This window comes from Labeo rohita, chromosome 5, assembly GCF_022985175.1.
Source record: "Labeo rohita strain BAU-BD-2019 chromosome 5, IGBB_LRoh.1.0, whole genome shotgun sequence".
In the NCBI taxonomy this organism is placed as follows: Eukaryota; Metazoa; Chordata; class Actinopteri; order Cypriniformes; family Cyprinidae; genus Labeo; species Labeo rohita.
Window position 1 is genome coordinate 2,395,811 of NC_066873.1, and position 576,716 is coordinate 2,972,526.

Below are 576,716 nucleotides of genomic sequence, written 5' to 3' on the forward strand. Positions count from 1 at the left end.
ATCACGGTTGGCATGGTGGCATCTTGGAGTTCCTTAAAAGCACTGTTCCATGATAAGCATTCAGTACCATGGTAGGTATAAATCAGACTATCATGCAATACTTTTTGTAAACGTCTTATCAGCGCTTAGATCAGCTGTTTCTGTTGAAAACCCATACCACAACAATCACTGACTTTAGCTTCAAACCCGCTTCAAATAAGCTGTCACAACCTTTTTTCTTTAAAAAGTGGAATGAAACCACACACGGGGAGCTTTTTTCCCCCCTTTAATTCCGATGCTAATGCATCTCCGGAGCCCTCTTCATCACACCTATGCGGATTGGCGTGTTATTTGGCTCAAGGATTGCACATTCACTCAGGTTCTTGTCATGCTAATTCAAGCACTTGTCTTCTCGCTGTAAACCATTAGCTGCTGCAGGAAGGCCATGAAGGAGACGTGCGAGACTTGAAAAGCTTGGAGGGAGAAAGTGCGAGGGCCTTTGAGAGAAGAGCCGCTGGAAAAGGAAGCGAAATCATGCCGTGACACGTTTTATTTTATGTTCAACAAGTTGTTAAATGCATATGAGGACTATGCAATCAAGTGTGAGAAATCTGAGGCTACCGCATGTAAAGTATATGAGCATTTAATGACAGAATGCGTCTTCACACTTGAATGTGGCTGCTCTCGCAGATCTTCTGAATAAGCTGCTTATGGATGACAAACTAGCTAAAGTGGCTCACTATGATTAGAACTCAGTGTCTCCGCTTTGTTGTTCTCCTTCAAAAACAATTTATAATCATATCTTTGGTGAGTATGTGGGTCAAAGCTAGTATACACAGCTCACACTCAAGAAATGCATATTTTTACACACACTTTGTAGACTTGCTGGTTACTGCTTTTAGCATGAAAACAAAACAAGTCTATTTACATTTCTTATTCATCAGTGTGTTATTCCTTTGAAAAGAAAAAAAATCTTTATAATCTTTAATGAAAATATAATAACTGACTTTACATTTCGGCTGACAGTATGCTGACTTTATCTGCTGTGACCAATGTAAAACTAGCATAGTTAATGCAAAGATTACAAGGAGGAGGAAAAGGACAGAAATACCCATGTTTGAGACATTTCGCTTGTGAATGGGGTTTGCTAGAGCTCTGCCCTTAAAGTCAACATCAAAATGGACCCTGTTTTGTTTTTAAAACACACATTTTTAGGAAATTTTGTGGTGAATTCCATTCATTTAAATTGGAATCAGTGCATTGGGAGTTTTGAATGAGGATGAAAAAAAATTCCCCTTCCAAATTCACCGCACTGACCGACAGAAAGCTGCTTGGTTTGAATTTGACGTCAGTGTGAGCAGTGCTTCTACTTTGTGCATACATACGTTTTGTGCCTGTGTAATTTAGTCAAAGTTTTGTTCAGATGATCTGATGATTTTGTCTTTGTGTCTGTCATTAAGAGGTAATAACAGCCCAATCTCATGTGAAAATGTAACTTTTATGAATTGGCAATTTTGCATTTGATGAGAATTATACGAAAACATACCATTTTTAGAAGAAAGTGAGCATGAAGATCCACCACTAACACCAACCCTAAACGTAACCGTCAGTGTGAGACAAGCAGATTGTATGAAAACATACAAATGAGATTGTACAAATTATAGGCTAATTACGAATTGCAGTGAGATTGTGTTAATAATAACATGCTCTGTCTCTAAATTGACTTTCCATTTTGGCTGACATCCGTTCCAATCCTGCATACGCCAGCTTACAATTTTGTTTCACATTGACTTTAATATCAGTGCAAACAGGACTGATCATCATGATGGCTGTAGTATCAGTCTTGAGTCTGTGGTGAATTCTCAATGGAAGTTTCTCTCTGTCTGTCTGGTGTGTGCTGGACTCCAGTAAGTGTGAAGAGCAGGATAATGACAAACGTGCCTGAGGAGAAACCTGGCGTGAAGACCTGGGAGTCACAGGGAGAGAGGTGCGAGAGGAAAGCGTGAATGGACGAGTTCAACTACAGTGTGTGTGAGGCAAGGGACTGGACAGATAGAAACCTGCATTGTTATAGTTTTCTTCACACAGTCCAGGAGTGATATACTGTCTTACTTCTATACGAGGACTTTTGTTATTTTATGAATTTATGTCATTTTTATATTGCACGTATTGACACGCCCAGTGACCTCCCTTATACTCTCGTCTATACAGTTCAAGTGAAATGAGCAGCTGATCACACCCTAAAGCTTTAGTTCAGCTCACAGCTACTGTTTCCTCTGGGATGCAGCTACAGTTGCATCTCATATGACAGCACTGCATTAACCCTATAAAACCTGCTGTATCATATTTCATAAACAAATTTCTAATGCCCAAATTATGAACATGATCAAAACTTTGCTGAAAAACCTGTTTCACACAATCTACTTCATGTCTTCTGCTTTAGCAAGTAATAGGCTGTTTAGTATAATTCTATTAACTTCCACCTTGTGCTCCCTAGTAAAAAAGTAATAGATTTAAAATGCATTTATTTTATACTAAGTATAATTCAAGTCTATTAACATATTTACTGACATATCACTTGAGATGTAAATTTTAATGAAACTTTATTTGGAGTACTACAAGTGGACAATGCACATTTCTTAATATTAAGCCTAAAATATGTTTTAATGTTACTATTGATGAGGGTTGTATGATCTTTAAATAAAATCAGTCTTTAAATGCAAAAGACTGGATACCCGAAGTATACTTGCAATAGTTCTACTTCAGCACAATCAAATATATCTTTAGTTGGGCTTCGGCACTAGTTCAACACAATTAAGTGCATTAAGTAATATGTAAATACATAATATGTAAATGTACTTGTAGTATACTTAGCATGAAATTAATGTATTTTAAATACATTTTAGTAATTTTCACTAAGGGTACACGTCTTTTTGTTAAGAAATCTTTGCGTATTTCTGTAAATCGAATGTAGAGATAACTTTAATATTTTCAGTAATATTTCTGGATGAACACTTACTGGACTGAAGCAACTTAAGTTTAGTTCATTATCCATAAATCAGTGAGCACTGAATAAGATCATCAGTCTTAGAGGAACGGAAGACACATCTTTTTAACCAAAAACCAGAGTTTGTTGGTTTTGTAGGACATTTAAGGCAGTGAAACATAAAAAACGGCATAATCCTGCAATTTACAGGCGGGCATGGATATATGTTCACTTGCTACTAAGATAAAAACAAGCATTAATATCAGTACAGCACACACAAGGTAGAAAGATCTCGAGTTTGGCCAAACTGCAGTTTTTGTTGGGAGACTGCTATATAAAACACACTAGTATCAGTGTGATTTACATAAAATTCAGAGACAATTACGCTGATCCATGCTGACAGATGTTAGTGCAGCGTCTAACACCATTGTGGGATTGGTACTTAAAGGAACACTTTTTTGGAAAATAAAATAGTTTTTTTTTTTAGCTAGCATTAGCATAGCTGTTCTTTGTGTACTTTAAAGGAACACTCCACTTTTTTTGAAAATAGGCTCATTCCCCCCCAAGAGAGTTAAACAGTTGAGTTTTACCGTTTTCGAATCCATTCAGCTGATCTCCAGGTCTGGCGGTAGCACTTTTAGCATAGCTTAGCATAGATCATTGAATCCGATTAGACCAACAGCATCTCGCTCAAAAATGTCCAAAGAGTTTCCATATTTTTCCTATTTAAAACTTGACTCTTTCTGTGGTTACATACTGTACAAAGACGGACGAAAAATGAAAAAGTTATGGCTAGGAACTATACTCTCATTCCGGCGTAATAATCAAGGAACTTTGCTGCCGTACCATGGGTGCAGCAGATGCAAAGATACTACGCAGCCGTCAACTCTGCATCTACACAAACTTAATGTTGGTCACTTTCAGGCACTGTGTGATATCATTGCGCCTGCTGCACCCATGGTACGGCAGCAACGTTCCTTGATTATTATGCCGGAATGAGAGTATAGTTCCTAGCCATATCAACCTACAAAATTTCTGTCAGTCTTAGTACACGATGTAACTACAGAAGAGTCAAGTTTTAAATAGGAAAAATATCATCATTGTATATGGTCATTTTTGAGCGGGATGCGATCGGTCTAATCAGATTCAGTGATCTAAGCTATGCTAAAAGTGAAAATTGCAACTTAGGAAAACTATGGAAACTCTTTGGTCATTTTTGTGCGAGATGCTATTGGTCTAATCGGATTTAATGGTCTATACTAAGCTATCCCTGGTGAAAAAACCAGCATATGCTGGTTTAAGCTGGTCCTTAGCTTAGTCCTTGACCAGCAACATGACCAGCATAAACCAGCAAAGGACCAGCTTAAACCAGCATCAAAACACACCTAACCAGCATCCCAGCATCAAAACATAGCTACCAGCATATGCTGTTTTTTTTTTTTTTTACCAGGGATGCTAAAAGTGTTACCGCCAAACCAGGAGATCGGCTGAATGGATTCAAAAACGGTAAAACTCACCTGTTTAACCCTAGGGCAGTTAGACAATGAGCCTATTTTCAAAAAAGTGGAGTGTTCCTTTAAAGTACACAAAGAACAGCAATGCTAATGCTAGCTAAGAAACTGCTGAATGCACCTTTGATAAAGCAGTTCTAAATGCAAAACTGCATTTTAAAAGTTTTTATTTACACACACACACACACACACACATATATATACATATATATGTATATATATATGTATATATATATATATATATGTATATATATATATGTATGTATATATATATATACACACATATATATACATATATATATATATATATATATATATAATTACAATAATATAATAATTGTAAACACAACATTGTCAGTTGTTTAGGCTGAATTCAAAAATATATTTTAGCATACTACACTTAATATTTTTGTTATATGTATGGCATGTGGCTGAAATAAGAACAAAATGATTGTATGCAATTCTGAATTCAAACTCTGTCTGTTGTGGCTCCACCAATGAAAATATTGAGCATCAGTATGAAATGATGTATAAAAGTTATGCAAAATGCCTGATAAATCACTCTTATCCATACGATAAAAGTAAATGAGGGTGAAGGCTGACAAAATGACTGAAAAGTTGTTTATCTGCATTGTGTTTTTCACAATGCAAATCATTCTAAGGCAACATGACTTTTGCTCTGTCTAGATTTTTGAAGCTATATAACAGTTTGCCTAAATTTACTGTTCTCTGAAAATCCCTCCACAGTAGCTTTGAAAAATCACAGGCATTTGCATAAATTCAAATATGCATGTCAAGACGCATTATGCCTGGTTTGACTTCAGTGACATCATATTTGAATGTGCAGCAGCTACGTTTTGAGCAAACCATGAGCTATCAGCTTTGTGCCCTTGATTACTCCGGGGTAATTGCCTCAATAATAAGTGAATTAAGTGACTTAATTATCTTTTATCCAAAGCGTATCTAAGTTTTCTCTTAGGATCGTTAGGATTAAATATTTGGGGAGTAAACACTGGGATCAGCAAAACTACAACCCATAGAGAACACTAAAAATGACTTGCAAAACAAGCTTGATTGTGTTTTTCTGCATAATCTTACATGACTTGATGAATATGGTCAACTTCAACAATGTTGATTTATTAGGAAATAATATAGCTAACAAAATTTTTTTCTAATAGTTCACATTAAGTCTAATGTTAACATTATTTCTAAACATTCACTGAATGTTCAAAACATCCAGTTTTTTTTAAAAAGTTTAAAAATGTTTTTCATTCTCAAGGAGAATGTTACATTTTATTATTGTAAACATTATGTAAAATGTTCTAGAAACAATGCATAAATAATGTTTTGTGCTAACATGTTGAGAACATAACGACCAGATAACTTTGAATGAATGTTCTATGGACATTACTGGAAGAACGTTTGCTCATAACCGTGAAAGAACTTTGCTGAGAATGTTCCCTGTTAGCTGGGAATGGTTTAGGCAAAACATGTTTATTTTTTTCTGATTTATCTTTGAAAAACGAATCTGAAATCTCTTATATACATATCTTAAGCTGTAATGTTTTTATAGCAAACTGACTTTTTGATTAGTATTGTTTTTTGTATATGTAACCCACACGTACATCTGCAAGATGTCTTAATCACGTTTATTTACACAGCGCTTTTTAACAAAACAGGTTGTGTCAAAGGAATGTCTGTTAAAGATCGCTTGATCTGGAAAGCATCTGCTGTGTTCAGACATCTGACAGACGTCTGTAAGATGTCAGTTTTACATAAATTATAATTTAAAAACATCTAATAGGCGTCTATTTGACATCTGATAGGAAGTGTCCTATAGACATATTGCAGATTAACTAACACTCAGATGTAAAGATGTAAATGCAGATGTCATATAGATGTCTCTGTGAGGGAACGTTCAGGGAACATGAGATGGCAAAAATAATGCATTAAAAACACATTAAAATAAGTCATGCAATCAGGTAATAAAATAACGCAAATGTCTTCTTTCAGTGCGTTAATGCAGATATATTTTCCTCATTGCAGTAGACCATATGTAATCACGCTTTCTGTCCGCCACTCACCACCCCCACGAAGCGATGAACTGAAGGATGTGTACAAATCCTCTTCTTTTTTATTGTGTAAAATAGAAGTGTTTTTATATTTCGTGAAAACAAATGTGCAAAATAAACTTGAAAGCGTGGGAAAATGCGCTGACAGCTCACATTCAAACAGCTGAGAGAAACACCACAAAACACTACATAAAAGGCACAATTAAATGTGACATTTATTAAAATACTGTTTTAAGATCACATACATTCAAAATGATTTTATTGTTTTGTAATTAATTTTTTATAATTAAAAACAACCTGATAGTTCACAGTTTGGGCCATTAGATTTAATGTGAAAATATATGTATGATTATATTTAAATGTTGACTGTGATTGTGATAAATATGTGCAATTAATTAGTCATCTTTTAATTGGTGGACTGCACAGACTCAAGGTGTTAATCTGTGCCAGAGGGAGTAATCGGCGTCTGACGCCTCAGTCAGGAATGTTATGTAAATGTTTCAGTCGGTTTAATGCAGCAAACCCTGCCACATATACTTTTCCTTAGTGGCCTTTAAACATCTGCATACACAGGCACGCATGTCTGCGCAAAACGTACACGCCGGCTTACACCCAACCAGACCCATTTTAATTAGGGACGTTAGAATGGAGACGACACATGAAAATGCTCTGTTGCCATGGTGACCAGCCAGGATGGAGAGGTGTAGCGAGGGGAATTTTCTGTGTGTCTGTGGGACAAACACACACACACACACACATACACACTCACTCACTCTCAAAAGCCTCGTTTCAACCTGATCTGGTGACAGGTATCAGTATCATACCTGTTTGATGGCATACCGAAAGAAACGTGTGTGTGGGTTTCACTCTCCCTGCAGGATTACCCAGAACACACTGCTGCTCTGTTAGTCTGACCCCATTCTGACTACAAACACCTCAAGAGCAGAAAGAACAACCTGAAACCTGAGAAATATTAATAGTTAAACTGGTCAGAGAGATAAGAATAGTTCAATAACGTATCGAAAAAATAACAGATTTCAGAACTTTTAAATAGCCAACTCGAGAACCCTTGAACCACAAGGAACCATTGAAGAACCTTTTTTTACAAGCTGAATTGTGACATAATCTAGAGAAAGGGCAACGGAGCAGTTCCTTCCCACACACACACACACACACACACACACGTTTACCACCGTCCACCCCCTACTGTTCACACCGCATGACCTATTTCCTGTTTCAAACAATGGGCAGATGACCCAATCAGAAGGCACTGGAAACTGTGTTTGTGAGAATGTGTGTGTGGTAAGGTTCCCCTCCATTTAAAACACCATTAGGAATTACCTATAAACTAGGGAGAGGCGACAACGCTCATTGTTTCCGATACCATACTACTAAGTTTGCCAGTTACGCTAAAAAAGAATTAATCAGGGCATTGTTTATTATGAAGTGTTTGCGTTTATTTGATTTAAATAAGAATGTGCAGAAATATGTTAGCCGATTTAATTGTTAAGATTAAGACGTATGAATATGGTGCAATTATGGCTAGCCGTGGAACAAGCAATATTCAGTTATTTTAAATATATGAGATTGGTTTCCTTGTAATTGGATTTATCCATGATAAATATATAAACATGGTTATTGTGTATACTATTACAGAAATATTATTCCCATACTTGTTTCATTAAATATGACTGAGAAATATGGATCTAGTTTATTAGTGCTAAAACTAATGAGGTATGGAAATTTTATACGAAAATTGAACTGCATTAACCTCAAATATAGGCTTTTTTGGATATTGAGATTCATTCTGTTAAAATCCCATTTAAAACTACGCTGACCTTTGGCCCTCTAGTTGTTAAATATAACCACAACTGTGCGTCGTGCGGAAGAACGTTGTTTTGGCTGTGCTTTGGCTCTGTTGTGTGCGTGGATGAAAGTGGTTAAAAGTAGCATGGATGGACATGTAAATAACGATTTCTTTGTTTTACAACTGATAATTCCCATAGGTTTTGTCGTTCTGAATGATCCAATTATTCTTGTTCATTGTAACAACAAACGTTCAGCTGTACGCTACACAAAGCCGAAGCAACGTTGGTTGACGTATGTATGCAAATTCCCACGTAATCCGCCCCGAAAGCTCTAAAACTGGGATAGGCAACGTCGGTCCTGGGCACGTCCTGATTTTGCTGAGTTAGATGTGTTCCTGGGTCAACATATTTTGTTGACCCTGGAACAACATTTTAATCCAAAAATTTAAACTTGACCACATCCCTACACCTAAACCTAACCTTACCCATGAGTAATCCCTAACATCAGAGGAAATGATAGATGAATGGCACTGATGTACAAGCACCAAACACTGATTGTAAGCCTAAACTTCACAAAAACTATAAACTGTTTTGTCAAATCTGATTGGTTAATCACAATGTTGTTCCAGGGTCAACAAAGATGTTGATCCAGGAACATGTCGTACTTGGTAAAATCAGGTTCTGCTCGGTCCTGGAGTGCCGATGTCATGCAGAGTTTAGTTCCAACCCTGAAAAAAAAACCTCACCTGTTTTTAGCCCTAGTAATCCTGAAGTCCTTGATTAGCTTGTTCAGGCGTGTTTGATGAGGGTTGGAACTAAACTCCACTTTTGCCCTCTCACATGAATAACTTTTAAATAAAAGAAAAGGTATATAGTGTGGTTTTAGGATTATTAACAGCCTATTATTATTATAACCAATTATCTATATTATTATTAGAATTAAATAATAAATCGCTGAATATAATTTAAATAACAACGACAATAATAATGAAACAAACGGTAGAAACCGCTTTTTTGTTTGCTTGGAACAACATGACCATTTTTAAAGTGTATTTGGGTTAAGATGTGGTTTGGAAGATGGATTTTTCCACTCTTTCTTGAATAACATTTAATTGTTTACATATGTGTGTGTACTATGTATATTTATTGTGTATATATAAATACACACATGCATGTATATATTTAAGAAAAATATGTTATGTTTATAAATTAAATCTATTTATGTATAATATAAATGATATAAATATAAATATATACATGTAAATATTTTCAAAAAATATACTGCATGTGTGTATCTTTATATACATAATAAATATACTCAGTACACACACACACACACACACATATATATACAAACTTTTATTTTGGATGCAATTAATGAGGTTTAATCGTTGCCCAGTACTAAAAAAATATCTGAATATAATTTGAATAACAGCAGCAACAGAAACAAAAATAATAAACTGAGAAATCACTTTTTTTAGGAATTAGGATAGCAAAAAATGTTCATCCAGCTTGCATTTTTCTGTTCCACTTTTACACTTACATAAGCTGATTCATTTTAAAATTTAATTTTTTCACCGCTTTGTATCTAAGGAACGGTTCTTCCAAAAATGAGAATTTGATTTAGTAGAATCGTTTATTCACCGTCATGTTCTGCCGAAGCCATATGTGTTTCTTCTGTGGAACACAAAAGGAAATATTAGGAAGAATGACAGCCTCGTTCACCGCTTGCTTTCACTGTATGGAAAAAAATGATGCTGGGGAAAGTAATGAAGAATGAGGCTGTCAGTCCATAACATTCTGCCCAGCATGTTTTGTGTTCCACTGAAGAAAGAAAAGTAATGCGGTTTTGGAATAACCCAAGGGTGAATAAATGACAGAACTGTCATTTCTCGTCAAACTGCTCCTTTTGCGTTATTAGATTTCCTTAATTTTCGTGATGAATAAATCATAACATCAGTAAGATCAAATCCCAGGCAGTGTTTTCTTCCATATGTCTGTGCAAGTTTGTTAAAAAACACCATTTCATGTTCCTCACTCTTTATGTTTCTCCTTGACCTCTTTTCCAGTCTTGCTCCTTTTTATGCTCCAGTCCTGTCTCGCTCTCTCTCTCTGTTCCATTCACATTTAGTCAGAGAGGCATGACTGAATGCGTTCTGACAGCCATAGCTGATAAATAAAGCAATTGGCAGTCTGAATGCTTCCCTCAGGTGAGACTTCACACACACACACACACACGTCCAATCCGTCCTTCACACTTTCACTGTAATCTCCCCATATGATTTAATTTCACCTACTGTACAACTGCACACCACCCCACACACACTTCAAGACGTCTGCTTGATTTGAGTAGTGCAGTAGATGAAATGCATATACCACAAAATCAACATTTGTGCTTTTGTGTGTTGCGGCTAATCATGTTTGACCGCACTGATAGGTTGAAAGCCACATGTTGGCCGATAATTCATCCGTCGTGCCCTGAAGGTTAGCGGCAGCCATGAAAAACACTCTCACACAGGTTACTGTATATCAGGGCGGTAAGGAAGCATCTTTGTTGTTTGACTTCCTCACAGGAAGAGGGTGCAGCCTACTTAGCTGATGGAGAGACACACTGAATATATACACATTGAAGTTGAGCATAGCTGAGCAAGCACGGAATAGACTGTTTTTTTTTTTTCTTTCTTCAGGCCTTTGTTCAGAGTAAATTAGGAGTATCAAACAAATACAGACTCAATTCAAGTTGGTTTTCAGAAGAGGCCTGGAAGATTCAGGTCAGTGAAAGTGCACAGGGAAGTTGTAGTAGCTCGACAGCTCACCCTGCTGGTTGGTACAACACAATGACGTTATGATACAGTACATGTTCAGAGTAGCGTACTAACAAACTAGCTTTACTATTACTCTTAATATTGTAAATATACTTCTGCAAAGTGCTTAACTTGACCTTACATTTTCAATGTGATGGATGAATCTAGAATGAGTTGCAACCTCTTTCTCAATTTAACGAGTACGTTCAAAAATTGCTACTAACTAAAAAAAAAAAAAAAATATTTCCAAAATGCGAACTGAGATTTGGAGAAATGAAGCATTGCATCACTTGCTCACGAATGGATCCTCTGCAGTGATCTGCATTTTACTGTTCCACTTTTACACTTACATAAACTGATTCTTTTTAAAATTAAATTTTTTCACCACTTTGTATCTAAGGAACGGTTCTTCCAAAAATTGCTACTTAAAAAAAAAACTATTTCCAAAATGCGAACTGAGATTTGGAGAAATGAAGCACTGCATCACTTGCTCACGAATGGATCCTCTGCAGTGAATGGGTGCCGTCAGAATGAGAGTCCAAACAGCTGATAAAAACATCACAATAATCCACAAGTAATCCACACCACTCCAGTCCATCAGTTAACATCTTGCAAAGCCAAAAGATGCATCTTTGTACGAAACAAATCCATCGTTCATAATCCATAATAACGCTTCCTGCAGTGAAAAAGTCCATCCCCTGTTGTCTCTCACATCAAAATCCACCCACATATTTATTCAGAGTTATTTTGGACTGTTTATCCTTGTAAACAATTTTTGATCTGTGCAGATTTCTCTCCTGATTCATGACTTTTCACTGGAGAAAGCAATATTATGGATAGGGTACTTGTATTTTAGAAACGTTTTAATGATAGATTTGTTTCTTAGAAACACACAGCTTTTCACTTGACCTGATGTTAAATGATGGACTGGAGAGGTGTGGATTACTTGTAGATTATTGTGATGTTTTTATCAGCTGTTTGGACTCGGCACCCATTCGCTGCAGAGCATCCACTGGTGAGCAAGTGATGCAATGCTACATTTTTCCAAATCTGTTTCCATGAAGAAACAAACTAATAAATAAAAAAATAAAAGAATGCATATTACAAAAACAGTATGTGTAGTATGGTAGTGTGCAACTGAGAATACAGCCACAGTGATATCACCCATCCACACCACAACAAAAGCTTCAACAGGACACTTGTTAACATAATTCATTTTATTATTTTTGTAGCTAATTTACAACAAGCATCTCACTGAAATTAAACATTTTTATAATCCGATACTGTCATTGGTAAATCTCTCTTTTTAAGATAAATCATTTAAATATACTTTTGCATCAGATGGCATTGTTGTATTTTCATAATTCTTCTTTTTTAAAATAAAAGCAATATGTTCAATCTGTTCAGGATAATTAGAATAATATGTTATGGCAAATACAAATCGATAAAATACATTTGATTCTTTCAAATAAATAAATAAATTCAACTCATAATTCATTCTAGTAAGAGTGAAGTCATATATTTCTCTTGGTAATACACGTGTGTGTGTGTGTATGTCTGTGTGTGCGCAATGTACCTTCTTATTTTTTATTACTTATGTGGCCAATAATTAGATTTGGGACATTTATTCATGGGCTATGTTTGTGAAAGTATGTGGAATGTGGAATGCGTGCAAGTTAATTATTTTTTTTAATTATTATTATCTTGTTTACATTTCACAGTAAAGTTTAATTTTAGTTTTAAATTTCACATTTGATTGTGTGCAGCTCCAAAGAAACCACAGCAAAAGCATCTCAGTCTTCACACAAAACCCAGATGTAAACAAAGCAGTAAACAATTAAATAATTATATAAAATCTTTAAATAAAAATAACGGCAAGAAAAGAACGGTCACTGCACTCCAAACACACTTAAATATCGAAATTCAAACGCAAAAAGTCAAAAGAAAATAAGTGAAAGTAAACAAGCCACCAGACCGCTCTGTATTCCTCAGCTCTCCGGCGCAAACCTTCTGCCGTTCATCACGTCTGATCAAATCTTCCCTTTAATAAGTGCAAATGTGTTTCACTTCATCTTAGCAGACTCTTTTTTTTTTTTTTTTTTTTTTTTTTTTTGGCCTGACACAAACGGTGCCAGTTTTTTTTTTTCGATTACAACAGTCTCAATCAAAGTGTGTTTCCATAAATCACCATAGTAATGTTCATGGCATTGATTTACAGGAAATCTCTCGAAATCAAATGCAAACCCCTGGACGAACCGTGGTTTTCATCCTCACTTTAGACTTTGAATATGACGCCCTCTGAGCTCAAAGCACCGTATCGATTTTTACTGCATCGCTGTCACGGCACAAAAGGGTAAAAAAGCCAATTTATCATTCTGCCGTTCTCATGTCGGCCAGGGTTGAAGTGGGCGCTTTGTCAACCCGCGCAGAATTCTGGGTAAAACTGTTTACAAATGAGCGTTTCGCTCTGAGAAGGGAGTTTCGCTCTAATTAGTTGAAGGCAGGCTTAGATTGTTGGACTTAGCTAGCTAAGCTGATTATTCTCTGGCATTACAGCCATTAATTTACCTCATCAAACATACTGAACCCACGATCGTATTCCAATAAAACTCCAGCATCATTAAGTCCTGCTCCTCTTCACTTCGGTGACGGCAACATCATCGACCCGCCAATTAACTGCTGCGATGATGTCCACTGACCGGCCATTGAGATGCATCAATGTAGCCTCATTGGTTTGATTACAAGAGTTAATTAGAATCTGATACACAGCATAAAAAAACATCATACAATACATCGTTTTCCTGATAGTATTCGTGTGTGTGTAAGTGTGTAAGTGTGTAAGTGTGTGTGTTCGGAGAGTTCAGAGACGGGCTGAGGCCAGTTCACAAGGCTACGTTCACATTGCAGCCGAATGGGGAAAAATAACACTGAATTCAACTCCGATCCGTCTTGACGTTCCTGTTTTTCCAACCTGATCTCATGAGAAAACATAACTAGTTTAAGGTGGCGATTTAGTATGAATTCACACGTTGCATTTTGTACAAAAACGTACGGTTTTTAGAAAAAAGCATGAAGCTTTAACCCTAAACCGTACAAACTCATACGAATTAGCCACCGATTCACCAAAACAGTTATGAATTTGCCGTGAGTTTGCGTTGTATTTTCTGACCATCCCAAAGCCTTCACTAGCAACTATCCTGAGCTGTGACACGAAAGAAAGGCCACTAACAAAACATCTACTATTATACAATGAAATGTTTAAGATTTAAATCATTTTTAAGATATATTTCATCAAAATAAGCTACTACTCATCAGAATATGATACTTGATTTACCTTAGCTGAGGAAAAGACAGAGGACAGTGAAAACAAATCCGACGGCATGATGGCGAGGTGTTCATAAATAATAAATAAATAATTAATAAATACTCCCAATATAATTTCTGAATATATATATATATTTAGAAATGCATTTAAATAAATAAATAATTTTATATAGATATTTAGTTCAACTGGATTGCGGTGTGAACGTAGCCACTCGTCACAAGTGTGATCTAAATCGAACTGAAATCCAACGGGCATGTAAAAAAAAAAAAGGCAAACGTATTACATTTGAAGCGGTTTGATAATTTCAAGATCTAAGCATGGCTAAAATTCGTTCCATTACGAGAAGATTATGGAAGAGCCCGATATTGCACATTAAAGAGCAGCCTGGAGTCATTGTGTTTGAGAGCCGCGGCGCTCGGGGAAATAATCCAGCCGAGCAAATAAATTTCAGCTCAAAGGAAAACATCAATCTGGCTGTTGCAAGAAGATCCAGATAGAAGAAGGCAAACGTTACAAAATCTATGTTGGCGTGTGTCTAACTGTGCATGTTTACGTGTAAGCGCGAGAAAATCAACAGAAAACAGCCCCCGGAATATAGAGCGTGTGGCTTTCTGTGGTGCGCAGAGCCCAAGTCGCAGTCTGCGTCTTGCCGTTTCCCTTCCTTAATCACCCATTCGGTGTGCTGAACTAGCTGCGAACTATTTGAGGGGAACATTCGAAGGACTGAGGCAAACGTTTTAGAGTCGCCGGCTCGGCGCTTCCTGGCTTTCGGGAAGCACGCGTCAAGCACTTCAAATTTCTGAAAGGAATTCGACGCCCTTGATGCTGATAAGTGTGAGTGAACGTCAGTCTCTGAGTAGTCGTAATATCTTTGATATTGAAGAATTCAGCGCATTATTGATACTGATAAATATACTTTCGTATTTCAGTTCGATTCGCCTTTAGTATTGTAAATCGAGCTCCTTTAATCAGGAACAGCTCTCGAAACGTCTCATTCCAGTAAAAGCCAAGGCGGTCGCTCGTCTCTCTCCGGAGAGAGCGAGAGGGAATCGGACAATATACAAAATTTCCTTGTAGCATCCCAGTTCGTGACAGAGTAAAAACAGCTCACCAGTCCTGCGTGAAAGGACGTTATTCAGAGAGAAAGCCAGAAAGAAACAGAGAAGGACCGAGAGAAAGGCAGAGAAAAAGCAGGAAGTTACAAAGCTAGGAAACGGAGGAGGGTAAGAGAGGCAGATGCGGTGTGGCCAGCTCCTGTTGCTGTTCCGCTCCATCATTTGCCGGCGTCTCTGTGACTTCTCTCCCTCGCTTTCGCTCTCTCCATCTCTCCCTCTCTCTCTCTGTCTGTTTCTCGTGAGCTCGACGAGTCGGAGCTCCTCAGTCCAGGGCAGGCAGGCCAAATGGTGACTGGGCGAGGTGGTTCGGCTCTGGGTGGACTCTCACAGACGCTCCCTGGTGGGAATCCAGATATAAGGCCCTGACTGCTCCTCGATCACAGTTTTCACCTTGTGGTAAACCTCCTCGAAGCTGTCGCCCTCCACGATCGCTGCGACACGGAGAGAGAACGGCAGAAAATAAATCTTTGCGCCATTTACCCGAATAAATCATGTGAACAGATGCACCTTGAATGGGCATCATTTTTGCAGCGCAAGCAGAACTAATTTCTGTGTGAAATTAAAAGTTGTATAAAGCAGGTATACACCCGGTTGAAAAATCCAGCATATGCTGGTACGGTATGCTTTGAAGCATGGCTGCTGGTTTAAGCTGGTTCTTAGCTGGTCATGTGCTGGTCCTAAGCAACTAGCTCCTGCTCAGGACCAGCACATGACCATCTTAAACCAGCTCAAACCAGCAGCCATGCTTCAAAACATACCGTACCAGCATATGCTGAATTTTTCAACAGGGTGTGTTGTACCAGTGCAACACTGTCAGAAAACTGCAAAAACAGTACCTTTTAAAAAGGACAACTTTGTGCCTTATCTACCCCTGAAAGGTGCTCATTAGCATCTTTTAGTACTAGGTAAGGTACAAAGGAGTCCCTGTCAGGGTACAACTGTATAATTTTGCACATTTTTTAGACTGTATGTAAAAAATTAGCATAAACTGTTGTATTAATGCAATGTTTATGTATCCACCTTATTTTGCCCATATGAGTTGGCGTGGCCATTTCTAAATATTATGGGTCTGGCTCCTGGTCTCATCCACGTCCAACTAGAACGAACAAACAGCACACCAACTCCTGGCCTGGCATATGTAATGCAGCGTTTTTCGCGGATATGTGTAAACGTTTGACTACGTGTAAACACAGCCTTAGATCGCTGAGAGTTCTTCTGAAAACCCTCCATCTCCCACAGCTCCACCTGTCTAGATCTGCTACATGATTTGTTTATGCCTTTTTAATGCAGCAGCAGCAGGAACATATTTTACATGCTCACAGCAGCACCTCTGTGTATCTATTGGCAGTAGCAAGTCTGTACTTGCTCTGCAGCAGTAGCATGTGTAACAGACCTAGTTGCACAAAGACCAAGGATGTTAACAATGTCCAATCTATTAACATCAGCATCAAGGGCGTCGAATTCCTTCAAGAAATAAACTATTTAGAGAATTGCCATGACTAAACTATAAAAGTGTGATTTCTAGACATGAAAAAAGTCATGGTAAATAATAAAACTCCACAGGAGTTACAGTAGGCATAGCCTAGTAATTATTAATTTGGAGTCACGCGATGTGTGAAAATTTCTTACCAGAGAAGCACTCCAGGAAATCTTGTTCCAGTTTAATAGCGCGGTCCATACCTTTCCTGGCTTGTTCCTCAGTCAGACGTGTGTTGATCTCTCTGGATAAAAGAGCAGAGGTCCCATCAGCTGTCAGTTTCATCTAAATTTACATTTTGTCTTAATGAGACATTGTTAAATAGGGGCATTTTGCATTCATGTTAACTTGAAGCATTTGAGCATTATTTGCCGTTACGTACAGGACGTTCTCCAGTGATTTGGGCCGTACGAAGATGGCGATCGGGTGGAGCTGTGCAGCCTGTAGCCTACGAACCGCATTTGCGGACACATCCAGAATACAGTGCTTGCCCTGCTGCTCACAAACACACAGACATGAATATTAAGATCTGCATCAATGATACACAAGTTCATTGTTTTGTCAAAAAAAAAAAACTTGATCTAACCTGTTCGGCCACCTCTCGGACGCTCTGAACGCTGGTTCCGTACAGATGGCTGTTGTATTGGCCCGCCTCGATGAAACGATGGTTCTGAATGTCCTTCTCCATCTGTTCCCGCGAAGACACAAAATGGTAGTCCCGCCCATCCACCTCATACTCCCGCTTGGGTCGTGTCGTATCTGAGAAGAGCAATGACAATATTTTGGAAATATAATATCAGTTACACATGACAGGTGCGCTGAAAATGACTCATTTCGTTCGAGTTGTTTACTGCTTATCGTAAGTGAGGAGGCTGTTGGCAGAGACATTTTGGGCAAGCATCTAAAGACAGCTTTGTTTTTATTATTATTATTTTTAATTATTTACTGAAATAAGATGAGAGCAAGACAGATTATTTATGTATAGTGTCCTATGATTCCAAACTGAATTGGATTTTGGCCATAAATGTGGAATCCAGACAGTAAAATGCAGGATGTCACAACATTTGGTAGATTTTGGAGGAATAATGAAGAGCAGGGCTGTATAATGAATTAAATCAAAACGGTCCAGTGTCTGTGAATACTAAAGCGCAAAAAACTGGTATGTAAATACAAAGTCTGCTTGTTCTGTGTGTTTCTGTGTGAATGAGCAGCACAGTTTCATCATCTACACACATACTAAGGCACATGTGATGCTCGAGGTGTTTTCGGCATCTGCCGTCACACTCTATGAGGACATGAACTTCATCTTCATAACCTTTCTTAGCGTCACATCACAAGCATTTTTTACTTGACCAAAACTATTGTCATATCCAATACACACTGGAACTCAAATTTCTTCACGACATCCCATCAAAATAAAAGTTTGGTTTTACTTTAAGAAATTTTAATATTGTTGCTAGTCTGTTTCTAGCATTATTAGCATGTTACTAGCATGTTGCTAGCATGATTACCAAGTATTTAGCATGCTCCTAGAATGATTATCAAGTCGCTACCATGTTTCTAACACGATTAGTAAGTTGCTAGCATGTTTCTAGCACGATTATCAAGTTATTAACATGTTCCTAGCATGATTAGCAGGTCGCTAGCATGTTGCTAGCATGATTAGCAAGGGCTTAGCATGTCACTAGCATTTTTCTAGCATAATTAGCAAGTTACTAGCATTCTCAAGCCAACCTAATAATATTATCAGTTAGGAGTGTGCCACATATATTGTCTACGATAATATCATAATTGTTGATTAAACAATGCAGCTTGACATTATTGAGTATATCAGCCAAACTGAACAAAAGCACACACACACACACACACACACACACACACACACACACAGAGTGCACGCATACACTATAAGATGTAGGTTATAGTGAGCACATTTGGGCTCAGTTTCACAGACAGGGCTTAGACTAAGCTAGGATTAGGCCATAGTTCAGTTAGGACATTTAAGTCATTTTTATGAACATGCTTAGAAAAAAAACATTACTGGTGTGCATCATGAGAGCACTAATGTATTTTAAGATCAGTCAGTGCAAGTTTCTGTCAGTTGAAACAGCTCAGACTTACATTTTAGTCTAGGACTAGGCTTAAGCCTTTTCTGTGAAACAAGGGGTTGGATTTCACACTGTATGATTTAGAATTATTATTTTATTGTATTATTATTTTTTTTTTAAATACAGTCATGTGAAAAAGTTAGGACACCCTATTGAATTCCATGGTTTTCTGTATCAGGACATCATTTAAAAAAAAAAAATGGTGCTTGGCTGGTCTTATTTTGAAAATAAAACCTCAGATGAACAACACCACATGACAAATTGCACCGTGTCATTATATACTGAACAAAAATAAAGCCAAAATGGAAAAGCCATGTGTGACAAAGTTAGGACACCCTTACTGTTTACATTGGAATTAAGACGGTAAATAACGGTCAAGCACTGCAGATCAAATACCTTTGATTAACTGATCATCAGCAAGTCTGAGCGCCTCTATAAAAGCATAAGCTTTGGCAGTTTGCTGGTCTGGAGCCTTCAGGTGTGTGTTAACACAATGCCAAGGAGGTAAGACATCAGCAATCATCTTAGAGAAGCAATTGTTGCTGCCATTAATCTGAGAAGAGCAATAGGGCCATTTCCAAACAATTTGAAGTTTATTCACAAGTGGAAGACATTCAAAACAGACACCTCTCCTTCCAGGAGTGGACGTCCCAGAAAATTCACCCCAAGATCAGACCGTGTAAAGCTCAGAGAAATGGCAGACAACCCAAGAACTACACCTCAGACTCTACAGGCCTCAGTTCACATGTTACATGATAAAGTTCATGAGAATAGCATTTGAAATATATGGGACAAAAATGTCATGTTTGGAAGGCTTGGCAGAAGAAAGCTTCATTGCAGCATTGCAGCACAGTTTAGGTTTGCAAAGTTGCATCTGAACAAAACACAAGTCTTCTAGAATAATGTCCTTTGAACAGACGAGAGCGAAGTGGAGATGTTTGGCCATAATGCACAGCGCCAAGTTTGGTGAAAACCTAAAGAGCATATCAGCACAAACACCTCATACCAAAAGACAAGCATGCTGGAGGAGGGCTGATCATTTTGGGCTTGTTTCGTAGCCACAGGACCTGGGCACCTCACAGTCACTGAGTTGGCCATCAACTCCTCTGTATATCAAAGTATTCTAGAGTCAAATGCGAGGGCATCTGTCCGACATCTAAAGTTGGGCCAAAATTGGGTCATGCAACAGGACAATCAAGCACACCAGCAAATCTACAACAGAATGACTGAAAAGAAAAGAATCAAGGTGTTGCAATAGCCCAGTCCATGTCTAGAGCTCATCCTGACTCAAATGCTGTGTTGAGAGCTGTGCATAAGCAAATGCCCACAAACCTCAATAAACTGGAGCAACGTTGAAAAGAAGAGTGGTCCAAATTCCTCCAGAACGATGTGAGAGACTGATAAAGTCACACAGAAAATGAATGATTCAAGTTATTGCTGCTAAAAGTGGATCTACAGGCAACTGACTCATAGGGTGTCCTAACATTGTCACACATGGCCCTTCCATATTGGCTTTATTTTTGTTAAATAAATTATGACACAGTGTGATATGACATGTGATGATGTTTATCTGAGGATTTATTTTCTAAATTTTAAGACCTGCCAAGGACCAGATAATTTTTTATTATGTCCCGATGAAATTCACCATGAAATTCAATAGGGTGTCCTAACTTTTTCACATGACTGTACATTTTGAACTCCAAAATTCAAGATAAGCAGACAAAAATGTCTCTGTATGACTTTTATATGTCTTTTATATTTATTTCATCTGATATAGGTAATATCACACAAAGTGTACAGTTTTCTTCTCCAAATATCAGTACGATTGCAAATGTGATTTTATAAAACAGCCCAATAAACAAGATGTTAATCTTGACTAACATTTTAGACACAAGTTCCTGGTTTTTGCTGTATTTCGTCAACGAAAATTGTTCCAAACAAAGCCACAGCAGAACTGTTTTGCATCTCTGAGCAACACACAACAGTGTTTCGTTACTGAATCAATCAGCCGTTTGAATGAATCGGTTGAATGAATCACTCAGTGACTCACCCAAACAGTGATTTGCCAACAATTTAAGGTTTATATTTAAAGTATATTTTTTTCTTTTTTTCCCCCAAATAATTTTAAATATCAGTACTACACCTTGTGTTTAAACATCGAAACATGACTTATGCATTTGTAATTGCAGGTTAACTGCATTTATGTCCTGCATTAAAGGAGAAGTCCACTTCCAAAACAAAGATTCACATCGTTTGAAGCCGCATTTAAACTGCATTTTGGAAGTTCAAAATCGGGGCACCATATCAGTCCATTATATGGAGGAAAAATCCTGAAATGTTTTCCTCAAAAAACATAATTTCTTTACCACTGAATAAAGAAAGACATGAACATCTTGGATGACAAGGGGGTGAGTACTTTATATATGAATCTTTGTTTTGGAAGTGGACTTCTCCTTTAAACTATCTGTGTAAATGCATCTAAATGCCACTTCAGATGCAGATTCTATGCCACCTCTGCACTGCAAACACAGATTCTGTTTGGTAACAGTCCTATAGTGTCTTACAATTTGAATTTATTGATTCAATTTACGAATTTGTCACTAAAGATGATGCATACATTTAATTAGGTTAGACAAAATTGGCCTTATAAAGGTAAAAATGCCCATAAAAGGTAAAAAATCAACTTAATGGAAAAGTTTAGTTCTGTGACTCCTGCAAACTAAACACTGCACAGAATATGAAGAATATAATTTGGGAGCTTTGGGAGTCAGCTGTCCACAACAGTCCTAAACCTGCCAAAATACCAGCACAATTACACGCTCAGCAAAACACCGTCTAATTACAGTTGTCAACAAAATTCCAGAAAATATTGAAACATTTTTTTGTCGTTATTGCACATTCATATTATCAGTAATAGAAAGTATTAAATTTAAGGAATATCACTTAATTGTTACAAATTGAAAAATATCACAACTGTCGTGCAGCACTTTGTATGCCAAAAAAAATATAACTGTGAATTTTAATTGGGTTACATTTTAGGAGATCGACAAAATAGTTAAGGTTTTATGCCTTCATTTAATCATGTAATAAATCATAATAAATCCAGAAAAATTAAAACAGACAGCAGGGAATTTCTAAAAAAAAATTAAACATATTAAGGGCTCTTTTATTATTATTAAAAAAAAAGAGAAAAGTAATAATTAAATTCAATGCAATTATTAAAATTTTTAAATTGCTTCAGTTGATTCTAATCTAATCTAAAGACATGTTTTTTGATTATTAACATTTAATTGAACAATTACAGTGGAATCCAGAAAAATTCAAACAGATTTCACTGAGCCCTAAAATGTATTAAAAAACAACAACAAAAACAAAACACTTACAATGAATTGTGCTTATATTGTATAATGAGTAATTCATGAATTCAATGAATTAGACATGTTTTGTAATAACTAAAATTACAAAAACTTCCAAACTTACTTAAAACTTTGATTAAAAACCTTTGCACCCGAACTCCCAGAAATTGCATAAAGCCAAATCAGATTGGAGCTTGCCGTTGTTTGGAAGGCTCTTATCACATTTGTGAGCAATATACATCTGAGAGTGACAACAGAGTTGAAGAATACTTACGAGGAACACAGGAGCCAAACTTGTCTGGGAACTCAGACAGCAGGTCATCATTCACTCTGTCCTTCACCGGGCCCAGAATAATGATGGGCCTCGCGTAGTGCACTAAAAAGGATGAGAAGCACGGGAGAGACTACATGAGTACACTTGAAGACTAGACCAAAAATGGAAGTGAAGAGAAACAATAGCAACAACACGACATGCAGAAAAACACATTTTTAGACATCACACTCTCCGCACAAAAACTAATGAGGTTTTTAAACTGAAAAGTATGAGTAGTTACATTTAAAATATCTGATTTCACATCAAATGTCAACTATTAGAATAAACTTTCATTGTTAACTTTTCAGCAGTGTGTTATTTGCTCTGTTTGTGTGGTTGAGTGTTTGAATTGCATCACATACAGTATGAGGTTTTTATTTCATTTAGGATGCTGTATATGTAGGCCGTACAACGCAAGGCATCTCACAAGGATTTGGATCAGAGCCAGCGCATAAATGACACAACATATGGTGACTCAGTCGAGTTATCTAACCTTCCACTTGTGCAACTGTCTCGTAACTCCGTACTGGCTCTTCTCGTCCTACAAGAAAACAAATACACATACATCAGACTCTGTTTGTAATACATGCAACAAAACATTCTACTCGTTGTCAGTATTCAGTGCTGAACTGTGCAGAGCAAAAAGACGGTCGTAACTCACCCTGTGAACCTGTGCTGTCTCGACTTCGGTCCTGTCAAAAGGAAATATAGGGGACAGTGTTTATTAAATTGTAACAGACTGTTTCCTGCATCACTTTAGATGTAGACATGCAGTTATTGCATTATTTGTCATGGCCTAAGGGGGTTAACAGCCAATAATAAAAGTGTACGAGACGCAGAGCTAAAGCTGCCCCCAGGTCCTGTCGGAATGACTGTGTTTATGAGATGAGCAACCATAAATATCCTTGCCCAAAAGAAGTACACCTGAGTATTCTTTTTAAAAAAGTTCTTACTATCGAAAGAATAAACTTTCAAACAATATACTTAAGTGTTGTCTGAATGTGATGTTTCAAAACAGTTAGCTGCATGCTAATTGCAATCGCATGAAAATGTATTATAGTTTATATTCATATTAAATGCAATTTGAGTGTTTTTTTGGCTCACTTAAGTAAGACTTAAGTACATCTTAATATGCAATTTCATAATTACTTCTACTGTCTTTGATATATGGTTAAAGCAGAGGTTGCGCTAGACTTTAACACTGTCCGTCATTGTGACAGACAGGGTCATCAAAATTCCGTCATAATCTACTATTACCTATCATTTTTCATATTTTAATAATAATAACACATTTAATTGCTTTATTTTTCACTTAGTACAACTTAACATTTCAAGTTGACTGAACTTATTTGAGTTGACTGAACTTAAAATTTTAAGGCAGCAGGGTAACAAAATATTTTAAGCTGACTCAACAAATTGTGTTTTTGTTTTTTACAGTGCACACAATAGGTGTCATTTTAGAATGTGTTTAAAGGTGTACCAAAATTCACTATTTACTTGGTAGTGCTATATTTTTAATGTATGAAAGATGGTTCCAATTACTTCAAGTGGTACCTAAATACTTATTATTTTTTCAGAGTAATTATAATAAAGCACATTTTACTTCATATTCATGGTATCCCACAATAGCACAGCTGAGTACACTTAGATGTTCTTAAGATTATCGTAAGAAGTACTAAAGAATAACATTTAGCATATTAAGTACAAAATAAGTACATTCTGGAGGTGTACTAAGTGTACTGAAATAAAGTCTATTTTACTGCACTTTTTTTTCAGCTGGGAAACCTTAGTTTCTTTGCAACTGAAAACAGAAAGACATAAACATCTTGGATGACATGGGGTAAGCAAATTATCATGAAATTTTTATTCTGGAAGCGAACTAATCCTTTAAATATTAATTTCCCAGGAAAACCTACAGAAAGCACTGAGCACATGTGTGTGTGTGTGTGTGTGTGTGTGTGTGTGTGTGTGTGTTTGTGTGCGAGCGCACTGATTTGTATCTGCAGCATGAGCCCTACAGGCAGAACAAGCTCACAATGCCCATGAGTTTCAATGCTTTCATAAAACAACTGCCTGATGGACTCCCATGGGCTGCAAACACACACCACTGCTACTCTAAACACAAATCACAACTGATTAGAGAGAAGGAAAACAAATCTCATAGGAGAGCCCCGAATGTTTCTGGAGTAATTTAAAGAAAAATATTTGAATAGGACGAGCTGCATGCAGCTGTTTGTGTTTTAGCAGGGATCTTACCCTTTCTTTTGACTTCAACCGCGACCACTCTTTTCTCTCAACCCTGGAAAAGAGATTCATTGAATGAACGAACGACGCGAGATATATAAGAAAACAACAGCAAGAGGAACACTGAGGGAGGAATTCACTAAGAATGAATTGTGTCCACTAATGCTGTTGTTCATTTCCACACACAAATTTAATTATGCAAATGAGGCAAATGCAAACACTCACCCCCTAAAAAAAAATGCAGTTCACCATCTTGTGATTCTGAGTGCGTGATCCATCTGCTGTACTTTACCAAGACTGCACGGCTGATATGGTGTGTGATATTGCTTGACTATGCCGTATCTTATAAAACTCATTTTCTTCAACATCTTCTTACATTTTGACTGCATTCTAATCGGCTACATCATGCAGTGAATGTGTGGACTCTCATGTTTTTGTAAAATGAGTGACGTACTGGATAATGTCAGCTCAACTGTGAATGAAATAGTAAATTTGAGCTGAAATAGCAAAAATGGCACACGTTTAGTGAATTCGCCCCACATTCTTTTGAGATTATAGCCAGAAAACATACATGGTAACTGAGACTGGTGTGAGCAGATCTCTTTTTTCAGTCATGACAATGTAAAGCTGATAAACCTGGTTACTTCTGCCTGATTCATATATGAATATTGCAATATATGAGATGTCAGTTTTCCCTTTCATTTACTTTTATAATGTTACAGAGGTTTCTATTTCAAATAAATGCTGTTCTTTTGAACTTTCTATTCATCAAATACTGAACAACTAAAACTATCATGGTATCGACAAAAATATGAATAAGCACAACTGTTTTCAACATTGATAATAATCAGAAATGTTTCTTGAGCAGCAAATCAGTATATTAGAATGATTTCTAAAGGATCACGTGACACTGAAGACTAAAACAATGGTGCTGAAAATCATTCTAGAATTTAGGGTACAGCTCATGTTCATTAGTGATAAATGTTTTTTTTTCTAACAATTTTCTTCAGAAATATTGTAAGAGAACACATACTATATTGTGTTTTGTGCACCTTGTGACCCTTAAATGACAGTTTTTGAGTCTTGAGTTCAAAACAATGAATAAAAAAATCTAAACAATCTACAGGTGCATCTCAAAAAATTAGAATATCGTGAAAAGTTTATTTTCTGTTTGTAACTTCTTTCAAAAACTGAAACTTTGATATATTCTAGATTCATTACATGTAAAGTAAAATAAAGTACAACAAAGATTTGTTGTTTTAATTTTGATGATTAGAGCTAACAGCTCATGAAAGTCAAAAATGCAGTATTTCAAAATATTAGAATATTTCCTAAGGTCAATCAAAAAATGAATTTGCAAAACAGAAAAGTTCAAGTTCTTTAAAGTATGTTCATTTATGCAGTCATTACTTGGTCAGTAGTACAAATTACAGCAATTTCCTTGCTCCTAGCACAAATGACAGCATCAGTGAGGAGTGGAATGTAAGCGATGTAAGGCACTGCTGAGGCACTACTGAGCCTTCAGATCGTCTGTATATTTGGATCGACTGTTTCTCATCTTTCTCTTAAAATATCCCATAGATTCTCAATGAGGTTCAGGTCAGGCTTGTTGGCTGGCCAATCAAGCACAGTAATATGATGGTCAGTAAACCGGTTTTTGCACTGTGGGCAGGTGCTAAAGTCCTGCTGGAAAAGAAAATCAGCATCTCCATAAAGCTTGTCAGCAGATGGAAGCATAAAGTGATCCAAAATCTCCTGCATGGTAGACGGCTGCATTGACTTTGCACTTGATAAAACACAATGGACCAATACCAGCAGATGTCACGGCACCCCAAATCATCACTGACTTCAGAAACTTCACACTAGACTTCGAGCAGCTTGGATTCTGTGTCTCTCCAGTCTTCCTCCAGACTCTGGGACCATGATTTCAACATGAAATGCAAAATTTACTTTTATCTGAAAAGAGGACTTTGGACCACTGAGCAACAGTCCAGTTCATTTTCTTATTAGCCCAAGTAAGATGCTTCTGATGTTGTTTCTGTTTCAAAAGTGGCTTGGTAGAACTTTTCCTGAAGACGTCTGAGTGTGGTGACTCTTGATGCGCTGAGTCCGGGTTCAGTCCGCTCCTTGTGACTCTCTCCCAAGTGTTTGAATTGGCTTTGCTTGACAGTTTTCTCAAGCTTGCGGTCATCCCGGTCAGCACTGTGCACCTTTTCCTACTTAATTTCTCCCTTCCAGCTAACTTTGCATTTATTATGCTTTGATACAGCACTCTGTAAACAGCCTCCCCATTCAGTAATGACCTTCTGTGACTTACCCTCTTGGTGAAGGGTGTCAATAATTGTCTTCTGAACCATTGCCAAGTCAGCAGTCTTCCCCATTATTGTGGTTTCAAAGAACAAGAAATACCTGGAATTTATACTGTAGGGATGGACATTTAATGAAACTCAAATGTAAATATTCTAATATTTTGAGATGTATTTTTGACTTTCATGAGCTGTAAGCTCTAATCATCAAAATTAAAAGTAAAAACCTTTGAAATGTTTTACTTTACACGTAATGAATCTAGAATAATAAAGTTTCAGTTTTTGAAAGAAGTTACGAAGAAAAGAACTTTTTCACAATTTTCTATTTTTTTTGAGATGCACCTGTATATTCAGTTTATTTCTACAGTCTAAATACTTAAAATAGATTGGGTTTAAATTAAATTTTCTTTTAAATAACAACATATTTTGTTTTACTTATGTCCACAAAAATTCTGTATAAATGAAAACCAATAGTTGTTTTAAGAGATCATATTTTTTCAATATTTTTCCTGATGTAAAATGTACCCTAAATTATGTGCCTAAGAAACAAATTACATTTCAAAATGTTAAAATAGAAAACCTTTATTTTAAATTGTAAAAGGGTCATTCCATGTAATTGGTGCCTTTTGCATCCCTGAGAAATAGTCAAACATAGATTTAATATAGCAAAAAATGCTGTGTATAGGAACAATGCTAAGTATGCTTTCATCGATATTGCATAAAAAAGTCAATTAAATATTATTTTAAATAATTTAAATAGCTGGTAAGGGTAAGGTTTGTGGCATGTCTCTCTCACTATGATTTTTTTCAGCAGGACTTTTAATTTGCAAAATGAAGGCAGAATGATATAAAAATCACATTTGCATATTGTTCTAAATATAGTCTCATTCAGTAAGTGATGTCATGTCAGCCTTGTTACCCTCATCAAAAAACCCTCAAACCATCAAAAAAAATGTACATTCAAGTAACATCACTTCTAGGAGGTTGCATCATCTCTCAACCAGGATTACAACACTTCAAACACAAGCATGTTTCTCTCACTCCTTTTGATGACTTATGAAGCTTGACTGAGGGAGGGCCATCACGCAATGTCAATCCTGTTACCATTTTTAAAATATAAATTAAAAAAAAATATTTCTTACATCTAATATAATCAATGTCTATACTTTAAAATCCTTTCAAAGTGTACAACACGTGCTTTTGTGAACTTGACTATTAGCTAGCAATTAGCTAATTAGTTTGAAATCGTCAAACCTGTTACTTTCGAGTAACAGGTTTTGACGTGGGTAACAGGGATGACATTGATTAGGTTTGACCCTGTTTTAAAGACTGTCTGTGTAAAATTCATACATTTTAAAGGTCGCCCTCAGTATATTATTGAGCTAATACCTGTATCATTCAGTGGCATATGAGTTCTAATTAAACTATAGCATCTAGTAACAGGGTTGACAAAAATACCAAAACATGAGGTAGAAAAATAGTCATAAAATAATAAATGACATAGCCTGAGATGGCACAATTCAATTTCTTGTCATTTTAAGGTGTCTTCATTTCATGGATATTTAAAAAATATTGAATAAACTTTTATTTTTCAATTTTTCCAAGTGGAAAAGGCACCGATTTAGTGGAATGACCCAGTCATATTTCACAACATTACTGCTTTTACTGTATTTTTGATCAAATAAACGCAGCCTTGGTGAGCAGAAGAGACTTCTTTCAAAAACATTTTACAAATCTTACTGACACCAAACTTCTGAATAGCAGTGTAATTTTCATGTTTATAATCTGAGGGAGTCAAAATTCTTTTTTGACACTGCATGTGCTGTCAACAGAGCTTAAATGAAGCATTTATCCCAGAAATTTCTTTCAAAATGACTGCAGAGAAATGCTTGCGCGGATAAACGTCTCTAGAGCACGTCCTTGTGTCAGAACGAGAGAGAGTTAAAAGCTAAAAAGCCTCTTTAAGCCGTTTGAATATTATTTTGTTCAAGGACAACAGAGAAGATAACACGAGAAAGCAGCAACACACACACACACACACACACACCTCCTCTTGCTGGGGATGAAGCCGACCTCTTCCTCATCCCCCTGTGGGCTGACTCGGCAGGCCTGCCACCACTCCTCATCTCCACAGTCCAAAACATGCAGCACATCTCCAAACTTAAAGCCCACGGCCTGACTCAGGAAACCACAGTCTGCTGTCTTATCATAGTCAAACAGAGCCCTGCCAAACCACAGACAGAGAGAGAGAGAACATAAGTCACAGGGAGAAGAGATGATAAAGAGGACACAGAGAGAGATAGAAGGAAGAACATCAAAGGAAAAGCATGGAATTGGGTTGAAATTGAGCAACACGGACCTTTTATTTTTGGCCTCTTTTCATTTTTATTCAGTGGCTCTGTTCAGAATGGAACACTAGCCTCCTGCTTTCTGCACACTGTGCAGTGTCGACTATGTTAAACAGCATGCAGTATGCAGAGATAAACATTGTTCTCACATGATCCCATTGTGTTGCAGCTCATTTAAATATGAACACTTAAATATTGAGAAATTGCTGTGCATAAAGCATCCAGTTCATTCTTCACACTAGAGATGGAAGGTCAAGTGGAGTTCAGTGGATTATGGGATACAGTATATACAGAGTGCTCTACTTGCATACTGACCATTTTGACAAATGTTGTAGGTTATCTGGGTAATTATGGATCCACCATTGTGGACTTCTTTCATGATGGTAAATGTCTTAATTTTTTCAATATTTGATCTCCAATGACGTATTGTCAAAGAGTGTATTATTTGCCCGTCAGCTATGTTGAGTAGAAATATTTTTATAATTTCAATAGAAGTGCACTTACTTGTGTTAAATGTGCTCTTGTAAATGTCAGAAAAGATTGTCACATTAAGTATTTTCTTTTAAAACATATTATTTCCCTAATACCCTAGTGAAAAATAAATATACTAAAATGTTTTTATTTATTTTATACTAAGTATATTACAAATACATTTACATATTATGTACGTAATAAAAATACCCTGCAATTGTACTTTGAGTATACTAAACTGGAATATTTAAAGTCTGCTAAACAGTAACAACTAATTTTGTACTTAATGCACTTGAATTGTGCAGAAGTAGTGCTGAAGTCCTACTAAAGATATACTTAAGTATGTTTGATTGTGCTAAAGTGGAACTACTGCAAGGATACTTTAGGTACACTTTAAATATTTGGCATTTAAAGACTGATATTATTCAAAGATCATACAATCTTCATCAATAGTGACATTAAAACATATTTTAGGCTTAATATTAAAAAATGTGCATTGTGCACAAGTAGTACTCCAAATAAAGTTTAATTACAATTTTTATATCAGTAGGTCTCGAGTGAGACGTCAGTAGATATGTTAATAGACTTAAACTATACTTAGTATAAAATAAATGCATTTCAAATACTTTTTTTACTAGGGTAAGTACTCTTTTTAAAAGTATGCTAAAGTGTACTTCTTTTTCAACAAGGGCTTACATATATAACTGTAGTATAGTAGAAAGAGGAGAGGAAATGTTGCAGAAAAGACTAGGGTAATGTATTTGGAGCTACAGTAATATTATAAGCTGGATTTGTACATGTGACATCTTTGTTAGTGTGTGCATGTAAACTGCCGGTCCAGAGCTCTATCCACCATTCAAATGTAATAGAAGACTAAAAGAGTAAAGAGCTGGTGATTTGGAGTTGTAGTGTGTGTGTTGTACGTTTACCTGATATAAAATCCTCGTTTGGGGTTACTTCGTAATGTAGTTGTTCCAGAGCCCATACTGCTGTTCATCAACTGCTCTCTGAGATCATGAATTTTAGCTTCAAATCGACTGTACTCTGCACAAACAAACAAACACAGCTGTTATCCAGCACTGCACGGCACAGAAGAGCTACTACTGTTAGAAATCAATCGTTTGTGTCAGTTTGGACAGTGATGTGATGTGATGTGATGTGATGTGATGTGTGTGAGAGTCTAAAATATCTATTCTATATACACTAAAAGTCAAAAGTTTGGGGTTGGTAAGATTTTAAAATGTTTTTGAAAGAAATCTCTTAAATCTCATTATTTTTGATCAAAAATAAAGTAAAAACAGTAAATCTGTGTAATATTTTTATCACTTAAAATAGCTGTTTTCTATTTGAATATGTGTTACAATGTAATCAGGGCTGTATGCAGGTTTTTATAAATACTGCAGTCTCAGAATGGAGATTGGTTGGTGGGGTTCTGGGGCATGCTCCTCTGAGAAAATTTTGATTTTCCTGACCTACATGTGTGCATTTTAAGATGTTTTAAGGCTCATAAATTGGATAACAATATAGGCTTAAAACCAAGTCAGTGGGCAGTAGTAGCATAAATTATTTTTCAAGATAACCCATTCTTAAATGTGAGAGTCAGATTAAATGTCACAATGAATGATCCACGCTACAAACTGGAAATAGAGAAGACATAGCTTGTTTATTTTTGACAATACACAATAACATCCCAAACAGGAATGGTCTTAAGAAATATTTCAACGAATATTCTGAATGGAAGTAACGGTATGAAACGTGCAAACACTGACCAAGAGTGATACAAAAAGAAAAATCCCACATACATTCTTGGAATGTCTCTTGTTAAAACAGACCAGTTGTATTTACGAAAATATATTTATTCAGTAATAATATTATGACAATATATGTTTGTGGTGTTGTTAAACTGAGCCTAAAGTTTCCACTGCAATTAACAAAGGTCATGAATCTCTGTGGTCATTAGGAATACCATGATTGTAATAATGCTAATCCCATTCTCAGGCCTACCTACACTTCTTGTCTCATCTCCATCACCATCTCTCTTTCTCATCTCTTTCTTTCTCTTTTTCTTACATTAGCCTAATCATGTACATAAATCTAAATTTGCAAAATTAGACAAAAACGTATTAGTTGACATCCCTGAATATTTCTGTCGGTCGTCTAACATTTCTATTGTAAAACAGCGGTCAAATAGGAAATATTTGGTTTAGCTTACACTAGCACTTCATAACTGTCTGAGGCGTCGAGCTGGATTTTTTTTACACTCATCGTCTGTGAACATAAACCCCACCTACTTTGCTTTGATTGGCCATAATCACAAACACTTTGACACTGATGAACGCTGTAAAACCGCTGAGGCAACTCAGATGAGAAGACCTGTAATCTTGTTTACTATATTTATTTGTTTGGCCAGTGTCATTGTGGGTTTTGGTTATTTTGCTGTTGTAAAACCTTTGAAATAACTGAAATCATATATATATATATGCGGCAGAGGTTGCGCTAGACTTCAACATTGTGCGTCATTTTGACGCACAGGGTCATAAAAATTCCATCAAAATCTATTATTACCTGTCATTATAATTTTCATATTTTAATTAGAATAACACATTAATTGCTTTTATTTTTGTTATTTTTTTTATTTTTAATCATGAACCTACAGGACGACAGCGCAGTGTTAAAAAACAACAAAATGCACTAGGGCTATATATATATATAAAATAAAAATTTGATTTCTCGATTTTTATAGATTCTCATTTTAATGAACCAAAATCGATTCTTAAATCACAATCGATCTTTTGGTCTATGCTGTTTTCAGTTGATGAATAAACAGTACATAGTGTCTCTTCCTTCCAAGAAATAGCAATAGGCTAGGTTTTGTGTTACATTTGATATGAAACATCTATAAAAGTCTCAGATTTCAAATTCTGTCCATTTCATTAGGAAATTCAAGCAATAAATACCATTTTGGTGTTCTTTAATGTGGCGTGATAGATCGTTGTAACTTCTGTGTACTCTAACTAATCAAACGCATAGGAAAACATTTGTGACATTTTCGTTTTTGTTCTGGATCCTGTGCTCTGCTGCTACATTGGAGCGCACTCGCCACCAACTGGACAGGGGTGGGAATTACAGCTACAATTATACAATAGATCACCCTCAGTGTAATCTGTCAAAATGACGGATGGCCTTCAGATTTTTCCGTCACTGATAAAAAAAAATCCGTCAATGACAGAGAATTTTCGGTTAACGCGCCCTCTGATATGCGACATGCCTGGAACTATGTTCCCTGTGCGTTTCCCTAAAAATAATTGCATATCTTCAAAAGTCCATCGCAAAAATAGCAAGGTCCGGACCTCAATGGTGAGTACGGCCCTAAATGTCATTTATTGCTGTGATCAAAGCTGAATTTTCAGCATCATTACTCCAGTCTTCAGTGTCACATGATCCTTTAGAAATCATTCTAATATGCTGATTTGCTGCTCAAGAAACATTTCTGATTATTAGCAATATTGTTTTTGCTGCTTAATATTTTTGTGGAAATGGTGATACAATTTTTTTTCAGGACTCTCTGATGGATAGAAAGTTTGAAAGAACAGTATTTATTTAAAATAGAAATATTTTGTAACATTATAAATGGCTTTAGTGTCACTTTTGATCAGAATAATGTATCCTTGATGAATTAAAGGTTTAATTTCTTAAAAAAACAAAAAACAAACAAACAAACAAAAAACCTTACTGACCCCAAGTGTTTGAATGGTAATGTATGCAGTGGACTCGAAAGTATTTGGAAACTTGATCCAGAATTAAAAATGTATAAATGTATTTACATTATATAACAAAAATGTCTAAGAAGTGACATTTATTTTAAAGAAATACAGCTTAATCACACATACAGTGTGTTATTCTGCAGTTCCTAAAATAATATTAATATATTTTTTTCCTATCCACATTGGGCGAGTGTCAACTCTGGACCCAGTGTGCAAGATCAGGGGCGTGTGTGTGTGTTCTGACCTTCTGGTCTGTACTGAGCGATGATGGTCACAGTCTGTCCTGCATTTTTCAAGGCAGCTGCTGCTTGTTCATGTGTAGCTGCCCGCAGATCCACGCCATTCACCTGAGAAACACATGCAGATCAATACAGACACACATCACTACAGCAGCACTCCTTAACATACTACTGTAACACTACTGCCAAACTACATTTCAACAAGACAATAGCAGCAACGTTAAACCACTTTCAATACTGCTGCAGTGCAATATTTACTTTTCTGTTCTTTATTGTAATTATCAGATTCCTATATGCTGACATGAACTAATTGCACCTGCTGGTTAAATCCCCACAACGCAAAAGCACAGTGTGAAAACAAAGCCTTTCTTTTCAAACTGTGATAATGCTTTTCATACATGAGTACATGTGTACGTGTTTGCATGTTCTCACACTCAAGATCTGGTCTCCTTTGCGCAGTTCTCCGCTCAGGTCCGCAGGGCCTCCTGCCAGGATGAAAGAGATGAATATTCCCTCTCCATCCTCCCCTCCAACTATATTAAAGCCCAAACCCGTCGATCCTCTGTGGATCACAACACGCCTCGGGTCCCTGAGACACACAAGACAGAGCACAGAAATAACAGAAGGTAGAGATAAATTACAAAAGAATTCCAGGATGATAATAACAATTCCAGTATGATACACTTTATTGACTATATGACTGAACCTGAATAGGCGGCACAGTGCGGTTTCACTATGCATTTATGCTGGCAAGCTAACATTTATTTTATGGCTAAAGCATGATGTTTTATTAAAACAAGTTTTCAAACTGTTTCAAAACAGTTGTTTCTATAATGACTTATAATTTACACTAAGCAGTTTTATGGCTTTGTGATACGATAATATGTGTCAGTGACATTAATGATCAACCAGTTGAGATTTAACATTTTGGTTTAAAAAAAAAGCTGTCTGACAGTATTCACTTTGGTACAGAAGCTTGTTTCTGTTACAGAATATGAAAACTAAGATAAAAAGTGTCAATTCTCTCACAATTCTGACATTTTTTCAGAATTGCAAGATGTAAACTTGCAATTGCAAGAAACAAAGTCAGATCAGTGAAATATAACATGCAATTCTGACTGCAATTGCAGTTGTGAGTTTATGGACCCTATCCTGCACCCGGTGCAATGCGATGCAAGTGTTTACTGCTAGTTTCAGCCTGACGCTTTCACGTTTGACAGTTTTCACGTCCTGCGCCATGTTGTTTAAACAGCAAATGCATTTGCACTCATTTGTGCGCCCATGGGCGTGCTGGTCTGAAAACGAGGTGCGTTCAGGCTCACTGTTGGAAACTGAAATAGACTGTGCTATTGACCAACAAAAACATACTCTAAAGTCAATGGCGCAATATATATATATTTTTTATTTAAAGACCACGTTAGTAATATGCGCCTATAGGCAGGTGCACACTGCACATACACACACACACATGCAGCAGCACACAAACATGGCAAATATTAAAAATGAAAGGATTACAATGTAAAAGATTTTTGTGTACATAAATATAAAAAAACCCTACGTCGTAATGGATAGCCAATCACTTTCTTATGCCAGCTGTTTTTTTGGTTTCACTTTCGCTTTCAAAAACGATCACTTTCAGCAAGGAGGGGAGAGGATGGAAAGGGGGTGTACAGTAACTCATCTGAGTGGGCTCGGCCCGTAAATACCCCCCCTTTGCGCCTGCCCTGCTCTCTGGAGAAGCGTTCAGTCTTTGTTCTAGCAAATTCCGCCATGTAAATAGCGAATCCGCCTTGGCGTGAGCGCAACTGGCTCTTAAAGGGAATGGGAGACGAGACTCTGATTGGTTTAATGCACACTACGCCCAAAACACACCCATGACTCATTAAGGGAACAGAGACAACCCTTTCAGACCATGCGCCGGGCGCGCCGACTGTTTTTCCCGTCCTTAAAATAGCAAAAGTGGATTCGGACCATGCGCTTAGATTGTTAAAATAGGGCCCTACATCTCACAATTCTGACTTCTGTTCTCAGAACTGTGATATATAAACTCACAATTGTGAGTTATAAAGTCTGTGAGGAAAAAAGCAGCTCACAACTTTTTTTATGATTGCAAGTTTATATCTTGCCATTCTGACTTGTTGAATTTAGTTTGCAAACATTTTGCAGAGATTTTAGGAAATATAAAATGTATATAATTTGGTTTAAATTACTGAAGTTTCTGTATAATGATAAAACTAATTCCAGACTGTATTACTCTATTGCGAAATGTATCATTACTGTGACAGAAAATGACTCATTTTGTGTTATAAGCCTTTGGTTGTATCAGCCACCTCTAAGTATTTATCAGCAGGGAGCTTCTAGAAAGTTATTCCGTAACTCTTTATTCCTTTAGTCTCTCAGTGAGGAAGCCGGAGGCACAGAACAAAAATGGAGTTAACATTTTCTGCTTTAATTATGGAGAAAAACTGTGGAAATCTGCAGAATGGATTTAAAAAGACTCATTATGAAGGATTTACTTATCGACTTACTTTCGATCATGAATTTGCCATAACTGAATGAATATAATAAACCCTTTGGGATCAATGGCATCCATACTAAGCTTATTTGAATACCTAATAAGACTAACATGACTCTGAATCAGTTTTGTTTAACGAATAAATTTCAAATATTTAATCCATAATATTAAAAAAAAGAAACCCTCAAAACAATTTGAAAATATAATTTCTGTCAGCTGCCGTTTGCATCATAGGTGCGATGTGAATCTAAAATTCAATTATTATCTCAGCTGCCAATTAATTTTTTATTTTATTTACCCACGGCAGTGTTATTATAGATAACTGAAATTGAAACACTAAAAAAACCTTGAAATTGAAATAAATAAGAACTGAAATAAAATAAAACATAGTTGCCAAAGCAACATTTCTCATTTTCATTCAGTTTAACTTGATGCACTAAAAAAAAGAAAACTAAAACTTAATAATATATATATATATATATATATATTATATATATAATAGAGAGAGAGAGAGAGAAAAGAGAGAAAAAAAACTCTTAATAATGATAAAATACACCAAATTACTAAAATTAACCACAATAAAAATGAAAACAGAAAATATAACAATAAAATCGAATTCAATATATTACTAAAATAATGAATCCTTCCAATTTATTTGAACTGCTGAATCCTGAACTTCCAGTTACCCCGAGCGCATTACCTGGGTAAGTCGTCATCTCCCATCAAGCCATGCAGCACAGGAGAAAAGCGGCTTGGTGAGGTGGGAGTGAGGGCTTGTGGGTAATCCGAGGCCAGGAAGTTTGGATGTCCAAGGTCCGTGTCCAGATGCGGAGAGTACGCTGAAGGGTGAGTGAGTGAAAGCTGGATTTACCAAGGACTGCCATCGAATCTTGAAAGTTATTCAAGACTTAAAACATACTTTGCAGTATTGTATCTGTGAAACAGCGTTTCTGTGTGCTGAGTACTCACTACTTGTGAGGTCTGGTGGGTTGTAGTTGTTGGTAAGGTACAGGTTGTTTGGCTTTGCCACTCTGAGGTAGACCACCTCTGCTGTGTTCTTTAGCGCGCCCACCGCGTCCTCATGCATCACGTCCTCCAGACACACATTATTCACCTGCAGATGCACAGAGTGATGTTACGAGGCTCATGTTCCTTGTGAAAAAGAAATGCACTTATTTGTATTGGATGTGCACTTGCAGTGCACTTAAGATCTTAAAAGAATAATTAAAAAAACTTTACTTGCAGATAATATTAATGAAATAAAAGGCCATTGTGTACTTAATGTAAACTTTCATGAACATGTTTCTCAACACACTTAAGTACACTTTTATAACAGTCAAATTAAAAATTTTACTTTAGAGTACATTTGAAATCATTAAGCTTTAATAATCCATTGTTGTTCTTTAAAGAAGTATTCACTTATTTTGAAACGTTGAACACAACAAAGCACATGTAAAGTACATGATTAAAATTTTAACCGTAGTGTGTTATTTGACATGTTAAGTTAATATATTTAAAATCTACAAATATTGTGAGGTTATTATAGTTAACTAAAGCTAAAACTGAAACTACTTACTTAAAATATAATAACCATGAACTGAAATAATATAAAAAATATGAAATAAAAAAAAGTTTAACTTGATGTAGTAAAATGACTAAAACAGAAAAAAAAACTATATAGGCATGAAAACAAAAACTATTAAAAATGACAAAAATACATAAAAGCGCTAAAACTTTAACAAATAAAAATGAAAACAGAAAATATTAAAATAATCAACATATTAATAAAAACTATAACAGTATCTTAGTGATACTGAAATAACACATGTAAACTACAACTTCATCATAACCAGTGTATAATTACAAATATATTTAAATTCATGACAAACAAGTTTCAATAGAAATTACATTAAAGTATATTTTAGTTCATCATAAATGCTTGTCAGTACATTCGATTGCAAAGACAATAGAAATAATTATGAAACTACATATGAAGATTGAAAGCTTTGTTTCTATTTGCAGTGTGCAGTTTCTACATCAGCAGTGGCAAAAAACAACAGAGAAATTCAGGGATGCATGTAAACCAAAGTGAAGGCTAAATCAGATAAATGTGCTTTTGCACAACCTGCCTGTAGTTCCTCCTGTGAGCAGCAGGTGGCGGCATTGAAGAACCAGTTTGACACAACAGCAAAGCTAAAGCTATGTGATGCTGCTCCAGTCTAATACAGTCTATGTTTACACGTCAGCGATGTACATGTGTCGTCTTACCGCCAGTATCTTATCACCGATCTGTAGTCGTCCGTCCTTATGTGCCGCTCCTCCCTCGATGATCTTTGTGACATAAATGCTGTTGTCTCCAGGGATGTGCTGGTTCCCCACACCACCCGCTATACTGAAGCCTAGCCCTGCGACAGAAACGACAGCGGTGACGTATCTCTTCATGAACAGAACTTTCAGTTCTCCATTATTTGTAAAAGATCCACTAAGTAACAATTTGGATGCTTTACTGACAGCTTTACAAACCACTTAAAGAAACAGTTCACCCAAAAGATAAACATTCTGTCATCATTTACTCACCCTCACGTTGTTCCAAACTAGAGCTGCAGCTAACGATTATTTTTACTGTCGACTAATCTATCGATTATTTTTTTCGATTAGTTGACTTATCTATCGATTATTTTTCAATTAATCTATTTAATATTTTCTTATCAGTTAGTCAATTCTCCAGTTAAACTATCAATAAATAATAGTAACTTCTGCTATTAATCTTTTAATATCTTATTCAAACGTTTTATGCTTTAGTATTAATTGATTAATAACAACAAGAAAGAAAGAAAATAATAACAATAAATAAAGAAAAATAACAAGAGAGAAAAATAAATAATAATAATAATAAATAATTAATAAAAACTAAAATGAAAGAAAGAAAATAACAATAAAAAATAAGAGTGAAAAAGAAAAATAATAACTAAATAATAAATAAAAAAGAAGAAAGAAAGAAAGAAAGAAAGGAAAAGTGCGTAAAAAGTATGCCAAATAAAAACTAAAAACGCGTGGTATTGATATGTAAAATTTGACTGGAGTGTATATGCTACGAGATGGGTAGGATGAGGGAGTTTTTGTTTTTATTTGGCCTACTAGCCTACTATTTATACGCATTTTCATGAGACCAGGCTCGAATGAACGGATGAAGTCACAAGCGCATTCAGGAAATTACAGCTACAGAATCAAAAACGGCGTCACAACACCAGGAAGTTTTAAGTGCCTTTAATGCCTTTACATCTCTGTTAGTGAGTGCAGAGAGCGCGCGTCTCAAATCTGACGCGATCGCGCTCACGGTACTGACGGCAGCTCTGGTGGATCTTAAGATGAACACGAATCATTTCTTCTCCTCTGTCTACGTGGATGAATTAAACCCATCATGATTAAACACGTAACTCGATGACCCGTGCTGTTATATATATTTTTTCCTTTACGACTGTGTACTTTATTACTAGGGTTCCCCTGCCACCTTTTTTGAGCACAATTTGTTTACTGCGACTTTCTGATTGGTGGAGCTTTCGGCACAGCATTATGGGTAATGTCGTTTTTGACCACAAATTCCACTGATGCATATACCATTGAATAACAACCCTGTAGCTCACAGCAGGTTTTCAAGTGATGAATCACTCTGTTGTATTCAGCATTTTTTAGTCACTTTGAATAAAAACATTGGCTGAATGAATAAACGTAAATGATAAATATCAGTCATCTGATAAACAAGTCTGTACCTTTTGGCCCTTTAATGAGCTTGATTTCGGTGACTTTCTCAGCGACGGGTTTCCTGCGTAACACATAGAGTCTGACGATAGCGCCCGCCTCCTTCAGAGCCTCCACCGCCTGACTGTGGGTCACCTCCCGAACATCAACGTCATTCACGAAGAGAATGCTGTCATTTACTCTGAGAGAGACAGGGAGAGAGAGATGAAAAAAAAAAAAAAAGTTATTAAGGCAACATCTGTCAGCAGCTGCCCGTGCTCAGCCATAAATGAACCTTTGAACTGACAGCTGCCACAAAATTTTTGAATTTAAAAATGACATTCGTTTCTGGCAACACTGATGTACAAGATGCAAAAAATGTTATTTGCAAAATATATTAAGTGAAACTTGACTGTTTAAAGAGGTTTTATTTCACACAGAATGCACAGCTAATATTCAGTGCGTTTTTACGCAGAAGTTGAGGCAGTAGAAATGTATTTACACAGGAACAAATTGGCTGATATTTGGCCATTTTGAGATTATCGACATCAGCCAATAACCACGGCCGTTGGCTGACTGTCAGTATCAGCTCCAGAATCCAGTGACAGACTTGTCAATGTATAATAAACAAGTTGAGGAACGCTTATTTGTTCATCTTTCAATCATCATTGTATTGCAATGCATTATATTCTCCTATTCTCCTTTATTTATTTATTTATTTTTAGATTTTCTTTTAAATTTTGTCTAAAGGTCCAAAAAATGGTTCAAAAGATTTTCTGACTCTTTATTTCATATGTCAGGCTATAAAGGGTTAAATATGAAGTGTCTGTAAAATTTGTGTTTACTATAAATAATAAAAAATAATTTGTACTGATTTGTTTGTATTGATTTGTAGTGTTTATTTTATGTTTTTAGGTAGAGTTTGGAAACAATTAATTATATCATTCTCTATTTTTTTATAACCCACATGTCTGTTATTAAAACTGAACCTACATTACAAAACTGACCTGAGATCAGTTTCATGAATTTACAAGATTTACAAGATCAGAGGTAAATCATTGTAAAGAATCATTGCAGTTTTGAAACATCCGTTATGAGTGTATGATTGATCAGCATATTTTTAATGGGAAAGTTTCATAAAATAAAGTGGTCAAGCTCCAAACCAAACTTTTCTCATTTTAAAAATGATTTCAAGTTGTATTGTAAGGTCCTGCGTAATTGCACAAATGAATATAGGGTGACGCCCAAATTTTATCTTCTTCTTATTTATTTATTTTTTTTGGTCTGTTATATTTTGTTACTGTCCTCTGGTACGGTTTCATTATACTGATGTTGTTCATCTTTTTCTATTTTTCTGATGTGTGGCATAAAAGAAAAAAAAAAAAAAAAAAAAAAAAAGATTGTATGACATACTGTAAAACTGTTTTAAAAAATGCTGAAATATGTGACTCAGTCTGTCTGACATTTTTTCTGTTGTCTTGCTTTTGCCTTTCCAGGATAATTCTTGTTATGTCACGCTTTGAGATTTGAGAGCTATGGGGAGGGCGAGATTAAATGTCTTGTTCTTCACACAAAGCTATTGTATGACTTTAGTAGATTTGTTTTACAGTACATGAGTCATTTTATAGTACATTTTGTCCTTAGCAGAGTTCAACAGCACCAGGCGCCATTCACTTTCATTTTATATAAAAGAGCAGCCAGGACATTTTACAAAATGTCTACTTTTTTGTTTCACCGAAGAAAAAAATCATAGGGGTTAAGAACGACATGGGGGTCAGGGTACATGATAGGTGAATAAGTGAATTGTTTAATACGCCGGCAATATTGTGTTTATTACGGTACAGTAAACTACACCCTGTTCTCCTTTTACCTGCTCTTTTTCAAACAGAGCTCAACAGCATCTGACAAAAGACATTTCACTGAAACTGACAACTCAACAAAACATCACAAATATTCCTTAGCTTTCAGAAGTGCAAACGCAGCAATAGCTGTGCTGTCATGCAGAAACATAAAGCAGAGATTACAGCGAGTGGGAGTATAAGTGCCGCTGTGACGACTGACTGTCAATACACATTTCTGGAAATAACTGCTCATAAATATTCATTGTAAAGCCCTCTAATTACCACTGACCACCAAGAAAGTAGAAAAACAGAATTATTGTATTTTAGTTGCTTTTTTTCTGTCAGTTTTGTCAGTTCCAGCCTTTTCCTTATAGTCTACATGGACTACAACAACGTTATCCAGAACATTGAAAACACAGAAAACAGGTGAAGGCCTTTTTGCAAAAATGTAAAAACATCCCTCTTAAGGTCATTCATGTGTCTTTTTGTGATAAAAATCTATAAGAATATTCTATAAGAATACTTTTTTTTTTTTTTTTTTAAGTAAACATAAGAATAACTTTTATATTAATATTTCAAGATGAACACTTACTGGACTGAAACAGGTATACTTCCACACATCATTTTTTAGAAAAATCATGTTAAAATGTTAGTATCAAATATCTGTCAGTTTGTTCATCTCTCAGTCATCTGTACTCTGTATTGGATTGCATACATTTTCTTTTTTTTTTTTTTTTTTTAAATCTTTTCTTATAAATTCAAACATTTAAATATAATATCATACTATTGAAAGATACAGAGCCAAAAAATGGGCTGCAGGTTTGCTCTGATAAGCTCAGGGCAGCTGGGAAAAAAAATGTCGAATGCACATGCAACTCTACAAAAAAGGAGGAGAAAATGTTTTTGGTAAAGACAAATTAAATGCATCAAATCAAATATGTTATTTTTTAGCTAAATTCATCTGTCACTTGGTAGAATCTGGTCCAATTAAACAAATGCCAGCATAGACAGGTTGCATGTCATGCCTTCATCCTTCAAAACCCCAAAACTGAAAAACACAGGATTCTGGCAAACAAAGCCACTTGTGCAACCTCCACATATTATAAACTATTAACCCTAGTGAAAAATAAACATACTAAAATGTACTTAAAATACATTAATTTTGTGCTAAACATACTACAAATACACTTACATACAGTATTATGTACTTCATAAAATACTCTGCAATTGTACTTTTAGTATACTAAAATGATATATTTAAAGTCTGCTAAACTGGAACAACTAATTTTGTACTTCATGCACTTTAATTGTGCAGAAGTAGTGCTGAAGTCCAACTAAAGATATACTGAAGTATATTTGTTTGTGCTAAAGTGGAACTATTGCAAGTATACTTTAGGTACACTTTAAATATTTTGCATTTAAGAACTTATATTATTCAAAGATCATACAATCCTCATCAATAGTGACATTAAAACATAGGCTTAATAATAAGAAATGTGCATTGTGCACAAGTAGTACTGCAAATGAAGTTTAATGACAATTTTTATATCAGTACGTCTCAAGTGATATGTCAGTAAATATGTTAATAGACTTGAACTATACTTAGTATAAAATAATGCATTTTAAAATTACTTTTTACTAGGAAACAGTAGTATAATAATAAGCTACAGTATTTGTCTCATATTTGATGAAGTTTGCATCATTGATTCTGCTATTTTCCTGTTTAGTAGAGTGAAGCTGCTCTTGAAACATCTGTATTGTATAAAGCGCCATATAAATGATACATTTTATACAATCCCATCATCCAACCATATGCCTAGCACATGTATCACTTGTGAATTTATTGCACTGTATGAAAATCCTGTTGAATTTACAGGGGGAAAATGGCAGCTGTGGTTGCCATAAATTCACAGCAAAAAAAACCAAAACAAAACAAAGAAAAGACAGTAACAATATTTGAGGTATTACAGGATGGGATGTTGGCACCTGTATATTTTACAACCTATAAACCCATATTTCATTAATTGGTTAAATGGCAGTCTACTTCTTAAACTCTCCTTGCACTGATCAACAACATACTAATACAGATGTTAAATAGAAAGCCACATGATGAATCACAGTTCATTAAACATGGACAATACTCGTTTATAGACGCTACACAGGGTCAAACACACAATCAGGGTAACACACACGTTACTAAAACAATGCAAGAACATGAACTAACAGCAGAAAATGAAACTTAATATACATTACTGCTAAAATACATTAAAAATAAAATGCATTGAAGAAAATACATTTATGTGCCATGCACAGTCTTTTTATGGTTTTCCACCTTAAATAATATGGTAATTCATACTTTTTACTTGCAAAATCCATTGTTTTACAGTAAATTATGCATTGTTAAACCATTTGAAGTTTTTCATTGTATACTGTAACAGTTAAAGGGGTCATCGGATGCCCATTTTCCACAAGTTGATATGATTCTTTAGGGTCTTAATGAGAAGTTTATAACATGCTTTGGCCTCTGTTGGTGTGATGCCACAATGACAGGCATCTGAGAATGGCTCGATTTGAAAAAGGGGATATTATTTTTACAGATTAATTAAAAACCACTGCATGGATTTTTATCATTATAGGGTAGATGTGTACATACACTGACAACACACATTAATGTTCAAACAACATGAAAAAGTGAACTTAGCATCCGATGACCGCTTTAACTAATTAACGTTTTTATTGTAGCAATTTTCTGTAAAAATTACAGTTGTCAGTTTAACGTGTTAATTAATTAGTTACAAAAAAATAACACAATTAAAATATTTTAACGCAGTTAACGTGCTGGCCCTGCCTCCAGACCTGTACATCATCTCATATTTCATAGAGTTGTTGACAAATATGATGCAGGGCAACAACTCCACAAATGCAGTTACGCCCTGAAATTCAAGATACTGGTGCAAAAAATTGCCCCTGTATGTGTTTTGTCTCATATTTATATATATCACATATCACAGGATATCACAGTGGCATCAAGAGCAATATGATACAAGTGCTAATTTTGTCCCGATCTATCACAAGCTTAAATGTGATTTTAACAGTTTAGTAAATAAGAAGTTGATATTGTGCTATTGTGATATTGTGATATTATATTTTAAACACAATATTATGTTTTTGCTCAATTTTGCAGAGGGCGTTACCTTTGAAGCCATAGCAGAATTGTTGTGCGTCTCCGAGCAACACAGCAGTGGTTTGTTTCTGAATTAATCCGTGTTTTGAACAAATTGTGTGAATCAATGATTCAAAGGCCCATTCAAAAAGAGAGCCATTTACTTCATATCCAAATGAATCAGACATTTGAATGAATTAAATGAATAAATAAATGACTCAAAGACATTTAGCCCAGATTTAGTTTCTTATATAGAGTATAATTTCATTACAAAATAATAATAATAATAATAATAAAAATAAAAACATTAAAGGGATAGTTTTTTTCTAAAGCTACAATTTGTAATGTCTACTTGATACTTAACACAAAAATAGCTTTAAATAATCTTTTGCGGGTATTTTCACAGTCGATCTGAATCGACTGACCCCCCCTTCATTTACATTTTAATTGAAGAAACATTTCATGTGAATGGAAAACTATATTATCACTTATCCATGTCACTCAAAAAATATATGAGATTCTTTTTTTGTGAAATGTGACAATGATGCAATGTCTTAATATTTTGAATAGTTTCTCAGCGTTTTATGTGCAATTATATGCTTATAATTTTATCATTTGTGCTATGCAAGTACTTGCAGTACAGAGAATGAACATACACAAAGTATCTTTTCAAAGTATCACACGAGCTCTGAAACAGAGAGTATCCTCATACTCCAGTGAAATCACACTGTGGGGGGGAAAAGAGAAATGTTTCTGTCTTTCTAAACTACAGTCCATTTGGTCCCAGCACTGCCGAATGTAATGAAGCCCAACTGTCTGCAGAGAAGAGCAGAGGACAGCATAAAACAGCTGACAGTCCATCAGCTTTGACAGTGTGTGTGTGTGTGTGTTTGACTCAGGCTGTGGTTAAAGCCAATAGTTCTCTTATCATTAACCAACCAACATGTCACTACAAACCCGTATGATTTTGATGAACAGATCGAAATAAGTCATTATTCACTGACAGTCCTCACCTCCAGTGAGCTGTTTCACTCCAGCAGCGATCACTCCGACTGCCGTGTTAATTGGATCACCGAACACATCCGACTCATACGGATTTGGAACAACACGACGGTTTCATTTTTGGGTGAACTTATCGCTCTGCTATTTTTTGTCCATCTTTTCTCTGTCTCTCTTCCTTTTTTTCTGTGCTATTTCTGTCTGCTTAATTTCTCCTGCAGTGTGAGTGAATGTGTGTGTGGATGTGCTGGAAAGCTCTGGGGTAAAACTGCATTTGTTAGCAGGAACCCCAGCTGGTCCCATTATAAATGCATCACTAGTACATCCACTGAGATATTTAACTGCGACTATGTGATTATGAGCGTGAGCATATACAGTACACAGACAGTGACTGTAACATTAAGTCTAGGGCTGTACAATAGTGGTTAAATGGTTAATCACGATTATTTAGCTCTAAAATATAATCATGATTATTAGTTATAATCAGTCATGATTTTTTACATTTAATCAGAACTATCGCACTTTCACATTAGATTGCACAGATTTAGTTGCAGCAAACAGCACAAATGCCTCTGTGAAAGGCTGGCTGTGTTACACTTTTATTTGAGCAGAATATCTCAATAGAGACTGCTTAACTCCTTCTTACATATTTGGCGGCATTTTCAGCTCATCAGCGCTTTTTCCGCAATGTGGAGAGACCGTGTGCGGTTGCCAGGTTGGGAAGATTAAGTAAGCATCCATTTAAGAAAAAAAAATCTGATTGGAGGATTTAAACTCTTGATATCTGGCAACCACAGGCATGAAGAGCTTGCGGAGACTTGTTATTAATGCAAGATAACATGAATGCCAAATTAAAATAGCATGTTTTCAGTATAAATAACCAGTCTGCAAATATCACATACAATCATGCTTAAGCAGAAATCATGATCACGATTAAAATATGATTCATTAAGCAGCCCTGCTTAAGACACAATTAAAATATATTAGTGTCATTGTGTTAGATAAGAAAATATCAAACCAAGTGGCATTAATTTCAAAGAAAGTTATATTTCACAAAAGGTTTTTTAATATTAAAAAAATTAACATTACCCTAATGCAATGATATTATACATTTATAAATGTGACTTATGTGTATGAATAAGTTTTGGGGTCACTGTATATGCAATCCACAAGAGTGTGTGTGTGTGTACCTGAGTCTCCCGTCTTGTGCGGCGGCTCCTCCTGGAATGATCTTGGTGATGAAGATGCTGGGGTCGTCTCCGACATGAGGGTTATCAGTCCCTCCAGCGATACTGAAGCCAAGCCCAGAGTTCCCCTACACACACACACGCACGTTCAACAGAATAACAGTCTCTCATTTGCATACACTGAAGCTCTGCTGTGGGCGCAACATATATTCTAATGCGTTTATTTGGCTTTATAGATCAAAAACAGATTATTCACACTGAAACATGTCATTTATTGACAGAATCCCTGAAAAGTGTTTTTTTTAGCATGCTATTTAAAAGAATATTACTTAAGTGCAAACTAGGCATTTGCAGAACTGCTTGTTAATTGCAGTTGAATGAAAACGTAATTAAACATTAAATTCCATTAAATCAACCTTCAGAGTGCTTTTTTTAAATCCCCTTAAAACCGTCTTAAGTACATTTTATGTGTCGTTTTATTTTGTAATTTGGATAGAGTTGTAATTTATTATATTTAAAATATATTATATAATATACTTCTTTAAGATTAAAACAGTTATTTAAAATGGAGCTAGTAAAACATCAAGTAAATCTTTTCATTTAATTACCAGGTGAATTTTTTAAAAGTATACTTAAATGTGTTAAAAAGTCATATAACTCTCTTTTAAATACACTTAAGTTGCCTTTTTTATTATATTCTAATTTTAAAAATACTTTTAAGATTTGAAGTACACTACAAATGCATATATATATATATATATATATATTTGGTCACACTTCATTCACACTTCACGTCAAACTGGATTAAGGCACTCTTTACATAGAATAACCTAATGTTAAAAAAAAAATAATGCTATGATACAGGACTGTAATTGTTTGTAAGATTTACCCTTTCCAGCGTAATCTCTTCATATTCAATCTCTCCTTCTGCTCCATTGACCTACAAGACAACACATACACAATGTCAGCCATTGAAGACGTCAGCTCAAGACATGTATTATACAGTAATAGACATGCAATTTCCAATCAGCAGTAAAACAGCAACTGAATCACACATTTTTCTCCTTTCATGCTAAAACTGTCTTTTTTTAGGCTGGTACAGCTATTAAAACAGGTGATACTGGTATCAAACCCAACAGGCTCTTTTAAATAAAAAAGGTGGAAAGTCAATTCCTACAGTTTCTATATATTAAGCATTGCATTTTTTTCCTGCAAGTGGTCTACTTTGCCATTGTAATGCATAAGTAGACTATTTTCTGAAGAAAATGTAAGTGTTGCTTTACCGTTCAAAACTTGCGTAAATGGACTTCTAATGGACCATTCTTGTTTGCCTATTATTTAGGGTAAGTTATGGTTAGGGTTAGATTTTAGATATTTAAGATAGTGGGTTATGACTGTGTTTTTGGATAGGAATGCTACAGGAATCAACAACGCATTGCAAAATCATGCCGACCCAAAACTTAAAACTTGATATGTGATTGCTATGGTATTGTATCTCCAACAAGGGCACTGTGGGTGTCTGCCAGGGCATTATTACTATCATTGTCAGGGTATTCTTGGTTTGAGCTATCATTCCTGTCTGCAGCACTAATTATTTCTAGATCCAAAGATTAAAATATGCACAGTACTTACATAAGGTGAGCCATCCAGCGTGTCTGTATTTACCACTACTGGTGGAGAGTTCGCCTGCAGGAGGAAAGAGAGAAACGTTCAGCACAGTGCTTATTAGACCTAATGACTGTGTCTGAAATACACCACGCTACTACTTGGACCTAATTTGCTGGACGCAGTATGCATACTGTGCACACTAAGCAACTTTTCTGCATGCATGCTGAATATCCTGATGATCTACTACACTACTGTTCAGAAGTTTGGGCTTGGTAAGATTTTTGAACGTATTTCAAGTCTCTTTTGCTCACCAAGGCTGCATTTATTTGATTGAAAATACAGTACAAACAATAATATTGTGACATATGTGAATATATGTTAAAATTTATTTTTTTTAATTTATTTTCAGCATCATTACTCCAGTCTTCAGTGTCACATGATCCTTTAGAAATCATTCTAATATGCTGATTTGCTGCTCAAAACATTTCAGATTATTATCAATGTTGAAAACTGGGCTGTCCAATATTTCTGTCAAAACTGATACATTTTTTCAGAAATTATTTTAAATATAATCTTCTGTAACATTGTTAATGACACTTGAATGCATGCAAAAATGTATGCATCCTTGTATATGCATAAACAGTAAACCAGCATTTCTTTCAAAACATCCAACATTTTTACAAGTCTGAACAGTTTTACAGGTCTTTCCATTTAAATAATGCAAACGCAAACAGCACATACATCTACTTATAATCTGTAGTACATCGTGCACAACCCTCTATTACAACTCACACACACACTACAAGCAATTTACAGCTGTAACATCTGCTAGCACCTCTATTGCTTTCCAATAAATGTGATTAGACACAAACACTCACACACACACTACAAGCAGTAATGCCTCCAGCTCAGTTCCAAACTACTGCCTTTTATTACAGGGCGCTGCAGCCGCCCACATGATCACATTAACACACACTCAACTACACGCGCTGACAGAAACTCATTCAAGTGCTCACTGCCCCACGGCTTCCACTGCCCAAGGAAAGACACATCTGAGAGAGATGAGCAGCCACAGGGAGAAAGAGTGTCTGTGTGTGTGTGTGTGTGTGCGTGTGTGTGTATGCTGTGGGCGAGCCGTTCTGACCCTCAACATCTAACATGTAAACTAAACAACCATTTTTATGGCTGTCCAATCCAATACACATATACATCCTTCGTATACTAAAGACAAGTGTGTGAACTGCACATTACCCTTCTGAAAAAGAGGAGTGTTTAATTGTATTGAATGTACTAGTAGTGTACTTCAAATCTATATATATATATATTTTTTTTTTAAACAAAACTCTTAATTAAATAAAAGGCCACTTAAAGGAGAAGTCCACTTCCAAAACAAAGATTCACATGTAATGTGAATGTTCATGTCTTTCTTTCTTCAGTCGTTATTTTTTTTTTTGAAGAAAACATTTCAGCATTTTTCTCCATATAATGGACTGATATGGTGCCCGATTTTGAACTTTCAAAATGCAGTTTAAATGCAGCTTCAAACGATCACAAATGCGGTGGCAAACGATCCCAGCCGAGGAAGAAGGGTCTTATCTAGCCAAACAATTGTTTATTTGAATAAAAATTAACAAAAAAACAATTTATATACTTTTTATTCTCAAACACTCGCCTTGTCTTGCTCTCCCTGAACTCTGTGTATTCTGACTCAAGACAGTTAGGGTATGTCGAAAAACTCCAATCATATTTTCTCCCTCAACTTCAAAAATCATTTCAAAATCATCCTACATCGCTGCAGAAGTACTGACACAGTCTTTGCAAAGTGAACATGCAAAAAAGATCAAACACCCTTAACAAAAAAGGTAAAACAGCGATAAAGGACGATTTTGAAGTTGAAGGAGAACATGAGATGGGAGTTCCCCTTCAGGAACTCAAGCTGCGTCCGAAAACGCTATGGGAACGCCTTTGGCTGAACCACGCTCTGAATACATGTGTAATCTAGCCAATCAAACAACGATACGTCACGGGCGAATGACGTCATCGACCAGGAAGCATAAAAGCACGTGCAAAGCTGCCAGCGTCAGCTTCTGTCTTTCAGCGGAGCGCTCTATGTGTGTCTTGTCACCCTGTTGTTTAGTGCAAGTTTTAGCACAACTTTATTTTGAGGGTGATGTCTTTCAAAGAAAAAGCTATTGTTAAGAGTGGAGAGAGCGGGCCACGTTTCAGGCAGTGTGTACCCCCTTGTAAGTGCTACATCACAAGCGGGGATACACACAGCATGTGCGTGGTCTGCTTGGGAGCAGAAGGCTCCCGGAAGGCTCTCTTCGAGGAGGGAGCCTTCACCAGCGTTCCCCAGGGTGCTGGTCCTGCTTCCACCGAGGCGGAGCGGGTACTACACTTTCAGATGGATCTGCTGGAGGGAATGGAGACGGGTGACCCCCTATCTCCTTCCTTACCCGGCAGATCCGCTTCCCGTTCTGAGGGTTCGGAAGCCCGCACCGCAGCTACTTCCTCCCAAGGGACGGGCTCCTCTCTCCATCTGAAAGCACCGCTGAGGAAGCGAGCCCTCAGTCGGTGCAGTATGAGGAGCTCTTGGAGGTGGTGACTTGTGCTGTGGCCAAGCTAAACATCGATTGGCCCGCCGAGGAAAGAGCTGCTCCGCAGAGAAGCTTGATGAACGCTTTCTGCGGAGCAAACCCCCATCTCCAAGAAGGAGCCTTCCATTCTTCCCCGACCTCCATGCTGAGATCGCGAGGTCGTGGGAAAGACCATACTCGGCTCGCTTGTTCGTCCCCGCCTACTACGGGAATGTGGCGGGGCTCGGCGAGCGAGCCAACAAGGCGATGCCCCGGGTGGAACAGACGCTAGCTAGCTATCTGTCCCCCCGGGGCGGCATCGTCCTTGAAGGCTCCGACCTTACCCTCTAAGCCGCTTCGCACTACATCTTCGCTGGTGGGTAAGGGGTACTCAGCAGCAGGTCAGGCCGGAGCATGCTTACATACAATGTCTTTGCTCCAGGCCTATCAGGCGGACCTGCTTAAGGGGTTAGCAGACGGCGAGAAAGTAGATTTAGAAGAGCTGCGCAGGACCGCTGATCTCGCTCTCCGTGCCACCAAGGAGACCGCCCGGGCAGTTGGGCGGTCCATGGCAGCCATGGTGGCGGCGGAGAGGCATTTATGGTTGACCCTGTCCGACATGAAAGAGAAGGACAGGGTCTTCCTCCTGGACGCCCCCGCTTGAGTCTTCTGGCCTGTTTGGCGACGCTGTCAACTCTGTCGTCAGCAGGTGCCAGGAGGCTCGCAAGCAGGCGGCGGCGTTCCAGCGGTACCTGCCTCGCCGTTCTCTAACCTCTGCGGCTGCTGGGCGTGAGCAGCCGCAGCCAAGTACAAGCTCCTCATACCGAGAGGTTCAAAAGCTGAGTGTCGCGACTCGCGCTCCCCCGTCCCGGGACCGAGATTCGCGGCACTCTAGGCCGGGGTCCTCTAAGGCGAGGCCTGACCTGAGGGTCGTGCTTCAGTCTAGGAGGCCCCCGGCCGCAAAGCGGTCCTGAGCTGGCGTCAGGACCGCCGAGGGCAGCCCCTACCGGGGAGAGGCAGGTTGCACCGCATTACACGGTGTCCGTCTCTCCTCGGTGCCCTCGGGAGGTCAGTCTGCTGTCTCTGCCAGTGCTACAGGGCACAGAGGCCTCCAGCCTGGGGGTCAAGGCTTACTCAACTCGCGCTATGGCTGCCTCCAAAGCCCTTATGTCAGGTGTCCCAATACAGGACATCTGTAATGCTGCGGGATGGTCCACGCCCCTCACCTTTGTAAGGTTCTACAACCTAGATGTCCGAGCCACTCCCGGCTCTTCTGTTCTCTTGCCCTAGCTCCTCCACTAGGCAGGGACTTGGAAGTCTGGTGGCGTGGGCATCTCGTTCCCATAGCATTTTCGGACGCAGCTCGAGTTCCTGAAGGGGAACGTCCCAGGTTACGCATGTAACCATGGTTCCCCGAGGGAACGAAATGCTGCATCTCAATCCATCCTTCCGGCATCCCTGCCGAGCGGTCGCTTCATCCCCAGAAGCTGACGCCGGCAGCTTCACACGTGCTTTTATGCTTCCTGGTCGATGACGTCATCCGCCCGTGACGTATCGTCGTTTGATTGGCTAGATTACACATGCATTCAGAGCGTGGTTCCGCCAAAGACGTTCCCATAGCGTTTTCGGACGCAGCGTCTCGTTCCCTCGGGGAACCATGGTTACATGCTTAACCTGGGACGTTTTTCCACATGCCCTAACTGTCATGAACCGGAACAAAAACAGTTCAGGCAGAGTGAGACAAGACGAGCGTTTGACATTGAAAAGTATATAAATTGTATTATTTTTATGAAAATAACCTATCGTTTCGCTAGATAAGACCCTTCTTCCTCGGCTGGGATCGTTTACAACTGCATTTGGGATCGTTTGAAGCCGCATTTAAACCGACTTTTGGAAGTTCAAAATCGGGGCACCATATCAGTCCATTATATGGAGAAAAATGCTGAAATGTTTTCCTCAAAAAACATAATTTCTTTACGACTGAAGAAAGAAAGACATGAACATCTTGGATGACAAGGGGGTGAGTACATTATATGTGCATCTTTGTTTTGGAAGTGGACTTCTTTTTTAATTCTACTTAAAGGGAGACATTTTAATGACTGTTTCTTAACACTTAAGTTGCTTTTAAAAATGTAAAGACATTTTGAATCATGTTTTCATTTTTCAAGTTTTCAGTTTAAATCATGTTTTAATAATCTTGTCATGTTTTAAAGAAACTTATTTTGCTGTGATAACTAACATACTGAAGCACATGTCCTGTAATTGGAACTAATTTGAAATTACATATATTACAACTTTATATACATAGAAATGACATTAAAATACATTTTAGTTTTGAGTACATTCAGCAGTACACTTTGAAACTATATTTCAAAGACAGTATCAATAATTATAACATTAATACATGTTATAATACATATAAAAATGTACTTAAGTCCTACTTAAGCAAGTTAAAAGTACTGCATTTAACATACATTTTAACTATAATACATTTTTATTTAATTGTAAATAACAGACAATTATTCTTTTTAAGCACTTAAGCGTTCTTTTTAAAATTATGCATTTTCACAAGGTTAAGCACATCCTAGTAAAAAAGTTATAGATTTAAAATGCATTTATTTTATACTAAATATAGTTCAAGTCTATTAACATATTTACTGACGAGACTTACTGATATAAAAATTGTAATTAAACTTTATTTGGGAGTTCTACTTGTGCACAATGCACATTTCTTAATATTAAGTCTTATATATGTGATATATGCAATGTGATGAATAATCCTATTAACAAAAGGTACAAAGTAGTATAGTACTCTATACAATGGTATTTTAATATATAAATTATGGTATACTTTTATAAACGTGTTCATGGTTCATGGTGCTTAAAATATTTTCAAGGCACTTCAAAGATTAGCACAGCATTACCATTATGGTACACTGGCAAAAACACTGTTTTATTACAACTAATACACCCCTGCACATTTCATATGATCTGTTTTACAATTGCTGGCTTCCTTCTCATGTTTATTGCGTGGTTTCGAACTGAAATCTCCAGAGCTAACCCACTGAAGACTTTCTGCAGCCCACCAGATTTATGACTGAAATCTAAAAAGATGAACAGATATAGTATTTCAGTACAAAACTACAGAGCCCTGCACATGACATGCAGAAGAAAAAATAGATGGCCACAAATTAACATTTAATTGCCACTTTGTGGGCATGCTTTATTAATTAGTTCCCTGATTTTAGTTAAACTGTGGCCATGTTATACTAATTTGTTCACTTGTTCCAATTAAGTTAAACAGAGGCAATGATTTAAAGGAACATTTCACCCAAAAATGAATTTTTGCTGAATATTTACTAAAGTGCATGGCCTGAGGGTGAGCACATTTTGAGTACATTTAAATTTTTGGCTGAATTATTTCTTCGGGAACATAGTTAATTTGTGGCTACATTTTATGAATTTGTTTCATGCAATGATTCTAAACAGAAGAAACTATTAATACAGTTAAATTGTGGCCATGATTTAACTCAAATGAAACAAATTAATAAGTCATGGGAACAAATTCTTAATTCATAACCATTCTTGTTTTATTAGCCGTAATGTCATTTGCAGAGCTCTATACGAAAAAGGCAAAATAAAAAGGCAAAATAAAATGCCCAAACATGTAACATCACTATCACCAATACTGCTTGAGCTCATTTGTGAGTGGAACCTCGTCACCTGAGAGATTTTGAAATCAATGGGTAAATATTTTTAAGCTTACTATATTGAACAATATTTTCATCATGATAGGTCAGTAATCATGGTGAGATGTGCGCACCAGTGCATTATTGTATTAGCAGGGGATGAAATCACTTGCAACCTAAAAAAACCCCCTAGATTACAGAGGTGGAATGGAAAGTGAGTGAGATTACAGTGATGAGCACTGAGGTGTCAGTTTAATGTTACAGGGTATTTTTAACCTAATTTCTGTCAGTAGTTCTCATCTGGATTTGCTTCAACAAGACACCAAGAGGTGACTCAACACACTATCAAATGTTGCCAAATTCAAACTAAACTATTTTTTTTACTATATTGAAAATGAAGTAAACTCTAGGATGCATTAAAAAAGTACTTACTATGATAATAATACATTTTAAAAGAATATACTTTTGTGAACAGAATTTAATGTTTACAGGCACTTACTGTAAATGCATGTAATTTGCAATTAAATTATAATGAATTATGGTTCAAATGTATATTATTAATACTAAATGCAATTATTTGAACTTGAGTGATTTTTAATCCACTGAAGCAGGACTTAACATCTTCATAATTAATTTTAGATTTACTTCTATTGTCTTTGAAATATGGTTTGAGTGTACTGCTGAATGTACTGACATCAATCAAGATAAACTAAAATACACTTACTTAATTTCTATTGAAATGTGTATGTTATGAATTTTAATATACTTACACTTGCACATTTACGATGAAGTTGTGATTCAGTACTTTTAAAATATATACCCCCGGTTTCACAGACAAGGTGTAAGGCTAGCCCCAGACTAAAATGCATGTTTGAGCTGTCTTAAAATATGTCAGTGCCTGTAACATCTTCTTCTAAGGCATTTTTATAAAAGCCTTTATATATATAAACACATCAAAATAAGTCTACTTCTTTAAAGCTTGACAAAGATTAAGAAAACATAATGACTTATAAAGTACTTATAAGTGAAATGTTATGCAAATGCATCTTTTTAAAAGTGTGTCATGAAAGTGTCTCTCTTTAAGTGGCCTGCTATATATTTCATATTACTTTATCTGCAACTACAGTGTTTTTTAATATTCTTTTGAAAGAAAGTGCATAGCAAAAGCACTTTCAATAAAATTAAGCACACTTGTTTCTTATAAGGGAAGAACTGCAGGTCCAAAATAGGCTAAATTGTTAACATGAAAAAAAAAAGAAAAAAAAAACCTTTAATTCTTTAACTTTTACTTCAATAAGTAAGTTTTACTCAATTTTTCCTTTGCAAGTTTTTGCACACATATATTTTTATGTAAAATGTAAGTATTGAATTAAGTAAAATCTATATCAGTAAGTTAGGTAAAAATGAAGGAAAAAGTAAATTTAAAGTGGCCGGTTAGAGTTTGATGTGTAATTTCTACTTCATTATTTTAAATTAAATTAAATTAAATTAATTTACTTTTAAATTAAAAGTATGAATGTGTCATTTTGAGTAGAAAATGAACTCCAGATGACACAAAACAGTAAGTTACTAAACCTAACAACAAAAGCAACCATAAATCACTAATAAATACAACTTGAAAACAGTGAAAAATGTAACCTTTTTAATTATTTATGCACACAGTGCATGACGGGAAAAACAGGATCATAACTTTAATATTTACTTAAAGAATCCTTGTAAACATAACCAACAATTCCAAGTAAAATATACTTACAAGTTCAAACTTTAATTTCCACAAGCTTTAATTGAGTACTAATAGCCTGCTAGCCTGCGTTAAATTATTTAATGTAGAAATTACATTTGTTTTTAATGTATTATTTACTTCCCCACAAAATCATTTTTATCAGTGTTGGCTGAAAAAGGAAATTTGACCATTTTGGTCTCTAAATCTCTTCAGAATTTCAATATTTTGCAATATGGCCAACTCACAGCACAAAACAAACAGGGCTCCACCAGTTGAGAAGCATATGTCACGCTAATTACCACAGACAGCTATTTTAATGTGTCTCTCAGCGTGTATTAACGAATGGGAATCATGTTTACAGTAAACACACCTACACCAGAATCCTATCAGATCAATGGAATAAATATTTAAAACTATCACACGTTTCAACATTACATGAGACTTCTTTGATAAAATTAATAACAGCAAAAAAATAAAGCTATATAAAAAGTAAACTCGCTAACTTCCATGCGTGACGTAAGGATCTGTAAAGCTCTGCTGACACGGTGCAAACACCACCCACAGGAATTCTGTTGGTAACACATAACCAGGCATTCGTCCACCTGAAAAAGCCGTCCTCAAAGAACACACATTTACTCAAGAATTCATGTAAGTGCATTAATAAAATATTATCTTCATGTTTTTGCTTTTAAATCTTCTGGCTCACTTGCTTCACAAAATCCATAGTGCATTTCTACGAGTTTAATGTTCTTTCGTACACAAAAGGAGATCTTGGTAACCAAAAAGCTAGTGGTAGCCATTTACTTCCATTGTATTTTTTCCATACTATGGCAGTCAATGGCTTGGTTTGGTACATTCTTCAAAATATCTTCTTTTGTGTTCAGCAGAAGAAAGAAACTCATGAGGGTGAGTAAATGATGGCAGACTTTCATTTTGGGTGAACTGTCTCTTTAAGAGAGGAAGACGGGTAAATGAGAAGCTGGATTGAATTTTGGTGAGTGGGTGGTAATGTTGCGCTCTTCTCTCTTCCTCTTTCTCTCTCTCTCACTCGCTCTGCTCTGTTTTTCCCTGGGTTTCTCTGCACCTCATTCCCCCCCATCTTCCTCTCTGCTCTCCCTGGTTGGTTCTCTGGTTTCTGGTGATTTGTTGTGCCGCAGTAGTCTGTTGATTAGCATGAGAAGATGCTCTGTAGCTAAACCAAGAAATCAGCCTCCTACTCTCAGGCCGTTGCTTCTCTCCTTCTCTTTTCAATTCGCTTTTTCTGTCTGTCCCTCCACCAAGCTCTCTATTCAAACGCGCCTTTTAAGAAGATGACGATGATGACAATGATGGTAACAAAGATGTAGCAGACAAGGATTTCCACAGCGTTACGTAACCAGAGTATTTCTATCTTGCTACAGGGAGAACGAGCGCATACTCACTCACTAACACACTGACACGGCCTCATGCAGGACTCACATCTGTCTCTCATGATGCAAAATAATCCAATAGTGATTAAATATAATTACTATTGGTGTTTTTCAAAAGATTTATTGATGCAGAAGCAAACTACTTGTAATAAAGTCACGAAAAGATGTGTTTGACACTGATTTTACCATGTTTGGTGTGTTTTGGGGGTCTTATGCTTGATGAGAAGCAGATTAAAATAATTTATGATTATGATTAAGTGGAATTAATAATTCTTCCAGCATGTCCAGATAAATTTAGGCTGTTTATGACAGAGTAGGATCAAATGTGTGTGTGTTTATAGTCATTTTACAGCTGCTTTGAATACAGCTAATCCAATTTGAACTATCAGTTTATTAATAATAGTGTAACACTTTAGTATAGGGACCAATTCTTACTATTAACTAGATGCTTATTAGCATGTCTATTACACATTGGCTGTTTATTAGTACATAAAAAGCACTTATTCTGCGTGACCATATTCTACATCCCTAATTCTACCCAATACCTGCAGTGCTTCCCCTACCATTATATTGACCTACAATAAATCAAATGTAAATAAATCAAATAAATCAATTTGAATCGCGATATGGACTAATGTCTGTGAATATTAAAACGCAAAAAGGCAGTTTAAATATGAATCCTACATGTTCCGCTTGCCTCTGTATGAATGAATGGTGGAGACTTTTTTTTGTTTACTACACAAATACTGAATCACACATGACGCTTGCGATGATTTTTGACCTCTGCGTCTCACTACATGACGACATAAATGCATGAAATTAATCTTCAGAGCTGCTGTGAGATTCACTTCATGTGAATTTTACTGTTTCACTTGAGAAAACTAGCATCATATCATACTGTATACATACAAAAGCTTCCCGGCAACCTGTCAAAATAAAAGTATGGTTTAACATGTATTAATAAATGTATTAGTCTTGTACTTTCGTACAGTATAATGTAGGTGTTTATATTTTCCTATTTCTGGCTAATTTAAATAAAACAATTAAATGCTAAAAAAAAAAAAATATATTACAACAAGATACCTAATTGTAGAAAAAATACTACAATTATTATTAAAACTTTTTAAACTGAATATTCACACAATTTTTCTTCCATGTATTAATTTTAACAGTAAACCTCTGTTTGTCTGGCAACAAATTAAAGGGTTTAATTTTCATTTTATTAAAAAAAATTCTAATGAAGAATTGGTAACACTTTAGAATAGGGAACACTTATACACTATTAACTACGACCTTTCCCTCAACAAATTCCTAATTTGCTGTTGATTAATAGTTAGTAAGGTAGTTGTTAAGTTTAGGTATTGGGTAGGATTAGGGATGTAGAATATGGTCATGTAGAATAAGGCATTAATATGTGCTTAATTAGTACTAATAAATGGCTTATATTCTAGTAATATGCATGCTAATAAGCAGCTAGTTAAGAAACCGTAAAATAAAGTGTTACCGAACAATTTCTGAAAAAAAAAAAGAAAAGAAAAGTTCAAAATGTTGAAACTAATTTTTTTCACTGAAATAAATGTTTTTGTAGTAAAGTACAGGAAGAAAGTACCATTGGGTACAGGGTACAGGGTACGCCCCCTCCCCAAAACCGGAAACCTAGGGGAAACACTGACCTGAACTTAACAACTACCTAAAAGCAGGTAATTAGGAGTTTATTGAGGGAAAAGTCATAGTTAATGGTTTATTAATAGAAGAAAAAAATAAAGAGCGACCAATAATGGTAATTGGTAAATCACTATTAACTATTAACTCACGATTAACTACAACTTTCACCTCAATAAACTCCTAATTTGTTGCTTATTAATAGTAAGGTAGTTGTTAAGTTTAGGTATGGTGTGGATTAAGAGATCATGCAGAATAAGGCATTAATATGTGCTTTATAAGTGCGAATAAACAGTCAATATGCCAGTAATATGCATGCTAATAAGCAACTAGTTAATACTGAGAATTGGTCTCTAAACCAAAGTGTTATCAATATTTCTTAAAGTAGGAATTAATATCAGCTGTGATTTTTAATCTAAAAAAACTGACATAATACCTGGATCACATTTTTTTTTAAAGAATACTGTAAATCACAAAGGATGCATTAAAGTTACAGAATATACATGTATGTTATTAAAGATTTATATGTAAAATAAATGTTCTCTAGTATGAAGGTTTCGACAAAAAGTGAAGCAGCACAGCTGTCTTCAAATGTTTCTTGAGAGGCAAATTAGTACATTAGAATGATTTCTGAAGGATCATGTGACACCGAAGACTGGAGTAATGATGCTGAAAATTCAGCTTTGATCACTGGAATAAATGACATTTTAACATATATTCACATAGAAAACAGCTATTAGTTAGTCAAAGTGGATCTGTAGTGAAGGTCAGTGTTGTAGTGGCGTGAAGATGAAGCGTTTGTTTGTGGGAGGGTAAGAACAGCACAGCTGTCTGCTGCTCACACTCGTCCTCTCATTATAAGAAACATCTGCTCATTTTTCTACATTCTCCAGCCTTGTTTCTCTCTTTCTCTCTCCACCTCTCTTTACTTATTAAGACAGCTTGATAAGCCTGCAATTTATCCATGTCACAGAAGAAGAAAGAGACAAAAGAAAACTTCTAGAAAAAAGAAAACACACTGAGGAGACATGACGTAATGCATGTCTATAGAAGCTAAAATTAGACCAAACTGAACTGAAGTGCTGGTAGTGTACGTGTGTTTGTGCCTTTTAGCATCCTTTAATAGGTTAACAGGGTATGTCGCTTTCATTTCTCCCAGTGGTAACAGTCTTCGGAGACTGAAGAGTATACCCCATGAGTTTAGGACTAAACATGACGTTCACACAGACACAAACAGACTGACAGATCACAGGGCAGCAGGACTGCTGATAAAATTCACAGGGCACAGGACAATTTTTCATGTTTTCATTACATTTAAAGTGGAAAAATGTTAAGCTTATTTAAACTAAATGAGTTAAATTTACATTTTAAATGTATTAATTGCAACTTCATTATCATTATGTCGCTACTGATGAGGATTGTATGAACTTTAAATTTCATTAGGGAAAGTTTTATAGAAATGACATAATGACACATGGCCATAAATGCTTATCAGTACATTTAATAGTAAACTTTAACCATACTTCAAAGTATCTTTAGAGGAAATTAATGTATATTGCAATTAAGAGTGATCTGTAAAACAAAGAAAATACTATTTCCGTTTTCCTACTTTAAGATTTCATGCAGAATTCCATGTTGCTTGCCATTTCAATGTAATTATTTGTCAAATTTACAATTTAGCAATTTCTGAGTGACAATTGTTTCTACATCAGGGCTCGACATTTCGCTTGTTAAGTTTGACGTCAAGTGTCATCTCTTCCCTGACTTTCGGGTGCAACCGCGCTATCAGATGACATGAGAAAACAACAAACGGTACTAATTATACACCCACAATGTGATATAATACTACCAAAAAATTAAAATCCTACCCTTTAACTCCATACCGAAATCCCAGATAGCCAGACAACGAAAATATAAATCTAAATAAATAAATATAAAAATTATTTGTGTTTGGGACGTTGTGAGAACTGAGACTGTATTGTACCCTGTAAATTTGAAAACGTTTAGCTTAAATGTTTAATATGAATAAACAGTGCTCATAAATGGCTGCTGAGATAGTATTCTCAAGTCAAATGAGTTGGGGTTTGGACCGTCATCACTTAACAAGCCCATAAGGAGTGCCCGATGGCCCGGGGCCAGCGTGAAAGACGCTCGGGACAGTTGACGAATCTGTCACAGGCCCAATCAGGCCACTGCTGCGTTGTCACGAAAGTTCATCATTTGCATGTGTTTTTAAGCCTTGTTCAATTAAAATTTTAAGCGATCACAGAGAGACCACACTCTGACGTAAACTCTGACAAAAGCATGTAGCAAAAGAAAGGAAGGCACAACACGACAAGTAGAAGTAGGTTTTGCTGTGATATTGAAAAAAAAAATGTCAGAAATATACAGTTTTAGGATTATACAAATCAAACTGTAATAATATTGTAAGTATATTACTTTAAAGTATATTATTTTCCTAATAAGTACTATTTTTAAAAGTATATTAAAGTGCACTTATATTAAAGGACCTTCAGGCACAGTGGTAATACAAACACAGTTATATAGTTGTGTAACACGCTGTAGTAAAACAATGATGTACAGCTTACACTTAAAAACCTTCCCCAATACTGTTCCTGGGCTTTTGTTTTTGTTTATTTCAATCACACAGTTGTATAGCTATAGATTGTGGAGGCATCTGCTTGCACTGAAGATAACTTCAATAGAATTGAAAGAAATCAAATTCCAGGAACTCAAATCATAATCCACAGCATCTGAAGATCAGACTTGAGCAGGCAGAGCGGTCCCTATGGAGCATCTGTGTCAGACAGTTTGTCACATACATTTGTGGCTGGTAGGAAAACTACGGCAGGTTTAGACAGCCTGTGATCAGCTGTGTGCATGTTAGTTTTGATGTAAAGGTGCACTACATTACAACTTCTACACTATTAAATATTCTTCATTTCACCACTAAACTGAGTTGAAATGTAAGGTTACATATAAACCAAATATTTACAGAAGCTTCTGACCAAGTGTAAGGGTTGGAACAAAACAGTAGATTGATGGACTTGACAGACTTCAGTCCTTTAGCCATGTACTGTATGATGATGTAGATATTTACATTCTTTTACATTTTAAGAGAAAGAACATTACGTAAAAAAAAAAAAAAAAAAAAAAAGTCTTTGTTTTTGGCTCTTCAACACAAACCTGATGTAAACAGTGCTGTGTGCATTGCTCTGTTATGTATGTCAAATACGATCAAATGAAAAAATGTAAGTACTGAGCACTAGTGGCACGCAGCCTGAGCAGCATGGTATATGGAAGCATGTGCAATACATCTTGAACTTCTCTCATCATTTCCTGTTCTTTCTCTGTTTGTCTATGGACTACTATAATAATGAAATCTGCCACACAAACTTCACTTCATTAAACCACTAATGCATATGAAAAGTTCAAACCTAACAATTTACATAAACAACTTCAAGCAATACTTTTATGTTTAATGCCCAAACTCAGTACACTAAACTTTTTAAATGGGAACAGTTACATAATCATTCTTTGTTCTGCTTGACTGATTTCTTCAACAGTCCAGCGGTGGACTCATCATGTAAAGGTCTTAGCAGCCCGTTGGTTTCTCAGCAGCCTCGCCTGCCATTTAACTCTTATAATCTCAGTTGTGTTTTTGCTTCAGGGAGTGTCTGGCTGCAGGATGCGGGTCAGGCCATCTAGACAAAACCGTGTTATTGAAACAATGGAGCCTGACCACAATATAGTATTTTAAAATGTCAAAATGCCTTTTATAAAATGAACAGTTCTGGCTCTAAGATAACCCATTTTCAAAGCTCTGGTAAAATTAAGCAATAAAGCTGAGAATATACATTGTGAATATATAGAGATGTTGCTATATAGCATATATTAGTATGGTTGCAATGCTGCACTGTATTGACCAATCAGAATACAGGACCACATGTATGCACTGATATTTACGGCAAGTCGCTACAAAGTAATAAAACAGCAATGAGCCAACAATTACATAATAAACTACACTCCAAAAAAAAGTTTACTATGGAATGCATGAACTGATGAAATGTATAACTTAAATGTAATTGCAAATTCCTGATGCAAAGCTGGATTTTCAGCATCATTACTCCAGTCTTCAGTGTCACATGATCCTTCAGAAATCATTCTAATATGCTGATTTGCTGCTTCACATTTTTGTGAAAACTGATAGGTTTTGTTACATACAGATGTACCTTTATCTTTTATACCTTTGATGACAGTTCCAGTATCAGCTTTGTACCTTTTTTTCTCAGAATGTGAGCTCTGTAACCTGCAAAAAATGTGATCCTGGTCCATGCTCGATTTCTTTGTTTAACCAGTCTTTCTGCCTGTCAGTCATTGCGCACATTCACAGTGCAGCACCTACTGTATACGGGAAACAGAGCGCTGAGTGTTCTAGTTAACAAGAATTATTTAAGTTAAGTGAATAAGTGAAAGTTAAGTCAGCTTCATACACTGCAGTGTTTCCCCTACCATTATATTAGGGGGGCGCCCCGCCCCCCCAACGGCACCCCCCGCCCCCCTTGAAGGTCAAGTTAATTTTATTTTATTTTCGTCGAATAACGACAGAAGTAATTTATATATAACAGGTCTGTGCTTTTTTCTTTTATTAAACTAAATAGCATTATGTTATTTATACGATGGCATGTAATTTCTGTCTCAACGTTTGCGCGTTTACAATTGTCCTCCGTATCGCGCACGGCGGAGTTCCGCCCCGATGCGCGCGCACACACACACCCACCAGCGGACAGAGACCGCGCGTCGGAGAGTATGTCGCAGCAGGCAAAAATATCCGCGTTTTTTAAACGCTCCCAAGGTGGTGACGATGACAGCACGTGTTCTGCTGCGAGCAGCAGCCGGTGTAGCTTTCCTACTCCGAATCAAAGTACAGAAAAGAGCCCAAGTGCTGCATGTCCTGCCCCTGACAAGCAGCAAAAAGTCTAGCCACCACAGAACGACAGGTTTTGACCCAGCTTGGCTGTCAGAGGGGAAATACTCCCCCTGGCTGTACAAGACTGATCTTGGTAAGTAAGTAAATACACACATGCATGAATGAACGAATTGATAAATAAATTGCTTAATTAATAGCTAGCTAGTTAGTTATATAGACAGACAGACAGACAGATAGATAGATGATAGTTAGATAGATACACTGATACATAGATAGAATACAGTACATAGAGAATAAACAGGGGCTTATTTCAGTTTTCTTTTGGTTTTAGGAATGTTCTGTCGAATATGTAGACAGCATAAACAGGCAGTTGTGAGAGGAAATCAGACCCGACCATTTATAGAATCTCCCTGCCAGTCCTACAGAAAGGACAATGCTCTGGAAATGTTCTTTCAGAAGCCCAGAAAGATACACTGCAGTGACAAAAGCTGCACACTTTGTGGATAATTAACATATTAAAATAAATCTGATGTTTAGTGTTTAGTTCAGTGTACAGTTGTTTAGTTATTGTACAGTAATTGTTCAGACATTATAATATATTGGTATACTGCAATTAAAAGAAACATATAAACACTATGAAGTGTTTGTGTGAGTGTTTTGCCGCACCACCCATAACACCACAACCCCACCCCCCCCACCCCCCCTCCCAAGGCCATGATCCTAGGGGAAACACTGCACTGTTGTTAGTTTGCTGTGCAAAACGTTTCCTGTAGCCATTAATTAAAGGGGTGCTATTATGCTTTTTTTTTTTTTTTTTACTAAATTTTAGTCAGTGTGTGGTGTGTATGTTTGCACATAAAAATTATCTACAAAGTTACAAATCTCAAAGGTCCACTCCAAAGGGAGATATTTTCGTTTTTTAAAAAAATCCCTTTTCAAGAACTACAACGAACAGCACCTTTGGACTACAACATTTGCTTTCCGGATCCTGTGATGTCACCAAGTGGCCCATTAGAATATCATTAAAATAAATCCCACCTACGGAAATTTGAATGGTTAGGGGCGAGGGTAGGGACGGTGTGGGGGATTAGCTAATGCACTTCTCAGAAATATACTTAAAATTACATTTAAGTATACTTGACTTATACTTACAAAATTCTAAGTATATTTGAGCTATACTTGTGCTCTGAGAATCCGTGTTTTCATTGTTATACAGTGGGGGTGCTATTGAACATCATCTGTACAGAATTTTCAATAGACAAGTGAAGAAGAAACCAAAACAACAGATGCCTTCACATGCAAACTAACACAATCGTCAGACAAAAAACAGCATCAAAACCATAGATATGTAAAACTGTGTAACGTTATGGGATAAAATGTCGACCCATGAAGAGGTAATAATGACTGTCAAACATTGGGGTTTTGATCAACTCCATCTACGGTTTGATTATCATGAATGTCTTTTTTTTTTTTAGCTTTTTGTTCAAAATGTTGTTTATTTATTTTATTATTATTATTATTATTATTTATTTTGTTTATGAAACTTACCCACATTCAAGTGTTTATAAAAAAAGAATGCATGAAGGGAGAATAAAATGTTTTTGTTTACAAGCAAATATCCTATTCTGTTTTTTTGATATGTTGTATGTTCAGATATTCATATAACAAAATATATACAAATTAATACCTAAATAGGGACATAGTAGTATACTTAAAGTATGATGTAAAATTCTCTTAAAGAAAACTTGCTAGTAGTTTACAGAAAATGCATAAAAAAGTATTTAATTAGTAAACTTTCAGTATACCTCTAAGTTTACTACTGTTATACTTAAAGTATACTTAAAAGTATACTATTATTTACTATTTAGGGGGGTTAATAAAGGCCTCCTGTAGCGAATCGATGCATTTGTGTAAGAAAAATATCCATATTTAAAACGTAAGAATCACTTTAATCTAGCTTGTGCTAACAGTTGTACATGGAACTTGCTTCTTTGACAAGGGCTGTGGCAGTACTGAAATACCGTGTAAGCTGTTCGCCAATTGCAACGCAGTGGAACAGCTAACCAATCACAACACATTTAGTTTTTCGGGAGGCGGGGCTTCATTAAACCCGGAACTAATCGAGCCATTTGTGCCAGGCTGGGAAAAATGTATTGTAATAATGTAAATTATGTTTAAAAAAAAATGCATTTTTCGAACCACCAAGCAAGAAAGCATGTTCTAGTACACCCCCAAAACAAAATCAAGACTTTGTAAAAGAGCATAATAGGACCCCTTTAAGACACTGATTTCTTTGTCATTTTACTACTATTCCCTGGATGATGTAAACATATGAACTGTTACTGCAGGCAGTATGGTAGTAAATCGCAAGAGGACTTTAAAAGGTTGACTCTCTGTGTGTGTGAGAGGAATACGTTTGCATGGTAACGAGGTACTCCCACACTCGAGTGGGCTACAGACAGGCTGATCTCAGCCACACGCACCCGCGTCACTCAGCACACTGACGTAACAGCTCATCTGCAGTTCTCAACAGAGACTTCCGGAAATGTTACAATGAATTTTAACTGGAAAAAACTGAAATGTGACACAAGTGAGACACAGTTCACATGATCATGGCAAACTTGGTATTTTAAATAGTGATTTCCAGATCTGAAAATATGAGTGAGTGAAAGAATAAATGAACAAACATAAAAATAAATAAATAAACACAACACGTGAATTTTCCTCCCACAACCTATATAACAAGTGGTTTACAGAATGGACGTATAATAGAATTTTAAATTAGGATTTCCAGCTCAGGAAAAGTCATAAATAAATAAATGAAACCACCAAAAACACATGGATATTCCTCCCATGACCCTACAAATGACAAGGGGTTTGTATTGGATGTATGGAATTTTAAACTGTGAGTTCCAAATAAAATAAAACAAACAAAAAACTAAAAGAAAGAAAAAAGAAAGAAAAACACTTCTGTAAAGCCAGGATCAAAAGCTCTAAGAACCCTGATTCTCATAAAAAAAATATGGAAATTCAGTATTTTTGAATTCTAAATGGTATGGACAATAAACTTTTAATTCCATTATGATCTTTCTTACAATTGCATTATATTATTTAAGACCAATTTGCTTGATTTCTTCAGCTGCCAACCCAAAATGTCCAGGCCTAAAGAACATGTGCTGTTCACATTGTGTACTGTCATATGTCTTAAGGAGTAGTTCATTTCCAGAACAAAATTTGACAGATAATGTACTCAGCCCCTTGTCATCCAAGATGTTCATGTCTTTCTTTCTTCAGTCGTAAAGAAAATATTTTTTTGAGGAAACATTTCAGGATTTCTCTCCATGTAATGACTTCTATGCTGCCCGTGAGTTTGAACTTCCAAAATGCATTTTAAATGCGGCTTCAAAGGGCTCAACGATTGGTTATTTTCTAAAAAAACAAACAAAAAAAAAAACAATTACAGTTTATATACTTTTAAACCTCAAACGATTGTCTTGTCTAGCTCTGTGTGAACTCTCCTTTTTCCGGTCATGACAGTTAGGGTACGTCTAAAAACTCTCATCTCATTTTCTTCCCCAACTTCAAAATCATCCTACATCGCTGTTTTATCTTTTTTTGTAAAGGGTGTTTGATCTTCTGCAGCGATGTAGGATGATTTTAAAGTTGGGGAAGAAAATGAGATGAGAGTTTTTAGACGTACCCTAACTGTCATGACCGGAAAAAGGCGAGTTCACACAGAGCTAGACAAGACAATCGTTTGAGGTTTAAAAGTATATAAATTGGTAAAAACAAAACGATCGTTTTGCTAGATAAGACCATTCTTCCTCGTCCATTATATGGAGAGAAACCCTGAAATGTTCTCTTCAAAAACCATAATTTCTTTCCGAATGAAGAAAGAAAGACATGAACATCTTGGATGACAAGGGGGTGAGTACATTATCTGTAAATTGTTGTTCTGGAAGTGAACTAATCCTTTAAATATGATTATTCTGTTATGACATGAATTCAGCATCTATTACTGCTGCTACGCTTTGATTCTAAAACAACGTGCTCATTAAATACAAATATAAAGACACAACATCACAGTCTATAGGGACGGGAACCAGTGCAGAACCTAAGAAAGGGTAATGAGCTAGTTAGAGAAGCACAGTATAGTGAGATAGAAACGGGACCAGCAGGGAAGGGAGAATGCTGAATGTGGATAAAGTGGTGAAAGTGTGCGGCGGGTCAAAAGGAACGTGACGGGAGAGCTTGAATTACCCAGGAGTCATTGCGAGGAATGGTGGGTGGAACATCAATGTCAACGTACTATACAACACATAGCATTTATATTAGCCACTGTCGAAAATAATGTGTTTGTGTGTGTGTTCCTGGAGTGCAGTTTTGCTGTCAAAAACATTATTTCAGTCGGCTGACCACGGTAAGGTGAGGCGCCGGTCAGAAACTGACTGCTAAATTTAGCATGCAAATACATGTAGTGCATAACCACTGTAACTGATGTCTGCTGATAATTCATTCAACTTTCCTTACACTCTTAAAAATAAAGGTGCTTTAAAAGGTTCTTCACAGCGATGCCATAGAAGAACCATTTAGTCAAAGGTTCTTTAAAGAACCATCTCTTTCTTACCTTTTTATAATCTGAAGAACCGTCTTTCGCCACAAAGAACCTTTTGTGAAACGGAAAGGTTCTTCAGATGTTAAAGGCTCTTTATGGAACCATTTAGACAAAAAAGGTTCTTCTATGGCATCGTGAAGCACCTTCATTTTTAACAGTGTATATGACATGTTTAAGCATAAAACAGGACTTTGATTATAAAAGGTGGTCTGGACAGGTGGTTGATATATTTCAATGACAGACAAACTGTTGTTTTCTTTGGAATCAAAGGCACCGACTAAATGTTTACCTAACTTAAATATGAACTCTATCTTCATCCAGGTTTATCCTACAATTCAGAATCTGAATATACACATATAAATGCAGGCCACACACACACATACTGAAATAGTGCTGAGCATCAGCCTTTATTCAGCAGGCGCTGGCGAGACCCTCGGAGGAATCCGAAGGTTGAAGGGAGTGCAGTGGATATTAGCAAAATGAACTGAGAGCCAACCAGGGAAATGTGAGGAGCAGCAAAAGAAGAGGAGACGGGATGTGGGTGAAAATGAAGTGGAGTGCATGAGGCTAGCTGGTGATGTAAAGTAAATGAAAAATGCACACAAAATGTCATTACTGATGTAAGTGTCACCCTGGTTTTTGAAGTTGTAAATTTATTGGAGATTATTGGAGTATGTTTTAAAATAAACACTTTTTTCAGTTTTCATACTTTGTGTGTTACTTGCCATTTCTTTGTAATTACTTGTGAAATTTACTAGCAAATTCTGAGTGAAAATTGTAAGCGAAATGTTATTTTTCTAAGTGAAAATCCAAATCCTACACCATTTGTGTGTGCGTGTAGGTATTCATATGTAACATTTACAGGTAACAAAAACATTTTGGGCGATTGGGTAGATGCTGAAATACACTGTGTGAAAATCTTAAAATTAAAATGTAAAATAACATACACTACTGACTACAGCTACAGAAACATAAAATATATGTGAATTTATATGGTTATATGGTACAGTTGTACTGTTTTATATTGTAGATCTTTTAACCCTATCACCAAACTTTAACACCACTGTTTAACAGTATAAATAATTAAACAGGGAGAAAATTGTACCGTGGCCATAACATTAGTTACAATTTACAATATATATAGAGTTCAGATGCAAAAGCTTCTAAATCCATCTGATGTAATTCTTTAAAATGAGCATTTCTTTCTGGCTACTTTGTATAGGTTTCTATGTAAGTACTGTCACTTCTGATTGGGCTGAGGCTGAAATTTAGCGAGTTTGAAGTGAAAGTATTTGATGGACGTATAATATGTGTCAGGAGCATTCACTCAGTATCATTATCTCATTTTTGACCGAGATGACTTTTAGCTGGTTTTGCATCTGAACTCTTCATATAGAGATTTTTTAATGGCCAATCCAACCCATTCTAAACCTAATCCTAACCATTTTGTAAACATATGTGTGTGTATGTGTGTGTGTGTGGGTATAAATACACAATAACATAACAAATGTATTTGGTAACACTTTACACTCTAGAAAATGCTGGGTTTATAACAACCCAGTTTTATTTAACGCAACTATTGCTTAACAATTTATATATTTCTTGCTTAAAATTATCTCAAAATAGGTTGTAAATGAACATTGATTAATAAGTTCAATAAATGTACATTTTTAATAAGTTGAATAAAAAATGACTTTTTTTTAAATTGCTTTCTAATAAATGTTCACCTTCTGATTATTGCTGCTGCCTCTAGCAATTATGGGTCTTCAAGGTTTATTTTAAGCCAGCCATATACTAATTTGTAAACAATAGTTAAGTTAAAACTTTTAAACATTTAACCCAACCACTGAGTCAAAACAACCCAGTGACTGGGTTTGTCCATGTTTGTTTTTAACCCAGCATTTTTAGAGCGTAGATGCTGAAATACAAAACAGGGAGAACTGCTAATTTTCTGCTTATTACTAGTTAGTAAGGCAGTTTTTAAGTTTATGTATGGGGTGGATTATGAGATCTAAAATATGGTCATGCAGAATAAGTTATTAATATGTGCTTTATAAGCACTAACGAATGGCCAGTAATATGCATGCTAATGAACAACTGATAGTGAATAGTGTTTCCTTATCTAAAGTGTTATTATTTATTACAAAAAATGGTAGTCCAAATGACGATGTGCTGCATTACTCTTCGGCAGTATACAATAATTTTGTGTGAGGAAAACAGTAAAATTTAAGTTGTTAATTGCTTGCTTGTAATTTGCTCATTCAAACGCACGTCACCCGTAAAATAGCACATCGCAATCAGTGACACAGCAGTTAAGAGCCAATGAGCATTGATATCACTGATGCAAACCTTATGAAGATCACTAACTAAAGACTAGAATATGGTTGTGCTCCTCACAAAATGCAATCACATGGATATTTAATGGATTTTTAATCAAATAAATTACTTTTATAATAATTTAATGGTGCATTTTTAGTGTATTTTCTTTTTTTTTTGAGCATGCAAAGCCCAAACCTTGTTTTAAAGTACTTTCTCTAACACTGACGCTAACAAACACTATGCATCACTGGAAGCGGTCACTGTAAAACAATCAATAGGGTCTTTCTTTCCTTGCATACATTTCTGATAAGCTCACAAGCTTCTCCACCGGCTCAGTCTTTCTCAACAACGCACATCTTCCCTCATCTTTTCTCTATGTATCAACACTTCCTCCCACTCTCTCTCTCGCTCCCTTTAATCTACGCCATCAATCATCTCTCGCTACAGAAGCACATTGTACTTTTCCCAGTGAGGGGGGAGCTGGTCACCATGGAGCCGTCCTTCTCTCATCCCAAAATGGGCAACATCCAGCTACACATTTACGCTATAGCAAGCTGATAAACTGTGGCAGCATGTTAGCAGGCTTTTACTCACATGTAATGGTCTGAGTACTTTGCTGATAACGGAAAAGACACTTCTGACAATGCAGTAAGATAGTAAAAACGTCATATAATTGTCTTCTCTCATGGAAAAAAACCCAAAAACTTAACTGTACTTTACTTAACTAAAATCCTAAAAGTATATTAAAAAGTACTTACAGCTAATATAACGTTGACTTCCATGTAAAAAAATATAAAATATAAAAATATAAAAAATAAAAAAATAATAATATAAAAAAAATAATAAAAATAATATAAAAAAATATAAAAAATGACTTCCATGTATATTTTAACTATCATACATTTCATTTAAAGGAGAAGTCCACTTCCAGAACAACAATTCACAAATAATTTACTCACCCCCTTGTCATCCACGATGTTCATGTCTTTCTTTCTTCAGTCGTAAAGAAATTATGTTTTTTGAGGAAAACATTTCAGGATTGGACTGATATGGTGCCCTGATTTTGAACTTCCAAAATGCAGTTTAAATGCGGCTTTAAACGATCACAAATGCAGTTGTAAACGATCCCAGACGAGAAAGAAGGGTCTTATCTAGTGAAACGATCGGTTATTTTCATTACAACAGTACGATTAAGTTTTTCGACATACACTAACTGTCTTGAGTCAGAATACACAGAGTTAATAATAATAATAATAATAATAATACATTTTATTTAAAGGCGCCTTTCATGGCACTCAAGGACACCTTACAATCAGAAATAAAACAATTACATTAGTTAAAAAACAAACAAAAACAATGCAACAGACAAAATAAAATCACATAAAAGCCTGCCTAAACAAACATGTTTTTAGACGAGATTTAAAAACTGGAAGACTTGAACTGTTGCGAACCTCAGCAGGAAGTGCGTTCCATAAAAAAGGTGCCGCATAACCAAAAAGTTCAAGGAGAGAAAGGCAAGACGAGCGTTTGAGATTAAAAAGTATTTAAATTCTATTTTTTAAATGAAAATAACCAATCGTTTCACTAGATAAGACCCTTCTTCCTCGGCTGGGATCATTTGAAGTCGCATTTAAACTGCATTTTGTTCAAAATCGGGGCACCGTATCAGTCCATTATATGGAGGAAAAAAAAGGCAGAAATGTTTTCCTCAAAAAAACATAATTTCTTTACGACTGAAGAAAGAAAGACATGAACATCTTGGATGACAAGGAGGTGAGTACATTATATGTGAATCTTTGTTTTGTTATTTACTTTAATAGTAAATAACATGCATGTCAGGCTAGTTGGGATGTTCACACGTTTTGAGGAAATCAACCTCAAATGGCTCATTTGTCTTTGCATATAAAGCTTGGAAAAGAGAAACACACTTTAAAAAACACCACACTGTCTAGAAAAACGGCACACTTTAAGCACTTACAGGAATAGTTAATCATTAACATTCATATTCAATAAACATTTATTCAACAAATTAATCCAAAGTCAGAGAGCAACTAATCCATAAAATGAGATGCACAAAATTAATTAAAATATAATCAGTCTAAAAGCCTGCTCTTTATATTTGCTTGTCAAAACAGAAAACAGGACACTTACACAAATCGTGCTGCTGCACACGCAACCTATAACTCACATTAATATGCCGGCATTGTATTTGCTTCAAGGATACTACACAAACCCACAGACCTGAGAGCATGACATTATCGAGCTCTGCTTATGCATGAATATTGGATGTTTTGAGCTCTTCTGAATGACAAGCTTGTTTTGGAAGTTAAAACTGGAAACACATGCAAACCTGAGGGTGCTGCCACACAGCAGTGGGCAGAAACAACACAAACACATTTCAACAAAATCTACTTATATAAACTCCCACTCAGAGGCTCTGTGTGCGCGTGTGTGTGTGTGTGTGTGTGTGTGTGTGTGGAAAAAAAATGAACGAAATCCCCTCCCACACCTTGCACAGGCACCTGAAACTGCCACTGAAATGGCAGAAAAGCACTCTATACAACCACAATCCCATGTTATTTAATGAATGTTTTCCTCACAGCTAGCTCTTACTGGGTAATAACAGTAAGCATTCAGGCGTCAATCAAAATACAGATGAGAATGTGACTTGGATAGATTATATTTTTTATGTTAGGCAATCATGGGATCTGTCTGAATAGTTCACCCAAAAATGAAAACTCACAGAAGAACTACCCACCAGCATTGCATCACTTGCTCACCAGTGGTTCCTCTGCAGTGAATGGGTGCCGTCAGAATGAGAGTCCAAACAGCTGATAAAAACATCACAATAATCCACAAGTAATCCACACCACTCCAGGCCATCATTTAACATCTTGAGAAGACAAAAGCTGCATGTCTGTAAGAAACAAATTCATCTTTCGGGTGTTTTAAACTGTCATTTCTGGCTAAAATATGAGTCTATAATAATACTTCCTCCAGTGAAAAAGTCCATCTCCTGTTGTCTCTCACATCAAAACCATTAACCTATTTGTTTAGATCTGTTTTAACTTGTGAAAAGTGTTTGATCTGTGCAGATTCCTCTCTTGATTCAGACAAGGCAAACTTTTCAGTGGACAAAGCAATATTACGGCTAGAGGATTCATATTTGAGCCCAAAGCAATGCTTTGAATTTAAAAACATCTTAATGATAGATTTGTTTCTTACAAACACACAGCTTTTGGCTTCACAGGATGTTAACTGATGGACTGGAGTGGTGTGGATTATTTTGATGTTTTTTCAGTTGTTTGTACTCTCATTCTGATGGCACCCATTCACTGCAGAGGATCCATTGGTGAGCAAGTGATGTAATGCTACATTTCCCTAAATCTGATGAAGAAACAAACTCATCTACATATTGGATGAGGGTGCATAAAGTTTTAACAAATTTTCATTTTGGGGTGAACTATTCCTTTAAAATGAATCTTAAAGTCTAAAATCTAAAGTAAATCTTCAATGCACATAACATTTTAAAAAGGGGCTATATGCATGTTTCTTCTTGGTTTCACACTGCAGCATACTGAATTTAGTTTCTCTCTCTCTAAACTCTCTTGCTTTTTCACTATACCTGATTTTTGTCTCAGCACTTCTGCAGCCTTTAAGTGAAGTCTGAAAAATCATACAGTATTTATGTAACAAGTGGAAAAAAAACTAAATGATACTATACGGAAATTAACTCTAAATGAGTTGCTGAGTTTTGTTGATGTGCATGGAGGCAAACACGTCTGCTGGTTTTGATAGTTATTTTCATTTGCAATGCTGAATTTCAATAATTACAGGGCATTATGATTAAAGAGCCCTTAGACTAATGTAAATTATTCACAATTCATGGTTTCTTTTATGCAGAATAAATGTTTTTTTTTTGGTTTTTTTTTTTAAGATAGCATGCATTAATATGTGATGCAAAGATCACATATTGATTATACAAGGGGAAAATAAAAAAGTAAATAATATATAATTATTAAAATATCTAAAATATAATTTAAAAAATACACCCCAAAAAGTACTCATGCATGGGATGACCACAAATCACTCATTATAGGTAAATTAAATTTTATTCATTTATAAATATGCCTCTTTTTTTCTGCGAAATTTAATTTGCCTAGTTTGTGCATGTAATGAGAGTGAAGTCACTTGGATTAATGATTGATATTTGGGGTTGTATTCTAACTTTTTGGGTTTAGAAAGCTTTCATGTTACTTTTCCAATGTAAACGCAGTTCAGCTCATTATATAATGAATAATCACTTGAAGGCAGCATTTGTTGCATGGGTTTGTTGTTGTGCCCAACACACAGAAGATGCCACAGCCTCAGTCTTCAATTACAGCCTCTGTGCCAAGTCCACTAAACAATCTGCACTGAATTGCGTTAAGGGACATTCACATCAAAGCAGTGAACCATTTTTTAATTGTCACTCCATATAACTAGATGGATGTCTTTGAATGCTGCAAGAGGTGAGTGCCACTGAACATCAATCATATACACTCTTGAGTAGCTGTGGCCAAAATCTCAGTATTCAAGGTGATAGTCACATTCAAAAACATATGCCATTAACCATGTTGGGCTTACTCAAATTGCACTGCATCATGAATTGTGGTTTGGGACATTAAAGAATAAAATGATGATGGAGGTTAAGCAGCTAGACACAGATGTTGCCTGCTTGCAAAGAGTATGTTTTGGGCCGTCCAACTGTCACTGAATGTACCTGTGGCAGCAAATCCTTTCTCAGTTTCTAAAAGCGATTCTCTGACTGCATGTCTTATAAATAAATGAACGTCTCACAAAAACAATCAGACTGAAGTGACACCCAAAATTTATGATACAAACCAATGAGAAGAGAAAAGGCATCCACCCCCTCACACACTTCAGGGCAGGAACACACAAGCAATCTGTTCTTGGCAGTTATTACTGTGTTTGTCTCTCCACTGACAGAGTACTACAAGTTTTGTTATAATGATATAGTATGCGTCTTAAAACTCTCCTGTCCCTTCAATGCTTTACAAAAAACAATCTGCCAGTCTACCTCGAAATGCTCTTTCCCATCAAAATAACCAGCAAAAAACATTTAAAACATCCTGAAGCATTGACAAGTCCAGGTGCCCCATTTATCCTTTTATTCAATCCCATCAGTTTCATTAATGATCTCATCTATTATTTAAGCGACTGGGCCATTTGTCAGAAGCACAATTTCACACTCAGACACCCTAATTTTAACTTTCCACATTTTGCAACTTCTGACACACCAGGCGCCTCTGAACACCGTCCGTCTGCTGAGAACGGAGACCAGTCTATGGATGCTGCTTCTGATTCCTCAATATATAACATCACATATAAGACAAAAAGCCATGTTTTAGTACACATGATTCCCACGAGGATACAAAAATGCTTCTGTAGAACATCAGAAGAATGTTCATGATTTTAAAAGCTGCCCTGTGATTTTCTTTAACTGTTCTGTATGACTGTAACAGTTCTAATAAACACACATTTTATTATCCCAGGACTTGAGTGCACACACTATAAATATCAAAAAGATCTTGTAGGAATCAGTTTATACTGTATAAAATCTCCAAATCAGGTTAGAAATTCCGATAAAAGTCATGTACACGCTCCGTTCGTTTTTTTCTCACTACAGGGATGAACAGCCTGCAAAACCAAATGACAGATTATTTAGAAAGGCGTAATTTCCTACCATGATCCGGTGACGTTGTTTTTTAGCTTTCCGGACGTTGTTAATAAAACGCCGGCCCATTTTCTTGGCGTACCACACGGACACAAACATCCTGCCCGAGCGCTGAACACCGACGAGCGTTCAGACCGACAGCGCGCACCTCTCCACACGACTAGCGCGCGGGAGGAGGAGAACAGAGGAGAGGAGGAGGAGGAGAGACACGCTTGCGCTTTATATGTGACAGTGGCAAAATAACATATTCACGCATGACGCGTTTAGCTAGCGAATAAATCACCGCGAGGATCTCGAGGAGCGCGTTGGAAAGTTAATAAAGCAACAAGCCACGAGAGGATTGCGTTATAGACGCCAAGCGGTAAAATCAATATGAACGACTTCAAGCGGTCAATCGCTCTTGTAGGGAGTCTATTATGAATGCGGCTGCATATTTTATTTGTGGCTACTGTGATGAAACTAAAGATGATGTGCGATCATTTTACAGGGCTGTCTGCATTTGAAATATACAATAGCTATATTCGAAACACGTCCAGTTGAACTTGGAGTCTGAACTACATCTCGGCTATAGACAACGAATAAACAAAAATATCTTTTAAATAACAACGCGCTTTTTAAGCCATAAAAAGTATTAAATACCTTAATTAGTACAAAAAAAAAAAACTTAAAGGGGTCATCGGATGCCCATTTTCCACAAGTTGATATGATTCTTTAGGGTCTTAATGAAAAGTCTGTAATATGCTTTGGTTAAAAATTCTCAATGGTTGTGTAAAACAACACCCTTTTTACCTTGTCAAAATCAGCTCTGCAAAAATCATCTCATTCTGGTCGAGGCTGCTTTAAATGCAAATGAGCTCTGCTCGCCCCGCCCCTCTCTTCTCTCTGTGGAGTGACCAGCCTGTTTACTTTAGCCACATTTAGCTGCGCTTAGCCGCTAAACTTGCTAACTTGCACAACATTAGGAAAGGCGATCGCAAAGATTCATATAAAAACACCCCTTATACTGCTGTAAGTGAAGCTGGATCATGAATGATTTGCGCAAACATAGACGGATATATGTAGATCGTGAGGTGCATTCCCTTCACAAACAAACATAATCTACTGCATCTTCAGCAGCTCAGATGTCGGGAGTAAATGACGACCACTATGTTCACTATTACATCCAGCAACACAACACCTCAATCTCTCAATTCTTGTCTAACTTACATCCCTGCTCCGGCATCAAAACAAAGAGGGCGGACTGTTACAGCTGATCTGAGGTAAGACGCTCATGTCAATCAACTATCATTTAATATGGATTATTTTTACTGTAACACTGACTGCACTATGGTATTGCGGCAGAATTGTGGGACATATCGAACTGTGTTATATTATTATGTAGTATTAAATCTATTAAAGGAGTAATGGAATATAATTACAGTATTTTGTGATTAATAGTGTTTGTGCATTTATACTAAGACCACCGTTCTTCATACAAATACCTAGAAACCATGTAGTTCATTTTTATACCATTGTATTGAAGTGAATAATTACCTTTCATCATATATATATATATATATATATATATATATATATATATATATATATATATATATATTTATATATATATATATATTACAATTTTTACAGATGTTACTGTTTTTGAAAATGAACATTATCTGAGCTGTAAATCAGGATATCAGTTTAATATATTAATAGACATCTAGTTTATTCCATATAAATTCTATTTCTGCAGGTCTTTGAAAAAGTAACAAAAAGCCTTAAATTTGATTTTAAAAATCCTGCAGAAACCCTGCATAAAACTCCTTCCTTGATATTTGTATTTTGAAAAGGAGGAAAGACTGCATAGGGCTCAGAGGTTGAAAGGGCCCAGAAAACTCAGTGGAAGGGTGCAGCATGGGTCAAGGAAGAAGACAGTACATTCTGACCAGGGGCGGTTCTAGACCCTTTTTAGATTGTCATCAACTTTTTTGTTTTTTCGATTTGCACAATGAACATGGGTTGGATCTCTTATTTTGAGCTCTTAAAGTGCACCAAATTTCATTTTAAAAGGTATAAAATTTTCTCCTGGGGGTGCATGTCCCAAGACCCCCTATAGGGACACACATCCACCCACAATTTGTATATGTGTCAGTATAAAGAATCTGTGAATTTATTGCATTAAAAAAGTCATTCATTTAATTAATTGAATTATTGCTTTAGGTATCTGTGTATATTTACTGAACAAGGCGATGTCTTGGTAAGCAGTTTGACAACATTGTAGTAAATATTTTTGGTGAATCAAAAAATCATGCTTATTAAGATGCAACAGACATGATATTACAGCACAAATTGGTGTATGAGTACTCACCAAAATTTGAACCTCATAGCTAAATACAAAATGGGTGGGAACTGAAAAAGGTCCACTTTTGGAAAAAAAAAAAAAAAAAAAAAAAAAAAAAAGGGCTGGCTATAGGCCTAAAAACTGTGTATACATTGTCTTATAAGTCCAGAGTGTCACTGCAAAGGTCAGCTACAATGAATTGCAAGAATAAAGTCAGAATTTTGAAATATAAAATCAAATTTACCTTTTTTTTTACTCCTTTAATCCATAGCTTCATAGACTGCCACTTGAAAACCATCATTCTCTAGTCGTAAAGGCTATCTCTCCGGGGTTTTCTGCAACCATGATGCATGCACATCCCAAATGTTTGCAAACCTATAATTGGTCTACTGGCTACTTAAAAAAGCAGGCGCGGCTGCCTGATATGTTCCGCCCTGTCTTCCTGTTTCAGTTGAAATTACATTAAAGGGGTCATCGGATGCCCATTTTCCACAAGTTGATATGATTCTTTAGGGTCTTAACGAAAAGTCAATAATATACTTTGGTTAAACATTATCAAAGGTTGTGTAAAACAACACCCTTTTTACCTTGCCAAAATCAGCTCTGCAAAAATCATCCCATTCTGGTCGAGGCTGCTTTAAATGCAAATGAGCTCTGCTCGCCCCGCCCCTCTCTTCTCTCTGTGGAGAGACGAGCTGTAACGCCAAGCCAGCAGAGGGAGCCCTCACCCCAGGACTGCCTGCATGCTCCCTCTGCTGCTTCCACTGCTACTTCCTGTTTGGCACTATATAAAGACTGACCATGTGCTCATGAATTCGCGAAGTATTGCCAGTTTCACCTGCCTTACCGAGCGTTTATATACTCTGTTGGATTACCTGTTGCCGTCTTGCTTTGTTCTTGGATTTTGTGTTTACGGATTACCCCTGTTTGGATTGTTTGCCTGTGTGGACTGTTTTCAAGGTTTGACCCTCATCTGCCTTTTGACTATTGCTATCTGGATTACCCCTGTTGTTTTGGTTGCTATTGGACTGCTTTTGGTTTCGACCCTCTGCCTGTTTATACATTTATGTTTGCTGCTGTGATTATTAAAGTTCCGCATTTGGATTCTAACGCCGCCTCAGCGTCCTCGTTACAGAATACTTCGCCTACCAAGAATCCAGCGGAAACGATCAGCCAACATGAACCCAGCAGTATCTCGTCTCCTCTGCCTTCGTCAAGGGGACAAGGCTATAGAGGAATATGTAGAAGAATTTTGTGGACTGTGTTACCTTGTTGATTTTAATGACGTGGCACTGAAGGACATTTTTCGGGTGGGTTTAAATGATCCCATTCGTTCGTGGCTACCTGGAGGGAAAATTCATTGGTCACTGGAGAGATATATTGATCATGCCCTGCTGTTAAGTGGATCCACATTTACTGTGGGGATTGCGCACGAGGGACCCCGCAATCCGCAGTAACCACCACACCACAACCAGCTCACGTCATATCAAACAAACCAGAGACCCTTCACACCCCAACCTTCATGTCTGGTATTGTCACCATTGTGCCAGAACCCCCTCAAACCAAGTCTGCTAGCGTCTCGTCTGCCAAGTTACAGCCTGTTCACTCCACATCTGCCAGACCACAACCGGTTCACGTCATGCCTGCCAAGCCAAAGCCTGCTCAGGCCACATCCACCAAGCCAAAGCCTGTTCACGTCATGCCTGCAAAGCCAAAGCCTGCTCACGTCACGTCTCCTGCTCCAGGGCCTGCTCACGCCATGCCTGCCGCTCCAGGGCCTGCTCACGCCATGCCTGCCACTCCAGGGCCTGCTCACGTCATGGCCGCCATCCCTGAACCAGTCCACAAGATGGCCGCCATCCCCGAGCCAGTCCACAAGATGGCCGCCATCCCCAAACCTGTTCACAAGATGGCCGCCATTCCAGAGCCAGTCCACAAGATGGCCGCCTTCCCCAAGCCAGTCCACAAGATGGCCGCCATCCCAGAGCCAGTCCACAAGATGGCCACCATCCCCAAACCTGTTCACAAGATGGCCGCCATTCCAGAGCCAGTTCACAAGATGGCCGCCATCCCAGAGCCACTCCATAAGATGGTCGCTGTCTCCAAGTCACACCACATGATGGCACACATACTGGACTCACCCCTCATGGCTGTATGGGCAGCTAAAATGGCAGCTACCCCTGGTTCCAGTCAAGTTGCAGCTGTGTCAAGTCAATTCGCAGCTGCGTTTCCTGAGCCAAGTAAAGTCACAGCTGCCACCCCCGAGCCAAGCAAGATTACAGCTACTGTTCCTGTGCCAAGTCAAGCTGCAGAGCCAAGTCAAGCTGCAGGTGCTTCCTCAGAGTCAGGTCAAGTTGCAGCTGTGCCTCCTGTGTCAAGTCAAGCTACAGCTGCTGCTCCAAAGTCCAAGGCTTCTAAGTCAAGTCTAGTTCCAGGGTCAAGTCCAGTTCCAGGGTCAAGTCTAGCTACAGAGCCCGGCCAAGCTACAGAGCCCGGCCAAGCTACAGAGCCCGGTCAAGCTACAGAGCCCGATCACGCAACAGAGTCAAGTCAAGCAACAGAGTCAAGTCAAGCAACAGAGTCAAGCAAGGCCACAGCTGTTCCCCATGAACCAAGCCAAGTCACAGCTGTGTTCCACGAGCCAAGCCAAGATACAGCTGTTGTTCTCCATGAGTCAAGCAAGGACACAGTTGTTCCCCATGAATCAAGCCAAGTCACAGCTGTTCCCCACGAGTCAAGCCAAGTCACAGCTGTTCCCCACGAGTCAAACCAAGTCACAGCTGTTCCCCACAAGTCAAGCCAAGTCACAGCTGTTCCCCACGAGTCAAGCCAAGTCACAGCTGTGCCCCACGAGTCAAGCCAAGTTACAGCTGTCGTTCCTGAGTCAAGCCATGTCGTTCCTGAGCCAAGCCATGTTGTTCCTGAGCCAAGCCATGTTGTTCCTGAGCCAAGCCATGTTGTTCCTGAGTCAAGTTACGTTGCAGCTGTGTTTCCCGAGTCAAGTCAAGTTTCCAAGTCAAGTCAAGTTGCAGCTGCGTCCCCTGAGTCAAGTCAAGTTTCCAAGTCAAGTCAAGTTACAGCTGCGTTTCCTGAGTCAAGTCAAGTTTCCGAGTCCAGTCAGGTCACGGCTGTTGTTCCACAGTCAAGTCAAGCTGCAGCTGTTGTTCCAGCGTCAAGTCACATTAAAGCTGTGTTTCCTGTGTCAAGTCAGGTCAGAGCTGCTCTTCCGAAGTCCAGTCAAGTTACAGCTATTGCTCCTGAGTCAAGTAAAGCTATAGCTGTAGCCCTCAAGTCAAGCAAAGTCACAGCCGTGGTTCCTGAGTCAAGCAAAGTCACAGTTGATCTTCATGAGCCAAGCCAAGTTACAGCAGATCTTCATGAGCCAAGTCAAGTTGCTGCTGTTATTCCCGAGCCAAGTCGAACCACAGTTGACCTTCATGAACCAAGTCAAGCCACAGCTGATCTCCCTGAACCAAGCCACACCACAGTTGATCTCCATGAACCAAGTCAGGTTACTGCTGTTGCTCCTGAGTCAAGTCCGGCCATGGCAGGCCTCCCTGAGTCAAGTCATAAAACTGTTATTCTACCAGAATCTCACCAGGTCCCCTCTGACCTTCTCAAGCCACCTCACGTATCAGCTGACCCCGCAGAGCCCACGCTCCCAAGCCACGCAGAGCCCACGCTCCCAAGCCACGCAGAGCCCACGCTCCCAAGCCACAAGCCCATATTATCAGCACCCTCAAGGTCAACAGACACCCCATTATCTGCTGTGCTGCCTGTAATGGCCATAGCCATCTTCAGTGTGTGGGCTGCACACTGTGCTCCAGAGGCCTTGTCTGTCCATGAGTCTGCTCCAGAGGCCTTATCGGTCCACAAGTCTGCTCCAGATGCCTCGCCTGTCCATGAGTCTGCTCCCGAGGCCTCGCCTGTCCACGAGTCTGCTCCCGAGGCCTCGCCTGTCCACGAGTCTGCTCCCGAGGCCTCGCCTGTCCACGAGTCTACGCCAGAGGCCTCGCCTGTCCACGAGAGTCTACGCCAGAGGCCTCTTCTGTCAAAGAGTCTGCGCCAATGCCCCCAGAAGCAGCAGCTCTGGCTGCAGAACCTCCTAAAGGGGCGGCGTTTCCCCAAGGACTGTCTGCCTGTCCTGTCACGGCCAGGAAGGCCATTTATAACTTCCCTGCCACACCTGCCCAAGCATCTGCGCCCATGCTGTAGATCCTCCTATGGGGGCGTCAGCGCAAGCTGTAGATCCTCCTATGGGGGCGGCGTTCCACGATGAACTCTCTACCTGCCATGTCGCAATCAAGAAGACCAAAGTAATCATTCAAGTACACACCGCTCTATGCATGTCATTGGTCCCACTGTGGATATCTCTGCTCCTGTTTGCTCTGCCTGTTCTGCCTGCCCTGCAATGGCTCTCTGTTATGCCTGCTCTGCCTGCCTCGCCATGGCTCCCTGTTATGCCTGCTCTGCCTGCCTCGCCATGGCTTCCTGTTCTGCCTGCTCTGCCTGCTGCGCCATGGCTTCCTGTTCTGCCTGCTTTGCCTGCCCCACCATGGTCCCCTACTCTGCCATTGCTCCACGGCCCAGGCCCTCCAGTACTACACGGTCTGCTACTGCTCCACGGCCCAGGACCCCCAGTACTTCACAGTCTGCTACTGCTCCACGGCCCTGGTCCCCCAAAGTTTCACTGTCTGTCATTGCTCCACGGCCCAGGCCCTTCAGTGTTTCACGATCTGCTATTGCTCCACGGCCCAGGACCTCCAGTGTTCCACTATCTGCCACAGCTCCACGGCCCAGGTCCTCCACTGTCTGCCACAGCTCCACAGTCCAGGTCCTCCAGTGCCTCACTGTCTGCCACTGCTCCATGATCCAGGTCCTCCAGTGCTTCACTGTCTGTCCCTGCTCCACAACCCAGGCCCACCTGCTCTACATGGACCTGGCCCTCCGTCCCACCCCCTATTTTGCCTCTGTTCCCCCACCCACCTGGACTGTTGTTGTTTTGAGCGCCAAGAGTCGCTCCTGGGGGGGGGATTCTGTAACGCCAAGCCAGCAGAGGGAGCCCTCACCCCAGGACTGCCTGCATGCTCCCTCTGCTGCTTCCACTGCTACTTCCTGTTTGGCACTATATAAAGACTGACCATGTGCTCATGAATTCGCGAAGTATTGCCAGTTTCACCTGCCTTACCGAGCGTTTATATACTCTGTTGGATTACCTGTTGCCGTCTTGCTTTGTTCTTGGATTTTGTGTTTACGGATTACCCCTGTTTGGATTGTTTGCCTGTGTGGACTGTTTTCAAGGTTTGACCCTCATCTGCCTTTTGACTATTGCTATCTGGATTACCCCTGTTGTTTTGGTTGCTATTGGACTGCTTTTGGTTTCGACCCTCTGCCTGTTTATACGTTTATGTTTGCTGCTGTGATTATTAAAGTTCCGCATTTGGATTCTAACGCCGCCTCAGCGTCCTCGTTACACGAGCCTGTTTACTTTAGCCGCTAAACTTGCTAACTAGCACATTATTAGGAAAGACAATCGCAAAGATTCATAAAAAACCCCTTATACTCACTTCTGCTGTAAGTGAAGCTGGATCACGAATGATTTGCGCGAACATAGACGGATATATGTAGATCCGGAGGCGCATTCCCTTCACAAACAAACGTAATCCACTGCATCTTCAGTGGCTCAGATGTCGGGAGTAAATGACGACCACTATGTTCATTATTACATCCAGCAACACAACACCTCAATCGCTCAGTTCTTGTCTAATTTACATCCCTGCTCCGGCATCAAAACATGGAGGTTGGACTGTTACAGCTGATCTGAGGTAAGACGCTCATATCAATCAACTATTGTGGGAGTGGCCTCTGTGGCTGTGACGCCACAACGACAGGCATCTGAGAACGGCTCGATTTGAAAAAGGGGATATTATTTTTACAGATTAATTAAAAACCACTGCATGGATTTTTATCATTATAGAGTAGATTTGTAGATACATTGCCAACACACATTAATATTCAAGCAGCATGTAAAAGTGAACTTGGCATCCGATGACCCCTTTAACACCTCTGTAGTCCCATTTAGCCGCTTGCTAACAACCACCTTTTACAAGTAAAAGCTTTCAAAAGTCACAAGGGGGTTTTCATGTAGAATATGTTGTAGAAAAAAAACATGACTAGATCACATGACTAGATGACTATTTCAAACATATAACCAAAAACCCATGCAAAAAACTCACTGACTTAAGGACGATGAAACCAGAAATGCTAAAATGCTAACTCATTTCCGGGTTTTGGCCTACAAAAATCCATCATCCCTGCAGTACTCTATTACCATCGCTGTTCAATCACAGCACTTCTGTAATGGTGTAATTCTAAAATACTCAGCAATACTCAACTGTGTATTTCCGGTTCATTTGTGGAGTGTGTGTGTGACACAAAGAGTGCTGAGACGGCACATCTGCAGCCAGATCTACTGACGCTCGGCTATATCCTCACTGCTAATATGCACTACTGAGGAGACGCGCAGTATTCCAAGAGAGCGCTGAATTATCCAGCCCACAACAGAGATGTCCTTTGGGAAATAAGAGCTACGATAATGACCTGCTTTTAACCGCCTCCCCCTGTACATAAATATTGCTTAAAGGTTGGAGGGTTGTGCTGAAGAAGTGCCCTCAGTGTCAGCAGATGCAATGCATCATCTCTCTGCGCTTATCTGACAGATGCACAATGGTTAGTATAATGATGAGTACGCATAATGATTGTCGGGTCAGAGGTTAACGGTAAAGGTTGATAGCAAAGGTCAATTCAAAGAAGGATGAAAAGAGTGTGATGAAAATAAAACAAAAGATCTGAAATGGAAAACTGCTTTTTTTTTAAGAAACAGTATGTGTTCAGAGCACTGAAAAAGAATTATACTTTAGACCAATTATAAATATATATATAATAAATATAATTCTCTCGAATTATATTTATGGTTTAGTTCAAACATTGCATTTTAATTTAATATTAAAATAATAAGTCCACTTCCAGAACAATTTACAAATAATTTACTCACCCACTTGTCATCCAAGATGTTCATGTCTTTCTGTCTTCAGTCGTAAAGAAATTATGGTTTTTGAGGAAAACATTTCAGGTTTTTTCTTCATATAATGGACTTCAATTGTGCCCCCGATTTTGAACTTCCAAAATGTAGTTTAAATGCGGTTTCAGAGGGCTCTAAATGATCCCAGCCGAGGAAGAAGGGTCTTATGTAACGAAACGATCTGTCATTTTTTTCGAAAAATAAAAATTTGTATACTTTTTAAGCACAAAAGCTTGTGTAGCCCAGGCTCTGGGCTACACAAGAACGAACGACTCAAACCCGAAAACCTGTCAGATAAGAAGTGAGGTGAGCTAATCATAGACTAAAGACCCAGGTTTTGTCTTGTTCGTAGTGTGATCAGTGTTTGTGTAAGCAGTAGATATGTTAGAGAAGTAACACATTTTAATTATATTTTGCAAAAATGAATGAAATGACTCCAAAAAAGATTCGTTGAACGAGACTCAAAGGTCTGAGTCGGTAAAATGATCCGAACTTCCCAACACTACTATGAATCACGTCTAAGTTCCTCGTCTGTGTACTCTGGCTCAAAAAGGTAGAGTATGGAGAAAAACTCCATCTTATTATTCTCCTACAACTTGGGCACCATATCAGTCATAAGGGAAATATTATTTTTCTTCATCATATGAAGAAAAATGCTGAAATGTTTTCCTCAAAAACCATAATTTCTTTACGATTGAAGACAAAAAGGCATGAACACCTTGGATGACAAGGGGGTGAGTAAATTATGTGTAAATTGTTGTTCTGGAAGTGGACTTCTCCTTTAAAAAATTCTCAAAGACAAAAACTTTCATAGAAACTAATATGAATGTACATTATAAAAAAACATATACTTAATCAATATATTTTCTTTAGATACAAGCCAAAATGTTACTTACTGCAGGTCAATAATTTTTGGGGGCTTTTTACAACTTGATTTCACCATAAATAAAAGCAAAATTAACTTAGAAAAATTAAATTAGCTAAAAATATTTTGTTAGTTAATATTTAATTTAGTATATGAAAGAAATGACTTTGAAAGACCTTGATGTTTATTATGCATCAAAACCATATTTTTTATTAGACCCATATATTGTAAAGATGCACTTTACACGAATTACACAGTTTTCAGTAAGTATGAATCTTTCACAAACTATATTTGTCCAAATGTTTCTAATACACTGGATCATTTAGACATTTAGAAATCTAACTGCATACAATTCACACATTATTTGCCAAAAGCTACGATCTGTTTATAAAAATAGGATGAAAATGCAAAATAATGTGCAATAACATATCTGAGATCATAACTGGATGTCAACATGAATTGAGGTCATGTGACATTAATCATTACAAATCACACTCCAGCTGAACTGCTTTAAGCTAAGGAAACACAAATGTTTTTCACCACACAAGTGTTTTCCATGTGCACACAAGTATTACGTAAGACACTCCAAGTTGACAGGCTCACCTAAATGAGAAATCACATGGACTCTCCTTTCTCTATCCTTGCTTCCCCTCTCTGCCTCCATTTCCACCCACTCTCTCTCTCTCCCTTTCTCTCTCTCTGTCTCTCTCTCTTGCGTTGGATCCCCAGACCATTTGTCTCAGCAAAAGTCTGTTCAGTAATTACCTCAGAGCTGCAGGGACAACTTTAAACATTCATTAGTGAGCAAGAACCTTCGAATAGACATAGAAGCCTCATACACACAGTATTTTTTGTAAAAGGAGTGGTGAAAATGCTAAAGAGCTGGAGAGAGTGAGGAGTGTAGTGCCTAGAGGAGATCACTGTTGCAAAAGGTAATCAAATCGCTTCCAAACACACATATAAAGAGCTTTCCTCAACCTGTGGTGGGCGATGAGCAGGAGGGAATACTGAGCACATGAACACACACACTCTCACAGACACCACGTAACGTCCCTACAGCTGCCACAGGACGCGCAGAACAAAAAAATAAAGACATCTGCATTTCAACATTTTCTCTAGAAAATACGAGTGCTGCTTGTCTGTCCAAAAGTGGTTTGACGTTAGGCTGTTTTGAAGTGGTTGCCATGGTGTTATTATGCAGTTGCTAAGGTATTTTGAATGGTTGCTATGGCTGAATGTGGTTGCTAGGGTGTTCAGGAGTATTATAGTTTACTGAAACTAACACTAAAAAAATTGTTACTTGTAATAAAACAGACATTTACTGAAATAAAAAAAAAAATATTAAAAACGTAAGTTTATTTAAATAATATTAATAAAGAGCTTGTTTTATTTCAGCTAGATACAAAGGTAACATTACTAAGCTTCATTTAGTTTTACTATTAAAATGGAAATAAATATTATTTTTAAAAAAGTATACGCTTTAAAATGATAATTACTAAAATTAAAACAAAAACTACAAAATTTTAATAAAATCTACAATAGTACCTCAAAGATACCAAAATAACGCTGGTGCTCAATTGGATGTTCAAGAGTAAAGTGGATAAATTATAGCAATGTTAAACTATTAAAGGTTTTTGTTAACTGAAATAAAGCTGAAATATAAAAATATAAGATTAATACAAAACAAAAATTAGAAAAACAAAATTACAAAAATAAATTAAAATAAATTAAATATAAATATAAAAAACCTAATGCAACATTTAAGAATGAATACATTTAAAAAATATATTAATAAATATTCAAAATATTAATAAATACCATATAAATAAAATAGCATTGTTCTAATCACAATCCTTAGAAAAAAAGGTACAAAAATTTGTCACCATTTAGGTACTAAAAATGTCCTGATAATTTACTCACCTCCAAGTGTTCCAAGATGTTCATGTCTTTCTGTCTTCATTTGCAAAGAAATGTAAGTTTTTGAATAAGACATTCCAGGATTTTTCTCCATATAATGGACTTCAATGGGGACCAATTTGTTGAAAGTTCAAATTGCAGTTTAAATGCAGCTTCAAAGGGCTCTACACGATCCCAGCCGAGGAATAAGGGTCTTATCTAGCAAAACGACTGGTCATATACAACTAAAAATGTATATAATTCTTAACCACAAATGCTCTTCTTGCACTAGCTTGACCTCATGCATTACGTAATCACATTGAAAAAAATTAACCCAATGTTTTTCTTTTTTTTTAGAAAATGACTGATCAGTTTGCAAGATAAGACCCTTATTCTTTTGCTGGGATTGTGTAGAACCTTTTAAAGCTGCATCCAATTTGGACCTTCAACTCGCTGGCCACCACTGAAGTCCACTATATGGAGAAAAATCCTGGAATGTTTTCCTCAAAAACCTTATCTTCTTTTTGACTGAAGACTGAAAGACATGAACATCTTGGATGACATGAGGCTGAGTACATTATCAGGAATTTTTTATTTTGGAAGAAAACAAAGATTCACATATAATTTACTAACCCCCTTGTCATCCAGGATGTTTATGTCTTTCTTTCTTCAGTCGTAAAGAAATTGTGTTTTTTGAGGAAAGTATTTCAGCATTTTTCTCCATATAATGGACTGATATGGTGCCCCGATTTTGAACTTCCAAAATGTAGTTTAAATGTGTCTTCAAATGATCACAAATGCAGTTGTAAACGATCCCAGTCGAGGAAGAAGGGTCTTATCTAGCGAAACGATTGGTAATTTTCATTTAAAAAAATACAATTCAAATACTTTTTAATGTCAAACACTCGTCTTGTCTTACTCTGCCTGGACTGTTTTTGTTCCGGTTCATGTCAGTTAGTGTATGTGGAAAAACTCCCATCTCATGTTCTCCCTCAACTTCAAAATCATCCTATATCACTGTTTTACCTTTTTTGTTAAGGGTGTTTGATCTTCTATGCATGTTCACTTTGCAAAGACTGTGTCTGTACTTCTGCAGTGATGTAGGATGATTCTGAAATGATTTTTGAAGTTGAGGGAGAAAATACGATTGGAGTTTTTCAACATACCCTAACTGTCTTGAGTCAGAATACACAGAGTTCAAGGAGAGAAAGACAAGACGAGCATTTGAGAATAAAATGTATTTAAATTGTATTTTTTTTAATGAAAATAACTGATCGTTTCACTAGATAAGACCCTTCTTCTTCAGCTGGGATCGTTTACAACTGCATTTGTGATCGTTTGAAGCCGCATTTAAACTACATTTTAGAAGTTCAAACTCGGGGCACCATATCAGTCCATTATATGGAGAGAAATCCTGAAATGTTTTCCCCAAAAAACATAATTTCTTTACGACTGAAGAAAGAAAGACATGAACATCTTGGATGACAAGCGGGTGAGTACATTATATGTGCATCTTTGTTTTGAAAGTGGACTTCTCCTTTAAAGGGGTCATCGGATGCCCATTTTCCACAAGTTGATATGATTTTTTAGGGTCATAATGAAAAGTCTATAATATACTTTAGTTAAAAATTCTCAATGGTAGTGTAAAACAACACCCTTTTTACCTTGTCAAAATCAGCTCTGCAAAAATCATCTCATTCTGGCCGAGGCTGCTTTAAATGTTAATGAGCTCTGCTTGCCCCGCCCCTCTCTTCTCTCTGTGGAGTGACGAGCCTGTTTACTTTAGCTGCGTTTAGCCGCTAAACTTGCTAACTAGCACATTATTAGGAAAGATTCATAAAAAAACCCTTAAACTAAATTCTGCTGTAAGTGAAGCTGGATCATGAATGATTTGCGTGAACATAGACGGATATATGTAGATTGGGAGGCGCATTCCCTTCACAAACAAACGTAATCCACTGCATCTTCAGCGGCTCAGATGTCGGGAGTAAATGACGACCACTACGTTCATTATTACATCCAGCAACACAACACCGCAATCGCTCAATCGGAGATATTCTTGTCTAACTTACATCCCTGCTCCGGCATCAAAACAAAGAGGTTGGACTGTTACAGCTGATCTGAGGTAAGACGCTCATGTCAATCAACTATGGTGGGAGTGGCCTCTGTGGCTGTGACGCCACAACGACAAGCATCTGAGGTCAGCTCGATTTGAAAAAGGGAATATTATTTTTACAGATTAATTAAAAACCACTGCATGGGTTTTTATCATTATAGGGTAGATTTCTACATACACTGCCAACACATTAATGTTCAAACAACATGTAAAAGTGAACATAGCATCCGATGAAGGTACTATTATGCACCCTTTAGAGGTAAATAAGGTACAGAGGTGTACCTTTTGAAAGGATACCACCCCACTGACAGCTTTTGTACCTTTTTTTCTGAGAGTGCACGACTCTCGCAGAGTACAGTACTATGCAGTATATCCATAAGCATTAGTCATGCCCATGTGAGCATTCTGGATAGCAGCGTCCTTCCAGCGCCCCCACTGGCACACAGACGGCCGTGTTGGCATACACACAAACACACACACACTGCTGAACTGATGGCCAGACTCAAGCGTTTAGCCACCTGGACACACCATTAGTGACACACTTCTGAAGAAGGGACAGACAAAGGTAAAGGTAACCGAGGTTACACGTCCCCTCGTACATTATAAGTCTTGAGTTTTTTCTCTAAAAACAAACTGTCCTGACCAACAATAACTAAAATGTAATGAATGTAATGAATTATCAGTTTGAAATTGCCTCTTGTCCAGTGGTTCCTTCTTAATTTCTGAATCACGTAAACCTTTGTGGGATTCAGAGAGGGCAAAATGAAATTCAGGTACAAACAGCGGTCTACAGTATCAGGGCTTTGTAAATTAGATCCGGTTATTAACTCCCTGGATTTCCCTCTGGACTTATCTTCACTTCCATCCTTCAGCTCCTCCTGCTCTCCTTCTTCTCATCTAACATCATTTCCCCCTGTAGTCCATTCACATCTCCCTCTCCTTCAGTCCATTTCTAGTTTTTCATTATCTCAGCTCTTAATTCGCTATCATTTATAAAAGAACAGTAAGATATTTTATTAATTACATTGTTCCAAGATGCACATATAGGCAAGGTGTAATTTAAGGATACCACTGCATAGACATCTGTGCTGTAACATTAAGCCTATACAGATATGAAAATGACCGAACGGCCAATTAGAGCTGCGGTCACAGCGGAGCTGGTTATGCAACTGAGTTGCGTGTGTCTGTATAACGTTTAGAGCAGCAATCACAACACCCACAGACTCACACGTATATTCATATGCGTAAGACACGCACCTGCTAATTCATTTGACTGCTTCATGCTCCTTGCCATTAGCCTTGCTAAATCATGGCAAAAGAAACAGGGAAATAATCCCAAGCCAACACATTTCTGTCATGCTGTTTTTTATTCTGACTGCACTCAAAATCAAACATAGAGCACGACCAGAGTATAGTCCATTTACATAAACGTATATGATTTTCTTAATGAATCACAGGAAAAACTCAAGTCACTGCTTCAGACTTGAAATGAAGTTTTGGGTTCAAAATTCAAACTAGCTAAAAGCTAAAAATTAATTTTCCAACTTAAATGTCATCAATCTTTAAAGGGGCCCCAGGTATTAAGACTTGTATGACTTAATTTAATATAAATGATGCCTCTTACTGAAATATGCAGTAGAAAACCCACAAAAGATTCACATTATTTTAAAAATCCACATCATTGTATACGTATTACAGATTATGTAGGTGGAGGGGGTGCCATTATGACATGAAATGGTTACACTTGGTGAGCTATCGGAGCTACCTGTGGCTATTTTTACTGCAACACAATTTAGAAAATAAAACACTGATATGATAACCACACTTACTGAAAGACCTTACAGGTGGTGATGGATATAAGCGTAGGCTTAAACCAAATGTCGTCAGGGTTTACCTTGGTTAACTTCAAATCCAAAGACTTTTCAAGGACTTTCCATGTCCATGTACCCTCAAATTCAAGGACTTAATGCGGGGACACATTTCAAGTGAGAGTAAGGTTACACTGTGTTACCTTGTAAGACACATTGTTACAGCTTTCATGTGTCATACACAACTATGCAAAAAAGCTTCTTCTTTGGTAAGCCAAATATCTTGAAACTTCCATTTTCCAGGCGTCACGTTTCAGTGTTTTAGACTATTTTTGCAATGTTTCACGGTGTGTCTGTGAAACGTTGAGGTACCATCATAGTAGTTTTGTGTGCACGTGAACGTCATGGCAACGTACAACACAAATTACCTTACACACGTAACTAACGTAGGGTGGCCATATTTTAGTTTAAGTAGTGCAATGACCATATCCCATATCAAAACTCAAAATACTTAATTTCTGTATATATTTAACAGTCACCCTTGTGCAGACTGATCATAAACACAGCTAAAAGGCTTCCTACCAGTGGCCTTCACAAAACTTAACATCTTGCACAGTTTTATCACGAGTAAAATGCAAAATGTTTCAATACAAGCATTTGAATCAAATGTAATTTATGCAATATTTCAAACATTTAACCCACGGTCTAATTCTGAGTTGTGTTGCAGTTAAAATAGCAAAGAGGTAGCGCCCAAAGCTTACTGAGTGCAACCATTTCACATTATCAATATAATGGCACCCCCCATAGACCAAATTATGTGGATTTTTTTTTAATATAACCAAACTCTTTCATGGGTTTTCTACCACATATTTTAGTAATGGACATCATTTACATTATATTAAGCCATACAAGTCACAATACCCTGGGCTCCCTTTAAAGCTGCACTTAGCAATTTTTGAAAAACGCTTTTGACCACAGTGGCAGACCAAACCCTAAAATATATATATAGATATATTGAAAACAGTAACTGGAAGTGCAGCTAAAGCTGATTGCATAATTCCACATAGAAAAGCCTTGTTTGGTCAAGCAGTTTTTTTCATTCAGAGCATCACATCGTTGAAATTCAATACCACAATCAATTAGAAAATGTACATTATTTAACTCATTTAAGCATCATTTTAAGAAATAGCTTCTTCATAAATAACGAGAACATTAATGTTGTTTATTTAGAGAAATCAAAATAGGGGTGAGCTCCTGTTGGGCTATGGGTGTGTTTGTTTTGGTGCTTTCAAATATCAACGTCGTTTGGCAAGAATCGCGTAGTGCACCTTTAATGTTTTAGAGCACAGACTTACTTTTTAAAGAAAACACATGGCAGGTTATTGCTTAAGTGAAAAAAGTGGAAACTAAAAAAAAAAAAAGTAAAACAAAAAAAAAAAACAAAATACTATTTGAAATATATATATTTTTTTCAAAAACATGTTTTACTCTAAAACTGAGACAATCAAAGTCATATATCTAACAATCTGTGTTCCAGATTTGAAGCTGATTTAATAAAAAATAAGTTCTCAGTAAGATTGTTTGAACATTTCCACTAGATGTAATATGTGACCCTGGAGCACAAAACCAGTTTTTTAGCACAAGTATATTTTGTAGGAATAGCCAAAAATACATTGTATGGGTCAAAATGATCATTTTTTCTTTTATACCAAAAATCATTAGGATATTAAGTAAAGATCATGAAGATATTTTGTTAATTTCCTACTGCAAATATATCAAAACTTAATTTTTGATTAGTAGTATGCATTGCTAAAAACTTCATTTGGAAGACTTTAAAGGGGTCATTGGATGCAAATTTCACTTTTACATGTTGTTTGAACATTATTGTGTGTTGTCAGTGTATGTACACATCTACCCTATAATGATAAAAATCCATGCATGGTTTTTAATTACTCTGTAAAAATAATATCCCCTTTTTCAAATCCAGCCATTCTCAGATGCCTGTCACAATATATGTTTTTATTTTTTAAAAAGACCAATTATAGGTAAACATTCAGGATGCGTGCGCATCATGGTTGCAGAGAACCCTGGAGAGATAACCTTCATGACTAGAGAAATACATGGATACGGTACAAAATGAAATTTAAATATTTTATAGATTATATTGATTAGTAGGGATGTGACGAGACTATTTTTGAGTTAAATCGAGTTATTAAGTCAGAATTAGGAGATATAAACTTGCATTTGCGATAAAAAAGTCAGAATTGTGAGATAAAAGATATAAATGTTATGTAAAAATGTTAATAGTAATAGGTTTAAATAATATGTCATGCTGTAACTGTAGGGCTAATACAGTATGTCCTCTATGAACAGCATATGTGAATATTATGTAGACCTATTGTTTAAATCAAATTCATGCTTTAAAAGTAGAGTAATCATAGCAGTTTTCATCCATAGTATGTACGTTTAAATGTCTGCGTTTAGCTTCAAATGGCGTATTTAACGACAGTATTCCATAAAAATGATTTGCATTCTGATTTTGACATCAACAGGCACAATTTTTTTTTCTCTTATTCCACGGATTTTACCTGTTTACTTCCACTTGCTACCAGTGTTTTTCAGCAACCACTATGTGCGTTTAGCTGCAAGTGACGTAACTGTGACGTCTACTCTGAATTGGTCTATTAAATGTTTTTTATAATAGTTTAGTTTATTTTTTTATTGTAGATTCCATTATACATTCTAGCAGTCAGAATACAAAAATATCTGACCACAAAATGCCATGATTGACCAACAGAATGAAGACTGTCTGTCCATTGTTCTATCTATCTATCTAGTTATGATTACGTAATTCGCTGTACTCCTTATTCATTGCATGTTTTCTGTGGATGAGTGTTCAGTGTTTGCTGGTGCCTGTATCCTGCTGTGACTCAATAGATGTGTGTGTGATTTCTCCTCATCTCACTACCTCTCATCCTGTCATTTAGAAATGGAAAGAGAGAGAGAGAGAGAGAGCGCAGAGGAAAGCTCAGGATGAATTCACTTGCCTTCTTGGCACTTCAAACGTGTTAATATCAGCAGCAGCAGTCCCGTTGCTATGGACACCAGAATCTAACTGTCTCAACCTCCTGTTTGAAATGTTTGTGAGTGCTGTGCGTCCATATGGAGAGATCCCGTTTCCACACTCAAATCTACTTTATATCTCAACTGTTTCTCCTGCACAGCAAAGAGATTAAGGCAAGACACTCTGGCTAAAACACAGTTTTTTCATACACTGCTCAACTCCGACATTTGAGGTTAATTTACGTCCATAACAAATGGAAATAAAACATCCAAAATACACATTTAACTGTTTTCTCACACTTTATCTCTTGTAGAGTTCAATTACAACACATATCTTAAAAAGCTATGAGTTTTTAACTACAGTTAACTTGGTTGTAGTCATTTAAACTTAAATTACATTAAACCGACTTAAAAATCTAGTTAATATTCTATGTAATTCATAAAAAACTGGGTTATAAAAAAACAGGTTAAAGTCATGCAAAAACATAACTTGTAATGACTTACTGATCAAATAATTTTTTGCAGTATATCTATATTTCAAGTGTCATTTATACTAATTGATATTGCATTTTGTCCCTAAACATGTGACCTTGGACTACAAAACCAGTCATAAGTAGCACTGGTATATTTGTAGCAATAGCCATGGGTCAAAATTATTGATTTTTCTTTTATTCCAAAAATCATTATGATGTTAAGTAAAGAACATATTTTGTAAATTTCCTACCGTAAAACATATCAAAACCTCATTTTTGATTAGTAATATGCATTGCTAAGAACTTCATTTGGTCAACTTTAAAGGCGATTTTCTCATTTTCTCAATAGATTTTTTATCAACCTTACATTTCAGATTTTCATATAGTTGTATCTCGACCAAATATTGTCCTATCCTAACAAACAATGGAAAGCTTTTTTATTCAGCTTTCAGATGATGTAATTTAAAAAACATGACCCTTATGAATGGGTTTGTGGTCAAGGGTCACAAACATGGTAAAAATTTATTTGATTTTTAGTTTGTTGACAGTTTTTTTTTTCACTCGTGGTGTCTTGTCTTAAAGGAGAAGTCCACTTCCAGAACAAAAATTGACAGATAATGTACTCACTCCTTGTCATCCAAGATGTTCATGTCTTTCTTTCGTCAGTCATAAAGAAATTATGTTTTTTGGAAAACATTTCAGGATTTTTCTCCATATAATGGACTGATATGGTGCCCCGATTTTGAACTTCCAAAATGCAGTTTAAATGCGACTTGTAAAAGCTGAGGAAGAAAGGTGTTATCTAGCGAAACGATTGGTTATTTTCATAAAAATAATACAATTTATATACTTTTTAATGTCAAACGCTCTTGTCTCACTCTGCCTGAACGTTGTTTTTTTTTTCTGGTTCAAAACTTTTTGCCACACCTGCCAATGGCTGGTGACATGAGAAAATTTACCAGCCAAAATTTTGTTTTACCAGCCATAAAACTATTTTTGCAAAAACAGGCAGTTACTTTAATTATATGTATTTATGGTGTAATTATTACATTTTCGAGTCAATCCATGTTCATATAGCGCAAACAATGAATGAGCTGTCACTTTAATTCAGCGTGTCCAGCACGGCAAAATAGTCTCGGTGCGGAAACAATCGCTGTACTGCTTCAGCAGACGAACCACGCCTGGAACGCGCTGCTGGACCGCAACCATGTGGAGAGTTAAGGCTCAATTCCGCTAACATGAGCGTGGAAAAAAATACGCACCATATACGCAGAGTAAACGGTGTATGTGTGAAACAGGCATACAGTATCAGATACAAGCAGTGTTGGGGAATAACTAGTTACATGTAACGGAATTACATAATTTAATTACAAAATAAATGTAATTGTAATTAGTTACAGTTACTGAGAAAAAATGTGTAATTAAATTACAGTTACTTTTGAAAAATGTCAATGATTACAAACGGGGGTTACATCAGAATTTTTCACACACCCACCTCCACTTACAGATTCAATTGACTTCTTTCATAAATTGCATTGACTGCTCTGAAATGAGACACCAATGTTTCAGGAGTTTAGGACACAGAATAGGACACAAGCTTATTGGGTTTATGCATAAACTTTATTTTTTAAGATTAATTGTTTTTTCCAAGGCATTGTTAGATGCCAGTGTTTCCTGTCATAGCTATGCAAACATTTGATTTCAAACCCAGTGTCACAGCTATTAAACTCTTTCTTGTTATGATTTCAAATCTTTATTAAACCTCAGAATGATCTCGAAGTAAATAAGAGGTGTTAAGTCTAAATTTGTAGTGGCTGTGCTTTAAATTAAAGTATTACACACTCTTAAAAATGAAGGTGCTTCACGATGCCATAGAAGAACCTTTTTGTCCAAATGGTTCCATAAAGAACCTTTAACATCTGAAGAACCTTGCTGTTTCGCAAAAGGTTCTTTGTGGCGAAAGAAGGTTCTTTAGATTATAAAAAGGTAAGAAAGAGATGGTTCTTTAAAGAACCTTTGACTGAATGGTTCTTTGTGGAACCAAAAATGGTTCTTCTATGGCATCACTGCAAAGTACCTTTTAAAGCACCTTTATTTTTAAGAGTGCACGGCTCTGTGGAATGCTTGATTCTGATTTGTCAGTCATGGCATTCCAAGGTATGTTATTCCCTGATAACAACTGGTAAAAGCTAATAACACAGACTCATCCGGGCAACTTAAGTTGGTGCTATATGCTTAATAGTTTTCCTTAGCGTTTGGTTAGTTAATAAAATATTAAAGCTCAATTTAATATTATGTGTACAATTTCTTAACTCTGTCATCCTGGTATCGTGGACTCGCTCTATTGTTTCATACAAACACAGCTGCTGCCATTTTTTTTTTTTTTTGTACACTGTAATGGATTATAAGATAACTAATAAACTAGTACTGCTACTTTATTATTTATGTGGTGAAATGTTGTGTAAGAAAACTGGTATGACTGCACTGTATCCCTAAAATTTCTAGTTTGAACTTGCCGTTTGCTAGCAACTTATTTCTTCATGGAAGCTTTGTGTTCAAATATTTCAGCTCAGATCAGTGTTTCGTGTCTAATTATTTTGACACAAAACATCTAAATAATCCATCAAGCAGCTGTGTAATAAGTGAGATAATGTACATTCAGCCAGTTGTTATCGCAAAATACAGATGTATATTATCCCTTACTTATTATAATCTTAATACAAGTGATAAAGGATTTTGAAAGTCTGACAGTAATCAGTGTTGAGTGCTACTGTAAGGTTCACTCTGCCTGCTTTAAATGTTTCAAAAACATTAACAGTTGAAAATATTAGAAATTTTATAAAGTAATCAAAAAGTAATCAAAAGTAATGTTACTTTAATAAAGTAATTGAAAAGTTACACTACTTATTAAATTTTAAATCAAGTAACTTGTAATCTGTAACCTACTACATTTCCAAAGTAACCTTCCCAACACTGAATACAAGCCAGTCTCTCTTTTATCCATCCTCAGTGAAACACCACCTCTCACTAAAACACAGAGAACCGTCATGACTTGATGATGTTTGCTCATCTGTTTCCGTTCCGTTTCAGCGTAACCCCAGGTATGTGTCGCCACATTGTCAGGTTATAAAGAATAAAGAAGGGAAAAGTTAATCTTCCGAAATAAAGCAACAATATCTTCTCAGGTAAAAGTTTTTAAAACCTTGTCTATGGACAAGCTAGCCATCACACTGCCTCTGACCTTATCAGTCCATTTGTATCCTATTATTTGATTCGTTCTTGTCGCTTATGACAAAACAGCTAACCAGTCACGATGATGTTGTCTTCGGAAAAGATTATTTTATTCGCTTACGTCAGAAACAGCGAATCTCTTTTAAAACTCTCTGTTGCATTGCATTGTTGTAATTCGTAAAAGTTTTACCCGCCAACTGGCGACTGACACTGCTACATATACTCACCAACACCGGTTTTTACTCGCATTTGGTGTTTGGCGAGTGTTAATTTTAGGCCCTGCAGTTAGGGTATGTTGAAAAACTCCCATCTCATGTTCTCCCTCAACTTCAAAATCGTCCTATATCGCTGTTTTACCTTTTTTGTTAAGGGTGTTTGATCTTCTTTGCATGTTCACTTGCAAAGACTGTATCGGTACTTCTGCAGCGATGTAGGATGATTCTGAAATGATTTTTGAAGTTGAGGGAGAAAATATGATTGGAGTTTTTTGACATACCCTAACTGTCTTGAGCCAGAATACACAGAGTTCAGGGAGAGAAAGACAAGAGGAGCATTTGAGATTAAAAAGTATTTAAATAGCATTTTTTTAATGAAAATAACCGATCGTTTTGCTAGATAAGACGCTTCTTCCTCGGCTGAGATCGTTTACAACTGCATTTGTGATCATTTGAAGCCGCATTTAAACTACATTTTGGAAGTTTTAAAATTGTGGCACCATATCAGTCTATTATATGGAGAAAAATCCTGAAATGTTTATCTCAAAAAACATAATTTCTTTACGGCTGAAGAAAAATAGACATGAACATCTTGAATGACATGGGAGTACTTAATTTTCGTTGTGGAAGTGGACTTCTCCTTTAAATGGCGAGCAAATCAAATCTCCCACTTCTCACATTTTTTCTTTAGGAAAATATTTCTCTTAAGAGTTCTCAGATTTGCCAGGATAAAATCAATCAAGAGTCTGAAATGACAATGTGAACTCCTGAACCAAGTGATCTAATTTTATCTGGCTCTCAAGAATTGCACATTTGTGTCTATTTTTATATCCTTTAAGGCATTTTATAAGAAACAAAGTAGATACTTCAATGAAACATAACAGTTTGAAGCATAACACGTAAAATTTCCTGTCACTGTCTAATCAGTCGCTACATTAGAGCACACTTGATAGTCAGCAGAAATCACAGTCAAAACCCTGTTAGTCAGCAGCTGACCTACAACATGACAGCACACTGTCCTCTACAGGACACTTTATGCCACTGCATTTAAAGCAAAACAATTCAATACACCGAAGTTCATGACAATAAATCACTGCCATTTTTTTTTTCAGGCAGCTTGTGTATTCTAAAGTATGAAATCAAATTGTGATCTCTCGCCCACTCTTTGTGTCTCTACAGAACTTGCGTAACTGAAGCAGCATCATTAAACATGATTATCTGACAAACTGCTCATCAGTACATTAGCATTTTAATAAAAACTGAAGTCTGGCCATCCCATACAGAAGCTCTCAGAGCACACAGACGTTACGCCACACGTGACAATAAGCAGAAATAGAAGAAAACAACACTGTTCTGGGCAGACAGACGAGCTGTCAGAAATAATAGGCTGAAACTGCAGATAGCATATAAAAGTGTGCCTATATGGATAAACCAGTGTGTGTGTGTGTGTGTGGTTTAAAGCTGATACTGTGCAGCAGAGTGATGAGTTTGCTGATATTACCGCAGTGGATCTGACAGCACAGAGAAAATGATGACTTCAGGCGACAGAGAAATACCATATAGAAATATGATGGAAGCCACTGTGAAAACAAGCTGACATGCAATACCATAAACAGAAAAATAGTAAAAAATCAGTCATTATGTCATGATGCCATCTTTGTCTTCATCCTTTTAACTTGTCACAACAATTTCTGTCACTTCTACTTGACAAGTTACAAATTAAACTTGATTTTCTTTATCAGTAAGTCATTTGCAGTGGTCTGTGCAATGACCTTAACACTGCGGCCTCAAGATGGATTTTAATTAGACAGCAATTATCAAATGTGAATCATCACAGGTAACTCATGCAAGTATACTTACAGTACACATACAGTGCTTGCATAAGGTGGATATATACCATATGTCAAATCTGTCGTCACAAAATGTAACTATATTATCGCCCAGCTCTAATCTTCCTAATGCGACTATAAGGCTGAAGATATTCAAATATTTTAAACATTAACATCATGATTTTCTGTAAAGCTGGTTTAAAACAATGTGTACTGTGAAAGCATTATATTAATAAATTTGACTTGACAATTTGATAATCCAGTTTGGTGACCTATTTGAAGATAATGACAATTAAACAGTCATGAAGATGTCACTGTGATGAACAATGTCACAAAGAAAGTGTCATTCATACTTTTTTACAATAACTGTTGTCAAAATGCAATGCTGATGATGTGTCTCAAACCAGGTGGTCTCAGCAAATTATTCAAATAATGTTATTTAATGCTCACACGTTAAAGATCAAGACATAAATTGAAAACATATTTTTCCCATCAATAACTATTATGTAATTTAAGGGCTTAAACACTATGGCTAGTTTCACAGACAGGGCTTAGACTAAACCAGGATTAGGCCATAGTTCAATTAGGACATTTAAGTAATTTTTATAAATGTACTTAGAAAAAAACATGCATCTTGAGACAAAACAAAGGCACTGATATATTTTAAGATCAGTCAGTGCAAGTTTCTTTCAGCTGAAACAGCTCTGACTTACATTTTAGCCTAGGACAAGGCTGAAGCCTTGTCTGTGAAACCAGGGCTAAAAATTTTTTTTTTTTAGTTATTATTTTCAAATGTCATTTAAGGGCTTAAAACCAAAAAATCAAGATAGAAACTGAAATCACATTTTTTGCATTAATAACTTATTTTTAAACACTGTATACTTTCATACACTACCAGTTTTTGAACAATTTACGAATTTTAATGTTTTTAAAGAAGTCTCTTCTGCTCACCAAGCCTGCATTTATTTGATCCAAAGTACAGCAAAAACAGTAAAATGCTGAAATAGTTTTAATATTTTAAATAACAGTTTTTTATTTTAATATATATTCAAATGTAATTTATTCCTGGTTTCAAAGCTGAATTTTTAGCATCATTACTCCAGTCACATGATCCTTCAGAAATCATTCTAATATTCTAATATTATGCTGCTTAAAAAAACAATTATTATTATTATTATTAATAATAAATAAATACTGACTCCAAGCTTTTGAATGGTATAGTGCATAATGTTACAAAAGCTTTTTATGTACTCAAATGTACTCAACTATTTTAAATATTGATAATAATAATAATAAATGTTTCCTAAGCAGCAAATCAGCATATTAGAATGATTTCTGAAGGATCATGTGACACTGAAGATTGGAGTAATGATGCTGAAAATTCAGCTTTGATCACAGGAATAAATTACTTTTTAAAGTATATTCAAATAGTAAGCAGCTGTTTTAAATAGTAAAAATATTTCAAAATTGTACTCCCTTTTTGATGTACTTTTTTTTGATGTACGAGACTTCTTTAAGAAGCGTAAAAAAATCTTTAGATACAGCAGAAACACTGGAGTAAACATCTTAGCCATGGCAGACCTTCAATTTAAAACAGTTGAGAACCACTGCGGTCGATGAAACCAACAAGATGGGGATGTTTTTGTGAGTTATTTCCATGGTCGTAACGATTTCATATGGCTGCCGTTGATGAAATGCCGTGAAAACGGATGAAATGATCACAAGCAGTTATTGCAGCCTACAGGTGCAGTTCTGCCTCCAAGACAGCAGGGGAAGCCAAACATTAGTGCTCTTACCAGCGTGGAGACCGCAGAGGTGTACAGAGGGGTTTGACCAGAGGACAGCAACACTGGCTGTGAAAAAACAAACAGGAGAGGAGGGCGGATAACTCGACAGGATAAAACCCACAGGATAAAAAACATTAAAACAGAGCCTTTGATATTGATGCACCATAACACACCATAAGGCATCATAAAGCATTGGTGCACTGAATCTGATATCTTCAGTAATAATACAAATTCAACACACTAATTATGGATTCATAGTTACTATAATAGTCTAATTGTTCTCAGTCAAAATTCATACTGAATTGTATAATTTAGTAAAGGAATAAAAATGTAATGACATATTTAGAGCATTATATTCTGCAAAGCTGCTTGTGAAATGAACTGATATATGACTACTGCATCCCATTAAAGGCTCTGTATTGGGGACAGAAAAACAAATGTGATATCATTTGGAGAAATAGGGATCTACAGGAGCCTGACATAAGAGTCCTGAAGGTGCTGATCTAAGAGCTGTGTTTGCATCTCATGCAGTGAGTGAAAATTAAATTAGGGGAGGAAATAAGAAAGTGAAAACAGACCAAGAAAGTGAGGAATACATATGCAGGTTCATTCAAACTATGCAGTACATGTTACTGTCCCATCATATGTATTCATATGTACGGTATTGGACAGATTTTTAAATATGGAAATCATAGTTTGTTTCACATACAGCGTATTTGTCTTGAAGAAATAGCTCCTTAAAGCAACAGTTCACCCAATAATGACAATTTGCTGAAAATGTGCTCACCCTCAGGTCATCCAACATGTAGATGAGTTTGTTTCTTCACCAGATTTGGAGAAATGTAGCATTACATCACTTGCTCTCCAGTGGGTCCTCTGCAGTGAATGGGTGGCGTCAGAATGAGAGTCCAAACAGCTGATAAAAACATTACAATAATCCACAAGTAATCCACACCACTCCAGTCCATCAGTTTACATCTTGAGAAGTGAAAGCTAAATAAAATGAAAAGCTGAAATAAATCAATCATTAAGATGTTTTTAATGACAAACCATTGCTTCTGGGGGACTCGTTATGGACTCGTATTTTGGACATAAGTAAAATTTTAAACCTTAATGATGGATTTGGTTCTTACAAACACACAGCTTTACACTTCACAAGACGTTAATTGATGGACTGGAGTGGTGTGAATTACTTGTGGATTATTGTGATGCTTTTTTTTAGCTGTTTGGAATCCCATTCTGATGGCACCCATTCAGAGGATCCACTGGTGAGCAAGTGATGGAATGACACATTTCTCTAAATCTCAAACTCATCCTGGATGGCCTGAGAGTGAGTTCATTTGCATTTTTGGGTAAATAATTACTTTGAATGAATATATAAGCATGTTGCATCTTAATATCTTAATAATAAGAATTTTTTTACAGGTACTGCACAACAGATATTGACCTTGAATTTAAAAAGGTAGAAAGGAATAAAAGGAAAAGCAAAACATACTATAAGAGTGCAGTCTAAACTATGTTTGTTTCCCCTTTATAGAGAAACAACATCATAACAGAATAACCTGGATCTGTCCTCGGTCTTGAAGGCCAAATGCCGTTCTGTCCATTAACAGCAGAGGGCGACGTTGTTCAGTTTTGAGTGATTAAATCGCTCCAGGTATCCCTTCACAGCATGAAAAATCCTTTACATGTATGAAATGTTGTGCTTTCCAAAAATAAACTCTGAAGATAAGAGCTCTCAACAGGCAGATGAAAATCTCATATTACACGTTCCCTGAGGCTGATCGCTCACTTCTGAAGCCCTCGAGACTCATTCCTGACCCAAATCCATCCTGAGAGCCCAATGATTGAAAGATTCCCACAGGAACGCGTGTCTCATTTTCTCCAATTCCCTGCTCCTTTATTCACACAGGCATAAATACTGTCAAACACTCCAGAGGTCTGCTGAAGTTCAATAATAAAAATATTACTAATTAAAACATACTTTATTCAGTTTACAGACAGATCGCTGATCAGTTAGAATACCTCATTTGGCCGATTCCAGCATTGCTCTGTCAAATGTTTTTGTAAAATGATCATTAAACTGTCCATCAACCAGCCTTTAACCATCTGTTCAAACTTCTGTGCTTTCCATAGAAGTAATTCTTCAGAGAAGTTTTAACAGTTGGATAAAGGCTGGCTGTCTTGCGAGAAAGTACTGTAATATGTAATAATGTATGTGATATGTATGTCGTAAAAAGTAAGAAAGTAGTTCTAAAATATGGCAAATCTTAATTATTCAACAGTTTAATGGTCTGTTGTCAAATATTCTTTATTTGAACTCAAATATATACACTAATATCAGGCCTTATCACATTTTAAAGAGCACTACAAAGTACAATTATAAGACAACTCTGTTCCAATGCTAATCGAGCCATCTCCATAGACAAAGCCTGAAAGTTATCGCAAGTGCATTTCTGATGTCTCTAACAAACGGATGTGTTATTCCAAAAGGAAAGGAGCATATTTTGGCCACAGTTTAAGGCAGAATCACATGCATCCCGTGGGGAGAAAGGAGTCCCAGAATCCTCAGAATTACTGTATTTAATATCTGTGTGTGCTACAGTGTGTAGTTTATTAGGGCTGTCAAATCAATCCATTAATTCGGTGTGATTAATTAAAGAAAAAAATAATCCATTAAAATAATTAACGCATTTAACAGACCCCGTCCTGACCCAGACATGTATGTCATCTTGCATTGCATACAGCTGCTGATGAACATGATGCAGGACGACTGACTGTGAGAATGCAGTCACATGCCCCTAAAATTCAAGATATAAGGGAAAAATGCCTCTGTATGGGTTTTTGTCTCTTATATGTTGAAGACAACACGAGCAGAACTACAAATGGGATATTGATTTTATAGAACAGTTTTATAAACAAGAAGTTAGCATTGCGTTACATTTTAGACACAGTATTGTCAATTTAGTTTGTTTTTGCTCAGTTTCGCCAACGAACAAAGCCACAGCAGAACTGTTGTGTGTCTCTATTGTTTCGTTACTGAATGAATCCACGTTTTTGAACGAATCAAGTGAGCCAATGATTCATTCATCCATTCATAAAGACCGTGAGTGCTTCTCAAACAGAAAGACTTGTAAGGCTGCGTATCTAGGCTACCACAGCATCAAACTCTGTCAAAGAATGTCTTAATTTGAAACATCCTTAGTAAGCTGTTTCAGTTTTGCGTTGTTCATTTGGCCTGTTGTGAAGGATGCATCAGGTGCATTATTCAGTCAAGCACAATCGTTTACACACACTGCAATTTGCAAAAAATAATTAGCTGAATATGAACTGCCAGTGAGCTCATCCAATTTCATTATGTTATGCAGGACAAGAAATTATTTTCTGAGGTGAAGGTTTTTTTTTTTTTTTAGTTGTAAATGAATCACATAATGCTAAACTCTGCGTATGGTTATCATTACCTGTACTGCATTAATAAAATGTCAGTTAACATATAGGGTACAATGGGGCTAAAGGCACACCTTAAGTAAAAATGTGCTTTTTACTGCACCTAAAATGCATAATTGCAGAAAAAATACATATGTTTGTACTGAACATTTATGGAGCAACAGATTTTGTGTAAGTCGTTTATTTTGTTTTAAAATCCTATAAATGTATGAGGTGGCAAGGGGGGGGGTCTTTTACCCCACACACAGGGTAAAAGGTTCACCAGCATGGAGCCAAAGGCACACAGTATTGATATAAATACTATATATAGCAAAAGAATAATGTTTGTTTGTTTTTTAATAATGTCTAAGTTAATACTTGTTCAAAACAACCACTTAAGCAAAGCTTGTGCTAATTTTCTGCTTATTTTGAAAAATAAAAGGATTACTTTCTGTTCAATAATGTCATTAAAATATATTAATATAAAGAATATATTTTAAAGTAATGAAACAAAATCATTTCAAAAAGTAAAGATTCTGAAAGCATTGAAGGGGATCCCATAATAATTTAATATAGATTTACAGTAGTAACAACAAATTATATTTTATTATATGATATGATTAATAGCATGTTTTTAAATGTGATGGTTTCATTCTAAACATGGTGATTATTTCTAAGATGGACACCCAACATAACATATGATATTTAACATCTGAATCTAACCATGTCATGTCAACAAATGGACCCGTCAGCCTTCTGTTAATTATTGTGTCTTTTATCCCCAACAGCAGGGGAGTTTTTACCCCAAATTACTATACTTTTACATATTCTTTCGTCATTTAAAAACTGTTGCTTTAATTATCATTTGCTACAACATTTTTAAAAACATCAAATATTAGATCAAGTAAGCACAAAATCTGCTGCCTGCGATCGTGTCAAGGATCAGACAAATTTGCACGTGCATCTTGAAAAGCGAATGTTTTGGAAAGTGCTACACCACGTTTTTGTGTCATCTAGTGCTTTAGAGGAAAATAATATCAAAGCCGACTTTTACCCAGAGGAATTTTATATAAAATGTTTTTTAAATTAGAATTTTTATAGCATTTTCGTGTTGTGCCTGTGGGGGGGCGGATTTAGCAATGCACTCTTACTAGAGCATCTCATTCTAGCTTTTAACGCTGAGCATGACTCTTGCCTTGAAATCTTAGAAGGACTAGACTAGGAAGGACAAATCCTCACTAGGACTCCTTCCATTTGAGAAGCACCCTGTCACTTAAGAATCAGCCACTTGAGCGAATCGGTTGAATGAACTGAATGAATCACTCATTAGTGATTTGCTGCCACCTTTCAAAATTAAAAAATGTAAAATGTACCTTAAAATGCTGATTTAACACCCATTGATCTCCACAGCATTATTTATGCAGTTCTAACTGCAGTGTAAATGCATACATGTCTGTAAACATACATAAATGCCACTTTGGATGCCACTTCTGAATTTTTTTTTTTTTTGCCACATTGCAGCCTTAAAACTTTGTGTAACAAATGCTTTGTTGAACTGAAATATTTCTGTCAGAAGCCACTTTTTGTATTGTCTATTCATTTGATTCTTTTCACATTTAACATAATAATGATCTTTTGGGGGGTGACTTCTCAGCCCAAACCGATGTGTGACTAATTTGCCAATAATTCAGTTAAGTAATCAGTACATCAGGTAATTAATTAGATTACAATTTTTAATCACTTGACAACATGGTAAAATCAAACTCTCTTGCAAGTCAGGTCTCTTGTGCTGTTTGTGTGACAGGTAGACTTAATGTAGATTGTAGACTTATACAATGAGGCAGAACAACATCATTTTTGTATATACAAATGTTCTAGTGATCTCTGGTTAAAAATCATTGCAGAGCAAATATATCAATATCAAGGCACATACTAAATATTGTCAAAAGGCTAAAAAAAATACATATTTGTTTAGCAACATCAAATGAATGTAATATTAAACTTGTGTAGGTACTGAATTATGTCTTTGTACTGGTTGAATACTAACAGGAATAGCAGAAGGAGGCATGTAGGTGCTCTGATGTGTCATATGACCACATGAAAGTGATTCATACTGTGTGTGTGTGTGTGTGTGTGTGTCATGCAAAGTGAACAGCATGTAGCACATAAATATAAACAGTGTTAGGACATAAGCACAAATACATACACTATCATATTACATATACGCATTAAAAATTAAAAATTATATATATATATATATATATATATATGAAGAGTTCAGATGCAAAACCAGCTAAAAGCCATCTCGGTCAAAAATGAGATAATGATACTGAGTGAATGCTCCTGACACATAGTCTACATCCATCAAATACTTTTACTCCAAACTCGCTAAATTCCAGCCTCAGACCAATCAGAAGTGCCAGTACTTACATAGAAACCAATACAAAGTAGCCAGAAAGAAATGCTCATTTTAAAGAATATATATATATATATATATATCTCTCTACCTTCATTCATCTAACTACATTCACTGCTTTGCATATCTGTTTAAATACAAATGAGTAGGGCTTACAAGTGCATCAATTCAAAAGATGAAAACTGAATGCACTGATTACGGAATTGAATAATTACTATAATTATAATTATAAAATATACAACTATATTCAGCATGTTTTTGAAAATACATTCACATTTCATGATGTATTGTATCATTTAGCTTCTGTGCAAACAGTTACTCATAATAATGAGCACTGATAATGATCATTTTGATAATTACATTTATATGTAATGCGCTGATACTGTAGATATTACTGAAGCGCTACAGTGCAGGTATGTGGATGTTTGTGTGTTGTGTTTCACAGGCATGTTTCACATGAAGACAGATGGTACCACAGAGAGAGAGACAGAGAGAGAGAGCAAAGCTAGGAGGAGGAGTCGTTTGCTTTCTGACCTTCATACCCAGCCAAACGCCCTTGACACTGAACACGAGCATGTAAATGAGCTTCATGCTAAAGTGAGTTTACACCAAACATATTAGCCAGCTGCTAAGATGCATAAATAAGAGCATATGTTACATATGTTTGCATGCTTCACTCCAGGTAGTGAATTATGGTTCATCATCTGCCGTGGATACCGATATGAATATAGAGTCATAAATGGTGGCTAGTTCCCCTCATGCCTGTTAAATTATTTACAAGGTCAGTCGAAATGTCATAAGTATATTGTGTGTCAGTATTTTGGGCCATCTTTCTGCCCTCAGTCTTTCACATATATTTGCATAGTCAATGTTCTACCCTAATACTCAAAAACTGTCTTTCCTTAAAGGAATGCTTTCACAGGAATTGCTCGAAAAATTAAAAGGTTCATAAACTGAGAACAATATAAACATCCTGTAGGTTTCAGAACATTCTCACAGCTTTAATCAAAACCAATGCCAAATTCCCCCTGGAAAGGTGGCACAAAAGCGCTTCAGAAATGGCAATTAGCCATGTTAGAGAGTTTAATGCTGCTCAGAGGTGGCATGAATGGATTTACGCAGCAGTTTTAACGGCATGAAATTACATTATGGGTTTAGGAGGGTCAAAGTAGGAATAGTTTCATCTGGCTTTTATGCAGCATTGCGTCTTCAGACAGAATTTTGAGCAGGCACAGAACAGCCTTAACTAGAAGTCGATCGATGGATCGGTTTTGCTAATTAATTGCACCGATAGTCAAATGCTGGAGCTATCAGTTATAGGCAAAAATCTGTATTGATGGGTTGTATCCATTGTTGGAGCGGCTGAGGAGGTCGCTGTCATTATACAGAACAAGAGCGGCCTCTAGAGGCAGAAATCACTGATACCACATGCTGTTTGTTTTGACATATTAGACTGAGCCCTGAACAGATCAGGACACTTCAGATTTAAAACAGACAATGAAACAGCGTGTGTCCAGTATACTGTAGTGCATGGTTTCATCATTATTAAAGGAGAAGTCCACTTCCAAAACAAAGATTCACATATAATTTACTCACCCTCCAAGATGTTCATGTCTTTCTTTCTTCAGTCGTAAAGAAATTAAGTTTTTTGAGGAAAACATTTCTGCATTTTTCTCTATATAATGGACTGATATAATGCCCCGATTTTGAACCTCCAAAATGTGGTTGTAAATGATCCCAGACGAGAAAGAAGGGTCTTATCTAGCATAACGATCGGTTATTTTAATGAAAATAATACAATTTATATATTTTTTAATGCCAAACGCTCATCTTGTCTTACTCTGCCTGTTTTTGTTCATGACAGTGTATGTCGAAAAACTCCCATCTCATGTTCTCCTTCAACTTCAAAATCTCCCTATATTGCTGTTTTACCATTTTTGTTAAGGGTGTTTGATCTTCTTTGCATGTTCACTTTGTAAAGACTGGGTTGGTACTTCTGAAGCAATGTAGGATGATTTTGAAATGATTTTTGAAGTTGAGGGAGAAAATACGATTGGAGTTTTCTTTGAGTCAGAATACAGAGAGTTCAGGGAGAGACAAGACGAGTGTTTGAGATTAAAAAGTATTTAAATTGTATTTTTAATAACCATTTGTTTCACTAGATCAGACCCAGGCTGGGATCGTTTACAACCGCATTTGGGATCGTTTGAAGCTGCATAAACTGCATTTTGGAAGTTCAAAATCGGGGCACCATATCAGTCCATTATATGGAGAAAAATCCTGAAATGGTTTCCTCAAAAAACATAATTTCGACATGAACATCTTGGATGACAAGGGGGTGAGTACATTATCTGTGAATCTTTGTTTTGGAAGTGGACTTCTCCTTTAAGTAATTAATTTGTATTGTAATTAACTAGATGCTGCATTAGTAGTGAAAGTACAGCAGTATGTTTGCTGTCGAGACTGAGAGGACGCAAATGTTAGCAGCACCTCAATCGGTTAAAACAATGTGAGCAAAACAAACACAAATCCCAAATGTTTAATGCCTTGATTGTTACCATCTGTCTGCATTCATTTATGTCCAGCTGCTCACGAAGTTGCAGATTTCAAGGCAGGGTAGGCGATTTGTTTCAAAAACTTTTTTTTGTTTTGCTGGTTGAAAGTCTCTGCACACCCGATAGCAATCACTAAGTTAAGGGGTCGGCGTAGGACAATAAAATATTCATCCAATTAAAATGTTTGGTCCGAACAAACATTGCGATAGATACGTCATCACGAGAATGAAAGGCGCTATTATTGTAATAATATGCGCTTTGTACTGTAATGTTTTCTCAGCAGTGAATGAGACATGAGGTAATCTGACAGCGTTGGATTCAATCCTCCACTGTCTCTCATTGTGTCACAGGTTAGTCTCTGATCTGCCTGAGCACGTTCATGTGTTTTGAGTGAAGAGTAGCTTTGCAAAGTGATTATGCAGCGACGGTGCGAATCTTGCTTTCAAAGCTAGCTTGGTATCACTAGCCTTTCTAAATCACCTACTCTACCTTTAAAGCTGACGTGAAAAGCAAATTGATATATTCATGCAGCTGACAGAAATCCTGCTACGCCACTCAGTAGTTTTCAGTTAAATTACATTATAATTGTCCCAAATCATTAATGTGCATAATCACCCTATGCATTTTTCAGCAAAGTATTTGTCTTTCTGTGGCTCTAATAAAGTCTGTACGCTTCATATAGAGAGCTATAAAAGCCTCAAGAAGCTGTGGTTTACAGTGAATTTATAACAGCTGAGGCGCGTTAGCTGTTATACATTCACTGTAAACCATGGCTTCACAGGGATTATTGCTTTTATAAAACAATTACTCCATATACATAGTAAGGTTTCACAAAATAAAACAGAGCAAATAAAGTGTAATGATATCAGGAAAAACATTATTCTTCCGCCAATCAATGCAGTTCCTCAGAAACAGTTGTGGTTGCAACAAAGTGGTTGCCGAGCAACACACAAACGTAAACAAAAGTGTATGTATGTACAGTAATTTACAACATCTTTGAACGTGGCTCAACCAATCAGAATCAAGGACCGGAGCTATCTGTTTCTATAATAAAGATTGCACTGCTTCTTTCTGTTTTGCTGTCATTTTTCACCAAACTTCGACTCATCTATCCCACTTTTTTGATCGTTAATGAAGTGAACTTTTGCCTGTTTTGTGATTTAGACCACCACTTGAACTTAACGTGATGTGTCTGGCGTGTGATACCTGTGATTTATCCTAGACTGCTATAGCAGCTAAGGACTATTAATTTGTTGAACAGAACTAAGGTTCAGACTTGGTTGTCTCATGACCTCCCACGTGGGGAAAACTCATTTTGAAGTAATTTATTCATTTTCTACACGTGAACCAAAACAATTTTTTTTTTTTGTGAACAGAAAAAGGTGCTGTTTTCTCGTTACTGCTTATTTCATTTCAAATTGAAAGATAATCTATCAAAACGTACACAGACCTTTAAGCATGGCTACTGGATTTCTATGAAAGGGTAACACTTTACAGTAAGAGTTTATTTTTAACATTAACTAAGCTTGATAAATGCTTAGAGTGTGTTAATTTCAACATACCATTTTTAAATTTTAAAGATGCATCTGTTAACAATCATAATGAACTATGATCAATCAATATATATATTTCATCTCAGTATGCCACAGTGCATGAAAGGCCACCTCTGCAGAATATCAGCGCTTATTTCTACATCATTGCTTCTTCACTGCACCAAACTGCAACCAGTGTAACATTAGGAACGAGAATGAACTTCATTTTTAACAAAGCTCTAGACTGCGTCAGTAAGACACTGTTCATTTATTCACTTCATTTCACTGTGGCTTCATTTTTTAAACAAGCCACAAATTCGACGCAGGCTTTTCAGAGAGACTGAAAATAAAAGACAATGCAGCGCAGACTGTTTTGCAATGTCGAAACACACATGAGAAACAGTATTTTTACCATGTGTCACTGCTGCTTTGTCTGTTCTGTAACATCGTGTGATATGTAGTGAGTGTTTGTGAATGACCCATATCGTTTGAGTACATCACAGCAGCCTCCATCTATTATTTTAATATAAAACTTTTAACCAATCACAGTAGCAAGCCTATCATGGATAAACAAATATAACACTAAAACTGCCAGTGGCGGCAAGTGCCTGTCTTAATGAGTGATTCATGATGATTAATGATTTGTTTAAAGCGGCTGATTCATTTAGGTATACAGCGACTGCCTCGAATCACTGATTCAAATGATTCTTTCAAAAACACTCATTTCGGAACAAACATAGTGTAGTGTAGATATTAAACAACTAGGCAAAGGAAGTTATTTAAAGGCGTGTCACACTAAGATAGAGTTTGTAAAACCGACAGTACTAACAAATTCCTTACTGTAAGTATGCTAAAATAACGGCTATTATATCAAGTCAATTTTTTTTATTTTTTTCAGAAATATATAAACATTTTTCAGCTCAATTTATCAAAGATACTAAAAATCGTAGTCATGCTGGATAAGGATGGTCAGAACTCTTTCACACAGTGTACTGACTATACTGCACATGTACGTAAATGTACAATCTGGACCGTCCTGGTCTGCCATGCATACAGAACATATTGCGCATACAGTATAAATAGTCTAAAAATAGAACAAATAGTCTGGTACCGTGCCAATCTGTGCACTGTATGTGAGTCCGTGCTGAGAAATTACGCAAGACGGAGTGTGTGTCTGTGTGCTGAATGTGCTGGAGAGCCAGTGGGGGCTGCAGAAACAGTCCAGAGTGTTTGGACGGGTTTGATCTGCCTACACACAGCAGAGGTGTACAGAACTCACGTAGAGCCTGACACACACAACATGACTCACACACATACACCTACTGAAGCCAGAGGAAATAGGGAAACCAGGTAGGAAATGAACACAGAGGTCAGACAGAGAGACAGTAAGACAGCGAGAGGAAGAGAAGAGTAAAACAGTAGAGAAGAGCACACGGCTGCCATAGAGGAATATAGAGCAGTAGACCAGAGCATGAGAGAGTTCAAACAGACACATACACATAATACAATGGATCGATTGTGTGGACAACTCTTGGAACACATGAACATTTTCTGTCAAGCTGCTTTGCAACGATTAGTATCGTGAAAAGTGCCATACAAATAAACTTGCATCGAGTTGAACTGAATTGTGTTTTGGTAGGTAAATGTCACAAATTAGATCTCTTTAACATGGCATTTGTTTCTACTACACAAAAATTATGTCAAATGGAGAGCATATCCTACTAATGTAGTCAAGTGCACGAATACCAACATTTAAAATTATTATGATTCAGATATGAACCTTTGAAGATTTCCCCACGCATGGTTCAGTTAGTCATGCAAACTCACGTGTTGACTAATAGAAATTTCCTTGTTTTGCTTCTATGTGAGCTGTGCTTCATACATCACTACACTACTTTTTGCCTGAAAAACACCACAGCAATTTCACTATGTGACTGCATCTTTATTGTAGCTGCTCAAGAACATGTTATCTGAGCTATGTTATTAATATTAATTTTCAGTGTTTAACAGCTATGGTAACAGGGAGCAGGTCCCACTATTAACTAGTTACTTATTAGCATCCATACTACTAGCATATTGGCTGTGTATTAGTACTCATAAAGTGAATATTAAAGGGTTCCTATTATGTTGTTTTACACAGTCTTGATTTTGTTTTGGGGGTGTAATAGAACATGCTTTCATGTTTGGTGGTTCGAAAAATTCATTATTTTTAACATAATTTACATTATTACAATACATTTCTTCCAGCCTGGCACATATGGCTCGATTAGCTTAGACCATGTTTCAGTAACTAGATAAAAGTGATTCTTATGTTTTGAATATGAATATTTTTCTTACAAAAATGCTTCGATTTGCTACAGGAGGCCTTTATTAACCCCCTGGAGGGCTTGGGAGTGCCAGGATAAATTTTAATATAACTCAGATTGCATTCGTCTGAAAAAAGGAAATCATATACACCACCTAGGATGCATGGAGGGTGAGTAAATAATACACTACAGTGTTGGGTTCAATCATCAGCCTGTGAGATCGCCAATACATGATATCATCGTGCTAATTTGTTTAATTATTTTACATACTTAGTTTCATTGCCCAAAACCACCTCAGGCATAAGGCTAAAAGCAGCCTAACACTATCATTATCAAAGAACATCATCACTGATTATCCTAGCCTATTCTAGTGCAAATTTATGCATTTTAAAAAACACTCGCGTTATAAGTGAAGCTATCTACACCAGGGTTGGGGTCAATTCAGGAATGAACTCAACAATTCCAATTCAAAGAAGGAAATGGAATTGGAATTGGAATTCAACAACAATTACAGGAAACAGAGTTGGAATTGAATTGGAATTACAGGAAGTGGAATTCAATTCAGGGAAATTCCACTGAATTCCGTTTATTGCTGTTTCTGAGCATTTATTTGTGATTGCATTTAGAGACATACATTTGAACTTTATTTATGATGCTTTACAAATACCAAGTAATGTATGAAATAGAGTTGATCAAATGCAAGTAAATAAAAATGAGAACTGTACATTATGAATTAATAATTGAATGACAGTGGTGATAAGTTTCTGGATGTACTATATATTCAATATATGATTACCACATAATATATGTCTCAACTCACAAAAAAATGAGTCATGTTCATTCATGTATTTCATTCACATTTTATTGCATCGAATTATCATCATTTCCTGAAATTTGGCATCGCTAAGATTGCATCTCTCAGGCCTAAATATCTCAAGTGGAATTTAGTGGAATTTATTTGATTTCAATTCTGTTTCCTGACATTCCAATTCAATTCCAATTCCATTTCCTGTCAGCTGCATGCAATTCCAATTCCAATTCCAATTCCATTCCAGGAAGTGAATTGGAATTTACCATTCATTCTCAATTCAATTCATGAATGGCCCCAACCCTGATCTACACTGTATGATGAATAAATCTCTTACCACACACTGCACACGTCTGCGGTGCGTTACGGCTCCGACGCAGCAACCGGAGTAGATCGCGGCTTTGGCATGTGTTTCGATCCCCTGTACTGCACACGTTACTGCTCTAAAGTGGCCGCTCTAGTCAATGCTTGTGTTTATACCCGCTGCAGTGCAGCTCGTTGAAGCGGCTCTCCGTGCTGCATCGCTAAAGTTAGGCTAATCCCCCACCTCATCCCTACCCTCCCTCCAACAATTCGAATTTCCGTGGGCGGGGTTTATTTTAATAATATTCTAATGGACCGCGCTGTGACATCATTGCATGCGAAAAACAAACATTGTAGTCCAAAGGAGCCGTTCGTTGTAGTTCTTAAAAATGAAATATCTCCTTTTGGAGTGGACTTTGAGATTTGTAACTTTGTAGATCTTTTTTATGCCCAAAGAAACACACCACACACTGACTAAAACTCAAAAAGTGAAAAAGCATAATAGCACCCCTTTAATAAATATATATATATACTGCATGATTTTAGATCCTTTAATCCACCCCATACCTATCTAGGTCTAGGTATAAGATAGGTCTCCTGAGCTTAGAAAACAGCAACACCTGAACAATAAAATCTGATTCTGAGAAGCATACAGTATTAATAGCACAATCTTCTGTGAGTGTGTGAGTGTGTGCGTGTGCGCGTACCTTTATGGGTGAGATGTGTGTGTGTGGGGCGTAACTGTGCATGGTGTCCATGGCAGCCAGGTTCTTATCGCTCATGTGAAGCATCTCAGCGCTCTTGCTGTGAGCCAGGTGGGCGGGGCTGTGCTCCAGGGGCGGAGTCTCTTCATCCTGATACCGATATTTCTACAGAGACAACAAGAGAGAAAGAGTCACATACTCAAACCACATTCTGCAGCTTTGCATTATGTTTAGTTTGCACAAAAAAGCTTCTATTTTCTGCTAAATCAAACAAATGCAGATTTATTTGGCACAAGATACAACGTGACCCTGAAGAAAGTTCTCAGGGTAAACTGATTCATCCATTTTTCTTCTCTTTCAAGCCCATCTTTCTCTCGTCTACAACTGCACACTGAAGCAGCAGATAAATTAAAGATCAGAAGACTTCCTACAATCAAAGCTCACGGATGGTGAATACCAGCTGGACTGAAATATTACAACATTTATTACCACTAGTGCTAAAAAAAAAATGAGATAAGTTAAAAAACATTAAGGTGTATAAAATTCTTAACATGTATCGCCTTATAATTAAGGGAATAGTTCACTCCAAAATGAACATTTGCTGAAAATGTTTGTTTAGTGAATAGTATAGGTTTTCAAATTGCGACAGAGCTTTGGTCTTTTTGCCAAATTCTGAATAATGAAAATGAAAGCACCAACATTTATAATACTGTTATAATACTGAAATGTAAGGTTATGCGAAGAGATTTGCATAATTTGGTCTTTTCCCTTTCAAGTAGTCAGCAGCCGCATTACAACAGTTGTGCTGCTAAGATGGCTACCAAGTGAACTGACTCGAGGCTTTGTTTGTATCAAGATGAGACAGAAACCATCCTTCAATCCGACCGGGATTGAGAAAAGAAGGAGGGGAGAAGGGAGGTACAGTCAGTCAGCAAGATCACATTACAATGAGCCAGCAACACCACAACGACAGAGAGAATAGAGGAAAGGACAAAAATGCAAATGTGGGGATAAAATGAACATAGAATAGAAAACATAAGACTATTATAATAATTCAACAGAATTTGCAACCTCTTCTTTAATGGGATAAGTGTCAAGTCCCAGGAGAGGACCTGATTCTCAAATTGATTGCCAAAAAAAATCTTTTTTTTTTTTTACTTTTCAGGGATTCAACCTACATGGTTTACTTACAGCTAGGCTGGGCGATATGGCCAAAAAAAATCATGATTTTTTTTTTTTTTGATATCAATAATTATCACAATAAATGTCACATTTTTATTTCTTTTAAGTTTAAAGGTAGATTTTTGCTGCAATGTGAATATTGTAAAAATCAGACGGTTAAATGTGGCTTTAAAATTTATTTGTGGTCAGAACATGACAAACACTTTTCCAGTGATTTTTCCTTAACAAAATAAAGAAAGAAACAGGTTTGTGTTACCTGATAATATTAATAATAATATAACATTTTTTGTCTCTTAGAAATACACATTTTATAGTAGCTTGAGTTTGGATGCAGATGTAGATTTTTGTTCATTATCAAAATCAGTAATATCTGTAAAAACTGTAGTAACCTCTTTTTTTTTTTGTGAAATTTAATTATGAATTATTATTCTGACTGTTTTTTGTTTTTTTTTTTTTTTTTTTTTTTTTTTGTTTTTTTAACCATTGCTCTTTCATAGTATCATCCATAGATCATGATAATAACAGTTAAAAACCACAAATATAGCACCTTAATTTATGGTAAAAATGTAATATGGTTCCTAGGTATTTGTATGAAAAACAGTAGTCTAAATACATTAGTAGTCTAAAGACATTATTACACTAATTATTACAATTATCGTTATCGATTTATCGCCCAGCCCTACTGTCTCTGCATTTAAGCTCTGGTAAGACTATATGACAGATACACATTTCAGCTTTAACACAGCTTATTTATAACTTCTGTGAGCACTTCATCTTCATCTTCATCTTCATCATGTCTGTTATTCACTTGACTGTCACAAACATTATCCACTTTCCCCAAAATGGCAAGATAATAAGTAGGTTTAAGAAGTTTCTTTCACTGAACATCAAACTCTGCAGTTTATGATAAACAGCATTTATGGTAAATCATCTATAATGACAAAGAGGCAATACAGTATGTGGGAACTAACACCAGTGTTCAACTAGTCTGTGAGGACATATGTAATTAGGTACACACACACACACACACACACACACACACACACGACAGGAAAAGAACCCATTACTACACTTGCACAATATCTGCAGCCACAGAATTCCACTTTATTAAATATTTAACTTGATAATGTCAATAAGAGTTCTCAGCACCGTTTTCTTTCCTGTTCTGATAGACTTCCTGCTGAAACAGGATTGGAAGGATTGTCTTCAAGCAAATTAATTTGCTGTACTTGAAGTGAATTAATTAAATTCAACTATATAGTTTTGTGTATTTTTATAACTTTGAAGCCTCCTGCAGCACCATCGTAAATATCACTGTGGTAATTGCAGTGGATAGCCATACATGTGCATTGGTTTCCTGCCGTAAAGCAATTGGTGCTATTTGGGGAATTTTGAGACAGAAAGAAGCCATTTGAGATTTTAGAGTTATAGTGTACCATCAAAATGATTCTGAAACAGATATTTCAAGGTTTAAAAAAACAAAAAAAACATGCAGTTACAGTTACATACAGTTTTAAACAGTTGCATGAAGTGTGTTTTTGCTGTTCTCTGTGAGAGTGGAAGAACTCACAGTCAGCATTATTATCATATTACTTGAAATAAAATAAGCATTAACTGAAATAACATAACATATTTCTAAATATATATTTTATTCAATTTTTATTTTATTTCAGCTACTTGCCAAAGCAAAATTTCTCTTTTTTTTGTTTTATTATGTTGATGCACTAAAATAACTATAATGAAATAAACTTTAACTAAAAACTACCAATTACCAACAAACTATTTAGACATTAAAATAAACAAAAACTAATATAAATTGGGGGTAAAATTATTAAAACTAAAATTAAATGGAAAATGGAAAATAAAAAAAAATAAAATATTAACAAACAAATATAATATGATAAAATATATGATCAGTGAAAATAGCACTGCTTATAACTGGTTCTGCTTTATTCGTTGCTTTATATTTCAGTAAGAAAAAATAAGCTGATCGTGGTAAATATGAACGTTGGATATATTGATTTAAACGTCTCACACATAAATCATGTGATTCACAAATTACAAAATGAAGGGAAAAGATCTCACACACATACAGTGAGTACAGTAGGTTCACACTGGACACCTGGTATTCAAAATCTAATTCAGCTGTGAAAATAAACAAACTGAATACATTTTGAAGTTTAAAAAAAAGCATATGATCATGAATTTGCACTATTTTCTGTTACTAATTAAATAAGCAAGTTTGTGATTGTGGGTTTCTATAAAATGGGTTATTATTAATTTCTAGAATTAAACTTCTATGGACACCAGTGCATTACAACATGTTTAAATAATCACCCCTGGTTTACATCAGAGCTGTGAACCATGATTTATTAATTACACTTGTCAAAAGGGATTTTACTGGACAAAAATTTAGATTTAGACATGGACTAAAAGACACAAAACTCCAAACATGTTTGACTTTAACAAAATCTATTCTGTAGTTATTACACCAGATAAAATGCGTGCAGATTCTGTACGGGTCTAGTTATATTACACATACTGTATTGCTCACAATCATGGGCCTTTCAAAGGACAAAGGAAACAGAGATGCAGATGCACTGAGGAGCTAATACAGTATGCTGTAAGTGTTGCCTAAATACATATGATTTATGAAGATCAAAGTTACAAAACCAAGTCCAAAGAGTCTTGTGTAAATGTGCTGGCAAACTCCATTAAGCTTTGAAAGACGAGAAACCCTGATGCATACTGATAACACACACACATACAAAACACTTGCCTAAATATCAAAGCACACTGCAGTAGGTGACGACTAAAACTGGACTCTCGCTTTCGTGGCTTTAACTTGCCGTTCCAACTAACTAACTCTGTGTAACATTTAGTCAGGCTGTAGAAATGGCAGCTCTGAGATGTCTATGCTGTCGAGGGAAATTCATCATAATGCATCACTGAAATATGTTTACTTGAACACTGTAGGCTTTGACTTTTTCCAGTGCTGTCGTTACCAATCCATGTGCAACTGATAGGTACATCCTGCATCTATAATATTACAAACTGCCTCCCACTTCATTCCCTTACGCTCCTCTGCACCTAAAAGCCTCCAGGGTATTTAAGCTCAAGTCCCTGATCACTGCAGCCTGCCAACAACGCCGCCGTATTACTTTATCACTGTTACAGCAGAGCCCATCGGTATAAGCAGAGCTAATGTAAAGACCGTCTGCAGTCTCGTCCACGCGCTAATGAGCTTAACAGCTCAGAGGTTCAATAACTATGCAGCATAATTAATCTAAATAATAATTACAGTGATAATCAAGATTACAAGTATGGCTCAAAGTCATGTGAAACTGAACTTGCGGTGAGTGGCAGTTTTAATCACTAAATTGGATGGAGGTGTTGTAAAAGGTGTGTTTTCTGTGTAATCTATGGGGGGGGGGAAATGTACTACCGTTCAAAGGACACAAAAATGGAATTTATACTTGTATTTATCAAAGACAAAATTAATCCGTTTTACATAAAAATGTAAAGCAGCACAACTGTTTTTAACATTGATAATCAGTAATGGGAATAACAGCGTTATAAATAAACGGCATTACTAACGGCATAACTATTTTTCTCAGTAATGAGTAATCAAACTAATTACTGTTTCCCTGTTACAACACTGTTACCGTTACTGACAATAAAATGCAACGTTACTATAATTTATTATAATTTATGGCCGCTGCTTTGTCTCACATGCACACAAAGCAAGATACATAGCGAGAGAGTCTTATATACCATGCAGAATTGACATGCTACATGAAAATAATATTCTTTGCTGTATTTTCCTGTCCAAATATTGGAGTACCTTTGGAATTCTTCAGCTTTTAAGAACTGCTGGTGTCTCCAGTAGTAGGCAGAACTAATGCGTAAACGGCAATCTCATTGGCTGGCGCTCACCTATTATCACCCTGTTTTGATTTAAACATTGTGATTAATATTCATGAACCCAGCAGCTCATTAATCCTTAAGGTGTTTTATATTGTCATTAGTAGTAGAATTCGTAGTAGTTTTGTTATCTTTTTCAGTATTATTTTTAGTTTTTACCTTTTTTTATAGAAACACTAAACAATATCTTAAGCACCACCACCAGTCCTAAGTTCAGTCAGTATGACAAATATGTATTCATACATGGTTATTCCAAAGTTCTAATTACTAAAGTTTAATGCTAAATTATCATTATGTCATATTATAATGTTGACTGACTGATGTACTAAGTGTACATTCAGATATTAACAAAAAAAATTACTATTTGTGAAGTAACTAGTAACTATAACTAATTGCTTTTTTAAAGTAACATGCCCAACACCGTTGATAATAATCAGAAATGTTTCCTTGAGCAGCAAATCAGCATATTAGAATGATTTATGAAGGATCATGTGACACTGAAGACTGAGTAAAGATGCTGAAAATTCAGCTTTGTTCACAGCCAAACACTTAAATGATTGTGTTTGCATATTTTTCAGTCCTTGCACATAACAACTTTAACCAAAACTAAAAGCTTGCAGATTTTCAAGAGGATATCAGTTAATATCACTTCACACTATTTTCTTGTAAAATGTACTCTAATAATCTTTTTTTGGCAGTTGATTAAAATCAACTTAACAAGAATCTCTCTCTCTCTCTCTCTCTCTCTCTTTTTCAAACAACAATAGTATGTGAGATACTGTCTACTCCGTTAGCGCGATGATTTTGTAATTAAGGCACAAAACTGCAACAGGTCTGCAGTTTTTCAGAAATGCCACTGGTCTCGGGTCGCGTCAGAAGAGTCTGCTGGCAGCTCCTGGAATGAAATCCCAGATGGATTACAGCAACACTTCAAGATTATTTTTTGCACCAGTGAATCTCCAGTATTCTAGACTTCAGAAAGTGTCTATCCCGTCCTGAGGCACTGCCTGAGGAGAGTCGCTCTGCCTCTGCTGTCTCCTGCTAAAGGTGAGCTCATTTTCTAGAGTTTCCTGTGACAGATCTCTGGTCTGGTCTGATCCGGTCTGGTCTTTGGACAGCTTCTCTGTACTGGGTTTCTCTCAGGAGTTCCCAGCTGCATATAAAGTGAGGTAGAAGTCCACAGTAATTACCTGCACATGCTTCTGCACTGTCTGCATTAACTTCAGTCAGATGAATACTGCTGACAAAAACTGAGTAAAGAAAAAAAAAAAAATTACCCACCACTGGATAATGCTGTTATATTTTTGTCTTTCCTAGTTTTCAAAACATAGTTACTGCAAAACTCTCTGATGAATCCTTTTTTATAAGTCTTATAAAATATTATGCAACATCTGTTAGTCAATACATTTATTTATACCACCAAAACTAATTTTCATAGGGTAAATTAGTTAGAAAGAAAGGTAATAATTGCAGGTTACCACTTACAGTGCCGTATGATGAGCATTATATTATAAAGAAAATGGTCACTCTTTAGTTTGGGGACCGATTCTCACCATTAACTATAACTTTTGCCTCAATAATCCACTAATTTGCTGTTTATCAATAGTTAGTAAGGTAGTTGTTAAGTGTAGGTATAAGGTGGATTAAGAGATCTAAATTATTGTCACACAGAATAAGACATTAACATGTGCTTTATAAGTACTAATAATTAGCCAATAAGCTAGTAATATGGATCTAATAAGCAACTAGTTGTAATTTTGCTAATTGTGCAACTAGTTAAAAGTATATGTGCCATAATTTGCCATGGTATTTCTTTCCAAGTTTGAAAAAGTTAACAGGTTATCAGTAAGTTCCCTACTCTGTATTCTATTGAACAGGACATATGTAATTTTACAGTTAAAAACGTGTTAAAAGTAGAGTTTTGGTAGTAAAAAAGAAAAAGTCATCTGAGAATTTACAGTGAAAAAACATAAATCGACATTCCCAAAATCCTCTGTGTAATAAGTCACATTTGATGATTTGATTTTCCTTGAAATAATTATTTTCTTATTAGATTTTTCTTATCAGTTATGTACATTAGGGTTTTATGTTACAGTACATCTTATGCGGTTAAATTAATGCTTAATGCATTATTTTAGTGTCATGAATGTTGCCATGATAGTGTATAGTGTGTTTATGTGCATGAAACTCTGCAACTACAAAACATTTAGTGGGAAAAACTACTTGTGAAGACTCATTATGTTTTATACTTCTGTATTTAAAAACATTTATATATGCTTTTACTTTTTCCCACATTTTCTCTATATAATCTACATGCACACATGACTTAAAAGCTAACACATATGAACTATAAGCCAGAAATTTGTTTTGCATTTTTTCATACTGGATGGAACATTGAATACTTGCAATCTTTACAAACTATTGCATTGTAGGGTCACAAACAATGAATGGGACACATGTATAACTGTTACTTTACTCACTTTTAACTACAAGACTACACTGTAAAAAACTATTTGTTGAGTCAACTTAAAATAATTTGTTACCCGGCTGCCTTAAAATTTTTAGTTCAGTCAACTCAAAAAAGTTTACTCAACTTGAAATATATTGAAATATATAGATATTTGAGTTGATTCAACTTAAAATTTTAAGGCAGCTGGGTAACAAACCCAGCTTTCAAGTTTAACAAACCAAAAATTGTTGTTTAGTCAAGTCAAATGTCTAAGTTGTCACTCAGTACAACTTAACCTTTTTAAGTTGACTAAACTTATTTGAGTTGACTAAACTTACAATTTTAAGGCAGCAGGGTAACAAATCGTTTTAAGTAGACTCAACACATTGTGGTTTTTTTTTTTTTTGTTTTTTTTCCAGTGTAGCTCATGTTTTTAAACATTCTAAGAACACAAAAAACAGCAAACGGTGGCAGTGAGAGAGGCAGTGTTTCCTTGCAGGATCTGACTAGTGTGCACATAACAAGCCCTTATGGGTAATAAATAACAAACAGAATATGTCACCGAGTCAAGAGTGATACCAAACACTCTGCACACAACTGTCTGACACAAATCTATTCCCAGCATGCATCACAGAAAGAGAGGTGGCAGAGGACACTGAACAACATTATACTCTCAGAGAGAAGAGAGACTTAAAAGAGTTAGGCTGATGATGCACAGGCAACTTTTTGAGCAATGTTACGGGCAACTTTGGGGAATGTTGCCATCAACGGGCAACCAGGTAAGACACAGTGCCTGGTACTGAAACAGTAAGTAATTACTACTTTTGTGGGTAACAAAAGATTGTCCTTTTTATGTCTTACATGCACTTACTATAATAATAACAACAACAGTAAATTATGCATAATTGCATTCAACTAAACTAAACTCTAATCCTAACCTTGTGGTAAGTACATGTTATTAATTTATTTTACTCAGTACTTCATTGTATAATTACACTGTAACAAGGACACTAACATACACTGAGAAAATGGTACTTTGGACCAACTTTGGACCAACAAGGACACTACTTCAATTTGTTTTTCTACACTTCATACTATTGTGGTATCTGTTATTTCAAATAGACTACACATAAAAATTAAGCAGTCTATGAAAAGCCATTTCACATGTCGGTCAAATTATCTTTTCCTGTCTGAGTAAGCAGTTCTTGGCTGAATAATCTGCAAAGTGGACCAGAGTTCATGCTGATGGTCAGAAGTCTATCTGAGACTCAAACGCTCCAGCTATGAAAGCATAACGCTGTGACTCATCTCCGATCGCTCGTTTCTCGCAAACCCATGGCTACATCACGGCAACAGACGATTTACCAGTCTAATATTAGCTGTGAGATTCAAAAGACTCAGAGAGGGACCTTAAATGCCAAATACAACGCTGAAGGGGTGTTTTGCTGAGCTGTCCACATGTAATTCCCTCAGGAAGAGAGAGAAAGCGGACCGGTTGACACCGCCACCATCAAACCCCCTGAGACCTGGCTTACATTACACATCTCCTGTAATCTAAAAGACAGAACAACAGATCAGAGGTTCAGAATCACATACCACCAAATATAACACAGATACAACCTACTCAGTGATTTAAAAATTATCTGTCCAGCTTTATAGACAGCATGGATTTCATTACATATTCTTATCATTCTGTTGAGTGTTATTATAGCCTATGGGAAATCAGTGTCAGGACTCTGTCTCGTCATGTGTTGCCACTGTTTCATTTCCTGTTTTACCTTATTTGGTCTTGTTCCTGTCCTTATTTAGTTTAATTGATTATTTCATGCACCTGTTTTACCTGATTGCCCTGTGTATTTAAGTTCCTGTCTGTTCATTTGTGGTTTGTCGGGTCTACTCGTTATGTGTGTCATTTCAAGCCTTGATTGTGGATTATCCCTTGTGTTTCTTTATTAAAGACTACTGCCATTTATTCATGCTCCTGCGTGTTTCTCCAGACAGTGTACTGTGACAGAAGACCCAACCCTCAACAGTTACCCCCGTGTCTACCCTTTGTTTTTATTTCTCATTTTCACACAGTTTTTGGTTTCCGTTGTGTTATGAACCCCGTTCTCCGGTCCTGAATACCTTCTCCTCCTGCTGGAGCAGGGGGAGAGCTCTCCTGAGGACCATACAAGACTCTTTCTTAAAGTAGCTAACTACACCAGCTACCCGGACGACACCGTCGTCCAAAGATGGTCCTCTGGAGAGTTTCAACGCCTTTGTGGAGTGGGTATTGGGGAGATCACCATCGGACTTGAAGATGATCTCGCCAGTCCCACTCTGGACCCAGCGCCCAGCCCACCATCACCCCGCTGCACAGAGCGCATGCCCGAGCCCACCGCTGATGGAGCGCCAGAGCTTGCCGCGACTGATGAGCCATCACCGTACAGAGCAACAGAGTCATAAATCGCCGTGGAGCCGGAGTTGCATATGACGTCAGTCCAGGTGTGTGAGTTGGCAACAACGCCCGCCATGGGGGAGAAAGCCATAACCAGTGATTTTGCGGAAGGGGAGCTCCGCCCACTGCAACATGGCTGAGGGTGAGCTGGTTGAAAATCTGGGTCTGTTTGAGGCTGAGGGAGTATATACAAATGCCCACCCTTCCACCTGCTCCTGCCTCCTCCTTCATTGTCGTCTGGCAGCCCTTCCGCTCACCCTCAGTCCTCCATCTGTGCAGTGGGTTCACCGCTGGTCTGCCAGTCTCCATCGGCGTTACGGATGGAAGATCCCTCGTCTCCGCCTCCAGCATCAGAGTCCAGGACTCTGCCTTGGCCGGTCGACCCAGTGGCTCCACCATGGCTCTTAGCTCCCTCCTCTCTGCTGTGGCCCAGCAGTCCACTGGCTCCACCGCCTTGGGCTGTCATCGTCCATCCTGCACCTTGGGACTCCAGTCCTCCAGCTTTGCCTCGTCCCTCCGGCTTTGCTCTGGCTTTGTTCCACCTCGGCCCTCCTGATCCTCCTCATCACCCTGGCTCATCGGCTCTCCGTCTCCACCTCGGGCTCCTCTGCCACCTGCTCCGCCACTGTCGGTCAGCCCCCTGGAGACGTCAGCCCTTCCTTCTCCATGGCTCTTCCCTCTGTCGGTTCCATCTTGGGTCGTCATCATGGCTGTGGCCTGGGTCCAATCTGGCTTCTCTTGCTGCAAGTCCCTCCTGTCTCCGTCTGGTCCACCCCGGTCCCTCCTGTAGTCTCTCTAGCTCCTCCCTCCATCTGGTCCGCCCTGGTCTCTCTTATCATCCTGGCTCCTCCCAGGACTCTGTTCGTCGTCCTCCTCCCAAGCCTCCTCCCAAATTTCCATCTATGCCTCCCTCTGTTGCTGTTTATGGCGCGAGGATGAGCCTTCCGGTAGGGGGGTGATATGTCAGGTCTCTGGACCTGTCTTGTCATGTGTTGCCACTGTTTCATTTCCTGTTTTACCTTATTTGGTCTTGTTCCTGTCCTTGTTTAGTTTAACTGATTATCCCATGCACCTGTTTTACCTGATTACCCCGTGTATTTAAGTTCCTGTCTGATCATTTTGTGGTTTGTCGGGTCTACTCATTGTTATGTGTGTCATTTTAAGCCTTGATTGTGGATTATCCCTTGTGTTTCTTTATTAAAAGACTATTGATTACTTTATTGACTACTTTATTAAAAGAATATTTGTGCTCCTGCGTGTTTCTCCAGACAGCGTACAGTGACAATCAGAGGCCACATTCACAAAACATTCTTATAAATAAAATTCTTCTTAACTAATTTTCTCTCGATGTCTAACTTAAGAATTAATTTATACATATATATAAAAAAAATGCTATATTTTGTATTCCCAAATTTATTCTCATCTTCTTTCTGAAGATCGTTCTAAAAAAAAAAAAACTTTTACATTTAATTTAAATTCAAACGTCTTAAAACGTTCTTAAAAATCACACTGCAATTTTAAAATATGAGTTTTTGTAATCCACCCTTCTAAAATGCCAGCATTTGAAATTGCCTCATTCTTGACATCCTGATTTTCCTTTACACTCCTTAACATGTGTATGTAAATCAAGGAGGCATACTTTAACAACTCTGTCTGTCCATTAATCACAAGAGCAATGCTGCTGTCAGGACTGTCTGACTGTTCCTGCATGTAGACAAACTGCAGCTCCAAAAACTGTGCATATCCTTCCAAAAGATGAAACTATTAGAAACACATGGCTGAAGTTTGTTTAACAGCATGCCTGAATGACTATTAATTCTTAATTATTTTCAACACAGTGCCAGATTTTCTCAGTATCTTGTATTGAAAGCTATGGCAGTGTCCCACAGGCAATCTCTGTGTATATACTGGTTCATTTTAATCTGACGATGACTCAAAACACTCATCACACATGGGAAAGGGTACAGATACGGTGTGATTACATTCACCCAATCACAGCAGTGAACGTTCACTTGTGTTTCTGAAGGCGGCAATGCCCCTTGAACTGAAGTGTTCATGACAATAAGAGAAAATGAGAGTGGAAAATGATCATTTGAACAAATGTTTCAACTGTTTTGATGGAAAGAAAAAAACACTGGTGATTTACTAAAGCTGTTCTCCGGAAACATAATATAAAGAATTGACAATCCATTTCATGACCCTTTTAAGATTGTATGGATAAGACCTAAGATTACATCATTCGCAATACTTCATGGAAGTGAGCACTGCTGAGCTTTTCTGGCATGATTCCATTATAACAATTACTACTCTGTGCTGCAAAAAAAATGGTGTGATGGTGGATCTTTCTCTGGGATTACGGTTGTGGCTTCTACAGAAGTGCCTGCCACTATAAAGAACAGAAGAACAGCTAATGGTACTGTAGGTCTGTCTTTAAAAGGTTCACTAAAAGCAATTTCTCTGAAAATAAAAATGAATGGGATTTCACCACTCGTAACTCTGTTGTTGCACTATGTAACATAGTTGTGCACTGTCATTTTGAGTTCTTTGTCAGTTCAATTTCTTTGTCAACATAACCAGCTTTTTATCCTAACAGGGTGTATAAATGGCCTTTCTAACTGTTGCCTGCTGTGTGGAATCTGAACGCTGGCAGACGGAGAGATAGACAGGCAGTGAGAAATTCATCCAACATCATTTATTATTCATGGAGACTCTTTGTGAAAACCTGATTCTGCTTTCTGTGAGTGTGTGTGTGTGTGTGTTCTTGTGAGTGTGTGTAGAGGGCACATTTATCCTAAATAACAGTAGTAATCAGAGACTGGACTCATTTTAACACAATGCATTCAGCAGTGTACCACACAGGTGCAGGAAAAGAGAGAAAATGACACAAAAATACGGAACGAGAAAAAAACAGCATAACGGATATTCTCGACAGGTGTTTAGTGGTGGGAAAAGGAGCAATAATATGATCAAGGAATGGAATTGCAGTGAAAACTGAGGGAGAAGGACTAAAGAACTAAAACTGTACATGTCCTAAGCAGCAGTATCTAGTTATGGCTCCTTCAGTGTGAGTGTATGGGATTTTTTTTTTTCAAGATTATTTTATTAAGATTACTGCCTTATGAAAATCCCTAGCCACATACATCCTTATGAAGAAAGGCTAATCGCTTAGAACAGTAATGGCATATCTCGCCTCAGCACGATTTGAGGTATCATTCATGTCAGCAGCATAAACAGAGCAGCACAAGTTCTGCATCAAAGTTTAATACTTAAGGTTAGTGGATTTAAAAAATCACTGATGCTGAAAATGAGCCTGATCAGCCACAACTAATGATGGAGTGGAGAGAGTGAGAGAATATCAAAGAGACAGAAAGAAAAGCACAGTAAGAGAGAGAAAGCTGTTACCATACAGTGTAATTTGCTACCTCTTGGCAATAGTAAACACATATAGGGCAACATGGGGTTAAGATACCCCAGTAAGATTTTCCTTTTGACCATAAACAGCACAAAATCTCATCTCAACAATTTTGATGTATGACTACAGTATTTTTAATTTAGCCATTTGATCTGAATATTAACATTTGTGAAATTTAGCCAGTCAAAACATTTTTGATGTCAACCAAATCTAATTGTATGTCTGTAAAACAATGGATGCTGACATTGTATTAGTTTGAATATCATATGTTTTTGTGTCTGTAGACCTTGGGGTAAGATGGGCCACCAGAATTGGCACAGAACGCCATAAGTGGCATGTTGTAACTAGTGTTACTATTTTTAAATGTACTATTTATTGTGAATAATGGGGTTATTATTCAATTTAGACGGACATTTCAGACATCTCCATATTCATTAAAACCTATAGGCTACTTGAGTGAAATTATTCCATTTAAATTCATAATGTTGCTATTATGACACATCTCCAATTTAAATATAGGCAATTAAATATGTACATATTATTCACATCCATGTATCTAAGTCATAGAATAAATTTCCCTTTCAGATGAATCTTATTTAATGGGATTCTGCTTCATCTGTCACCAACTAATCAATTATTCAAATAAATATTTAAAACACAGTTTTAAATAAGAATTGTTTTAGTATTTGAAATGAATGCCACTTAAAAATATATATAAATATTTCATTGTTTTTAAGGTTCATGTTCAGTTTATTCAAGAGTAAAGACACTGATTAAAAACATTACTAATACTAAAAATACTAAAAATTAGACACCCTCTTTTAACGCCTCATAACCATCCATTGCTTTGATATAATTATTAATCACAATATCTTTATCCAGTAACTTTCGTACTAAAAGGTATTCAAATTTTTTAAATGTAGGAACAACTGAAACCACACATTCGTAAGAAGCACATACTCTGGGTGGCCTTATAATCGTGCTAGGATGAAAATATATACATAGATATTTAATCTTAAATATATTTCATCATAGAGTAAGAAAAGAGAGCAAGAAAAGCTGCATTATAGCTCGAGCTGTGATGTTTCTATGAATAATAACACAGATATGCGTATGCACAGCTGACTAATGAGTAGATGAGTATTTAAGTCGTTTTTTGCACTAAAACTGGTTTTGAGGACGGCATTCTGTCATTTCTGGTGGCGTGTCTTTAGAGAGCATCATATATTTACTGAGAGAGATGAAAGGCTCAAATAAAAAGGTTGTGTGGAAAGCCCTTATTCTGAGATGTTTGGGTTTGTTTCATGCAAATGACTAACCTGTGGCATGTAATTGTTTATTTAGAATACTCCAAATTCATGAGCATTAGCATGAAGAATATAAAGAATTCATTTGAGAACATACATGCATAAATGTTTTGTAATAAGTTGTCGTTTGTGTCTAAACCAAAAATAATCCATGCAATTATTAGTGAAGGAGACCCACTGTCTTGTTGACAGGCTTTGTTAGGCTATAATCTTTAGTAATATGATAAAAAGTAACTTATAATGTTGGGGAACGTGTTCTGAGGGCTAAGAATGAAACCCCGAATGTAGAAATGACCAAAACATCTGTTTGAGAACAATGTTAGCTAAAAACTGTCTTAGTGTAGCTCAGTGGCTGAGATCCTCTGACCAGTGTCATACTTTTTTGACAGGTATTAAAAAGGCTGCTAAACCCAGAATTCATAATGTTTTAGTGGTGGAACTGGTCCAAAGTAAAGTTCTACCGTTCAGTCCTGTTAGTAAATATGCTTTAAACAGACTTTGCAACACAATGGCCTTATAAATAATTGACAAGGGTAAATACATTCTGAAGAAACTCTATAGGCTATATCAACATAATCAATATATGAGACAACATATCGGAGCACTATATGATGATGCCCTGAGCATGTGTTCAGTCTGACGCTGTTTTCTATTGCAGTCTGCAGCATTGGTTCTTTTTATAGTCATTTTGTTCTTTTTTATCGTCAACGAGATGCAGAAATTCGCAGTTCTGACAGTAACGTCATTAAGAGTGTCCAAAATATAAAATATATTATCTTCGACTTCAGCTTCATCAAAGTTGCTGCTCTTTGCCTAGTTTCAGGGCAGCTGCTAAAATTCATTATGCTCTGCACAAAACTCACTCATTTCGTTTTTAATTAAACTTCTTTGCAGAAATTCACGCTAGGTACTTTTTTCTCCCCAAAACTAATCTCAAGCATAAGCATTTACGTTAAGAGGTTTTTAATGAGAAACATTTTAGTCAAGTGTGTCCAAACTTTCTATGTCCTTAAATGCCACCCAGATTTTGAAAATCAACTGTGCCAATAAATAAACATCATGTGAATGGAGTGAATACACTAAGACACAGAGAATGGAAAGTGCTATGAAGAATCAGATAAAGAAATGCATTACGCATCCCTCGCTTTATCTGTGCATTTCAGCGGCACGGCTCTCTCCACGCCATCATGTTTCCCAAGGTCATCATCTCAGCCACTATCTGTGTCTCAATCTATTCCACAGGAAGTATCGACCCTGCTCAAATCACAGTGATCTGACACAGAACAAAACTGCAGCTCCAGTCAAAGAATCCTGACCAATCCAAACACAAGCACACTGATCTCGTACTGCTATGACGATGATCTAACTAAACAGTTCACACGTTCACATTGATTATATAAGAAATGCATAAGAGAAACGTGGAACGGGTTTGGCTAATTTGGCTTTGCTTAAAATCTTCTCACCCTCAGGCCATCCGAGGCGTAGATGAGTTTGTTTCTTCATCGGATTTGGAGAAATGTAGCATTGCATCACTTGCTCACCAATGGATTCTCTGCAGTGAATGGGTGCCGTCAGAATGAGATTCCAAACAACTGATAAAAATAATCCACAAGTAATCCACAACACTCCAGTCCATCAGTTAACATCTTGTGGAGTTAAAATTCTATGTGTTTGTAAAAAACAAATCCATCATTAAAGCATTTTAATTTCAGTGCTTCTGACTCCATAATCCATAATAACGCTTCCTTCACTGAAAAAGTCCATCTCATGATGTCTCTCCCATCAAAATCCATGCATATATTTGTTTAGATCTGTTTTGGTCTGTTTTGGCTTGTAAACGGTGCCTGATCTGTGCAGATTTCTCTGCTGATTCAGACAAGCCACTTTTTCAAAAAGCAATGGTTTGAAGTTAAAAATGTTTTAATGATGGATTTGTTTCTTACAAACACACAGACTTTTACTTCACAACACATTAACTGATGGACTGGAGTGGTGTGGATTACTTGTGGTTTACTGTGATGTTTATATAAGCTGTTTGGAATCTCATTCTGACGGCACCCATTCACCTGCAGAGGATTCATTGGTTAGCAAGTGATGGAATGACACATTTCTCCAAATCTGATGAAGAAACAAACTCATCTACATCTTGGATGGCCTGATGGTGACTACACTTCAAGCATTATTCCTTTAAGCTATCTTGACCAAAAAAAACAAAAAAACAAAACAACGGTATATGGAGCAGAACAGACAAATAATCACACAGTATACTATATGAGGCTGCAGGTGACATGATTTCATAAAGATTCTGTTTTTTTTTTTAGAAATAGTCAAGAAAACAGTGAGACACTACTGTCAGAGGGACAAAAATATTTCAATAAATATAATCCAGAATAACCTTTCATGGCTAATTCGAAAAATGACCTAACAATTTCCTCAATTCCAGTGTGAGAAAATATTAATTTTGGACACTGAGTGGACACTCAAAATTGTAACTCCTAGATTAACTGATTTAAAGTCATAAATATTATTTAACATCACTGAACCAACTCACATACATTGATTTATACGATCAAAGATGTTTTATGGGTTAAATCAGGTAGAAATAGCTCTTTATGGTTGCAGGTTACCAGTTTTTTCATTGTAAGTGTCCATTAGGTCGAACTGTGATCTCTCAGCATGAGAACCACAAATGTCAGGTTGGGGCAAGTTATCAGATGTGTTACGTTGTAATTTATGAATTACAAATTCAATCAAAACAATGGCTGCTACCTTTTCTTAATTGATTTGTAACTGTTTACATTTTTAAATTCAGCTAAGAAAGACTAAATAGGCTACAATACATTTACATACTGATGTATTGCGTATGTATTGCTTTTTGCTTTAGGCAGTATATCATTCATCTTACCCCATATAGTGTGACAACACGGCCCGCTATTGAGGCATCGTGTGTTAATTAATTTATTTATTTATGGACAATACGGGTGTAAATCTGCAATATCTTTTCCATTACTTCTTCCTGCACGTTCACATCGCCTTGTATGGTTTGCTCAGCTATCAGCTCGGCCATATATGGTGTATTGTAGAGAGCCATATTGCCATTCATCGACTGAAACAGAAAATCCCTGATCGACCTTCCAATGTTTTTGGCATGTGTGCATCTGCAAAGGGACAGGTGGCTTAACATGGCATCCTACCCTACAACAAGCCTCTTCACTGTGATGTAGCAGTGCGTGTGTAATTGCAAAACCTCTTTCAGCAGAACCGGTGATGTACAGTAATGTCATACTGTAAATGCCACGCGCAATCACAAGCACACCACAACCGATTTTTCATTCAGAATTCCTTTAACCAATCGCGATTTTCATAATTCGAGAGTGTACACATGGGAGAATTCTGTCACCAGCGGTATGGTAGCGCCTTTCTAGCCTCCTACCCACAAGAAAACCAGCAGAAACGGGAGCGCGCGCGCACCCGGCTTACCTTACAGCCGAACATGAGCGACAGCGTACGGTTGCTACATATAAGTTTACACTGGCACATCACTGGAGAAAAGCACTTGAGGTTCCTCAGAGGAGGAGGCATCACGTCGACACCCATAGACACAAAACACACCGATCACCGGCCGCCCGCGCTTTGCTCAGCGCGTGGCCAAAGAGGAACCGTGACGAGTCTCGCGACCGTAAGCGTGAAGCGCGCCGCGTTTAAATAGCGAAACAAGTCCAGAACTCTTTCATCCTCAGTGCTGCTGATGCGGAGTGGGAGGTGAAACGGTGACGGGGAGGAGTTTTGTGTAATGAGCACTAACGAGTAAACAACGCCGACCAGTGGCGTCACCTCAGACTGGAGCTCTGATTCACAATCAAAGAAAAGCGTGATCAATGCGGGTCTCATCAGCGAAACACTGTAATAACAAACAAGCAACATTCAAAAATCATAAAGTAATTGCGAATGCAATTCATCTCTACATTGCCAATAAAAACATTCAAAAGAGAAAAGCTTTTTTTCCCCACTAAACTCTTGTGATAGGCCTATATATAAACAATGACAGCGGTGTTTTGGTGGAAATGCTTACTGTAAAAGAATGTTCTCTAAATCCATGGATTTTTACTGTTTTGTTCTGTTTTTATTCATCTTATAAATACAATAACCTAATCAAAAACCTTCTGCATTTTTACGGTTAAAAGCTTTATTTACCTTATTTTTTTTTTTTAAATAATGCTTTATTATTTTAATGCCATGAGAACCAAGAGGTATTACATAATTATGTCAAATTACAATAGTTGCCAGAGAAAAAGAAGAAAAGAGAGAGAGAGAAAAAAGAAAATTACATAAAATTCAATGCTTTCAGAGCATTACATGTTTTCAGTGACTTTATTTTCCTTAAGTTTATACTGTTTTGCAAACGACGACGTCATCAAAAGGAGGTTTAGGGAGGTTTTGACAGGTTTAGCTCACTTTTGCGTAAATTTGTCCCATAAATATAGTAGAGACACATCCCCGCACACACAGAAACACTTCAGCAGTCCTCATAATAATGATTAAGGAACACATTTTGCACACAATGTCTCATTTCAGCGGACATATCTCACCAAACTGAGCATTTTACGATTTGACATAACTAAAAATAACGATATACAGACCAGCGCCGTGCCGTGTGAGTGCACGGCGCCCTCTGCTGGCGTCAGCACGCTGTGAGCTGTCCGTGGTGCTGAAAGACAAATCCTTAGCGTGACTGCTGTTACTGTATCCTTCGCAGCGCTTGCTCTCAGTAAGACAAAGTGTTGTTTAATTTATCTATTTAGTTGCTTGTTTATTTTAACAACTAGCTCATTTACTTAATGATCACTTGAGCTGTCTGTAAGTGGTTTGTCGCTCGCTCGGCGGCGCTAGAGATCCAGGTAAAGGCAGTATTGTGCATTCATCTCAGGAGCGACTGCGGCGCAAGACGTGCTGCTCATCGATGACGTAAGTCTACAACAGACATGCTTTAATGGCTGCGGTGGGATGAGGACAGTCAACCGGTTCTGTACCCCTCCAACATACAAACACACAAAACATGCTCACAATCGCTACTGACCTAAATACAACAAGTAGCTTTTTGCTGTTCACAGATTAAGTTTAAAAATATTTGGACACCTAAGCCACTCGTAAACTGGCAGAATAAAGTATTGAAGCAAGTGACATTGGAAAATCCCAGAGTGTTTTTAGCAAATGTATGTCAGTAAGTCACCTCACACAGGTGTTCGGTTACTCCTCACAAAAACTGGGAATGTGTTTTGGTAACTTTTAACAACAACAAAGTTGCCAAATACTTTCTGCCTGCAACAAACAATAGGTTTTATCATGCAAAGCCTAACAATATGTTTTTCTTTGTGAAAGCTTTGCTTGAAAAGTGTGCTTGTGCTGTTTTTCTTTAAAATAAATGCCACTTTGATATTTTGTTAATTACTGCCATGACATTTTAAAATGTGGTTTAAATGTGCACAGCATTTTCAGTTTTAAGGCAAGACACTGCAAGTGAATGGGGTATAATTAATAATAAAACTAACAGATTTCACTTAAGTATTCAAATGTTTACTAAGATGCCACCTTTATATCTACTGAAACCCACAAGAAAATTTAAGATATCAGTAAGCTTAACACATACAAAATCATCATTTAGTGGGTACTTGCAATTGGGAGGTGGCTGTCCTGAAACCTAACCCCTAAAATTCAACTTGAAATGAAAATGATATTGAAATAATTTTTTTGCATTTTATTCCATTGTTTTTAAGGAAGTTAAAACAAACAAACAAAAAAATAGTATTTTCTTTGTAAAATATAAAAATTTATGTTAAAAAATGTCCTGCATTTTCATGTCACTACCGAAACAGTGTATGTTTTAGCCCATTGACTGAGACTGATTTTAACTACACCCCTACATTTATGATCAGCTAGTTAAAGTATGCAAGTTAAAAATTCACTAATGTGATGTGGTCGCTACCAAAGCATTACTGTCACGACCAAAACATGGGATGTTTTGTCAAAAATAAAGTATACTGAATTATCAACTCAGATGTTATGATAGTTTTTTGGTTCAGTGTACATTCAAACTAATGAAACTTTAAATTTGAAATCAGTATGATCAACTTTTTTGCCTTTTACAAAGAAAAATTGGATTTAAAATACAACAAATATCATAAATTACACTTGAAATATTGTTAAAAATGTAATTGTTATCGATTTACTTCTGAAAAAAATGTTAATAAAATAACAAAAATATGTTTACAATGTAGATGTAAGCAAAATCTAAAAAAGGGTAAATATAACCCTTCTAATTAAATTATTATTACTGTGTTTCTGTAGTAACAAATTTGGGGAGAGGATAAATATTCCAAAACTTTCTGAAAATACAATATGAGAATTAACTGCACAATTACTAGAAATGTGTACCTTGGATATTATACAGTTTGCATACATACAAATGTTTTGGAAAAAGACACTTTTTTTCAAGGTGTTTCCAACTCTAACTTTGAACCAATTTGGTGTGTGTAAGTGAAATCTACAGATCACGTTTTCTTTCCATTAGTTTTATAGAAGACTAGTCTTAAAATCTCACATTTGAGTAGTGCATGAAAAGAGCAAAGTTTTACCTGTAGAGTCCTGCCTTTATTGAGTGATACTGATTAAAGTATTATTAGAAAACACTGGCAGAGTAAAGTCTTGGTAGTTGTGGGCAGAGGTTCAAGTTTGTCCATGAGTGTTGTGATAATTGTGTGTATCGTTCAAATGGAACACTCAGTTTCCATGGATATCGATATGCTAGGGAACAAAGTGTGCTTTAATGTGAAGACAGAAAAAAAAATCCTTTACACTCCATGTGGCAATATGTAAAGCTTTTGAAATAAGCATAGACTTAACATGATAGAGATAAACATCATGTTTTATTATTTTAATTAATAATAGATATATTTTATATAATCACCTATATTTTTATTTTATTCATATAGTATTTTCTGTAAGTTATGGTGAAGTCGGTATAGGACCCATATAAGCAGGACTATCTCAATAAAAGCTGTTGTTTTAGTCTCTCACACTGCCTGGCCTTCACATTTTGCTTCAGATTTGAAAAAAAAAAAGTTGCATCTTTTAACCCTATGTGGTTTACTTCAGTATGTCGAGATGCATAACATCTCCCGTATGTTCCACATCTATGCTCTTGCCTCCTTTCCCAGAATGCTTTGCGGAAGGAGCGAGTACTCCGCAGCTGGCAGTTCATATATTTCCCATCCGACCAAAAGAGCAGAGAAAGGGGGACTCCTGCCCTAGCCTGGAAAGCGTTGCCATGGTAACATCTGCAGGGGCGGGGATTCCCTAGCGGTTAGTGAGTTGGCAGCCTGTATGTATATGAACGTGTGTATTTATGTGTCTGTCATTATAAGAGCAAGAGATCGCACATATACACCCACAAATGAAAAACAATGTATTCATTGTTCGGTCAGACAGCTAAATCTACAGACGAGCTATCAGTTATAGTCTCCAGATTTAAATAAATTAGTGTATCGTCTGCGTCTGAAGAGCAGGAGGAGAAATTCATATGAAATCACACTGCTAAAATATTCATTAGGGGCACGTTCTTGGAAAAATGCATATGAAACCTGCAACAAACATACTGTATGATAGATCTTATGCAGGCTGTTGCTGCAGGAAATACACAACACAACATGAAAGACCAACAGAGCAGCAGGACGTTTTATGCAGAAACTCCTCTGAGTCAAAGACATTTAGACTTTATACATGAAAATACTCACCCTACTACACTGCCTTAAGACTTCAAAAATGCACTCATCAGTACATTTAGTATTTATAGTAATTTATTCAATTACACATACACTAGTCTTCAGAAGCTCGATTTTTAAAAATGTTTAGAATTTTTTTTCCTGCTCACAAAGGCATTTATAGTTCAGAAACACAGTAAAATATTGTGAAATATTATAACATTTTAAAATAGATGTTTTCTAAGTGAAAATGTTTTAAAATGTAATTTATTTCTGGGATCAAAGCTGAATTTTCAGCATCATTACTCCAGTCTTCAGCGTCACATGATCCTTCAGAAATCATTCTAATGTGCTGATTTGCAGCTCAGAAACATTTCTGATTATTCGCAGTGTTGAAAACAGTTGTGCTGCCCAATATTTTTATGGAAACTGTGAAACAGTTTCTTTTTAGGATTCTGTGCTGAATAGAAATGTCAAAAGAACAGAGTTTATTTGAAACAGAAATCTTTTGTAAGATTATTTTAATGCAACTTTGATGAATAAAAGTATACATTTCTTATGCTCTCTAAAGTATAAATAAGTCTCATTACTGATTGAAAGTATAAGCATCCAGTCACCTTGCTAAAGTTGTCTTAATTATTGACACAGTTTCTAAAAAACGATTTGGTAGGTCTCTAAATGTCCCCTCAGACCTCTATTATCTGTTTAGATTTTCAAGTAACAGCTCCTTTAGGTAGAATGAGCTGCATCTGGTTACATAGTGGTCTCACGGTTTGACGGGTCAGCAGGAAGTGATGTCACAGAGCAAATATTTTTGGCCGCTGCAAGGAGGTCAAGGTTTTGCTGGTTAATCATGACCCCATTAGCCCTGCTGACAGTTGCCGTATCTGCACCACTCACCTTAAAGAGCTATTTCTACCTGATTTCACTCAGAAAAATGAGTTTTGCTTGTAATAATAGTTGTATACAGTGTAGGTTATTTTAATGATATAATATTTTTGACTTGGAAAACCAGTCAATTTAGGTTGCCATTTTTTTTCAGTGCATCTCTAAAACGATCTCTGTATTGTATTCTTTATGTTTAAATTTTAGTTTGAAATCCACAAATATGTATGTCTATTTTTTAACTCTTTTTCTTATTTTTCTGCTATGTTTTTATTGCATGCACACTAGGAAACCTATAAAATGGTTTCAACATGATCATCTACAAGTACCTGTTTTTATTAAAATCAAAATGATAATAAACTGAACATCACTGAATCCACCTTCGGTTACAGAGGAGAAAATCGTTTTTAAGGATCTTATAGCTTATAACTGCACATTTGTACTTATTACAGCATGCTGTAATGAAGCAATGTGCCTTGTTTTCTGTTAAATCGAGACTGCATGATAATAAAGTAAAGCATTCAATGCAGTCAAACAGAAACATGCACTGAAAGCACAACTGCACAACAATATATTACAGTAGCACTGAGAATCTCTAGTGAATACAACACCACTAACCATTGCATTCAGTTTCATTTCTTTATGCTTCATCAATGTTTGCTGATCAATGAGACACCACTTCTTATCAATAGACTGCCTTCATAACAATGAATAGTGACAGTACTGTGTTGAAGATAAGAATGAATTGCTGTGGTTTTCCATTCTGGGCCACTAGTGATGAAAGTGAACCTTCTTAGGACTTTAAAAACATACGTAAACTAAAAAAAAAAGAGTGTGCCATAATTAAGTATTACAGGCATGTAGTTTCATCTGCATCTCATTATTTCTCAAACATCATTCATTTCATTATTGCTGATAACTACTGATGCTGTATGGCTAATATTTTGCAGCAGTGTGATTGTAACAGATTTTTAGTGCACTTGTAGTAAACGTTTCATAAGTTTGGTGGGGAATGACTTAGCAGAAATTATTTTATGTTACAGCACACACAAATACACCTGCAAATGCATGTGCATTTTTAATGCCAAGCTCCAAATCAATATTCAGGAGCAGCTCTTTCTGTACTGTTCACTAGCAAAACCTAACTGGTGTTCACCCCGTATTGTCCTTCTGCTGAAACAAGCATCAAAACAACATATGGTGACTAGGAAATGCTCATTTAATCATCAAAAAGCATGTGTAAGAATCATTCCATTAAACTTTTTCAATAATTAATCCAGCCTTTCCCCATTCAGGCATGTGAAGATGAGACTGGAATGACTGAGCTGCAGTTACTGGATTCACATCTCACTGGTTCAGACCAGTGCTGAAGCTGACTTGCTCAAACCCTTGCTCAACTCCATCTACTCCACGTGTGATAGTTGCTACTCCACCTGCAATACTTCCTGTTCTCAGTCTCGTCCTGTGAGTCAGAGCATTGCCTGTTGAGCTGTTTTTAAGTATGCATCAAATTCCCTGAACGGTTTTCCCTGAACTGTACCACTCATGTTTTTAAACGAAAGTAATTAATGCATTTTAATACTAATTAATACTTAGCACAAGTGTTTTCAACACTGATAATAATCAGAAATGTTTCTTGAGCAAAAAGTAGAAAAAAGAGAATCAAGTCCAGTCTGGTAAACAGAAGGTAGGTGGACTCATCCAGTGTCACTTCACCTAATGTCATGTTGGAATATGGTAATGTGATTGACTATGTATGAGGAAAACTTCTGCGTTCTTGAGACAAAGCAACTCTGTTGTGCCTGTGAATTAATTGGCATCTGAATGCAGATGAGTTTTATCATGAAGAAACCATGATCAATGTTCTTTTACAGAATTCTCCCTGAAAAACAGCTGCTGTCCAAACAGAGCTATAGTTCATGTGAATATTCAAACCAATAAAATGAATGAATACATGCAACTCTGAACACTCACAGACATCCTGTCACACATTCGCTCCAGTGTGACATACAGGGCCAAATAGTGTCACAATTACTCTCTCAGACACTCTCTCTTTTCAGTTCTTTAATTTGTTTTTTAAATCCACAACATTTTCCAGTATATGACCAACTAAGCTAAACTCACAAAACCTAGTGAGCTAACTGCCTAGACAGCTTTTTTAATGCGTCACAGACACACTCTCCAGGCAGCAGCATATTCAGAGCCAACACTGAGGAGGACAATAATCAAATATGGACAAATTTCTCCAAGCATTTGACCAAAAAGTTGCATTTTTTGTCTGGTCTGTCTTAGCAGTCTAATATCACTGGTCAGTTGCAAAATGACTGAGATGGCCAGTCGAAACAAAGAAGGCCCTATCGTAAAAAATAAATAAATAAATAAAATAAAATAAAAACTAAGCCATAATTTGTTTCATACTATGTATACTTCAAATCCATTAACACATTTATTGACATATCACTTATAAGACTTACTGATATTAAATTGTGATCAAACTTCAACTGGAGTATTTCTCCATTGCACAATGCATATTTATTAATATCATGCCTGAAATGTGTTTTAATGTTACTATTAAAAAGGATTGTGTGATTGCTATATAGTATCAGTCTTTAAATGCAAGATATCTTAAGTGTACCTGAAGTATGCATGCAATAGTTCCACTTTAGCACAAACAAATATACTTCTGTATATCTTTAGGTGGACCTCGGCACTACTTCTGCACAGTTAAAGTGCATTAAGCACAAAATTAATTGTTCTAATTTAGCAGACTTTAATTTAAGCCTATACCAGTTTAGTATAGCAAAAGTACAGCTGCAGGGTATTAAGCACATAAATATGTACATGTATTTGTAGTATACTCAGCACAAAATAAATGTATTTCAAATACATTTTAGTGTATTTACTTTTACTCTGGGAACTTTAATGTTGAAGGAAGCTGAACATTAATTCCAGCCCAATGCTTCAGTTACAATTAAAGCCTGCAAGGTAAGAATTACAATGCATATATGTGTTATACAAGTGATTATTTTACTTTTTTCGGGTCAAATTTTAAACTGAAAATAACCTCTCATTTATGTGATTCATGAAATGTAATTAGTAATTGAATGTGACAATAAAAAAACATTAACAGAGCTGTTTTCTGCATATTATGCATAAAAATAAAAGTAAATGTGTGAATATTTCAAAAAGTTCAGATGCATTACTTTACAATAAATTATAGTTACTTTACTATTATTTTCCTTTTTCTTTGTACCCTTTAAAATACTTACATTTTATTTCCTTTAATTAAAAAGTAACATTACATTTGTGACAAAAACAAATTCCAGAATGCATTATGATAAGTAAAATGGCAGACAATGAAATTTGTATATTTACAAATATGCTTACATATAATACTGACAGTAGAATTGCTAAAATAATTCGCATTTAAAAAACAACCTAATTAATAAAAACTTATTTACCAAATATTGTGTGTGCATTGTTTAAGATAATTACAGTACTGAACTGTTAGCTTAGCATCATGCTAACTACATGAATCAGTTGTAAATCGTGTCTCTCACGTACATCTCATGTGAGGCACTATTTTGTGTTAGTGCTCTGAATCAGTCACTTGATCAACCTTCAGCATGCTAGTTAAAAAAGGCTTTTCCTGCAAAAACCAGCCTGAAAAAGCATGGACATTCATAACACATGAGATACTTCAACACAAGCTAGAGGATGAATGTACCATTTAAGGCCAGTCGTCTGACCTTTAACCTTTAGTCCCTTGTCTGTTCCATCCTTCCCGTATTATTGATGCACATTCTCTCTTTCTCTCTCCCTCTGTCTCTCCCTGCTTTTACAGCATTGTGCAGTAATAAGGAGGCCAGTGAATATTATATGCCCACATTAGCAATGCTATTTTGTCAGGAAAAAATGACCAGGGAATAGAGAGCTTTACAGCTTGATGGATATCAAGTCAACATGCCAAACTGACGCTTTTGCCCCACAGCCCCTCTGAGCTGCCATGCACGCAGATTTCTGTCTATTCAGCAAACTGTGCTGACATGAGAACGTTGTTTCCAAATCAGAATATTTACATTTACAGACGTAAGGCGTCTCGGTGAGAAATGACCACACATTCACACAAAAACAGATATAAAACACACACCCAGCTTACTTCTGGCCATGAGAGGGACAAAAAGACGACGCAGACTTTTAGGCTGTCTAGAGCATACACACACACACACAGAAGCGCTCAAAAAATGCTATTCAGTCATCACTGGTCAAAATGTCTGTGAACCGAAAGATTCAGGTAGCAACACACATCGCTTGAACAAACAAACAGATAATATATGCAACACTGTCCCATGCATAAATGCATTTTTTGGCTGCTCGTCCTGGATTTCATTTTTCTAGCTGAATGTTTTCCATTTTTCTGTCTCTTTTCCACACATGCATCCACACACGTGTATGCAGCCGTGCTCCTTCTGTGTCAACAGGCACACACACACACACACACACATGCACCACATCATAAATCAAGTCCCAGTTAGTCAGACAGACGCGCTCACGCACACACACACACACTGTAGATTCACGCAGTGAAGATATAAACAACATGCAACAGCAGCTCTGCACCATAAAGACAGAGAGCAAGACGTCTGAGAGGAAAAATGTACGTACCACACATGAGCAGAGCAGAGGAAGCTTAGCACGAGCCCTCATCAGCCACAAACAACCGACCAAAATGCCCGCAATGAGGGGAAAAAAGAGGGATGAAAAGTGAGGGAAAGATACAGTGGCTGGACAAGTGGGTAAGAGAGAAAGAGAGAGAGAGAGAGAGAGAGAGACAGGCAGAGTTGGTGTAGGTCTAGGAACACAAAGAAACCTGGCAGTCTGTTCCACCTCTGAGTCACTGAACAGGTTTGTGACAGAGAGAAAAGGAGAGAGGGTGGGAGAGATGAGAGGAGGGATATGAGAGACGATCTCACCTACGCTTTCTGGAAGATTTCCCCATCGTGCATGCGCTTTATACACACTCTGTAAAAATGTATAGATTCTTCAATGGGTATTCGTAGCACTTTAGGTTCAGCTAAGAACCCTGCAGAAGGTTCACAAGTTTAATGTATGGCTCTTTGGAGATTCAAAAAGTTTAAAATGATTAAAATGTTGCATTGTAAGTTAAATATATTCAAATAAGCATATTGATTTATGGGTTCTTTAAAAACCCCATGTAATCAAATTAGTGGAATTTGGTGACGTTTGATCTTAACGTGAGGTCATCCACAAAAATGTGCAGTTTTTATTTGCCTAAAAGATAATCATGATTTCTGGTTTGTTCAAAAAAACCGGGGGAGTGTTATAGAACGAATTAAAAGAAACAATTTTGTTTAAAAAGCATTGTTATTATTATTATGATTATTATTATTGCTATTATTATTATTATGTTTTATTTTGGATAAATTAAGAAAATATGCATATTTAAAAAAGACATCACAACAAACATTAAGGTATTTTGAAGTTCTCTTTTATATATATATATATATATATATATATGAAGTAAACTATGTTATACATTGACTAACAAAATGTTTTCAAATGTTTTTTTTGTTTATGGTTTAAATAAAGCTGGAAAACACTATAAAAATGTAGTGACACATTAGGTAGCATTTTTTTCTTTACCTCTTTTTACCTATGAATGTTTTTGTCTTTAGAAAAATACTTTATTAATTAAATAAAAGATTAAATCAAACAAAACAAAAATAGAATTGTAAAAAATTACAACAAATTACAGTTGTTGTTTTTTTTAGCGGATATGTTAACACTCCTATAAGGTTGACAGAATTACCTTCAGTAAGATATTTAAATTTACTTATCTGAAAGGCCTTAAAATAAATAAATAAATAAATTAATTAATTAATTAGTTAGTTAATTAATTAATTAACAATAAAATAAAATAAAAATAGATCCTGCAAAAATAGATTTTATTTTTTTTTTGGTCCTATTTAAAAAAAGGCATAATTCCTTTTATACGTCCTGCCCCAAACAAATGTCAGAAAATCCATCAACACAGGAAAACAATTTGTTGGGGTATTTAAAGAAGAAGTATGCAGTTTCTGTGCCCCTAACAGAACGAATACAAAATAATAATAATGGATAATGGATCAATGGATCAATAATAATGACTGCTTCAAACAGTCTGCCATTGACTGAAATTGCAATACAAAGATACTGTTGTTGTTAGTAGTAGTAATTCAGTCAGTTGCATGACAGGCTGGTTATGTGATGTTAACAAGTCAGCAGCCATGAGGGGCCCATGGCTAAAATGCTGTTATATGTATATAATGTGTAGCACTCATAGAGTACTAGTGATTTTAAACTGACAGCTCTGTTGTAGACAGTGTGACACACCAGTGGCTGACCTTTTCATCTGAACATGTCTAATTACATAGTCCTTCTGGATAGAAATGCTATTACATACATCATAGGAACATACACTTTCCTCTTCCTTTCCTCCTCATCCTATTCTTTCTTATCCTATCCTATCCTATCCTGTTCTATCCTATCCTATCCTATCCTATCCTATCCTGTTCTATCCTATCCTATCCTATCCTATCCTGTCCTGTCCTGTCCTGTCCTGTCCTGTCCTATCCTATCCAACCTACAAAAGGTCAGTGGAAAATGTATATTTGTAAGGCAGAAAGACTCAAATGTGAAAGTTGTTGTAAACAGACATAAACTATTTTTATATTTAATAAGCAACCCATTCCAGCTTTTGATGTACTTTCTGAGATATGACTATCCTGGTAAATTTGATGAAAACAAAACAAAGACATTTTTCTGCACGTGCTTGTGTATGTTTGTGTGGGTCTAATGATGCTGAGTGGCTTGTCAGTGGGGGCGATAAATAATGACCACCTCTGTAAACAACGTCAAGCACATAAACAGTATTAAACACTCACAGAAGGAAAAGTAAACAATTCAAAACCAACTAACAATAAACAAACACTTTACCAAGCCTATAGCCCTGCGGCCTATGATTCTGCCTCCAGCCAAACTGAAGAGAAAACAGACCCCATACAGCACTGCTCAGCACTGAATATTACTCAACAAAGGACATCATTAGAAAAGGGATAGGAAATAAGACATGACGGGACATGACAGAAAAGGATAAGGTACTATATGATATGATGTGTGAAAAGACACAAAACAATATGATAAGATAACATGAGACAGTACTGGATAAGAACATATACAATAAATACCATACTGGATAGGATATAGGATGTGACGTGTGGCCAAGCATGGTGACCCACCATACTTATCCTATCCTGTCCTATTCTATCCTATCCTATCCCATAATACTTTGCATTTACCCATCTAAGTGCACACACACAGCAGTGAGTAGTGAACAAACACAAACCATGAACACACACCCAGATTCAGAGCAGTGGGCAGCCATTTTTGCTGCAGCACCTGGGGAGCATTTGGGGGTTCGATGCTGAGGGTGGAAGAGAGTAATTCGCAGGCATTGTAGGTGGTGGGGGGGGAGTGAAAGACCAGCGCCCAAAACCACAACCTTTGGGTTATACGTTGGGTTACAAGGAAAGGACAGGATATGGTATGACAGGACCAAATGGGACTGTACAAGATAATAGAAGAAGAAGATACAGTACATACTTTTGGGACCTCTGGGCTTTGTTGAATAGGACAGGACAGGACAGGACAGGATATGATAGAACAGTACAGAAAAAATACATACTATATTTCACACAGCGGGGCATGGCTGGATAGGCCAGAACAGGACAGGAGACTGGACAGTAAGCATGAAAGGACATGACAGGACAGGACAGGATAGGATAGGATAGGATAGGATAGGATAGGATAGGATAGGATAGGACAGGACAGGATAGGATAGGACAGGATAAGATAGGATAGCACTGGACAAAACAAAATATATATTATATTGCACACAACAGGGCATGGTTGGATAGACAGTATGAATTAATGAATGAATGAACAGTAAGCAGGATAGGGTAGGATAGGATAGGATAGGATGGGATAGGATAGGATGGGATGGGATAAAATACAATGCTTACCATGTTGGATAGGACAGTACAGGACATGATAGGACAGGACTAGACAGGATAGGATGGGATAGGATAGGACAGGACAGGACAAAAAACAATGCTCACCATGTTGGACAGGACATGATAGAACAGGATGAGATGGTATAGGATAGGACAGAGTGGTATGGGACCGAAGATATACATACCATACTGAACAGGCTAAGACATTGTTGCATGGGACAGGACAGGATGGGACAGGACAGAACAAAATACATACCATATTGCACATAAAAGGACATGGCTGGATAGGACAGGACAGGACAGAAGACTGTACAGTAAGCAGGACATGGCAGGACAGGACAGGACAGGACAGAATAGAATAGAATAGAATAGAATAGAATAGAATAGAATAGAATAGAACAGAATAGAATAGAATAGGACAGGACAGAACAGGAAAGGATAGAACAGAATAGGACTGGACAGAACAGAACAGGACAGGATAGGATATGACTGGACAGGACAGGACAGGACGGGATAAGATAGGATAGGACATGACAGAACAAAATACATACAATATTGCACACAGCGGGGCATGGTTGGATAGGACAGGACAGGAGACTGGACAGTAAGAATGAATAAATGAACAGTAGACAGGACAGGATAGGACAGAATACAATACTTACCATGTTGGACAGGACAGGACATGATAGGACAAGATGAGACAGGATAGGACAGAATGGCACGGGACAGAAGATATACATACCATACTGAACAGGCTAAGACATTGTTGCATGGGACAGGACAGGATGGGACAGGACAGAACAAAATACATACCATACCATACTGGTTGGATAGGACAGGCTAAGACATTGTTGAACATGGCAGGACAGGACAGGATGGGACAGGACAGGACAGAACAAAATACATACCATATTGCACATAAAAGGACATGGTTGGATAGGACAGGACAGGAGACTGCACAGTAAGCAGAACATGGCAGGACAGGACAGGACAGGATAGGATAGGATAGGACTGGACAGAACAGAACAGGATAGGATAGGACAGGACAAAACAGAATACATACTATATTGCACACAGCGGGCACAGTTGGATAGGACAAGACAGGAGACTGGACAGTGAGAATGAATGAATGAATGAATGAATGAAAAGTAAGCAGGACATGATAGGATAGGACAAAATACAATACTTACCATGTTGGACAGGACAGGACAGGACATGATAGGACAGGATGAGACAGGATAGGATAGGACAGAATGGCATGGGACAGAAGATATACATACCATACTAAACAGGCTAAGACATTGTTGGATGGCACAGGACAGGATAGGATGGGACAGGAGACTGGACAGTATGAATGAATGAAATGAAGAGTAAGCAGGACAGGACATGAAAGAATAGGATAGGATAAAACAAAATACAATACTGAATAGGCTAAGACATTGTTGGATGGGACAGGGCAGGATAAGACGGGACAGGGCGGGACAGGACAGAACAAAATTCATACCATATTGCACATAACAGGACATGGTTTGATAGGACAGGACAGGAGACTGGACAGTAAGCAGGACAGGACAGGACATGACAGGACAGGATAGGATAGGATAGGATGAGACAGGATAAAACATAAGATGCAATACAATGCATACCATACTGAACACTACATTACATAGTTGGTATAAAGGACAGGACAATAATGTAATACATGACTATAACCTTGTTTTAGGTGTTTCACAAATATCACCAAATAAGCTGTTCATATAAAGTAAAGTAACAATGTAGAGCTATAAAATTAAAAAGTAAAAAAAAAAAAAAGTAGACAGCATAGCCCAGATCTTTGTTGAGATCATATTGAGATCTCTGACTCTGACTGATATCTTGGCAAATCTGAGCACAGTTTGTGGCACTGCTGAGATCTTCTGAAACTGTGAAATTAATAATATATTTTTCTAAAGAAAAAAAGATATGAGAATGGCATTAGAGTTAAACAAAAGTATCCATTTGTCCTCCATGTAATATCACTGTTGTCTGGTAGCTGTGACAAAAAAAAAAATATAATTTCTCATTTTCATCTCTCATTTGTAATTGTCTTTTGTAAAAATTCATATGTGCTGATGCTATTTCCTGTTACTCATGCCAGGCATTTGAAGCCTTATGAATATGTCATACTTATGAGTATCTACGTATGAGTACGCCCCCTTACAGACATTTTTGGTTATCTACGATTAGGTCACCTCCTGCCGCTTATTGTGTTTAATATGATGAATTCTCCTCTCTCCCCCCGTTCTATTTATCTCTATACATCTCCATCCTTCTACATGCTTGCTCATACGTACATAATCATTATCATATGAATACGCTCATACATTCTTTTTTTTTTTTGCTCATTTCTATCTTTTTCATCCCCCCCCCCTCTCTATTCTCTACATGATACCCTGCCATGTTGTCATGGCAACAATCAGGACCCAAGGGCTCGGTTGCTAGGCAACTCACATCACCCATAAGAGGAACATGAAGATAAAAAGTCAGAAACAAACAAACCACGTAAATCAAAGGTTAATTCTCTCATTATTTGTGAGTGTGTGTGCTCCAGTACCAATACTTCAATAGCTCACATTTTTTAAAAGAAGACGTGTGTCATATTCAGAACATCAGTCACACACACTGTTCCCTTAAACACAACACACAATCCTTCATCTTACAATGAGACGGAACTGCAGCAGATATTGTGATTGAGTACAGTCTTAAAGACTGTGCTTTTGCTGGATGTCACTTCCCTTTGCTATCAAACTCAAACATCTGGTTCTCCCGTAAGCTGTTTTGTGGGGGAAAAAAATCTCTTACTGAAGAATGACAATGATGAGCCCTTAAGAGGCACAATGTGTTATCTGAATTGCAGGTGGTGCTAGTGATTGTGGGAAGCAGCTTGCTGATGCTACAGTTCCGTACTGGGCCACTGAGTGGCAGTGCGTGACTCAGCAATACAGCAGCCTCCCCAGAAACTCGGCACACAAGCTACTGATCTCTTAATTATTGACTCAATGTGTGTGTGTGTGTGTGTGTGTGTGTGTGAGTTTATGTGTGTGTGTTGTTAATTGCTGAGTGTTACACCATTCAGTTATGTCAAATCCCAAGCTGCATGGGAAGTGCTTGAAATCTATTCTGGTATGGACACCACAGTCTGAAGACTACAATTATGATTGTAAGCAACCTAAATATTTGAAATTAGAACATTTAGACACAAGTCTTACATTTCAAGAGCAGTGCATGTCTGTCGCCAAAATTGATGCTAGTGTTTTTGGGTGGTTTCCAAGGTGTTGCTATGCAGTTACTAAGATGTTCAGAGAGTTTTAAGCATGTTGCTATGCAAATGTTAGGATGTTCTTAGTGGTTGCTAGGTGATTGCTTAATGGACCATGTCAAAAGAGCCTCAATGATACATCTCAGGTCCCTCCTCCATTTTAAGTGTGTGCTATTTTTCAACCTTTAATCATCAGTGAGTCATCAGTCGCTAAAATCCTCTGTCTCGTTGCTTAGAAAGGTAAAAACACATCTCTTTTCAACCAGACACATGGTATTCCCAACAACAGAAAAGTGCAGAATGAGTTATACACCAGAATTTAATGCTTTAAAACAATGCAGGTTTATTCATTTTAAAGTGCTGACACTAGCCTGAGGACAAACAGAGAAATAAAAGTCTATTTTAAAACCATGTACATGTAAAATCGGATTAAAATTTAATGGACATAAAACAATGCAGTAGTCTCTGTAAAATAAGTGCTTACTAGTGCTCAATTAGAGAATGCAAAGGTAATTATGTTTGGAGGGAACACATGGTATTTTAAGCTTAATAACCTATTGTAAGTTTAATAGGTTTATATTCAGCAGGTGTTTTCACTTAAAAAGGGGCACACTATATTAATGGGCCTGGTAGCTGGACTGAGCGCTGGAAAGAGAAAGACTGCATCCAGGGTTCGCCAGAAATGGCATAGAAAAGAGCACATTATCACCTCAGAGAGGGAAAGGTGCTGAGTGCAAGCACTACACCCAGCCAGTTTTGCCTTAAGCTTACCTATTTGTACCAAATAACACCCAGAACGAAACTGGCTCAATCTGGACACTGTAAAATCTCACGAACTATGGTATGCCACCAGGATGGCATCCACTAGTCAGTGGGCTAACCTCTGGAAACTGTCCCCCAAAGCAGACAAAGAGCTGCTTTCATCGTCTGATGTTTTCCATGCAGTCCAGATAAATGTGCAACGCATGCACTGGACACAGCAAAAAAGGGCTGGGTCTTTCAGGTTCACCACTGTCTCTGAGAGAAGTAGAGGGAACTTTGGGCATATGGACCATCTTTAAAGAGAGGGCACTAAACTCAACGGACTCTAGAGGCTCAAAGGGAGCTCTCTGCAGGGCCTGTAAGACCAAAGAGAGGTCAAAAGAATGTATAAGCTGCTGTCTCTGAGAATTGAAGCTGAGAAACCTAATAATCAGGTCATGCTTTCTTAGGGACTTCCCATTCACAGCGTCATGATGTGCTGCAGTGGGTTCCAATATTGTGCCCTGCCTCTGAAAAAGAAGGTTCTTCCATGTCGAGTGGAGATCCAGTCAGACAGTACAACAGAGTGTAATGGGAAAGCTCCAGCAAAGCGAACAGCTCTACCTCTACTTTGGTGAATCAACTCCATATCAGTTGGACTGCTTGTGGATGAAGCCTCGACTCTCCTCAAAGCATGAAAGTGAATTTGCAGTGTGACTGAAGTTATCTGGAATATGGCCTTGGCAAATTACTTATGCCATCATCACGGTATTGTCTGTCCGGATCAACACATGCTTGCCCTGAATCAACTGCTGAAATCTCCGCTGGTCCCTACACAGTGTTCACTGCTCTCTACTCCTTGCACATGGGAAATCTTGTTGAAGTTTACTTCACTTCAGAACATTTATTCACGGATTTGCGGTACTCCACTTCAGTGTCTTCACACACAGATGAAACGTACTAGAGAAGTGTAATATAATATACCTCCGTGAACGATAAAGAGATACATACAAAATTTGCAGAGTGGGGGATCGTGAGGACTGGAATTGAGAACCACTGCAGCAGCATAGCCAGCAACTCCAGGCAGTTGATGTGCCAACATAGTCAAGGCCCTGTCCAGGGTCTAGAGGCTGCACGCCTATTGCATACAGTGTCCCACATCCCTTAACGGGGCAACAGCAGCTTCTGCAACTTTCATAAAGACACAAGGTGACAGGTACAGCCCGAAGGGGAGGACCTTGTACTTATACGCCCGACCCTCCAAATCAAACCAAAGGAAAAGTATGTGTCTAGAAATAATCGAGACATAAACTCGGAGATCCAGGATTGACAGCAGTAAAGGCCGGAATGCTTTGCGCTCCACGCTAATGGTAGAAATGAAAGACATCTACCTTGCTCTGCAGAACACGTGGTTGTCAGTCCGGAGAGTCAGGAGAGGAGGCTGTGCCTTCTCAATATGTGTAGTTTTAAACTGGCTCCGGGTTTGAGAGTGCCGCAGTCAAGTCTGAGTAGACAGGGAGATGCTCAGACTGCAAGAGCCAAGGAGGACGTAGCCGCTGAAGAAAGCCACCGCCTCTAGACCCGCGGACCTGAAAGGGGAGCACATGCGGCCGCCGGACTCCGCCCTTTACCTGGACCCTTCCCTGAACCCTTCCCTTTTGAACACTGCCCCTTTTTGGACCTTTTTGGACCCTTGTTTATTTTATGTTCAATAAAAGCGGCACGCCCACTGTGTCTGTCGCTTACTCCTCCCGCCACAGTATATATATGACTTTCCAGATTGTATAGAGTGGTTATAGTGCTTTATTCCTTTCTACTTACATTTTTACCAATTTCTTTATTTGCGGAAAACACTATAAAAGGATGTTTTTTTTTTTTTATCTGCCACCCTGCTCTCTGAGATATCAGCCATTAAAAAAATCAATATCGGTTTGACCACCATTTAAAATTCCTTGCAAATGTGATTGGAAGCCAGTGTAAAGACTGGCTACTGGGGTGGTGTGCTTAGTTTTTTGGTTCTGGTGAGGATCCTGGCTACAACGTTCTGTGTGAGCTTCAACTGTCTACTGGTAGTTTTGGGAAGGCCAGTGAGACTACTGGTAATAAAACCTGCAATCATTATGAGATGTTTGTAGGTTGATATATAATATTGCTATTAATCTGATTGTAAAACAAATCTTGACTTGATTTTCAGTCTGGAGTCAAGTTAGGCATTCAGACTTGAGTAAATGCATCTGTACTGTCTTAAAATAATTAGGTTACAGCATATACAACTACTAATTTCATCAATGTACTGGCATAAGGAGTCTATCGTCTGCATAATCTAACTCTGGTGTTTACTTTTACCCCGTATTTTTTAAGTGTTATCTGCACTATTTGCACAGACTGTCTTGCCATTATTTTTTATCTTTCTGTTCTACTGTTGTGGTATAAACCATTTCCCACAACTCCACTGTTTCATCCTGATTTTTACACTCAGTTGCCCCAAAAACAGAGTCAGAGAGTTGTTGATGGTGTTATTAATAATGTTTGAGAAGAAAACACCACAAATAACTGCCATGTGAAAAGACAACCGGACAAATCAACCTTAGTCTCTCTCTCTCTATGATACAGTTCAAGTCTTCATTTCTGGAAAGTCCAGACGGGCCACCTGGTGCGACAGTGGCAGCTTGCGTTGTTAAAAAGTGAGCCCTGTCCTGTCTCACCTTGCCTAGACAGAACTTACACAGGTGCCTGTTGAGATGAGAACGTGCCCTGCCAAAGCATGACCTTTCTCACACTTCATTTTGCGCAGTAACTTTGCCCTAAGCCAGCCGATTCAGTTAACACTCTAGTTTAGTTTACACTCTACACTCACTAAGCTACTAATCAGCCCTGTTAAAGTTTTTTCTTAAAAGAAAAAAGAATAAACTATACACATATCAATACAGTATTGTCTCAACAAAAAGAAGAATGACTTACATAATCTTCGAAAAATATTTTTTAAACTTTAAAACTTCGAATATAGATAGAAAAATAGACAGAGAGACAGACTGACTGGTTGATTGATGGACTATGTTTTATGAGAAAACAGTACAGTCTTTCAACTTTGCACTTTTTTTGGGATAATAATTTGCAAAATTTATTATTTGTAAATGAAAATTATTTCAAAGTAAATCCTAATTTGAACTTACATCCCTGCCATTATCAGCACCAAAATGATAGGCAGATATCCTCGAAATATGAAAAAAATAAGCATTATGATATTTGCATTTACTTATATTTCATGTACTAACATTTGTCCTAAAATGTGAATGTTTTTATTAAATTAATTTCATTATTTCATACATTTTTTCTTATATACAATTACACATATTTTCATATATGAAATGTGTAACTATGCATGAATGTGTTCAGCTTTATGTAAACCCATGTGTTAACTCATGACAGTGAAATGAATTAACTGAGTGTTGCAATAAAGCTATTGCTTGTAAAAATCTAGCAATGTATGCATACATGGTTCATGCATATTTTGCAGTATACTGAAAAATATAGACACCAGATTCCCATATTTGGAAATGTATTATGCACTATATTGCAATATATTCCCATATAATTTTGTTTCATAAAAGTCGACAGCCTAAATCTTCATTTACTAATGAAAAAGAGAGGCTAGCACATTTTTCTACATTTTTCCTTTTCTAATTTAGATTTGCAACCACATGAGAACGAGTAAATAATGACAGAATTTTAATGCCTGGGAGAGCAACTCTTTTAATGAGCTTTTTATGTGTGATCAATTTTGCAGCAGAGGACGTGAGAAAGACTGATCATGCGTCTAAAGTGTGCGTGTGCGGTGTTTGAATATGGAGGATGCACCTCTGCAGTGGATGTGTGTGCTGAAGGTTGATGTATGCGTGTAGGAGACTCACTAAGAAGAAAGAAAGGATGGGTGGATGAGAACTGAGGGAAATACATGAAAGAGAGAAGGGCAGTTAGATGAGTGGGAATGGTAGGTCATTATTACAAGTACAGCTCAACTGAGAACCGCCACAGAAATATACGATATGGTGCTAGCATGTGTTTGTCAGGTAACCATGTGAATAAATACTTCATGCACTGAGGACAGCACATCTGCCTTATGCATCACTGCCCAATGCACTGAAGTGTGTGAATTTGTTCACACATCATGTACTGTACGTGTGCGAGTACATCGCTGGATGTGACCCGTAATTTAGCTTAGCATAACTAAGCTTTTGTTTCCTTCAAGTCATGTCAGAATGATCACATTGATGAGTGCACATGAACGGCACAACAGTTTTTAATTACCAGCTGGAAACTGGGGATTTTCTTTTAAGCCCACACGTTCTGAGCTGAAACAGTGTGCATTAATAAAATCATGATGGGAACTAATTGGTATCAGTCATAATTAAGTTGTGATTGTGAGCCTTCATTTTGTACGCATCTTGTGCACTCTATATGAAGAACAGAGCTAAAGCTTGCAAAAAAAAATGTCACTTATTTAGCCAGTTTCAACCCAGACTCGATGGAAAAACATGCCCGTGTTGACATTTCTGCAAAATGAAATTACATTGTTTCTTGCATGTTTTACAACGCTTTCGAAATTAAATAGCCAGTAAGTGGCGCTAAAAGTGCATTCGGATTTATCTGAAACAGATGATTGTGAATCTGGAGACATTTTATTACACTGGTTGTACAGAAATGAAATGTAAGTGGCGCTAAAAAGTTAATGCTCTAAAAATAACACACAACACACAATACACTAAACCTGACCCTAAACGTAATCGATAGTCTTAGCAAAAGCAAATGTTAGATAAAAAGACATAGTGGAAGCATTCATGATATTATCTTTTATCAAGTCTTTGAGCTCTTTTATCTATTGTTGTGGCTCGTGTTTCACAGGACTTGTAGTGCTCCACATTTCAACCGGGTGCGCTACCAAGCAAGTTTACTATAGATAGTACTGGAGTAGCATGATAACGATAAAACACATATAGTATCAGTTACACAACTAATACACATCCTTTACTCTTCAGCTGCCCATTGTGTCCATTTTTTCCCAAACCAAATAAACTCAACTTCTACAGTAGTGTAATTACAACTTACAAACTTGAATTTAGCACACTGCATTGCGCTGCTTTATCCTGTTCACCAGCAAAACATGCTGTTCACAAACAAAACTGTTTGTTTTGAAACAATTGTGAATGTTGACTGCACTGTTTAGTTTGTGCGTTCAGTGTAATTTTGATGAGAAATGATGATATAGTCGATACTACTCATTGAGTCGATTTATGAGGTTTGCTAAAACTACATTTCCCATCATCCTCTGCGGTGGATGAAGCAACAGATATACAGCTAATGTGCACCTTTTGCTTCATTTAGTTGCAGCAGCACTAAAATAGCTTGTCTGTCAGTAAGTTAAATGAAAGAAATATGAAAGTGCCCACCAAGTCTGTTATTTCTGACCAAAATCAATTGAACTCACATCATGGTGTAATTACAACTTCCAAAATTGTAAGTAGAAACGCCCCAGGAGATTTTGAGTGCAGAGCTAGAGCTTTTAACACAGCAAAGATACCCGTGTGGTATCTATTCAATGTGTGTGTGTGTGTGTGTGTGTGTGTGTGTGTGCACCTGGTATTCATCACGTTATGGGGACCAAATGTCCCCACAAGGATAGTTATACCAGTAAATTTTGACCTTGTGGGGACATTTGTGAGGTCCCCATGAGGAAACAGGCTTATAAATCATGCAGAATGAGTTTTTTTGAGAAAGTAAAAGTGTGCACAGTCTCCTGTGAGGGCTAGGTTTAGGTATAGGGTAGGTGTAGGGTGACAGAAAATACGGTTTGTACAGTATAAAAACCATTACGCCTATGGAATGTCCCCATAAAACATGTAAACCCAACATGTGTGTGTGTGTGTGTGTGTGTGTGTGTGTCTACTTATCCAGATTTCAGGGACAAATTCACAGAGGTGAACTCAACCTGACACAACTTCATTTTTGGGACATCCGGGAATGTTCCAATTTAATAATACAGTTTCTTTCTTAATTATTATTGTAAAAACACATTGTAGAGGTGTAGGTCAGGTTAGAATTAAGTATATACAAGTACCTATATATATATATATATATACAGTGGGTACGGAAAGTATTCAGACCCCCTTAAATTTTTCACTCTTTGTTATATTGCAGCCATTTGCTAAAATCATTTAAGTTCATTTTTTTTCCTCATGAATGTACACACAGCACCCCATATTGACAGAAAAACACAGAATTGTTGACATTTTTGCAGATTTATTAAAAAAGAAAAACTGAAACATCGCATGGTCCTAAGTGTTCAGACCCTTTGCTGTGACACTCATATATTTAACTCAGGTGCTGTCCATTTCTTCTGATCATCCTTGAGATGGTTCTACACCTTCATTTGAGTCCAACTGTGTTTGATTATACTGACTGGACTTGATTAGGAAAGCCACACACCTGTCTATATAAGACCTTACAGCTCACAGTGCATGTCAGAGCAAATGAGAATCATGAGGTCAAAGGAACTGCCTGAAGAGCTCAGAGACAGAATTGTGGCAAGGCACAGATCTGGCCAAGGTTACAAAAAATTTCTGCTGCACTTAAGGTTCCTAAGAGCACAGTGGCCTCCAAAATCCTTAAATGGAAGACGTTCGGGACGACCAGAACCCTTCCTAGAGCTGGCTGTCCGGGCCAAACTGAGCTATCGGGGGAGAAGAGCCTTGGTGAGAGAGGTAAAGAAGAACCCAAAGATCACTGTGGCTGAGCTCCAGAGATGCAGTCGGGAGATGGGAGAAAGTTGTAGAAAGTCAACCATCACTGCAGCCCTCCATCAGTCGGGGCTTTATGGCAGAGTGGCCCGACGGAAGCCTCTCCACATGGAGTTTGCTAAAAAGCACCCGAAGGACTCCAAGATGGTGAGAAATAAGATTCTCTGGTTTGATGAGACCAAGATAGAGCTTTTTGGCCTTAATTCTAAGCAGTATGTGTGGAGAAAACCAGGCACTGCTCATCACCTGTCCAATACAGTCCCAACAGTGAAGCATGGTGGTGGCAGCATCATGCTGTGGGGGTGTTTTTCAGCTGCAGGGACAGAACAACTGGTTGCAATCGAGGCAAAGATGAATGCGGCCAAGTACAGGGATATCCTGGACTAAAACCTTCTCCAGAGTGCTCAGGACCTCAGACTGGGCCGACGGTTTACCTTCCAACAAGACAATGAACCTAAGCACACAGCTAAAATAACGAAGGAGTGGCTTCACAACAACTCTGTGACTGTTCTTGAATGGCCCAGCCAGAGCCCTGACTTAAACCCAATTGAGCATCTCTGGAGAGACCTAAAAATGGCTGTCCACCAACGTTTACCATCCAACCTGACAGAACTGGAGAGGATCTGCAAGGAGGAATGGCAGAGGATCCCCAAATCCAGGTGTGAAAAACTTGTTGCATCTTTCCCAAAAAGACTCATGGCTGTATTAGATCAAAAGGGTGCCTCTACTAAATATTGAGCAAAGGGTCTGAATACTTAGGACCATGTGATATTTCAGTTTTTCTTTTTTAATAAATCTGCAAAAATGTCAACAATTCTGTGTTTTTCTGTCAATATGGGGTGCTGTGTGTACATTAATGAGGAAAAAAATGAACTTAAATGAGTTTAGCAAATGGCTGCAATACAACAAAGAGTGAAACATTTAAGGGGGTCTGAATACTTTCCGTACCCACTGTATATATAGATAGTGTTCCCAATTTAGGCAAAAGGAATAGTTCACCCAAAAATGACACTTCTGTCATCATTTACTTGTAATTTACTGGTAATGTTTAATCAGCATGTCATGACTGGTGCAGAGGTTGGCAACCTATGGCAGACGCACCAACATTGGCACGCAGAGGGATAATCATTGGCACGCTTGCAGTAGGAAAATCTGCATACCGATGTACATTTTGAGGTAATCATTCCTCATAGTCACACAGCCTGTTAAGGGCTTCAAATACTATTAAAGTGCAGTGACATTTAACCTGCATGTGCGCATGGCTCCGCCAAACCGTTCACGTGACCGATGCGCAATTAAAGTGTTTCAGATCAATGCTACGCTATGCTTTTGCATAGGTTAAGTCCGTTTAGCTTCAGTCACACCACATGCTTGACTGCATGACAACTTACAGCGTATACTACATTTATACCTTGGTCTGTCTGAATACTCAATTCTGATTGGCTGGCAGGTATGCATTAAAACTGTTTAATGCACGCTCGCATCGGGTGGTTCTTTGTCTCCACGTCATGCATTAAAATTGTTTGATGCACAGCTAACTGTGCATTATCCCTTACTTCTTGTTCTTACCACTATAAATTACCACTATAAACACAGGTTATTGTTAAGTTGGTATATTCCACACAAATCACAATGACGGTGTTGTGTGAACAACAACATTTACACACACATGCAGTGTTGTTCACTGTAAATCTGTTATTCACATCTAATTTAAACATTAAAAATATTATGTTTTTAACGTTTATGACTGTTATAGTGCCAGCTGTGGTCCGATCTCCTTAAAACTTTCCATGCACTTTCCATGCTTGTTTAGAACTTCCTGTCGCATGTGCTCACCAGAAATGAAGTTTGAGTTTTGACTTTTGACTTTATAGGATTTTGGGTAAATTTGGACAGGCCCTTTTCCAAACAAACCCGTTATAGCTAAATTTTAACTTTTTTTTTTGATAATTATAGACCTAAAGACTAGTACTGCAGTGTTTTTTTCTGGATTAAGTGAAAAACGTAGGACTAGTTCGCAAAAGTAGGTTTTTGACATTTTCTCAATAATTTAACAAACGATTTGATTGATAGCAGCAGTTCTAGAGGCAAAATTGTCCATAATGAGAAGTTCTATCATATGATATGAATATTGCATATATGTGAAATAGACTGCGCAATGTATATTTGTTTAAACCCTTAAAAAAATGCGATATGGCCCCCGTTAACCTTGTCTAATAGCCTAGGTGCTCAAACTTCATTCGCCAGTGGCGGCCATGTTTTTTTTGAGATACGCAAATGTCCTTGTAGACACGTGTGGCACTTCCGACCAAGACCATGCACACCAATTTTCATGTTGATAGGACAAATGGTTGCGTAGGTATAGTCATTTGTAAGTTTTTTCCCTCTTATAATGCCACCAAGCTCTACAATTTTTGCCCTGTGACAACAGATTGAGCTCTTATATAAGTGATCTGAGTTTTGAATGTTTTGGTGTCCCTTTGTGACAGTAAATCGAAATTTCAACTTTATTTTGATAATTATTGACATTTACTTCCCTTTCTGCACTGGTTTGGTTCCAATCGGGCAAAAAACCTAGGACTAGTTCGCAAAACTAGGTTTTCCAAAAAACCAAAACACCCGAAAATTTCACCTGGCTCACAATCGTGTTTTGTTCAGCGTAAACCAAGGATTCCAATGACAAAGACACTTGAGCCTGACTAATTAGAAGTTATGAGCGATTTGGTACTTTTGATTGCTGTAGCGCCCCTGTCAGGCTGATTGGGGCGAGTCTTGGTGAAATTGTTGGCGTAATTTTTTGAAATTGATGGTGAGTACTACCATACCTCCAAATTTCAAGTCTTTACAACTTACAGTTTGGTCTGCACAATCATCTTTTTTGTGGAGATTGCTGATCCTTTGCCATTCTAACAATTACAATAGTGTTTCTGCGCTATGTGCTTGAACCCTAAAAAATATAAGAATGTTTAAAAAAGATTATGTACTGTATTAATACAGTACATGTATTTCAGCTTATTGGCACAGTGGTTAACCAGAAAAATTAAAAATGGCACTTCATTCCCAAAAGGTTGCCCACCACTGCTCAATTGAAAACCTCAAACTCACATTCATCTGCGGACACTTTTAAAAACCACGCCCACGTCTCAACATCCAATCAACAACAAAACCCCCTTACTTAAATTGGAAAATCTATTACACTTTGATGTACGTCACAATACAGAATATCTGACACAACTTTTGTTTCATTGCAACTTTAAGTAAACATGTACGTTGCTTATATGGTTTACAAGGACTTATTTGTGTATAATTGCATGAGCATTAAAATGTAAACAACATTTTTTTTCCCTGTGAAGGTTATGTTTGATCAGTTGCATATAAAGCAATTATGCCAATACGGAGAGTTACCGTAAACCATATATGCCAGCATTTGTGACAGTATGTGTGTGCGGACATCAAATGCTAAAAAATGAATCTGGTGGAGATTAGAGAAGGCTCAACCTGGACTCATACAGGGCCACAACTGGCAGCATGAATCTCCGATTCTGCCAGATAGAGTAAGAGAGAAGGAGAGACAGAGACCGGTGTCCTTGAGGGGAGATCAAATATGACCTCTCTACTTTATCTGCTGACATCAGAGACACACTATAAGAGCGTTACACTCGCTCAAACACACGCACACACATACTCGCACAACATGCTAACAGCCTGTTTCTCACATCTGAAAACATCTTGCACAAAACAAAGCTTTAGCATCACACATACAAACAAACACACACACACACAATCTGACTAACAACCCTATCAAGTGTCTTGATACATGAGCTAATGTTCGATTCTTTTACAGATACGCTCACACAAACGCAGCAGCAAGCCCATACGCACTCTTCCCATTGTGAATCAACACGCTGCTGCCTACAGACTTGGCCATGTTGCATATACGCGCTCACACACGCACGCCAACACGCGTTCACCCACACGCATCCTACTTAAACAAGCCCTGACACATACACACACATGTGGAAAAACTCTGACACACTGTTTCATGGCACACTTGTCATCTTAAACCAAACTGAGCGCTGTAGAGGCATGGATGAATAATTAAGCCAGGCACTTTGATTGTGTGTGTGTGATGAAAAGGCTAAGATTTGCAGCAGTTCCTAAGTGACTCCAGCCGTTGGATGTCATGTCCCAGTGCCATCCTGGCTTTGTCTGCATACTATAGCATACTAACATACTACTCTGTTTCTTTGGCATGTAGTATGTATACTGTGCAGGGCATGCAAAAATATGCAGACGAGCTTCTACATTTGCCAAAATGTGCAGTGTATAATGCAATGCGCTTGATGTGATGGAACATTTCCAGCGTGACGAATGAATCACAAATAACTACAGCCACACAATTAAGAGCTCATTTTGAGTCATTATTTCAGCAGAATGCCAAAGTTCAGACATTTAGATGAAAATTTGAATTAAAAATATAACACATATATCCAAAGTTCTGGCATGAAACTCTAGATGGCACAGTCCGATTGCATCAATCTGATGTAATGACATCATTATCACATGGTACAGCTGATTGGTTCTTTTTGTATCAGCAGCCAATGAGCTTACAGCTCAACATTTAATTTCTTGGCTAGTGCTTGCTGTAGCAGTTGCAGCAAGCTTCAGAAACCCTTCACCTTCCCCAGCTCCACCTGTATAGATTTGCTATGGGGTGATTCATGTATGCTCTGGGGGTTATTCATGTTATATGTGCAGCAGCAGTATTTCTTACATGCTCACAGCAGCATGTTGTGGATGTATTGCCAGTAGCAAGTTTCAGTACTTGCTCTGCCGCAGCAGCAGCATAGCAGATCTATTCAGCCAAGATCAGACACATTAACATTGTCATGTACATTACCATGCTAAACCCTCTGAGAGCTGTCATGATAGAACTGTATTTAAGTCCAAGAAGATAACTGGATGCAACTCACATGCAGTGTGATGTAGCATTTCTAAAACACCAAAAATCAGCACGCTTACAGGGTGCAGTAAAGCCGGCATAAAACTGAAAAAAAATCTCCAACCCATAGGTGACAGAAATGCAATATTTGCTTAAATTGATTTTTCTGGGGCATTTTTACCTTTATAAAGGTCAACTTGTCTAACTGTTTTGCATTCCCCTTCATGTTAATTATATTTGTTCAATTAGATAAGATACTGTTACTACGGCACTGTAGGGCTGATATCAATTAAGTATCAACAAAATCCATCTTTAGACTGCAGAAGTGGTACAGAATCTGCATTTGAAGTGGCATTTAGTTGTATGTGCACAGACTGTTAGATGCAGCTCAGAGATGCCATGAATGCATTTACATAACTCCAGTATAAACGTATTCATGGCATGTTGCATAAAATGTTATATGAAATTTATGTTTTAAATATAAAATGTTGCACAGGGAAATATGAAATAAAATTATTAAATTATATTTCAATGATGTGATATGCAGTTTCTGTAAAAGCAACCTTTGCAAATTCCCTCTTTGCACGTCAAGCCTCCCCAAATTCAAACATCACAATTCTTATGGCTCTACAAAACCAAAGGCATGTCTTAAACAGGTAAAAGCAGACTACTTTCAGTAAAAGGTCCAACATATTCGGAACATTTTTAATCAGAAGTTCAGCTTACGTGTTGAGAAAACTGCACGTAAATGTTCCACTGCAAATGTTTACCCCTTTTTTACCCCATTGTCTCTGTGTATTTTGGCAAGTCTTAAAATTTTGCACTTCGGTAACAATATCTGAATTTCATTTTCCTCGCTACCTTTAAGTGGCATTTAGTTGTATTTATAACTTTATTTATAACTGTACTGTACCTTAATGGTGTAATGTTTTCTACTGTTTAAGAAAAAAACTAAAAATCACAAAAAATGATTTATGAAATCGCTCTGAAGTCCTGATCTGATTTAAATGATTCACGCTCCTAAATTCCGATCTAAAGCAAAGATTCGCAAACCTGCACTGAAGTCTCGGTCTGAATCAAATGATTCGCGGTCTTCCATCCAAAGTTCTGATCTAAAACAAACGATTCACAAACCCACTTCAAAGTTCCAATCTAAATAAAATGATTTGTGATCCACACTCCAAATTCCCGATATGCTTAATGATTCGTGAACCATCATTTCAGATCAGGACTCGGAACGTGGATCGCAAATCTTTTGATTTAGATTAGAACTTCAAATCGTGTATCACAAATCATTTGATTTGAATAATTCAATTCGCAAAATGATTCACAAATCTTTTCCCATTTAAATCAAATGTTTCGAATCATTTTGGAACGTAACTGATTCTGAGTTTCAAAAAGCTCAGTTTTACCCATTGTCACTATGTGCTTTTTCAAATCATTACAAGCGATGTCCAGCCTCAAAAATGAATGTCTCTTTTCATTTGATATGGTTTTTGCTGGTCAGTCGCTTGAAATGAATAATCGAAGTCATGAGATGGAATCAATGGAAGCGGTTCCAGCGTAAGTGACTCAACAGATTTGATTCATCTGTTCCTCTTTTGCATCTTCAGCCATGTTTACACAACACTGTCAGCACTTGCTTAGCTTGATTGTTTTTTGACATTAACTAAAGTTAAGTTGAATTGTATAAATTTTTGTGTAAAAAGATATGTGCTTATTGACAAAATCAAACACTTATTTCATAGATATATTGTCAATAGTTCAAGCACTTTTCAAGTACCTCTTCAAGCTAATTCAAAACCAGTCAAAATTGTACTGCCCCACCTAAAACTGGACAGATGCTCACCTTATGTGACAGCTACTATTTTTTGAAACATTTATCATTGCGTAATGCCTAATGTCTCATACTATTTTTAAATCAGTAGTAGGAAGTGTATTGTGCGCAGTACTGTGTAAGAAGTATGCTTGAATCCTGATCATGGCCACACTCACTCACATGGAGGTGGTAGCTAAATATACAATGCTGTAGTGAATTTCGCTTTTGCCAACCTAGGGAGGTGAAATAGGAGAGTGATGGGTACTCATGTCACAGCTGACGTTATGATTCTTGGATCACGTCTCAGTTAATGTGTGGTTATGAGTACATCACAACATCACATAAGAAAGATTGGTAGGATCTCTAACTTGTAGAACCTCTTACTGTATGATCAACACAAGGAAGACACAAGTTGACGAGTAATCAACAACTACTAAATGAATACCATGAAAAAGGAATAAAGTGCATAAGATGCATAAAATGCAAGTGATAATGTTGGGTGTTGCTATGTCAGAGCTATGTTATCTGGACAGATAAACTGTTGCTACTCTGAAACAAATAACGTGAAGAACCTTATTATGCATCAGACAAATACATGTAAGATTATTTGTTATCAACTGCAGTCAGCTATATAATACCTAATGTAAATTAGAAAATCATATACTGATAATATACAACAATGCTAAGGTGTCTGGAAGAGGTTTGGAAGTGATATTTACATTCGCTGTGGTTGAGTGAGCAGTCCGGTGACGGCGACTTCTTCCACTGGTTGAGTTGGTGGAAGCACAGTAGGGGAAGGAGCAGGAATCCGTTTCGACAGCCTTGAAGATGAAGCGCTGTAGGATGCTGATCTCCTGGAGCACCAAGGGTCCTAAGTTCCGAAAACACGCAGATGTGGCCCTGGAGTAGGTGCTGAAGGTCCTTAGCTTGGAACACGCAAGCAAAAGTACCTGAAGTGAAAGTTTGCTTGTTGGAGCTTAACCTTGTTGCAAATGTCTGTGTCTTCTGCCTCTCTGGGCTAGAGACTCAGAACTTGGTCAATCCACTTTGTCTCTCTAGGATGGAGACTCAGGACGCTGCATCTGTTGTTGTCTCACTGGACGAAGACTTTGAACGTAGATTATCTGTTTCCTCGCAGACTGGAGGCTCAGAACGTGGTCGTATCTGTTGCTGCCTCAAAAGATGGAGATTCGGCCTGATTGACGGATTACACTGAGGGTGATCTATTGTAAAATTGTAGTTGTAATTCCCACCCCTGTCCAGTTGGTGGCGAGTGCGCTCCAGTCTGGCAGCAGAGCGCTGGATCCAGAACAAAAATGGAACTGTCCGGAATGTTTTCCTATGCGTTTGACTAGGCACAGACAAGTACACAGAAAATACAACAATCTATCACGCCACATTAAATAGCACCAAAACGGTATTTATTGATTAAATTTCCTTATGAAATGGACAGAATTTGAAATGTGAGACTTAGTAGCCTTAATAGCCTAGCCTATTGCTATTTTTTGCGACCTGTAAAAAGTCAAAATGACAGACAATGTTAAAGTCTCGCGCAACCTGAATGGATTTGGATGGATCTTTGTGATCTCTCAATCTTTGTTTCACCCACTGCTGCTGCAGCTGTTGGTCCTAAGGAATTTTTGTGGTCGGTCACAGGCCACCTTAGGAATCAGTCTCAAGGTGGGTGGAAGGCAAAAACTGCATTATGACCAATAGGAAGTTCTGTCCTTCCTGGGCTTGGTACCAAAGGTCTTCTTCTTGCCCTCTAAGAGATGTCTGGCTGTCCTGGCATCTTTATCTGATCACGCTGGACAGTTTGCTAAAGTTAGTCCACCAAGATCCAATCAAAATGTAATAAACCTTTACATAAACTGGGCCCTGGAATGTGCTGTCCACTACAATGCTATGGTACTTAAATTTTTTTTTGGGTTAATATGTACCCATAGTTCTCATTTTAGCAAACATTTAGTTTAGTTGCGCACTAGTTTATAAAAGATCTCGCTCGTCTCAAAGGGAATCTGTCTTGCATATGAGCGACGCTGGACATGGCACAGATCAGCACAGCTGCTGACATTCCCCAACTTACATCTCTTACATGTATTATTCATCTAAACACACTATAATGAGCTAGAAAGCAAAGGGGAGAATGTACAAAGAGGGCAGAGAGAGAAGCAAGAATATGAATAAAAAAAAAACAGGACGTGTTAAAACACAACCTCTGTTCCAAACCGTAGAGAGCTGCCTACAGATGCAGCATTTACATGTTCCTGGCACAAAGATTTCTCCCAGAGATATTTTCTGCACACATCCTAAGACAGCATCACATGCATCCTTCAAAGAGAACGATATCCCAGAATGCACTGCGATAAGCTCAATAAAAAAAAAAAAAAATATATATATATATATATATATATATATATATACATATATATAATTTACCAACATGGCAGACAAAGTGAGAGAAATAATGCAAATCACTCATTATTTAAGTTATCATGCTGATTTAGGAGGCCAAAGAATGAAGAGACAATACGATTACAATGGGCAGAGGTTTAGATTAAATTAAATTAAAGGAGAATTAGATTAAAAGATTCACCTTAAACATATATATATATGAAGAGTTCAGATGCAAAAGCCTCTAAATCCATCTGACATTTTTCTTTAAAATGAGCATTTCTTTCTAGCTACTTTGTATAGGTTTCTATGTAAGTACTGGTACTTCTGATTGGGCTGAGGCTGGAATTTAGCGAGTTTGAAGTAAAAGTATTTGATGGACGTATAATGTGAGTCAGGAGCATTCACTCAGTATGATTATCTCATTTTTGACCGAGATGGCTTTTAGCTGGTTTTGCATCTGAACTCTTCATATATACACATTTCATTATAGAATTATGCATTTTAAATATCAAAAGTACTAGGCCTATAAATAGCTATAAAATGCTATGAAAGACTTTTGATTACTGACTTTGCTAAATCTGAGCTCACTGGTGAGATCTTATTTGAAAATCTCCAGTTTAAATGTGTTTTTTCTCTCTCTCTTTCCCCAAGAGGCACAAAAGATTGTTGTCCAGGAGAAATGACAAAGTCACCAATAAATTAAAATGTAAAATTCTTGTTTTTGCATTGAACATTTAAATGAATTAACGGTGTGCATCATTATTTTTGTTTTGTTTTGGCAACGCAAATGACAGTTATCTAATGATTTACTCAAATTCCTATGGACAAGTCCTGCTCTACATTTTTCTCATTTGAAAAGTTTTTTTTTTTTTTTTTTTTTTCATTTCACTCAGATATACTTCACAACATGGAAAATATATAATTCACAAAAGTTGCTGTGACTTTAGTGACCGAGAGCAAAAGAATATGATGTGCTCTCAGAAAAAAAAGGTACAAAAAGCCGTCACTGGAGCGTTACTCTTTCAAAAGGTACTAAAAAGTATACTTTAGATACTAAAATGTCCTTTTAAAGTAGTAATATGTACCTTTGAGGTACTCATTTCTAATTACTAATTTGCTTTTGTACCTTAGGATACCTCCTCAGTGACAGTTTGTACCTTTTTCTGAGAGTATGGATGGGGAACAAATAAACTCAGAGACCTCAGAGAGTACACGAGTACACAGACAAACTGACACACACACACACACACACACACATGCCACATTTGTCAATGGACAGGATCAATGTGAAAGTCTATCTCTGGGAGATACATCGCGGTTACATCACACTCATGGCTTCAGTGAGCAGTGAATCCAGTCTCTCATCTTTCTCTTCTTCTCCCTGCAGTCATTCCTTTCTCTCGTCTTTATTCTCTCTCTGCTCCTGTCTCTCAAAAACATACAAATCTCAATTTCAGGAATGCATAATACTGCGTTCTGGTCAACATACTGGTATTATCCAGTAATGTTTTTGAGGATCCAAGCAACTTGGAGTCTTCTCTTTCTTTTTGTGCTATAACTTTATCCCGGCCACCAAATGCATGCAGTTTTTTGTTTAGTCAAGTTATTGGATGGTGTACCGCTGTGATTGCTTATGTGTATACATTTTTCAAATATAAAGTCTCACTACTGTTTGTCAGTTTGTGCTACAAACTTTATATTTTGCAAATAAATTTGGCAAGTTCACAAATCATATTTTATTTTATTAACTTTTTTTTATGGAACAAACTATTAAGAAATATTTGTGTTTGTTGAGTATCATATTTGATGCGTCTTTCATGACTCATATAATATATTAAAGTGCGAATATGGAGCTAAAATTCAAGGAGGAAAAAACAATTCAGTTGTTACGCCCAAACTAAGCAAAAATATTACATTTGGTGCAGTTGCTGATATTTATATGGCCAACTTTTTATGTAAATCAATTATATCTTTATAACATGTTAGCAATAATTACAAAAAAATATCAATATCATTATCAATAATAATATTATAAATATCAATTTTAGTAAGTCGATATTTAAATGCTTATTTTTAGGATCAAAACAAAAATGCATTGCATTACATGATTTTATGACTGAGAGATGAATTATGTATTAATAATCAAGTAAACCTAAGTTGTTTATATTCAAAAAGTTTATACTGAAAAAGTGTTTATGTTGAAATATTACTAACAATGTAAAACACAGCATAAAGACACAAGCCACTTTTTATTTTACAAGACCATTTACTTTCTGAAAAGTTTTAATCATGATCATAATTTAGAGGCCTTCAAAATTTGCATATCAAATATGATACTGTAGGCAGAGGCATTATAGGGTTAAACAGTTCATTTTTAATGTCACTACTAGCATTCAAAGGGTTAGTTCACCCAAAAATGAAAATTCTGTCAATAATTACTCAGAAAGCTCTTGGATTTAATTAAAAATATCTTAACTTGTGTTCCAAAGGTGAATGAAGGTCTTACAGATTTGGAACGGCTTGGGAATGAGTAATTAATGACAGAATTTTCATTTTTGGGTGAACTAACCCTTTAAAGTTATACAAAGGCCATTAGTTCCCTACTGAAAAATAAATATACTAAAATGTATTTAAAATGCATTTATTTCGTGCTAAGAATACTACAAATATATTTACATATTATGTTCTTAATAAAAATAATTAATAATTAATTAATGCACTTTAATTGTGCGGAAGTAGTGCTGAAGTCCAACTAAAAATATATTAGAAGTATATTTGGTTGTGCTAAAGTGGAACTATTGCAAGTATACTTTAGGTTTTACTTTAAATATTTAGCATTTAAACACTGATATTATTTAAAGATCATACAATCCCCATCAAATAATATTAATATTAAGAAATGTACACTGTGCACAATAGTACTCCAAATAAAGTTTAATTACAATCTGTATATGAGAAAGTCTCAAGTGATATGTCAGTAATTATGTTAACAGACTTGAACTATACCTAGCATAAAATGAATGCATTTTAAATCTATTACTTTATTACTAGGGTTACCATACAAGTTATATAATGTCAATATCAGTGCATCCTAGTTATATTTAAAGTTCAGATGCGTCCCTCCATCCACACTGAAGTGTTGCTGTGAGTGTGTGAGACATGTGAAATGCTGGGTAGTCTGGATCTAATGGGCTGATGGCTTTTGAGAGCCTAATCATGGAGGGCGGACATCAGCATACTTGGCCCGCCAGTGAAGTCCTTTCCATTTTAAATAGGCCATCTGCCTCCTGTATGTTAGCCAAACCTGCCCTGTCACAGCCAGTCTTTAGACAAACACACACTATCACAAACACATATGCGGACACACAGGTACACACACACACTTATTTTTATCGACGTAATCACACACTGTGCCAATCTCCAGCTTCTTCTCACTCTCACAGACGTGTGAACGCTTTTAAAAAAAGGCTTGTTAATATCCATGGCGACGCTCTTCAGTCTGTCTCAGATCACTGTAAAAGTTGTGTTATCACAGTACATCACAGAACTCTTCACTGCATGCATCCTCCTCCTCATAGCCGACAGCAAACGGGTACGTCCGAAACAGAAGGCGACGTCAGTTGGTAGCTTTGTATGAAGACATACTCTTAAGAAAACTGCTTTCAGACTGGCGTCCAAATGTCACAACTAAACATCTATTAAAGGGTTTCTTAACATTTCTTACCCAGGACCTAATATGCAGTAGATACAGAGATTTTTATGGCTAGTTGTCGCACTTTTACTTTAGTGGAAGGTTTATTGGTAATGATTTACAATTAGGTTTAATTTGTTAAAGGGATAGTTCAGCCCAAAATGTAAATTTGCTGAAAATGTGCTTACCCTCAGGCCATCCAAGATCTAGATGAGTTTGTTTCTTCATCAGATTTGGAGAAATGTAGCATTGCATCACTTGCTCAGCAGTGGATCCTCTGCAGTGAATGGGTGCCGTCAAAATAAGAGTACAAACAGCTGATAAAAACATCACAATAATCCACAAGTAATCCACACCACTCCAGTCCATCAGTTAACAGTTAAACTGTGAGTTTGTAAGAAAGAAATCCATCGTTAAGATGTTTTCAACTGATGTTTTTAACATCTCCTCTGGCTAAAATACGAGTTCATAATCCATAACAATACTTTTACAGTGAAAAAGTCCAGCTCCTGTTGTCTCTCACATCAAAGTCCAACTACATATTTCTTTAAAAATGTTTTGGCTGCGTATTTCTCTCCTGATTCAGATGAAATGACTTTTTCACTGGAGAAAGCAATATATTGGATTATGGACTTTTTTTAGATATTTTAGATTAAGCAACAGTTAAAAACATCTTAAAGGAGAAGTCCACTTCCAGAACAAAAATGTACAGATCCAAGATGTTCATGTCTTTTTTTCTTCAGTCATAAAGAAATTATAGTTTTTGAGGAAAACATTTCAGGATTTTTTGCCCCGAGTTTGAACTTTCAAAATGCAGTTTAAATGCGGCTTCAAACGATCCCAAATGCGGTTGTAAACGATCCCAGCCAAAGGAAGAAGGGTCTTATCTAGCGAAATGATCGGTTATTTTCATAAAAATAATACAATTTAAATACTCTTTAATCTCAAACGCTCGTCTTGTTTTACTCTCCCTGAACTCTGTGTATTCTGACTCAAGACAGTTACGGTATGTCAAAAAACTCCAATCGTATTTTCTCCCTCAAAAATCATTTCAAAATCATCCTACATCACTGCAGAAGTACCGACCCAGTATTTGCAAAGTGAACAAGGTAAAACAGCGATATAGGGCGATTTTGAAGTTGAGGGAGAATGTGAGATGGGAGTTTTTCCACATACACTAACTGTCATGAACCGGAACAAAAACAGTCCAGGCAGAGTAAGACAAGACGAGCATTTGACATTAAAAAGTATTTGAATTGTATTATTTTTATGAAAATAACCGATCATTAGATAAGACCCTTCTTCCTCGACTGGGCTTGTTTACAACCGCATTTGTGATTGTTTGAAGCCGCATTTAAACTGCATTTTGGAAGTTCAAAATCGGGGCACCATATCAGTCCATTATATGGAGAAAAATCCTGAAATGTTTCCCTCAAAAAGCATAATTTCTTTACGGCTGAAGAAAGAAAGGCATGAACATCTTGGATGACAAGGCGGTAAGTACATTATCTGTCATTTTTTGTTCTGGAGGTGGACTTTAATGATGGATTTGTTTTTTAAAAAACACACAGCTTTTCACTTCTCAAGATGTTAAATGATGGACTGGAGTGGTGTGAATTACTTGTGGATTATTGTGATGTTTTTATCAGATGTTTGGACTTTAATTCTGATGGCACCCATTCACTGCAGAGAATCCATTAGTGAGCAAGTGATGGAGTGCTACATTTCTCCAAAATATGTTCAGATGAACCTCATATTCCTTTAATATGAATGCATAATGCACTAATATTATATATTACTCCTATGTTTTTGTATAGTTCGTAGTGCAAACACTAGTTTTGAAATTTAACCAATTAATCTGTAATAACTACAGGGCTTATTTTTCAGTAGTAGTATCAAAATTGGAAAAACACTCAGATGTAAATGTAGCATAAACACAAATGACGTCTTTCAACTGCTCTGTCAGAAAACACTTTTGTTCTCTCAGTCATCTACCAAAATGCATGACAAGATTTTGAGATAACATAGAGAAGAAACAAACTCACCAGCCTGAGGGTGACTACATTTCCAGCAAATTATCATTTTTGGGTAAACTATTCCTTTTAACACTTAAAAATGCATTCCCCTTTTCTTCCATTGTGAGCACCTCACTGTAACCTTGACTTTTAACTTATTAAAGAACATGTGGGAGTCTAAATGCATTTTTTTGTGGTATTCAACATTATGCTACATATGCTGTCGCTTCAGCTTAACTTCTATTGGAATATTACATTTAATTAGTTAATATAACTATTTCCTGCAGTAGATAAGGATTTTTGGTAACACTTTACAATAAGGTGTCATTTGTTAACTTCAGTTAATTTATTAACTAACATGAACGAACAATACATTTATTACACTGTTTATTAATATGTGTTAATGTTAGTTAATAAAAGGTTGTTCATTGCTTGTTCTTGTTAGTTCACAATGCATTAACTAATGTTAACAAATGCAACTTGTGATTTTAATAATGCATTAGTAATTAACATTAACTAAGATTAATAAATGCTGCAGAAGTATTGTTAATTCTTCATTCATGTTAACTAATGTAGTTAGCTAATGTTAACTAATGAACCTTATTGTGAAGTGTTACGGGATTTTGTTTTATCATATCACTCATTGATCCGTCAGCTGTATGCCGTATGTTATCCTGTGGCTAAGCTTATTTAAAAATGAAGACGTTGCATGACTCAGTTTAATGTTCAATGAATGCTTACACTGGCCTATCTCATTTTCAGCAGATGTATCACTCAAATAGGCAGTTAAATCTGTGAGCGTGAATCTTTCATTCAGTTTTAGGCAATTAACCCAGTTTCTTCAGTCTTGTGCAAGGAAAAGCCTGAAGTTATTATTCACTCAAAATCTTGTCTTTCTGCCTGTAGCTCTCAAATCTTGTTAATGCTTCCACATGTTCAAACTTAGCGCTTCATAATACAAACAAACCAATTAGGTTTGTTTGCAGTTTTTCTCCTCCTTCTTCATTTGTAGTATGAGTTTTGTTTCAGATGTTTCTTCAAAAATCCTTAGGAGAAATAAAGGAAAAAACTAATTTGGACTTGCAGTATGTGGAGTAGCTCAGATCATTTGGACTTGGAAGAAACCGATGAGAAATGTTTGAGCTCTTATTTGATCACTACAGCAGACATTAAAGGGGTCATCAGATGCCCATTTTCCACAACTTGATATGATTCTTTAGGGTCTTAATAAAAAAGTCTATAACAGGCTTTGGTTAAAATTTCTCAATGGTAGTGTAAATAACACCTTTTTTACTTCGCCAAAATCAGCTCTGCAAAAATCACCATGTTCTGGTTGAGGCTGCTTTAAATGTTAATGAGCTCTGCTCGCCCCGCCCCTCTCTTCTCTCTGTGGAGTGACGAGCCTGTTTACTTAATCCGCATTTAGCCGCTAAACTTGCTAACTAGCATGTTATTAGCAAAGGTGATCGCAAAGATTCATAAAAAACCCTTATACTCACTTCTGCTGTAGGTGAAGCTGGATCACGAATGATTCGCGTGAACATAGATGGATATATGTAGATCGGGAGGCGCATTCCCTTTACAAACAAACATAATCCACTGCATCTTCAGCGGCTCAGATGTCGGGAGTAAATGACGACCACTATGTTCATTATTACATCCAGCAACACAACACCTCAATCACTCAATCAGAGATATTCTTGTCTAACTTACATCCCTGCTACAGCATCAAAACAATGGAGGTCTGACTTTTACAGTTTAGTCGGGTTTAGTCGGGTCTGAGGAAAGACGCTCATGTCAATCAACTATCGAGGGAGCGGACTCTGTTGGTGTGACGCCACAAGGACAGGCATCTGAGAATGGCTCGATTTGAAAAAGGGGATATTATTTTTACAGATTAATCAAAAAACCACTGCATGGATTTTTATCATTATAGGGTAAATTTGTACATACACTGCCAACACACATTAATGTTCAAACAACATTACACAAATGTGAACTTTGCATCCAATGACCCCTTTAACATAAACTGTCTTTTAAGTCAACTACTCCTGGCAGACCTTCAGTTAGTTAAAGTTGGTATGCTTATAGTTAGCAAGTTAAATCAATAATTATACATCCAGTTTTTATTGAGGTAAATTACTGTGCTCTTGTGTAAAAGTAGTGCACTTAATTGTACTGAATGTGCACTTGTAGTGTACTTCAAATCTTACAAGTATTTTTAAGACAAATGTATTTGCAAAAAATATAATATTAAGGAAAGGCCATTTAAGTGTGCTTTACTAAAGCAAATAAACTACTTGAACATAATTTTACCTGTAGTTTGTTATTTGATTTTACATTTAAAGTATACATATTTTAATGCACTAAATTGCAATTTTATCACTACTAATGACAAATTAAGTTTTAATATAAATTAAATTATATTTTAATTTTGCCATATGTTATCCTGGAGCACAAAAACAGTTTTAAGTAGCATGGGTATATTTGTAGCAATAGCCAAAAATACATTGTATTATATATATATATATATATATATATATATATATATATATATATATATGAAGGGCTCAGATGCAAAAGCCTCTAAATCCATCTGACGTATTTCTTTAAAATTAGCATTTCTTTCTGGCTACTTTGTATAGGTTTCTATGTAAGTACTGGTACTTCTGATTGGGCTGAGGCTGGAATTTAGCAAGTTTGAAGTGAAAGTATTTGATGGATGTATACTATGTGTCAGCAGCATTCACTCAGTATCATTATCTAATTTTTGACCGAGATGACTTTTAGCTGGTTTTGCATCTGAACTCCTCATATATATATATGATTTGATTTTTCTCAATATTCTGATATTTTTTGACAATTTTTTTTTTTGCACCCTTGGATTCCAGATTTTCAAATAGTTGTATCTCAAATACTGCTCTATCCTAACAAACCATACATAAATGCCAAAAAAAAGCTTATTTATTAAGCTTTCAGATGATTTAAATAAATCTCAATTTAAAAAAATTGACCGTTTTACCGATTACTGGTTTTGTGGTCAAGGGTCACATATATGCTTGTCTTTTTAACCATATTCCGAAAACAACATAATTATCAATACATGCCTGTACCTACATTTCTGCAAACACAAAAAACATACATACAAACATTTGCTCGGTAACTCACGCAATATGGCACTGCTCTTGTGAGGTCAAGTGCACCAGTACGAATTAGGGGTAAACCGATTATCGGCGCTTATTTTTATGGTTATCGGTATCGGTCATTTTCAAAACTAATTTCCTGCTAAAATAATTTGAAAGCATTTAAAGAAACTTAATCAGAGCACTTGTTATTCTTAATTTTGACATTACTTTTCATTTTTACACCAGACATATCGGTTCAAAATATCATTTATCTGTCTACTTGATCTGTAATGATCAGTATTGGCATCGGTTCTGAAAAACACATAACGGTTGACCCCAGTACAAATCCTGTGAAATTACGGCTTGACAAGACAGCTCAAACTCTTTTTCAAAATGTGTTATAAAAAAAAAATAATAATAATAAAAATGCAGCAATATGTGCCTAAAGCAATATAATAAAAATGTGGCCACTTCACGTATTGAAAGCACACTTTTGCACCACGTACTGGATATTTCAGTTTGAAACTGCCATGAAATGTACAGTAAGATACATAATATGTTGCAGAAATGTCGCCGCAAGCATGTGCATTTAATACATGTAAAAATGTATTCAAGTCCATCTTCAGTGGGTGAAAATAGAGATGTAAAGTTCAGCTAACTGCATGTAATATACATTTAAAGTGTCTAAAAACAATACATCCAGTTTGCACTATATTCTTCAAGTATATTCTTACCATATATATTCTATATTTGAACAAGGGTCATTAGGTGTTCAACAGGACCACGCACTTGTGATCCTTTGGTCAAAAAATCTCACTCGCAGTCATTAGGATGACTGTTAATATGCCTTGTGATGAAAACCAGAATTTGGCTGTTTATACTAAAGTGTGGATGAATGAGACTGAGACGACGGTCACCAGCAGCAGCAGCATTTGTTTAACAATCTCTGTCAATACCGACAACAAAAGCTGTGAATAAATCACACCATCTTAAACTCTGCAGAAATCTCTCCCAAAACCACTTCTCACTATTTTCTAACTCTTCTAAATATGAGTCATCAAGAGGGTCAGAAATTTGAAGAGATGGAATTATTGAACTAAATATTTATCTGTGCTGAGTAAAACAAGTGTTCTGCTGTGAAAGCTTGTTTTATTCAAGCTTATGTTTTTTTTAGTTTTTTAGTTTTTTTGGTAAATGATGGTTCTGCTCAAAGTAGAATTTTAACACACCTACAACTGTATTTGTAAGTATAAATTATGAAAAAGTGTTGCAATTTCTTTTAAGGTCAGGCATTCAAGTACACATTTCACCAGCATCGAGTTCTGTCTGAAAGAACTGAAATGTGGCCTAATTTATTAAAATAATATTAGGTTAATACTGTCATCTCTGAAATGACTATGTGCTGATTTTACACCTATTGTTTAAAGGGAAAGTTCACTGAGACAAAAATTCTGTCATTGCTGAATACTGACTCACTCTTGTGTCGTTCCCAATCTGTTTGCTGTTTACGCCCATGAGATGAAGACTCCAGTCATATTAGCAGCCTACAAAACACGATTTTATTTTACATAGTGTGTGTAGCCCCTTAGGGATCATATGCTGAGATCATATGACCTGTCGAATACTACTTCGCTTTACCCCAGTAACCCCCTGTAATTGACACTTTCACTGGCGGAGTAAATGTCATGCCTGCAATGACTGAATTGCATAATTTCTACAATTAAACAATGTCTGCTACACCCACAGAGTTCAATAAATGTAGGTCATATCGGCCAACACAATGTCAACAGAACATCATCTTTAATCACCAGTCACCGAAAATCCTCTTCAACATTGCTTCGTCCGTATACTGAAATTCAAAAGTACATGCCAAGACATGTCAGTGTGGCAGGTGTTACATCAATGGCAACAAATGTCCTTGGTTCTTGAACATCTAAATACAATGTGCCACGACCGGATACGTCTGAATGGGACTTGAGAGCTGTGGCTGAGAAAAAAAGATTTCAGGCAATTTATTATATTTGGGTCTGAATAACATCACTCTAGATGAATTGTGTCACTGTAGGCTTTAGCTGTGTGGAAATCAGCAGCCTGGACATTCTTTAAAGCTTTTATTTTTGCATTACTTGGAAGAAAGTCATATGGGTTTGGAACAGCATGAGTGAAAATAGAAACAGGCAACCATGTTGGCTGAGAAAGTACTTTTTATCTTAAACTTTTAAAGCCTTCTGTATCATATTTGATAATCACATTTCTAGGGCCTCTAAATGATTAAAAAAAAGTGCTGTACACAATCTACTGCATGCCTGCTGTCATCTAATTGATGGTTTATACTTCTTTAAAAATGTTTTTTTTTTTTTTTTTTGCTGTGAAATCTGTAATAAAATGTATTTATAATTTTTGATTTATAAACATAATTTTTATTTGTAATATTTTAGATGGATATTTACTCAAGATTTAAGTATCAAATGTACTGTATGATCATTAGTCTTTTAAGAAATGTTTATTTTGTTCATCTCTCAATCATCACTGTATTGCCTGCATTGTTTTCCCCCTACAATAAAAAACAGAGTTTTGACCATAAAGCTAAGCATTTGCATATCACCTTATGATATTACTGGGTGACACTTACAAAGATCCCACTGATTTACATCACAAGTTATCAGAATTTAATCATATTTTTTAGCGTATAAATAACAATATTGCACCAAATTGCATATTTTTGCTTAGTTTGGGTCTCTGAATAAAACTGAGCTGCTCCATATTCTCACTATATCATACTATAAGCATTAAAGCCTGATATATCAAATTTGATACTCAACAAAAGCATATAAGTAAAGCTTTTTTTTAAAGATGTTTTTATGGTAACACTATACGGTTTCTTAACTAGTTGCTTATTAGCACGCATATTACTAGAATATTAGCCATTTATTAGTACTAATTAAGCACATATTAATGCCTCCTTCTACATTACCTTATTCTACATCCCTAATCCTACCCAATACCTAGACTTAACAACTACCTTACTAACTATTAATAAGCAGCAAATTAGATTTATTGAGGGAAAAGTCCAAAGTCATAGTTAATAGTAAAGAAGTGTTCCCTATTCTAAAGTGTTACCGTTATAAAATTATAAAAAAGCATTACAGATTTCACAGCAAAAAAGACATGTGAACCATGACCCGATATTTTTAATGATGTTTGGTAACAAAGTTCGGGAGGAGCACAATCAGATAATCAACTAATTCGGCACAGGTGCAACTCGTCTAGCTAATCATCCAAACTAGTGCAAGTCATATATATGCACACAGCCGACTTACCTCCGTCATTCGACTGTTTTTCGGCATCCCCCCTCCACCCCAACTCCTCACTCTTAATCTATCCTCATCCTATTCTTGGGATGGGGGGAGTTCTCTGGGTTTGGGCCATATTCTGGGCTCGGAGCCCTCCCCCAGGACAGCACGCCAAAATATGCTTACAGTTTACTCAACCAGATTAGATGTAATGGTGAATTCGTGAAATTATACTAAAAGACCTTGTGGTAACACTTTAGTATAGGGAACAATTATCACTATTAACTAGTTACTTATTAGCATGCCTATTATTAACTCATTGGCTGTTTATTAGTACTTATAAATCACCTATTCTGCATGACCATATTCTACATCCCTAATCTTGCCCAGTACCTGAATTTAACAACTACCTTACTAACTATTAATAAGCAGCAAATTAGAAGTTTATTGACTACTTCAAAAGCCGTAGTTAATGGTTTGTTAACAGGAAGAACTGGACCTTAAAATAATGTATAACCTAACTTTTATGTCATTTATAATATTTTAGATGAATATTTACTTGACTCTATCTGGCCTTTTTTTTCTTCTTTTTTTACAAATCTCTCAATCATCACTGTATTGCCCTGCTATTGTCTATTGCCCCCACAATAAAAGCTACAGAGCTTTGTCCATACAGCTAAACATTTGCAACTGATATTTACATGCATTTTATGTAAGCAGACTCTTATAAAGATCTCACTGATTTACATTACAAGCTATCTGAATTTCATCTTATTTTTAGCATATAAATAACATCTGCACCAAATTGCATATTTTTGCTCAGTCTGAGTTTCAGAATAGAACTGAGCTGTTTTCTTTTCCTCAAAGAATTTGAGCTCCATATTCTCACTATATCATACTATAGGAGTCATAAAAGCCTGATGTATCAATTTGATACTCAACAAAAGCATAAGCAAATTTTATTTATTTATTTTTATTTTATTTTTTTCAAGAAAATAATATTTTTTTCAGACTATTAAGTCAGGCTTTACAAGGTTAAAAACCTTCTAGTACTGCCTTCTAGTGCTCATAAAAGTGACCTCAAATGAATAAAGCTTGTAGCTCCACAGATTTGGTCCTGCAGTGCAGAGAGTGTCTATACCCGGTGTGAATCCTGACGAAACACTCGCTCTTTTAAACCCCAACCTGAACTTGAGCCACAACAAGAACCATCTCACTGTAGGATCAAGACATTTCTGGCCAGACGATAGGGCTGGGCGATATGGGCAAAAAAATTATACCAGTAATTTTTTTCATATTAGTCGATATCGATAATTATCACGATAAATGTCAAAGCTTTATTTAAGTTTAAAGTCAGATTTTTGTTCTAAAGTGAAAGTTGTAGATACCAGACCCTTAATTTTCCTTAACAAAATAAATATCTAAATAGAAAAATTTATTTCTGCATGTTCTAATAAGTTATATTGTTTCAAATCAAGAAACAGGTTTGGGTTGTCTGATAATAATAATAATAATAATAATAATATCTTTTTTTTTTGTCTCTTAGAAATGCACATTTGATAGTAGCTTGAGGATGCAGAGGCAAATTTTTGTTCATTATCAATCAGTAACATCTGTAAAAATTGAAGCAAGCTCAGTTTTTTATGGTTAAATTTATTCTGACCCAGTTTTTTTTTTTTTTTTTTTTTTAAGCATTGGTCTCCCATAGTAGCAAGCATACATTTTAAATCACGATAAACACAGTTAAAACCACACATAATGGTACCTCAATATGGCCTATTTGTATGAAAAACATTCAGTATAAATGCACATATGCTATAGCTTAATCACAAATACATACATACTATAATTATATACCATTACTCCTGTAATAAAATTCCATGTGAACATCCCACATTGCTGCCACAATACCATGGTGCAGTGAGTGTTACTACAGTAAATCCATGGTAAATGATGGCGATGTGTAGATTGAAAAGCCTTCTGACTGCCTCGTTGCACACAGCTTTAAACTAGTTTGAATCACAGAGTCATTTGTGTTCATCACTGAATTCAAGTGTTTCACACTGGATCTCACACTGTTTAGTGTTCGTGTGACAGAGCGTTCACATATCGCCTCTTTTGCACGCTCAGGTTCGTTATTTCAAATGTAGGCGCGCGGCAGCTGCGCTCAAAACAGAAGCGACGCCGTTGAGATAATAAATGCATCTTTTCTAGCGAGAATGCGCAGCGCGGCAGTTTGAACTTTGGTTCCAGCTGAGAAACGGTCCTTTGTGGTGCGATTCAAATGAATCGCGCTGTTTCGTTCCGCTTTTGGCACATTAAAATTATATTGAACATTTATCGAACTCTTCATATCGTTTTATCAAGGAAAACTATATATCGTGATAATTAACGCCCAGCCCTACCAGACAATTACAGTAATTAAGCTTTTGGAATTCTGCATACGTGTGCTTGGTTCATGTACGTGTACATGTATTTATTCAGTCAAGCCTCATTCTAAACAGCTGGTTGAAGCCTGTTCAGAAAGTGTAAATTATTAACCTGCTGCACTGACAAAATTATAACATGCTTGCAACAAAGACTTCAAGTTCCTGTAGCTGTTAGAGCATGACGCTCACAACGCCAAGGTCATACATTTGGTTCGTAAGAAATGCATAAACTGGTAAAACATGTCTTGAATGCACTGAAAGTTGCTTTTAAAGCATCTTTCAGAAGAATAAATGTGAATATAATATTGTGTTGCAACAAAAAGCTCCAATGCAGAGAAAGACATTTATTGGTCAATACGAGAGAGATTCATCCACTGTCACAATCTGTGGAGCCAGATTTGGCTCAATCTCAGTCACCACAGGGACAGATCCAGTTTCAGTCCAACTGAAGAGGCTTTCAAAGGGTAAACCTCCACTTCTGTGAACACACACACACACGGCCCGTCTTCAGACACACTAACAAACTAAAGCACGAGGAGAAATTGCACACTGGCACATGCAGTTTATCAGCTCTCACGTACGCACCTCTACACATACACAGAAAGCGTCTCTATCGTTCTCTCCGCTCATCTCTCCTACCCACTTCATATTGTCTGCTTCTGTCAACTGACGAGCAGGCGCCTGCTTCTGTTGCCAAGGGAACAGGCTTAAATCAAATGAAGCCAACAGGAACTGAGTGACATTCACATGCATCTGTGGCCACAGATGAGCTAACACACACGCACACATTTATACACAAACAAAAACTGATTCTAACACAACAAAATAGGACACATGCTGAGGAAACATAACACACACACAGATGTACGCTGGCATGATGCGCAATTCAACCACAATACAACTCAACCAAACAGGAACATAATGTACAACAAACTTTATCGATCGAAAAATGGGGTTGCGAAAAGACATTAAACTGCTGAATAAGGATGGGACACACTGAAGGACACAAGGATGAGATTCAAAAGCTAAAAAGTGATAGCATTGGGTTTTTGCACTATAACACGGTAATTCTGAGGAATTCTTTGGAGTAAGTGAGTACTATGTAAATGCCATGATATATGACTATGGTGATTACTCAGCAGCATCTGTTGTGGAAAAGAAGTAGACTTTAGCATACTAAATACTTAAAAAGAGATCTTGTTACTTAAATAGTATACTTTTTTAGAATATACTTGAGCGTAAATTAAATATATTGTTTTCAAACACTTGACTGCATGTTATTTACATATATTTGGACTTCTGAACAACTCAGAACGTAAGTACATCTTTATTTTTTTAATTTCATTTTTTTTTTTTTTTGTGGGTAAAGTCTACTGACAAATACACTGAAAAGCATTTATGATAAACTAAAATATACAATATAATATATGTCATTATTACACATTACAGTTAAAGTATAATCATAAACTTTACATGTGTATTTAGTATGTTAGTCAAATCATTAAAATAAATGTACTTCTTTAAAGCATGACAAAATAATAATTTAAAATGTACTTTGAAAAAATTGTAGTAATAAAAATAGACCTATAGGTGAACAATAGCCTTCAAAATTACTTGAAATACATATATAATAGCAATGAGGCAGTAATAATTAGTTCAAATGAAGTATCAAAAGCTAGTAAACAATAGAGCTAATGAACATAATGCAACAAATCCCTGCTGAGGGCGCAAACAGCCTAATGATTGTTTTTACACTTTGCTGCACAATTTAATCCTTATTTAATATTGACTAAACAACATTTCTGAGACTGAGATTCTGAGAGTCACGTACGCAACCTACACGTGTGTAAATAGTTCAAGTGCATATATTAAACCTGCATTGTAAATATTTATTTTAATTGAATTGCAGCGTTTGGGAAAATAAAAAAAAATTGTATTATGCTTCTTTATGACTTTTAAATGGGTTTAATATGGGTTTAATCATGCAGCCTTCGAAAACGGTCTAAGGGGCCATTCACACAGAACGCGTTTTTTCCATTCCAATGTACTACTTTTCCATTGATTTTCTGTGTAAACGCACACTTGACCAGGGGTCACCACACTCGGTCCTACAGAGTTTTGCGCCAACCTTAATTAAACACACCTGAACCAGCTAATCAAGGTCTTAATGGATATACTTGAAACCTCCAGGCAACAGTGTTGAGGCAAGTTGAGGCTAAACTCTGCAGGACACCGGTCCTCCAGGATCAAGTTTGGTGACCCCTGCGCTTGACGGACGTGCATGGCTATTTCGCTCACATCTCGCGTCTTTTGCAGAGCCTCGTACATGGGTGCCGCATTTTTAAGACGCTGTGTCAAGTTAAAAGAAACAAAGCAAAGTGAACCAAAGCAGTGGACCAATCAGAAGAACTCTGAGGCAGGGCAAGCGTTGTGAGCTTCTGTTTACAGTAGCAAGTTGGCATGACTTGTTCTTTAATAAATTCAGATCTATCAGTTCTGATGTTTGCCTATTTCTATTATTTCCGTTATTGTCGTTATTGCATCACATTTTAAAAGCGTGTCTTGAGACCCTCACGTTCTATGCTGTGCGTTTTTTAAAACCATTCCTGAGCGCTGTGTCTCGCTTTGTTACACGCAAGGACGCTTTCTGTGTGTTGAGTTGTGTTGAGAAACATGGTCATGAAAGTTTACTTTTTTTAAGTGCCCTTAAGTGGCCTTTTATTTCATTAATATTGTACTAACTGCAGGTTTAAATATACTTTTGGGATTTGAAATACACTAAAGTGCGCATTCAATACAATTAAGCACACTTTTTTCACAAGGGATAGTAAAATGTTTATTGATTATTTTATCTTAGCAGTGTGCTAGCCTAATAAAAATACAGAATTTAAGGTTGTTCAAATTAATTTGGAGCATGCAAAATTTCTTTGGTCACACTTTGCAAAATATTTTTTAAAAACATAAATTTAACATAGCAAATATAAATAACAATTAATTCCAAAATATCCAATCTACTCCACTTTTCTGCAACGCTGCAAACCTACAGCTTTAAAGTCGGTGTTCCTTCACTGCAGCAAAGAAGTCACACCGTAACATATTGATCATGTATTGGTCACACGTCTACATGTGATTAGAGTTTTACAAACTTGAAATTTGGAACACAGCGAAATGCAAAATTTCTTCATTTCCGGTCTCCTGCATTCTCATGTGTGGAAATGGAAGTGAATGTAACTAAAATTGTAGAGTTACCCTTAATTAAGAAAAACAAAGAATTAGTGATAAATAACACTAGGTTAAGTTGTAAATTTTAAAGAATTTGCTCCCCTATAAGAAAGAAAATGTTAGTAATTAAGAAAGCTTCGAGAGGGAATAATCAGCATTAGCAGCCAGTGCACTTATTAGGTGCAAAGTGCTTTAAATTAGCCGTGTGTCTGTACAAATGAATTAACTGTAAGCCATAATAAATAAGCAAATGTATTCTGTGATTCATAAAGAATAATGCTAATTGAAATGTAGATGTTGGTTATGAAACATTCATTTAAGTATTAGATGTCTGAAAGGCTATAGTTGAGGGAAGAATATCATTTTAGTGCTATTGTGAGGCTACTATGCAACTTTCTTTCTACAGCAATCTCAAGTCTCATTGTGTTTTCTGAAACTCTGCTCAGATTTGCAAAGAAACACCTGCTAGTCAGAGATTTATAAACTCGAAGCTCAAAGCTGTGCTTTCCACATTCATTTTATAGCTCACAAAAGCGGTGTCAATTGACCCTTTTGGCTCGATCTGTACTTCTCTTGAGGAATTCCAGCATCTGAGAATAATTTGATCCTTAAATGAAACATAACATAAGCCTCACAGAAAGAGCAACACAATTGGGATCCTCGCTAAAAAACACAGTATGGTCTTTAATAACCGTACATCCAAAGACCAGTGCACCATTTCCATCTCAGCCCACACAAAAGCAGGCACTGCGCTAATTTCTCTCTCTTTAACTCTCTCTCTCTCTCTTTGTACCTTCCTGACTCTCACTCATGCACTGGGCGCAGTAGGTCTTTTGGGAGTGAGGTCATGGTAGTGTTTAGGAGGAGCATGCAAGGTGGGAGTCAATCTGAAGACAACGAGAGAGAGAAAGAGAGAAAGAAAAGTAATGGAACAGACACCAGCACAGGAGAGAAAGCACCAGCCAACGTTACATAAACCATTCGGAGTGCTCTGCCAGCAACACGACATGGGCAAAGAGGCACATGCCGTCAGGAGCAGTGGGATGTGTCTCACCTCCACACACACACACACACACACACACACACTGCAGTTTGATGACAAATCACATGTAAGCATTTATTAATGAAAGCTTTCGCTTGTAGCCGACCTCTCGCTCTCTGGCTCCCACACACACATACGTCCATCCCTCTATAATTTAACGGATCGCTCTCACTTTTTTCTCTCATTTCCTTTTCATTTCTTTGAGCCTTTGTAAGCCCCCTACTTCCTCCTCCTCCTCCTCCTCCTCCTCCTCCACACGAACGGCATCACACGTCTGTGAAGCACCACAGCAGGGTCAGAACTGAACTAAAATGCAGTGAAACTGACACAAGTGATATTTAAAACGTCAAAAAAATATATATATTTTGTAATATTCTATCAAGCCTGTCTAGTTATTAAATGAGAAGCAATGCAGGCTCTGTAGTGCCCTGTAGCTGTCAAACTGTTTCTGAGGAACTCTTGTGAATCTGCGGTTAAAAAGAAGCGTAGGCCTGTTTAACAAGCAGAAAGCACTTTTGCAGCTACTTTGTATTTGAAGCGTCAGAAGTGTTCAGATTGAGGACTGGTCGACTCACCTGAACCATTCGACAAAAATAATGTGAGATTGTACACGGTTAGACAGTAAACATTCTAATAAAAATAAACAGCAGCCAGGGGTCAGATATTTCCCCACACAAATATAAAAAAGTTCATTTCTGTCACTGCACCACAGTATGCCTGAGTGTGAGCTGCAAAACACAAAACGCGTTCTTGCGTTCCGCTGCGCTATTGTTTAATTGTTGTACACATGTACACACACGCTTAGATGGAGCTCTTTGACAGTTTAGTAGTGGCGTCTCGCTGTTTTTTTTCAGCGAGGTGAGTAAAAAGAAGTTAAACTTCTAAAAACGCGAGCGTTCTGCTGCCTTGCGCTGCGCTGCGTCCAGCTTTCTTGGAACGCCAGAACGCGTCCTGTGCGTAAAGATTCCAAAACGCAAGAAGGGATTTCAAACGCACGCTTCTATTATCAAACAGCCTGGATTCCGTTTCAATGCGAGCTCGGCTAAGAGGGAAAGTGAGACAGAAGAACAAAGAAGTGCTAAACCCATGAATGTCGCTCTGAAGAGGCTCGGAACAGAACGCTCCCTTCACAGCACACCAGCAGTAGAAGCAGCAGCCCGACGGAGAGCGATAAACTTTCCCCCCTTCGCGCCCACACCACACATTCGCGCTTCTGCTCGTGACGGGGTGAATTGGCTTACCTTTGTGGTCACTATGCAGAGGCAGTCCATGGCAGAGAGAAGACAGGTGGAGATGTATCCAAACCCCCGTTCCCCCCTCTCCCCTCTCTCCCTCCAGCTTCTCTCCTTCTCTCTTTCTCTCTCTCAGCGCCCGCCGTTCGCCCCTCTTTTCTTCAGTGTATCTCTTTTGACTGACTTAAGCATTGAGGAAAATAGAGTATGGAGGGAGGGAGGGAGGGGGGAACGTAAAGAGGAAGGGGGAGGGACGGTGAGAGAGATAGAATAAGAGAGGTCTGCCTTCAGGATTTGGCAAACGAGGAAAGGACGAGGAGAGGGACGCGCTCCTATCGATGAGGGGAGATACAAAAAAAGACGAAACGGAGAGATGGAGGAGAGGATACGAGCAAATGAAAGGAGATGGGCAGGGGAGGATGAGTGCAGAGACGAGAGGTGACGAAGAGGGGGAGAAAAGAAAGAGGGAACGGACTGAAGCGGCACAAGATGTAGAGAGAGAGCGCGAGCGGGCGCGCGCGCACGGGGGGAGGGAGGGGACGTAAAAAAATGGAAGGGGAGGCGAAGATGCGCGTGTAGTTAAAGACCGAAATTACACTCGAGAAAAGCGCCGGATGCAGAGGGATACGCGAAAACGGGAGTGCAAGCAAAGAAAAGAGGACTGAGGGATGACGAGGGTACTCTGGTTGTCATGGCTTTCGGTAGCCGTTGCCTTGGCAACGCTGCAGAGTTGTTTCTGTGTAAATAGCCGGGCCGCGGCTTTATAGAGCGCAGTGGACTCGGTGAGCTGACAGGCCGCGTTCCCATGCGCGCCGCGCTCTACACTGCGTACTTGAAAGGTAGCAAGTGTAGTGTACTGTGAATTTGCATCGGCAGCATAACTCTGCAGAGTACACTGTGTGGGAAAATGTATCCTACAATTTTTACAATATTTTTTTTATTATTATTATTATACTTAACTAAAACTAAACAACAAAAATGTTGTTACTTGAAATAAACAGGAACTATAAATTAATACGAATGATAAAAATGCTACAAATTAGCTATATTTATGTCAAAAACGAGGTATCGAATTAAATTTACAAAAGGGATTTTTTATATTGTATTAAGTGTCTATTTTAATGTTTCGAACAACCTTCGATGAAAATAAAATGTAAAAATGACACAACATATTTATTCTGACCTGTAGCTACTTATTTAAATATATAATGTTATAAGAGATCATACCAAATTTTATTATATTTTAAATAATTCAATTATTAACCTTTGGTAACACTTTACAATAGGGGTGCACAAATATGCATTAATTCATGCTTAACTAATCATAAGTTAATATATAACTCATGAAGAACTAAACCATTTATTAATAATTACTGCAACAGCAACAAATAAACATTCTATATCATTCATAGATTAAGTAAATTGTAGTTAAATGTGTCATAATGTATTAATTCCCTAATAACATATTATATTATCTAATAGTGTAAATTTGTGTGCTAATGACCACAATGGGTTGAAGCCATGCATTTCAACTTCCAGTTGTCTGCTTTAATTAATCATTAACTAATGATTTGCAAAGATACATGTTGAGGCACATGACTAACTAATTCTATATTCATAACCACAATGACATATTACTTAACAATTAGGTAATAGTTCTGTGCCTCAACAAGTAAAGTCATAACATAATGATACCTTTGAAAATCATTAACTAATGATTAATTAAAGCAGACAACTGGAAGTTGAAGTACATAGCTTTGACCCATTGTGGTCATTAACACATGAATGTACACTATTAGATAATATATGTTATTAGGGAATTAATACATTATGACACATAATAACAATTTATCCATTACTTAATCTATGAATCATATAGAATGTTCATTAGTTGCTGATGAAGTAATTATTAATAAATGCTTTAGTGAATTATACATTAACTTGTGATTATCTGTGCAATACTTAAGCTTGAATTAATGCATGTTTGTGCACACACATTGTAAAATATTATCAAACTTTCTGCTGGCAAATGGGTAAAACATAGTGGTTTGAAGGGTAATGACAAAGATTGGTAAAGAGTCTTTCAATATGTAATTTAACTAGAAAAACAAATACATTTTGCAAGATTTACCAAAAATAAGCTTTATGCATTTTTTTATTACTATATTACTATGTCAAAATAAAACACTAAAGCTAAGTCTAAATCTTGTGTTTAAATGTAAATGTTAAATCTACATGTTAAATACACAAATAAATCTGAATGTTATATTTAAATGCTAAATCTTAATTTAAATGTTAATTTTAAATGTTAAATACAAATCCTAAATATAAATGTGAATCCTATATGTGGGATTTTTTTGTTGTATTATTACACTGAATGCCTTTTTTCTGTAAATCATGGCAAAAATATATGATAGTCTTTTTTTTTTTTTTTACTCAGAAACAATAAATTAAACCAGACACATTCTAATGTATAGAAAAGCTGTATTAAACTTGAATTGTTTTGATGCCTGAAAATCATCATTGATAGATAGATAGATAGAAAAAAGAAAAGAAAAGAAAAGTACAGCATTTGCAGCTCATCAGCGCCCCCTGCTGTTCAGTGTCTCTGGGTGAAAGGCCATGACTGAATGCCATTTGCTGAATTAAACATGTAAGGTAATGTGGCAGTTCATGTGACAAAATATTTACAGCATTATAATTAAAAAAAAAAAAAATCAAAAGTAGGTTGAATGCAGTACTGTACAGCAGTGTTGGGGGTAACGCATTATAAGTAACATAAGTTATGTAATCAGATTACTTTTTCAAATAACTAGTAAAGTAACACATGACTTTTTCTTTTACAAGAAAATATCTGAGTCATTTTTTCAAATAAGTAACACCAGTTACTTTGTTTTCCCATTTACTGACTGACAGCTCTCCTGCCCCAGTGCTGAGAGAAACTGTACAGAGACATTACAGAGAGCCATTGTATGCATTATGTAAACATGATGTTACTGGATTTCTAGACTAAATGTGAATATGCATTATTTCATCCAAAAATAAATAAATTAAAAAAATTCTCAAAACTTATAAAAACAGAAATGCAAACCTGCAATAATTAAATGTTAAATAACACAAATAGCCTTTATGTATAGAATCCAATTTTATGAACTAGTGTCTTTGCTGCAGACCTTCAAAGACCTTCAGTTCATCCATTCTAATAAGCAAAACTTACTTTCGATTAACTAACATTTGTGCTTCTTTTTTCATTGCTGAAGAGTGTTGAACTTTCTTTTCCTGCATTCTACTGTACAGATGTGAATTTATTTTTCCTTCAGCCTGAGGCTTATTCATTTCACTTTTTGGTGTGAAAGGGCTTTTACATTTGCCAAAATATAACTTTTTATAATAAAAACAAGCAAGCAAGCCCTGCCCAGATTTAAAAAGTAACGGAAAAGTAACATAATGCATTACTTTCCATAAAAGTAACTAATGTAATTAGTTACTTTTTTAGGGGGTAACGCTGTATTGTAATGCATTACTTTTAAAAGTAACTTTCCCCAACACTGCTGTACAGTAATCCACTTGGTGATTTGCTTGTATAGTGTACAGTTTATAAAGAAGCATGTCTTTAAGGTATATGATTAAAATTGCTTGCTTACTATACGTGCTGTATACTGCAGAGGTAGTATGACTAATATGCTATTCCTGAAAAAGCCTGATGACAGCAATGAGGCATTGCATTCATTTTATTTCCTCTTTGAAATAAAAGACGAGAAAACAGAAAGAGAGGCAGTGAGAGAGAAAATGAGGGTGAGAGTTTGAAAAGGAGAGAAGATGGGGCTATTTTTAGTGACGCTGTCATCTTATTTGCTTCTTTTTATGCCTTTGTGTTAACACTTCAGTCTTATATGTCCATATCCACCCAGTGCTAAACGGCAAGAGGAGAATGAGACAGATTAAAAGCCATTTTAGCAAATGTTGTGCACAATTATTTTTATTATTATTTTTTTAATTATCGCTTTGCCTTTAAGACAGTGGACTGTACCATTAAAGTCAGAGAAGGGGTATGTCAGAGCTTCAAAGCCTTTCAATCAGCATCCTCACCCAGTCAACAGTCAATGGTTGTGCAATAAAGCGTTGCTGTGGTGCATACAAAAACACTTCATAAATCGAATTATTTTATTCAAACAGTGCTTCACTGCCAATGGAAGAGTGTTTTAACTGAATGCAATCTCAAACCATCTCCATATTCCATGCCACTTGATTTACTGAAGTACAATAGTGTGCTGTGTGGAGCTGCTGTGACTTTCATGTCAGGAGTGTGCTAGGAGAGAGAGAGAGAGCGAGAGAGAGAGTGAAAGAGAGTATGCATGCTTTCATTGGGTGTCATTAAAACAGAAAGATAAAAATGAATACAGAGGAATGCTTTTATTGGTTTGGTTAAAATCTGCCTTTAAATGGCTTGACCATACATCTTCACTCCTACATCACTGTTACATAAGTACATGTGTGTGTGTGCCTGTTGCAGTGTGTGCGTCAATGTGCACATACTCATTTGCTTTATTGTGCATTTATGCACTGATGTGTGGTTGTAATTGTATATGCAGTGGTGTGAGACAGTGTTTGTAGAGTGGAGTAGTGATGTTTAGTCTCAGCTGGGTAATACATGAAATTTTATATAAAGTGTTGCCCGTGGCAACACTACTGAGCTTGTCATCAAAAAATGACAAGCACATACATACATGCTCAAACACGTGTTGGGTAGGCTGGGAGCATTAATATTTAACACACACATATCTGCAGTCAGAAATGTGTGTTCACACATTGCCGTGCTGTGGACAGACAGCAGCTAATCTACATACATTCATTGAAAATCATTCTTACATTTGATACATTCACACACTCATACACTCGTCTGCGAGGAATATGTTTAAACTGGTTTCATGTGCAGTTTAAATTGTAGACTTAAATGATACAAATGGGAAGATAAACTAATTTCCCTATTTTTTTTTTTTTTACAAAACACCTCGTGTTTTTTGTAAAATTTCTCCATCTTGTGGTCGTTTTGGATATTGCAACATTTCTGTAGAACAGACACGGTACCAGTTTACCGAGTTTTGAATTAATTTGTCTGTTTTCAGCAATATTATTATAACAGCATCATATTGTTAAGTGTCTGCTCTTCATTGCTTAAGTCCCTTACAAAAATTAACCACACTAAAAGTTTAATCATGGTATTTGTAGTAAAAATGTGGTTATACAAATGGTAGACGAATCAATAGGAAAAAAAAAACATGGTTACTACACTTTTACTACAATAAAAACAATGGTTAGTTTTCGTAATCAGGTTAAAGTTATGAGGTAAAAGTAGTTGAAGTCCAAAAATTTAGTAGGCCTACTTGCAATCAGATTATATTACATTTTAAAATACTCGGAGTACAGTTACTTTTTTATTGATTACGTGATTGCATATTATTCACAAAATAGCAAATGTGTTTTCCTATGTATTACTATGTGGTTGGAAGGCTTTTTTTCTTTCATACATATTAAAATGCAGAAATGTACGTTATTTCTTATTTGCATGTAATGCAGTGATTCCCAATCTTTTTGGTCAGTCTTTCACCTAATTTATTTACTTGACGTAGGGAGGAGTCGGGGGAAATGGATGGGGTAAAACGCCCTCTTAAAAATAACAATAAGATAATGTCAGAGAAGGGTCTGGCTGCAGACATGCACCTGCACTCTCAGACAACTGCACTTCCGGAAGTGACGTCACTTGCAGTTGATTTTGTTTTTACTTTATTTATTTATTTATTTATTTATTTATTTTGTTTTTAATTGAATCTCTCAACATTTTACAACAGTAGCCAGGTGGTGAAGACAAGAAAAAAGAAACTAAATTACAATGTCACTCGCAATGGCCACCTGCACTCTCTGCTACCTGCAGGTCACTTGCAATCCACACAAATGGTGCGTGTTGCCAATGGAGACAAGACGCTGCGGTCGTTAAGCGATTATAACTAATTTAATAGCTTAACGTACAGGGTCCTGCAAGTTATCTGTAGGAGATAAAACAAGACCCGCAAATCCGTGGCCACAGAACAGCAGAATATGAACGCAATGCGCAAAGTCTCTGGTTAAGCTTTTTCCTCCCGTAGAAAACCATTAACACTTGACATGGCGTAATGTATTAAGATACATTAAGTGCCATTAAACGATCAAATTTGTAATATAGTTTATTAATTTCATGTACTTCAAGGCAAGCATATGGCCATGAACACAATGCGCAAACTTTCACTTTCATACTTCCCCAGCAAACACTTAATGTGGCAAAACGGACTAAGATGATAAAGACTAAATTCAATATAAACCTTACTGATGTCAAACGATACACCAGCAGATATGAACGCCATAAGAAAGGCATTAGGTGATAATAAAAGGACCAACTCTGTATAGGCAAGCAGACGTGAACGCAATGCGTTAATAAACGTTTTCCTCCCATAGAAAATCAATATAAACAAAAGACAATGATATAAAACAGCTGTAGAGATTATTCTTTGTGGGAAAACGCGAATGTACGTGGTGTTGCATTTATTCTGGGTTCACCTGCTTGTGTGTAGTTGTTTTAATAATGAATAGGAGCATATTGAGTTTAGTCTTTATCATCTTAATCCGTTATGCCACATTATGCCACGCTTTGCGAAGGAAAACACTATATAGCCTTCATATTCTCTCGTTCATATTCTGCTTCATATTCATACTCGTTCATATTCTGCTTCATATTCTCTCGTTCATATTCTGCTTCATATTCTCTCGTTCATATTCTGCTTCATATTCATACTCGTTCATATTCTGCTTCATATTCATACTCGTTCATATTCTGCTTCATATTCTCTCGTTCATATTCTGCTTCATATTCTCTCGTTCATATTCTGCTCATATTCTGCTTCATATTCTGCTTCATATTCTCTCGTTCATATTCTGCTTCATATTCTCTCGTTCATATTCTGCTTCATATTCATACTCGTTCATATTCTGCTTCATATTCTCTCGTTCATATTCTGCTTCATATTCTCTCGTTCATATTCTGCTTCATATTCTCTCGTTCATATTCTGCTTCATATTCATACTCGTTCATATTCTGCTTCATATTCTCTCGTTCATATTCTGCTTCATATTCATACTCGTTCATATTCTGCTTCATATTCTCTCGTTCATATTCTGCTTCATATTCATACTCGTTCATATTCTGCTTCATATTCTCTCGTTCATATTCTGCTTCATATTCTGCTTCATATTCTCGTTCATATTCTGCTTCATATTCTCTCGTTCATATTCTGCTTCATATTCTGCTTCATATTCTCATATTCGTTCATATTCTGCTTCATATTCATACTCGTTCATATTCTGCTTCATATTCATATTCGTTCATATTCTGCTTCATATTCTCATATTCGTTCATATTCTGCTTCATATTCTGCTTCATATTCTCTTTTCATATTCTGCTTCATATTCTGCTTCATATTCTCTCGTTCATATTCTGCTTCATATTCTCTCGTTCATATTCTGCTTCATATTCATACTCGTTCATATTCTGCTTCATATTCTCTCGTTCATATTCTGCTTCATATTCTCTCGTTCATATTCTGCTTCATATTCTACTATTCTGCTTCATATTCTGCTTCATATTCATACTCATTCATATTCTGCATATTCATATTCTCTCGTTCATATTCTGCTTCATATTCATACTCGTTCATATTCTGCTTCATATTCATACTCGTTCATATTCTGCTTCATATTCATTCTATTCTGTTCATATTCTGCTTCATATTCTCTCTCGTCATATTCTGCTTCATATTCTTCGTTCATATTCTGCTTCATATTCTACTCGTTCATATTCTGCTTCATATTCTCTCGTTCATATTCTGCTTCATATTCTATTCTGCTTCATATTCTGCTATTCTGCTTCATATTCATATTCTGTTCATATTCTGCTTCATATTCTCATATTCTCTCGTTCATATTCTGCTTCATATTCTACTCGTTCATATTCTGCTTCATATTCTTCATATTCGTTCATATTCTGCTTCATATTCTCTCGTTCATATTCTGCTTCATATTCATACTCGTTCATATTCTGCTTCATATTCTCTCGTTCATATTCTGCTTCATATTCATATTCTGCTTCATATTCTGCTTCATATTCTCTCGTTCATATTCTGCTTCATATTCATATTCTGCTCATATTCTGCTTCATATTCTCTCGTTCATATTCTGCTTCATATTCATACTCGTTCATATTCTGCTTCATATTCTCTCGTTCATATTCTGCTTCATATTCTCTCGTTCATATTCTGCTTCATATTCATACTCGTTCATATTCTGCTTCATATTCTCTCGTTCATATTCTGCTTCATATTCTACTGCGTTCATATTCTGCTTCATATTCTCTCGTTCATATTCTGCTTCATATTCTCTCATATTCTGCTTCATATTCTGCTTCATATTCATACTCGTTCATATTCTGCTTCATATTCATACTCGTTCATATTCTGCTTCATATTCTCTCGTTCATATTCTGCTTCATATTCTGCTTCATATTCTCTCGTTCATATTCTGCTTCATATTCATACTCGTTCATATTCTGCTTCATATTCTCTCGTTCATATTCTGCTTCATATTCATACTCGTTCATATTCTGCTTCATATTCATACTCGTTCATATTCTGCTGTTCTGTGGCCACGGATTTGCGGGTCTTGTTTTTATCTCCTACAGATGACTTGCAGGACCCTGTATGTTATGCTAAATTAGATTTAATCGTTTAACCACTACAGCGTCTTGTCTCCATTGGCAACACGCACCATTTGTGTGGATTGCAAATGACGTCGCAGGTAGCAGAGAGTGCAGGTGGCGATTGCGAGTGACATTGTAATTTAGTTTCTTTTTTCTTGTCTTCACCACCTGGCTACTGTTGTAAAATGTTAAGCGATTCGATTAAAAGAATAATAAATATATAAAATAAAGTAAAAAATAAAATAGACTGCAAATTACGTCACTTGCGGAAGTGCAGGTGTCTGAGAGTGCAGGTGCATGTCTGCAGCCAGACCCTATTGGGTGGAATGTCAAGATACATTTTTATTGTAACTATGGACCAAGTTGACAAGAGTGATGCAGAAGTATATGAAGTTTACACTGATGATGTACTGGAGAGAAAACGGATTTCACGGCAGTAAATCTAATTTTCAGAAGTAAGAAAAAAGTGTTTTAAAGCTTGTTGCTTTGTAGAACATCACAGTTATATATGATATCAGAACAGTACGCCCTGTATAGTGTTATTTAATAAAAATATATATTTTTAGAATGACAGAATTGTTTTTCTCAAACATAGTCAGGGGTGTAAAACGCCCCCACGGGGCAATGGGCAATTACTGTAGTTACTCTGTTCTGAACATCAAATAAAATATATTTAAAATTGACCTCAAGTTAGTATCTGGTAGCTAGTTAGCTAGCCAGTTAGCATTAGCTAACAAAATTTTTCAAACAGGCTATTTTTTTTTAAATTCATAATTGTTTGATTATATTCTTTTTAATTTTAAACTAAAACTGTTTGTTTTTTGCTGTAAATGTATAAAGCAAAGTGCTTTGTAAGACTGGAGGGCATTTTACACCACCTGTGGGGCAAATACCTCCTTGGTACAAATTTATTTTTTGTTAAAAATCTAATGAAAACATGAAAACTCTGGACATTTTTCATACTATAATTTTCATGCTATAACTTTATAATGTATGTCAGTAAAACTATGATAACTTTTCTGAACATGTTTAACGTTTTCCCCTACTCTACCCTACCCATTGAGATTTTAAGGTTAATAAGTAACAGATTGGTTTTTTTGTTGTTGTTGTTGTGGTTTGTTTGTTTGGTTTTTTTAATTAATTAGCTGTTAATTAAACTCACAAACATCCTGCAGTTCTATCACAAGTCCCAGTTTGGAAAACTTTGACCTAATGTAATGTTTAATGCAACTGATGTTATACAGTTTAAGTCAAACATTTACATACAGCTTGCAGAATCTGCAAAATGTTAATTATTTGACCAAAATAACAAAATGCATGTTTATATATATATATATAGTACTGACCTGAATAAGATATTTCACATAAAAAAAACATTTACATATAGTCCACAAGAGAAAATAAAAGTTGAATTTATAAAGATCACACTGTTCAAAAATTGACATACACTTAATTCTTAATACTGTGTTGTTACCTGAATGATCCACAGCTGTTTTTGTTTTGTTTTGTTTTCTTTTCTTTTGTTTTTGTTTAGTAATAGTTGTTCATGAGCCCCTTGTTTGTCCTGAACAGTTAAACTGCCCGCTGTTCTTCAGAAAAATACTTCAGACCACACAAATTCTTTTCAACAATGGCTGTATGATTTTGAGATCCATCTTTTCACACTGAGGACAACTCACTGAGGGACTCGTATGCAACTATTACAGAAGGTTCAAACACTCACTGATGCTCCAGAAAGAAAAACAATGGATTAAGAGCCGGAGGATGAAAATGTTTTGAATTTATAGATCAGGGTAAATTTACTTACTTTGTCTTGTGGGGAACATGTAAGTATCTTCTGTAGCCTCTGAAATATATTACTAAATGGAAAAAAAAAAAAAAAAAAAGATATTTAGGCAAAATAATAAAAATGTACACATCCTTATTCCGTTCAAAAGTTTTCACCCCTGGATCTTAATGCATGTTTTTCCTTCTGGAGCATCAGTGAGCGTTTGAAGCTTCTGTAATAGTTGCATACGAGTCCCTCAGTTGTTAAACTGTTCAGGACAACAAGGGACTCATTGGACAACTATCACTAAAAAACAAACAAACAAACAAAACAGCTGTGGATCATTCAGGTAACAACACAGTATTAAGCATATGTACAGTAAACTTTTGAACTCCGCTATTTTTATAATTTTTGTCTTGTGGACTATATGTAAGCGTCTTTTATGTGAAATATCTTATTCAGGTCAGTACTAAATAAAAAAATAACATGCATTTTGTATGATCCCTCTTATTTTGGTAAAATAATTAACATTTTGCAGATATTAAGTAAATTTAACTGTAACATTGTCTTTGTATTTTTATTTCAATATGGTACAAGGTTAGACTATTACAAGTTTGGTCAAAAGCAATCTATAAGTTATCTAAAAATAGATTACATTACATAAAATGTGGAATGCAATGGATTACCTTACTAACTACAACTTATGTAATTTGGAATCAGTACCATTTGTAAGGAATCTACTCAGCACTGTGATTTACCTTTTGTTTTAAAAAAAATTGCTATTGTTTTTTTCCATTAAAAAATGGAAAAAAAATGGGCCCATTAATTTTCATAATTATAAACTGGGTCAGCAATTAGGTATGGGAAAGAAATACTTATAAAATAAATACAATAAAATAACACAGTCCGGCATTATAAATTCATGTTATTTTGTAGTTTATTTTCAATTTCACGGCGTCCTTTGAATGAAAAGAACATTTTTCAGAGACACACCAACTTTACATTTGCACAATAAAATACAAATGTGGGAGACAAATTTGTTCTCTCATTTTAGTGCAAACCTTTCAATAGGAATAAAACTAACAACAACAAGGTTACCTCATTTGTGACAAGAACAATGGACAAACAATTTACAAAATGTACCTCGGTTTTTGTTAAACTTTTAACAGTTGGAGAATCAGAACAAAACACATTTAAAAAAAAAAAAAAAAAGTTTAAACATCATTCTCGGTGACCCACCGCACCAAAAAGGAATCGCATCCTTCTGGTATCAGCCCGACTTATTTGGAGCATCAGATCAGTAAACACTTGAACATAGCAAATCAGCTAACCTGCAGCTTCTGAACTCCCTGGGACAACATTATGATCCTGTTAGATCAGGCAATATAACTGATGAACATAAAATGTAACTATTGGCATTTGTTGCTAAGCGGCAGCGATGCTGGCTGCAAAATGGTTGATGGGCAGACAGATGCTAGAATTGTCAAAAGCTATTTTAATAGCAATGCTTTGTTCAAAACTTAAAGAACAAATTAGTATACGACAGTGCAACAACAACATAACAGCAAAAATCAGAAAACTGAACATCTGATAACATGCTCTAATCTTTACTTCTGAGAAAAGAAACGGCTCATAAACTCAGCCACCAAACATTTAAATCCTAAATGGTGATTTACCAGTTTTGTGTGCTAGGAAAGTAGCCAGAGTTGCTCAAGAATTTGCATTTTGGGGAATTTCATTCCAAATGAAAAACAAATTGTGTTTAACAGGAGCTTAGGAGAAAATACTTTGTGATTTGATTCAATTTAACTTTGTGCTTCTTAACAAGACCATTCTTCATGAGAGATAAAAACAGCTTGCTCGAGTTAGGGAAAATCTCCGATTTGGATCTGTAATTCTTCAGTTGAGTCCTTGGAAAAAAAAGTGCAGGGGAACAATTTCTCTTATTCAGCACCAATGAGATCCCAATATTCAGAGTTCAAAATATTGAAAGTCTACTTTCAAAGGAAAACACTTAAAGTTCCAGTGGCTTCAAATGCTGGTTGTTTTCAAAATCCAAGTCTTGTGTTTTCTTCTCAAAGTTGGCGGTTTAACTGGTAGCGTCACTTCTGAGGTCCTTTGTGAAAAAGGTAGATTGGTCTCTGAAAACCTACGAGAAGACAAACAGAGGGTTAGAAATATTTCCATATACATCTCATAATATCATAGGGAGGGATTGCAAAGTATTTCAAAGCTCTGACCTCTAGAATAATTCTGTGACGTTCCGATGAGCTCGTAACTGGAGAAGCCCACCTCAGTAGTCAGGTAGGAGGAGAACTGGTCCGGTTTTAACCGGATGCTATGGTAATTCTTAAAGATGGTCTCCTGAAAAATGACAAATAATAATAGAAAATGCATTTGGCTAAACAACAAGTATACCCAACTCTGAAGTATACCAATGGGTTACAACAGGTTAATTATGTTTCTATAACTAACCATTCCAGCCTTAAATTTAAAAATTTGTGCAAAGCCACTGATATACAGACACCATTAACTGACTATGAACTATACTGAACATTGGCGTCTTATATTGCTACTGCATTTGTTTCATAAAGCACTTGTTTTGAGCACTTGTCATTTTCAGTGTTGACCTTCAATGATGCAATTCAACCATAGTAATAAACTAACATTTGACTCATTTTTTTATATAGCTGAAGAGTTATCTCCTGCATAAATTAACTTTTCTTTCAGCCTGAGGTTGACTTTTGGTGTAAAACAGCTTTTACATTAGAATTGTTTTATATTAAAAACAAAGAAGCAAGCCCAGCCCAGAATTACAAAATAACGCAAAAGTAACGCAACGCATTACTTTCCATAAAAAGTAATATAATTAGTTACTTTTTCAGGGAGTAACGCAAAATTGTAATGCATTACTTTTAAGTAACTTTTAAGTAGCTTTCCCCAACACTGGTCATTTTACTTTGCATTATGCCTAATCATCACACCTAAACAGCACCTAATCATTTCTTGCACAAGTTTGTCTTGGTGTCATCTTTGATTCAGCTGTGAGATTTGAGGCTATTGCTGTTTTACGTGCCTTGTTTGTTTCTAGACTTGCTTACTGCAACTCGTTAAAGATGACAGGAGATCATTTGTTCGAATCTGTGTTTTTATATAAATCGGTTGCATAAATCATTCAATGACTAATTGCTTTGTTCCTAAATGAATCATATTTTGAATGAATCTGTTGAGTGAATAATTCAGTGACTCACTTAAGATAATAGTGATTTGTGGTTTATTCATAATCCCTCACCGTCAGTACTACTACTTGCATAGCTCGACTGTTTTCTGACCTTAACTGAAATAAAAAAGGTATGAGATGTTTTTTTTGAATTGCGTGAACTTTCTGTGAAAAAATATGTGCTTATTAACAAAATTAAACACTTCTTTCATAGATATATTGTCCAAAAATACATTGTCCATTGTTCAAAGTACATCTTCAGGAATACTGCTATTTTCAAGGGTTTTCCAGGCCTTAAAATTTCAAAAAGTCAAATTCAAGAACTTTTTAGGCATTTTTTTACGAACTTTTTAGTACCTTGTACGAACCCTGATTAACCTTATAACATTAAGCAATTGTAATTACTGTGCATATACATCACAAATCATTCCTTCAACAAAATCAGATCACAATTTTGCGCACAGGACACACATTTAAGGAAAGTCTAATGTCTTGCCTGACCATTTGGCTGAAACCGACGACAAAAAAGGGCCTTACAGTGAGTTTCTTTCTCTTGCCGTAGGAGTTCCAGGGCTGGGGCTCCAAAATAAAGAGTCCTCCTGGCCGCAGGTGCTTGTATACCCTGTGGAAGAGTCGTTTGAGTCCTGCATCACCCCAGTTCAGGTGGACCCATTTTGTCACACTTAAACACAGGATCACATCATACTCTTCCCTTTGTGTCTGCAGCAACAGATCACTTTCCAGCACATAGTTCCCCTGCACAGGTCAGACAGATAGAGGATTATGAAACAGGACAGACAGGTGCTGCATGCTCAATAGTAGTACTTGAATATAAGCATACATGTCTTTAAAGGTTACCATGCCACACCCATTTCCTTCCAGTGCAAAACTCAAGATGCTGTGGTGTAAGGTGATTGCCACAGCACTGCTGTTTGGTCTCTAACTTGTTCTGAGTGGTTTTAATCACATTGCTATGCAGTTGCTCTGGGTGGCTTCTTACTGGCCCAAGTCAGAAGAGCCAAATCACCATTACACCCTTGTCTCTGGATGTGGCTCGGGTCGGTCTACAGGTTCAACCTCAAGCTAAAGGCTATTATGTTCTTGGACATAAACATTTATATGCATTAAGCTCAGAAAAGCAGAACCAGACGACAGATCAAAGACCTAGTTCATCAGACACCAGTTTGTCTTTAGCTATGTGGCTCAACTGTTTTCACTTATAGCTCGAGCTAACAGAATAAATATTTATCATTATTTCTTTACTCAGTTATGTGCTTTAAACAGAGAAGCTTTATGAAACTCAAATTAACAGCTAAAACTACAATGAACAACAGGTTTGCATGCATCTGCTGTTGTGCATAACATTTTTTTGCATTCATTGTTTTCCACTACTCTACTGTGGCATTCTGCTCAAAGATGAGTGCATATAAAATGTATGAATATTTTATGTCATATTTATTGTACACAGAACTGGGAAGATTACCTACAAATTGTAATCTGATACGGATTCCAAATAACATGACAAATATTGTAGTTAGTAATGTAATCAGTTACATTACAAGGTAATAATCATACCTTTAGATTACTTTTCATCTAACTTATCACATTGATTTAAATAGGATAATCTTTTACCATATTAACAAATTTATAAAGAGTAAGAAAAAAAAAAATCCACTTGTTATTAACAACATGAAGTGCATTAACTGGTGTTTGTGAAGGAACTGCAGGGGTTTATGAGTTTAACAGAAAGCTAGTGATGAATTAAATCATAAAACAAAGTTACATTAAAATTAATCATTTTAAAATCAATTAAAAAAAAAAATAATTATTTGTTTATCTGCATGTCATGTGACCATAATCAACATCAGAGAACCAATGAACATGCAAACGTGATAATTATTAAAAGATTTATTTTAAAACCTAAATATATTAGGTGAAAGAGGATCAGATGACAAAATGTTTGTGAATTTGTGCATTTTAATGTGTCTGAAAGACAAAAAAGCCTTCCAAAGACACAGAAATGCATGGGTTAATAACCCACAAAGTGATAATTAAAAAACAAAAAACAAAAAAACACATCAGTAAGTGATGCAATGTTGAAACAAGCCTGAAATATTTTGTTAATCAGCGGTCAAATGCTGACTGATGACTGATCTTCGTGTGAATGTCTACAAAACTTAAAGACTTTCTCAATGTATACAAGCAGTACGCCATGTTAGGGGAAAGAGGGGAAAAAAAAAAAAAAAAAAAAAAAATTCAATAAATTATGGATAATTTATTACTGTGTACATAATGTGTAATCATGTAATCCATAAAAAAGTAATCTGAAAAGTAATCTGATTATGGGCATTTCAAAATTTAACTTACTCTAATTACAAGTACTTAATTTTTGGTATCTGATTACATAATCCAGAATACTTGTAATCAGTTACTACCCAGGTCTGGTTGTACATCATATTTTGTACATTACATTATAAAACTGATAGTTCAGGTCCTTGATTCTGACTGATTGAGCCACGTTCCAGGCTGTTGTAAATTACTCTACAGTCATACACCTTTGTTTACATCTGTGTGTTCTTCAGCAACCACTTTCTTCCACATTTCTGAGAAACTGCGTTGTTTGGCAAAATAAATATTTTTTTACTTATTATCATTGCACTTTATTTGCCATTTTATTTTGTGAAACCTTACTACATATATGGAATAACCATTTTATAAAAGCAATAAGCCCTGTGAAGCCGTGGTTTATGGTGATTTGTAACAGCTAAGGGGATTTCAGGCACTCCACTTCACGTTATAAATTCAGTGTAAACCACGGCTTATTGGGGCTTATTGCTTTATTTTAAGTCACATTTATATAATGCCTTACACAATGCAGAATGTTAGAAATGAGCTTCACAGTAATAAACTGTAACAAAACTCATCAGTTATGAAACAAATTCAATTTTAGCTGAGAAGCAGCTCTACAGAAGACAACGGTGTTATTATTCAGCTCAATTCAGTTCAATGTTGAGTATTTTTTTTTTTTACACTGAATTTAACATCAGATATCCTTCATACAGCATTTTAATGGAGCTTTGGAGCAAAAGGTTCCTATCCAGTGAACATGAATTTCAACTCAAAAAAAAAAAAAAAAAAAAAAAAAAAAAAAAGAAAACACATTTTCCGGTCTTACCTTGACAAAGGTCACGTTGGCAGGGAAATCTCCAGGAGGGAGAGTGTCTGTGTTTATTTCAGGCAAAGGGGGGCCGGCTATGGGTCCTCTTGAGATCCGAAGCGAGACAGGGAATGAGCACTTCCCATCAGGGAGACCTAACGATGCTTCATCTTCCATTTTCCCACTCGTTCCTCCCCGATCGGCCTCTGTGCTTTTATTCACCCTTTCTTCTCGATCAACTTCCATTCCTTCCATGCAGTCGTTCACTTCATCCACATGCTTTGTTTTTGTCTCACCCCCCTCCTCTTTTGTAACAAAACTCTCTTCGCCTTTCTCTTTCGTCTGACTCTTTTCTTCTACTAAATCCCCCTCAATCCTCTCCTTCCCTTCCCCTCGATTCCCCTCCCCGTTTTCCCCAGAACGTCTGGCCTGCTGCGTGCGAACCTCAGAGAGGTAGTGGCGTATATTCTGCCGAGCAGCGTGTATCAGCGCCGCGTCGATATCCAGGCCCACAATCCTTGCCGGTCGCCAGTTTTTGGCGATTGATAGAGTCAGGTGGCCGGTGTTGCAACCCAGATCTAAAACCTCCTTCCCTCTGAACCATTCGGGATTCATGACACGGATACGAGGATCCTCGCTCAGCCCTGGGTTCCGATAACCATAGTATTTATTATAGTTGCCATACTGAAACTTCTTAGTTTGTTGTTGGTGCTGGTTGCTGTTGCTTTGCGGCCTCCAGTGGTTTGCATGCTGTTGCGGCCTCTCTGCAGCTCCGCTACGAGAGCCCGATCCTGGAGTGTGAGAGGGCTGAAATTGCCTCCCAGATCTCTGACCCCAATTTCTCATCCCATCTGAACCATCTGCGCTTTCCAATCTGCTTCCGGCACGCCTGCGTTTGCGCTGCCTGCTTGATGGAGGTGTGGTTGACGTCTCAGTAGTTTTCTCCTTCACCTCATCACCATTTGTGTTCAAACTGGGCTTATTTGAACCCTGCGCCTCAAGAGTTGTATCCGGCAGGGTTTGGTCCTCAGGAACAACTGTGCTCGCCTCAGCACTTGAGTGCGAATGTGTTGAGGAGAGTGTTGTTGTTGTTGTTCCCTCATCTTGTACTGCTGCACAGCCATTAGACTCCGACAAATCAATCTGAGGTACCATTCCTTCACCCGAAACTCTTCCAGTGCTCGGGCCGTGGTGCTTGTTCCGATGTCTTCGCCTGCCTCCGCCACTTTTCACAGGAGACACCAACAGACTGCTGTCTCCTGCACTGGGGCAGTTGAGATTAAGCGGGTCTGTGATGTCTCTGGGTATCAGGATCTCTACAGGGTCTCTGCTTTTGGCCGGCAAAGGCGAGGACTTGGGCGTCTCTGCGTTGAGAGCCCGGTTCACCTCTTCATCCAAAAGGCTGTTAAGGTTGAGTGGGTCAAAAATGTTCCCGCCCAGCAGGAAGTTGGTTGGCAGGACCGACTCGCTCTCAGAGTTGGTGCGCCGTCGTCGTTTACCATAACCGGGGTGTTTGAATCCAGCGCTCATCGTACTGCGACGCTTGTTGACTTTCTGCTGTTGAGGTTTGGGCTGCTGGGTGCCATTTTGATTGGGTGTAGACGTTTCGACCCCAGCAACCCCACTTTCACTCTGAGCATTGTTGTCTGTGGTAGCGCTTTGTTCCAGTGATGTCTCACTTCCTGCCTCTTCACCAGTCTCTTTGCTGAGGTTTATAACTGCGGTCTTCCCGGACAGATGGAGAGTGCTGGTATCGTTTCTTGTAAGTTCTGAGTGCTGTTGGGAAGTGGGGTCTGTTTGCCCCTCACAAGATAAAACAGTTTCTTTGTCAAATGACATCTCTATCATGTTTTCAGTCTGACACTGGAGGAGACATGGATCTGAAATTAAAGCAAGCAGCAGTCATCCACAAAGTCAAATACACAAAAGAATTTGCAAAATCATTACTATACCTACTCCAAAAATGGTACTGTTTTCCTACTGGAATTTCACTATTTTGATTCAAGCTTAAAGGATCCTAATTTGTGACCCTGGACCACAAAACCAGTGATTTGAGATTTATACACGATCTGAATAAATTAGCTTTCCATTGATGTATAGTTTGTTAGGATATATCAATATTTGGCAGAGATACAACTATTTGAAAATCTGGAAACTGAGGGTGCGGTTTCAATCATTTTGACCCATACAATGTACTGTTGGCTACTGCAAAAAATACACCTGTGCTACTTAAGACAGGTTTACTTAAGACAGGTTTAGTGGTCCAGGGTCACATTGTGTGACAAACTTTTAAATACGAATATTTTGAGATTGAGGAAAAAAAAAAAAAAAAAAAAAATTTTGACCCATACAATGTATTGTTGGCTATTGCAAAAAAAAATACACCTGTGCTACTTAAGACGGGTTTACTCTAGTAAGATGGGTTCACTCAAGACGGGTTTAGTGGTCCAGGGTCACATTGTGTGACAAACTTTTATATATTGAAATTTTAGGATTGCGGAAAAACAAACAAAAAAAGTAAATGCAATTAGCAGGTTAAGCAAAACTATTCTGCCCAGTTTCAGGTTATATTTGTGTTTACTTATTTATTTTTATGATTTTTTTCTTATTACTTTTATTATTTATGTACATGTGTGTAAAAAGCATAGGTGTTTATTCAAACTGAGTAAATCTGTGTAAATCTCATCATGTAATTTTACTTCTATATTATTTAAAATCTAACAAAGTATTAAAGAAAGAAACAAAGAAAGAAAGGAAAAGAAAAACTGTCAAAAGTACAAAGTTAAGATTTTTTTAAGAGCACAAAGTTCATAAGGACTAGTATGATCCCCAATAGTAAATAATCATAAGGTCTATCTATCTATCTATCTATCTATCTATCTATCTACCTATCTATCTAGTAACAATACAATAGTAACAATAGAATTCTGCTAAAGATTAAACAAAATTCAACAGAACTTTAAGAAAAGTTAAAAAAGAAAAGTAAAAAAAAAAAAAAGAAAGAAAGTTAGAATTTCAGTTTGTCGATGGGTTCGAAATTATAGTAAACTAAACTGTTTAAACCGACGATAATTAAACCGACAGGAGAAAGCTGCGTTTACATAAACTACACAGAACTTAACGTTGCCAGACGGAACAACTGTTTTGATGTCAGCTCCTGACAACATGTGTCAAGTGTTCATAAAGTAAACGTTCGGTCAGCGTTGGCAAAACGTCCACCCACCTTCAGTGTCAGCGTGCCCGCCTCCTCGACACTGCTGTTATTATTGATACTTTGCAGAAACCCCGCCTCCGAGCGTCAATCATGAATAATACATAACACAGTAAAATCAGCACGAAGAAAACAGAAGAGAGAAAACGAAGAGATACCTAAACAGGATCAGCGCTGTGCTCAACACACAGCCCGGGGCTCTAACTCTCTCCGCCCTCTCTTAAAGGTACACAGCCCAGTGCCTGCCTCTCTCTCCAGCGGACGAAAAAAAAACCACAACAGCCCGGTCAGTGCAGCGACTGCTGTCCTTGCACATCCTGCACTGAAAGCGCCAGTACGCACAGCTGTCCGCTGACGTCAGGTTCACAATCAAAATAATACATTCAAGAGGACACACCCCTTCAAAATAAAGCTTAATGAGATATAAACGAGCACTCTTTTAGAATAGCGGCAGGCTGTGTGGAGGTACTGATCACAATGGTCGTTTTCTGCTTATTTTTTTTAACCCCTAACTGTTCGGCTAAACTACTGCGCTTACTCGGCTGAACTTACTAATGAGCTGCAGAATCTCGCTGTGAGGAACGGGGCTTTCAGTGCTTTATATATTTCGAGCGCCTGATGACGTCGCGATAAGCAGCTGAAACAGCCAATGGTGCACGCGGGTTCTGGAAACCCTCGTTTCACTGTCCAATCACGCAATACGGAGGGCGGGATTAGCCTAGATTCTGCTTTTTAGATGCCCTAAATATTTGCCTGCTCATAAAATTCAACGTTACTAAACTGGCTCCATCACCTCACGAATTGCGCGGCGACCTTGTTAAGCCTTTCGTTCATGAAGGGTGTTTCATATTATTTCATAGTGATAAGACAGCGGGTTTGTTCGTGTATGTTTTGGGCTGTTGTTTATACCCTGCACACTTTTTCACAGGCAAGCACAAGATGCCCCATTGCTTTTCTATCCAGCATGTAAATAAACGACATTTGTGACAGTTGATTGACAGGTAGTAATCTCAAATGCACATTCTGCAACCGAAGACTGATTACGTATCTAGTACTAGCTGCTTTACCTTCGCGATTGCTTGTATTTTGGTGTGATTACGCTATAAGCAGAAGCTTTGGGGTTCCCGCCCCCGCGTGTGGTTGCTGTGCATGGCATGTAAAGTCCCTGGGATTTGTAGTCCAAGCGCACTTACTCGTGCACATTTGTGTAGTCCTCAAAGACACACATATAAGCAGAATATATGTCATTTAAAGACACTATACGCGTTTTAACATTAAATTTAGACGTTAACGATCACAAACAGTTCAAAAAGCAGCTGAGAGCCGACAGAATAAAGTACAACTGAACTTATTTCTGACAAGACTGTCAAGTATATCCCGAAATGCCATAAGGTAAGTAGCCTAAAATATCACCTGAGTCGTAAAATGATTCTGGTTCCCGTTGGTGTATAATGTGACAGTTGTTGCAGCATTTTCCGTTTGTAGGGGGTCGGTAAATGACAACAGTAAGTCTCTCTGACCAGCAGAGGGCAATTTGTTCATAACTTATTAGCCGTTATTATTACCCAGGGAAAAAGACGTTTTTGTGACACACACAGGACCCATTACTGGGGCAGGCTCTCACGTTATATGCATTAAGCCTATTAGCGTATTAGAGGCGAAATTAAAACAATTATTTATCAAATATTATTCATGAAACAGCTTAAGTATAAAAAGCTGCTAGGCCTACCTAGTTGACTTATGGCTAAACGTAGCATACACTATCGTTTTTGAAAGCAACATACAAAACCACTGTTAGTGAAAACACACATTTGTAAAAGGACTCACAATCTAATAGTTACTGAGATATAATGCTTGTAACTTAGGCCCCATCTCCCTATGTGCCATCAGTAGGGGATGAAAGTAACAAAGCTATTTTCTCAGAGCCCGGACTAAATTTGCTTTCCAGGCCATGACAGCACATTCAGCACGCAACTCTCGATGGGGCTGAGAAATATCAGTATCAATATGATTTTGTCATTGTTTCCCGTGGTTAGGTCCGGAAAGCAGTTTTCGAATACAATAAGTAAATTATGGATTTTTTTTTTTTTTTTTTTTTTTTTTTTTTCAAATTAGTTGTTGTGTTTCAGATCACAGTAATGATCAATCTACATGTTATTTAGTGCTGTAATACATCCTGAAGTTTGGCTTTTCAGAGTTTTTTAGAAGTAAATTGTATTTAAATGTCAGGAGTTCTTGTTACTTTTGTCCCCAGTGACAACAAGTGTTTCTTTTGTCCTGCAGCATGCTAATTTGGTGACTTCCATCGTTTATTAAAACGTTTATCATAAATGTTTATGTTGTATTATACCAAAAGAATATGCCAAGAGAGGGTCAGAAAGACAGACAGAGGTCTGATTCAGCCACATGTTCATGAGAGGGCGTTTCTGTCAGGAATATCAGTCTCAGGGCAGCTGCTACATCGCATTTACCTTAGTCATATTTAGGTTTTAGCCATACCTTAGCTTTTCCAACTCCATCTATGAATTTGCAGTGCTTCCAGATGTTTTTATGCACATTTTGAATTTATGCATACAAACAACTTGATGGAAACATGAATAGGTCTACTGTTAATTTGTGTTGAAAATTTATATTATGCTAATCTAATTTTCATATTGTTCATTCTGTTAAAAAATGTTTTATAAAAAGAAGTTGAATAAATAAATAAATAAATAATGAAAACAATTCAAGTTTGTACACTCAGGTTTTGAAACATTTGATGAAACTTAAATTTAAAAGGAAAATGTAATAATTTTTTGCAAAGATTAAGGACAAAATATGTTTGCAGTTACATATTAACAAGGTCAAAGTCATGTATATTTAATAAAAACAAGAGTAACACAAAAAATCTAGCTTGTATTGTTGTGTTACTTTTGACCCAACCAACGGGGGTCGAAAGTAACAATGTGCAACTTATGTTCAAACTGAAATTATACTAAAGTCTTTCTACATTTTAACAAAATACCACCTGGTATTAATAGACCACACTTCTGAGTTATAGGCCACAGCAAAAATATATCTCTGTCAGCAACTTTATCTTTTTAAATTATGTTTTTCTGAAAAATGGTACTTTCGTCCCCGCTCTCCCCCTAAAGATGTTTTCTGCAGATGAATGTGTTGGTCAGCAGAGCTGGGTAGTAAATGGTTGCATGTAATCTGGATTACATAATCAGATTCCAAAAATGAAGTGCTTGTAATTAGATTAAATTACATTTTGACCATTTCTGATCATAATCAGACCAGTTACTTTTTTTAGGGATTACATGATTGCATATTATTTACACAGTAGGCATACATTAATTATAAACACATTAAAATGTACAAATTCACAAACTTTTTTGTCATTTGGTCCTCTTTCACCTTATATATCTATATTTTAATAATTAAGTATCACATTTGCATGCTCATGGTTCTCTGACATTTTTATGGTCACATGACTTGCAGTTAAATAAAATAACATTTGTAACATTTTTATCATTTAATTAATTAATAGCTTTTCATTAATCTCACAAACTCCCTGCAGTTCCTTCACAAACCCCAGTCTGGGAAAGCTTGACGCAGTATAATGTTTAATGCACTTCATGTTGTTAATAACAAACAATGGTATATATTTTCTTATGTTTTGAATGTTTATATCAATATGGTACAAGATTATCCTATTTAAATCAATGTGGTAAACAAGATAACGAGGCCAAAAATAATCTAAAAGTAGTCTGATTATATTACCTAAAATATGTGTAATGGATTGCTTTACTAAATATAATATTTGTCATGTCATTTGGAATTAGTAACAGATTACAGTTTGTAAGTAATCTACCCAGCTCTGCATATCAAGCAGTGTCCTGCAGTGTGACATGCTTCATTAAGTTTAACCTTAAACTTTTTATTTATTTGTGTAATTGGTACATGCAACTTTATGACCTCATTCAAGAGAGACTATTAAATGCACTGTCTTTCGCCTTATATTTTCTTTCTTAAAATGTTGCCCATAAAAATATCCATAAAAATATTTAAATACAAAAAATGTAAATATAATTTATTGCTGTGATCAAAGCTGAATTTCCAGCATCATTACTGCAGTCTTCAGAATCACATGATCCTTCAGAAATCATTCTGATATGCTGATTTGCTTGTTTATCATAAATATTATTAGTAATAAATTAATAATATTCTTATTATCAATGTTGAGAACAGTTCAATTGCTGCTTAATATTTTTATGGAAATTGTGCTTTTGTGGAAAGGTTCTTAGCAATCCCTGTTACTAATCAAAAATTAAGTTTTGATATATTTATGGTGGGAAATTTACAAAATATATTCATGGAACATGATCTTTACTTAATATCCTAATGATTTTTGGCATAAAAGAAAAATCGCAAATTTTGACTCATTCAGTGTATTTTTGGCTATTGCTACAAATATACCTGTGCTACTTAAGACTGGTTTTGTGCTCCAGGGTCACATATAAACGTAACACTATAAATGTCTTTACTGTCACTTTTTTTTACATCCTTGTGGAATAAAAGTTAAAATTTATCAAATCTTATATGGAATTGTAGTGTATTACAGATTCTACAAAAATAATAAGCAGCAAAAATGTTTTGATGATAATAAAAGTTGTAGCTTTTCCATCACAGGAATAAATTACATTTAAAATATGCTAAAATAGAAAATTTTAAATTGTAATAATATTTTGCAGCACTGTTTTTTTTTTTTTTTTTTTTTGATCAAATGAATGTGAGCAGAAGAGAATTATTTAAAAAATTAAGATAGATAGATAGATAGATAGATAGATAGATAGAATTTAAAAAGTCTTTCAAAGTAACAAAATTATATAGATTTATTTCGTGAAAAAAAAAATGTACAAAATAATTTACAATGTACAATAGGAACAAAATAAATATATTTACACAGTTTGTTTACAATGAAGAATTGTGAAAGTAGTATGCAGAACAACAATGGAATGTGATGGTGGGAATCAAGTTGCCGCAAGGACTGCAGAACACATAAATGAACAATGATAACAAATGAGTCACATGTGATCATCACAGAGTTCTTAATATTTCTCATTCGCCTTTACTTGCACAGGACACGTGCTTTAATGTCTTTGTCATGTGAAGCCCAGCCTCTTTTACAAGCCTCTTCCACGCCTGAAGGGAACTCTGATGGGAAGATGTTGCTCTGAGTCACTAAGTGTTTAGAGTTTTGCTCACCAGGGCCTCCACACAGACTGTGGCTGGTTCTGAAACAAAGCTCTTCTCAAAGTCCTGGGTTGGCAGGAGGGTGCCGAGCCAGTGGGTCGCACTGGAGTGGGGGAGCCCACAGAGACCTGAAGATGTGGTCCTGGGACTACAGGCACCGCAGTTGTTGAGAGGCTGAGAGAGCACGATGATGACGACGATGAAGAGTCACTGAGTGGAGAGATGGTGGGAGGGAAAGGGAAATGGCAGGGAACAGAGAGATATGTGGGAGAGCTGGAGAATGGAGGAGAACTGCTTGAGTAACACGGAGAAGGTGGAGGAGAGAGGGAGTATGGAGGGGAGAGGTAGGGATGTGTCATGGCCTGTCCTGTGGGATGGAGCATGAAAGACTGAGGATACAAACTACTGGTGTAGGAAAATGGCTCTGCGTTGGCTCTCATGGGTCCTATCGCAGGGACGTCCGTCCTGCATGTCAACTCTGCATTTGGGATCCACGGATGGTGGGCAGCTTGGCTGGAAACTCTGCTGTAGGAGTCAAGGTGGTGACACAGGCCTTGGACAAAGCTGTCTCGCTGGGAAGGCTCTACACATTCGATGAAGTTGGCCAGGCGGGAGATGCACTCTTTAAAACCAGCTTTGTAGATGGGATTGGAGGGCATCTGCGTCTGGACATTGATGGGCTTGGGGACTGAAGCGAAGGGAACGTGGGGTCTCCTCGAGAGCAGAGTCGGAGCTTTAGCGTCATGTGGCTCAGAGTCTTTGTTAGAGTCGCCTAAGGTGGAGGGTGAGGTTAAGGAGAGCAGAGGCATGGAGGTAGAGGTGGAAAAAGAGTGTTAAGGTGAGATAAAATAACATGAGATGTTAATTTAGGGTTGTTATTAAAGGTTCATTCAAAGTAACAGTAACAGAAGGGAATCAAGAAATTGAGAAAAATAGAGAATTTTAGCAAAGTTAGAGGTGCAAGATTTTAGGAGAAAAAAAGGAAATGGGTTTGTTTTTTTGATTGCCAAAATGAAAGGTTAAAGAATGAGGTAAATGGAGGCATTTTGGGTTAGATTGAGGAATTGAGAATAATAAAAACAGGAGAGGAGAGACAGAGACAAAATCCATTAGAATCATCAAACTCAGAGGCATCATATGAAACTTAAATCAATCAGCACTTTATCTAGAGCTTTACAAACATAACGTATTTTATATATATATATATATATATAAAAATATGAGTATAAGCACACTCTTTTAAAATAATTTAAGTATAGATAGAAAGTTTACCTTGACTATCTCTGGCAGCTGTGGCTTTTGTCCGAATGTATTCAACAGTTAATTCCAAAATTTCAGCCTTCTCCAGTTTGGGGTTTTGAAGTCGCTGTAAAAGTGAATGTAAATACATTATGATGCTGAAACATTTCATTACGTTAAAAAAAACAACAACATATTTCTAAATATAAAAACGTTAAAGCTAGATTAAAAACTGGATTTTATTTCTTACCGAGTCCAGAGTGTTATCCAAGAGTAGAGTTCGCAGCTCATCTAAACGCTGGTTAATCCGGTCTCTCCGTTTCTTCTCTATAACCGGTTTCAAGATCTAGAAGATACACGTTATATGTTTAATTCACATTTAAAATGTAAACCCTAACATTGTAGTTTACATTAAATAAGAAAACTTGAGAAATCTTAAAACTCTAAATACCCACGACATTATAGTAATGTCTATTAATTAAGAAACAAGCCTATCACACAAGACAATCAACGCATTTCACTACTCACTCTTTTCGTTGGTCGTCGACTTGCCATTTTTGGAGTAACCATGATCTGTTCAAGTATGGATACTCTTAAAGTGTGGAGAAAAAAATATATTCCCGTTGGTCTGTGTTTCTTGAGGATATTCTTCTACTGTGGTAAATGTCTTCGCAACTCCTGTATTTATTGGGGATGTCGCCTTGTCATTGGTGACGAGGTGTCAATGACGTTTCTAACCGTATGGTCGTATCCCCCTTATGGCTTTCTGCTGCTCTCAAACGCCCCTTTAATATATTCCAAGATAAGAAACTATAAATCGATTAAGTTAACAGTAACCTCACATTTTGTTTTAAGCGAACTTAATTAACATTAAAATGTATCATCAGCTATAATTCGTCTTATATGAAGCTTTATATGTGGATATAAACGCATTAAAATGAAAACTGCATATATCTTAAATGCCATTAGAGGTTTGGTTAAAATAACCAGTAATGTAGCAATAGAACGCTTATGACTTTATGGACTAGTTGTTCGTTTTATTGCGCCAATAAGTCAATACAGAGCCATTTCAGTGCATTTTGAACACAAACTTCTTGACACCCAATTCACCAACACGCTCCTCCAGTTCACAGTTCACGACCTCTAACCACAAGCACCAAAGCAAGTGTCATCACAATTCTGAGTTGTACCTTTTCCCTAAAAGCTCGAGTATTAATATAATTCACATTATGTGTCAATGCGGTCTGTGCACAAATTTATTACTACTAGGCTACATGCAATAGTCTTTATTTTGTTCTGTATACATGAGAAAGAGCTACTCTGTGATTAATTCCAACTTTGTTTTGTTTTTAAGCATATTTTCGTAAAACCAAAAGCCCTGACTAAGTGCTATAGGACACTTCAGCTTTTTCTCGTGGGAACAGAATATTATGCCACGGCGAATGTGTAAAAACGAACACACTCACACTAACACCGCCAGACTAGAATACTCAAACGTCTCGGAGGCGCTTAGAATTTCATCAGATGCTCAACGACTTTCGTGCATTGCCTTCGCACCTGAAGCGGGACGCTCATACCGATGCAGTGCAAAAACGAATAAACACCAAATAAACATAGCTGACTGGGCTGAACTTGAAATGTGCAAGCTAATTTAATCTCTATACAGCCTACTTTGCATGCATATATTAAAGTTTAACTATGTTCATAATTGTACAACCTTAATATGGTACTAAACCAATCTGTGCGTTCGTTCCGAGTTGTTGCTTTTCCACAGCGAGTGCACTTTCAACAACGAAAGGAAATGATTCATAATTACAAAGTCTACACAAATATTTGCTAAATATTTTACGGAAAGCAAATAGTATATGTTACAAAAAGCCATTTGGTAGTTCTTGGCATACCTACCAAAGAACAATAACGTCAAATGGATCCATTGTCGCTCATATTATAAAATAAGGCATGTTGCTTTTCCTAAATTGACAATTTTGCCTATACTAAATTGTTGATGTGGCCATGTGGTGATTCACTTTTTGACCCCTGCATGGGCATCATGCCTCATGGTCAACCTTAAGAAAAATCCCGTGGGAAAGTTTAATGTTTGGTCAAGCGGAGTGGTGGCATACACACCCTCGCTTATAATTCCATTAGTATTATGATTCTTTTGACACGTCTGTTTAACAGTGAATTTGGCGTGAAGTCTGCTATGGACAAAAGGTCGCGAGCTTTTCCTTGCAATCACAGCATGCGTGAGCACGGGGAGGACACAAGCTTGCAATTGACAAAACAGTCATAAGTTGGTTTTAGTTCAGTGCTCAAACCAAATGACCAAATATTAAGATAGTTGATAGTTTAGTTATCCATAACTTTTAAGACTGCATACCAGTTCAGAATACGCTAACATTTCAAGGTCCAAAACGGAGAAGTCTTATATATGACTTATGTAACTTTCTCAGGTCGCCTCAGTGTCGTGCTATTTTGCAATCATTTGACCTTTTTCAATGCAAACCATTAAGAAACCATGTTGTTTTCTGATAGCCTACGCATCCATAGTGTCTGATGGCCGTCGAACAATTAGTCAAATGTAAAACTCAGGGCACGCTCACCTGCTGGACCATTCTGAACAACAGGGCAAACGGGCACGTGGAAACTTTTGGCACCTGAAAGCCTGTCGCACAGAGGTGTGAATTATCCACGCTTTCGAGCATGGTGTGAGCACGTGTCGTCCGAATAGACATGCTGTTCTTTGGGCAAGCAAACGCGATTGAAAAGTCTTGAACAATAGCCCACGACAGAGAGAATATAGAATAAAATGGACCAGGCTGGGTGGCAAAGTAACCTGATGAAAGAGTAGCTGCGAGTAGATTGTTTTTACGTCGAATTTACGGGCAACTCCGGGTGTTTAAATTGGTCGAAATTTCGCAAAGCATATCCAGGAGTTTGTCCCACCAACATGAAAACGTGAAATTGCTGCCAAACCTTAAAATTAAAGATGTGAAAATTTGGTAAGACAGGGATTTAGAACTATTGATGCTTATAAAACTTAGTTATATTAATTAGTTATAAAATACCAACATGTAATGTGATTACGCGCGATGTGGAGCGTTATACAGTATAAGGCTGCTGTTAGCGACCACTTGACCTAGTTCATCGTGGATGGAAAACAGACCTATACTCTAGCGACATAAAGAGGCACTACGTGCATCCACGGATCATATCTGCCTTGAGGTTTAAACGTTATGTAGCATCTTCATGTCAGTGGTTTTCCACTAGGGGGCCTCAGTAATCTTTCAATTGGCAATTCGCAAGATGACTTAAGACAAGTGCTTTGCTGCTACTAAAGATCTGATTAAGCTGTAGTTATCATGTTTACAAATTAGTGATGGGAAACATTCCAGGTCTATTTTGATCTGAAGATGCACTTTCATTTATTTTATAGTGTCCATGTTAGGTGATCTTTAACTTTTTATACATTTATGACCTGCATAATAATAATAATAATAATAATAATAATAATAATAATAATAATAATAATAATAATAAAACATTTCAAATAGACAATAATAAAAAAAAAGTCAGTAAATATCCTTGAATATGTGATGGAGCCAATTAAATACCCCAAAATACAAACAATTTATTTCCATCATTTCCATCATTTGGATGACATGTCCCACTAAAAGTATGAATCCACAGATCAGAGTTCAGGTCAGTGTTGGGCTCCTTACTTAAAAATGTAATTTATTACTTATTACTAGTTACTCCTTCCAAAAGTAGTATTTAATAATTTATATTGTGATCAGAGGGATGTGGGTGGGAAAACCATGTAATGTCAGAGTAAAGCAATGGCACAGCTTACACGTCAGTGTTGAGATAATCTTTTCTCCTGACAAATCAATGTAATGGCAATATTTCCATGCACTGAATGTAAGCTTTTCCTTATTCCAAGCATGTCTAATGCCTGTGCAAATCATGAAAATTATGAAAATAAATCTATGAATTATTGGATTGTTAGATTTGAAATGAGTAGGGGTTGAGGCATCAAAATTAACTAAGTAACAAGCTGTTTTATGGATGGTAACTGTAATATTATTACTAAAATCTGCAAAAGTTACTGCAAAAAGTACATTATTACTGTAACTAGTTACTAATAAGTTACTGCCCAACACTGGTTCAGGTTGTCAGTATCACTGTTAATAAAATGTCAATAAAACACCAGATTAGTGTTCTACAGAGCCACTGAGCTATAAAGAACATTTTAAATAAATGTTAGTTTATTCTTTATCAGTAATGTTAGGATTTTATTTAAAAATATTATTCATTAATATTATGTTGCTTTTACCCCTCTGCCTGCTTGGTCTTTAATTAGGTACTTTTCTATGAGAAATCAGCAAAATTGACAATGCTTTAGCAACAATTATGACTGAATATTAATGTGAATACATACATAAACAAATAAAAAACAAAACAAAAGCACAAAACATATTTAATAAAGGCCAAGTTTTAGTGAAAGTCCTATATGATGTCTTCACAGTCCATCATTATGGGTGTATTTTGGTGTAACTGATTGGCAATTCTTCTCTACAGGTGTAAAAGAACTTATAAAAGTCCAAAAACAAGTACAATAACTCAAAAACAACCCCAAGCACACAAGATGTCTACGAAAGAATGGTTAAAGAAGAACAAAGTAAATGTTTTAGAATGTTCAAGTCAAAGTCCAGACTTTAATCCAGTTGAAATGTTGTGAAAGGACCTGAAGCAAGCAGTTCATAAGAGGGAAACTTGTCTACTTTGTTTAGGTTCATATTAATGAAGAAATATAGAACATTTGAAAGTGTTCACAAACTTTCAAACAGCACTGTATGTATGTGTATGAGATGCATGTACTTCATTCTCTGAAAGAAAAAAAAAACAACTTTTAACATGAATTATTTAAATTAATTAATTAATTTTATTGCCTATGTGCTTACTAATTTGGGGCATGGTTTACTGAGAGTGTTATACTGCTATTCCCGTGGGAAACTGTAACCAGTGCGTTTAGAAGTGAAAAGAGCACACGTCCTTCTCTGCGTGAAGCTATTCTTATTATGGTTCTATTGACACATCTTGTTAACACCAAACGTGTGTCGATGAACCTGTGTTCTGGACAAACGACCACTTCACTGGTTGCCTTCGCCCCCAGCTGGTCGTAGCGAGGAAAAGAGCGCTTAGCTTTCTGATGCAAGATCAAGTTATATTCAAGATACAGGTTTTCTGTAACTATATTCTAGAAGTGTGGTCGCTTAAAGAGCGTGAACTTGCCTTGCTGGCCTCTCTTACTGTAATACACGGGCGCGGACCACTCTGATTTTGGGAGGGGTTCTTCATTTGCATATGATTCCATAATTTTTTTTTACATCCACGGAACCTTTCCATTGCACCAAAGGCTCTTAATATTGTAGTGTTCTTTAGATTATTAAAATTTAGATTATTTTCCTTCACACTTAGGAAAAATTGTGTTCTCGTAAGAAATGTTCACTGAAAGGTTCCTTGGGGAACCCAAAATGGTTCCAAAAACAATACAAAAACCTCTTTTTGGAACGTTTATTTTTAAGAGACCTACTTTAAAAAATTTTGTGCGCTTGTGTAAATATTTAAAACTTGACAATAGCCAACAGGTTTTTGGGAGAGTGTTATGATGGGAACCAGCTATTAACCACGCTCTCCCAGTAACACGGACCGCAGACACCTCAGCTCTTTTTATTACCTGTCAGAATTTGTACATTTTAGCTGAGCACAGAGAAGGTCCCCAGTTCCCACGCTTCTCTCCAATAAACACGAGAACTCAGTGCAGTCTGCCTTCACATATAGTCGTCATTTTCAACACTTTGGTGGTGTTTGCGATTATCCATTTATAGATTGCCCTCCACAAGGTCAATAAGTTAACGTTGTTGATATTGTGCACGTAACCTGCAGATGTTTTGCGAATGATATTCCTTTTCTTAAGAACGTCTATAACTACCGAAGAGTTTTTTTTTTTCCTGCACGTCTTTCTTCAGATTGTGGTCAGCGACACTCATTAGACCTAGTTTGCATACACAAGGCAAAGATTAAAGCAAATGGCACGCGTATAGGACCACTGAAGTGTGAGGGTTGATGTGTTTGCTCGTATACGAATGAGAAAGGCGCAGGCGAGACGGTCCTTCTAGCATATTAGCATATTATACACACTACCTACAAATGAAAAATACATAAATATCTAGTGTTGATTAATCTGCTGACTGCTCAGAAAACCCTATTCCAAATAAATAAATAAATAAATAAACAAATATCTCTCTCTCACTGAGGACACAGGTAAAGACAGGCAAACCTCAGTATTTCGTTTCAGTTATTTCGGGTGGTTGGCTTGCGTTACTAATAGTGAAAATGATTTTTAGATTCCAAATATAGAACATCTATCCAAAGATAGAAAATGTCACAAATATGCATGGGCAGTGACATATCATCTAACTTGAAAATAGAGAACTTTAATTCTGACGGACTTTCTCTTCAGGGATGCTGCACAAAGGGCATCCAAAGGGCATGCGATTGTGTAAATATTTAAAATTCACCCATAACCAACAGGCAATCATTTCAAAAGTGCTACGATGGGAACAAGCTACTAGCCACGCTCTCCCAGTAACACGAACAACTTACACCTCACCTAGCAACACTGACCGACACCTCAGTCCTTTTTATTACCTGTCAGAATTTGTACATTATCAACAGACACAGAGAAGTTTCCCACGCTATTCTTCAATAAACATGAAGTGCATTGGAAATGCAGCCTGCGTTCACATATACTCTCCATTTTCATCACTTCTATAGCATGAGTGTTGTGCCATTTAACTCGCGCCGCTGCATCAGGTCATGAACTGAATACTTTGGTATAGGACAGAATGGAGATGAAGTTCATTTCGAAATGATCACAGTTTGGTAAATGTCTTTCTGTTTTCTCCTTGTAAGCGTATCCCCCAAAAGTTATAATAGGTGAGTGGTTACCAGTGAGCCATAAAGTGACATAATTTCTGGATAGGTACTTGTTTTAAAGGACAAAGAGGTCAGCAAGGACGGCAGCTGATTTTGATTGACCAAGTGGTCATGTCTAGCAACCTAACAGCCAACTGGGCTGTGCAGTAAATAAACGGCCGTAAATTTCTAGACACGTGCTGTCTTTGTATTAGACATTTGGCGTTGACTCAATCGTGGTGCGAAGTTTTGGTTTTGGGAAAAATATATGTCTTTAGAAAATAAATGAACAAGAGTCTATTTACATAGTGATTTCAGTGCCATGAATAATCACGAAACCCAACTGCTTGCTTTTTACATGCCCGCGCTTTCATATGCACACGTGGAAACTCTCCGCACAGGCGCGCATTGTTCACAGGTGTGAAGCTGCCACGCGGCACGCGTCCTCCTGAATCATAAAAGAGGTGTGAGCACACGTTACCTTGCGACCCCCCGATGATTCACACCCACTCTGAGCATTTTTGGAGCAAAACACATTTATTCTTATTTAAAGAAAAAAGTGTAGCCACAACTAAAACAAGACGCGCGGTTCATTTATTATTACGCATAGCCTATAGTGTGCAAACATTTCCCCTCTTTTGAGGCACATATACAGTTATTATTGCATTTTAACGAGCAATTGCGAATTTAAGTTTTGTTTTAAATAAGGTGCGTTTGATTAACATTACCAATAAGAACTGAATTAAATTCAGCCTCAGTCTTATATACCAATTAATTATAGTTCAAATTTTCTACATGTTAACTGGTAATACAAAGTAATTGTCTGTTCACAAATAAAAGAAAGAAAAAAAAACGTAATAAAATAAAATATGTGGCACATATAGGCGTATGGGAACTTATTTTAAATTACTCAACAGTAATTTTAAAATATGCTTAATAAAATTTGAAACCAAGCCGACGCACACAGTGGAAATAAGGCTTTGGAAAGTGAAAGAAAGCACTTTTCTTTTTGTTATTCTAATGGCGTGTCTGGCCATGGCGCGTGTGCTATTGATATGCACATTTACTGTCAGGGTGACACTTGTTTTCTCATGCACACACGTGCCTGCGGAAGTCTAGGTGTCAGTGAGCGTGTACCATCAGTCCTTTTGATCTGAAGCTGCTACAGCTCTGAAGGCTCTGAATGTCTTAAACCAATTCAGTGCAGATTATATATTAGCTAACTACAGTTAACTGCACACACTAATAGGGAAAAAATGCAATATAATAAATATGCAAGCCAATACACTATCTGTGCGCAATTATTGTTTAATGACCTCGATCTAATGCTTTTGAACTTCTGTTTGTGTTTAATATTAAATGGATAGCCTACAACCTAGCTGACTTTTTAAAATTACAGTGACGTTTAATATTATAGCCTATATCTTTTAAGTGTTTTGTTCCTAGCTGGAAACGAGCTGTGCTTAAGAGCACAGCGCCTCAATGATTGGTCTGTGACGGAGAGTGGGCGTGGCTTGTCACCACGCGTCTGAACGCCTATAAATAAGTGCGCTCAGCTTCAGACTTGCATCTCACACTTGACTGCGCACCTCGAAGAGAGATCCTTCCCAGCATACCTTAAAGAAGAGAACTTGGATCTTTACTGGATTATATCATCCCTGATATAAGCTTTTGTTTGGAGTACCCGTGCAATGAAAATCCTCGGAGAGACTGAGACCATTAAAATGGACAGAAAGGTAAATATTTATTTCTATGCATTCTAACAAGCATTGGTCACACTGAGCATACTGGGATATGTATTTTACTTCAACTTGACCTGTCCACTGACATTAGTCTTTTATGTTTCCTGTAGCTGTTAAAACCTCAGGTAGAAAGAAGAAGAAGAGAAAGGATGAATCGGAGTCTGGAGAACCTGAGAGCTCTGCTTCTGCAAGGCCCTGAGCACAATGTAAGAAAACCAAACTTTCTATCTCTTTAACACAATGTCATCTTCTGATTATATGTCTATGTTCTGAACTGAGTCTAAACTATCCTGTCATATTTTCGCAGAATCCCACTCAAAGGAGAATAGAGAAAGCAGAGATCCTGGAATACACCGTTCTGTTTTTGCAAAACTCTGTCGCTCAGGCCAAGAAAGCAAACGATGTGGAAGCAGCAGAAAAGCGTCAGTTTATGGACGGCTTTTCGTCGTGTCTTCAGAAAGCGGCCCGTTTCTTGTCAGATGAAGGTAAGGCCCATGGACTGGAAGGCTCAGTAACCGCAACACTGTGTCAGCGTCTGACCCAGCCCTGCGTGTCGTCGACCACCATCCGACTGCCTGTCAGAATCCAGAACTCGTCCAGAAGGCCGGTTCCAGATTCAAATGTGCAGCATCATCTGCAGCAGAGCTCTCTTTGCAAACAAGGACTTCCATCAGCTTGCAGGACCGTTGTGCCACATGCTAACAGGACTGCATTCAGAAGCACAGACTCCAACACACTGCATTCGACAGCACGATCAACCTCTCAACACCAGACACCCGTCAGCCAGACGGTCTGGAGGCCTTGGCCTTGAGAGAAATGAAAGACATTTGCAGAGAAATGGACTCAAAATAACGGGCTTGTGTAATAATTAGACATGCATCATCTGAGGATGCAGAGAGACATGATTATTTCCAAAAAAAAATGTTGTGCATTGATTTTTATCATTTGGCATCACATTGGAAATGTAAAATGTGTAAATAGTGTATAAATTATGCAATATATTTTTACACAGATTTTTTTTTCTTTTCTTTTTTGCATGATCTGTACTGAGTGTATGATCATTTGTAATACATAGCTGATGTATGTATTTATCTATTTTGCACATTAATTTATTCATGACATTCCCTTTTCTTAATAGTTGTATATTTGGGGGATTGAAACAAATACATTCCATCATTAAAATTTAAAAATGAAACCTTGTTATGTGTTTTTGTATGTATTATTGTTTTAAACTATATATTAGTCGTTGATTTCATTACGATTTAAGATCTAAGATTTAAGATCGCCTTCAGCACGCGTCGAACATTTACAGTCGACTTTGATCATCGAACCCTTTGAAATGTCTCGACCAAACGTGACGCGCAGGTGTCAGTCCTTGAGGCGCCGAATAGCCGGCACACTTCCACACGACTTCTGTTCTGACACCTCTGGCTTCCTCTGCTCGTTTGTCTGCTCATGCTAATAAATAAACGTGAGAAAAGGCGCCACGTGCCATGGCACACCGGAGACATCCGCATAAACAAAGATATTTACATGCCGTATAAAGAGTGAGTAACCAACAATGTCGAAATAAATGTAACTAATCCGTTACTATTACAAAGGAGGTTATATCTGAATATTTCTACACACACATGCAGATTTAATTGATTTCTTTCCCAAATTGCTCTAAAATATGAGACACCAATGTTTCAGGAGTTTAAGACACAGAAAAGAACACATGCCTATTCAATAACTGATTAATTTCCTATTTGGGTTTATATATGCTTTATTTTATAAGATTAATTTTTTTCATATGCATTGTTAGATGCCCGTGTTTCCTGTCATAGCTATGCAAATATTTGATTTCAAAAACAGTATCATAGCTATTAAAACTATATATTCTTATGATTTTACATCTGTATTTAGAAGTAAAATTAATTTAAAATTAAATGATTGAAATCTTAATTAAAGTGAAGAAAGATTTGGAAAGTCTGACAGTATTACAGTAGCCTTTCCAACACTGGTGACCAACGACTTCTGACTCAAATCACAGTGTTTCCAATTGACGTAATCAAATAAACTACTGTTGTGTGTTTTAACCAAAAAAAAAAAAAAAAAAAAAAAGTCTATAAAAAAATAGTCTATAATGAGCACACTTCTTGTGAGCGGATGCTAGGAGAAATCTAGGATTAGAAACGAATGTTTAACTAATTTTAAAATGCTCGGAAAGACCGCTAGACATCAGAGAGATGCTAATGATGACAAAAGGCTAAACTGTTACCTGGTTTAACACGTCGTGGTCTCACAATTTTGTCTTGCAAGTGTCAAGACCACTTGACTCAACGACCGGCACGCGCATTTCCATCCGTTTGAATCGGAGAAGCGTGAATTTCTTTACGCAATAAACCTTACTGTGGTCAGGGAATGAAGGGCAGATGTCTTTCCCACGCTTCACCCTTTCAGGCCGTTAGTCTATTTTAACCATTAGAACTGCTGCTTGTTACCCAATAAATAATGAAAAAGTGGACGAATGGCAGCGTTTCACAATGTTCACAAGGTTGTCGATTCTTTACCCGTTTTATGCGATGAATTTTGAAAATAGTTTAGGTAATGTTCGGAAAATTTTATTACTGTTGTCGGAGAATTTAAATTCTAAATATGTTGCCTGCTCAGTATTTTCTTTGCTGATTTGTAGGATTTTTTTTTTTTTTAAATGTTTGATTAATCTTCTTGTATTCATCATTTGTAAGTCGCTTTGGATAAAAGAGTTTGCTATAAGAATACATGTAAATGTAAAACAGGATATCCCGTAGGCAACTTCAGAAATTTAAACATCTTCATAGAAATCACCTTTGCTTATTCTGGCGGTTAGTTGCTATTTTTTCCCATTCTTTTGTTAACAAATAAATAGTCCTCACAACTGAGTGGTTGCATGCATACACAGTATAATGAAAAGAAATGGAAAAGTCCAGAACATCTTCAAAGATTTATTTTATATAAAAAGTAAAATAATTCTATTTTTACGTTTGTGTACTTATGTACAGGTTAGGCAGATGTAAAGCTAGAAGTGAAAAGTGTGCCTCCTGGTGGACTTGCTAAAAACATAAAAGAAGATCACGTCACACGTGACTAATAGAATGTAGATGTAATTAGGACATTGTCTATGTATTGCAATAAACAATATTTCACTATTGCGACATATACTCTGTGAAAAACTTCTGAAGTTCAAGTTATCGTTTATGGAGGCTTGACAGATTGAACACTTAAAGGTGACAAAAGTTGTAATCCTAATGTAAACAGCTGATTGGAGTTTAAGACATGCTTTATCAATATGACTATAAAGATAAGGTTTAAACTAATATCTAATTCTTTATTACCAAAGAACCAATGACTGAAATATTCACAAACTGATACTGTAAGATCTATAAAGAAATTGATAAACACCCAAATTGTTTCGCATAAAGACAAAAGTAAAACAGCGAGGAATGGTTTCCTTTTGGGCAAATTTACAATGTTTCAATAAAAAGGAACAAAAAAGGAATAATATTTTACATTTTGATGTCTTGTCTAGTAGCCATTAATCCATATTGCAAATTTCTGATTTATGATATGTATTGACATTCAAATTTCTGATACTTTTTTCAGGATTCTTTGATAAATAAAAAGTTAAAAAGAACAATGTTTATTCAAAATATACATTTTGTGTTACAATATACACTAATATTCAAAAGTCTGGGGTTAGTTCATTTATTCTTTCTTTCTTTTTTTTCTTCTTTTTTTTAAATTAATACTATAAATTGAAGACGTATCTTTAGCCTATGGTGTTGCCTGAGAATATAGGGGTCACAAAGTTGTTTATGGTTTATCTTGCATGTTTTCATTATTATTATTAACTTAATAACTTGAGCTTAAACGTAATACTTTTATTCAGCAACTTTTATTTATTTATTTATTTTTTATTTTTTACTTTTTATTCATCAAAGAAATTAAGTCATTAAGTCTCGTCTCTTTATACCAGACTGTCTGATGTTCCTATTTAGCTCCAAGTATGTCATAAAGTAGCCTATATCATAATCTCAGTTTTTGTTCAGGAGCTCCCTCTGCTACAGGGTTGGGGCCATTCATGAATTGAATTGAGAATGAATGGTAAATTCCAATTCACTTCCTGGAATGGAATTGGAATTGCATGCAGCTGACAGGAAATGGAATTAGAATTGAATTGGAATGTCAGGAAACAGAATTGAAATCAAATAAATTCCACTAAATTCCACTTGAGATATTTAGGCCTGAGAGATGCAATCTTAGCGATGACAATTTTCAGGAAATGATGATAATTCGATGCAATAAAAAGTGAATGAAATACATGACTGAACATGACTCATTTTTTTGTGAGTTGAGACATATATTATGTGGTAATCATATATTGAATGTATAGTACATCCAGAAACTTATCAGCACTGTCATTCAATTATTAATTCATAATGTACAGTTCTCATTTTTATTTACTTGCATTTGATCAACTCTATTTCATACATTACTTGGTATTTGTAAAGCATCATAAATAAAGTTCAGATCTATGTCTCTAAATGCAATCACAAATAAATGCTCAGAAACAGAAATAAACGGAATTCAGTGGAATTTCCCTGAATTAAATTCCACTTCCTGTAATTCCAATTCAATTCCAACTCTGTTTCCTGTAATTGTTGTTGAATTCCAATTCCAATTCCATTTCCTTCTTTGAATTGGAATTGTTGAGTTCATTCCTGAATTGACCCCAACCCTGCTCTGCTACTCATGTCATATTTTTTGATAGACGAATTATAGAAATTATCATTCTTTTTAAATGTGATGTATACTGTGACTGCAAATAAACAGAAACAGGCATGATCTTATGTGTGTCCTCTTTCTTTTGTGAAATAACGGTAAGTATCACTTTTCTTCTGTGTAACTGTTCAATCCTTACAAATTAATTCATTTTGATTAATGTATCACTTATTATTGTAAAAGTGGTAAAACATTGATGCTTTTGGATTTAAGTATTTGAGTAAACAACAAAAAATGCAAACAAGAGGCCACTTTTATCATGTTCGTTTTGTGATATCGCTAGTTCTAGTAATTTATTTCAGTAAATTACTTCTCTTTGTTGGGGAAAAATGGGGTTGCGTGACATTGTTTCAGAGAGACATGTAAAGTGCAGGTTTTAGTTTCTGCTCGGTCCCTGCCCTTTTTCCATGACTCTCGGCCCTGGCCTGCTTTCCGCATACCGACATCATAACACTGGGGCCTACAGTCATAGGAAGGGAGTCAAGACCAAGCAACAGCATGTTCTGGAAGCTGGACAATTTTTTTTTTCATCTTTCAGTCTTGATGTTACCCCCTGGTCTGTGTTGGGCAATAGAGGTATGTGGCAAGAAGGGTGGATCAGAGAGTTGGGGGAATGGAGCGAGGCCTGTGGATTGAATGGTAGTGACACCTGCATGTCTAACTGGTCTCAAGTTCCAAGAAAAAGCAGCAGTTGGCCTTGACAGGTACCTCATGAGAAATCGCAAAGATAGGCACCTCAAGAATGCCAGCAGTGACAGGCACCTCAAGGCAGTATTGCAGTGCTTTAATACCCCCCAGCAAGCCAAAGGCAGCAGTGGCAAGGGTAAAAAACCCCCACAAAATTAAGATTACATGTAGGGAGAAACCTTGGGAGGAACCAAAACTCATTTCTCATTTTTCTCCATTTAATGGACTTCATTGGTGCCCCGATTTTGAACTTCCAAAATGTAGTTTTTAATGCAGCTTCAAAGGGCTCTAAACGATCCCAGCCGAGGAAGAAGGGTCTTATGTAGCAAAATGATAGGTCATTTTTTTCAGAAAATAAAAATTAGTTTACTTTTTAAGCACAAAAGCTCATGTAGCACAGGCTCTGGGATGTGCGTTCACGACGCTACGTACTATTGAATCATGTCGAAAGGTCATGTGGAACGTAGGCGGAACTACAGACCCAGTGTTTACAAAGCGAAAGCGCGAAGACTAAGAAAGTGCAAGTAAGTCAAACGCTGTTTACAAACACAAAGGTACAACGATGTTGTACGATTCTGAAGTTGTAGGTGAAAATAAGATGGAGTTTTTCGCCATTCTCTACCTTTTTGAGCCAAAACTGTAATGCTATAAGAAACAGAAAAGATTAATTCATTGTTTACCTGGGTCTTTAGTCTACGATTAGCTCACCTCACCTCTGAGCTGACAAGTTTTCGGGTTCCAGTACAGAACCTAATAGGATATTTTGCATCGTGGACGCGCATCCCAGAGCCTGTGCTACACAAGGTTTTGTGCTTAAAAAGTATACAAATGTTTATTTTTTGAAAAAAAAAAAAAAATGACTGATTGTTTCGCTAGATAAGACCCTTCTTCCTCGGCTGGGATCGTTTAGAGCCCTTTGAAGCTGCATTTAAACTACATTTTAGAAAATCAAAATCGGGCCACCAATGAAGTCCATTATATGGAGAAAAGTCCTGAAATGTTTTCCTCAAAAACCATAATTACTTTACGACTGAAGACAGTAAGACATGAACATCTTGGATGACAGGAGGTGAGTAAATTATTTGTAAATTGTTGTTCTGGAAGTGGAGTTCTCCATGAAGTAACTACTGAGACCACTTACCTGATTACCTTAAAAGCACACACTCTGGCTCTGAGATGGTCCTGTGGTTAGTCATAGTCCTGCATGGGGCCTGGGCTGCGAGTGCAGCTCTGAGTGACAGGTACCTCAGACAGCTACACCCAACTTAAAAATACTTACCTGTACTCTGCCAAGACTTATTCTGTACTGCGGTACTGATGCTGCCCTAGTCTGCAGTACTGAGGTATACACGGGATGCGGTGCTAAAGACAAGGACACACCAAACTGACTTCAAAGAACTAGCAGTCACAATTACTTTCCCTTGAGCCAGTCATTTTGTCTATATTATGTTCATCCAAGCACAAAAAAAAAAAAAATGAGATGGCTGTCTGTGCACACTTTGAACGTGTATGCAGAGAAAAGTTCTCACACAGCACTCAACAGCTGACAGTTTCTTCAACTGTCCTGAGAGTCTTTTACGGTCTCCCTGGTCCTTCAGGCAGCCCTTATTATAGAGCCCTGGCAGTTTAAATGAGAATGCATGTGTTAGCAGTAATGCACAGATGAATATGTGGGCAGTGTCCAATTAAAGGTGCCTCTATATACAGGTAGTGATTTCTTTACGCGTTGCATCAATACATTGTATAATTAGATTGTTGTATCGATATCAATGAATCATTACACCCCTACTAGGTGTGGCTGTGGCACTATGGTTCTAGCAGTGGCTCAAGGGCAGATAAATGTGACATGGATTCAGGAACACTTTTAGAAACTGAATGAAAGGCTACTGTAACATAACTACCTCAGGGTTAAACTTACCTGCACTCTCACAAGATTTATCCCAGAGTACAACGGTGGACAGTAGACAGGGAGCAGTGGCCTAAACAGGAACACCTACCTAAACAACATTTATGTGCAGTCTGACTAGGACCTAGGCTTTGGCTCTGGCTCTGTTGTGGCTCAAGGGCAGGTAAGTGTGACATGAACTCAAGAACACTTTCGTAACTACATGAAAGGCCTTTGTGTTTTTTTCAGTGCAGCTGTAGATTGAAACAAAATTGAATATTTTAATTTCAGTGGCTAGTTTTGTTTTTTGGGTATGTTACCAGGTACCTAAATAGTTCTGCTCTAACTTCCAGTCTAAGACTGCTGACCTAAAACTGCTGTCATATATACCAAGCTCCAGACCCACAGTGCCATATATGACAATAGCTATAACCACAGCAGGTTTGGGGTCAATTCAGGAATGAACTCAACAATTCCAATTCAAAGAAGGAAATGGAATTGGAATTGGAATTCAACAACAATTACAGGAAACAGAGTTGGAATTGAATTGGAATTACAGGAAGTGGAATTTAATTCAGGGAAATTCCACCGAATTCCGTTTATTTCTGTTTCTGAGCATTTATTTGTGATTGCATTTAGAGACATAGATTTGAACTTTATTTATGATGCTTTACAAATACCAAGTAATGTATGAAATAGAGTTGATCAAATGCAAGTAAATAAAAATGAGAACTGTACATTATGAATTAATAATTGAATGACAGTGGTGATAAGTTTCTGGATGTACTATACATTCAATATATGATTACCACATAATATATGTCTCAACTCACAAAAAAAATGAGTCATGTTCATTCATGTATTTCATTCACTTTTTATTGCATTGAATTATCATCATTTCCTGAAAATTGTCATCGCTAAGATTGCATCTCTCAGGCCTAAATATCTCAAGTGGAATTTAGTGGAATTTATTTGATTTCAATTCTGTTTTCTGACATTCCAATTCAATTCCAATTCCATTTCCTGTCAGCTGCATGCAATTCCAATTCCATTCCAGGAAGTGAATTGGAATTTACCATTCATTCTCAATTCAATTCATGAATGGCCCCAACCCTGAACCACAGCTTGTTTTTTTTTTTTTTTTTTTTATGTGCTGTGTTGATTTTAGATTTTGCAAATAAAATTTACCTGTAAAGATGATTATGCTCTAGGATTAATAATTACTCACGTAATCCTTAGCAGTGTCTTAATCACTACCGTAGGCTACCACTTGCCCTGCAGTAATTTTTGAGGATCCTGCAACATGGTAAATAAATACACTGAATATATTAATGACACGTGCAGTAAAATATCACTAAAGTGGATCACTGAATAAAATAAAGCTTATAAACGTTGCTTTTATACTTCAATAGCACTTTAAACCTATTTTCTCTAATAAAGACTCAGAAACACAGTATTTGAGTATATTTACAAGTACTCTCGATGAAAAGATGCTCAGCACCACCTTGTGGCTGTATCATCATACTACAAAGGTATTTTAATACATTTCTATAAATTTTGACCCATGCAATAACATTACATACAAACAACAAAACGTTTGACTTGATGTGAAGTGATTTGAAATCCCTTCTTACATCTGCTCAGAGTCATATAAATGAAATACTGCCCCATGCAGCAATAATAAATTATGCTCTCGTTTGGAAGCAGCATTCATGACAGCAAATTACTGCTATATGCAATGAAAACTATAAACACACTAGAGTAAGTTATAAGTTACCATCTACTCACCAACAAAGGCTGCAGATGTAGAGAAGTATACCGTTGTAAAAAAAAAAAAAAAAAAAAAAAAAAAAAAAAAAAGTAAGAGACACTAACTCTACAAGTGATATGTTTATATGTACAAACACCTTGCTCATAATCTGATGTCTAACGTGTTCTTCGTGTCTGTCTGATGACTGCATAATTTGTCATGTTTGTGTAGCCATTCTGTCGGATTGTCACTTAGATAAGCTAAACTCAAACTTTAGACAATCGAATGTTTTAAAACACCTTTATATAAATAAAAATAAAGAGTGCTGTAAGAAATTGCATGCATGAGCAGCAAACACACATATAATAAATATAAACATATACACACACACACACTTTGTATACACAGACAGGACACAGATCATGATTTCTGGTCTTTGATCTTTACTCACCGTTAAGGGGGCATAATTGTGCAAAAGTTTGTTTTTAAATAACTACAGTAAAAAGTATACAACCATATTTCAGTGGCTACTAATCATGTACTTACAAATGTCATTCAAGAGCACTATATGGTTAATAACCAAAACAGATCTAACATCCTACCCCTTGAACAGAAGATTGCTGATAAGAATTAAAGAAGTGCAGGTCTTTTACTTCACATTTTAAATCTAACCAACATCTCTGAATGACATTAGTTTTCCCCCTTACATGTCATTTATTTAAAAAAAAAAAAAACCCACACACACCCCACACAACATACCTTTGACAATTACAATAGAATTAATAAATACAACTTAATTGCTCCTTTAAGAATGACATTTATTGTCGTGATGTTAAAGAAAACTTAAGTCACAGTGCACACATTTTAGGTTTAGACTTGTATTCCCATTTAGGGTTTAAAAAAAAAAAAAAAAAAAAAAAAAAAAAAAAAAGTATTTTATTTTTATATATATTATTATATATATATATATATATATATATATATATATATATATATATATATATATATATATATATATATATATATATATATATATATAACTGCTACCCCCCCCAAATGCAAGTGACAAGTATGCAACCTAATCCACAAATTTCTTTTGCTTTTTTTAAAAAGAAAAAAAAAAAAAGAAAGAAAAACAGGCCAGTGATTAAGAGACACGTTGTTTATTGGAAACTCAAAATACAGAAACAAAAGGTTCTTGGTCCAGTTTAAGGAAAATTTAAACCGTAAAAACAAGGTTAAGCACTAACACGGTCTTTTAAACTAATGCAAAAATTATCAATTTTTAAACAAGCTTCAACATTTTCACACATACATAAGAAACAGATGCAATTCATTAAACACCTACACTAATGTCTGTGGAAACAGAACACGGCCATTCCCAGGACTCCAGCAGCAGGCTTAACTTCTGTAGACTCCCCAAACACCTACTTGGCCATTTTCATGTGACCTATGGAGTATAAGGACAAGTGATGAGACGTCACAATGCATGCAAAGAATAACATCCACGATCAACAAGCTACTGCAATCAAAACGAAATTGAACGAAAACTTGTTCCAGTGATAGAGGATAGAACCAGCCGATGGGAACATGCTGGCACCGAAGACATTGCACTGGCTCTATTATTCCTCCGAACATACACACAAGGGTACGAAAAACCACGAGCATGCCAAGAATGGAGGGTTGCGTTCAGAACGAACCATAAATCTCTAACTTAAATTAGCCACTCGAAAATACAATAGACTTGAACACGTACCATCAAACACATTTCCTGTCCGCTGCAGAAGAGAGAGAAAAATGGCCGCTCGCGTTATTTTATAACAGCGGTGACGTCAGCGATGAGCGTCACACGAAGACATCCAATCAACTGATGACTTCAAGTAATGGGGGCGGGGCAACATCGTGAACGTAAAGTGTTAAATTAAACGTTAAAAGTCTAGATATTCAACAACAACGATGTAATAACGCTCAATTATTCGTATGTTATTATTCGTTTTATTGTTATTACACAGTTTAACAAGTGAAATAATTTACATTGTGTCCTGTTTGTTTTATTATGCATTATTACATGGTTTAAATCAATATAATTTGTGTGTACTCAGTATAACTACTAGAAGAAAACAATTAGTGATATACAAACTGGAAACCGGCACCAACAATTACTATAAAACGAGTAAATGGATCATTCCGTAACCATACACGACTGTAATTGGTCCACCTTTAGCAGCGAAGAGTAAAGTAACGGGTATCACGTGACAAAGTCAGTGCAGTAAAGCTCCTGCTTTAATTCTGGCCTGTATGTTATCAATTATGTGACTTTTTTTAAGGCCAGAATAAAGCCTATAGTTTTTTTGTGTTATTTTTATTTTTGTATTTATTTTATTTATTATATATATATATATGCATGTATTAGCGTCTTATACTATTTAATAGCGCTTGCTATTCAAAGCTGTATATTACTATTTTTTAAAGAAATATGTAGCTGTTTAATTATATACCCTTAATTATTGTCCTAACCAACTCCTTACCCTTAACATACCCATTGGTAACCCGTTTGAAACATTTAACCTAATTGATTTCTCTCTCTCTCTCTCTCTATATATATTCTGGTTTTAAAAATTCAGTTTTCTTGTAAAGAAAGACTTGCATCTTTGCGAAACTTCAGATTCACGTCTGATGTGACACATAAAGTGCAGTAAACGGTAAAACAATTGCGCTACAAATTAGTGTTTAATAAATACATTAATAAATGTAAGATAATTTGAATACAAATGCTAGTTTATAACATTCAACAGAACAATTAACTGTTTTGCACGGCTAAATAGGCTGACACCGCCTCGATCACAAGTTCACACCAGCTCTTACATTAAAAATAAGATGGAAAGATAAAAAAATGAATAGTTTTTGTTGTATGCTTGAATAAGGTCTTTTCTAGATGGCGCTGTCACCAAAAAATAGGGTCCTAGAAATGCAGGAACATACTATTGCGGTTTACGGTGCAAAATGTTCTTGAAAAAAAAATTAACTACTGTAGCACACACTATACAAATGAGATTAAACGCATATTTTTGTGATTGACGCTGTGAAAGCGGAACGTACACACGATCATTTATTTCCTCAGAAAGTCCACGTGTAACTTACGCCACATTTGAAGTGACTGGACGCGCACAGAGGGCAAAGTTCACACGGAGGCAAGATGGCGGCTTCCTGTGACAGGTATTGTACCGCTCAGACGGGGTAATAGGATTATGTGTAAATAAAATCAAACACGTAGACTTTTAAGAAGCTATTTTTACTTTAACCAATTCGACATGCTGATTAAATATTTAAATGGCCTCACAGCCTATTATTTATCCCTCACTGTGTCTGAAATCTTCCTTCACAAAAGAGTACTGTTGTGGTACCATGTCACAGTAATGGTAATGACATGATACTAAATGGTTACCATAATCACGCACACACATGTTTCTGAAGGGTATTTGATAGTTTATATAACGGAGTCTACAGAGGTTGCTGTTTTGTGTCTGTTTGTGAAGTATGTGCTGTTGTGTTTCAGTTTGGTGCCGCTGATTGTGCTGTTGTTCGTGAGCGCTCAGGCTGTGGACCGCAGCAACTTTAAAACATGCGATCAGAGCGCCTTCTGCAAGTGAGTATGATGAGCCCACTAAATATAAGTTTAATCAACCAGATAAATTAACACAAAACAGGTAGTATCTTGAAAATCCATACAGTGCGCTGTCATGTGATAAGTGTTACTTTTCTAATCGCTGTTCAGGATTGTTTGTGGTTGTAAGGGAAATCGTTTTCGTCAGCGATCCTCGTAATTAATGTATGTGGGGTTTTTTTGTTTGTTTACAAATGTATTACATATTGAGACAAAAACAGCATGTTGCTCTGCAGATGAGTTAAGTAACTGAGCCAGTAAGCGCCCCCTGTAGGAAGACTAGTTAATGAAACTTGACGACATTTGCTGTCCAACGCTCCACACTACTGAACTTTACACTTATGAAAATCAGTGGTTAATTTGTGGTTATAATTGTTTAGCTACAAAAACCGTGGTGAACTTCCATAAGGGTTGTTAATGAATTTTCAGCACTATATATATATATATATATATATATATATATATATATTTTTTTTTTTTTTTTTTTAATGTCTGTCACTGTTACTGGTGTATGAGTAAATGTTTGTATTGAACACACATACCATTTTTTTTTTTTTTTTTTTAGCTTAAAATGCAAAAATAATTTGAAAATTGTAAACCAACTAGTTTACATTTAAGCGTTTGTTTAGCATTGCAAGTTAACTTGTAGGTATACGCTAGTTTACCCACAAGTGAACTCGTGGTGTAGATGGTATAGGCCTATACTTTTAGTGTATAGAGTAATCAACTAGTTTAGTAGTTTTGCAAGTTTTCTTTAAATCAACTTTAAGTCACCTCAATCAAAAATGGCATGTGACTAATTATTATTATTATTTTTTTGGACAATGTTTAACAGTAGGAGTGAACTAGCTAACAGTGACATGTCTGATGTTTTGACATATGTGACGCTGGGCCACAAAACCAGGGTAGCACGGTATATTTGTAGCAATAGCCAACAATTGTATGGGTCAAAATGATCAATTTTTTTTTCCCTTTATGCCAAAAATCATTAGGATAGTAAGTAAAGATCATGTTCCATGAAGACATTTTGTAAATGTCCTACCGTGAATATATCGAAATTTAATTTTTGATTAATAATACGCGTTGCTAAGAACTTCATTTGCATAACTTTAAAGGATATTTTCTCAATATTTAGATTGTTTGCACCTTCAGATTCAAGAATTTAGACCAAATATTTTCCTATCCTAACAAGCCATACATCAATGGAAAGCTTATTTATTCGACTTTCATATGATGCATAAATCACAATAAAAAAAAAATGACGCTTATGACTCGTTTTATGGTCCAGGGTCACATATGTGAATGATTTGTTTTTCTGTTTGTAGGCGTCAGAGGGAGCTGAAGCCGGGTCAGTCTCCGTACAGAGCTCTGCTGGACACGCTGGAGCTGAGCGACTCCAGACTCACCCTGCAGCTCATGAATGACAATAACAAGGTTGCAAAATATACAAAAACAGACCGCTTCATTGCAGTTGCTTCAAAGCAAATGTGATTCATCTTAAAGCTGGTTGTCCTTTGTTAAGGTCGCAATGCAATCAAAATGGACAATTCTTATTTTTTTTATCAAATATTGCAGTGTTTATTATAAAAAACATTTAATCCCTCGCAATGATATCTGTTCTTTTCTCTGTAAGTAAATAAAAAGTAATAAAGGTAAACAAAGAAACAATTACATAAAAAAACACACTGTACATTTAGTATCTTGAGTGTGCTGTAAGTAAGAGTGCTTTCAGAACTGATTCAGATTTGTTTTAAAAACTGATGAATTTAATGGCAGAAATGTTTCCAGAGCCAAGAATGCTGAAATAGTGCCTGGTCAATGTTGTGCTCCACAGCATGAGAGAACTGAGACTCTTGTGTTTGTTCGTAGGTTCGCTTGTTGCTTGAGCTGTACAGACTGCAGGGCAACATGACACGGGTCAAGATTAATGAACTCAAGCCAATTAAGCCTCGTTACGAGGTTCCGGATGTGCTCATCTCTGATCCCATTACTGAAGCGTAAGTCAAGTCTACTTGCTCCATCAGAGCTGCAGAACAGATAATACAACTAGACGTTTGTAAACAGAGTCGGGTCTTTTGTCATTGTAAAAGAAAATGAACCTAAGTGTGGATTTTTTTTTTGATGCCCAGTATGATATCTTAGGGCTTAAATACACTACATGACTTTTCAAATCTGAACAGATTTTAAAACATTAGGATCATACGCTTTGTAAATAGTTACAGAGGAAAAACTGGGCATCATACACTAAACAATTGAGGATCCAGACTTTTCAAGTCGCTCTGAACACATCAAACTCATGCAGAAGTGCACCTTGCTAGTTCACCCAAAAATGAAAATTCTGTCATTAATTACTCGCCCTTGTGTCGTTCCAAACCTGTAAGCCTGTAAGTCTTCATTGATAATTACGGTTCAACCAATTGATGTCACGTAGACTATTTTACCGATGTTCTTACAATCTTTCTGGGCTTGTGAACATTTCAATTGCGTTGCTGTCTGTGCAGGGTCAGAAAGCCCTCAGATTTAATCAAAAATATCTTTATTTGTGTTCTGAAAGGTCTGAAAGGTCGTAAGGGTTTGAATCAACATGAGGGTGAGTAATTAATGACAGAATTTTCATTTTTGGGTGAACTGTGACTTTAAAGTATCAAACATGTTTGACATCCTCCGACTGGATGGAATTATAGCCTAAAGCTAAAAAATCAGAGTCTGTGACCAAAAACAGTCTTGACTATATTTTAAAGGGGTCATCGGATGCAAACCTCACTTTTTCATGTTGTCTGAACATTAATGTGTGTTGGCAGCGTATCTACAAATCCATGCAGTTCTCAGATGCCTGTCATTGTGGCGTCACACCCACAGAGGCCGCTCCCAGATAATTGATTGATATAAATAAACGGTGTAACCAACAGTAAGTTTGTTAGCACTGGAAATCATTATTTCTCAAATAAAGACAGGTAACGCTAATGTTACGTGACACCTGACATGAATATGACATAAATTGGATATAGTTCAGCAAAATTTGAAATTAAGAATATAAATATTACACTTTTATCTGCTTTCACGCTCTGACATTCATAGTGCTTTAAAAATAAAAGTCCTGCCATTGTCAAAATAAAATCTACAACTTTTGCATCAGTGAACTCCTAATCTGCTGCTTAATAATAGTTGGTAAGGTAGTTGTTAAGTTTAGGTATGGGTAGGGTTACAGGAGAAGTCCACTTCCAGAACAACAATATACATATAATGTACTCACCTCCTTGTCATCCAGGATGTTCATGTCTTTCTTTCTTCAGTCGTAAAGAAATTATGTTTTTTGAGAAAAACATTTCCAAAATGTAGTTTAAATGCGGTTTCAAACGATCCCAAATGTGGTTGTAAACGATCCCACCCGAGAAAGAAGGGTCTTATCTAGCGAAACGATCAGTTATTTTCTTAAAAATAATACAATATTTTTTACTTTTTAATGTCAAACGCTCGTCTTGTCTTACTCTGCCTGGACTCTGTGTGTTCTGGCTCATGACAGTTAGACTATGTTGAAAAACTCCAACCGTATTTTCTCCCTCAACTTCAAAATCATCCTATATCCCTGTTTTAACTTTTTTGTTAAGGGTGTTTGATCTTCTTTCCATGTTCACTTTGCAAAGACTGGGTCGGTACTTCTGCAGCGATGTAGGATGATTTTGAAATGATTTTTGAAGTTTAGCGAGAAAATACGATCTGAGTTTTTCGACATACCCGACGAGACAAGACGAGCATTTGAGATTAAAAAGTATTTAAATTGTATTTTTTAAAATGAAAATAACCGATCATTTCGCTAGATAAGACCCTTCCATTTGGGATCGTCTGAAGCTGCATTTAAACTACATTTTGGAAGTTCAAAATCGGGGCACCATATCAGTCCATTATATGGAGAAAAATGCTGAAATGTTTTCCTCAAACACAATTTCTTTACGACTGAAGAAAGAAAGACATGAACATCTTGGATGACAAGGGGGTGAATACATTATCTGTGAACTGTTGTTCTGGAAGTGGACTTCTCCTTTAATGGTCATGCAGAATCAATATGTGCTTTAGAAACACTAATACACAGCCAATATGCTAGTAATATGCATCCATGTTAATAGTGAGAATTGGTCCCTAAAACTAAGGTGTTACAGAGTTTTCGTATCTGACCGATGTTCCATTTTGCAAATTAGGATTTGGGACAGTTTTCCACTGTTCGCACATTAACAGCTGAATGTCTTGTGTCTGTCTTCCAGGCTCTCAGTGGTGGCTCAGGATGAGAATAGTCTGGTGTTGTCTCTGGGTGGCAAAGACCAGCGGCTCATCGTAAGTGCTCAGCCATTTCGGCTGGACATCGTTGAGGGTCCTCAAGTGCTCATGTCACTCAACTCCCGTGGCTTGCTGGCCTTCGAGCACCTGCGGGCACGCAAGGACACGTGAGTCCAACAACACAAGTGGACAGGAAGGCCATCACATTGAGAAAGTTCAAAAACCCAATACTGCTCACAGTATATAAAATCTAAAAAAAAAAAAAAATTATCATGAAATAATATTCAGTAAATAATACTTAATACTAAAAAGTTAGCACTGCTTTCCTGGGCTGTATTTCTGATTAATTGTATCATTTTTCACTCTCTTTCTGCCTTTTGTATTGATTAGATCTTACTTTCATAGACTTAGTCTTGGCGAAGAATAATAACAAAACTATGAAAATTACTATGACATTATAACTATAATGTTCTGTTTATTAAAAGCACACACTGCAGTTATGTAGTCTGCAACTGAATGCAAGACCAACACATTTGTGTTTGCATTGCAAGGTGTAATGAACAGATCCAATCTTTTGACTATATCCATTTTTCTTTGTCCCACCTGTTTACATTACACATAAGACATGACTTGTATCCGATATCTGCGTTTACAAGAATCCCCACCCAAACCAAATCGCTTTCAGCAGCATGGTTTATCCTCAGGTTTTGAGCAGTTGTATATAAGAAATTCTATAATTCACATCAGGTGACTCATTGACTTTAACACACACCAAGCGCAATTATCCCGCTTATACACTTGCTTATGATCACTTGCCAGCATGGACAAGTTAAAGCTGTCACTGATGTTTGCAGCGCAGAAATTGACTACACGGATAAAATAACTAGTTTTTTTTTTCTTATTTTATCTACGGGTTATTAGATCCAGAATTTTAAAGTGAAATAATGCAAGGTCAGTGTTGGGTAAGTTACTTTCAAATTATAATTAATTGCATCTCCTCCGCTGAATAAAGCCATGTCAGATGGCGCTGTTTTTCTGTGGTAAATTCTGGCTTATTCCTCATAGCAGGTCTTTCAAAAATGATAAAGTTAGTCTTTTTTTTTTTTTTTGCATCTAGGTGAGGGTGTTTGGACGGAGGTAACTGCATATAATGAGCTCAGTTACGGGAAAGATTGTACCTCACTTTAGTTTCATACAGATTACAGAATTAGAGAATATTCATTTTTGATTTGAATTTGTTCATTTAAAAGTAGACACTTGAAGCTTTCTGTAGACATATTTCTCATGTCTCTCTGTCAAGTATTCGCTGAGTTTTGGTTCATATTTTTGATGTGTAGAAAGTTGCTCACGGAGACCGAGACAGCAGAAAGCACACTCTGTTTGTTTTGTTTATTTTACAAAAGCACAATGTTTTGTTGTTATTGTCAGCGTACCCCCCAAAATAGGCACTTTTTAGAGTTCAGCTGATTTTAGTCTTATCTGTATCTGAGTATTTCATGTTTCTCATTCAATTTTATCTTTAGACTGTAAATTTAGATTTCAAATGCAATATTGATTTTAGAACTGTTAAATTTATTTACGGTATGTAACGCAAGTGCTATATAAGTAACTGTAATTAAATTACCTAAAAATGAACAGTAATCCCTTACTTTACTTTTTTTAGTGGATAAGTAATTTAATTATAGTAGCGTGTTACTTAGTAATGTGTTACACCCAACACTGTGCGAAGTGAAGTAATATGGTAAGATTATCTGAATGAATTTGAGAAAGAGTTTGTGTGTGTGTGAGAATTACTTGCAACTTTGCAGCATCTGTAAAGCTGTGAACTTAATTACTTCAAAAACAGCAAATTTATCACCTTAAAAATATAATGTAGCTTATATAATATAATACCAAAGATATTTTATTTATAAAATTATATGCTTCTGTGTGTGCATAATCTCTTACCTATGTGATGGGTTTCCACCTCAGACGTTTTTGTGTGAACGCATATAAGCAACATCTGCTTCATAATTTGACATTATGAGAAGTCATCTTTGTGGCCAAATGAGTCTCCCTCGCCTTGTGGTAGTTTGGAATTCCAGTGGGAATTGGATTTATGTGTGTAACCGCAAGTCAGATGTTCAGATGTTGGATATGCATCAGATTTAAAACCACTTTTGGATGTAGCTCAGAAAGGATGTAAAAAATTGGATCTTGTGCAGATTGTTTTGTTTACACGTGTGCAACAATATTTGATCCGTCTCACATGTGAGTAAAAAAAAATCTGATTTTTTTTATTTTTTTTTTATGCCAGTGTAAATGCAGCCTTGTATAAATCAGACGGATAAAACAAAGAAAGAAAATGAGGTCTGCGTTAACACTTTTTGTATTGTGACATCATTTTAATGACAATTAAGATTTTTAAGAATTGTAAAATCAAAAGCATTATAACTTGAAGTGCATCAGGGCCTAGTTGCAACAAACCCCTTAAGGCAGGAATTCAGATGCGAAGAATTTTCGCTCCAATTTGCAGTCTGGACAAGTCAACATTATTTGCTGAAAGTCAGATTTAAAGATATGAATCCATTTAGTGGGAAGATATCAGACATGTTTGATATTAGAACACGTATGTTGTTTTCATTTATCATGTGTCTCCTAGCAAAAAGCACATGTTTTTTGTGAGTGTGTTGTGATGGGAATAACTGGTAATATGTGATGCTCATTTGTTTAGTACATGATTAAAGGGGTTTGTGGCTGCTGGCATGCAATCCAAATTATTTTTGTTACTTTCTTCTGTGTTCTTCTGCTGTTTAAAATCTGAGGATTTATCTCACACGTTCTACTTGTATTCTTGCTGTTGCTTCTTTTTTTCATTTCTGGCTTTTCCTGTCTGCACTAACTCTGTTAAAGCAGGACTGCTTTCATCTAAGCCCAGTAGAGCACAACAATGATCGTCCATTTTTTTCAATGACCATAGATCTGGTTTTTGCTTTCATCTTCATAGGAATTGCCTTTTAAAATTCTAAAAAAAATAAGAAAATGAAACGGAAGCTAAAATACTGTTTGAAATTGTTAAATAGAAGCCACCACTGATTATAACAATAAAAATATATTTAGAGTTTTATTCCAAACTACAGTTATACATAAAAACTCTAGTCCTCAATATCTGGACAGGACTTGATTTTGAACAGGAAGTGCATTGATTAATTAGTTCTACAGAAGCATAAACTATCATTTATATACACACCGTTTTGGGTCCATAGTAGGTTTCAACAAATGTCATATATTTAAATGTAATTTTTTTAACCCTACCTTTGCAGTCCATTCAGTCACCATTTGGGTTGGTTTGTGGTGTTTTGTGCTGTAGAAAGCACAATAGGATTAATGTCCATGATGTTTTATTATTTTACGGTTATTTTCACAGCATAATTGTTGTCAGGTTAAAATGTCACTTTATTTTTAAAAATGTTGTGTTCTGAGATTTGTGTCATTCAGATAAAGGCAGATTAATTAACTGTGTCAGACATTTCATTCAGAAATACGTTTGTAAATGTTTTTACTGAAATTCTCATCACATTCTATTTTCCTTCCCCTCTTTTTCTCAACTTTCCTCTCTTCTGTCCCGCTCAGCAGTATCTCTCATAAAATAAGTAGCACAGTTGGTAGCATGTGGGACTCGCTCAAGAGCATGTTCTCTAGGTAACATCCATTTGTCCAGTTCTTGACTGTAAAAAATAAAAAAATAAAAAAAAATCTTAGATTCCTTAATTAAAGGAATAGTTCTCCCTGAAATGAACATTTCCTCATTATTTACTCACCTTCAGAGCATCCAAGTAGTATAGGTCTTTCTCTATTCAGTCAAAGAGAAATTAAGATTTTAGAGGAAGACGTTTTAGGATTTTTATCCATCTAATGCAAGTGTATGGTGAAAATGACTGATTGTTTTGCTTGAGAAGACTCATATTTGTCAGCTGGGGTTGTGAAGATTATTTTGAAGATGCTTAAATTTGTCAAAAATGGTTTACGGTGAGCACCGTTCACTTGCATTTGATGGAGAAAAATCCTGAAATGTTTTTTTCCAAAACCTTAATTCCTCTTCGGCTAAACAAAGAAGGACCTATACATTTAGGATGCACTAGGGATGATTAAATAACCAGGAAATGTTCATTTTTGGGCGCACTATTCTTTGTAACTCAATGTTTAGTTAAAGTTTGCTTCTTGTTAGTTTTAATCAATAGTAGTGTGAATCTGCAGTACCCCAAATTATGCATGCACCCTGTATCCAGTAGTACTTGCTGTTGATTTACTATTAAATTATGTGTGTTGTAGATTGAAATAATAATTCTAGTACCTAAAATCTTAGTTTAACAGTGATCAGTTTTGTAATTTTATTTTTTTTTTTTTAAAGTTTTAAATCTACAGTTATTTTTTTTAATCATTCATTAAAAAATGTACCTTTTGTCACACCTGCCAGTTTTTGGTGGATCATAAACATTTACCACAAACATTTACTGACCATGAAACTGTATTTTGTTAAACAAAACACAAACAATGGCAAAACAGTTATTTAACATTTCCCAAAAATCTATATTTACTTTTGACAAATGTTAATCTTGAAACTTACACAAACCATTATCTGAGGCAGACAGCATCTGCTGCTGTACAGGAAACACCTTGCCAGTAGCAAATATCACCTGTAGTTTGCCATCAGTGAAAATTAATTTGGCAGGATGACACGTGCTCTGTTTAACATACGTTTAATAGCAATGGCCAGTCAAAGCAAACATATAATTTTGGTAGAACAAAAATCCAGCAATCCAGTTTGTTTTGTTGTAGAGTCACCGTGTATTTGTGCTTAATTACAAAAAACATCGCCTGATCAATGAATCATTGGTGCAGCTCTAATTAATCCGCTTTAACAAGTTTACGTGTTGCGAGTACATATTTGTATTTAGAGAAACTTTGTCTACTTTGCAGTAAAAGTGAGTCGGAGCAAGCGACAGAACAGGAGAATGAGGAGCAGCAAACGGATGAGGTGTGTGTATGTTTTTAACAACTAGACTTCTCTAACCCTGTTGTAATTTGTTAATTAGTGTTAAAATGTAAGCGTTTTCCTTTGTCACAGAAACGTAACCTTTTTTTTTTTTCTTTCTTTCTTTTTAGGATGGACAGATAAAAGAGGAAGAGGATAAACCGGGCATGTGGGAGGAAACATTTAAATCTCACACTGATTCAAAGCCCAATGGTATAGTGAAATCTGGTTAAATCTTTCTCATTTGTTACATACCATATTCAGTAGAATAATAATTAAGATAATTAGTCAAGTTGTTTTGTTTGTTTGTTCAGTCTCTTTTTATCTTCATTTCAAACAGGTCCATCGTCTATTAGTTTAGATTTTTCTCTACCTGGTGTGGAACATGTCTATGGCATTCCAGAACACGCAGACACACTCAAACTGAAAAACACTGAGTGAGTTCTTACATTCACATCAGATTGACACACAACACGTGAGCAAATTAAAGGAGTAGTTCACCCTAAGCTGAAAATTTACTCACTGTCAGGCCATCCAAGATGTGTTTTCTTCCTCAGATTTGGAGAAATGTAGCATTGCATCACTTGCTTACCAAAGGATCCTCTGCAGTGAATGGGTGGGGTGCCATCAGAATAAGAGTCCAATAAAGCTGATAAAAACATCACAATATTCCACAAGTAATTCACACCACTGATGTTTTTGTCTTTAAACTGTTGCCTCCGACTCAAATCCATAATCCATAATAACGCATCCTCCAGTGAAAGTCCATCTCTTCTTGTCTTTCACATCAACATTTTGGACTATTTATCCTTGTAATCAGTGTTTGATCTGTTCAGATTTCGCCCCTGTTTCATGACTTTTCACTGGAGAAAGCAATATTTTGGATGGAGGACACAGGACGTATTTTAGCTGGAAGCAATGGTTTAAAGTTAAAATGTCTTAATGATGAATTTGTTCCTTAAAAACACAGCTTTTGGCTTCACGAGATATTAATTGATGGAATGGAGTGGTGTGGATTATTGTGATGTTTTATAAGCCGTTTGGTATCTTGTACTGACAGCACCCATTCACTGCAGAGGACCCATTTGGAGAGCAAGTGATGGAATGACACATTTCTCCAAATTTGATTAAGAAACGAACTCATCTACATCTTGGATGACCTTGATGTAGATTTCTTTTTTGAGTGAACATGCTGTCAGCCAGCCAAATCTAAACTGAAATAAATGAAGAACCATTTTTGTTAGTTTCTGCTGGCACAAAGTTACATAAACAGTCATAAACAGTAGTGTTCCACTGAACCTTTGTTGTGTTGTCTCTCTTAGTGGATCAGACCCGTATCGGCTGTACAACTTGGATGTTTTCCAGTATGAGCTACACAACCCAATGGCCCTCTATGGGGCAGTTCCCGTCCTCATTTCTCATAACACTGAGCGCACCATGGGCATCTTCTGGCTCAATGCAGCAGAGACATGGGTGGACATCAGCTCCAATACTGCAGGAAAGGTGAGAGTGATCAACCTGCTCTTTATCTTTTTGGGTCTAATGCTTTTGGTTGACTACGTTAAAATTAGGGAAGCACAATATGTCAGAGAGCCTTGTAGTATTGTCCAGTGTTAACATCAGTTTGATCAAGTGTATCAGTTTTAGTATCAGTGCATTTCCTCAAATGTGTGTCCCTATTTCAGACAATGTTTGGAAAAATCCTGGACTTGGTACAAGTTTCTAGTGAAGCTCCTCAGACAGATATACGCTGGATATCTGAGAGTGGCATCATTGATGTCTTTATCATGCTGGGACCACAACCTGCAGATGTCTTCACTCAGTATGCCTCACTTACAGGTACACAAACACACATATCCCTGCATACAGAGTTAATGCTAAACTGGGGAAAACAAATTTCTGTAAAGGACATTTCATGTTGGTTTTAACTTAAAATTACTCTGCCTTTAGATCACAAATCTATTCTTTTTCATATTCCGTTAGGAGACACAAAAAAATGACATAATCATGACATGTATGTGGTCAGGCATTAGCTTGAAAATATCCTGGAACACTTATTTCAGGTCAAATAAAATATTTACTGACATATCGCTCAAGACTTACTGATATGAAAATTGTAATTAAACTTTATTTGGAGTACTACTTGTGCACAATGCACATTTCTTAATATTAAGCCTAAAACATGTTTAAATGTCACTGTTGATGAGGATTGTATGATCTTTAAATAATACCGGTCTTTAAATGCAAAAAATGTAAAGTGTACCTAAAGTATACTTGCAATAGTTCCACAATATAGAAAATTATTTAAGATTAAATAATTATTTAAATTAAGAGAGATAACATCTTTTGTGACTTTTTAGAGTGAGATATGTCTTAAAAAATTATGTTTTTAAAACATATGCACACATTTGTTATGTTTATGTATTAAATATATTTATATGTAATATTAATTGTATTAAAATACATATAAACACATGTAAATATTTTCAAACACATTTTAAATGCATTATGAGTGGTATAATGTCCTTTATGCTTCATAGTTACATTTATCCTCCTCCTAAACATGACCCTCTCTCTGTAGGCACTCAGTCGTTTCCTCCTCTCTCGGCGCTGGCATATCATCAGTGCCGCTGGAACTATAATGACCAGGAGGACGTAAAGACTGTTGATCAGGGCTTTGATGAGCACGACATCCCGTATGACTTCATTTGGCTGGACATCGAACATGCAGATGGGAAGCGCTACTTCACCTGGGACCCCACCAAGTTCCCTCAACCTAAAGAAATGCTGCAGGGCCTGATGGACAAGAGGCGCAAGGTGAGTGTTTGTGGGACTGAAATGACATCTTATGTCCAATCAACAATTATTGGATGAGTCCCATCCTACAAGGCTTTAATAAAAATCATCAATCGTGTTTTGTCTCTTCAGCTAGTGGCCATTGTAGATCCGCACATCAGGGTGGACAGCGGCTACAAGATTCACAATGAGATTCGCTCCAAAAACTTTTATGTCAAGAACAAAGACGGAGGAGACTATGAAGGCTGGTGTTGGCCAGGTGTGTAGCTACTCATCCAGCTGCCTGTTAAAATCAGTGTGATGAATCTCTCAGAGTGCTGAAACGCATTGTTTTCTCTGCCGAAGGTAATTCGGGCTATCCTGACTTCACTAACCCTGAGATGAGAGCCTGGTGGGCCAGCATGTTTGCCTTTGACCAGTATGAGGTGAGGGCTTTCTGAACAGCTGTTGTTTTTGGCTTTTTATTAGATTGTCTTTCACAATTAAAATGATGATATTGATGATTTTAGGATTGTATTTCCATTAAATGCTGTTTGTCTTTTTCCAGGGTTCCATGGAGAATCAGTACGTGTGGAATGACATGAACGAGCCGTCTGTGTTTAATGGGCCTGAGGTCACCATGCACAAAGATGCTGTTCATGGAGCCTGGGAGCACAGAGACGTTCACAATCTGTATGGCCTCTATGTGGTGAGAGACGCTTTTTTCATGATATGATTCAGTTTTTCTATAGCCACAAAAGATTTTGATGTCAAATACATTTAATCTCACACATATTTTGGCAAGGTAAAAAGGGTGTTGTTTCACACTACCATTGAAAATTTTTAACCAAAGTATATTATAGACTTTTCATTAAGACCCTAAAGAATCATATCAACATGTGGAAAATGGGCATCCGATGACTCCTTTAATTATTTTACAAAATAAGAGGAATGGCACAAAATGTATGTTATTTTTTTTATGTAGTACTAACCTGAAAAAAATATTCCACACAAAAGATGTTTACAAGTCCACAAAAAAAAAAAAAAAATAATTAGTTGAATTTATAAAAATGACCCTGTTCAAAAGTTTACACTTGATTCTTAATACTGTGTTGTTACCTGAATGATTCACAGCTGTGTTATTATTATTTTTTTTGTTTAGTGATAGTTGTTCATGAGTCCCTTGTTTGTCCAGAACAGTTAAACCGCCTGCTGTTCTTCAGAAAAATCCTTCAGGTCCCACAAATTCTTTGGTTTTTCAGCATTTTTGGTTATTTGAAGCCTTTCCAACAGGGCTGGGCGATACATTGATAACGATTATTATCGTGCAATATTAATTCCCTCGACAAAAGATAACAAGAGTTCGATAAATGTTCAGTATAAAGTTTATGCGGCAAAGGCCGCATAGGAACAAAAGAGCGCCAGTCGTTCAAAGCGTGCCACGTTTATCCCCTCGGGTCAAAGTTCAAATGGCGGCACGGCTCGAACTTACTAGAGCAGATGTGTTTACTCGCTGATGAGTCTCGGCCACTAAACAGCGCTGTGAGATCCAGTGTGAAGTGCTTGAATTTAGTGCAGAACAAAAATAACTCTGTTTGTAGCCAGATGAAACAGCGCTGACAAACAGGAGAAACACTGTGCGCAACGATACAGTCAGAAGGCTTTTTAATCTACAAATCGCCATCATTTAGCATAGATTTACTGTAGTAGCCCTAGCTGCACAGTGGTATTGTGTCAGAAATGTGGGTATATTTGTGTCAAACTTTATTATATTATTAACCTAGACATAAATTAAATGTATTGAAGGAGGAGTAATGGAATATAATTGCAATATTTTTGCGATTAAGCTGTAGCATTTCTGCATTTTTACTAAATGTATTTAGACTACTGTTTTTCATACAAATACCTAGGAACCATATTACATTTTTACCATAGTATTGGTGCTGTATTTGTGGTTTTAACTGTTATCATAATATATGGATGATACTATGGAAGAGCAATGGTTAATTAAAAAAAATAAACTAAAACAAACAAACAAACAAAAAAAACCCTCAAACAGAATAATTAAATTTCACCATATAAAAATGAGGTTGCTACAATTTTTACAGATATTACTGATTTTGCTAATGAACATAAATCTACATCTGCATCCTTAAGCTACTATCAAATGTGTATTTCTAACAGACAAACAAATGTTATATTATTATATATTAATATTTTGAGGCAACACAAACCTGTTTCTTGATTTGAAACAATATTACTTATTTAAACATGCAGAACTAAGAAATTATTTTTTTCTATTAAGATATTTATTTTGTTAAGGAAAAATCACTGGGAAAAGTGTAAAGAATTAAAAAACATGAAGTGTTTGTCATGTTCTGACCATAAAAAATTGTTTAAAGCCACAATTAACTGTCTGGTTTTTACAACTTTCACATTGTAGCAAAAATCTGCCTTTAAACTTGAAGGAGATAAAAATGTGACATTTATCGTGATGATTATCGATATTGACTGATATGAAAAAAAAAAAATCTTGATAATTTTTTGGCCATATCGCACAGCCCTAACAATGACTGTATGATTTTAAGATCCATCTTTTCACACTGAGGACAACTGAGGGACTCATATGCAACTATTACAGAAGGTTCAAACGCTCACTGATGCTCCAGAAGGAAACCTGATGCATTAAGAGCCGGGGGTGAAAACTTTTGAACAGAATGGAGATGTATACTTTTTTTTTTACAAATTTTTCTTATTTTGCTAAAATATCTTTTTTTACATTTAGTACTGCCCTTCAGAGGCTGTAGAAGATACTTAAATTTACCCTGATCTTCAGATTCAAAAAGTTTTCACCCCCCGGCTCTTAATGGATCGCGTTTCCTTCTGAAGCATCAGTGAACGTTTGAACCTTCTGTAATAGTTGCATACGAGTCTCTCAGTTGTCCTCAAAATCACAGTCATTGTTGGAAAGAATTGAAATACACAGAAATGCTGAAAAAAAAACAGAATTTGTGGGAGCTGAAGGATTTTTTCTGAAGAACAGCAGGCAGTTTAACTGTTCAGGACAAACAAGGGACTCATGAACAACTATCACTAAACAAAAAACACAGCTGTGGATCATTCAGGTCACAACACAGTATTGAGAATCAAGTGTATGTAAACTTTTGAACTGGTCATTTTTATAAATTCAACTATTATTTTCTCTTGTGAACTATATGTAAATGTCTTTTATATGAAATCTTTTTCAGGTCCGTATTAAATAAAAAAATCACGTGTATTTTGTATGATCCCTCTTATTTTGGTGAAATAATTAACATTTTGCCGATCCTGCAAGGTGCATGTAAACTTCTGACTTCAACTGTGTATGTGTGTGTATATATATATATATATACATATATATAAGTCAGAGGTGTTGCGGTGAAAAGTGGTTCGTTTTTTTTTCTCCTGAACAATACTTTTGTGTCACCAGCAAAAGGCGACTGCTGACGGCCTGATCCAGCGTTCAGGAGGAGTGGAGAGACCTTTCGTTCTGACCCGAGCATTTTTTGCTGGATCCCAGCGTTACGGTGAGAGCCATATTCACATCACACACAAGCCTTGTGTGTTTGTACTGGAGTGTTTGGTGATAAATTCCTCTCTCCGTGGCTCAGGTGCGGTGTGGACAGGAGATAACGCTGCTGAATGGGGTCATCTGAAGATGTCTATCCCTATGTGCTTGAGTCTGGGCTTAGTGGGCATCTCTTTCTGTGGAGGTGAGCAGTTTTGCTAGTAATGAGAGGTGCTGACCTTTAGTATACACAGATGAGAAATGACGCACAGTGCTTGCAATGACAAAACTGCTCACATACTAAAATAATGGCCACCAAAAGTGAACTTATGTAACTTGTGAATTAACAGCAAAAAAAAAAAATTCAGTCAGTATAAAATTTCTTGTTTACTTTTAATTACAAAAAGTCAAAATATGAATGCAATGAGAAAATAATAAACAATAGCATTTATTTATTTATATTTGCTATGAATCCTTACTGAATCTAATATATAAATAATTCCCAATTCCCACAAGGATTTTTTGTTATGGTATTTGTTGCGTTTTGTAAAACAAAAACTTAACATTATAGGTCAGTCAATAACATTTTTTGCTTCTAAATGAGAATGAGTGGAAAACAATATTATATTTTAAAATATTTAAATAGAAAAGTTATTTTGAATTGTAGTAATGTTCCACAATAAAACTGTTTTTACTGTACTTTTAATCAAATAAATGCAACTTTGATGAGCATAAAAGACCACTGTAAAAACATGAAAAAAAGTTTTGCCAATTTTTGACCAGTAGTGTATATTGTTGGTCTGTTAATTGTTTGCTGGTAACCTTAAAGTGCTGCTGTCAATGTTTTTCTTTTTGTCCCTCATTCTGTATGTTCTTTTCCCTCAGCTGATGTTGGCGGTTTCTTTAAACATCCCAGCGCTGAGCTTTTGGTGCGATGGTACCAGGCGGGAGCTTACCAGCCGTTTTTCCGCGCACATGCTCACATAGACACGCCCCGCAGGGAGCCCTGGTTGTTCGGACCCGAGAACACCGCTCTCATCCGGGAGGCGATACGCCAACGATATGCCCTCCTGCCATACTGGTACCAGCTTTTCTACAACGCACACCACACCGGACAGCCTGTTATGAGGTGAGTCAGCCCGGGACAATCAGAGTCGGGGAATAACAGGGGCAAAATAAACAAAAAAAAAAATACATTTAAAAAAAGAAAATTTTTGGTTGATAGTATTGATTCTCTTACTTCCTTCATAGACCATTATGGGTAGAGTATCCTGATAATGTTGCCACTTTCTCGATTGAGGATGAGTACTTGATTGGTGAGTTTTTGAACATCATTATAATTAGCTCTAATAAATGTCGTAGCAGAGGCGGCTAACATGTTTATTTTTCTTCACAGGGAAGGATTTGTTGGTGCATCCTGTGACTGATGAGGCTGCTACTGGTGTTACTGCCTATCTGCCTGGGAAAGGCGAGGTAAAGCATTTTCAAAATTGAATTGCTCACCCTGAGTGGATTTTTATCCCTCCCAAGTTTTTCTGAACTCTCAAACTCTTCCTCCGGGTTGCTCTTGTAGGTCTGGTATGATGTTCACACTTTCCAGAAGCATGATGGGGACCAGAGCCTCTACATTCCTGTCACCATGAGCTCCGTGAGTCCACACATTTACATTTTGTTTTTAAAGCATAATGTAGGGGCCCGAACTGGCACCTACTGTATCTTCCGTTTCTGTTTCTTTCGCTCTTGAGCCCACAGAACCCCTTGCGGGAAAGTGTAATTGGCACACTGATAGAGGACAGTCTAAATAATAACCACAGCAAGTTTGGAGTTTCTATCTAAAACTCTGTAGCGCCACCACTTGTCTAAATTTTCACTCATGTTTATGCTAATAACTTTTGAACTGTAAAGGCTAGAAGGAATTTTTTTACCTCTGAATCCTTCCTATGAGTCAAATAGACACCAAAATGTAAAAATCGTAAGGTCAAGTTTTTTTTCGCTACTTTTAATAGTTTGTAAAACCTACTTTTTCGAAATTTTGTCCTAGACAGTCTGATTTTCACCAAAATTGGCTCAGATCATCTTTAGACCTTGCTGGCAAAAAGTTATCGAACTCAAGTTGAGTAGTCAAACCGTTCTCGAATAACATGCGAACGAATTCGTCAAAGGGCACACAAAAATAAATGCAAGGCTATATCTCCGCAACGGTTTGGCGTATTGAGACCAAACTCGGTGAGTGTTATAACAAGCATGACCTGAGGCTACCTGCAGTGTTTTATTAGATTTGGTGGAGCATGTCGAGTCGAAACATACCCAGTTTTCTCATTTCAGCCATTTTTAATTTTGTCGTAAAATCCTATATTTTACGAACGCATCGGCGTATCGGTACGAAACTCAGTATGTGTCTTCGGGACCATGCTCTGACAGTACTCAAAAAGTTTGGGGGCAGCGCCACCTTGTGGCCAAAAGTTATAAGGAAATTTCAAAAAATGCTATTAACATTTGATTAAAATGGTCTATTATAATGAAACTGAACTCAGCATTTTGTTGGGTGATGCCAAGAATATTTTTACCAATTTTTGTCATAGTCAGATGAATTTTCCTTCCGACATTTTTGATATATGTTGAAAACCTACTTTTTCGAGCTCGTTCTAGACTGTTCATCTGATTTTCACCAAAATCAAGTCAGATCTTCTTTAGAATGTGCTTCCAAAAAGTTATGGATTTCATGTCGATAGATGAAACCGTATTTGTACAGTGCTGCAACAAATGTGAGGCATGATGCCAAAATGACTCTGAGGCTGTATCTCTGCAAAGTTTTGAGATATTGACACCAAACTTTATTTGTGCCACTGTCACCTCACACTGACCATGCCACATCAATTTCATAACAGCGACACCTACTGGTTGACAGTGATGCATCTTTCAATCGTATTAATCATATTAATCATTTAATTAATATTAATTTATTTTTAGCCACTTTGCATAAAATCATAAATACATCTTTAACTGCTCATTGATGCAGTTGGTCTGATGTTGCCTTCATCTGATCTTGCCTTCTTTGTGCTCGGCCCTTAATTGCTGCTTGCAGCTAACTTGTTTTTTTGTTCATTTTTTATGTTATTCAGATTAGTTTCAGATGATTTTCATTTCTTCCTATGACAGGCCAAGTGGATTTTTGCATTCCAAAGTTTTCCTATACACTAATTTCAATGATAGTTTTCTATAATTGCTTCCTTCAGCTATATTTTGTTTTAGTATTAGACGGCTAAATTCTTTCTTTGTCTATTGTGTCTCATTTTCCAGATCCCAGTGTTCCAGCGAGGAGGGTCCATTATCTGCAGGAAAGACCGTGTTAGGAGATCTTCGTCCTGTATGGAGAATGACCCATACACTCTCTATGTTGCTCTCAATTCTCAGGTGATTCAGTGCATCCCAATTTTATTCATGTTTGACACTGTACATGCATATTGTTTTCATCTGTAATCGCTGCTGTGTTGTGCTTCAGGGCTCTGCTGAAGGAGAGCTGTACATCGATGACTTCCACACCTTCAACTTTGAAAAAACAAAGCAGTTTGTCCACAGACATCTGTCTTTCTCTGCCAGCACGCTGTCTTCCAGGTCGGTCTGCTCTCTTTTTCTTTACAGCTGTTCTCTGGTGGTAATAATTTAAATGACAAACTGCATTGCCATGCTGTTTTTTTTCTGTTGGTCTCACATTTTTTTTTTTTTTTTTTTTTTGTCAGAAATCTGGCCCCAGACTCCCAGTTTTCCACTGCCTCTTGGATTGAAAAGATTGTGATCATTGGAGGCAGTCAACCGTCCTCTGCTACACTGAAAAATGCAGGTCTGTGTCACTGTTACTGCTAATATTCTTGGTTTTCTTACGATAAAGTTTGGGTGGGTAAAAGTGTCTGCTAATGTCATGCAATTATCTGCTTTGGCATTCTCACAGGCTTCTATCATGCAGGCTCTTATCAAACAATTTGATAAGCAATTATTAAAATAGCTAAAATAACTGGCTTATTTAAAGAGGGAGAAAATGTTGTTCATGTTTTTGTTTTTAATGTCCAAGGGCATACAAAAAAATATGTAAGGCCCTATGATTTCCGCAATGCGGAAAACTTTGACGGAATCACAGAATCCAGTCATAAAAACAGAATTGGCATCATATCATACACACACAGAAAGATAAATGAATTCACGGCAACCCTCAAAATAAAAGTCTGGTTTAATTTGAAGACATTGTGCCAGAAATAGGCCTATATTACTATTATTTAGTAGAATGTATGTGATACTACTACTACTGATTTTGGAAAAATAATAAAACTTTCATTTTTCAGAAATAATCACACAATATTTCTTCCATGTTTAAATTTTAATAGCAAATCCCATTTATTTGCCGAAAAATAAAATGTTTAATTTTCATGAATTAAAAGCAAAACAATGTTTTGTGCCTTCATTTGATAACCAGAAAAATTTAAATACACAACAGCGAATTTCTGAGGGGGGAAAACCTTTCATAAGGCTATGATAAGAATAAATAAGTTGTTTTTATGCATTTACATGCTAAAACAGTAACAATAAAACATATGGTGAGGAAAAATAAAACATTTCATTAAGCTCTAAACATAATTTTTTTGTATTAAACTTTTAATAAATTGATGTTAAATTGTGTTTTATGATTTTCACTAATTAGACATGCTTTTTGATGAATACAATTTAATTTAAGCATTTAAAAGGAGTCAAGAAAAATTAAAATGGAAAAAAACGGAATATAGAAAAATTAAAAACTGATTTCATAGGGCCCAAAATATGAAACTGCAGTATCTTCAACCAATTCATTTAAATGGCATAAATCATTTGGTGTAACTTCACTTTAATAAACTTGAACTAAGATACAAGAAAATATTAAGCAGACTGTTTAAAAGGATAGTTCATTCAAAATTGATCATTTACTCAACCTCATGTTGCTCCAAAGCCGTATGAATTTCTTTCTTCTGTTGAACACAAGATATAACATTAAAGAATGTTGGTAACAGTTTATGATAGCTATTAACTTCAAGCCTTTTTCAGAATATAATTTGTGTTCAACAGAAGAAACTCGTACAGCTTTGGAACAACATGAGAGTGAGTAAATGATGACAGAATGATTAATTATTTCTGGGTGAATTATCTTTTTAAATATGGTCTCATGTACAGCAAGGATAATGGTTTGTGCTGTCAACAATGCATTTTGTGCAGTTATTTATTGGCTCCTGACAGCATTTAGAAACCAGACACCTATATAGTTGTACGTAAATGGACATATATTGTTGGGTTTATGCAGCTCATGGTAATAAAAATCTGATAAACATGTTTGGTACTGTGTTGGGTCACCATTGTTTTAAGTAAATTTGGGGTCCTGAAGTAAGACCTGTTGAGAACCAAAGATTTTGCACAACATATGGAGTTAATGTTTTTTTTTTTTTTTTTTTTTTTCTCCCCTCAGATGGTACAGAGTTGGCTTTAGAGTTTGAGTTTGACTCTACACTTGCAGTTTTGACTCTACGTAAGCCAGGGGTCAACGCAGTGGCAGACTGGACCGTTGTCTTGCGGTAACACAAGGATGACATGCAAACAACAGAGAAAAGAACAGCACTTAATGTCACATGACCACACACAAACGTTATAGAATGAGCGACCAAACGGAGAATGGGAACATGCACTGAAAAAATTGAGAAATCAAATGTTTTTAAGATGGTATTTGTATGTGTTGAGATAAATGTGAATGCAAACTAATTTTGGAAAGCCGTCAGTGAATTACAGGACCAGGATATTAAGTGTTTGACATACTGACTGAAACTCTACAGGCCAAAATGTCTAACTTAGACAGACATTTGTCATTAAATTAGCAATTTAATAATTGGTTGAAATTTAAAAAAAAGACACAACATATAGGATATTCATTTATAGATTGTACAGATTAGATTTTTTTTTTTTTTTCTCAGGTTGTGAAATGCTTTGACATTAAAAATAAATTTTAACACCTGGAAATGCAAAACTGATTGCACTGAGATATGTTTTTTTTTTTTTCTTTCATTTTTCACTGGGCAAGTTTAAATTGGTTCACATGTGAAAAAATAATAATTTGCGTCAAATTATGAATAGCTGAAAATATTCTATTTTTTGAGATGCAGAAACAGTATGTGCTGATTAATGGGTGAATCTAATGAAACCTGTTCTATATTTCACTCCAAAATCTAAAGAAACGAGTACTGTTTCATTGCATGTTAATTAATATACTTTAGGACCATTGTTTTAATGACAGATTAGCAAATTTGCAAAAAAAAATTCCTCATTTGGATAGGAAGTGACATTTTTTTCTGAGACCCTATTACTTGGACTACAAGGAATCATTTCCAAAAACTAAATGACCAATAAAAAATGAACTACCAAATTTTTATTTGGTAATATTTCAAATTAAAGTAAATCGATATGTTGTTATATATACCCTTGTTTACTAGAGCACAGAAGCCATCAATGAAGTATTTAGTAGTAACATTTTGAGAAAAAAAAAAAAAAAAGGTAGAAACAGGCCTCTGTAAGTGATTTTGAGGCTTGCTTGCTGAAAACCCCAAGATAAGCAAACAAGCTAAACTAGGCAAAAAAAAAAAAAAAAAAAAAAAAAAAAAAAAGGAAAAAGAGCAACCTCTGGACTTGATTAAATTGCCCATTTTTGTCCAACACTGAACAGGCTTGTGGGTTGATTTTGAAGGATTCAGACTGGTGTGAATTCACAAAAAAATGTAAGAAAATGACAATAGGATTGCCAAGTCAAAAAGTGTTGTTGTAATAAATGTCTCTGGTTTAGGAAGAAAAGACTGGATTAAATAAAAGTGGCTCAGCTGATGTTGGGTGAATGTTTTATTTCCGGTAATGACATTCTTCTTGTATGTGTAAACATCAGGCAAATGTTACATACATTCAAAAAATAACTGTTCAACAACAACATTTTTACAGATTTCCAGATTTTAAAAGGTAGTGTTAACAAGTCAAAGGCTTTTCATAAAAATATAGTATAAATATACATTTACTTAATGGTGCTTATAAATGTATTAATAAAAAAGGTTATGTTAAAGCTGAAGTAAGAAATTTCGGTATTGGAAATATAATAATCGTTTATCAAATGAGACACTCAAACAGAGCAGTGTTTTTGATAGAGCAAAGCTTTACACTTTCTGTATCTATAAATGGTTTACATAGTTGACTGCACATTAAGCTGGGATAGGGTCTTTAACATTAAACCTAAAATATAATAAAACTATAATAGTAATACTAATAAAAAAAAATAAAATGACAGATTAGGTGTTAAACCTTCCGTGGCTGAAAACAGCTTCTGTAGTAACTTAGCAACAATAACCAGGCAGGTACTTCAGATAGTTATGCCATGTGTCTTATCCATGAATGTATCATACAAAAGCCATTCTACTCCTGTCTTAAATGTCACATGAACCTTCAGTAATCATTCTGATATGCTGAATTAATATTCTAAATGTCTTTACTGTTACTTGCCGAATAAAAAGTATTCATTTCATACCCTTAACTTATGAGTGGTAGTTATAATGGTTTCTACAAAAATACTAAGCATCAAACATGAATAATAATCAGAAATCAGCATATTAGAATGATTTCTGAAGAATCATGTGACACTGAAGACTGGAGTAATGATGCTGAAAATTCAGCTTTGATCATAGCAATAACTTACATTTTAAAACATATTCAAATAGAAAACACTTATTTTTAATTTTAATAATATTTTAAGTATTACTTCTTTATTGTATTAAGGATGAAATAAATGCAACCTTGGTAAAGAGATGAGACTAAAATACATTCAAAAAAATAAAATAAAAAATTAACACATTGACCAGGCTGATAATGAGCCCATATTTGGCCTTTGAGCTATAATGTCACCTTAACTCCATTTGCCCATTTCAGAAATCTACCAACTTTGACATTAAATTTTACTGTATCTAATACAAATTGACATTGTTATTACTACACTAGATATCAACATCGGGTGTTGGAAAAGCCATATAGTTTGCCAAAAATGGATGAAAACTGTATTTTGTTGGTGAACAAATAATTTGTTATTGTTTTTTCTAAACAGTATGGTTATACTAAACAACTATGACCACAAAGATGCTAACCAGCATATAGCATACACATTTTGTATGCCATAGTGTAGCAATTCATGAAGCACAGCTCAGAAAAATTAAGTCATTTTCAAACCAAACATCTTTCTGTCTTTCGGTCAGCGTGACAAATTTTCGCGACCAGCTTAAACATTAGCAAAATCTGCATGTATGTGGAACCTTTTTGTCCTCACTAAAACTCCTCATTGCATGGATTCCTACAAAATTTACTGGATTTTGCCCACAAAGTTTGGATGACAATGGTAAAAGTGCTATATAAATGTAACTAATAATAAGACAGCTCTGTCTGGTCCTTAGCTTTTAGTGTGATGATGTAGCTTACAGAAAGTAACTGAATGAACCTCTGAACAATCTTCAAGTCAGGTCAAACTTATTCAAGTCACTGGGATAAATCAAAATCAGTGCTGCTAATATGATGGCAACAGCTTATTTATAGGGACTAATAGAGGCATGAAGAACCCCAATTCCCTTGACAAAAAAAAAAAAAAAAAAAAAGCTAAGATTTTTTCCATTGGCATTCAGATAACTGCCAAAAATAAGCTCTGTGACCAAAAACGTCAAAAATGAACTTTTATGAATTTTAATGCCTAGATATAAAAATGTAGGCTATAAATTAATCAAACCACAGTCACATGAATGTGACGACAACTCCTGAAAAGTTGTAGGTAGAGTAGTTTGCAAGTGTGCGATTATCAAGACGAGGCTGTGAAAGTGACTAGTGAGTAGATGAGCTTATATGTTTAATGTCCTGACAATGTCTGTAGTCCCTTTTTAGCAAACTGCCTTTTTCAAGATGTGAAAAGCTTTTTAAAAAAAATCACACTGTGTTTTACTTATGTGTTCTTTTACAGATGAAACTATCTTGCAACCATTTAACCCCCCACTCAAAAAAAACACTGACTTCAGAACAATGTAATTATTAAACTGCTAACTTGCAAACTCATTTCTGGGTTTTGGCCTACAAAAATCCATAACCCATGCAGCACTCCCTCAGTCCTGAGAGGAGTCGGTCATGGCTCTCAGCAGCATCTCAAAGCTGAGGAAGGTCACGGCGTTCACAGGGAACGCTCTTACGCTGTTCAGAAGAAGGCCTTTGAAGAAGACCCGCATGCCCTCCTCACGCACACTCACAGTAATGCAGTTCAGCACACCGCTGTACACGCGACCCCCACCGCCACACATCTGCAGTCGAGCCTTCACCACGTCCATAGGGGTGGCACAGGCCCACGTGACCACACCAGCGACACCACCAGCCACCAGCACGGCACAGTTACCTGAGGGTCAAATCATCATATTATTATGTTTAACACTATAAAAACTGTATACAGTGATCAGTGATACAGTGAATTATCTCCAATAATCAAGAGTAAGGACTTAATTGCAGTAAAGGTGTTTATATGATGCAAGCAAAACGCTTCCCTCCAGTCTACACTGAGGCAGTGCTCATGGAGATGGCTTGCTCTCATTGCGAGAGCATGAGTCTCGCCTTGTTTCACTTGCTGATTGCTTTTGCACCCACCCCTCATGGTCTCCTGTTTCTCCCATCCCAGGAGCCTCAGAGGAAGAAGTCAGAGGGCTGTGCAGTCGGGCTGCTAATGGCTCCATGTCACTGACAGCCTCCGATGTGTAGGATGGGTCGTGCTCCGTGGAGGAGAGAATCCACTGGTGTATGGCCCAGTGTTGACAGCAAACTCATTCGCATCCTCACAAAGGCCACTGAAGAGCTTGGCTTGGAGTGGTCAGCCCCAGAAGACCCTGTTTGCAGTTGTATGGATAAATGGTTCTTGCCAGGGTGCCAACAGTGAGCTCCCTGTCAAAGACCTGCACCATTGTTCTCAGAAAGTTCTCAACGAACTTACTAGGTCATATCACACTCCTTACTCAGGGCATATCCACTCTTCTGCTTCCACTGACCTCACCTCCACTGACAGTGCTAAAGCAAAGGGCTATAAGAAGCTCCCTCCTCTTGAAGAAGCTGTCGCTCTTGCTGGACAGGTTTGTAGAACACTTCATCGCAACTTAGAAGTTGTTGCAAGCTATGCGCCACTTCCTGCCCAAGTTCTCCAGCTTGCCGGCTGTTTCTAGTCGTTAGAGGGTTCAGAGGCCCGTTCAGGATGAAGACTTTGAAACAGATCCTCATGCAAGTTTGCCCATGGGACAGGTTCTTATTGGTGGATCTGAAAGATGCCTACTTTCATACCCAGATAGCTCCTCACCACAGACTGTTTTTGAGATCAATGTTCGACTGATTGGCTTATCAGTATACAGTCCTTCCTTTTGGACTGTCCCTGGCACCACACACTTTTATGAATTGCATGGTGCACTGTGTGAGAGCAGACTGGTGTTGAGCTCCTAGTCCAGCCTAGATCAATGCCTACATATTAAATCTCTGCATATGATGGCGGTTTCTCTGGCCCTAAACACCTTCCAACCAGACCTAAAGAGGCACCACGCCCTTGTTCATTTGGACAACATGACTGTGGTAGCCTTTAGAAATTGCTAGGGTGGACTCAGGTAATGGTCCCTTTACAAGATGGTGAGATGTCTCCTTTTATGGGCACAGTGAAGTCTGCACTGATTGAGGACAGTGCACGTGCTGGGCACACTGAACCAAAGAGCAGACATGTTGTCCCATGGTAGTTTGTCTCCAGGGGAATGGAGAATTCACCCCAAAGTTCTAATTATTTTAGATGTCTTTGAGAGGGCAGAGATCACCTCTTTGCCTCAGAAGATAACTTTCATTTCACAGTATTTTTCTCGAAGGAGTGAGGCACACTGGCCCAGGCATGGCCCAGTGCTCATCTGTACACCCCCCACCACCCATTGCTCTCCTCCCTCAGGTCATCAGACAAGTCAGGGAGGTCAGGTACTTAGTCCTCCAGGTGGCTGTACTCTACTCAGTTGTGGTTCCCTTAGTTGATACAGCTGCTGGCAACAGCTCCCTGGCCAATTCTGCTAAAAAAGGACCTCCTCTCCCAAGCGAGAGGGATGATCTGTCATCCCCAGTCCAAGTTGTGGAGCCTTCATGTGTGGCCTCTCTACAGGAGTATTTGCAGCTTCCAATGAGGGTAAATAATACCAATTCAGAGGCTAAAGCGCCATCTACAAGAAACCTGTATGCCCTTAAATGGTCTGTATTCTCTGATTGGTGTGTAGTTTAGAATGTAGACCTGTCCTTGTGTGACATCATCCATTTTGACTTTCTTACAAGAGCTGCTGAATAGCACCCTTTCCATGATCAATGTCTTTGTGGTGGCCATCGCAGTGAATCATGCTGTTGTGGCTGGCCAGTCTGTAGGCAAATATGACCTAGTTTTTGCATTTCTGAGGGGAACCGGGAGACTGAATCTACCTTGTCCTCATAGTGTCCCAACCTGGGACTTGTCCACAGTTTAGAGGTCAGGTGATTTGCATCCCCTGTCACTTAAGACTGTCCTTTTGCTGGCTTTAGCATCGGTTAAGCGGGTAGGTGACTTGCAAGCCCTTTCAGTAACGCTTTCTGCCCCAAGTTTGGGCTTAACGATTGCAAGGTCATCCTCAAACCAAGACATGGCTATGTGCCTAAGGTGTTCTTTACTCCATTCAGAGCACAGGTCATTACCCTTCTAGCTCTCACTTAGAGGAGGCAGCTAAGTTACTCTGCTCGGTTCGAGCCCCTACATTTTATGTAGAGTGCTCTGGCCAGTTTCATCAATCAGAGCAGCTCTTTGTGGGCTTAAAGGACTGGCAGTTACGAAGCAGAGATTATATCGCTGGATAGTTGATGCCATAGCACTAGCTTACATCTCGCTGGGCTTGCAGTGCCCACGTAGAAGTGAGGGGGAATGGCGTCCTTCTGGGCATGGTCCAGCAGAGTCTCTATTGGAGACATCTGTGCAGCAGCTAGCTGGTCTTCGTTTGCTAGGTTTTATTACCTGGACGTCCCTGCCCTTCAGGCATGGATTTTGTATGCCTAGTCATCTTTTACCCCTGCTGGTGATCAGGGCTATTTTTGCAGAGTGCTCTGGCCGGGTGTCTTGGGTCTTGCTGATTCCAGGCCTGTTGTGGCCTTATTAGCACTTCCCTTATGACCCTTGCATCAGACGCCCCAGCACTGGGCTTGTGGACTGACTTTTCGAGCTTATTCATCACATTATTTTGATTGCGGTTTTGCATTTACATGAGGTAAAGTTTAATTGCAATACTGCCATAAACTTACAAATACAATATACAAATACATTATTTATTTAGGCGCAATTACCTGGTTGCTTTCCTTTCTCCGTCAGCATCCTGCAGGTCAGCTCATATGGCAAGAAGTAAAGTCCAAAACAAGGCACGTCCCGCAGGGCAAGAGCCCATATTCCTCTGAAAAGGCCTTTCACCCCGTCCTCTCTTAAGATCACAGCAATACAATGTATGGGGCCTCTATACTTATTTCCACCTGATTTTGTCTGGTTCTGCAGACGCACTTTGACCAGGTCTATCGGAGCTGTAACAAACAACTGTAAGAGAGGATCAAATCAGCAAAAATTAGTCATGCGCAATGTGTTGTTTTAGATTCTTTTGGACTTTGCTGGCTCGATGCCCAGACTTGCCTGTGCTAAACCTGAAAAACAGCCGGCCATGAACACAGCAGTGAGTGAGGGCTGCTTGCTTTGGTCAGAGTTGTTGCGATGTGACTGAGTGAGGTAATCCAGTGCATTACTGTACGAACCAAAGGCCACAGAGTTGCTAATGGCTATAGAGAGGACAGGAAATGACATGCCCTTAAAAAATCCACGGCACTAGGGAAAAAACAAAAAGAACATGTCACTGAAGTGATTAACTGAATTGAAATATTATTAAAATTTTAAATAACATATTTGTATGACATTTAAAATTAGTTTATCTCTGCATAACAAAGCTACATTTTCAGCATGTAAAAATTTTTATTTTTTTTATTTTGTACTGCCCTTATATGTTTCAAATGTATGCCACACGACAAAATAATAACACACAAAGGATTCTGCTCATTCCCTTGTTTCTTAAAATGGTGTGTTGCTTCCTAAAGTGTCCATGTTTTGTGATAATAAAAAGTCTCTTTTTGTCTTGATTAGTGAAGGTACCCTGTTCATCATAAAAAAACCCCCCCAAAAAAACAGGGCCTGCATATTTTTTGGTTTACCAGCATCCTCTGCACATTTGAGCTCTTCCCAAAATTGTCTATAAAATGTAATCTATCTTTTGTCGTACTTACACAGAACTATCACAAAATCTGCAAACATTCACAGATGCTCAAGAAAGAAACACACTATTTATAACCAAAGGGATTTTCATCTTTAAATAGAATGTCTGGTGTATTCTTTCTAGTGGTAATATGTAAAAATGTTGTGCAGCTTCACAAAGGCTCTTACTTTAAAAAAAAGCAAGTTTTGTAAACTTCAGAAACAAATTGTGTATGTAAACCTTTGCACTTTACACTCTCTCTCACACACTTACATGTAGTTACTGATCCCAAACTTTTGAAAGGCAGTCTATATATATAAATGTAGATTTTCCTTTGTAGATTTTTTGATGACTTACTCCTTCATGTGTGTATGTTTTGACCACACAATCAAATATTCCTCTATACACAGCCTGGGTCTGCAAGCGCACCTAAACAAAACAAAAGCATCAGCTGCATCAGTAATATCAGTGTCAGAAAACCAGCAGCTCAAATGTACTTCAAATAGATTATCAATGAAACTCACCTTTACTGTGTCCAAAGGGTGTCCAACAACTAAACCAACAGCACCTGACACGACATATGATTATTAACCATTTGTGAATCATTGAACAGTTTGCAGTCTGAAACTGTAAAACATTTATAATAGTCCAGTGCAAGGAATACATTTTTACCATGTACAAAAAATACTGCAGCTGTACCTTTTGGCCCAGTATTAGATGTTAAGGCAAGATGCTTCAGACAAAACCATAGTTTTTTCATGCACTTTTGGGACATTTACATATCTTGACATCTTTCAGACTAGTGGAAAGTGATTATTTATTGCACTTTATCTTCTTGTCTGTAAACTTGCACAATACATACACTATATTGCCAAAAGTATTGGGACACCCTCTTCTAATGATCAGGTTTGACTACTTCAGTAATTTCCGTGAGTACAAATCTTAATGTATTAGCGTGTAATGATGTTCTAGGGGATCGTGTGCTTCTAATTTTATAGCAACTGTTTTGTCAGGACCCTTTTCTATTCTAACATGACAATGCCTATGTGTATAACACAAGGTTCAAAAAGAAATTATTGATTCAGTCAGTGTGGAAGAACTTGACTAGTCTGCAGCTAGACCTTGAGCCAAGAACTCATCACCAAACACTAATGACTTGTACATATGGGATATAGGTACAATCATTTTAGACACTTCCAAAACTGCTGCAACAGAGATGGAAATATTTTAAATACATTAATTATGTTCCCATTGTTGTTGCCACAGTTTTGGAGGTTCCTTTTCTATTCTAAAGAAGGGGGTGTCCCATACTTTTGTCCATGTAGTGTATGTACAAGTCATTGGTGTTTAATGATGAGTTTTTGGCTCAAGGTCTGCATTTAAAGTCACACCAGAGGTGTTCAGCACTTCCACGCTGACTGAATCAATCGTTTGTTTTTGAACCCTGCCTTATACAACACAAATGCATTGTCATGTTAGAATAGAAAAGGGTCCTGTCCAAATGGTTATACTGCTATAAAATTAGAAGCACAATCCCCTAGAACAGGGGTGGCGAACGTCAGTCCTGGAGAGCCACAGCCCTGCATAATTTTGTTTCAACCCTAATCAAACACACCTGAACAATCTAATCAAGGTCTCAAGGGTTACTAGAAAGCTACAGGTCGGTGAGTTTTTCTTAGGGTTGGAGCTGAACTCTGCAGGGCTGCGGCTCTCCAGGAACGGAGTTCGCCACCCCTGCCCTAGAATATCATTATTTTCTTAAACATTAAGATTTGTACTCATGGAAATTACTACAGTAGTCAAACCTGTTCATTTGAATGGGGTATTTTGGAAATATAGTGTATCTTTAAAGGCTATTTTTTTGTTCTAGAAATCCAGCAGCACTTGCAAACACCAAACTTTACAGTTTTTCCATTTCTTTTCTATATTCAATTTCCATCTACATTCTGAAGTTTTTTACAGAGGGATGCATTGGTGAAAATTCACCAAACATGGGTTATTTTATTGACTGATTGACTGATTTGTTGAAATATTTTAGTTAACATTTTTACCTATTCGCCTCTGTTGTCTTGCCTTATTAATTTTGATACATAGGCATATTACATATTCATATACTATGTTTCTTCAAGGTGTGAGGGACGTCGTAAAGAATATCATGGTACTACCACAGTTTATAACTTTGCAGTTAGTGGCTAATAAAAATGAGCGGATCAAAGTCATCTATTAGCAAATGTTTTCTCTGCTGTTTTTAGGTATTGGTTAGTTTTGTTCCAAAGTCAAAATGTAAGAGTTAGCCTACCTGAAATCCATCCTGCGATGAACTCTACAAACGGCATGGCACATTATTTTACCCGGTAAAATATACCAATGATAAAGAATAAAAACACTTCTTCAAACAGTCCACGGTGAACTGTGTGTTTGACGCGTGTGAAAAGCTCTAGTAGAATGAAACTAACGAATGAGCCGCTGCCAAAGTTCAGACGCAGCGCGCTGATACACGAACCTCAGCACTCATAAAAACGTCCTTTCTACTGAATATTTTTCCAGGAAAAACTCGGACTTCACGGCAAAACATGCTTGTGTCCACTTTGGGCTGAAATCGCCTTCCTTCAGTAAACAGTACTATCACGACAGCAACCGCACTGACTCCGGCCTTTGTACAACTTAGCGAATCTGCATTATTACAAGAAACTTACTGTTGCCAAAGTAAATAAAGAAAGAGAAAAGATGGGGTCTTAAGAGTTTGTGTGTTCTCAAGAGGTTCTCTACTGCCGTCTGGTGGTGATAATGCACCTTGTCAGATGCTTATAATGCTGAGTTCACCTATTACTTCTCAGATCCTTTACAAGGGATTCTCTTCAACAAATTATAAAGGCAACTGTAAATATAATATTAATTAGTATTAAAATCCAATATTAATAAAAAAAAAAACATCAAACATTTTGAATTAAATGTTTAAAGTGCTGTTCACAATAGAAATCTTGTTAACGAACCAGAAGAAACACTAGATCACAAACAATTCTTTGTTGTTGTTTTATTTCTGCGTAATAAAGTGGATCTTACATCAATTGCATGCTTAAAATAATAGCATCATTCACATTTGCAATGCAATTAATGTTTTGCAGTCTAAACATTTAAATAATACAACAATTTTGACATTAATAATGCATATGTCCTGTCATTTAAAGGTGTGTACTATCCTTCATCACTGTTGCCATCAAATGAATCTATTTATAGATAGATACAAATAGATAGATAGGACAAAGAGAGGAAGAGAGAGATTTATACTATATGCAAAGGTATATTATCTCATCTAAAAACTGTACTGCATGTACTAGCATAAAATCTGTCTATTAATAGAACTCAGTTAGTATTAGTCCAGTTGTGATTCCTATAGTTTCTATCAGCGCAGTGACACACAGATCTGGGAGGGTTTATGGGATGTCTTGACCTGTTCCTGATCCTCAAGGCGAGGTTCTAGTCCTTCAGGAGCTGAGAATGAGAACTTTTGGAGGAGGGAAATGAAGAAGAGGAAGAGCGTATTTCGTGCCAGCTGCTCACCCACACATGACCTTTTTCCTGGGCAAATGTAAAGGCAGAACACACGCATACACAGGTCATCTTACTTTAAAACATCATTTGTAAGTGTGAGTGAATTATAGCAAAAGGCTACCTGCTGAAAACGGATAAAATGCTTTCCGTTTCCTGAAATTCTTTTGGTCATCTAGGAAGTGTTCGGGATAAAACTGATCTGGTTTATCCCATTGTGATGAATCCTTCAGCACAGAAGAGAGATTACAGATGACCAGTGTGCCCTTGTGTAGAAGAAAACAGAAAAACACTCAAGTAATAACAGTCACATACATAATACAATGCTGGAGTTTGCAGTTTTTGTATTTTGATCAGTGCAGGGCCAGACGTACATATCTATGAATATAATCACTTGTGGAAAAAAATACACTTTAGAACCCATTAAAAAGAGTACGTACTTATTACACAAATATACATATACACTCTTAGAAGAATATACACAGGTCAATCGTTAAAAACATTCGAACGCTCTTCTTACAAACCTGTACACAATGCAATTTACAAGAGTAGTTAAACCAAAAGAGAAAACAATCCAAGAAGTGCTACCATGCCAAACGTCATCAGACTACAACATTAGAGCAGAAGTACTTTAGGAATGAAGAATCCGGCCAGTGCAGTGTCTCGACTTGTCAGGCGGGGCGCAGTCAGAGGGAAGATGTTGATCACTCTCTGAGTTTCGTGAAGAACTGCGTCAGTGTAAGGCATACTGGCTCGGTCTGCCAAACATGGCTGTCGCCACTTCCCAATTACGCAGTTGATCTCATCTTGAACTTTCTCTATGAAAAATTACAGCCATCATACAATTCAGTGGCTATGTTTACAACCATATATGGTTTATTATGATTTCACGTGACATCATGAAGTATGTTAATATTCACTTAAAATGGAAAATTTCTGAAAATATACTCATCCTCAAGTCGTCCAAGATGTAGACGAGTTTGTTTTTTCATCAGATTTGGAGGAAGGTAGAATTGCATCACTTGCTCACCAATGGATCCTCTGCAGTGAATGGGAGTCCAAACAGCTGATAAAAACATCACAATAACCCACAAGTAATCCACACCTCTCCAGTCCATCAATTAATGTCTTAAGAAGTGAAATGCTGCATGTCTGTAAGAAACAAATCATGACATTTTTAACTTAAAACCACTGTCACAGCGATTGAAAGGGCTTCTGGTCAAGTATTTTTACTTTAAGCAAAAAATTGGTATCAAATCTCTCAAATATTAATTGGTTCTAAAACAGCTCTAAACAAATATGTTGGTGGATTTTTATCTGAGAGCTTTGGAGGAAGCTTGGAGGAAGCATTAGTATGGATTATGGACTACATATTTTGGCCTCAAATGATGATTTAAAGTTAAAACATCTTAATTAAATCTGCAAGCAACGATGAAAGGGCCCTCACACCCGGTGGCTTTAGGAAAACAGCGAACGATGGGCAATATGCATTTAAAGTGGTACATACAGAAGGAATATGTCCAAGTCATTTATATGTGCCAAACGTCCTGCTGCCCTGCTGCCAGGTGAAGGCGCTATGACTATAACTGGGTATTGGCATGTAGATGTCTTCAGGCCAGCACTTTTATAAAACTTATGAAGTTCAGTGCAGACTGAACATGGTGCAAAGCATGACATATCCTGTTGCCAATAGGTGGCACTATGATTATAATGGAATATTGACCTTTAGATGTCTTCAGGCCAGGACTCTTACCAAACATGTGAAGTTTGGTGCAGATCCGACATTGTATGCCTGAATTATAACAACTTTCTTTTTCATGGCGAAAATTTGAAGTCTGTCAGGCCGCCACAGACACGCCCTTTAAGGAAAACTCAAGATTTTCGCAATTTAACGTCACAAAGGGCTTTAGTTTACACTGAACACATTTGGTGTTGATCTGCTTAAATCTCTAGGAGGAGTTCCTGAATTATAACGCCTGAAAATGGCGAAAACTTGCCAAGAAAGTTCAAAATAACAGACTTCCTTTTGGGTTTTGGACTTCGTACTGAGGGACTTTTTTGTAGGTATTGGTGTGTTTCATGTCTACCGTATTTTATACATGTATGTGAAACATAGCTTGATGGCCACTTTGTTAAAATTTTATAGGTGGCACTATTGAGCCATTTTGCCACACCCACTTCTGAAACTGTAAATTTAAACCGTAAATACAGACGTCAATTTTAGCGTGTGTGCGAAGTTTCATGAGTTTCCGAGCATGTTTAGGCCCTCAAAAATGCGAATCATTTTGAAGAAGAAGAATCTGAGCAATTCCATTGCACCACTGGTGCTCAGGCCCTAATGATGGATTTGTTTCTTACAAACACACAGATTTTTGCTTCACAAGATGTTAACTGATGGACAGGAGTGGTGTGGATTACTTGTGGATTATTGTGATGTTTTTATCAGCTGTTTGGACTCTCATTCTGACGGCACCCATTCACTGCAGAGGACCCACTGGAGAGCAAGTGATGTAATGCTACACTTCACAAAATCTGATGAAGAAACAAATGCATCTACATCTTGGATGACCTGAGGGTGAATGTTCAACAAATTTTCATATTTTTTGGTGAACTATTCCTTTAAGTTTATTAATGCAAATTTATATGGTGATTTCACAGAATAGACATTTTCAAGTTCACTTACTTTGGACATTGGGGTACTTGATCATTAGAAGTAAAGCCCATTGTAGGGTGTCAGTCATGGTTTGTGTGCCAGTCTTAAACAGGTCCACAGTGATACAGGCAAGGTTATCCACAGTGAAAGCAGCCTGTGAATCCTTTCGTCTCTAAAACAAAACCACGATTCAGACAAACTGGATCAGAATTAAAACTTGTTCTGTCAAAGCATAGCTGAGCTCTTGATTGATGTTCATACTAATTGAAAGTCAAAATGTACTGTCTTAATGCATGTTCCTGTTTTAAGTGTGTACAATTCATCTGTGCCTGCTGAAAGTGTTTGTCTTTGTAATCTTTAATTAACTATATACCTTTAAAGCAACTCGGCTTTCCTTTCTCTAATTTTTCATGTCCAAAAATTGAAACACCATTTCATTTTGACTTTAGATGAAAAAATATATAATAATGCTTGCTACTGAGTACTTTAGGAATCAGTAAATAGTCAGTGAAAGGTGAAAGAGTCTTCATTGTCTTACCTTATCTATCTCTCCAATGTACGCATCTATGAAATCACGATGATCAAAAGGATCCCAATCCTTCTTATGTTTCTCAATTTGTTTCTTTATGAAGGCTGTTAGCTTTGTATAGTTTGAAAAAATAGTCTTATGTGGTCCATAGAAACGTTTCACGAGCCCAGGAAATGTATTGTAAAACTGAAAATATATTAAAACAAAATTTGCATTATCATCCTCTTACTTCACATAATTAAACTAATAACTGTGAAGCAACTGTAGACATTTAACTGCATACCATGTCAGTTCATTTACAGAGCAGCTCAAATAAGTGTATTTGGTAAAAAACAAAACCTCTACATTTCTCTACATTTTTTCACAATGAAAAAGGTGAGTACCTGAATTTGTGGAATATTTTCTATGAACATGTTGTCTGAATTGAGAAGTAGGCTCTGGAAGTCAATGAAGTTGTCATCAAAACGCTTCCCAAATGCAAAACATCCAATTACATTAGCGGTGGCTCTGTTTAGGATGTCGTGAGGATTGAAGGGGCTTCCTGTCAAGTGATAATATTGCTATTTTAAGCATAGAATAAGTAGTTTCATTTGAGTTTTTTTTTGGAGTTTGACAGATGTATCATTCACTACTGTGTATAAAAGAACTGCATGAAGATACTTAAAGGAACAAATTTGCTGAAAATGTACTCAGCCTCAGGCCATCCAAGATGTAGATGAGTTTGTTTCTTCATCAGAACAGATTTGAAGAAATGCTCACCAATGGATCCACTGCGGAGAATGGGTGCCGCCAGAATGCGAGTCTGAACAGCTGATAAAAACATCACAATAATCCACAAGCAATCCACACCACTCCAGTCCATCAGTTAACATCTTGTGAAGCAAAATCTAAATGTTTGTAAGAAACAAATTTGTCATTAAGACATTTTTAACTTTAAAATGTTGACTGTGTTGATCAGCTGTTTGGCCTTTAATTCTGACGGCACCCATTCACTGCAGAAGATCCATTGGTGAGTGATGCAATGCTAAAATTATTCAAATTAGATGAAGAAACAAACTCATCTACATCTTGGATAGCCTGAGTGTAAGTACATTTTCAGTCTTTGGCGAACTTGTTTAAAAAAATATCCTTATGTGCCCCACTGGGGAAAAAAAATAAAAAAATAAAGGCACCTGTTTAGTGATTCTCTAGCGATTGTCAAATATGACAGAATTTTCATTAGGCAAAAATGCAGGTTATAAGCATTTTGGATATTTTAGTACAGTATTACACAGCCTCAAGGACCTTTCCAAAAATAAAAAAATATACAGACTTTTATGTGTGCACAAGAAACCATTAAACTTAGCATATAGGACGATGCGCACTGAGCCACCTATTGTGCCATCAGCCCATTTTGCGGTGTGGTTTCCTGGCCTCCGCAGAGTATGCGTTAAAGAGACCTAAGGCCTGGAAATATGACATACTGCCCCAAAAACGTTTTGAACACTTTTGTACAGTACCAAGTCTTTTTTATAGACTCTCAAACTAGTCAAATAGGACAATGCACACAGCTGTATTATGCCATCAGCCCATTTCGTGTCATGCTTTCTCCGCCGCCACAGAGGATGTGTTACAATGGACAGTAGGATTTGATATTTGAGGTACTACCGTAAGGAAAGGCAAATTTTGAGCAAGTAGATCACTATTAATTAATGTGCTTTCATGCTCTCGTTTTATTCATAGTAAGATGGCAGTGATGCTCAAAGGAAATAGGTTATATAAAGCTAAAATTCCCATGTGCATTTGAATAATTTCTTGAGGGTGCAAAAAAGTTTCTTGTTTGCATGCAAGTCTGTATTTTTATTATTATTTTATTTTATTGTATGCTTTGTATACAGGGGCTTTGTATGTTGTCACTTCAAGAAAATCAATGAAAAAAAGAGAAAAAAAAAGAGAAAATAAAAGCTGACTGTACTATATACTGAATATAAAGCAATGCCGCACCTTGCTGTTCCTCAAAGCTCTGACACAGGTAGAGGCATTCTTTTTGAATGTGAAACTCCAAAGCATTTTTGCCCTCTGCAAAGGCCTTCAGGTGAAAGGCAGTAAAATGGCGTTGCTTCCTCCACTTGTATCCACTGCTCAGAGAAATGCCTGGAGTTCACAAAAAGGTTATTTTGAACAATTTGCCAACTCTTGCTCACAGAGCGTCTGGGTTTAGGAGTCTGGGGTAAATGTTTTGAGGTTCTAATCTACAATTCTGACACACGGAAAAACTAGATTTACCATTTCCTTGAAATACTTCTTTAAAAGGAGGAGATATGAGACAGTCCAGAAAGTAGTCCCCTTGTGTCACCAAAACCTCCTTTACCCATTCATATCCAGACACCAGCACGATCTTGTCATAACCCACTCTGAGGCTGAAAATATTGCCAAATTTTGCAGCCACCTGCATGATCAGCAAATTAAACAACACCGATTTGATATCAAATAATGTTAAGATAAGCTAAATTTACAGTTTTGTGTTTGCTTTTTCCTGGTTGTGAAGTCTTCTTTGTGTTTTGGTTGTGCTTATTTCTTCTAGTTTTAATGAACTGGATGCAGTTAGATTACACATTTCATATTAAAACTTGTATTATATAAATATATTTGTAATTACACATTTGTAACAATTAAGTTGCAATTTATTACATTTAAAATTATATATTAGGCCTAACTTTAAATGTAATATCAAATACTACAGTTACACATACTACAGTTATTATTTGAGATGTTCTTTAGTACGTTGGTCAAGACATCAAAATAAGTGTACTTTAACCCTTTATGGCTCAAGGCAACAGTGGAATCACATATGGCCATACTGGGCATACAGGTAAGAATATATGTATATGATATTTGTCAGGAAAAGTTTTAGAATTATCTAAATGTATTTGCATTTTTGCATGATACTGCAATGCATTTATAAGAATTGTAATTCATATACAATATCTGCACATATTATGATTTTTCTGTTGAAAGGAATTGCTTCCTCAACAAGGAGTCATTAGTGAGGAAGAAGATTTATATTTTTACTTTGAAACAAACAGATATGATTTTTTGGTTATATTTTGTTATACTTTGGTGATCCACGATGGTACAATGTTGCCTGAGAGCAACAGCTGGATATGAAATATTTTTATTAAATATGAGGTTTGCAGTACATTAAAAACTAGATAAATCTGTTTGTTCAAATGTTTGGTTAAAGAAATGTATGTTATTTTTATTTATTTATTTTTTTTTTTTTTTGTCATTTTGTCCATTGTGGTACAATGTTGCCTTGAAGCAACAGACTTTTAAAATAATAATAATAATAATAATAATAATAATAATAATAATAATAATAATAATAATAATGTGTATTGATATTGTTATAGTGTCCAATTTTAAGCAGGAAAAACACCACAAATAATTTTTCCTCATTGATATCATATTGCGTAAATGTATCATGATTATAAAGTGCACTGAAGTTTTCTTAAACGTCATGTACATCCTACAATTCAGTGGCCTTTCATTTTATATTATCTTTTAGTACAGTTTAAGATCTGAAGTAAAGGGAATCGTTTAGATATCCTGACAGCTACCACAAAAACAACATGTGTAAACAGCGCTTTACTGGATAGTGGTTAGGCTAATAAACACTATCTTGACAAAAGCGTTAGTCTGTGTTTACCACGGTTACATTGTGCCAGTCTGTCGTTTATATATGGACGTTACGAATATAATATAATCACGGGCTCAGAAATCATCTCTATGAGCTCTTCTTTAACTTAAAGAAACAAGATTGAAAGTTTTACCTCATCCATCGCACGACAGTCGAATCCGATGAAAACGTTGCCAAGAAACGGAAAACCCCAGGGTCCTGGTGGAAAGTTCGGCGCATTCTTACTTTTCCAAAAATCAAAAACGAGTAACGATATGAGAAGAAGTACCAAACAACTCTTGACATCCAAGGCGTTCAGTAACGGCATCAAAAGCATGGTGGTGCTCTGGGCAGAGTTTGCTTCCAAAGTCCATTCGAGTTCACGCGTCAATATCTGCATATCACCATAGGCGTAGTCCATTAAATACAAATTATGCCATTTAAAATCTGCTACGTCCACACACACACACACACACACACACACACAGTCTGGTTTATTATCCTTGTGGGGACTCTCCATAGGCGCAATGGTTTGTATACTGTCCACACTGTATTTTCTATCCCCTTACCCTAACCCTACCCCTAAACCTAACCCCTTACAGAAAACTTTCTGCATTTTTACTTTCTCAGAAAATCTCATTCTGTATGATTTATAAGCTTTTGTACCCATGGGGACCACAAGCCGGTCCCCACAATGTCAAAAATTTCAGGTTTTACTATCCTTGTGGGGACATTTGGTCCCCACAATGTAGCAAAAACAAATACACACACACACACAAAATAATAAATTTTTTTTTTTTAAAGTTTTTATTTTCATATACTTTTGTTGTTGTTGTTGTTGTCCTATCCACTTACAAAGGAGTAAGAAAGGCATGTATGACAGATATTACAGATATCACAGATATCATCTGATGTTACAATATGTTTGAGGAACAAGTCTGTATATGAAGAGTTTAGATGCAAAACCAGCTAAAAACCATCTCTGTCAAAAATGATACTGAGTGATACTCCTGACACGTAGGGCACGTCCATCAAATACTTCTACTTCAAACTCACTAACTTCCAGCCTCAGCCCAAACAGAAGTGAAAGTACTTGCATAGAAACCTATACAAAGTAGCCAGAAAGAAATGCTAATTTTAAAGAAAAATGTCAGATGGATTTAGAGGCTTTTGCATCTGAACTCTTCATATGTACTAGCTAGTTCATTTTAGTGACACAAATATTATTATTAAAACACACATACATGCACAGTTTCATGCATTTTACCCTTAAGAATTTAGCATCAAAAAATTATTGCAAGGATGGAAAAATAAAAACACTATTTAGGCTATTTACAAAACTGTCCTTGCATTTTAAAGCAACATTTCTGGCTACCATTATGTTATTAGGGCTTGGTAAACCATAGCATAATTAATAAGTCTTAATAAAGAAAGATGCACCGTTGAGAAATGTGAAATGTATGGTTTAATTAAAATACAGTAATAAAACTGAGAATTTATATTATGACAAAATAGACTTTTAGATATGATAGTGTGTTTCCTCACTCCTGGAAGCTTCCTTTCCTTTCTATCTTCACCTCCTCTTTTAGAGAATTAATATGTGTATCATTATGACTTTGATTGATTTCCAGTTACAGGCTTGAGGAAAGAGATGCAAGGAAATGAGGAAGCTTCAATTAGAGTATTGAGATGCACCTAACGTCTTCATAGAGGTCTACATCAGCTGCTGAGAACTGCTAGTATCAGCTATAAGCCACTACCTGCTCCCCTGCTATTGCTGTACACCTGATGCTGACCACTCATTTTTTGTGACCAATGGTCTAGTTACCTCACACAGGGGCAATCCCATTTGTTATTGGTACTGAAGGTATTGAAACTTTAAGTTACATTACCCTTACATTATAATGAATTCTCATGAGAAAATAGACTGAATATGATATTATAATGTAAAGCATTAAATTTGGGGCTATTAAAATAGATCGTTTGGGATCAGTAATATTTTTTATTAATAAAAAAAAAAAAAAAACGCAGTAAATTGATTAAAAATGAGAAACTTGCTATCCATCAAAACGTCCTGAAAAAAGAGTTATAGTTTATACATGAAAAGATTAAGCATATTAGAATGATTTCTGAAAAATCATGCAACAGTGAAGACTAATTTAATTACAATGAGATTGAAATAAATGACATTAAAATTATAGTACAATAGAACATATCTTACAATGTTATAATTTTTATTAATTTTATTTTTGATTAAATAAACAGTGTTTGTGAGAGTTTAAAAGTGTAGTGTATTTGCTCAAATCTAGGAAGCATTACCAGTTTTCAAAACAGTTAAAGGATTAGTTCACTTCCAGAGCAAAAATTTACAGATAATCTAAAATGCTTGTCTTGTATAGCTCTGCTTGTACTCTGTGCACTCCAGTTCAAGACAGTTAGGGTATGTCGAAAAAACCCCATCTCAACTTCAAAATAATCCTTCATTGCTTTTTTACCTTTTTGTGTTAAGGGTGTTTGACCTTCTTTGCACGTTTTGTTCTGGGAGTGAATTTCCCCTTTAAGATTTAACACTTTGCAAACACAATCCACTGCACACATGTATTATTCATAATATTCCTTGAAATGTCATAAAGTTCCCTAGAAGAAAATCAGGGTTAAATACAGATTGCATATTTAAACGTAAGCTCTATGAACAGCGTTTGTGTGGGAGTTTGCTCAGTGTGAAGAGAGCACATTTCAGATAGTTGCATCATAACCCTTCTGAGACCCTTGCATGTACCATGCATAAGTTACTGGGTTTAATGGTCATGACACGGATTAAAAAACCTTGGTTAATGAAAAAAAAAAAAAAAAAAAAAAAAAAAAAAGACAAGGTTATTGAATTATAAATGAATTGTATATTTTACATTTTGAAATATTTTATTTTTTCTGTTTTATTTTTACAGGAAAATGATGCTAATACAATGGTGATAGCACCACAAAAATACAAACATGGTCATATGTCCAATAAATATATATACATTATAACAGGAATACTATAGAACAACTGCTAGAACAAATACTCTGGAATCCATAATAATGCTAAATTATGCTTTCTGAATGATAAGAACCATGCTGTTTGCTGGCTTCTGGTGCAGTTACTGTGTCAAACCAGTAGGGGCTAAACTGGCCATGCAACCTGTAAAACCCTTGGTCCCAAGAGAGAGGGGTAATGGCTCAGAGTTTTGCCGCTGCCCTCTAGTGGTCGTGTACACTGGACACTGTAACACTCTGCATGACAACTGATTTTTGTGACAGATACCTGCTCTTTCTGTCTTACGCTGCAGAATTTAAACAAAAATGTTGTATTTCAGTTTAAAATTTCACCAAATTTCATCACCCTTTTGACTTACCTCATCTTAAATTGTCCAGTGAGTGGAGCAACAGCCCAAATATTTAAAAGGCCAAATATTCCACATTGTAAGCAAGTGTTTTGTTTTGTTTTTTTTTCCTCAAAATATCAGTTATAAAATGAATGTGATGGTGCACTGACTTCTAATAAGGCAAAATACTTTTGTTTTTTCCTCACCCTTCACCTGCCTGTTCTGTGAGAATGTTGAGCAGGTACGAAATTTTTGTGAAATGGAACAGGAGCAAATGCACATGTAACAGCTATCCACTGTAGTTTACAACAGAGAATTACACTCACATCTGTGATGGGCTCCAAAGTCACACAAATACACAAAACTACATACAGCTGTTTTAATATGAGGTCATAAGAGATTAAAATTATAAAAGAATGAGCAAAGTGCTGTTTAATTTTTTTGAAAGTTCAGCATTTTAAATTGTAGAACATGCATAAGTATTTCACGTCAGCTATCCGTATGTTCTATACTGGACCCAAGAAAAACAGAGAAGATGTAGATACAGTACATCAAATTTGTGGTTTTGCTTACATTCCTTTACCTATTTAGGAGCTTCGAACATTTGGAAGGAGGTGTGGGTCATTAAAGCCTCTTTTTGCTTGCGTCAGCAAGATTGCAGTAGGATTTGAGAGAGATGTAGAGCTATTTTATGAGAGAGAGAGTAAGGAACGAACAGGTGCAGGCTTTCCAGGATACACACTGCAGATGCTGACTGTAATCGAAAAACAAAAGAAGCTCCCTCCCCTCCCCACGCGACTATCCCAAAGGAAACCTTGCCACCGGCTTATGGCTCTGAGTACTGGGTCCCTCAACATGGTTTTGTTTCATTTCGGCACAAAATGTCCGTGTCTGCACACACAAATCCTGTATGTCCACACAGACTCCACATGGTTCCTTCTCGCTGCATTATTGGATAAAGGGAGGGGGCAGGAATGAGGAAGCATTCTTTGATGCGTGTTTTAAACATGTTTTTCTCCTTTATTTTGAGAGACTGTGGTTAAGGCAGCTTCGATGTCTACAGTGTTAATCATTTCAGGTCAGTTTTGTTATTCAAAAAACATTCAAACTGAAAATAATGCCTTAGTGCAAGCCGAAAGAGACTGTGACAAGGAAAGAGTGAAGATATTTAAGGAACAAAAATCAACTGGGAAAATCCCATCCTCTTCTGGCAAGCACTTATCAAAATAAATGTCCATATGTCAAGTTACATAATATGCACCATACTGGCACAGTCTTAAAAATATGGTTCTTACTGGCATTTATAGTTCTGTGAAGAACTTTTAAAATCCATGTAGCCCATCTATCGCACAAAAGATGCTTTATCCACCTTATTTTTTAAATGGGTCATCAGATGCTAAGTTCACTTTTACATGCTGTTTGAACATTAATGTGTGTTGGCAGTGTATGTACAAATCTACCCTATAATGATAAAAATCCATGCAGCAGTTTTTAATTAATCTGTAAAAATAATATCCCTTTTTCAAATCTGATGCATGTCGTTGTGGCGTCACACCCACAGAGGCCGCTCCCACCATAGTTGATTGACATGAGCGTCTTACCTCAGATCAGCTGTAACAGTCCAGCCTCCATGTCTGATGCCGGAGCAGGGATGTAAGTTAGACAAGAATTGAGCGATTGAGGTGTTGTGTTGCTGGATGTAATAATGAACATAGTGGTCGTCATTTACTCCCGACATCTGAGCCGCTGAAGATGCAGTAGATTACGTTTGTTTGTGAAGGGAATGCGCCTCCTGATCTACATATATCCGTCTATGTTCGCGCAAATCATTCGTGATCCAGCTTCACTTACAGCAGAAGTGAGTATAAGGGTTTTTTTATGAATCTTTGCGATGGCCTTTCCTAATAATGTGCTAGTTAGCAAGTTTAGCGGCTAAATGCAGCTAAAGTAAACAGGTTTGTCACTCCACAGAGAGAAGAGAGGGGCGGGGCGAGCAGAGCTCATTTGCATTTAAAGCAGCCTCGACCAGAATGGGATGATTTTTGCAGAGCTGATTTTGGCAAGGTAAAAAAGGTGTTGTTTTACACTACCATTGAGAATTTTTAACCAAAGTATATAATAGACTTTTCATTAAGACCCTAAAGAATCATATCAACTTGTGGAAAATGGGCATCCGAACTTTGTATCATTTATTTTAGCTGTACAGAAATGGTCAGTTATGCTGCTTAATGCAAACTGGTATTTGTTATCATATTACTTTAATGTATTGTCCTAATCATAAACACACTGGTTTGTAGCGCAAATAGTTTTACTTTGTTATTCTTAGTTATTTGCGTATCAGGGCTAATGAATTCAAGTGGAAGTCGCGCACATTCGTACAACATATCTTACTTTCGCACTTCACATGAAGAAAAAATGGTTATTTTAGGAACTGTTCACTAAAAGGTTCTTTGTGGAACCAATGGTTCCTTATGGCTGTGAAACCCCAACCTTTATTAAGAGTGTAGCCTATGGAATTAAGTTAGATTAAATTATGTATTCAGTCCATTTATTAAAAGTACATCCTAAACCCACTAGAATGAATAACAAGCTGCTCTATGGGTGTCCCGTGTTGCTGGTAAAGCCATACGGGTTTGCTACTGTCAAAACTGATTAATGAAGGTCCCAAAAATGGATGCAGCCCACCAGAAAGCCTCTGTGTCTGTCGCTCTATTTGTTTGCTAATTGCTGCAGATAGGACGCCAGAGAGGATATAACACAAGAAGGTGCATGTAAAAGGGGAAAAGTGTTCAGGTTGAATTCCACAAGAGGAGTGGCGTGAGAGTGAGAGATCGACGCAAAAAAGACACAAGAGAATATTAGTGCGAGAGAGAGAGAAAAAGAAAAAGAGAGAGAGGTGCGCAGTACTGCAGCAGTATCCCTCTCAATGAAGCCTTCTCAGGTCTGTCTGCCTGACTAACTAGTGCTGCAGCGGAGGAGAGAGACAGAGAAGAGAGAGAGAGAGAGAGAGAGAGAGGGAGACGCGGCGCACACGCTCGCTCACTCCAGTGCTGCAGGACTGCATGAGAGGAGCCGAGATAATATCCACACCACCAGCATCCATCACCGGAGCTACAGAGCCATCTCAGCCCGTCACGGCGCTCGCCGGCTGTTAACGGCACTATGGCACAAGCCGCCAAACATCTGCGCAAGAATAAGGATTTAGAGGCGCTCGCCGAACAGGAGCGGAAGGAGAAGGAGGAGGAGAAGGCGAAGAAAAGGAGCCGCTCGCGGGATAAAAAGCGCAAGGTAGGGAAGAGAGATAAGTTGACAGCGGATGAAGGGAGGGGGACAGCACTGAGGTATTAATGCTGGGATAGCAGCAGAACACGCTGGGCCAGGCATCCGCTGCTGTTTACACGTGCATGTGCAGGTGAGGTGCTTCCCCTCATGAGAGTCCGCTGATGGCACAAAACAGCCCAACACGAGAGTCTGTTAGTATCATCTCAGCTGCACACAAATCAGTGGTTTTTAAATGTTGTGCATATTCTCATATAGAGAAAAAAAAAACAATTAAAATTTATATTAAATCATTGCTACTGCATTTATTCTATACCGTGATGGGCATGAAAAAAGAGAGAAGGTTCAAATATGTAATTCACCTCTAGTACTAAGGCGACCTCACTGCTGAGTTAATGGGATAGTTTACACAAAAATGTCATTTTTGTCATCGTTTACTCACCTGAAGGTTGTTCCAAACATTTATGAACTTCATAAATTTTATCAACCAAACAGTTGCTGGTCCCCATTGACTTCTATGGTATTTCTTTCACATGTTATGGAAGGCAATGTGGTTCATTAACTGTTTGGTTACACATATTCTTCAAAATAGCATCTTTTGTGTTCAGCAGAAGAAAGAAATTTGTGCACAGTGAGTAAATGATGAGAGAATTTTCATTTTTGGATAAACTATCCCTTTAAACATCCCTATCAGTTTTTATAAAAGTTGAGATATAGTGCATATACAAACAGTATACATATATTGCAGATAACATTGTTTCACTCGAGCAAGGGAGAGGAATCATTCAAAAAACAGCCAGTTATAATAACCTGTGTTTACAAATATACTTTTTCATCTTTTATATATATATATATATATATATTATACATTATGTGTGTAAAATAATACAAACACCGAACACACACAAGTAATTCAGTTAAATTAGAATCAGTTCCATTATATTGTATTTGACATAATTCAAATGATATTCAATCTATAATGTGTCAGAACAGCAGGGAATGTGCAATAATGTATTAACAGAGAACAGTTTTAAGCTGAGCTACCTGCTAAGAGTACATAAATGCATGCATGCATATTAAAATATGGTTATATTAAATATAATGCATTATGTTAAAAGTAATGCATCTCTACTATTATAACTCAAAACAAGGAGAGCTTACTGCTGATCTAAGCAGACTTAATGAGTTTTGATCTTTAGTACATGGAGTACACATACAGTATTGGTAGCCTTGCTCACTCAAAGAAAAGGAAGAAACCAGTCTATTTTAACAATCACATGTATAGAAACTAAGGATTAAAGGTTTTCTCTCCTAAAATCAAATAATGCTTCACTGAGAAGATTTTAGACTGGTGTGGTAAAAGAGAGTCAAAAGAGAGTTTGTTGCACTTTTATTTTGCTCGTCTACATGGAGATGTGCTGCTGTTTAGCTCCAACACTTAAACCATTTTCACTGCAGAGTTTCATATTACAGCACCTTGCTGAGGAGGGTGCTTGTGTGCCCGGATCTGCGGTGGGATATCACTAATCCCTCTTTCTCCCTTGATTTCTACATGTGTTCAATGTAGAAATCACTTATTTGTCAGCTTTCATTATGAGGTGTATGCTTACATATGAAATGTATAAAAGTAGTTAACATGCTGAGAAATTGTTTTATGCATTCCAGCCTGATTTAACCATAAACAGCCATTCGTTACTTTACGGGATAGAATGCAAAGAGTTGAGTGTTTGATATACCTGCAGTGAAGGCTTTCTTTTCTGCCCTACGCATATTTCTTTTCCTTGCATCATTTTAATATTTATGGTTAGGCGTATCTCATTCCAGCTCTGAGCCGCCATGCAGGATGCTTTAAAAGTCATTTTGAATAGCAGCAATCAAATGCAATCCCTTCCAAAAGGTGTTAGTGGGTTTTCGCCATCAAAATGACATCTCATCAAGGACTGTATTGCAGTGTTTGCATAGTTTTGACGATATCTTGTTGTGCTTACATAACTTCCTAGCAAAATCTTCTCAAACAAGGCTATTGAAAACCTCTATTCTCTCTCATACTCACACATCTCTCAAGTTCACACATCTTTCCTTCCTAGTGGATTGTCTTTCATTAATTGCACTTGTATTGCACAGGCTCACAGTGTGGACAAAGTCACAATTCTTGCTTAATGCTGTGATTGATTTGGGAATGTATGTATTTAAGTGGCTTTACACTGATGCAATATCTACAGCAATATTGTAACTGAGAGAAATGGCTTCAAAGGTTTTTAAACACCACTTCTCACAGTTTTCTCTGAATCTGGGTATAGTTGAGCCAAACCCCTCAGTTACAGATGACATCATAGTCTTCAAACCAGATTTCAGTCATAATATATATATATATATATATATATATATATATTTTTTTTTTGTGCTGAGCCACCACTTTTACGATTTTTCTTTCCATGCTACTTAAGCATGATTTATATGCTATGTGATGGAGAATTATTGCTTTGTGCTTCCCTTGGGCAAGACATTTTCACCATCTATTTGTCTTGTCTATCACTGAATACACTGTACCTCTTTAATCTTCCACCAACAGTAGTGCATATTTTATTGCAACATGTGCAGTTCACACAGACAAAAAATTAAATGTAATGTATAATGAAAATCTCTGCAAACATGCATGTTTTTTTTTTTTTTGTTTTTTTAAAATGCTTTGTGTTTATATTTTTCTTTGTGGTTTAGGATAACAAAAGTTAAAGTGTTGAAATTAAAATGCTGACAGTGTTATTTATTATAATTTTTTTGGATTGCATTTGTTGATTCCACTTTTATAAACCAGTGTGGTTGAGTCCAGCTAGCCAGCTGGCTTCTCACAGTACTGTGGATCACATTTCATTTTTGACAGTTGCCAGCTAACAATTAACTTTATAGAACTTCAGGATTGTAAATGATGCATGAAGTCGGAAGTTGCGACTAGCTGTGCATTGGAGTGCATTGCTGTATATGCAGTGTTGCTCAGGTCTTTGCAGGCTGCCGTTTGCAGTGTTACAAACACACAGTGTTCTGGCAAACTCCTGTTGTCAACTTAAACTGAACACTGGACAAAATTTGCAGCAAGTTTCTATTTTTCAGTAGAAATGAGCTTTGTGGTAAACTGTTTGCAGGAGATTTGCCAAAAATGATGCATATGTTGCCTTAAATAACATTTTTGCAAAGACAGCTCTTTGAGGGCAGTTGTTTTTGGGACAGATCCAGCTTGGATCCAAGCTGTTAAATAAACAGTTGTTTTTATTAACATCTGGGTACATACTTGCATACAGTAATACAGTAATTACTTTCAAGAGGTTTCAGTCATATTTATTTTAGCACTTTTCACAATGCACACAATTTCAAAGCAACTTTACAAAAAGTCATTATGTCTATAATGGCTTAATGCCTTAACACAGAGCAGGTTTTAGGGCTGGGTGATATGGTGATACATAACAATGAAATTATCCTTAAATGTAGTTCTGTTGTGTTTATTATTTTGTCAGTGTCGTTGGCACACACCTGGGAGTTTGAATGCAATTAAAAGTTACAAAGTGTAATTAAAGAACTTCTAAACAATTTCGAACTCACATCATTAGTTGAGGAAAGAAGTGACAAATCGGACAGCTCAATTGAATAGAGCAATGCTTTGAGATTGTTCAAGAAATCAACCTACAGAAGAAAGTACAAAAAATGTTACTGTGCCAGTAACTTTTCAAAATTTTTCACACCGTTGTACCATATGTATCCCTAAAGGGTGCATTTTTGTAACTTAAATGTACAATTAAGTGCTTAAATGATACATGTTAGTACCTTTTGCAGTGGTAACGCCCCAATGACAGCTTATTTTTTTCTCAAGTCAAAGCCCCTGTTTTATTTACGTCTTAAGGAATTTTTAACTGATTATTTTTTATTGCAGTCAGCTTCTTCTCAGTCTTCTCAGTGTTTGTAGACACCGATTTCGTTTCGCATTTTATGAAGACGTTTTCTAAACTCAGTGAAATTGTTTAGATGTTTCGCAGGGGCAGTGATTCAGCTTGGTTACACGAATAAAACTTGACATTTACCACTTCTTAGTGTGTAGTTCTCTTCATGCCACTGAACTAGTTGAGAATAGACAATTCCAGGAGACCTCAGTGCTGAGCTAAGCATCACTATCATCAATTCTGAAGCAGATAATGCTTACTGCAGCTGATGGACTTGTCAATAATATGTAGCTTAAATACATCATCTGCTGATTATTCTGGATAGATGGATGGATAGACAGACAGAGTGAATAATAAATGAATTAATTCACCCACCTTCATCCTTAACTGGAGACCATATCTACTGTGTGCAGTGCTGTAAAAATACTTTACTGGACAGTATTGATAGGTAAAGGTGATATGATTTAACAAAAAACAGTGACAAAAGAAAATGGAATAAATTACATTTAAACACTGGTATTGCTCCCTTTGGGCATTTCTTGTTATTATCTACCAAGGTGCAAACTTCACAACCATAAAAAACTATGCTCTATATAGTATGAGTGCAATCCAGACATACAACATTTGTCATATTGTCATTGTCATCGCTTCACTGACCTCATGGGATAGCAAAGTGTCCATCAGATGCACACTTAAGAATCTCATCAGAGGTCATCTGGATGCCTTTCACCTACTATTTTATGAGTACTACAAATTTGGACATACTCGTTTCACATACTGATTTTCACCTAGTACATACCAGGAAAGAGTCAGATTCTAATGGCCCGTTCACCAAGAATGATCACTATTAGCATTAGCATCAGTGTTGGGCATGTTACTTTTTAAAAGTACTTAGTTATAGTTACTAGTTACTTTTCACAAATAGTAACCGAGTTAGTAACTGAGTTACATAATGATAAAAGTAACTAATTACCAGGTAAAGTAATTAGTGTTACTTTAAAAAAAAAAGTTCAAATATGTCAAATATGTCAAAACACTTGGATTCCCCCAATATTAAATAAGACAAATGAATGAAATTTAAATGAAAATAATTTTTTAACTTACTCACCAGACTAATATTAAATATCTAAATAGAATAAGCATGTATGAATGCATATTTGTCATGTTGACTGAACTTAGGACTGGTGGTGGTGCTAAAGATATTGTTTGTAATTTAGTGTTTCTATAGGGAAAAAACTAAAAATATTACTGATAAGAGAACAAAACTACTATGAATTCAACTACAAATAACAATATAAAACACACCAAGGATTAATGAGCTGCTGGGTTCATGAATATTAATCACGTTGTCTGCGTTTGCTCAAACTGATTTGCTGAAATCAAAACATAGACGATAATACGTGAGCGCCAGCCAATGAGATTGTTGTTTGTGCATTAGTTCCACTTAATACCAGAGAAACCAGCAGTTCTTAAAAGCTGAAGAATTCCAAAGGAACTCCACTATTTTGACAGGAAAATACAACAAAGAATATTGTTTACATGTAGCACGTCAATTCTGCATGGTATATAAGACTCTCTCGCTCTGTATCTTTCTTTGCGTGTGTGTGAGACAAAGCGACAGCTAGTCATGTGCTTTCACACTAGAATTTACAATTCGTCAAATACAATGCGCATCCATTCAGATGAATAAAAAATTACAGTCGTAATAATATTATAATAAATTATAGCAACGCCACATTTTTGATGTCAGTAACAGTAACTGCGTTTGATTACTTGTTACTGAGAAAAATAACACCATTTATTTATAACACCGTTATTCCCATCACTGATTAGCATCCACATCAACTCACAATAACATTCTGTTTATGATAAGCTCACATTTAAGTTTTGTCCCCTGCCTCTTAGATGCTGCATGGAGCTCTTCAAAGCAGGATGGATTCTGATTGGCTGTCAGTTTTTATCAATCATCAGCAGGAAAAAAATGTTATGAAAATGACTACAGCAACATCAATCCTCTGTGCGGTTATCATTATAATTGTGGTGTACTTTCAAATTGAGAATGATTTTTTTAACTATGTCATTATCATTAGTTATTGACCTTAGTTTGAACAGGCCTTAACTAGAAGATTTTTGCATGTACGAGCCACTAGCGTGTCCTGACCAGATGGAATTCAGTGCGTATATATAAAATATAAACATTTGTCCATCCACACTAGATGCCTTGTGGCTACAAGACATAAGAAAATCAATAGAAAAAAACAACAACAGCCAATCAGAAAAGCTTATGGGCGGGGCTATCTCTGCAACAAAATGGATACAGTACTTAATCGAATTCATAAAAGTGACCCTGGACCACAAAACCAGTCATAAGTGTCAATTTTCTGAAACTGATAGTTATACATCATTAATAAATAAGCTTTCCATTGATGTATGGTTTGTTATAACAGCACAATATTTGACCGAGATTTAACTATTTGAAAATCTGGAATCTGAGGGTGAAAAAAATAAATAAATAAATAAATAAATAAAAAAAATAAAAATCAACATATTGAGAAAAACGCCTTTAAAGTTGTAACAAATTAAGTTTTTGGTAATGCATATTACTAATCGAAAATTATGTTTTAATATATTTATGGTAGGAAATTTACAAAATATCCTCATGGAACATGTTCTTTCCTTAATATCCTAATAAGTTTTGGCAGACAAGAAAAATCGATCATTCTGAGCCATACAATGTATTGTTGGCTATTGCTACAAATATACCCGTGCTACTTATGACTGGTTTTGTGTTCCAGAGTCACAAATATGAAACCATTTTAATGTTGTAAAACAAGAAACATAGTGACTGAAACTATTTTTGTGGTGGAATACACTTGATTGTTCTCATTGAGTTTACAGTCTTAACATTCATATTTCCTTTGTTTTTAAGATCTGAAGTTAATTATTCATTGACACTCGAAATGATGTTCAAACTCATATTAGAAACTTTCAGCATTAAATAAAGCGCATATATCTCAATATCTGTCTTTTAAACCGTTTCTTTGTGGATTTGTTTTCATTATCATGTTGAATGGCCCATATATGGAGTCAGTTTTCTGCCAAAAGTGTTGTGGTCATAGATCAAAAAAGGATAAGCATAAAACAGAAATGTAAAAACACATGAAAATAAAAATATATTGCACAAAACTTAAAAATGAATGCAAAGCTCTCAGAATAGCAAGCAACATGGTCAAGGATTGAAAAATAATCAGAGTAAATTAAAAATGTAAAAACTAATTTTAAAAAAAGCATGAATCAAACCTCTAAAGACAATAAATCATATTGCACAAAACTGGTTTTTCAATAAAAATATAATACTTCAAACACAAGAGTAGTGAAAATAAAAATGAAATGAAAAGATTCGATTGCTGTATTAAATTTAATCACACACGACTCTGTTGAGTTTAGAATGCAGTGGCCAATCAGAGGCGTTCAGAACAGTCATTGAACTCGCGAATTCCCTCATCATAAGCAACAAAGTGCAGATGTACGAACTATGTAAGTAAGAGATTTATTTATCATACAGTGTATGGACAGCTTCACTGATTATAAGAGGAGTTATGAGTGCTTAAACACCAGCTAGACTGACTGTGCTCATTTAGAGTGCGTTCTCTCACTGCGTGATTCAGGATATGGGGGGGCAGAAAATGTATATTTATATAATTGCATATAGTTAATCAATATCACATGAAGAGTACCCTTATTTTTACTCTATTTTGCCAACAAAAATCATTCCAAACACGGCCACTGCACTTTTGCGTCTCTAAACAACATGACGGTGTTTCGTTCCTGAATGAATCAAATGATTCGGTTCAATCGCAATGACTCACTTATTAACTGTGACTTACTGACACCTACTGGCGGTTGTCATTTCATATTTAAGGTACCTTTCCGTTTTTTAAAATAATTTTAAATATCAGCATTCAACGTTTTAGGATTAAAGTATTAAAACATTTTTCATGCATTTGTAACTGCATATTAAATGCATTGATGCCCTGCATTAAACAGTGAGTAAATACATCTAAATGCCAATTCAGATGCAGCGTTTGTGTTTCCTCTATATTGAAAAGATTAATTTTGTTGATAATGATTTTATTTGTGTGATAACAGCCTAAAATGTCTTATTATTCTTAGTGACTTTATTAATTAAATATAAGAATGTGACGCAAAAGATAATGCACACTTTCAGAAAACAATAATGGCTTTATTAAGGTTAAAAAATGCCCACAAAAGGTAAAAATCACTTTAAACTTGTTTGAAAATATTAATTTCCTCGGCTAGATATTTAATTTTTCATTGCTTAGTGATTGTATGGTACACCTAATTCACTGATCATTGTAAAACAAGCTTTTATTGTAGAATTGGGTTTTCACAAAGATAACATGGACAAGACAAAAATATGAATCATATTTATATAAGGTTTATTTTTTGGGGGAGGGGGGTCTGGTTAGGTGGACCCCCCAAGAGCTTTGACACAATTCGAACACTGTATAGAGGTACGTATTTTCATGAGCCGTGAGTTAAAGAGGGCAGTTGACGTCTCTCTAGTGCACCTAATTAACTGCTGATGCTAAGGTGAAGATGAATAACCAAATCCCCAGCTGGGGTAAAAGGTTTGTGTACAGGACCGTTATATTACATTTTTAAAATAATGTTTTTACATTTCTGTTTCATGACCGCAATACTTTGGCAGAAAATTGATCCCATAGGTCCACTTACGGTTCAGTATTAATTTTTTTACAGATGGCCTCACATTCTTCTTAGCCGACTTTATGGTAAAAGTTAGTTGGGCCCTGAAGCAGCAAAACATTCCCAAATCACAACAATCACATCATCATGCTCCGCTTCTGACTCTGACCACAGCACACTGTTCCAGAAGATCTGCTTCCATTTTTTCCCTCAGAATTAGTTTTTTCTTTTAAGAGCACAAGCGTCTTCCTTGCTTTCTGACCTCCCATGTAGACCAGATTTGTGCTTGTGCTTGTAAGTACCTTGGGACTTTCATGCATGCATATAGATAGATAGATAGATAGACAGTTAGATAGATAAATAGATTAGTCATATTTTCTTAATGGTACGCAGCTTCTATATATCAGTGTTGATTGCAGGTTTCTGTCACTCTGTTAGTGGTCCGGTGGGAGTCCTGCTCGGCCTGCAGACACATGACTCAGCACATAGTGAACATCACTCACTCATATTTATAGCTGAGTGCAGGCCTCTTTCAAACTCCACCTTTACCACCCATTTTAATTGAGTGAAGGGGGAGTGTGGGTGGGGGTTGTGGGAATGTTGTGTGTGTTTATGAGAACGAGAACGTTGACTGTCAGTAAATTGTATCACAACGGAAGTGGAAGAGATTGAGTTCATTCACTCAGATAAAAAAGAGTGAACACTTTACAGTAATGTTTTAGGTCATACTATATTTTTGGGTCCAATTGTCAATATTAACTAAGCATTAACTAAGAGTTTTTCCTCAATAAACTCCTAATTTGCCGTTTATTAATAGTTAGTAAGGTAGTTGTTAAGTTTAGGTCTGGTGTGGATTAAGAGACCTAAAATAGGCAGAATAAGACAGTAGCTGTGTTTCAATCACTCTGTTTGAGTGTGCATTTTGAAGTATCGTATCAGAAACGAGGGATAGAAACAGCAAATTTCGAATTAAAGTCCCTTAATTAACCCTTAAAGTTTTTACACTCACTTGTGGTGGTTTTTGGCTTCATGTGAATAATGGAAGATGGAAACGCATTTGCTGAATAAATTTCTCTACGCGCATCAAAAAAGTCATTCGACTTTGCGCTATTAGACAGCAAAACCTGACTAACCAGTGGACTGATCTCGTTCCTCAGCATCTGAAATATTGTTATGGTCATTCTGAAATGCCCGAGCAAAGTCTGCCATCAAAGTATTTCTGTATAATTGCCTCCCAGAACTGACTTACATGACAGCGTTCCCAAACAGCAGACATCCACTTCTGAAAGCAATGGCCGCATTTATTTTGTTTTGTCTGCTCGCTCTGAGGCGCAAGTAATTTATTATACTTGAAAATTATCACATTCAGTGGCTTCTCCTACTTTTCTTAGTGATTAAGTGGCGGTTTATCAGGAAATGACGATTTTGTTCTCGACTTGTTGGATGGAAACAAGTGCTTGTTCGCAAATGTTTTATGCGATATTCCAATTTTCTGCATAAGTTAAATTCGCAACTTTGGATGGAAACCCGGCTGATATATGCTTAAGTACTAATAGACAGCCAGTATGCTGGTAATATGCATGCTAACAAGCAACTAGTTAATACTGAGAATTGGTACTTATAATAAAGTGTTACAAGGTTTGATTGGTTAACATTAGTTAACATGAACTAACAATGAACAATACTTCTACAGAATTTATTAATCTTCTTAATTAACCTTAACATTTACTAATACATTTTTAAAATCAAAACTTGTGTCTGTTAACATTAGTTAATACACTATGGACTCATGTAAATATTAACATTGTTATTAATCAGCATTAATAAGGGTTAATAAATGATGTAAAAAATATATTAGTCATTATTAGTTAAGAGCAATAAATTACTGTTGCATTGACTAATGTTAGCAAATGCAACCTTATTGTGAAGCATTACCACATAACATAACACTTCACAATAAGGTCCATTAGTTAATGCATTAAATCACCTATTCAGTTCATTTGTTTTTATAAGTTACATTTCTTGTTTTTATTAATTAGTTAATGTTTACTGATCTTTGTTAAAATTAATGTTAATTCATGTAAGCTCAGGAATATTATATTTTAAATAATGTATTAGTGTATAATGTTTTTGTGTGTTTTTTTTTTTTTTTAAATAATGTGTTAATGAGTGTTGAAATTAACATTAAAATTAATAAATGCTTTAGAATCTTTGGTAACACTTTATATTAGGGAACACAATATTCACTATTAAGTAGTTTTCCCTAAAAAAACTCATAATTTGCTAAAAAAACTCAAAACGCATGCTAAAAAGTAACTAGCTAATAGTGAATACTGTACCCTAATCTGAAATGTTACAATTTTTTATTGTTTGTGCATGTTAACTAGTGTTAACAATTAAGATCATATTTTAAAGTGTTACATCAAAAAAAAAAAAAAAATTTTTTTTTGCATTACAGGCATCAGAACTTCAAAAAGTATGTTTGCCATTATCTACTCATTCTCATTTGACTCCAAACATTTGTAAATCCATATGACTAGTGTTCCTTAAGTTTTAAGACATGAAATGAAGTTGGCATTGTCATTGTCTTGCCTTCCTCTCTCAGTGCATTCATGATACATTTACAGTATGTACAAACTGTGGTTTAAATCCAGAGGTTTGCATGCTTTTGCATACTGAATCTTAAAAAGATTAGAAGTATCGAGAATTCAAGGCAAGGTGATATGATCAATAAAAACTTTGTAAATTACTTACAAAAACTACTTTCAAACTATACTGTGAAAGTAGCTGGTGACATGTTTTCATGTTAAGGTGAACTGTACCTTTAAGAAAAGCAGTTTCCTTGTTCAAAACACACACCATCATACTGAGTCAATTAAATATCAGAGAAATGTAATCAAAGCTCAGTATGGCAGCTGTCAGGGGAAAAACGGTTTCTCTGATTACTTGGATCTGATCTTGGCGTCATGTACGAGTATTGGTTTTCTGATGCCGTACTTTCCTCAGGAAGGCCTTAATGCACTTAAGAATTGATCTGAGAATATATGATTCAGCTTTAATTTTAATTCACTTTTTATTGATATTATTACTGCGCTACATTCCCCCAGTTTATTCCAGCCCCGTCTTCACATAACTAACCATATAATATATTGTGTGTTTATATTGTGTATATTTCTGATGAGATAGGAAGTGTTCTGTGAAACCAGTTTGCAACAGTCATTATTTTTGCTTCATTATTCTATTTTGTGACACCAGTGGTGAAAATCTGTCCCTTTAATTTGACGATTCAACCACAATTAAAAATTCTGACAATGCTGTTTTTTTAAGTCATAAGGAGTTCTTTTAAAAAGCAAATAACGAAACCTGAGAGATTTCTGTGCCTTCATTCAAAGTCAATTACACCAAAACTCTGAACATTTAAAAAAGTTCAGAAAAAAAGACTGTAAAAGAAATTCATATGAATTGATTGGTTTAGTCCAAATCTTTTGAAGAGTCACAATTACCTTATATGATGAACAGATTCAATTTACACTTTCATTATAAACACTATATAAACTAATATGGTAAATCTGGTAATATGGAGCACATTTAAGCATCTCAAGACATATAGATTGAAGCATGTTTTTTTAATAGACTTTCAATGGAGGGCCAGAAATCTTTCATAAAATAATATATATATATATATATATATATAATAAGTTTGCAAAGATCAATGAAAATCTTATGGAGGTAGAACCTATAGTGAGTAAATGATGACAATATTTACATTTTGGAGCAAACTGTCCTTTTAATTTAAATTTAGTTTAAATGTAATTAACCAAATTTTTTTTTTTTTTAACATTGTTATTATAGTAAATTATCTGTGTTGATAATGTCTACCTAATAAAGATGTATTCCTTTAAACCTCCTTTTTTGTTTTAGAAATTACATCATAGAATAGATATATATTTAACAATATATTAGCCTCTTAAGTAGCTTTAATGCGCTGAGCTACTTTACTTTTACTGCATCTTTAGAACAGCATCTACTTGAAATTATGAGTAGCGTGTCTCTCGGCAAGGTCTGTTTATAAAGTAGCTTCATTAACATTGTCTGGGTCCACTTTTATATTGTACATCATGACAATTTCACCCATGTCGTCTTATGTGTCTCCCCCTCAACCCCCTCTGACTCCATCTGCCAGGGAATGATAATCCCTCCTTAGAAATGGTATTCTGATATGCCAGTCCTTTCATAAAGCTCTGCATTAAGAACACAGAGATTAGACTGACCGAAACAGATCGTCATGGATCTGACGCTAACGGGAGACAGGCGTGGTGGAGGAGGGGAGCGGAGAATAATGCTACGACTAGTGTGAAGAATTCATCATTCTGTGTTTTTTTTTTTTTTTTCCAAAATCTGCTTTGTTATAGGGTCACAATGCTGGGAAGATTTTTTGTTAATGTAATGAAACTTTGGAACTGGTGGCTAAAGTTGCTTTACTGTAAAACCATACTTTAGTTTTGATGCAAAAGCTAAGTTCTTGCATACAGCTAAACTTACTCGCTGTATTTCAGAGTATACTGCATCTAATAGCATATGCGAACCATAGACTGTAAAAAAGGTGCATCTCCTCTTCCTTCTACTGTAGAAAAATGAAGCCACAATGTTCCAGAAACACCCACTGTCTTCTTACACTGATGATGACGTCGTTTAGAGTAAGATTCTGTGCATAGTGATCATGATCTGGATCCGCAGTATCTAGGTCCCACCTCAAAACTCGATTACATGATGTCACACCTTGCTTTTGTACCATTAAATAAGTAATAACTTCATGTTAATGAATCTGCTTTATAAATAGACCTTGCCATCTAACTGAAAGCAAACTTATTAGAAAAAAACAACACTTGAACATCTTTGGGAAAAATCTATTTACAGTGTAATTTGATTTTTTAGTTTGGCTCACGTCGCATTTGTTGACATGGAAAGGGTGGGGTTTATGATCTATACTGCAGTCAGCCATGAGAGGGTGAGCGAAATGTTTTGGCTTCGCTTTTTTAGTAAGGCACACTTGATGCAAACACAGGCGCACTAGAAACCCTGTGTTTCATTCGGAAGGGCTCATCCCTCTGCCCTAATCCCTTCAAAGGGTTTACCCTCTGGACTGAGAGCTTTGAACGGTTGAAGGGTGTAGGGGACCAAACAACTGTTTCTTGAAGTGCCCTTCTGCGTCATCATCCCGTGACCACACGGAGGCGCCTTCATCATGGAAAGAATCAGCGCAAAGGATCATGGGGGCCCTAAGTGTCCATCAATTGTACACTTCGAAATCCTTCATTCCGAAGGGCCCTTTGAAGTGGCCAATTTTGAGCACTTCGGTTTGGAACGACCCTTCAATATGGCGGCCATGATTGTTTTCATATCCCGTTATTATTTTCATATATCCAGTTTGGAACACACCAAAAGTTTCATCCTTATTCAGTGTCTGCGCTATTTCTCTCCAGAAGATATAGCTGATGAAAAAATGTCTTTGACTCATGAATCTCTTATTAAATCCCTTACACACGTACATGTATATTGGTATTGCATATTGTTGTTGCGTGTCCAGTAGTTTGATGTTGCTTCATCTCATTGATTTCTATTTCGACTGTAAAACAATGGACTGGGGCGGTGTTGCCTTGTGGACGAACTAATTAGCGCAAAAGTGGCAAAAAGTGTGAGTGTACAGGTTTAAAAAAGTCTGACTGCTATGGAAGGCAGGCGGAGCCAAAAGTCTTTAACCATGTGAAATTTGACAATGTCAACACACAATGATTGTCCACCTTAACGTGACAGCATGCACAGCAGCCAATGAAGTTGCTGTATTTGAGACTACATTTTCATATGTCACGTGATTGTATGATTAATATTTAAGCATACAAACATCAAATGTCATTATGGTACAATGGCATGCACACATGTTATACATGTGTGATGTCTGATGTCATAGTTTTTCATTTTCTTTTTTAGTTCTTTAGTTTAGCGTTCTTTCGCAGGTAGAAAAGTCTTGATTTACATTGTATACATTAATTAATTATATAGCACAGTAGATATCATGGTAACACTTTAGAATGGTCCATTGTTAACAACTATGCAGGAAGTAATAGGTAGTACTACATTAACACTGAGCTTAATACTACTAACTAATATGGACGTAAGATGAACTAAGCAGTAAGTAATAGCACATTTAGGACAAAGGTAGTTCCTTAATAGGTATTCAGTAATTACCAAAGAAAAATATCCTGAGTAAGATCAACTTGCTAACTACGATGAATTAATAGAATAACCAATTAATTAGTAATCACAACAGTAACATATAAAAACGTATTAAATTACTTGTGAAATGGTGATCCCTCACTAATTACCTTGTCAGCCCACAGGAACTACTCGTGATCTGGATCAATATTTTTTTTAAATGAAAGACATGTTAACAAGTTAAACAACTTAAATGCTCACTAATACTCAAGCATTACCTTGTCAGTCCCCAGGAACTACTAGTGATCTGGACCATTATTTTAAAGGGGTCATCGGATGCCCAAGTTGATATGATTTTTAGGGTCTTAATGAAAAGTGTATAATATACTTTGGTTAAAAAATTCTCAATGGTAGTGTAAAACAACACTCTTTTTACCTTGCCAAAATCAGCTCTGCAAAAATCATCCTGTTCTGGTCGAGGTTGCTTTAAATGCAAATGAGCTCTGCTCGTCCCGCCCCTCTCTTCTCTCTGTGGAGTGACGAACCTGTTTACTTTAACTTGCTAACGAGCACATTATAAGGAAAGGCGAAAGGCGAAAAAACCCTTATACTCACTTCTGCTGTAAGTGAAGCTGGATCATGAATGATTTGCGCGAACATAGATGGATATATGTAGATCGGGAGGCGCATTCCCTTCACAAACAAACATAATCCACTGCATCTTCAGCGGCTCAGATGTCAGGGAGTAAACGACGACCACTACGTTCATTATTACATCCAGCAACACAACACCTCAATCGCTCAGTCTGAGATATTCTTGTCTAACTTACATCACTGCTCCGGCATCCAAACAATGGAGTTCAGACTGTTACAGCTGATTTAAGGCAGGTCTGAGCACTGAAGACGCTCAATCAACTATCGTGGGAGCGGCCTCTGTCGGTGTGACACATCTGAGAACGGCTCGATTTGAAAAAAGGGATATTATTTTTACAGATTAATTAAAAACCACTGCATGGATTTTTATCATTATAGGGTAGATGTGTACATACACTGCCAACACACATTAATGTTCAAACAACATGTAAAAGTGAACTTTGCATCCGATGACCCCTTTAAAGTGAAAAACACATTAACCACCCACTACTCAAGTGTTATCTTGTCAGTAATGGTCCAGATCACTGGTTCCTGTGGGCTGACAAGGTAATCCTTGAGTAATTTGTGAGGTGTTGATATTGATTTCACATGTAATTTATTAAATAATTTAATATATTTTATATCTGACATATACTGTACAGCCATACATTTCTGAGGCATTGTAATCTGGAAGATGCTGTTTTGTGCTTAACACAATGCAGTCAGTGTCTTTATTAAGGATGCAAATTGTTTTTTGACAAGAGACCATCATTGTTTATATTCATGTCTAAAAGAAATGTCTTTCCCAGGATACTGTCACTATCTAGGTGTTTTGGAATCAGAGACATATTGAACTGACACTGAATACAGCTCATAATAGTGAACTAATCCAGTCATGGTTTTGTCAGCATCTCTTAATAGTTATTTACAATTTTAAATTAATCAGAATCATTATTACTATTATTCTGTATTTAAGTTTGAAATAAACTACTTTTTGGTAAAAGTATAGTAGTCACAATCTCAATCTGTAGCCAACTTATTTGTGGGCATATAATATTCGTAAATTAGTCTCCATAAAGAGCCCATTTAAGGTGTAAGCTTCATTTTATCACCATCTTTAGAATAAAACAAGACAGTAGTTTACTTTTAGACGTTACTGTTGTGATTAGTAATTAAGTGGTTATTCTTTATTAATTGATCATAATTAGCAAGTAGTTCTCAATGCAAATATTTTGTTTAGTAATTACTGAATACCTAACAAGGAACTACTTTTGTCCTATGTTTGCTATTACTTACTGCTTAGTTAATATTGCTTCCATACTAGTTAACAATATTAAGCTCAGTGTTAATGTAGTACTACCTATTACTTGCATAGTTAATAACGGACCATTATTCTAAAGTGTTACCGATATTATTAAAACAATGCCACAGCAAACTAAAGAAAGGAGTAATATGTGTGTAAATGTAGAGGTAAATCTGCTTTAAAATGTGTCACACATTGAAACATGACCTGGATGTGCGCATGTTAAGAGATACGTTAATATTGGTCATGTTAACACAGCAAAACGGTGTTTCTTTACTTAAACGTAGCAGAAACTGATACCTTAACATGGCCACAATGTGCCTTTCTACAAATACAAAAGAAACATGTTCAAAATTTCCATGTTAACACGGACAAACGTGTTGACATGCTCAAATTTCACACATTCAGTTTAAAGACTTTTGTCCCGATTAGCCTCCATACACGTGACAAAATCTGACTGCAAATGCACTGTGCTGATGATGAAATTTGTCTCGCACACAAAACCGAAGTATGCTTATGGCTTTATTTAGTTCACCATTAGTCACTTCAGCCTTGCTGAACAAGTCTTACCAGGACAAGCTGGTTTATGGCTGAATGCTTGCTGCGTGGTGCTAGTCTGTCAGCTCTAACTACTGTAGTTTGACCAAAATTGACTTTGCATCCACTGGCTGGTCATTTTTTTTTTCCAGTAGTGATAACAAACATAATTTCTTCCTTGCGGTTTCAACAAGTTTGAATCTCTAACTGAGATTCTGAATGTGTTATTGTATATGTATTGTGGTGAGAGTAGATGATGAAGATTAATCTGACCAATGTACAATCCTGGCTTTCTTCAGTAGCATTTGTTGTTGCATTAACCACAGTGCTGACCTCACATGCAACTTAATCTGACCCCATCCTGAAGTCTAAAAAAAAAAAAAAGATTCTGCTATACCATCTGCTCATTAGTTACAATATTATAATAAGCCTTATAGATATTGTCTCACACCTGATTTTGCTTTCAGAGGCCAACTAAAATCTTCATCACCAATCCAACTGACCTCTTAGAGATCTTTTTGGAAATACAGACACATTCTGATGCAGCATTACTAAATTCTATAGCATTTTACACTTTTAGCTTTTCAACAAATGTAAATTAAATTGTGATTAATGTTATTAATGTTTACTTGTTACCTTTGAAAAGATGAAAATACCTTTCGTCTTCTGTTTAACTATGTCTTACCTTCAGTGTCTAATGGTAAAGTGTCAGAGGTTACTTAGTTTTTATTAAGGGATGTGAGTCATTATCAGGTCAATTTTAAGTCATTATCAGCCTAGTTCATGAATATTAATTAGGGGATGCACTGTTCATCCATTAGTTGACTTGTAGCTAAATGCACATGTAAGGATTATCACTTACTGCTTGTTCAATCATTTGTTCAGCTGTGGGTCTTAAAGCTGTAAGTTAACAAATGCAAAGATCAAGTTAGTAGAACTTGCAGTTTTGATTTGTGTACTGCACGTGAATGTTAATTGCAATTTAACAGATTCAGTGCTGGGGCAGATGATCACTGATCAGTGTACAGTTGCATATAGTTAACCTTTACTTAATTTTGTCACATCAGCAGTGGTCTGTGTTGCTCATGTCGTCTAAAATTGCCAACTCTCAGTGAAAGTGACTTCTGGTTGCCCTTCAGACAGTTTCTACAGTCTAGTCACTGACTGTCTGAAACATGGAAGAAAAAAATGACAAGGGCTTACTGAAACCACTCCAATAATGTATGTTGGGGGCGTGCAATATACTGGCAGAAATGATAAATCGTTATAAATTTGTCAACCGGTAGAGATTTTTGTGATGTTTTCATGATTTTTCCATGCTGCGCCACCAGGAGAGCTTCACATTTGAATTCGTTTTTAAGCATTGCGCTTTACAAACAACTGATGTTAAAGTGTTCAAGTGCAAATATACAGTGAAAATCACAGTTGTGTACGTCTTAAGTGAACCTGAACAGTTCAGAAAGAAAACGGATGTGTATCAGTGCATTAGATCCGTGCATTCAGTCTTGAAGTGACTGCAGCTTAATAAACCTCCTGTATCATAAATGTTAATCATAAACAAAAGAGAAAATCTTTCTGCTCAAACTAAATCACTTGTGTAACTTGAATTGGAATAAATCTATATTTGAAGACTTTTTATTTATTTATTTATTTATTTATTAAATTTACATAACATAACATACAATTTAAGTAGTATAAAGTAGTATATTGTATCTCCAGTGATTTAAGTTTTTCAGGTTTATTTAATTTGTGCCTTCATATCATGATCTATAACCCCTGCCCACCCCTAATGTCTGTCATATTCTATAGGAGGCCCATCCTAAAAACAAACAAACAAACAAATGTTAAATAATGTCAGAATATCTACTTAAAATGTGGCATATTTCTCCCTGATTTCTCTTTGATATTTGTCTCTGCAAACTTTGGAATTAAAATTGGAATTTTTCCATTGTTTAATTTTATTTGCATAAAAGTGAAAGAACGCCAACATCCATAATCATGATGGAAACACCCTTTGCACTAATCTCAGAAAAGTGGAGTTTGACATTTTTAGGCCAAGTTCCCAAGTTGGAAGTGCATTCAATTATATGGGTAGGAAGTTACACACAGCACACAGAGGCTCACACACATTTTCCCATTTGTTGTGTAAACCAAATAATGAATCTCTTTCTATGCTCTCATCATCTCTGTCAAGAAGGCAGTACCTACCAAAACATTATTACAAAAGAGTTTGATTCATGCTAGTGCTTCACAATTCTCTCTGATTTCTCCACCCTGCCCTATCCTAACATATGATGCAGATAATGGATTCCCTCAAGGCAAACGCAGTGCTTTCCTCTCCAGCTGCTGCGTCTGCAGTGAAATTGATCTGCTGCTTGTACATGAGGTTGACACTTAACAAATCTGCCTCCTGCTGTGTGTTAAAATATGAGTTGAACTGGGAATGTATCTTCCATATGCTCAGGGGTAGAAAGAAATGCACGGAAAGAGCCTCAAAATGATTTCGACATTATAAAGGTGTAAGATGTATTTAATGCCGAAATACTATTTTAATTAACCTCAAAATACACTGAACAGCAATATACATCCACAAAATGCATTAGGTGGTTAAAAATAAAAGAAAACACACAATAAATACTATTTCATGTGTTCTGGAGAAAATGTGTGCTTGCCTGTGCACAATGCCAGAGTGTTCTGGGTGGTTGCCACGCTCTTAAAAATAAAGGTTCTTTATTGGCATCGATGAATCAATGAAGAACCTTGAACATCCTTGGAAACTTGGAGAAAAGTTTCTTTATAGTCGAAAAATGTTCTTTAGATTTTTTAAATGTTTTACAAAATGGTTCTTTTAAGAACTGTTCACTGAAAGGTTCTTTGGGGAACCCAAAAATGGTTCTTCTATGGCATCACTGCAAAATCACCCTTATGGAACCTTTATTTTTAAGAGTGCAGGGAGTTTCTGTGCAGTTGTTCTGAGCACTGGGTGTGCTGAATGGTTGCTAGGTTGGGCTTAGAAGCCACCCACAATCTCTCTCTCCCTTTAAGATGGCTTGGGTCTCACATGTTTGTATATGTAGCTGTTTTACTGTCCCTGCTTACAAAAGGAATAGGACCACTCCTTAACAAGAGATTTAAGGAGTCTTAATTATTGCTGTTTTTGGCAGCATTGCAAGCATATGTCATCTTAACTGTGTGCAAATTATGCATTGGAGACATATTCTGTATATTTATTTATTTATTTATTTATTTATTTATTTACTTGGTAAGATTTTTAAATGTTGTTTAAAAAAGTATTTTTATGCTCCCCAAAGCATTTGAGGGAAAACACAGTATAAATGTAATATGTTTGTCTGGATTCTTGAAAGTTCAAAAGAACAGCATTTATATGAAATTGAAGTTGCCAGCCATAAGCATAAGCAATAACAATACTGATGGTTGCATTAACAGATGCCACTAATGAGCAACATTTTGTTCACAATGTTTTTTTCCATTTTGATTTTCTGCACATAAACAGAATGCAATTACAGATTCCACTGACTGAGATCATGTATATGTACTTACAGCCTTTAATATGTATATTTATTCCATGGTCTGTCTTAATACTGGATCCTGATTGGCTGGCAGGTATGCAGTAAAACCATTTAATGCACAGGTAGTTCCAAGTCAGTTCAGTCGCCATTTCTATATTAATAGAATGTTGCTTTAATTAATGCAGACCAACACATCTATGCTATAATGCTATAATTTGTTCAAATAAATGTGATCTTACTGCACTATTTCATCTCTGTGTCTGATTTGATGCTGGCAGAATGCTAGAGCAAACGTGCCATAACTAACGAAAATAACTGCCATTTTTACCCATTTGGTAAAGTATTGTGCTGCAAAGAGCAATACTAGTTTTAACTTGTCTATAAATTTGCAAATGATCATGGAATAAGCGGGATAATCAACGGCTTGCCGTGCTTTAAATGATTTTAAATGCACTTTGCGTTGGGCGGTTCTATGCCTCCACGAATTCCATCTCTCTTTTTGATAAACAGCTCCACGCAGCAAATAGAAACAGAACAAGGTTAATTCTAAGTAGAAAAAAAAGGTCCATCAAGTTTATGCATTAACAGCATTTCACATTAAAATAAAAGGAGAAAATCAAATAATAACAGGACAAACTGCAGTTTCTTAAATGCAAGGTGCAAAAATATGGAATCAAACCATTCAAACTATGGATATGTTTAAGGAAGAAGTCAATAAAAGTAACAGGGAGTTTAGGAAACTGAGGGTGTGTGTCCTGAACAAAATTGCGGACCGGCAAACATCTGAAACAATGGTGTCAATGCAAATTTTTAAAGAGTTGCTGGAAAGATGCAAAGACAATGTCTATGTATAGAACCTTAGATAGATCCTTTATACTAATAGTAATATCCAGCAACAATCAAAACTGTCATTTTTATTCCCTGTGGCAATTCCAGTGTCTCTATCATATGGCTCGAGACACAGATACATTCCTTGATTTCCTACCGGCTTTTTTCGGGACATCTTGCCTTGGTAAATGAACCGGCTCCATCCCTACAAATCTTCTGTGTCCATTTATAGGAGTAGTAGGTCTGTCTCCAGATGGTCCTGGTGATATCTCTGCACCTCACACTGCTTTTGATCGGTGCTGGGCGCTTGCTTACGTCAGGCGCGCTGCTGCCTCACAGGTGGATTCATGCTGGAGCTGGAGAGGAGATGCAGCTTGATGGATCTGTTTCTGGTTGCATGCTTGTGCGTGTATGTGTGTGTACCAACGTTTAATCTTTTGACTCGATACAAGACGTGCTTGATGCATGCTCGGCTAACTGTACATCATGGCTCTAAAAGCCAATAGTTTTATGCATTAGGGTCTGTAAATGTCCTCCTGTGCCCTTGTACCATGACAAGTCGGTGTCATTCACCCCCTCAGACTGAGCATCTGGCTCAGCATGAACAGTAACCTGCATGAAGGTTAGAGTATTTTTGTGATGTCTATTGGTGCATTTCGTATTCATTATTTTTTTATAAAGTGAGAAAGAAATGGGGGCGGGGGGGGCATTGATTTTTTTTTGTGTTCACAACTTTCTGATACTGCTTGCGGAATATAAACAAGGCTTTTCTGTTGCTACAATTAATTTGTTCTCTGCATCTGCAAGAGCCCGGCCTTCCAATAGTCAGTCAGAGATATTGGGAATTAAGAGTGTGTATGTGTTGAATGCACTGAATTCTTCTGTCTAAATGGTTTTATCTAGAACAATAATTAGAAATTGTTGCTATTTGCTAATGTAAGTTCACAACTTCGTCTTTCTTTTTAGAAGCAGTGGAGAACAACTGTAGCATACTGTATATATTAAATATGTTTTTAATTACTACTTAAAGCTGTTTTTCTACATAACTTTTAGTTGAAGGGGTTATAGGCTATTAATTTAGGCTACTACTATATTTAGAAATGGTAACATTGAAATTAATTGGTTTTGTTCAAGACGAACAAACAAACAAGCAAATAAATAAATAAATCACTGAACCATCTATTCTACACAACTGGTCCAAAGTCAGAGTTGGAAATGTCTTTTCCAAAAAATGTGTATGTATGCAAATTGTATAATATCCAAGGTACACATTTCTAGTAATTGTGCAGTTAATTCTCATACTATATTTTCAGAAAATTTTGGAATATTTGTCCTCCCCTCAAATTTGTCACTACCGAAACACAGTAATATATCATTTATTTAGAAAGGTTATATTGACTGATTGATATTTTGCTTACATCTGCATTGTAAATATATATTTCTTGCTATTTGAATTTTTTTTTTAGAGGTAAATAAATAACAATTACATTTTTTGAACAATAGTTCAAGTGTAATTTATGAAATATGTTGTATTTTTGATCCATTTTTATCTTTGTAAAAGGCAAAAAGTTGATCATACTGATTTCAAAGTTAAGGATTCGATAGTTTGAATATACATTGAACCAAAAAACTATCATAACATCTGAGTTGATAATTCAGTATACTTTATTTTTGACAAAACATCCCATGTTTCGGTCGTGACAGTAACGCTTTGGTAGTGACTCCATCACATTACAGAATTTTGTAAAACAACAATGGAAAAATGCAAAAATGATTGCAATATCATTTTCATAAGATGAAATTTAGGGGTTAGGGTTCAGCACAGCCACCTCCCGATGGAAAGTACCCAATAAATGATGATTTTATATAAATTAAGCTTACTGATATTTTAAATATTATTGTGGATCACAACAGATAATAGAAGGATCTTAATAAACATCTAAGAGTTGAATACTTAATTGCTTTTTAAATTGTGTTTTTTGGTTGTCGGAGAGCGTTTGCACCAATTCTGTAGAATGGCCCATATACACATACCAAATAAGTTTTTATATCAGGCTCATTTTATTGTGGCAGATTTATGCTTTTTACAGGATAGCTGTTAGCTCTTTGTTCACTCTAGATATTGGGCATCACACTTGATTCTAACTATAAACTGAACATATGCGGTGTCCATATTTGGCTCAGTTTTCTTCCTTTTCCTTCTTTCTCTCCTCCACCTCCCCTCCCGACATCTTCATTTTTGCTGCCTCGATGTGATTCCATTTTCTGCTGAGTTGCTGAAATGTGAGCAACTTTATCTCTGTCCTCTTCACTCTTTTTCTGCCCTCCTCTCTTAGTAACTTGTGCAGGTTTAACTTGCAGTGCAGAGTTTAAAGTGGATTTCATTTCAGTAACAGGAAATTATTGTATTATCTCTATTCCTCCATCCATAGTTAACACATCTACATTTTGAGTGAGTGGCTTGAAGCAACAAAACTAGATCTCTGCTATTAAAGAGGGTAAAATGTGCACATAAGATTTACTGGAGAAAAGTATCAAGTAAACATAATATATATATATATATATATATATATATATATATATATAAATATTTCAAAGTGCCCAACAAAATAGAATGCATAAAAAATTACTGACTAGTTTTATATGCATGTAAAAAAAAAACAACGGTGAAGAAATATTAACCAGTCTAACCCTTACCAAAAAGTAGTCTACTTCAAGTTTATTTTATTTAGCATACTTAAAGTAAAGTTCAAGTATATTTTAAAGTATACTTTATGTAGTAAGTATACAAATAGTGTACTAGTAGTATACTAGTAAGTGTACTATTTCAGTATTCCTTGGGATTAAATTGGCCCACTTTATGTATATAAAAGTATAATTCAAGTTTAACAGTAGTAAACTTTGAGTACAAATCTAGTTTACGTCTAAGTTTTTAGTTTGTACTGCAACTATACTAAAAGTGCATTTACTGATAGTTTACTAAGTAAATACTTGTAGCATTTTTTAGTACTCTTTGAAGTATAGTCTCAATAAACTACAAGTTTAATAGTTTTATACTGCAAGTATACTCATAAGTTTTCTTTAAGTGAACTTTACATCATACTTTAAGCATACTACTATGTCCCTATTTAGGTATTATTTTTGTATATATTTTGTTATATGAATATCTGAACATAAAAAAAGAACGAAGAAGGCATCTGCTTCTAAACAAAAACACTGTATTCTAGATTAATGCATTCTTTTTTATAAACACTTGAATGTGGGTAAGTTTTGTAAATGTAAAAAAAAAAAAAAAAAAAAGAAAGAAAAGAAAGAAGAAAAGAAAAGACTGAACTGGATTCAGAATGACAGTCAAAACGTAGACGTAATCGATCAACACCCCAAAGCTTGACCGTCATTATTACCTCTTTACGGGTCGTCATTTTATTCCATAACGTTACATAGTTTTGATGTTTTTATGTCTGATGATCGTGTTAGATTACATGTGGAAGCATCTGTTGTTTTCGGTTTCTTCTTCGCTTGTGTTTTGGAAATTCTGTACAGTAGACGTGTAATAGCGCCCCCACTGTATAACAATAAAAACATGGTTTCTTGGAGCTTAATAATAAACTTTAATTAGCTTAACTGAATAAACTTCTTTTTCGTAAGGGTACATTAGGTTACACAAGAAAAATGGCAACTCTGGCAACTGTTGTGGTCTTTGATCTTAAAATCAGCAGATGATAAAACCTAGTGCATATCTGTTGTATTTGGTGATGTGAACTCTGTTGAATTTAGATTTGGCACAGAAAGTGAAGATTGGATTCATATTCATTTAGTGAAGACAAGTGTGGCCAAGTGTAAATGGAACAGTTATCTCACAAAAGTGAGTACATCCCTCACATTTCAGCAATCATTTTAGTATATCTTCTCAAGGAGCTATACTATAGAAATGTGCAACTTGTATAGCAGAGTATATTTACTGTCCCCTAAAAATAACTCAACATACAGCCATTATTGTCAAAACAGCTGGCAACAAAAGTGAGTACACCCTAAGTGATAATAGCACTATGTCATTTAACCATGCAAAGCCACATGTCCTATTCATCATGTTCATGTTTTTGTCTGCTTGACAGGACCATGCAAAGTTATGCATCTTGTATTAGAGCACAATTCTCTCATACTGACCACTGGATGTTCAACAAGGCACCTCACGGCAAATAAGATTTCTAAGATTTTCCTCTCTGAAGATTTGAGAGTTAGAATTGTTGCTCTCCACAACAATGGCCTAGGCTATAAGAGGTTCAGTAACAACCTGAAACTAAGTTACAGTACTGTGGGCAGGGTCATACAGAGGTTTCATTCGGAATAGGCCTCGCAAGGGTCGATCAACAAAGTTGAGTGCTCGTTCTGTGTGTCAGGTGCAGAACCTGGCTTTAAAAAACAGATGTATGAGTGCTGCCAGCATTGCTTTAGAGGTTGCAGAAGCAGAAGGTCAGCTTGTAAGTGCTCAGACCAAGTCGGTTTGCATTGGCGTCATCCGAGAAGGAAGCCTTTTCTGAAGCTGGCTTACAAGAAAGCCCGCAAACAGTTTGCTGAAGACAACCTGACCTGTCCAAGAGCATGAATTGCTGGAACCATGTCCTATGGTCTGATGAGACTAAGATAAACTTGTTTGGCTCAGATGGTGTCCAGTATGTGTGGTGATGCCCTGGTGAGGAGTACCAAGAAAACTGTGTCTCTCCTACAGTCAAGCATGGTGGTGGTAGCATCATGGTCTGGGGCTGCATGAGTGCTGCTGGTACTGGAGCTGTGGTTCATTGAGGGAAACATGGATTCCATTATGTACTGTAAATTTCTGAAGCAGAACTTGATGCCTTCCCTTCAGAAACTGGGCCGAATGGCAGTTTTCCAACATGATAATGACCCCAAACACACCACCAAGATGACAGTTGCCTTGCTGAGGAAGGTGCAGGTGAAGGTGATCTGACCTGAACCCTGTTGAGCACCTATGGGGCATCCTCAAGCGGAAGGTGGAGAAGCACCATGTGTGTAACATCCAGCAGCTCCATGATGTCATTATAGAGGATTTGAAGAGGATCCCAGCAACAACCTGTGCAGCTCTGGTGAATTCCATGCGCAGAATGATTAAGGCAGTGCTAGATAACAATGGTGCTAACACAAAATATGGACACTTTGGACACTTTTGACAAGTTCACCTAAGGTGTACTCACTTTTGTTGCCAGCTGTTTTGACAATAATGGCTGCATGTTGAGTTTTTTTTAAGGGACATTAAATATACACTGCTATACAAGCTGCACATTGACTACTCTAAAATATATCCAAGTTTAATTTCTTTAGTATTGTCCCTTGAGAAGATATACTAAAATGATTGCTGAAATGTGAGGGGTGTACTCACTTTTGTGAGACACTGTATATATATTAGTACAATTACATTTAGGTAAGTTTAGTGATTAGTGTTTGATAAAATAATACCATTTATTTGTTTCACTGACAAATGTTTGCACTTTTTCTTCTTATGAATTCTTAAAATATAGTAAGCAGTTATTGAATGGGCACATAGCCACACTTTCCCTCCACTTCAGTGATCAAAACTGCAATCATCTTATGTGGTGCCATAAATTATGTAGAGTTATGGATTTCTCTATTCATTTAGACTGAAAACAGAGGAGGAGGGTTGAAGGCAAGGTGGAAAATGAGTTATATCTTTTTTTAGTTGCTTTTCATCTGATTAAAAGAATATGCATTTTACTTACTGTATCCTGAGCCATTTGATAACACAAAATACGTATTAGCATGATAACATTTTAGGAACAATTAATACCACAATATTAAAATTCTGGCAGCTACTATTAACTAACAAGAAACTCTGATTAACTAATTAATTAGTAAGTAATAGCACTAAGTTGAAGGTGGTAGTTTACCATTAGCTAATAAGTTACTACTTAAAAAAAATACTAGAAAAAGTCTAAAAATCTAGAGAAGGGCACAAGTAAAGAAAGTAAAGCATCTTTTAAAGTTACAGGAAACTTAAACAACAAAATGAGGAGCAAATGATGTGAATTTCTCCTAAATCTTGAAGGCAGCATGATTTAGCACCACAGACTCCATCAAATGTCAGGAGATTGTAGATCTAAAGAGGCTTATCCTTGACATGATCTCAAATGGAGTGTTGTAATGTAAAGGTAAGCCCTCAAAAATAGCACAAACAGATGGACAATATTCTGCATGTGTCACAGATTATTGGCATACCGCCACCATCCTGCATATTAAGATCCATCCATGGCCCATTCTTAGCTTCTGTACCTAGATGAGACAACCAGATTTAAATAGAAAATCTCATATAAGTTTCCAGGGCCTTAAGATGGAATAGTTTTGGATGTGTTAATGCAATTGCAAACAGCATACGTTTTTGTCAAAAAAGTGCATTTTTTATTGACATTTTAATATTTCACCCTTGTTTCCTTCTAGAAATTGTTCATAAATTTTACATAAAAAGTACAAAAATAGTTACACTCAGAACAAAATGTTCCCACTGAAACTGAAACCACAATATTAAATCCCAGTAAAAGTAATCAAATCATGCATACTTAATAGACTTTTTTTGTTGGCAAGGCTTCACATTACTATTATTATTATTATTATTATTATTTTATTTGTGTAAAATTGATGCTATTTTCCAACGGACACCACCATTTTTTAAAAAAATCTGAGACTAATAAAAAACAAACAAACAAACAAACAAATAAAAATTGTATAGCGTTAATTATATTAAAAATATATACTTGGAAAATGTATACTTTCCATAAAATCACAAAATAATACGATTTTTAATCTCATAACAATAGAGGGCAAACTGACATTTAAAGGGTTAAAATTATTAATTTTTATTTATTAATTTTATTTATTTATTTGGTAGTTATGATCAGGACTGATATTTGTACAAAACAAAAATAAACAAAAAAAAACAAAAACTGTTTTTGTCCTTTGAGCACCCCCAGTGTGTAACTTTTTTTTTTTTTTAATTGTTTTATTTACAATGTGCAATGGTTAAAATGACACTATATTAGGATGTGTATTAATCCAAAACTGTTTTTCGATGACAGGAGCTGATAGTTTAGCAATGTGCATCTATAAAGATTTTGCAGAAATGGTAATTTCTAGCATGCAACCGAGAGTGCATAAGTGAAAGAGATGGACCTTGGAAAGGATGTAATGACTTAGTAAGCTATTCTCCCCAAAGACATAGGTGTATTTGTTATTAATTAAAAAAAGGCAGCAGTACATATGGAAGAACAGAAGGAGAAATGAGGCAGATCTAGCTGGCATGTAGGCACAGAGGCTCCTTAAGTTATTGGCAGCCATTCAATACACCATTAACAGCCCTGAATATCGGAAAAGGAGTGAGGTGTTGACAGTACAAAAATTCTCAGGCACTTTTTAGTCAAGTACACTTGTACTTGCGTGACCGTTTTCTAGTCCAGTGGGTCGGCAGGTAAAGAGATTTTAGCGAGAACCAACAATTGAAAAGCAACATGATTGCTCAAAAATTCACTCATAATTCACTCATAAATGAAGTGGTGACTAATCTTATATATTTTAGTTCAAATTAACAGCAGACAAGGAAATTAATTTGCATGGAAATGTAATGAACAAGTAAGATATTACTTGTCTGGCATTAAGCTGTCATCAGCCCAATGATAACCACAAAAACGTCAACACAAACTTTTTTAAATGTTAAACATAAGAGCATTAAAATATAATAATTAAAAATAAAATTAAAAATGCATAAAAATACTTAATTTTGACATGTATTCTCCTCATCCAGTCCTATGTATTGAAAAAAAAAAAGAAAAAAAAAAGTTTATTTCAGTGTGTTAATCGCCATTTCTTTGTAATTATGTGTGATATTTACTATCAATTTCTGAGTGAAAATTGACTTAAAGTCAATTATTTTCGGTGTGCAATTGACATCAAGAATAATGTTTACAACTTTAAAGGTTTAATTACATTTTTTGTCCAAAGCGACTTGCAAAAGAGGACAATGGAAGCGATCAAAATCAACAGAAGAGTAATAACATGTAAGTGCTATGACACGTCTCAGTTAGCCTAACGCAGTACACATAAAGGTTTTTTTAAAATTATATAATAATAAAAGAAACAGATATGAACAGAAAATAGGAATAGAAAAACAAAAAAGCAAGCTAGGTTTAGAGGCCTTACAAAAAGAACAGAGAAGCTTGTGTTATTTTCTCTTTTCTTTTTAAGAGAACAAGCTGTAAGTAGATGAATAGAGTATAAGTCTAAAAGGCCGAACTTTTATTTTATTTGTTTTATTATTTTTTTTAAAGAAGAGAATTAGAATAGAGAGTGCTAGAGTCAAATAAAGATGGAAGAGATGTGTTTCTAGCCGATTCTTGAAGATGACTAAGGATTGAGTTGGGCAGATCATTCCACCAGGAGGGTACATTTAATGTGAAAGAACGCAAGCTTCAAGAGGGCACATAAGTCTGAACTAATGAATTTAAGTAAAGGGATGCAAAGCCAGTGGTGGTTTTGTAGGCAAACATTAATGCCTTAAACTTTACGCGAGCAGCTATTGGTAGTTAAAAAGTAGTAAGTAGTAGTTGGTAGTTGGTAATTAAAAGCAGTCTTGCAAACATGAATTTAATTAGGCTGTTCTAATAGGTCTCAAAATGCTTTTTAGATAACTTAATAAAACTAAAGATGGGGGATCATGAGAAAGGATTACTTAGAGAGACACTAGAGACTTCAACATTTCTAAAACATACGGCTAAAAATTATAGTCTTATTAATCTTAAGCTACAACGAGTCTAGTCTTGATTTGAGAAATAACTGACTGTGACAGTGTTTGGTGTAAATCTGCGGAGGCTCACATAAGCGGACCTGACTGGCACATGAATTTTTCAGACGCCATGTTTGAGAGAGAAGGAAGGGAGAGCGATAGTGCTGATTTATTATTAATTCACAGCTAAACTCACTCACAGTGTACTTCCTTACTCACTTCAGCTGAACTTTAACACTGTCAGCAGTTCCTGCTTTAAAGCTGACAGTGCTGGTCATCTGAACACTACAATGTCATGAAGATCGGCTCAGAACATCTTACAGATCTCGGAAATATTGCAGCAGTTTCTCCATGACAGCAGTAGGATCACATGAAGAGTAATTTGACACGTTTTCCTTATCTCTTTAGGAAAAAAAAGTAAAGTCTCACATTGTGCCCCTCTGAAAAGAAGTGCACTTAAATGTACTGAATGTGCACTTCAAAAAAAATTTATACAAATAAAAAAATGCACTTTCAGTTAATATGAATGAAATATAAGGCCATTTAAGTGTATATAAAGAGAGACAGTTTCATGACACACTTAGTACCTTTTTAAAAAGAGCACTTTTAATATAGAATTTCAGGGTAAAAGCTTTAAAGTGCGGTGGCCAAGAGAGCTAAACACACTGCAAATAAAAAAACCCTGCAAATTAAGAAAACATCTCCCAGCAGGCACTGGACGTCTATATAACGTCAGGTTGACATTGGACATGATGTCGGACAGATGCTGCATTTTGGTTGAGAATGAAAATTGTGTTGTGCTGACTTGATGTTGGATTTTGGTTACACAACCTAAAAACAACAAAATATCAACGTCAGCTGACATTGGTATTGGACATCAATTTAACGTTGACACTAAACGTTGAATTTACATTGAATTTTGGTCGGCCGATGTCGCAACCGAAATTTAACCAAATATCAGCGTCTTATGACGTTGTGTGCCTGCTGGGCTTCCTCAGTTTGACAGCACACATGCAGCAAATACTCACAACACAAATAAATACAGAAACACACTGAAAATACTCAGAACACAAACAAATCCAAACGCACTGTGGTTTTAAGGAACCACAACAACTTAAGTGACGAACCTGGCTGGGACACTTATCATCGTTTATTTTAACATCCTGATCATATGATTCCTTACCCTTTTTTTTTATTATTATTGTTATCATTGTTATTAGCCTAAATACACAATTACTGTAACTGTGAAATGTCATGTAAGCTGGCTACTTTTACAACTTCCCTTACAAAATTTATTTTACTATTAAAATAAACAAATAACCTATTATAAATATATTTCATTAGGCTCTATAAAATAAATAGAAATAAAAAAATGGTTACTATAGTTAAACCATGGTAAATTAAAAACACTAACCATACTTTAACCATGGTATATACACAAATGGTAGTTAATACGTGGAAAAAAACAGCAACAGCATAGTTACTACATTTTTACTATAATAAAACCATGATTAATTTTCGTAAGCATTGTTGGGTTTCCCACTGTTGTGGTCTGTGCTTGTAGCACGTTTTTGTGTTTCATTGTGTTGCGACTATTTGCAGTACGTTTCTGTTTCTGCAGCGTGTTTCTGTATTTGGTTGTGTTGCGAGCATTTGCATCACATGTGCTGTCAAACTGATGAAGATGTTTTCTTAATTTGCTGGTGCTTTTTCTATTTGCATGTGTTTTCTTAAGTTGCAGCGCGTTGAGGTCTCCTGGCCACCGTATTAAAGTACATTTGAAATCATTGTTTTAAAAATCTTTTGTTGTGCTTCAAAGAGATACATATTTTGATTTGTTGACTAACATACTTCTAATTTTATCTTTAAACTTTAAATTAATATTTTAAATGTCTTCAACGTCATGATTACAAATGTGTGATTAAAAGTGGTTAAATGCATGACATAAATGATATAATGTTCTGCTAACTGCATTTAAAATGCATTTACACTATCATACTTTTTCATTCATTAATTGCTATACCTTTACCATTTAATTAAAAAAAAAAAAAGCTAAAGTATACTTTTTTTTTTTTTTTTACAAGGAATGCATCAGTCTGAAATCCAAAATCAGATCTCAAAACATTTCTCACCAAGCTCAAGTTATATTTGCTACTCTATGCTATTCAGTGTATTTTATTTATTTTATTTTTTTCCACTTTACCTAGGGATAGTTAACAAAGTTCACATTGTCATAATGCAAAAAAAAAAAAAGTCATCATTTTAAAAACCCTGATTTACAGTACATTTTAGGATATCTGATTTTCAGTAATCATCATCTTCATCATCATCAAGTAATGAATTTCTGGATATATTACAGTAATGAGAATTTCAGATTGAAAATGAGAATCTGCTTAATTGTCACAAGTAATGCGGTTTTGCACAAGTAATACTTCCTATTTTCTTTTTCTTTTTCTTTTTCTTTTTCTTTTAAGTTTCATCCATATACACTCTCAGAAAAAAAGGTACAGTTCTGTTGCTGGGGCGGTACCCTAAGGTACAAAAGTGGAAAGGTACATCTTTGTACTTTACCTACCCCTAAACAGTACGTATTCGTACCTTAAAGGTACATTTTAGTACTTTGAAAGTACACATTGGTACCTTAAAGGTATTGGTACCTTAAGGGTACATATTAGTTCTTTAAAAGTACATATTTGTACCTTTTCACGTTGTACCTTAGGTTACCGCCCCAGCGACAGAACTGTACCTTTTTTTCTGACAGTGTACAAATGTATACATAACTGATTACAAATGGAGAATTATTGATCACATTGCAGAAACAAGTCTTGTTTGTATATGACTCTCCAGCAGTTTAAATCATTTATATTAACTAAAAGGTGTTTGGCCAATGAGGATTGCCTACTTAAAAAAAAGATAAGCTTGGTTACTACAGTATCTATGGATCTGAAGTCAGACTGGTAACTCGGGCAGGATTTTATCTGCAGTGTGTGTGTGTGTGTGTGTGTGTGTGTGTGTGTGTGTGTGTGGTGGGGGAGGTTGCTCACTGAAAGTTGCTGATTGTGTTTGTCAGCATGGTAATCAGATCCATCCCTCTGGCTGGTCAGTTTCATGAACGGCTCGATATATCAGGAAGTAAATATTCATTGGTATTGTATCGTATTCAGGTGTGTACAAGGTTTCACACATGTGTGCGTGAGCGTCTGTTGTGATAATGGTCTCAGTGGTGACCAGAAAAATGCTGACAAGCATGTATGTAGTTGGTGTTCACTGCAGTGGTCTAAAATAGCTGCAGCGCACAGGACATTAATATGCATCAATATGTAACAAGAGAGAGTATGTCTGTGCACTACTGTATCTGCTTCAGAACAGCTTCCAAATCCAGTTTATTTACTTCTTCTACTTATTTACCAGTCACAGAATTCTGCTGAATACATTTAAACATGATAAAGGTATTAAAAAGAGCATTAGTAACATAATTAAATTAGTCCAAATATTCAATTCAGACATATGTGCAACATAGGCTTAAAAAGGTGATTGCAAAGATTCATAAAAAAACCCCTTACTTCTGCTTGTAAGTGAAGCTGGATCACAAATGATTTGCGCGAACATAGATGGATATATGCATAAACGTAATCCACTGCATCTTCAGCGGCTCAGATGTCGGGAGTAAATGACGACCACTATGTTCATTATTACATCCAACACAGAACACCTCAATCGCTTAGGAGCCATTCTTGTCTACGTCCCTGCTCTAGCCTCGAAACAATGGCGATCGGACTGTTACAGCTCATTCAGGGCGGGTCTAAGGTAAGACGCCAGTGTCAATCAAACTATTACGGGAGGGGCCTCTGATTTGAAAAAGGGGAAATTATTTTTATAAATTAATTAAAAAACACTGAGTGGATTTTTGTCATTATAGGGTAGATGTGTACATACAATGCTAACGCACATTTATGTTCAAACAACATTTAAAAGTCAACTTTGCATCCGATGACCCCTTTAGCAAAGAGTTTTTTTTTTTTTTTAAATCACCATGGGAAAAATCAATGGAAAAAAATATATTTGAAACCAACACTGCTGAAAACAATAAGATGCATTTAGAAAATAGGGTAAAGTTCAATTTCATGCTGACTAAGTTTTTAAGAACACCGTGATAATTCATGTTGGCAAAAGTTTGTAGTTGGTGCCAAAACTGCTGCAATGCAATGTGATGCTATGTACTTTGATCCGATTTAGACTGTGAAAAAAGTTCATGTTGTACAGCAAAGCGAATGTGTGTATGCGTGTGTCTGTGTGTGTGTGTGTTGTGTGCGTAATCCGTGGAGGGAATAACTGTAAGAGGAGAACAGCTGATGGATGGGCTTTAGGACAGAAATGCTCTTCATATACATACAGGCCGTGTCAGCAAGGTCAAAAGAACTGCGGAGGAATGCTTAGAGATGTGTTTGGCTGCACAATTTTATTCAGAAAAAAGTGATTTGCATCATTATACTGAATATGCAGGTATTATTGTCTGTGTTGCTGTTTATCTTGAATGCAAAATGTATGCACTATGGTGTAACTCATATATTATAGTACATTTTTGTAATAAGCTGAGGAGAATTGTGCTATTAAGTGATAAGACTTCACACTTTCTGTTTGACAAAATGATTGAAAAAAGAGAGCAAAACTCAGAAATGCACATTGAATGAGGGACTTGATCTTTATAGACCAGAACATCACAGAGACCGGATGGGTATTTTTGTCTTGAGCGAGTTAACAGCCACCTGGAACACCCTAGAAACCACACAGAAAGCATTTAAACACTTAAAACACCTTGAAATTCCCTGGCAAACACTCATAACACCTTTAGCACCGTGATGGTGAATTTTACACATTTTGTTTAGAAATTGTTGGAATGAAGAGTATATAGATATAGGTATAGATATAGATATGTGACGATGGACCACAAAACCAGTCTTAAGTCGCTGGGTTATATTTGTAAATACATTGTATGGGTTAAAATTTTTCTTTTATGCCAAAAATCATTAGGAAATTAAGTAAAGATCATCTTCATTATCATGAAGATATTTTGTAAAATTCCTGCTGTAAATATATCAAAACTTTGAAAACATTGTTAAAAACTTCATTTGGACAACTTTAAAGGCGATTTTCTCAATATTTTGATTTTTTTGCACCCTCAGATTCCAGATTTTCAAATAGTTGTATATCGGCCAAATATTGTTCTATCACAGCAAATACATCAATGAAAAGCTTATTTATTCAGCGCCCAGATGATGCATAAATCTCAATTTCAAAAGATTGACCCTTATGACTGGTTTTGTGGTCCAGGGTCACATATATATTTGTAATGACACTTTTATAATAATGAAGTTGCAATTTAAAATTGTAATATCAAATAGCACGATTAAAATTATAATCCAGTACTTTACATTTAGTATGTTGATCAACACGTCAAAATAAGTATACATCTTTAAAGCATGGTGAAAGATTGTGGAAACATAACTATTTGGGTAAAACTTTTGATTTAACATTATTACAAAGTGCACTTTTTAAAGTGTATAGAGAAATTGGGTCATGAAAGTGTCTCTGTGGACACTTAAACAGCTTTTTATTTCATTATTATTGTATTATCTTCAAGTACAGTGTTTTTTTTTTTTTTTTATATACTTGTGAGATTTAAAGTACACAAGATAGTTTTTATAAGGGTTAAAATGAAAGTCATGTCAGCCACTTATACTATCTTTAAAGAAAAAAAATATTGTTTTGGAATTGTTCATAAAGACATTTATCAAATATGTGTGTGTTTGTGTGTGTACAATGTGTGAATATAAAAGAAAGAGAGCGAGTGCATGTGTGAGAGAGACAGCGAGGCTGGGAAAGCATTTGCTAAGACTCAAGAGCGAGCACAAAAGGTAGTCTGAAAGGCAATTATGATGCTCTGACATGAATAATACCCAGGCCTCTCATGCAAAATGGGAAGGAAAGATGAAAATAGGCTCTGAAAAATCTGTGCATTGGTTCTTTGTTACTGTCTATTCTTCTGCTAATGTTTTATCATGCTAATGCCCTGCCTGATATAAATAGTTTGGGAAAGACGGGCTTCCCTCATGTAAAAAAAACAAAAAACAAAAAAAAAAACGCTAGAACTCGATTAGGGTGTCGGGGAGGGTTCGTGCGCCTCTGTAAGTCACTGATAACCCATAAACTACTGCTGTAGGAAATTCCTCTCATCCTCTGTCAGCAACTCTTTTTTTTTCTTCTAATAGAACCATCTGCTCTATTTGGATTATACAGCTAATTCTGTGTAAACACTTTCTTTTTATAGAACTCATATAGTAGGTCCTATATATAAACTGCACATATATTGTTATTGTTTATCTACGAAGGTCAGCAGTTCCATAAATAATATAACAACAATTTGTGGTGCTTAAGTGCAAGATTACCCCTAAAATTATAAGTTTTCCTTGATAAATATACATTATTGTTTTTCATTTTTAGTTTTACTTTACAATTAAATTTTATTTTAAACTTGTTGCACATTATTCTTTATTTTATGGATTAAATTCTATGGATATATAATGGCCGATATATATTACTACCATTCGACACTACTATGTTTTTAAAAGAAATCTAGTCCAAGGCTACATTTACTGATCAAAATACTGCAAAAAACAGTAATATTGGGAAGAATATATATTTTTTAAAATTTAAAATCACAGTTTTATATTTATTTTAATGCATTTTAACATGTATTTACGTAATAATTTGATTATGAATAATGGATTTAGATTTTTCAGCAGGTGCTGAATTTTTAGTTGTACTGCTTTAAAATTTTGTTGAAATGGTGATTTTTTCCCCCCCAGGATTCTCTGATGCATAGTAAGTACAAAAGAACAGAATTTATTTAAAACAGATGGTTTTTGTAACATTATAAATGTCTTTACTGTTACTTTTGATCAATGTAAAGCATCCTTGCTAAATAAAAGTACAACAAAAAACCCAAACTTTTGTTTAAATATTTGATATATTGTCTTTAGTAATTGTAGGAATAATGAAAGCAATGAGTTATAAACATTGCTGACACTGAGATTGTCTAAAAAGAATAGCTTAGACCAGCATAATAGCGGTGATAGCCAAGTGACCAAACTCAAGTTCTGTATTCAGCAAACCTACAGTGTTTGTCCATGGGGCAAAAGAAAGTCGTCCACATCCTTTAATTTAAGTTTCATTACATGAATGGTTTGAGCACTTTCATCTTTAAGAATGCAATAAGAACAACAAAGTACCTTGTGACTTACAGTCCAAGCCGTACGATAGCTTTGTGTGATTGTTTAGACTACTGATAATCTCTCCTCCAGTAAGCCGTTAGTTGGTAATTTGGATCAATCTTATTTGTAAACGAATCATTCTTTTGCAGCAGTTTTTTACAATAAAGCATTCAGAAATCAGACTGATCTAATAGTAGTTCTCAGGATCCAATTACAGACTAAAAGAAATAGCAGCTTGAATATACTGAACAACATTAACTAGATTTTTTCTGAGGCAATATGTTTTAATCTAATTGAAATTTACAGTGTATTTTTGACTTGAATAAAATCAGTTCATTTAGATGTTATAATATATATATATATATATATATATATATATATATATATATACAGTATATATATATATATATTCAGTTTGGAGAAACTCTTGACAAATGGGGCTCTGTTTGAAGTCTTGTAAGTTTGAATATCTAAAGGCAGATGGGAACTTCTATCAGCTCTCTGCCGTCTGTTTGTGAGCTCGCTGTACCTCTGAACTGTTTGCTGATGCAGTAAGTCTGCATGGAGCTGGCAGCTTCCACTACTGAATTATTCATTAGAAATCTGACGAGCCCCTCCCCCATCATCTTATTAAATCCTTGTGCATCTTCATCAACTCTTTCACTAATATTCACTCTCCAAAAAAAATAACACTTTAGTATAGGGAACAGTACTCACTATTAACTAGTTACTTATTAGCATGCCTATTATTAACATATTGCCTGGTTTATTGGTATCGGTACTTATAAAGCACCTGTTCTGCATGAACATATTCTGCGTTCCTAGTCCTGCCCAATACCTGAACTCAACAACTACCTTCCTAACTATTAATAAGCAGCAAGTTAAGAGTTTATTGAGGTAAAAGCTGTATTAATGGTTTGTTAATAGCAAGAACTGGACTATAAAATAAAGTGTGACCAAAAATACTCTCAAAAATGTACACTCTGATGTACAAAAGCTGTCACTGGGTCAGTACCTTTTTAAAAGGTACAAATATGCACACTTTGGGGGTGAAAAGATACATATTAGTAACTTTTGAAAGGATACTGCACCAGTGACAGCTTTTTTTCTTAAAGCGTGTTTCCTTTTAATATATTCTATTTCTGGGCCCTACACAAAATTATATAGTACAGGGTTTGGATGCTTAAAAAATTGTGCAGTGACAGTTTAATGTCTTAATGAACTGAATTTTTGGTTAGTACTTTCTAAATAAATTATATAAATAAATTATATAAATTAAAAATAAGGTAAATCTAAATAGCAATTTATTTATTTATTTATTTATTTTGCATTAAACAGAGTATTTACAATACTTTTTTTGCTATGTTTTCAATCTGTATCTGTCTATCTATCTATCTATCTATCTATCTATCTATCTATCATTGCAGCTTGATGAATTATGTTTAATGCTGTGGTAATGGTTTATTGCTGATTTATTATAATGCGTTTACAGAAAGCATTAGAAGACATTTCTGCATTCTGCTGTCTGTTAGTTCATCAAAACTCACTTTTGGATGTCTGACAATCACTCTGTCTCTAAATGAACCAAAATACGAGCATAACTGATCCTATTTTGCTGGTTTTTGCCAAACCATTCAGCGCTCCAATTCCTTGTTCTGACTCAGACCAAAGACTGTTGGGCTGTTGATATGTGAATGCAAGTTTTTTTGTTTGTTTGTTTATTATCTTTATAGTTTCTTGTGGTTTTCAATTAAGACTTTATTTACTTTATATGATGTAGACATGTAAAACATCCATGTTTCACATTAATAGTGGGTGCTTTAATAATATAATTGTGTATACGTGCTGCTATTGTGCAACTGCATAAATTATTCACTGGTGAATCGAATCATTGAAACGAACTGTCCAAAAGAATCAGTTCACAGAAAAGAATCACAGTTCCCATCACAACACAGCACTATACCGGTGCACACAGCAGGTGATTAGTGAACTGCATTAACTTGGAGAAATGATTTATGAAGTCTGTGTAACTGGTAGTCCATAAGAGTCAGAGGGCTGTTGGTATTGTTCTCAGCAGAACAGGTGTTGCTGACTCTGTTTCTGTCTCCTGAAATAGCTCACATGATAGTTATAGTCCCCTTCTGGAGTCTAGACACTAACATTTTGTGTTATTTTTAAACTTTTATTTTGCTTTTCTTGTCTCTTTACAAAAAGTGCTAATTTGGAGTGGTTCAGGTTCCACTTTTGTAGAACAGCAGTAAGTTTGTATGAATGAAAGGAAATGATAAAACATTAGAGAAAGAAAATTACAGTCATTAGCTCTGTGGGTTGTGCTTGACTCTCATCAGGGTTCAGAGAAGGAAAAAAAAGAAAACAACAGAAAACAAAATGGAGCAACTGAAAAATGAGATAAAATAATGTGTATGTTTGCTAAATTATAGTCTATGATATTCTTTGATGGAACACATACCACTTGACTGAACCTGAGCAATTTCAAAACCCTATACTCTTTCTTTCTGTCTTGGACAAAATTCACAACATTTTTACACTAGGTTAAATTAAAAAGGCAAAAATATCATTTTATTTATCTAGATGCTAACCAAATAAATGTACAAAAACATAAGACGTTTGAACAGTCCAACATTTTCAACTTCTGGCTCAACTAATGGTGTGAATTTGGCTCTCCTGGGATTTTGAGATACTTAAACTACTTGGAGATATTACACACTTCATAGCCATCAAAGTAATTAAAAACAGCTCCTACTTTTGTCTACTTTTTGTACCCTACAGATAATATTTGAATGAGAAGCCGCCACCGTCTTTTATAGCGGCACATCAACATATCCCTTCCTCATGTTCTGTTCTCTCGTTGACCTTATTGGCTGACTGTGACTGTCCTTTTCTACAGTCTGCAGCGTAAGAGAATTTGGGTATTTCGAGTGACTTTCTGTGTGAGTGTGTTGCATAAAGGTTACGATGTGTCATAGAATGGAGCCTTCATTAGCAGAAGCAAAATACACACTTTTTGCATGATTAAAAGCATTAAAAAACATTCCACTTTCAAAAGAAAAAAAATGTCACACTACCTACTTTTATTTGTTATACCTACTGTTATTAAGTAATTTGAGGATTTTATTTTAAAGGTTAGTTTACATAAAAATTAAGATTATGTTGTCATTTACTCACCCCAGTTTTTGTAAAATCAAGTGATCAAGAGTTTATGGGTGTTTTTGGTGCTTATTTCTTATGTGGTTCATCTCTGAAGCTTTTGCAATGCTTTGATTCGCTCAAACATGACGTTTGCCATTGCTTGACAGAATCTCTCAAACTTAGGGTTAAAACAGCAACATTTGCTGCTGCAAAGAAAAAGTCATTACACCAACAATAAATATTTTTGCTTTTATTAATTACCCCGGTACCATTGTTTTACAGTATGTACAGTATGTTCTATGGGTTTCTTAATTTAAAGGGTTTGTTGACGACTATTGACTGCTGGTAAATGAATGGTACAAGGTTCAGTTTGCTACTGCTGGAATCCTACTTAATTTCAACCAGCCTGCGGTGATAAATGCACTCTAAACACACTGCAAATGACAGACATCTGCTAAATGACAAGTAACTCATGCAGACACAGATATGATCAATCAGTCTGGTCTCATCGTTTATACGAAGATATCCATATGTAACATATAACTTACAAAAACATACTTTTTGGTACATTTGGATAGATTCTGACAACATACTGTGTAGCATCTAAAACGTAACAGCTAAAAATGTAAAATATCTTTGAATCTAGTAATTTGTTACAGCTTTATAGATGTATTTTTGATCCATTACCTGAACATAACCACTTTTCAACAATATAAAAAACAGAATTGGAAGGAAGATGTCATTTTTGTAGTCACAGCTTAAATACTACAAAGGTAATGCTTAAACAATTTATCAACGTATTCATATCCGACTGTTATATTGTAGTAATACGAAGCAATAATAACTGTGACTGATCACGAATACAATATTGACTAATAATTAATGGAATAATTCCATTAATTAAGTATTGATCAATTAAATAAGGATTTGCAATTTTGCAAAAATTCTGTAAATCTGTAAAGTTGTTCATACGTAAATTTATTTATCTTTTAGATGCTGTCAGTCAGTGTTGGGGAACACTGTAAAAATAAAAAACAATTTGTTGAGTCAGCTTACAATCATTTGTTACCCTGCTGCCTTAAAATTTTAAGTTCAGTCAACTAAAATAAGTTTAGTCAACTTGAAATGTTAAGTTGTACTAAGTAACAACTTAGATATTTGTGTTTGCTAAACTTAACGGATGGGTAAGTAACCCAGCTGCCTTAAAATTTTAAGTTGATTCAACTCAAATATCTAAGTTGTCACTTAGTATAATTTAACATTTCAAGTTGAATAAACTTTTTTTTTTTACAGTGAAGTTACTTTTAAAAGTAACACATTACAGTGTTGCTAAAAAAGTAACTAATTGCATTACTTAGTTACTTTTATGGAAAGTAATGTGTTATCAGGGCTTGGCTTGCTCAGTTTGTTTTCAATATAAAAAGTTCTATTTTTGGCAAATCCTTTTCTGAAATGAATAAGCCTTAGGCTGAAGGAAATGTAAATTCAAAAAGCTCAAACAAACCTTTCCGCCATGCTGCCATTCTGGATCGCATGAAGAACAAGACGCAGGAGAAGAAAATTCAACACTTCTTCTCCAAAAACAAACAATAAAACAGTAGAATAATATTAGGAAGGTGATGCAAAGGAGAATGCAACTCTTTCTCATGCAATTTTTTCCTTCTAAGAAATGTTTGTGAGCTAAAGACCAACCTGACAATCTGAAATGTCCTCTAAGCTATCCGTTTCCCGGTGGGTTTGTTTGTGTCTCTTTGTTCTGCTGCACTTTCCTCTCATTCTGCCTCTCTTTTTCATGTTTGTCTGCCTTCTCTCATTATATGAACTGACTAATTCAAGCGTAGGCTCTTTTCATTCATGTTAAGCGATAGATGGGACTCTTTTCTCTTCCAGCTCTGTCTCTCTCTCCCTGTCGCTCTCTCTGTATCTGTCTCTCGTTCTCTCTCTCTTTACCTCAAGAGTGTGAAGATTTAATGGCTTCTTGTGTTTATGTCGTGTGTCCTTTTAGGCCCACGTCGTTCATCGCTGGCTAATCGATCAGGACAATAGTGTGAGCTCTGAGCTGCCGGATGGCCAGGGAGTGTGGCACTATGATGAAACAGTAAATATCTGCAACATATATCCAAATTTCTATTCTCATATATATCTATATCTATACATATACATATTGTATATGGATATTATCTGTCACTAGATATGCTTCTGTCATTGTTGTTAGTGTTTTTGGTGTAGTGGTTCTAATTTCATCTGCATTTTTTCTTGTGAATTTGATTTTGGCACCATAAAGTTTTTATGTAACATTCAGTTCAACAAAACTGTGGTTTCATTTGAGAGTTTCGTATTACTGTTTGGTGTTGGGCTGGCTTTTTTTTAAGTGACGGTAGATGTGGTAGTGGTCCAGACTGGACAAGTTTTTTTTTTGTTGTTGGTTTCTTTGTTTATTATTTGTTTCACCTGGAGATTTTTTGGTTTCCGTTTTTGTGATGTGTGGATTATTTTTGCGTTTCTCAGTGTACTCACAACATAAAAGAGTCCACGGGCAAAAAAATTTACCAACACATCACTCTAACATAGCGTAGACTGCACACACAGTGTGGGTAGGATACAATGAGGCTTCAAGTCCAACGAACCTGTTTTACCTGTGGGTTCTTAAGTGTACTTTTCACATGTTTTGATGTGTTACTCACAAACACTTTATCATGTGAACACGTTTGTATCCAGACACCTCTGCATGCACTGACGTGTTGATGTTCACACACTCTCCATGTTGTGCCGTGAGAGCTGAATCTGAGTGGTGAGTGAGGTTCAGTTTGTTTCATCTGTGTTCGTGCTGTACGTGTTTTTGTGCTGTGGTGGTGCTCATTTCATAGTGTGTGTGCTGTGTTGTGGATTTGATGTTTAGTGTAGTGTTAGTGTTTCTGTTTAAACAATGCTTTGACTATCTGTGACTCAGGTAAGTCTCCAAGTTTTTCTACGTATTTACCTGAATTGAAGGAGCTCATCTTCTTATCATAATTCTCAATCTCAGTCAGTGGTGGGATTTTAGAATAGTTTGTACACATATTTTTCTGTGGTCATCTCAAGTTTGTGGAGAGTGGGGTAAGATGTGTCACTGGTGGATGTTTTACTGTCCTCCAAATCTGGAGCATCATTTTCTGAAAGCACATTTAGAAATATTTCATCACATAAAGCTGCCTGCATATGACAACAGTGTTTGATTTGTTCTTGATTTTGATTTGTTTTTTTATCTGTTTGATTACCAGTTTATCCAACTGTTGGATTATCCACTTATTTATTTATTTTAAAAAAGTAAAATAGCACTTATAAGCTCTGCCTCTTACGAACATGGTGATTTCCCCAGTGATAAATAAATATACGAAAAGGTATTTAGAATATATTTATTTCATGTTAAGTACACTACAAATACATGTACATATTATATGCTTAATAAAAATACCCTGCAACTGTACTTTTAGTATACTAAACTAGTATATTTAAAGTCTGCTAAATTGGGACAGCTAATTTTGTGCTTAATGCCCTTTAACTGTGCGGAAGTAGTGCTGAAGTCTAATTTAAGATTCACTTAAGTATATTTGATTGTGCTAAAGTGGAACTATTGCAAGTATACTATACACTTTAAATATTTTGCATTTAAAGACAGATTATTTAAAGATCATACAGTCCTTATCAGTAGTGACTTTTAAACATATTTTGAGGCTATATATTATATATTATATTAATAGACATGAGCTAAGTATAAAATAAATGCACTTTAAATCTGTTACCTTTTTTACTAGGTTTGTGTCACAAAATGATTTCAGTGCTTTTACTAATGAAAGTGCAGTTTCTCAGCAATGCAATAAATTTGGGAGACAATGCAAATGTTTTGTGAGAGAATGCAACAGTTTTGTGAGGGAATGCAAAAACAGTGAAACACAGTATATTTTTCCTCCCATCTTGGCCCCTGAGTGGCTCTGTAGCCTTTAAATACAGTATTAGAAATATTAGAATTAGTGTTATAAATACTAAATGCTATATACACTAAATGCTATATACATTTTGAACACTAAACTACATTCAAATATTCATTTATTTTTTTTTACCTCTCATTTCTCCTGATAAGAGGACAACTTGCCACAATTTGGCACGTCTTACCCCACTCTCCCCTTTATTAAAAGGCCTAAATTACCTATCCAAACAAGCACAATACACAAAACAATATGACAGGTCTGTAACGTCTGAAAGATGTCTACACTGGAAGTGAGTGAGTTATAAAGTCCAATTCTGATAAAAAAAGACTATTTTCTTACAATTGTGAGTTTATATCTCACATTTCTATATCTCACTTTATAACTCGCAACTGCATGCATAAATGCAGCTACAGTAACTTAACTGTTGCAGTGCAACAATTAATTGTCTATTAACTGCAGACAGGTATTTGACTTGAAGCACCTATTCTATATATCTAAAACTTATTAAAGCCAGTTTTCACCACTGAATAAAAAAAAAAAAAAAAAGTCGGCCATTAAATTAAATTAAGGTAATGGCAACTTTTTAGCTTAAAAAATTCTGCCTTTTTCTCAGAATTATATATAAACTCAATTCAGAGACATAAAGTTGCAGTTTTGACAAAAAAAAAAGGGTTTTTTGCAAGAAAAACAGAATTTTGAGATAAAAAGTTGCAATTACCTTGTTTTATTTTTTATTTTTTTACTCCAGTGCCAGGAACGGACTTCCATGAGTTTTAGGTGTATAGCACAGGATGTGTCAACTTTTCAAATGTGCTTCATGTCAAATACCTGCTTGCTGTTATAGACAGTTTTAATGTTTATATTTTTATAAATATAAGTTTATATTAGCTCCAATCATCAGATGGGTTGATTACTATGAATTTTAGATGTTTTTACTATTACATTAAAACCAGTTTCTGGCCTCTTAGTTTTATTATCTAAATCATTTTCTAACCATATGTTACCCTGGACCACAAAATAGGATCTTTTTTTTTTTAAATTGAGATTTAAAAAATTGATAGAATTGTTCATCTGAGTAAATAAGCTTTCCACTGATGTATGGTTTGTTAGGATAGGACAATATATGGCTGAGATATCCAATACTGACAAACTGACAAAATCACTTTTAAAGATATCCAAATGAAGTTCATAGCAATGCATATTACTAATGAAAAATTATATTTTTATATATTTGCAATAGGAAAAAATATATATATGGTTCTGTCAATTATTGTGTTGTGTGTAAACATTCTACAGTAGCATATGCAATAACACATAAATAAATACAGTAGGCTACAAAGTTATTCACCTATTTTATTGGGTAAATAACCTGGTCTCTGGTTAGTGAACACGACTGATGTGGTGCATGACCTCCTAGGATGTTTCACTGTGACAGCGTAGATCAAACCTTGGTCACTTCCAATGTAGACATGGTTTAAGTCTGTACAAATATGAATCTGCTGTGTGTTTTCCTGTGTATGTGTTTCTTTGATCAGATGTTCTTTCTAATAACACAAGTATAAAAGGTAGATTTATTAAAGCATTAAAATTAAATTTCAAGTTCTCTGATACTTAAGAGCACTGATTAAGTCAAGTCACATTTATCAAGCAATGTCATGTTTTCTTGCTTAGATGTTTCAAAAATGAATTTGCTGTTTGCTTAGGTTCAGTTAATAACCCTCAATGTATAATTCTGCTTTATTAAATGTTACGTACTGTGTGGGATGTGAGATGTATGGGTGTTTTTATGTTTGTTAGTCTGTATTAAAGTTGTTCTTTTAGACAGTATGCAACACTCTGTTGAAAAACACCTGAAACTTTGCAAAATCCTTTGCCAAGATATCAAAAAGACAACTCTAAGTATTAACTGATGTACCCTGCTAAAGTGCAGCTTAGAAATGTACAGATCTCTCCAATAAGAGCTGATTTTTAAATGACAAAAGGTGTGATTGAATCCTCTTGTAAAAACAAGTACAGTTTATTCTAACAGTGTGTGTAATGTATTTGTAATTACACATTTGTCATAAAAATGCATTTAAATATACAGTGCACAGCATAAATGAGTACTCCCCCTCTAAAACTTAACAAATTCAGCAATTACTCTGTACTTAGAAGAAGGGTTCTTTGGAGATGTTCCAACAAGCCTGCAAAATTATTTAGAAAGATAAGATTTTCTTGTCAAAGTGATAAAATGTTGTCTTGCAAAAATGAGTACACCCTCCTGAAAGAAAAAAAAAAGTGTAGGTTTAAGGCAATTTTTGATCAACAGGTAAGTATATTGAACCAAAACCCTTAAAGACAAGTAATTTCCTGACAATTAAAAGTGTTTTATAGCCCACTGAATCACACTCAGACTTAATGCTGACAACAAAGGAACCACTTGGAAGAGAACTGCCAGGTGACTTATTTCTTAGCATAAAAGAGAACAATGGTACAAGAGGAATACCAAAGTATTGTTTTAAGTATGAAAATATAGCAGAAGTAACACCGACTTTCAAAAACATTGGACTTGTGACAAGGCTCCTGAAATAATCAGGTCTTCACTTTAAGTTTTCATTTAGTGATGAGTGACTTTTTGATAGAAAAAGAGCAGGAAAAAATACCATGCAAATGTCTCAGAGCCGACAAAAGCTATGAAAAGAGTAACACTTTATCTCACAGAGTACGACGCAGCCTGCAGAAGGGACATGCATGGTTGTTGTCACCACTAGAATTACCTACTGTAGCCAAAGCACAATAAACTCATTTAACCTCTTCAAACAAAATACAGACTTTTGGGAATCCATACTCTGGTCTCAAGAGACAAAGTCAATCATTTCGGATCCAAAAACATCCGAAATGTTCTGGTGTTGCTGGAGGAGGAGTACAGTGAGAAGTGCCTGGTTCCCACAGTGACATTTCAGTGATAGTAAAGCTCTTACATTGGGATGTATGAGTGCTGAAGGTCTGAGGGAGTTGTGCTTTGTCAATGCTGTCATCAATTCACACACTACTGTGTGGTGTAATACAAAAACTTGAAAAAAGATGCTACCTGCATTGTTGGGCATTTTTTCAGCATGACCAAGAAGATCCTTCAGGACATGGACATGTATTTCATGGACATGTATTTCACTCAGTCTTAACACTCTTGAGCGGCAGTAGGAGATTCTGTAGAGACGAGCTGAGCAAAACTCCCCATTAAAGACCAGGCCATTTAAAAAGGTCGTCCTCCAGGAGTTAAACAGGATAGATGTGAAAATTTGTCATGAACTTGTACACTCAGTGCCAAGAAGGGCCAGAGCAGTGTACTTAGACGAGGAGGACATATTAAGTACTAGAATATTATACTTTTTGCTGAATATTATAATATTTGCTGAATTAAATCTAGGGTGTACTCATTTCTGCAAGCCTAAAACAAAACAAAATCCTAAACAAAATTGGGTAATTTATCTGTTTTACAGAAAATATTGGCATATATTTTTTGTCCTAACCCTGTACATTTTAATTTTGCCATCTTTCAACAAATTATGTTAGTGATCATTAAGTAAATTTGTCTTTTGTATTTATTCAGAGAGGGTGTACTCATTTATGAGAACAAAGACTTCAAAACAAGCAAAACAAGTTGTTTACATGTGTTTTAGTATGTTAGTCAATGCATCAAAATATGTATACAATATGTATACAATACAATTAAGTGCACTTTTTTTTGTCAAGGGTGTAAACTAAAAGTCAAAAATGTCATAATTATATGCTTTTGATATTTTAAAAATATTTAACATTCAGTGCTCAACATTCCCCTCCTGAATGACTGAAATCTCACATTTATTTAAAGATTAGTTTGAATGAGAAATGACGGCAATAGAAATGCCAAGATTTACATTTTACAATTCAACCACTGTTAATAAATGCACAGATATTGTGACAGATAGAAGGCAAACAGACAGATGAATTTATGGATGAGCAAATCCAAGGATGGATTTCACAAGGGCAGTTGAGGACAGACAGAAAAATACATTTTAGGGAAGGTTCATGGGATATTTGCACAGGTTGAAGCACACCAGGTTTGGCAAGTAGTATTTGTATTGTCACACTTACTGCTAAAAAAAAAGAAAATGTCTCTTATCTTCCATTTGTTTAATTTAGCTGTTGTGTGGTTCATGCCAAATGTAAGTATTCCCACGTTATCATCTTTTTGGTGCTAAAACAAGATGGCTGTTAGATTTCACAGTTAACGTATGGATTGCGGTTAGTGGCTGGAACATTATCAACCATAATTTCTCTCAGATTTTAGATGTTGATTATGGTTTTAATTGAATAGAAGGAAAAGGTTGGGGCCTCAGTTGATTGTTGGGAATGTTGTACCAGGAGGCTGATCCAGGATCCATGTCCAACCTAAAATCCAACATCAAGGGAGAGAGATTAAGTAAGTCAGCCATGATCAGGAAGACAATACTGCACTCTTTAACACCCCATTATTTAACCCTTGTTTTGAATAGGCCCCATTTGTCTCTAAGGATGTTGACTGCCAGGATAACTTGGCAGGGGTGGTTGCTATGCCTGGACTTCAGACTTGCTTGCTTCTGAAGCACCTCCCATGATGTTTGTGCATTGGTCGCTTTTACCGCTTTTATTCTGCAGAATCTCTTTTGGAGTAACTTAGTTAATGAGGTTGTTGCTGTAGTCCAGTGTTAAAGAGTGGTGGTTGTATTTCAGAGCAGCATGTGGTAAAATGTCTGCACAAAGTAAATAAAGGATGAGGTGACAGCAGGACCAAAGAGGATTCCTGCCTGTGGTAATGCCTTTCACTTTTAGCCTTGCTTAACCTTCAGGCTGATTCCCCATCTGAAGCCTTTGTTCCATTGGAATGGAAGACCATGTTCTGTGGAAGACCTGTGATTTTCTAGGGATCCTGAAGTCTTTGATGAGCTTGCTCAGGCATGTTTGATCAGGGTTCGAGCTAAACTCTGCAGGGCATTGGCCCTCCAGGGCAAGATTTGAACCCTGCTCTAAAGAGATGGATTAAGATGTCCTCAGAATACTTGAAAAGAAGCAAGTGCACTTCATTTCCAACTTTCAGCTCAAACCTTTCATGATTCCAAGTGGGCCCAAAATCTGGGGAAGATTCTGCTGTGTACTTGTGTCCCAAAGATGGAAATGCCACTTGTTTAAGAAACATTGTATGGGTATTGGATGAGGAGAACAGGTGGTGAAAGAAGTGCAGAAGAGGCCATCTGTGTCAAGCTGGCGCGATCATTCCTGAGTAGGAGTTCGGGCAGAGATCCTCTTGCTGCTCTTGGAGAGCCACTGTCCTGTAGAGTTTAGCTCCAAATGCAATAAGACACACTTGAACCAAGGTAATTAAGGTCTTTAGGATTACCAGAAACTTCAAAGCAGGTATGATGGGACTAGGACCTCCAGGTCCAGTAATGGAGACCCCAGGGTTTGGCGAACTACAGCTGATTAAGACACTCAACTGAAGACAGGGGAATATTGGAAACAAAAATCAGCTACTCTCTGCCAGCCACCTAAAAGGTGCTAGGAAAACATGGAGGTAAGAACATTTTTGAAGATGTTAACTACAAATTTGCTTGCTTTTTGCTACTTTGAAGACACCAGACAATTCCAAAGAGGATTAAACCAATCAATGTCGTATTTTGGACTCTACATTCATGTTTCCACCCAACAAACTCCATCTGAGCTCTTTTGGATCCTCTTCCTGGTGTAAGGATGAGCATAGATTAAGTCAGTATCATGCATAAGAAGTACAATCTGGATCCTGGGATTCGCAATTTTTCATCTGACCATTAACCACTAGTAACACCACACCAGAACCTCAGAGCATTTTGACAAGTGGCTCTTGATTTGCTATGCTTTAGCTTCATATGTTGGAGCTTTGTGATCAACAGATGGTAAGAATGCAGTTCAGAAAAATAATCTGATAGGAAAAGAGGTAACACTTCAGGTTAGAGAACACTATTCACTATTAAATTGTTGTTTATTAGCATGCATATTATTAGCATATTGGCTGTTTATTAGGACTTCAAAATCACATGCTTATGCCTTATTCAGCATGACCATATTCTAGATCCTTTAAAGGTGCAAAAGTAGATCTTGGAAAATGCTAACTTTAGCCTGATAGCACAGAAAGTGAACATCCCACCCTCCCTTCAAATTGCCATCCAAATCCATGCCCCCTGAATGCATCTACACACACAGACCGGACGACCAGAGATAAAATTACTACAATACATTGTAAGACCGAGTTGAAATGTTCAACAGCCCAGATAGAAAAACTGTGTGGTGCTAATAATGCACGTGAGACGAGAAGATTTTCCCTGAGTTTAATAAAATGCCTCACGCAACAACACACTCATCCACATACATGGACATCATATGAGGAAAAATGTACACAAGCATGAATTTAACTCAGGTCACAAACAGAAAGGAAATAAAATAAAGAGAGACAGATGTCGGTAGAGTGAGTCATCTCTTCACTCTTCCAGAACATACAGACACCCGTTATGCACATGCACAGTTGTCAGTCTGCCACAAAACTACCGTAAATGCTCTAGTGGCCGTTACAACATCATATGTCATTAACCATTGGAACACTTTATAGTACAGTTAGTAAAAGCATTACAATACCAGCAAGGAAGATCAGGTTGTTGATGTTTGTCTGCCATTCTCTCTCTGCCTGCACAGCGTACATGAACGCACCGATGATGTATGCTGTCTGTGTGAACAGGGTGCGCAGAGGTATGCAAATACATTATGTTGACAGGCAGGTACGACAGTCTATCGTAATGTGTTGACTGAACATTTTGATAGGTTGAACATTTCTTGGTCCTACGCCTTCCACAGAATATATAAATATAGGTGCATCTCAATAAATTAGAATGTTGTGGAAAAGTTAATTTATTTCCGTAATTCAACCCAAATTCGAAACTCGTGTATTAAATAAATCCAGTGCACACAGACTGAAGTAGTTTAAGTCTTTGGTTCTTTTAATTGTGATGATTTTGGCTCACATTTAACAAAAACCCACCAATTCACTATCTCAACATATTAGAATATGGTGACATGCCAATCAGCTAATCAACTCAAAACACCTGCAGAGGTTTCCTGAGCCTTCAAAATGGTCTCTCAGTTTGGTTCACTAGGCTACACAATCATGGGGAAGACTGCTGATCTGACAGTTGTCCAGAAGACAATCATTGACACCCTTCACAAGGAGGGTAAGCCACAAACATTCATTGCCAAAGAAGCTGGCTGTTCACAGAGTGCTGTATCCAAACATGTTAACAGAAAATTGAGTGGAAGGAAAAAGTGTGGAAGAAAAAGATGCACAACCAGCCGAGAGAACCGCACCCTTGAGAGGCTTGTCAAGCAAAATCGATTCAAGAATTTGGGTGAATTTCACAAGAAATGGACTGAGGCTGGGGTCAAGGCATCAAGAGCCACCACACACAGATGTGTCAAGGAATTTTTGTCTTACCTGGGCTATAGAGAAGAAGAAATGGACTGTTGCCCAGTGGTCCAAAGTCCTCTTTTCAGATGAGAGCAAGTTTTGTATTTTTGTAGTCCTAGAGTCTGGAGGAAGGGTGGAGAAGCTCATAGCCCAAGTTGCTTGAAGTTCAGTGTTAAGTTTCCACAGTCTGTGATGATTTGGGGTGCAATGTCATCTGCTGGTGTGGTTTTGTGAAAACCAAAGTTATTGCACCGTTTACCAAGAAATTTTAGAGCACTTCATGCTTCCTTCTGCTGAGCAGCTTTTTAAAGATGCTGATTTCATTTTCCAGCAGGATTTGGCACCTGCCCACACTGCCAAAAGTACCAAAAGTTGGTTAAATGACCATGGTGTTGGTGTGCTTGACTGGCCAGCAAACTCACCAGACCTGAACCCCACAGAGAATCTATGGGGTATTGTCAAGAGGAAAATGAGAAACAAGAGACCAAAAAATGCAGATGAGCTGAAGGCCACTGTCAAAGAAACCTGGGCTTCCAAACCACCTCATCAGTGCCACAGACTGATCACCTCCATGCCACGCAGAATTGAGGCAGTAATTAAAGCAAAAAGAGCCCCTACCAAGTAACATACTTTCCAAAAGGCCAACAATTCACTAAAAATGTTTTTTTATTTATTATTTTTTTTTGGTCTTATGAAGTATTTTAATTTGTTGAGGTAGTGAATTGGTGGGTTTTTGTTAAATGTGAGCCAAAATTATCACAATTAAAAGAACCAAAGACTTAAACTACTTCAGTCTGTGTGTATTGAATTTATTTAATACATAAGTTTCACACTATGAGTTGAATTACTTAAATAAATGAACTTTTCCACGACATTCTAATTTATTGAGATGCACCTGTACATTGACAGGCAGGTAGGACAGCCTATCATAGCCTTCAGACCTAGGGATATGACTGGATAGACATTTTATGGTCCTATACATAAGCCAAGCGGAGGGTGAACCAACTCCAGGGTAAGGCTAAAAGCAGCTTAATCTATTAACTGCAAACAAACCCGTTTTTTTAGGCAAGTACCAGATATGTGTGTCATGTAGGCTAATAAACAGGGGTGCACGTTAGTGGTCCGCAGGTCCGCATGCATGACCAAAATAAGAAAATGGGCTGTGTAAATGAGTTCAGAGCGTACCAACATGGTTCCAGCTGTTAATGCACCGTTACCATTTTAGATTGACAAACTGTAATACTGTACAAGATTTCTATTCGAACTAGACTATTCACTGTTGTTTTCAAATCACAATGCAAAAACGTGACATTTCTTTCACTTACGCGCTTCACTGATCGCTCTTTAATCAGAAGCGCTAAACTCAGCGAGAGCGAGTATGCTTACTTGCCGGCAACCTTTCAAAATAAAAACTTATGTGCACCCATGCTAATAAAATATTTTTAATAGGACTGAATGTGTATTCACGGTATCGTAATTTAATAAAAAAACATAAGTTGCTAATTATAACGTTTTCATTTCCATGGTTATTCAAACGATGAATAAATTCTATACATTATCACTAACTTTGATCTATTGTGAGTTTAAGCACTCTCAAAAAAACAAAACTTTCGTTATAATCACTGAAGCTGTCTACACTGTGAAATGAATCTCTGACTTACATTGTATGTACATCTGAACTTTGTTTATGATAATATTCATCAATGAGTCATCAGAACGCCTCTGATTGGCCATTGCATTCTTAAGCTCAACTGAATCATGTAATTATAATGTGCAACACTGTAAAAACACGTAAAAAGAAATATAGTACAGCATGAGCAGATCTTAATTCAGTGCTGCAATTGACACTTTCCATGTAGTTTCATTTTGTTAGCAACAGATGTAATAGATTTCACTTAATTGTGCAGGGGCATTTTTGTCCACTTTGGTTGCATTTTGTGGCCAGGGGAATACTAAGCCTTTCTCAGACTTACAGATGCTCCGCCTATGGTCCTAAACCTTCCATAGATTATACAAATTCATTGAGACCACTTAACTTAGTGATTGCTATCGGGATGTGAAGAGACTTTCAACTAGTATAACAAAAACTGCTTTTGAACCAAATCACCCTGCCTTTAACCCTACCCCATACATGAACGCAACTACTACAAAAACTAGCTTATTTACTATCATTAAGCAGCAAATTAGGAGTTTACTGAGGGTAAAAAAAGATTCTTAGTTTATAGTGAATATGTGTTCCCTAATCTAAAGTGTTATCAGAAGAAAAGGTGTTTCCTAAATGAATACACCATGTACTTTCTGATACAAAAATGAATGAACACAAACTGTCAAAGTTGATTTGACGTTGAGGACAGTAAGGTGCTTAGCACTGCTGAAAGGGTGACTGTATGAGGTAAGGAGTGGTAGTTAGTCAAACTGGACAAGTCAGCATTAACTGGATGTAGGAGGGTGCTTGACCATTCATTGACTTGTATGTCAGGACAAGTGTTTTGAATTCATTAGATGGAATAGGGAGCCACTGTGAAGACAAAGTACAAAGGTTCAGTATCATTTGAGCTTTTGATTCTGGACAAGCTGCAGAAAGTGCAAAAATTGTACATTTAGAGTTACAACAGCTTGTCACTGGTGCAGTGCCTTTAAAATGACAACTTTGTACCTTATCTACCCCTCAAAGGTTCTACCCCCCAAAAAATAAAGGTGCTTTAAATGGTTCTTTACAGCAGTGCCATAGAAGAACCATTTTTGATTCCACAATGAACCATTCAGTCAAAGGTTCTTCCATCTGTTTTCTACCTTTTTATAATCTGAAGCACCTTCTTTCACCACAAAGAACCTTTTGTGAAACAGAATGGTTTTTCAGATGTTCAAGGTTCTTTATGGAACCATTTAGACAAAGGGGTTCTTCTATGACATTGTGAAGCACCTTTATTTTTAAGAGTGTAGAGTAGTGAAAGGTACTACTGTAAAATAAGGTACAAAGATGTCCTTTTGAGGGTACTGCCCCAGAGACGAGATGTTGTTTCCCTGAAGGTGCTATTTTTGCTCACTGTGTGTGGATAGTATGTGGGATGCATATGACAGACCGTCGTCCAGTGTGGTGCCAAGGTTCTTGGCTTTATGTGGGGAAATGACTGTGCTGTCTATGACGAGGTCTTGGCGAGGATGTTTCTCGGCCGGGACGAACAGCAGTGTGGTTTTCAGTAAATTCCGCTTCAGATGATGGGCATTTATCCATGCACAAATACATTTCCAGGTGATAACTTCACTAAGTGATTTGGTGTGAAGGCACATTTGATCCAAGTATTGATCCTGGTAGAACATGAATGGGTAGTTGGTGTGGAGATGAAGCAGATCCTTTTTATGGTGTCTGGTTAGTTATTTGCATATGGATAGAGATGATGGAGATCGTCTACAAAGTAACTTTAATATAAATACTTTGATGATTGGGGACTGTTAATTACAGTCTGAAGTGTACATTTTCTAAAGTGTAAATGTGAGAAAAATAGAACTTTTATCACATTATTTATCATTTGTGTGTATTATGCCATAATGAATAAGACAAGAGAAAAATCTGTGAGATTAAAGATTATTCCACATGAATGTGTTCGAATGTAGAATTGCACTCAGTTACATGACATGGACTAAGGCAATGTATGGAAACTTTACTTTAGATGAAGTTGAAACACAACATGAGGACAGTGCTGCAGTCATGCACAACAGTAGCACAGAATGCCCATAGCCTCATCCACTGCTGCTCGCAGGAGTCATGCATGGCTAATGCAGCACCATCTAGTGGCTCGTAAAGCATTTTTCACCAATAATTTCCTATGTGTGATTTTGGTATTTGCTGATTAACATCCAGTTTAGGTAACAAAAAACTATGCCATATTGTAAAGATAAATATTTCTTACCATTAAACATCTTTTCTTGATTTCTACTGAGCTTTTCCCCCCAGAAGTATTTCAATAGTTATTCTCACTGTTACTGTTAAAAGAAATGTTCACTAAAAATAAAAATTCTGTATTTTACTTATGTTTAGGACATTACACTATTAATTATAATTTGATTATTTGACAACATGACAAGAAAATAAACCGGATGCCTGACAGTATTGGATCTCAAAAAAAAAAAAAAAAAAAAAAAAAAAGTTTGTTCAATGAGGGAGTTAACCAACTTACTGCTTGCTAGTTTATATGCAAAATGTTAGATTACACTACATGCACGCTCACAAAATAAGGTACAAAAGTTGTCACCGGGATGATACTTTCAAACGGTATACCTTTGTACCCTTTTTTACCTCTAAAGGGTGCATATTAGTACCTTAAAGGTATGTATTAGTACTTAACGTGTAACTTTTTTTTTTTAGTACCTAAATAGTACATATTAGTACCCTCCGAAGGGGTACCACCACAGTGACAGCTTTTGTACCTTTTTTCTTTTTTTTTTCTTAATTTTTTAATTATCTATGCAAGTTTTGTATTGTAAAATGTAAGAAAGTAATATCAAATATATGTGGATGTAGAGAAATTGCTAAGAGATTGCTAAGAAAATGATTTTGTTGGAAATATTTTAACTTGAGAAAACAACGACAACAAACTCTCAAACCAAAGCAATGCAGTTATAAAACTGACCTCTAAATTGTAATAATGTGTAATAATCTAAATTGAATCGATCCAAACAACTTTCTCTCTATCAGAAAAGTGAATTCATGTGACCAACTTGAACCCACTGGGAAATCTGGGAACATGTTTCACTCTTACATGAAATTGTGTCAATTCCTATTGAAATGACTGGATTTCAAAGACAGCTACAACTCAATATCTTATGCAACTGTATTATTACTCAGAAAAAAATGGTAAAAACAGTTGGTAGCACTTTATTTTACAGTCCTGTTCCTCATGTACATACTATGTACTTACTATAGTAATTACTATAACTAGTTATAATTAGGTACTAACCCTGCACCTACACCTAAACCTAACCTTACCCCATGCAGTTAACTTATATTCCCCAGTACTTTATCAGGTAAGTTCATTGTAAGTACATAGTAAGTACATGCAAGTAGTGTACACGTACTGTAAGATAAAGTGCAACCAATCAGTCTTCACTTAGAAATTACTAGTAAATTGTACAATTAATTCCAAAGGCAAATAACATATTAAAATAAATGTGAACTTTCGAATGTGAAAGTTTGAAGTAGAATATTGTTATAAAATGTAATTTTTTTAAATTAATTTATTTTCTTTTAAAGTGTATGAATGGGTCATAAAAATATACTGCAGAGCAGGAATAGCTCTCGTTATTTCTTTGAAAGAATCAAAGATGAGTCCTTTGAATCACCTCTTGATTCCTGAGTCACCTCAAAGGGCCATGTGATTCACTGCCATTGCAATAAATCCCCTAGAGAGGGAATTGCCATAGTAATAAACACCAACCTGCTCACTAGAAAACGACCAGATTTTAATTGATAACCTGAGCTCTAGATGTAGTTTTGTTCCGTCCACTTCTGCAACACACATTTATTTGGGTGCATGTTGTTGGCATAGATGTCCTTTTCCCAGCGTGGGCCTAGGAGAGAGAAGACGGAGGGGCCTTTTCAGGCTGGGAGTGACAGATCTTTTATTGAAAGAGACTGGGCCCCCTCACACACACACACACTCACCATGCCCTCCCCATCCGTGTCTGGGCCATTGTCACCAGGCTTGGTACTCCTGAAGTACCCCCACCCCACCCCATCCCACCCCTCCAAGGGTCTTTGTCACTGTAAGTCCTTCTGCAGACTGAAACAGTGCCAAACCTCACACACACACATAATGTGTCCTTTTCCCAAAGGCTCATTCAGAAAGGCCCTTTGCTTGTCAGAATGCATCGAGCAGGTCTGCGCAGATCGAGAACGTTCGACAGAATGGAAAAACAGAGAGCGAGAGACTTATGCCATTATCTAGTTTTGGGTAGAAGTGTGTGTGTGTCGATATTGACAGCATTCCTCTGGAGATAAACCCTCTGGCCTCAAAGCCCCCAGCCCCACCCAGCCCCTCACAAGTGTGTATGTGTGTGTGTGCGTGCAGGGGGAAAGGGGCAGTGCCCAGACCCCTACACCCAGATAGAGTAACACTGCAGAGCAGTGAGGCAAAGACGTAGAGAGAGAGAGAGAAAGAGAAAGAGAAAGAGAGAGGGTGTACTGGGATGCCAACCAAGACCATCGTTTCTGGAGTAAGTACAACTTTCCTGAAGGTTCCCTCATATACTTTGTTGTTTTTGTTAGTTGTTGCGACATTGACCATTCTAGAAACTTGCTCTTGTTTCCAGTTGATTTTACCTCAAAAAAAAAAAAAAAAAACTGTATGCAAATATGTTTTGGAGCTACTAAATATATTCCTAATGCTATTTTGGTAACACTTTATTTTATAGTGTCCTTGTTACACATGTTACATGTGTTTGCTTTTGTAATAACAATGCATAATTACATGCAACTAACCCTAAATTAAACCCTCATATAGTAAATACATAAAGTTAAATAATTTTACTCAGTACTTAATTAATTATAACAAGGATGTCATAAAATAGAGTGTAACCGCTATTTTAATGTTACACTGCAAATACACCAAGAAGAATGTTTATTAACACCATATATTCACTATAGGGTTAGGGTTTGAAGTTGAGTGCTTGAAATTATGCATAATGTACTGTTATTAGTACAGTAAATGCATGTGTAACATGCACACATTAAAATAGTGTTATAGTAAATGTTACCAAAATGTAACTACACTTATAAAAGTGAGGCACTCATCCAGCCAGCAGCATTGTACGTTTATTTGCCCTTTGTTCGTGGGAGAATTTGGGCTCTGAGCTCCAACACTCCAACCCAAACTATTCCAATTTTTTACCTTGTTAAATTTTTACCTAATTAAACTGATTTTAAAAGTAGTATTAACATGATTGCGTTGAATTACACCAACAAAAGTCATTCATGAGGGTCGAATCAGGTATAAACAGCTCTGAAAGATGCAAATTTTCATTCTTTACGTAATGTGCAAGGGAGGGCAAAGCACTGAAAATGTTAAGGATATGCATGGGACTAAAAGGAAAGACATGAGAGAAAAAAGTTAAAAGGTGTTAATGGAGACTTTTGCATCGTGAATTTAAAAAGCACTTTGTTTTGTGATTTATGCAGCTGTGGCACAAACAGAAACACTTTTGCACTTGGTTTATAAAGTGCTGATCAGGACACAGTGGACCTCTAAAACAGATATTTAAAGTTTCACCTTAGATTTAGATTGAAGATTGTAAGATTAAGATGAAAAATCATGTTAAATACATCCTGTGATGTAAATTTCACAGGTTCCCAAAACATTTAGACACTGGAAGATATAATGTATGACTTTAGTTGTCAGAATCTCAAACTAAGTAGCATCTCCAAACAAATGCCCTTTTTTCAGAGGCATTTCTGTGATTTTAGTGGACGCATACAATCAGTTCCCCTCAAGTTCACTACAGCTATACTTCACACTATGGACACAAATGTTTGACAACAACATGTCAGTTTTGCTTATATTTAATATTTAAAAATGTGTAACCTTTTTATTTTGTGAAATGTTTTCTTTGTAAAGTATATTTGTAATAGCGATACTTAACAACATATTGAACCAAGTAGCATTTGTTTTATCAAGTGCAATGTGATTTACAGATTTTTAGATGTTGTTTAGATATGCAAATACATTTTGGAAGCACTGAATATTCATATCACTCTATTTTAACATGTTCACAGAGTAACTGTATTCAACGTGTACTTACTATTACTATTTAGGGTTAAGGTTTGCTTTTAGGTTTAGTTTCTTGAAATTATGCATCCTTTACTGTTATTACTATGTAACATGTGTAACACATTAAAATAGTCAAAGTACTACCAAAATGTGATTACAGCCAACTGTATTTTCAGCTATTTTTCCAGCAAAGTCATTTGCAGTTTTTTATCTGTACACCATGTTATATAATGCATGGTCAGTGAAACATGTCTTCTTGTGTTCCTGTGCATGCATAAAAATAGTTATTTCACAGGTTTCTCGGTTGGTTTATATGTTAAGTGTTAGTTTAGCCCTCCACAGGAATGCATGCTCTTTAAATCAGTCCGAAACACACTAGCATCACACATTCGTTCATTTATGATCCTGAATAATGAGCCCCAGATGCATCAAGTGCATCATCTCAACTTATGATGTAGAGACGGAATAGGGAAGTGATAAAACATGCATTTTATGCAGCAACTGCGGTTTACGCTTCAGTGTTGCCGGATTTAAGTATTAACATGTTTGAGCTGAATTTTATGGAGTTGTGACGTATAATCTCATTCAGTCCCTCTGTGGGAAATACACATCACCACCTGCTCTCGCATGAGCGGCTGTTGTTTGCTATGCAAGCACAGTTATTGTGATGGATCGCATTCTCTCTGTGTGTTTGCCTTTATCTGTGTGTGTGTTTCTCAGTAGAGGTGAGTTAAAGACTGGCTCTGTCTCTCTCTCGGATGCAGTCATAAACACACACACTGCAGTGTTGCGTCTCAGTGATGATGTCATCCTGTCTGCTGCAGTACTTCTGCTCTCAGAGAGGGAAGGAAAGCTAGGGCTGGGTGGAGACATGCTTATTTATCTTTTTTTCATAATGGTATATGAGGTTTTATTAACCGTTACATGAAATATAATTTGTTTTTGTGCCAGATTATTTATTGAAAGCTTTATAATTCACATCGAGGAATCAACAGGACTGCATTAGCCTACTTTAAGAAACAATAATGTTTATTTTGTTTCTAAATTACCTCTTTCGTGATGTTTTGGGATGTCGTTTCCAAGAGAGCCTATCAATTCTGGCAGCCTGGCTATTGAATCATGCAATATTAATAACTGGTCTTTGAGGAGGTTTAGATATCGCTGGACATTCATTCTTTATTTATGGTTTATTTTACAGAGGCAGTTTTCTTTTGAGTCAGAAGGGTCAAAACAGCATCTTTTGGTGTGTTCGGTTTGTTCTCGTGGCATCTATAGTGGTATGCCGTATAGAGGTGTGGAGAATATAGCAAGCCAAAGGCAAAGAATTAGGTGTGGTCTACATGATCGCCTCCAGCGTCTTATCTGCTGCAAACACACGCTCGTGTACAGTGACCTCACATTTTACGCATGCAGGGGACTCCAAAAATGCTTCAGAGTTAAAAAATGCATTACTAAAAAAAGGCAATCAAAAACTAAACCAAAAATCTAGACTAAAACGCTAAATTAAGACTGAAATCTGTTATTCTTGCTACTGTTTTTGTCCGTTACTCATGAAAACATACTTATAATTTTGATTCAGTTAGTTATTTTTTTCTTTATTTTGTGTTTTTATAGTGAATTTAAGTTTAAATTGAAGTACCTGAATTTAAAATGTTCAAATATAAGATCTTTTTTTGGATGGCATGATGCCATCCTATTTGTTTTGACTGTGTAAAATAGCATGTGGTGAAAAAAAATAATGAAATAAAATAAAAATTTGTTTGTCCAAAATAATATATGCTCAAAAAGTCTCAAAACGTACACATTATTATGACACATAGTTTCCACATCCAGCAAAATAAATACTTTTAGATTACAGCATACATTATTGGTCAAAGGTTTGGTGTTGGTAATATTTTTAAGGTTTTTAAAAGAAGTCTCTTCTGCTCACCAAGACTGCATTTATTTAATCAAAATACTGTATAGACAGTAATGTTGCAAAATATGATTGCAATTTAAAAGAGCTGTTTACTAATAGAGTATACTGTAAAACATAACTGCTGAATTTTCAGCATCATTACTCCAGTTTGATCCTTTAGAAATCATTCTAATATGCTGATTTGCTGAAACATTTCTGATCATTATCAATGTTGAAAACAGCGGTGCGGTACAACATTTTTTGTGGAAACCGTGATACATTTTGTTTTTCAGGATTCTTTGATGAGTAGAAAAATCAGCAGAACAGCAGTTATTTGAAATAGAAATCCTTTGTAACATTAGAAATGGTTTTACTGTCACTTTTGATCAATTTAATGAAACCTTGCTGAGTAAAAGTAACAATTTCTTTAAAAAAAAAAAAAAGGAGAAAGAGTCTTACTGACACTAAACCCCTTTAGTATAGTATTCTCAGCCAGAGTGATGGGAGAGAAAAATTGTGCTCCTAATTCTTATGAGGTCACTAAGTCGTCCCCATGCCAACTCACACTTTGTTGTTGAGCGTGTGTCCGTGTCTCCATGTACTTGTCAAGTATATTTGATCAGTGAACCAGCCCTGCTGCTCGTGAAGGTACACACTCTCACACTCTCACACATTCCCACCGCCGCCGCCGCCACCACAGCAACAACACAACACATGTAGTCGCCTTAAACTGATTCACAAGAGCATCTCAGTCTCAAGGACATGGAAATCTGTTCAAATGCACTTAAGCCACAGAAGTGATTGAATCCAGATGTGGAATTAAAATCTAAAAGCGTTGTTCTGGAATTATGCAAATGTGTACGTACTATATATAAACTGGCTTTTTAGAAATCATTTGGTCTTGGGCTGAAAGTGTGAAAACCTTTTTCTGCACTGAGTGTGTTTATCAGACAGAAGAAACCATGAAATGGTTCATTTCTTGCTTAATGAAGCATCTTAGGACTGGGGTGCCCAAACTTTTTCTTTTTTTTTTTTTTTTGGCTGTTGTTAGCTGAACCCCTATTACCAGCATGTATTGTTTTGAGAATCTAAGTAATGTTAACCTTTACATAAATATAATGAATTTCGTTTTAGTTCTAAATATTAATATATCTTCTTTTTAATGAATTAATTACACATATTTAATTTGGCACTGCCATTTCTCTCACTATCTCACACACCGCCTGCAGTTCCTTCATCAGCCCCTAGGTGGGAAACACCAGCTTTGAACATCAAGGTATGATGGTGAGAATGTGCTTTAAGTGTCATTAAGTATAACAAACTTTGTCTCCACATAAAATAATGTCTTAAAATTATTATTTGAGTCTCAATGGCAAATATTTTTATTTTGGTTTTGAAGATGCACTGCTACGAAAAGTTTAGTAAAAGCATTTTCTCTATTTAGGTGAATGTCATAAGGTCAGGAAGGTCACTGAAATAGAAAAAAAAACATCAGCTTTTGTCTCTATCTGTCTTTGTGTCTGACTGCTTTGGTTTTATTGAGAATACGTATCATTTGAGTTAAACAAATGAGTTTAGTTTTTTTTTTCTCTCTGTCTCTGATCTTTCTTACTCTTTCCTTTTGCAGTATTATATAGTCTACAGTCCGTTCTCTGAGATCATCTGAATGTTTGTGTACTTTAGGTCGACGAAATGCTTAAAGGTCTTTCTCATACAGAAAAAAAACCCCTCTGAAAACGATGTTATCATTATACTCAGTTGTGTGTGACGTAAAAATGTTTTTTGTGTATGTATCTAATGTTGAAAAGCTTGTGCTTCGGTTTGTTTTAATTTCAGTGTTTTCTGGTGTTGCCCCGTTTTGTTGCTGTTGTTGTTTGAGTTCAACATCAGTCTTTAAAAAGTGTTTTGTCATAAGTGTTATCTTATTTAACGCTCCTCACATGAGAGATTCTATGACGTTGCAAGTCTACTGAAATATAGATGGCTGGCAATAAAGCATATAGTTTTCACGATATAATGAGGTAATTAAAAAATCTAACTCTTTTAAATTCTACCCTCCTGTATTACTTCCTGTATTTTTTCTCAGGCTGATGCTGCCACCAGTTTCCTCCGTGCAGCTCGCTCAGGTAATCTGGAAAAGGCTCTCGACCACATCAAGAATGGCATCGACATCAACACAGCCAATCAGGTAAGAATCCCTCAACTCCCTGTACTCTGATTAATGGTTCGATTGAGTCACAGCCAGGCAAGTGAATCTTCTTACAGATAAATTCTTGATCTTGAGGGGCGCTCTAGAAGACAAAATGTGAAAGATGTGTGATCTCTAGACGATAAATCTAGCACACACAGGGCCAGATGACACGAGACCACTTCATTCTCTTCATTATTCCTGTGATGTGGCAACAGTCCTTAAAGGGGTGCTATTATGCTTTTTCACTTTTTGAACTTTAGTCAGTGTGTGGTGTGTATCTTTGGGCATAAAAAAGATCTACAAAGTTACGAATCTCAAAGTCCACTTCAAAAGGAGATATTTAGTTTTTAAAAAATCTCTTTTCAAGAACTACAATGAACGGCTCCTTTGGACTACAACGTTTGTTTTCCACACGCAATGATGTCACAACGTGGTCCATTAAAATATCAATAAATCAATCCGGCCCACAGAAATTCGAATTGTTGGAGGGAGGGTAGGGTGAGGTGGGGAATGTAGCCACAATCTACTCTGGTTGCCACGTCACAGACATGTGCAGTGTGTGGTAAGAGATTTATTTACCATACAGTGTAGATAGCTTCACTTATAATGCGAGTGTTTTTTAAAATGCAAAAACTTGCACTAGAATAATCAGTGATGACGTTCTTTGATAATGTTAGGCTGCTTTTAGTCTTATGCTGGAGCTGGTTTCGGGCAATGAAACTAAATATGTAAATAATAAAATACATTAGCACGATAATATCATGTTCACAGGCTGACGATAGGACCCAACACTACTGTAGCACATTATTTACACACAATCCATGCATCCTAGGTGTATATGACTTCCTTCTTTCAGACCAATGCAATCGCAGTTATATTAAAATGTATCCTGACACTCCCAAGCTTTAGAACGGCATAGACGGGTGTTTCTCTTCATCTGTCCAAAACAAGTCCAATAATATGCATCCATCCATAATAAAAAGTGCCTCACACAGCTCCGGGGGGTTAATAAAGGCCTCCTGTAGCGAACTGATGCATTTTTGTAAGAAAAATATCCATATTTAAAACGTAAGAATCACTTCAATCTAGCTTGCGCTAACAGCTGTGCACGGAACTTACATCTTTGACAAGGTGTGTGGCAGTACTGAAATACCGTTTAAGCTGTTCGCCAATCACAACACAGTGGAAGAGCTAACCAATCACAACACATTTTGTTTTTCGGAAGGCGGGCCTTCATTAAACCCAGAACTAATTGAGCCATTTGTGCTAGGCTGGGAGAGGTGTATTGTAATAATATAAATTATGTCAAAAATAATAAAAAATAGTGAGTTGTTCAGTTGAACTCAAGTTGCTTGTTGTGCCGTCTAAGGGTTTGCATCCATGGTGTAAGTTTGGACATTCATTACGGGTCTTTTCATCTGATATTTGTGCTAAAGTAGCTACTTTACCTTAGTGGACATCTGGGGAAAAATGGTTGGAAATAATTCTCTGTTTCCATGTCTGAATTGTGCACAGACTTTACTGTGTGTGTACAGTAGGTGCATTCATGTCCACTTCTGTTCCCTTTAGCTGGTTTGTACGCTGACATGTCCTGTTGTGTGGTGGACCTGCCTCAGACCAGCAGGAGTAAATGAGATGATAATGCCCTTTGATTAATGACTGCATGTGTTGTGAGTGATGACTTCAGCGTTTTGCTCCACTTAGTCGTCATACTGAAGTAAACGTGTGAGCAGGCTCACAGAGCTCTCTGGAGAGTGTCTACATGCACTGCTGAGCTCTTTCAGAAACCTGCTGCCAGACCCTTGAGCTAGGACAGATATACAGCAAAAACAATATTTTATTTGTCTTGTCTTACATTAAAATATCTAAGTCTAAAAACATGATATCTAATAATTTCAAAAAGAAAGATACACTTACTTGTGTAAGATAATAAGACATAATAATAATAATTGAATTAAATGTATTTTTCTTACTGTAAAAATAAAATGTTGTGCTGTCTTGTTTTTAGCAAAAATGTAACAATTTACAAGAAAGAAAATCAATTTGCCAATGCCAAAGGAAAATAAACAAACTGTATAATGATATATGCTTATTCTATATTTTCTGCCCAAATATGTTGTCCAATAAATTACATTTACATTTAATCATTTAGGAGATGCTTTCATCTAAAGTGGCTTACAAACGATGTGGAAACAATCAAACCAAAATAATGCAGTACATGCAGCAAGCCTTTTTAAATAAATAAATAAATAAATAAATAAATAAAAAAGAAATAGAAAGAAATAGAAATAGAATAGAGAAAGCTAGAGTTATGGCTTGTATTTTTTTTATAATAAATAAAAAGAAAATAAGAAGATAAATTAAAGATACATTAATGTTTTATATACTTAAAAAATATTTTTGTATGCATATATGTGTTTGTTTGGAACAGAATTCTAGCATTCTGCTTAGAACTACTGTATACTGCCTGTATTTTTTTATTATTATTATTATTTTTTCATAAAATATTTTATAATGGAGTATTCAGTATACTCTACAGCAGTGCTTCTTTAGTATTATTTTCAGTATTGCATTAGTATACTATTATAGTTTTTATTAATATTTTGTATTAACTTTCGTTTTTATATTTTCAGATTGCATTTAATTTTTATTTTTTAATTTAGTTTAAATTTTATCAATTTTGTTATTTGCTTATTTCATTATTATTATTGTTAATAATAAATATAGCTATTTAGGCTTAATTTATTGTAAGTTAAATTTTAATTTTTTTTTTTATTTCTTTGCCATTTTAGTTTCTAATTTATATTTGGCTTTAGTTTCCCACCTAATAGTCATATTTTATTTAATTTCAGCTGTATGCACCAACAGAGTGAGCAGAGGCTGTTCTGTCTGTATTCAATATATTGATTACCATCACAGGGGACTAGCAAAGTGAAATGAGACATGCTGTAAATGTCTATTAACATTTACTGACTGATGCAAAACAGTTTTCAGTGCTGTCAGTGTCTTAATTGACATGCAAGGTATGCAAGTTGATCATTAGACCTTTTCCAATGACATCTCCATATCTTTATAGAATTATGCTGCTTCATAACTCTTCAGTGTTTCTTCATCCATCCATTCTTTTTCTTTCGTTCCCTGGTTTGTTTCTTTGAGTCACGTTGAGATGGGGTGAGTGGTCTCTACACTCAGAGGGGATAATATCAGCAATGTGAGAAAGGTCCAACCTCACATGTCCTGTGAGGCTGAAGGAAGGCTGTGTGAGGTTAGACCTATCCCACATGGCCCGTATTCTTCCCAGCAGAGAGACCACCGGCCTGCCATCCACCTAAATCACCACCATCATCATCACCATCCGTTGATGCTTTTTGACAGTGCTCTGTGTGTTTTGTGAGAGTGGGAGTGATCTACAAACCCCCACATCCCCATTTCAGTCTCTTTGGGACGTTACGAAACCGAACTGTTTGATTTAAGATCAAATCACCTTCAGAGTGAGTCTGCTCTGCTGTCTCTTTCCCTTCACAGAATGGACTCAACGGGCTGCACTTGGCCTCGAAAGAAGGCCATGTTAAAATGGTGTTGGAGCTACTGCACCATGGTATTGTTCTAGAGACCACCACAAAGGTGAGATTTAGAGCTACGGTGGCCACGAAAATTATTTGAACGTTATAGCATAAATGCCATTGCATTAGATGCAATATTTTGAGAAATATTGCTTGATTTCAGACACAGACGACTTTTTTCACAAGAGAATGCTTGAAAAATGCACTACATTATCTGTGTCATTAAATAAGATGTTTCTCTTATAGAAAGGAAACACTGCTCTTCACATAGCAGCATTAGCTGGACAGGAGCAGGTGGTCACAGAGTTGGTTAACTATGGAGCCAATGTCAATGCTCAGTCGCAGGTGAGTCAATAACCTGGGTTGGTTACTGAGTTGCTGTTTAATATTCAACTATCTGTGAGTATTCACCTAACACTGACCTAAAGCACAGTATATAATGGGGTTTATGTGTTTTCTTCTCCCCAACTGGATGTTTTGTAGTTCATTGAACATTTGAGTGTTTTTGCATATGTGCAGTGTTGCTGTCTGAACTAAAATCTGTGTGCCTGCATTGTCATCTGTGTATTTGTGCGCTTGTGTTAGTTTGGTATTGTATCTGCATATGGGTGTTTATGTCTGTCTGTAACAGAAGGGCTTCACTCCTCTCTACATGGCTGCACAAGAGAATCACCTGGAGGTTGTGAAGTTTCTGCTGGATAATGGAGCCAATCAGACCATTCCAACTGAGGTAATGCTGCATTTGTGAAATAAATAAGTACACTTTAGCATGTCTTTCAAAAGTGTGTATTGCTGAAATAATGTACTTGGAAAAAAAAAAAGAAAAAGCAAATTCTGTCATCATTTACTCAACCTTCCAAACCTGTATGATTCAATTTAGGTTTGGAACAACCTGAAGGTGAGTAAATGAGGACAGAATTTTCATTTTTGGGTGAAAAAATTACTTTATGTGCAAAATGAATGTAATCTTTTCGGACTCTTAAATGAATGTTAATTGAAATTAAAATATATTAGCAACATGCAGTGGACTGCCTTTAACTACACTTAAATGACTTTTTATTTCATCCGTATTGTATTATTTGCAAGCAGTTTTTTTAAACATATACTTTTAAGATATGAAGTACACTACAAGTGCACATTCAATTCTATTAAGCACACTTTGGAGCATTCTTTGCCGCATCAAAAGCAAACTTTTAGCGTGGTAAAGGCACAGTATGTACGATTGTTTTGATTAAAATATCCAAAAAACACTAGAACAGTGTTATATATTTTGCTGACTTGTGTACTTACATTATCCCAAAAGTTTCTAAGAATGTTTAAATCCAGAGAAATAAGCAATTTGTAGTCAGTGTAATGAACCGTATCTTTACGTCGCATGCTCATACACTCTTGATTTTCTGGTTTTACTTTGTAGAAAACATGGAAACACTAAAGATACTGTAATATGTTACACATTTTATTAGACAGGTGATGAACGCACAGAATAGTGTTATAACAGAACTTTCAACACACTCAGATGTGTAATGTATGCATGACCGGAAGAAGCAGAAGTGGTCAACTGTGGCATAATAAAAGCTCTGCTGCTTTCGAGCCTTGTATTGCGCTTGTCCTTCATTAGCATTCGCTCCAGCGTCCTCGTTTCGCTTCCACGACTCTCAGCCCCACCCTGCTTCATACAGTGACCATAATAAGTCTCTAATGCATTAGCTCATCCATGAACGTGATTTCTACACGAGACCCAACAGATTGCATCGGCATTGTAAAAATCTGAAAATGTGTGTTATGTGTTTGTTTTTCTGGCAGGATGGCTTTACCCCTCTTGCTGTGGCTCTTCAGCAGGGCCATGAGAATGTGGTGGCCCTGCTCATCAACCACGGTACTAAGGGCAAGGTCCGCCTTCCCGCACTGCATATCGCTGCCCGAAACGACGACACCCGAACTGCCGCTGTGCTTTTACAGAATGACCCAAATCCTGATGTCTTAAGCAAGGTTTGTGAAAACCTTTTTCCTTGTTCTTTTCCTAATCAACTGGACATCTAATAATAAATAATAATAAATAATATAAATCTGTGTAAACACACTAATGTTCAAAAGTTTGGAGTCAATAGTGTTTATTTATTTTATTTTATATATTTTATAATACTTTTATTCAACAAGGAGGAATTAAAGCAACTGTATGTAGTTTGTGTATTTTTGCAACTTTGGAGCCCCCTACAGTTAAGTGAGTGGAATTCACTGTAGTAATTACAGTGGATAGCTGTATGTTTCCTGCAGTAAAGCAATCCACCCTTTTCACGGAATTTCATACCTTATGAATTAATTCGAATAATTATTATGAATTATTAGAAGTCACTTTACCACCAGAATTACTTTTAAAACTGGCACTTCAAGGTAAGAAACTTACATTCAATAGCTACAAATTTATCAAATATGACAGTAAGGACATTAATAATATTACAAAAGATTTCAAATAGACTTCAAATGAATGTTAAAATGAACAAAATCCCTCCTTCCAAATATACCTGAAACTGATTCAAATATAGAATCTTATGAATAGACTACAGAGAGCAACGTAATGTTGACCATTTCAGTGCATTTTTAGCACTCAGACAGGTGTGTTCTATGCAATTGTTGAAAATTAAGATTCCAAAACAAACGTTTATTAAGAATTAGAATCTAAAATAATATTGCAGTATCTTTAATACTTATTGAGTTATAGGCACACAAACTTTCAGAAATTTTTCTTTCAGACAGGTATGTTCAATGCAGTTCATACATTCCTCTTTAGAAGAAAAGAAGTATCATATTTTGCAAAGTGACCCACATTTGGTTTTTGAACACTGAAAATTTTAATGATTTACTCATGAAGCCATATTGAAATTCCAATATCTCTGGAACTGAATCATATAGGGCCTTAAAAATGAAGATACCAAAAGGAAAGGTTGTTAAGACCCAATATCTAAAAGAGCATTAAGATATCTTTAATACTTCTTGAGTTACAGGCATGCAAACCTTGGAGAAAAAGCTTGAAAAGTGCTGTTTCCCCATTTTTGAGTGGTCACAATTGGCACATAGTGCAACGAAGATTGCTAAAGTCAACAGACTTTACTAACAGATCTACCAATATCTGTGTAAAAATAACATCATGATGTTGCCATGTTTCTGAAGTAATTTTCCACTCCCTGCAGTTTGGCTTTGAATCTCAGTGGATTACTCAGTAAATATTCATCCATGACATGTAATATTTTGTCTTTCATTACTATATATGTCCATCTTTCTTTAGAAAAAGTTAACATGGAATCACCCTATACAATTACTTGATTTTTGCAATGATAATGAAGCAGCATAACTGTATTTTACATAGACAAGGCAAAGTGTGCTGGTTGCTAACTCAGTTTCCCATGATCCTCTGCAGACAGGCTTCACACCACTCCATATCGCAGCCCACTATGAAAACCTGAATGTTGCCCAGCTACTTCTAAACAGAGGAGCTGATGTGAACTTCACACCCAAGGTCTGTCTTTTAAATATTTCTACACTGATCCCTTGTCAGTTTACAGTTACGTTCCAACTAGCGTGACTTTCTTTCAGAATGGGATCACACCTCTACATATTGCATCCAGGAGAGGAAATGTCATCATGGTCAGACTTCTGCTGGACCGAGGAGCAAAGATTGATGCCAAGACAAAAGTATGTTATAAAGCTACAATTCTAAAACTTAATGACGGAGAATTTGTATACACATTTGTTCTTCTTCTATTTTTATCACAGGATGAGCTGACTCCTCTTCACTGTGCTGCCAGAAATGGCCATGTGAGAATAATCGAGATCCTTCTGGACCAGGGAGCCCCGATACAGGCCAAGACCAAAGTAGGCAAACACCCAAATGACATTCAGCCACAAATACATTTGACAGTGAGACCCTCAGATGTTTATTTCGTCTTCCAGAAATTAGTAGTTTCATAGCTGCAACAATAAAAGGAAAAAAATCGCCAAAGTGAAGAAGAATTTCATAGTCTATCAATCGCTGTGATTTGCTACAGAGATTACAGAAACGATAGTCAAGCTATTGTTCTTTTGAGGTTATGTAAGAATTTTCTTAAAAACAAAACAAAGACAGAATAATTTTATTAAAAGTAATGCTTCAAATAAGAAAAAAAGAAAGTTACTTGACTGAATATTTAATCTGAAGATCACATTTTTATAGCTTTTTTTCTTATCATTATTGACACTGTGGTTCCCAATATACTGTGTTATCAGTGCAATAACTTGTAAAAAAAAAGTGTAATGATATGCATTAATTAAAATCAAGAATCAACTTACTTTTAAGATTTAAAAATTTGAAGTGCATAAAAAATATTTGTTAATTTAAATTACTCAGTTTTAACCTAACAAACTTAAAGTGATCATATTTCTCAGTCATAGATAAAAGTAAGAAAAAAGTAAGATTTCTGCACTCAAAAAAAAAAAAAAAAAAAAAAGTTTATTATTAACTATTTGCATCTATTTGATTTCATTTAAATAGTCATCTTTTTAAAATGGATTTATTCATGTTACTACTTAGAATCAGCATAAATCGGTAATTGTGAAAACAAATTATAACAAATATAACAAAAATAAAATACAGTAAAAATATAAAAATAAAACAAGCAACAATCAGTTAATATGACACTGCAAAAAAAAAAAAAAAAAAAAAAAATTCATTGGTTTATAAATATATAAGCCTGGTTATTGCATATTTACGACACATTTGGTTTAGTAGTATTATTATAGAAATCTTACCTGTTTCATTTATGTATGACCGACAAATATGTATCACTTTTAAGTTTATTAGTTTATGTTAAAAATTTTGATAAGCAATAAATCTTAAATTTGGTAATAACCTTAAACCACATCAAAAAAGGTTGACAAAACACATAATATAAATGAAAAGTTGAAGAAGAAGAAAAAAAAGCCTACTCGATTGCCATAAATTTGAAAGAAAATGCCATTGGCAGCTCTAAATGTTCCCATATGTTCACTGCACAGAATGGCCTGTCTCCAATTCATATGGCAGCCCAGGGCGATCATTTGGACTGTATCAGACAGCTATTACAGTACAATGCTGAGATTGATGACATCACTCTAGACCACCTGACCCCACTGCATGTGGCAGCACACTGTGGACATCATCGCGTGGCCAAGGTGCTCCTGGATAAAGGAGCCAAACCAAACACCCGTGCTCTGGTTAGTACACATTTAAAACACACACATGGCACAACTAATGCACACAATAATATTTACCTTGTTCTCTGTTCACTCACATATGAATGTCTGCCCACTAATTACATGCTTAGAATGGCTTCACGCCACTACATATTGCCTGTAAGAAGAACCACATGCGTGTAATGGACCTACTATTAAAGCATTCTGCGTCCCTGGAGGCTGTAACAGAGGTGAGCAACAGGATCACTCCACAGTATAATATAAATAACATTGCATTATATTAATCTGAACTCTTAAATTGTTAAGAATTGTTAAGTCTTAAATTATGTTCAGTATTATTGTAATGTGTTTCACTGATCTCTAAGAGTCATTGTTTTGTTTGATGTGTGTTGGGGGGACTTTTATTATGGAACTGACATTGTATCTTAAATTTCTGTCTTAATTTACCAAAAAAAGCCTTTAAATAGCATAAACTGTTTGATTAGAACAGGGTCTATAGAGAGGGTCTACATTTCATGCAGCCATAATTTCAGGCCTTGACATATTTAGTTCTTTGTGTCTGTTTGCTTTGTGTCCAACAGTCAGGACTGACCCCACTGCATGTGTCCTCCTTTATGGGTCATCTCAATATAGTGAAGATACTGATGCAGAAAGGAGCTTCACCACATGCCTCAAACGTGGTAAGCAATATCAACACTTATGTTACAATGAGGCCACGTAAACATGGAATTTCACCTTTTCTTCACACACTTTTATTGCAAATTGAATAAAAGATGTTCTGACTGCAAGATATGTGTGTACAGTATGTGATCATGTACCTGGACATTGATTTGTGTTTGTAGAAAGTGGAAACACCTCTGCACATGGCATCTCGAGCTGGTCACTGTGAAGTTGCTGAGTTCCTGTTGCAAAACGCAGCTCCAGTGGACGCCAAAGCCAAGGTACATGTCTTTTCATGTTTTTTTTTTCCCTTTTGTATTTTAGTTTGAATTGTAATTACATTTTAGTTTACTGTTTTTATTTTACTTTGCTTAAATTGGGTTTAAGGAAACCTTAAAGCAAAATGAGAGAAAAAAATATTGTTGAAGTAATACAATTGTGAAATGACCATATAATTTATGCAAAGTGCATTTTTATAATAGTGTAATAAAAAAAAAAACTCCCCACAGAACATTTAAATAGTTAATACTTACATAGTACATTTTTATGATTATTAAAATAGTATTTTCACTTGACACAGGAGTGATGTTTTTTTTTTTTTTTTTTTTTTTTTTTTTTGCTAATTATTAATGATCATTTCATGTATGTATGTTTATTTATTTATTTTGCCAGTACAAACAGAACATATGATGCACTATTTAAAAAGGCAGAGCTTTGATATTTTATATTCTACTGTCATATTGTAGCTTATTTTGCATTAGTTTATGGTGAAATTATGTTGTAAAAAGCCAAAAACCATTATGTTGATCTAAATTAAGTAATATTTTAGTAACATTTTGGCTTATGTCTAAAGAAAATATATTAAGTATGATATATGCTCTTTATAATAAATAAAAGACCATATATTGTAATTTGTATGAATTTTTTGTCTTTGGGATTATAATAATAATAATAATAATAATAATAATAATAAAACAAGAAGAATTTGTTTGTAACAGTTTTTTTAAGATAGTACAAAGTATCTTTTTTAGTGTACTATTTGTTAAAAAAGACTATTTTTTCACTTCCATCAGGATGACCAGACGCCGCTACACTGTGCCGCCCGCATGGGCCACAACGAGATGGTGAAGCTGCTGTTGGAGCACAAGGCCAATCCCAACTCCACCACAACAGCAGGACACACTCCACTGCACATCGCTTCCCGTGAGGGACACACACAAACTGCCAGCATCCTACTGGACATGAACGCCCAGCTCACCAAAATGACCAAGGTAGTGCCAGTGGTGCTCCAAACCAAGATCGCCAGCCTGCTGTATTAAAATTGTTAATTGTGTAAAACTCTCTTGAATCTTCAATGCTGTTTGATTGGTGCCATGCAGAAAGGCTTCACTCCGCTTCATGTAGCAGCCAAATACGGGAAGGTGGATGTAGCAGTCCTGCTTCTAGAGAGAGGAGCCAACCCAAATGCTGCAGGCAAAGTATGAATCAGCTGCACCCATGCACGTATTGCATTTATATGTGTTTACAGAATGTTGTTCTGTCTGATGTGATTAGATGGTGAACCAAAATAGATGGTTAACCAAAATAGCTTGTGTATTGACATTATTGAAAACAGACACAACCAAGTCATTGAAATAAAGTCAGTAACTATAATCTAATTACAGTTTAACATATTACTATACTTACTTAAAAACGTTACTTCTATCCTTGTCCATGGCAGTTAGTTGATTTTAAAACTGGTGATCTTAAAATGTCAAAACAATCTATCACTATCCTTGTGAAGAAGTAATTATTATGGAAATAATATACTTACGAGCAAAATGAGTAATGACGCTTACTGTTAATTGCATTAGTTGAAATGTATATTACGTGCAGTTAGCTGAACTTTTGTTCAGCTGGGTGTTTTTTAAACTGCTTACGTACATCTTTATATGCAATTTCACAATTACTTCTGTTGTCTTTGAAATATAGTTAAAGTATACTGCTGATTGTACTGACAAACATTTATTGTAACTAAAATATACTTTGTCATATTTGTTGAAAGTAGTATGTATTAAATAATACTATTATATTATTAATAGTATATTATTATATGTTAAATATAACAAATGTATGTTAAAAATATTCAGATACATATAGTAATTTTTTTGCAAAATATAGTTATAAAATATAAAAATGTATTATATTTGTATAAAATGTATAATAAAAATTTTTATGTATATAAATAAATCAAATTTATAGTATAAAATTATAAAAATACACATACTAAAAATATTACAAATATTAAATGCTAGTATAGTTTTAAATACTTGTAATTATACATTTGCAATGAAGTTGCAATTTAGTACATTTAAAATATATTAATGCAATATTAAATAACACAGCAGAGTTAAAATTGTAATCAGTGCTTTACATGTGCTTTAGTATGTTAGCCAAAACATCAAAATGAGTGTACTTCTTTAAAGCAGAAAGCTTTCAAAAAGATTATGAAAGATTATGAAAACTTACCTTAAAATGGCAAAGTGCATTTTTAAAATTCTATTTAAGTGTGTTAATAAACAGTCATAAAAGTGTACACTTAAGTGGCCTTTTATTTGATTAATAATATTATCTGCAAATACATTTTTTTTAAATATACTTTTGAAACTTAAACAATATTTTATAAGGGTAGTATTGTTTTAGAATTTGTATCTGTTGCGTTTTTATTTAGTATTATTGATGATAGTGAAGTGAGCTACCTTCTCCTCTATAGGTTGGACTCACACCATTGCACGTGGCCGTTCATCATAACAACCTTGACGTGGTCAATCTTTTGCTCAGCAAAGGAGGCTCACCACACAGTTCTGCACGGGTATGACACTATTTATCACCCTGCTTAACACACTGAAACACTCTCAGTTATAATCGTTATTTTGAACTGTTGTTCCAGTCATGAAGCGCAATAACCCATTGCTCTTTTTCTTTCCTCCTCAGAATGGCTATACTCCGCTCCACATTGCTTCCAAACAGAACCAGGTGGAGGTAGCGAGCAGTTTACTGCAGCATGGAGCTTCTGCCAATGCTGAGTCATTGCAAGGGGTCACACCGTTACACCTAGCCTCCCAAGAGGGCCAACCGGACATGGTGTTGCTGCTTATCTCAAAGCAGGCCAATGTAAATCTAGGCAATAAGGTACGATTACTGTACTTCAGTTTTTACATCCTTTTTTAAGCAAAGTTTTCCGCCTTCCAAAAGGAATTTCAGTCATAAAAAGAGCAAAAACAAGGCAAATGTACAGTTCCTTGAGTATCAGCGTTTGCATGACAGCAAAAATATGTTAAATGAGTGATATAATGAGGATTCAGGTTTTTACTTGATCATTTGAGATCTTGAAAAGAGCTTGATGTACTAAGTAAGGTAATCTCTCAGACATAAAAGTACACTTTTGTACCTTGTTTATCCCTAAAGGGTGCATATTAGTACCTTAAAGGTGCATATTATTGTAAGTGTACATATCAGTTCCTTTTTTTTTCTCTCAGAAAGTGTAAAATGGGCAGTCACCACATCTTTACCACAAAATAAATCCAAGCTGATGTGGAGTGATTCATGCAATGCTCACTGATAAATGAAAGGGAAAATGATATAGCTTAAGTTGCTGCTGTTGGTAATAAAAAAAAAGACATAATGTTGTACAATTTAATATTAAACAAAGATTAGGTAATGCTGGATAACAATTTCTTTTACAGTGTCATTGTTGCAAGTTGCATATACTTAATATAGTAATAACAGTAAATTATGCATAATTACATGCAACTAACCCTAAACCAATCCCTAATATAACCCTAACCCCATAGTAAGCACGAGCTGTTAAGTCCACTTCCAAAACAAAGATTCACAGATAATGTACTCACCCCCCTGTCATCCAAGATGTTCATGTCTTTCTTTCTTCAGTCGTAAAGAAATTGTGTTTTTTGAGGAAAACATTTCAGCATTTTTCTCCATATAATGGACTGATATGGTGCCCCCCCGATTTTGAACTTCCAAAATGCAGTTTAAATGCAGCTTCAAATGATCCCAAATGCATTTGTAAATGATCCCAGCAGCGGAAGAAGGGTCTTATCTAGCAAAACGATCAGTTATTTTCATAAAAATAATACAATTTATATACTTTTTAATGTCAAACGCTCATCTTGCCTTGCTCTGCCCAGACTGTCTTTTTTCTGGTTCATGACAGTAAGGTTATGTTGAAAAACTCCCATCTCATGTTCTCCCTCAACTTCAAAATCGCCCTATATCGCTGTTTTACCTTTTTTGTTAAGGGTGTTTGATCTTCTTTGCATGTTCACTTTGTAAACACTGTGTCGGTACTTCTGCAGTGATGTAGGATGATTTTGAAATGATTTTTGAAGTTGAGGGAGAAAATACGATTGAAGTTTTCGACATACCCTAACCCTAACGAGTGTTTGAGGTCAAAAAGTCTTTAAATTGTATTTTTTTTTAATGAAAATAACCGATAATTTCGCTAAATAAGACCCTTCTTCCTCAGCTGGGATCATTTACAACCGCATTTGTGATCGTTTGAAGCCGCATTTAAACTACATTTTGGAAGTTCAAAATCAGGGCACCATATCAGTCCATTATATGGAGAAAAATCCTGAAGTGTTTAACTCAAAAAACATAATTTCTTTACGACTGAAGAAAGAAAGCCATGAACATCTTGGATGACAAGGAGGTGAGTAAATTATATGTGAATCTTTGTTTTGGAAGTGGACTTCTTTAATTTGTTGTTACAGTGGTAATTCAAAGTGCTTTACATAATGAATTAAAATAATCATAAAATAACTGCAACAGATGCATAAGAAATAAAAATAGCACGCTATATCTTGCTGTATGTCCATATAATGATGCGCATGTCTTGTCTCTTTTCAGAGTGGTCTGACTCCTCTTCATCTCGTGGCTCAGGAGGGGCATGTTGGCATTGCTGATATACTAGTAAAACACGGGGCGTCTGTCTATGCTGCCACACGGGTAAAAACTTGCATTTCTTACAATGCAGTATGCTGTTTTTTTTTTTTTCTACAGACTGTGCATAATGATTCAAGTTAGTTTTGGTAATGATAACTATGATTGCCTTTGTTGATTTCTCTTCAGATGGGTTACACACCACTTCATGTGGCTTGTCATTATGGCAATATCAAGATGGTTAAATTCCTCTTACAGCAACAGGCCAACGTCAACTGCAAGACCAGGGTAAATGAAATACTGCTTTTGCTTTGTTCAGTTTTGTAAGTTGTTTCTTTTATAAAACTTGAAGCTTTGTTCCTTGAAATAAAAATAGGATCAATTTGTTGATATTTGAACACAATTTAAGACAATGTTGAAATCTGAAACTCTGGAGGAGACACATGGAGCAAGAGAAGCAAGAGGGTTGATGTGCTCTTCATTTAATCAGCTTGCAGGGAAACTGACATTTTAAAGAGATCTCATCTGTGATTTTTCTTTTTATATGGGGTCTGACTGTGAATCTATGCTCTTTTTGGGACTGTTAGATGGGATATACGCCGCTACATCAGGCTGCTCAGCAGGGCCATACGGACATCGTGACGCTTCTCCTGAAACATGGCGCTCAACCAAATGAAATTACGTCTGTAAGAGCCCAGCCTCTTTTAACAGCTTACCATAATTTTAAAATATGTCAGGTGTTGAGAAATGCACACAAAAACATTTCTGTCTCCTACAGAATGGCACGTCAGCTCTTGCCATCGCGAAACGCCTTGGATACATCTCAGTCATTGATGTGCTCAAACTGGTCACTGAAGAGACGGTCACCATGGTGAGTTACAGCTTTCAGAAAATTAATCTCATGCTATAAATAAATAAAGGCTATATGTACAAACGTCATGTGTTGTAATGAACATTTTCCTTTAAGACCACCACAGAAAAACATCGCATGAGTTTCCCCGAGACAGTTGACGAGATCTTGGATGTGTCTGAAGATGAAGGTACATGCAGCTCGCTGTTTAATGTCTTGCTCTGTTTAAGAGTTGTTAGCATAATTTTCATTTGAATTACGAAACATAGAATATTTAAAGTTCTTTAAATGAGTGGGCATTTAAAGAGCACCTGCTCTTGGTTTTTCTAGGAATTGCACAGCTAACATTAGGTATGAATTTCCCTCTTTCTTCTGTGTGCGGTGGCCATTGTCAGTGACTTCATCTAAAGCACACACACACACATACACACAAACACACACACACACACACACACATTGTCATTCTCCGGTGCACTTTGAGAATTATGATGGATGTGTCATTAGCATGTGTGCATTGATGTTGATAAGCCTGCTTTTATTCCTGAAGGTATCTAACTGTTCCGAAACACTTAACCCTCCCACTAACCTGCTACATCTCCTTATTCATTTTTTCTGAAGCAGCACAGATTTAGTTACACTTATACAGTAATGCACTGTGGTGTAAATGTAAACTTGCAAACTGAAAGTTCAGTGGGCCAGGAACAAAAAGTGGTGGTTCATGGTCAATATTATAAAAATATTTATTTATTTATTTATTATCTTGTGCAATCTTGTATATGTCATAAATTTCTTAAAGAATTACAGTTTGCAAGATCAGTGATGTACAGGCTTCATAATATGAACAGCACGGTATTTCAGCTCCTGGTGTAATTACAGAGTTTAAAGGTGTGTTTGCATTATGTCTTGAAAATGTTTCACATGCATCCAGACTCACAAGGATGTGCATCACATGGCTGCCTTGTGCAAATCCAATGCAAAATTTAAGTTTCATCATTCAGTATATATATTGAGCATATACATTTGCTATGCAATACATATATATGATATATCTATCATGTGTGTTTATATACTAGATACACAAACATACTGCATACAGGTGCTAGGTACAATATGGAAGACTTTTAATTTAGCTTTAAAGTACAATTGAAGCCTGCTTGACCTTATTGTTTTTGAACTGCATGTTTGTTGATTAAGTGAAAAAAAAAAAGTCATTTTCTGCTCCATTAGTTATATGTGTTTGTTTGCAAGACAACTTCCCAAGAGGATGACATAGAAAGACCTTAATGGACACAATTAAGATTAATCTCTTATTTTTTTATGAAAACAAGCTGAGTTTAGGTATGACTATGCATTTAGCAGCGTGATATTATGGAGGCATTGTGTTTTAAAGGTCACGCATGCCTCTGAATTGTAGTTAATTTAATATTATATAAAAACACACACAGAAGGTTTCTCATGAATTTGCTTTGATATGTTTTGTTGCGGTGTGTCCATCACAAATCTTTCCCTTTTCTTCATGCTCACTCACTTGCAATCAGTGTTGGGGAAGTTACTGCAAAAAGTAATTAGTTAATATGCTAATTACTTTTTCTACGTTGTAACAAAAGACATTCGAACAGTAATCACGTCATGTTAATTCATTTCTATAAAACTTTTACTAGATGGACAATCAAAGGTGTACCAAAAAGTTTACAGGTTTTTTCTTTATTGTTCAATGTTACGTTTAAGTTTTAAATGAGTCATCGTTTATTAAAATTATAAATGCAATCCAAGTATTGACAGTGATTACTGAAAGTTATCTCACTTCATTACAGGGAATAATAATCAGATTACATTGCTGCATTACTTTCCCCTTTAAAAAAAAGTATTGTGGCAGTACCATGGTACAGTGATGGTTATACCATTGTACTTTGATATACCATGGTACTGAATGATTGCCATGGTGTTTACATAGTACTCAGTTACTTAAAAAGAACCTTGTTAGTACCATGGTACTTCTTTGCTACTGTCATAACATATTTCACTCACTCAGCAGCTTCATATTGTCCAGTCAATCTTCACTCAGCAATCATTTCCTGCTGACAGCATGTTTAACACCCTTTCACTAAGTCGTCTTCTCTTTCTTTTTCTTCATATCCCTCGTTGCGGCAGGCGAGGAGCTGCTGGGGAACGAGGGTGCCAGGTATTTGAAGATGGAGGACATAAAGGACCATGATGAGGATTTCCTGTCCCCCAAGAATGTTCTAGAGTACGAGGGAGAGTTGCAGTGATGATGTTGAAGATGAATCAGATTTAACAAGAAGACATATGTATAAAGTAGAGAAGAATATTGATGAAAGAAGTTACTTAGAATGTTTCAAACTAGTTTGAGTAGAACAGATCAGAGCCCAAACTGAGGAAAGGCCATTGAGATGAGTTATGGTGGGACCAGAGAACTGCCATTTACAGATTCATGTGTGTCAGACTTATTTTTAACATTTGTGTTTCTTAGGAATCATTCCCCTGCTATTCCAAGGATCCCGTGTGTGTCTCCTGAAACTGTCATGCTGAAAGAACATGAAATGGACCAGGTAAATGTGTACCATGGTAGTACCATAGCTCCCACTACTTCATGTGTATTTGACTACTATGTACTTTCATCTTACAATTTTAAAAGTTTGGGGTCACTAAATTTATAAGAGATTTATAATGTCACAGAGGATTTATTTTTCAAATAAATGCATTTTTTAAACTTTTTATACAAAGAAAACTAAAAAAAATACATAAAAGACATCACGATTTCCACAAAAATATGAAGCAGCACAACTATTTTCAATATTGATAATAATCAAAAATGTTTCTTGAGCAGCAAATCAGCATATTAGAATGATTTCTGGAGGATCATGTGACACTCAAGACTGAAGTAATGATGCTGAAAATTCAGCATTGCATCACAGCAATAAAATTACATTCTAAAATATATTACAATAAAACATTAACTTTAACATTAACTAAAATTGTAATATTTCACGGTAATACTGTGTTTAGTGTATGTTTGATCAAATAAATGCAGCCTTGATAAGAGTAAGAGACTTGTAAATCATTTACAAAAACTATACAAATCTTACCAACCCCAAACAGTAGTGTACTTTATTTTACAGTATGTGTACTTCCATCTACTTACTTACCTAGGAAAGTACAGGCCTGGGTAATATAAGGTGTCTACATGGGTTAAGGTTAGGTTTAGGGGTAGTTTTGGGTTTAGTACCTAGTTATTTCCCAGTTATTGTAATCACTATAATAAGTACAGAACATAGAACGTACAGTGTGGAACAGGACTGTAGGATAAAGTGCTACCATTTGTTTTGTGTACGTATGTATGCAGTATGTAGTAGTTACAGACGCCTAAAATGAAATGGATCCATATCTTTGAAGCTCTATATCTTTCAAATTCTTTGAATTATCTTGGATTATCATTTAATACCATAACTATACAATTTTCTACTTGTACCATATGAGTGTAGTTTGTAGTGTATATGCAAAATTTTAGACATACAATGGGATTACTATATGAACGCATTATTTTACCCATGTTCCCACCCAAATACTTTTTGAGGGCTATTAGCCATGTGCAGATTTTATATCTATTTTTTAGTAATCATTATTTAATCTTTTTTTTTTTTAAATAGGTTTTAATAACTCTTAAAAGAAAGTGATTGTAACTTTAATAATAGATTATAGGTGTTTATAATGATATTGCATTTTTGTGGAATATTTTGTGTACACTTTAATACTTTATTTTAACTAATCTATTCAAATTTATGTATTAAAAATGTAACTAAAATGGATACATTGGGTTACACAAATGAAAGTAACTTCAAATCAGAAATAACTTCTTAAAGGAGTAGTTCACTTTCAGAAGAAAAATTTACAGATAATGTGCTCAACCCCTTGTCATCTAAGATGTTCATGTCTTTCTTCAGTCATAAAGATTTATGTTATTTTATTTTATTTCTTTATTTATTTATTTTTGAGGAAAACATTTCAGAATTCCTCTCCATATAATGGACTTCTATGTATATGTGTATTTTTTTGTGTGTGTGTTAATATTTGTATTCACACATATACAGCAACACACCCCACTTCCTTTGCCCAAGGAGTACGATGAGGATTCGCTGATCCCCAGCAGTCCGGCCACAGAGACGTCAGACAATGTCAGTCCTGTAGCGAGTCCCATCCACACCGGGTTAGTTTCCTGCCTCTACCAGAAATATTGTGCACATTCTGGCATGAAATTGAAATTTCATGAATGAATTGTGCATCCTCTTTGTGCTTATGGCTGTGCAGGTTCCTGGTGAGCTTCATGGTGGATGCTCGTGGCGGCTCGATGAGAGGCAGCAGACATAACGGCCTGCGTGTCATCATTCCTCCTCGCACATGTGCCGCTCCAACACGCATCACCTGCCGCCTGGTGAAGCCGCAGAAACTTGCCACACCACCTCCTCTGGTGGAGGGTGAAGGTCTTGCCAGCCGCATCATCTCTCTTGGTCCAGCTGGCATGCAGTTCTTAGGGTGAGGAAACCAGTTTTGCTAGAAAACAAGAGTTTTTGTCAAACCAAAACTGCAGGCTAACAGAACTCTCATTGCTCCTAAAGGCCTGTGATTGTGGAGATTCCCCATTTCGCAGCACTCGGTAGGGGAGATCGTGAACTTGTGGTCTTGAGGAGTGAGAACGGATCAGTCTGGAAGGAGCATCGTAATCGTTATGGTGACGAGGTTCTGGAAACCATCCTCAATGGCATGGATGAAGGTGTGCACTAATTTTTGCCGTATTGGCAGATTACAGAATATATATTGTAACATTGGTCACACTTTATTTTAAGGTCCAGTTCTCAGTATTAACAAAACCATTAACTACAGCTTTTGTCTCCAAAAACTCTTAATGTGCTGCTTATTAATTATTAGTAAGATAGTTGTTAAATTCAGATATTGGATAGGATTAGGGATGTAGAATATGGTCATGCAGAATAAGTGTTTTATAAGTACTAATTAACAGCCAATATGTTAATAATAGGCATGCTAATAAGCAACTAGTTAATAGTGAGAATTGTTCCCTAAAGTGTTACTGTAACTTTTACTGTTAAATTATAGATCAAGAAAGTGAAAGATGCTCATTATTCTCAATGAGAAGTCTCTTTACTGTAAAAACAAACTACAGTAATGTGAATCCTCATGCCTGGGTAATTAAAAAAAATCTAAATAAATTAAAAGCGGTATAATTCTAATTTTAAGCTCCAATAATTTAAAATAATAAAATACTAATTAATTGGGATTACAAATAATTATTATTTTCTATCACTTTCTCACCAATGGATCCTCTGCAGTGAATGGGTGCCATCAGAATGAGAGTTCAAACAGCTGATAAATCACAATAATCCACATGAGTCCATTCCATTAATTAATGTCTTGTGAAGAGAAAAGCATGTTTGCAAGAAACAAATTTGTTATGACTCTCATTCTGACGGCACCCATTCACTGCAGAGGATCCACTGGTCAGCAAATGATGGAATGCTATGTTTCTCCTAACCTGATACAGAAACTCATGTACATCTTGGATGGCCCGAGGATGAGTATATTTTTAGGAAATTTTCATTTTTTGTCAACCACAGGTTTTGCAATGTTTGTATAATTGTACAGTGTTTCTGATGTCTGTGTTGCCGGTCAGCTGTGAAGATTTTGTTACATTCATTTGCAGTGTTGTTCATTCATTATCTTTCTCTGTTGACTGTGCACTTTAGACCTTGAGAGTCAGGAGGAACTTGGCAAGAAGAGGATCAGACGGATCATCTCCACCGACTTCCCGCTCTACTTTGCAGTGGTTTCTCGCATCCAGCAGGAGAATGATCTCATTGGCCCAGAAGGGGGTTATCTCAGCAGTAAACTGGTGCCCATGGTGCAGGCCAGTTTTCCTGAGACTGCCGTCACCAAGCGTGTCCGTCTTGGACTGCAGGTGAGATGGGAGGATGTTGAGGAGGAAGAAATGATGGAAAATGAAGGAAGCTTATCCCCAGTGTATTACCATAATGTATCTGACAGCTTTTAGCTTGTTTGTTGCTATTTTCCTGTTTAGTTATGAGACATCAAACATGACAAAACATCTCATCTTTCATCTCTCAAAATGAATTATGACTTGGGCTCAGCTGATTTAACCTTGTTCCTTTGAGATGTGAATGAATGTAATTTTGTAAGTTGCTTAGATCTCTATGGTTAAGTTTGATGATGGTAAAAATGAATGATGAAGTATGGTAAAATATGGCATGGTATGGTATCATTCTGCTTCCTGCTTTGATAAAACATAGGCTATTTATACAGATGAACATACATTTGCAGAGCAGTAAAAAATTGCAAAAACAAGTTGAATGAAAGTTTTGTTTGAATGTATGAAGGTAACGGCAGGTTTTGATTGACGGAAATGTAAGTTGAGGACAAAAGACATGAAAGCAAGTTCAGTAAAATGTAGAGTTTTATTTGGATGGTGAATATTTTCTGTACTATTACAAATATCTGAAGCACCTTATAAAAGCAAACCTTCAAAAGATAAAACATTACTGATTTACTGTAGTACTTTTTGAGATTTTATTAGAGTTTTTAAAACTTTATTTTTAAAAATTTAAAGTGCAGTTTTATATTTTAAATGTCAAAACCTAGAACTTAGAATGAAATGACTGTGCAGGACTCACGCATGTGTTTGTTTGTTTTATTTTGCCCTGCAAGTGTAACATCCAGCTCATACCAAAGCTGATTTTTTTTTTACTTGTTTTAACCCATCATTTGTTTAATCATTTGTATCAGTTGTTACATTATTATTCTTGTTTTGCTTCATTTTTGCTGTCTTCATTGTGAAAAGTGACCTAATAACCTAATCATCTAAATGTATTGAACTTGATTAGTTCTCATTGTGTTGAATTATAAATTATTCATTCACCTTTTTTTTCTGTTGTTTAAAAACACTGGACATCAGGAAGTCAGTTTTTGTAGATGGCTTATAATTAAATTGATCTTAATATTTCCTATGTTTTGCTGCAGTAACATACAGAATCATTTTTCAGATTTTCTTGAGATCTTGGAGATTTGCAGCAGGTTTTTCAGATTCTTGACAGAACTTAAAACGCTGGACCACGATACTCTATATAACAAGCTCTGTATGGAAGACTTTCAGTCTTATGTTGCTTAATTCCTCCTCTCCTGATCCAACAACAATGTACATTATTTATAATTCATTCAAATGTGAGAACTGGCCAAGGATTTGAATATTTTGACTTTGATGTAGTCAAATTAACATTTAGTGATAATAACTGACTTAGAATTTCACATTGTAATTCATTGTAAATAAGAAAGTGATTATAATGAATTACACAATCTTCAAAAGCTTTACATCTATACAGGGTCATTTTGTTGTGTCTATTTTTTAGTTTCTACTGCAAGTGAATTAATTTTGCACCAGCTTTGGTTCAATAATGTTTGTAACTCTTTTTCCTATAATAAATAAGTCTGATTGACAAGCTAAATTTGTTGTCTTGAGTTGCACTGTGCAATAATCATAAAATGAAAATATACTGAGATCTTTTCTGTCTATTCTTTTCCCTTATTTCTCTCATGAAAACATGTTTGTTACACATTTCTGAACTGAATCCCCATATCATGCATTCACATGTGAATACACCATTTCTCACACTACCATACTATTTCTTCTGACTCTTATTCCATGTTCTTCTCTTTCACCTTTACTCCTCCCTGCCCCTATCTTTTACTTTGCGTTCAACCCTTCTGTTGCGGTCTCTTCTCCCCTTCCATCCTCGGCACTCAGGCCCAGCCAGTCCCCGATGAGCTGGTGGCCAAACTTCTGGGGAACCAAGCCACGTTCAGCCCTGTGGTGACAGTAGAGCCTCGTCGGCGCAAGTTCCACCGTCCCATCGGCTTAAGGATCCCACTGCCTCCCTCCTGGAGGGAGAGTCCGCGGGACGCTGGCGAGGGCGACACCACCAGCCTCCGCCTGCTCTGCAGCGTCATTGGTAAAAACCAGCCAAACATTTTTACACTGGCAGAAAAAAAAAGGTGGTGAAAATATCTAAACATCCTTCAAGCAATTTTGCTTTACATAGATTTATTTTATTAATTAAGTTTATTTTTCTTATCCTCTTAAAAAATCTGAAATATTTATTTCTTCTTTTAGATTTACAATTTTAAATCAGTGTTGCTATTCTTAAATAAATCTATTTACATATATATTTATATTTACATGAATACATGTCATAATAGTATTATACATAAATAATACTAATGTTGCAAATGAATTAGTTTTCCTTCTCAATCATCTTATTTTAAACTGTTAACCTGCATAAAGACACCAGTTTATATATTATATTTTTAAGCGAAAAACAAAGTAAAAACTAGACATCTATAACATTTTATATATATTTTTAGCTTAATAAAACATTGAAATTAAAAAAGAAAGAAAAAAAATTAAAAGTAATAAGTTTTATAATAAAACTATTTAGAATTGTTTTCATTAACTGAAATAAAAAAGAAAATATAAAAATGAAATGAGAAATCTTGAACCTGAAAAAAAATACAAATTAGAAACTGACTAAAAATGTACAAGTAGTAAAATTACTAAAACTAAAATACAAAGCTAAATATAAATATGATAAAAATAACACCAAATAAAAAAATGGCAAAAACATAAAATTACAAAACTTCAAATGAAAACTAAAAAAATGTAAAGTAAAGCTAATTTAACATGAACACATGCCATAATAGTATACTATAGTACTAATTTTGCAAATGAATTACAGTTTTTCTTCTTCTCAATTATCTTATTTTAACCTGTTAACCTGCATAAGGACCCCAGTGTTTATATATTTTTTAATCGAAAAACAAAGTATTTTCAGCTTAATAAAACATTGAAATAAAAAATAAAAAAAATAATAATGAAAATAAGTAATAATTACAAATATAGCTATAGGAAATAGTCATGTAGTGTGTTGTATTTATAATGCACTAGATGATGCCTGTTATGTTGTTAAGAACATTCACAAGATGATACAACACATTTCTTTATAAAGCATTATGCATTCATTAAGAATACCCTTATGATGCATTATTAATGCAGGCTTCATCTGGTGTCATAATGCATCATACTCATGCTCAAAATCATACTTAAAAGTTATACCCACACATAGGTAAGTACTATAATGTATTACACCTGCTATTATGGTTATTTATCAAATGATACAACATATTAAAGGGTTGTTTATAAAGCTTTATAGTACATTAATAATACCCTTATAATGCATTATGATTACAGGGTTCATTAAAAGTGGCTTCTTTAGAAAATGTCGAAAAAAGGAAAACCTTGTCAAATTATTTTGCAGTTGACACAGAAATTGCACTCTTTAACAAATGATGATTCAAGGACTAGGTTTTTAAGGTTAAAAAATATTCATTCATCATCTTTTTAAAACCAAATTGCCCAGAATGATCAAATATGCTCCAGAGCAAGGCCCTTTTGTGAGCTCCTTTAAGTGTATATTTCTGTTTTAATGGAAATAAAGAGACGTCTATAGTGCATTTTTATTTTCTCTGCGTCTCAGGTGGCACGGCTCCTGCCCAGTGGGAAGATATAACTGGCACCACCAAACTTATATATGCCAATGACTGTGCCAGTTTCACCACCAATGTTTCTGCCCGGTAAGTACCATAACCTCCACATCACGTGTTAGGTTATGTCAGAAATTCTCAATGAGTTTCATCATCACAGTAATATGTTATTATTTGACCTTGATCATATTAAAAATCTGACTCGAAACCTGTTTTGCGGTCCCACAGTTTCTGGCTGGCAGACTGTCCTCGGACAGCGGAGGCTGTGTCCTTTGCCAACCTCCTGTACCGCGAGCTGTCAGCCGTGCCGTACATGGCCAAGTTTGTAGTTTTTGCAAAGATGAATGAAGCGCGAGAGGGTCGACTTCGCTGTTATTGCATGACTGATGACAAAATGGACAAAACCCTGGAGCAGCACGAAAATTTTACTGAAGTGGCTCGCAGCAGAGACATAGAGGTCATATGATATAGTGTGTTACATATTTCATATGTGACCCTGGACCACAAAACCAGTCATATTGTATGTATTTGGACAATAGGATATTAAGTGAAGATCATGTTCTATAAAGACATTTCGTAGATTTCTTACTGTAAATATATCTAAACTTATTTTTTGATTAGTAGTATGTATTGCTAAGAACTTCATTTGGACAACTTTGAAGGCGATTTTCTCAATTTTTTTATTTCATTTTTTTTTTTTTTAATATTGCCCTATACTCACAGACCATACATCAACGAAAAGCTTATTTATTTGGCTTTCATATGAAGTCTCAATTTGGAAAAAAAAAAAAAAAAAGACCCTTACGACTGTTTTTGTGGTCCAGTGTCACATATAGACAGTACATCTATAATGCATGTATTGTGTCTTTATTTCTAAAGACATTATTTCTACAATAAAATATCATTTACATGTAAACCTAAAACGATACCAATCAAATTCAAACTAAGAGTTTTTATTTTCTTTGAATATGTGACATTGCAGAAGTAAATGTGTTGTTATTGATATTTCATGTTGACTTTTCATGTTGACTTTGCTATATTTCATGTTGACTTTGCTATATATTTCATATTGACTTTTGCTATATATTTGCTGTTACTGAATGTGATTAATAATGTATAATGTAAGCTTTATCTGCTGTAAGCCTAAATCTCCGGCTGCCGTGTGTTGTATAGGTTATGGAGGGAATGCCGCTATATTTGGAGTGTTCAGGAAACTTGGTTCCCATAAGGAAGGCGGCACAGCAGCCCCGATGTTTCAGCTTTCAAGCCTTCAGAGACAACAGACTGCCTGTGTCTGTCAAGGTGAAGTCATCACAGCCGGTTACAGTACATTTCCTCCAAATTAGATTATTTCCTCCATAGTGAACTAGGTCATAAAAATGTAGATTCAGACCATTTTTATTGTTTATTTGTTTATAATGTGAGTGTTCCAGTGGTTAAAGAAATAGGTTGCCCAAAAAGTTAAATTTGCTGAAAATGTACTTACCCTCAGGCCACCCAAAGTGTAAATGAGTTTGTTTCTTCATCAGATTTGGAGAAATGTATCATTCCATCACTGTCTCACCAATGGATTCTCTGCAGTAAATAGGTGCCGTCAGAATGAATTTCCAAAAATCTGATAAAAACATCACTTTCAACATCACATTAAAGGGTTACTCCACCCCAAAATGAAAATTTTGGCATTAATCACCATATTGTTCCAAACCCGTAAAAGCTTAGTTTGACTTCGGAACACAATTTAACCCCTTAGCGTTCCAACGTTCTACCAGCGGGACATTTTGCATTGAGTTTAATTAAACAGGAATGCTAAGGGGTTAAGATATTTTGGATGAAAACCAGGAGGGTTGTGACTGTTCCACTGACTGCCAAGTGAATAACACTGCCAAGGCCCAGAAAAGTATGAAAGACATTTCAACCATTCAACCATAATTTTACGAAGCTACGAGAATACTTTTTGTACAGATAACAAAAATAACAACTTTATTCAACAATTCGTCTCCTCAGTGTCACCGTAGCGCCATTTTGGAGAGTATCTGCTGGGCGCAAACAGCGTACGCTGTTCTGTGTCAGCTGCGTCATGGGGATGTGCTGTTTTCCTTTGAACCAAAGCGTAAATAAACGTAGAAAACATATCCGTGTGGTGCGGTTGACACAGAACAGCACAAAATGGCACTACAGTGACGCGGAAAGGATGAATTGTTGCATAAAGTCGTTATTTTCGTTTTCTTTGCGTACAAAAAGTTTATTCTCGTAGCTTTGTAAAAAATTATGGTTGAACCACTGATGGCAGATGGACTATTTTAATGATGTCTTTCATACTTTTCTGGGTCTTGACAGTGGTATTTACCTGGTAGTCATTGGGACAATCACAAACCTCCCAGTTTTCATCCAAAATATCTTAAAGGGGTCATCGGATGCCCATTTTCCACAAGTTGATATGATTCTTTAGGGTCTTAATGAAAAGAGTGTAATATACTTTGGTTAAAAATTCTCAATGGTTGTGTAAAACAACACCCTTTTTACCTTGTCAAAATCAGCTCTGCAAAAATCAACCCATTCTGATGGATTGTTCCTGTAAATGCAAATAAGCTCTGCTCACCCCGCCCCTCTCTATTCTCTGTGGATTGATGAGCTGTGCTCTGAGAGATTGTTTACTTTAGCCACATTTAGAGCATTTAGCTGCGAAACTTGCTAACTAGCACGTTATTAGGAAAGGTGATTGCAGAGATTCACAAAAAAAAACCCTTATACTCACTTCTGCTGTAGGTGCAGCTGAATCACGAATGATTTGCGCAAACATAGATGCATTTATGTAGATCGGGAGGCGCATTCCATTCACAAACAAACGTAATCCACTGCATCTTCAGCAGCTCAGATGTCGGGAGTAATGACCACTATGACGACCACTGTTCATTATTACATTCAGCAACACAACACCTCAAACGCTCAATCGGAGATATTCTTGTCTAACTTACATCCCTGCTCCGGCATCGAAACAATGGAGGTCAGACTGTTACAGCTGATTTAAGGCGGGTCTGAGGTAAGACGCTCATGTCAATCAACTATCGTGGAAGCGCCCTCACCGACAGGCATCTGAGAATGGCTTGTTTTGAAAAAGGGGATATTATTTTTACAGATTAATTAAAAACCACTTCATGGATTTTTATCATAATAGGATAGATTCATACATACACTGCCAACACACATTAATGTTCAAACAACATGAAAAAGTGAACTTTGTATCCGATGACCCCTTAAAATTGTGTTCCAAAAATGAACTAAGCTTTTACAGGTTTGGAACAACATGGGGGTAAGTGATTAAGGACAAAATTTTCATTTTGTAGCATGTCTTAATTCTGGATTTGTTTTTTACAAACAAGCAGCTTTTCACTTTTTAAGACGTTAACTGATGGACTGGACTGGAGTGGTGTGGATTACTTTGGATTATTGTGATGTTTTTATGAGCTGTTTGGACTCTAATTCTGACGGCACCCATTCACTGCAGATCCACAAAAAAAGAAATTCGACAAGAAAGAAACCCATAAAAGGGACATAAGGGAAAAAGAGGGGGAAATCTCATGCCTATGAAAAAAAGACTACATTCCCAGAAAGGAGGCACTTTCAATCATTTAAAAAATGCTGTAAATCGTACATGAAACATTGTTTTTGTTCCCTGTCATTTATTTTTCATGAACAAACAATTGCCTTGTTTTTGGTATATCCACCTCTTTCACTTTTCCCCAGGTGAGGGACAGCAGTAAAGATCCCTCTGGCTTCTTGTCTTTCTTGCGCAAATCAACTAAATATGAAGATAATCAGCATGTGCTGTGCAACCTCAACGTTACCATGCCGCCATGTATTAAGGTAACAAGGGCGAATGTTGATAATGACTGTTCTCACATTTCCTACACAAACAGATGCTTACACATATATAGTTAAATCTACAACTGTCCTCTAACAGCGTGTTTATTTCTCTATTACAGATTATAGGAAGTGATGAGCGAAGGAGAACTCTGACTCCTTTGGCTCTGAGGGAAAGATACAGTGCTCTAAATGAACCAGCCATGGGTAAGATTGCTGCCACACTGACATCTCCTGCATGTTAAGCCCCCAGATCTCATACAACCTTTGCCTGACCCTGCTTTGAATAAGATGTGAGCTGCAGCATCAGATTGCTGAACTCTTGAGCCAATGATGGTCTGGTTTCTGCAGCATCACTGAGCGCCATGGAAAGGACGGAGTTAAAGATGGCTTTAATAGCTGAACAGCTAGGCCTGAGCTGGGCTGGTGAGTGTGTGGGTTTGGATGCACTTCTTTCGCTTATCAAGCATAATGCTTAACTGGTCATGTCTTGTCAAGGCATATCTGGATGTTATTTCTCTTCTACATACATACAGAATATAAAATGTTTTGACAAGTCATTTACTTTAAGGTCCAATTTACCAAAGCTCAAGAACATTTCACATTGTCTAGCATGTGCAGATGAGATAAAGTATTGACTTCCTTTGGCTTAATTTTTTTGCCTTTACAAAAGATCATTTTGCACAAGCTAAACTTTTTCATGCTAGAGGCTACATATGGGGGCCCATTCATGCAACGTAATCAATTGATGAATTAATTGACAAATCAATAATCAATTGATTAAATTAGGAAATCTATTGGAATATTACTGTATAAGCAAATAAATAATTGTTAACATTTAAAAAGAGATATAACATATACTAATAAAACAATTATTGATGATTATATAATTATTGCATTGAAGCAGATGAACTGATATTCTTTTGAATAATAATAGCAAAACAGTACATTTGAAGAAGGCATGTCAAATCATGTCATATACTTTCATATCATATATGCAAATAAATGCAAATTTTTCTTATTTCACTGCAATTCCATTGCCTGCGGTCTTTGTCAAAACACCCGTTCCTGTCTACACATAATTTACATATGTAAATTTGAACATGCTTTTTAACTTTTTCAAGAAAAGTGACTTTGGTGTAACACTAGAGCATAAATACAGCACTACAGCATAAATCTATGAAGAACAAAAGAAAAATAATGTGCAGTGCTTTCAACATGTTGACTTTGTCCACTTAGTTTGATTCTGACACGATTACCGATTCATCGTTTGATTGTTGAATCATTTATTGTTGCTTTACGTATTTATGTATCCACCAATTTATACAATTCATATTTGATTAATTATTGACTTGTCAATTTATTAGTACAATAGACTTTTTATTGAGTGGCACAAATGTAGTGCTCATACTTAATTAAATTATGATTTAATCTGAAATGAGTCACATATTAATTCATGCCGGGGCATAACATATCATATCTAATTCCTGTGCAGAGTTGGGACGTGAACTGCAGTTTAATGTAGATGAAATAAATAAGATCCGTGTGGAGAATCCCAACTCCCTTTTAGAGCAGAGCTCAACACTGCTCAACCTGTGGGCCGCTCGAGAGGGGAAGAGAGCCAAAAGTGAGTGCCTTAGAGTCCATTCACTACGATCCTAAGAATACCTAAATTATTTGCGAGCAAATGTAACCTAATTCATCTGTCTCATGTGACGTAACTGTATGAACATGCTGCCATATTTGTTGCTGTAAGTATCAGCATGCATTTAACGTGCAGTGCTATAGGATTCAACAAAGGTTTTAAAACTTTTGTCTTGCTGCGCTTCAGGCCTTCCCCTTATCATGCAGTCTTTTCCCTCTCACCTTCCCACCTTGCCACAGCTTTCCCTGCCCCCATTTCTGAACCTTTTTTAAATCAGGGGTAGAAATAACTGTAGTTGAAATAAGAGAGTTTAATGTCACCTTAAGGCCATGCCCCACTTGTCGAATCCATTTTGATCAGAATGTTACATCTGTTGACTGTTGAAATCTCAGTGATTAGGTTGGAATTCATCCTAGTTAAGAAAGTATAAGTTCATGCACAGCTTCAGTGAAAAAGATGATTTACATTCAGTCAACACAGGAGAAGTGTAAGAGAACCCCAGAAAAATGCTTGGGTACACACTCACGATTGAGAACAATCTGCTTTTGTGATATGTATGTTTTACTGAAGAAGAACTGTGGCTGAGAACTGAGCAGGACAATGGTTGTCAGTTCTCTATTAGTCAAATCATTTCAACACAGACCACTCTTTGGGAGTTGTGTCCTTGCACAACTGCACTTGAAGATCTTTAAGTATGTCTTTAGACAGTGAGAATTGCCCACTTCTGTACAAAGCTGGCCAACAGCCGAATCCTCATTCAGAATTTTACTCTTCAAGACTCGCTCTTCAAGCTCTTGATTGCTAGTGTATCAGGACACTGTTCATAAAACAATGAGGAAGCACTAAATAAGTAATTTAGCTGCCAGAAAGTTGTGTTTGTGAACTACTTCCATTTCGGTCCAATATTCTCTAGCGAAGTTATTGGGATGTTACATGCAACAGAAATTGTTTTGAGTAGGTAGTTCAGCCACTTCAGCTTGCTAGAGGACTGTGTTCTAGCTAGAACAAAACATTCCTCAGTTATAATGAGTGCCACCACACGATTGTGAGGAAGGACTTTCACCAGGTGTGGACATCTTGCCTGGGACTGGAGCAGTTGAGCACTGTTCCTGAAACCTTGCTGACAGTGCACATTTTGTATTTCTCCCTAATCAAACACACTTGATTCAGGTCATCAGGTCATTAGTAGAGACTCCAAGACCTGAAATGGGTGTGACAGACAAATCTACAGTGTTGGAGGGGTCGAGAAGCAAGTTTCATGAACCTATTGATGTACCCAGATTGCTTCAAAAGTGGTGTCAGTAGAATTGAGCCTCCTAACTGCCCTTCTTCCTCAGTCCTCCTGAAGAGGATGCCAGTGAGTTAGAAGAGGACACTGTGAGGTTTTCCTTCTTCACAGCTGGGGATTTGTTTATTGCTGTCTGTCACCAAACTGCTGAGGGCCTAGGAGATGAGTGGCCAACAGCTATGACATGCAAAGTGTGCAGGTTTTAATGCATTCTTGGTAATGGAGGGTGCAACAATCAGGGAATTTGTAGAGTGCCCAAAGTTGGCACATTCTCTGGATGCAAGTCTGGCCCCTTAGACAAATTTGGGGTTGACTTCGGCACTCACAAATAGCCAAGTGTATCAGCCCAGCTCCTGGACAATATTGTCCCCAGTCCTTCTGAGGCACAGTTCTTCACAGCTGAGAATGTTTTTTCTGCTGTTTGCTCCCAGCGAGCTGAGGGCCTACTGTGTCAGCCCTGCTCCTGGACACAATCCTCCCCAGTTCTCCTGAAGAGGATGCCAGTGAGTTAGAGGAGTTGATGTTTCCCTTCTTCACAGTAGGGGAATTGTTTATTGCTGTCTGTGGCCAGCCAGCTGAGGACCTAGGAGGTAAATTGCCAGCTACCATTCCATCCTGAGTTTGCAGGTTTCAATGCATTCTTCATGTTGGAGAGTGCAACAAACAGGGGTTTTGTGAAGTGTCCAAAGTTGGAACAATCTCTGGACACATGTCTGGTCCCTTAGACAAATTTGGGGTTGAATTTGGCACCCCATCTACCTCACAAAAAGCCAATTGTGTCATCCCAGCTTCTAAACACGATCGTCCCCAGTCCAGGGAAAAAAAGGATGCTGGTGAGTTAGAGGAGGAAACAGTGAGGTTACCCTTCTTCATTGCTGGGGATTTGTTAAGTACTGTTTGACACCAGCCAGCTGAGAGCCTAGGATTTGAATGGCCAGCTACCATGCCATTCCAAGCTTTCAGGTTTTAATGCATTTTTGGTGATGGAGGGTGCAACAAACAGGGGATTTGTGGAGTGCCCCTTAGACAAATTTGGGGTTGAATTCGACACAAATAGACAAGTGTGTCAGCCCAGTCCTCCTAAAGAGGATGCCAGTGAGTTAGAGGAGGACACACTGAGGTGTCCATTTATCACAGCTTGGGGTTTGTTTATTGCTGTTTGCTGCCAAACTGCTGAGGGCCTAGGAGTTAAATGGCCAGCAACCATGCCATTCCAAGTTTGTACCTCAGCTACCTCACAAATAGTCAAGTGTGTAAACCCAGCTCCTGGACATGATCTATCAAGCCAAGGCATACTCGGAGCAACTTGTCTATGTTAAAGAGCTCCAGGCTGAGGTGGGCTAAACCATTGTGGAAGGGAAGCTAGTTAAAGACTTGTCGACTGAAATACATACACAGCAGTGGATCTGGTCATGGAGATAATACAGTGCACCAACTCAGCCGTGGGAAGTGCCACAGGATTAATTGTGGTAGTTCAAAGGCAGCTGTGACTGAATATCTCTAAGGCAATTGATAAGGACCCCCTACTGTTCTCATATGGCCAATTATCTCTAGATAGGTGTTGTAGGTAAGCAGTGGCAGCTATGCAAACTCACTGTAAGTCTTAGAAAAAGGATGAGGCTGTCAGTTGTGTCCTGCCCTGTAACAGTCTCTTATTTTCCCCCATTTGATCAAAGCTTCAACCACACTTCTCATTACTTGATACCTAACAGGTGAACCCAGGCAACAGTCTGCCTGACATGCTTTAGTGCCATGGCACCACAGGGGACCTGGGCAAGGAGCATCTCACCATTCATAAGCACCTCAGAGATATTATGGGTGTGGACTACCCCCTAAAAAGAAGAGGCATGAGTAGGGATTGGCATGCCCTGCAATGTTTTAAAAGGAGTGAGGCCAGAGATAGTTTGCCCTGGCTCCAAACCTTCCCAAGTTCATGGGGGTAATATTAGGGGCTATCCCATCATCCTCACAAGTTTTTGCTGAACTGGTGCACATCCTACCTTTGGGTACTTAATTTAGAAGGATTGCATAAAAAAGGGTACAGTTTGCAAAACATTAAGAGCTTGATTGAAAGAGAACATCTGCTTAAAGGAGAAGTCCACTTCCAGAACAACAAACAAAGCTCGTGTAGCACAGGCTCTGGGATGCGCATTCACAATGCTACGTACTATTGAATCACGTCAAAAGGTCACGCGGAACATAGGCGGAACTACAGACCCAGTATTTACAAAGTGAAAGCGCAAAGACTTTTCCGCCATACTCAGTACACAGATGATGAACTTACACATGATTCGTAGTAGTGATGGGAATTTTGGATCATTTTACCGACTCTGACCTTTGAATCTCGTTCAACAAAATGGACAAATCTTTTTTCCAAGTCATTTCGTTCATTTTAGCAAAATATAATTAAAATGTTAAGTGTTACTTCCTTAACACATCTACTGCTTACACAAACGTTGATCACACTACAAACCAGACAAAACTATAATGCTATAAGAAACAGAAAAGATTAATTCATTGTTTACCTGGGTCTTTAGTCTATGATTAGCTCACCTCACTTCTTATCTGAAAAGTTTTCGTGTTTGAGTCGTTCGTTCATCACGTGACAGCCCCATAAGATGAACGAACGACTCAGAAAGCCCAAAGACTCGAAACAGGTGAACTAATTCCAGTACAGAACCTAATAGGATGTTGCGCATGCATGACTGAACGAATCACTCCCCGAGACGACTCGTTCTTCCCGAGTCACATTGAAGATTCGTTCAAGATGACAGAATCGTTCAAGAACGACCCATTACTAATTCGTAGCATCGTGGACGCGCATCCCAGAGCCTGTGCTACACAAGCTTTTGTGTTAAAAAGTATACAAATTTTTATTTATCGAAAAAAATTAGTGATCGTTTCACTAGATAAGACCCTTCTTCCTCGGCTGGGATCATTTAGAGCCCTTTGAAGCTGCATTTAAACTACATTTTGGACGTTCAAAATCGGGGCTCCAATGAAGTCCAGTATATGGAGATAATTCCTGAAATGCTTTCCTTAAAAACCATAATTTCTTTACGACTGAAGACAGAAATACATGAACATCTTGGATGACAAGGGGGTGAGTAAATTATTTGTAAATTGTTGTTCTGGAAGTGGAGTTCTCCTTTAACTAGTGTAACTCTCAAGGAAAGGAGAAAGAGACAGATCAAGGGATTCTCTGCAACTCCAGCTCTTTTAGAACTCAACAGTTCTGAATCAGAATTGGCCTGCTGACTGATTTTCCACAGTGCAAATGGGGGTGGCTCCCCAGTGCTGTTAGGTAAAAATGAGGAGAAGCTCATTGGTCACATGATAGTCTGGGGTATAGGGTATAGAGTATAGAGTGTGGGATGTTTTTGAATCTTCTGCCATTGTTTTCCCCTCAATGGTGATAAATATGGTGGCTGTAAAGTAAAGGTCACGTGACTGAGACAGATTTATGCACAGTATCTACATATTTTAAAAGATAAAGCTTTTAACACTTAACCCTAATGACGTTTTTAAATTATTGTTATTTGGATGTCTTTCCTAATAGTGTCTTGAAATCCTTTGGTTTTGTCAGTGGTGTGTCTCTGTCCTCATCCTTTATGTCCAACTACCCTGTCTTCCCCTTCTCCATTTCTCCACCATCTGTGTGTCTCTCACCACTGTAGTGGACAGCCTGTACGTGGCCCTCAAGAGCATTGACCGAGTGGACATTGTGAACATGTTGGAGGGCCAGGGACCACCAACAGGTCAGCAGGGGGGCTGGGAGCAAGATGCTTCCAGGTCTAGGCATCATGAGAGAGACCATCTATCTCCTGGCATCACAAATGGTAAGAGAGAGACATTGCCTTGTGACATTCTACACTTTCCTCACTTGTCCCACATGATCCTTTTTTCCAAGAGCTGGCTTTTCCTCTCATCCAGCTGATATCTGCTGCTGTATCTTCTGCTCAAACCCTTGTCCCCCTATATTTTGGCCATGAACCTAACATTTCCTCTTCCAATTCTGCTGTCACCAGGACCAGAACTGAAGACACCCCTCCAGAACTATGTTATGTTGCTATTCTTTGTAGCCTGTCCAAATGTTTTGACTACTTTTGCAGGGAAATGTTTTAAAAATTTCCTCAAAGATCCTCTGTTCCAATTGAAATTGGGAAATACTTGAGATTAAGTAGATGCGCTTGTGTGTTTGAATGAACATTTAGCATCAGAGAAACCACTATTGACTGATTCTAAGGTATTTATCCAGTTATATTACTGGTTAAAATATGACTTAAGCTCTGACAGTATCTGTGGCTTGTAAGTTACTTGTTTTGTAAATATGAGTGAAAACATGTTTACCCATAAATCTTGTACATCTACAACAGTCAACATAGCAGATGTCAGCAGGAGACATTTGCCAATGCTGTCTGTCCAAATTTAAGTCCAAATTTAAGTGTAATGACTACTTTAGCTTGATATTCACTTAAAGATTCCAGAAAGAGGCATGATGTAATCACATAGGATCTCATTTATTCACTTTAGCTAGAGACCGTTATCTTCACCTGGAAGAGGGTCTCTGGTGTAGCTATCAATAAAGCATTGCTTACATATTAAAAAAGCTCCACCCATCAGATTTATTTTAGTAATCGAATCAAGAAAAGTAATCCCACCTCTCAGTGACAATTAAATGGCATTTTCAACAGCATGCCACAGGTCTTGTCAGTACAGCTTAAGATGTATTTAACCTCAGTTATATAGTTTGTTACATTTATGCACATTGGCCTCCTGATATGTGATGAAATTTGGTTCCTTTTTACCATTAACAAAGGTAACCTGATTAATTCCAGATATCAGTTCATTTAGTAGCATGTTTCCTGTGTTTTTGAGGTATCATTCAACATACATTTTACTAGTGCAGAGATGCACTTTTTTACGATTTGAAAGCCTTAGGCTAGAAAGAAACGTGCTGGTTCTACAGATGAGAAGTCCAGTGCAAAATATATAATCATATTACATTCATATCACCCTGAAGGGACATTGAAAGGGTCATGACATTTTTTATTGTATTGTTTTCCAAAAAGTTCACTTATAATGTATAATGCAAACATCACACCTACAGTAGTCATATTTGAGTAATACATGACCATTCTCCACCTTCTCAGTGTCATTCTGATTTAAGGGTACTGTTATTGTGCTTCTTTTCCTTCAAGACTTTAGTTTAAACCCCCACTGGTAACAACTCTTTGCATAGGAAATAAGTATCAATACCCCTGCCATAGATTATATGGCAATGACCAATGACTGAAATAACACTTAGAACACACTATTGAATAGCAGACATTGTTCTCAAGATGCACACTTCAACTGTTAAACTGTTAAACTGGATCACCACTCATGGCATGAGATGTGTTGCAATGGTCGAATATATCAATCTATATCATTTAAATAATAATAATAATAATTAATAATAATGATAATAATTTAAGAAATAGTGTAGATGGAAGCAAATCCTGCATGAAACACCTTTGATAGAACAGAAATAGTAGTGCCTGTCCCACTCTTTCCTTTAGTACAAGATTTTACCCTCTATGGCAAACCACAGAGGTGCTGATGTGAAAAATAGGCAGGAATGTGTAGAAATCAAGTTGTTTTTGCAGCTTTGATGGGGAGGAAGTTTCAACAGATCAAGAAGAATTTAATTCCTTATGTCATGACCCATTTAAGTGATATCAGATCTCAGATTAAAAGATCTTAGTTCTTGTTCAAGCATATGTTAACATATTAATGGTAATAGATCAGCTAAGCAAAGCTTCTTGTTGTGGCCACCAGCCACAAACATTAAATCACAGAATTCAGCAGAAGGACATTGCACAATATTGATTTTGATGATGTGAGTAATAGGCTGCATTGCATTAAACATTGGCTCACATAGAGTACAGAGAGAACTTTACTGTAGTGTGGTGTCTCATTACTGGCTATGCCCCTTCTGTGAATTTCTCAGAAACACCTTTTATTATGCCAGACACTTTTACTGGCAAACACAATGCTTGTGTCTAGTCACCCCCCTCTTTCTCGCTTCAGTTTTCATTCATAAAGCCTTGTTGAGTATATACTGTGTGGACACCACACCCCTGCGCAGGCATCCCATATTGCAACCCCTAAAACAGAGCCCCTGGAGTCATCCTCTTGTCAAATGTGTTCATTAAACCAGTTAGTGCCTCTTCTGAAAGCAAGAATTTGTCCTAGATTTCTCTTCTGAAATATGCTAGAGAGATTACTTCCACTATTCAGTGAAAAAGTTAGTTATTGGTGATTGACTTCCCTGGATTCGGCTTTGACCAGTATATTTGAATGGCTCTGAATTCCTTCCTTGTAAAAAGGACTGCTTCCAGAGAGCAGGTCCACCTGTGTGAGAGAGACCTGACCCTAGCCTTGGTGCAGACTTGGTACATGCTCACCATTTATTTATGCACAGCACCATGGCGGCATCTAGTGGTGGAGCTGTAAGTTTATGCACTTCATACTATTGAGTGACTCACCACTTCAAAGGAATCAGTAGCTCTCCGGATGTTTTCCCGGTTTGCGCATTATTTTGTTACGCAATGTTATTAAAAACTATAAGTATGTGGAACTGTGGGACTGAACTGAAGTGCTTGTGACACCTTATTTGCTTATTGGCCTCTTCTTTGGCCTCGCTCCTTGAGTGGGGAGAGTTGGTGGTTGGTCTTTCAGTGGTGCAGCAGGTAAACAAGTCTTTGGATAGGATCCCACTCTGACCCAACAAGTATGCATGTGACCTGTTGCCACCTACAGAACAATTAGGCAGGGTGTAGAAGAAACTGATTGTGTCTTCCTTTAGATAGAGCAGCTGCTGAGCCTTGTCATTCATTTTATTTCCCACACCGCTTCAGGATCTGTATCAAAACTGTGCCAAAAATCCCCTCTGGGATCACTCATGCATCCTGGACTGATCCTTTGTCTGAAAGACGATTAAGTCATCACCATAATTGGTGTGCACTAAAGTGGAGTTCAAGTACCTGAAAGACAGTAAATGCATTGGAAGCCCATTCAGCCATGCTTGACTGCAAACTGTCTGCTTTTGATGGGAATGCAGAGATTGTGGCGTCTGTAATCCTAGCGTGCCCAGTAGCTGTTCAGTAAAGGTCCTATAGGGGACACGTGGAGAATCCCATTAACCCAGACACAGATCTCTCTTGGATGGGCAATTTCTTGTGACAGGTTTGTTATTGCATGTGACTGCAACCAGGAGCATTTTTTTACCTGCTGTTTTGCTGTCTGTAATCGCTTCCTTTTATAGTGAGACTTTGCAGTTGCTGATATGGCAGCACTTCTACAAGTCCTGTGTATCGGCACTGAGGAGAAGTGGGGAAGTGTTACCTCACTCACCCCCTCAATGGCTTCGGTTGCAGGTCGTTTTTTTTTTTTGGTTGAGCAAAGGAAAGTGAAATAAATTGCTGAGCATGTGCTGAGCAAGAAGGGAAGATAAGGGACGTAATGTACTTGTCAAGCTTGGCATGAGGTGGATGCTTTTCATTAAGTACCACACACTGTGCTAATAAAAACCAAGACACTCTGTCACTATTTAGGCATGTTTAAAGCGACACAGAGAGACAAGTCAACATTTAATTATTTAGCATATTTGAAACAAGCTGACACAAAGTGCTGCACAAACTGAGAATTATCAATACAAGCACAACCATCATATTTGAAAGTATCGGTTTCAATAACTTAAACTAAAATAACTTAAAGATGTTATTGGTGGATTGGTAAGGAAAACTATTCCAGTCTACCATAGAAAAATCCTGGTCACCCTTACATTTACAGTGACAGTAGGGTACAAGTCACAGTAATGGATCAGATAACCTGACGGTAGAGTACGGATGAAGACGGTCAATAATAAACAGACATGATAATTGGGTTTCTTTTTCACTCAGTTCATAGCCTGACTTTAGCATTTTGGATTAGCTGAAAATGTGCTAAATTAGTTTGTCAGAGGCCAACGTAAAATAAAAGAATAAATGGTGCTTTTCCACTGTGTGTTACAACTTGGAACGACTCGGACTGCCTCGGTTTAAATTATGTTGACTCAGTTTGCTTTTCCACAACAGTTTAGTACTGCTTCAAAGTCACTGGGATTATAGACTGTGTGTTAGTTGTGCCGCCACCTCGTCTACTGACCATGATACATGCCATTTCTTTTTTCAAGTTGCATGCGACAGTTGTTTAAAAAAGTTGTGGGAAAAAATTATGCTGCAGTGGCTGTTGCTGACAATAAATCTAACAGATGTCTCGTGTGGTGTCTCGTGTCGCAAATCCAATGACACTGGTAGAGAAGATTCTCTCTGACCAATCAGTGATTGGTATGGCTCGCCTGGAACCTCAACTGAGGTGGTACTAAAAAGGTAACAGATACTAGGTACTGTACACAAATACCTAAAACTGAGCCATACAAAGCCATGCCATGCAGTGGAAAAGCGTCATTAGAAGCACTCTGGTGTGTGCCAGACATTTGATTTCCACAGTGGTAGAACTGCATAGGATTTCCCCTGCTAGCCAGTGTTTCCTTTGTTGTTGTAACCATTTCATTCAAACTACTAGTCCTCAGCTTCTCTATGACAAAAGCAGTAAATCAGTCTTTAGGAAAGAAGCCAGAAAAGAGTTTTCCATTTTTATCTCCTTCCTTCCTTCAAACCCACTAACCGTCTCATGTATTTGGATCTATATCACTGCCTGTGTTGCATGAATGAACTTCAGAATGGCAGTGAGGATTTCCATTAGGGAAAGAAAAAAAAAAAATCTGGTGCAATTGCAATTGCTCTGTTAGATTCGTTCAAGTGTGATTGCTGCGATCTGCACCTTGGTGTGCACCAAACAAGTGAACCACTTCCAAATGAACTCTGGAAAGAATGCAACACAGACCAAAGACACTGTGACCATATGCTTATGCCTTTTGTTTGGCATAGGCTCAGTATTAAAAATGACACTCCACTAAGTGAAACAGGACCAAACGTACTTTAGTCCAGACTAAAGCCAATAGAACTGAACTACAAATGTAAACACACCCTAAACGCAAAGTGGAGCGCACACATTGTGTTGCACTGTTAAATGAGGTTCTGTCCATATAAACTTCCCTCGTCCACTTGATGAAGAATGCCCTTCAAAATTGCAGTGGGGATTCCTGTGAGGGAAAGTGTTTAGGGAAGTCTGTGAGCGGACCAGAACCAATAGAACTGAACTACAAATGTAAACACACCCAAAATGTAAAGTGGAATGCATCCATTGTGTTCTACTGTTCTGTAGGGGGGAGTGGAGTGACTTCTAGACACAAGCATCAATGGAATGGGGCTTCAGAGGAATACAATTAAAGTCTGTATCCATAATGAGATACTGAAATAAATACCAAGAACCTAGACTTTTACATTAGCATAATTTTAATAGTCTACTATCAATAATAAAAAATAGTTCGCAAAAACCCTACTAAATTTAAAAGGGCCAGACATGTTTTTTTTTGTGTGACATCTTGGAATAGTGGGCAAAATGGTAGGAGTTCTCTGTTTATTCAGGCAGAGGATTAAACCTGTTCCCTTTACTCCATGCTTTGTGTTTCTCTTGATATGTCACATGCAGCCCAGCCTTCTTCCTCTCCTTCTCCTCCTCCTCCTCCTCTTGTGCACCTCCTCTCTGACCTTTGACCTCATACAGACATCATGTTGACTTCTGGCCCTCATTTATCTCTCTGTCCTCAGACCAGTCGTGTGTTTTCTTTTCCCCCCAAGCCACTTCCCCCCCCCTCTAAAAAAGGAAAGTTATTACTCTGTTCTGTGATCAACCCCCTCCATCACCAGTTGTATGCTTAGCGCCCCCTACAGGAGGGAGGTGTTTCTGACTCACCTGTCTCCTTTTCTTTCTGTCTCTCTCTCTCGCTCTGTCTCCTTCCACCCAACAACCCTTTCTTGTCTTTCTGCTATGAGGCCTGTTTACATGCTCTTGTGGCACTTTCCTGGATGTACCTCACTCCATAATCTCTGCATGCAAGGTCCAAAAGTAACTTTATCTGCCAGTGGCGGGTAAAAATTTAGTGGCTAGACAGTATACATTTTTTTGAAACTGTGTTTCTCTCTTTTCATTATAAATTAAATTAATTTAAATTTTTTTAAGCTTATGAGAATTAAACTTTTTAGCCATCTAAATTTTGGTGACAAAATGGTGCTTTGGTGACTTAATGCAAGCAATATTTTAAATATGTGTTGCCACACAGAGAAAAAACATAACTTTATTTTTTTCACCAAATCCAGTTTTGCACACATTTGGCGAGGGTTAATTTTGGACCCTGTCTGCATGTTTCACAGGAGGGCATAAAGCATGAATGCTTCTCCATGGAGATTTTGATACAACTTTAGCTTGAAGGGCTCTGAAACAGAACACAATGACAATTCACATGGTCTATGCATTACCATAAAGATAAGTGAAACACAATAGTCACTCTTTAGGTAAAGTTCACTTCACCTAACCTGAAAATGTACAATTCAGGGAGTAATTACATTCTGCTATCACTTAACAGTCTTTATGGAATTTGTTATCAGCCTTGTGTGATGCCCTTCAAATAAAATATCACTTTTTGGCATGATGGATCTTGCATGGCATGTTACAGCTGCATGAAGGCCTTGCTAGTGCTGTTTGTGATCTTTGATAGTTGTTAAGCTCTTAAGCACAGAAATATGTTTCTTTGTTACCTTTTTTTTTTTTTTTTTTTTTTTTTTTTTTGGTCACTGTACAATCACTTATTTATGCTCAATGTTGTCATTTTTCTCATGTCTGTCTATTACCTGTGAATTCAGAGATCCTGTTAAACTCCTCACAATCAATATTTTTAAGTCCTTATAAATAAGTCCTTTTCTCTATTTGTTTATAATTATGCATTTTCTGTGTATTAGTGGATGTTATGTTTTTGTTTATGCATAACATGTTATGGATTGGCTTGTTTTTTTTCCTATCAGAAATTTTCTCTATTGTTTTTTTCTTTTATGGCTACTTTGTTGTCTTCATGAGCCTGTGACTTGTGCGTTATTTGTGTTTTTGTGAATGTATTTTGTGTGTCTATGTCTGTTTCCCACTCTGTCTGTCATAAAAGGCCTTTAATACACACACAAAATGCACAAGAGCTAATGTAGTACTGAAGTATATGTACTCAAATGGATGCTGTCCTGTACATAGTATACATACTACAATTTTAGGGCTCATGCTCCATTTGTCATTTATATGTTAATTATATTGTGTGTTTGGTATGTCATAAACAAATTAAACATGGAAACCACAGTTTCTTCCAAAATACCACAGTGACTATAGTTATAATTACTGTAGTAAACGGGGAAAATAAGAGGTAAAGGAGATTTACAATTCTTAAGGAGACTTAATTAGTCAAAATTACATGTGCTTTATTCAGCGGCATGAGATAAATACACTATGTAGTAATTTTTACAATATAAAATATTTTTTGAATAATTTTGACCACTTTGCGCTAGCACAGACAATTTGTAAGTTACCATTTTATTCAATCTTTTTTCTGAATATCTTTTCATCCTGTATTGATACCATGCAGAACATTCTATTCTATTCTATTCTATTCTATTCTATTCTATTCTATTCTATTCTATTCATTTTTCCTCACAACTTTGCGTTCCAGTCTTCCTACATATTATATGTATATAATACTTTAGGTGCACATACAAAATGCGTTTTCCAAATTGTTCACTCATTGATCACTATACATTACTGCTTATTTATCTTTGATTATTACTAAATAGAGGTTCTTTCAGATATATAACAGTATTGGATTCCAACGAATATCCATTTAACCTTAAATTATTTTTTAACAAATGCAAATGAAGTCCCATTAGTTACCATTAGTTAATGAATTAACTAACAGAACAACAAACAGTACATTTGTAACAGTAGCTAAGGTCCATTTAATAATAGATCCAACTTTTGATTTTAGTAATGTAGTAGTAAATGTTGACATTACCATTAACTGAGATGAATAAATGCTTTAGAAGTAGTTTTAATTGTTAATTCCTATTAACAAATGTACTGAACTGATGTTAACAAATGGAACCTTACTGTAAAGAGTATTTCAAAGAAACTACACAGGCACGAGGTCACATGATTGAGTGTATCCACCCTCTGAACTCCCATTCCAGGGCCATGTGGTTAATATATCTCTTTAGTGTGTGTAGTGTGCTCTGTATGAGAGGTCTTATCTGTATGGAGGTCGTAAACTGGGGAGAGGAAACAGACTAGTCAATAAGGTCCATTGTTTATGTCAGAGTAAGAATGTTATTTGGACAATACACATAATTTTCCCTCTCTGAGAATACACATCATTCTCTTTATAGTAAAGTTTATTGGCGTTCCTCTCAATGAGTGTGTTTACATATACAACAGAACATGTATAACCACCAAAATTAGATGAAACAGACAACTTGTAATAAAAGAATACTAAGGGGTTTACATGACCTTACATATTGTTGGCATATAAAATAATAATTGTTGTTTGTGAAAACATGAAAACACACTCATTGTCAACTATGAATGTACTTTTTATTTTTTTCTTTTAAGCCACATTGACCTTTTATGCGTATCTATATAAGTATTTATATATTGATATCCAAATCTATATGTATAGCTATTGTTTGTTTGCTGATTTGTTGTCATTTAAAGGAGAAGTGTGCAATTTATGCATGACCAGAGTCACCCAACTGAATACCAAAATAAATAAATAAATAAACAAATAAATACATACATAAATACATAAAGAGGCCTGTTTCTATTGGTCAAACTGCAACTGGCAACCAGATTGTCCCGCCCTAACCCACTATCATTGGTTGAATTTTACTGAATGCATTGTCCAAACAAATAGAGCGATTTCACCATAAACACACACTTCCCCTTTAAGGCTGGAGTGTAATTTCCAGTTTTTTGGAAAGAAATTATTGGATGAGTTTGAGAGGATGTGTATCACACTTTACTACCATTTTCTGCATAAATCTCATAACCTATGTGGATGTATTTTTATCAAAGTTACATGAATGTAATGAGTTCATTTCAGCTGTATTTGTTTAGTACTGTTAACAACTGTGTATGTGTAAGACCTTACCCTTCTTCATGAGAACAATGGTCACTGAAGATGATTTCTGCCGGTTGCTTGCATGCATGTTCTGTTGGCCTGATAGAGGCTAAAATGTCATGAATGATTAGAGAATGAGAGCATGGAAGATGAAGCATGTGTGTACAGGGTGCTCTGCCCCAACTCTACAGTTCTGAAGGGGTGTCTTTTACTTCCTGGTTGGTGACAGTCAAAAAGTTCTCTTTAACCCCCCTTAAACTCTTGTGACAACAAGTGGGGCAGCAACAGTCTTATACAATTGCATACTTGGTGCTACCACAATTGCCTGTGCTCTTGCTGCTGACCCAAAGCTGCTGTAAGCGATGTTAGCCGCCTTGTTTACTTCCTCCAGACTTACAGTGCAACGTTGTATGATGCTACACCACTGCAGCTGCTGTTAGCAGCAAGTCCAATGTCAGCCAACTCAAATATGTCCAGAGACAATTTCAGGGTATCTATTTCAATGATATCTGTCAGGTACTTGGGACAAGAAATGGCTTACAGCAGCTTTAGCTGTCTTGCAACAACCTCTCTAAATTCTTTAATTTAACCCCCATTTGCTTTCCACCAAGTCAGTGAGCTTGCTCTCCAATTTCCCTTCCCTAACCCCCCCGATCTGGAGCACATCCCTCCTGGGTTAACTTGTGTGGGGGGTTGATTGGGGGAGGGGCGCAGTGGGGGGCCTGTATCAGTGTGCCTCTCTCTGTGTCACTCCAGGTTACGGGCTGGTGGTACAGGAAGAACTAGTTTCACCGGCCTCCATGCAGTACAGTCTACCTTCGCCATTGGGCAATGAGCCCTACTGGCAGGAAGTGTCGAGCATGGAGTGTGCGCCCATCGCCACTACCGAAGAGGACACACTCATGGAGATGTCTGAGGTACAGGTTTGGCCCTCAGGCAATAGTCCTTCCATTGTGGCTGTAGAGGACTCCTCACTGGAGTGCAGCAATGCTGATGACTCCGAGGCGCTACTGAACAGGAGCCTGGGCCACTCGAGGAGCGGGACTCCCGGTACAAACGGACCAGTCGGACTTGGTGCTCAGGGAGGGTTAAGTGGTTCCATCGAGCTACTTGAGGATCAATCCATTGGGGCGGATTCAGATTACAGTGCTGCTGGGATGCTGTGTCTGAGTGAAGGGGTCAACATCAATGCTCTGGACAGAGGTCAGGGGTCGGAGAGGTCAGAAGGCACTGTGGGTCAAGAAGTCAACAACATTAAAGACGGTTCCAGTGGAGGTTTAGGAGAAGGAGGAGGAGGTGACGGCACAAACGTAGAAGATAGCATATCTCTCATTTCAGGGCAACAGCGAGTTTATGCTCGAATGAGTGAGTCACCTGGACTCAGAAGACGGGCAGATCCTGGTGATGACAGGTGAGTTGTCCATTAGGCTCTGAATTAGTTTTGTTGACCAAAAGAGACTCTGCTATGCTATATATTCTTCAGGAAGTATCATCAGGTAACCATTCTCAACTCTTGATTTTCAAGTCATTCACATGCTACTAGCATCACCGAATGGAATTGCAAAAAACTGCACTGTTGTAAAATAGGTTTCCCAAATTTGATAGTTTTGTCGCAGACTGATGTAATTAGTTGACCCATTGCTGTGCCAGGCTGGTTGAGATGTTCAAACAAACAGAGCGGTGTTTTAATAGCACCACAAGGTCTCCTGGGAAAATGGGCCAAAAATATTAATGACTAATGATATCTTACTGTAAAAAGTTTCGGCCTCTATAATGAGAACAGCCCCTCATCCTAAATTATAAATAGCATTTAGTCAGGGTAGTGCCATATTTAATTTTTGACAGGATTGAAAATCAGGCCGTGAGGGATAGAAGTACAGTTTGTTAGATGTATTGTTCCGTTATTTAACATAACATGCCAGTTGTTTAGCTGACAAAGCATCCGAAAGATTTTCAGTAGACAAACTTTTTGAAAGTTGTTAGGTCTATACCAGCAGTGTCCAAACCTGCTTCTGGGGGGACACTTTCCTGTCAAATTTTGCTCCAACAAACCTGCCTGGAAGTTTCTAGGGATCCTTAAGAGCTTGATGAGCTGGTTCAGGTGTGTTTTATTGGGGCTGAAGCTAAACTCTGTTGGAGGGTAGCTCGGCAGGAGCAGGATTGGACAACCCTGTCTATATCAATTGCCTCTGACTGAATGAAAAAGGATGAGCCTACCAATATGTCACACCTCAGCTTCCTATTCCAAAGAATGGCCAATGTCCTACAGAGTTTAGCTTCAACCACTCACTGGAAGTTTCTAGAGAGTCTGAAGGATTTGATTAGCTAGTTTCAGTGTGTTTAATTAGGAGCTAAATGGTGCATTTCACATGGGATGTATCGCCCTCCGAAGGGCACTTCAGAGCAAAAACAATCATGGCCGCCATACTGATGGGTCGTTCATAACCAAAGTGCTCAAAACTGGCCACTTCAAAGGGCCCTTCGGTATGAAGGATTTTAAAGGCTACAACTGATGGACACTTTGAGCCCCCATGATCCTTTGCGATGATTCTTTCCATGATGACGGCACCTCCATGTGGTCACAGCTCTCACTCCGGAGGGTAAACCCTTTGAAGGGATTAGAGCATAAGGATGAGCTCTTCCTGATGGAACGCAGGAAATCTCTGCAGGTCAGTGTCCCCCTGAAACAGGTTTGGACACCCCTGGTTTAGTTTCAACCCTGGTTGAACAAACCTGAACCTGCTAATCAAGGGCTCCAGGACTAGTAGAACCTTTCAGGCAGGTGTTTTAAAGCAGTTTTGAGCTAATCTCTGCAAGACAGTCGCACCCCATGAGCAGGATTGGACACCCCTGCAATTCTTTATGTGAATGACGAACTTCATGGCCTGTGTTTATTTAATAACTTCTTTTTACTGACTGTCTGTGTCTCTTTGGAACTGAGATAAGGGTACTTCCACTCATAATGATTACTGCTGATTGCATTGTCATTACCTCTTTCTAATTTTCTGTCTCCTTTCTCAGGTTAAGTAGTGGGTCCTTCCTGTCTTATCTACAGGATCAGGGAGCTCCTGGTTGGCACTCGGCCCCAGAACCAACCCAGAACAGAGTGGGGTCTCTACAATGCTCCCTTCCTAGACAGGCAATGGAGTCTATGATGTCATCAGTACGAGCTGCTGTGGACTGTGATTCTAAGCAGTCTTGCCTGGGCCAGGAAGCCCTAATTGAACCAGTACGGGACATGGGGCATTCTGAGATCATCCACGGGCATTATCAGGGAACTCAACCTTTTGAGAAAGGACTAGGCTTCCCGCACAGAACAGCTAACATTCGGGGTTGGGAGGACATGCGTCTAAGAGGACAGGTAGGAGCTGGGAAAGAACTTGATTCAGATTTGTTTTATCTGATTTAATTTGTGTTGTCACATATCACACACTTTCTGTTGGTTTATGCCTTGACCTGCAATGATATGATGGATGGATCTTTGGAGCAAATATTAATTTTGAGTCTATCTTTGGAGTTTACAACAACAACAAAATCTGTTTTACTAGAGAAGTCACAGACAATTTCGTTAAAGTTCAGATTTGGGCTATGGCACTTCTCATTCATTTCTATGGTATTCTATGGTAATGCCTATGATACAACTCTGACAGCAATTCAGTGACCTCAGTGCTATTACAGGTGTATCTCAATAAATTAGAATGTCGTGGGAAAAGTTAATTTATTTTAGTAACTCAACTCAAACTGTGAAACTTGTGTATCAAATAAATTCAATGCACACAGACTGAAGTAGTTTAAGTCTTTGGTTCTTTTAATTATGATGATTTTGGCTCACATTTAACAAAACCCCACCAATTCACAATCTCAACAAATTAGAATATGGTGACATGCCAATCAGCTAATCAACTCAAAACAACTGCAAAGGTTTCATGAGCCTTCAAAATGGTCTCTCAGTTTAGTTCGCTAGGCTACACAATCATGGGGAAGACTGCTGATCTGACAGTTGTCCAGAAGACAATCATTGACACCCTTCACAAGGAGGGAAAGCCACAAACATTTATTGCCAAAGAAGCTGGCTGTTCACAGAGTGCTGTATCCAAGCATGTTAACAGGAAGTTGAGTGGAAGGAAAAAGTGTGGGAGAAAAAGATGCACAACCAACCGAGAGAACCGCAACCTTGAGAGGCTTGTTAAGCAAAATCGATTCAAGAATTTGGGTGAACTTCACAAGGAATGGACTGAGGCAGAGGTTAAGGCATCATGAGCCACCACACACAGACGTATCAAGGAATTTGGCTACAGTTGTCGTATTCTTCTTGTTAAGCCACTCCTGAACCACAGACAACGTCAAAGGTGTCTTACCTGGGCTAAGGAGAAGAAGAAATGGACTGTTGCCCAGTCCTCTTTTCAGATGAGAGCAAGTTTTGTATTTCATTTGGAAACCTAAGTCCTAGAGTCTGGAGGAAGGGTGGAGAAGCTCATTGCCCAAGTTGCTTGAAGTCCAGTGTTAAGTTTCCACAGTCTGTGATGATTTGGGGTGCAATGTCATCTGCTGGTGTTGGTCCACTGTGTTTTTTAAAAGTCACTGCACCCGTTTACCAAAAAATTTTAGAGCACTTCATGCTTCCTTCTGCTGAGCAGCTTTTTAAAGATGCTGATTTCATTTTCCAGCAGGATTTGGCACCTGCCCACACTGCCAAAGGCACCAAAAGTTGGTTAAATGACCATGGTTCTGGTGTGCTTGACTGGCCAGAAAACTCACCAGACCTGAAACCCTTAGAGAATCTACGGGGTATTGTGAGGAAGAGGAAAATGAGAAACAAGAGACCAAAAAAATGCAGATGAGCTGAAGGCCACTGTCAAAGAAACCTGGGCTTCCAAACCACCTCAGCAGTGCCACAGACTGATCACCTCCATACCAAGCCGAATTGAGGCAGTAATTAAAGCAAAAGGAGCCCCTACCAAGTATTGAGTACATATACAGTAAATGAAAATACTTTCCAGAAGACCAAACATTCACTAAATTTTTTTTTTTTTTAAACTGATCTCATGAAGTATTTTAATTTGTTGACGTAGTTAATTGGTGGGTTTTTGTTAAATGTGAGCCAAAATCATCACAATTAAAAGAACCAAAGACTTGAACTACTTCAGACTGTATGCACTGAATTAATTTAATACACAAGTTTTACAATTTGAGTTGATGTAATGCCACGCCAGCAGAGGGAGCCATCTCCCGAGTACTGACTGCACGCTCCCTCTGCTGCTTCTACTGTCACTTCCTGTTTGGCAGTATTTAAGGACTCACCATGTGCTCACTCACTGCGAAGTATTGCCAGTTAACCTGCCTTACCGAGCGTTTTTTCTGATTACCCTATTTTGCTTACACGTGTATGATTTTGCCTTGTTTTCTGACTACCGTTTTCTTGGATTTCCCTTATTGGATTGTTTGCCTGTGTGGACTGCTATTACGGTTTGACTATTCTGCCTGGTTTATCACTACGTTTACGGATTACCCCTGGACTGTTGTAAGATTGGACTGCTTTCTAGTTATCGACCCACTGCCTGGCTACACGTGTATGTTTTCTGTTGTTTGCAATAAACTTCCGCAAATGGATTCTAACGCCGCCTCAGCGTCATCGTTACAGAATACTTTGCCTACCCTGAATCCAGCGGAGGTCTCCAACTTGCAAGCAGCATTCGCTTACCAGAGCGAGTTGTTAAAGAATTATCAGGAGCAACTCGCTAAGCTACAGTCCGTCAACGAACACCTGACGCACTACGTACGATCTCTGCCTCCTCCCATGCCTTCAACGGTAAGCTTCGCTCTTCCTAACAAGTTTGACGGTACGGCTGAGCAATGCAAAGGTTTTGTTCGTCAAGTGAAGCTGTATTTCGAATATCAACAAGACCGTTTTGAATCTGAGGAGAAGAGATGTGCGTTCTTGATGACTCTGCTCACAGGGAGAGCTTTGGACTGGGCTTCAGCTGTATGGGATGCCGACTCTCAACTCAAGAAATCTGTCGAGTATTTCCTGCTACAGATTCAAGAAGTGTTCGAATATCCCGCAGGGGGCAGGGATATTTCGACACAACTCATTCATGCTAAACAGGGTAACCGTACAGCAGCGGAGTATGCAATTGAGTTTCGTACTCTGGCGGCTCAGAGTGGATGGAATGATGTTTCTCTCAAAGCTATCTTCTACAACAGCTTGCATATCGACCTGCAAACCGAGCTGGCCTGCCGACGAGAGAATTCATCATTTTCCGAACTCATCAACCTCACTATCAAGATCGACAATCTCATGAGGCAGTCACCCAAGCAACGCTCAAGCAAAAGCAACCGGCATATGTCATCAACCTGTGATCATGCAACGGAACAACCACCGTCCGAACCCATGCAACTCAACGCTTCACGGTTATCTGAGGATGAACGGATTAGACGTCGTCTAAACCACCTGTGCTTTTACTGCGGTGGACCAGGCCACCGTAGTAGTGGATGTTCCCTCAAGTCCAAGAATTCATCAGGGGTAAATATCAAAGATCTCACGTCATTACAGTATAAATCTCTGACATTGTCGGTTACCATAAGAACTGATACTCTCAATCTTGATCTTACAGCGATGATTGACTCTGGGGCTGCACTGAATCTCATCAACAAGAACATCGTCCAGAAATATAATATCCCGACTCAACCATGCATACCACCCATCCAGATTAAAGCCATCAACGACACCCTCATCGACCACGGCATCCACCATCAAACCAGAACCGTAACACTACAGATTGGATTACTGCATCATGAGGATATCACTTTGTATGTGGTCGATTCACCTAAGTACGAGGTCATCCTCGGGTTCCCCTGGCTCTCCATCCATGATCCTGATATCTCCTGGTTCCAGGGGAGCTAACTCACTGGTCACAATTCTGCATGGAAAACTGTCTTCTCGCTCAACCTCAACCATGTCTCACCACAAGCGTCGAGAGCCCTGATACCCAGGTAAAAATCACTATTCCCGATCACTACCAGGATTTATCTGAGGTCTTCAGCAAATCAAAAGCCACGCAGTTACCTCCACACCGTCCCTGGGACTGTGCAATCGATCTACTGCCCAACGCCATGCCACCTAAAAGTAAAGTTTATCCGCTGTCTCGGATGGAGGATCAAGCTATGGAGGACTACATTGAGGAGGCACTTGAATCAGGATTCATCCGGGTATCTACATCCCCTGCTGCAGCGGGGTTCTTCTTCGTGAGCAAGAAGGATGGTGGGTTGAGACCATGCATTGATTATCGTGGACTTAACAATGTTACAGTAAAGTTCTGGTACCCTCTGCCTCTAGTTCCCCCGGCTCTAGAACAACTACGGGAAGCCACCATTTACTCGAAACTTGATTTACGAAGTGCCTACAACCTCATCAGGATCAAGGAGGGGGACGAATGGAAGACTGCATTCCTCACTACTAGGGGGCACTACGAATACCAGGTAATGCCGTACGGGTTAGCCAACGCCCCAGCTGTCTTCCAGTCCTTCATAAACGAGATACTTAAAGACTTTATGAACAAATTCGTAATTGCCTACATTGACGACATCCTCATCTTTTCCAAGTCAGAAGCAGAACACATCTCCCACGTACGTGCTGTACTATCTCGCCTTCTGGAACATCAACTATATGTCAAAGCGGAAAAGTGTGAGTTTCATGTCCACCAAACATCCTTCCTTGGATATCAAGTCAGTCACCAGGGGGTCAAAATGGATCCGAGTAAAATCCAGGCAGTCACGGAATGGTCTCAACCATCGACCGTCAAGGAGTTACAAAGATTCCTGGGCTTTGCCAACTTCTATCGCCGATTCATCCGTAATTATAGTACCATTGCTGCTCCTCTAACTTCTCTGCTCAAGAACAAACCTATGAAACTCAGTTGGACCGAAGGCGCAGAACGTGCATTCGCTACCCTCAAGGCAAGCTTCACTACCGCCCCCATCTTGAAACATCCAGACCCGGAGCTGCCATTCGTCGTGGAGGTGGATGCATCGGACTGCGGTATCGGAGCCGTTCTGTCTCAACGTCACGGTCAGCCAGGCAAACTTCATCCCTGCGCCTTCTATTCCAGAAAACTCACCAGTGCAGAACGAAATTATGACGTGGGTAACAAGGAACTTTTATCCATGAAAGCAGCCATTGAGGAGTGGCGGCATTGGCTTGAGGGCGCCAAACACCCATTTCAAGTTATCACGGACCACAAGAATCTCGAGTACATCAAGGGTGCTAAGAGGCTGAATCCACGCCAGGCACGTTGGGCCCTTTTCTTCACTCGTTTCAACTTTACAGTCACTTATCGACCAGGAAGTAAAAATAGCAAGGCGGACGCTCTCTCCCGGCAACATGATCCACACATGGATCTCCTTCCACCAGAACCCATTCTTCCACCCACTGTCATACTAGCGCCCATCTCATGGGACATTATGGAAGAAATTCAGCGAAGGCACGAGCAGGACCCTCCACCACCACAATGTCCACCCAATAAGCTCTATGTACCACAAGACATGCGTCAACAAGTTCTGCAATGGGTCCATACCTCGCTTAGTGCAGGACACCCAGGTATCTCTCGAACTTTACATCTGGTGAAGAACTCGTTCTGGTGGCCCTCAATGACTGCTGACACCTCTACCTTCGTCAAGTCTTGTCAAATCTGTGCACAGTCTAAGACCCCCAAAGAACTGCCTTCAGGATTGCTGCAACCATTACCCATTCCACAACGACCCTGGTCCCATCTGTCCATAGATTTTGTCACAGATCTGCCATCCTCCCAAGAATTCACAACCATACTGGTAATCATCGACCGCTTCTCCAAATCCTGCCGTCTCATCCCTCTAAAAGCCCTACCCACAGCCATGGAAACAGCCCTAGCTCTCTTCAACCATGTCTTCCGAGTGTATGGCCTACCTGAGGATATCGTCAGTGACAGAGGTGCTCAGTTCACTTCACAAGTCTGGAAAGCCTTCTGTAAGCAACTTGACATCAATGTCAGCCTCACCTCAGGATACCATCCACAAAGTAATGGACTGGTGGAGAGACTAAATCAAGAGATCGGTCGATATCTTTGTTCATACTGCAGCAGAGAGCAGCACAGATGGTCAGAGTTCCTTCCTTGGGCCGAATATGCCCAAAACTCACTCACCCATTCCTCTACAGGCCTCACCCCCTTTCAGTGTGTCCTGGGGTTTCAGCCCCCCATGTTCCCGTGGTCAGGTGAACCCTCTTCGGTACCGGCTGTCGATGACTGGATTAAGCGTAGTGAGAGGGTGTGGGATAGTGCTCATGTGCGCCTCCAGCGGGCCGTAAGGAATCAGGAGATTCAGGCCAACAGGCGCCGCCTTCCGCACCCTCCCTACCAACCTGGACAGCGGGTCTGGCTCTCAACACGGGACATCAAGCTGCGGCTGCCCAGCAGGAAGCTCAGCCCAAGGTATGTTGGACCATTTAAAATACTTAAACGTATAAATGAAGTTACATACCAGCTTGAGCTTCCTCCTAACTATCGCATCTCTCCCTCCTTCCATGTGTCGCTCCTAAAACCGGTCCACCCGGAGGCTGACCCCGGCCAGATGGCCCCAGAACCGCCGCCACCCTTGGATGTGGACGGCTCACCTGCTTACAAGGTGAAGGAGTTGCTGGACTCTCGGCGCAGAGGGGGTCAGCTCCAATATTTGGTGGACTGGGAGGGCTATGGACCTGAGGAGAGGTCATGGGTAGCCGCCAACGACATACTGGATCCGTCCCTCACGGAGGAGTTTCATCGAGCCAGACCCGACCGTCCAGCACCACGACCACGGGGACGACCTCGCCGAGCTCCAGGAGTCGCTCCTAGAGGGAGGGGTACTGTAATGCCACGCCAGCAGAGGGAGCCATCTCCCGAGTACTGACTGCACGCTCCCTCTGCTGCTTCTACTGTCACTTCCTGTTTGGCAGTATTTAAGGACTCACCATGTGCTCACTCACTGCGAAGTATTGCCAGTTAACCTGCCTTACCGAGCGTTTTTCTGATTACCCTATTTTGCTTACACGTGTATGATTTTGCCTTGTTTTCTGACTACCGTTTTCTTGGATTTCCCTTATTGGATTGTTTGCCTGTGTGGACTGCTATTACGGTTTGACTATTCTGCCTGGTTTATCACTACGTTTACGGATTACCCCTGGACTGTTGTAAGATTGGACTGCTTTCTGGTTATCGACCCACTGCCTGGCTACACGTGTATGTTTTCTGTTGTTTGCAATAAACTTCCGCAAATGGATTCTAACGCCGCCTCAGCGTCATCGTTACAGTTGAATTACTGAAATTAATTTTTCCATGACATTCTAATTTATTGAGATGCACCTGTATGTGATTGCTTATCAAGGCACACATTATCCAAGTTGACGGCTATGTTTTCTCTAACGGTGTAGCTGTGGAGGTTGGATTCTTCCCAAAATACTTCTGCGTTTACTGCAAACATTTTGTTAAAAAAATGATTTTCCAACCTAAAAGTAACCTGTAGTGACATTCGTTAGCAGTGTTAACCACCACGCAAACCATAAAATGCGTGGGACCTCACAGGACTGGGGGCCGCCCTGCTGATCACAAACTCAACTGATGACTCTTTTTGACTGCATGTACTACCAGTTCGGTCAAGTGGTGCTCTAAAAAGAATGAAAATATAAGAGATGGAATTCAACACTAAAAGTTTGACAAAGCTTAAGGGCCAGGTTGACTAAAGAAGGCAAATTAGCTCAGAGTGCAATTCCATAAATGCGCCGATGGGAGTGTAAAATTTGCATGTGATTTATTGACAAAGCACACATTAAAGAACACAGACACAGTCAGATCATTTCCATAATGCATTAAATAATGACACAAATACCAGTAATTTGACAAGTGCAAACATTAGTAAATCGCGTTGCATGATTCATTTAATATCATAATACTCTACTCCCATAAATTTTGTGTCTGAAAATCCTACAAATGCATGTTCAATAAGGTCAGGCGCAAAAATATTTTTCAGCGCTAATTCTTCACTGTGTATCTTCAGTAAATCCTGACAGTACTATTTTAATGCCAAAAGACGGTTTGTTCGGTGTGGTCACTGTCTCACACACCCAAAGAAAGATACAGAGCGACAAAGATACAGTCTTATACCATGCAGAATTGACGCGCTACGTGTAAACGATATTCTTTGTTGCATTTTCCTCTCAAAACAACGGAGCTCCTTTGGAATACTTCAGCTTTTAAGAACTGCTGGTTTCTCCGGTAGTAGGCGGAACTAATGTGCAAACAGCAATCTCTTTGGCTGGCGCTCACCTATTATCGTCCCTGTTTTGATTACAGCAAATCAGTTAGAGCGAACGCAGACAACGTGATTAATATTCATGAACCCAGCAGCTCATTAAACCTTAGTGTGTTATATATTGTTATTAATAGTAGAATTCGTGGTAGTAACAAGACGTTCATAGAAACACTAAATTACAAACAATATCACCACCAGTCCTAAGTTCAGTCAACATGACAAACATGCATTCATGGTTATTCTAATTACTAAAGTTCTAATAGCTAAAGTTGAATGCTAATTATAATTATAATATTATATCAGATATTTAATATTAGCCTGGTGAGTAAACTAAAAATGTAATTAATTTCATTAAAATTTCATTCATTTAACATATTTAATATTGTGGTCATCCAAGTTATTTAATATATTTTAATTTTTTTTTTTTTTTTTTTAAAGCAACACAATAGTTACTTTCCCTGGCAATTAGTTACTTTTATAATGATGTAACTCTGTTACTAACTCAGTTACTATTTGTGAAACGTAACTAGTAACTATAACTAATTACTTTTCAAAGTAACATTCCCAACACTGCCCACAACAACATTAAAATAGTTTAGATTAGTGTACAATGTTTTATATTTATTTTATAGTTATATTAAATTAGATTTTTTTTTTAAGTAATGCAATAGTTACTTTGCCTGGTAATTAGTTACTTTTATAATGATGTAACTCAGTTACTAACTCAGTTACTATTTGTGAGAAGTAACTAGTAACTATAACTAATTACTTTTTTAAAGGTACGTGCCCAACACTGGTTCTGTCACAATAAAGGCAAAAAAATGCCAAAAAAATAAATCTTAAAAAAACAAAGGTGGTTTGTGCTTTTGCAAGCTGTTAGTAAATCTGGCCCTGGAAGTGTGGAGCACGAGTTAATGAGTCACTTTTTCCACTTTGCTACTAGCTATAGCACCGTGAATAAACTTCAGAAGGCATGTTGAAAGATATAGTACAAATTTTTAGAATGTATTCTGCCTCATGTAATTCTTCATTCAACCACGGAGAGTTAAACCGCTTTTGAACACATAATGCTGCATTTACCTCAGCAAAGTATTCAATATCCCTATTCGGTCGTGACAAATTTCACAGAGTCGTTAGAGAAATTTGTACTTTGTGTGAATATGTACTTTGTGATTTTAATCCCGTCCGAATCTACCACGTCTGTGTTTTTCTCACACAACCTCTGTAATAATTCCAGAGCAAATGACCTACTGTTTTTGGCAAACTCAGTGATCCTCTGAGACAACTAATCCCTTCTGAATATGAATGTCTGTGAATGCTGACAATATATATATATTTTTTTAGAACACGTTTGCTTGTGTGTTTTGGCCAACACGAACTGCCGCAGACACTCTTACCATGCACATTTTTGATATGCTTGCCTCCAAAGAAAAGAAATAAAAATAAATATAATAATATATATAATATAAAATATAATATAAAAAAAATCAAGAGCCAGATCATGTAAACTGTTAACACTAGCTACTATACAAATGGTAATCAATTTAAATGACTATACGCAATGCATGCATACAGAACGTGTGATCTCTGCAACACCCAGCTGTAAAAAAAGACCTTCCCACCTCAGTAATAAACATGGAGATGATAATCCTGTCCAAATTGGTACATGTAAACCACACACGTTGGGTGATAAGAATCAAAACTCATTTGTAGTTTAGAAAACTAGTCCCGTCCAAATAGGGCTATAGTCCATAGCTCCTTAGTACACAAAATACACCATAGAGAGGATCATTTTGCATTTAGTGACGTATGAATTATTTAATTAATTCTATTCAATATTACTGCTGTGCAATTTAAAAATGAAAACGTTACAAAGGTAATGTTTGTGTGGGTCCTTAGGGCTTGACTTTGTTGACATTACGTAGTATGGTAACCAAAATTTGCATCTCTTTGAATCATATGGTTTCAGAAGACAGAAGGCTTGGTTTGTGTGATTTGGTTTGTTGTTTACAATTTGAAAAAAGCATCGCATCAGACAGATAGCATGGTGGTCAGTCAGTTATGGAGGTCAGTCTGACTGTATTGTGCTATGGAGACATAGCACCAGTACCGTGTTACAATTGACTCTGTTAAAAAACAAGCCCAAAGTGGCTTATAATAAGTGGACATGGATAATTGCCTTTAACAACTATCAAGTTTTTGCTTAGAAAAGCATTTATTTCCCTAAAGCTGCTAGAAACTCAAGTGAATACAATTATTTGCACTCACTTGTGGTGGCACACACACATACACACAGAGAGAGAGAGAGAGGGAGACATATAGTGTACACCTAGCCCCTAGATGGACACAACCCATTGGTTTCTAAATATAGATATTGTCTTCTTCTGTCATCTAAAGGGCTGCTCCTGCTGCACTGGCTAGTGGGGGAGGAATATTATATATGGATTTGGAAAGCATGGACAGTAAGGTCATAAAGTACAATCGTTTCTCAAAGACACACAGTGCTTTTCTAGCTGTGGAAATTGAGCTTCAGTTGAGAAAAATAACTGACTTTTTATCATTTGCATGAAAAAGAGCAAAACTTTTTTTTTTTTTTTTTGAGGGGAGGCAAGTCAAGCTATGTGAACATATTATAACAAAAATTTAAAAAATGCATTGCCAGAAATGTACACTGCTGTCCAAAAACTGGGGTCAGTAAGATTTATTTATTTATTTATATTAATTTTTTTTTAAAGAAGTTAATACTTGTCTTCACATTAAATTGTTCAAAAGTGACAGTAAAGACATTGATAATGTTTTCTGCTTTAAATAAAATAAATTCTGTTCTTTTGACCTTTCTATTCATTAAAAGGTCTTGTAAAAAAGTATCATGATTTCTACAAAAAAAAAAAAAAAAAAAAAAAATCAGCATTTTTTGAGCAGCAAATCAGCATATTAGAATGATTTCTGAAGGATCATGTGACACTGAACACTGGAGTAATGATATACTAAATCATTGCCCTTCTTTAAAATATTTATCTTGACATTTGCTTATATTTTTTGTAGTTTTCAGCAATAAAGTACAGATACCCTAACAAAATATTACTAAGTTCTTCTTTTAAGTTTAACTTGAGTAAAAGTACGAACTTGATCACAGGAATAAATTGCATTTTAGACATAGAAAATTATTTTAAATTGTAATACCATTTCAGAGTAATGCTGTTTTTTACTGTATTTTTTAATGCAAATTCAGCTTTTGTAATAATAAGAAACATTTCAGGAACATTAATAAATCTTACTGACTCACGACTTCTGAACAGTAGTGTAAGTGTAAGTCAGTTAACCTAAAACTTGAAAGTAATCAGACATAAACATTCTGAAGAAAGGTTCTATTGTGTCTGTTGTCGATGCAAATGTCTGCTTAGTTTAGCTTTGTAATAGCGTACTACATGTTAACCAAAGGAGGCACCTGGTGTGAAAATGCTGTTGTTGAAATGTTAGCAGCTGTTCGTTCACTCACTAACTAAGAGCCACAACAAGAGTTGTCCTCACATTGTGGGTATTTAAAGCATACAGATCACATGTGCAATCAGACACTGAACAGAAGGCTGTGAGAGAGAGAGAGAGAGAGAGAGTGCAGTCAAAAAAGGAAGCTAAAGCCAACCACATTCCCAACACAGCTGAATGGGGAAATGACCGAGGAAGGAATAGGCTCGGATTAAGAATTGCCTGCTTTCTTCAAATGAAAGCTGTGGGAAGAGTGGAAGACTAGGGGAAACTAGGGGAAGATAACATCCTTCCCCATATCTCTGGACCTCAGCTCTCTGTTGGAGTGTGTTTCTGAGTGCTTGTAAAAGAGCGACCGCCGCACAATGTGGGCGATGGTGACTGAGCTGCTGTTCAGCTTCGTGCTGTTGGCCTTCATGGTCATAAGCTGCCAGAACGTCTTGCATATCGCCAGCAGCTCTGTCCGATCGGTGCTGGCCTACATTCACACTCAGCTGGATCGTGAGCTGGGTGAGAATGAAGGTGTGACTGATGAAGAGGAGAGCGTCACCACTCGAATTGTGCGCCGCAGAGTTATACTGAAGGTACCGACGACTGTTGTCGATATTTAATACAGAATATTTCTTAAAGACGCTGCCATAAAAGAGAGATAGCAGAGACTTCAGCTGTAGTAAAATGTGTAAGGTTGTAAATCTAGGGTGATACCTTGGTGGTTGGTTTCAGTTTCATTTGACCTCATTTGAGTGCACTCCTGCAAACAAGCATGAAATGCCAGCGGCCTGTAAAAACAGTAGTACAGCGCACAACTAACTGATTCAGTGTGAGTAAAGTATGAGATTGTTCTTACAGAACATTATTGTGAATGTTAAAGCATGCATATGGCAGTACACTCTGGAAGTTACATGCTTTGTTTGAAGTTAGTCTAGTCATTGGCACATGCTGAATTTCTACATTCCACATACTCATATTGGATATATATTTATTGGTTTATAAACTCCATTGGTTTTACACATTATATAAAAGATTGGTAACCTTTTGTGTCTGCTGAGCTCCCGAAGGATACTCTGAACCTTTTAAAGGGGTCAAGACATGCTGTTTTTTGGTCACATTTTTGTTTGGGGGATAATTCTCGCTATTAACTAACTATTAACTAAGACTTTTTCTTTTTTTCTATGACCTCAAGCTCCTAATGCTGCTTATTAATAGTCAGTAAGGCAGTGGTTAAGTTTAGGTATGGGGAAGGATTAGGAGATGTAAATATAGTCATGCAGAATAAGGCATTAATATGTGCTTTATAAATCAGCCAACATGCTAGTAATATGCATGCTAATAAGCAACTGTTTAATAGCGAAAATTTGTTCTTAAACTAAAGTGTTGTCCTTTTTAAAAATATCTTTCTTGACATTTGCTTATATTTTTAGTAGTTTTCAGCAATAAAGTATAGATACCCTAACAAAATATCTTTACAAATATAAGTTCTCCTTTTTAATTTAACTTGAGTAAAAGTACGAACATGATTTTAAATGTACTTAAATATTAAAATTAAAATGTACTGAACGATGAACAATGTTTAGGGTAGACTGGGTACACAGTTGGTACACTTTTTGCTTTTTACGTTGCCACACCAAAACTAGGGACTGAAAAGAAGTGATTTTTCATATGGCATTTCCTTTACTTGTCTACCAAAATATTAATACTTATTAACATCCATAAGTAGGTCAAGTCTGCCACAATTAGCTCATAAACACAAGAAGCCATGTCGGGTACAGTTGGAACAGCACCAAGTCCAGTCGAGACACCCATCCGTGATGCTGTGAAGCTGCCTAACCAATTCACTGCAATTTTAAAATACCTTTAAAAATTAGTATTCAGTTTTTATTTCCATTTAGTATTTTATCTGATTATGTGTTTAGTTAAAAGTAGTTCATTTGTAAAACATTGTACATTATTGGCAAACAGCAATATAATATTTAATTTCAGTTCATCATTTTAATAGTAACAGTTGAAAAGTTGAGTAACAGTAAAAAAAACATTGAACAATTGCAAACAGCAGTAATAAAACAGATCAAATGCAAACAATAACCTAATAAACATAATAACAATAAACATAATAAATAAAACATAATAGCCTAATAAACCATAATAACAAAATAAAGGTGATTCTCAAAACAAAGATATATTGTCTGAATGTGACTATTAACTTGTGATCTTACATTGTGCGACTAAACTGCATGTGCCGCAATAGGATTCTAGTTGAGATACATTGTGTCTCAACTGTGCCCCACTGACCACCTCAAACATTTCTCTAGATTTTACGGTGACCTTGCATGACACAAAGTCATGTAATATGTCAGTTTTTAGAGCACAGATTAAGGTTTACAAAAATGCAAGTTAACTTTAACAGTCATGTAAGGATGAGAAGTTATTGTGAAATGAAAAATACACATATTGGATATATATTTACTGGTTTATTAATACCATTGGTTTTACACATTATATAAAAGATTGGTAACCTTTAGTGTCTGCTGAGCTCCCGAAGGACACTCTGAACCTTTTAAAGGGGTCATGACATGCTTTTTTGGTCATATTTTTGTTTGGGGGCCAATTCTCACTATTAACTAATTATTAACTAAGCCTTTTACCTTGGAAAAAAACTTTCGCCTATATCCTTGGAACTGCATCTACTTCACATTTCCCGCGATCAAAGAGGTTGCTAATACCCATGTGCGAATCAAATTTCACAGACCAGACTTGTTGCGCACTCAAGTTATTTAAGGTGTTTCAAATGTACCCCTGTACCAGTCGTACTCAGTCTACCCTACTTATTTTGCAATTTTAATAAGGAAGAATAGAGGAAAAAGACACGTGTATTTATCTGCAAATAAGCAAAAATCTTATTTTACTACCAAAACAAACATTGTCAAAACATTAAACTTCAATATACTAAAATATCTCATTAGGTTACTGATTCAAGTGTGCAGACAAAATATGTGTGGTAACATGGGAAAAAATATGAAGAAAAAATCTATTGAATGTTATTGATTTGTATCATTAACAGCTGCAATCAAATCAGTACATTTCACAAATAAATCATTAATTGCAATTTGCAAACAGGTTCATTAAAAATAATTATTATCACATCTGGGATGTGTGTTTCTTCAGTTTGACATATCAAAGAACAATAATTTTTAATGAAATATAGTGGAGTAAAAGGTATAATATTATGTTTTGGAATGTAGTAAAAGTAGTAAAAGTTTCCCAAATAAAAATACTCCAATATATATTCCAGATACTTGAAAAATGTACTTAAATACAGAAACAATGCTAAAATGCTTTGAAGATGTCCTAGTAAATATAATGAATGTAAGACTTAATGACTAATTTTGTGTAATTTTTCACATTTGCATTGCTTTCATTTTATGCATTTAATCATTAAATTGTGCCTTTTTTCATGATTTTTATTTTGGTATTGGCATATCTATCACTCTCCATCAGAAATCCACAATACCTGCTGGAAACACTGGTAAACAGCGATGTACTCTACTCATGATAGACACATGGACCTCTCTATCGAAGCTTTAGCTTTTGCATGTTTGGTTTGTCAGTGCTTCATTTAGAATCATTTATGTTTTGTTTTTAAGCATGTAAATTGCAGCTGTTTTTAAAAGGTGCTCAAGATCTCCTGGATTGCACATGAGCGTGGTAGTTGGATAGAGCAACACTGCTCATTTTAAAGGCAGATTTTGGATCATTTTGACCGATTGCGAGGACGTTTGCGAGCATGTCAAATCAAAGAGTGAGAGAAGCACACGAAGGAACATGTCGCCTTTTTAAGTTGCTTTTGTCATATCTCATCTAGGGTGATGAGGCAGAGGATCTTCCAGGACAGCAAGTGAGCGAGGAGCAATTTACAGATGAGCATGGCAACATCGTCACCAAAAAGGTCAGCAGTCTCATCCCGCTTCTTTGCCTGCAGCAAAGTCATTTACCGCTCATTAGCATGTGAAATCCATCTGAAATGCATCTCAGAAATCATTTGTTAAGCTTTGCAAATGAAAATGGTTGGGGTTGCTGCTCTGTTCCAAAGCTAAATGAGCTGCCCACGTAGACAGCATTTCAGCTGATGTAACAGCTGTGCCAAAAAGTAGGCTACCTTATTTAGACCACAATCTAAGGAAACATCTCATGTATCATTCTTGGAGAAGACAACCCAATAATACTTTCTGACAAAAGTAAAAATGTGAAAGAACTCCATCCAAGATGGCACAGGGAGGAAAGATATCTAGGAATCAATCCTTTTCACACACTGTTAACAGTTATTGTAAATTTAGTAAAGGTTGTTATATTTTTATTTTAAGACAAATCTATATACATCTATAGATGTATAATACATATATATATATATATATATATATATATATGTATTATGAAAATATATATATACATATATATATGTGTGTATATATATATACAGTACTGTGCAAAAGTCTTAGGCCACTGGTATTTTCATCAGCTAAAAAATGGTTTAAAGTCAGTTAAAGTCAGTCTTTTGCTGTAGTGTGTCAGTAGGAAATATCAGTTTACATTTCCAAACATTCATTTTGCCATTAATCGTAATAATCCAGTGAGATTTTTGTTTGCACAAGGAGTCTGACAACAGCGAGTGCTCTGCACAGAGATCTGATCTCATCATCATCCAGTCTGTCTGGAATGACATGAAGAAACAGAACAAACTCAGACAGACTAAATCCAGAAGAACTGTGACAAAGTCTCCAGGACGCTGCAAAGCTGCAGCACTGTTAAAAGTTTTAGGCACTTGTGTAAAAATGCTGTAAAATGAGGATGCTGTCATAAATAGATTTCCTTTATCAATTACCTTCTATTAACTAAATGAAATCGACATTTGGTGTGACAATTCTTTGCGTTTACAACAGCTTTTGCCCTAGGTGCACTTGCGCAAAATTTTTCAGGTAGCTTTGCAGGTAGGTCTCTTGGAGCATCTTGGAGACGTTACCACAGTTCTTCTGGATTTACTCTGTTTCAGTTTGTTCTGTGTCTTCATGTCATTCCAGGAAGACTGGACGATGATGAGATCAGATCAGTGTGGAGCACTGGCTGTTGTCAGACTCCTTGTGCAAACAAAAATCTCACTAGATTATTACAATTAATGGCAAACAGAATGTTTGGAAATGTAAACCGATATTTTTTACTGACACACTATAGCAAAAGATAGAAATAACTTACTTTAAACCATTTTTTAGCTGCTGAAAATACTAGTGGCCTAAAACTTTTGCACAGTACTGTATATATGAAGAGTTCAGATGCAAAACCAGCTAAAAGCCCTCAAAAATACTGAGTGAATGCTCCTGACACATATTATACGTCCATCAAATACTTTTACTTCAAACTCGCTAAATTCCAGCCTCAGCCCATATTATATATATATATATATATATATATACATATATAATACTATGATTTGTGTCACATTACTATGACATTAAAAGGGCTATATGTAAAAAATAAATAAACAAATAAAAAATTGTTTTGTGTTGTTAACAGCTTGTAACAACTTTCTGGATTGTCTATGAAAGCCTGTAGACTGATGTTTTTTTTTATTTTTGGTGAGAATATCAAAAAGATGCTCCGGAGCGATCATAACAGTGTAACTATTACCTCATCTGTTTGCCAGTGCAAACATGTCCACATCGCTATGAACTGATGCATTCCTAACTGCTGCTTTCTCACCACTTTTGTTTTTGTTGTAGGAAAGTATGCAGCATATATTAGCATATTCATCTAAACATCAGTCTAGGTGTTCATTAACAGCGTATTGCTGCAAAGGTGTTTTCAACTGCTTTTAACTTCTAAACAAAGAACAAAAAAAGAGCTTAGAATCACAGTGAATGTACACAATGTGTACACAGCACAGGCAAATAAGTTGCTGCAGTTCACTTAATGGCCACCAGTGTCGCTAATAACAGTTTCTCAATTCTACACTGAAAAAGTGCTGGGTGAAATATGGACAATATGTTTTGACCCACTGGTTGGGTTAAATGTTTAAGCCAGTTTTCTAGGTAGTTTTTTTTAACTCAACTATTGCTTAGAAATTACTAGATTTCTTGCTTAAAATGAACTTTGGAAATTAACGTTTATTATGTTCAATAAATGAACATTTATTAATAACTTGAATAAATAGTAATTAAATAAATATTTTTAAATTGCTTATTAATAAATGTTCACCTTTGGATTATTATTGTACCCAGTAATTGCATGTACTATGTATGTTGTTTATGTCTTTTAGGGTATGCTCAAAAATATGTAAGCGTTTACCATTCAAAGTTTTTTTTTTTTTTTTTTTTTTTTTTTTTTTTTGAATTGTGTATTTGAATTTGATATAAAAATTCCATCTATTTGGATTACAAAGTTTTAAATTAAACAAACTTCAAATCATATTTGTCAGCCATAAATAAAAAAAGGGCATAGTTTACTATTAACTATTTACTTTCTTTGTTTGATTTTAATTAAATAAGTTGCATTTATTCAAATCACTGAGAACAGATTAAATTAAAAAAAAAAAAAATCAGTTAAAAAGTACAGACAACTGTAAGACAAGCAACATCCAGTTACTTCAAATGTATGAGATTGATTGACGATAAACCTGCATAAAACACATTCAGATTATTAATGTGGAAATTTTACCTGCTTCATACATGTATGAATAACAAATGTGTTAAAACTGTGGATAAATGGATTATTTTATACATATTATGCTTATTATATTATACTGTCTATATGTCTATGTAAAGCAACAGCAGACAGAAAGGCAGCTTATTAAATTTTGAAACAGTTTTTAAAGTCAACATGAAGTACAATTTGAACAGAGTAATTCAGTAGTGGTTGACAAAGAAAGGCACCGTTATGTTGAGAAGTATTTTAATTTATGGAGTTAAAATACTGTAGATGGTTTGCACAATTTCATGTTGACTTTAAATGCAACTCTAAAGTACATGTTTTCTTTCTGTTAAACATCTTAAGATGTTAATTTTGCATGTTTCTTACATTGTTTGTCATCTTCTCCTTGGTTCCTTCTCATGCACCCTCCACTCATCCACCGATTGTCAATGATCTCACCCATCGGTGACGTAGATTGTGAGGAAGGTGGTCCGGAGAGGAAAAGGGGAGGAAGGGGGTCAGGAGCTGATCATAGAGGGTCTGCCGCAGGATATCAATGAACCAGACGTTGATGGAGAACAGTACATGAGCTATGCCGTCCTGGGCCGTGACAGCAAGGTGGGCTTTTGAGTTAGCTCGGCTTGTTACACCAGGACTGACAGGATGTGGTGGCTTTAAGGAGAATATGCTAGATGCATAAATTATGGTGAAGGCTTAGTCCAGGAAACACCAAAGTTTTTCTTCCTTCTTTCTTTTCTTCCTTTTTTTTTTTTTTTTTTTTTTGCATTATAGATCTTATAGAAGATGCAGCCTATAAATGCAGCCTGAAGATTATATTGTGTCTGCAAGAATGCATCATCAATCCCTTAAAGGAAATTAAACACTTCACCTTTAAGAAATGCAACAAAAGCTCTCCAGACTATTGAGGAAAAGGATATTTGTGTAAAAAAAAATGTGTTACTGAACATGCTGGGAGGACAATACATGCTCTGGATAATGTGAAAAAAAGCTAGTAAGCCTGTGTACATATGCTTTAAACTTAGAAACTTTAATAATTTTATCCTTAAAGGATTTTTGTTTACTTCCAGAACAAAAATGTACAGATAATGCACTCACCCCCTTGTCATCCAAGATGTTAATGTCTTTCCTTCTTCAGTCGTAAAGAAATTATGTTTTTTGAGGAAAACATTTCAGGATTTCTCTCCATGTAAAGGACTTCTATGGTGCCCCCCGAGCTTGAACTATTAAAATGTAGTTTAAATGCAGCTTCAAAGGGCTCTAAATCCCAGCAGAGGAAGAAGGGTCTTATCTAGCGAAATGATTGGTTATTTAAAAAAAAAAAAAAAAATTACAATATTACAATTCATACACTTTTTAACCCAACGCTTGTCTTGCACTGTGTGAACTCTGTTTTTTCCAGTCATGACAGTTAGGGTACGTCTAAAAACTCCCATCTCATTTTCTCCTCCAACTTTAAAATCTTCCTACATTGCTGCAGTATTAAGTATCAACGCATTGTTTACTAAGTGAACATGGAATGAAGATCAAACACCCTTTACAAAAAAAGGTAAAATAGCGTTGTAGGATGATTCTGAAGTTGGATGACAAAATGAGACGGGAGTTTTTCGTCATACCCTAACTGTACTGACCAGAAAAAAAACAGTTCACACAGAGTTAGACAAGAGGAGCGTTTGAGGTTAAAAAGTATATAAATTGTAATTTTTTTTAGAAAATAACAGATCGTTTTGCCAGATAAGACCCTTCTTCCTCGGCTGGGATCGTTTAGAGCCCTTAGAAGCTGCATTTAAACTATATTTTGGAAATTCAAATTTGGGGGCACAATAGAAGTCCATTACATGGAGAAAAATCCTGAAATGTTTTCCTCAAAAAACATAATTTCTTTACAAACTTTTACTCTAAGAAAGAAATAAACATCTTGGATGACAAGGGGGTGAGTACATTATGTGTAAATTATTGTTCTGGAAATAAACTAATCCTTCAATATTAGAATTTTTAGTACTCATATCATTGGAGTTCAGTGCTTAATTTCACCCCAGTGCATCATTGTTATACTTTCTCTTGGGCACTTTTTTCATTTCCTGATTTTCTTTCCGTTCCAAAAAGAGGAATCAGTCAGAACCAGAATTAATGATGTTCATTGTAATTTGCAGAAAAAATAACTGAACATTGCATTTTGGAGGCCTGATGTGGTGTTATTTAACAGGACTGAATATAACTGGTTATATTCCACCATGCTACTCTACTCATACTACTATTCCTGCAGTATGCAGTATGTGCTGTTCAAACTGGCTGTGTGCATGGAATACTGACCTATTTCATCTGCAGTATCCATTTCCAAAATCATCAACCTGTATTTTACATCCTTTTCTTTACTTATTATATAATATGACTGACAAATGGTGAGACTAAGGTTTTTTTTTTGCACAAAGTAACTAGAAATCATTCGCTAAACTAAACATCCTGTGTTGCATACTACTGTTTAAAGCACTGAATACTGCATATTGTTTCACATACATTTTTTTAAATACACTGAAAAAAAGGTAACATCTAAAATAACTGGTTTTATTTAAGTCAAAAATATTATGCAACCAAGATATACCAACAAAACCATTTTTATCGGTTATATGAAGGTATCTTTAAGGTAATAATTGCAGGTTACCGTGCATTTTACAGTGCAGTAAGCACTGTGCAGTGTAAACTGTGGAGTTTATATGAAGGTATCTTTAAGGTAATAATTGCAAGTTACCGTGCATTTTACAGTGCAGTAAGCACTGTGCAGTGTAAACTGTGGAGTATGTGGTAAGCAATGCATTAGTATTCATTCTGACAAAGCCTACTGTGTGCTGCTTGTGACTTTTAGGAATGAGACTTGAGGAAATAACATCATCGGGTTTGGTTCATATGTGATTCCTCTTTATGGGCGTCCCAGTTAACCCTCATTGATAACTTCATTTGATGTTCACTATCATTCGTTTCTCTCTGGTTGATGTCAAGTTTCCCTGTATACGCTCGACTGGAATTAAACTTCTCTTTGCCCAGACTGTGATTGTGCCCGTCCTTCTGTGTTGGCCTTTTCTGATGCTATTTGCTTTTCTCTCTCTTTATCTTCTCCCATTTCTTTTCCCCTGAACCGTGTCTTCTCCATGCTGTCTTCTTGATTTGTGTGTTATTGCATGTTCTGCTTATTGAACATGATCTCTTTTCCATTAACACGCCACCTAATTGTTTCACTTTGCCCTCTCCATCTGTTCCGTTACTCCTTGTTTCTAATCATTCACACTCCCGTCCCTTCATTTCTCTGTCCTCTCCTGGATGCCGCTCCTCTCCTCTTCTCTCCTCTCCCGCCCCACCTGCTCTCCGCCGTAGCCGGATGTTGTGGATGTGAAGAGGGGAGGTGCTCAAATAGTCAAATGTGCGAGTCTGCGGAGAGTAAAGCAGTGAGTCTGACTCGCTCCTCCCTGCAGGTACAGGTCATTGCTGCACTTTGTGCTAATGTAATCCTGCTAACCAAAAGGATTTCGTTAAAAAAAATAATCATAGTTCAGGCCTGAAGTACCATAGACTCTGTTAGTGAATCAACTTATATGGGTTTCTCAGTGGTCAGTTTTTAAGCTGTTACTCTCAATATGCAGCTAAAGCCTTTCTAAGTACCAATAGTTGTCATTCCTAAAGCTAGTCTTAAAGGACTACACTACTGTTGAAATGTTTGTGGTTTTTAAGGTATTCTAAAAGCCTCTTAAAGGTGATAGTTCACTTAAAAATGAAGAAATTGTCATCATTTTCTTACCCTCATATTGTTCCAAAGCTGCACAAACTTCTTTCTGCTTTTAAAGATAGTTGGTAACTAACAGTTGCTGGTAGCCATTGACTTCTATAGCATTTTTAAATAAGAAAGTCAATGGCTACCAGCAACTGACTAGTTGCCAACATTCTTCAAAACATCTTTATTTCTGTTTAATAGAAAAATGAAATTCAGACAGTAAATGTCAGAAATTTTCATTTTTTTAGGTAAACTACCTCTTTAAGCTCACCAAGGCTGCATTTGTTTGATAAAAACAGTAATTTTGTAAAATATTACAACAATTTTAAATAACTGTTTTCTATTCTATGTATGTTAAAATGTAATATATTTCTGTGATCAAAGCTAAATTTTAATCCAATCTAATATGCAGATTTGCTGCTCAAGAAACGTTTCTGACTATTATCATTATGTTGAAAACAGTTGTTCTGCTTTAATCAGTTTAATGCATCCTTGCTGAATAAAAGAATTTATTAAAAAAATAAATACATACAAAATACTGACCCCAAACATTTGAATGGTAGTTGATCCATAAACTTATAAACAGATATGCACTCTTAAAAATAAAGATGCTTTAAAAGGTTCTTCACAGCGATGCCATAAAACAACCATTTTCATACCTTTTTGTAATCTGAAGAACCTTCTTTTGCCACAAAGAGCCTTTTGTGAAACATAAGGGTCCTTCAGATGTTAATGGTTCCTTATTATTCTATGGCATCGTGAAGCACCTTTATTTTTAAGAGTGTAGATATGCTTAGGAATAGACAACTATACAAATTCTTATAGTATCACTCAGATATTATAAAAGATTATTATTTTAATGAATGCAGAATTTGCAAGGTTTCATTTTTGGTAATGAATTTGACGCAAGTTAATATTCTGATATAAAATAATTTGTTAAACAATTTTAATAAATAATTTGACTAATAATAATTTGACCTTGTACTCTATAGTAAGTTATGGGGAGATAATGCATCATTCCTGAGAATGAAGCTGATATTCTAGTTTTAGGATGTTTGAATTTAGATGTTTTATAAGATGAATCATATATATTATACATTATATATTTATACTGCTATATCATGCAGTAATTAGGCAATCAGATCTAACTTAATAATATAAGTTAATATATGAGGAGTTTTTATTAATATAAGTAATTTGAGAAGTTCTATTTCAGAAATAAACTGATAACCTGCTTATTTACAGCTATAGGTGCATTTGAAAGGAACAAGGTCTCTGATAGGTTACTGAACAATGAAAGTAAACCGTAGGCTATGTAGGCTATGGTAATAAAGCTTGATTTTAAAATTAAAATGGACTGTTTAAGCGTAGAGATACATATACTAATGTTGTATAAGGTGTGCCCTCGATTATGCTGTTGGGTGCTGTAGTTTTTTAACCCACGTTTCACCTCACTGCATTAACTCCTAAATTCCTCTGACATCTTGTCCATTTCCAACTAATATATCAAAGTGTCCAATTAGCAGTTGTGTGCTCTCCCTCCCTTTTAGCTATAGAATAACTCTTGATGTAGTTTAACTGTAAACAAAAAAAAAAAAAAGAAAGAAAAAAATCCTATGCAGGATACTATTCCTGTCCTCTACTAAAATTGAAATTGCAGCATTTTTGATTCTTGTTGTGTAATATTTATGTTTATTTTTGCATGCAGTGCCATAGAAGAACCATTACTGGTTCCTCATAGAAGCTTTCAGTGAACAGTTATTAAAAGAACCATTTTTTTTCTTAGCGTGAAGTACATTTTATTAATCTAAAGAACCTGAAAAGGTTCCATGGATGTTAAAGGTTCTTTATGGAACCTTTATTTTAAGAGTACTGAAAGCACACATTTTCCTTAAATTAATTTTGATGTTCCACTGAGATATTTTATCCTATTGGGAATTTTTTTTTCAGAGATCCTGTACACATTTCCTTTAAGTTTTGTTAACTGGTGTCACTCAGACCTGTATAAAAGCATGCTGTATTTATTCTTATATTAGGTATAGTTTGAATAGGAAGGCCTTTTATGGTCACCAGTGTTGGGGAAAGTTACTTTTAAAAGTAATGCATTACAATTGCATTATTTAGTTACTTTTTATGGAAAGTAATGTGTTACTTTACTTTTGCGTTACTTTCTAAATATGGCCAGGGCTTGCTTGTTTGTTTTAATATAAAAAGTTCTATTTTTTAGCAAATGCAAAAGCCCTTCCACACCAAAAGCCTCAGGCTGAAGGAAAATAAAACGGTAAATAGTAAAATACTAAATTTACGTCTGTACAGTAGAATGCAGAAGACAAGTTTAACGCTAAAACAAGAAGACCAAATGTTAGTTTATCTTGAGTAATTTTTATGTATTAATATGGTTGAATTGGATCATTAAAGGTCAGCAGCAACGGCATTGGTTAAAAAAACGGAATTAAATACATAAAATATATTTGTATTATTTAACATATTTCATTATTGCAGGTTTGCATATTCTGAGTTGTATTTAACTGTTTTTATTAATTCTGAGGAAAATTGAATCTGTTTTTTTTGTTGTTGTTGTTTTAATTGAGATGAATTAATGCATGTTCACTTATATTCTAGAACTAAAGTAACACTAAAGTAACATCTTACTCCCAATTACTCTCAACATGGGGACAGGAAAGTGTTCAGTCAATAAATAGGAAAAACATAAACATAAATAAATAAAGTAGCTGGTGTTACTTATTTAAAAAAGTAACTCTGTTTACTGTTTTCTTGTAAATTAAAAAGTAACGTGTTACATTACTAGTTACTTGAAATAAGTAATCTGATTATGTAACTCGCGTTACTTGTAACGTGATACCCCCAACACTGATACCACTATCACTGTCTGTACCTGGTAGATTATGCTGGCAAGAGCTGGTAGACCAACAGTACCAAACCAGCTACTGTGCTCATGTCAAGCTGCTATTTTGGTGTAAATGTCATGATTCTTGTAAGATTGCAGATTTCTTGTAACCTTCCTTTCTATTTTTCCAACCTAGGACTTGACACCTACACCCAAAGCATCCTTCACTGACACATGATGGGCGTCGAATAAAGAAGAAAAGTGAACTAGAGCTGGCGATAGGCGATGGATATCAACTACGAAAAGAGATTTTAGGACTTTTTGTAACAAGCAAAACAAACACTAGAGGCTAGAGGCATGATTTCTTATAAAACGAAACCAAACAATGAAAAAAAGCAAGCATTTGAGAAGTGCTTCCTGTAATCTCAATATCAGCATGTGAAAGTGCTGTCGCATGGCCTGCCTTTACATACAGCACCGACTGCAAGCAATTATGAGGTGAGAAAATACTGTCGTACCGCAAGGGCTGAAAAAACGGTGGGGGGAAGGACTTGGGCCCACTGGATGTGGTTTGGGGGCACATGGGACACAAACGCTAGTTGTAGTCAAATCCAGCAAGAGTTTCCTGAAATTTAGTCTTCCAAGCGAGTCCAGAACACACTACTACTGAAAAGGTTTCCCACCAGGAGGAGCCTGACCCTCTTGTACTGGTATTATACATAATATGCACTCCAATATGATGTGAATGTACTCTCTGTGTGCGTGTGTTCTTTTCCACAGCCAAAAAAAATGACAACGACCTATGCGATGAATATGCTGCTGTCTCAATACTTGCTCCTGAATTCTTGTTCAGTCCAATAGTACGTGTCTTGTGTATTGTAAAGGTATAATTGTGTAGCAAATGAGCTGTGAAGTCCTGTGTTGCCTGAGATATACTAGGCTCAAGGGTTACAATTTGTGCAGTTTCAATGTTTTCAGTGGGATACAGTACATTGGACATACTTTCAAATCACTGTGGGGCTCTAGATGTACATGTTTGCAGCGTTGCAGCGAGATTGGTTTTGTTCTGTATACACTGCGCAACTCTGTGTCATACGAACCCTGAGCTTCCTCCCAATAACTTCATATGCACAGAGGAGATTATATGCATAATGTTAACATTTGCGTTATCCACCATTGGCATTTGCTTTAGAGTGGAAAGACTTTCTTCTGAGCAAAAAAGCAATAATTTGAATGTTTTATTTCATTTTATTTTTGTTATAAATGACAGGTAAAAAATCTAACCTTTCAGTGAAGTAAAACTGTTCGGAAAATGTCGATAAAGGCTTTCAGTAGATTAAAATAATTATTCACAATTCATCTTGTGGTTTGTTTTGTAGGTAATAATTCAACATATTCCTTATTAAGGAAAGAAAACAATGTTGCAAAGATATTTGGTAACACTTTACAATAAAGTTCGTTATCATCATGAACTAACAATGAAAATTACTTCAAAGCATTATTCATGAATCTTACCCTAGTGAAAAAATAATGTATTTAAAATGCATTTATTTCATGCCAAGTATGCTACAAATACATTTACATCTTAAGTACTTAATAAAAATACTCTGCAATTGTACTTTTAGTATGCTAAACTGGCATTTAAAGTCTGCCAGATTGGGACAACTAATTTTGTGCATAATGCACTTTAATAGTCCAACTAAAGATTTATCTAAGTATATTTGATTGTGCTAAAGTGGAACTATTTCGAGTATACTTTAGGTACACTTTAAATATCTTGCATTTAAAGACCGATGTTATTCTAAGATCATACAATCCTCAATAGTGACATTAAAACATATTTTAGGCTTAACATTAAATAATGTGCATTGTGCACAAGTAGTACTGCAAATAAAGTTTAATTACAATTTTTATGTCAGTAAACGTGTTGATAGACTTGAACTATACTTAGTATAAAATAAATGCATTTTAAATCTATTACTTTTTTACTAGGGTAGTTCAATTTATTTTCAACATTTACTAATAAATATCAAAAGCTGTGTCTGTTCATATTATTTAATGAAACTGAGCTAGCATGAAATAACAGTTAACAGTACTTTTATTAATTATCAAATATTAATAAATAATGTAACAAATAGAAATGAAACGAAATGCATCATTAACGTTAACTAATAGGACCTTGTTGTAAAATGTTACCAGGTGTTTTATAGATGTCTTCTCATTACTAAAAATAGGTCTACTTGTCATCCTCAATAAGACATTAGAAGTGAATGCAACCATTTCAACATATTCAGACTGAATGGCACTAAATAACACTAATTTTGGCCTCCCAAAAATCAATGTTGTTTTACGTTGACATGTCACAATCATTGTCATCCCTGCATTCATCACCCTTCCACTGATTTCTATTCAGTTTTCTCTTTTCTAAGGCCAAGATGTCCAGATTTGAGTGTCTTCCTCAGGATCCTTAACCCTTGCTATACTCTCATACAGTTTTAAATCCCTTATATCCTATATTAATATATAACTTAAGCCCAAAGTATACTTTTATGCATTCATGTTTTCATAAGCATAGTATGTGTGCATACTGTACACACACAGACAGCTAAATTATACTAAAGTATACTCTTGGGCTCTACTCTACAGGTTTGCAGTGGGATCTGAAGGCTTGATTAGTGACCAAGTGCATCCATTTGTCATGTTTTCAAACGGCCCACACACTTTGTTTGTGTCACCTCTAAAACCTTTTAAGTTTTTATTTTTGCTCCTCATACTAAGTAGGTGTGTGTTTCTTTATTTTTTGCTTATGTAACTCATGAGCTCAAACGTTCTAGGCAACTTTGGTAAGAAAAATATATAAAAAAGATTAAATCTAAATGAGAATTAATGAATTAATTGGATGGCTTGGTTTGCCAATAATTGGCAAAACTTTTACTACTAATAATACTGTTATTACTAATATTTTAAACCATTTTACTGAAAGGTTAGGTTTTTTTTTCTCATCTTTTCAGCATAACATTTGTTAACAGTATATTTTTCATTGTCTTTTTGTTCACCATTACAGGTGATGCTAATACTACTCAGTGGTGTGCTTTTTAGGGAAAGCAACACAATCTGTATTGTTTCTCATTTTTGATGCCAAACATTTCACTGGTAAGATTAGATGTGTAATCATTTTTAGGCACTCAACTCATGATTGACAATAAGGTGTGAACACTCCAGACATCTTTGCCTCTCTTAAGCTTGATGAAGACACGTAGCCACTGAGCACTGTGATCAGACTGTTCACTGTCCACAACAGAACAGACCTGACTTCATACACACACGCACAAACTAAATGATGTGGATTATCTGGATCTGCACTGGGCTTATTCTTTTCCAGTAATTCAACCACTTGAATCTTTCTTTGGGAGGTTTTTACCTGTAGTGCTGTAGTGCTCATACACCTCTCACCATTATATTATGCAAACAGTGATCACTGCAGAACTGGTTGACCATCACTACTGATGCCTCCATGCAAACGGTCTAATTTTACATCGGTTATTTATTCCTAAATTTATGTAGCATCTGAATACAGCGTACAGACTTCATCTTGAATTTATCCTGTGGATTTAAAGGATGAAACAAAATAATCTTAAAAACCTCAAATCAAGCATATCAGATGTATGGAACCAGATTCTGATATCATAAAAGCATGATACCAAAAATATGTCATTTATTGTAGCATTGTATGTTATGCCGTAGCATTGTTATTTAAACCTGCAGTGCTTGTGGTTCTTTGTGCACCACATTCGAGTCACACAAATAACACTGAATCTGCATTTTCAAGCATTACTTTTACATGTTATTTATGAAATAATTTAATACAAGTATGCACATAAATGACAAAGAAAACAATTGCATGTCTTCCGCTATTATTTTATAGTATATTATTGTTTTTTAATTATCCTTTTTTTTTTTCCTGGTGGGGGTTGGATATAAAATTCATAGACTCACTGGGAAAATAACTTCCCGTCCATGCAGTGAAAGTCTTGGATGTGATAGTAGATATCAAGCTCTTTATTCATATCCTGTGTGCTTTTTTCAGTTATGTGGTTTGGGATTTCCAGCACTTAAGGTTGAATTTCTAGGAAAAAAATAAATGCAGCCACTCTGCTGGCATTGATGGGTTCTCCCTCAGTCCCTCCCTGAACAAAACTGAAAGCGCACAGATCACAGTGGCTGCGTAAAGTATTTGGGCCGGTCCATTCCAGTATGGCAGCGAGGATATGTCAAATTAGCAATGCAATTGTTTGATGTCGAAGCAATGGTTTAAACCAACCTCTTGCAAAAATGTGAACTGTTGCAAAATGACAGAATATTTATACTCCTATTTATTACAGAATGATTTGAAATCAATATAAACGCAATAGCATATTACTTACGAAAAAGGAATGCAAAATGCACACTTGCACAGAAAAGATGTTTTTAATACATCTTTTAATACATATATATGATTATATTTAATTAGAATGCTTTGCACTTGCAAATGGGAATTTATGACCTGCTGTTTGGGAATATGGGAATACTTATAGCATCTTAGCAAACAAGACTTCAGGGGGGTGCCTGTGGGAATACTGAAGCATTGTGCTTCTTTAAAGTTTCTTTCCTTTTATTTATGTATTTATTTTTATTGCTACTATAGGTCTTTGAATCAGACAAGATTTTAAATGTCTATATAAATATATAGAAATATTCAACCCTGTACACCAGCTGAAGATACATTTACAGAATTAATAAAGAAATAAAAACTCACAAATGGATTTTTGTTGTCACCTTTTTTTTACTTACTGTTCTCTTGTAGTTGCAAAATATTGCATTAAAGGAATAGTTCACCCACAAATAAAAATGATTGATTTGATTTGATTTGATGAATGAATTGATTTGCCCATCAATGGATCCTCTGGAGTGAATGGGTGCCGTCAGAATGAGAGTCCAAGCAGCTGATAAAAACATCACAATAATCCACAAGTAATCCACACCACTCCAGTCAATCAATTACAATCTTATGAAGAGAAAAGCTGTGTGTTTGTAAGAAACAAACCACTATTAAGACATTTTAACTTCAAACCATCGCTTATGACTAAACTATGAGTGCATAATCCATAATAACACTTCTTCCTGTTGTCTCTCACATCAAAATGCATCCACATATTTGTTTAGATCGATTTTGGCTTGTGAACTGTTCTTGATCTGTGCATATTTCTCCCCTGATTCAGAAGGCTTTTTCACTGAATAAAGCAATATTATGGATTGAGGACTCTAATTTGAAGTGAAATGACGTTAAACCTCTTAAACATTCAGCTTTTCACTTGACAAGACATTAATTGATGAGTCATGAGGATATCATTCTTTAAATTGTGTAATTCTTTAAATGAACTTTCTATCGTTCTTGTGCCCCTCGTTTCTTGCATATTGAAACCTTCTGATTGGCAGATGAAAAAAAAAAAAGCCTCTGTATAATTTAAGTTAATGCCAAGTGCTTATTTTCCCTTGGTTGCAATTATTTTTTATAATCCTGAAGCCCTTTTAAGTGAAGCAACTTGACATAGTAAACATGTTAACAGGCTCACATCTGGGCTGCCCATGACACAAAGCCTAATGGCAGCTTTATTGTACACCAACCTCACAGACCACCCAACTCTAATAATGACATCTACATACAATGTGATGATCCTGACACCTCTACATAACACCCACCCTTCAAATACTTTTCCTTCTTAACACCTTTTAGTAACACCCTTTAGTAAGCACCCGTCCTGGTGGGATTTTGAGACACAAAGAAGTGCTCTAATTAGACAAAAGGAGCAAGACAATATGTCCATTGAGAGGATCTGAAGGCATTCAGGCTTACAAATCCATCATTTTTAAGAACAAACCGTTGCTTCTGGCCAAAATATGAATCCATAATCCATAATAAAACTTCCTCCAGTGTAAAAGTCCATCCACTGTTGTCTCTCACATCAAAATCCACCCACATATTTGTTTAGAAATGTTTTGGACTGTGCATTTCTCAGTACATACTTCTCTCCTGATTCAGACAAGACTTCTTCACTGGAGAAAGTAAATTAGTGACTTTTTTAAATTACATTTTTTAATTCAATTTTATTTTACATCTATTGTAATTCTATTCTTAAAAAATGGCCCCTTTTAGACTTGCACTCTATTTACTAAAAAAAATTTCTTACACTAGCTTCTCTAATCTTTTTGTATTCTTTGTATTTGTTTTCTTTTTATTTTTTATACAATGAACAAAAAGCAAAAAAAAAAAGGCCTCTAACACTAGCTTTCTCTATAATATTCTATCTATTTTCTTTTTATTTATTATATCATTTAAATTGCTACATGTAGGCTGAGACTTGTCATAGTTTTGCTCATATTGCTTCTATTGTCCTCATTTGTAAGTCACCTTGGATAAAAGTGTCTGCTATGATTAAATGTAAATCTAAATGTATTTTAGAAATGGATTGAAATGGATTTTTTTTTTTCTTAGAAACACACTTTTCACTTCACAAGATGTTAATTGATGGACTGGAGTGGTGTGGATTACTTGTGAATTATTGTGATGTTTTTATCAACTGTTTGGACTCTCATTCTGATGGCACCCATTCACTGCAGAGGAACCATTGGTGGTCCTTTTCAGCAAATTTTCATTTTCATTTTCACTATTCATTAATGCATTTCAATTATATGTGTGTTCAGTAAGTTCTTACAGCCAGCAATGTCATCAAGCATGTCAGTTTTACTCACTACAGAACTTTCTTTTAAATTTAAATAATTTGTAAAACTTCGCAAATTTAAACCAATAGTAAAACCAATATACAAAAAGGGATATCAGTAATGCTATACTAAAATGATGCACAAACTACAATGTAAAACAAAGTCAACAAAACAAAATAATGCAATAATGTCTTCCTTTATTAGTTTTTTTTTTATATTTTATATAAAAATGTATCAAGCCTGCTGATAAGATAAAAAATGAACACATTTCACATCACATTTTGTCACAATACATATTACATTTCATTATACACATAACCTATGTACATTAAGTAAAAATATACACTCTTTAAAAAAACAAATCAAAATATTTACATATTACATATATAATACAATATGTACTTAAATATTAAATATTTGCACTTTGCACAGCGTTTCAGTGGTTTTCGTTTGAAGTTCTTTAAAATCATGTGCTTTCGTTCAAAAGCAGATTTTTGGAATGTTTTTAAACATTTTAAGCGTTATCAGAGCACCCCACTAAAAGTCTATGAGAACACGGCAACACACTTCACTGACAACCGCACTCCTCCACGACCATGTCCTCGTGGTGGCGCATGACCACACCGTCGCCTTCATAGTACAGCATGGAGAGCGGGCTGAGGCGCGTCGGCACACATGACGGACAGGTGACGCGTTCCGGATGGTAAAGCTTCAACAAACTCTGGAAAAAGAAAACAAGCAGCACGTTATATCACCCTATATAGTAGCATTAACTACCCTCTATTTAAACGCCATTAAACACTTTAATTTAATTGTTGGCCCACAAAAAGGATACCAAAATTATGCATAATAATAATAATAATAAGTCTTTTTTTTTTTTTTCTTTAGACGTTGAATTATTAAGTATCTCACCTGCATATAGGCGTGGTTTGTTGGGTTGAAAGACTCGTCCAACGGACTTGGACATTCGCCTTCGCAGCGGTATGCATTATAACGCTTTGGATGCACGATCCATTCATCCCATCCAATCTGATCAAAATCCACCCACATATCGACTCGCCGACAAAGTGATCCTTGTTGTTGCTCTGGAGGTGCTACTATTCCCGTCGCGTTTCTATCATCTGTTGCGCGCATCCTTTCGACCCGGTTTCTTTTGTGGCGGCGACCTTGAGCTGCGTTTGGTGCCTGCTGTAGAACAACATATTTAGAGTGCGCCACTGTACTGATCAAGCTGGAGGCACGCTGCTGGCCGCTGTGGGAAAAGTTGTTTTTGTAGAAAACTACAATCATAACTCGTTCTGCAGTAGGATGCTGGATTTTCCGGCGCCAGCTATTTGCAACCAGTTCAGGTAAGTCTTCCCCGCTTCCGGTGTCCTCTCCGTCCTGCACCTGCTCAGGTGTCTCCGTTCCCTGACTCAACCAGTGCTCGAGTAGCTCCGTGACGTTGAAAACTCTCCATGTTGATCTTGGAGTGCTGGGCACTGACTTGATGCTGCCTATAAAAAGTCGCTTATGACGACAGAACACTGAGTCAGACTCACAATCCTGTTTACGCAAGTGGAAGATGTCCACAATAACGCGGCTGGATGCTGAAAACGCTGGCAGACGGATGCGGAGCTCCGACAGCTGAACGCTGTCACTCGCTGAGAGGGAAGACATGTCAAAAGTGACGGTCCATCGCTCACCAATTTGATGACAGTCTGGAAAATAAACAGAACATTTTCCTGTAACCTCTTGCTAATGGTGCATTTACACAAAAGATGACTTGTTCCATTCAAAGGTCGAAGAAGCGCACCGAAATGCTCCTTAGTTTAAGAATGAACTGACATGCTTCTTAAAACTTCTTAAAAATGTAAGGAGTAGGAAACACTGAAAATATTTTTAATCAATAGAATGGTTAGCCAGATTTTCATCATTAACAAAATTAAAGTATGTTATAAATTATATATTAATAAACAAGGCCTGAATGTAGAATGTTTAAGTGCTGTCAAATCGATTAATCATGATTAATCGCATCCAAAATAGAAGTTTGTGCTTAACGTAACATAATCGCGTGTGCTGGGTATATTTATATTGTAATATATATGTATATTATGTGCATATAAATATACACCGCATACATTATGTAAAAACAAACTTATTTTGAATGCAATTAATCGGGTATTATTCGATTTGACGGCACTTTTTTGCAAATTGTTTACAACACAACTAAACATTTTCTACCACATTTTCTCAATTACTGTAATTTGCCTTAGGCTAATATTTTACTTTTCCCATTATTTTCTGTGTTTGTTAAATAAAATAATAATAATAATAATCAAAAAAAAAAAAAAAAAAAAAAAAAAAAAAAAAAAAAAAAAAAAACAGCATCAATACAATTCGGTGGTGAAATGTAGTCAGTTTTCACCAGTCGGTTTTAACAACAGGCAACAAGTTCTGTCAGCGCGGAGCGGCCAAATGTCAGCACACTGACAGGACGGACGAGCTGCTTGACAAGAGATGTGTATTGAACCTCGCGTTCTAACAGACGTCTGAAGGGCTAATACACACCCCATGTACATAAAACAGCCAGCTCTTTAAAGTTGAATAAGCATTGTGACACTACTGAGTTGTAAAAGCTGAGGGTCAGATAGCTGGAGAGCGACGGACCTGATAATGAGCCCACAAGTTCCCCAGATGCTGAGGCTTTACTCTTATTTAAAACGCATGTGCTCTTATTGAATAAATCTATCAAGATATCAACGTGCTAGTTGCAACACGAAAAATCTTGCTTGCTTGCTTGCATTTAGAGCAAAATTCTTGGCGAATTACAAAATTACTTGGCACAGTTTGTATAAGGATGCAATGGTACTTTGATATTGTACTTGATAGAATGTACAATGCAAGTCGCTTTGAAAAAAAGCGTCGGTCACACGCATAAATGTAATTAAACATAAAATAAGGCGATGAATTATTAGTCATTTCACGTACTGTTTGCATAGCATTTAATAGTAGGCTGCTTCCAAGAGGACCATGGTACCACGTCCAAATGACATGGTTGTGCACTGTAACTAGTGCCAACCTGATATAACCCATGAAGTGAGTGTTGTTGGTATAAAACGCTTAGACATTTTACATACAAAAATGATTTAGCCAGGTTAAAGCAAAATGCGTGTTGTAGTGCGTGTTTTACCTTGTGCAATCAGGCTTAGGACGAAGTCAGACTGATGAAGAGTTGGGCTGTCGTCACTGGCTGGAGTAGTTGCCATCTTACCGCTGAAGTCTCTGTATAACTGCATCATGTAGAGCGGGTACCTGGCATAAGACTGGAGACTGAGATCGGAATATGAACCTGCGAAGGCTTTATGATGTTCTCCCATGAGAGCACCGCGATTATCGATCTTTACGCATCCAGCTTGCATCAAGGAAACCACCAAGACAGCGAACAACATGATTGGCTGAGTTTCCATTGCGAATCAATGAAGTTTTCTGAACTGATCGAACGCGTCCGATTCCTGCTCCTGGCTCGTCTGAGGTCCGAGTGATCGGGGTGGCCGAGCTGTGGACAGTGCTTTTAAAGTGTGCAGCTGGCCCCTGATGACCCCTGTCATCTTGTAGTCTCCGTGGAATCCCTCTGATCCGTGAGGCACATCAGAGGAGAGCAGAGCTGTCAAGTTCACTGCTTTTCGAAACTGTGCAGGCTTTTATTTGCGCGAGGCGCGACACTCTTGTGTGCCAGCGACATCCTTTGATTTTGGGCCACCCAAAGTTAAACCGTCTTGATAACTGTATGCAGTACAGGCAACATTAAATTACGAATGATTTTAAAACTATTATTGCTTTGCAATATGTTCTTATATTTATGAGTGTGTTATAACTATGATGTTTATATATGTGACCCTGGACCACAAAACCAGTCATAAGTGTAAATTTAATGAAATTGAGATTCATACATCATCTGAAAGCTGAATAAATATGCTTTTCGTTGATGTATGGTTTGTTAGGAAAGGACAATATTTGGCCGAGATACAACTATTTGACAGTTTTAAATCTGATGGTGCAAAAAATCTAAATACTGAGAAAATCGCCTCTAAAGTTGTCCAAATGAAGTTCATAGCAATGCATATGACTAATCAAAAATTAAGTTTTGATATATTTACCGTGGGAAATTTACGATATATCTTCATGGAACATGATCTTTACTTAATATCCTAATGATTTTTGGCATAAAAGAAAAATCTATAAATTTGACTCATTCAATGTATTTTAGCCTATTGCTACAAATATACCAGTGCAACATAAGACTGGTTTTGTGGTCCAGGGTTACATATGATTGGCTATTTACAATATCAGTGACAGGAACATGGACTTATTAGTTTATTAATAGAAAAGAACTTTAAACATCTCAACTGCTCTTTAAATGCAGACATAATGTCATAACATACATTAACACCAGAGGTGTGAAGGGTATATTGACTCACTGGGATGTTAGGAGGGTCCCCAAATTATCACTTTAGATTTATTTTTACATTATTTTAATCTGATCTCATAGACAGTACACATACATGTTTTAACCAGCAATAGTGTTGTCAAATAAAATTAAAATCTGCAAATTATAGAAAATGATTAATGAAGCAACATCAGTGAGGAGGTTGAACTTACAGCTCTGCAATGAAAGTTATTTAATTTGTGTTTATAAGCATGCTGTTATATTTATTGACTGGTTTTATTTTCTTTAAATGGGAAAGACCATTGTTGTTATATTGTAATAAAGGGAGATTTTACTACTGAACAAAAATAAATAAATTGTTGTGTGCTGTTTGAATTAATGCAATATCTGTAGACACTGAGGGGGACACTATAGGCCCATTTGATTTTCTTGATGCTGCAGTGCACCTATGTTTTTAGGATGACAAAAAGTTAAACAAAATGTTTTACAATAATTGTAAGAGATGCAATTATTGAAAAGATGTAGTTATTAATTATTAAACAATAACTGTCACAAACTATTCTTTTTTTTTTTTTTTTTAACAGTAACATAAACCACAAGTACTTGAGTAACCAACTAGCAGAAATTAGTAGGCGTGCAACCTCTAGTTCACAGAAACATGAATTCCAGATGCAGTTTTAAGGGTGAAAGAATGCGAGGTATGATATAACGCATTCAGCAGCTTAACATTTGACAACTGTTTTAGGATAGAAATGTTAAATGACCAACTGTAATCCAGTGATACAAACTACTTTTGAGTCATTTAGCAATTTTGAATTTAAAATATATTAGGCCTATGTGATTCATGTAATTTGCAACTGAATGTGGCAAGTGTAATCAAGTGAAATATGGGGGAATCACACCACTGACAGGAAACACTGGGGCTGTGAGAGGATGCTATAATGCAGGACTGACAGAATCCTTTTGGACCAGAGCAGCTTTAGCTGGAGACTCTGTGACCAGAAAGGTTGAGAGAGGAGCTCTAAGACCGGGGCAGCTTGGACATCAGCTCTGGCTGAAGCTACGAAAAGAAGCACTGCAATGGCATGAACTTCTGCACCAACATAAGAGGAACCTGTGTGGTGGATGTGAAGGGCATTAGTGCGACCCAGGCTGTCATGTCAGAGACCTCTCAGAAGATGATTTGTGGAGTGGCCCTGACAAGATCTCTGGGCCCAAGGCAGCTGAGAAAGGGAGCTCTGTGGCCATGGCTGAAACCTCTGATGCATCTGTCACAGGGATCACCAGTGGCAGGAACCTCTGGGGAGCTGCAGTAGGAGGAACCTGTGGAACAGTTCTGCAAGACGCCAAAACTACTGCCACAAGCCAAGGCACCAGACCCAACCAAGGCCTGCCAGCTTGTTGTAACTGTACAGCATCTTTTTTTTTCAGAAAGACAGATGTCTGATCATTACCTTCAAATTGACACTTGCTCCTAAGCTGTACAACTGTGAAAGAGTCTTGCATTTTCCATAAGATCATTTTTAAACCCTCTATTTTGTATGATTAAGAATTGCAGTTGTGCTTCCTTGTTGAAATGAAGTTTTTAATATCTGAGAAGCCTGGCTGGAACTAAACATCAAATCGTTATCACTGCTGTCTGGGAAAACGTTAGTGATCATACGATATAGCAGCATCCCCAGAGACGTTGATTGCTTCCCATTGTACTCACCCTTCTCGATGTGCTCCGGAGGACAGTACCTTTCTCTTCCTGTAGGAAAATTATCTTTAGTACTACACATTTTTCCACTTTACTCTGGAATGGCAGTCCAGCAGCTGCATGATGTGGGGACAGCCGGGGCTTGGTTGGCCATGATTGACAGGGTCACCTCATAAGGAACTGGCCTGGGATAGTCAGCCTAGAAAAAAGACAGTTTTTGTGGTGGTTAGAAGTGGTTTCTCAATAAAGGATTTAGTTCAGTTTGCTTATCGATTAAAATATTTACATTATTCTTCAAACCAGTCCTGCGAGCGCCTCCAGCACTGCACATTTTGTAGGTCTCTCACATCGGACACCCATTTCAGGTCTTGTTCTCTCTACTAATAAGCTGATGAGTTGAATCGTGTGATAGATGAGGGAGACAGAAGACGTGCAGTGTTGCCGGTGTTAACAGGACTGACTGATCTAAGATTGACTGAGTGGAGATAACATAGAGAGAGCAGTCATCACTGAGTTTCACAGCCACCTGAAGGCAATCCACACAATTTTTCAAAAATTTGTTTTCATGAACATTTGTAATGTGTATAAATGATTAAAGGAGAAGTCCACTTCCAGAACAAAAATGTACAGATAATATACTCCCCTGCTTGTCATCCAAGATGTTCGTGTCTTTCTTTCTTCAGTCGTAAAGAAATTGTTTTTTGAGGAAAACATTTCAGCATTTTTTCTCCATATAATGAACTGATATGGTGCCCCGATTTTGAACTTCCAAAATGCAGTTTAAATGCAGCTTCAAACGATCACAAATGCGGTTGTAAACGATCCCAGCTGAGGAAGAAGGGTCTTATTTAGTGAAACCATCAGTTATTTTCATAAAAAAAAAAAAAATTTAAATACTTCTTAATCTCAAACACTCGTCTTGTCTTGCTCTCCCTGAACTCTGTGTATTCTGACTCAAGACAGTTAGGGTATGTCGAAAAACTCCAATCGTATTTTCTCCCTCAACTTCAAAAATCATTTCAAAATCATCCTACATCACTGCAGAAGTACTGACACAGTCTTTGCAAAGTGAACATGCAAAGAAGATCAAACACCCTTAACAAAAAAGGTAAAACAGTGATATAGGACGATTTTGAAGTTGAGGGAGAACATGAGATGGGAGTTTTTCGACATACACTAACTGTCTTGAGCCAGAATACACAGATTTCAGGAAAAGTAAGACAAGACGAGTGTTTGAGATTAAGAAGTATTTAAATTGTATTATTTTTATGAAAATAACTTATCCTTTCACAAGATAAGACCCTTCTTCCTCGGCTGGGATCATTTACAACCGCATTTGTGATCGTTTGAAGACGCATTTAAACTGCGTTTTGGAAGTTCAAAATCGGGGCACCATATCAGTCTATTATATGGAGAAAAAATGCTGAAATGTTTTTCTCAAAAAACATAATTTCTTTATGACTGAAGAAAGAAAGACATGAACATCTTGGATGACAAGGGGGTGAGTACATTATATGTACATTTTTGTTCTGGAAGTGGACTTCTCCTTTAAGAGATTTTTTTGATGTTTAGAACTTGTCATTCCTCAATACCACGACTGAGGTGAGTCCCTTGAGCAAGGCACCGATCCCCCAACTGCTCCCCGGACGCTGCAGCGATAGCAATATGGCTGCCCACTGCTCGGGGTGTGTGTTCACAGTGTGTGTGTGCGTGTTTGTTCACTACTCACTGTGTGTGTGCACTTGGATGAGTTAAATGCAGAGCACAAATTCCGAGTATGGGTCACCGTACTTGGCCTCACGTCATGTCCTTTCCTTTTTATTTTCCTTTTTCAGGCCTATTATCAGTGCACCTCCAGTGTAAGGTCCCAGTCCATCTTGCTACATCTGCTCACCCTGAACTTTGGTGGACTTGGAGCAATAGAAATGAGAGAAAAATTTGTTAAATCTCCAAAACCAACTTTTTCTGCCTCTTTTCTTTGCCCTCTCTCCCCTATCTCCTTTCTCTCCTCCCCGTCTCCCTCACTGATAGCCACAGGCGTCTTGTCAGGGCATAGATTGAGCTCCGCCGTGTGGTCAGTGAATGTCAGTGTTGTGCGGGGATTGACCTGGTGCTCTTATTTTTTATTTCACATATTCTCAACTGTACAACAACAGGTTCAAAATACTGTCAAAATACTTTTTGAGGCCTCCATATGATACAAGTTTTACACAAAGTTGACTCGTGTCCTAATGTTTTCCAGAATGTACTTAACAGCTATTACAAAAAAAAAATGTAACAAAATTTTTAGTTTATAGGACAGAATTCAGAAAAATCATCCTATGTTTTAGTGTTTGAAACCCATGAGGAAAACAATTATTTTGTGTAATGGAACTTTTTTGTCACAAAACCTCAATGGTTAATCAATGATATGTTGCCCTTATACAACTTCACAATTAGTCTGAACACCACTCATTTAGGTTTCGCCAGAAATATATTGTACTGTTAATGTTACTGATAGTCTTCAGAATATAAGATCATATGTTATATTTCCTATTGCTTGTTCTTGGTTCATTAAAACTTTTCTCACTGACCATTAGATGAACATTTCATTCATCTGAAGTGACTGGACAGAAGTGGCTGTGCTTGCTTTTTTTTTTTTTAATCACAGCCACTTGAGGGCACAAGACATTGATTTCAGCATGAAAACTTAAAGTGACCCAGTGCAAATATTTCAAACAACAATTTAATGTGTTAGAGCCAGGAAAATAGTAAGTAGCCTACACTTCTGAGTGCCCTGGCCAGTACCTCCTCAGTGTGAAAAGATGAATCTCAAAATCATTCAGTCATTGTTAAAAAGGGGTCAGACATGCAGAAGATGCTGGAAAACCGAAGAAGGAGCAGGATCTGAAGGATTTTGCTGAAGAACACCGGCCAGTTGAACTGCTCAGGACAAACAAGGGACTCATGACCATCTATCACTAAACATAAAAACAGTCGTGGAACATTTAAGTAACAACAAACATTATTAAGATTCAACATGTAAACTTTTGAATGAGGTCATTTTTTATAAACCCAGTTATTATTTTGTCTTGTGCATTATATGTCAACAGCTGTTATGTGAAATAGCCTATTCAGGAGAGTACTGAATACAAAATAAATACATTACATTTTTATTATCTCCTTGCTCGTGTGCAAATGTCTGAAGAAACTGAAGTGTTATTTCCTGAAAATAAAGCTACCAGTTACCTCCAAAATTACCTCTCCCCCGTTCATGGCGCCTCTGATTAGTAGCACAAGATAAGGAATAATAAAAAAGCCCATAACCTATGACTTGCTTTCCATAACTAGAATACTAATCCGAAAAGACGTCCCTTTTTTCTGGCGAATCAGGAAGACTGTCGCTGGCTTGTGTTTAAGCTAGCTACTTCCTCATCAAAATACTGTACTACATTGGGACACAGAGCCTTCAGGTTTGTGGTAGATCCTCAGCTGTGCAGGAGCAATTCTCACTCCATAACAGCACCATGCAGTTTGCCTTCGTCGCTTTTTTTCTCTGCACTTCTACCCTGACTTCAGGTAAGACAGTTTAAATATTAAGTAAAGCAGGCTAAGTATGCGTGTCTATAAACATTCAAACGAATAGTTAAAATGCTTAAGGGATTACGTTAGGAATAAATATTTAAAGGACTGCAATATGAGCTCTTCGAAATCAGGTAGTTTCCATACAAATGCATATTATTTATATAGAAATACCTCACGTATTCTGGCTTCTCTATAGGATGGGCAAGAAGTGTAGACCCTCATCTCACAGAACCGCGAACATCCAGCATTCCCATGGTAAGTGATCAATGATTGAAAAACGACAATATGCATGTACCAGTAAAAGGCAGATGAAAATAAATACTCTGTGTGCATCGGTTCTAAAGTGCACACTGTTCATAAGCTGAGAATGCTTTTATTACTACTCCATCATATGTGACCCTGGAATACAAAACCAGTCATAAGTGTCAAGCTTTCAAAATTGATATTTACACATCATCTGAAAGCTGAATAAATAAGCTTTCCGTTGATGTATGGTTTGTTAGGATAGGACAATATTTGGCAACTATTTGAAAATCTTATTTGAAAAAATTCAAAAGATTGAGAAAATCGCCTTTAAAGTTGTCTAAATGAAATTCTTAGCAATGCACATTACTAACCAAAAATTAAGTTTTGATATATTTATGGTAGGAAATTTACATTTATCTTCATGGAACATGATCTTTACTTAATATCCTAATAATTTTTGGCATAAAAGAAAAATTGATCATTTTGACCCATACAATGTATTGCTACAAATACACCTGTGCTACTTCAGACTGGTCACATATAGCCTGCATTTGTATTTATTTTACAAACTACTGGCATGCCAGCACACACTGTGTCTGTGTTCATTTATATTTAATAGAAGAAGTAGAAACATACAAGCTTTTAACAACTCAAGCACGTGTTGCTGCTGATGATACACAGGGCAACTGTTTGAGCAGTGTTGCCGGGCAACTGGATACTAAAATGTATCAGGACAGAAATTTGTTACCGATTCTCAGTGGGAAAGTTGCCCCTTGTAGCCTGTCATCAGCCTTAACGTCAACTCGTTTCTTTCCGTTAAACTCTCTTCTTTGACTGACCAGTTTTCGCTTTGGGGTCAACCAGGCTAATGTTTGACGAAATGACGCTTGATACTGTTTACCTCGCGATGGATTTATCAAAGGTCTTATTTAATACTTAAACTTAACCACCACTAAATATATGTAAATATGTTTGTTTGTTTGTCAACTGGCAAGTTGTTTCTGATCATTTATCATTTATTTACTATTTGCAAGTATACTAACTTTATTTCTTATATTGCACAATAGCAGTGAAGGTCTTGCACTGTCAAGCTCACACATTACTCCTCTCACATAAACAGTAACAAATAGAAACTGAAAGCGTCATTTAAAAATTGACTGTTCTGCTCCATTTGGATCATTAACAGATAAATGATCATTTTTGTTACATTTATTGTCCTGTCTTATGAATACTATTTGTATAAGGTAGATTGCAACCCTTTAAATGATAATAGATATATATCGACATCTGTGAACTGTGAACCTTAAAAGCAGATCTGAGAATATGGTCATTTTTTACGCTTCCTTCTTTCTAGTGAGGATAGATATTTCTTTTACTTGTGCATCCCTAAAAAAGAGGTTGTGAGAGTTTGTGGTTTTATGTTAGAAACAGTATTGCATGCTCTAAACTACGCCTTTGTGCATTGTACTGTTTTGCCAATAAACTAAGCACAGAGATGCACTAATACTGAGATCTGATTAAATATCAAGTCAGGTTTTATTCAAGTCGCATCAAATAGTCCACAGAATATGACTTTAATGACTGTAAGTCAACATGATCTTCGACTGTCCTCATCCTTTAGATGAACAACACATGCACCGACTGCAAAAAGATTGTACAGATGTTGACAGAAATGCTCTCCAATCAAGATTCACAGGTGAATTGTTTCTATTGAAAGTCATAGTTTGAATTACATCTTTTCTTTATGTTCTACTGTATTTGTCAGACTTGGATAATACTGCCGGTACAAAACAATCTCATTGCAGTTATTCCTAAATCTATTTTCTGTTTTAGAGAAGCGAAATTTGCAGTTGCATTTTTTTCAAACTAAAAAGAAAGTTTCACTTTCTTACAGCAGCTAAGCCACGTGAAGTAGTTTCATTTGCTGTAATAATTGCTTTGCATAGAAGCTTCAACTAAACTACAGGTTTTTTAAGGCCTTTGTTATGTCCTGTATGAGTTGTTCATACATTGATCTTGAATTGTTCCCTTTTCACAGCATCTCATTGAAAAAGCTCTGGACAAGTTTTGTTATGAACACCCCGTCATCCCTTTGTGTATGGATGGAGCGAAAACATATATACATTTGGTTATCAGACATTTCGGTGCATTTGCAGTGAGTACTTCTCAGTTTAACATTCTGACAGTGAGTAATAGCCAGAACAATTTCATAGATTATTAGCAGTGCAGAATAGCAGTTGGATCAACCCAGTTTGACTTTGACTATCTGAATTAATTTCTTTACATCTAAACACCTAACATATCTAAACACGAGTGACATGAATAATACAACAGATGTTTTTGCCCTCATCGCAGAATCAGAATGGTGACATATGCTCAATGTTGGGACTGTGTGGCAGCCAGTCTGAGAGAAAAGCACTATCAGAGTTCACTGTTGGCCTGAATGAGCAGGGTTGGCTCTATGCAAAACCTTCAAGAGGAACTAGTCAAGAGGTACATGTTAGATATGACAAAGTTTACACTTGAGTCTAACGATAATGGGTTTAGATTCGAAGTAAACATCACTCAGACCTTCTGAATCATTGTTTTGCACCAAAAAAATATCAAATATTTTGTCCAATTTTGAATCAAAATTCTACCTTGATTGTAGGTAAGTTTTTTTTGTTTTGTCATGTTTTGTTTTGTTGCAAGGTCCTTTGGGGAACTATTTAAGTCTTAACTATTTAAGACTATTTAAGTCAGTGTCATATGAAATCATTCTATGCAGATTTGCCACTCAGTAAACATTTCTTTATTTTCAGTGTTGCAAAAACAGCTATGTACATTTTTTTTCATGATTATTTGATGAATATAAAGTTAAAAAGGATGTTTTTAATTTGAAACCTTTTGTGACCTTGTACAATACTATTAAAAAGTTTGGGGTCATTTTTTCAGAATGAAAATGAAAGAAATTAATACTTTTATTAAGCAAAGATGCATTATATTAATCAAAAGTGACAGTAAAGACTTTGTCACAAAAGATTTCTATTTCAAATAAATGCTGTTCTTTTTCAATTTCAATTTCATTAAGCTAAAATGAACTTATACATGATTTCCTGAAAACTACATAAATATAAAACGGAATAAATTCTGATTGGTCCGACTGGTCACAGCTGTGTTTTGTTCGTGATAAAGCACGACTATGATCGCTTCACTCAACAGTTCTGTGTAACACCCTTAGCAACAATACAGGTCAATACAGCCTCAAAACGGTTCCATTTATTATGTATTTCAACAAAATGAAGTGTTTATATTATTTATGTAATGAATTATAAGCAACCCCTGCTGATATCATGTTGCATCATTCACCTTTCATTTAAAGACCACGCCCTTCTTTCTGTAAAAGAAGCTTTTCTCATGCGGGAGATTTTAAGCTATGGAAGCTCGTTTCCACCACTGAATTAAAAAAAAGATCTGTCAATTCTACTGTTTTTCTCAGAATTGTACACAATTCTGACTTTTGTTTCTCATCATTGTGAGATATAAACTCTCAATCAAGTTATAAAGTCAGAATTGTGAGAATTAAATCTGCAATTCTGAGAAAGAGATTTAAGTCAGAATTCTGACTTTTTTTCTCAGAATTTGTGAGAGAAAGTCAGAATTGGTAGTTTTTACCTCACAATTCTCACTTTATTTCTCGCAATTGAGTTTATCTCTGTCAATTCCACTGTTTTTCTCAGAATTGTGAGATATAAACTCTCAATCGAGCTATAAAATCAGTATTGTGAGATATAAACTCAAAATCATAAGTTATAGATAGTTATAGAATTTAGTTTGGCAGTTGTTAAAAAAGAAATGTTTTTATCTTGTAGTTCTGACTTTTGACTGCAATTGAGTGTCACACAATTCTGAGAAAAAAGTCAGAATTGTGACCGCAACCCATTCAGCTATGACATACAGCACGCCTGAAGTATCTCACTGCTTTTATCAAATGGTTACCACACAATACAAATATTACAATCAAAAATGTACGATTGTTTACTTTTTCTATGTAAATTCATGATATGCTGCCCTTCCACTAAGTTCCTGGCATTGACAGTAAATAAGCAGATGTATGAGTGTGATAAATATCATATGGTGGTGTTTAAAAAATAAATAGCACAGTTTCTATTCTCTGTTTTAATTTGAGCTCCATAAGCTGAGGCATGTCACACTGGAACATTTTCATGCCATTTACTGTCACTGCCATGGACTTAGTGGAAGGGCAGCATTTAATGAATTTACATAGAAAAGGTAAACAATCAATACATACATTTTTGATTGTAATATTTGTATTGTGTGGTAACCGTTTTATAAATGCAGTAAGGTACTTCAAGCATGCTGTACTGTGAGGATGTCACAGCTGAAGTGTTTGCAGTGACTCATGTCCTGCCTAACAACGCCCTTCAGTCCTGACTTATTCACACCTCTCGTGCCTTTATTGCTTACATTTGACCTGACTAATTTATTTAATAAGGGATTGCGAAATACTCAATAAACAGGGTTTAAACTAAATTAATTGTACTTTAATGTTCATGCATCTAAAATTTTAACAAAAAAGAACTTTAAGATCATACTATTAGTTGTGTTCTGATGTGTATTTCATGCATAACTCCACATTCAGTACAACTGCCTTGACTCTCAAGTTCTACTACCACTTTGTTTCTAGGTTCAACTCAATCCCATCTGTAACTTCTGTATGTTCTTCATAAAGACACTAGAGAGCATGCTGCCAAAAGAGAGAACTGAAGTAAGACCTCTTCTGCTGGAAATCTAGTTCACATTTTATGTGTAAAATGTTCATAATTTACCCGATCAGGAAAGTGCCTGACTAACTGCTCCTGGGTTATTTGTAGGAGGCTATAGTGAACCTTCTGGAGAAAATCTGTGACCATTTGCCTTCACAATATAAGGACACATGTGACAACTTTGTACAAAAGTACGGAAAGGAGCTGATTGAGCTGCTGTTGTCCTCCCTCCCTCCACATGCCATCTGCACTGCACTGGGCCTGTGTCTCTTCCCAGAGATGCCAATGTCATGTGAGTAACGACAGCAGCGCAACACCATCTTTCAACCCGCATCTCAAACAGCAGAGCATGGCGCTAGCAGAGCATGGCGCTAGCAGAGCATGTAGCTTGAATGCAATTCTTTTCTAATCTAAAAATCTTACGTTTTCACACAAATGAATACAAAATGAGAGAGAATCACTAGAGATTCTGACATGTAAAACTCTTCGTTTTGTCCACAGGAAGATTATCATTGCATGGGAATCAAATGAATGATCAATCAAACAAGATTACAAGATTTTGTTTACTTGAAGCTTCTATTCACTTGCCCAACCACACACATAATCAAGGGAAATTTGAGACAAACAGTACGAGAGAAGACAGTGACTGTTCAGTCATGTGCCAATTTGTTTTTAATGTGCCTGTACTTATCTGCTTCCTATTAATTATGTCCTGTACCTTCATTTTCATACGCCAAACCTCACTGGGTAAACATTTAATACAATACTAATCAACTTAACATAGGAAATGCTAACACAGTGTGCATTTTGTGTAACATTTTATAATATCATGACTTCTGCATTTCTGTGTTGAGATGATGCAAGAAATAAACTCAACAGATTTTAAGGCAATGTAAGCAGTTCATTGGGAGAAAAGCACTTTTGATTTTTTTTTGAATGACACCTTTAGAATAAGCTCTTGTAACAAAGTGACCTTATATAATTATCTTTTCGAATATACCTGAAAACATTTAACATGAGAATCTGTCACCTTTTGTCCTGTTATTCATTTTACTAACAAACCCATACATATTTTTGTGCAATTACCATCGCATTTAAATTACAACAAACATATGCTGTACTGTAATTTTGAAGGCTTTGATCGAGCTTATTATTCACAATACATTCTGTAGAGCTGAATGAAAGACAACGTATACAACCTTGAAATCTTTAATAAAAAGTCTCATACTACAAACTGCCAAACTTCATAGGCAAATAACAGTCACAATCAAACTGAAATAATTATAAAAAGTCACGTAGGAACACAAATGTGTCAATCACCAGTTACATGAAATAAAACACATCAGGGTTTTAGTTTAATGTCTTCTCTCATTGTAACTCAGTCTCTTCGTTCTTAAAGCCTTAAAGTGTTGCATTCAGGCCTGAACAGAAATGACTCATTTCATTTACACCTCACCAAAGCTGTGACTTTGGGCCTCCTACGCCCCTGTATGGCTTTCTGCTCCATCGTCTTTATCTTGTCTTTTCCAAATCTGCAAAAGAAGAATCAGGTGAATAAGGCTAGGTGATGAGGCCTTAAAAACATCAGCTTTCCATGATTTAGGGTTTCTGCAGGTATTACAATCTTTGTTTGCCTTTCCAGGCCTTTAGTTGGTGCAGAAAGTCTTACATTCATGAAGTGATGACATTAAATGTTGCACACACTTTAAAAAATTGCTCTGTATTTTTGCCCTGTTTTCCAATATAAATATCTAAACATCCTGACATCAAAACCATTTACTTGAGATGCAGATTTTTTTTTTTAAGTAATTGAATACCAAAACCGTAAAACAATATTACAGAAATAAAAGTAATATATATAAGAAAGTGTAAACATATTTTATATATGTTATGAGGACACTGCTCATTTTCATTGAGTTTAACGATGAAACAAAACTTACAAAAAAATCTTAAAATTACAAAAGTCTTAAACTTCCATTTATTATATAATATCTAATCAAAATGCATTAAAAATATTTGAAAACAGAAACTGCATTATTTGTTGACAAGGATGTCAAATATAATTTGTCAATAAGAAAGAGGGAAGGAGCACTCCTGTTAAGCAACCAGTGCTGACAATAACAAAAAAAGGATGTTCAATACAGAAGCTAATTTTTCAGTGGGCCTTTTCCTGTATCAGGAGTGTGTCAGGGATGTGAACTGTGAATCGTGGGTCTTACTGCTGGTGCATAACCAAACAAAAGCAAACCAAATCTGTCCATTTTTGTCAACAAAACATGTGATTATCCATTTTCTTCAGCATATTTTATTCCCTGTAATAAGCAGCAAACCTGTATGTAGGCCTCTGAGAGCGTGATCATCTGTGGAAGGATATCAATCACCTGCAGGTCCTGAAGCTCGTACCACTTCCCTGTGCCCTGTCAAACATCACAAACCACACATATTATTCAAACCATACCAAAAACAGCACTGGCAACCTCTGAATGGTGTGAAGTGCAGGCGACACACTTACATGATGCAGAACATGAATTCTGTAGGATCCCTCAGAGGGTTTTCCATCATGAACTATATTGGCCACCAGGTCGTAGGTGGTGACCTTCTCTGTAGCCTGCGCCTCTTCTGTCAGGTACTCGCGCAAATCAACGTTCCTATCGTGCAGGAACATTTTAAAATACATTTACAGAGAATATAGAAATGTCTAAAGTGTAATTAATTTATCCAGAGCACAGATGGTGACATACGTGATGGGGAAGTTGACAATAGTTGGGTTTTTCTCCACAAAGAAGTTGTTCTTGGTGAATCGTTTGATGCAGAAGATGAGGTACGGAGGAAGTTTGGTGAGCTGGAACCTTTTTAGAAAATTCTCTTTGTATGTCTTGTATTCCTGTGACAAAGAACCATTAAAAAAATAAATATATAAGATTTCACAAGGAAAAAAAAAAAAAAAAAAAAAAAAAAAAAGTTTAATTTGCATATTCAATATCAAGCATTTTGCCTTTCTGATCTACAAAAACTTCCATGCACAACTCAAAATTTTGACTCTGGACAAAATTTTATTCATAATATACTCCAAAGCTGACATTATATTTTACTTGCAAAATAAGGCAGCAAAAATTAAATCATCCAAAAATATATTTCATACTACAGCTACAGTCTTTAATGTAGCTGAAAGCAAACAAAGAACCAAAAAAGGAGACTAATTAAATAAACAAACACACACACAGCAGCTGGTCTGGAGAGCTGTTAAGTTGATTTATGTTTAATGGTCACCTTTCATGAAAATATAATTAAAACATTCAAACCAGCTCCTCTGGTTTAGAAGTATTTTATATAATATTACAATATTTATTAACATAAATATTTTTGTTAATATCAGAAATATCAGAATTTGCATTTTTTGTTTTTCGTTTAAGTGTAGTTTAAGTCTATATTGTTTTTCTATATGAAGCATTAACATATTTTTATTTCAGTTTTAGTCATTTTAGTACTTAAACTTATTTTAGTCCGTTGCTATAGTCTATAGTTCAGCTTTATTTCAATAAACAAAACCGTTTTAATAGGTTTAGTTTTAGTTAACAATAACATTGCTTCCAGTGAAAACACCACTAGAACAACACCAGATGCAACACACCACTCTTATATGAGTGGGTAACACAGAAAATATATGGCCTAAGAAATATTTTAAACAAGCAAACAAAAAGGAATTCAAAAAAAAAAAAGAAAACAAACAAAGAAAACTGAAAGCGAGTGCACACCTTCTCATTGTTTCCATTGAACTTGGCCAGGATGTTGAAGAGAGGAACCTGAGGAATGATGAGCTGCTCCTTCTCATCTTTGTAGAGCGGTGCGGTGGGCAGATCCAGTGTCAGATACAGGAAGGTGGACTCAGACATCTCCTCCTGATACTCATCTTTAAGAAGAAGCGCTTCCTTCTCTTCTGCAGGCTGTGAGAAACAAGCATGGGAACTTATGGGACTGTTTTTTTCTGTCGTTTCTATTGACTGGCTGGACACCAGCACAACTGTCACTGTTCAATATTTACAGTAATCCCCAAAAAAATAACAGAAAGCCTTAATAAAATGATTCAGCATGCACCAATCAGACAGTTACTGATGTAAGAAACTGTCCAGCAGACACCTACCAAATCTGGATGGGGAAGCTTCTTTGAGAAGATTCGCATGGACCCCTGAAACACCTTGGTGACGATGGCTATAAAAGACATAAACATCATGATTATGAAGACCAAGCACACAAACTTAAAAAAAAAAAAAAAAAAAAAAAAAAAACGGTCAACTCGAATCAAAAACTCACATGATTTCTTCTTTGTCCCACCAAGAGCACCATGCAATGCATTCATAAACCAAGACAGAAAGTCAACAGCGTCCCCTAGAGGGCAAAGAGTACAACATCAGGTTAAATGGTGCAAGGTCTTGTTCATTAAAACTTTGATTGGCATACTGGCACACTACTCATACTACACCAATTTCTCATTTAAACATGCAACAGCAGCTTAAGAAAAAATATATATATACAGTGTGCAGCGCACTAGTAGTCACAAGGATTGTGTTCTACCTTGTTTAGTGATCTGAAAGGTCTTTTTACTGCATAACACCACCGCCTGCAACATTTCATGCGGCGACACGTGGGCTTTGAAGTTGCGAGGATTCCAGAGCTTGCGCATGAGCTCCCCAAAGCGCTGCACCAACAGAAACATGATGTCACCCGGCGGCCGGCGGATTCTGCGGTAGTTGTCCTCCTCCAGAAAGTAGTTCCGCAGAGGTGGCACATTTGACAAAGCCTTAGGAAGGGAAAAAATAAGTGGTGAAATACCACACTCAAAACAATATTTGTGACCCCAGACCTCAAAACCAATCTTAAGTAGCACGGGTATATTTGTAGCAGTGGCCAAAAATACATTGTATGGGTCAAAATGATCGATTATTGATGCCAAAAATCATTAGGATATTATGTAAAGATCATGTTCCATGAAGATACTTTGTAAATTTCCTACCATTAATAATTTTTGATTAGTAATATGCATTGCTAAGAACTTCATTTGCACAACTTTAAAGGTGATTTTCTCAATATTTATATTTTTTGCACCCTCAGATTACAGACTTTCAAATAGTTGTACCTCCAGCTAAATACTGTCCTATCCTAACAAACCATACATCAAAGAAAAGCTTATTTAATCAGTATAATATAATATTATTTTATCCCTTATGACCAGGGTCACATTTATGCCTAAATTTAAGATGAATTTACCAAAGAATTGCTTTTCGCTGTTTTAACAAACTAATAAACTTAAAGTGATGCATATTTGTCAGTCATGCATAAATTAAGCAGGTCAGATTTCTGAAATAGTACAAATGAAAAGAATGTGTTTCAAACACAAAATAACCAAGTTTATATGTATTATTATCAACAAATCTTCAAAAACACTAATTTCATACTGCTTGTTCCACATTAAACTAAAATAATTTAACAATGTTCATACTTTAACTAAATAAATGCAATTGTTTTCATAACGAACTGATTTATACCCATTTTAAGCAGTACAGATACTGCAAAATGAAATACCAGGACTTTCAAGGACTTTTCAAGCACTACTTTTTTGATTTTCAAAGACTTCAATCAGAGATCACACTTATCAAACAATGTCTTAAAAACATGGGTAATTTTCGTAAGGTATACGTAACTGTACTGCCTTAATGGATTGATATTTTCTACTGTTTAACAACAACAAAAAAATCTGCAAAAAATTCACACGAACCCACTCCGAAATCCTAATCTCAAACAAATGATTCGCAATACATGCTCTGAATCCCTGAACTGAATCAAATGATTCGTGAACATGCACCAAAGTCTCATTTTGAATCAAATCATTCTTGAACCCGGTCCGAAGTTCCGATGTGAAGCAAAAGATTCACAAACCTGCTCTGAAGTTCCGATCGAAATCAAATGATTTGCATGATGAAAGCATTTTACCATTAAAATAAAATAAATAACTGGTTGCTCATCTTACCTGCAAAACCACGTTAGCATAGTCATTGGCCTTGATGTTATTGAGACCCACAATTCCCGGCAGATAGGTTGTGCCGTCGTAGGCTCTGTACAGCTTTCCATGCTTATCCAAACCAGCGATGTGCTGTTTGGTGAATGTGGGTTTCAGCACATACTGGAATACACAAATAAAGCAGAACTCAATCAGAGATGTTAGTCTTTAACCAGGGTTGTTCTACAGAACATAAATTTACTAGACAAAAGGTAAAATGTAAGTGCACATTTCACTATAATGAGACAAAACAGCAATAACAGACTGACAATCAGAGGTTGACTGTACTCACCGTAATATCCTCTAATGAGGAGTCAATGATCTCATAATTGTCTGGCAGGCAGTAAAACTTCAACGTGTGGAGATTCAGGAAAACATGATGTGTGAACTGAACGCTGTGGATGTACGCGTGAGACTTCTGACCTCGACCTGACAGAACGAAAATACAACACGGAGTAGTGTGCTTTGAATGTATTTGTTGTGAACATAATTTGAGATTACAAAACAAAAATAAGGTTATCTGTCACTCTTACCTTGGAAATATTTCCCACAGATCAGACAGGCATAGACATTAATGTGTGAGAGAGAGATTGAACAAAGCTTCTCAAAGTCAAAATCCAAAACACTCCTAAAGGAAAAAAAAAAAAAAGTGAGTGTTATAGCAAACGAGCAATATTGGGTTAAAATAATAAATACAATCTTGGTCATTCAAGTACCTGTTGATTGTGTCCAGATACGGACAATGACGGCTTCTTCGGTCTTCAACACCATGAGAGCGACCGACTTTCACACGCACCTCTGAAATCAACCACAGACCACATATGAAAACCATGGTGAATGTTTTAAAAAGCTTCAAAAAAAAAAAAAAAAAAAAAAAAAAAAAAAATATATATATATATATATATATATATATATATATATATATATATATATATATATATATATATATATATATAAACAAAAAAAACAAATATACCAAAAACAAGTTGTATACTGTATACAGTGTATATATAGTGTATATAGTGTATATACAGTGTATATACACACACATATATATATATATATATATATGCAAAAGTCTTAAGCCACTAGTATTTTCACCAGCTAAAAAATGGTTTAAAGTAAGTTATTTCTATCTTTTGCTGTAGTGTGTCAGTAAAAAATATCGGTTTACATTTCCAAACATTCTGTTTGCCATTAATTGTAATGATCTAATGAGATTTTTGTTTGCACAAGGAGTCTGACAACAGCCAGTGCTCCACACTGATCTGATCTCATCATCGTCCAGTCTGTCTATGGAATGACATGAAGACACAGAACAAACTGAAACAGAGTAAATCCAGAAGAACTGTGATAACATCTCCAAGATGCTTCAAGAGCTTCAAGGTAGGTTTCTTGAAGCATCCTGGAGACTTTGTCACAGTTCTTCTGGATTTAGTCTGTCTGAGTTTGTTCTGTGTCTTCATGTCATTCCAGACAGACTGGATGATGATGAGATCAGATCTCTGTGCAGAGCACTCGCTGTTGTCAGACTCCTTGTGCAAACAAAAATCTCACTGGATTATTACGATTAATGGCAAAATGAATGTTTGGAAATGTAAACTGATATTTCCTACTGACACACTACAGCAAAAGATAGAAATAACTGACTTTAAACCATTTTTAGCTGATGAAAATACTAGTGGCCTAAGACTTTTGCACAGTACTGTTATATATATATATATATATATATATATATATATATATATATATATATATATACACACACACACACACACACACACATATAGATACACACATATATATGTAGAGTTCAGACACAAAACCAGCTAAATCCATCTGACGTCTTTCTTCAAAAAAAAAAACATTTTTATCAGGCTCACATGTGTATGTTTCTATGTAAGTACCGGTACTTCTGATTGGGCTGAGGCTGGTATTTTAGCGAATTTGAAGTAAAAGTATTTGATGGACGTATTATATGTATCGAGAGCATTAACTCAGTATCATTATCTCATTTTTGACCGAGATGGCTTTTAGCTGGTTTTGCATCTGAACTCTTCATATATTTAAGTTTTACTTATCATTTGTTCTCATATTTATTATGTTTTATTTATTTTGTAAAGTCAAATTTGTGATAATGTAATATGGTTTTGATGTTTTGTTTTGTTTTTTTGTTTCGATTTTGCTGAATTATATTAAAACCCATAATGACTAATAATAATAATTTATGGAAAATATTTTAATTAAAAAAAAAATGTCAGAAACCTGGTCACTTAAAACACTCAATACAGATATTCTCATACAGACACGCTCATCTGCTCCTGCAATGCACCTTTCCGTCATGTGCTTCACAGGTGAGATTGTACACTTACAATCTCCTTAAGATAAATAGCTTGTTTCGTAGTCTGTTGTAGTTTGTTTTTCTTTCACTTTATATACGCGCTTCTATTAAATGCATAAGAGCAAATGTATTTAGCAACTACGTTAAAAGCACGGGCCTGCAGATTTAAACCTTGTTCTGTAGTCTACTGCTAAACTATCAAGCTCATAAACGCTCCAAACATACCTTCCTCCTCGTCTTCATCAACATCCCTCTCCCGTTTCACTCCTGCGATCATTTTACGTAAAATACAAAGTTAAATTTTGGTAAATTCAGTGTTGAATGAACGCTTCTCAAACGCCTCCTGCGAGTGTTACAAACCTCCCGCCTTCACTTCCGCTCTAAAATTGGATGGCCAACAGCCCCATAACCCGGGATTGACGCAAAAAACAAACACTGGATTTGTCGTGTAATGTACTTTCTGGAGTACGAGCTACCTATTGCATGACGGATTTCACTTTTTTATATACAAATGCGCACTGCTGGGTTGTAGGGCGAGCAATATTCAACGAAACTGTAAGTGGAAAAAACCCAAACAAACCCGATAGCTAGGAGTTCGCTTACTGTTGGCCAACGTTTTTTGTCTGGCACCAGTGTTTGGAGAGATGTTGTAAAGGGAATGGTTATTGTGCTAAAATGAATTTATTTTGGGAATAATTGAATCTAGAGAGCAGAGCTATGGAGGTGATACGTGATGGAGAGGGGGACGGTGTCAAATACAAGCCCGGCGGTCGCTTGGACATGAGCCACGGGTTCCTGAAACACATTAGGAGGAATCAGATCGCCAGGTCTCTGTTTGCTCTCACACGCTAACAGTCAAGTCAGTAGTACTAGTACTAGTAGTAGTAGCTAGTTATACTGTTTTCATAGTAGTGGCGTGTCTTATTTGAATATAAATATGAGGTTCGTAATCTTAACCCTGTAATGTCTGACAAATTAAGTATTGGTCAGAAAAAAAATATTGGAAGTGGAAGTTTATCGAACCTTTAGACAAAATATATATATAAAAAAAATAAGAAACAAAACAAAAAATGTTTACATATTTGCGTTACGTTGAGTATTACATTAGATTCATCAGGATTTTATGGTTCATTTAAAATTGAGAATATGGAGGAAAAAAAAAAAAAAAACACCGACCTGAGCAAACTTATGCGATTTTATGCAGTTGCTGATATTTTTATTGCCGAAATATAAGATGAAGTTCTGATAGCTTGTAATGTAAATTACTGAGATCTTTATAACTCACTACTTACATAAAGTGCATATAAATAGGTGTCACTTTAATCTGTATCTCCCAGTAATGTGTCTTATTAAGATGATATTTAAACACTTAGTAAATGTAAGTTACTTCAGTCCAGTAAGTGTTAATCTTGAAATATCACTAACAATATAAAAGTTATTCCTCTAGTTATTTTATAAAAATCAGTAACGGTTTCATGGCAAAAACATTCATGTGCAACCGCAAGCAAAAAAAAAAAACAAAAACAAAAAACAACAACAACAACACAAGTTTGCATATGTATGTGTTTTGTTGAGTGCCATATTATATACATCAGGATTTTATGGCTCATATAGAATGGTAAAGTGAGAATATGGAGGAAGAACGTCTCAGTTTCAGAAGCCCAACTGAGCAAAAATATGCAATTTGGTGCAAAATAAGGACAAAATATAAGATGAAGATCTGATCATTTGTAATGTAAATTACTGAGATCTTCATGACTCACTGCTTACATAAAGTGCATATAAACAGGTGTCACTTCAATCTGTATCTCCCAGTAATGTGTCTTAAGATGATATTTAAACGCTTATGTAAGTTGCTTCAGTCCAGTAAGTGTTAATCTTGAAATATCACTAACAATATAAAAGTTATTCTTCTGGTTATTTAATAAAAATCAGTAAAGGTTTCATGGCAAAAACACTCATGCGCAACCACAAGCAAGCAAAAAAAAAAAAAAAAAGTTTGCATATGTATGTGTTTTGTTGAGTGCCATATTATATACATCAGGATTTTATGGCTCATATAGAATGGTAAAGTGAGAATATGGAGGAAGAACGTCTCAGTTTCAGAGGCCCAACTGAGCAAAAATATGCAATTTGGTGCAAAATATGGACAAAATATCAGATGAAGATCTGATAACTTGTAATGTAAATCACTCAGATCTTTATAACTCACTACTCATACATGAAATGCATATAAATATAAATAAAGAGCTGTTGCTCTACTTCTCCCAATAATGTGTCTTATGAAATAACACTAACAATTATTTATTCTTTCGGTTACTTTATAAAATCAGTGAAGATTTCACAGCAGTAAGACATGTGAACCTCAAGCTGAATGTGGACAATTTTACAATAATATTAAAGACCTTTTTCTTGCTTAAAAAAATATATAAACCATCAATCAGACAACAGAAGATGTAGTTCTTAGTATGTTAGTATGAAACTGTAAATATGTAGTTTATAATCTTAACCCTGTAATCCCTGACAAACAAAACAAATATTTTTTGGAAAACCTTTTTAACATACATAACATGTTTTGTTCAGCATAATATCTGATACATTGGGATTGTATGGCTCATATAGTATGGTAAAGTGAGAATATGGAGGAAAAAATATATTTGAAAAAAAAAAAAAAAAAAAAATGCAGTTTGGTGCAAAATATGGCCAAAATATAAGATGAAGTTCTGATAGCTTGTAATGTGAATCACTGACGGCCTTGTAACTCCCTACCTACATGAAATGTATATAAGTATGAGCTGTTACTTTACATCTTCCAATAATGCATCTTATTAAGATGATATTTCAATGGTTTGTAAAAAGTTGCTTCAGTGCAGTAAGTGTTAATCTTGAAATATCACTAACAATATAAAAGTTATTCTGGTTACTTTATAAAAATCAGTAAAGATTTCACAGCAAATAGGACACGTGAACCACGTGCTGAAGGTTGATATTTTTACAGTTATACTAAAAGGCCTTTTTCTTGCTAAAAAGACAACAGAAGGCATGCAGTAGAATGTGTACAGCGGGTTAATTATACGTTATTAAAATTGATCTTTCTACAGGGATGATTATGACAGAGAGGTGAAGCAGGCCAAGGAGAAACAGAAGCGCAGACACACCACCACCCCTCGGCGTCCGCGAAGACCCGACCGCCAGGTGTATCACCCACGCCACCGGAGTAAGTTACATAGGTAGAAAGAGTTTAAATTAATATTTCTGAGTGTAAAGTGATAAGTGGTTTTTCACTGGTTTTGTTTTAGTATCCTGTTGGATCAGCAAAGTGCCAAAATTGTTTATCATACAGGAGATTTGATCATTTTGGAAATCCGTAATAGCAGAATTGTAATTTACTTTCCCAAGACACCATACAAACACTGAGCTAAGTGTTGTATTAGTATTATCCCTATTACAAAAGTCAATTTATGCCAGAACACTGCCAGATTATATTTATTTAAACTTTATTTTGCATTTAATGTCAGAACATATATATAGCCCACCAGTATGAGAGTTACTGCTTTGGCAGTACTAATATATTTGCTTCATAGATTTAATAAGTGAAAAATTACATCACTGGAAAAAAAAAAAAAAAGAGAAATATTTTGTAAAAAAACATAAAAATTGTGTTTTAAAAAAATGGTAAGATTATCATCACATAATTGTGAATATTATGGGCCATGTCTGCGAAGTGGCTTTTAAATAATTAAAACTGACAAGATACTTATTCTGGAGCTTACTTTGCTCATGTATGGATTATTGGTTTATTTTTTAGATGGATCTGAAACTGGTGCGAATGCAGAAGCAGAGGACTGGAATGAGAGCAGCTCTGGCACAGAGCAGGAGAACACTGGCACAGAGCTGTTCTGGCTTGATTATCAAGCTGACAACGGGCAAATAACATCATTCATTGTTCACAAGGTTTGTATTGGGGCGTATTGAGATTCTTATTCTGTGGTGAAAACTGACTTCCATAAAAAAAGGGTAATTGCAACTTTTTAGCTCACAGTTTTTTTTTATGAGAAATAATTCAGATTTAAAGAGCAATTCCGTTGTTTCGTTTCTGTTACAGAATAAAACTAAAAGAAAGTAATTGCAGCTTTTTATCTCAAAATTCTAAGTTTGTATCTTGCAAAACCTTTGTTTTTTCCTCAGAATTGCAAGTGGAAAACTGTGAGATAATATGCAGTTTACAGATTTTTCAAGCTAGGAGCTTAATCATAAATCTGATCTGTGTTTGTCATAAAATGTAGTTGTTTATATATTAATGCTGGAACTGAAATCATAGATGAGGATTACATGTAGATATTGAGATGCTGCAGTGAAAATTGATCAGGATTTAAAACAGTGAACTGTTCTGTCTTTGGGTCCAGTTCTAAACTTTTTTTTTTTTTTTTTCACATTCTTGCTTGTAATCACAAAGAAATGGAAGTAGTGATGGATACAGCTGAGTAAAACAGGTTTTTGAAAAATAGAAAATGTAACATGAGGGCTTGGTTCTGTCTATCGGTTGTTGATTGGATAGAGGCAGATCTGAATTTGAGTTTGCAGTCAGTTGTTGTCAGTTTTTTATATGTATTCATTTGTATGTAATTTATAAGGTCAAAAAAGAAGTGAAACATACTAGAGGAATTGTTTACAATATGGTCTACAGTATGCATTTCCATAAATGAATAGTTCAATATATATGATATCCATATTTATTTGCATATCGTGCATACAGTATGCTCACATAAAGCAATAAATACTATATAGCAAATCTCAGCTGCCTGATATTTGTTTTGTTGCTGTTGTAAAATGTATCTCCCAGCTCTTTATATAAAATGAGCTATAAAAGTATGTCCAACTTTAACCACCTATACCTATAGAGTATAAACATGTAAAGTGATATATACTTGATAGCAAATCTCAACTGCTTGAGTGCTTGTATGATTGCAAAATGTAAACTACATTATCGTCCAGATATAATCTGCTAAATGCAACTATAAGACATGATGTTATTAAGACATTATAAATATTAACATCATAATTTTTGTAAAGCTACTTGGATCCATGCATAACAATGTGTTATGTGAAAAGCGGTATATAATAAACTTTATTTAGTCTTTTGTTATTGTTAGTTTTCATTCTAATGTGTGTGTTAAAGCAAAAACCAAGAATTAAATATTTTTTTTTCCAAACAGGAGGACAAGCCAGAAGTTATTGTGGAACGTGTGGCAGAAAAGAATGTTCTGGACTCGGCCATGAGGGCGGCGTTGTTGGCACGTGTGGGACAGGAAATGGACAAGCGCTGTGACAAATGCTGAGAAGAAGAGAGAGGCGTTTTTTAATACAAGTGGAGATTAAAGAGCAAGGCACTGAGACACCGCTGAGCCAGAACTAAACCTGAAAGGCACTTCTGTAGGGCGGCACCAAGCATGCAGCATTCATAGATGTCTTGGAGATGCCATGTATCCTAATATGTGAAGTGTAGACTTCTTGAAAGAGAGTGGACTCTAACCTCAAGACAAATGACACTGTTAAGCATGAAACGGATCTCGTTTGATATAAAATAGTATGTATTTTGGTAATATACAGCAAACAGGACATGAACTGTTCTTTCAACTGGAAACTGAAATCCTTGTCATTCCTCACTTCACACTTGGGAAAGACGTTGGACAAATGTTGAGCGCTCTGGGGCGTTGTGCAGCTTAGCCGTGGCGCTTTTCACACCTGAGGTGACTTGCTGGCGCTCGTTTGTGATGGGATTTTATAGCCGCGGGGTCTACATTGCTTCACTAAGCCCCGTAAGTCAGAATCTTACAGGCTGCCAGATAAGAGTGTTTTTATGTACAGTTTAGGCTTTATCCTCACTGAAATCAGGACAATAATGAAACCAGACATCGAATGCTTCCAGCCTGTTTAGTCTAAGCAAAGATTTTAAGGAGTCAGCCTATTGCTGTGATGTTGAGGCTAGTGGAAATAGCTGAGGAAGTTCAAACAAAGTTTAAAGAATGCTAATGAGGTCCTCATTGCTCTGATATTTATATCCATGCATTTGGATATCTGCCTTTTCCTTTTACATTCATAAATATTTATGTTGATTATAAATATCATCTTTTCCTTTGTTGGTGCTTATGATGTTGTGCAAACAAAAAAGGACTGATGTGTGTCTTTTTTTCTCTCTCTGTCCTTTTTCATCTCTTCGTTGTACAGGTAGATTTTTATTTTTGTAAGCTGTGTTCTTGTTTAGATTGTAGCATGAATTGCAGGATGAATTGTTCATTCTGTCGTACAGACAGATGATGGCAGTGTGCACTAATGTTTACATCATGTGCAGAAATACATTTTTCTTGAACTGCTTCTGAGTCTCATTCACTGAACTTGAATTCTGGGTGCTTTTATGCCTAAAATCTCACCACAGGAAAACTCTTTAAATTAAATTGAAGGCAAACATTATAACTGATTATGTAAATATAGTGACATTTTTTCCAGGTTTTTTATGTTGCTACCTTATGTTAAACTGCTAGCTCATATCACTTGTTAATACACTTCGAGTGGAGTTAGCCTGTTGCAATTTCAACTGAATGAGTATGATTTGGAAACACAAACACACCCCTCAATAAAAGGGATGAAAATGCTGAAAATGCATATCAGAGCAAAAACCAATCCCTGAGGTCAAAAAAACTGCCTGTAGGTTTCAGAGATAGGAATGTGTCAAGACACAGATCTGGGAAAGAGTTCAAAAGAAATTCTGCTGCATTAAAGGTTCACAGAAGTATGTAGCCTCTATTATCCATAATGGAAAAAGCTTGGAACAACAAGGACTCCTCCTAGAACTGGCCTCATGGCCAAACCGAGCAATCGATGGAGAAGGGCCTTGGTTAGGCTGGTGACCAAGAAGCTGATCCTCACTATAGCTGAGCACCATGATCATCTGGAGATGGGAGAAGCTTACAGAAGCACACAAACATCACTGCAACTCTGAGTCAATAAGCAGTGATGACACATCAAACCTCACCTGGAATTTGCATGAATTTTTTAATACATTTACAAAGTTGTCAGAATCCAGACGTTTTTATTTATTTATTTATTTTTTATTTTTTATTTTTTTGCGCTTTGTCATTATGGTGTACGAATACCATAGAGTATAAGTATAGATAGAGAGATAGATAGATCAGTAATAACTGTGATAAACTTATTACATTTAATATTAGAAATACTTTACTGGTCAAATGTTTTGGTGATATCCATCTGAATGAAACAAAAATAGACATATGAGTAAAGGTCATCATCAGCAGTGTCGGTAACATATGGCTGTCTCGGATTGATTGGGTCCAGAATCTGGCACTGAGTACACAGACATCTAGGCCGGGTGCAGCAGATGGACAAGTCTCTGGCAGGTGAGAATTTACCTGAAACTAGCCCGAGTGTATGGAGAGCGATTGTGTATGAGGTCAAAACGTTTTCACTAAACTTTAGTGGTGTCAGCAGTTCGCTTGATAATAAATAAGGATATAATCCTAGTGTAGCTATTACAAAAAACATTGTTTTTCGTTGTTGGTGAGGTGTTATTTTCAAGTACTGCTCACTGCAGAGCCGAATGGCCTCCAGCTCCCCCTCTCTGGATGTCCAGCTCCACCTCTGTGTGAACTAATGGGTGGAGTTCTGTTTAGGATAGGGTAAGGGGTAGGTTTAGGGTGTGTTTAGGCGACTATCTCCACCCATTACCTCCAGCAAGGGGGAGCTAGAGCTCCAGCTCCTCCCATTTTGGTTTTCGACCACCAAGGAGAGGCTACGCAAGGTCCTGAAGATTGCGGCCGTGACAAAAAAAGTCACGTGACTGAAACCCATGAATATTAAAGTTACACAATGTAGTGGTTAAAAATTAGAACTGCAGAAGAACGTTCGGCTCTTTTCTTTGGATGAATGTGGTTCGAGGCACCGTTGTACACTTAGATGATAAGGCAAATGCACACATAAGTAAATGTATATATATATATATGGAGATTCGCAAATGTGTTTTAATACACGCACGGGTAAATGGTGCACGTATGCAGTTTCCCGCGAAATCCGTCCCGCCAGCTATAAAATACAAATCATTATTATAGGTCTGTCAGACTATATGTGACCCTGGACCACAAAACCAGTCCATTTTTATTACAATTACATTGATACATCATCTGAAAGCTGAATAAATTAGCTTTCCATTAAAGTTTGTTAGGATAGGACAATATTTGGCCGAGATTTGAAACTATTTGAAAATCTGTAATCTAAGGGTAATTATTGAGAATATTGAGAAAATTGCCTTTAAAGTTGTCCAAATGAAGTACGCAGCAATATATATTATTAATCAAAAATTAAGTTTTGATATATTTACGGTAAGAAATGTACAAAATATCTTCACATATCATGATCTTTACTTAATATCCTAATTATATCCTAAATAAAAAATGGATAGTTTTGACCAATACAATGTATTTTTTGTTATTGCTACAAATATACCCGTGGTACTTACGACTGGTGTTGTGGTCCAGGGTCACGTATTTGGGTAAAGAATGCGTCCAAATACTTTTGTTTTACTTTACCCAAATACACTTTGATAGACCTATAGAGGAGACCAGGGATGGCTGTAACATTTATGACCGTATCTTGGAGTTCTTTTAAGCCAGTGCATTAAAAAAAGTGACTTTAACTAGTTACAAGTGTTTGCTATTAATTGGCAGCCTTTATCTTTGCAGCACAAACAGAAAATGCATGGTTCAGTTTCAATGTTACAATTCACCCCATAGACTGGATTAGTTGTAACATACTCTTGAGTGAGATGTAACATGCAACAAGGATTATGACAAAAAATATATATATATATATTTTAAAAGCTTTTTATTCAACACTGGCTTTTCAACATTATTGGTGTGTGTTTGTGTTACATTAGCATCATGATAATAAAACTGAATAACATGCATGCGTGTGCATGTTTAAGCATGTTTGTTAAAGTAATTAAAATTAAACTTTTAGAACATTTAGAGACACTCCTCGGATTGTCTTTCTTTTCCAAGACCTAGGCATCCTGAAGTTCAAAGAAAGCATATAAAACAGTTTGATTGAAGTAAGTTATAACGTTTCATTTAAGTGTCACAACTAACCCCGCGTCTTGCAGTTACAGAGTCTTGTAGCCATGAACTAGCTCACCTTATAGTAGACAGCCAAAACATTAGCACTAACAACTTGCATGAAAAATATTGACACATACACACATTAAACATAACTTTGATGAGTTTAATTACAAAGCAGGGACTGCCATCACAAAGATAAATGAAGTTAAATGTATAAAAAGTTACATAAAATCTGTTGTGTGTGCCACAGGGCTCTGCTTCCTCACATATGGAATAAGGACTAAACTGAGAATGTGTGCAGTGAATTAGGTGATTTGCAACTTGTTCCTTATTTGAGAAATTGGAAGTGTTACAACTGACCTGTGTTACAACCATCCCCATTCTCCCTTAATAATGTTTATTATTTTAGAGCTTGTTGGGACAGATTTAGCTGGATTTGTTTTTTTTTTAATTAACATTATGCAACTTTTGTTTGTCAAAACAAATATAATGTCTAATTACAAAATGTCAGGTATACAAGGGAGTGACAGCCCTGATTAGTCTGTACCAACTTGCAGTGTGAGCTGAGGTATGTATAAACAGGCAATTTTACAACAGTTTGGAATACGGCTAATCCTGTCCAATCAGATTTCTCATAAAGTACAGATTACTGCACCAAACTGTTAGTTACAAAACAGAGGTAATTAATGAGAATTTGTGCTCAAGGCACAGATTACATAAGCGTATTCCACAGGCATTAGAGGCCCTTCAGGGGGGTGAGGCTCTGGCACCGGACCAAACTCCCTCCCCTCCTCGATATAGTGAGTGTGTTCCCCCTCGTGTGAGAGAACGCAAATGTTCACATTCCCATGCGTCCGCCAGCAGACCTCACCCGTCTCTCCTCGTCCTGATTGGTTGCTCAGAGACCAAAGTCAGTGTGGAGTCTGGCACACACCCCTGCACGTGTCTCCACGTTGTGGTTTTGCTATTTTGATATTATATACACTGTTTTTGGCAATTCAGTCATTGCGTAAGAAGTCATTTTGTACTGATTTTAAAAATCTAAACAAAAATCTGAAAATGAAGAAAAAAAATATTTGTAGGAAATAGTATTTATAAATATATGTAATAATAGTACTAAATGCATACTGCATTTGCATTTTTCATTTGCCAAAGATGTTTTTTAATTTTTTTCTTTTAGTGTTGACTTTATGTGGTTTAATAGAAACTGAGATGCATCGATCTTGAGTCTGGTGACACCATAGTGCATGTAAAAGTTTAAAATGGCTTGGCCTTTCCACCTGTTCTCGCATTTCTATTTCTCGCTCTTCTGCACATAATCCAGTAGTATGTCATGCGGTGATATTTACTTCTTGACATCCTGACCTGGGTCTCAGTGCTCTTCATTAAGCATGTTCTTCTCTCAGCATAACTCATTATATATCCTACCGCTCCATGTTACAGCTGACGGAAGAGCAGTCACGAGGGAAGCATAGGCTGTTGAGTTCAGTAATGTAGACTTTACTGAATTTACTTACTTACTGCTTAATTCATCCTTTTTTATTATTTTATTACATTAAGTTACTTATTTGACTTTAATTTTTAGCTAACCGGAACAAAAGCCAGTTTGTATCCAAACACAGATCTTATAATGTTCAAAAGAAGACGGCGTGCAATTGTAAGGTGCTGATACAGGTGTCAGCCTGTAAACAATCATTTAGAATCATTTATTTGCTATGTGGTTTGAGTTTCTCATGCAATGAAACTCATGCCTTATTAATTAAGACTTCAGACTTGTAAGACTTATTTGGTTATTTGGTTGCTTGTAAACATAGTGTGTTCCGGCTCCTATTTTGTCCCGTGGCTTCATGCCGTCTGATAACTGTGGATGATGCAATAATGTCCGGTACGTGAAACTTCCAAATGGAGCTGATTATTGTGAAGGTCGGAAAATATTTCCATTCACAAAGCTCAAAGTTGTTAGTGGAATAAATGATAAGATACCTGGAATACCTGATAACATACCTGGAATAACTGGAGTAAATGATGCACTGCAGTTTCCTAAATTCAGCTGTATTATTTTATTGCATCATTAACATCACAGGGCATGTGACAGGCCTAACATGTTGGCTGACCGTTTATGATCTAACCTTTTATTAACACTTATTTTTAGTGAAAGATATAAGATGATATTTCACATCAGTCAGCACATATCAGTACTGTACAAGCCATGGATATGATGCAAGATATAAATATAAGCAAGTGATACACACTCAGGGTGTTCCCTTGGCAGTGGAGAATGCTCAGTGATTGATATTTACATTTGGAAAATAAGCAAACTAGACGTAAGTTGAGCACACATGCTATTCAGGGTGGCTCAATGCTAAAGTGTAACTGTAGAACTGTTAGTGAAGAGCAAAATATGAATATGGTTCTGCATGCATGCAACTGTAAAATGCACTAGTGTGATTGGTGCAACTATTAATTCACCAGTGAGCGCTTAAAGCAAATACTAAATTATCAAGTGAGAAGATATATAAACATTAAATGCAAAATAATGCAAAAAAGAAATGCAATTAAACTGTATAAAAAACCTTGTCTTTATTATAACATCAGCTCTAAAACAGTATGTATAAAACATTAATATTATTCGAAAGATTATTCACAGCTATATGTTAAAAGGTGTATTTTGATTGGCAAATACTGTATTCTACATCACTCAGCTGGAGCAGTGACAGATGATGGTGTTGTCTTCAGAGGAAACTCAATGTGCTGAGATGTGCACAGACCAGCTGACTGCTCCTGCTCAGTAAAGATGAATCCTATCAAGTCATGAGCACTAAGATAAACCTAACCCCACTTGTTAGCAACTGCCTTTTTCAAAACAATTGAAAGATTTTAAAAATCACAAGGCGTTATAGAATAAATCATGAAATAAAATTGCACTCTTGTGTTAAACAGACCTTATTTGAGGCATTAAAAACCCACTGACTTTAGAACAGTGGACCTGGAAGTTTTAAGATGCAGACTTGTTTTGCATTTTAAAATACATCATCCCTGCAGCACTGAATAAACAGTCTGAACAAAAGTTAAACAATGGGTGAGAATGCATTTCTAATAAAATCCGGTCAAAATGAAGAAGCTTTGGAGTGTGTTTTAGTGGTCTGAATAAGCATCTTTCCAAAAAATAAATAAATTAAAAAAATAGCACCGGCTTTTAAAACACCTTCAAACTGCCACTGGTTTTAACAGCGTGGTTGATGATGTGGTGTACACTGCTGCTCAGGCATTTTAAGCTTCGTTTTACCCTTAAGCAAAGAACATTTGCACCCTGAGACACATACGTAGGACTGCGATTGTGCATAGGCTGGAACCACCTGAAAAAATATGATTTTCTTTTAAACACTATTTGAGCAAAAAGAGACTGATTTTATTGCTGACTTGAAACATTTTATTAAAATGTGAGTTTAGCAAGATATCGGTATTTTCCCATTCAAGTAGACAGAAGTTGGTCTTTCATGACTGAAACAGCTGCTCTGGAGTCATGGCCAGTTTGGCTGCTGAGTGAACTGACTTTCCTTGAAAGGGATTTTAGTTGAAGCAACCACCGTATGGCAAGCCATATTAACCTTTAATCCTTAAAATGTACTAGTATCTATTTCAGTGCTACTAATACTTATTTTGTTAGCTATTAGTATCTATTCCATTAAGTACTAGTACTTATTCATTAGCTAATAGTGCTAACTTTTTAGCGCATTTCTTTGGTACTAGTGCTTATTCTTTAGGTACCAATATCTTAACGATACTAGTGCTTATTCATTAGATACTATATTAGATACTGGTAATCATTTCAATAGTGATTAGTAACTATTCTGTTGTTACTAGTCACATATTTCACATTTTTGCCATTGACTTCTATGAGTATTGGTCATTCACACTGTTTGGTTATGACCAGTATGTATTCCAACAGCACAGTACTACAAATAACAAACAAATAACAAACCTTATTATACTAGTCGCTTGTCTTATGTCATTATTAATCAGAATGGCTACTACAAAGTTTAATTAAAAATCGTATTATTAAAAAAAAAAAAAATCTTACTAGTAACATTTGGAAAAAGTACTATCTAATAAATGTTTACCAGTATCTAATGAATAGTAGTATACATATTAGTATCTGTATTAGGTACATGTATCTAATAATAAGTACTTGTAAGTGAGGTAATTAGATAGTATCTAATTAAAAAAAGTACTAGTACTACTAGTAGTACATAAAAATATGTACTAACAACCAGAGGTGGGCACTCGAATTAGTGACTCGGACTTGAGTTGCATTTTTATAGACTTCACTTCAGATTCGACCTGAAATGGAAAAGGATTCATGAATATTTTAAAAGCAACTTGAGTCTTTTATCCTTAAATATTTATAGGCCTACAACTGATATTCAAAAGGCAGACTGCATCCACATCCATCCGTAAAAGCAGCACCATTTCCTTATGTTTTATGGTAGATAGGACTCTTATTATAGAATCTGATTACAGAAAAAACGTTTTTAACATGGTAATGGTTAAAAACATATCAGTAACAGGCTAGATGTGCATTAACCTTACCTCTTAACACCTCTTTAAAAAAATAAAAATAAAAAGGCAGATCATAGATCATATATTTTATTTTGTCTATAGCCTATAAAACAGCTTCGAAATAGCAAGATTTCAATACATGAGGATTCTGAATGGGATTTTTTTTTTAGCGAGCCATAAAATGACTTGAGACTTGACTCAGACTCGCGACCAAGAACTCCAGACTTGACTCAGACTCCAGCAACAAAGACTTCAGACTTGACTAAAGACTAGTTAAAGACTTGTGAACATCTCTGCTAATAACTGTTGAAAAGCATACTAGCCAGAACTGAGTAGATCTCAGTGACCGATCCCCATAGAAATCTATGGCAAAAATTTGAAATATGTTACTAGTAACAATAGAATGGTTACTAGCCACTACTGGAAAAAATTACTAGCATCTAATGACCAGCACTAGTATCTAATAATATGTACTACTATGTATTTAATAGGTAGTAATATTTAATGAATAAATGCTAGTGTCTATTTATTAGGTACTATTATCTAATGAATGAGTATATCTTATAAATAAGAACTAGAACTAGGATCTAATGAATAAGTACTAGTATCTTTTAAAAAGGTGGATAATAAGAATAAGTACTAGTGCCTAATGGAATAGATACTAGTAGTTAATTAAGATCGAATAGCATGAAAATAGATACTAGTATGTTTTATATATTAAATGTTAAACCGGCTTGCCATATCCACAGGTATAAAATAAAGGCAGTGGCTATTTGCACACTAAGTGCAAATAGCAATGAACTCTGTTTACGCTTTGTAAAAGTACTATTTTCTTAGTGATAGGCTATTTACGCTAAGTGCAAATAGCAATAGTTCCAATTTACACTATGTAAAAATAGCAGTATTTTCTGCTATTTATACTACTTATTGCAAACAGTGGAAGATATCTGCACCTCAGTACATTATAAAACAGTATGCAAACATTAAGTGTAAATGATCATTTTTATTAAAATAAAATGAATTCTGCCTTATTGGGACAATAAAACCTTCCCTACACCTGACCTTAAACCCTACCCGATAAACACCCATGAGGCACTTTATTTTCAACTTTTCGATTATTTCCTTCATTTTTATTAAAAGTAAAGGCCTTTCTGATGTGACATGTGATGTGAAAAGGAAGAAGAAAAAGGCGGATTCGAACTCATGCCGATGGTGTCAAAAAGGCAAAGCTAAGCATTTTACTATCTATGCCACTTCAACTGATCTTTGGTACATTTCTTTCGTAAGCCTAGTGCTGTTGGTGTAAATGGCCTCTGCCAACAAGGCAGGCTATTTGTACTTAGTGTAAATAGACACTCCATAAAAGAACATGGGAGCTATTGGTTACTAAAATGAAAAATGTGTTTCACAGATCTTTTTAGATTATTCAAGAAAAACAACCCTCAAATCAGTCATCATTGTTCTTTTTTTGTTGTTGTTGGTTTTTTGTTTGTTTTTTTTTTAACCACATTTACAGCCATTTCAATCACAGTCTGAGTGCTGCAGATTATGCTTGAGGTCGTAAGTATAGTGGAACAGCAGATGACTCGAGCACTTCATAGTAGGAGCAGACTTAATCACCTTGGTAGAAACAGTATAAAGTACGGTACATTGACAAAACTTCTGTATGATTATTTTGTGTAACAGAATAGATTTACATCTGAAAATACAAGACAACAATTTTAGTGTTTTAGTTTTGGCGAATTGTGATATTTATAAGTTTACACTCTGGACTGCATGAGAGTGGTCAGAAGTTAATCAACTTCAGCATAATTCAGCATAAATAACCATTATTGTAATCCAATTATAAATTAACTTTTCTGTCAATCATAACACTTAACTATTTGCACTGATAAAGATGTATTAACTTTACATGTAATTATGTGGGATTGTCTATCAAACATGGACCATTCAAAGAACATGGCCCGGTTACACAGACAGGGCTTAGACTAAGCCAGGATTAGCCCATAGTTCAATTAGGACATTTATAAGTATTTTTTTCCTAAACGTGCTTAGAAAAACATTTTGGGGTAAGCTGAGCCAGTGGGTAAGTTGACCCACCCCGTGTATCTTTACAACTGTATACTTTTACTGTCCATGTGACCATGTTTTTTGGAATCACACATCATTTCTGACCAAACTGTGAAAAGGAGAAACACACTTGAGGAGTGGAAGGCACCCATTTACTCTAAAAACTCAATTTGGCTTGTCAAAGTAAAATGTTGACAAAACAGATATAATGGCTGTTACATCAAAACAAAATTATCCAGGTCTAAAAATATTTATGATGCATATAGGTGATTTAGCAACATAAAAAACCATGCAAATTATTTAGCTAAATATTAGCCCGAATTGGTGAGCTGGCTAGTTTTTTTCCAAAAAACCACCTATGGGGCAAAGTGAGCCTAATGCTGTGGGGTAAGTTGAGTCAGTATGTTTATCATATACAGTTGTGCTCAAAATTAATCACACCCTTGGTAAATATAATCAAAAAAGGCCTTGAAAATAAGTCTGCATTGTTTATCCATTTGATCTTTCATTCAAAAATGTAATATTCATTTGTTAGACACTACTGAAACTTCAAACAGGACTGGGTTGTATGGTCAGATGAAACTAAAAAATTAGTTTATTTAGCAGCAAACACTCAAGATGGGTTTGGTGCACACTGGGATAAAAAGTACCCCATATGACAATGAAATATACTGCTGTATCTTTAATAGTTGTGGGCCTATTTTGTTGCCTGTGATCCTGGATATCTTGTTCAGATGGCATCATGGATTACAACAAATGCCAACAGATCCGTGGTTGGATCCTCCAACAGGACAATGATCCACAACAAACGTCAAAATCAAAACAAAAATGGATCACTGAGAACAAAACCAATTTTCTGCCATGTCCAACCCAGTTCCCTGACCTGAACCCTGTAGAAAATGAGTGGGGTGAACTGAAGAGGAGAAGCACCAACATGGACCTGGAAATCTGAAGGGTCTGGAGACAGTCTGTTTTAAGGAATGGTCTCTGATCTCTTGTCAGATGTTCTCTAAACTTATCAGGCATTATAGGTGAAGACTCAGAGCTGTTGTCTTGGCAAAATGAGGTTGCAAAAAGTATTGAATAAACTTGTATAAATAATTGTGGCCAATGTGTATTAGAAAGAAAAAAAAATATAATTAGGTTTTTCTCCCATTTTAATTTATTTTTTCTACAATGAAAGGTTAGACTTTTGTAAATGTTTTAAAATAAAAGATCAAAAGGATCCATGATAGATTTATTTTCACATCCTTCTTTGATCATATTTACCAAGGGCATGAATAATTTTGAGCACAACTGTATATACGCATATTATTTGTAGTTTATTTGATAGGGACAGTGTATACGTGCAATTTGACTATTAAATTCGTTTTTTTAAAAGAGGTAAATCATATTTTAAACTTTACATAGGATTCAGTCAGATTAAACCCAGATGGTTCATCTTACCCATTGACTCAGGTCAACTTACCGCTAACCTGAGGCAAAATGAGCCACAGGAACAGTTTTTTATTAGAATCCATATTTTTAAAACCCTTTGTCCTAGATACATTATGATAATTTAAAATAATAGGAAACATCCTAAAATTACTTACTAGATACTTTCATTGTCCTTCTGCCTTATTTTCTCTTGAGGACCACTTAAGTAAAAAATGGCTCATTTTACCCCACCCTACTGGTGTGCATCTTGAGACAAAACAAAGGCACTGATATATTTTTAGATCAGTCAGTGCAAGTTTCTTTCAGCTTAAGCCTCGTCTGTGAAACCGGGGGAATGCGTCTCATCTCACTTCAGTAAAGATTTATGAAAATTCATGAGCTCCCAGACCAAAGGCCATCTTTCATCATTTATGGCCATCTTAAATTGTAAATACTGTTTTGTTACATATAATTCAAACCTAATTCCTAAGGCCAAAAATATCATGACCAGTTACAGTAGCCTATATGTATACATTTGTATACATACAAAAAAAGGAAAAAAAAAAAAAAGAACACAGCGAAACCCATAGCCATAATAGAAAACATTTTATTGTTAAAAATAAATTAAAACTGGAAGAAAGTAAAGGAAGAAAGAGCAAGAGAGAGAGAGAATGCATGTAAACAAGGCTAGTTTCTCTGTACAACACCAGCCAAAATTGCTATCCCTCTGTTAAAGGAAAGAAGTGAATGTGAAAGAAGACAGACAATAAGCATCTAATAATGCATTAGTATTAGCCAAAATAAATGGCACCTCAGCAACCTCTTTCCTTGTGGCCGGTCCCCAGAGTTTTTCTGTACGACACTTGGGAACCAAAGAGAGAGCTAGAGAAGAGAAGATACTCGCCAACAAAGTACAGCAACATACAGCATAAGAGTTGACCTCCAGATTACAGATTTCAATACATGTGCATGGAGGACAGCACAAATAAATAATACACAATGTGTAAAAGTACTAAAACAGTCGGGAATGCTTATGATACAGCGTATGATGAGATCCGTAATTAATACTGGGCAACCAGTTTACAATTCCTACGATTGAAATTCATGTGTTAATCAGTGTAGTTTATTTACTTCATTTATCCTAATGCTGATGAATCATAATCACCTTTAAAACTCAAAAAGACTAAAGTGAAATGAGTAATGCAACACGGTGGGAAAAATCAGAGGAAAAAGACTTAAATAAGATGGACCAGCAGGACTTGTACCAGAATAACCAGACTTCTCCCCTAAGCCGTGTGGGCTTCTCTGTAGAATACGCCAACAGGCCTAGAGAGGAAAAACCTTGACAAAGGTTTAGTAGTGCAGCTTTTTGGGCACTTCCCAAGGGAAAGATTCACGGCCAAAGTGGCCGTAAGCAGCGGTCTTCTGATAAATGGGCTTCTTCAGCTCCAGCTCCCTAGAACACATCGGCCGTGGATTATTGACTTGTTAAAATAAAACGGCATGCATTTAAACGATCATCGAGTAGACGACACTTCAAGTGTGCACCAAGCCAGCCAGAGAAGAGATGAAGCGCTCACTTACCGTCACACGCACTAGTCAGCCTGAAGAAGGAAACGGCAGCATGAAATAGAGAGCAAGTCTAGCAGCAAACACGAGCTAAAAACTTGAACCTGTCTGTTCCAAACCTGCAGCCTCCTAAGGCAACATCCTAAGCAGAGTGGAACCCTTGATTTGAAACGCTGATTTTGCCACACAAGTGGGGATGACGTGCACTGTTTGACAGTGGAATCTGTGGTGAAAAACTACATTACCCATGATGCTCTACAGAACATTCCACTGAATCAGAGTCACAGCAAGAGTAATGTCTCTAAGGGATGTTATAATACAAAGGTTCTCAAGGGTTGTCAAAAATTGGGACTAAGATAAAATAAAAAAAATACCTGTCTTTCTACATTAACATTTATCTGACTGCTTTTTACAGAGTGCACACACTCTACAGTAATGTGTGTGTAGAGTGCCTATTTTGGTAGTAATGTATACACAAACACTGTTTTAATTAGTTTATGTAATAATCAGGCAGTGAAAACTATGACTAAGCAATTTAAAAAGTAACTAACTAATAAATAATTAGTTTTACATTATAACACTTCAATTTCTGAATGTTTAATACTTCAGGGAAGTTTGAGGTCAGTATGATTATATACATTTTCGATTATATTATATATATAGTATTCAGCAGCACAACTGTTTTCAACACTGATAATGATTAGAAAAGTTTCCTTGAGCAGCAAATCAGCATATTAGAATGATTTCTGAAGGATCATGTGACACTGAAGACTGGAGTAATGATGCTGAAAATTCAGCTTTGATCAAATTATATTTTAAAATATATTTGAATAGAAAACGGTTATTTTAAATTGTAAAATTATTACTTTTTTTTTTACCAAATAAATACATCCAGAGTGAGTGTAAGAGTCTTTTAAACATTAAGCATTGAAAAAAAAAAATCTTACCAACCCCAAACTTTTGAACAGTAGTGTAGTTCACTATATGTTTGTTTTCTTGCCTGTATTTAATGGCTTGTTTTTTTTAATAAATGTTATTATCAATTGTTTTTGTATTGCACTGAATCTTGAATAACTTGACAAAAGGAGGCTGAGTTTGCTAGAGCCATTATTGTCTGTCTGATGGAATCAGGACATGCAAAGACCCAAAGAAAAGGGAAGCAAAGTCAGAAGCAGAAGAAAAGTGAATGATTTGCTCCCATTTGTTTTAAGCTGAAAGATGAAGGAATATGAAAGGCTTTGATCACAGGGTATAATGTGTTAAGAGAGCAGCTGTTACCTCACAATGACTCCTGGACGAAGATCAAAGTTTTTCTTGACAATTTTAAGCAGCTCCTGCTCACTTTTCTGGGATGTGCCATAGTGGAAGATGGATATGGAAAGAGGATGGGCCACTCCAATGGCATAAGAAACCTGCATCATATATCATACATATATGAATAAACTTCAGATTCAAAGAATTATACTTGTTCAGCCTGAACATGAAATATGCACCCGACTTACCTGCACAAGAACACGCCTGCACAGTTTAGCCTTCACTAGAGATTTGGCCACCCAGCGGGCAGCGTACGCCGCAGAACGGTCCACTTTAGTGTAGTCCTTTCCAGAGAACGCTCCTCCGCCATGGGCTCCCCAGCCTCCATAGGTGTCCACAATGATTTTACGACCAGTCAGGCCGGCATCACCCTACCATGAATGGAAAAAGATGCTTGTGTTAAAAAATCTGCGTCTGTTTGTGTTGATGTTAAAATGATCCCAGATTGGTTTCCATGCAGTTTGCCAAAAATTGACACTATGAAAAACAAGATTCAGGTCACGAATTGTTGCTTGTCAGAGACTAAAAAGTATGTGAGAAATCTAATAATTTTCATCCATTTTTACAGTTTTTGATTGTGTCAGGAGTCAATTTGACCCAAATATTTGTGTTCAAAATTAGACATCAAATAAGGTCGATTTGGATGTTTGTTTTTTTTTCCACTGTAAAACTTTGATTTTGCAAAGTTATCAATGAACCAAAGAGTTAAATGAAAATACAATTTCTAATACCCCTGCTACTCTCTTTCTAAAACTTGTTTAAACAGGTTTAATTCTATTTGTTACTTGCCATTTCTTTGTCATCTTTTGCGAAATTTACTAGCAGTTTCTGAGTGAAAATTGCTTCAAAATAAATAATTTTTTCATTGTTTTAGTGTACAGTGAGATGCAAATATCTGCAATTAAGTATGCATAGTATCTAACATTATTTGTACTTAGTCCGAGTAGTATTTATTGCTATTTGCACTTAAATTTAAATAGCCTCTGCCTGTCTGGTAAAATTTACAATAGACTAGTAATTGAGATCCAAAAACTAACAACCAAAAACAACCTCTGTCATATATTTTTCACTGTAAAACTCAAACAGATGAAGAAATGGCAAATGCTCCTTTGATGATTTATAAGATGTGCCTTCAGTCTTTTTTACTTCATTAGTTCATATTTTCATGTATTTCATATTTTAGTGTTTGATGAGCAACAATAAAGGTTTTATGTTTTTTACTGGTTTTCATAGTGTTGATTTTTGGCAAACTGCATGGAAACAATTTGATCAACACAATCAATGTTACCCAAATTTGTATATCCTTTTCAAAACACATCTGTGTGTCGAAACTTTGCATGCATATTTAGGACCCTATTCACAAAATATTCAAAGTAATTTCAATACGTATTTCAAGCAGTTTAAAAATTGAATGTTGGTCAAACTGACAAGCAATATTTGATTTCATATTTGATAACACCTCACTATTCACTTATGTAACACTATGGAAATCTAGAAGTTCCGGTCTCTACCTGAGGGCCTCCGATGACAAAGCGACCACTGGGCTGCAAGTGATAAATGGTATCGTCGTCCAGATAAACAGAGGGCACCACGGATTTGATGACTTTATCTTTAAGCGCATCACGCATCTCATCAAGGCAGATGTCTTCGTCGTGCTGCACAGAGATGACAATAGTGTGGACGCGCACCGGCAGCATGGCGCCACGCTCCTGTCTGTACTGCACTGTAACCTGTTTTCAAAACACATGTTGCACAGTCAGGAAACACAAATCTACACAAGTAGCTTAATGCAAGCTTAATTTCACGTTTTTGTGCTTCCGTTCTGCCGACCTGAGTCTTGGAGTCGGGCCGGAGCCAGGGCAGGGTGCCGTTGCGGCGAAGTTCGGCCATCTTGGAGTTAAGTTTGTGCGCAAGAACAATAGTGAGAGGCATGCATTCCTCAGTCTCATCCGTGGCATAACCGAACATCAGACCCTGAACGAAGCGCAAAACAGAAAATATTAACACTGAAATGTTATTAAAAAGAGTTGCATTTATAGTTTTTGCACTGCACTAATTACCTGGTCGCCGGCACCAACATCCTCTTCATTGCGGTCCAAATGCACACCCTGGGCGATGTCTGGAGACTGCTGCTCCAGAGCCACCAGGACATTACAGGTCTTGTAATCAAAGCCTTTGGGAGAGAGAATTTGGAAGAGTTTATAGGCCATTCAGCTTCCTACTTCACTGACATTTTTAGTTGAGTTGTTTGTTAGCTTTCAGTACTGACAGAGATTTTATACTTTCACCTGTTTTTACTGTTCAAAGGATTGGGGTTATTTTTTTTTTTTTAATTCTAAAGGATCATGTGACACTGACGACTGGAGTAATGATACTGAAAATGCAGCATCGATCACAGAAATAAACGATAGTTTACAATACATTTAAACAGAAAACAGTTCTTTTAAACTGTAATATTTCACAATATTAGTTTTTACTGTATTTTTAAACACATAAATGCAACCTTGGATAAAAAGAGATTTCTTTCAAAAACACTGACTCAGTAAATGCTGCTTTATGTATAAAAAATTGCATCATCAAACCAACCTTTGGTTGAGTCGTCATAGCCAATGTGTTTTATGGTGTCGCGGACCACCTTCTGATAGTCGACAACAGCACGAGACGTCACCTCTCCTGCCAGCAAAATCATTCCCGTCTTGGCTACAGTTTCTAAAGAGATAGAGAGAAAAAAAAAAATTAAATATTCATATTCATTTTGAAAGGACCTTAAATCTAAAAGGGCACATGCACAATATTCAAGCAGAAATCAAACTCAACATACCGCAAGCAACTTTTGCATCTGGGTCTTGCTTCAGGTGAGCGTCCAACACGGCGTCACTTATCTGGTCACATATCTTATCTGTATAATAAAAACAAAAACATTAATTAGTATGCTATATGTCAAAATCCACACTGCATTTGCTTGTTATGCATCAGATGTGCCTGAGAATCAACTAGTGGCAGATACAATAAGGCAAGCTTATAAATTCTTTCCTGTGGGCTTTATTTCTCTGTACGTGCATTTGAAATTGTTCTAGCTTGTGTAAAAACACCTCTGTGTGACATATATGCCAGATGTGACATAACTTCTTTAACATATTTTTATTAAACAAATAAAAATATGTTAATAACAAATGTTAGTTATAAAAAAGAATAAATTATGACATTTCAACAAATTATATACAACTTTACCATTTTTATTTATGCAAATCTATATATAAATTTTACTTACTCTACACTATTCTGTATTATAAGGTACAATTGTACTAAAGGCCAATTTTCTCCTAAATTCAAAAGGTGTGCTTGCTTGCTCTATGTTTAGAAAGCTGTCATTGTTGTTTTGTTTTTTTTTCTTTTTATTTCCTTTTTTTTTCTACTTCTTCATGTTCAACTATCCTTACCAAAACTGAAACTGAAATAGATAAAAATGTGTGCACGGAATTAAAAACAAAACTGCAACGCTAAACAAACGGAAATTTAAAATATCTTATTTTCTTGATGTTTATGCAAGTTATTTCCTGGAGGTCCCAGTCTTTCATGACGGGGAAAAGAACCGCGGTCTTTTCTGCAAATCAAAACGCAGAGGCAGCGGTGGGCGGAGTCTCAGACCGCATGTTTGCTCCCACGTGTAGCGCGAGGCTCCGTCTCAAAATCTGCTGATCTGCCTACCTAGACTAACGTTACCTTTTTGGGGAACAGGGATGTTTGCATTGGCAACTGAGATGAGCGTTCATGTGCCTGAGATCAGCTAAACGCGACGACAGCGCCCAGAATGCTGTCTAGGATGGCCGCTCACTAGTTTTTGACACACAGCCATAGAAACGAAGTACAATAGTTTTCAAATGTACAGCGCGCTGCTACATAGAAAGGCGTTCATTTAATCTGAACACTGAGCTATAGTTATTTAAATGTTTCCAAACAAAAGGAAATGCTATTTTAGTACAATAACGCAACGTTTTATTACAGTGAACGTGCAGAACAGGTGCTGTTATATAATAGCGAAACTGAATACTGTAAAGCCGCCTACAGTTTAGTTTGGACATTTTACCTGGATGCCCCTCTCCAACGGACTCCGATGTAAACAAGAAGCAGTCCTCCTCAATAAGAGAGTTGTGGAAGCCGTTAATCTCTCCGTTCATCATTTTTAGTTTCTCTTTTGCGGCACCTCAATACACTAACTTGGAAAACGCAGGGAAAGTGTCACCCCTCCGAAGACCGTGAGAGTATTTATGGAGCGGCCCGCCTCGCGTCACGAAGGGCCCGCACTCATTCGTCCTCTCAGGTGACAGGACGAAACCATGACGCGAGGAGGGGGGTTGGCACAGAAATCTGTGGGGCAGTATGGTAAAATGTCAAGATGACGTAAACTTGCATGGGATTGCATCTTCTGCGAAGTCCACGAACACACACACACTCTTGAGCAACGTGCTGTTAAAACAAACACTTGAAAACATCATGAACAAAGTACGAATCTACACAGCCACTCTCAGAAATACTAAACAAAAACAAACAAATGTAAAACCTAGTGTGGTAAAACCATGTTTTTTTTTGTTAACGCATTTTCTTGATCTCATATCATGAATATTAAATCTATATGAACATACTCGTGTGCAACTCACAATTACATAACTTACAGAATTTAGGCTACTGTATTAATAACAACTGATTGCAGTGTTTTAGTATATGCATTATGGAAATGTTGTTCTTTAAAGTTTATTTATAGTAGGTATCATGTGATCGACATGGTATATGAACATGAAATCCAAATGAATGTAACTCTTGCACAACAGTAAAGATTTAATAACACCATTAACCATTACTTGTTATGGTTTTCACACTCTTTAAAATACTAACAGCCTATTGCATTAACAAAATGTACAAATTACAGTGTTTTTGGACATTGTTCTTTGAAGAACATTGGAGTGTCACGTAAACAACATGGTATATGAAATCCATGTGACACACTCTTGTGCAACCTGTGGTGATAAACACCATTAACTATAACTAGTTACAATTTTACTCACACAATAATGGACTAATAGGTTACTACAAAAACAAAAAAAAAAGTGTTCATATTTTTTTTCAGAGTACCATATATTATTTGACCTTGGAGTATCATGTAAATGTCATTGTATATGGACATGAAATCTGTGTGAACACACAGTCTTGTGCAACTTCTGGTGATAACAATGAACACTTAAAAACACGATTAACCATAAAGTTGGCTTTAGAGGAAACCAAAATACAATTACAAGAGATAAAATGGATGCCCTGGCGGTTCGTTCAGGTTTAGCTCCTTATCGGCTGTCCTGATGTGATTTGTAGAAAGGTAAATTGCACGCCTGCTTCTTATTTAAGCATTGCCTCTTTTATCGAAACAGCCTAGAGGAGGAAGAGCATTATCAATTTCTGTCCATTATATCTCAACGCTGAAAAAGGACACGTAACTGAAGCAAAGTTACCGTCCGCTAAAACACTGATATTGATCGGAACTGAAGCGTCTCTGCACATTAGCTTGTCACGTCCTCTAAAATAAGACTGTCATGTCATCAGTTTCTGTACCTTTTGTACATTGAAAGAATAGTTCTTTTAAAATCCAGAAATGACGACTGTGTCAGAAAGATTTGTTTGTTGGTTGGTTGGAAAGTAATTAATACTTTAGTTTAGGGTATCTATTAATCAAAGAATCCTGAAAAAATATATCACCGCTTCCACAAAAATATGAAGCAGAACAACTGTTTTCAACATTGATAATAATCATAAATGTTTCTTGAGTAGCAAATCAGCATATTAGAATGATTTCTGAAGAATCATGGGACACTAAAGACTGAAGTAATGCAGCAATAATCACAGCAATAAATTACTGTTCAAAGTATATTACAGTTCCATTAACAGTTATTAGAAAATGCATACACCGTGATTTTTTAAAACAGTCATTTTGAATGAATGATTGAATGAACCAATAACCAAGTTTGGCTACAATGTTTAAAGGCAGGTCATGACACCCCATGCGTGTTCCTCATCCGACACCTGATGGATACCAAAGTGCAATGGTTATATCATTAATTGTTACATAGGTCATACACTACTGTTTAGAGGATAATGATACAAGTCACTAGTCCTAGAGATAAAATATGGAAGCAATTAAAGTAGGCAGAATTGTGTGAGATAAGTTGCATTCCAGCAGGCTTTATTTTCTTTATTGTTTGTTATTTTTACTTTAGATTTGACGTGAAATACGACCCAGAATGTAGGGATCTGAGAATAGGAATCAAATCATTGTAGACCGATTGACACAGATCAACATTTTAAAGGGGTCATCGGATGCCCATTTTCCACAAGTTGATATGATTCTTTAGGGTCTTAATGAAAAGTCTCTAATATGCTTTGATTAAAAATTCTCAATGGTTTTGTAAAACAACACCCTTTTTACCTTGTCAAAATGAGCTCAGCAAAAATCATCTCTTTCTAAGGGGTTGCTCCTTTAAATGCAAATAAGCTCTGCTCACCCCGCCCCTCTCTACTCTCTCTGTCTCTGTGGAGTGACAATCTTGTTTACTTTAGCCGCATTTAGCCGCCTTTAGCCACGTTTAGCCGCGTTTAGCCGCTAAACTTCCTAACTACCACGTTATAAGGAAAGGCAATTGCAAAGATTCATAAAAAAACGCTTATACACACTTCTGCTGTAAGTGAAGCTGGATCATGAATGATTCGCACTAACATAGACGGATATATGTAGATCAGGAGGCGCATTCCCTTCACAAACAAACGTAATCCACTGCATCTTCAGCGGCTCAATGTCGGGAGTAAACGACGACCACTATGTTCATTATTACATCCAGCAACACAACACCTTAATCGCTCAATTGGAGATATTCTTGTCTAACTTACATCCCTTCTTCGGCATCGAAACAAGGAAAGTTACTGGACTATGACAGCTGGTCTGAGGTAAGACGCTCATGTCAATCAACTATGGTGGGAGCGGCATCTGAGAACGGCTCGATTTGAAAAAGGGATATTATTTTTACAGATTAATTAAAAACCACTGCATGGATTTTTATCATTATAGGGTAGATTTGTACAAACACTTCCAACACACATCACATTAATGTTCAAACTACATAAAAAAGTGAGCATCCGATGACCCATTTAAGACAAAGTTAGCATGCTAACTTTATCTATATCACCCATATTAATAAATTCTCCCATAGCAATCCACCGCTCTTATCTGTTTCTGACAGTAGTCACCTCTGATGAATCAGACTGCATTAAGACCGAAGCAGCACAAAGACGCACACTTTACTTTGAAAATCTGTTGTGTCATGTTAGAGCAGCAATTCAGGCTCAAATGCAATCTCAAATTTATGATGACTCAGGTTTTTTCAATATGACGCATGAAAAGGCAGATTTCCAAACCGTGTCCTTGACGTGGTCAGGATGAGACAGCAGTTTATAGACACAAATCTCCACACAATGGCACTGCTTAATACCACACCTCTCAATCCAGTCCAGTATTGCATCAGAAACGGGCGACAAACACTGATATAACCACACGCTTGCGCTGTATATACAGACGTTTCCGTGATAACAGTTGTTATGTTCAGGTTGTTTTTCTTATCAATCTCCCTTTGAATTAGCATTGCATAACACGGAGGGAAGTTTTCTTTAGTTATGTTATATGAGGCAAAGCCTGTTATTCAACACTGATGATTGACAGCTCAATGACAAGTCTTGTCTTGTGAATTAAATAAAGTTGTTTCATTCACATGTTTGTTTCATCTTTACTATCAGAACATGTCATTCAAAGCACTTGAAAACTTTACTGTCAGCCAGTCAATCTATAAAACTATGCACAGTTAATTGGCCATGATGTCACATAGCAGCAACTCAATGCATTTGGGCATGTAGACATGGCCAAAGCGAGCTTCAGAATGGGGAAGAAATGTGATTTTGTGACTTTGAATGTGGTATGTGGAATTCTGAGTATTTCAGAAACCAATGATGATCATGCACAACTGCATTTTCAAGCACAGCCATCTCTAGAGTTTACAGAGAATGGACAGAAGAGAAGAAAAAAATCAAGTAAGCTGCAGTTCTGTGGCTGAAAATGCCTTGTTGATGCCAGAAATTATAGAAAGGCAACAATAACTCAATTGAGGTCTACAGAGGTCACGTCAAACCTTGAAGACGATGAGCTACAGCAGCAGTAGAGCACTCTGGGTGCCACTTCTGCCAGAACAGGAAACTGAGACTACAATTTACCCCACTCACCAAAACTGGACAATATAGAAGACTCTTAAAAATAAAGGTGCTTTAAAAGGTTCTTCACAGTGGTGCAATAGAAGAATCATTCAGTCAAAGGTTTCTTAAAGAACCATCTCTTTCTTACCTTTTTATAATCTGAAGAACCTTCTTTCGGTTCTTCAGATGTTAAAGGTTCTTTATGGAATGATTTAGACAAAAAAGGTTCTTCTATATGGCATCGTGAAGCACCTCTATCGTTAAAAGTGAGATTGGGAAAAGGTTGCCTGGTTTGATTAGTCTTGATTTCTGCTGTGACATTTGGATGCCAGAGTCTGAATTTGGTGTAAACAACATGAAAGCGTGGATCCTTCCTGCCTTACATCAACGTTTCAAGCTACTGGTGGTGGTGTAGGTGTTGAGGATATTTTCTTGGCTCTTTAGTACCTTTGGTATCTCAGTATCACCATTGACCATGTCCATCCCTTTATGACCACAATGTCCAAATCTTGTGATGGATACTTCAAGCAGGATAACACACCATGTCACCAAGCTCAATCTCAAAATGGTTTCTTGAACATAAGTGAACTAGTTTGACCAATTACCAGTTAGCCAAGAGGTAATTACTTAATTTCAATAAAAATTAGGCCAATCTACCTGTTTGTGTCTGACTTCAAAAATGTACGACCTGTTTTAAAGAAAACAAATTAGATGACTAACTTTTTATGCAACCGTCCCTGTGATCTCATTCCAAACCTTTGGGGCGTGCTGGAACAGGAGATTGATTTTGTGGACAAATCAGCAGCAACTGTGATGCTATCATGTTGATATAAACCAAAATCTCTGAATAATGTTTTCAGCACCTTCTTGAATTTGTGTCATGAGGAATTAAGGCAGGTCTGAAGGAAAAAGGAGCTCCAACTGGTACTAGTAAGGTGTACCTAATACTGTATATATTATAGGTCATTCCTGGGATTGGGTCATATTTCGGTCCTCCAGAATTTATAATAAGTGATGGTTCACCAAAATTAATTGTTCAAAGCTTTTCACAAAACTTTGGTATGCCCAGTATAAACATAACTGTTGCATTTAAACAATTTTTTTAGCATAAATAATGTTTTATACCTATATTAGTGTTGCACAATATACCGGTACTTAAAAGGTATCGCGATACCCTTCTTTTAAAAACGGTACGATTCTGCGTTTTACTAGTACCGAATGTATTTTAATAAGATCTGTATTTCTGCGTGTCTGTGTTAGTGAATGTTTACTACACACATAGGCGTGACGCTCGCAGGGTTTTCAGCCTCAATATATGAGCACATGAACACATGAACATCATCTCTAGAACTGCTCTGAGAGTCACTTCATGAGCATTTTACTGAAAACTATGGTCATATAAAAGACCCTGAAGGTCTTCACAGCAACCCGTCAAAATAAAAGTTCGGTTTAACTTGACAGCCAGAAATATATTAATATATTACTTAATGAAAAGATAGTACTACTACTTATAATAAAAATATTCTTAAAACAATGTTTAAGGAATATTTACCAGTAAAAAATATTTACCAAAATTTATTTACCAGAAATTTGTAAATACACCACAGTATTTCTGAAAAAAAAAAGAAATATCTTATAATAAATTATAATAAATTAATTCTTTATCAAATTTAATTATCCTTTATGAATTCATTAGACATGCTTTTGATTATTAAAATGTAATGAAACAATTAAAATAGAATCCAGAAATTTAATGGAAAACAGAGATTCACAAACAAACTGAATTTGAGAAAAATGACAAAACTAATCTCATAGGGCCTTAAAAACATGTAATTTTTGTTAAACTTCCAGTAAATTGCTGTTGCATGATTTTAATTTATTAGACATGCCTTTGGATTTTTTTTTTTTTTTTTAATGTATCCATTAAAATAGAGTGTAGAAAAATTTAAATGGAATTTAGGAAAAAATAAAAACATATTTCATAGGGACCTCTTTATTTCATTTGTGTCTTTGTTTTATTGTAGTTGTCCTTTGGTTTGTTACTTGCATCTAGGTTATTTTTATTAATAACAAAGATAAAATAACAAAAAATGACTATGTCATGATATAAATTGTTGTTGTGATATAAAATGACTATATCATGAAATAAGACTTGGCTTTATCCTTTAAGATATAGCAAAGATCTCTACATACCTGTAGGCTCGGAAGTTGTTCACCATAATCCTGTGTAGTGGCACTGGCATGTGATTATTATTATTTAATTTTTATATATTTTTTTTTTTTTTTTTTTAAGGGGGGGATGAAGTGCTGTGTTTTAATAGATTAAATAACTATGATCTGCATTTGGATCATCTATTATTCAGTTACTTTTGCTGTTGTTCTATGTTTTTTTTTTTTTATATCGGTTCAGTAGTAGTATTGTGATATTTTAGTCAGGTATCGTATCGAAGTCAAAATGTTGGTATCGTGACAACACTAACCTATATTAAGCCAAGCATTTTGCCATATCCCTGAGGCACTTCACTGAGTTTGTGCCTATAGAAAATAATCATACCCTATGAATGAAAACCTTTACCTTTTGTCAAATTACACCCTGGAAAATAAAATAAATAAATGCCTGGTTTGGTAACGAGATCAGCCCCTTAAAGTATACCATTATAAACTTGCACAGGTGCAAGCAATCAACTTCCAGATTAAACACCAGGCTAATTGCCGCACCTGACATCAATAGTAGTGGTGCTGATTACTTCAGAATAAAACGAGCTGTTTCTTGAAGATTCCACTGTTAGTAATGCATGGTACGGCAAAGAATTCACCATGGTTGGGAAAGTGCTTTCAAAAGACCTCCGGGATAAAGTTGTAGAAAGGCACAAGTTAGGAAAAAAACATTTCAAAGGCTTTAGCTATCCCTCGGAGTACTGTTCAGAGCATCATTAAGAAGAGATCAGCCATCCATCCAAAGTGGATGACAGAGCCAGGAGGACATTGATAAGAGAAGCTACCAGGAGGCCAACAGCACCTTTGAAGGACTTACAAGGCTTTATGGTTGGTTCTGGTCAGTCTGTGTATGTGACAACTATCTCCCAAGCTTTACACAAAGCTGGCCTGTATGGCAGGGTGGCACAAAAGAAGCCTTTCTTGTTTGCGCTATGCAAAAACACATTTGGAAGGGTCTGATACCTTCTGGCAAAAGGTGCTATGGTCTGATGAGACCAAAATTGACCTTTTTGGACTGAACTCCAAGTGCCATGTTTGGTGTTTGGTGAAAAGCAAACACAGCACACCACCCAAAACACACCATACATACTGTGATGCATGCTGGTGACAGCATTATGTCGTGGGTGTGTTTCTCTTCAGCTGGGACTGGGTGATTTGGTCAGGATTGATGGGAAAATGGATGCTGCCACATCCACATTTTTGAGGAAAACCTGTGTCCCTCTGCTAGACAGCTGAAGATGGGCAGGTCATTCACCTTCCAACACAACAATGACCCTAAACATACTGCCAAAACAAAAAGAAATGGCTTAAGTATAAGAAGGTCAATGTCCTTGAGTGGCCAAGTCAGAGCCCTGAGTAAATCCAATCGAAAATCTGTGGATGGATTTGAAGTGAGCAGTCCATCGCCACTCACCACAGAATTTGACTGAACTTGAGCAATTCTGCAAGAAAGAATGGGCATGGGCAAATATTCCCCAATCAAGGTGTGTAAAGCTAGTACAGACATATCCAAAAAGACTGATGGCTGTAATTAAAGCAAAAGGTGGCTCTATGAAGTATTAAATTGAAGGACTGATGATTTTTCCAACCCTGTTATTCTAGTTTTTTTTGCAGAAATGGAAGTTTTAGCGCAAGTTCTACTAGGAAGACTTAATGCAACGTCACTCATTACAATTAGATCTAGCTAATCGTCAGTCGACACAAGGAATATATAAGCTCTCTACTCAACCTTCCTTGTGTTTGCAGATACTTACACTGTCCTCCAAAACTTTGGAAACGCCCCTGGCAAAGTGTGGTTTTGGACGATATCAGCATAAATCCTTATCATTTTTTGGTGCGAATATAAAGTATAAAGTATATATAAATATAAAGTAACTTGACATTATCACTGAAGACCAGCAATAATAATTTTCATTTTGATTACATAATAATGGCAATATATACATGTCAAAGTCAGACATGCCCCTTTGCCAGCTGTGATGCCTGGTTACTGGTTTAAACTTGGCCCAGGTTTTTAAAAGATTTTTGGGTCAGCACACCTTAGTAGCTTTAACAGTTGATTGCCAATTAAGTTTAGAATACAATGAATTTACGCCCAGATTATGCAGAGCTGTAATAGCTGCTAATGCTGGATATTTTGACGAATCGAAAATTTTAGTTTTTTCTATGTATAAAATGTTTATGTAATAAAATATGTTTTCGTAGTTTGTGTTGTCCCTTAACGGTGCAAAATTATCAGAACTTAAAAAGGATTCATGCCAATATTGTCCAAAACCCCACTTTTCTAGGGCATTTCCAAACTTTTGACGTTCCCCTCTATCCTCCCCATCACCACCAGGTTGGCCCTGTCCGTGCAGGAGGTAGGCTCCGCCCCCGCCTTCATCTTCGGCAGTAATAGCTGGAATCTATGACTTACAGATTCAAGCTACGGATGGGGCCTACACCAAGGAATTCTATTTTTATATCTTGGTTTTGTCTTACTTTCGAGTCTTATCACCTCCTGAGTCTTTCTTGTAGAACTGTTGTGTTTTTTTCTTTCATGGGTTTGATGTTATAAGACCAAAATTGTAAATAAAGCTGGAAAAGTTATTTGGAATGGGGTTTGATTTCAGGCTGTATGGCAAATAAAGTAACTATTTCAAAGGGGTATAATGATTTTCTATAGGCACTGTATGTCCCTCAGTCTTAACTCAACCCCATCACACTAACCATTCTACGCCCATTATAATTAAGACTCTGCTTATATGTGACATAACTTACCAGAAATTACATCATTCTGTATACTTGTGGATTAAAATAAAATGATGAAAAATGATCATTTTCATCTTAATTTTATGTAACAGGGTTGAGTTGTTAAGCTTGACAGTACCCTCCATGACTATAACATGCCTCAAAATTATAAATAAAAACTACGACACTACTAACCATTTTCTGCACCATTAATTAAAGAGACGTCAATGTACTTATTTTATTAATGCGATTATTAATGGTCTACTCTCCTAACTAAATGAGGAGCAATGGCCATTTTGAGTGAAAAACCTCAACCCCGTCTCAAATATATGTACTTTTCATTGTTATGGGGTTGTAAACTTGTGACATGGTTTAGTTATTTATTTGATTTATTAATTATATATGTATATATATATATATATATATATATATATATTCTTTTTTTTTTTTTTTTTTTTTTTTTTTTTTTAAACATAACGAGACCATGGAGACAATTTGTGTATTTTTAGCTCCAGTCCTGTAAAAATGTGAAAAATATGATAAATGTTACATTTGTTATCATTAAATTGTAATCAGGGAAACATCAGCAGTAAGTAGATGTTTGTTTTATAACAAGTTCTGTGTAAAAGCCCTTTTTAAACCAAATTCCATTTTGCCTATTACAGGGTTGAGAGAAAAAAAGGTTGTTAATACCTGAGGTGGGAAAATACAATTTTTTGGAGGTTTGATATGTGGATAATTATGTGGGGTATTTAGAAAAGTATCATTATGTAGCTGAAAATGTATTCCAAGTTTAAATGTTACCAAATCCCAGAAATGACCAATATTTTGTGGTAAAAAAAAAAAAAAAAAATCCATGACTTTGATGAGATTCATAAACTGTTCATGGGTCCCTTGTTTGTCCTGAACAGTTAAACTGCCCACTGTTCTTCAGGATTTTTTCCCCCCCAACATATTCCACATGTTTGAACCCTTTCCAATAATGACTGAAAGATTTTGAGATCCATCTTTTCACACGGAGGACAAATGATAACTTTGCATGGCACTGTGAATGTTTAATGGGATGTGTACAATAAAAAACATGAAAAATTATAATTGTGTTTTTGGTTACACTTTATTCTGATAGTCCACTTTAGACATTCTACTAACTATAAGTAACTTTGCAACTACATGTCAACTAATTCTCATTAATTTGCAACTACATGTTTACTAATTCTCAGAGCAGACTGTTAGGTTAGGTTTAGGGTTAGTAGAATAAGTTGACATATACTTGCTAATTTTAGAAGACTGTTAGAAAATATTAAGCAGACAGTCTACTAATACTCTAATTACTAGTTGACATGCAATTGCAAAGCTACTTACTGTTAGTAGAATGCCTAAAGTGTTGTTGTTAGCTTAAGCACATTGTATTTATCTAAATGTGTGACTTTGATGAATATCAGATGACATTCTATGATCAACTAAGGCAGAAAACCAACCAACTCCTCTCCTCAGTCTTACCTCTAATGTTGGGCAAGGGATGTCACATGGCCATTTGTGTGTGTGTGTGTTTTAACAATATTTCTAGGACACTGTACTATATGTGGTTTCTTCCCTCAACTTCAGAGAATGTTAAGTTGTAGTTTGTTGCAAAGGTTGGTTACTGAAAGGTCACAGGTTTGAATTCCAAATGAAGCGATACTTGAGCTGTCGGCATTGTGTCCTTATAAGAAAGGCTCTTAACCTCAGGTTGCACCAGAGGGACTGTAATTAGCGAAGCGTAAGTTGTTTTGTGAAAAAAGCTTCTGCTAAATGCCTGAATTGTACTTGCTTGTAGTGAATGCAGGAGTGGCTCACTGTTGGTCTTTCTCAGAAGTGGCCTTCTTACCGCGAAATCCTCCAGCAAGTCAGATTTTTGGTAACACCTAGAGTCATGTAAGCTTCTTTCTCCTTGAATGTGGAAAGACCAGAACTGTTTGTCAGACTTGCATTTCAATAACATGTTGAGTCAAACTTCCAGTAAAATACATTTGTGTCATCTCTCTACTACTAAATATTTGTCACATTTCAAGTACTAAATGTTTCAAGAACATTTTGCTAATGTTCACATTTTGAAAACATTATTTTTTAATTTTCTCAGGATATTCAAAATGTTGAGTTTAGTTGTTTAGTGTTCTGAAAAGAAAAAAAAAGAAAGAAAAAAAAAAGCGAAAACAAACCTTTAAAGTCACTGATTAAAAAAAAATCAGACTGTTATTATACTATTTATTTATTTTAAATAAAACATTGCAGTGTTTGGTATAAATGGTTTATCCACAAACACGATTATTTATTTATTTATGTTTAAATCATATGTTTTTGAATTCATTTAAATTCATTCCATTTGCAAACATTATGGTAATGTTACGTTTGAATGTTCCCTGAACAGTATATGGTTCAGGTCGTGTGAGGAGGATTTATGATCTTATAATGATGCTGTTATGGCTTTACTGCCTGAAGGGCTTGTGTATAAGCAAAGAAAATCTACAGGTTAAAAGATATACCGCCTTTTAACAAAACAGTTTGCTTCAGTTAATGATAATTAGATGAAATACATAATCCCTGGGATAAAAATCTAATCAAAATACATTGACTTTAAAAGGGGTCCTATTATGCTCTTTTTCAAAGTCTTGATTTTGTTTTGGGGGTGTACTAGAACATGCTCTCATCCTTGGTGGTTATTTTTCACATAATTTACATTATTACAATACTTTTCTCCCAGCCTGGCACAAATAGCTCGATTATTTCAGGTTTAATGGAGGCCAGCCTTCCGAAAAAAGGAAATGTTTTATGATTGGTTAGCTGTTCCACTGCGTTGTGATTGGTGAACAGCTTAGACGTAGTTTCAGTACTGACACAGCCCTTGTCAAATCAGTTAGCACAGGCTAGATTAATAGCGAATCTTACATTTTAAATATGGATATTTTTCTTACAAAAACACATCGATTCACTACAGGAGACCCCCGGGAGCCGTGTGAGGCACTTTTTATTGTGAATGGATGCACTTTATTAGACTTTATTAGACTCCGATACATTCGTCTGAAAGAAGGAAGTCATATAGACCTAGGATGTATGGAGGGTGAGTAAATAATGCACTACACTACAGTAGTGTTGGGCCCAATCGTCAGCCTGTGAGATCGCTAATACATTTACATTATCATTATCATAGCTAATGTATTTAATTATTTACATACTTAGTTTCATCGCCCAAAACCAGCTCCAGCATAAGGCTGAAAGCAGCCTTACATTATCAAAGAACATCATCACTGATTATCCTAGCCTATTCTAGTGCAAGTTTATGCATTTTACAAAACACTCGCATTATAAGTGAAGCTATCTACACTGTATGATGAATAAATGTCTTGCCACACACTGCACACGTCTGTGGCGTGTTACAGCTCTAAAGCAGCCACTCTAGTCAATGCTTGTGTTTATTCCTGCTGCCCCCACCTCGTCCCTACACCCCCCCAACAATTCGAATTTCCGTGGGCGGGATTTAATTTAATGATATTCTAATGGACCGCATTGTGACATCATTGCATTGTTGTAGTCCAAATGAGTCGTTCGTTGTAGTTCTAGAAAGTAGAAAAGAGATTTTTTAACAAAATATCTCCTTTTGGAGTGGACTTTGAGATTTGTAACTTTGTAGATCTTTTTTGTGCCCAAAGATACACACCACACACTGACTAAAGTTCAAAAAGTGCAATAATAGAAAAAAAGCATAATAGCACCCCTTTAAGAGGTGCAGGCTCCTCCACTTTTACTCAAGGATTGCAATCTTGTTCACTAAAATTAATTTTTCATTGAGCTGTAATGTTTTTGTTGTTGTCTTCAATAAACAGAATTTAATTTTGTGAATGTGAACTGTTGGTTACCTTACATGATACTGTTCATTTTGTCATGTTTTTGAAAGAAGTCTCACCTAGGCTGCATTTATTTGATCAAAAAATAGATCTTCAAAGTAAAATGTGTGTTGTGTGTGCTGCTTCAGTCTTCATGTGCAGTCTGATTCATCAGAGGTGTTACTACTGTCGGGAACAACATGATAAGAATAATGCATCGCTGAGGAAGATTTTATGAATATTGGTAATATAGAAAATGTTAGTGTTCTAACTTTGTCTCAAAATGTTGATCTATGACAATCAGTCTGAAATGAGTGGCACGTGCATGGGTGAATTTCAAGAACTTTCCAGAATCTGGGTCATAGTATATAAAAAAAATAAATAAAATAAAATAAAATAAATAAATAAATAAAAATAATGTTTTAAGAGATAAATAAACCTAGAGCTAAGTTCAATTGTAAAGTTTAATTATAAGTATAGTTCAGTTCATCATAGCAGTTTTAAATGAAATTCTGCAGACTCTATTTGCTGCCACGTTTTATCGCTAGTGTGTGGATTATGTAATAATGACATAACATCGCACTTTGGTATCCATCAAGTGTCAGGTGAGGAACACACTTGGGGTGTCATGACCTGCCTTTAAATGCTGTAGCCAAAATTGTGTCATGGTTTATAATCAGTGAATATTAAAACTTTTTTTTTTTTTTTTTGTGGAACAACTGATGTGAACTACTGTTTCTTCTTCTTTGTCCTTTATTCCCTTCTGCCATTGAACAACATACAGGAAACATGAAGAAGATCCTCATAAATCCCAGTTGTCTATTTAACCATTTAGAAATTTTGGGTATCTTTTGCTCGCCAAAGCTGCATTTATTTGATCAAAATTCATCATTACTACAATCTTCAGTGTCACATGAGCCTTCAGAAATCATTCTAATATTCTGATTTGCTGCTCAAAAACATTTTTGATTCTTCTTCTTATTATTATTATAAATGTTATGTTTCAATTTTTATGGAAACGATATTTTTTCAGGATTCTTTGATGAATAGAATGTTCAAAAGAACAGCATTTATTTAAAATAGAAACCTTTTGTAACATTATAAATGTCTTTACTGGCACTTTTGACCATTTCAATGTATCCTTGCTGAATAAAAGCATTTAATTCTTAAATAATAATAATAATAATAATAATAATAATAATTGACCCCAAACTTTTGAACTGTAGTGTATACATTTTCTTCATGAAATAGTAATAAAAATATTCCACTTTCAAAAGGATTTATTTTCATTTTGACACCGATGTTTGACAGTGGTCTAAGGCAAGACACCATTATACAACAACAACCAAGAACAACGGTTCACAAGTCTAGCAAATCGGTACATTCTGCTCAATACAGGTCCAAAAAAGTGTTTGATTATAATCAAGGTGAATATAAAGCAAACGGCAAGTGACGTTTGCTTTGATGAACAATAAAGATGCAGAACTGAAAAATCTTACAGGAAAATAAAGTTCATATAATTCATATTCTCAGTATAATCATAAATCACCTTCTTTATAATGATTTCTAAACACGCTGACCAGCAGAATCTGACATGCACATAATGTCATGATTAAGAAAATAAATAGAATCTTAAATAAAGTTTCTTCTCTATTTTGGCACTGATTGTCATCTGTTCTACTCTCTATATACCCACATCTCATCTAATAATAATCATCACTGAGCTCATTTCATTCAATAACATCCCCTTTGCATGCTTATATATTAATTTCTCAGAATAAAACAATAATAATAATAATGATAAACAGAATGACAACCAAAAATATCCAAAGTATCAAACACTCACACTTGCAAAACATTTATTTGGCTTTGAAAGGAAAATGAATTTTCCAATACTGCATCTTACTTATATTAGTTTTGAAATTTTGTATGGCTAATGGTGTATAAAAATAGAATGGGTATTAACACACTTGATCCCGCTTTTGGTTTCTCTTAGGCAACCTGTTGCTAATAAAACTAGGTTTGAAGAGAATGCAAGTGGTGCTTGTCTGTGGATGCCTGGCCATTGCTAAATTGTTCTGTTATCATATATAGGGAAACTCAATAAATCTTAATAATAATTGGAGGTACCATTCATGTAGAAAGAGCGCAAAATGAGTTCTGTACCAAAGTCTAACAATTAAATTAAAGGGTATGTTCAATATCATTATCAAGCACCACTAATAACCATGACATGAGACACACTTTCTGTGCCTCACATGACCTCATGACCATATTAGCAACACCTACCATGTTAAAACATACACAGGATCAGGCATAAGAAATGTTTGGTGAGGGTCCTACAGAAAATAGAGATTACCTACCTAAAACACATTACAAATATCAAGAACTAAGTTGCTTCGGGTTTTGTCAAAATGGCATTTTCTCGTTAGAGACTTTTAACTTAAAGTATTTCTAGTAAAAAGTATCTCGTTTTAGAACGCCTGATTGTAATTTCCAAAGATATTCCAACAGCAAACTACAAAGATTTGTTTAAAAACGTAGAATGTAAAAGAACGAGCATTTTCGCTGTCTTCCATCGCCCATATTTTCTCTATTTCATCTAGAAGTGACACCTCTACGATATTGAAAGGTGGCAGACCGCACGATACTGTGAATATCCATGACACGTCCATGCAAAAAACACATACACTGACACGCTTATACTCTCACTCGGCTAACCATGTAAACAGTGAGACGGCACGCCACGTGTCCTAAGGCTAAGTAGTCATGGTACAAAATTTCTATGGGTTACGAACTACTAATCCAATAGATTACGATATCGGAGCACTTAGTAGAGCCCTGTGGACGACGTCAAAACAGATACCGTGACGCTGGAGGGGATGAATTGGAGACGAAAAGACAAGATGAGGAATGAGACAGGAGAGGAAATACAGAGAAAGGGGAAGAGATGCAGAAGAGGCGAGAGATCTTACCATGTAGGATAAATCCTAGAAAGCCCTAGACAACACGTATGCTAGGATTCCTACCACAAGTACAGTCATGACACAATACTTGACACAAATCTGACTAAAGATCAGATAGAAACCATGCAATCATCGTTTAAAGTCAACATGAAATCAAAACTGATGCTGTGTTTTCACACTGACAGTGATTTGCACCGACAAAGCGATTGAAAGTCTTTTGGTGAAAACGCTGTCTGTGCAACAAACATGAGCACAGTTTAGCTTTATGCAAATGCACAGCAACATTACGTTGCAATGTCTGTTAGAGTTGGATAATACAAGAATGCCCAGCATCTGACAGCACAGCAGTTTGGCAACTCCAGCAATTTAGGCATGAACGCACCTTAAGGGGCTGTTCACACAGAATGCGTTTTGCATCCCACTGCACTTCTTTTCCAATGCTTTTTCTATATACAGCATTCTAAACACACAGCACTCAGATTAAAAGTTATTCATGTCACCAGACTTTGCGCTTTTTTCCATTCCACTTCCATTCCATTCCAAAAAACAGAAACATGTTCTGTGTGAACTAGCCCTTGTAGTGCAAAAGTCACTGGTGAATGCAACATAAAAAAATGCTCGTCTTTGTATTCTTCCATCAAATTGTAATAAAAAGTTTGTAGGAAAGTTCCAAAAGGGGCTGTTCATACAGAATGCATTTCAGCATCCCACTGCATCAGCATCAAACATGCACTAGATGGACATTTTTGACCACTTTTGTACCATCTCTTGTTCAGCTTGTACAAAATGTGTCTCTAGACTTTGTGTTTTTTTAATTCCATTTGCAATGCCCTGTGTCTCGCATTTAAAATGCAAAAACACATTCTGTGTGAACTGACAATCATAGTGCAGGAGTCACTGGTCAACTTCACATTTAATAAATGTTTGTCTTTTACTGAATTGCTGAAAAGGCATGGACACAGTTATTTTTGCACCTGACCTTACTGAATATGTATTTGTAGGCGTTTCCCTTACAGATGCAAAATGTATACGTGAGTATTAAAATGAATCACGCAATGCATTTTACTAACATTTGTGATCGTTAAATTACTGGTTTGTGCCATTATTTAACACCCAAAAAAGCATGTCTTAAAGCAGGTGGTAATTTGCACTGCTCTTTGGTAGATTGTGCCGGTCATTACGGAAATGATCTGGCTGTCTCTGTGTTCTTTAACTTGCGCATTGTCAGTAAATCACACACAGAATTTTACCCTCCCATCAGTACTTTTATGGAATTACGCTCTAATGCTATTTGCTCTGTTTGGTAAAACTGGCCCGAAGTGTAATAAAAAGCTAATCTGAATGCAATTTCAATTTTTTTCACTACAAAGATGCACCAAATGGATCTTTTTGACCATCTTTTGGAGTGTCTCACTAATGACACCGCATTATAAAAACACGTCTCCAGGACTTTTTCTTCATTATACTGCCGTGTCTCACATTTTTAAGCGCAAAAATGCATTCTGTGTGAACAGGCCCTTATTGTGTAGGAGTCACTGGTGAACGTTACATTTAAATAAGAATAATCTTCATATTCTTCCATTCAAACGCAACACAAAGTTAGTATGAACGCACCGCAAGGAGCCGTTCACACAAAAGACAGTTTTGCATTCCGCTGTAGTATCTTCCATATAAACATGGCACCCAAAAATGCGTCTGTACACCATTTTTTGAACACAAACACATATTTTGTCTGAAGCGGCCCTTACAGTACAGGAGTCATGGTGAGCGTTGTCGTTATATTCTTCCATAAAAGTGTACTAATTCTGCCTCTGCTATACATTTGTTATTTGGTTATAAGTCACAAAGCACCAGCCAATAACGCTCTGTATTTCCTTCACTGACTATCCTGTTTCATTCTAAAATACATTGGTTTGTGAAGTGTGTTTCATGGTGACTTTAAACTAGCAGGTCAAGGAGCTGGACATTGCTTTAAATAATTTTCTCGAACATTTACCACAGGAACATGACGGCACAGCAGTCACAACTTTGAGAGCAAGAGATTTCATCATTGTCCTATAATATTGTAAAACGCTAACAGCTGGTTAAGACGGTAATCAACATGAATAAATATACAAACTGTACTTTACCGAGTACTTCGTTAGCTAAGAGTCATCCCTTTATGTGTGTCTGCCTGTCAAGAACCTGAGGAGAATAAATATTTGCATTTTCAGAGCATGTGAATGTTATCCAACACCCTTCACTGTCATAATAAGGTGCTGACGACAGCATGTAACCATTAGAAGAGTATTCCTGACATCTTCTATGACACTGTGAAGTCACGAGCTCTGCTCCAAATCCTAGTGAACTGCTTCACTCTCTGCTGTATACCTAACAAGGCAGGTTCCTAAGTCTCTTAATGCACCACTTCCCATGAGCAACCTGACTAATGCTTGCTGTTGATTACCTCAGAGTCTGATGTAACACACATAAATATTGCGTGAAATAGTCAATAAGATGGAGCTATTTCTCACAGTGCATTCTGGGATTGCTCTATCCTTGAGGGGTGTGATGCTTTTCCAAAAACCTCTTACCAGAATCTTCCAGAAAAATCTTACCAGAAAGCATCAAATCTGGGAGTCTGGAGCACATCCATAGCTATGTCTCCATCCACCTATTTTTATGCGCATTTTGGGATATTGCGTAAAAAACGCAGGATGGATATGATGCGCCAAGATGCGCATAAACTCTAAAAATATGCATAAAAACTTAGGGGGTAAGTTTTTTATCCAGTAAGAAAACGTGCAGAAACTACAATGGAAATGCATTTAACAAATACATTTTTTGATGAAGCACATTTAAATGTGACTTTGCGCGATGGGATGACATAACTGCATTAACCAGCAAATCGATCGCATGCACAGCATCTGAAATGATGTTTTGGTCATTCTGAAATGCCTGAACCAAAGTTTGTCATGAAAGTGCAGATGCAGAGAAATTCCCAGAACTGTCTTACTGTCCCAGACAGCAGGCATCCTCCTCCAAATGCAATATAACAACACCATAATTAACGCATTTCGCCTGCACTCTCTGAGCCACAAGTAGTTTATTACAAATGGAAAAAGACCCACAGTAATTTTTTCTGCTGCAGAAAATGTCCTTTTTCTTAGTGGCACCAGTTTATCAGGAAGTGACTTTTTTTCATCTCACTGGATGGAAACATAGCTTATGATGCCTAGATAGGCAGCTCAACTAGACTTTGGAACAGAGCACTGGAAAACTTAAAGAGGATCTGCTCCAATAAATCCTATAAAGAACCAGAAATGTTGATCTGTTGTGCGTTAAACCCTGGTTGATTCTGGAAAAAAAATCCATATTCATCAATTAATATTGTGCATGTATAAGATTGTTTCTTAGTGTTTCAGGTTTAGTCTTGTGCATTTAAAGAGGAACAGGAGAAGAAGAATATGAATAGAATGACTACACAGAACAGACACAAACAACTCAGTCTGCCCTCTTGTGTTTGCTGGAGGGCGCCACATACTAAACGCTTACTTCTGCCCTGCAACATATAAGACAACATCTCCAAACAACATCACAGGACAGTAAATGTACAACGACATCACAGACCCAGCAGAAACCTGCGATGCCAGCCTCGAGCTGATATCTTCCTCCAGAGAAGGTGCTGTGCTTAGCTAAGGTTCCTCTGGCTTGGTTGCATCTTTTCCTGAGTTATAGCTGTCATCCGTAGCGACGGGATCATCGGAGGAGCCACCGATCCCACCGGCCGGTCTGCTGGAACTGGAATGTGCAGCGGTGTCTTTGGAGTGCGGTTCGTTGGGGTTCGCCTTCGGCCCTTTGGCTCGTCTGGAGCTCCAGCTGCTGCTCTGCTGCTCTTCAGTCTCAGGGCTGGAGTCATAGGAGTCGCTCTTCTTCACCTCATCATCAGACGTGAAGTCGGAGCTGTCAGACGGACTCAGACCAGCTGCGGTGGACGCTGGCAGTTGAATCTTAGGTCATATTAAAGGACGAGAAACATATTAACTTCAATTAAAAAAAGGTGTTATTTTAGTATTGTTTATAGACTATTATAGTATTTATTCACATTTTGAATTAGCATGTCTTTTAATATTTTCAGTTTTCATTTGAACTCTTTCCCTGCTATTAATGGAATTTCAAATAGCCAAATAAGAAACAGAAACAAGCGATTATGTATGTAAGTAGGTGCATAATGTGATCAACAAGCATTAAACAGCATATAAATAAAAACTGCCTGACCATTACCAAATTAAATGTCTATCCAGGAAGTGGTTTAGAATGTGAAGTTTTGGGGGGTGCTGATGGAATCAATCTACTCCATCTATGCTTTGATCATCACTCTGAATCTGATCTGAACGTGGTCTTTTACAAAAATGTGATTTTCTTAGCTTTTTATTTTAAATGTTGTTTAAATGTCTTTTTTTCATGAAACATATCCATATTCAAGTTGATACTATTTTTTTTTATTGTTCTTTTGTTTAAAAGCAGTCTTTTGTCATGTTAAGATGGGAAGATATTCATACAACAACAGATAATCATATTTGAGTTCATTTTATTTTTTGTTTTAGCATTTTTTTTTTTTGCTGTTTTAGCATTTTTCTTTTGCAATTTTATTATTTTAATTTGAGCAATTTTATTACTTCAACTTAATCCTGTAAAGCACAACATAAAATAATAGTCAAAAACATCTACTTTTTAAAATGGAACAATTTATTCAAGACAATTTTTTTTTCAAAATTTAAAAATGATCATATTTGACACATTAGGTTTTTATTGCTCATATAGTATGAAATAGTGAGAATATGGAGCTCAGACTATTCAGAGGCCAAAACTGAGCAAAAATATGCAATTTTGTTGCTAATGGTAATATTTCGAAATGAGGTGAAATTGCGAGTACTTACATAAAACGATATCAGTGGTCACTCTGTACCTCCCAATAAAATCTTAGCTATATTTTCATTTAAATGCAAAACATATAATGCAATGCAACACAGTGATGACTGTAATATAAACAAATAAAATTTCCTCAAAAGCATGATATTTGATACTCACATTTGAACCTGATTTTTCTAAAAAAATATGTCTGGAAACATATATACTTACATTTTATGGGTTTCATCTTATTTTCAGTAAGTTAAAGTCTTTGAACTTAATTCTTTTTAAATCTAATATTTATTTATTTATTTTTAATTGTTTTTTTTGTATCTAATATTTATCATTTTATTTCAGCTTTATTTCAGTTTACGAAAATACATAATAGTTTCTAACTGATTCAGTGAGAAGAGTTTTATGTTGCTTATCTAGAACATGCTGGAATTAGAAGTTAAAGAGATTGTATACCTGGAATGGCTCGGTGACGCCCACAATGGAGCTCATATTGTTGCTATAATAACCCAGTATGAAGTCCCCAGTATCCTTTGGCAATTCTTCCTCTGTAAAATTCACCTGGAAAATTCAAATCAAAAACTCCTTATTAAAATTCACAAGCTTCAGTATGTGACTTAAATACACAAGTGAATGTCTTTTTTTGTGCAGCTAAATGGATGAATGATTGATTTGCCCTTACTTGGTGCTCCTGTCTCAGGAAATCAGACTCTTCCTGCTTGGCCCAAACGTAACTCACATAGTCTTTATGATGTTTAAAACCAACCTGTGAATATACATTTTTGTACATATAAACAACTTAAGTGACAATAAAGATATGTATTTCGCTACATTTACCATCTTACTGTTACATTTACATGCTCAGAACTGATGAAATGACTGAAATAACCTTATAAAGCCCAATCCAGTCCCATGAGCTTCGAGCGAAGCTGGGTGCCACTTTGAATTTGGCCACAGCATCTGATATTTCTCTCCATTCATCCTCTACAAAGATTGTTACCAAAGGCATGTCCACCTTATATGGGAACTGCAAGGACCATCACATGTTAAACACAGTGCATGAAAGTTGCTCTCGATAAGTGTACACATTCATGACAGGTGAAACAGCAACCTAGTACATTTATAACACTATACTATGTGTAGTTTGGCATTAAAGGAATAGTTCACACAAAAATTTAAATATGCTAAAAATGTACTCATCCTCTGGCCATCCAAGTTGTAGATGAGTTTTTTCCTTCATGGGAACAGATTTCATCACTTCCTCACGAATCGATCCTCTGCAGTGAATGGGTGCCGTCAGAATGAGAGTCCAAACAGCTGATAAAAACATCACAATAATCCACAAGTAATCCACACCACTCCAGTTCATCAAGCCAAAAGCAACAAATCCATTATTAACAAGTTTTAACTTCAAACTGCCATTTCTGTCCAAAATATGAGTCTATAATTCATAATAACGCTTCTTCCAGTAAAAAAAGTCCATCTTCTTTTCACATCAAAATCCACCCACATATTTGTCACAGAGGTGTTTTGGACTGTCTTCACTTGTAAACAGTGCTTGATCTGTGCAGATTTCTCTCCTGATTCAAACAAATTGATTTTCTCACTGGAGAAAGCGTTATTATGGATCCAGAACTAGTATTTTAGCTGGAAGCAACGGTTTAAAATGAAAACATCTTGATGATAGATTTGTATCTCACAAACATGCCGCTTTTGGCTTCACAAGGCATTAATTGATGGACTGGAGTGGTGTGGATTACTTGTGGACTATTGTGATGTTTTTATCAGCTGTTTGGACTCTCATTCTGACGGCACCCATTCACTGCAGAGCAAGTGCAAGTGATGAAATTATACATTTCTCAAAATTGTAATGAAGAAACTCATCTATGTCTTGGATGGCCAGAGGGTGAGGACATTTTCATCAAATGTATTAATCTCTTGATGTTTCAGATTACCCTCAAAAGAAATTAGTTATTAAACAGACCTGCAGAGTGAAAATAGAGGAGACGGGCTTGTGGTCACTGACGGTGTACTCCATGTGACTGCGGTAAAAATGCTGCGACACACGGGTTCCGCTGGTTAGACCCGACAGTGAGCTGCGCTTCGACATGCTGTTGCTGACCTGAGCCATCGGCCTCATCCGCCAAAGAATACGATCAGTCCACGCTGGCTTACGCTTCTTACCACTAAGAAAGATAAAGATTCACTTAAGTAACAACACCTAAAGACCAATTCTCACTAGTAACGAGTTGCTTATTAGCTTATTAGTACTCAGTGTTGGGGAAAGTTACTTTTAAAAGTAATGCTTTACAATTTTGCGTTACTCCCTTAAAAAGTAACTAATTACATTACTTAGTTACTTTTTATGGAAAGTAATGTGTTATGTTACTTTTGCGTTACTTTTTAAATCTGGGCAGGGCTTGCTTCTTTGTTTTTAATATAAAACAATTCTAACGTAAAAGCCCTTTTACACCAAAAGTGAAATGAATTCACCTCAGGCTGAAAGAAATATACATTCATGCAGGAGAAGATCACTCTTCAGCTATAAAAAAATGAAGCACAAATGTTAGTTTATCTAAGTAATTTTTGCTTATTAGTATGGTCGGATCATCGAAGGTCAGCAGCAAAGACACTGGTTAATAAAATGGGATTAAATACATAAAGGATATTTGTTTTATTTAACATATTGAATTATTGAAGGTTTGCGACATATTCTAAGTTTGCATTTCACTGTTTTTATTTATTTTGAGGAATACTGAATCTGTTTTTGTGAGTTAGATGAATAATGCATATTTACATTTAATCTAGAACTACAGTAACATCATGTTTACTCCCAATTTCCCAACAGAAAACTTTTCAATAAATGGGGAAAAAAAGGAACTGGCGTTACTTATTGGAAAAAGTACCTCAAATATTTTCTTAGAAATTCAAAAGTAATGTGTTACTTTACTAGTTACTTCAAAAAAAGTAATCTGATTACATAACTTGCGTTACTTATACATAACCCCTAACACTGTTAGTACCTATAAAGCACATATTACTGCCTTATTCTGCATGACCATAGTTCAGATCTCTTAATCCACCCCAAACCTAAACCTAACAACTACCTTACTATTAATAAGAAGCAAATTTAGAGTTTACTGAGGCAAAAGTCATAGTTAATAGTTAGTTAATTGTCCCTTTACAAGTCCTCAACTATTTTTAGTACATGATTTCAAATAAATAATTTACAGATCTAAATGCATTAAATATTTTCCATTTTACCTGGTATCGTACGTGTCTGTACCCACATCAAACTTATACGTAGGAGGGAATTTAAGCGGCCCCTCGTGGAAGCCTTCAAGCACCGTCTCACTGTCTTTAGCCATGTTCAGCTGCAACACAAAGAGGACAAATCTAAGTGTCACTATACTAGCACAGGGAAACATATCGATTAAACAAACATTTAAATTGCATTGTGCTTTGTCAATGTCATGACCTAAACATAAAGGTACCTAAATGCCTACCTAAATACAAAACAGTTGCTCTTACCTCAACGGCATTTCATGTTTTCATAATACTGACATAATGTTATCTGTAAAAACACAATCTTTGACATTCAGAGGGACTCACCTGGTCTTTTTCCCATAATGTGGACAGTTTGTTATTGTCAATGGCTGCTTTCACAACTTGCATATCAAGGTCCTCGATTCGGAAGTTCAGGTCTCCAAACCAGAAAACCACACTGCAAATATTTGTCCATGAGTCACATCATACAGATTTCAATATTAGTTTCAAGGTCATATGGCCAGTTTAAATAATTTACTTGGTCATATAATCATAAACTCCACTAACATGAGAAAACACAACAAAATGGTCTAATAAAAAACGTAAATAGATCTAACCATCAGTAGAGCATTAGCACATGTCGACCACTCATTCGAATATTAAATTTGTAAAAAAAATTATAAAAAATGTAGACAATGCAGTCAAACTCTATGGTGTTTGTAGTAAATTAAGCTGTCAATTGGTAGATGCTAGACAAGTGATGCATACACCATCATGGACAGACTGCAGAACAAGAAAAGCATAAACAGAATTAGACATGGATATCTCTGTCACTATAATATATATAAAAAAAAATGTTTTATTGTAGATGCATGTTCTTTTATTTTAATTTTGCATGAAGTGCAAGTTGAGTCACAACTGTTTTTCTAATATAAAATCTGTGACCAGAAGCAAAAGTAGTTGAGAAGCACAGAAACTAATACATCGGCACCATCTGTTGGTGGGATAAATAATTATGAATTATAATAAATGTGCAAAGAATTGTGGCTCACTTAGTTACACTTTGTACGGCCGTGATGGGAATGAAATATGGTTGCAGTAATATCATTACTGCGTGTTTATACTTTGATGATCGTATGGTGTGTGTGCCTTACTCGTGATCCAGGACGCCCGTAGCAGCTTGTCCTTCAAACTGCTGCTGCTGCAGGATGCTTTCGAAGTCCTCCATGCGCTGGTCTGAGTTCTCCATGTGTGCGGGCAGATGACAGTTCAAGAAACAGATCGAATGGCCAAACACGTTCATGCGAGCGCTAACGCCTCCTTTATTCCCCTGCAGAACCAGAGAGTAAGAGATCAGTTCATTTTTCTCATGAAGTCCTGATTACCTTAGAAATTCTAAACAGTTCTGAACTATAGTTTTTTTTCCCCTGAACCTATAGTTTTTTTTTAACCTCAGACCAGGGTTATTGTTCTAAAACACTACAAACAAACAAACAAATAAATAAATAAATCACTACATGAAAAAACAAAAAAAAACAAACACTTTATATAATGCATTTTAAAAGTAATTTTAATGCATTAATTATGCATTGTATTGCACCTTATAATGGATCGTATGATCATATGAATAATTGTAACTAATTATTTAACTGAATTAAAACTCAGAATATTCAGAATATTACCAAAAACTGCAATAGCATATAAATGACACTGAATAGCACTGGTCACAACCACACTTATAACTGGAAACACAAGGTATTCATTTACCCCTTTTTTTTAACAATGATTCGTGGAGAAGCATATGCAAAATGCTGTGGAACTGTATATGGTAAATAACGTTAAATATTTAAAGTGCAACTGTCTTTTTGGAAATGAAGGCATAATAAAATGAGTCAAACTATATAATAAAAATATGCACGGGTGTTGGAGCACGTGCAGAATTTTGTGATGTACATGCATTTATCTGCAGATCTTTCCAATAAGATCTGCAGGAAAAACTTGACTCAGACGAGCAGAACAGAAATGGTAACTAATTAATCAAAATATGGAACAGGTGTGCCGTAACCATGGCAATCAGTCATTAGAATCCAGACCTCTGATGAAACATGCGCTGCTGTGCTGAATTATGAGACAAACTGAGTAAATGTCAAAATGTCACAGCATATCGTCTGTGAAATATATTATCTTACCATAGATTTCAGTAGCTGAAATACACACTCTTTATAGAAACTGCCGTGTAGCAGCTAGAAAATAATCCACAAACACTTCTCCCAGTTGCATTTGTTTAAATTATTTAAAATATTAAATTATACAGAGGTTCTAAAAAGAATTTGGACACACTTACAATTTATGAATTTCAAACAATGCAGTGAAGTTCATCGTAAAAGAAGCGAAATGTTACACCATGTAGCATATGCAGACACAAGTTACTTGTGTGTCTGTAGAGCGTCTGTAATGACTTCAAACAAACTGGTGATTTGTTGTGGATGTATGAAGACAGTAATGATCAGTCCATTATGTTTCACAACCATAAGTGTTTTGCTTGATGAATGTGTTTGTGAAATTTATATTCTCCCCTTTGATTTGAAATGTAGTTATTGAATGCAATGCATTCCAACATTTTTATATAGGACTGCATGCAAGTGTCTGAATTAATTTACTGGAAAGTTTAATTTAGCCTAACTATAAAATTCAATTATAACTTAACTACTTTAAATTGTGCTCTCTTATTAAAATGCAATACCCCTTCACTCAAAGGCTTTACTTATAATACATTATATATAGGTATTCATAACACATATTTTCATTAGTAATTGTAACCAAAGTTGAAATGCATCATGATATTTGCAGATTGCTTGTTTGACATTTGAAATGTGTTGTTTTCTAAATGTTTTAATGCATTATACTTTCTAAAAGAGCAACAATAAATAATTACAATGTATTATAACTGGGATTACAATTATTCATGAGATCATATAATGCATTCAATCAAAACCTCACTGCATCAAAAACACTTTTGTAATACATTTTATATTTAAAGGCTTCAGGGGAAGTGTTTCTTAATATTCTTTAAAAATCTTAAAAGAGATTATTTCATCAGCTTTAAATATCCTGCATTGTTCATCAAATTTGTCAGATTTTAGAGACTGCCTATAAAAGTTTATGCTCCATAAATTCAGATGAATGTGACTTGGAGTTTACTTTATAACTTATTAATACCCAGGGGGAAAACAGTCTGGCTTCAGTAGGTCAATCACTAACTTTGTTATAAAATTTGTCACTTTAATTCTTGCTGTGAGAGGTGAGTTTATCATTATGACGGCATCATTTTCTATTCATTAGCTGTTCAGCACATGATTAATATTTCAGTAACACACTGCTTGAGATATGTGACAGAACCTCGTTAACAGGTTCCTGTAACCTTTCATATATCTGCACATGAGGATCCAATGCCCAGCATACGCTGGTAGGCGTATCAGCAGAGAAATATTGTGATACAGAAAGGTGGCATTCTACCAAATAACTGCGTATTTACATCAGAAAGGGAAAGTATGAGACTGTGGCCATGAAAAGGTCCGAGCGCCGATAACGTACCCAGATCCCGCCGAGGCCGGTGCGAGTGGTCTGCGTTTGAATGCCTCTCAGGAACGGCAGGTGAAAGTACTTGGCGAAGACCAGCAACAGCATTCCCTGCATCCTCTGAGATGTGACCTACAGACAGACAGAAACACACACAGACATATCAGTAGCAGATAAGCAGAATGAAAGTGAATTAGAAGAAATGGACACACTTCCTGCATCCAGTTAATTTACTGTCTTAAAATGGAGCCCGGTTTATAAAAACACACAACCTGAGGACCTATCGCTTGCTCTCTTTTAGAGAGAGAAATAAAACTAAAACTCAAATAACAAAAACTTTAATAAACTCAAATTTATTACAACTGACATAAAAAAGGCTCATTCATATGATTAATAATCAGAAGGTTTTCTACAACCAGGTTACTAGAGTCAACTAAAATTAAAACTACAAAAATAGTAATTTAATACAAATTAATTGTGAACTGAAATAAAATAAAATAAAGTAAAATAAATTAGAAAAAAACTTTTTTGTGTTTACCTTAACTTGAAGTGCTAAAATAACTCAAACTAAACAAGCTAAAACTAATAAATACAAATTTATAAAAACTATACATATACAAACAACTATACAGTTGAGGTCAAAAGTTTACGCCCCCTTTCAGAATCCGCAAAATTTGTTAGTTTACTAAAATAAGAGGGATCATACAAAATGCATGTTATTGTTTATTTAGTACTGACTTGAATAAGATATTTTATATAAAAGATATTTACATATAGTCCACAAAAGAAACAATAGTTGAATTTATAAAAATGACCCCGTTCAAAAGTTTACATACACTTGATTCTTAATACTGTATTGTTCCTGAATGATCCACAGCTGTGTTTTTTGTTTAGTGATAGTTATTCATGAGTCCCTTGTTTGTCCTGAACAGTTAAACTGCCTGCTGTTCTTCAGAAAAATACTTCAGACCACACAAATTCTTTGTTTTTGTATTTGAACCTTTTCTAACAATGACTGTATGATTTTAAGATCCATCTTTCACACTGAGGACAACTGAGGGACTCATATGCAACTATTACAGAAGGTTTAAACACTCACTGATGCTTCAGAAGGAAAAACAATGCATTAAGAGCCGGGGTGAAAACTTTTGAACATCAGATAAGATGTGTACATTTTTATTATTTTGCCTAAATATCATTTTTTTTTTTTTTTTTTAATTTAGTACTGCCCTTCAGAGGCTCCAGAAGATACATACATGTTTCCCAGAAGACATAATAAGTGAAATTTACACTGATATTCAAATTCAAGTTTTCACCCCCCGGTTCTTAATACATATTTTTTCCTTCTGGAGCATCAGAGAGTGTTTGAACCTTCTGTAATAGTTGCATATGAGTCCTTCAGTCATCTCAAAATCATACAATCCTTGTTGGAAAGGGTTCAAATACACAAAAATGCTGGAAAACCAAAGAATTTGTGGGAGCTGAAGGATTTTTCTGAAGAACAGCGGGCAAAACAAGGGACTCATGAACAACTATCACTAAACAAAAAAAGCTGTGGATCATTCAGGTAACAACACAGTATTAAGAATCAAGTGTATGTAAACTTTTGAATGGGGTCATTTTTATAAATTCAGCTATTATTTTCTATTGTGGACTATACGTAAATATATTTTAGGTGAAATATTTTATTCAGGTCAGTACTAAAAAAACATGCATTTTGTATGATCCCTTTTATTTTGGTAAAATGATTAACATTTTGCATATTCTGAAAGGGGGATGTAAACTTTTGACCTCAACTGTATGTATGACATAAGAAAAAAATGGCGAACATTAACAAAAACTGTAATAGTATATTAATGATACTAAAATAATACTGTCTATAATGCAATGAGTTCTACTGGTCCTTCCATTTTGTGATTAAGCAGAAGTCTATAAATACTCGTATATAAACACTATATATTGCATGCAACAATGTGTAGTATGTCACATTGTTTTTATATGGGATTATTTTTCCACAACAAAATAAAGCCAGATAAAATGAGGGAGGAGTCTAGAAACATGAGCTGCATGACAGAGACAAACACCAGCAAAGAGATTTTCATCCTCAGCCACTCACTATTACATAATGTGACCCCTGAGGCTCTAATGACAACTTTATGGATGTGTCTCTATGTGTGTCTCTGTGTGTGTGTGTGTGTGTGTGTGTGTGTCTGTGTGTGTGTCTACAGGGAACATTACTGACCAGTACATATCCAAAGGGGCTGAGAGCGTCCATGCAGACTTCGCTCCACTGGTCAGTGAAAAGAACATCTTTGAGTCGTTTGTTGATCATAGAGTTCACTTCCTGTAAGCTGAGAGAGGGGAAAAGAAATACAGGCAGGAGATGAAGTTAAATTTAAAGGACAGAAACATATCAGACAGGAGAGGTAGAACAGACCTCAAGGCAGGCGGTGGATTGTACTGTATCTCTAGTGTGCTTATGTAGGTCATGTCCTAGATTATGACCTTCACATTATAACATACTAACTTCATCTATTCTGATGAACACGTGTTTTAAACTAAATTATGTGTAAATGTGACCCTGGACCACAAAACCAGTCTTAAGTAGCACGGGTATATTTGTAGCAATAGCCAAAAAAACATAGTATGGGTCAAAATTATACATTTTTCTTTTATGCCAAAAACCATTAGGATATTAACCCTTTAACTGCCACTGCCATTTTTGAACACAGACATCAAAATGCACTATCCAGACTTAAATTTTTATAATTCATGAATGAATAATAATATGATTTTAATGTACATTTTCCGTGGTAATGCAATGTCTGATTTTAAAATGCCTTTCAAAGGATTAATTTTGAAATTTTAAGTTTTGGACTGATATATAATTTCTTATGATTTCTAAAACATGATAGGGAAAAAGGCGAAAAAAAAAGTATTTTGTGACAAAGGTCAGAACTCTTGTTATGATGTAGATTTTTTAAGTTGCTCTCTTAACATATATTAATCTATTACTTTTCCTACATAATTTGTAACACTAAAATATCGTAAAATATCTATTTAGGTGTTAGACCTTTCCAACCATGTATAGTTTGTCATGATTACATTAGGATTTATTTGTAATATGGTGAAGTAAACGTCCCACAGAAGGGACGGTGACAGTTAAAGTGTTAAGTAAGGATCAAGTTTTATAAATTTCCTACCATAAATATATAAAAACTTAAATTTTGAATAGTAATACGCATTGCTAAGAGCTTCATTTGGACGACTTTAAAGGCGATTTTCTCAATATTTAAATTTTATTTGCACCCTCAGATTCCAGATTTTCAAATAGTTGTATCTTGGCCAAACACTGTCCTATTCTAACAAACCATACTTTATTGGAAAACTTATTTACTCCAAAATTGATCCTTGTGACTGGTTTTACAAATGGACATTTTACAATATTATTAGAGTTAAAAAGTGGGCTGTTTTCAATGTGAATATATTTCAAAATATTACTATTTTTTATATTTAACCAAAACTATCTGTAACAGGATTAAATGACTGTCGCACATGGCATACAGAAAACAATACCTTTTGACTACTAATATGAATATTGGTGAAGCATAATGCTGAAAATATAATTTCTGGAAAAATCAACAGTAACCTTTGCAAATTACTTAATCCAGAATTCTCACCTTTTTCTGAGAAATCTTCAGCAGTACATTTGCATTTTCAAGTGCATTAGAAATGCATCTGTGATCACTTTTCATGCTGAGCACTTTCATTTAGAAAAGTATTGGCCCTTAATGGAAATCTCACCCTATAATATACATGTCTGTGTTCCCATCACCGACATTCAGCCCCAGCAGTGAAGTGATGTCTTCAGGAGGCATGGCTGAGCCCACGTTCCACGTGATAATGTGCACCCTGTTGGCAGAACGAGACATTAGAGAACAGCGGCTGAGTTTGCTCAAGAACAGCAATCATCTGTGTTACTCTGCTGCTGGTTGTTAATGGGCACAGTATCCCACAGCATTAGTATGCAACTGTATTATAAGGCAAATGCGAGCGTTTTCTCCTGTTATTCGCTGTTGGATATCTTTAGTTGGGGCACTGAAAGAATGAAGCCATGACTGTTGACACTGGCAGATTGTGGGTTTGGCCTATAATTCATTTTTTCAATTAACAAACAGCATGCGAAGACTGAGTGCAAACAAGTATCCTTGCGGCATATTAGTAAATAAACAAGCTAAAGAAATGAAAAGGGAGTGAGAACATTATCAAGACAATTACACACAACACTGCACGCTCGCAAAGAGCAACCTAGTTTTGCCGTGTCACATCACATCACTCCACTGCAGTTAAACATGTTAGTAAATCATCTCACTGAACTTAGTAAATCATCTCACAATGCTAGGAATATATAAATATTCAGCATATTCAACCAGCAAGCCTCACATTTATATAATTTCAAAAAAATAGTTCACCCAGAAATAAGAATGTACTCAGCCTCAGGCCATCAGTGATGTAGATGAGTTTGTTTCTTCATCAGATTTGGAGAAATATAGCATTACATCACTTGCTCACAAATGTGAAATCCTCTGCAGTGAATGGGTGCCGTCAGAATGAGAGTCCAAACAGCTGATAAAAACATCACAATAATCCACAAGTAATTCACACCACTCCAGTCCATCAATTAATGCCCTGAGAAGCGAAAGGTTGCATGTTTGTAAGAAACAAATCCATCATTACGACCTAAAATGTAAACCTAAAACCACTGTTTTAGGCTAAAATCCGAGTCCTCTATCCATAATATTGCAAAAATCATCTTGTCTGAATCAGAGAGAAATCTACACAGATTACAAACACAGTTTACAAGCCAAAACAGTTCAAACAGCTCTAAAAATATGTCTTTTGATGTGTTATGATTCTGATGTGAGAGGACAAGAGATGTTTTTTTCTTTTTTCTTTTTTTACTTAAGGAAGCATTATTACGGATTATGGACTTGCATTTTGGACTGGACTGGATTACTTGTGAATTATTGTGATGCTTTTAATCAGCTGTTTGGGCCTCATTCTGACGGCACCCATTTACTGCAGAGGATCCATTGGTGAGCAAGTGATGTAATGTTACATTTCTCTAAATCTGATGAAGAAACAAACTCATCCACATCATTGATGACTGGAGGGAGAGTACATTTTCTGCAAATTCTCATTTTTAGATGAATTATTCCTTTAATCTGTTTATATTCTTGAATATCTCAAAAGGTTAATAACTATGTGAGATTGTATATGAAGAGTTCAGATGCAAAAGCCTCTAAGTCCATGTGACGTTTTTCTTTAAAACAAGCAGGTTTCTACCTAAGTACTGGTACTTCTGATTGGGCTGAGGGTGGGATTTAGCGAGTTTGAAGTAAAAGTATTTGATGGAGGTATACTATGTGTCGAAAGCATATGTGCTTCAAATGTAATCTTGCCTGGATCTCTGACCTCAAAAAGCTAAAATAAAATTATGTGTACCATTACTGAATGAGTGACAGCAGATTATTATATTAAGAAATGGACTACTTGCATTAAGCTGCATGACAAATTTTCATTTTGCAGTTGAGTTGTGAGAAGTGAGTGTGAGTGTCTGTGAGAAGATTTAAAGATCCACATCTTATTTAGAGACATGAGACGAGATATTGTGAACACTGCTGCGGTACAGAATTGTCAAACTCAATAAAACATGAAGCTTTAATCCAGCCCAAGCTGATCTGAGAAAGCAGGGGCTGGTAAACATACAAGATAGTTTATATTACAAACAAGATTTTTTCAGCACAGATCAGTCTGCAGCACAAATTCCAGGAGGCCAAAAGGAGACTGGTAAAGGTTGTCAGCACTCTAAACTACCACTCTGTGTGTCTGAGACCTGATGAACTCATTCATCCAACAGTAATTTCCAACAAACATACCCTTTGTTTATTTGCATGAAATTAATCGTTATTTTGTGTAATGTTCAATGTTAAATATGTTAAACGTAGGTACAGCATTCATTCAACCATTTCTGTGTTTTTTTCTATGACTTTAAAAGAGAAGCAACACACGCATACACAAACAATCCTGTTATAAGACGATGGAGAAAAGCTCTTCTCTTTGCACCGTCTTAAATGGATTCAAAATTTGATTAAGCACACTGGACTGCTGCAGGTTAGTGGTAAAAAAAAAAAAAACAATGTTAAAATGTCTGGGATCAGTTAGTTTTTTTTTATACATTTAGAAAATTAATCTTTTTTTTTCAGCATGGATACACTGAATTGATCAAGTGAGTAAAGACATTTATAATGTTACAAAGGATTTCTATTTTAAATAAATGCTGTTCTTTTGATCTTTATATTCAAAGGATCCTGAAAAAAATATATCCACAAAAATATTAAACTGTTTTCAATAATAATAATAATAATCAGAAAAGTTTCTTGAGCAGCAAATCAGCATATTAGAATGATTTCTGAAGGATCGTGTGACACTGAAGACTGGAGTAATGATGCTGAAAATTCAGCTTTGATCACAGCAATTACATTTTAAAATACATTCAAATAGGACACTGTATTTTTGATCAAATAAATGCAGCCATGGTGAGCAAAATATTTTAAAAACATTTTATAATCATACAGATCCCAAACTTTTGAGTGGTAGTGTATATTTTATTCATTCATGATCCACATTCAGAAAGGAAAATATATATATTTAAGCAAATTCAAGTTCAAGATAATTCACATTAATGTTAAAAACATCATTTATTGTTTTAAAAAGTAAAAGTGGAAATAATCTGTGTTCTTATGAGTAACTGAATGTCCTGTTTGTAGGTGCTCTGAATGCCAAAATGCCTGAGCTGTAATAATGTGGAATATGGTAGTAGATGTGCAAGTATCTACAGTTCAGCCAGCAGAAATGAACAAACCTGCACTTAGCAACCTTGGCAAGTACTAAAGTAAAATATTTCTGAACTGGCTAATCAAGGTCTTTAAGTTCACTTGTTCACCCAACAGCAGAACAGAGTACAACAGTCGGCTTCCAGAGGGAAAAATTTCATCCACAAGACAGACCAACCATGAGGTTTAAGGTTGTCAAGTAATAATATACGCTTATGTAAAAGCCATTAGTGTAGTTCTGAAGTAGATTTTTAAAAATTTTCCAATGAAGAACTACACTATCCATAATCCAAAAGAGAGCTCCACCAATCACAGCAGTTGATTTTGTTTCACAGAATCCCAAATATTTTCAAAATATATTGGTTTTATACATAGTGCTGTACAATCAAACAATAATGTCAGGACTATAAACCTGTTTCATCTTGTGTTGCCATGGTTTCGTTTCCTGTTTTGCCTTATTTGGTCACGTTCCTGTACTTATTTAGTTAATTGATGAATCCATGTGTTTAGTAATTACCCTGTGTATTTAGTTTCCGGTTGTTCATTTTTGTTTTGTCGGGTCTACTCGTGATGTATGTGTGCCAACTCAAGCCTAAATTGTGGATTGTGGTTTTCCTTATTAAAAGACATTTGACATCTATATTCGTGCTCCTGGGTGTTGTTTCTGACAGCACATTGTGACAGATAACAATAGTGATCTCAATATAATTTACCTCAACATGTTTGACAAATGTTCTGGATAATTTTTGTGCACTATCCAAATTAGTGATGTGCCAAAACTTCAGCAACCAACATTTTGAGTTATCCAATCATAGCTTTGTGCTTTGTTACTTTTAATATGAAACAATTCTCTTTAATGTGATGCTCTTTAATGTGACTGATCGCTGTAGCTCAAGCGGCAGGTGAACCGATCATCTTTTCTTCTTATCCCACGAAATAAACATGACTGAACATCAGAAGGTATGTTGAAAGAAACAGTCCACCTTACTGAAATGTACTACGTCTCATGGTTCGGCAAGCATTTATCATGTTCTGACATTAATAGTAGTTTGAAACCATAATCCACCACCATCAAAAAAAAAAAAAATTACAGTTAAAGATCTGACATTTATTGTCATAATTCTAGATATTGATTGTTGCGATCATTTTTTGGCCATAACACCCAGCCCTACTTTATGGAAGCCTGTAACTGTGACTTTTTATCTCACAATTCTGACTTTTTTATCAGAATTGCAGAATATAAACTCACAACTGTGCATCATAAAGTCAGAATTGCAAAATATAAACTTGCAATTTTAAGTCATTGCAATTCAGAATTTTTTCTTGTAATTGAGAGTTTATATCTCACAATTCTGACCTATTTTCTCAGAATTGCAAGATGTAAACTCGCAATTGCGAGTTATACAGTCCAATTCTGAAGAAAAAGGACTTTTTTCTAACAATTATAAGTTTATATCTCACAATTCTGACTCGTAATTGTGAGTTTATATCTCGCAGTTCTTCAGTGACAGAAGCAAGCTTCCATACTATTTATAGTCAGTAACTAAAATATAAGTAATAAAGGTTTAACATTGTAAATGTTAGATGAAAAAGTGAAAATGAAAAAGTGTCTTTTAAGCACTTATGCAGCATTTTTTAAAGTAATATTTTCAGTCTTGTTAAGAAACTGCAGGTTGAGACTGAAACCACAATATAACACAAAGTTGAAACCGTACCTGAAATCCTCCACCACCTGCGGCTGAGTGTCGGCAGTCCCAGCAACAGATAGGGCCCTCTGCGGGTGAAGAGCGGGATCTGTAGGTGGTGGTCTGTATGACGGGGCCTGAGGAAGCGAGGCGGCCCTCATTGCAATGTGGCTCCGAGACACTGCAGTATGTCCTGAAAATTTCTGTTCAGTCAAACGTGGAGCTCCATGGTCAACAGTGAGTTGAGATTGAGGTTCTGAGGGGTGTTTGGAGCTGTCGGGCTCGGACGGTTCAGCATGGCTGCTTAGCTGCTGCAGTTTAGGAGATTCTGGAGGCTTGGGCTCCGATACGTCGATAGATCCTTCCACTCGCGGGCTCCTCTGAGGCCGGCGGGGCCTGGCTGGAGCCGTCGGTGGTGTAGAAGGGGCAGGAGAAAATGTGGAGGAAGAAGACGTTTCTGCTGGTCCTTTTGGTTGCGCAGATGATGCCAGATCATTAGTCTTGCACTGGCTTTGAATTTGCTGCTCTGGTTCCATCCTTATCTAGCAAAAAAAAAAAAAAAAATAGTGGCTCAATCAGCATGTGTATTTTAACCACGTTTAACTAGATTTTCAATTTTTTCCTTGGTAAAACTGCTGATAAAATCATATACTCTTATATACATATGTATATACTATTCCCATTTATTTCCAAATAAAAAATGTGTCTGAATGGTTTGAATGAAATTATGTAAACAGCAACACCTTGTTAAAAAGATGCACACTTCAGCATACTTTTTAAAAGAGTACAGAAATAATATGCTGTATAAACTGAATGTCATGTTTCAGACACTTAATTGAATACTAATCAGAATGAAATGAAAATGCACTGTATTACAGTTGAAATTTTTATTAAATGCCATTTTAGAGTGCTTTTTAAAGTAAGACTTAAGTACATCTGAATAAAAGTACACATGTAATTTTACAATTTTATTTCTTTGAAATATGTACATTATATTCTGCGTGCACATTCACAACCGAATTAAAGAAACACTGGGTAAATAAGTTGAGACCACTCATTTGCATATACCAACATGGTTGACAGCTGTTGATGATTAATCACTCTTTTAGATCAACCAATTTTGCTAATAACTATAAATACTAGAAATAATTTTATTTTTATTTAATATTCACTTTTTATTTTCAAATATAACAATATTATCACACTTTATTATTTTATTTATTTATTTATTTTAATCCAAAACAAATAAAGTGCATTAATAATAATAGTTCTATTATTAATTATTTTATTTTTCATAGTTATATTTAATGGGTCAGTGTAAGCACTAATTCAAATCTCTAAGAACCAGACAGAAACACATATGTGTATCCCTGACATTAATGTCATTTCGGTTTAAAAGTATATGACATGCGCTTAAACATATTTGTAATTACAGACATTTGTAATCATGAAGTTGAAATTTAGCACATTTAAAATAAATTAACTTCAAATGTAATAGCAAATCAAGTACAGGCACTTTACATGTGTAATAGTATGTTTTAATGCATCAAAAGGAGTGTAGTTATTTAAAGGAACACTCATTTTCCAACTCCCCAAGAGTTAAACAGTTCAGTTTAACAGTTTTACATAGCTTAGCATAGATCATTGAGTCTGGTTAGACCGATAGCATCTTACTCAAAAATGACCATATATAATGACAATATGTTTTGTGTACTAAGACTGACGGAAAATGAAAAGTTGCGATTCTCTAGGTTGATATGGCTAGGAACTATACTCTCATTCGGGCGTAATAATCAAGGAACTTTGTTGCCGTACCATGGGTGCAGCAGGCGCAATGATATTATGCAGCGCCTGAAAGTGACCGGCACTAAGTTTGTGTAGATGCAGAGTTGCAGTCAGCAGAGTTGACGGCTGTGTAATATCATTGCGCCTGCTGCACCCATGGTAAAGTTCCTTGATTATTACGCCAGAATGAGAGTATAGTTCCTAGCCATATCGACCTAAAAAAAATCACACCTTTTCATTTTTTGTCCATCTTTGTACATGATGTAACTACAGAAGAGTCAAGTTTTAAAATATCGTCATTATATATGGTAATTTTTGGGCGAGATGCTAACGGTCTAATCGGATTCAACGATCTATGCTAAGCTATGCTAAAAGTGCCAGACCCGGAGATCGGCTGAATGATTCGAAAACGGTAAAACTGTTTAACTCTAGGGGAGTTGGAAAATGAGCCTATTTTCAAAAAAAAGTGGAGTGTTCCTTTAAAGCACAACAAAACAAAGTGCACTTTTTAAAAGTGAACTTGTGTATCTCTTTAAATGGCCTTTTATTTAATATTATATTGTCTGCATTTGTTTTTATATTTGAAGTGCTTATTCAATACAATTAAAGGCACTTCTTTTTCACAGGAAACTGGCTGGGCAAACAAAGAAGTAATCCTTTTATAACCCTTTTAAATTTAGGTTTTTCAGTTAAATCAGGAACTCACCAAAACCACACAAGCAGTGCTGAGTTGCAATGATTACTGCGTTTTGTAATCAACAATTTTGGCTTTGAAAATGTCTTTAACAGATATACTGTACACACTGTTTTTTAATTCTTATAGTAAAATGTTCAGTATATGATGACACTAAAAACATACAGACAAAACACTCAGTTAATAATTGATTGGTTGGATGATAGCTGAACAGTTAAACATACTACAGAAGCTCTTCCAAGGTGATGGCTTTCATCTCTAGCTTGAGGGGAGTCTATTCTAGTTTGAAATGAGTCTCTCTGAAATGACAGCTGACAGGCTGGACAAAAAACTAGACTAGACAACAGACACAGCTGTGAAAGTTCCCTACCCACAGGAAACAATGCTTATAGTCCAGTCATTCATTTCAAAACACTCCTGGATATGCTGCAAATGCCAAAAATGCCTAAATGCTATACTGTTCACTTCCTAGACTCTAGTTATGTTATTAGGGAAAGTGACTGCTGTATTAAAAGTGAAACACACTGTATGATTATCAGCATGATCCAAACTTGAAAAACCTGTAAAAAACAGTCATGTTAAAATGTGAGTATCAAATATGATCATCTGGCTTTTGAGGAAAGTTTATTTGTTCATCTCTCAATCAGCATTATATTGTATTGCATTATATGTTTTGATCATGAAACTAAAAGTATTTAAATATCATCTTTCTAAGACACATTATTAGGATATTTAAATACTGATATTTAAATGCATTTTATGTAAGCACTCTTCTATAAATGTATTTACATTACAAGCTATCAGATTTTCATCCTGCTACTTGGTCATATCTATATTAGCAACTGCACCAAACTGCATATTTTGCTTAGTTTGAGACTTTGAATAAAACTGAGGTGTTTTATGAGCCATACAATCCTTATGGATCAATTTTTTTTTCTTTTATTTTTTCTAAATTAAAAAGAAAAGAGAGATTTTTATTTAATCTGTCAGGCTTTACAGGGTTAATATCACTAACACCCTCCACTAGCTCTCTCAACAATACAAACACCATTATCCAAGACCATTAGTCTGAATCTATAAGCATACTGAGGCTGTGTGATGATGTACTTTTTGTACAATTACTGGACAAATGGAAAACTAACACACTTACGCCCAAATAAATGCAAAAATAATTGAGACAAATAGTGCACATCCAGATTTCAAATATTTAGACACAGTCATGTGTCTAATGTGTTTCGACTTTCCTCCTCACTGTGCTGAGCTTTGCTCAGCCTGCCTGACCGGCTTTCCCTGTATTGACAAGATTGTTACAGTCAAGCACACGTCTGCAGGTATTTGCTTATCAGTGTGGAATAACGCAAAGCATGTGACCAGCAGGAAATGAAAAGAGACAAAAATATAGACTCCACCTAGCAATGACCCTGAATGCAATGAGTCACTGTGTATGTATTTGAATATGCATATATACACAAACACCCACATGAATGATGCATGCAAAATTCCAGCAGTGTGTATGCATTTGAATGTGTGTTTGTAAATAGCTAGATGGATGATAGACAGCTGGATAGCTAGATAGCTAGATAGATAGATAGATAGATAAGTATAATTAAAATCATTGCACATTACTTAACTACATGTAGTGCATTGTTGTTTTAGCTGTGGTAATATATATTTGCAATGTAAATACTCTCATACTTTCGAATCATGGTTACAGACGTTAAGTTGGAGACGCAGAAAATGCTGAAGGTCACCTTATAATAATGTGCATTATGACCTACTTCTATGTCTGTGTGTTTCAACAGAGGACGGACGAAGAAGCTTGTGAATCATTGGATATTTGATAGTGCTAATTACATTGCACAAAGCTGTTTGCTATGGCCTTTCAACCTCTGAATAAAGCCACAGATACACAAAAGCCCATGCATTTCTTTTTCAAACACATATAGATACCACACATTTATACTTTTATAAAAAAAAAAAAAAAAAAAAAAAAAAAAACATATTGTAAAAATTATAAACACAAAATAAAAGCATGTAAACAATCGAGTGTCAGTTAAACACCACTGAAGCAATGAGAAACATACACAGCACTTGGGTCCATTCTAAATGCATATAAACACAGCTGTAATAATAATAACAACAACACTACAAACATTACATTATTGAATTATGTACGATTTATCAAACATATCATATTTGTGCAAGCACTCTGCATGTTTGCTCTTGTGCTTTATTACATACCACAGTTTTAAGTAATGAGTGTGTGCATCAGTCTGTTTCTTACCCAATTTCCTCGATCAAGACAGACTAAAGAAAATTGGTGGTATGTTGACAGGAAATCTGATGTGCACCGCTGGAAACCAGACTTACAGATACAAATATTCGTGTTCAGTCAGCTTCGCAGACATCAAAAAAGCTCATTATTACGCGACAATACTGTCCGAGCTGATAAATGTGAAAGCGCGTTCACCCAATAGGCAGATCCAATGTGTCACATCAGCGCCCGTTCTTCCTGTTACATTAACGGCGAAGGACCTTGAGGTTTAGCGAAAGGAGAAAATGGGTCGCCGAAGGCAAGTGCCTTTCATCTGGGGATGTTCTTCGACGTGAATTGGTTTCGCCGAGCAAACCGCAGCGCATGCTGTCAATGACAGACGCGAACGGTCACTGCTGTCCTTCAGATCTGCTGCTCGCGCTTCGTCCGCTTATTGCAGCAGAGCTGCTGGCGTTGCTTTCGTCAGAGATTTAATCAGCGCGGACGTAACGCTCTTGTCACATGGGCTCCCGCTGAAGCTCCGCTATGGATATAGATTATATTTGCATTTATACCAGAGCATGCAGCCGAAAGGTTAAAGGTCTAGGTTTAGCATTTAGCATTGATTTCAGCTTTGTTGCGGTGTAAATTAAATGCCGCATGAGAACGCTTTGCCGTTGTCATGACAATCAGCGAGCATCTTTTTTTTCTGTTCTCGACACCATACTACCAATGAAAAGAAAGACCGAGCACAGTTAAGTATGCAAATGATGGCGAGAATGAAAACCATTCTCCATACACTAAGATAATATAATAGCAAATGAATAGCAAATGAAAGTCAAATGTGGAATTTTTAACCTTTGTTACATTCTTACAAATATTATGTCGGAAAATACTTGTAGAAATGAATACTTTTATTTAGCAAGGATGCTTTAAATTAATCAAAAGTGATGATACAGACATTTATAATGTTACAAAAGATTTCTATTTCAGATAAATGCTGTTTTTCTGAACTTTATACTTCTCAAAGAAACCTGAAAAAAAAAAATCTACTCAGCTATTTTCAAAATAATAATATCAATAAATGTTTTTTGAGCAGCAAATCAGAATATTAGAATGATTTCTGAAGGATCATGTGACTAGAGTGATGATGCTAAAAAATCAGCTTTTAAATCATAGGAATAAATTACATTATAAAATGTATTCAAATAGAAAGCAGTTATTTTAAATAGTAAAAATATTTTACAATATTACTGTTTTAGTACTGTATTGCTGTTCTTTGGATCAAATAAATGCAGACTTATTGTACTGTTACTGTTTAAAAACTTTTGACTGGTAGTTTATACTAAAATTTTGTACAAAATGAAACTGAGGGACTCAAAGTAATCATGAAGTCAAAATTTCCTTTCCTTTTTTAAAAAAATATTATTATTATTATTATGCATGTGCTGGGTCGTTCCTACAGTTTAGTTGATTTTATGTCCCCCAATCAATACTGCATATTTGACATCAAATGTTAATCATCTTTAATGCTACATCGTTTTCCATGCATAGATGCATCCCATTACCCCAGTCATAATAATTAGCTACAAAAGAATAATAATGAACATTTTAAATTAGTTAATGTCCCTTAAATCCCAGTCCACACTGTTACAACCAACCAACATAAACATTTCTCTCTCACAACTTAAAAACTAGTGTAAAACATAACACATCCACCCTGTTGTGTCAATTTAGCTTGTTCTTTCCTAGCTAAAGGTTTAAAACAGTGGTTCTCAAACTTTTTACACCAAGTACCACCTCAGAAAATATCTGGCTCTTCAATTACCACCATAATGACCAACATTAAAATACAGTCGTGCCAATTTCAGCTACAGCTATGCACAGTTCAAAAACGAGGCAGTTTTAAGTCTAATAAGAATATTAACTTTAAACATTGTAAATATATAGTTTTATTAACATTAACATTAACACATTAACACTGTGCTTACATACAGGTAAATAGTAAGAAAAAAGAAAGAAAAAAAAACATAACTAATTATTAAATTAAAATGTACTGTACCTAAAAGGTAAATTAAAAACTGTACTGTACCGTACTTCATTAAATATTTCAAAAGTAACCCAACAGTACAAACTTGAACTGTTTATAACATCTTCTACTGACAATGTCAATTCAAGTGGAAGAAAAATATCAAATGTTACTTTCGTCCTGACAGGAACTACTGACAGTTAAACCCGATTTACTTTTATACTGAAAAACTCTGACAAAGCAAAACTTTCCCTACTACCTGTAGGGAACGTTATTACAATATATATATATATATATATATATATATATATATCCTGCAACACTCTGGCAAGTTATAGCTTTTGGTTACAAAAAAAATACCCTACAGTACAAAGAACAATTCTGGAACCTTCTTATTTGGTTCCCCAAAAAATAACCAATATTAGAGGATCTGTGTTTGCTGTTTGCAGTTAGTGCAATTGTGGTTTTGCAATCACAATCTGTAGCGGCTCTTGGTTCACCATCAGCTGATCCTGAGGAAACTGGACTGACGTTGAAATACTGAGTCCTACAAAAAAAACACACAGACAGTCACACATGAGCAGGAGCATTACTGCTGTCACATCACATCAGCAGATCCATTTCAGAAAAACACAGCCACAGATATTAGTTTATTCATATTACAGCCAGAGATATGAATGAAAAACTGATCATAGATTAATACCAATAAATTATCAACAACTACTATCGCTTACAGGCACTGTAAGAGATGAAAATATCCATATATTCGTAAATCGGTCACATCACAGAATTACACAAAGTTTTAGGTACAGAGACTAAAGTGGAGCTGAATTATTATCTTACATTCTCCAATTACACACACAGGAGGTCTGTTACTGAACTTGGGTCATTTTAAAAATGTTAAAAAAACACTCACAATAGGATATTGTCTGCAGTTTACAACGTAGATTGGCCTTCAGGTTAGGTTAACTTCACTCCTGATTCTCCTAGTTTATTCCCATACAGTACTAGCTCTGTCAGGTGTGAGGGGTTTGATCTCAGAGCTGAAGCCAGAGAAGCACAACCTTCATCTGTGACACCACAATCTCTCAACCTGAAGAGAACAATGACATAAAGTGAATTATAGTTGAAGTGGTGGTCTGTAGTTTGTTATTGACTCTGGTCTAAGAGCAGGAGAGAATATATAATGACAAACTGCTGCTGATAGAATGAGATTTATGTATGTTGATGCTCAATGGTGCTGTCTGAAACTGTCATGTGCTTTAGGGCTAAACAAACACACAGAGCTGAACGTGAGATGGTCCTGTCACTGTCGTTCTATTGCACTGTGGAGCTTCTGTCACTACAACAAATTCCTAGTATGTGTAAACATACATGGCAATAAAGCTCATTCTGATTCTGAGATATTGTTTCATAGTGATATAAGGACAGATCTGTCTGGAGAAATAGTCATTTGCACCTCTCATAAACACTTACAGGAGGACATTTGCTTCACAGGAGCCACGTGTTCCCAGTTTATTTATTAACTCTTGTCATGAAGCACATAATTGGTCTCAATTAAAAAAAGAATTACTGCCTACACATGCACTGAGATCATGTTAATGAGCTTTTCTTCTGGCTATTTACCTCCAGCTTTACTGTCTTTGGTGTTTACAGTATCTCACAAAAGTGAGTACACCCCTCACCCCATCTTCTCAGGGGACAATACTATAGAAATGAAACTTGGATATATTTTAGAGTAGTCAATGTGCAGCTGGTATAACAGTGTATATTTATTGTCTCCTAAAAATAACTCAACATACAGCCATTATTGTCAAAACAGCTGGCAACAAAAGTGAGTACACCCTAAGTGAACTTGCCAAAACTGTGTCCAATGTGTCCTGTGTCAATATTTTGTGTTAGCACCATTGTTATCTAGCACTGCCTTAATCATTCTGCGCATGGAATTCACCAGAGCTGCACAGGTTGTTGCTGGGATCCTCTTCAAATCCTCTATAATGACATCATGGAGCTGCTGGATGTTAGACACATGGTGCTTCTCCACCTTCTGCTTGAGGATGCCCCATAGGTGCTCAACAGGGTTCAGGTCAGATCACCTTCACCTGCACCTTCCTCAGCAAGGCAATTGTCATCTTGGTGGTGTGTTTGGGGTCATTATCATGTTGGAAAACTGCAGTTTGGCCCAGTTTCTGAAGGGAAGGCATCAAGTTCTGCTTCAGAAATGTACAGTACATAATGGAATCCATGTTTCCCTCAATGAACCACAGCTCCCCAGTACCAGCAGCACTCATGCAGCCCCAGACCATGATGCTACCACCACCATGCTTGACTGTAGGAGACACACAATTTTCTTGGTACTCCTCACCAGGGCATCACCACACATACTGGACACCATCTGAGCCAAACAAGTTTATCTTAGTCTCATCAGACCATAGGACATGGTTCCAGCAATTCATGATCTTGGACAGGTTGTCTTCGTTAATCGACCCTTGGAAAACCTCTGTATGACCCTGGCCACAGTACTGTAACTCAGTTTCAGGTTGTTACTGAACCTCTTATAGCCTAGGCCATCTTTGTGGAGAGCAACAATTCTAATTCTTTGCCATGAGGTGCCTTGTTGAACATCCGGTAGTCAGTATGAGAGAATTGTACTCAAAGCACCAAATTTTAACTGCTCTAATACAAGATACACAACTTTGTATGGTCCTGTCAAGCAGACAAAAACAAGAACATGATGAATAGGACATGCAGCTTTGCATGGTTAAATAGTGCTGTTATCACTTAGGGTGTTCTCACTTTTTCTTGCCAGCTATTTTGACAATAATGACTGTATGTTGAGTTATTTTCAGGGGACAGTAAATAAACACTGCTATACAAGCTGCACATTGCCTGTAACTTTCTAGTAATCCTGAAAACACTGATTAGTTTGTTCAGGTGTGTTTAACTGGGGTTGCAGCTAAACTCTGCAGGACTGTGGCCCTTCAGGACCAAGCTTGCCTATCCCTGATATAAGAGGAACATGAAACAACTGATAGAGCAGCAAAAAACAAACAAACAAACAAAAAAATGCTGCTTATTTTGCTTGAGGGTCTTTTCCTTTTATCACTGATAATGCTAAACACTACATCATTTATACTCTGTACTAGTACTCTGTTAAAACCAAACACATTCAGACTTTTGTCTGTTCAACTCTAAACCTATGCGATATTCATCATCTGCAGTAAGTCACAAAGCCTCTGGATTTTTAACTATTTTACAAATTATCATAAAGTTCATTAATAATCAAACTACCAGAAGAAAATCTCCAGTAAATGTTTAATTGATCAAAAACATCTGAAATGATGTAGACGGATGAAATGAACTTCATCAGAGTAATTTCTGCTGAGATATGTGTGTTTACTGACAACTGCTGATTTTATTCTTAGAATTGACATTTAAGGATGTTTTACACAAAGATGTGCTTCTATCAGAGAGACCTTACCACAATTTCTCCAGTTTACAGTGAGGATTCTGTAGTACATCAGAAAGCAGCTTCACTGAATCTCCTAGTTCATTCAATGACAGATCCAGCTGTCTCAGGTGTGAGGGGTTTGATCTCAGAGCTGAAGCCAGAGCAGCACAACCTTTATATGTGACACCACAATTATACAACCTGTAGAGAACAAAGACACACTCTTCACTCTCTCAGATTAAATCAGGTTAGCAGTGAGTCCATTATTAAAGAGAAAGTACAAACTTAAAAGACAAATCAGTATGTTTGCTGAATCATTGGTTTGGCATCTAAAATGTCACAGAACATAAAATATTATCATAAAACATCCAAAGTCTCATTCAAGCAGGATAAATAACCTTTCCTATTTGCACTATATCTGCATTTTATGCAGAATGTTGATGACACTATTCACTACATAGGATGCTTGTTTGTGTATAATAATGTATGTTTTATCACAGTTTCTTCGGTTTACAGTGAGTATTGTGCAGTACATCAGAAAGCAGCTTCACTGAATCTCCTAGTTCATTCAGTGACAGATCCAGTTCTCTCAGGTGTGAGGGGTTTGATCTCAGAGCTGAAGCCACAGCAGCACAACCTTCGTCTGTGACACAAATCATTATGTTTAATGAATCATTGGACAGGTCTAAAATGCCACAGAACACAAAACATGATCATAAAACATCTAAATTTCATAAAACATCTAAACATTATTTAAAGACCGCTGTGGTGAAAATAAAGTTTTGAACATTGTTTACAGGTCTATCTGGTGTTTTAAATTTTTAATAAACCGTGTGACAAATGTGTCTGTCAACAACATTGCTAAGTATTTTCTCCTTAGAATTGCAGTGCACCACTTGATAATTATGTACTCTGCTTTAAAAGTGTGCACAAATGTGCTTCTGTTATAACTTTTTTAAATGGTTTATGTGACTTTGATTTAAGAGTATGGGATACATGGATATCATTTGTAATGGCAAAATCGCCTGTACATAATTTTATAAACTCTTTCATAATGCAAACAAATTCAAATCTGTGGCTAATGAAGGACTTGTGTTGCATTTCAGACAAGGTCTGTGGTGGGAATGTCCAAGTTGAAATATTCCACTTCTAGGATATTTGGGGTTGATCAATCTTCCGCAAGCTCACAGGTTGGATGTCTGACTTCGAGCAATGTACCAGACATTATTTTCAGGTAGTTGTCTGGTCCAGGTCCCTTCAACTCCGGTCCTGGAGGCTACAGTCCTGCAGAGTTTAGCTCCAACCCCATAAACTCACCTGAACCAGCTAATCCAGATCTTCAGAAAGTTAAGGCAAGGAAGTTTGATCAAAGTTGAAGATAAATGAATGAATGAATGACAGTGGCCATTCATTAAAAATTTCTTATTTTAATAATTGAACAACAATTCTTCCATGACAACTCTCTGAAGATTTTAGCATGGTAATGGATATGACAATGTTAATGTATTTGGTCTTGGCAGAATAGAACTGTTATGCTGCTGCTGAATTGCTGCTGCTGTTGGTTATTGCTGTAGTTGTAGATTATTGCTGCTGCTGCAAGCAAGTACAGGAACTTGCTACTGCCAAAGCATATGGCGATACAGTGCTGTAAGTATTTAAGACGTACTGCTGCTTCGCAAATAGCAAAACAACCCGTAGCAGATCTACACAGGTGGAGCTGGGGAAGGTGGAGGGTTTCAGAGGAACTCTGAAAGCACCCTGCAAAAGGTTCAAGCAGTGGCGGTTCTACACGGAGGCCTGGGGAGGCCCGTGCCTCTGTAGACATGTCCCTGGCCACCCCTGTGGCCCCCCCCCGTGCTGACCAAATAAAACAATTATGAATTTATTAAGATTCATCGTTCTACACGGGTAAATTAGAGCGGCGCACCGAAACACTGTGGCGCTGCTCGGTGAATGAGAGCGCAGCAACAACTAACTACTCTTGGATAGAGGAGCTACGATTCATTTCTCCTGTTGCAAGAGTCGAAGGTAAGCGAAACAATTTCATCTCGTGAGTGACTTGTTGTTCTTGCACATAACCGTGTTACTTTTGTTTTTCACACTGATAATGAAATCAAGTTTGTAAATGGCTGGTTTCGAGATGTTTAAAAGCTTGGTAACACTTTTACATTTGTTACTGTATTTGTTAGTCTTTGTTAACGTTAGTTAATAAAAATATACAGCGGTTCATGTTAGTTCACAGTGCATGAACTAATGTGTACTGTACTGTATTTATCATTTTTTTTATGGCCTGCACTCACTCTTGTACATAATAAATGTTTGTATGATTTTAAAGAAAAATAAAGTTTATAATCTTTAAATATCATTTGTTGTCATTTTTTAATGTGCCCCTCTGGTTAAACACTGGCCCCTTCTTGGCCCCCCTAGTAAAATTTGTCTAGAACCGCCACTGGGCTCAAGTGAATGCCAACCAGCCATTTAAAGGTGAAGGTACAAACTCATTGGCTGCATGCACGATCAGCTTGTGCCAAGTCGTATAAGGCTGTGAATATAATCCGTTATGTTAACACCCATCAGACTGCGCCATCTAGAGTTTCATGAACGAACTAGGCATTTCCCATGTTCATGGCCGATTGACATGTTTAAACAAATAAAGTAATTCTATTTTTACAGTTTACAGTTTTATTTTGATTGTTTTATTTTAAAATTATTCATTTTTTATTTAACATTTAGTTTTATATTTTTATGATTTAAGTAATTATAACTTTTTCTTTCACATTTCTAACTTCTGTTCTCAGAATTGTGAGATACAAACTTGGAATTGTGTGATAAAAAGAGTTGCAATTACCTAAAAAAATTACCTTATTTTTTTAATCAGTGGCTGAAACAGGCTTCCATAGTAATCTGATTCAAATCTATGTGATAACCAAGTTAGGTCAGGGCTTCGGCCCTGTTTTAGGCTTCTTCTTATTTTTAGATTTTAGACATCCACCAAATATGGAGATGAAAAAAAAATATCCGCGCTAGTGGAAACAACACGAGACTTCACTTTTGCTTTCACTTTCGATACCGGCTCGGAAGGCGTTTAGTGTCTCCGTCAGCAGCAGCAGCAGCGAGCGCGCCTTCAGCGCAGCTGGAACAGTTCCGCGTTTAAGCGCACGCAATAGGCTAAAGTTTACCACAAAGCACCGGCAAAAGTTATTACCATGAATGTGTCGGGGGAAATAGTAAGGAGATTTTTGAATTATTCATTAATAAACTAGTGTTTTCTGAGTCAGTGTTGCAAGGATGAAGTTGCCGATCCTGCATCTCCTCTTTGGATGCGCCTTTAGAGAGAAATGCATCCTTAAAGATTACATAATGAAATCGTTTTTCTTTTCTATTCGCTTCATTTCGTTAAGTTATAATTTAAAGCTTTCTATAGATATATGTATAATGTCTGTGAGTTATATATTCGCTGAGTTTCGGTTCATTTTTTTGAAGCGTGTTGAGACTACAGACAACGCATCATGTTTGTTTTCCTTATGTTAGAAGCACCATTTGCAACGTTTTGTTGATATTGTGAGTGCACACAAATAAAAGTAGACCCTTTACAGTTTGGAATGATGTATTATTCTTACTTTTATCAGCAAAAATGACGGAATATTTAAAATGGTTTCCACTGAAAAAAAATGCAAGTGTTCGCACTGGCGCCTCCATGTTCTGCAAAGCGGTTTTAGTTTCCACACAAATGATTGGATATGCGCCTAATAGCACACATTTATCTAGGTTTAACGTTTAAATTAACATTGATTTATACTTGAACTGTTTTATATCTATAGATATTTTATTTTAGGCAAGTCGTCATGATTTCAGAAGGCAAAATTGATCAAACAGACTATGATCAGTCTTCCGCTGGCCGCTTTGTGGTTACTTTAAAAAACAAAAACTTATATTTAACGAACAAAAATAAAAATGCTTCAAAACGTTTAAATTAACTTGATAAAAAAAAAACGAAATATAATCACTTTGCCATTGCATACAAAACTGGACTATTTTAATAGCTGCAACAGTAGTATAAGTGGTTTTCGGAGAAGAGGGCTCGGGTCGGACTCGGGCCGGGAATTCTGCTAAGCTGTCGGACAAGGGCCGGGCGAAGAACGAATCCAGCATAAATATGCAGATGTCATTCCGAGACACTGCACCATAAAAAACGAACGTTTCATACAAATTCTGAACGGATTATAGCCTAGAAAGTGCGCGAAGCTCGCTCACTTTATTATCACGTATAAAAGCGTCACTCATCTCAGTTCATCGCGATCTCACAAGTGCTGTCATAATCAATGAAGCTCTCTACACTGCACAATGAGTCTGGCTATTTTGCCAGATCTTCAGTTGATTTTGCTTTCGTTTGAGGGCATTTAGCACCGTCTAGTACCTCCGTACAACCGGGTCTGGGCATGGCAAACCGCTCCAATTGCAGTGTGGCTGACAACAGGGACTAACCATCTGGGTTATTATTCAAAATAAATGTTACTTCAGGTTTGTGCTGAGGAGCTGAGACGCATCCCAGCATTCAGCACAGTTCCAGGTTGTGGTATGAGGGACGTGACATCTCTGTCCCCTCCTTTAGGGAAAGAGGGTTACATACGTAAATATAGCTGCAAGCAGCAATTGCGGGGCCAAGCACAACAGAGGCAGAATGAGGAGCTTAGCATGGCAAGGAGCAACAGACCGACTCTAACAATGAGTAACTAAAGTCATTTTAGGATGATATCAGTTGAAATGGCTGAAAAATCATAAATACAACCAATAATATAATTGAATGGCTTATCACTTTTGACCAATAGGTGGTGCTGTTTTCAAATTGATGTGATGCGTTCTGTGTGAGGTGACAATGACACACAAACAAATTTTGGTGTCATTATGCCAAAGCTTTACAGAGATACAGCCTCAGAATCATCTTGGCATCAAGCCTAAAATCTGTAGTGGCGCTGTACGAAAATGGTTTTGTCTATCGACACGAAATCCATAACTTTTAGTAAGCACAGTCTGAAGATGATTTGAATCAAATTTGGTGAAAATCAGACCAACGGTCTAGGAGGAGTTTGAAAAAGTATGTTTTGTACATTAATCAAAATGGCGGAAAAGAAAGTTCAGCGAAGTGTGGTATAATTGGTATCTATTTTGTCAGCATGACCCAAGGAATATTTTGAGACCAGTTTTAATACAGTAGGCTAATGCAATCACAAGTTATTAGCATTTTTGAAAATTTCATTATTAATGTTTAATGAATGGTGTATTACTTCTGACCAGCAGGTGGCGCTGTTACCGAATTGCTGTGGCGTGGTCAGGGTGTGGTGACAATAGCACATATAAAATTTGGTGTCAATATGTCAAGGCTTTGCAGAGATACAGCCTCAGATGTAGTTTGGCATCTTTCCAGCAAATTCGTTGATGCGCTAAACGGAAACGGTTTCGTGTAATGACACGAAATTCATATCTTTCTGCCCGCATAGTCTGAAGATGATCTGAGTCAAATTTGGTGAAGATCGGACTAACGGTCTAGGAGGAGTTCAAAAAAGTAGGTTTTGTACATTAATCAAAATGGCGGAAAAGAAAGCTAAGCGAAGTGTGGTATAATTGATATGTATGTTGTCGGCATGTCACAAGGAATATTTTGAGACCAGTTTTATTACTATAGGCTAATGCAAACAGAAATTATTAGCATTTTTGGAAATTTCATTGTTAATGTTTAATGAATGTATTACTTCTGACCAATAGGTAGCACTGTTACCAAATTGATGTGGCGTGGTCAGTGTGATGTGACAATGGCACATATAAAATTTGGTGTCAATATTTCAAAGATTTGCAGAGATACAGCCTCAGAAGTAGCTTGGCATCTTTCCAGCAAATTCGTTGATGTGCTTAACGAAAACCGTTTCGTATATCGACACGAAATCCATAACTTTTTGTCAGCAAGGTCTGAAGATGATCTGAGTCAAATTTGGTGAAAATCGGACTAACGGTCTAGGAGGAGTTCGAAAAAGTAGGTTTTCAATATTAATTAAAATGGCGGACAGGATGTTTGGCCAATATTGGAATAATGGGTATCAATGTTTTTGGCTTGACCCAAGGAATCTATTGAGATCACTTTCATTACAACAGGCTAATGTAAGCTGAAGTTATTAGCATTTTTGTAAATTTCTTTATAACTTTTGACCACAAGGTGGCGCTGGCCCAAAAATTTTTATGTACATTCAGGGCATGGTGCCGAACATTTTTGTAATTAATGTCGAAACGATACGCTAATCTGTTCTCAAGATACAGCATTTTAAAGCTAAATTCAAAATGGCCGACACCCAAAATGGCTGACATGGGAAAATTGGATATGGTTCGACTCGGTATGACACACTGAATCTAAAGAGACCAGTTTTGTGATTTTTGGACAAATCATTCAGACGTTATAAAGAAAAATAGCCATTTTTCGTATCTCCTGACCACTAGGGGGCACTGGACCGAAACACTGCAGTCAGCCTCAGGTCATGCTTGTTATAACACACACCAAGTTTGGTGTCAATATGCCAAACTGTTACGGAGATATAGCCTCACATTGATTTTTGCTAGCTTTTCGTAGAATTCTTTCGCGTGTTATTCGTGAACGGCTGGACGAATCGACTTGAATTCCATAACTTTTTGCCAGCGTGGTCTGAAGATGATCTGGATCAATTTCTGTGACAATCGGTGCAACGGCCTAGGACGAGTTCGAAAAAGTAGGTTTTACGAACAATTGAGAATAGCGAAAAAAACTAAACCTTACGATTTTTGAATTTTGGTGTCCATTAGACTCGGCATAAGCCAAGGAATCAGAGGAAAAAAGAATTTTTGTTGTGTGGCTTATGGTTCAAACGTTATTAGCATAAATCTTTTGAAAGTTTGGACAAGTGGTGGCGCTAGAGAGTTTGAGTTAGAGACTCCAAACTTGCTATGGTTAATGTTGGGACTGTCCTCTATCAGTGTGCAAAATTATACAACTTTCCCGCAAGCGGTTCTATGGGCTGCCATAGACTTGCGGCGGAAGAAGAAGAATACGCTAACGGATACAATAGGTGCCACCGCACCTTCGGTGCTTGGCCCCTAATTAAGACATTTCCTTTCAGTCAGTCACATTCGACATTGCGTCAACTGATGCCATGGGGTCCCCATGGAAAACGCCACAAGCTGAACTGTGTTATGTAATTGAGGTTACAAATGCTGACAGGCAAGGGTATCAGAACAAATGAAGCTCAATGTGTAACCTTCCCAACACCCTGTAAGCCAGATGAAGGGCCACCAGGGGTGCCAGGGTTCTGAAGCAACCGTTTGGCGGCGGAGCACAATGACAGAATGTAAGGCCATGTGAAAAATATTGGAAGACTAAGGAAAAGGGGAACATGGTGGGAATAAACCGTGGGGAATACTGAGACATTAATACCAAGTCTGGAGGGGAAGACTGTAGCCCACTACTGGACACAGTAAGAGACTACTCTGTCTAATCTAAAACTGCAGGACAATGGAGGACCCAGAGTTCACCGAGGGGGAACAACTGGGAGTAAGCGAACGCATCCAACAAGGAATGGCGCTGCAAGTTGACACCGAGCTGGCCTCCCGCAATTTACCTAATGTTACCCAACACACGGTAGGACACGGTTTCCACGTGAAGATTATAGACTCTTGCGAAGGTGTTAGGTGTCGCCCAGCCCGCAGCTCTGCAGATGTCTGCAAGAGAGGCGCCGTGTGCCAATGCCCAGGAGGAGGCGACAATCTGAGGTGAGTGGACCGACCTCTCACTCCCAGGGGGCATGGCTCACACTGGGACTGATACGCCAAGGTAATGGCATCCACCACCGAATGAGCCAATCTCTGTTTGGAGACAGCATTCCCCTTTTGCTGACCTCCAAAGCAGACAAAGAGCTGCGTGGAGCGTCTGAAGCTCTGGGTGCGTTCCACGTAATGTGCAAGGCTTGGACGGGGCACAGCAACGCAAAGGCCGGGTCTGCCTACTCCAGTGCAGTGCTTGCAGGTTCACCACCTAATCTTTAAAAGGAGTGGTGGGAACCTTGGGCACATAACCAGGCCGAGGTATCAAGGTAGCATCAAGGGAGAATCAGCCGGACCAAACTCTAGGCACGATTCGTTGACCGAGAATGTGTGCAGGTCCCCCACCCTCTTGATGGAAGTGAGTGTGATCAGGAGCAAAGTCAGATATTTCAGCTCAACTGAATCAAGCGGCTCAAAGAGATCCCTACATGAAAAAAGAGGACCACAGAGAGATCCCAAGAGGGGATGAGGTGCGATTGGCTGCACGATTGAGCTCTCCCGGAATGTGAACAGCATGCAGCCGGAGAAGGAGATGGTGGGCGAGTTGCGACATGCAAAGGGAGCGTAACCACCCTGGTGGTTGATGTACGCCACCATCGCTATGTTGTCCGTGCGGACAAGTACATGCTTGCCCTGCCTGTAGAAGCACAGGGTCTAACCAAGGACTGAAGAGGCAGTGACAACCCGAGGTAATGCCGACCCGAAGAGTATCACGGTGCCGTTACCTCTTTTGGTGTTTCCTGGGGTGGAGCAGGTGTAGAAGCCACAGTGGGGGGTGCCCTCCGCGATGGGCAGATAAAGACCTGGCTCTCGGCGGCTTGGTGTTCAAAGAATCACGCCGGGGCAGGATGTGCTTAATGGCCTCCATCTGCTTTTGTACTGCCGTAAACTGCCGCAATGTCCTCAACAGTGTTGCCGAAGAGGCTGACCTGGGAGATAGGTGTGTCAAGAAAGCAGACTTTTTCGGCATTACTCATCAACGCCAGGTTCAGCCAGAGATGGCACTCCTGGACATCACCTGACCAAGGGACCGTGCTGTCACTTTTGTCGCTCGGAGAACAAAATTGGTCGCCATGCACAGATCCTGCATCAACCCAGCGTCCAAACTATCCCAGTGCAGCTTTTTCAAAGCCTTGGCCTGGTGGATCGGCAGGATGACCATGGTGTGCAGGGCGGAGGCAGCCTGGTCCGCAGCGCTGTAAGCCTTGGCAGCGAGCGTTAATGACAACTTACAGGCTTTGGACGGGAGGCGCAGATTCCTCCAGTTGGCAGATACCAGTCATCCACTCTCGAGCACTCGGGAGAAGGTGAGGAGCTCACCTCCAAACCGATGCTCTTTGCAACCCGGAGGAGCATTGAACTCCAACTGAGCAGCTGCCGTGGTGGGGGCTGCTCAGCAGTGTCTTTGGCTTCTGAAGACAATAACCACTCCTCTGTTGCAGGCATAGGCATCTTATCCTCATCGGGAGCTCCAAAAGAGACACTGGGTCTGCCAGGATGAACCGGCACCATCTTTCGCTAGGAGGGGCCAGACTTCCGTGGGGGCTGGCCTGATGAAACATTTCAGACCGTGATCCTCAGATCTCCCTTGTTCCTCACCAACACAACCCTCTTTCTGAGCCGACAAGTTGGGCTGGGTAGAAGCCGAGGGAAGCCTCATTATAAATGAACGCCGTGACCTTAGCATAGCCATGGACATGCACTCACGATGTGGGCACAAGCCATCCACGAATGTAGTCTCAGCATGCTTATGACCCAGACACGTGAGACAGTGATCATGTCCGTCATCAGAGGAAAGAAAGCTACCACACCTAGAAGCACACAGTCAGAAAGATCTTGTGATTAGGCTCCCAAGTGAGACCCCATGACGTCAGTCGATGTAACGTTGAACGTGACTGACTGAAAGGGAACTAAAGATCTGTAAGATTAATTTTTTATAAAAAAATTTAATTTGGATTTTAAAAGTATCAACAGAATAAAATAAGTTTCTCACAGGAGTAAAAGTATTGCAGTCTAGCAAAATATGTTTAATGGACAGTGGATGATAAGATAAGATGCACATTTTGGGGAATTTTCTCTTGATAGTAAAAATGTTATACTGTCCTTATACATTCTTTGATTCAAGAGATGATAATTTGATTAATATCTTCACAGTTGTTGGGTGATGAGTATTTAGAGATTTCAATGCTTCATCAGTTATCAAAAAATCCTTTTGTGAAGAAATCTCAGTGAACTACAATGTCAGTAATAAAGCATTTGGGTAGTTGACATATAGGAAGCAAAAATGCTTATTTTGTAAAAGACCATTTTTGAAGAAACACATATATTTATGTAGTGTAAAGTCTTTGCTGGTGCATAGCTGTCATGAATCTGGTCGGTGACCTGCGGTCCGCTCACCACCAGATGTCGCTCTCGCTCTATCATCACACACAGACTGTTGTTCTACACCCCGGACTACGTCTCCCATTATCCACCACACTGATTGCGCCATACACCTGTGGCCAATCAGCAGCCCTATTTAAGCCCCGGACTTTCCCCTGTGTTTCACCGAGTATTGTGGAGTTGTATTTGTGGAGAACTGTGTCGATTGAGTTTAGCGCTCTCCTAGTGCTAGCACCTTATCAGTGTTGTTCCTTAGTTTCCCTGAGTTTCCTAGTTCCTAGTTTCCTAGTTCCCGTGTTCCCTTGTTTCCAGGTTCCCTAGTTCCTGTGCTCCCTTAGTTTTGTATTCTCGCCTGGCTTCCTCGTTTTCGCCTGTCTCGCCGCCTGCCTTCCTGACTCTCGCTCGTTGTATGGATAACCCCCTGTCTCTCGTTATGGATTATGTTCGCCGCTGATCGACCCACGCCTGCTTCACGGACCACTCTTGTGCCTCGCCCCAACATACCAGTTTGTTATTGTTCTGACCCTGCCTGCTTGACCATGTATTTGTCTTGTCCATTAAATAAAAGCTTGCATATGGATCCCCTCGCCTCTCGTCTCCCTCTCCACATCACAGAATACTCGGTCACAACAAGATCCAGCAGCTTTACCCCCGGACATTCAACAGGTATGGGGGGGGGTCATAGGTCCCCACCAATGTCCAGAGCAAATCTACGCCCTTGGTTTCCTGAGTCAAGTCAAGTTTCCGAGTCCAGTGAAGTCGCAGCTGTGTTTCCTGCGTCAAGTCAGAGCTGCTCTTCCTAAGTCAAGCAAAGTCACAGCCGTGGTTCCTGAGTCAAGCAAAGTCAGAGCTGTCGTTCCTGAGTCAAGCGAAGTCACTACTGATCTCCATGAGCCAAGTCAAGTCACTGCTGATCTTCGCAGGCCAAGTCAAGTCACTGCTGGTCTTCATGTGTCGGGTCAAGTCACTACTGGTCTCCATGAGCCAAGTCAGGCCTCAGCCGGTCTCCACAAACCAAGTCAAGTCACAGCAGTTCTTAATGAGCCAGGTCAAATTACTGCTGTTGTTTCAGAGCCAAGTCACGTCTCGTCAGACCGCCCAGTGCCTCGTCATGTCTCGTCTGTCTGTCCAGAGCCTCATGTCTCGTCTGACATCCCAAGGTACACAAAATGTATCAAGTTCCTACATTTTCAGAAATATATGGATGAAAAAAATGATTGCCATTTACTGAAATAAACACTTGTACAATTATGCCGGAGGAATTTATTGACAATTATATGCTTTTCTTTTTAATTTATAAAAGTTGTAATTTAATGAACCATGCTTGAGACAATTTTGAGATTTGGCTCAGAAATGTACAAAAATCAATTAACACTGTAGCTTTTATAATAACAGGTCTATGTAGGCCAAAAAATTGTTTAACAATTTACTGCATTTTAAATAACGACAATATTAATTATATTCATTTTTATCTTGTAGGACAGTGAAAATGCCATGGCACTTCAACAACCCATTTGCTTCTTGGTCAGGAATGCATATACCCTGGCTTAGTTGATTTGTTGCAAAAGCTGATGCCACTTAATTTCCAGATACACACCCATCTGTATATACTTTGGACATGTTGTGGGACCTTTTCTCTCATGTCCATAATTGCTGGCGATAATAATTCAGATGAGTTACTGATTTTTGATTTCTTGCTAAATTAAGATTTAGGGCTTTTTGAGATCCCATGAAGGAATTCTGCAGAAATGTGTTTGTTCCAAGAAATGAATCGCTAGGGATTCTGGGCCCATTGCACATAAAGGACAGTATAATGTAATAGCTCAGTCGGCCCCTCTCAGCCTCTGGGCCCTATGCACTCTGTCCCTCTGCTCTGGGGCTGTTTTTTTAGTGGCAGGGACTGAGGAATTCATTAGAGTAGAAGAAAAGCTAAATGCACCAGAATATTGAGATAGTCTTAATGAAAACCAGTCCAGAGCTTTCAGAACCTCAGACTGGACAGAAGGTTTACCTTCCAACAGGACAATGACTCTAAGCACACAGCAAGAGTGGCTTATAGACAACTGTGTGAATGTTCTAGAGTGGCCCAGCCACAGCCTGGACTTGAACCCAATCAAACATTTCTGGAGAAACCTGAAAATGTGCATCTGCCCCCATCCAACCTGACAGAGCTTGAGAGGTGAAGAGGTGAGGAGAAGAATGGCAGATAATTGCCAAATGCAGACATGCAAATCTTGTCGCATCAGACCAAAAAAGAGTTGAGGCAAAAAAGGCACTTCAGCTAAGTACTGAGTTAAGGGTATGAATACTTATGCAATGTACTTTTTTTTTCTTTAAGCATGAGACAAAAATTATGAAACACATAAACAAGATGTTTATTTGCTCTTAAACGAATTTGGCCTTAAACTAAAAATATAGTCATTTGAAATTAGAGGCAACCACAGCATCTGAATCACGATTCAAAGAGGATGCTATAGGCCTACATGTACAATGAGCAGCTTTATTTTTTATTTATTTTTAAGATTTAAAGCAAACAGAATGGTCTTCGTGAAATTGTGCTAAAAATGTAAAGTCATTCTCTGACAGCAGGTGGTGATTATGACCGCTGTAAACAAAGCGGCACTGCGCTAAATAATATATTAATATGTCATCAAAAGTTTTCTGACGACATTTACATTTTATAATGTAAACCCCCCAATACAATATTTATGTTTTTCTTCTATTGTAATTTTGTCCTCTTTTCTGTGTCCTGCCTCTGACCTCTGTTAATGTCTTCTTTAGAAACATATTTTTACTTATTTCCAGTGGTCCTCCATCTCTCTTGCTCCTCCATCAGCCTCACTCACACACATTGCCTGTGCAGTGTGTCATGCCTCTTGCTTGTCATTCCTCTGACTCTTTGATTATGCCTTGGTTATCTGGACCTATGACTTCACCCTGGTCCCTTGTACCTCCTGCTCCTCCTGGTTTCCGCCATGAATCATCGTCCCTCTGGCTCCACCAGGTTCTTCCACCTTGCTGGTTCCTCGTCCTCTGTGGACTCCACCTCTGTGGTCTCCTCTACGAGGTTTTTCAGCTCTGCCATGGTCCCTTTCTACACCAGTTCCACCATGGCCATCTCCTCTGTCAGCTCCTGTTTGGAAGTCTCCATCTTTGCTGGTCCTTCATAGGGGTCTTCAGCTCTGCTGTGGTCTCTTCCTCTGACGGCCCCTCTGTGGTCACCCCAGCACCTCGAAAACTGTGGGCATCTCATTTCATCTCATGCCATGTGCATACCAGAAGCATGTGTTACATGCTAGCTTTATTTGCATTGGGTTTATGTGTATATTACCCTTGGATTTCTCTGGGGTTTTGCCAGCATTAGCAAAACATATTATGACATAGTGTTAACTGTAGTGTTCTTTGTGCTATATAGCTGCAGAAAGTGAGCCATTTTAATAAAATGAGATGTGTGTTTTGTGAGAGTGATTATGTAAGCCGAAACTGCCACTGGTTAGAGTGTCTTCTACAGTATTTCACACTCTGGTGCACACTAGACTTGAGTCTCTGAACTGCATCAGCTTCTGTACAAACAGAGGCACTGCTGTTCACTACAAATAAAGAGTATATTCTATATTTTTGTCTTTATTCATCTGCTTATGTGATTGGTTTGTCACATATCCATAGCCCACTCACAACAAAAAAAGAAATGGACCAAGTCAGCATGAAATAAATCCATTAATTTTATTAATTCATGTTCCTGGTCATACTGTGAACAATTCATGAAATGGAGGGGTTTGTTGGTGTATTCATTTTTGTGGTGTGAAGCAGTAGGCAGTCTGTCAGAACTGAGTGAGATAATATCTTAACTGTAGATATATATATACACATACATACAGTGGGTACAGAAAGTATTCAGACCCCCTTAAATTTTTCACTCTTTGTTATATTGCAGCCTTTTGCTAAAATCATTTAAGTTCATTTTTTCCCCCTCATTAATGTACACACACAGCACCCCATATTGACAGAAAAACACAGAATTGTTGACATTTTTGCAGATTTATTAAAAAAGAAAAACTGAAATATCACATGGTCCTAAGTATTCAGACCCTTTGCTGTGACACTCATATATTTAACTCAGGTGCTGTCCATTTCTTCTGATCATCCTTGAGATGGTTCTACACCTTCATTTGAGTCCAGCTGTGTTTGATTATACTGATTGGACTTGATTAGGAAAGCCACACACCTGTCTATATAAGACCTTACAGCTCACAGTGCATGTCAGAGCAAATGAGAATCATGAGGTCAAAGGAACTGCCTGAAGAGCTCAGAGACAGAATTGTGGCAAGGCACAGATCTGGCCAAGGTTACAAAAAAATTTCTGCTGCACTTAAGGTTCCTAAGAGCACAGTGGCCTCCATAATCCTTAAATGGAAGACGTTTGGGACGACCAGAACCCTTCCTAGAGCTGGCTGTCCGGCCAAACTGAGCTATCGGGGGAGAAGAGCCTTGGTGAGAGAGGTAAAGAAGAACCCAAAGATCACTGTGGCTGAGCTCCAGAGATGCAGTCAGGAGATGGGAGAAAGTTGTAGAAAGTCAACCATCACTGCAGCCCTCCACCAGTCGGGGCTTTATGGCAGAGTGTCCCGACGGAAGCCTCTCCTCAGAGCAAGACACATGAAAGCCCGCATGGAGTTTGCTAAAAAACACCTGAAGGACTCCAAGATGGTGAGAAATAAGATTCTCTGGTGAGATTCTACTATGAGACCAAGATAGAACTTTTTGGCCTTAATTCTAAGCGGTATGTGTGGAGAAAACCAGGCACTGCTCATCACCTGTCCAATACAGTCCCAACAGTGAAGCATCATGCTGTGGGGGTGTTTTTCAGCTGCAGGGACAGGACGACTGGTTGCAATCGAGGGAAAGATGAATGCGGCCAAGTACAGGGATATCCTGGATGAAAACCTTCTCCAGAGTGCTCAGGACCTCAGACTGGGCCGAAGGTTTCCCTTCCAACAAGACAATGACCATAAGCACACAGCTAAAATAACGAAGGAGTGGCTTCACAACAACTCTGTGACTGTTCTTGAATGGCCCAGCCAGAGCCCTGACTTAAACCCAATTGAGCATCTCTGGAGAGACCTAAAAATGGCTGTCCACCAACGTTTACCATCCAACCTGACAGAACTGGGGAGGATTTTCAAGGAGGAATGACAGAGGATCCCCAAATCCAGGTGTGAAAAACTTTCACATCTTTCCCAAAAAGACTCATGGCTGTATTAGATCAAAAGGATGCTTCTACTAAATACTGAGCAAAGGGTCTGAATACTTAGGACCATGTGACATTTCAGTTTTTCTTTTTAAATAAATCTCCAAAAATGTCAACAATTCTGTGTTTTTCTGTCAATATGGGGTGCTGTGTGTGTACATTCATGAGGAAAAAAAAAAGAACTTAAATGATTTTAGCAAATGGCTGCAATATAACAAAAAGTGAAAAATTTAAGGGGGTCTGAATACTTTCCGTACCCACTGTACGTGTGTGTGTGTGTGTGTGTGTGTGTGTGTGTGTGTGTGTGTGTGTGTGTGTGTATATATATATATATATATATATATCAGAATGAGAGTCTAAACATCTGATAAAAACAACAATAATCCACAATCCACACCACTCCAGTCCATCAAAGCTACATGTTTGTAATTAACAAATCAAATCATTAAGGTATTTCTTTAACTTAAAATATATATAACTTTAAAAGTCACTTCTGGCCAAAATACCTGTCCGTAATCCCTGATATTGTTTACTCCAGTGAAAAAGTTGTCTTGTCTGAATCAGGACAGAAATATGCACAAATCAAGCTCTGTTTACAAGCAAAAGCTTGTAAAAAGCTTGGACTCATATTCCGACGGCACCCATTCACTGCAAAAGATCCACTGGTGAGCAAGTGATGTGATATATTTCTCCAATTGTTTTTTGATGGAGAAACAAACTTATCTACATCTCATATGGTCTGAGGGAAATTTTAATTTTGGGGTGAACTGTTCCTTTAAGATGAAAATACACATATAACATCAAACAGAAAAACTTCACACACACACACAATCAAGTTTAAGTCCACTGGTATGCAGACAGGTTGGTGAACTGCAGCACATGCACACAGACCAGTGGAGTGTTTGACTTTGGGAACCTTGAGTTTTGATTTATAAATAAAATTTGAGGACAGAACTATAACACATGAAACACTCACTTTCTCAGGATTACACTGACTGCTGAAAGAAACAAGTTCTGTTAAACACTATTCATAAAACTGCACTAAAGAATGAGCTGGTGATAAATTCAGAGGCAATTGGCTTTGTTTGAGGTTTGGTAAAACTGGACACTAGGAGAAAAACAAGCAATGTGGGCACAGCAGTGATTTCACACAGTAAAAACATCAGTTCATATGCTAGAGAAGAGATACACACAGTAAAACCACAGACTGCACACGATTAAATCAAATCTAAACAGATTACATGTGAAATAGACGCCCTCTACTGGAGAAACTGAAGACACAACGTGGTTAATACGGCTACAAAAAGTTATGATGAACTCTTATGGTCTTATATTTATATTATATATACATAATTGTCATTTTAAACCTTACAAAAATAGTAACAGCAACTCATTAATAATATAAGCATTCATACATGCAGCAAAAACTCATTTTAATGTTTTTAAAAAATGATTTAATCGAACAAATATACTGCTATATTGCATGATGTATATTAAAAAATAATAATACTGGGATAAAACATTTTTATTAATTTATTATACATATTTAACTAATCACAATATTCGGAAAAACTCTGGTTTTGTAATATTATTTACTTGTAATGTATTGATTATTTGTAATGTATTATATATAAAATAAACGGGAATCGTTAAGAAAGTTATGAGACGCTCCAAGACTTATGACGCCATAGAGCGCGTTCGAATAGAACTCGCGGGGTTTATAAAGAGCCTGACATTCTTACATTCTCTGTGGGTTTGTTGTAGTGGTCAGTGAGTTTTCACAGTGATGGGACAGAGAGTGAACAAAGTGATGCCGATGACTGTTGGTGAGGTGTACGAACAACATCCTAGTACACCCCCAACACCCAGCACCAACATGGCGGTTCAACATCCTCATCCTTGCGATGAGACCCCTGTTGGTGCTGGAGGAGGAGGAGGAGGAGGAGGAGGAGGAGGAGAGGAAGGAGGAGGAGGAGGAGGAGGAGGAGAAGAAGGAGGAGGAGGCAGGAAGAGTGAAGGAGAAAAGAAAGAGTAAGAAGTGGTGGCAGAGGCTTCGCTCTTTCTTCAGAGCTGCCAAAAAACACCCAAAGAGCAGCTCAGGTCAGGGAGAGGTGGAGCAGCAGCAGCAGGATGATGATGGAGAGAAGAGGAAGGTGGCATGGGCTGGAAGAAGTAGTGATGGTAAATGACACATCCATCTTATGAGAACATTGAAAATGTAAAAACTATGTAAAACTATCAGTCCCTTATACACAATATCAAAAACACACATCAGTACACATAAGCATGGTCTGATCTTTACTCTGACATGTTAAAACATTACTGTTATATGTCTTTATGTACTAATGTATGTTAAAACTATAATGAACAAACAATAAACATATTTAGTGAAGTATTCATCTTTGGTAATGTTAGTTAATGAATGAAATACAGTTGATCAGTGTTAGTTCATGTTAATTTACAGTGTATTAACTGATGTTAACAAGCACATTTTTAATAATGCATTAGTTAATGTTGAAATAGACTAAAAATAGACTAAAATAAATGCTGAAGTATTATTCATTCTTAGTTCGTTAACTAAAATAGTTAACTAATGAACCTTATTATAAAATGTTACCAATTATTCAGTATAGTCTCTATTAATTAAAATACAGTCATTAAAACTAGTCATGTATGAAAATGAGTTTAAGTGATTTTAAGTGATTGCAAGACACTGATCTCATGTGAAATTTTGTCATTTTATCTTTTAACAGACTACATCTTCAGCCGCTACTCTGTGGGCGATCAGCTGGGGAAAGGTGGATTTGGTGTGGTGTATGAAGGGAGACGCCTGGAGGATGATCTTAAAGTAAGTGAATATTAATAACACATTACCAAGATAGTAAATGTTTTTCCTCTAAATCCTCTTAATGTATCTTAAATAACTAATTAAATATTGTTTTGTTCATCAGGTGGCTTTGAAATATGTCACGAAGACTGACGACATGGAATGTATAGACATTGTAAGTACCTACTGATTGTAAGAACCTACTGATAAACAGTACAATACAGTATAAAAACAGTACAATTTGTTTCCTTTTTTTTTGTATTGTCTATGTGATATATTATGTTTGTATTAAGTTTGTTATATGATGCTATTGTCCTTCCTAAATTGCCCCTTGTGGGAAGCTGTTAAACTTACAAACAAAACAAAAAAATCAAAAATCCTAAAATCAAATGTCTCATATTTATATTAATCACAAATTAAATTTAGTAACTGGTCCAAGGCTCAGCTAAATTCCTATTTGAGAAACCACCCGCATGTAAACATCATAAAAACTCAATTCCTCTAGCCCGATCATCCAGTCCCCCTTCCTAAAGAGATCGCCCTCACCTTCCTGGCGAATAAAGGTCACAGAGTGCCAGAAATCATCCGGCTGCTGGACTGGACGGACCACCCTGACCACTTCGTCACGGTCCTCGAATGTCCCTCTCCCTGTGAAAATCTAGTAGAGTTCATGAGGCGTCACGGTGGAAGCCTCGACGAACACACAGTGCGGCAGATCATGTGGCAGGCGACTAACGCGGCTCACATGTGCTGCCTCCGCAGAGTGCTCCACCGTGACGTCAAACTGGAGAACCTACTGATAAACAGGGAGACATCAGAAGTCAAGCTGATCGACTTCGGATGTGGGGACATTCTGAGGATGTCACCGTACAGGTCCTACCATGGTATGTATGATAGAATTCATTTTTTCTAATAGAAACAGAACAATCATTCTGCATTAATGCAAACGTACACATCATACAAACTCCGCTCTCCTCCAGGCACAGCAGCGTACTCGCCTCCAGAGTACTACAGCAGGGGGGAGTACTGCGGCTGGCCAGCGACGGTCTGGTCACTAGGGATTTTGATGTTTGCCATGTTGTGCGGACATTTCCCTAGTGACTTTGACCTGCACCTGCTGCAGTACAAGCGCTGGTCCAAACCTGGCCTGTCAAAAGGTGAGATCTTCATCACAAAAAAATTAATAATTCAGAATCATACAAAACATCTCACAGCTCAGAATAACATGATCAAATAGAGCAGATGTGTAAGATAATAAAATAATGTCCTTCCCGTCTTCCTGCACAGAATGCTGTGACCTCCTCAGTGCTCTCCTGAACGTGAAGCCAATCCGGCGAATTGGCTTGGGGCAAATCAGGTTCCACAACTGGTTTTAGGTAGAGAACTGTAGATCAGATCAGCTAAAAAGAATTACAGGTAATATCCTCATGGGAAGAAATTGTGAAGGTAAATCTGTTTTTCTGTTTCAGGTCGTCTCATATGACCACTCCAGTTGGCGTCTCTCATGCAGCTTTGCGTCTTGCGGGCTGCAGCGGGAGACGCTTCCATCCCTCCTCTCGCCTTTGCGTCTTGCGGGGCGAGCAAGCCTTGTGTAGCGTCTTGCGCCTTGGCTTGAGGAAGCAGTATTTGCGTCTGGCGGTACTGCTTCCGGGAGGGATGTGTACATATTGTACATATATGTACATACTTCTTTTGGTTGCCCCTTTTTGTTTGTCCCATCATGACCACTCTATTCCTGAGGTTCCTGTCACAGCATGCCAGAGCTCTCAGTCTTCACCACCACAATGACAGAGCTCCCATTCTCTGCCACCATGCAGGCCAACTGCTATGGCTCCTCCACACCTGTCATAGGCATCACAACAGTGTCATTGCCTCCTCAGTCCACAGTCACCCTGGGCTCCAATTTATCAGTCATCCCAATTTGAGCCCAGAGGTTTCTGTCATGGTCACCTGGTCCCAGAAGTGCCAGTTCGTGCCACATCCACATAACAGAAGTTCCTGTTACAGCTGCCAAAGAGGGTCCTGTAATGGGCACCATGGTCTCCAAGCTCCTTACCATGTTAGCTCGGTCCCAAAGCTCCCTGCCTCAGAGATTCCTGCTACAGAATTCAAAAGAAATCCATTCTTCTTTAAACAAACGATTAAAAATGAGTTTCAAAAATGTTCATATATGGTATATATATATATATATATATATATATATATATTTGTTTTATTTAAAAAACAGGGATCATACACATTAAAAGTGCACTTCAAAGTGTCTACTTCAAGAAAAGAACAATTATATTTTGACAAATTTGGTTTTTTAAATGACACACATGGCATGCAGTCTTATACAGGTAAGTGATCTAGAAAAAGTGATATAATTCTACATTAGGGAATTGTTCACAGTTCAACAGTTGTCAAGTATTATTTATGAAATACTATTATATATGACAGATTACAAAATGTAATCAAATGTTGATTTATAGGTAAGAAAACAGTTGATTGCATAGCAATAAAAATCTCCAACAATCTGTCAGACGTAGCCGCAGGGGTGTGATGCATCAGGAATAAACACTAAAAAAAGAAAACAATCACAATCAACATTTAGTGTAAAGCACACTTAATAGTGTGCATACATCTCATGAAAAATCAGGCTTAAGACATAACGGTTGCAGTCAAAAGTTTACATACACCTTGCAGAATCTGCAAAATGTTAGTTATTTTACCAAAATAAGAGGGATCATACAAAATGCATGTTATTGTTTTTTAGTACTGACCTGAATAAGATATTTCACATAAAAGACGTTTACATGTAGCCCACAAGAGAAAATAATATTTTAATTTATAAAATTGACCCTGTTCAAAAGTTTACATACACTTGATTCTTAATACTGTTGTTACCTCAATGATCCACAGCTGGGTTTTTTTTTGTTTTTTATTTTTTTTATTAATGGTTGTTTATGAGTCCCTTGTTTGTTCTGAACAGTTAAACTGCCCGTTGTCCCAGAGATTCTTTGGTTTTTCAGCATTTTTGTGTATTTGAACCCAACAATGACCGTATGATTTTGAGATCCATTTTTTCACACTGAGGACAACTGAGGGACTCATATGCAACTATTACAGAAGGTTCAAACACTCACTGATGCTCCAGAAGGAAACCTGATATACTGGGGGTGAAAACTTTTGAACAGAATGAAAATGAATCATTTTTCTTATTTTGTCTAAATATCATATTTTTTTTTCATTTAGTACTGCCCTTCAGAAGCTACAGAAGATACTTACATGTTCCACAGCTAACAAAATAAGTTAAATTTACCCTGATCTTCAAATTCAAAAAGTTTTCACCCCCCAGCTTAATGCATCATTTTTCCCTCTGGAGCATCAGTGAGTGTTTGAACCTTCTGTAATAGTTGCATACTGTATGAGTCCCTCAGTTGTCCTCAGTGTGAAAAAGATGGATCTCAAGATCAAAAGCAGTTTAACTGTTCAGGACAAACAAGGAACTCATGAACAACTATCACTAAACAATAAAACACAGCTGTGGATCATTCAGGTAACAATACAGTATTACAATTTTTCTCAGTCGCTTTGGTACATTTCTCGAATCATCCTTGACATTTGCAAAACAGTAAGTGCATTTCTCAAAACAATTCGTACAAATAGCAAAACACCATGGATTACCTGCAAAAGCCAGTCTCTTGCTCAAAATCCATAGTTCATCTGTCAATGAACATGTCAGTGCCATCAGAATGACAAGTCCTTGTGTCATTGTGTACGGATAAGACAGTCGAATTGCTTAGTCATGTTGTCAATATAACAGTGTACTCTGGAGGGATGTTCTGATGTAAACTATGGCTAAAGTTTTGATGATGCTTTGGTGCATTTCTCAGTTCATTGTTAATATTTCCAAAGAAGTATGTGCATTTCTCAAAACAGCACAACACAATGGATTACCTGCAAAGGCCTGTAACGTATTCAAAATCTTTAGTTCACCTATCGAAAACAAGTGTTTATGTCAGTTAACATATCAGTTCCATCAGAATGAAAAGTCCTTGTGTCACTGTTCACAAACAAGATGCATACAAAATGCAAAACAAAATGCTTAGTCATGTTGTCAACATAACAGTGCACTCTGTTAGCATTACCTGATGTAAACTACGGCAATAGTTTGCAGAACAGTTACTGAAGGTACTGAAATGCAGAAGGCTACTCTTCTTATGTATGCCATATATCCATTTCATTTACACATTACTGTATGTGAGATATTGATTGAAAGAGACTGCATAAGATTTAGTTACACTTTCACTAGTGGTCTGACAAAACAAAACAAACAAACAAAACACACACACATTACAACGTCATTGTGATAGAAAAAAAAAAAGAAATATCCCTGATAGCACACGTACATCACTGAGACGTCAATTTGACATCTGTATTTACATCTGCGAGATGTATTTTTTTAGTATTTACTGCAATACATCTATAGGACGTTTCCTATCAGGTGTCAAATAGACATTTATTAGATGTCTTTACAAAATTAGAAAGGCAAATACAGGATCACCCCTTAGGCAGAACTTTGCTTTTGCATGCAGCATGGTATGAGGAATTTCAGATAACTGGTTTATTATTGGTTAATCTAGTCTCTTTATTAGTGAAAGTCAAGTCACCTGCGCAATGCATGGCAAATTTACAAAAAGACTAATATAAATGTGTAGAAAATATACTTGACAGTTTATGACAACTAGATCAACCATTTTGCATGTAATGACTATTGCACAGAGAACTATATAATACATTTTTTTGTGCAACATGACATTAGCAACTGATAATGTAGAAAAACGCAGACAAATGTACATAATCAGTTGCATGAATGTAACAAAGCAATTGCAACTTGTTCAAAAGAATGAGAAACTGCTATTATGATGTGCACAAGTGACTAGATGATGTGGAGGTTGAACAAGTAGTTTTGAGAATTTCATTTCTGATCTGAGAAATGCACCAAAGCGACTGAGAAAAACTAACAATCAAGTGTATGTAAACTTTTGAACAGGGTCATTTAAAAAAAAAATAAAATTCAACTATTATTTTTTCTTTGTGGATGTAAATGTGGATGTAAACATCTTTTATGTGAAATTTCTTATTCAGGTTAGTCCTAAATAAACAATAACATTTATTTTGTACAATCCCTCTTGTTTTGGTAAAATAATTAACATTTTGCAGATTCTGCAAGGTGTATGTAAACTTTTGACTTCAACTGTAATGGTTGAGACTTAATAGTTATGTCTCACTTCAGTACGAACTGTGTCTCAGATGTTTCTCCTAAAATAAGAAAAAAATAAAACTTGTGTACAAACTGACACTGAGCAGCATAAACACAATGTGGCATCTCCAAGCCAGTGTGCTTTAATCAAGCTCAACTAATTCAAACCCTTCACAAACAGTGAAAATAAGAATCCAGTTACTTCAGTACTTCAGTACATATTTCAATAGTTTCTCCTCGACAGAAATGAGATTGAATGAAGAGCAAATGAATACTTTAGCTGAAGTTTTATGCTTGTGTACTGAGGTGAAAGCCACAGAAATCCCACGTCTTCTCTAGTTTCAGAGGAGATCTCAACAATGTCTCAAACTGTGCTTGAATTTTCATAGACACCAATATGAACTCAAACATTCATCATCTTAGCTGCTATTCACATTCATTTTATAACTATGTTCTCTTACTGTATGTCAACATTTGACTTTCATCCTAATGAATTTTAGGAAAAACATCTGTGACAAAATGAGTATTTGAAGGAAGCATAAAACTATTCTCTGGGAAGACACAGGAGAGGTTTAATTTACACAAAAAGCACCAGAATTACTACTTTGATAATATGCAGAGTTAGACTGTAAATCCCAAAAAAGCAAGTGTGATTATGAAAAGATCTCTGTTTCAAATTCTAGTGAGTTGCACACATTGGCAGCAACCATCATATCTGTGCTTCTGAAGCAAAAACCATTCTATAAGACAAGATACCGTTTCGGCCAAATTCAAAGACGGAACCACACACATCCTTCACAGAGAAGGCAATCCCATAATGCATTGTGACACGCTCAGTGAAATATAAGTATTTGAATTGAAAATAGATTTGTCCAGTCAAAGTGTAGAGATATTTCAAGGATGATCCAAAGAAATAGGATGCACCTGAGCTAAATTTAAAATATCACAGCAAATGGTTTGAATACTTATGCCATGTGATTATTTCAGTTCTGTATAAAACTGCAAAAATCTGTTTCCTGCTTTGCCATTAAAGGTATATGGAATGTAGAGTGATGTGATAATTATAAATAATTTATGTAAATATAATTAGAAATAGAAACAATTTAACATAATAGCTACAACAAAATCCTACATCTTAAAAAAAGGGTGTAATATTATTTGATGAAGCAGAGTTAAAAAATATTAATAAAAACTTTCTATCACATACAGTCTTTTCACAAAATAAGAATTAAGAATTATTCAAATGGTTTATATGTATCAGCTTTAATGCTCTTATCAAAACTGCACTGCACTGCACTGCATATTTTGTGGAAGCAAAACCATTGAAATTGACTGTCCCATGGGCTTTGCAGGAAAAATGCTGTTTGGATGATACTCAGAATTGCTGCTTAATGCATTTCACTTACGATGCAGCTTTACAAAGCAACTTGCTAGATTTTGGAACAGAATTCAGGTGTCTAAAACCATTTTTGATGTTCCACGGAACCTATCAGCAAACAGTTCCTTAAAGAACCATTTTTAACCTCTTGAAGAATTAAAAGGTTCCATGGAGGTTAAAGGTTCTTCATGGAACCATCAATGGCAGTAAAGATTGTACACTCTAGTATGAACTCTAACCTGGTGAAGCGCGCCAGTGTCCCGAGCCCCATAATTCCTGTTAGGTCGTACAAGCAGATCAGGATGGAGCCGACTATGACGTCAGCTCACAGGACGTGCGACTGCCATAAGATGAAATAAAGCGCCTGCGGCACCTGATGCAATCAGATTTGAAGCTGTGTAGCTCTCGTTTTTTAAGACTTAAGAAGTACTCACTCTTGTAGATGATCATGGAGAGGGTGAACAGGAAGTAAAACCTTTTAACTGAGTTAGCAAACAGGAAGAGCTTCTAAAAAATGCATTTTAAATTTTAACGTAGTGAAGAATGAATATTAATTAAATATAGACTTCACAAACTTTCAAGGATTTAAGCTTAAATGTTTACAGGCTTGGTAGATAATAAATTCTATATAAAAATATAATATTATAAAATTCTATATGTAAAATATAAATTCTCTCCTGAACTGCACTTTCACTTCCATTTTTCTTTTTAAGTCTCTTTATTTTGCCCTGATGTCTCTCCGTCTCTCACATGACTTTAATACTCAAGATTTAACAAAACTATACTCTCTAAATTGCCTAAATGTCAAAATTAGTACAATAATATCTACATTATTACCATATATTTATAGAAAAATCCTAATACTGAACTAAATTTAGTCATAGCAGCTGCTTTTATCAAAGCGACAAATTAGGACAATATAAGCAATTAAAAGAAAAAAAAGATCAGCAATAATATGCAAGTGCTATGATAAGTCTATTGTTATAATTTAAATGTTATAATTTAAAAATGTAAATAAAAATAATATCCTCTGGACAAATCCCCTGCCTCTAATGGTCGAACGGCCAACTTTTAAATTTTTGGGGGGATTCAATAAAATTTATTTAATGTATGGCATTGGCAGAAATTACTGAATGTCTTCAGTAATTAATCACTTTCCCATAGTATGAAGCAAGGGGTTATAATTCTCATTCCCATGCTGGGCAACGATACAAAGATTTTAGATAACTTGCAGCCCACACATTAAATAATGATTATAAATTGTTAGCACACATTTATTCTATTTGATTAAAGAGTGGATTAGATTATAACCTTTTTTTTTCTTTTTTTAGATTATAACCCTGATAGCCCATCATAGATACTATTTGACATAAGCATTTACATCTGCAAGACATATTTTTTAGAGCATTTGCTCATTTGCAAAACGTTTACAGAATTTACATTTGGTCCAAGATCTGATTGAATATAAAGATAAGATTAATGACGGCGGTATCATGTTTTTCCTTGATTTTTACAAAGAATTCGACACAGTCAAACAGCCCTTTATCTTTTCAGCTTTGGAATTGAATGGGTTTGGGAAACAGTTTAAAAGTATAATTAGTAGTTTATATCAGGATACAAATTGTTTTATTTCACTTCACGCTGAGATATTAAACAAGGCTTTCAAGATAAATTTGCTTAATTTTTCTGGTTCTGTGCCCCTAGAAATATCTTTAAAAGTGTTGTCGGAATAGATTTCCAATGCTATGATTTTTTAATACAAAAACTTCCTCTCAAATTGTCAGAATTTCATGGGCATGTTCTTTTATTTTGGAAGTTGATTTATAAACATAATTTTCCAAAGGCCTTTGTACTGTTGGTTAGTAATGCAGTGCCCAATGTAACTGAAGCTCTTCATTTACCTTCTTGGAATAAATGGGCAAGATTTTATTAGGAGTAGCCTGCCAAATAAATTAATAAGAACTTTACTGACCCAAGATAAATTTCCAGATCAAGCTAACTGAAATAACATGACTTATCTTTTTCTCAAGAACTCTATTTTAAAATTAAGAAACATATATCTCCCATTTTCCATTCCTCCCAAGCCAAGAAAGTGCATTTACATTTGAAATGATTTTTTTTAATATAGATTTTGATGATAGACTTTCTTAGATATAGATTTATATTGATCACAACAAGTGTATCTTTTGTGATGTTGATGTTGAAACAACTGTACATTTATTCTTTGACTGTTCAATCAGTTGTGCCTTTTGGTCTGAGACATTTGCGTGGCTTAAAGATTCAATCAAGCTGTCTTCTCAGTTTTCTAAAAATGTCATTTTTGGTTTAATAATGGAAGATGTACAAACATGGTAGGTGAGAGTTCTGTGGCGGCAGACGAATTCACATTTAAATGTAAATATTGTGTTTTAATTTAGTTAAATAACTAAGTTAAAAGCCAGTTTGTTTGTTTTTTTTAATGTGAACTCTAAGAATGTTACCACTGCATGGCCTCATTTTTTAGATGGTCTGAGGCAAAACATCTTCTAATATTTCAATAGTTTAATGGAGCAACAAGCAGACAGCTCAATTAATTAAAATGAGGGGTGAAAAGGATCATTTATTTACAGACGCCAAAAACTCGGCTGGTGTGGCTTTGAGGTAAGTTAAGGCAACGGCCCATTTGTAATATTTCCACTATAGGCTCTTCTGTGTATTATAACTATTAGCCGTCACACTACACAAAGCCCACAAACAATAAGACAGTATATAAGGCAATAGTCTTTCACTTTGTTGTGATTTTGTAGTGCTGTCAAGCAAGATATGTCTACAGATGTTTTAACCAAACTTCAGTACTCTAGTATTTTGTATGCATGTCCTGCTGTGTCCTGCTCTGTTTTAATCTAGCCCCTTAAAGTTAATCTAACTATACATAACAGTTTGAATAAAGCAGAGACATTAACCAGAGGTTATGGCTAGTACTATGAAATTTGCCCGAACATGCTAGTACTCCAATAGTATTTTGTCTAGTCCCCCATAGTTATGCAATGCAACAATGCAACAATCTAGAATGTCACCTGATGTGCCCCATGCTCCATCTAACCTGAGATCTAGAATGTACTTTACCCTGGACGCAGATTTGTGGTAACATTCATGCAGCCTTCACTTACTGTAAATACCTCAGACCAAGGCAAACACCTTCCAAATAGAGACGGGAACTAACAATTGGAATTTGCATTGATCAAGTCCTAGATGTGATCGTTTGCACCTTTTGGGGACAGATGGTAATTTGCATGAAAGACACTGGGAAATAGTACTCCCTCAACAGTGAGCAAAATATCTCAATACTCTGTATTACCTTTTAGTTTACTTGTTGAAAGAATAAGACCATTGTACCAGATGCACAGAGACAATTCAAATGATACCAAACATGAATGGGAATGGGATGAGAAGGAATTAATGAATAGGTGAAAGATATGTTATTTATTTTTTTTGTTTGTTTGTTTGTTTTGTTTTGTTTTTCATGTCACTGCATTCTCATTGCAGTGTAATGTGGAAACAGATGTCTGTATCTTAATCACTGTATGTGTATTGTCTATTTCAGAAGATCAAAGTGTCTGAGGTTCTGTAAACCTTACAGATTGCACCCCTGTGTTAATATTTCTCATAAGTGTTTACATTTTCTGGTTTTAGGACAATTCTGGAGAAAATGGGCCTGCTGGGGAAGGACTTTTACAAAATACAAAGTAAGCAAGTTAATTCACACATTTTTGCTGAAATTCATTGTGCTGTTATTTCCAGGCATGGTTTATTTGCTCTGTTCAGTGTCCTGGGACAGGTGAGGGAGTGAGTGGAAAGCTGGTGAGCTGGTGGAGCTACTCAGGGACGACATAACATTCCAGAGAGAGACAGAAGAGAGAAGAGCACAGGAGAGCAGGGAGAAAATGGAGAGTTATTATTTGTGACCCTGGACCACAAAACCATTCTTAAGTCGCTGGGGTTCATTTGTAGCAATAGCCAAAAATACATTGTATGGGTCAAAATTATTGATTTTTCTTTTATGGCAAAAATCATTAGGAAATTAAGTAAAGATCATGTTCCATGAAGATATTTTGTAAAATTTCTACTGTAAATGTATGAAAACTTAATTTTTGATTAGTCATATACATTGTTAAGAACACTATTTGAAGATCTTTAAAGGCAATTTTCTCAATATTTTGATTTTTTTGTTATGCATGTTCACATGTGTAAATAATGTAAGCAGCTGTAAATAAAGAAGTAATTGTTATATACAAGCCCAAGCCCAGCCCTGTTAATCCATGGTAACTGCCTCCAGATGTTCTGGGGTCTTCTGGAGGTGAATCTCTTGGTGGCGAATTGCCACCACCTCCTCAGCGACTCTGAGGACAATGTGGTGGACAGTGAAACGAGGCATGTCAAACACTCAAAAAAAGAAACACCCCATCTGTGTTGCCGTTTACTTCTCAGAAGCTCGAGAAGCACTGTCAGGGCCTCCCTGCTCAGCCGAAAATCAGCAATGGCACATTCAGGATTATCCTGCAGTACAAGGCTCTGGTCTGATTTAGGGAAATAAGTAAAAGAGAAATTGAGCTATGACAAACTGGTAGAAGAATTGTTGAAAAGCTTTAGTATGTAGCAATGCCACACTGTTAGACATTTCTGTAATTTATAACATTATTAACTGTATATCACCCAGTATAATACTGTAAATTCCCTTTACAGTAAATAACTGTAATAACCATTGCATCATGGGAATTTTCTGTGATGTCAGATCCCACATACAGAGACTTACTGTATTATTTATAATGCTGTATACAACTGTATTTGCTGTAATGGCCTCTTTGGTGCCTTTCTATTGAGGTTGTTTTATTTTCCTAATTTCTTACATTTGGATTGACACAATTTGCCCAATGCCAGCTTGGGACTGACAACTGGATGTGTTAACGTTACATTGTTTGTAATGATTGGAGAATCCACTTGTCCTTCATGTCAGAAATAGCGGGAACGGTTGGAGTATGTCTGTACGTCAGAAATATACCATCTATCATCACTTTACTGTTGGCATCCACTGTAGATAGTATATATAATGGGTTCTATATTGTCTTTTGTCGAATCGGAAGAGGAAGACACAGAAGCAGCGTGGGTTTTGCCTGGGGATGAACCCGCGAGAGCGGAAGAGTTCTGGAGAACATCTACGCTGTGTGTCGATGCATCCTATGAGAGAATAAGACCAGCAAGTAAGGTAAAAATATATGTACGTTTGTCTGAGAGTTTTGCACACCAGTTTAACCGAGTATCATTTACCCGTCAACATGGCGGTAACAAATTTTACTATGGTAAAGCTGCCTATGGTAATTCTATGGTAATGGAATTTAAGATTTACTGCATTTTTTTGTATTTGTGTTTTAAAGGCAACTGCAATGAAGCAACAAGAAAGACATGAGCAGGCCAACCTAGATCATGGTAAGAGAACAACTATGGTTTTGAGATGTTTGTGTATTCTGTGTGGGGTTTTCCTTTTAAGAGTGTGCCATTTCTACTTGACATTTCTGTCACTACCAAAGTGGATGGTGAGCAAAGGTGGTGGCCACGTTTTGGAACAGCACCTGGGTTTTGCAGATGTATTCTTTGGCTGCTTGTCTTTTTCCCCCCATTATGTTTCTGTTGCCTAAAGATTCTTTGTGAGGATAAATCCAGAGGATACAACATAATGCACTGCAAAACGTCCTAAGACAGGAGAAAAGGTGAAGACTGTATTTTTAAGTGGTATAGTATGTTAAAGTGTTTTAAATAAAGAATGTGATATTTTGTAGTTATTGTGTCTGTTTTAATTGAATGCCAGTAGTACTTATGTAGAGTTAAAATAAAATGAATTCAATATTAAAAATTATAAAATCTACTGAAATCTATATTAAAATGAATAAATTACATTAGTATACTGATGGATTTTTTTATATAGTAATTTAGTATAAAACATTACAGTTTGCAACTGTAAATCTTAATTACAGTAATTTACTGGCAACAGTGTTGCCAGTTAGTTACTGTAAAAACCCTTTGAAATGTCTAACAGTGTGCTTTGTGCAGCTGTTTCAGCTTTTTTTTTTTAATAGCAGCAGTATGCATAGCAGATTCAGATGCAGTGCTAGAAATAATATTAGCAGCAGCAGCATGCTTAGCAAACTAATCATTATGTTGCTAATATAGCTGCAGTATTTAAAAGTATTTAATCTGATTAAATTTCAGCAATTTCGCATGGATGGTCAGTGAACACTCTAAGCAAAATAGGCGTTTTATTACTTGCTTATCCAATAGGATTTACAGCAAATTCTGCAGACTCAGACTTGATTGTGTTAACTTATTTAATAAAGGGCCTTATAGCTATTCTTAGTACTTGTGCAAAGCTGTTTAGATCGCAATGTTGGCTAGCGGCAGCATGCAGAACAGTTTCAGATGCAATGTTAAATAACCTTAGCAGCGGCATGCTTAGCAAGTTAGATTATCATTGTTTCTAATATAGCAGTGACAGCATAGTTGCATGAAATTCCAGTGAACTGCATGGGTTAAGTAATGTGAAATGGGTATTTTATTACTTAGGGCTACAGTACTTTTGCAAACTCTTCAAAGTGAAATAGGCATTATTGTGTTCGCTTGTTTAATTAAGAGGTTTATAGCAAGTACTTTTGTGCAGTTGTATCAGTAGTATGTTTACCTGTTTAGATCGCATTTAGTTAATTTTAATAGCAGCAGCATGTATAGCAAATTCAGATGTAATGTAACAAATATCTCCAAAGCGAAGAAACAAGTAGTATTTCATTGCATTGTTTATTTTAAAAAAAAGGGGCTATAGCAATCCTAAGTAATTTGTGCAGCTGTAGTAGCGGTATGCATAGCTATTCGGATTGCAGTGCCTGCAAATTTTATAGCATGCCATATATAGCAAATTCATATGCAAGGTTAGAAATAATAATGTTAGCAGCAAATCAAATCACTAATATACTATAGCAACAGCAGCAGAAAGCGCTTTAGTGATAACTCATGTATGGTAAATTAACTCTTTAAAGTGCAGTAGGCATCTTATTACTTTTGATTATTCAGAATAATAATTTTCTCAGCTGCAGCATTTATAGCATTTCAAGGTCACTGATTTTTTTTTTATTTGGTCACAATTAATATAAATAGCAGCAAACGAGATGGCTATAACAATAATATTACAGCATAGTCACTGCAAAGCAGACACTGCATTAAAATAAAGTCTTAAAGGCTATTTTAAAACTATTTGCTCAGGCCACCCGAGCCTGAGTCAGGTGGTTGCTGGTAGTTATTTCATCTATCAGCCTACAGCGTGATTCCTGCTTGAACATACATAGTGTGTGTTTCAACCTAGGTAATTTGAGCTATTGGCTCAGACGCACGTAGTTATTTAGGTCATTAATTAAATAAACCTAAGGGTACAGCACCCAGGTTCACACTGCTAAGCCACTAGTGAACTTATCTGGGCTTCACTAGCCCAGAAACACATTAACTCAGGTCACTAGTTTAAGCTATCTGGTCAAACAATCAGGTACACACAGCAATAGTCAACTAGCATTAAGCCATACAGCAAAGATGGCCCAGGCTCACATAGATAGCAAACACACGGTCTCATGGCTCTTTGGAGCAGCAGCAGTACATGTGTCTTGGCAATAGATCTGCTTATTCTGGGTTTTGTCTCTCTATTTTGCCTTTATAAGGATGATTACAAGCACTTTATTGTATAGCAGCAGTATGCTTTCATGCTTACAGCAGCATGCTTATTTGAGCTGTTTTGTCTCCTTCCAGCTTTGTTGGGGGGTTATTTTGTATGCTATTGTGCAGCAGCAGTATGTCTTAAATACTCACAGCACCGTATCGCCATATGCTTTGGCAGTAGCAAGTTCCTGTACTTCCTTGCAGCAGCAGCAGCAATAATCTACAACTACAGCAATAACCAACAGCAGCAGCAATTCAGCAGCAGCGTAGCAGATCTATTCCACCAATACCAAATACATTAACATTTTCGTATCCATGATAAAATCTTCAGAGAGTTGTCATGGAAGAAATACTCACACAAACATACAAAATAAAATTCACAAACGTATACAATTCTGATAAGACGATGCATGCTTTAGTTATGTACATGCATATGCAAGTGAGTTCATATGTTGATGTGCGTGAACTTTTCAGTGCAAACGGAAGGCATTTCAGTGTAAAAGTCTTTAAGGGATGTCTTGTTCATGCAGACTGACATGAATTTCAGGGTGACCTTAATAGCTGTGACGTTTGTTAATGCTTTATTTGTTTGTGCATGTTGCAACAAAGACGAGTTGATTTCTTTAATAGCGTATTACAGTACGCGTATACAGCAAGAGCCGAGAGAGACTTAGATAACCGTGCCAAAACAATTAACAGTCTTTTGTCCGTGGTTCATTATGATCAAAACGCCAAAACCAGAGAACGCATCGTTATCTCGAGACTCTGTACCGCACACATCACACAATCACACATCCGCTTGATATTGGAAGAGCTGCTGGAGCTGGACTAAGAGAAGTCCCACCACCTACATCTAGCACAGGCCACAGTCTGTGCTATGACATTTCGTATGAGCATCTTTGGCATTGTCTGTAGTTTGGGTTTAACTGGCAGGGAATCCCATCTTTATTAGGAATAGTCTGCCACACCTTGTTCCAGCACAGCGTCTTGGAATCAGACTGTTAGAGTTTGCAGAACTTTCTAACTATGAGTTGAACACATTTGTCAGACAGATTTTGCAAAGAACCCCAAATGCAGGCAAGACCTACATTCTGGGCAGTTTCCAGTCTCGCTCCATCCTGATCCAGCATTAGAAGGTGAGACAAAGTTTACATGAGATAGATCTTTTTGGAAAGCCACTCAGACATCGATGTGCTGTCAGAATAAGAATTTATTTTGTGCAAACTCTAAACCAACTCTGGTACGTCCAGCAGTTATTTGACAACTTCATTAAAAGATTCCTTTAAATAAACCAATGTTTATGAATTAGTTTTCCTAAGACATTTAGAACAGTACAATAAAACACTTATTAAATATAAGCTACTAATGAGTGATCTCTCTTAACAGGGATATAGATGGAAACCATACACTGGTTAGATTGAGGCTGGTTTTTCACGGCTGTCTTGATGGATATAGCCGTACCATTATTTATCTCGACTGTCTGAACAGTCTTTGTTCCAAGAAGGGGTTCAAAACTTTGGATTGCCATCAAAGGTTAGATGCGACCATAGCATGGAGAACATTGAGGTTGCACGTTACATGCTGATTAGAAGAGGACTAAATAGAGGAAGTCCCATTACGGCCACAGCGTCCATGGATGGAACGTTTATGGGAAGAGCTGAACAGAGTTGTTTCATATTATTATTTGGACTTGTTTACTTTCATGGAGTACCACTGTATACTAGACTCTCTGTGTGACTCTCTGTGTTTTTTTTTTTATTTTTTTTTATTTACTTACTTACTTCAGATCCAAAGGGGATCCAAATCATGGACTGTCAACTGAAAGAGGACAAACCCCTCTGCAGTTATGACACAGGGGTATTGTTAGTCATATTGGAATCAACAACACAGCTATATGTGGTGTGTTCGAGAGTGATGGACATTTTGACACCAATGAAAACAGACCAGCTCCTAAACTACAGAACAGGAATAATATAATAGTTTTAATAAACATTTACCCTCCAAATGACACTACCATGGAGAACATTCTGGAAACATTTAACCCATTTCAAAATGATGGAAATCATGGAATTGATCTGTTTTTGGCACTTGTACAATTATTGTAAAGACAACAGGCCTGAACACAGTAAAAGTGCTTTATTGCAATTGTTTGAATTAGAACTCATAAACAAGTGTTGACAAATGTTGCATTAGGGCAATGCCTGTAAAAAATTGCAACAGTTGAAACTATTGAAAATTCTACAGTTAAGGTTTAAACAAGTACTGCTAAGATTGATTCTAACACTGCTAAAAAATTATTTAATAAAGAGTTGTATTAAATAATTGTATTTTGTTTTCTAGTACTGCCCTGACCAAGCTAGTCCACAAAGATGTTTACATATAATTTACAACACACAATAATAGTCAAATTTACAAAATTTAATATACCCTTGTTTTTATGTTTGTGATAATTGTTCATGACTCTCATGTTTGTCCTTGACCTGGCTCTTCATGTATTGTGTTGCCTTCCTGTTAATATTTGCATCACTTAATATTTAAAACTTTAGTAACTGATGTGTATAAATCTCTCAGCTATCCTTAGTGTGAAAATCTTGAGTCACATGACACTAAAAAAAAACAACAAAAAAAAAACCTTCAAATTAAGATTTGTCTTTATATTGCAGAACAAATGATATTTTACTGCATCAAATTGAATTAAATTATGATAAACTTCAAATGTATTTGAATAAGATGTTATCAGCAAAGCAAGGAAATGTTCCAGTTCCACTAACTATTGTCTGTAATGTATTAAAAGTGGAATGTGCTTATTAAAAAGGTTACCTTCCACATCCTGCAGGTAGTCCCTCCAGAAAGCAATTACTCTCTTCTCATTTGATAATTTGTTGCTCCCATTCTCTGGCCACTGTGTTTCAAATAGGTCATCCATTATGTCTGCTATCAGCTGATTTGGTTTGGTGACAAAACAGGGATCTAAAAGCTTCTGGGTGTTGTTAGAATTTTGCGAGGACTTCAAGAGTTTTTTGACCATCAACTTACTTTTTCTGCGTACCTGGCCCCTCCCCTAAACTATTCCCCTCAGACGCCTCCCCCCATAGCAGATAATAAAAGTGAACACATTTATAACAAGGAGTAACCCAGCACCACACTACCCCACAGGACAGGACTTGGGCACGCTGCTGGATGGGATGGGCATTGCCCGTGTTTATGCAATGCTGTACTCGTTGCGTCTGGCCGACATCATGGGCTGATGAAGCAACTGCATGATGGCGTTCCAGCACTCTCCACAATTTCTGCTTCTGGGGTCCCTCCAGGTCTTGACTACTTCTCTCACAGACAGCTTGTGCTGTCTGCATGGAGGCCGAGCTCACAATATTATGGCTTTGGGCCCCTCCATTACTGACAGGGGGGAATGGCTGAAAGACCTGCAGCTGAACCAGCAACGGTGTGTCTCCAAGCTGTAATGTTGGTGACCGGACAGACGGCGTTGATTCAGCAGTCGATTGGACATGGGGGGCTGGTCTTGGAAAGCGTACGTAATGTGAATGAGGACCTGGCCAAACTGAGATGAAGTAAATTGGCACAGAGCACTTCCCAGCAAAGGTTATGGTCGCCGCCCCCAAGTCCAAAACCGCAACTGCCTGGTGCAAGAAGTCAATCCCCAGGAGACAGCATTCTGGAATCTCTGCAGCACAGACCCACATAACAGTACTGTATCCACCCACCTTGATTTCCACCTCACAACAGCCCGTCATAGTTGCCTGCTCACCCATGACAGTCACAAGGGGAAAACGGGAACTCTTCTCATCAAGAGCCTGGGATGAATAATAGTGACTGTAGAGCCAGTGTCAAGCAAAGCCCGCACTGATTTTCCATCCACTTTGACCTTAATCCAACAGCACTTGACTGGACTTCCAGGTCTACGCACCGGAAGCTCTCGGGATCACGGGCGGCCAATAAAAGATGTGGGAGACTGGTTTAGTTTTAAGAGAATGGTCTTTATTACATTCATCCAACAAAAGCGGGAAAGAAAAGGGTTGGTAGGCAATAATGTGCGTAATAACGCAACTCTCTCCTCCAGCGCTTCCTCTCCCTTGAGATTGCAGTCATCCCACCCATACCTGGGCACTCCCCTGTTTTGCTCTTCGTTCTCATTTAATAAATGGAGCGATCTTACCGGAGTGTTTTCCATCCGTTTCTGGGAGTCACGACTAGGAAGCTGTGGTTAGTCCCACTTCTGACACCAGTGTAGCGTCATGCAACTTCCCAGAATAAATAGGCAGGAGATGGAGATCTGGTTCAACAAGCAGCCAACGGCCTTTTTTTATTTCCTGAACTTACAACCTAAAGCAAGAGCAATCGGCCTCAGCGCCACAATAATAAAGAAATAACTGTATTGCATTTTATCAGGTAAATACATTTGATTCAAAAGATGCATCCAATGGACTGTGTCTATTTCTGAAGTCTTACACCTTTCAAATGGTCCACGAATACGATTCATCATCAATAAGCCAGTAAGTCTTCAACCAACCTCTCCCCGTCGGCAGTGCTTCTTAATGTCCAAGGACAGCCTGTGTTGGCAAGGTAATCCGTAATGGGCTAAGATGAGCGCTGTAGCTCTTTACGGGTTGTGCCTTCAGAAACCTGTATGTGAGCAAATGGCATGTTATTTAAAAATATTTCAGAGAAAGTTTTCTATAAATAATATTGTTTTACTGAGCTATAGATTTTAGAATGAAACACATTTTTAAGTAAATCATTGAAAGCATGATGGTATATAAGTAAATGAAATGTTTATATTGCAGTTGTAAGCAAATCTTTTTGATTTTATTATAAAGCTTGCAGTCAGCTACATCCTCCAAGACAGGTACGCACATGTCTGGGCCTTGAACTAAATTGTCAAATAGGGTCTTATAGAAACAACCTGGTGCAGGTCCTCCATGTACAAGACTGACAGCAACTGCTCTCCCTGCTATGAAATACCTGTCCTCCCTGATGGCTGACATACAATTAGAGAACACGTCAATACAAAAGTCTTCACAGATCGTTAAAATAACAATTACACAATGTAGAATAAAAGTTCTCATATCTGTAAAACAAACACCACAAATATAAGGTATACCTTGGGAATCAAGACCCAAGTTGAGACTGCCCTCTTTTCCCACAAACACTGATGACTGCATTAGTGCTACCAGGTGTAGCTGTAAAAATTACCGCCTAGGACCACCCAGATCAACAGCCTCTTTCCTTTATCATCAGAAAACCTGATTACGATTCTGTTATTTGGACTGTATACGAGTCTTGTAAACCCCCATCCAGCACCATCCAGCACAGATGCATGGTCAGTGTTGGGGAGTAACTATTTACATGTAACAGAATTACGTAATTTAATTACAAAATAAATCTAACTGTAATTAGTTAGAGTTACTGAGAAAAAATGTGTAATTAAATGACACTTACTTTTGAAAATGTTAATGATTACAAAGGGGGTTACATCTAAATTTTTTCACACACACCCACATACAGATTTAATTGACTTCTTTCATTAATTGCATTGACTGCTCTAAAATGAGACACCAGTGTTTCAGGAGTTTAGGACAAAGAATAGGACACATGCTTATTCTATATATGTTTTATTTTCTATTTGGGTTTATGCATAAACTTTATTATTTAAGATTTTTTTGTTGTTGTTGTTGTTTTCCAAGGCATTGTTAGATTTCCTGTCATAACTATGCAAACACTTGATTTCAAAATCAGTATCATAGCTGTTATGATTTTAAATCTGTATTTAACCTCAGAATGATCTCAAAGTAAATAAGAGGTGTTAAGTCTGAATTTGTGGTGGCTGTGCTTTAAATTTAATTATTACACGGCTCTGTGGAATGCTTCATTCTGATTGGTCAGTCATGACATTCCAAGGTATGTTATTCCCCAATAACAACTGGTAAAAGCTAATAACACAGACTCATCCGGGCAACTTAAGTTGGTGCTATATGCTTGTTAGGAACAGTTTTTGTTGGTGGAACCTTTACGTTTGGTTAGCCAATAAAACTTTAAAACTCAATTCAATATTATGTGTATAATTTCTTAATTCTGTCATCCTGATATCGTGGACTCGCTCTCTCCTTTCATACAAATGCAGCTGCTGCTATTTTGTTTTGTACACTGTCATGGATTCTAAAATAACTAACAAACTAGTACTGTAAGTACTAGTACTTAATTATTTATGTGGTGAAATGTTGTGTAATAAAAGTGGTATGACTGCACTGTATCCCTTAAATGTCTGTCTAGTTTGAACTTGCCGCTTGCTAGCAATTTAATTTCTTCATGGAAGCGTTGCATTCAGATATTTCAACTCAGATCAGTGTTCCATGTCTAATTATGTTCATTTGTGGCAAGCAGCTGTGTAATAAGTGGGATAATGAACATCCAGCCAGTTGTTATCGCAAAATAAAGATGTATATTATCCCTTACTTATTATAATCTTAATTCAAGTGATGAAGGATTTAGAAAGTCTGACAGTAATCAGTGTTGAGTGCTACTGTAAGGTTAACTCTGCCTGCTTTAAATGTCTCAAAATGATTAATAGTTGAAAACATTAGAAATTTAGAAAAGAAATCAAATCAACACTACTTATTACATTTTAAATAGAGTAACTTGTAATCTGTAACCTATTACATTTCCAAAGTAACTGTAAGAAATTATAGTCTGCCTCGACCCAGATTCCACTCCATAATATATGTTTAATAATGCTCATTTCCCAATATGGCTTAATTATTACAGAAAAGTAAGTCGGGCATTGTCGGTCATTACATGACCGTTGTCCAGTCACAAGCAGATGCTGATGTGAATTGGAGATTTTATTTTTTTTTATGATAGTTACCATATTTTAGAAAATATGTTTACTATCAAAAGGGGGGTGATTCTTCATAATGTATGAGAAATGTGTTAATGGCATTGATATTTAAATATAATTTCTGATGATAATCTGAAATGATTTAATTGCATTTTGAAGTTAAATTTCTGTAACACTGATGTTTTGAATGTGAAAAGATTCTTGTGGGAAAGGGGGGCAACCTCTTCTTTGTGATCTTGTTTCAGGTATAAGCATTGAGATGTTTGTTGGAAAGGTGTAACCTCCTGGAGAAAAATGATCTGGTCATCCGAAGGACAAAAAGGCCAGCAGAACCAGTGGGGCCAGAAGACTTCCACAAGAAAAAGGTCTTCGTAAAGAACAGGGTGATCACTGTGACCAAGAAAATCAAGAGATTTCCAGACCTGCAAGATCCAAAACTCCCAGCCTAAAAGATCTAGAAAGAATGAGATTCACCATGGCATGGATGGACTTGAGAGAAACGCAAAGACTGCAACAACACCAGTGACTGCTTCTTTCTGAGGACTTTCTATCCAAAGTGAAAAGAAAAGACAACAGATAAGGGAAACACAACGAGACCAAGATTTTTAGAGCCTACGGACGGCAGTCTTATCCCCAAGATGTAAAAGAAGTGGGCAAAGGACATACCCACACTAAGAAATGCACAAAGATACAGACTTAACACTGCACATAACACTAGAAAGACAAGTATATGCATATTCAAATGCAGAAAAATATATTATTGTCTACTGAATGCACACGTGAATAAAGGAGGTCCACAATGAGAGAATGGAGAAAGCACATGACACTAGAAAGACAAATATATACATACTCGAAAAAAATCGATATATGTTATTGTCTACTGAATGCACACATGTGGACAAAGGATGTTCACATTGATAAAAGGGACAGAACGTGTGTGAAAGAAAACACACACATACAAACACGCACACACACACACACAGATAAACACACACACTTGATAGTACTGATTGATGTTTTTGCTCCTTTGGCTTTTGCCTATGTTTGTACTGTCGTAATGTTTAGTACATTTTGATGATTCCTTTTGCTGTTATGGTTTTCAAGTGCTCCTCTCCCAAACCCAAGAAAATGTTTGTATGTCATTTTGGAAAATTTTGGAAAAGTCTATGATAATTTTGCCTAATTGGATGGAGCAATAACCAGTGTGCGTGAGGTGTCGACTCAAAGACGGGTAAGATTCTCTGATGGCCATTAAGGGAACGACCTAAGCCAGAGCGTCGCCGCCACTGGGCGCCTACCCAGGAAGGGAGGTGTAATCTATATAAGGGAGTGGATGTGATGCTTCTTCCGGGCCAAGAGCATCAAAGAGATGACTGTAAGAAATTATAGCCTGCCTCGACCCAGATTCCACTCCATAATATAGGTTTAATAATGCTCATTTCCCAATATGGCTTAATTATTACAGAAAAGAAGAAAGTCAACAGTTATGTTGTTTCTAGACCATTTGGGATGATTACATCCTAAGCAAATGGTGACCCATTGTAGCATGGAAGCGGGGGTGTTAGAACATGAGTAACTTATAGACCACAGCTGCTACGAAAGGAGCAACTTCATTTACATTAAGGGTAGTAAACTTTAACTGTATAAAAGGTTTGAGCTAAGGATGTTCTGGGTTCATTCCGACTCCATTGAACCCAAGGTACAACATGTACTTTGCCACTGCTATGCTGCAATAAACATCTTCATCAAGATCTTCTACGTCCTCTTCACTTTTTCTTACAGTAACCTTCCCAACACTGTGCACAGTTGATATTAAACTTGCAGGTTTGAGTGGAGTTTATTTTTGTTGCAAGTTCTTCCAATATTTGCTTGATGGGGATATTCACTGCAGGGGGAATTCTGAAGAAGAACAGGTTTTATCATTTAAATTTCGTAAAATAAAAATATGTCAAATAATATAAAAATAATGGCTGCATGGTAGGGAACGTGTATTCTAATCACTAGTGAATCAGACTGATTTTAAAAAAAGTGAGTGAGTTGTCATGTTTTTACACAGACTGGTAAAACTCTATTTGTAGTTAAAAAGGTTTTTTAATCAAATTCTATAATTGTATAAATTTTGTAGTTTTGGAAGAGAACAACACATTGTTAAATTAAGTTACAATAATGGATGCAACTACTGGAATGAATCGGTTAACAAGGTGTAACCAACATTTATAGTAACCAGTATTAAACAATTCATATCAACGAGATTTCTATCACAACTGAACTGAAATAGTAATAATAAAGTAAATACACCTAAAGGAAAAGGTGTACTTTTTAGTGTTTTTTAAAAACTAATATGCCAACTGTGATTTTAAATTAGAATTAGCTCTTGTGGGGGTTTGAACTCAAATAGTAAACAGTAATGCTGTGAACTGAAAACTAAGAAAAGATGAAGGAATGTACATTAGACAAAGACTAAAAGTGCTAGAAAAGAACTGAACTAAGTTAAAGAAGTCACTCACCGAGTTTTGTGTGGATGACAAGTCAATGGTCATATTCTCTCCAGAAGCAGAACCTGGTGACTGGTAGACCCTTTCGCCAGGCATGTCCACCTCAAGGCAGCTGTCATCAGAGCTGTCTGTTTCAGCCTTGGAAAATAATACAGCACAGATGATATCTCTTGTTAAAGGAGTAGTTCACTTCCAGAACAAAAATTTACAGACAATGCACTCACCCCATTGTCATCCAAGATGTTTGTGCCTTTCTTTCTTCAGTCATAAAGAAATTATGTTTTTTTGAGGAAAACATTTCAGGAATTATCACTCGATCACTCATTTTTTAAAAAAAAAAATAAATAAATAAATATTTCTATACTTTTGCCTCAAATATACTGAAATGCCTTTGATTTGCACTGAAAAGCTCACGCACATCCACATATAAAATCACTTGCATATGTATATACACAACTAAAGCATGCCTCTTTCTTATCAGTGTCAGGATCCTGCCCTGACTGTCTTGTCCTTGTTCAATGTTTCTCTGTTTGTTTTGTGTCCAAGCACATGGTTCTGTCTCTGTTTGTGTCTGCCATGTGCTCCTCTTGTCCCACCTCCTTGTTTCCCCTGGCCACGCCCCCTTGTTTAGCCCTTGTCTGCTTGATTGTCTGCAGCTGGTCCTTGTTTGCTGCTCCATATATGTGACCCTGGACCACAAAACCAGTCATAATGGTCAATTTTTTGAAATTGAGATTTATACATCATCAGAAAGCTGAATATATAAGCTTTTCATTCATTCTTAGGATAGAACAATATTTGGCCGAAATACAACCATTTCAATATATGGAATATGAGGGTGTATTTACTTAATTTCCTAATGATTCTTGGCATAAAAAAAAAAAATAAATAAAAAATCAATCATTTTGACCCATGCAATGTATTTTTGGCTATTTCTACAAATATACCCCAGCGACTTAAGACTGGTTTTGTGGTCCAGGGTCACATATAGGGTTCCTTTCCCTTGTGTCTCTGCTGGTTTGTTTTGGTGTTTACCTGTTTCTTGGTCCAGAAAATATCCTGTGATCTTGCTCAAGTCATTTTGGATATCTTATCTACGGGCAGGACAGGACAAAACATGATAATAAACAAGACGAGACTGAAGACAACACAACGACACAAGACAGACAACTGAGAACAAAAACAGAGCAAAGGCAATAAACAACCAAATCTAACCAAAGATAGAATCTAAGAGTAAAAACAAAGCAAAAATCGAAAAAGGTTGGAACTGCAAAACAAGGGCAAAAGAAAATCTAAATTAAAAAGCGAAACAACTTATAAATTAGACTAGAATGCAAAAAAATATATATAAAATATTAGGGATGTGACGAGATCTCGCGAGATCTCGTGACGATATCCTCGCAAAACATGTTGCAGTGTTTATATGAGAGCTGCATAATTAATCTTTAAAATGTGGAGCACCCATGCAATCTTATTCCTGAATGACAACGATTTAGCTATGTCTATTAGGACTGTTTCACATCGCGAGTGTCAGTGGAGCGTGAGAAGCAGGTTTTGTCGCTGCCCATGTTAATGAATCAGAGGGTCGGGGTAAATGTGAACGCAGAAAGAGCAACACAAACCGTCTTTTTAACCACATTATAATCATTATTTCTGTGTTACAGACATTTAAATAATATAAGTACTGGGATAAAAGTTTATAGTTTGGGTATAAACACATTGTCTACAGCAACACTTATGAACGTATTGTAACGCTTATCCTCTTATGCCAGGTGGTGGCGACAACTGCCCGTTTAAAAAAAAAAAAAAAAGTATGTCATTGAATCATTCATTTAAGAGATTTCAATAGTCAAACAAGTCTTAATAAAGTGATAATATATATATATATATATATATATATATATATAAAAACAGCATATACTGGTAGCTATGTTTTGATGCTGGTTTAAGATGGTCCTTTGCTGGTTTATGCTGTTGCTGGTGTTCCAGCATAGACCAGCAAAGGACCAGCTTAAACCAGCATCAAAACATAGCTACCAGCATATGCTGGGGATTTTTTTTTCCAGGGGTGTGTTTACTTTTATTTCTGTCATCTTGTTTTTCTTTCTGTGAATTTTCGTAGAGCGCCGCACCACACAAACATGAACCAAACTCAGCAACATATGTCACAGCATATGTCTTTTCCTTCCGTTTTGTTAATCTGTTAATTAGGCTATTTAAATTAAATATATTTTGCATTGTAAGGTTTACAGAACCTCAGACACTTTGATCTTCTAAAACAATACAAACACACACTGTATTTAGATACAGACATCTGTTTCCACATCTCACTGAGAGATGATGTGAGAAAAGTCCCTTTCCACCTATTCCTTCCATCCACTTGCCCTCACCCATCCCCTCTCACTCAGCTCACTTAGAATAGTCAATAGCATAATATAATGTTCTACATGAATACAAGTGATATCCATAGTCATGTTTGGTATCATTTGAACTGACACTGTGTGTCTGGTACAATGGTCTCATTCTCACAAGAAGTAAACTAAAAGGTAAACAGATTCTAAGAGTTCAGAGATATTTTGCTCACTGTTGAGGGTGTACTATTTCCCACTGTCTTTAATGCAAATTACCACCTGTCCCCAAAAGGTGCAAATGATCAAGTCTAGGTCTTGATCAATGCAAATTCAAATTGTTAGTTCCTGTCTCCATTTCGGGGGATGTCTGTCTGGGTCTAAAGTACTTAAAAGAAAAGCTTATAAGTGCACCAGTACTAGGCTACATGGACTATATTGGCCCTTTCTGCTGCAGACCGACGCCTCAGGTATGGGGCTTGGTGCTGTGCTAGTACAGGTCCAAGATGGGGTGGAAAGGGTCATTGCGTATGCAAGCAGGGGCTTGAGCCCCCCTGAGACAAGGTATTCGGCACACAAACTTGAGTTCCTCGCTCTTAAGTGGGTTGTGACGGATAAGTTCCATGACCACCTCTACGGACGCAAGTTCTCTGTTCTGACAGACAATAACCCCTGAAATATGTAATGACCTCAACCAAACTCGACACCACAGGTCAGCAATGGGTTTCTCATTTGTCCATATATGATTTTGACATCCAGTATCGGAGGGGGCAGGATAATTCAAACGCTGACGCACACTTGCGCATGTCCAATCAGGAGGTGGCCGAGACCCTGCAGTCCTGCCCGCAGCAGGTGAGGACAGGCTGACCAAGACTTGAGGAGGCACAAACCACCCAGGAGCTTGAGGAGGTCTCAGATGAGGACAAAGCTGTTATAGAGGAGCCTGAATGTGGTCAACCACTTGAGGTGTATGTGGGGATGGCGACACTGCCTGCTATGACCACACAGGAGCTTCGAGCGGGGCAGGAGGAGGACACAGTCATCAGTTCCATTCTCCACTTTAAGAGCAGGAACCACAAACCAAGCCACAGCGAGAGGATGAAAGTTGCCGCCACTGGGGGTCTTCTCTTAAAAGAGTGGAGGAGGTTAGTGATCAAAAAAGGGATCCTGTATCGCAGCGTCAGAGACTGCCATAAAGGGGTGGTGGAGCAACTAATACTCCCAGAGAGGCTGCGTGAAACCGTCAAAACAGCCCTTCACAATGACTCAAGTCATCTGGGATTTGAGAGAACCCTACAGATGTTAAGGGAAAGATTTTACTGGCCAAGAATATTTCAGGAGGTCAAGGCTTGGTGCGAACAGTGTGAGAGGTGCTGCCTTAGAAAAACTCCCACAGTTAACATCAGGGCCCCCCTTTTTAGTATCCATATCAGTGCCACCATGGAGCTTGTTTGTGTGGACTTCTTGACGTTGGAGAAGTTCAAGGGTGGTATGGAGAATGTGCTCATTGTTACAGATCACTTTTCTCGCTATGGACAGGCCTACCCCACCAGGGACCAAAAGGCAGGCACAGTGGCCAGGGTCTTGTGGAGGAATTTCTTCTGCAGTTTTGGTTTGCACGCAGATCAAGGACGTAATTTTGAAAGTGCATTTGTGAAGGAGCTATGCAAGTATACTGGCATCACTAAAACCCACACCACACCCTACCACCCTCAGGGCAACGGGACCACCGAAAGATTCATCCGTACCGTGATGAACATTCTGGAAACACATGTGGATGCCATGACACACGCATTTTACTGCTCATGACATGACTCCACTGGCTATAGCCCATACTACCTTATGTTTGGTAGACATCCCAGGCTCCCAGTGGACCTTATCTTCGGGTCCCCCACAACGAACCAGCCGTGTAAATACAGCAGGTATGTCCAGACCCTGTATGACTCCCTGCCGCAAGCCTATGCACTGGCTAATCAGACGTCTTGGCTGGCAAAAGGACAGCAGAAAAAGTATTACGACAAAAAGCAAAGAGTGAAGACTTCAGTCCAGGGAATAGAGTCTTAGTCAAGGTCTGTCATGTGGAGGGGAAGCAGAAGTTGGGAGATCGTTGGGGGGCACAGCCATATGTTGTGGTGAAGAAGCAATCAGGTTTGCCTGTGTGCATGGTGCGACCAGAGGATGGAGGAGAGGAGAGAGTGGTTCATAAAACCTTTTGACACAGTGTATGTTTCTCCCAGTGGAGCAAGATAAAGGACTGATCGTAGAAAAGCACAAGTCAGATGGTGGGTCAGGCATTAAATTGGAGGCCGAAGAGGGAACAGGGGTGAAGAGGGGTGATCATTCAGAGGAGACGCTGGACAGATCCCTGATTGGAACAGTAGATAAAGAGAAGGAGCAAATGAGCACAGAGGAGGCTGACAACTGGACAGAAGAAACAAGTAGCGGAGAGGGAGTGCTTGTGACTGGTAATGGGGCCACCTCCACTCAAGGGCCCAAACCTCCAAGAAGAAACCTGAGAAGGACCCTATGTCCCCCAACTAAACTCTCACTTGAATCTCAAGTTGTGAAACTGGAGAGTGACCACCGGAAGATAGAAAGGGGGAAAAAGTTGTGGCTAAAGGCCAAAAGTATGAGGAGCAGCAGGGCACACGCAGAGCCATACTGACAGCTAAGAAGACGTCATCACCACTGCAGTAGCGGGAGTGACAAGAGAAACATATACATATAAACTAGTGCTATATATAGTGCTACTGGTTATATTCATGATGGGTATGTACGTGTTTGAATTCTCATGCTTTAAACGTTTCTATTAATCAACTTTGTAAAATGTATTATATTCTTGTTATAGAAATCACATCCAAATTATACTCTGCAAGAGTGGGAAAAGTCAGACCATATGTGACTGATATGACAACATGTTAATTTATGTATTGGGAGGAGAAACATAGCAATATCCTGAGCTAAGAGCATGTCTAATTGGTCAAGACACCATTTGCAATGTGTCCAGCAGCCGAGTTTAAAAACAAAGGACACCATAAAAGTTTGCTTTTAGTTAGGGCTCTTAGACTTGGCTCTTAGCCATTACTTTTAGTCATGCTTTTGCAGCTGCTTTTTGCGTTCTTTGAGCATGCCAGCCGCTCTTCTAAAACCATGAGGATAATTTATGTATTGGGAGGAGAAACCTATCTCTAAAATCTTAATTAATTCCCTTTGAGCTAAACTGACCTGTTTGCCAGTATCAAACAATTCAAATCAATGAGAATCCTATCACAACTGAACTGAAATATTAACAATAAAGGAAAATACACCTAAAGGAAAGGGTGTACTTTGTAGTGTAATGGTTTGATACATCCAAAATGTAAAAAAATATATGCTATTGCCACGTTTGATTTTAAATTAGAATTAGACAGAATAACTGAACAATACTCACATCTGGTCCTCAATGCTTGCCATTATGGCAAAGCAAAGATCTTCATCCTCTTCCTCATCTTCAGACGCTGCCCGAATAAGGTAATGGTAGGTATAATAATCACCATCCCAGGAAGCAGATCTAGCATAGGTTCACTCAATGCTGCGTAGAAGCTTACACTCTGGGAACGATATACCAAACACGCCAAGCTAATGCACTGCCAGGTCTGGCCCATTATAGACCAGAACACTAAACACAGCTGGCTCAAGCTGAAAGAACCTAGGAGCCAGGAGCTGTGTTCACATCAAGGTTATAGAGCCTAACAAAAGTATGGGGAGAGGACCAACCTGCCGCCATACAGATATCCTCCAGGGGAACCCCTCTTAACAAAGCGTGTAAGGAAGCCACCCCCCTGGTAGAATGAGCTCTAATGTCTACAGGTGAAGGCAAACCGTGCACCTCATAGGCCATCAAAAAGGCATCCCTAACCCAGTGGGATATTGTGTGTATTGATGCGGCTAGCCCTCTGCGGCCTGCACCAAAACACACCAGCAACTGTAGGGACTTACGCCACTGACTGGAACGGTCCACATACATCTTCAGGGCCCTGACAGGGCAGATGAAGATTACCGTCCTCACTTGAAGAGGAGGAAGAGAAAGCCTGCAACACTATCACCTGCGAACGGAAAAATGTAGAGAGAACTTTAAGGACATAACCAGGTCTGGGCCTCAAAAATGCCTTGACCAGACCAGGAGCTAACTCAATGCAGGAACCGCTGACAGAGAGGGCCTGTAAGTCCCCAACACGCTTTAATGAGGCCAACGCCAACAGAAGAGTAACCTTTAGTGTCAGAATCCTCTCGGGAGCTGACTCTAAAGGCTGAAAGGGGGGCTCCATCAACCCCCTCAGGACAACAGAAAGGTCCCATGAAGGGAAACTAGAAGGACGAACCGGCCTCATGTGTTTAACCCCATGCATAAAGGAGGAGACCAAACAGTGTCTATCCAACTGGACATTGTCTGAGTCCTTTCGAGCGGCAATAGCTGCAACGTAGACTCTCAGGCTGGTAGCGGCCGCTCCAGCCGAAAACTTATCCTGCAGAAACTCCAGCACTGAACCGACTGGGCAGCTGACTGCATTCACAGGGCCCTGGCACTACTAATAGTCTCACGGACTCCATCCGAGAGATCAAATGCTAAGGGCAACCCCTGATCAGCCATACCCACAACTTCCAGATCTCCGGTCGTGGGTGCCAAATTTTCTTCTGTGTTTGTTTACACTGGTTTTCGAAAATTCACCACCACTCTATCCTTTTAGTGCAACAGCAGTTGCTGTGCCGTGTGATGTAATGCTAAAATCTTATTGGACAGCCCGTGTTTTCCCTTTGCGAAACTGAAAAGATTTTTTGGACTGGTTGAAAAAACAAAAAGCTTTTTCTGTGCACGAATGTTCACGGTCTATGTGGAAGCATCCATAAGAATCTGTTGTTTTATTCTCCTGTTTGTCAGCGCTGTTTCATCTGTTTAAAACGCCGAGCATAGGCAGAGGGTGAACCAACTCCAGGGTAAGGCTAGAAGCAGCCAAATCTATTAACTACAAACATCATTAACTCGTCTTTTTAGAAAAAAATCTGACATGGGTGTCATGTAGGCTAATAAAATATTTTTAATGGGACTGAATTTGTATTTAATGTGATTATAATTTAATAAAATCATTAGAAATTGATTATGTTTTATTTCCACGGTTATTCAAACAGCGAATAAATTCTATACAGAAAGCGACATTATTGCTAACTTTGATCTATCGCTAGTTTAAGCACTCTTTAAAAAACAAATTTATTATTAAAATTACTGAAGCTGTCTAGATTGTAGGCTTGCCACGATAGACGGTGTTGACGGTGTTACCGGTTTTAAGACGCAACACCGGTGACATCACTTTTCCACCGTGACACCGTCCCCACATTTTTTTTTTTTTTTTTAAGTATTCGTTTTTTTATTAAATATTTATTTGAATTAAATGGAAAATATAATTCTAAATAATTTACTTAAGACAAGAGCATGCACTATAATTAAAAACTGAACATGGCTACAATGCGTCATATTTCATTTATCACGTGAGGAGAACGAGAGGAGTCAAATTTACAGAAAGAGAATGGCCTTGTGTTTTTTTTTTTTTCGTTATGTTAATAAAAGTTCTGTGTTTAATATCAGTGATTTTTTTTTTTTTTTTTTTTTTTTTTTCTGTGTTTAATATCAGTAGTTTCGTTGTCGTCCATTCAAACAATTGACGCCGAATTGGCAATTCCCGCAAAACTGAAAGTGAAAGTATAATATGCACGCATTTATAAGCTATTTAACAGCAGAAAAAAAGAGGAAAAGAGGAAACCCCCACCCCCACGGAGATACCGGTATTACCGGTGTTGTCACATGTCGATTAACCGGTGGGGAAATTTCCTCATCGTCACAACCCTACTAGATTGTGAAATAAATCTCTTACTTACATTGTAAGTACATCTGCGCTTTGTTGTTTATGATGAGAATTCAAGAGTTGAAAGTCATCAAAACTGATGACTTTCAGTGATGACTCATCTGAACACCTCTGATTGGCCATTGCACTCTAAGCGCAAAAGAATCTTGTGTGATTGGTTATAATGCGCAACACTGTAAAAACGCCTAATTTATTGCGGCAATCGACACTTTCTATTCATTTTTAATTTGTTAGCAACAGACGTAATAGATTTCATTTGTTTGTGCATTTTTTGCACCAAGTCCCTGTGGCCCAGGGAAGGCTAAGGCCCCAGTCACACCGGATGTGTTTTTTAGCTCTGAAAACACAAGGCACACCACACTTCCTTTTTTTTGGTGACTTTTTAAAAAAAATTATTTTAATTAATTTATTTATTATTGTTTCTAGGCAACCACACAGCAAAATTGAAAGTGTTAAATTCACACTTTCAGTGTTAAAATTAACATTTTTTCAGTGTTTATATAGGTCCGCACTAGAGCTTTAAATAGTGTTACTTTTTTAACACTTTTATAGAGTTAAAACAACACTGCAAGTGTTATTAATTAACACTATTATTGTGTTTTTTCCCCTCATTTACACTGTTAGTGTTGAAATTACACTATGAGTGTCAATAGCTTTAACACCAAGGGAGTTATTTCTACATTTTATATAGTGTTCATACAAACCCTGATTTGTCATTAAATATAATCTGCATTCAGTTTAACTAAAAATACATAATGTGTGCATTCAACAGCAAACACATTGTATCAGTTTGGTCCTTTATTTTCAACAATGACATGTCTTAGACAAAACACTTAAAAGAAAGATAAAAATTCACCATCATAACACCCATTCAAACTCTACAGATGAAAAGACATGTAGGACTTCAAAATGCTGGCTGTTAGTACTGATGTACTCAACTAAATACATGATGCATTGAAAAATGTTGCAACTCCTTTACTCTTGGTAACTCACTGGTATAACCAACAGCAATGTTCGTAGAGCATAGCAGGAAGATACCTACTGAAACAACAGGTTGAGCACAAAGTGGACTTAGAGTTTGATAGCAGCAAAAACAAAAATTAGATAAAGAAAAGAGAGGGGAAAAAGATAAATACTATGTGCTTTAATGAACGCATAAAAATTCTGATATTTACTGACCTTCATGTTGTTTCACACTCAAAGGTCTTTTGTTCATCTTTGAAACACAAGTGAATATACTTTAATGAAAACAGAGATTTTTGTCCATGCATCAAGTCCACACAGCTACCACCTTGATGCTTAAAAAGTTCTTAAAGAGACTGCAAAACTAATTTATATGAATTGAGCAGTTTAGTCCAATTTTTTTTTTTTTTTTTTTTTTTTCACCTTATATGATGAACAGATTGAAATTAGGCTTTTATTCACAAACGGTGATCAGCAAACAAATGGTTCCTGTGAAAGCGCAAATGATACTGCATAATACGTGAATGAATCTCACTGGTTCTCATGCTTGAGCTTCCGTTTACCATATCTGATGTTTCAGTTGATAAATGTTTATATATGAATAAAAAGCCTAAATTCAATCTGTTTATCATAGAAAGCGATCAAGTCTCTTCAGAAAATATAGAATAAACCACTCAATTCACATGGATTAGTTTTACAATCTCTTCATGAACTTTCTGAAGTGTCATAATGGTATTTGCCAATAAAGAGACAAATCTCTCTGATTTCATAAAAATAATTACACTTGTGTTTTGAAGATGAACAAAAGTCTTAAATGTTAGGAATGACATGGGGGTGAGTACATGACTACTTTGATTTCAGTAAATTAACCTTATCATCAAAACAAAAAACAAACTTTGCAACAGTATCGAGTTTTACCTTATGGAAGTGCACAAGTCTGTCTCATCCTAATTTTCTTCATCATCACTGGACTTTTTTCAGGGCATCTTGGACAATCTGATTAAACATGACAACAATACAGGTGACAACTTAAGACTTGTAATATAATTGGAGGGAATTATTACACTGACAAATCAAATATTGACAAAAACATGCTTACATACCCCTTTGCCTTAGCATCTATGCTAAAGCCTTTGGTGGCCGATGCTTATTGATTATGCCTCTGTATGGTCAGCTGAAGAGAATGAAAGAATGAGGTTTGAGAATCTTGTGGGTGACTAGGAGAGAAAAGCAAAACAATTTCATGATTCATGTCTGTCAAGGCTTAATTCATACAGACCTACAGATAAATCTTTTACACTATCATTCTATGAAAGCTTTAAAAAAAAAATGTATAAACACTTCACACATTTAAGTATTAATAGATTTACCATCAGGTATGCCAGCAGAAACAATTTCTTCTGGACAACTTAAATGTAGATGCCTTTGGTTTATGTCCATGTTTAGTGTCAGCTTAAACATGGTTGCTATATGTCTGTCTACCTTCATTGAGAAAAACTTGGAATGCATGATCGTTAGGCAGTTACAACGATTCTTTTCATACGCGGCCAAAAATATAGTTAAGCAAAACGCTGGACTGTATGATTGTTCAGTGTAACTGCAGGAGTTAATGAACTTAATTTTTTTACAATTAAATTAATTAATTAATTAATGAACAGAACATGAACTGAATCACAGAAATAATCGTAAAAATAGTGAAGTCTAATTGAAGTCTAAAATAGTGTCGCGTGTGCAAACTAATCAGCATTAACGCCTCTTAACTAACCTCATTTTGCAAGCTGGCCTCTGGCTCGTGACGGTGGTCTGCCGCCGCGCTGTCTAAACACAAATAATGTTAGCACTCCGATGTTATAGAATTTGCAGTATTATACTAAATGTTGAAAAATGTAAACTAAGTATAAAAATTGATAGAATTAATGGTTAAAAATATATTATACCTGTGTTTGATTATCTCCGCTCCTCGCCGCCATCCGCCATTAATCAAAACGGAAATAATGTGCAAAGACCGGAAATAGGATCAACTCAGTAGTGTCAATTATATTAACTCATTGTAATAACACTGACTCTAAACACTGACTCACACTGCAAGTGTTCATGTCGTTCAAATCAACACCCGAATCAACACTTTTCAACACTGGAAAATTAACACCATAAAAACAACTCTATACAACTTTTGCTGTCAGTCTAATCAAAGGATTATAGTGCGAGCACTCTAAAATCTTAGGTTTTTGCTGTTAAGTAAACTGTCATATTAGCAAAAACCTTAAAAGAAAATACAGCTGTGGGTAACCCGCGATAGACACCAAGGCTGCGTGCGAAAGCTCTACAATGCTGCCTTCAGAGGCAGCACTCCAAGGCAGGAAGGCATCAAGGCACGTCCGAATTCTAATTCTGCTTCACTTCCTGTCTCCGGAGGTTCCTTCTTCTGATCGAATTTTGAAGGGAGCATAGATGTATCCTTCGCTGCTTTCGATTTCCCACAATCCCATGCATGTGTGTCATACAGGCTATATAAATAAAGATATTCTGGTGAAATTAGACTTATTACTTTATACAATAGATGAGATCTTGACCATGATAAACTTTATGAATCGTAATAGTGTAAAAAAGCATAATAAACAATATTTTTTGTAACAATAGTATTTAAAAAAAAGGTTAAAAGGGTTCAAATGAGTAGTAAATACAAATAATATTTAAAATATACTACCAATGATAACGAAACAGCCACTAATAACAGACCTGTTCTGCAATATTACTTGCATCAGTGCTTTTATTTTTTTAAGGAAAATCATGCAGGTACAGTGCAAGAACAGATGACAGAGAATAACATCAGTGTAGGTTGCAGTGCAGGTTTTTATTAGGCCACTGATATGGTGGTATTTTACCCATGGCTGGGTTATATTTTTTTCTTTCTTTTTTTTTTAATACAAGTAAATTTATGACAAGATGCAATGAACCGTATTATTCACAAAGAATTCTGCCCTTTTCTGAGCATGAGATATCATTCCAGTTATTTAGGTCAGGGTTTGTATTCATTAAAACACAGTCTTCATTTCCACCATTGTCATTTGGCTCACCCTTGAGCCAAAACCTGAATAAAATATATTAGATTTTCAGTTATTCACAGACTCGGGAATGCATTAGAAGCATTAAAATAAGACTACAATAGACTGAGATAATTATCTGTGAATGTTTCATCACTTACCCTTCTTTCAGTGGAGAATTATCCACCCATTTCATGTTGCCCTCAATCTCTATGTCAGACAATCCAATCCACACAGACACGCCCATGTTCTCCTTGATAAATGAATACACTCTGCTCTGTGTGAATGCAAACATAAACTAGTGTGATTCCTCTCATTCATGAACAGACAGTCACATCACTCATATAAGTCTACTCTTACAAACCCACCTGCTTCTCTTTACTCTTGATAATGACCAGATCAGCACCATGATCTCTGCAAAACTGTCGGCTATCAGACCAGTTCTTCATTTGAATAGTGGTGAAAAATCCACCTGAAGCACACAGGTTTCCTAACAGAAACACACATTTTTTAAGCTGTATAAATACAGTAAAGATAAAGAAAACTAGG

The 576,716-nt window shown here is 36.6% G+C and overlaps 16 protein-coding genes and 1 non-coding gene across 30 annotated transcripts; 6 read left to right on the forward strand and 11 right to left on the reverse strand.

Moving 5' to 3' along the window:
* Window positions 1–13,421: 13,421 nt before the first annotated feature.
* On the reverse strand, window positions 13,422–190,655 carry LOC127165109 (disks large homolog 4). Of its 5 annotated transcripts, none has more exons than XM_051109426.1 (22): window positions 190,152–190,655; window positions 118,678–118,839; window positions 104,634–104,690; window positions 49,302–49,355; window positions 48,559–48,609; window positions 47,673–47,797; window positions 40,512–40,681; window positions 39,010–39,146; window positions 37,711–37,855; window positions 37,442–37,580; window positions 34,659–34,815; window positions 34,232–34,334; window positions 31,153–31,267; window positions 29,452–29,628; window positions 25,111–25,153; window positions 23,516–23,546; window positions 23,348–23,395; window positions 22,816–22,917; window positions 17,664–17,836; window positions 17,460–17,572; window positions 17,230–17,321; window positions 13,422–16,031 (listed from the first exon to the last, which is right to left on the reverse strand). In XM_051109426.1, the coding sequence occupies exons 1-22, from the start codon at window positions 190,179–190,181 to the stop codon at window positions 15,925–15,927; spliced, it is 2,331 nt and encodes a 776-aa protein (XP_050965383.1). In that variant the 5' UTR covers window positions 190,182–190,655; the 3' UTR covers window positions 13,422–15,924. The 5 variants fall into 5 exon arrangements, with proteins under 5 accessions (XP_050965383.1, XP_050965382.1, XP_050965380.1 ...); XM_051109425.1 differs by lacking the exon at window positions 190,152–190,655 and adding an exon at window positions 146,696–146,882; XM_051109423.1 differs by lacking the exon at window positions 190,152–190,655 and adding an exon at window positions 136,869–137,092.
* A 10,960-nt stretch (window positions 190,656–201,615) lies between these two features.
* Window positions 201,616–210,849, reverse strand: mepcea (methylphosphate capping enzyme a). Of its 2 annotated transcripts, none has more exons than XM_051110769.1 (5): window positions 210,439–210,849; window positions 207,088–208,949; window positions 204,450–204,668; window positions 202,933–203,056; window positions 201,616–202,841 (listed from the first exon to the last, which is right to left on the reverse strand). In XM_051110769.1, the coding sequence occupies exons 2-5, from the start codon at window positions 208,915–208,917 to the stop codon at window positions 202,795–202,797; spliced, it is 2,220 nt and encodes a 739-aa protein (XP_050966726.1). In that variant the 5' UTR covers window positions 208,918–208,949; window positions 210,439–210,849; the 3' UTR covers window positions 201,616–202,794. The 2 variants fall into 2 exon arrangements, with proteins under 2 accessions (XP_050966726.1, XP_050966725.1); XM_051110768.1 differs by having other exon boundaries at window positions 210,293–210,849.
* Window positions 210,850–211,181: 332 nt separating this feature from the next.
* Window positions 211,182–226,663, forward strand: her7 (hairy and enhancer of split related-7). 2 transcript variants are annotated; one of them, XM_051109094.1, is made up of 4 exons: window positions 211,182–211,672; window positions 225,185–225,474; window positions 225,591–225,686; window positions 225,788–226,663. In XM_051109094.1, exons 2-4 carry the CDS (start codon window positions 225,430–225,432, stop codon window positions 226,289–226,291), a joined length of 645 nt encoding a protein of 214 aa, XP_050965051.1. In that variant the 5' UTR covers window positions 211,182–211,672; window positions 225,185–225,429; the 3' UTR covers window positions 226,292–226,663. The 2 variants fall into 2 exon arrangements, with proteins under 2 accessions (XP_050965051.1, XP_050965052.1); XM_051109095.1 differs by lacking the exon at window positions 211,182–211,672 and adding an exon at window positions 216,045–216,356.
* On the reverse strand, window positions 215,222–217,861 carry her1 (hairy-related 1). Its single transcript, XM_051109090.1, has 4 exons — window positions 217,286–217,861; window positions 217,008–217,103; window positions 216,791–216,884; window positions 215,222–216,290 (listed from the first exon to the last, which is right to left on the reverse strand). The coding sequence occupies exons 1-4, from the start codon at window positions 217,325–217,327 to the stop codon at window positions 215,527–215,529; spliced, it is 996 nt and encodes a 331-aa protein (XP_050965047.1). The 5' UTR covers window positions 217,328–217,861; the 3' UTR covers window positions 215,222–215,526.
* Window positions 226,664–236,154: 9,491 nt separating the features above from the next.
* LOC127166229 (small nucleolar RNA SNORA57) lies at window positions 236,155–236,287 on the reverse strand. The gene has a single exon (XR_007827876.1). It is a non-coding gene; the product is annotated as a small nucleolar RNA SNORA57 (small nucleolar RNA).
* Window positions 236,288–237,736: 1,449 nt separating this feature from the next.
* ganaba (glucosidase II alpha subunit a) lies at window positions 237,737–260,762 on the forward strand. 2 transcript variants are annotated; one of them, XM_051109087.1, is made up of 25 exons: window positions 237,737–237,821; window positions 238,162–238,251; window positions 239,595–239,703; window positions 240,139–240,266; window positions 242,529–242,708; window positions 246,157–246,222; window positions 247,501–247,558; window positions 247,687–247,768; window positions 247,896–247,992; window positions 248,878–249,058; window positions 249,241–249,394; window positions 250,137–250,372; window positions 250,484–250,610; window positions 250,697–250,776; window positions 250,899–251,039; window positions 253,800–253,896; window positions 253,981–254,082; window positions 254,763–255,006; window positions 255,129–255,193; window positions 255,274–255,350; window positions 255,451–255,525; window positions 257,178–257,291; window positions 257,380–257,492; window positions 257,618–257,718; window positions 259,363–260,762. In XM_051109087.1, exons 1-25 carry the CDS (start codon window positions 237,802–237,804, stop codon window positions 259,470–259,472), a joined length of 2,847 nt encoding a protein of 948 aa, XP_050965044.1. In that variant the 5' UTR covers window positions 237,737–237,801; the 3' UTR covers window positions 259,473–260,762. The 2 variants fall into 2 exon arrangements, with proteins under 2 accessions (XP_050965044.1, XP_050965045.1); XM_051109088.1 differs by lacking the exon at window positions 246,157–246,222.
* Window positions 260,763–260,826: 64 nt separating this feature from the next.
* On the reverse strand, window positions 260,827–269,977 carry LOC127164928 (solute carrier family 25 member 45). 2 transcript variants are annotated; one of them, XM_051109091.1, is made up of 6 exons: window positions 269,550–269,977; window positions 267,775–267,818; window positions 267,608–267,679; window positions 266,641–266,829; window positions 266,307–266,547; window positions 260,827–263,340 (listed from the first exon to the last, which is right to left on the reverse strand). In XM_051109091.1, exons 1-6 carry the CDS (start codon window positions 269,584–269,586, stop codon window positions 263,057–263,059), a joined length of 867 nt encoding a protein of 288 aa, XP_050965048.1. In that variant the 5' UTR covers window positions 269,587–269,977; the 3' UTR covers window positions 260,827–263,056. The 2 variants fall into 2 exon arrangements, with proteins under 2 accessions (XP_050965048.1, XP_050965049.1); XM_051109092.1 differs by lacking the exon at window positions 269,550–269,977 and having other exon boundaries at window positions 267,524–267,679; window positions 267,775–267,822.
* A 298-nt stretch (window positions 269,978–270,275) lies between these two features.
* On the reverse strand, window positions 270,276–278,083 carry LOC127164926 (cytochrome P450 2J2). Its single transcript, XM_051109089.1, has 9 exons — window positions 277,794–278,083; window positions 276,247–276,409; window positions 275,965–276,114; window positions 274,365–274,522; window positions 273,991–274,167; window positions 273,483–273,624; window positions 271,430–271,617; window positions 270,924–271,065; window positions 270,276–270,829 (listed from the first exon to the last, which is right to left on the reverse strand). The coding sequence occupies exons 1-9, from the start codon at window positions 278,058–278,060 to the stop codon at window positions 270,654–270,656; spliced, it is 1,563 nt and encodes a 520-aa protein (XP_050965046.1). The 5' UTR covers window positions 278,061–278,083; the 3' UTR covers window positions 270,276–270,653.
* Window positions 278,084–284,053: 5,970 nt separating this feature from the next.
* Window positions 284,054–424,571, forward strand: ank1a (ankyrin 1, erythrocytic a). 3 transcript variants are annotated; one of them, XM_051109689.1, is made up of 45 exons: window positions 284,054–284,289; window positions 327,214–327,306; window positions 348,409–348,510; window positions 352,039–352,137; window positions 352,323–352,421; window positions 352,708–352,806; window positions 353,880–354,065; window positions 355,492–355,590; window positions 355,668–355,766; window positions 355,848–355,946; window positions 357,105–357,302; window positions 357,413–357,511; window positions 357,863–357,961; window positions 358,124–358,222; window positions 359,015–359,212; window positions 359,321–359,419; window positions 360,694–360,792; window positions 360,915–361,112; window positions 362,850–362,948; window positions 363,072–363,170; window positions 363,470–363,568; window positions 363,661–363,753; window positions 363,850–363,922; window positions 364,063–364,083; window positions 365,884–365,980; window positions 366,224–366,302; window positions 367,842–367,957; window positions 368,059–368,283; window positions 368,367–368,521; window positions 369,510–369,721; window positions 371,579–371,783; window positions 373,365–373,461; window positions 373,600–373,828; window positions 374,545–374,673; window positions 377,116–377,235; window positions 377,355–377,439; window positions 377,584–377,658; window positions 378,728–378,859; window positions 383,843–384,004; window positions 394,057–394,711; window positions 396,322–396,661; window positions 411,965–412,048; window positions 415,255–415,398; window positions 418,168–418,265; window positions 421,606–424,571. In XM_051109689.1, the coding sequence occupies exons 1-44, from the start codon at window positions 284,164–284,166 to the stop codon at window positions 418,240–418,242; spliced, it is 6,090 nt and encodes a 2,029-aa protein (XP_050965646.1). In that variant the 5' UTR covers window positions 284,054–284,163; the 3' UTR covers window positions 418,243–418,265; window positions 421,606–424,571. The 3 variants fall into 3 exon arrangements, with proteins under 3 accessions (XP_050965646.1, XP_050965645.1, XP_050965644.1); XM_051109687.1 differs by lacking the exons at window positions 284,054–284,289; window positions 327,214–327,306; window positions 348,409–348,510; ... (36 more) ...; window positions 394,057–394,711; window positions 396,322–396,661 and adding an exon at window positions 408,219–408,689; XM_051109688.1 differs by lacking the exons at window positions 284,054–284,289; window positions 327,214–327,306; window positions 348,409–348,510; ... (37 more) ...; window positions 396,322–396,661; window positions 415,255–415,398 and adding an exon at window positions 408,215–408,689.
* Window positions 424,572–428,414: 3,843 nt separating this feature from the next.
* Window positions 428,415–438,099, reverse strand: spaw (southpaw). Of its 3 annotated transcripts, XM_051109682.1 has the most exons (8): window positions 437,445–437,668; window positions 437,084–437,256; window positions 436,026–436,206; window positions 434,583–434,771; window positions 434,309–434,495; window positions 431,341–431,933; window positions 429,081–429,868; window positions 428,415–428,889 (listed from the first exon to the last, which is right to left on the reverse strand). In XM_051109682.1, the coding sequence occupies exons 6-8, from the start codon at window positions 431,615–431,617 to the stop codon at window positions 428,737–428,739; spliced, it is 1,218 nt and encodes a 405-aa protein (XP_050965639.1). In that variant the 5' UTR covers window positions 431,618–431,933; window positions 434,309–434,495; window positions 434,583–434,771; window positions 436,026–436,206; window positions 437,084–437,256; window positions 437,445–437,668; the 3' UTR covers window positions 428,415–428,736. The 3 variants fall into 3 exon arrangements, with proteins under 3 accessions (XP_050965639.1, XP_050965638.1, XP_050965637.1); XM_051109681.1 differs by lacking the exon at window positions 437,445–437,668 and adding an exon at window positions 438,032–438,099 and having other exon boundaries at window positions 431,341–434,495; XM_051109680.1 differs by having other exon boundaries at window positions 431,341–434,495; window positions 437,525–437,668.
* sftpbb (surfactant protein Bb) lies at window positions 437,695–443,758 on the forward strand (the record flags this gene model as incomplete). The annotated part of the gene is made up of 8 exons (XM_051109690.1): window positions 437,695–437,854; window positions 438,057–438,115; window positions 439,728–439,802; window positions 440,145–440,261; window positions 440,462–440,599; window positions 442,794–442,874; window positions 442,981–443,164; window positions 443,374–443,758. Coding segments are annotated over 8 exons (816 nt in total), but the record flags the coding sequence as incomplete, so codon positions are not given.
* Window positions 443,538–451,661, reverse strand: usp39 (ubiquitin specific peptidase 39). Its single transcript, XM_051109679.1, has 13 exons — window positions 451,494–451,661; window positions 449,644–449,725; window positions 449,461–449,555; window positions 449,220–449,356; window positions 448,898–449,050; window positions 447,445–447,670; window positions 447,184–447,258; window positions 447,014–447,081; window positions 446,628–446,816; window positions 445,614–445,756; window positions 445,385–445,520; window positions 445,203–445,289; window positions 443,538–444,404 (listed from the first exon to the last, which is right to left on the reverse strand). The coding sequence occupies exons 1-13, from the start codon at window positions 451,543–451,545 to the stop codon at window positions 444,351–444,353; spliced, it is 1,497 nt and encodes a 498-aa protein (XP_050965636.1). The 5' UTR covers window positions 451,546–451,661; the 3' UTR covers window positions 443,538–444,350.
* Window positions 451,240–457,643, forward strand: c5h2orf68 (chromosome 5 C2orf68 homolog). 2 transcript variants are annotated; one of them, XM_051109684.1, is made up of 5 exons: window positions 451,240–451,281; window positions 451,975–452,095; window positions 454,370–454,485; window positions 455,077–455,222; window positions 456,485–457,643. In XM_051109684.1, exons 1-5 carry the CDS (start codon window positions 451,254–451,256, stop codon window positions 456,605–456,607), a joined length of 534 nt encoding a protein of 177 aa, XP_050965641.1. In that variant the 5' UTR covers window positions 451,240–451,253; the 3' UTR covers window positions 456,608–457,643. The 2 variants fall into 2 exon arrangements, with proteins under 2 accessions (XP_050965641.1, XP_050965642.1); XM_051109685.1 differs by lacking the exon at window positions 451,240–451,281 and adding an exon at window positions 451,679–451,823.
* An 11,388-nt stretch (window positions 457,644–469,031) lies between these two features.
* Window positions 469,032–475,578, reverse strand: mat2ab (methionine adenosyltransferase II, alpha b). The gene is made up of 9 exons (XM_051109683.1): window positions 475,413–475,578; window positions 474,147–474,224; window positions 473,912–474,034; window positions 473,386–473,498; window positions 473,156–473,299; window positions 472,837–473,055; window positions 471,514–471,696; window positions 471,290–471,423; window positions 469,032–469,898 (listed from the first exon to the last, which is right to left on the reverse strand). The coding sequence occupies exons 1-9, from the start codon at window positions 475,504–475,506 to the stop codon at window positions 469,796–469,798; spliced, it is 1,191 nt and encodes a 396-aa protein (XP_050965640.1). The 5' UTR covers window positions 475,507–475,578; the 3' UTR covers window positions 469,032–469,795.
* A 16,600-nt stretch (window positions 475,579–492,178) lies between these two features.
* On the reverse strand, window positions 492,179–516,906 carry inpp5jb (inositol polyphosphate-5-phosphatase Jb). Its single transcript, XM_051109678.1, has 13 exons — window positions 516,471–516,906; window positions 511,738–512,249; window positions 506,931–507,038; window positions 505,369–505,477; window positions 503,142–503,258; window positions 500,702–500,877; window positions 499,893–500,004; window positions 499,545–499,654; window positions 498,265–498,466; window positions 497,170–497,307; window positions 496,963–497,046; window positions 496,737–496,841; window positions 492,179–495,367 (listed from the first exon to the last, which is right to left on the reverse strand). Exons 2-13 carry the CDS (start codon window positions 512,241–512,243, stop codon window positions 495,053–495,055), a joined length of 2,082 nt encoding a protein of 693 aa, XP_050965635.1. The 5' UTR covers window positions 512,244–512,249; window positions 516,471–516,906; the 3' UTR covers window positions 492,179–495,052.
* A 22,299-nt stretch (window positions 516,907–539,205) lies between these two features.
* On the forward strand, window positions 539,206–542,141 carry LOC127166181 (serine/threonine-protein kinase pim-1). Its single transcript, XM_051111290.1, has 9 exons — window positions 539,206–539,308; window positions 539,460–539,570; window positions 540,143–540,237; window positions 540,341–540,391; window positions 540,722–541,100; window positions 541,197–541,373; window positions 541,504–541,573; window positions 541,686–541,874; window positions 541,970–542,141. Exons 1-9 carry the CDS (start codon window positions 539,206–539,208, stop codon window positions 542,139–542,141), a joined length of 1,347 nt encoding a protein of 448 aa, XP_050967247.1.
* A 33,793-nt stretch (window positions 542,142–575,934) lies between these two features.
* Window positions 575,935–576,696, reverse strand: LOC127166089 (CD209 antigen-like protein E). The gene is made up of 3 exons (XM_051111173.1): window positions 576,536–576,696; window positions 576,329–576,444; window positions 575,935–576,214 (listed from the first exon to the last, which is right to left on the reverse strand). The coding sequence occupies exons 1-3, from the start codon at window positions 576,614–576,616 to the stop codon at window positions 576,085–576,087; spliced, it is 327 nt and encodes a 108-aa protein (XP_050967130.1). The 5' UTR covers window positions 576,617–576,696; the 3' UTR covers window positions 575,935–576,084.
* Window positions 576,697–576,716: the final 20 nt, after the last annotated feature.

Bases quoted from the DNA above. Each gene is read 5' to 3' on its own strand.
- LOC127165109 (XM_051109423.1), bottom strand. From the start codon at position 136,985: ATGGGTGTCGACGTGATGCCTCCTCCTCTGAGGAACCTCAAGTGCTTT. The intron at 29,629-31,152 runs GTAAACGTACAA...GTGGTTTGGCAG, and splicing joins AAACGAGGATTTTATATCAG to GGCTCTGTTTGACTATGATA. The intron at 17,837-22,815 runs GTAAGTATTCTT...TGCTCTTCTCAG, and splicing joins GTTTGGCTCCTGTGTTCCTC to ATACGACACGACCCAAGCGG.
- mepcea (XM_051110769.1), bottom strand. From the start codon at position 208,917: ATGATAGAGATGTCATTTGACAAAGAAACTGTTTTATCTTGTGAGGGG. The intron at 204,669-207,087 runs GTAAGACCGGAA...TGACCTGTGCAG, and splicing joins CCAACGTGACCTTTGTCAAG to GGGAACTATGTGCTGGAAAG. The intron at 203,057-204,449 runs GTAAGGCCCTTT...GTCATTTTTCAG, and splicing joins GCAAGAGAAAGAAACTCACT to GAGACCATCTTTAAGAATTA.
- her1 (XM_051109090.1), bottom strand. From the start codon at position 217,327: ATGGTTACTCCAAAAATGGCAAGTCGACGACCAACGAAAAGA. The intron at 217,104-217,285 runs GTGAGTAGTGAA...TGTATCTTCTAG, and splicing joins GTCGACGACCAACGAAAAGA to ATCTTGAAACCGGTTATAGA. The intron at 216,291-216,790 runs GTAAACTTTCTA...CCTCCACCTTAG, and splicing joins AGCTGCCAGAGATAGTCAAG to GCGACTCTAACAAAGACTCT.
- her7 (XM_051109094.1), top strand. From the start codon at position 225,430: ATGAAAATCCTCGGAGAGACTGAGACCATTAAAATGGACAGAAAG. The intron at 225,475-225,590 runs GTAAATATTTAT...TGTTTCCTGTAG, and splicing joins CCATTAAAATGGACAGAAAG to CTGTTAAAACCTCAGGTAGA. The intron at 225,687-225,787 runs GTAAGAAAACCA...ATATTTTCGCAG, and splicing joins TGCAAGGCCCTGAGCACAAT to AATCCCACTCAAAGGAGAAT.
- ganaba (XM_051109087.1), top strand. From the start codon at position 237,802: ATGGCGGCTTCCTGTGACAG. The intron at 242,709-246,156 runs GTGAGTCCAACA...CCCGCTCAGCAG, and splicing joins CTGCGGGCACGCAAGGACAC to TATCTCTCATAAAATAAGTA. The intron at 247,993-248,877 runs GTGAGTTCTTAC...TGTCTCTCTTAG, and splicing joins CTCAAACTGAAAAACACTGA to TGGATCAGACCCGTATCGGC.
- LOC127164928 (XM_051109091.1), bottom strand. From the start codon at position 269,586: ATGCCGTTTGTAGAGTTCATCGCAGGATGGATTTCAG. The intron at 267,680-267,774 runs GTGAGTTTCATT...TGTTTTGTTTAG, and splicing joins ACCCTTTGGACACAGTAAAG to GTGCGCTTGCAGACCCAGGC. The intron at 266,548-266,640 runs GCAAGTCTGGGC...CCTCTCTTACAG, and splicing joins GTTTTTCAGGTTTAGCACAG to TTGTTTGTTACAGCTCCGAT.
- LOC127164926 (XM_051109089.1), bottom strand. From the start codon at position 278,060: ATGGACTACGCCTATGGTGATATGCAGATATTGACGCGTGAACTCGAA. The intron at 276,115-276,246 runs GTAAATCTAGTT...TGTGAACTCCAG, and splicing joins AGAAGTATTTCAAGGAAATG to GCATTTCTCTGAGCAGTGGA. The intron at 274,523-275,964 runs GTGCGGCATTGC...ATCACTTGACAG, and splicing joins GAGCTTTGAGGAACAGCAAG to GAAGCCCCTTCAATCCTCAC.
- ank1a (XM_051109689.1), top strand. From the start codon at position 284,164: ATGGCACAAGCCGCCAAACATCTGCGCAAGAATAAGGATTTAGAGGCG. The intron at 368,284-368,366 runs GTGAGGAAACCA...TTGCTCCTAAAG, and splicing joins GCTGGCATGCAGTTCTTAGG to GCCTGTGATTGTGGAGATTC. The intron at 377,236-377,354 runs GTAACAAGGGCG...TCTCTATTACAG, and splicing joins CCATGCCGCCATGTATTAAG to ATTATAGGAAGTGATGAGCG.
- spaw (XM_051109681.1), bottom strand. From the start codon at position 431,617: ATGGAAACTCAGCCAATCATGTTGTTCGCTGTCTTGGTGGTTTCCTTG. The intron at 429,869-431,340 runs GTAAAACACGCA...TTTATTTTCCAG, and splicing joins CCTAAGCCTGATTGCACAAG to ACTGTCATCAAATTGGTGAG. The intron at 428,890-429,080 runs GTGAGATACTTA...TTCTTTTTCCAG, and splicing joins CAAACCACGCCTATATGCAG to AGTTTGTTGAAGCTTTACCA.
- c5h2orf68 (XM_051109684.1), top strand. From the start codon at position 451,254: ATGCACCTTTCCGTCATGTGCTTCACAG. The intron at 452,096-454,369 runs GTCTCTGTTTGC...ATCTTTCTACAG, and splicing joins AGGAGGAATCAGATCGCCAG to GGATGATTATGACAGAGAGG. The intron at 455,223-456,484 runs GTTTGTATTGGG...TTTTCCAAACAG, and splicing joins CATCATTCATTGTTCACAAG to GAGGACAAGCCAGAAGTTAT.
- usp39 (XM_051109679.1), bottom strand. From the start codon at position 451,545: ATGATCGCAGGAGTGAAACGGGAGAGGGATGTTGATGAAGACGAGGAG. The intron at 449,357-449,460 runs GTAAGAGTGACA...TCGTTCTGTCAG, and splicing joins CTGTGGGAAATATTTCCAAG to GTCGAGGTCAGAAGTCTCAC. The intron at 447,259-447,444 runs GTAGAACACAAT...TTTGCCCTCTAG, and splicing joins CTTTCAGATCACTAAACAAG to GGGACGCTGTTGACTTTCTG.
- mat2ab (XM_051109683.1), bottom strand. From the start codon at position 475,506: ATGATGAACGGAGAGATTAACGGCTTCCACAACTCTCTTATTGAGGAG. The intron at 474,035-474,146 runs GTATGTTGAGTT...CTATCTCTTTAG, and splicing joins AGATGCAAAAGTTGCTTGCG to AAACTGTAGCCAAGACGGGA. The intron at 471,697-472,836 runs GTAGAGACCGGA...CATTCATGGTAG, and splicing joins TTGTCATCGGAGGCCCTCAG to GGTGATGCCGGCCTGACTGG.
- inpp5jb (XM_051109678.1), bottom strand. From the start codon at position 512,243: ATGGAACCAGAGCAGCAAATTCAAAGCCAGTGCAAGACTAATGATCTG. The intron at 500,005-500,701 runs GTAAGGCACACA...AAATATTTGCAG, and splicing joins ACGGGCGTCCTGGATCACGA to TGTGGTTTTCTGGTTTGGAG. The intron at 495,368-496,736 runs GTATACAATCTC...ATATGACCTAAG, and splicing joins GCGTCACCGAGCCATTCCAG to ATTCAACTGCCAGCGTCCAC.
- LOC127166181 (XM_051111290.1), top strand. From the start codon at position 539,206: ATGACTGTTGGTGAGGTGTACGAACAACATCCTAGTACACCCCCAACA. The intron at 540,392-540,721 runs GTAAGTACCTAC...CAATTCCTCTAG, and splicing joins ACATGGAATGTATAGACATT to CCCGATCATCCAGTCCCCCT. The intron at 541,574-541,685 runs GTTCCACAACTG...TTTCTGTTTCAG, and splicing joins ATTGGCTTGGGGCAAATCAG to GTCGTCTCATATGACCACTC.
- LOC127166089 (XM_051111173.1), bottom strand. From the start codon at position 576,616: ATGAAGAACTGGTCTGATAGCCGACAGTTTTGCAGAGATCATGGTGCT. The intron at 576,445-576,535 runs GTGGGTTTGTAA...GCATTCACACAG, and splicing joins TCAAGAGTAAAGAGAAGCAG to AGCAGAGTGTATTCATTTAT. The intron at 576,215-576,328 runs GTAAGTGATGAA...TATTTTATTCAG, and splicing joins AATTCTCCACTGAAAGAAGG to GTTTTGGCTCAAGGGTGAGC.